The 571,887-nt window shown below is 44.8% G+C and overlaps 3 protein-coding genes, 1 long non-coding RNA gene, 1 other non-coding gene and 1 pseudogene across 12 annotated transcripts; 4 read left to right on the top strand and 2 right to left on the bottom strand.

The window, feature by feature from the left end:
• Positions 1-180,130: 180,130 nt before the first annotated feature.
• On the bottom strand, positions 180,131-200,163 carry LOC123636480. The gene is made up of 3 exons (XR_006734550.1): positions 200,083-200,163; positions 182,273-182,350; positions 180,131-180,240 (listed from the first exon to the last, which is right to left on the bottom strand). It is a non-coding gene; the product is annotated as an uncharacterized LOC123636480 (long non-coding RNA).
• A 1,197-nt stretch (positions 200,164-201,360) lies between these two features.
• LOC123637504 lies at positions 201,361-201,551 on the top strand. The gene has a single exon (XR_006734886.1). It is a non-coding gene; the product is annotated as a U2 spliceosomal RNA (small nuclear RNA).
• Positions 201,552-249,818: 48,267 nt separating this feature from the next.
• On the top strand, positions 249,819-392,823 carry NPAS2 (neuronal PAS domain protein 2). 3 transcript variants are annotated; one of them, XM_045550257.1, is made up of 20 exons: positions 249,819-249,870; positions 307,729-307,782; positions 327,314-327,462; positions 334,715-334,806; positions 348,810-348,930; positions 349,929-350,042; positions 363,661-363,779; positions 364,475-364,557; positions 365,297-365,403; positions 367,718-367,865; positions 369,953-370,037; positions 372,763-372,901; positions 373,359-373,468; positions 375,622-375,711; positions 379,615-379,761; positions 384,904-385,101; positions 387,137-387,327; positions 387,621-387,713; positions 389,881-390,031; positions 391,400-392,823. In XM_045550257.1, the coding sequence occupies exons 2-20, from the start codon at positions 307,751-307,753 to the stop codon at positions 391,580-391,582; spliced, it is 2,352 nt and encodes a 783-aa protein (XP_045406213.1). In that variant the 5' UTR covers positions 249,819-249,870; positions 307,729-307,750; the 3' UTR covers positions 391,583-392,823. The 3 variants fall into 3 exon arrangements, with proteins under 3 accessions (XP_045406213.1, XP_045406210.1, XP_045406212.1); XM_045550254.1 differs by lacking the exons at positions 249,819-249,870; positions 307,729-307,782 and adding an exon at positions 339,217-339,306 and having other exon boundaries at positions 327,195-327,462; XM_045550256.1 differs by lacking the exons at positions 249,819-249,870; positions 307,729-307,782 and having other exon boundaries at positions 327,195-327,462.
• A 5,603-nt stretch (positions 392,824-398,426) lies between these two features.
• RPL31 (ribosomal protein L31) lies at positions 398,427-404,798 on the top strand. 4 transcript variants are annotated; one of them, XM_045550252.1, is made up of 6 exons: positions 398,427-398,527; positions 398,891-398,997; positions 401,315-401,440; positions 402,650-402,762; positions 403,052-403,112; positions 404,474-404,798. In XM_045550252.1, exons 2-5 carry the CDS (start codon positions 398,891-398,893, stop codon positions 403,081-403,083), a joined length of 378 nt encoding a protein of 125 aa, XP_045406208.1. In that variant the 5' UTR covers positions 398,427-398,527; the 3' UTR covers positions 403,084-403,112; positions 404,474-404,798. The 4 variants fall into 4 exon arrangements, with proteins under 4 accessions (XP_045406208.1, XP_045406209.1, XP_045406207.1 ...); XM_045550253.1 differs by having other exon boundaries at positions 404,442-404,798; XM_045550251.1 differs by lacking the exon at positions 404,474-404,798 and having other exon boundaries at positions 403,052-403,124.
• Positions 403,652-521,507, bottom strand: TBC1D8 (TBC1 domain family member 8). Of its 2 annotated transcripts, none has more exons than XM_045550248.1 (20): positions 521,238-521,507; positions 466,290-466,445; positions 442,958-443,076; positions 439,140-439,368; positions 436,659-436,899; positions 427,122-427,329; positions 425,564-425,758; positions 424,608-424,784; positions 423,092-423,242; positions 420,289-420,503; positions 419,636-419,753; positions 416,871-417,156; positions 416,027-416,156; positions 415,784-415,882; positions 415,105-415,173; positions 413,263-413,503; positions 412,649-412,714; positions 406,728-406,817; positions 406,212-406,309; positions 403,652-404,726 (listed from the first exon to the last, which is right to left on the bottom strand). In XM_045550248.1, exons 1-20 carry the CDS (start codon positions 521,362-521,364, stop codon positions 404,277-404,279), a joined length of 3,465 nt encoding a protein of 1,154 aa, XP_045406204.1. In that variant the 5' UTR covers positions 521,365-521,507; the 3' UTR covers positions 403,652-404,276. The 2 variants fall into 2 exon arrangements, with proteins under 2 accessions (XP_045406204.1, XP_045406205.1); XM_045550249.1 differs by having other exon boundaries at positions 466,335-466,445.
• Positions 457,613-459,501, top strand: LOC123637258 (annotated as a pseudogene). The gene has a single exon (XR_006734790.1). The product of XR_006734790.1 is annotated as a zinc finger CCCH domain-containing protein 14-like (transcript).
• Positions 521,508-571,887: the final 50,380 nt, after the last annotated feature.

The raw sequence follows: 571,887 nt of genomic DNA, 5'->3' as shown, positions 1-571,887 counted from the left end.
TGGGTCTAAGCTCATTGCAACCACAAAGGAGTTGAATATGCATGAAACAGCCACAATATTGTATTTAGGGTGACGGTGAAAGACTGTCCGTGGATTACTTATCCTGCATTGTCATATTGGCTAGAATGTACTGGTCACTTATGGAGCTTTTTTCCCCACTGTAATATGAAAAACAGCATAAGAACACACAGAGCTTTGTGCACAGCCCTTCTGTATATTAGTGGCCCACGGTGGTGCATTAGAGGAGGCAGTAGCTTCAGCATTAAGCTCCCCAGATCCCCGCAGCTCACACTTCTGGCAAGGGTTCCCCTCTGGCATGCATGAACAGTGGCACCCAAAATAAGAAGCACCTCATTCTGCAGCACGTAAGAGGAGAGGAGAAAGGGTGGCACTGGGAAAGCAGAGGCAATGTATCAGAGAAGAAAGGAAAGTCAGGAACTGAGGACCCAGTCCTGGGCCAGGCCCGCCACAAGAGCCATCTCATTTAAGCCCTACAGCCAGTGAGATGCATGTCATCATTGGTGCTCACAGACAGGAAAACTGAGGCTCAGAGAGGTTAAGTCAGTGTCTCAAGGTCTGAATCCAGAGCTTCTTGCACACAATGGGTGGAGTGTTTCCTAGAACACTTACACTTTTAAGAACAAAAAATTTATTCAAATGCACAGGTATAAATTGAACCAGGAAAATAAGTGAAAGTGATTGGAAAAGAAAATGACTAATTTGCCTTGAGATGATTTGTCACTGCTTTCAGAAAAAAAAGTCTCTGGAATTTGATTCTTACTACAGATTTAAAATTTTCTACAAATTATATGTAAGGGCTCCTTGTGTTTGCAAGAAACTAGACTTACCTGTGTATACTTTTAAGGCCTACATGCACCTATGTGTACAGATCCAAGACCTCTTATAACTGAAACCAAGATAGGATCTAGCAGTACCCAAGTTTTCTGTCTTTTTATAATAGCTATAAACTCTCTTTGGTGGGTTCATTATGTTGTGTGATATAAAAATACATCACTATATATTGGAAATATACATTTTTCCCAGAAAAGTGTTATTAATGGTTATATACTTTTGTTTAACAAAATAAGACATGACAAGAATTTGATTTGTCAAAATATGTTAAATGCCTATTACCAAAAACATAGTAAGATGCGCAGAATTCTTTATTTATCATAAGCCAATTCTCAAAAGAGTTCCTAATGATGGTGATTTCTAATACATAACAAGAAGGCAGCTTTGAAGGTAATTTCATATTTACAGAGCTTAAAATTATTGCTGCCCCCAATTTAGAGGAAAGGAGGAAAAGTTAGAAGAATACACCACATGCTCAAAATAATCCATAGGTCAATCTCAAACTTTAATTCTCAGAGCATCACTGCCTCCTGGTCCTATCTTACAAATAATGTCTCTAAGCTAGGTTTGCTTCTATAGTCAAGTTCCATTTAGCTCATTAAAAGTCACTGCTATTTCAAAGGGCTTTGCAGAGTGGGTGCCCTTTATAACCACTGATTATAGCTATTAATCCAAAATATAGAAAATGAAACTTGAACAGGTTGGATGATAAGAACAGTGTTGAAAATTCAGAGTTTTAAGCCTGAAGGACCCCATTCAGGCAAGTATGTTTCAGCAAATCTCTAGAAATCTACACTGATTAAAATTTTAAAGGCTGTACTGGAAGTTCTTGACATGGCAATATGGCAAGAAAAAGAAATAAAATGCAGACAGATTAGAAAGAAAGAAATAAAAGTATCCCTATTTACAGATGACATGATTGCCTACATAGAAAATTTCAAATAATTTATTTAAAAAAACCAAACTCCTAGCATTAATAACTGAGTGCAGCAAAGTCTTAGGACACAAGATCAGCACACAAAAGTCAATTGCATTTCTATATTCTAACAATGGACATGTGAAAAACAAAACTATAAAAGACAATTCCATTTGCAATCACTCCAAAGAAAATGAAATACTTAGGTATAAACGTAACAAAACATGTACAGAACCTATATGCTGAAAATTTTTAAATGCTAAAGAAAGAGATCAAAGATCTAAACAAATGAAAGGAGATACTATGTTCATGGATTAGAATACAAAATAGTCAAGATACCAATATTCCCCACATTGATCTCTAGGTTTAATGCAACTCCTATTACAATCCCAGTAAGGTCTTTGTAGACAAGCTTATTTTCAAAGTTACATGGAAAGGCATGGGCTTTGGAATAGCTAAAACAATCTTGTAAAAGAAGAAAAAGTAGGAGAAATTACTCTACCCAATATAAAGACTTACTATGTAGCTACAGTACTCAAGACAATGGAGCATAGGTACATACATCAATGGAACAGAATAGAGAATCTAGAAATAGACCCACACAAATATGCTCAACTTACTTTTTTTTTTTACAAAGGTACAAAAGTAATTCAACAGAGGGAAGACAGTCTTTTCAATAAACCTGCTGGAGCAAGTGGACATCCATAGGCAAATAAAATGAACTTCAAACTAAATTTCATACCTTATACAAAATTAACTCAAGAGATCACATCCATAAACATAAAATTTAAAACTATAAAAATATAGAAAATCTTTGGGACCTAGGGCTAAGCAAAGAGTTTTTAGACTTGACAACAAAAGCAAATTCCATAAAAGGGAAATTTGGTAAATTATACTTCATCAAGATTTAAAACTTTACTCTACAAAAGGCCACATTAAGAGAATGAAAAGATAGGCTACATACTGAGAGAAAATATATGCAAACCAAATATCTAACAAAAGACTAGCATCTATTCTAGGGTATATAAAGAACTCTCTCAAAACTCGACAGTTAAAAAAATCAATTAGAAAAGAGAGAACATGAGCAGATATTTCACTGCACCGGATATTCAAATGGCAAAGAAGCATATGAAAAGCTGTTCAACATCATTAGTCATTAGGGAACTGCAGATTAATACCACAATGAGATATCACTATACACCTACCACAATTGCTAAAAGAAAAAAAAAGAAAGAGAAAAGGAAAAGGGAATTTGTGACAATGCCAATGTTGTCAAGGATGCAGAGAAACTGGATATACTGCCAGTGGGAATGTAAAATGGAACAGCCACTCTGAAAAACCACTTGGCAGTTTCTTATGGAACTAAACATATAACACTCATACCAATCAGCAATTATACTCCTGGGCATTTGTCCCAGAGAAAGGAAAACTTATGTTCACACCAAAACTTGTACATGAATGTTCGTATCAGCTGTATTCATACTATTCACAGAGTAGGAACAACCAGATGTCCTCTAACAAGTGGTTGGTGAAACAAACAGTGGTACATCCATGCCATGGAATACTACTCAGCAATAAAAGGAACTAACTACTAATACAGGCAGCAACTCGTGTGACTCTCCAGAGAATTGTGCTGAGTAAAAAGTCAATCCTAAAAGTTTATATGCCATATGATTCCATTTATAGAACATTTTGAAATGCAAAACTGTAAGAATGGAGAATAGATTAGGGGCTGCCAGGGAGCAGAGGGGAGAATGAGAGAGGTGGATGTAACTATAAAATGATAACACAAGAGATCCTTGTGATGATGGAAACGTTTGGTATCTTGACCAAATCAATGTCAAAATCCTGGTTGTGATATTGCACTATAGTTTAGCAAGATGGGGGAAACCAGGTAAAAGGAACGTAGCATCTCTTTTGTATTATTTCTTATAACTGCAGGTGAATCTGCAATTTCTACAACTGTCTCAGAATCTACGGTTATCTGAGTAAAACGTTTAACAAAAACAAGATTTAAGGCTTAGTTTGAACAAGGCATTTAAGCTTTCTCTCCTGTTAATCTCTAATAAAATAAGGAACTGAGCCATGGGCCAAAAACTAGCAGAAAAGAGGCAGCATTTTTTTTGTTAACCATTAATATATACATTTGTGAAAGAAATGTACAACTTCTTTAAAAGTTTTCTAAATGTATTCAATTTAATGTTGAATACAAATAAGAATCTGAGAAATCTGCTGTGTAGATTTTATATGTGGGATACTTAGAAGGGGAGGATATCTTCAAGTTTCTGATATAAATATGTTGAGTAAGCTATAGGTGTATGTAAGTACCCAAGTCTGTACATAATGATTCTCCACTGATTTTATAGCAAGAACTGTATTCCCAATAATCTTCCTCTAAATATTCTGGGAAAGAATTATTCTTTTGTTTCTGTGAGTAAGCTAACTAAAGTCCCTCTGGATCACCATCTTTTCATTTACAGTGACAGTACATACCCACGATTTTGACACATACAATATAAATCCGATGTTAATCTGATGTTACTTGTTTTAATGTGGGTTGTATATATTGGCTATTTGTAAGGGAATTGTTTTTTGGTTGAAAGGTATTTCTAAAATTTTTCCAAAAAGTCTGTATTTCTTTTAAATAACTGAACTATCTAATACTGTTCTGAAAATAAAACCTCACTAGCATAATTTATTGATGGTGATTTGATTGCTGTAACAGCAAAGTCAATTATTGTAAAATGACTTGTAATGAAGTTACGATTTGTCTGTGCCATGTAATGCATGTGGAGTGTAAAATCTGTTTTCAAAACTAGATCTATTTAACCAAAGACTATTTCATTCCTGATATGATATTCATGCTTGATTAATTGAAATTATGATATTTATACATGGTCCTTTCATGTAATATTACAAATTTCTGTTACTAGATTTTTAAGAAAATGGATGCTATTATGATGACTCGGCAGTTAAAATTTCCAATAGAAGGAGAGGAATTAGCTGGGTGACTTTTGTTGACGTGAAGCCTACCTAATTTTCAGACGTGAAAATGTCGATGTGGCCACACTTTAGTGTTCCCACTCTTGAAATATTTGCCATTTGTAACACAGTTGTTACTCCTGGAGTTCAGGGCTAGGAAAAAGCACATGTTCCATGTGTGAAAATATGCACAGGGGTTACATGCAGGGTGTGGCAAAAAATGTCATGTGCCCATGAGATCTATCCTGGGTAACTGCAGCTTCCACAGACCACCCAGCAACACCCTGGTTCTCTGACATATTTTTGTCCTCCACTTAGGGTGACCAATTGGCCTGGTTCACCCAGGAACGGGGGGATTCCAGGACCTGAGACTTTTCAGTGATAAGATCAGGAGAGTCCTGGCAAACTGAGAGGGGTTGGTCCCCCTCCTTTGACTCCACCCCCACCCCCCACCCCCCCACCCCGCCTCCCTGTGTCCTGGGCCACACCCTGGAACAGGCCATCCCCAGGGCGACCATCTCTGACCACACACCCAAACATCTCCAACCACACCTCTATCCTTCCAGCCCTCTCTCCCCAGCTGACTGAGCACCAAGTCTCATTCCCTGACCCACATGCTCAGGAAAGTGAACAGCAAGAGGATGGGATTACAATGGAGAATAAGGTCAAGGCCCTGCCCTTAAGACACTTACGGTTTGTAAGCAGTAAGTAAACAGCACGTTTTTACATGAGATAATCATTCTGTAGATTCAGCGTTCCATCACTTCAGCCAGTATCCTCAACATCCCCACTGGTTTCCATCAAAACCACATGGCAGCCTCCAGCCTGGATAAATCCAGTGTTCATCTCTGCCGCTGAACATTACTCACAAGGATTGCTTCCACCTTAAATCCAAATTTCCTACAGCAGTAGCCGCCCCTTCCTCCTCCTGCCTGATCGACTGGGCAGTTTCCTAGGGCAGAGCTCCCCTGCCCAGACGTAGGCAGGAGCATTCCAGGCTTACCCAGGGTAGAGCAGGCGTGATGGAAGAAGGGGGACAAAGGGGTGTTTTCTCAGAGTGGCTGAGGCAACATGGTAGGCATGACGGCGGGAGGGAGGGGAGGAAGGAAAGCAGCGGAGGCAGCAGACGGCCCTGCCAGCTGCAGCAGGAGACTTGAGCCCCAGGAGTGGCAGGGCTGGCAGGCCTGGTGCTGTCAGCAGTGAGAGGTGTTAACACCAAGCAGCTCAGTGATGACAAGGCCTGGCCGAGGCCGGGACAACCAGACAGTGAAGGCGACCGGGAAGATGGTAGCTGATGTCACATCTGAAGGTGTCACAGTGAAGGTGATAGAGGGGCCGGGCCAGCAGGGGGGAGGCTGACACAGGAGCCATGGAGGTGGAGGGGTGTCATCACACTTGTCAATACCATGAGGGTTACCTAATGTCCTGAGCTTCAGAGGAGCAGGGTGGTTGTGTTTTGCTTTATTGGAGGAGTAATGATTTGTAAAGCACTGACATGGCTTTAACACAGGCTGACTGAACTTGAATCCACTGCTTCTTAGCTTTATGGATTAGGGAAAGGAATGAATCCTTTGACTGTCAATTTTCTACTGTATCAAATGGGACAATTAGCACGCAGTGCCTGGCACACCACAAGGGTGGGGGATTGTGGCCTTCGGTGACTTCTCATTTTCACCTTGTACAGAGGGTGTCCATCTCCTCCGCAGGCCTGGGGGCTGTCGGAGGGGCTGTTTCGCAGGGGCCCAGGTTCCCGCTGTGGCGAGTGCCAGCACTGGCTACGGAAAGGAGGGACAGGTCACCCCGTGGGCACTGGGTTTCAGTTTGGGACCTTTCACGGACATGCTTCCTCGTTTCTTCCTCCCTCGCCTTCTTGCCCGCTCACTCAGGCCTCCCATCCTCCAGGCCACCTCACATTACCGCTCACCCTCTGGAGTTTCTGACAGATTTCTGGTCTTTCCCAAACCTGGAGAGTTTCACTGCTGCCCAAAGCAAACAGTCACTGCACCACCTGGTGGCTCCGTCTGCAAATTTCACATTCCCCAGAACGCCGAGTTGGCTGAGAGCTGAAGTTTTTTGCATACATTACCTCATTGAGCTTTACACCCGCCCTGTGAGGAGGAAGGTGCTTTAGGTTTTCTCACGGGGAATCTGAGGCTGCAGGCTCAGACCAGCGCCATGGGCACCTGGGGCCAGGCAGGCGGCTGAGCAGGTATAAAACCCAGGACAGACTCCAGCCTCCCTCCCTCCTCTCAGGGCACTGGGGGCTTCAAGAAGAACCCAGGCAGACCTATTTTGCCCTCCTGGGGTTTCCTTCTCCCTCCCTCCCCCCACTCCTGAGAGTGGCTGTCCCTGGCACTGGTCGCAGGCTCAGGGAGGAGCTGCTTCCAGCAGGTCACAAGGACTGTGAATCAGTGGAGAATTTACTACGTGCCAGGCCCATGGTAAGCCTTTATGAGCTGTATCTTACTTAGTCCTCAGGGCCACCCTGTGACGTAGGTCCTCTTATTCTCTTTAATTGGTGAGTGAGAAGCCTGCCCTCAATCACACGGCTAATAATTAGCTGGTGGCACCCCCCCCACACACACCCCATGTGAGCTCAGATTTCAAAGTTCATGCTCTGAACTACCAGGCAGTAGTCTTGGGCTTGTTTATGTGTTTTTCACTACTTAGTTGCAATTCAAATTTTGGTTTTCATTCAATAACACTTAACAAAAACCATAACTCCAGTGTGGACTCGTGATGTCCCCCAGCTGGAGCTTTGGCCCCACCGCTGGGCCCGAGTTGCCCTTTGAGTCTTTTGCTGGGCCAGCCCTACCAGCCTCTTTGTAGCTAACACCCTGCATTAAATCCCTCTTTCCTCTAAGTCTCAAGAGTGTTTCTGTTTTCCTGATTGGCCACCGACTAACGTAAACTTCTAACATCACAGAAATTTTCATGCATTGGTCTCTTAGTTTCTCAGGAATGAAGGCATTTGTTCTATCATGACCATATCTCACATTTCCTATGTCATTATATAATATTTTAATTACTTCTAAAACCAGGCTCTGCATCTGCTTATATGAAAGTCACTTTTTAAATAAATACTTTTGAAAGAATCATGTAGTTCACCTAGAAGTGTTTGGGAATGATAAAACAGTGTGAATGTTCTGGAATTGTTTTGTTTGGTTCATAATAGCAAGTATTTTTTATTCTATTCATCTATGGTGTACTATATTCTGCAGAGCAGCCAGTGATTTTTTTTTTTTTTTTTTTTTTTTATATACAGACCCTAACTGAGGCTGGGCACAGTAGCTCATGCATGTAATCCTAATGTTCTGGGAGGCCAAAGTGGGAGGATCTTTGAGGTGAGGAGTTTGAGAGCAGCCTGAGCAAAAGTGAGACCCTATGTCTACTGAAAATTGAAAAATTAGCCAGGTGTGGTGGCGCATGCCTATACTCCCAGCCACTCAGGAGGCTGAGCCAGGAGGATGGCTTGAGCCCAGGAGTCGGAGGTTGTAGTGAGCTATGATGACAGCACTGCACTCTAGCCCCAGCAATACAGCAAAATCCTGTCTCAAAAAACAAAAAAAAACAAAACGAAACGAAACAAAAAAATCTAACAATTCTACCTCCAGACATTTTATTGAGAAAGTAAAAATTAAGTCAGACTGAGAAAAGAAAAATCTTCCCTGCCATGAATCAGACTAGCATAATAGACACAGACAAATACAGCTGCAAAATTAACTGGAAAATTTCTCTCAAGGTCCTGCTACAGCTATAAAATGTCCTAAAAAAAAAAAAAAAAAAAAAAACCCTTTTGAGTGACTACTGCTTACTCAGTCAGTGAGAAACTTTATTCTAAAGTCAGGCTGTCAGACACTTTGCTGCTTCAAACAAAATCAATAAAAATGAACTATTACATTTTTGTCTGAAAGATCTGAGCCTTTCAATACCCAGAAACAACCTCAATTCCCCACACAGACACAGGCTTCAGACTAGGCCTTCTAGACACAACCAGACCTATCGTAACTTCCTCATTTCCAAGAAACAGGAATCTTTGCAGTTTAGACTCCACACTGACCCCTAACCTATATCGCCTGTTTGCCTTGAAGCCATCAAAACATTGCTTCATTTAAATTTTACCCATCCCCCAAATCACATAATAACCTTAAATCTTTCTTTCTTTGGTGAAATGCCCAGTAGTTCCACGGATATGCAGTCTCCCTCATTTGTAAGAGCCAATAAGCCTGACTTTGTTGGACTCCAGGTTTGTCCTAAGGGCCTTTGGCTAGGACAGTATCTGAAAACCTAAATGCTCCCATTTCATAAGGAGCACCCCACCCTCCATCCTAGCCACCAGGGAAGCCGAGTGATTATTCAGAATTGTTTTGATGAGCATACAAACAAATCAAAAAAGTTGAATGGATGGGAGGGGGTTATATACCCCAGTTCAGAAACAGGCAACAAGTTCATCTTTATTCTCCAACCGAAAATGCAGCCAAGTTGCTCTCATAACCCAGATGTAGTGGCTCACTCTCCCTATCCTATGGGTAAGTGATATTAAGGACTTACCAATCAGGAAAAGGTGATGGGCAAGTGCTTACTATCACTGGCCAAGCTGTAGCTCAAGCACCATTCTACAAGCCATGAGACATTCTATCTCCAAGAATATATCAATTTAATTAGAACTACTCAATAAGTTTTGGGTTGTCCTGCCATGGCAACCAACAATTTCCAAATAGTGTGCTGATTTAGATTGTACCTCAATTTGTTATCTATAGCTCTGTAATAGATTGCCCCAAAATATGTACCTTAAAAACAAGCATTTATTATCTTACACAGTTTCTAAGGCCAGGAATTTGCATTATGCATATTGCTAGAAATTTTAGGAAATTCACATCCATATAAAAATAAATTGGATGCTATTCCTAACTTAATGAAGGTAGTATCTACTTAAATTAACTTTATATAAATGCAAATTTGTGAAAGATTTTGTTGTTGTCATGTGTTTTAGTGCAACAGCATATTCATATCCCTCAGGTCAGGAAAATAAATACAATTTGTGTTAGGATCCAAAACCAACAGAAATTGTATAATTCAAATGTAGAGCAAGTTTAGAATAACATCAAATTATTTTAGGGAAACTTTGAACAGTTCACTGCTCGTTTTGCTCATGACAAAGGAGTAAACTTTTGCTTTATACAATAACCTCTATTGCAAGGGTCAGTTAACATAAATCAGCCCCTTTCTCCTAAGTTTTTTTTTTTCAATTTCAGAATATTATGGGGGTACAAACACTTTGGTTATATATATTGCCTTTGCACTGCCCAAATCAGAGCTACAAGCATGCCAATCCCCCAGACAGTGCACACCTCACCCCTTAGGTGTGAATTTATATCTCTCAGTGGCTACATTACATAACTTCCCTTTTTTTGAGTAGGACAAATAGGGATAGATTTTCTGACAAACAGAAAGAGGTTTCACCATCCCAAATTGAAATAAGATGCTTTTTAATGATGAGGAATTTCACCTGTCCATCAGTTCTATGAGATGACAATGTAATGTAGCCACTAAGAGATTAAATGTGTCCTTAGGATGTAATGATAGAAATAGGGAGTATAAGATCATGGAGATGTGATCCTTGATTTTTGTCTTGGCTGGTCAGACCTCATCTAAAATATTCACCAGTTTTGGTTCCCAGCTCTTCAATCTCTTATAACTACACAGCATATTCAAGCATTAGGGAATTTATTTAACAAACATTTTTAGACTGTCTAATGATCATAGAACATTGTGCAGGTGAATTCAGGGTGTTGGGTATACAATTCAGCAAGATACAATTTATTCCTTTAAAGAACTTAGGAATTAGTGTGATGCTGCACATGTAAGAGAAGACAAAGGTAGATCAGAGAACTCATCTAAGCAACATTAATATCTTAATTCCTCTTCCTGCTCTGGGAAGACATTACTAATGATCATGACAGCTGTTCCCTTTGAGCCCAGATCCAGCCTCAGAATCCTTCTCAAGACACCTCTCCAGGCATCTATTATTAATACACCAGATTTTGTTCTGAGATGAAATCTACTTGCCACACCTAAGTTGGAATTCATACGAAGGAAAGATTGATTCTTAGAGTAGCGATTAGAAAAAGTATTTGAGCTGGAACTTGAAGAGCAGCTAGAATGTCTTCACATTGGGATTTGAGCAACTTTCTCTCCATATGGAAGAAACAAAGTGAGCTGTGTCTGAGGTGCCACAGAAATAGTGTGGTTTGGCTGAGTCTGTGAGAGTGGAGGTGAGGCTAGAAACAGATGGCTGAAGCCTTGGATGCTACACTAGCATTTGAAAGTTACGAGGAGGATAAATGGAATCTCCCACAATATTATATCAAAGAAGTGACATGTTTTAGAAATATCATTAGCTGGACTCTCTATGAAGAGCTAAAAATAAATTAAAATACAGGGAGATAAGTAGTCAAAACATACAATGGAGAAGGTATGAAGTTCTGACAGTGAAGGTGAACAACAGCTATCACATTAAAGACACGTATTAAATACTGTGGAAAAATACATACTATGCTCTGTGTGCTATATTGCATTCCCTTCCCAATTCAATCTGCTAGGCCATACCTACTATAAGAACCACCCAGAAGCATAACAGTAAAACAAAACTGTAGAACATTCCTCTTGAGTATAGACAAAGAAATCCTTTACATAACACTAGTAAACAGAATCCAACAACATACAGAAAGGATGATATACCTTGATCCAAGTGAGACTGTGCCGCAAATATATAGTTTGTGTAGCATCAAGAAAACAACTAGTGTATCCATCATTCACACCTATACTTTCAAAAGTGTCCTCATTGTCATGAATATGCCTATGTGTATTGTGGTGTCTTCCCTTAACATGAATAAATGTATTATTTTGATTGTGGTGATGTATCACAGGTGCTATATCCAATCGCATTAAATTTAACACAGTAAACATGCAGGGGTTTTTGTGTATCAATTAGATCTCAAAGCTGTTTAAAACAACTTAACATTCTCTAAAATTAAGGAAGCTAAAGATGTAACAATCACACTGACACAGAAAAGAGCATTTTGCTAAATGTATCTTATGAATAAAATCTTCAACAAACTGTGACTTGAAGAGAATTTGCACACCCTGATAAAGAGCATCTACAGAACACCTACAGTAAACAACAGACTTAGTGGAAAGGATGTTTTCCCCCTCAGACTGGGAACAGGACACAGACATTTCCTTTTAGCACTCATGGTCAACACTGCACTGGAGGATTCTGCTAAAAATATCATGCAAGGAAACATGAAGAGGAAGACTCCACATTGCTATGGCAATAGGAAAATGGCCATTTGATGATCAAGACACAATTTCATATGTAAAAAATCCTGAGGATATCACTAAAAACCTGCCCCAAGTAGTAAATAAGTTTCTCGGTTTTTCAAACTATGAAATTGAGATAAAAATGTCAATTGTATTGCCGTATACTAGCTATACACATCCTGAAAATATAAATTAGAAGACAATATTTTGGTTCAAAAAAGAATCAAAAAGCATGCAAACATAGCAATGAAGTGTTTAAAAACATACCAATTTTAAATTGAAGGAGGAAAAAAACTTTTCAAGCTACAGCAAAAAGAAAATCACATTTTAAAAAATTAGGTAATAATTTTAGCAGCTGCCTCCTGCTCCTCCACCCACAGGCCTGCAGCCTCCTACCAGGGCTCAGGTAGGGGCCTCGTTGGGATCTTCCTCCTCCCTAGCTGCACAGAACATGGGTTCTTGGTTGACAGGCTTTTTTATTTCTTCTTCCAAGACTTTGAATATTTCAACCCATTGACTACTGGCCTCCAAGCTTTTTGATGACAAATCTAATGAGGATCGTGAGGGAAATTATGATGACAAGTATCTTTCTGGCACCTCTATACATGTCAGTTTTGGACCTTATTGTGTATGACACACCACAGAACCCATTTTTATAGTATCATGATGTCAGCTACGTTGTAGCATCACCCTGACACCAATCAGAATTTTAAAAAAAAGCAACCGAAGAATTCAAGTATAGACATCATGAGGGCTTTAAAAGCCTAAAGTTATTACCAATTTTCACACCATAAATGGAAAGGTCGCTGAAGCATTGTACAGGTTTAAATTTCTAATAAACTACATGTCAATCTCTATAACCATGTAAACAAAAAACACTTGTTTTCTTTAAAGAGGAAAATGTTCTTGCAACCAAAAGAGGGAAAAAAACCACTGTAGGTTATAGCCAGCCATGATTGGCCCATTTCTTGCTCCGACCTCATAAAGAGCCATTGTTATGAAATCACTACCACCTACATAAGCTGCTGTCTAGTCCTAGGATTTCAGTCCGTCTTGCCCAGGAAGCTGGTTTTTGGTGACCTGTGGAGTTTGGCCATAGAGAGACTGCTTTTTCCTTGTTAGTTAGCATAGTTAGAGGTGACCAAGGAGCAGGTCTTGGCCTCCAGTTCATCCACTGAAGACTTTAACAATTATAAGCCCCTCAAGAAAATTGGCTCTGGCACCTTTGGCAAGGTGATGCTGGCTCAGCACCTTCCTACTGGGACCCCGGTGGCCATAAAAATTATGTCCAAGAAGACCCTACTAAGCCTGGAACGTGTCGATATAGAGGTCAAAGCCATAAGTGTCCTGAATCATCTGAACATCCTTAAGCTTCTGGACGTCATCGAGAATGAAGACATCCTCTGCTTGGCAACAGAATACGCCAGTGGTGGAGACCTTTTCTACCATACAGCGCGACACCGTCCCCTGAACAAGGAGGAGGCCCGGGCCAAGTTGAGACAGTTCCTGGCTGCGGTGCAGGACTGCCACAAGGACCACATCGTACACTGGGACCTGAAGCCCCCCAACATTCTACTTGATGAGCACGAGAACATTAAACTAGCTGACTTCGGCTTTGCCATGATTTTAGTGAGGGGGAGAAGCTGGACACCTTCTTCGGAACTCCTTGTTTTTGTCCCCCAGAAATGTTCCTGAGTGAGGAATATACAGGACCAGAGGTGGAGGTGCGGACCATGGGTGTTGTCCTCTATACCATGACAGCCAGGCAGATTCCATTTCATGGTGAAAACTGCAAGGAACTTAAAAGTAACATCACCCATGGAAGCTATGGGACACCAACTTCCTTTTCTGATGAATTGACAACACTTTTGAGGACGTACCTAACCAGTGACCCACTGGAGAGGCCCACCATCCCTGAAATTCTGAGGGATGTTTGGATCAAGGGGCAGCACACACCAGAGGAGACCAGGAAAGCCACAATGCCTGCCAGTCTTCTACGCAGCCTGCAGATGAGTCTCAATCCCAGCGTTAACCCCCAGTATGGACCCATGGCCTCCCTGTCCACCCATAGCACCAGCAACCATGGGGAAGACAAAGAGCAGACACCTATCCCCAGGCAGGGAAGCCAGATGGGAAGACCTCGATCTCTCCCTCTGAAGAGGGACACAGCCAGAAGGGGCTCACTAGGAGATGTGCCAACTTTATGTTAAGAACGTGCTGTACCATGATGGCCAAAAAGATCTGCTGCAGACGGCTAAACAAGGTGGTGCCAGTGAATGTGGACAGCTGAAGCAGCAAGAGCAAGTACATGGGGCAGTGTAGCCATGCTTCCTGCTTCTTATTTTATTTATTAGGGTTTTGCTGATGTTGTTTTTAACAGACAAGTCATAGGTGTATATGTGCGTGGGGTACGATGTGAGGTTTCTGTATATGTGCACTATGTGGAATGGTGACATAAAGCTAATTGACATATCCATCACCTCAGTAAGGCAAATGCACCATGATGTCACTTACGTGTGGAATCTGCAAAGCTGACCTCATAGAAGTAGAGTAGCCTGATGGTGATGAGAGGCTGGGGGATGGCAGAGGGAGGGCACTGGTAGTTGGTCACAGGGCACAGAGTTTCAGACAGACAGGAGGAAGAAGCCCTGACATCTGTTGCACAGCAGGGTGCAAGGGTCAATGAGCATATCCCACAGATTTCAAAATGCCAGAGTCCCCTTCAAACGTCTCCCTGCCTTTAGAATGGAGAGAGGGAAGACCCCAAGTTCCCTGTATCCTGACAACACAGAGTGTGAGGTCTGCCAGGGGTGGACTCACAGGACTGGATGGGAGCCCACTAGAAGAAGCCGGTGGCCTTTAGAGAGGCATCCGAGCCACAGCAGAGTGAGCTGCAACATGGCCTGGAGCCCTGGAGACAAGAGGGCCCCTCCGCCCCCACTGGCTCCCCTTTGTTTCCCTGTGGGGATTTTGTTTCTGCTTAAGAATCCAGTGAGCAGTCACCCAGTGCTACTGTCCTTAAAATCTATCCCTGGCTCTCACATCTTCAGCAATGCCTGCTTTTGTTTTTTTGTTTTGCTTTGTTTTATAATGTCATGACACGTTACGATCCAAATACGGGAGATTGAAATACATTTGAATTAGTTTGGGAGGGAACTTTATTTCTAGGGACCCACAGTTCCAATTCTCTGGAAGCTTTCATCCTTCTGAACTCTTCTGAACTTGCAAGCTGCTCATTAGTTTGGCTGATCTATGTTCCTGGCTCATTTGTATCCCAAGGTCTCAATAGATCATTTTGTTAAGGAGATAGAATATTCCAGATTGGCATTCTCTTACCTTTCAGTTCTTTCTTGAGAACAGATGGATGTTGAAGGATCATTCGAACCTATCTTGTTAGTTGACTTCCTTAGTTTCCAAAGCAGAAGACACAAGGTGGAAACTGAACTGCACTGTGTCCTAGATTCTGAAGTTTCTAGTTATGAATCCTTGTTGTGCCAACCAGGAGAAAAAGGTGAGTGGAAAACTGACTATATTTGAGTCTATTGCTTTATTTTGTATTGCTTTAACTCACTGAACACTTTTGAAGGGCATATTCTATTCGATTTAGTGAGAAGTAGTGTGAGCATTCTCTTTTGTCTAGGGTAATAACAAAATTGTTCAGGAAGTGATCACTGTGAAATCATGTATCATTGCTATGGATGCTCTGATTACAAAGGAAGCAAAGGGAAGATTTGGAGGAGGAGCATCTTAAATTTTGAGAATGGTAACTTTTTCCATTGTTTTGGTTTTGGTTTTAATTTAGTGATTGTATATGTGAAGAAAAGTGTGTGCAAAATAATGACATAGAATTTGACAATAAGGGCTGCCTGGGGTAAAATAAGAAAGAACTACAATGGATGAGGGGATTTACTTGTATTTCCTGTTGAAAAATTTATAGTGATAGTAAACTGTAACATTTTTTCAAGACCAAAAGTGTTGTACGTAAAATTGGGAAACCTACAGAACAGGACTGTCAAAAAGGCAAAATGAGAATTTCCTCAAGGCTTAGTCTGATTGATTAGTCCAGTTGATTTTGATGCCACTGCACATTGATTTATGCTGTTTATATATATTTTAAAGACCAGATGAAAAAATAAAACATGACTTTCTAGACTTTGGATATTGGGTTCTATAAATTCTTAGGTTCAGCAGGTCTAAGTCTTTAAAAAAATCCAAATACATGAAAACCAAACAGTGACCATGACATCCAAATATTTTTCTAGTTCCTTTTTTTCTACATCTGCAGGAATGATTTGGAGTAGGTGAGTTCTGGCTTTATCCATCATTCATCACAGTACAGATAAAATATAGTAAGAACAGTTATAATAGCAAAATAATTAATAGCCATCTAAATTTTTCCCAGAAGTCAGAATTGAACTATTATCTTGGTTCCCAACCTCTGCTCTTACCCATGTCTTTATGGGATAATTGGAAATATTTCACTTCTAACTGACTTGATTTTCACCGTAGGAGGTTATCTTTTATAGTTTAAATTTTCCCATGGCAATTTTATTCTATATGGGAAAAGCTCCGTGAGGAACAGACCCTTTGCTGCCTTGAAATCAGATTGGGTCTCAGTTCTACTACCTATGAAGGTGAGCAGGTTGCTTAGTCTCCCGTGTCTGAGATGGGAGGTAATAGCTGCCCTACTTAAGTAAGAAAATGCTCTGAAAATCACTCTGGAAACTTACAGAAGGGGGTAGGTATTCTTTTTAAGGGTAGCATTTTAAAATAAGGGGGGAGAGAAGAAATTACATTGGACTACCTACTAAATGCCATAGCTTTGTGAGACCCTTAACATATATCTTAACATGATTTTCAGATTTTAAATTATATGAAAATTTCATTTGTGTTTTTCCATTCATACTTCTCTAATTTATTTATTTACTTTAGTAGTTCACTTAGATTCCATTCATTATTTTAACATATTTTTTGTTAACTATTTTTATACCCTGCAAATTAGATCTATAATGGAGAACCAGGGATCAATATAGTTTTAATTGTTTCTTGAAACTCTTAAATGTTAACCAAGAGAAACATGAGTATTCTAATAAGACCTATTATTTTAAACAATGTAATATCATTTTTAAATTTTAAAAACACAGTAGACATTTGAGACTATATTCTGTTTAAAGGGTATTAGTTAATTAGATCCTTCCAAAACACTGCCTCCCAAAACAAAATTTATTGATATCATAGGGATCAAAGTGTCCCTGGCCCCTAAACTTCAGTCAAACTGTAGGGAGCAAAGGCCACTGTTCCTATAAAGGTTTGCTCCAAATTTTACTGACATTAAGATTAATAGGACAAAACCTAAAAAACTTATACACGGACGCCTTAAAATTACACACTCAAAGGTGCAGGGGATATTGTTCATTTTTATGTTTAAAGTGTGGACACCCATGCAGGAATATGATTGGACAACAAGGGTGTGAGCTCATGCTAACAGCTTGAGTGGCGAACTCAACAAGGCCTTTCTGTCTGAAGTCTGTTTGTCCCCTTCTGAGTGTGCATTCCTTCCTTCTGGGCATATGGCGGGGCCCTTCCCAGAATGGGGGTGTGATAGTTACACAAATTAGGTCAGATAATTACTTTATGTCCAGTTTTTACATAGAATAATTGTAGGTTTTATGGCGAGTTTCCAGAAAAAGGGGTTCTGGCCTTTATGTCTTGCCCTGAGGAAGAGGAATTTTGATTTCTATGGTTAGCTTCAGGGAAGAATTGGAAGAAGAGGTAGGCAGACAAGGCAATGTTAGAGAATTTTTGCTTCTGAAGCCTTCATTTTCAGATCCTTTTCTCAGCCCCATCAACATGATATTACTAGACTTTAGACTGAAAAATACCTTGAGCACCAATTTGTAATGCCTCAAACACCACCACAAGCCTGTAACACTTTTTTTTTTTTTACATAAGGTCAATATTAAGCTGTTTTAAAAACAATCTGAATAGTCTCAAAAGCTTTTTTCTCAACTTGCGTGTAAACTTGAGTACATGCACTATTTCTAAGGAGTAAGGGTGTTTTGAGATTTTCTTTTGGACTAGGTGCCAGTCTTCTCAACAGAAAAGCAGCCAAACTCTGTAAAATAATTTAAAGAGGTTTATGCTGAGTCGAATTTGAGGACCATGACCCAGAGCAACTCTCAAGAAGCCTTGAGCAAGTGGACTCACTGTGCCTGGGTTACAGTTTGGTTTTACATATTTCAGGGAGACAGGGGTCACAGTTGAAGTCATAAGTCAATACAGGGAAGGCATACACTGGTATGGACCGCAGAGCCTATTGAGAAACAAGATTCACATCATTATCTAAAGAGGAAAATATGATTATCACTTGGACTTGTTAAAAGCAAACTTGCTCCTTAGTAATTCAGGCCAGTGTTACATGTAAACTGAAATCCTCTTCTGAGACTGCACCTGGAAGAAACACATGAGCTGAGCTGTGTGGTGTCGATCTTGGAGGTTTTCAGTGTTCTTTATACCCACAATATTTAATCATTCTAATCAAACTCCAGAAAGGCTAAAAAATACATTAAGAGTTTAATTTGTAAAGCAGCACAGATGCAGGATTTGTACATATATTGGAAAACACTGGCTTTAACATTGTTTTCCTTTGTTTCATGGCCTTCAGAATATTATTTTTCCAAAAAGACAAACAAAACATTCAGGGGGCTTGTTTTGTTTTACTATATCAACGAATGCAATACCATAGAAGTATATATTTGGTTTTCCATTTCCAGAATAGAATTTGGGTCTATACCACAAACCCACGCATAATGGAGACATAATGAGTTCTATAGGTTTATGGCTTATGTAGCTGGAAAAAAGGCAGTGACAGTAGGAATTCTGCATAGGTAAGATCTGCAATTTGAGAATATTACCACTACTATCATGCCAATATTTACAACAATCATATGTTGTTAAAACTACTATTTCTTCCTTGATTTTCTTGTTTCCTATTTTTATTTCCTTTTTAGAGTTTAGATTCATAACTCTAAACTTAATTTTACAATATGTTCAGAAGCAAGTTCATGAGGGTTGGCAGGAAGGTTAAATGGGAAATGCAATTATCTCTTCCTCTAAGAAGTTGTGGTACTCCAGGCTCTTTAATGAACTGCACATTAGAAAAATTCATAAAGCAAATTCATCTAGCAAATGTATTTCTTGAGCTTGATGACAGTGTTTAGTGCCTGGTGTCCAGGAGGCGTTCACTTCATACTTCTGGAAAGGAAGGAGAAAAGGAAAGGAATCAGAAGGGAAGGGAAAGGGGGAAGGGAAGGGAAGGAGGAAGGGAGTTTTGTCCTTAATAAAATTTGGAGCAAACCTTTACAGGAACAGTGGCCTTTCCTCCCTACAGTTTGACTGAAGTTTAGAGGCCAGGGACACTTTGATCCCTATGATATCAATAAATTTTGTTTTGGGAGGAAGTGTTTTGGAAGGATCTAATTAACCAATACCCTTTAAACAGAATATAGTCTCAAATGTCTACTGTGTTTATAAAATTTAAAAATGATATTACATTGTTTAAAATAATAGGTCTTATTAAAATACTCACATTTCTCTTGGTTAATATTTAAGAGTTTAAAGAAACAATTAAAACTATATTGATCCCTGGTTCTCCATTATAGATCTAATTTACAGGGTATAAAAATAGTTAACAAAAAATATGTTAAAATAATAAGTGGAATCTAAGTCAACTACTAAAGTATATAAATAAATTAGATAAATTAGAGAAATATGAATGGAAAAACACAAATGAAACTTTCATATAATTTAAAATCTGAAAATCATGCTAAGATATATGTTAAGGGCCTCACAAAGCTATGGCATTTAGTAGGTAGTCCAATGTAATTTCTTCTCTCCCCCCTTATTTTAAAATGCTACCCTTAAAAAGAATACCTACCCCCTTCTGTAAATTTCCACAGTGATTTTCCAAGCATTTTCTTACTTAAGTAGGGCAACTATTACCTCCCATCTCAGACACAGGAGACTAAGCAACCTGCTCACCTTCATAGATAGTAGAACTGAGACCCAATCTGATTTCAAGGCAGCAAAGGGTCTGTTCCTCACGGAGCTTTTCCCATATAGAATAAAATTGCCATGGGAAAATTTAAACTATAAAAGATAACCTCCTACGGTGAAAATCAAGTCAGTTAGAAGTGAAATATTTCCAATTATCCCATAAAGACATGGGTAAGAGCAGAGGTTGGGAACCAAGATAATAGTTCAATTCTGACTTCTGGGAAAAATTTAGATGGCTATTAATTATTTTGCTATTATAACTGTTCTTACTATATTTTATCTGTACTGTGATGAATGATGGATAAAGCCAGAACTCACCTACTCCAAATCATTCCTGCAGATGTAGAAAAAAAGGAACTAGAGAAATATTTGGATGTCATGGTCACTGTTTGGTTTTCATGTATTTGGATTTTTTTAAAGACTTAGACCTGCTGAAATGAAGAATTTATAGAGCCCAATATCCAAAGTCTAGAAAGTCATGTTTTATTTTTTCATCTGGTCTTTAAAATATATATAAACAGCATAAATCAATGTGCAGTGGCATCAAAATCAACTGGACTAATCAATCAGACTAAGCCTTGAGGAAATTCTCATTTTGCCTTTTTGACAGTCCTGTTCTGTAGGTTTCCCGATTTTACGTACAACACTTTTGGTCTTGAAAAAATGTTACAATTTGCTATCACTATAAATTTTTCAACAGGATGTATAAATCCCCTCATCCATTGTAGTTCTTTCTTATTTTACCCCAGGCAGCCCTTATTGTCAAATTCTATGTCATTATTTTGCACACACTTTTCTTCACGTATACAATCACTAAATTAAAACCAAAACCAAAACAATGGAAAAAGTTACCATTCTCAAAATTTAAGATGCTCCTCCTCCAAATCTTCCCTTTGCTTCCTTTGTAATCAGAGCATCCATAGCAATGATACATGATTTCACAGTGATCACTTCCTGAACAATTTTGTTATTACCCTAGACAAAAGAGAATGCTCACACTACTTCTCACTAAATCGAATAGAATATGCCCTTCAAAAGTGTTCAGTGAGTTAAAGCAATATAAAATAAAGCAATAGACTCAAACATAGTCTATTCTCCACTCACCTTTTTCTCCTGGTTGGCACAACAAGGATTCATAACTAGAAACTTCAGAATCTAGGACACAGTGCAGTTCAGTTTCCACCTTGTGTCTTCTGCTTTGGAAACTAAGGAAGTCAACTAACAAGATAGGTTCGAATGATCCTTCAACATCCATCTGTTCTCAAGAAAGAACTGAAAGGTAAGAGAATGCCAATCTGGAATATTCTATCTCCTTAACAAAATGATCTATTGAGACCTTGGGATACAAATGAGCCAGGAACATAGATCAGCCAAACTAATGAGCAGCTTGCAAGTTCAGAAGAGGTCAGAAGGATGAAAGCTTCCAGAGAATTGGAACTGTGGGTCCCTAGAAATAAAGTTCCCTCCCAAACTAATTCAAATGTATTTCAATCTCCCATATTTGGATCGTAACGTGTCATGACAATATTAAAACAAAACAAAAAAAACCCAAAAACAGGCATTGCTGAAGATGTGAGAGCCAGGGATAGATTTTAAGGACAGTAGCACTGGGTGACTGCTCACTGGATTCTTAAGCAGAAACAAAATCCACACAGGGAAACAAAGGGGAGCCAGTGGGGGGGGAGGGGCCCTCTTGTCTCCAGGGCTCCAGGCCATGCTGCATCTCACTCTACTGTGGCTCGGATGCCTCTCTGAAGGCCATGGGCTGCTTCCAGGGGTCTCCCGCCCGGACCTGTGAGTCCACCCCTGGCGGACTTCACACTCTGTGTTGTCAGGATACAGGGAACTTGGGGTCTTCCCTCCCACCATTCTAAAGGCAAGGAGACGTTTGAAGGGGACTCTGGCATTTTGAAATCTGTGGGATATGCTCATTGACTCTTGCACCCTGCTGTGCAACAGATGTCAGGGCTTCTTCCTCCTGTCTGTCTGAAACTCTGTGCCCTGTGACCAACTACCAATGCCCTCCCTCTGCCATCCCCCAGCCTCTCATCACCATCAGGCTACTCTACTTCTATGAGGTCAGCTTTGCAGATTCCACACGTAAGTGACATCATGTTGCATTTGCGTTTCTGAGGTGACAATATGTCAATTAGCTTTATGTCACCATTCCACATAGTGCACATATACAGAAACTTCACATTGTATCCCATACACGTATACATCTATGACTTGTCTATTAAAAACAATATCAGCAAAACCGTAATAAATAAAATAAGATGCAGGAAGCGTGGCTGCACCGCTCCACATACTTGCTCTTGCTGCTTCAGCTGTCCACATTCACTGGCACCACCTTGTTTAGCTGTCTGCAGCAGATCTTTTGGGCCATCAGGGACAGCACACTCTTAACATACAGTTGGCAAATCTCCTAGCGAGCCCCTTCCGGCCCTGGCCCTCTTCAGAGGGAGAGGTCAAGGTCTTCCCATCTGGTTGCCCAGCCTGGAGAGAGGTGTCTCCTCCTTCTTCTTCCCCAGGGCTGCCGGTGCTGCGGGTGGACGGGGAGGCTATAGGACCATGCTGGGGCTATTCTGGGATCAGGACTCATCTGCAGATTAAACCCCGAGTGGCTTGGAGATCAGTGACAAGTGTAGGTGGAACAGTTCAATTTCCCCTCTGTTGCATCTCGAGTTGCTGGAGAGACTTGCCGAGACCAGCCCAGAGACGGCTGTCTCCAGTGAGCAGTGAACCTCTTGCGGACAGGGCACCGGGCTCCCAGCTCCATCGGGCCACATCCAGCCCCACAGACCGGAGCAGATATGAAAGCACCATATTGCTTCATTCTCCCCTCCTCCTCCCCTACCTGCAGCTGCTGAGAGAGACAATTTAGCCACCACCCAGAGGCATCCACAGGGAATGGAACCTTTCCTCTTGGGGCCCTGCAGCAGACAGAATGTTACTCAGACTGTGATCTCCCTACCCGCTGGCCCTCGCTGGTGCTGCTGGCCTGCTGATTCCAGTAGGGCAGGGCAAACCCCAGGACAGAGAGACATTGATCCAGCTTGGGCACCCCATGGGCGACTTGAGACCAGCATTCTTTCCCCTGGCAGGGTCAGGGATTAATCTACAGGGCCCGGAGGATAGGACAAGAGCCCAGATCCTGTACACCCATGTCTTGATCACACTGCCTGGTGGCACAGATGGGATATTTGTGAACTAGTCTACTGAGGTGTATGTGCCTTCAGGGGCAGATCAGAGTGTGTCCCAGCTGCAGCGCACCCCAGGGGCGACCGTGCTCCCATGGGAGGGCCATGCTCCCAGCTCATGCCGTGATCCTGAACGTCACAGTCAGGGCAGCTCTGCTCGCTTGAGGTCCTGCATGCTGGCAGAGGCCCAGGAAAAGCCACGGAATACGGGAGGCTGGAGAGGAGCAACCTGCTCCAGACTGCCAGACTGCAGGTCTCAGAAAGCCCCACCTCCAAAAGCAGACTTTTCAGTTGAGGGGGGCCATTTCAGCCCCTCCCTGGCAGCTTTGCCCAGAAGCAGAGAACAGACCTTTGAGCCCTGCTAAAAGCACTTGTGGAGCTTGAGGGCAGGCTCACCCAACCCAGCCCTGCCAGCCTCACTCCCCCACCTCACCCTGCTGAGCTGGACAATAAGAACACACCTGGAAGTCCCAGAGTCCCACCCACCACATGAGGCACCACAGTGCCTCTCCAGAGGAAAGAGAGCTGGTTATGGGACACAAAAACAACACTGCAGCTTGCTCCTTCCAGCAAGCCCCATCTACTGCAGGGAGGTCAATTTGCATGCCCTTCTGCTACATTTACTGACTCGTCATACAGGGTGTGGTAGAATCTCACCCACAAGAACCACCTACTAGCTAAGAGACTAACCTGGGCATGTCATTATCCAAATGAAATTCCACAGGTAACAAGCAACAGCTGCTCCAGATGGGAAGGAATCAGCAAAAGAACACTGGAAGTATGAAGAATCACACTGCAAGGACACTCCCAAAGGGGAACACCTCCTATCTAGCAATGGGTACCAACCAGATACAGAACACTGAAATGACAGAAGAAGAATTTTGAACATGGATTGTAAGAAAACTCAAGGCTTTGCAAGAGAAAATGGATACCCAATCAAAGAAACCACACACACACAGAAAAAAAATCTTGGACTTGGAAGAAAATTCACTAAAGAAATTGAAATATTAAAGAAAAATGAAACACAACATCAGGAAATGAAGAATTTATTGAAGGAATTACAAAACACAGTGGAAAGCCTCAAGAATAGGGTAGATCAAACAGAAGAAAGAATCTCAGGGATTGAATGTAACACCTTTCAATTAAACAAGTCAGTCGCAGAGACAGAGCAGAGAAATGAGAGAAAAGAGCAAAGCCTGCAAGAAATGTATGATTATGTGAAGAGGCCTAACATGATAATCACAGTCATACCTGAGGGTGAAGAAGAAAACACACAAGGTTTGGATAAATTATTCGAGGATATAATGGAAGAAAATTTCCCTGGCCTTGCTAGAAATCTAGATATCCAGGTACAAGAAGGTCAAAGGAATCCTGGGAAATTGACTGCAAACAAGAAGACACCAGGATACATTGTCAGCAGACTGGCCAGTATAAACACAAAAGAGGCCCCCCTATGAGCTGTAAGGCAAAAGAAGCAGGTAACCTACAAAGGAAAACCATCAGATTATCTGCAGACTTCTCAACTGAGACCTTACAAGCCAGAAGAGACTGGAGCCCTATTCTCACTCTTCTCAAACAGAATAATGCCCAGCCTAGAATCTTGTATCCTGTAAAACTAAGTTTCTCATATGAAGGAGAAACAAAGACCTCCTCAGACAAGCAAAGACTGAGGGAATTCATCAAGGCAAGACCTGCCCTCTAGGAAGTACTCAAAACAGCCTTATACTTGGATCAGCACACTAAAGACTCACCAGTGTAAAATCATCCAAAAGGTAAAGGTCAAAGGACAGATACCACAGTGGCTCAAGAGAGAAAACAAAGTAACAAAGTCTAACTCAACAGGATGAACAGAAATCGGCCCCACTTCACAATTCTTTCAATAAATGTGAATGGCTTGAACTGCCCACTAAAGAGACATAGCCTGGCCGAATGGATAAATATACATAAGACAAGTATCTGTTGTCTTCAGGAAACACATCTAACCCACAAGGATGCATTTAGACTCGAGGTGAAGGGATGCAAGAAGATATGCCACATAAATGGAAGCCAAAAGAAAGCTAGCGTAGCAGTTCTGATTTCAGATAACTTAGTCTTCAACAAAAGTAATGAAAGACAAGGATGGTCACTATGTAATGGTGAAGGGTACTATTCAACAAGAAGACATACAATTCTAAATATTTATGCACCTAACTCAGGTGCACCCAGATTCATAAACCAAATCCTACTTGATCTAAACAAAATGATAAACAGCACCACTGTAATAGACAGAAACTTCAACACACCTCTGACAGAAGAGGACGATCCTCCAAAAGAAAATAAAGAAACAAGGCACTTAAACAGAACTCTAGAACAAATGGGCCTGACTCACAGTTACAGAACATTCTACCCAAAAACCACTGAATATATGTTTTCCTCATCAGCTCATGGGACATTCTCCAAGAGTGACCATATCCTAGGCTGCAAAGCATGTCTTGACAAATTTAAAAAAAATAGACATTATTTTTCTATTTTTATGGATCTTCTCAGACCACAGTGGAATAAAATTAGAAATTAACTCCAACAGAAATTCTCATCTCTACACAACGTCATGGAAACGAAACATTCTGCTAAAAAGATATTGGGTTAAGTTTGGAAATTAAAAGATTGTTTCAACTACATGATAAAGAAGACACAAGCTATCAAATCTGTGGGACACAGCTAAAGCAGTCCTGAGAGGAAAATTTATATCCACAAATGCCTACATCCAAAAAATAGATCAAAGCAACAATCTAATCAATCGTCTCAAAGAACTGGAAAAGAATGAGCAAACCAACCCAAACCCAGCAGAAGAAAATAAATACCCAAGATCAGAGCAGAGGCTGGGCGCGGTGGCTCACGCCTGTAATCCTAACACTGTGGGAGGCCGAGGTGGGTGGATTGCTCGAGGTCAGGAGTTCAAGACCAGCCTGAGCAACAGCGAGACCCTGTCTCTACTAAAAATAGAAAGAAATTATCTGACCAACTAAAATATATATATAGAAAAAATTAGCCGGGCATGGTAGTGCATGCCTGTAGTCCCAGCTACTCTGGAGGCTGAGGCAGTAGGATCACTTAAGCCCAGGAGTTTGAGGTTGCTGTGAGCTAGGCTGACGCCACGGCACTCACTCTAGCCAGGGCAACAGAGTGACACTCTGTCTCAAAAAAAAAAAAAAAAAAAAAAGAATGCTAGTATATATTGGTTAGAATACATCTACTATTTCACATTTAAAAAATAATCAGTACACTTTCTTCAGAATTTTCTTTTATTTCAGCTTGGAGCCTAGATTACTTTGCTAAATAAATGTATTATTTTCATAATGTAATAAAATATAAATTAGAAGAAAAAAATACACGTCTTTCATGTAATATTTTTAAATGTATAGCACAAAGATTCATTGAAAAGAAGGATCAGCTGGCATATTTACAATTATCCCAGGTAACATGAAAACTATCACAAAATCGATTGGGTATGGAAGAAACATATTACTACAACAAATGCTAACTGAACTTATTACTAGCAAGATGGATTAGTTAGACACATGGACACATGAACAGCAATTTTTTCAGTAACCAGCATATACACATTATTTTCAATGACTAGAAAAAAGTTCTTGAGAATCACATGCTTTGGGGCTCCAAATGTGTTAATAACGGCTTGAAAGTAGAAATCCTACAGGTTGTATTTTCTTTTAATTGTGAAATAAGGTCATTAAATATCAAATGTCCTATTTTGAATTGGAAGTGCACTTTATTATATCTGAAACCAGAAGCAGCACAGTTAATCAAAGTATTCGCCTAAACTATTGACAGCTTTGCCATCTTACCAGCAACTTGTTTGTGTCAGCAGTGAGGAAGCCTGGAGAGCAAGTGGCAATTAAATCATGAAAGGCGTTTTCCACAGCTTGTTGACAATGCAATGTTTTTCCTTGCAAGTAGTGGTCCAAACCTTGGAAGAAGTGGTAGCCAGTTGGTGCAAAGTCTGGTGAATATGGTGGATGACAGAGAGTTTCCAAGTCCAGCCTCTGTAGTTTGGGCAGCATTGTTTGTGCAACATGTGGGTCGAGCATTATCTTTCAAGAGGATTGACCTGTCCCTATTGACCACTCTCAGTTGTTTAATCACAAGCATCCTCATCATTTCATCCAACTGGTTGCAGCAGATATCTGCTGTAGTTGATTGACCAGGTTTCATGAAGCTGTAGTGGCTAATATAAATGCTGGACCACCAAATACACACCATTAGCTTTTTTTGATGAATATTCAGTTCTGGACTTTGTTTCAGCACTTTATCCAATCATTGTGCCAAAAGCTTGTGATTGTCAAAAAGAATCCATTTTTCATCATACCTAACAATACAGTGTAGAAATGCTTCTATCTTTATATTGTGATAGCAAAGAAAGGTAAGCTTCCAGACAATTTCTCTTCTGCGCTTGTTTAATTCATGTGGAATCCCTCTACCCAGCTTCTTTACCTTGCCAATTTGTTTCAAATGGTCCAATATTGTTGAAATAGTAACAGCAAATCTTGCTGCTAGTTCACATGTAGGTTGGGATGGATTCCCTTCCACTACAGCTTTCAGCTCATCATGATCCACCTTGGGCTCAGGTCACCCATGTGGCTCATTTTCAAGATCAAAATCACCAGATCGGAACTTCTCAAATCATTGACGTACTGTGCGTTCATTAGCCACATCCTTCCTAAACACTTCGTTGGTATTTTGAGCTGTCTGTGCTGCATTGGTTCCACGACAGAACTCATATTCAAAAATAACACGAATTTTTTACTTATTCATGGTTTCACAAAAATTGCTCTAAAAAATTTTGACATTTGACAAGCCAAAATGTGCATTTGCAAGACTGAAAATGTACCTTCATGATAAAAATAATACAAGAAGTGTCAAAGTGAAATGTCAGAGATATTGACAACTTGGTAGTTAAGGATATCGGATATTTCATACTTAATAACCTAAAATACAATTACTTCCTTGGTTTGTTTTTACGATTTTAAAACAACAGAAGGAGGCAAGAAATGAGAGCAAGTCAGGAGGTCTCAATAATTATGCAGAGGGGAAAGGCCCAGCCTGGTCAAGGTGGGAGCAGATGGCGAGGAGAGAAGAGGATGGACTTGAGAGCTAGTTTGAAGGCAGAATAGGCAGGACAGGGATGGCCTTCAGGATAGCATACTGTCCTGTGAGAGAATGCGCCTGGTGAGGACAACACAGAGAAGGGACCCAGGGAGGGGGTCTCAGGGAGATGAACTTGGTTTTGGACATACTGAGTTTAAGGTGTCTGTAGGTCACTGAAGAGGCAGCTGGATGTGTGCTCCTTGTCACCATGTTTCTTGTACAGCCTGCAGAACCATGAGCCTAATAAATTTCTTTATAAATTGCCCAGCCCCAGGGATTCTTTAATAGCAACACTAAACAGACTAAGATAGATGACACTCTGGAAAAGACAAAACTACGGAGATATTAAAAAGATCAGTGGTTGCCAGTGGTTCGGGGGAGGGTGAAGGGTTGAAAAGGTAAAGCACATGGGATTTTTTAGGGAGTAAAACTATTCTGAATGACACAACAGTGGTGGAGATAGGACAATAGGTGTTCTTCAAAACCCACAGAACTTTGCAACACAAAGAGTGAATCTTAATACATGCAAATTTAAAAACATCACTTAGGGGTTGGGAGAATCCCTGGATGGAACATGAAATGTGACAAGACAATCTAACCGTATTACAAATGTATGAACAGCCTCACAGAAGGTAGTGGGAGGAATATGCTGACCTAAGTAGCATTGGAAATGAGTGGAGTCTGTGATACGAAGGGAAAAAGAAACTGCACATAAGCACTGTCTCTAGTTGATAAAGTTATTTCCCACATGGGTAGTATGGGTTAACAGTTATCATACTGCTGTACATCTATCCTAGAAATGAACAATTAAGTGAATGGCAGATGGCGGGAGCCAGGTTTCTCACTGTTACAGTGGGAGGTTACAGATGAGCAAGGAGGGAGGACGAGAATAATCCATGTGGTGATAGATTAGAGTTGGAGGCAGTGGTGTGAACTCATGTTTAGCCTAATACCTATGCAATGTTCACATACAGAAATACTTATGTAGTGTATACATGTGGGTTAGTACACACACACATATTTTCTTGCTCTGTCAGTTGAGGGGACCCAAAAGCAATGATGCCCCAGTAGCAAAGACCGCACTTGCCACTCAGATCTTGATTTCTAATCTCATAGAAAAGGGACTAAGGCTCATGGGAAAAATGACTGATTATAAAACTGGAGCAGGAAATACACAAGATGAGCCTGGCACATTTTATAATGCCAGAAAGTAAAGAAGTGCTAAACAAAAAACAAATATGAACCCATAATAATGGGAGCATGTCAAAGAGATATAGGAGCCAACTGACAGGTCTCCCAGTGGCTAAAGGTGGAGCAATTTTAGCAACAAAATAAATATGACCTGACCTCAAAGATATTAAAAAATGAGGGGAGAATGTGTGTAGAACTGACGAAGTGGCACAGTTTTATCCCAAAGTGAAGGTATGTTAGGTTATTTTTAACTTTACCATTGTAGCTTTTAATTTTGAAAGCAGATCATTAACACTCTGAATCTGCTTATTGACAATTAAGATATTGAAAATACCAACTTCCTAATAAGAAAAATGCTGTTACTATTCCTTGAATATATATTAAAGTGAATACAGCTTTTTAAAGAAAAGTTAAAAACCAGTACTTTTTTTGGCAAGTAACTTTCTCTGAGATGATGATTTAAAAAATTTAAAGAAACATTTCAAAATACATATATATGTATTACATAAAAGTTGTACATCGTAAAAGGTAGAAAAATTAACAAGTCAATCCTTTACCTTTTACCAAAATCATTAAAAACCTGCAGCTTTTCCACTGCACTCTAGTTCTTGGTGACAGAGTGAGACCCTGTCTCTAAAAAAAAAAAAAAAAAAAAACCTTGCAACTTTTTTGTTCTATCTGGGATTTGACATGTCCAAATGAAATATTGTAATACACACACACAACCAAGCTATGTAACTGCAGTAAACAGATCAGTATCAGGGTACATATCTCAGGCCCAAGTTACTTACCTCCCTTGCTGATTCTGGCCCCCTAAGGCTTTCTGACTCTGATTTGGTTTCTCAACCCTACTGGGAACAAAATTTGAAAAGTTAAGTATGTTCTGCATGTATATTTCTTAAGCAGCAGTTCTATTTCTTAGTATTATATAATGCTACAGGTCCCAAACTGTGAGCCGAGATGCCCCAGACACCTGCATCAAGGTATTTTAAGTTTTTAAGGGAAACACTGCGATACTACACATACATTGAACATCACAGGAACTATTGGCCCTAAGTAGTTCACAGTTTCAACATTAGCTTATGCTATATCCCTTTTGATTATCTCATATCTTTCCAAACCTGGGTTTTTGATGGTTGCTGTGATAAAAACAGGTATTACTCAAAAATTAGCAGGGAGAAGGAAATGAGTTGGTGGCATCTGATCAAATTCTAAGGTTGGAGAAATTGTGCAGCACCCAACAGGCACTCACACTGCATTAATAAGTAATAGAGCAAGTATGTTATTTTTCTTTAAATTTCCATATATATTTTTTTCAAACAGCTTATAGTTTTTAGGACTTAAAGGTTATTAATTTGTTTGAGTCTGACTATTTAATACAAATATGTACAGTCTCCCTCAGTTTGAGGGCAGGGTGGTTCTAGGACTTACTGTGTTTAACCAAATCCTCAGTTTTCAAGTCTGGCAGCGGGCCGTGTGGAATCTGCCCATACAAAAAGGCCGTATGGGCAGGTTTTGCATGCTCAGAAAACTGTATTTTCAGTGGTGCATTTGGTTGAAAAAAACCCAGATATGAGTTCAAATCTGTGTTGTTCAAGGCTCAGCTGTGTTTCTTTTGGCTTAGGGGCACAATGGAAAAAAGTCATGAACCAGTGGAAGTTTAGGAACCTCTGCATTAATAAATTGATATTCTGATTTATATTAATAATTAAATATGAAACTATGTTGCTTAGGACAAATTTATTCCTGAGGCTTGATTATCTTTGAATTTGAAAAGGAGATTGTTGAAAATGTCAGGCTGAGGACTAGACCTTGAAACATGGGGTGGCTCCAAATTACCCCAAAAGGACCAATCTTCCTGGAACAAATGGCTTCATCCTTATCATCACCTATGGCAGGGTTTGTTGGCCTTTCCTGGTGCCAGTAGAGTGTATTTAGCCTCTCTGTGCCTAAAGTTTCTCATCTATGGAAAGGATCCAACCCATACGGTTGTGTGGGGATTAGATGAGTAAGATTTGTAAGTACTTAGAAGGGTTTTATTGTCGTCACTGTTGTAGTAACAGTTATCATCCTCATCATCGTCATCATCATCAGCATCCTATATTTTGCAAGAATTGAGGCTTTGGCATCATGAATAATTTGCTCATTTGAGATGAATTGCTTGATCTGGTACTTGGCAATTAAAAACTTGGCCTTACAGGACTCAGAAACTCTTAAGGTAGGTTTGTCAGTACAATTAGCGGAGGATCTTAACTTGCATCTTTTAAGATCTTATTTGGGGAACTTCATATAGTTTTCTTCCCTTTTTATGTTTTCACCATTACACAATCCTGCTATAATCTATCTTTTCCTATAGCACTCTCTCACATTTTTCTTAGGATGTTAAGAAACACTCATCTCTCTCTATCATCTTTTACTCTCTTGGTGACTTAGCAAGCGTCTTTCAGTATAAAGCACACAGGCCTGTAAGTTCTCACAGTGTGACATTTATCACTTTCCATGACAATTGTCCTCCACATGGCTTAAATGCTGGGGTTTTGTTTTGGTTTTTACATTGAACGTCTCTAGTGCATCACAGGATTGGGTCACCAGCCCTCTTAGCAACTCATCCTCTAAATCACAGGCCTGGCATGACATGGGAAGAGAGAGGGGTTTGAGCAATTAGTACAGGGCTGTGTAGCCTCTGGGCCACTCCTTTTGTCTTTAGGGATTCCAGGATGTGAATTCTTTTAGAATAATGCACAGACCTTAGAGGCAAGTGACCGCATTCAGAGAGAGTAGGGTGCAGGTCAGAGGGGTTCAAGGCACACCTTCCACTTTTCATTGCGTTAGAATGAGTATGAGAGGGAAAAATAGATGACCACAGGTGCAGGACACGGAGCGGAATGAAAGTTCTGAGCTTGAGAACTCCTCCCAGGCTTCCTGTTTCATCTTCCCTAACTCGCCTCAGTGGATTCTGCTGCTTCTATTCTGCCCAACATATTCTGGGCAGTGAGAAGTCTTGAGAGAACATTTTTATGCTTCAATCAGCAAACAATGGATGGAAGAGGGAAGCTCTTCAAAATGAATTCTGAGTCATGCAGGATCTGCTTCCAGTGATTTGGTAAGCCGGTGGCTTCTATTGAATAGATGTAATTCTTCCCAGAACTCTCCGTGTCTCCTTGGACTTGTGACCTTCCATAGTTCTTACCCTAAGCCCAATCAACACCTAATTTAAAGAAAGAAAGGGGCAAGGAAGGAAAAGAGGGAGAGCAGATTTGGAGGCCCTGTGTTGGCAATTATTTTAAAATTAATGAATTTGTCTCTTCTCTTCTGCAAATAGAACAGTAGATGGGTAAGAAGCGGTGCCACTTTTATTCAAGCTTTCATTTGTTTGAAAAAGATCAACTGAAGGAAAGATTTCTTTAATTTTCAACTGATACCTGGTTTAGAGTAGACTTCTGTAAGGGATTTTTGCATGATCTATTGGCATCACAATCAGGGTTTGACCTGTGGTTCTAGGAAAAACTTTTAAGTGGCAGAAGTAGAGTTAGGAAAAAGATTTTCTGCAAGAAGGCCACCAAGCATTATCCTTTGTTGATCAGGATGTGCTAGTGGGTGCGTGTAAATGTTTACAGAAGCAGAGAAATCCAGCCCCTAATAGGTCCTGAAGGGCCTTGAAGACCGCTATCATGCAGTGTCCTCTTTCGGAGACAGCAGGCCTGCTGAGTAAGCACACGAGAACTCAGGGAACTCAATGTGTACCCAAATAAAACCACTACTAATTGGGGGCTTGCAGCTGAAGAAGCAATCTCTGGCTGCAGAGATGTAAATTAGCCCCTGCCTGGGTCCTGCAAGAAATCAGGTCAAGACCAGGAATCATGAGGAGGCTGGTCTGAGAAATACATAATGAACTTGTCCTTTCCTATGGAGATTCTATTAGATTTTTCTCAAGGTATGCAAAATAGATGGGTTTCCCAGGAGCCTCTGATCACATCGTTAAAGACAAGGCAGAAAGAAACAAAGGATGCTGAGTGGATATCGGAGGCTGTAGGTGGAGTCAATGCATAAAGTTTAAACTAAAAAGATTTGAGCAGAAGCCAAGTACCTACCAGGGGGTTTAAAAGCATGCTTTCTTGAGTTACATGACCTCAATTTGAAAGCTCTCTTTCCTTCTTGGTAGCTGTGTGACTTTGGGCACGTTACTTAACTTTTCTGAGCTTCAGTTTCCTCAACTATAAAATATAGACAATAATAGTGTAGGCCTCACAGAACTGTTATAAAGATGAATATTATAACTATACTACAAATTAACATTTGCATCTTGCTTAGAACAGGGCCTTACGCACAGCAAACTTAAGTAAGTGCTTATTACATAAACTCACACATCAGACCTGGAGTTCCAGTTGCTGTTGCTGCCCTAATAAGCCATCACAGACCTAGTGGCATAAACAACCATCCTCTCCTGTGCTCACAAATTCCATGATCAAGATCCAGTAGCCATGGCTTGCCTTTGCTCCGCGGTGTCTGGGGCCTCAGCGAGAAAGACTCAAAATGCTAGGAGGGACTCAGATAGCTGGGGCTGTGTCATCTCTCACATTTCTGGATCCAGGCTGAGGTAGCTCTAAGAGGGGCTCAGCTGGGACTGTCGGTCGGAGCACCTGCACATGCCTTGCTTGCAAAAGCAAGCAAGTGAAGAGAGCGAGAAGACAGTTGTGTGGCCTTTTGGGACCTAGCCCCAGACATCACAGAGTGTCACTCCCACTACATTCTAGTGGTTGCAGTTGGCACGAGTTAGCTAAGATTCAAAGGGAAGGGACATAGACACCACCTCTCCATGGCATCTGGTCTGAGCGGGGGGTTGTGGGGTGGAGGTTCCTCAACAGCCACAACAGCTTCGGATGTCCCAGGGGCTTCGCTTGAGTGGGCAGAACTGCTACCCCAGTGTTCTTCCAGAGGAGCAAATGTCCCAGGTGGGCTTTGTTCACCCTGCTGAGTGTGCCTAACTGAACCGACTGTAAGAATCGAGGCCTCCACTCACAGGGGCTGAAGTGTAGGACTTTGACATAACTTGCGAGGCCACAAAGCCAGGATCAGAGCCTGGTTCTCCATTTCCTGCCTTCGGGCACAGTCGCTGATCAATCCTATTCCTGAATTCAGTGCTGGGTTGCTATTCTCATCCCACTGAGGTCACCTGTGCCCCATTGTTTTAATTACAGGCTGTTATTTCATTTAAAAAGTCAGCAATAGGATTAAAGGTACTGTCATTTTAAAAGCCAGACTCCTGGCCTAAAACCTCTCAGTGAATCAGAGGACAAATGTTCCCATTGTGCTGGTTAAAAATAGGAGCAATGGAACAAGTGACAGAATGAGATGAATACCATTAAAGTGTAATTACATTTACTGTAAGTGGGAGCCTGGGGAAGAGTCTATTCTGGGCAGGGAAGCTCTACTGGAGCCCGAGACATGGAAAACCCAAAGCCTTAGCTGACGGCTGCTTTCACATTTTGAACTTTTGTAGTGCATATTGTCACGGATGGTTCTTAGTAGCCATTAGCTTTATTGGGGATATTGGAAAGAACTGTGTCACTCCAGAGGAAAATAAGAACGACACAGCTCACCTTGAATCTCGGAATGTAGCTTTCCTGTGGTTCTCAGGAGGCAACGGCCCGCGGTTTCCACACACCTATTGCTGCAGCAGTCAAGTGCGGTAGCTGGATTGGATCTATTTGAAAGGCAGAGCTTATTTTTTTTTTTTCTTTTAATGAAAACAGATTCTGTTTTTCTAGTTTTAAAGCAAAACCTTCCTTCTTGCCACATAATGTTTTTTAAAATATATGAAGATGATCCTAAATCCAGCCACTCACAAATAAAGCACGGCTAATATTTTGGTGAACATCTTCTCAAACCACAATCTTTATGTGGATTTACAGATAGTTCTTTTTTAATGCTGTTAAAGCTCAGCAATATATTATTGACTTATTTTTTCATAATAATAAATGTGGAGTTATATTTTCATGTCTAATGGTTAACTGGCATTCCATAGGCTCAGTGTACCATAATTTATTCGTCATGACATGATTAATCAAGTACACTTTTGGCTCATAGCTAAAACATTGTTTTACTTTAATGAATGACAAATTATTTCAAGTTTATATATCTATACACGTACACACACACAAACACGCATCCCTCATACTTTGATGAACATGTGTATCTTTATATACTTGGCCAATTATTTTCTTAGAATATATTCCTAGAAGTGGAATTTCTGGGTAAAAGATATACATATTTACTATTTTGAAATCTATTACCAAATTTCCCTCTGAAAATGTACCAGTTTACACTCCCAAAAATATCTTTGTCAGTATTAGGTATTATAAATCTTTAAATCCTTATGAATCCACCAAACGATTTGATATTATTTTCATATAATTGGCCATTTGTATATCTCTTGAAGAATTATTTTTTCTTTACCCATTTTCATTGAGATATTCCTTTATTTTTTATTGATTTTAACTTCATTGTATATTAAGGATAATAGCATGTGTCATGTGTTTATTGTTATTTTTCCTCAGTTTATGTCTGTTTTGAACTTCCTGATTTTTGCTTGATTTTATTTTATTTTTGTAGAGAAGGGTTACGAAATTACATGTTTCAGTGTCTTCCTTTATGGCTTCTGGTAGTACCTAAAATTTACCTAAGCCCAGGTGAAAAAGAGGTCACATATTTTTTTTTCTGTTTTTTTTAACTGTTTTCATTTGTTCTGTTATAATTTTAGTAAAAGAAATCCAGTTCTGTTTTGCTTCCCAAATGGCTATCCAATTAGGATTTACTCTTTAAAGCCTGGTTGAGAGTCCCTGGATGAAAGTCCCTCCTCAGCCTCCTCTCCCTACGGAGTGGAGGGACCAGGAAAGCAAGCATGGCTTGGGGTATCAACTTTTATCAGTATTTGCTGACAGGAATAAAACTGAGACAATGCTCTGACACTTGGAACCTGAGCTGGCATTAAAAGGCATGATAATCAGGCTGCTGTCAGGAGATAGTTCCATGTAATAGAGTTTCCACCTCCTTCAGAGGCTGCCCTTCTCTAGCTGATTCCAGGATCATTGGCACCTGAGTTTCCTTTCCTTCTCCCCACAACGGTGCAATATTAATGCTAATGCTGACGCTATGTGGTGGCCGGTGGCAGTGGGTGCTTCTGACTATAAAACCCCAGAGGATAGGACCGACCAACTCACCCATGGGTCCCCTGCACTCACATGGTCTCTGGTGGTGGCACATAGCTTACACTCAAAAGGCCTTTGCAGCGACAAAAGGAAATTCAGGTACCTACAGCAGTTACGCCGATTTTGTTAGGTCTGCAATGGAGATTCTTCACCACTAGGTGTCAGGATGACTCAAGTAAAATTTTGGCTCCTAGCTAAAGATGATGTTTTCATTGTATTCATTTTCATGCATGCACACATTCAACGTTTTAAAAAGCACCTGTTGAGTGGCTACTGTATGCCAAACATGTGTGGGGGCTGGGATGCTGCCCTGGTTGAGCTTTTGCCCTGCTGAGGAGAAATCCACAATGGGTGCTGAGAGAGAGAGGCAAAGCCCTGGGAAGTCACGTGGGAGGAGCACCTAGCTTTGCTGGAGGAGCCGGGAGCAGCTTCTTGAGCAAGGTGCCTTCTAAGGTGAGTTTTAAAGGAAAGCTAAGAAATCTAGTTCTTACTTTCTCCCAGGAAATTCGGGACAAGATGGCAGCCTAAACGCTGGCCCAGATTTTATTCTTGTTAAGGATCAAGCTTTTACAACTTGTCAGGAAGCTTGGCGGAGGCTTGTATGTTTTTTGAAGACAGACACACAAGCCTTGTTCTTTATTTTTATTGAGGCATTCTTTTATTTTTTTATTGATTTGTAACTGTTCTTTGCATATTAAGGATGCTATCACTTTGTCATGTGTTTACTGTTATTATTCATTAATCTTTGTTTTGAGCTTGTTTATTTTGGTTTATTTTCCTAAGTTTCTTAAGTTTATTTTATTTGCCTAAGTTTCCTTTATTTCTGCCTCCAATGCCACATTATTAATGCTAATTCTGACTCCAGGTGGTTTCTTTTCACCATCTGGATATTTGTTGGAGTTCAAAGTTTAGATTTCTAAGTCTTCATACTATCAATAAGACTACTGTGAAGTTGACCTCCTTAGGCCCTGGCTACCATTAGGAAACAGTGGAAGTAGGCTGGGAGTAGGTTTAAGGAAGAATTAAACAGAATCATACTATGTTTTCTTCTGCAACTTCTTTCACCCTGTTCAACTTTATGTTTCCAAATTCATCTATGTGGTTGTGTGTGGCTAGAATCCATTCATTTTTCACTGCAGTGTACTATTCCTTTGCATGTCTCTACCACAGTTTGTTTATTTATTCATTTTTTAATAGATGAACATTTGAGTTAGGTCCAATTTGGGACTATTGCAAACAAAGTTGCAGTTAGGTGCAGTTTATTGCTCCTTAACTCCAAATGCACACTTCTCAGTCCTGCTTTGTGATACTGAAGCTGGACCCTGTAAACATTTCTCTTTTGCCAGATTTGTCACAAGAATGAAGTACATTGCAGAAGGAAGGGGCTTCTCCTCCTGGTTCTGGGTGCTCTCCCATACCCTTCTGGCTTCTATGGAATGGCTACTAGTGATGTGTTGGATACCCAGAGGCTCTCACTCTCCAGTAATTTTTGCTGACACTCTGGGGAAGGCTTCCTATTCACCAGCCTTGGCCCTGGCTGTGGACCAGATGTTACCCAGAAAACCCTGTAAACACCCTTTCCAGTGAGGTCTAAATTCCAGCCAAGTTTAATTCTTCCTTTGGCACTTTCCTTCAGCCTGAGGTTAGTCTTTAGAGTCCTGTTTCCCCCTCAATAGCGAACCCCTTGTTACTAGTTAATATAATCCATCTTTAATCCATCTTTATTGTACATTTTCTCTGTTCAAATTACTGGTATGGTTTCTGTCTCCTGTCTGTGCCCCGACTGATACACTCTTACACAGGTCCTTTGGTGCCCTGCTGATCAGGGTAGTGCTGAGGGAGGTGTCTGGAGGTGGCAGGGGCAGGGGCCCCAGCATGGCTGGTGTTGGACTGGCCCATCTCACTGCCTCTGTGACGTTGGGGATGCAGCTGGAGCACCCTCAGCTCTGACCCTAAGCTCCTGCCACCTGGCTTGGAGCTCCAAGCTTTCAGAAGGTACATATTTACTGTTGCCTCTTAACCTCAGTAGTTATTGCAAAAATTAAATTAACTCCAACAATCATTTTTAAATTTCCAATTTTTAAAAACACCCCTATTTGTAGCTAATATCCAAGACTCATGACTCACTGGGTTCTGATTCAATGGTAATGATGTGATTCATTACAAGAGGTTGAATTCCAGAGACACCAGCAGGGTGGCCCAGCCACAGGCTCAGGTTCCACCATCGTCTGAAATATGTTTTACTCAATCTCACTTTGAACAGTGGGGGAGTTTCCCAAACAAGCTCTTCTCTCAGGCAAATCAGGAAGATAGAACAGAATTTTCTGTCAGTTGGTTTGGGATAATGGGGCCCTCCCAGTCACCAGCTGGTCTTGAAATCTTCCTCCACCTAGATTTTCTGTTCCTTGTCAGCGTGAGCACACAGGCATCTCACATGGAGCTCCACATCCCTTTAGAAATGGTCTTCAGTGCCCGTGAATTTGCACGCCCGGCTCTGCTGTCCAACACGCTGCTTTCCTCTCTGAGCTTCCGCTTCCCCCCAGCAGACTACTGGGTGGTGTCGTGTCCAGGGTCTAGCACCAAGGAACAGAACTCTGCCAGTTGGGAAATTCTGCCACACGTATACCTCCATTAAATTAATTCCTTTCACATAAAGATTTGTATTCACAAAAGAAGAAAAGCTTCTGAACCCAAGGGCATGTTCAGATTTGTTGCAAGTAGATAGTAGATAAGTGTAAGGTCATTTTATTCTTCAGTTTACTTTGCTGTATGTTTGAAATGTTTTGTAATAATACAATGAATACAAAGCTATCAGCCTAAAAACAACAGAAAAATGCCTCTGAAATTTGTCAGTCCTTTTCATTTCTTTTTCATATGTTAAGTTCAATGAAGACAGAATTGAATGCTTTTGTTTTTTCAAAAGCTGTTCACTAAAATGCCATTTTGTATAATTATCTTCCTAAGTCTATTCTTCTGCATATAGGTTTGGGGAGCCTCTGGAAAGAAATTCACAAAATATTTTTTTAAAAGTTATTTCTGGATGGCAGCTTACTGGGTAATTTTTTCTTAAAATTTCTATTTTATGTTCTTGCCATTATTTAAATAGTTTCATAGGAACAAAATTATAGTCTGTGAACACAGAGGGAGAAAGAGAAATACAAAAGTCCGCTTTCGGAGGCCAAATTGGCTGGGTAAAGCGAGGGTCTGGGTGGCGGTGGCGTCCGGAGTTCGGGGGAGGAGGGGGACAGGGAGTCTCGGGGCAGGTGCTGATAGGGACGCGGCGGTGGTGGGGGTGGGATGTCACCCACCACCTTCAGCTCTGGAACCACAGCAGCCACCGTCGCGGGCCCCGCGGGCCGAGCTGTCGCGCAGGGAGCAGCCGCGCGAGGGCGCTATCCACCAGGGAACCGCGCCTGTCTCTGCGCGTTGTTTTTCCTGCAGCCAGAAGAAACCCCTTTGAAGAAGGGGGCGGATAACGAGCTTGCAACACACCAAGGGACGAGGCTTTTCCGTGCCTCCTCTTTCTTAGCAGCTTTGATGCCCTGGGTCTTCTCCCACACAAATTGCTCATAACTCCTTAGTCACCGTAAATTCAATCCATTGAACAATGACATCCTGTACTCATGCAGCGCCTTAAGCCCCTGAGAGGGCCTTCATGGATGGCTGTGCTTACATTGAACACGATGTCCCTATGGCGTAAGCATGCTCCATTTTGCAACGGAGGGAATTAAAGAGAAGTTAAGTTAGAGCCACAGAATTCTGGTGGCAGAAATAAGTTTAGAGTGTAGATTACCTGACTTGCCTCAAACAAATGGTGAAATGCTTCTGGTGTTGAAGTTAATTCTTTAAACCTTTTCTTTGCTCTTTCAGCTTTGCTGGGAATATTTGTCTCCATCTGCCCACTAAATCCTGCCTGTTCTCTATGCTTTATGCCAGTCTTACCTCCCATGCCTCCTTGGTGCAGGAATCTGGGTTCTGCCCCTTGACTGTGTGGGTGACCTGACTTCCATGAGTTTCCGTCTCCCCTTGTGGAAAATGGCAATGACATTTCTACCCAGGTGAAGGTGATGCTCCACGTAGTTACCAGCTGGCGCACTGTACATGCCCACCCCCACCCGTTGCCCCCATCAGAACCTGCAGGGAAGCGCCAGCGCCACATCAGCTCAACCCCAGCCCCGCAGGAGCAAGCAGGGAGAACTACCAGGCCACCCGCTAACTCCAGGAGGACCCGGGACTGCACCACTCAAGTCTTCACCTGCCACTTGGCATTAAAATCTCTTTACCATTGTTTCTTCGTCTGCACAATATATTCCTAGATAGGGGTCCCTCTGCCTTTTTGCTCTGCTTTCTTGGAGCTTGGCAATGTGATTTCATGTAGCAAATGACAGCTAAGTTTGTTTGTTCCTTCTCCTTTCTCTTACGTTCACACCCAAGCAGCAACCCTGATAGTCCTCATGGCTGCCCTTGGAACCCTGGTCATGATAACATACTGTATACTCAGAAGTCCAAAGGCCTTTGCTGCCTTGTGCTGTTGGAGCAGAATGAACCTGGTGCGTCCTGTGCATGCTGCGAGCACTAGGGTCAGCATCCATCTAAATGCTGGTGATTCTTCGAGCACGGGCTGCTCTGAAGATCCCCCTTTACCATGGCAACATCTCTGGGTGAATCGTCCATGTGGAAGGACTGTGTTCCTCCTGCCCACCATGGCAAATTCCGAGCCTGGCTACCTCTGCATGTGGAGGAAGGCATGTGGGCCCACCTGTGCACGGGGCAGCCAGAGGGGCACCCCTCCACCCCAAGGGGGAGGACCCAGGCTGAAGGCTGACCCCACCAAGGCTTGGGAATTTGTTTAGAAAGTAAGAAAAGCCCATGAGCTTTGGACAGAAGGTCTGGGGGATGCTTGTTTCAGCTCCACAGCAGCCCCTAGCAGATGGGCACACTCGAGGAGGTAGGAAGGGTGGCAGAGAGGTGGGTTCTGCCCATTCTGCAGGCATTTGGAAGGCACTGAGCCATCCTTCTGGGCCTGCAGCCGACCTCAGGGGCTGTACTGGGGAGGAGGGAGGGGCTGGGAGCCGGCGCTGCCCCACCTGGCAAGGGGAGGGCCTGGCTGAAGCCAAGACCAGCTGAGACTGCTGCCTCCTTTGCACCAGATAGTCAGGAAGAGGGTGAGGTGGCTTAGGGGAGGAGGACTTCGTCGCGCAACCAGGAAGCTGTGTGCAGGGGACACAGACATAGATGTGAGAGCCAGTGAATGCTTGAGGTCCAGGCTTTCCTGACCTGTTCATTCCTGGACTGGGATTATGCTAATGTGGCAGGCCACAAGGGAATTAGAACAATCTTCCCTCCTGAAGGGGTTGAGGACAGGGGCTCAGAAAGATGCAGTGGCTTGCCTAAGGTTGCACAGAGTTACCAGGCTAGAAGTCATCCCTCAGCCCTTCCCATCCACACCCCTTCCTATGGCAGCTCGCTGCCCACCTCACCCCACCTGGCCCCTCTCCGGCCCTCTCCATGCCCCGTTGCCTCCATGGGCACCTCTGTGGGTACCAGAAAGGTATCTCCGTGGCTACCTCTGTGGGTACTGAGCAGGGAGCTCAGCAGTTTTCAGCCTGGGGCCAGAGGACAGCAGGGCCGGGGTTGGAGTGGGGCTGAGGTCTGAAGTGCCAGCCAGCAGCCCTCCTGCAGGAAAGAGCCCGCTGCTGTCCTCAGGATCCCAGACTTCTGTTGAGGGGCCCGGGAAGCCATTTTGTGCAAACTCCCTCTCAACATGTAGTAAAAAGCCGTCAATGGGCAGAGCCCAGAGCATCTGTTCTGGTTACCTTCAGCAAGGAGGGGAACAGGTGAGCGCATCTCCTTCACTGTGGGAAAGTCCCCAGTCTCTTGCGTGCTGCAGTTTCCAGGTTTGCAGGTGCCCAGGGACGTCCTACCCAGATGTCCCCAAAACCAACAGCGGCCAGCCAGAACCCACCCATCCCCCCCCCAGCCCTCTGCTTCTCTGTGCCTTCCTAGGAGGGACTCCGCCTTCTCAGTGGCCCGAGGAGTCTAAGCCCCCGCCTGTGCTGGGTACAGAGCTCATACTTCTCAGCATCTCCCATGCTTCCTCCACGCCTCTCCATCCCCACACCTGCAAATTCACTCGGATCCCCAAGTTCCTCCCGGTTTACTGCTGGTTTCCTCATTGCCTTCCTGCTTCCAGTTTTGTCCCCTTGCAACGATTCTCAGCAGGCCACACAGTGATGGTTCTCACCTAGAAGCCTGATTATATCACTCTTACACTCCACGCTCTCATGCCTTGCAGCCCTGGGCTCCAGAGTTCTTCCCCACAAGTTCCTGCCTCTATGGTCCAGCCCCAGCCTGCGCTCATGCACACTGCCCAGGCATGGCCCCAGTGTTGCTCTGTGCCTCCCCGGCAGGGGAGACCTGCAGGGCAGAGGCAGGTCCTTCTCATCTTTCAGCCTGGTGCAGAAGAGGTGCTCAACATCACTCAGAGGAGGACGAGGAGAGGGTAAGCATGAGACTGGGTCCACCTGTCCAATCCCAGCCTGGTCCTGGGTGCCTTGGCAGTGCACGAGGCCAGGAGGCTCCGATGGTCATTTGATGTTGAGTCAGTCATCTGCCCATCAATGTCCCCCTAATAGAGCAGGCTGTCCTGCCATTGTTACAGGTATACACTTTGTCCTTAGGCACATGGGGGGAGGGGGAGATAAAGAGGAAGGAAGGAGGGGGAAAAGCACTCTGCCCTTCAAATATTTCAGAAGAGTCAGAAGAGTCCGGGTCTTCAGGGCCTCGGATGGCTTTCTTGAGCCCTGGGCACTTTTGCCTTTATGGGCCTCCTCCACCATAAAAAAGTATTAAAAATTCTATTTTATGACTGTGTTGGTATAAAGATAAATAATCCAGGCAGGATCCACTATTTTGCATTCATTATTGTGATGCTCATTTTTTCTTCTGATTTTAAGTAAATTGAAATGAAAACATTTCTGTGAGGCCCTGGCAGCATCACGGCCCCCAGGCTTCGTGCCTCCTGCAGGTCTTCTGAAGCCTTCAGAGCCAGTGGAAGGGGAAGGGTGGGGCAGGGCCTTGCACAGTTCTGGGAACGGAGTCAGGGAAAGCAAAGGCAGGCTTTCATAGGCTGTGCGTGACTAAGTGACAGGAATCTAAGGGCATGGAAACAAGCAGGCATCTCGAGACTCTCCAGCAGCTAGTCCACCGAGTGTTCACGTTTCTGTCCTCTGATGGGAGAGCGGGCACCCAGTCTCTAACTGTCCCTCAGGTGGCTGCCCGTGCCTGGACTGCAAACCCTGCACCCGGTGTCTTCCGCTAATGCTCTCAGAAGCAGTTGGTGACAACCCATGACTCACTGATGAGCACAATCCATGTAGATCCGATCACAAATATGGAAAGGAGCTAATGGAGGCAGCTGCCTTAAATATCCCCTGGAATACAGCAGGGCGTGGGGCGGGGGACCAGATCATAATGACAGGTGGCAGACAGGAACCGATTAGTTCTTAGAATGTCCTTGAATGAGTCATTATAAAAACACTTCATAGAGAAGGAATTCCTTTTGGAAAGGGACATTTAGGATGAAAGGAGATCTCATATAAACTTTGTGTACTGCAGAGTTATAGCCACAATCATGCACCACACCAGGTTTACTCTCTGGGAAGGGGAGGATCCTGTCATCATCCACCCATTCAAATCTCTACTGAGCATGAACTTTGTGTGCAGGACGTGGGGCTGTGTCCCCAGTGGAGCTGGGCAGCCTGGAAGCCGGAATTCCAGGAGCTCCTTGCTTTGCCAATGGCTATGCTGTGCCACTCTGGCACCCTCAGCGCCCATGTCAAATGCAGATGAACATTAGTATAAAGAGAACTTCCTGAGCAATAAAAGAAAAAAAAATTGCTGGGTCAAACCCCCAATTGCATCATCTTTTGGTTTCAGTGAATACAAGTGATTCTCAAGCTGGCAAGCCTTTGACCTATGTGTTTGGCAAATCCAAAGTATTGGCTCTCCACCAAGAAGGTTGGATAACCCAGTTCTGCTTCCATGTTCACTTTTGAAACATTTCCAAGGAATGAGAATGGTTTCCATTGTGTCTTCTGCTATCTGAAGCCCCTGAGGATGGGATCGTCTCCATAGAGGCCCCGCATTGAAGTGACTGTCTCAAGGCAGACATCTGAGGACTCTGTCCTTCTCGCCATGTCCAAAGCCCAACCCTACCAAGCCCAGGGGGTGCAGGGTCTCCCAGCCCAGAGTCAGGTTGCTCTTCTATAACAGTCACATGGGAAGCTCATGCGAGCCTTAAGTGGGTCTAATGAATCACAAAGCTCTTGCAGAGACTAGGGGTTGTTGCAGGAGGATAATCCCACTGGCTCTTCACTTCGCCCAGTGAAAAGCTGCTCAGGACCCCACATTGCCCTGGCACAAGAGTGGCTTCTAGGAGACGGGCCTGAGTCTGATGTGCCTGCCTTGGTGCCTGGTTCTGCCTCCCAGGGTGGTCAACCTTGGCAAGTCCTCACAGACAAATGCAGATGATGAGCCCTCCACGTGGCCATTTATCAGGGTCTTCCAGACAATGGGAGCCAACAGGGACCACATCCACTTGGGAGGGAATTGAACTCAACTGTTGACACTGCCCCAACCAAAAGCTTAGGACCTGGCCAGACATGAAAACACTCAAGGGCAAAGAAATCACAGACTTTCTAAGACCCTCACTGCAAAGTCAGCAAGTTGACAAGCTGCAGATGAGGCTTCTTTTCTTTGGTTTGTGTTAATACGGGTGTCTGAAAGAGGAGATCTCAAGAGGCATTATGAATTCCACCCTGGTTCTTTGCAAACACATTTCATCATAGCTGAACTGGGTCCGGCCATCAGATCAAAAGGGAGCTTGTTCCTGTTGAATTTTTATTGACATAAGATAGAATGCAACGTGTTCCCAATTAGTCATCTGTACAAATGTTCCCTGATGCCCGAGGACAAAGTAACCTGTACCATAGTCATCTGCCAGCATTTTCAAGGAGAGAGACCAGGGCCACTGAAGGCAGTTTATTATGAATATTGCCATCTGGGCTTACTTGGATAGAATCATTTCCCAACATAGGAGTCCTTTGCCTCCAGAATCCAAAGCATGATCAGTCATTCACTTCTGTGATTTTCCAGGTGGGGCCACATGCCCATCGGAGCCTGGGGTGGTCAGGTCCGCCCAAATCAGTTGGGTTGAGAATGGGAAAGGGAGGCTGCATCAGTGGAAAATCCAGGTGCTGCTGCCTAAAGAAGGTGGGTGGATGCTGGCCAGGCAAGACCAGCAGGTGCCCACTGAAGGTGGCAAGAAGCAGGGTGGGATTTACTCCCTGTACCTCACTCCTCGGCCGCGAAGCCTCCAGGGTGTACACTCTTATGCCAGAGTCTGAAGACACAAGCTTTGTTAACGGGCTCATTTGTTCAGCAGCCATTCACTGAGAACTGACTCCAGACAAGGCCTTGGGCTAAATACTGCCCAGGATGCAAACTAAGTAAGACGTGGTCCTAGTTCTTAATGCTCTCAGGTCTCTGTGTTGCTCATACTCACATTGTGTGTGTTCACTGGGGAAATGACACCGTCCCCTTCACTGTTGGAGCTCCCTCATTCCCTCCTCCTAGCAAAGAGGGGTAAAGAAACTTCTGCAATGTTCTAGGAGGCTTCTGCATCCACTGAGATAATAAATTGTTCTTGTGACTCCCATGGAAAGGCAGTCTCAGTGACAGAGTTCACTGTGGCCATTGTACGTGGGTCTGGGTGCAGGGTGGTGGCACGAAGAGCCATCTTGGTCACTAGGTTTCATGGCCTCTGGGTCCAGGTCCACCCCTGTCCCCCTGCAGCCGAGGAACCATGACCACCGGGTAGCGAGCGCTTGCTGGGCCACAACAGGGATTTTCCGTGCCTTCTCCAGTTTTCAGTTCCCTTCCTGCCAAGCAAGCGTGCTTCAGGTTTCAAAAAAGAAAGGGGAAAAAAATCAATTTTTTTTCTTGCAATGAACTTATTCGTGTTCTTTGAACTTCAAGATGAGGAAATCAAAGTCAGGGTCCATACGTTTCTCAGGAGCTCCTGACCTACTTTTGGGGAAATCAATTCTTGCTGAAGAATCAGGGCGCTGCTTCCAATGGCTTCCCCGGATGTGCTGTCGGAAGCATGCGGGAAGCTGGGTGCCGTGGGGTCCCCCTCTCGAAATTCGTGTGTGAGCGAGGATGTCTAACCCAACGCTTCGTGGATTTTAAACACAGTGTCCAGACCCACATTGCAGGTCTCATGTGGAACCTGCCAGGGCGCTCTCCCCCCGCCCTGCACCCACACCTCCTGCAGACCTGCACCTGGGGACACGTGAGGAGCTCCTCATTTGCAGACAGAGGACTCAGTGTCCCACTCATCCTGCTCTGACCTTGTAGCTCAGTCCTAGTAAGGCTCTTGCCTTTCCCCTGCCAAGGTCCCATCTTGCCGCCAGCTGGGTAACTAGGTCCTTGCACTCGAGCACCGGCCTCCCCTTGCCTGTGCCCCTTCCCCCAGGCCCCAGGCCCTGGACCCACTCCTGCACCTCTGGACCTGGGCCTCGCCCATCACCCTGACCATGTGCTAGCGCTCTGATACGGCCTGCTGGGGCACATCTTTATTCTCACAGCTCCTTCCTGAGCACAGGGCCAACGCCAGCACTGACTTTCTTCCTGCATATTGTACCATTCATACACTTCATAAACCCCAAAGCTTCTCTCCTGCAGGGAAAAATTAATTTTCACATGTTGTGATTTCCATTAATAGAATTGAGTGTTCACATCACACACACACACACAATCACAATCTGAGATGGACCAGGAAACAAACTGGCCAGAAATGTTTGTACTTACTCAGGAGTTACAGTCCTACAAGCCACCCTGCCACCCCCACTGCCACCTGCCCACTGGGGAGTTTGTCCCGCTTCATGCTCAGAGGAGGTTAAATCACTGCTCAGAGTTGGAGGACATTCTGCCTTGCAGAAACTTCTGGGCACTGGGCCCTGTGTATGGGCTGGAGCAGGCCAGGGCTGTGCATGGGGAACTGTACACACTTTCAGGTACACCCACCTCCTGGCGTTCCTTGAGGATTAAAAGAAATAACTCAAGTGAGGCACCAAATTCAGAGCTTGGCACATAACAGGTGCTCAGGAGTGTTGAGTATTGCTATTATTATTCATAAGGTAGAAGTGTCCTGGCCCCACATCAGGGGGTGAGTTAAGTGTGGGCTGGACGTGGGCAAGGCTGAGATTGACACCCTACAAAGCTGACACTCTGTGTCCTGTGTCTTCCTGTGCACCGTATGATGAAGGCAAGTCTTCCCTCAGCGGGGCACTCCTGGGCTTCCTACACCTGCCTCTCTGGCTTGTTCTACAGGAGTGGGGGCTACTGAGAGGTGGCAACCACAGTCCGGGCTGCCAAGGGCTTCCTTGCTCTGACTTGGCCGCAGCACACACCCGTCTCCTCTGTGTTCAGGGAAAGCTGGTTGAGCCCAACTTCCCTGGATTGGAGAGATGCAGTTCAAATCCCGCCCACCCCTGTCCAGCTGGGCAACCTGGGGGATATGGCCTCATCTTTCCATGTCCCCATTCCCCATCTTTGAAAGGATGATATCAATATTAGCCTCACTGGTTCACTAGGATGAAGAAATGACCAGTGATATGTGTAATACCTAATTCCAGCTCAACGAGTGACAGCTGATGTGTCTGGGTTATAAAGTGGCTTTGCCCTACATGTGCCTGCCATTGTGGTTGTCTGTGATGTCACCATAAAGCTCCTTGCTGAAGGAAAAACAAAGGGAAATCCTTGAGGGAAACCAGTGTCGGCAGGACAGCTGTGGATGTCTTCAGAGGGTTTTCTGGCAGCCCGGCCCAGCCCTCAGAAGAGTCTCTGCATCTGCATGAACCAGTGCACGGGCTCCCCCGTCCTGGGGCTCGCTGCTTGGCTCTGCTTCCGTCTGCTCAGGGTTGCCTTGTCTATTTCCTACTGTCCTTACCCTGTTGGTGTGTCATGTCTCCAGAGGGACAGGAGGCTCTTCAAGGACAGAATCCATTTCGAGCAAAATATCCCATATCTAGTCTCCACATCACTTGATGTGCTCTCTGTGTGGTGACTGCATTGGTTTCCCACTGTGCACAGCGTAGCTGACTGATCCTGAGAGTGGAGCTGCCTGTGATGCTGGCTCAAAGCCATATAGCTCAACCTGCATGCAGGGACCCCCCAGACTAGCCCCCAGCTAGACCCCTGCTCCTGTCACTCATCATCATCATCACTACCATGAACTACTGATAGGGAAGCCATACCATTTGTCACTCAAAACTGGGACACTTTTGGATGTGAAGGTAAGTGTGTTAATATTAAATAATTACTCCAGGACCACAGATGGGTCCACTGGGACTGTTACCTTACTTAACATACACTGTGTGGAGCACTCTGTGCTAAGCACTTTGCCTACCTTATCTCTAATCCATCAAAAGCTCTCTTAGGTAGATCTATATGTCCTTATTGTACATATCAGAAAACTGCAGCCTGAGAGAGGGAAGGATCTAGATCAAGGTTGTATCACCTGTAAGGGGCAGAACCAGAGTGTCTGTCCCCATAGCCTAGGCCAGTGCCTGCTCTGTGAACCTGCTTCCTGCTCACTTAGTCCTTCATTCAGGTGGTTGCCGCACCTGTGGAACATCAAGATTATGCCAGGCACTTGGCTAGGTATGGTGGCTTCAAGGGTGATTTGGAATTCTGACATCCCTTGCCAGACTGGGAGTCAGACAGCTTTCATTGACCTTGGTTTATCTGGTTCTCCGTGGACCTGTAGACCTGATTTGCAGATGCCAGCGCGATGTGAGGGGTGCTCGGGACTCAGGCGTGAAGGTGATCTGGGCACGGCAGTCCTCCTGCCTCCTCGGTTCAGGTCCAGGAGCCGTCTGTCTGCAGCTCGGTTCCACGGCCGGAGAGTAGGAGCTCCTTGTCAACGTTCACAGCCAGGGGAGATAGAAATAGTTCAGGCATTTGTTATTCTTGTCCAAAGCAGGGATCAAATGCAGCTGACCACAGTGACCGCAGCTCCTCCGCTCTGTAACCCACCTCCGCCCGGCTGCCCTCCACTGTGGCTCTCCTCCTCTCTGCGGTAACCAGGCAGCGTGACACCTAGACGCGCTGTGTGCTCCACAGTGGTCACAGACTCCCAGATTTTCTGGAAATGCACTTAACCAATCTCCATGGAACAGTGGAAAAACAGAAGAGAAGACACAAACAAAGAAGTACCACCATCAAACTTAGGAACGGGCTGATGCCTCCATCTTCTCCACATTCGTATTTCTAGGTAATGGAAAAGGCATCCGGCATGGCAATGACCACCCCATTTCTGTCCTCCTGGCACAAGATTGTAGTCACTCTTCTTGGGAACTTTCTGAGCAAGAAACACTGTTTTAGTCATTATAACGAACCAAAGATACAATCTGAGATATCATGTGCTTTTATATTTTGTATCGCGAGTCAATTCCAGATTACCTGGGCAGTAGTGGCCCTGCACCGCGGCTGGATTATAGAAAACTCCACAGTGTGCAAACCTCATTGCTGCATGGCTTTGAATGGTAATCCTCACATAAGCTTTTTCTTCCTAACTGCATGGTTATTTTCTTCATCAGCACAATTAGCTACCACACATACAGTGCAGACTGTGTCAGGAACTGTCTTAATTCCTTTATATTTATTCACTCATTTAATGCTCTCAACACCCCCCGCAGGGTAGGGTTTTAGTGAGGATAACAATAGCCGCTTTAAGAATGAGACTCAAAAGCGCAGTGGCTATAACCACATTGAAGATTACTTTTCTCTCGTGTGAGGATCTGAGTGTTTCAGATGGGAAGGCAACTTGGCTAGCCTGATGGCCAATGGCCACTGTCTACATGTGGCTTGCACAGTAGCTCTGGTCACTGCTGCTCGAGCCATCAGAAGCAGAGAACGAGGGTTGGGGGGTGGCATGCCTGCTCTCTCAAGGCCCAGCTGGGACATAGCACAGGTCGTTTGCACTTACATTCCATGGAGAGGACGCAGCCATGTGGCCACGCCGTCGGGGCGGCTGTTACAGTGAAGGGATAACAGTGAGCGCCCTCCACCACTGAGAGTTGCTGCTGTCTTGGTCTGTTCAGGCTGCTGTAACAAAATACCATAAATTTATTTTCACAGTTCCAGAGGCTGGAAAGCCCAAGATCAAGGTACCGGGAGATTCAGTGTCTGGTGAGGGATCACTTCCTGGTTCATAGATGGCGCCTTGTAGCTGCAACTTCACAAGGTAGAAAGAGCAAGGGGCTCTCTGGATTCTTTTTTATATGGGCACAATCCCGTCCGTGAGGGCTTTGTTCTCACGACCTAATCACCTCTCGAAACCCTCCTCCTAATACCATCACACTGGGGATTCGGTTTCAACATACAAACTTTGGGAAGACACAAACATTCAGACCATAGCCCCATCTTACTGCCATTTTACAGATGAGGAAACCGAGGCACAGAATAATTAAGATACTCCTCCAAGGGCACAGGTAATCAGAGAGGAGCTGGCATTCTTACTCAGGTTGTCTGACTTTATAAGTCCATGCCTTTGATCATTACGCCATGTTGGGTTTATAATATAATACTAACTTTAACATACAATCGACACAGATCTTCAAATATGACCACCTACCATATCCTTCTACCCTAAAGCATCAAAGCCACTCATTTGTCAAGAAAGTGCCCTGAGATATTTGGCAATGTGCTAGAGAACTGGATGTCACTCATACTCTTTAGTTCAAAGTGAGAGCCCGGACTCAGCTGTGGTCAGATCCCTGGGTAGCTGGCAGGGAGGGACAGGCCTCCTGCTAGACTGGCCACGGGCATGACCTGTAACTCAAGGCTTTGTATGGAATGTCACCTCATTGTCCCCCAGCTCTGGGCAGGTGCTCCTTCCTGCTGCTTTGAGAGACCTGACTGCTATGGCAGGAATGTCTGGTGCCTGCAGAAGAGCCAGCCAGCAGCCCAAAGCAGAATAGTTAACACTTCCTTCAGCGACAGCAAGGGTCTGGGAGGCATCTGCTCTCCTTGGGAGAATTTTCAGAGACTTTTTTCGTTTAAAGAGCTTATTGCTACTCTCATCAACTTCATTTTGTTGTGGTCTCATTTTATATTTCTCTTTCTTCCTTTGGCACCCTGTCATTAATACGGGATTAAGAGATGGACAAATTGGGAAGTCGGAAAAAACAAAACAGCAAGTTCCATTTTATGGCAATTTGCAGTTTTAAAGGCATTTCCCACGTGCTACTTGGGGGTGGCCAGATCTCCTCAGGCCTGTGGTCAGAAGGGGGCATGGTGGCCAGCAGAGGTTTGCAGGCTGCGGTAGCTCATCAGGAAGTTGGGGCAGGCCTCCTCGTCCAGACAGTGGCTCCTTCACCCAGGACACACTGCCTCAAAGCCTCTGGACAGGCAGCAGTTTTCTCCTAAATGAGTCCGTTTTCTCTGCTGGGGCTTGGCAAGGCGGGAATAGTGGATAGGCTGGCTTAGTTTAAGTCAACATCCCAATCCAGTGATTTATAACTTTTAGGAGGGTAGAAAACCCGTATTCCCCAGAACCAAGAACTCACTTGCTCAAGTACCTCGACAGTCTCGCTTACACTTTTGGGCATTCAGGACTCCTTGAAATCCTTCCATGAGCTCTCTAGGTAAGGATTAGAGCTCCTCTCCTAAATTCCTCCATTTTATTTTTTAATTGCATCAATGAAAATTGATCGACTCAGTTTTTTATCAGTAAGAGACTAGTTAAATAGATTATGGCAAATCCATGCCATGGAATGCTATGCAAAGAAAGGAATGTTTGAAAAGTAAAATAAAAATTAATTTGTTTAGTTAACAAATATACAGATGTGTGTGTATGTGTGTGTGTGTGTGTGTGTGTGTATGTGTGTGTGTGTGTGTGGAGAGAGAGAGAGGGAAGGAACCTGCTAGCACTGGGGCCACAGCAATGAACAGAGCAGAATCTCTCCCCTGGGAGTCGGCACCTCTGCAGCCGAGGCAGGGAATCAGGCCAAGAGATGGGATGTGTGGGCCTCGCAGGGTTGTGTTCTTGGGAAGACAGGGAGCTCCTGGAGGGCTTTGCGCAGGGGTGTGACAGGGCTGCTTTTGATTCTTAAAATCCCAGCCTGTCCACTCTGAAAGGTGATGCTTTTGGGGCAGTCTGAAGCAGGGAGAGCCGTCCAGCAGGCCCTGCTGTAGTCCAGGTGAGGTATCACTGCGCTTTGAACCATTGTGGAAGGGCTGGGCAGGTGAGAAGCCAGCAGACGCATGCTGAAGGTGGAGCCCCCAGGATTTGGCGATGGTTCAGATGGTGGCAAATAAAGAGAGGAACCACAGAGGGTTCCCAGTGCTGGGCCAGTAAATGGTGACGATTTTACTGAGGGGGAGACTGGACAAGGAGCAAGTTTGGCAGAGACAACGTCAAGGACTGTGCTGTGGCCAGTTGGCACAGTTGACTGGGTCCAGGCAGAGGTGTCTGGTGGGCACTTGGTGGGCCGGCTTCAGGCTGGAAGAATACATTTGAGAGTCATCGTCTTCTAAACACTATGCGGAGCCATAAGACTGGAAGAATTGATGAGAGGAGAGAGGTGACCCCTCCCTTGTTGAGAGGCCACTCCCATGCGGAGGACCCAGCACGGCAGATACAGAGGGACCCCTGAGGGAGGGAGGAGAACCGGGAGAGGCTGAGGCCTGCAAACCGAGGCAGAGGAAGGGGCCCTCGCTGCAACTGCTGCCGGCACCACTCAATAAGCAGGAGTACCATCATGGATCGTGGAAGCAGACAGACTTAGCATGGAGAGTTCTGGAAGAATACAAAACTAAAGGGTTAAGGGTTGAGATTGGAGGAGGAGGGACTGTTCTGTACATTACTCATGTAATTAACAAAGAACAGGAAACTGAAGAGGGGGTTATCTCCTGTGAAGAGAAGGTCTCTCCCGCCTGGGCTCCGGCCGTCTTCATCCTCCTGCAGGGAGGGCTCAAGGTGCCCCCGACTTGCCTTCTCCCCTGTGGGAAGGGCTCCCTTCCATCCACAGGCACCCACCTGGCCCTCCCTGACCTGGGCCCTGCTCCCTGGTCCAATCCCTTTAGCACGTTCTTATTTCCCTGGCAGATGTCATCTTTCTCCAAATCCACTAACACAGGCAGGAGAAAGTAATTCCATAGTTGGCTGCAGTTCTCTGTGAAGGTAGAAATAATATGTGATGCTGTGACATTTGCAACAGTCTGCCACATTGATTTGGTTTTGTCGTGACTGTTGTTTTATCAAGGAGCTTTTTCCTCAGCTATTTCATGTTCTGTTTTGTGAAGATGCACATTCTGAACATTTCTTCCTTTTAGAAAGATCCATTCAATCCAGGCATTCCCAACCCTTTGAGGCAAAACAAATATAACACAACACACACATATACACTTTTCCCATCTCTATCCAGCTGAGAATCTCAGGGTAAATGAGCCAATTTGTTTTCATTTAAATATGAAAATAGGATAAGGAGAAGTAAACCTCATGAACATGTATGAGAGAACACAGAGCTATAAGCTGGGGGGAAAAATAAAGATAAATTTGTCACATTTCTCATGGTGAATGATGTTTGTGCAATTAAACAGAGCCAGCCTGGTGGCCGTGAACACCTTGGTGCATTATATTTTTATCTGCAGGGCTGTTACCCTCATGTTTCCTGTCATAGAATCTAAACATCACAGATCCGTGGAGGAGGGGCATGTAGACTTGCAAGGATGCTGAGTTATGCCAAGCGGTGCTGAAAAGTAGGTCAGTGGGTCACTCGTGCAAACCTGAGCAGAAAGGAAGTCTGTCTGACCTCTGCAAGGCCCGGTGCTACCAGAGCCAAGCAGCAGCTGGTGGAAACCCTGGCTGGGGAGGCTGGATGCCAGGTAGCTGCTTCCAGGGAGCATGAGAGCCTGAGTAAAGCTAGACTTTTAGGTGGGGTTTTTTTGGCTTTTTGTTTGTTTGTTTTTTAGAGACAGAGTCTCACTCTGTTACCCAGGCTGGAGTGCAGTAGTGTGATCATAGCTTACTGTGACCTTGAGCTGCTAGGCTCAAACAAGCCTCCTGCCTCAGCCTTCTGAGTAGTTGGGACTAGAGGCAAAACCGTGCCCAGCCAATTTTTTAATTTTTATTTTTGTAGAGACGGGGTCTCACTGTGTTGCCCAGGCTGGTCTTGAACTCTTGGCCTCAAGTGATCCTCCCACCTTGGCCTCCCAAAGTGCTAGGATTACAGGTGTGCGCCACTGCACTAAGCCAGCCCTTAAGTGGAGATACAGGAAGAGTGAAAGATAGGGCTGGAAGGAAGGGTCCCTCTGGAGTTATGCAGCTGCAGACAGCTGTGGCACAGAACAAGAGAACAGTACATGCGTGTCGGGCATCCAGAAAGCAGGGTACCCAAATTTGGAGGACTTTCCCCCTAATGTGTGTAGGGTCTATGCACATTGCTTGGCTCTTATTGAAGAACAAGTAGATGAATCATGGTTTAATGCAAACTTTCAGAGTAGCAAGGCAGCCTGGGGGCTTATTTCGCTCAACCTCCTGCTCAGAGCAGGAGTCTCTCCCCAGAATGCCTGACAGACAGCCTGAACGTCCAGCTCTGCCAAGCTCAAGGCACGATGGCTGCTCAGGGGTGTGGGGGGTCCATTGCCGTCTCTCATGCTGAAGCTTAAAGGCGGTGTAATGAAAAACTCCCTAAAATAATTCAGAGGTTTATTCTGAGTCAATATGAGTGATCGCAGCACAACCACCACCCCACCCCACCCCACCCCACCCCTGGTGACATAATCTCAAGAGTTATTGAGAAAGTGCACCCAGGTTACAGTTTAGTTTTATACATTTCAGGGAAATAGGGTTTGCAGGTAAGATCATAAAGCAGTACATGGAAAGTGTGCATTGGTTTGGCCTGAAAAGGTGGGATATGTTGAAACACGGGCTTACAAGTCATAGGTGTGTTTAGAGATTCTTCAATTGCCAATTGGTTGAGAGTTAAGCTTTGCCTAAATATTTGGAGTCAGTGGGAAGGAATGCTGAAGTTAAGATAAGAGGGTCTCTTAATTACAGAGCAAGCCACAATATATCATCTCAGAGGGATCTGTTAAGTAAATTGATGGCCAGTAGGCATCACTCAAACTTTGCCTTGCATGGCCTTAGGTCCTGTTTATAATTTAATACCTTATTGCCACAGGGAGTCTGTTTTGTCAGTTTTGACATCGTTGCTGGTCGTTGTCTCTGAACTCCAAAAGGAAGGGAGTGTAATGAGGTGTGTCCAACCTCCTGCCCTGTCATGGTCAGGAACTCAGTTTTAGGGTTTCTCTGGGATCCCCTTGGCCAACAGGGGGTTCTGGGGGGTGCTTAGGATTCTACTTTTAGTTTACAATGGGGTGGGGCATGCAGGTTCTGTCCACTCGAGTAGATTTGACTCATCTGCTGCACTGAGCTGTCCCTCTTTCCTTTCTCACATCTGTGCTGAGTCTTCTGAGCCTACAAGCTTGTGTGTGCACAGCCCTCTCACACCCAGGCCTGTGGGAACCTGCTGACAGGCTCAAGGCCCACTTAGGTGGCGCCAACATCTAGTCCTTGACCCCCAGTGGCCATCTGTTGGTTCCTTCTTGCCCTTGGAGGTGCACATAGGCACCCAACACCTCTGAGTCTGCCAGCTGGCATGCCTGGCCCCTCAGCCTTCCCACTGCCCAGCTCCACAGCAATCTCTCCTGGGACGCGGTTGCTAGCACCTTCACTGCTCTGGCCTCCTCTGGTCTGGCTGTGCCTCCTTTTAATTCCTCAAGTGTGACCTGTGCAGTGGGAGGATTTTTTTTAAACACCCTGAGAACATTCTAAGGATCCAGGATGGAGTTCGGACTGAAACAACGTAAGCAGTTTGGGGCTGTTTCCAGGACAGGTTGAGAAAGACTGGAGTGTCCCAGGAGCTAGATAGCGTGGCTCCTGGAGGAGAGTGGTCTCCTGGGTGCCATCCCCAACACAGGAGGGTGGCAGGGCTGGGAACGCCTGGCCCCAGGGGCTGGGGAGGCCGTGTGTTACCTACGTCCAGGCTGTAGCCGTAACCTCTACTCTGATACTCCTGGGGATACTTTTTGGTCAGCAGCAGAGTCTCTAGACCTGGGGACTTTGTTTAAGGGGGAAAACGGAGCTGCTCTCTCCACACCAGGACTCTCCCTTTAACCCTGAAGAAAATGCTCCAGGTCTCGAACCTGGCGCCTCAGGAGGGGAGTACGCTCCCTGGAATGGCGGGTTAGCTGTGTGCCCCTGACTCAGAGAGGAGACCCCAGGGCCACAGCTGGCCTGGCTCCCAGCCCACAGACCCCAGGCCCCACCCCCACATGCCCCCACTCTGCCTGCAGGCCCTGAGCTCTGGGCAGTCCTGGCCCGGCACAGCGACTCCTCACAGCCTGACCCACGTGGTTCTTTAGCAGACGTCGTGCAGGTTTGCTGGGGTCATTACCCTTTTTTCTCATGCTCACTTACACGCCTTCTCAGCCCCCTTCCAGATCTCAGGTTGCAAAACTTAAGCTGCAATTTTCTCACAACTATTTCACCTGCAGTGACTGCCCACGGCCCCAGGGACGGGCAGACATTGTGGAGGCCTGAGACTCCACCTCTCCACCCCCAACCAGGCATCCTGCACAATGACATTAGTCAGGAAAGCAAATAAATGACACACCTTTCCCTCCATTATTGCTCCTTCTGAAAAAAATAACCCATTATGACTATGTTTAGACAAAATTTCCTAGGACTTCAAACTGATAATTCTAAAAGTTTTTACCTCATACTTCAAACTATTATTTATTCTGTATCCCCACACAGTTCTCTGTGCAAAGGACAGCTGAATAGCTGGTGACACTAGAACTGAACCACCAGGTTCTGCCGAGTGACAGGGTCAGAGCTGGTGCTCCTGGGCACAGAAAGTTTGCATCGGAGAAGCCGTTTGGACCGTAGGACAAAGGGGTCCATGGAAGGCACATTTCTGTGTCACAGCACCCCACAAGGCTGACTCAAAGCAAGCAGGAAAAAGATGCTTTGAGCTGCAAGATGCAATCTCTCTGCCTCCCAGCACCCGCTCCCCTCGCAGGAAATGGGGACCCTTCCTCGAGATAAGAAACAGCAACTGCTGAAATGACATTACTCTCACAGTGAGCAATAAGCAAGCTGTTTGCACGGGTGCATGAAAGGGGCTGTGATAATGGTGGATCCCCAGCAGGTCCCTCTCCTGGGACCACACCTGTCGTGGGGGCCTAGGGGAGAAAAATATCCTATGGAAGGGCTCCTCCTGCAGCTATGCAAACAGCCAGTGCAACGATGAATCAGTGGCAAGGAGACAAAGATGGTGAGGTGAGCTGAGACCACCAGTGTGCTTGGCCCACATCGCGTCTGTCCTTGGCTAGCACACGGGCTGGTCGCAGTGCAGATAACACCTGCTCCAGGCTTCAGTGAAAGGCCCTGCGATCCACCTGCACACATGCCAGTCGCCCCCATTGGACTGACAGCAGCTCAAGAAGCGGCCCCAGGTTGTTTTCGTCACCTTTTTTATCCTACAAGCTCAAATAGTCACAGCCAACATTTATGAAATGCTTAGTCTGTGCCGGGCTCTGTGCTGAGCAGGTCACATGCACTACCTTCTGTTCCTCACACCAGCCCTGGGTGGTCGAGAGTATTTTCCTACTTCTAAAGCTGGGGAACTGGCCCCAGACCACCCGCTGGTGAGTGGGGAAGCCAGGGTATGGATTAGACAGGCCCACCTGGCCCGTGTGCTCCTCACCACTGTGGCCCACAGCTCTTCCCGTAAATTTCTGTGCGTCTCCTGGGGTGTGTACCAACCAGGAGGTCCTCTCTGCCCAGCTCCTGGGGTATCCTGTCATTACTCATCAACAGCTCCTACCAAGGCCAGTCTTTTGCTATCGTGGTGGCACAAAGACCCTCCATGTGACATTGTCAGCTGCCTGAGAGCACGAAGCATTATTCATCCATCTTTTTTTCCCCTAGAAACACCAGTTTAGTGCCTTGTATATAGAAAATGCTCAACATTTGTTTAATTGTATTGAAGGCATTCATTTCTCATCTAGAGTTATAGATGGGCCTATAAGGAGCTGTTTCAGACTAAACAGCATTGATCCGTTATCAAATTGTAACCACAGTGTGCTTGATAATAAACTGAAAGATAAACACGTGAAAAAAACATGCTCCTGGCAGAAGTTGGATTACAGGTATGAGTCATGTCTAGAGATTTTATGAGTACACGTGTGAAGTGGCTCTCTGATGGTTGCCATGAGAACCATCACTCCGGACTCCGGTGGCACCATAGCCATCACACAGTCTTTGCAGTCGTGCCTGTGATGTGTATGTGTGACAAAGGCAGAACATGTATAGAGAGCATGGGCCGATGGTTTCTCATGCAAGATTATCCTTGGAAAAGGCCAGTTTCAAATAACTGAAACTCTTCCAGGTATCTGTTGATAAAGATCCAGATTATCTTTCATGCCTCATCATCAAGTGATAGCATCAGTTCAACACGGCAGTTCTCAGGCTTCCTTGAGAATCTACCATGTGAAGAGCTGTGCACTGGGTATTGTGGGAAAAATCAACAGCCCTTTGGCAGATATCTTTGACCTTGAGAAAATGTTAGTTCTGTTGAGAATCCTGATTCCATGTACACTTTGCCCACTTTCCCCAGTGTTACATGTTACAAAACTATGGTATAATATGAAAACCAGGATATTGACATTGATACAGTTCACTTACTCAAATTTCCGAAGTATTCCTTGCATTCATGTGTGTGTTTGTGTGTGGATGTGTGTATATTAGGTTCTATATCAATTTATCACCTGTGTAGGTTCACGTATCCACCACAGTTAAGATACTGAATAGTTTCAACATCACAAGGATCATTCGTAATGCCCTGACCCCGTCCTGTCCCCTTAGCCTCTGGCAGCCACTCATTTGTCCACTATTTCTAACATTTTGTCACTTCAACAATGGTATATAGATGAAATCATACAGTACACAACCTTTTGAGATTGGCTTTTTTTCACTCAGCATAAAATCACTGGAAATTCATCTAAGTTGTGTGTACTAATAGTTTGTCCCTATTTATTGTTGAGTAGTAGTCCACAGCATGGCTGGACCACAGGCTGTTTAACCATGCACCTACTGAAGGACATCTGGGCAAATTTCTGCTTCCAGTATAACAAATAAAGCTTCTACGAACATTTATGTACAGGTTTTTGTATGAACATAGTTTTCATCTCCTCTGGATAAATGCCCAGGACTGCAATTGCTGGGTCATATGGTAGTTACATGTTTAATTCCATAAGAAACTTCCAAACTGGTTTTCAGAATGGATGTTTCATTTTATATTCTCATCAACTATGTATGAAAGATCCAGTTTCTCCTCATCCTTGCCAGCTTTTGGTGTTGTCACTGTTTTTTATTTTAGTCATTATGATGTGTGTGCAGCAATATCTCACTGTGGTTTTAATTTGAATTCTCTAGTGGCTAATGATGTCAAACATCTTTTCACATGCTTATTTGCCATCTGTGTGTCCTCTTTGGTGAAATGTCTGTACACGTCTTTTGCCCACTTTCTAATTGGATTGTTTGGTATTTACTGCTCAGTTTTGTGCATTCTTTATATATTCTAGATACCAGTCCTTTGTTGAATATGTGGTTTGCGAATTTTTTCTCCCAGTCTGCAGCTTATCTTTTCATCCTCTTAACATGAATTTTCACAGAGGAAAAGCTTTTAGTTTTGGTAAGGTCCAATTTGTTGATGTTTCCTTTTGTAGGCTGTGCTTTTGGAGTTCAGTCTAAGAATGCTTTACATAGTCCTACTTTTTGAAGATTTTCTCCTATATGTTTTTCTGAAAGTTTTATAGCTTTGTACTTTATATTTAAGTGCATGATCTATATGGAGTTAATTCTATATAAGGTGTGAGGGTTAGGTCGTGGTTCGTTTTTTGGTCTATAGAAGTCCCATTGCTCCAGCACCATATGTTGAAAAGCAATCCTCCTCTATTAAATTATCTTTGCATTTTGTCAAAAATCAGATGGGTATATTTGTGTGGGTCTGTTTCTGAGTTCCTTATTTTTCCATTGATCTATATGGACTATCGCTCTGTCAATGCAATGCTATCTTGATCACAATAATTATATACATGTCTTAATAATGGGTAGAATGATTCTTCCCAATTTATTCTTATTTGTTGGAATTCTTTCAGTTATTCTAGGGCCTGTGCTCTACTATATAAATTTTAGACTAGGATTATCTATGTCTACAGAAAACCTTGCTGGGATTTTGATAGCAATTACTTTAAACCTATAGATTAAATTAGGGAGAATTGACATATTTACTATGTGAGTCTTCCAGTCTATGAGCACAGCATGGCTCTTCATTTATTTAGACCTTTAAAGTTTCTTTCATCAAGACTTTAAAATTTTCAGCATAGAGCTCTGTACATATTTTGTTAAGTGTGCACTTATTTCATTTTCTTTGGAGTAATTATAAATGGCATCATATTTTTTATTGCAGTTTCCACATTTTTATGGTTAGCATATAGAAATTCAATTCATTTTTGCTAATCTTGTATCCTGTGACATTGCTGAACTGGATTATTAGTTCTGAAAGTTTTTTCATAGATTCCTGGGGATTTTCTACAGAGGCAATTGTATCACCTATAGAGATAATTTTATTTCTTTGTTTCCAATATGTATGCCTTTTGTTTCTCATTTTTGTCTACTTCTTTGGTTACAACTTCCAGTACTATGTTGAATAAGAGTGATAAGAATGAACATTACCGTGCTTCTGATATTAGGAGGAAAGCATTCAGTCTTTCCCTGTTAAGTAGGATATTAGTTATGATTTATGTTTTTTTGGTAGATACTCCTTATCAAGTTGAGGCAATCTCCCTCTATATTTCCCTCTATTCTTAACTTGCTAAAGTTTTTATTATGAATGCTATTGGATTTTTCTCAAATGCTTTTTTGTGTCAGTTGGTATGATTATATGATATTTCTGCTTTAGCTTATTGATGTAGTGACTAACATTGAAAGACTTTTTTTCCAAATATTGAACCAGCCTTGCATATCTGGAAGAAATTTCATTTGTTTATGGTGTATAATTCTTTTTATGTATTATTGGATGAGGTTTGTGAATACCTTTTTGAGAATTTTAACATCTAACTTCATGAAACTTGTTGGTCTGTAGTTTTCTTTTTACGGTCTTTTTCTGATCTTTGTATTAGGGTAATACTGGCCTCATAAAATGAGTTAGAAAATATTCCCTCCTATTCTACTTATTGGAAGAGATTGTGTAAAATTGGTATTAATTCTTCTTTAAATGTTTCATCAGATTCTCCAATGAAACCATGTAGGCCTAGAAATTTCTTTTTTAGGAGTTTTTCAAGTACTAATTCAATTTGTTTAATGGCTATAGTGTTATTCTGTCTATGTCATCTTGGTTGGCTTGGTAGTTTGTGACTTTCAAGGAATTAGTCCATTTATTTTAAGTTGTCAAATTTATGAGTTTAATGTTATTCATAATATAGCCTTATTATTTTTTAATGGTTGCAGGATCTTTAGTGATACACCCCACTTCATTCCTGACATTGGTGATTTGTGTCTTTTCTCTTTTTATTTTTGTCTGCCTTGTTAGAGGTTTATCAATTTTATTGATTGAAGAAAAAGCTTTTATTTTATTATCAATTTTCTCTGTGCTTTTCCAATTTTCAATTTCATTGATTTCTACTCTTATATTTATTATTTTCTCTCTTTTGCTTGCTTTAGATTTGCTTTACTCTTCTCTCTCTAGTTTCTTGAGGTAGGAACTTAGATTATTGATTTGAGATATTCCTTTTTTCTAATGTACCATTTAGTGCCAAAAATATCCCAACAGTACTCTTTTAACTGCATCCCACAAATTTTGATAGGTTGTATTTTCATTTTCATTTAGTTCCATGTATTTTTTAAAATTTCTCTTTAGGCTTCCTCTTTGACCCACAGATTATTCGTAAGTATGTTGTTTAATTTCTACTGTGCAGTTATTTTCCTGTTGTTTTTCTATTACTGTTTTCTTGTTTGACTACATTATGGCTGGATCACACTCTGTGATTTCAGTTCTTTCAAATTTTTTGAGGTTTATTTTATGGTTCATGATATGGTCTATCTTGGTGAATGTTCCATGGGCACCAAAAAAAAAAATGTGTATTCTGCTGTTGTTTGGTGACATGCTCTGTACATGCCAATTAGATCATATTGATTGATTGTGTTGTTCAGATCTTCTATATCCTTGCTAATATACTGTCTAGTAGTTCTATCAGTTGCTGAGAGGGGCATGTTGAAGTCATCAGCTATAATTGTGGATTTTTCTATTTCTGCTATCAGCTCTTTCAGTTTTTACTTCATATATTTCAAGATATAGTTGTGTGGTGCATTCACATTTAGGATTGCTATAGCATCTTGATGGATCAATCCCTTTAACATTAGATAATTTCCATCTTAATCTCTGGTAGTTTTCTTCACCCTGAAGTCTAATTTATCAGACATTTATCTAACCAGTCCTGCTTTTTAAAACATTAATGTATACATGGCTTATCTTTTTCTAATCTTTTACTTCCAGCCTACCTATGTCATTGAATTTGAGGTAGTTTTTCATGAGCAGCATATATTTGGGTCATTTTTAAAAATCCAGTCTGCCATTTTTGGTATTTAAACCATTTACATTTCAGGTAATTATTGATATGTTAGTGCTTAAGTCTGGCATTTTATTATTTCATTTCTATTTGTTTCTTCTGCTTCTCATTGCTCTGTTTTTCATTTCTTGACTTTCTGAGGGTTACTTGAGCAAATTTAGGATTCCATCCCAGTTTATTTAGAGTGTTTTTGAATGTATCACTTTGTATAGCTTTTGTAGTGGTTACTCTGAGTAATATAATATACATATGTAACTTCTAACAGTCTACTCATATCAATATTTTACCTTCAGCTATGGTATAGAAACCTCAGCTCCATTTAGGTTCCTTTACCATCCTCACTTTTGAATATCATTGTCTTTAATATCAGATTATGCAACATTTGTTTCAGTCATCAAATATGATTTATAAAGCTCATTAAGAAAAGGATAATCTATCATATGTATTCATATTTCTACTTTTTTCCTTGTTTCTTGTTCCTTCTCAATACTCTATGATTCCTTTTTATTATAATTTCGTTTCTATCTGAAGAACTTCCTTTAGCCAGTCCTTTGATCTTTAGCAGTGGAGGTCTGCTGAGGTCTGCTAGCAACAAATTCCTTTAGTTTTCTTTTGTCTGAGAATGTTTTTATATTTCCCCTTCATTCCTGAAGGATAATTTTGCCAGATATAGAATTTGTGGTTGGCAGTTCCTCTTTCTCAGCACTTGAAAAATGCTGTGCCACTTCCTTCTGGAATCTATGATTTCATGTGAGAAATCCATTGTCATTTGAAATGCCGTTCCCCTATAAGCAATATGTTGCTTCTCTCTGAGTGACTTTAGTTTTCAGAAGTTAAAGTACAGTTCTGTGTCACTTGATGACAGGAATGCATTCTGAGAAACGTGTTGTTAGGTGATTTCGTCCTTATGTAAAAATCACAGGGTGCACTTACACAAACCTAGATGGTACAGCCTACTACACACCTAGGCTGTGTGGTATAGCCTATTGCTCCTAGGCTACAAACCTGTGCAGCATGTTATTGCACTGACTACAGTAGGCAACTGTAACACAATGGTAAATATTTGTGTATCTAAACATATCTAAACATAGAAAAGGTAGTATGTCATGTGATGACATTACGATGACTACTACATTACTAAGCAATAGAAATTTTTCAAGCCCTGAGGAACCCCAACATGTAAACATTGTGTAGTGCAGGAGTTGCTGGCAACAGAGGAGGGACAGAATGACAGATGTCCTGGAAGTGAGTATGCCACGAGGAGAGAGTGGCTGGCCAGGCAAAAGGCAGTTGCAAAGTCGAAAGCTTGAACACTAACAAGTTTCCATTGGATTAGCCAATATAGTGATCATTGGCTAGGGCAATTTTGCTGGAGTGAAGCAGAATGAAACAATTTGAAAATTTAGATGCTCCATCTAGTTAAGGCTACCTCATTTAGTAGCAATGCAAGGATTCCAGCATGGAAAGGGAGGTGGGAATGAGGCCTGGAAATCAAAGACATCTCTTTGCATGAACTGAAGAGGAGCTGATGCAACTGTAGGAGACAGGGGGCAGGAAAAGGCTGCCGCCATTTGCATTAAGATTGACACATGCGTACTTCTCCAGCTGCAGAGTCATTTACGTCGTCTTCCCAGGCTCTGCCGGACTCTGCTCTCCAGTTCTGAGTCCACAACTGCTCACTGCTGCCCTCATGTGACCAGCGTCCCTGCAGCCCTTGCCCTCTGCCACTGGCTCACCACCCATCCTGGATTGCTCCCTGTTCGGCTTGTGCACCCCAAACAACTGTCAACGTTCTCATTTCACCAACCAGTTAATGCAAATGTTTAACGAATGCAACAGCTACTTTTAGAAAGGCATCATCGCTAGAACGATTTTAAAGGTCACTGCCTGTTATAGGAACATTCGTTGAGAGAAAAAGAAATCACCAATTCAATCTTCTTTGGACAGCAATTTTAAGAGAATGTTGGCTATCCAAACCATCTCCGCAAAGCCCACTAAGTAAACACTAAGAAGGAGAAACAACGATTGCTTTTGTAAGTTTAGTTGGTGGGTTTGATCGAGAGCACACTAATTTTAGCTAGGTCAACACGGATAGAATAGAATTCTATTTCATGCAACAGGAAGACGATTGCCATTTGCAACAAACCTGCAGGCCCTGTGTGAACACTCTTCTCAAGGACATTTTTTAAGTGAGGTAAAAATGGAGGGTGTTTAGATTATTTGGAAATGTAGGTTCTACTCTCAAATTGGCACCAAGAGATGGATTATTATAAATATGTCACATATTTATGTGGATCTTGCTCTTCACTAGAAAGAGTACATTAAATCATCCCTAAGGTATATTTTAGCTCTAATATTATAAGAATTTTATACATTTTTCACTATTTAAAATGATTAAAAATGAAGGGGCCTCTTGGCTTTTAATCACATGCTGTTGTCTTATCTGATGCTTACTTTTCGATCAGAGTCCCAGCATAATTGTTAAATGCTTTTCATAGGGAACAGGAACTTCCATAGGAAGCTCTTCCAGAAGAGCAGGAGCACTGCTTTCTTAGCCAGCTGGCGCAGTGATGGCCCAGTACAGTCAGGCTCCCGGTAGGGGCACTTGGTTGTCAGACGAAGGATGTGCGTGACAATGCGGGCGCTTTCCAGGGAGGCATAACCCAGGCGAGGAACCCCTGGCAGAGCTGAACACTAGTCTGGCTTTCTGTCTCTCTCTCTCTTTGCCTCTCACTCCTCTTTCCCTTCCTCCCTTAATGAAAAAGAGGAAAAGCAAGGCTGCATGAAACGATGCCTGTAAACCTGTAAACCCTGGGCACAGTCATGGCAGCCCAGCATGGGGAAGCCCAGCATGGTACCCCTGGGAGGAAAGAGCAGTGGCCCTAGCAGCCCTGGGAGCCAGGGCTTCCCCTCATGCCCAGACTCCCGTGGGCAGGCCGCACTTTTCTGCTAACTCCTAGCTCGAGGCCCCTTCGCCCCAGGAGGCTTGAATTCAGCCAGCCCACCTCAAGCCAGTTGTCATGATCCTACTGCACGGTCTAGCCCCCCTAAATATACTCATGGCAGCAACAGAGCTTCCAGTGCGGAGCAGATGTGGGTCAGCAGAGTTAGCTGCAATGTTTTTTCTGGAGCCTGGACTTTCTGAGTCCCTCTTGGACATCGTCTGCCCAGCAGCCTCACCCTGACCCTGGACACACAGGCCCCAGGGGCCTGGCAGTTAGACTCACATCTTTCTCTCATTCTTTCTGTTCCTTTACAGAGAGTTCTCAGGACTCCTTGTCCCCATTCAACTGAGGATCCTCAAGGGGCCCTCTGTGGTATAGAACTTGGATTTAGAGGCTGCTTATCCCACTGGACAGAACCATCATTTCAAAATGGAATTCTGAGCTCACGGGTTTAATGCATGAAAGGCTCAGGCATAGGCATGCGTTCCTAAGTCACAAAACATTTTCCCCCTGTAAAAATCTCATGCAAGTTCAAAATAGCTTTACACAATACTTGTGCTTCTCCCAGAGATGGTTTTTTTTCTTTTTCTTTTCTTTTTTTTAATCTTTGACCTACTTTTCCTCCATGTGCAAAATACCTAATGAGTAATAACAACTTCAGAGCAGGTAGCGCCAGAGGAAACTGAGTTGAAGGAACACTTCAAGAGAATGCCTGACTCTGAAGTCCTCAAACTCAATGGGCTTTCTCGCCATGGCAGGAACAGGGGCGTCCATCTGAGCCACAGGTTTGCTGAAGATTCCTGTGGCTGAACTTGTCCCTGGTAAATAGCCAGGATATTGCAGAGGTGGCTAATGGTGGAGACAGACAGAGAGGCTGACACACACGTGCACACATGTCCACAAACCCACCCTATGCCCACCCAAGCTATCTGGCGCTGTAAAGAGAATGCTTCCGGGTCTGGAACGGTGGCTACTGTCTGAAGATGTTCTTCTGGAACAGATTCTGTCAATGACAGATCGCACAGAAGGGGCACAGACACCCTTCCCAGCCTCTAGAGCCGTAAGCCCAAACCCCAGAAGGGGCAGGGGAGGAGAGAGGTGGCCACGGAAGTGTGTCTGTTCCTTTGAACGGGAAATCGGAAGAGGTGCCCTTCTGCATAGGAGATGGGTTCTTGGAAATTATGTGAATAAGGGTTTCTTCTCTCCAAACCACTTGCCATCTTTGTTTAGCAGGATTGCTCCTCTACGTGGCCTCCTGACGGAGGAAATGAACAGAGGCACTGGCTGGACCCTGACAGAGGTGGTTCAGAACCACACAGACCCGGGTTCAAATCCCACTTTCAGCAGCTATCAGCTGTGAAGTCTTGGGCAAGTCGCCTTCCTGTGTCTCAGTTTCTCCAATGTCCCCATCTGCTAAAAGATGATAATAACACCTACCTTCGGTGCTCTGAGGGCTAAAGACAATTGATACGTAACCATTTAACACAGGGGATGCCCTCAGTAAATAGTAGCTGTGATGACAAGCAAGACATGGTCCTTGCATTCAGGGAGATGCAATTCAGTGGCCTTGAAGTCAGCCACGAGACTGCTGGGCCTGAGTTGGACCTGGAGGCTTTCTTGGCCCAAGACTAAGGTCAGGAAGCAAAACTGTGTGTGACAGGTGTGGTGGAGTGATTGCTAAGGTGTGTGTTTGCAGTTTGTCCCCCATTTGTCACCCCCATTTTTTAGGAGGCAGCCTGACTTTACCTTGCTCTCCTGGCTTTTGTTTTTCGAGAATCCTGAGCTTCTCAACGGGTAGGGGGAGAGAGAGCAAGCGTGCTCATTAGTTAACTCCCAACTCTGGCAAAAGATAGGATTAAGATTTCACTTGCTTTACATGCAATGAAGTAGAGCTTCCCCACACCTGCCCTCACCTCTGGGAGGCACCAGCTTCTCTTCCTGGCTGAGGAAGCTGCTTCCTCTGAGGGCTTCTGCCTCCTCCAGAGCAGTGAGAGTTCTGTGGCTTACCCAGCTTGGCTTACCCAGCTGGTTCAAGGAAAGGAACCCTTTTCCAGGCTTCAGCTGCCTGAAAACTCAATGAAGTTGGGGCCTCTCTCCTTCCTGGCCCACCAAGCACAGCAGGTCCCATCCAAATGCAGCAAGACATGTCCTGCCGGGGTCCCGTGTCCCACAGGTGCTCCTGTGATAGGTATGAGGCTACACCAACTACCGGTGCACCCTTCCCCAAAGCTGTGCCTATCTCTGACTCCCTTGGGCTGACTTTAGGTCCCCGGGGCCAGAGAGTACCCAGAGCACACCCGGCTCATCCCTTGTTCTTAATTAGTGTCACTGCAGAGCCAGCATGCAGGAGGAGTTGACTGGCAGGAGAACAACTGAGCACACATTGAAAGAGGAGCCTGGGACACGTGCCTTGGAGCCAGCAGCCTCCACACGGAGAAACAGAACTGCAGTGGTTTGTTAGGGCTGCCATAACAAGGTACTGCAAACCGGGTGTCTTAAACAACAAACATGGATTTTTCCAACAATTCTGGAGGCTGGAAGTCCAAGATCAAGGTGTCCTAAGGTCTGGTTTCTTCTGAGGTCTCTACCCTTGGCTTACGGAAGGCCATCTTGAGGTTTACGTGGCATTCTCTCTCCATGCGTGTTTCTGGGTCCAAATTTCCCCTTTTCACAAGGACACCAGTCATACCGGATTAGGGATCCCCCACCGTGACCTCATTTTACCTTAATTATCTCTTTAAATATTTATTATCTAAATGCAGTCCCATCTGAGGTACTGTGGGTTAGGACTTCAACGTGTGAAGTTTGGGGAGACACAATTCAGCCCCTAACGGGAAGACTGACTGAAACCAGAGGGTCTCCATGAACGAACCCAGGCCTTCTAGAAAGCTCTACCTTTATCTGAGTTTGCTCTGTTGTGTCATTAGGCAAATGCCAGAAAGAGAGGGAATGAGTCATATATATACATGTTTTTAATAGACCTAGAAAAGACCAAGGCTATTTTCAGCCACAAATGAAGGTACATTCCTGCTGATCGACTCTCCTAGAGGGACAGCTTTGGCCTACAGGTCAGGGTCCCACCCCACCCCCCTGAGGTCACCGTTCTTCACCCTTTGAGCCTTAGACCGCCCCTCCCCACTCCCCACCTCCACCCCTTCGGGAAGGGAGAGCCCATCCCGCCCTGGGACTTGTCCTTACAAGGACAACTGACCCCCACATCCAACTGGGTTAGACTATTTCTTTGCCACCTCTTATCTCAGCATCAGATCAGCACTTTCATCAGAAGCTGGTCCCAGTGTGCCCTGCGCTTCCAAACCCTTTCAGACACATTTGATCTTTGCATCTGGGGGAGGGGGAAGGAAACTAACATTTACTGAGTTTGCTCCACATTTTAGGCTTATTGCTAGTGGTTTTTACACCTGTGGTTTCTTGAATCATCACATCAACCTATGGCATGGTTGTATATGGGGGGGTTATTACTGTATGTAACCCTCACCCTCACTCCACCCCACTGGTGTGCTACAGAGAGAGGGTGGGGTGGAGACCCAGACAGGCCTGAATATCACGTTACACTGACCTACAGAACAAAGGGCACAGAGAGCCCAGGAAGAAAAGCATAATTTTGAGGGTGGGAGAGTGCTGGAGGGTGCCAGGGAAGAGGGGAGGGAGGAGTGGGGACAGGAGAGAGAGAGCAGATGCCCTGGGGGATGCAACTCTGAGGAGTTTTAAGATAGCCTTGCTGGACATCCTGGTATATGTCCCTCCTCGCTTTGTCATTAAAGGGGAGTTCTGACTTGTGTGTGTGTGTTTCCTTGGAGGGTGTCAGAGCCCAGGCACTGGGCTTGTTACAGTCAGGTACAGTTGCTACCAGCACTCTTTGTACATGAGGAAGCTGCAACGCAGAGGGATGAAGTCATTGTTGGTCAGCAACAGACCCACAGATTAAATTTGGGATTGTTTGACTATAAAGTCCTTTTTTCAACCTAGTATACAGTTTACACTATTAATACTTATCCGAGTCTGTCTACTTTGTTGCATTTTGGACAATTAGGAAACAGAGGCATCACCGGGCATTTGGCATTCCCAGGCCAACCAACCTTCTGAAGTCCCATCCTCCAAGCTCTCGCCACTTGCCGCACCTTGTTTTGTGCACAGTTTCATCCATTCCTGGCATCCCACCCCCTCGTCCTCTCCACACCATCTGGACCTTCTGACGTCTCATAAGGATGTACCCACTGGCTTTATACTGTAGAATTCGGTCTATTACTCTAATTGTTCACATTTCCAAGTATTTTGCACTTGCTTTTTTATCAACAATGATGTAATAAGGCTCGCTTCTCTGGATTCTGTTTCCAGGGAGAAGAATGGAAGCTTTGATATCCTCTTTCAGCTTGACCAGAAAAAATAAGTCCTAAAAGCCAGTTTTCTTTAACTTCAAAGGTAATAATTCCTACTCCTTATTGGGTTTTCAAACCAAAGGGCCAGGTTAAAAAGCAAAGCAAAAATTGCTTTGTAAATCCAAAGAGGGTGGATTTCACCTTCAGAGGCCTGCGAGAACGGAGCCCTGCAGGGACAGATGACTAGCCTCCCACACTGAAGGATGCTCGCTGGAGTCCATGCTGCTAAGTGCGGCACTTGCCTCCCAGGGAACCGTGCCCTCCTGACCGAGCCCCTCCTTCCTCCCACAGGGGGTGCCTGAGGGAACAGAGAGAAAGGAAACTGCCCAAGCAGGGCTCAGGTTCTGTTGCTTTCTAGCAGAATCAGACTTAGGAAACAGTGAATTGTGAGCTAGAATTTCAGGGATGCTTGGAAGATGCCCTCTCCAAGTTAAAGGATTTCCAGAATTCCCACCATTAAAGTTATTTCTTGGGTTGATGGATTACCTCCCATTATTTGCAAATGTACCTTGAAAGGTGTCCCTTGTGTACAGGAAGAACTAGTGAGTAGATGGGCAGGTTTTGGAACTAGACCCACGTTCTTGTCCTATCTCTTCTATCTCCTAGCTGTGTGACCCTGTGCAGAGTACCTAACCTCTCTGAGCATGGGTATACTCATGCAAAGCTGCCTCATAGAGATAAGGCACTTAAAGCCATTTAGACAAAATGCATGCTGGATAAATACTAGCTGCATCCTACCAATTTTATTTTCCTTCAATTCCATGTATTTTTAAATTTCCATTTAGATCATTGCAATTCAGAGTCTAGACTCTGGGAGTCAAACTCTCAGGATTTGAATCCCACCTCTGCCACTTGCTAACTGTATGACTTTGGGCAAGTGAGTTAACCATTCTCTGCCTCAGTTTCCTTACCTGTAAAGTAGAATTGAAATTGTACCTTTCTCATAAGGTTATGGGGACAAATGACTTGATATGGGTAAAGTACTTGGAACAGTGCCCAACACTTACTACATTAGTATTTATTACCTTTAACCCATTGGTCATCGCCTCCTCCTTGTGAATTACCTCAAGAGCACCTTTTCCCTTGTGATAGTTAAGCTAAGTGTTTTAAAGAAAACAATATTTATTTAGTGTAAATGTTAAGTGGGTGAATATTTCCTTTTCTCTTTTGGGTTCTTCCATTTTAGAAGTCTTTGGTATATACCCCCTTCCACTCCCCACCTCCATCCCCAGGCCAGAAATCTCCAGTGTTGTTTGTTTACCTGTTAAAATGACTCAGTCTATTAAGTTATAGAACCCAGCAGATATGCCCAAAACAAGATCAAGGCATCTCTGAGATCTGGTAGTCTTCCAGCCACACAACTGAGACACATGACGTGTCCTGTAAATCTTTAATGTAACAATACCTAGAGGGGTGGGGCAGCAAATATTGCCCTTCCTCACCAGATGCTGCCGCAGTGTCTGGGTGACTTGGGATCACTTCCACTTGCTCTTTCCACTGTCCCCAAAGACATGTGTCTGACTTGTGGAAAATGACAAAAGTTGCTGGGCTACGAGTTTAGGGGGTCAGATTTAGCCTAGTGCTATTTTTTTCAAACTGTGTCCCTTGGCTCTCTGGGGTTCCTGAGATGAACTATAGGGATTCTTGAACTTAAAGCCTAATTCTTGAAAATAAAGTCCTGTGACAGGACTCAGTGTCTCATTTCACTATCACTGGACCCTCCCCCAGAGCCCAACTTATAAAATTGGGAAACTTTGCCTTCAGCACACTCATACTCTCTTTTTGTTCACCCTCTGACTTGGGCAGGACAAGCCTTGGGGTGCTGCCACTCCCATGGTCCTCTTCCTATGGGCTCCTCCCACCATGGGCCACCATGTTGAAACCATGGTCATGTGACCTCATGCTCACAGCTGATTGGACAGTGGATAGACAGTGCTGCCAGTGCCTATTCCACAGACTCACTCCTTGGGGAATGTGAATGTGAAACAGGGAGAGGCAATTGGGTGCTTGATGGTGGGAAGAGAAGCTCAACCTCCATCAGAGGGAAGCTAATGCTAAGCAGCCATGAGTTGGAGAATCTGTGAATGAGCAGAGGCTGCAAGGAGCAGAGGCCAGGAGGCAGAGGAAAGAGAGAGAAAGCCCAGGGATGGTGGCACATGCCTGTAGTCCCAACTACTCAGGAGGCTGAGGCAGGAGGATCACAGGAGCCCAGGAGTTAACGGTTGCAATGAGCTATGATGAGGCCACTGCGCTTAAGCCAGGGCAACAGAGCAAGACCCTGTCTCATAAAAAAAGAAAAAGAAAATGGAGAGAGAGAGAGGAGAGAGTAAGTGCAGGCAGCCATAGGGACAACACAGGTGAGACCCTCAGGAGCTAACATAAAGACAAAGGGCGTCAGAGGATTCCCGCTGCTGAGGCCGTGAACTCCCTTAAGGGGCCTCAATTCATGGACCACTTTCCTATCCCCATGAGCCCAACTGTAAAAATATTTCTTGGGTCCACTGAAGTTTTCACACGTCATGTACATTCTGTCCTCCTTTATCCCAGAGGTGTCCTCAAATACAGCTTACTTGAGAGGCCAGAGAATAGCTGAGCTTCTTAAAATCTAAGACCAAGACACCTATTGTAGGAGCCTCTGGGTACTTCTGCCCCCTACCCTTACTATCACCTTTACCTAAGTGCCATGCACAATCTAGCTGCCAATTAACTCGAGTTGGAAGACACTAGGTTAAACAAAGGATCTCACCTGTCAAGACCCTGTGGAATAAGTCTGAAGTTGTCACATTTCAGACGCTAGAACTGGCAGGTGGTAGGGAGTGGGTGATGTTTGATGTTTGGGCTGGAGAACTCATCTGGTGACCTGCCACCACACTGTGTGGAAAAGCTCTCTATTCTGCTCTTTAAAGCCCAGCCACGGCTTAGCCCCACCCAGCACTGCATTAGGGCTAGAAAAGTAACCCAGTAAGAGTTTGTCCCATAATGGTAGAAAGAGACAAGAAAAATCTCACCAAATGGGCAGAGGGGGGACCAAAAAGTCTCGCATTTGATTTGCCTTTCTTTCACTAAAGTTGTACATTGTGTTGTTCCATAAAGTATGGGTATTTTTCTCTATTGTGCTTCACAAATACTGTATTTTTCAAAATTGAAGGTTTGTGGCAATCCTGCATCATTGGCACCATTTCTCCAACAGTATGTGCTCACTTCCTCTCTCTGTGTCATGTTTTTGTAATTCTCACAATATTTCAAGCTTTTTCATTATTACATATCTGTTATGGTGATCTGTGACCATTGATCTTTGATGCTGCTATTGTAATTGTTTTGGAGTGCCATGAACCATACCCAAATAAGACGGTGAACTTAATTGATAAATGTTGTGTGTGTTCTGACTGCTCCCCTGCCAGCCATTCCCCTGTTTCTCTCCCTCTCCTTGGGCCTCCGTATTCCCTGAGACACAACACTGTAGAAATTAGGCCAACTAATAACCCTCTAATGTTCTCTGTGTGTTCAAGTGAAACGAAGAGTCACACACCTCTCACTTTAAATCAAAAACTAGAAGTAATTTAGCTTAGTGAGGAAGGCATGTTGAAAGATGAGACATGCTGAAAGCTAGGCATCTTGTGCCTAACAGCCAAGTTGTGAATGCAAAGGAAAAGTTCTTGAAAGAAATTAAAAGTGTTACTCCACTGAACATATGAAAATAAGAAAGTGAAATAGCCTTATTGCTGATATGGAGAAAGTTTTAGTGGTCTGGATAGAAGATCAAACCAGCCACAACATTTCATTAAGCCAAAGCCTGATCCAGAACAAGCCCTAACTCTCTTCAGCTCTATGAAGGCTGACAGAGGTGAGGAAGTTGCAGAAGGAAAGTTGGAAGGTAGTAGAGATATTTGTTCTTGAGGTTTAAAGAAGGAAACCATCTCCGTAGCATAAAAATGCAGAGTGAAGCAGCAAGTGCTGATGTAGAAGCTGGAGCTAATCATATAGGAGATCTAGCTGAGATCACTGATGAATGTGGCTACACTAAACAACAGATTTTTAATGTAGATGAAACAGCCCTATATTGGAAGATGATGACATCTAGGACTTAGATAGCTAAAAAGGAAAAGTCAATGACTGACTTCAAAGCTTCAAAGGATAGGCTGACTCTCTTCTTAGGGTCTAATGCAGCTGGTGACTTTTAAGTTGAAGCCAAAAATGCTAGGCCCCTTAAGAATTATGCTAAATCTACTCTTCTTGTGTTCTATAGATGGGACAACAAATCCTGGATGACAGCACATCTGTTTACAGCCTGGTTTACTGATTATTTGAAGCCCACTGTTGAGACCCACCATTCAGAAAAGAAGACTCCTTTCAAAATGAAGATTTCCTTCATTGACAATACACCTGGTTACCCCAGAGCTCTGATAGAGAGGCACAAGGAGATTAATGTTATTTTCATTCTTGCTAACATAGCATCCATCTGCAGCCCATGGATCAAGGAGTAATTTTGACTTTCAAGTCTTAAGGAATATTTTTCATAAGATTATACCTATGAGGAATCATAGAGGATTCCTCTGATGGATCTGGGTAAAATCAATTGAAAAGGCCGGGTGCGGTGGTTCACGCCTGTAATCCCAGCACTATGGGAGGCCGAGGCGGGCGGATCGTTTGCGCTCAGGAGTTCGAGACCAGCCTGAGCACTAGCGTGACGCTGTCTCTACTAAAAATAGAAAGAAATGATTTGGACAGCTAAAAATATGTATACAAAAAAAAAATTAGCCAGGCATGGTGGCACATACCTGTAGTCCCAGCTACTCAGGAGGCTGAGGCAGGAGGATCACTTGAGCCCAGGAGTTTGAGGTTTCTGTGAGCTAGGCTGACGCCACGGCACTCACTCTAGCCCGGGCAACAGAGTGAGACTCTGTCTCAAAAAAAAAAAAAAAAAAAAATCAATTGAAAACTTTGTGGAAAGGATTCACCTTTCTAGATGCTATTATAGGACTCATGGGAGAAGATCAAAATATCAACATTAATAGCATTGAAAGAAGTTGCTTTCAACCTTCTTGGGTAATTTTGAGGGGTCCAAGACTTCAGTGGAGGAAGTTACGGCAGATGTAGTGGAAATAGAAAGAGAACTAGAATGAGAAGTGGAGCCTGAGAATGTGACTGAATTGCTGCAATCTCATGATCAAACTTGATTGAATGAGGAGTTATTTCTTATAGATGAGCAAAGAAAGTGGTTTCTCGAGATGGAATCTACTCCTGGTGAAGAAGCTGTGAACATTGTTGAAATGACAACAAAGGATTTAGAATATTCCATATTTAGTTGATAAACAGCAGCAATGTTTGAGAGGCTTGCCTCCAATTTTGAAAAAAGTTCTGTGGGTAAAATACTATCAAACAGCATCGCGTGCTACAGAGAGATCTTTCGTGACAGGAAGAGCCAATCAATGCAGCAAATTTCATTGTTGTCTTATTTTAAGAAATTGCCACAGCCATCCCAACCTTCAGCAAACACCACCCTGACCTGCCAGCAGCCACCAGCATCAAGGCAAGACCTTCCACCAGCAAAGAGATTTTGACCCACTGAAGGCTCAGATGGACATTAGCATTGTTAGCAATACAGCATTTTTAATTACATTGTTTTTTAGACATAATGTTATTGCACATTTAATAGACTACTGTATAGTATTAAAAAAACATAACTTTCATATGAACTGAGAAACCAAAAAATTTGTATGACGTGCTTTATTGCTGTGGTCTTGATTCAAAATAGCCGTATCTCCAAGACGTGCCTATATGTACCAATTCCACTGTTTTGTGCCCTACCCTCCTCGTGGGGAATGGGAGCAATAAGGGCTGATGCCATGCCCCAGGCTTTGTCCTGGGTGTTTATCACATCCTGACTGTCACAAGAACCCTTCCAGTTGGGCCTGTATTGGCCGCATTTAGACATGAGACAAATGAGGCACAGAAAGGCAACTTTCCTGAGACTGAACCACTAGGAAGCCACAGAGCTGAGATTTGAACCTTCAGGGCCTGACTTTAAAAGCCTGGACCATCTTCAGGAGTCAGTGCAGGGGCCCGAGCCCCCATCACGCCGCTGTGTGGTTCTGAGGGGTATTGGGAGGCCAGGGCCAGGGAGCTCAGGGCTCTTCAAAGACAGAGGGGGAGACATTTTTTTCAAAATTGTTCAAATGTCCTCCCAAACATACTATCTAGTGGCTGCCTGATATTCCAACACACAAATATGCCAACATTTTAAAACATTTCCCTAATGTGAAACATTTCTTCATTTTTTCCCCTAATTTTTAGTATTTCAGACAGTAACACCTTTCTGCCTGCTTCATGGTCTGCCAACCCCTCTCCCTCCTCTGCGGCGGGTGACTACTGGCAGCAATCGATCTGCCAGTAGTCACTGGGGTGACCTTCCCTCCCGACTCTCTGTGGCCTCCCCGGGTCACCTTGGGGGTGGTCCTGCCACCTGCAAACAGAACGCACCGTGGCAATTCCGCAGCAGCCTTTACCTGTCAGAATGGTATTGCCACACCAAGTACGGGGTGCACACTTAAATTTGAATTTCAGATGAAGAAGCAATGATTTTTGGTATAAGTATGTCCCAAATATTGCATGGGACACACTTATACTAAAATTTTTTTCTTGTTTATCTGCAATTCAAATTGGGAGTCCTGTGTTTTTCTTTGCTAAATCTGCAGCCCATCTGAGAGGGCTTGCTTTCTGCAGCATTTTTAACCAGCCGAGTGCTTTGTTTCATTTTGGGATAAGCAGGATGTGATCGGCTTTCCTTCTGCTTGAGGTGGGCAATGGGGGGCTGGCGCATTTCAAGAACTAAAAGTAGTTCATGGCTCGCATCTTTCCCAAGCCGCCTGCCCTGGCCTCACAGTTGCTGCTGTTACTTCTCTGTCTCGTCCCCGTGAGCTCGGTCTGGCTCTGGGCTCAGATTTGTCCGTTTCTATCCCTTAGGGGTTGGGAGCTTGCGTTACTTCCACCAGGGGTTGGGACCTCTCCGGGGTTAGTGGGCCTTCCAGGTCAGAGTGAGGTGGGTGAGGCAAAGCATTAGCCCTCTGCCCCTGTACACTCCTCTGATGGCTTCACACTCGGGAGGCACAGATCCTGCTGGTGAATATCGGCCAGGGAGGACAATCCTTTTGAAAACAGGCTCTTTATCCAGCTGGGAGACAGGGGTCTGCAGCAGAACACCAGGACTTGAACAATGGTGGACTTAGCACAAGTGATGGGGGGAGGGAAGACAGAGAAAAGGGAGGACCCCTTGGTAGCCTATCGTGGTTTGCTAGAGGTACAGAAGTATCCAGAGCCCCCCAAACTGGGACAAGATGCATCTGCTCCCAGAAGCCTTTCTTGGTAGGCAAAGAGGGTGCCACCTCCTCCCACCTGTCCCCCCACATCCCCCAGGGGGCATACCTGCACCAAGGAGCACCTGGCCTCGGGTGTGAGCTGCAACTGTGTACTACATGAGATCCAAATATCCACCTCACAGCAGTTCAGTTCAATGCATCTTTTTGAGCACCTACTATGTGCCAAGAATAGCACTAGGCTTATGTTACAAAGATTGAGAAAAATGCAGCATCTTTCTTCAAGGAACCCACCTGCTCCTGTGGGAGAGAGATGCACAAGGAAGACATTTCAGCCCCATGAGGTGGATGCTACGAGCTCAATGCTGGCAGGGCATGGTGGGCTCAGGGACCTGCATCGGGGCTGTCCCACCTGCCTCAGAGGTGAGATCTCCCCACACACAGAAGCCAAGAAGCAGTCATACCTGTAATTTCAAACCATGTATCTTAGTTTGGGCTGCTACAACAGAGTTCAATGGACCAGGTGCTCATAAACAACAGAAATTTATTTCTCACAGTTCTGGAGGCTGGAAGTCCAAGACCAGGGTGCCAGCATGATCAGGTTCTGGTGAGGACCTCCTCTGGATTGCAAATTACAGACTTCTCTTTGTGCTTTGACATGTTGCAAAGAGGGCAAGAGAGCTCTCTGGGGTCCCTTTTATAAGGGCACTAATCCCATTCAGGAGGGCTCCATTCTCATGACCTAATCACCTCCCAAAGGCCCTACCTCCTAAGGCCATCACCTTGGGGCTAAAGATTCAACATATGAATTTTGGGGGCACACAAACATCCAGACCATAACATCATGAGATTGAGGAAGGATATTTTTTCTAACAGCTCACATTATCAGGAAATAACTTCACACAGCCTACTCAGGGACACCTTCTGCTCGTGGAAATTCAACCCAGGAAGCTGTTTGTTCAAAAGCTCATTACACACAAGCACCTACCACATCCCTGGGCACCCTTCCCTGGCCCATCCCTTCTTCTCTTCACCGGCAAACTCCGTCTGCCTGGGCTAGTTTGGGCTAATTACTGAGCAATAAACTGTCTGGTTTTTACATATTGGCTCTGCTCAGAGCTGCCAAAAAGATTAAAAGTGGGGCCAGGGTGGGAGAGAGAAACATGTTTTTTTGTTATTTTACCTAAAAGATTCATTTGAGGGGGAGAAATAGGCCCATTGCCCTAACTAGCTAGTTGGATGAGAACAAACTCCTCATTAATTTTAAATACGTCAACCGGAGGAGACGATTGAAATGAGAACAACTAATGAGTGGTGTTCCTGGGAGCAGACAAAAGCACACACAGGAAATGAGCTGGGGTCTGGGCAGCTCCTCAGCATAAACAGAGCTGCCCTCAGGAGCTCTGCGGGGACAGCAGCTGGAGGGCACCCCTGCAGGGCCACCACCGTCTGGATGCCCCCTCCCCTATACAGTGATTAGGACTTTGCTCTGATGAGATCGGAGCTGGAGATGAAATACTGCAGGCTCTTGGCATCTTCCTAAGTGGCTTGGGGAGGTGTAGATAGCAATCAAGGAGCATTGCCACTTAGTGTTTACATAGGGCCGTCTATAGGGTGTTGCAAAACTGTTTACCTTTATTAACTCATTTGTCTTCTCTTTACCCTGTAAAGCAGGCAGGTCTATGGCGTGTTCCAGAAAGGAATGCCAGCTGCTTTCTTAAAGAAGCTTAGAATTCCAGCTCTTGGTACCATCCTCAGATTGCTGTGTGGCTTCGAGGGGGATCCTCAACCCCTCGGCACCTGCGGAAGTGGCCAGAAGTGTATGAGGGAGCAGTGGGCAGGAGGGGTGGCCAGAGTCACGGGAAAGCTGTGCTGCTGCTTCTCTATCCAGCCCCTTTGGAGGAAGACCTCCAGTCTATCCGGGAGTCCTGGGGGTGGGTGGGGGATGGGAGGTGGGCCATGTCTTCTGGTTGCTCAACCTCTCTTTTTGGAACCAGTTCTCTTCACTCTCAGTCCAGATGATTCAGGTTGGGGGTGGGCATGTGACCAAGACCCAGGCAGTAATTAGAATTGTCCATGTTCCTGGGTGTGTGACTCAAGCTGAAACAGTCAGAATCAATCTAGGATGTTTCTTGGGGTATTGGAAGAGGGACTCTTTGGAGAGTTGCTAAGCTAGTGAATGTATTAATAAGTTACCTTCGCCATCATTTGGGAAAAGACTGCCTAGGAATAAAACCAATGCAAAAGACGGCAGGGCTAAAAGTAAGAGAGATGGAATCCTAATATTATGGTTTTAATACCTGCATCAAGCTGTGCCTAAAACCCATAGACCATCAGTTCCCTGAGCCAATGCCACTTTTTCCCTTAATCCACCTTGGTTTAATTTCCATGTCTTACAACCAAAAGAGTTCCATTTCACAATCTAAACATATAAACTTGGACAAGTTATATTTCTGAGGCTCAATTTCCTCATAGGCCAAATGGAGATAATAATGCCCCATGTATAGCTATTGAAGACAGCCAGTTGTAGGACCAAGGGTGTGATATTTCCTTGGCCACATTTTAACCATTTTTGTCCTAGTTTCCTCTTGTAAAACAGGCTAACAAGACTGCTTAACCTCCTAGGAATGGGAAGAACTGAGATAATGGATGTAAAAAGGAATGTGTACACTTACATGGGAATATTTTTTCCCAGGGATAACTGCATTTTTAAAAAACTTTTTATCTTGAGGTGACTGTAGATTCACATGCACTAATAAGAAGCCACACAGAGAGATCCCGTATCTCCTCCGTTTCCCCCAGTGGTAACATCTTGCATAACCTGGTATAGTAGCACGATCAGGAAATTGACATGGATGCAATACACTGACCTTACTCAAATTTCACTACTTTTACATGCATACAGTTGTGTGTTGTGTGAGTGTGTGTGTGTACTTAGTTCTATGCAGTGTGGGTTTGTGTGGCCACCACCACAGTCCGCATCCCCGATGCTATCCTTTTTCAGGTCCTCTTCCCTTGCCAAACCCCCAACAGCCACTAATCTGTTCTCCATCTCTACAATTTTATTATTTAAAAATTATTGTATAAATGGAGTCATAAAGTATATAACCTTTTGAGATTGGCTCTTTTCACTCAATATAACTCTGCTGAGATCCATCCGAATTGCTGTGTATCAGTAGTTTCTCCTTTTTTATTGCTGAGTTGTATGCCATTCCATGGATGTATCACAGTTCCTGTACCCACTGTTGAAGGACATCTGGGTTGTCTCAAGTTTTCTTGGCTATAACAAGTACAGTTGCTATGAACATTGTTTATACGTTTTTGTAAAAACACAAGTTTTCATTTCCCTGGGCTAAATGCCCAAGAGTGTAATTGCTAGATAAGTCCATTCTGAGATTTAAAAGAAACAAACTATTTTCCAAAATGGCTATACCATTTTTCACTCCCCCAGCAATGTACAAGTGATTCAGTTTCTCTGCATCCTCAGCAGCATTTGGTGTTATTATCATATTTTATTTCAGCCATTCCGGTAGGTGAGTAATACTATCTCATTGTGGTTTTAACTGGCATTCTTCTAATGGGTAACGATGTTGAATGTCTTTTCACCTGCTTGGTCACCATTTGTATATCCTTTTCAGTGAAATGTGTGTATCTTTTGCCCATTTTCTAATTGTATTGTTGAGTTTTGAGAGTTGTTACACATTCTATTCTAGGTATAAGTCCTTTGTCTAATATGCAATTTGCAAACATTTTCCCCAACCTGTAGCTTATTTTTTTGTCTTCTTAATATAAGCTTTTACAGAGCAAAAGTTTTTAATTTTGATAAGTTCAGTTTATCATTTTTTTCTTTTATGGATCATACTTTGGTGTCAAGTCTAATAATTCTTTGCCTCATCCTACATTCTGAAGATTTTCTCCTATGTTTTATCCTAAAAGTTTTATTGTTTTGCATTTTACATTTAAGTCTATGATACATTTTGAGTTTATTTTTGTAAAACATGTTAGGTTTAGGTTGAGTTTTTTTTTTTTTTTTCGTTGGTTGGTTTTTTTTTCCCCCAACCTGCAGATGTCCAATTGTTCCAGCACCATTTATTGAAAAGGCAATCCCTCCTCCACTATATTGCTTTTGCTCTTTCATCAACAATTAATTGAGCATTTTTTGGATCTATTTCTGGGTTCTGTATTCTGTTCCACAATTTATCTGTCTGTCTCTCCACCAATATCACACCATCTTGGCCACTGTCGCTATGTAGAAGGCCTTGGTAACAGATAAAGTGATTCCTCCTGTTTGTTCTTCTTTGTCAATGTTGTTTTGGCTATTCTAAAGCTGATATAAGTTTTAGAATAAACTTGTGTATATAAAAAAAAACCTTGCTAAGATTTTGATGGAACAGATTTTATTTTGATACAATAAAGATGACATCTTTATTATGTAGTCTTCCAACTCATGAACAGTGTGTCTCCCCAAGTATTTAGCTCTTCTTTGATTTTCTTTCATCAGCATTTGGTAATTTTCAGCATAAGCATCCTGTACATGGCTTATTCAGTTTATAACTAAGTATTTCCTTTTCTTTGTAGCAATTATTGCATTTTTTTATTTTTATTTCCACTTGTTCATTGTCAGTATATAGAAATGCAGTTGACTTTTGTGTGTTGATCTTATACCCTGTGACCTAACTGAATTCACTTATTCATTCTAGGAGGTTTTTTTGTGGTATATCAATCATATGGTCTGCAAATAAAGACACTTTTATTTCTTCCTTTCCACTCTAAATGCCTTATATTTCTTTTTCTTGTCTTGTTGCAATGACTGGAACTTCCAGTACTTCGTTAAATAAGAGTGGTAAGAGTAGGCATCCTTGTCTTGTTTGCATCTTAGAAGGAAAGCATTCAATCTTTCATCATTAAATATATTAGCTGTAGAGTTTTTCAGATGCTCCTTATGAGGTTGAGGAAGTTTCCCTGTATTCCTAGTGTACTGAGAGTTTTTATCATAGATGGGTGTTGAAGTTTGTAAAATGTTTTTCTGTGTCAATTATTAATGATCATATTTTCTTTCTTTAGCCTATTGGTATGGTGGATTACACTGGTTATCAAATATTGAACTAGTTGTTCATATATGAATAAATCCCATGTGGTCATAGGATTTATACACTGTTAGATTCAACTGGCTAAAATTTTGTTGAGAATTTTTTCCCATTTTCTAATTGGATTTTTTTTTACTATTGAGTTTTGTGAGATTTATTATTCTACATACAAACTCTCTGTTGAATATGTCGTTTGCAAATATTTTCTCCCAGTCTATAGCTTGTCTTTTCATGTGCTACAGACTGGATTGTGTACTCTATTTTGGCCTGTGAGAAGGTGATAAAGGTTAAATGTGGTATGTGAGAAGGTGCCATCTACAAGCCAGGAGGAGAGCCTTTACCAGAAACTGAACCCTACCTGATCTTGGTCTTGTACTTTCTAAACTGAAGAACTGTGAGAAAATAAATTTCTGTTGTTTAAGCCACCCAGGCTATGGTATTTTGTTATGGAAGCCTGAGCAGACTAACACATAATCTTTTCCTTTATAGGTCATGATTCTGGTGTCAAATCTAAGAACTCTTTGTCTAGTCTGCATTTTAACAAGAGATTCAAGTACATTTTCAAGTCATGGGGAAATAAACCTCTAATTATGGAATTTCAGGATCATAGGAAGAACATTTGCATCATAAAAGGGTCTCTTTGCACCCTAAGTTATCCTACACACCACTCAGCCTCGCTGGCCCCTGTGAGTTACTTCAAGAAGTGAGGTGCAGAGCCTACAGTGATAAGGACGAGAGGCACATGGTGCTCACCTTAGTACAAAAGCTCAGAAGGGGAGAAAGTACAGCTGTCCCCAGGGGAAATGATTTCCTTCTAAGTTTAAGATTCCTTTCCTCATCCATTATCGCAACTGATCGCCATTACTTTGAGGTGAAGCAACTTTGATAGCCCATCTTACAGAGGTGTAGACTGGAGCTCCCATAGGCTTATGGAAGCGGGGAGTGATTTTCAGCTAAGAACCATCTTCAGGGATTAGCTGCTGCTTTTAGGAGTAGTTAAAAGAGACCTCTCCAGCTAGCTATAGCCCAAAAGGGATCTTTAGTGGCCATATGCTGAGATACCTCCTGGACCTCAAGGTGGGAGGTCTCCTGGGCCTCACAGGTCTGGGACCTGCAGTAACCCTCTCTCTGGGGTTATGCACGTCTCTCTCTGGGGCTCTCTATCCCTCTGAGCCATTTGCTGGGCCTCTCACAGAGGATGCACCTTGGTGCCCCAGGTTGGGCTCTAAGAGCTCCTGGGACATAGTCCCCAATTCCTTGGAGAGGGAGTCTAATTGGCCAAGCCTGAGCCCTGGCCAGGGGATGGAGATCGTCTAAGTGCAGCTCATGTCACTTGATTGGCCCTCACTCATGGGGATGGAACTGGATGAATGGAGTTGACCTGAGCTATTTGGAAAGGGATTGAACTGAATTGAAGTGAATGAAATTTGACAAGCCCATAAAGCATGTACTGCTGTCCCCATTTTACAGATGTAGAAACAGAGCTCCTGGAGTTAAGTAAATTGCCCACCTAAGTCCAAAGCAGTTAGGTTGCAGGCTCCTCACCAGAACAGGTTAATAAAGTCAGGCGGTTGTCTTTGCAGCCATGGAGATCCCAAGCTGGTCCTAAAATAGACATTTGATGTCATGGAAGAACTTCTTACATAGGATTTTAAGGACAATGGCATAAGCTCAGCCTGTTGCATTGGGCCAGTGGATATTTCCAATGACACTTGTGCAGAGGGCTTTTGGGTGGAAGCAAGAGTTTTGGTAGAAAGAGCATCAAATGTTAGGGAGTGTTTCTCAGGACTTTTTTTGGACACAAATGATCAAAACCAAATTCAGACTGCTTTAAGGGAACATACTGAGAAGTCCCAGGGTGCAGCTGGCTTCAGCGTGATGGAAAGCGAGATTCAAACAATGTCATCAAAGCTCTCTCACTCCATCGCTCAGCTCTTCTCTCTGTATCACCTTTATTATCCACAAGCCTGTGCCACAGGTAGCAAAAGGGTCCACTGGCAGCTCTGGGCTTGTATTGTCCTCAGGCTATTGCACCCCAGGAAACAAACTGCACATCTACTCCCAGAGCTCAAATCAAAGCCCCAAAGCCTGGTCTGATTGGCCCAAAGCTCGGGCCTCTGCCCATCCTGAACCAATGATTGCACCGTAGGGGAAGCAGAGAAGACCTAATGGATCAGGCTGGGAATGCCAAACTATGTGAATGGTTTCCTCATAAGAACAAGGAACGTGCATATTTCAATTCATAAATTGTATTGGAAAAAAGTCTAGGCAGAAATGACAGAAAAAACAGAGTGGGGCAGCCAACGCTGTGTGCTTCTTTCTCCTTACTTACGAGTTACGGAGACATAGTGTTTGTGCCTTGTTAACAGCCTGTGCCCAGCAGCTGCCAGACTGTGGGTTCTCAGTCACCTCCTACTGGTTTGCATGATAGTGGCATGACAGTCAGAGGGGCCCACGATTTACCCCTGGCCTTTCAGTTGCTGGCCAGCTCAAGTAAGTCCTGGTTGAGAAAGGATGCAAAGGAGTTAAACTCAAAGATCCTACTTTAAAAACAGCAATCAATCAAAGCCAAATCAGGTGAAGGTTCTAGAATCTAAATCAATGGTTCGCTAGACTTTTGGATTGATTGCAAGGACCCTAACATTCACTGCCCTGTCTCCAAACTGGACAACTAACAAAGGGCTGACAAATTCTCTTATGCCATGTAGACACGTTAAAGAAAAAAAAACAAACCCCATCGGCTACTGTCACTATCGCGACCATCTGCCCTCCTTTCTGAAGTATTATAAAAAGGAGAGCATCTCATCAAAACGCAGTCCTTTAAACAAAATAAATGTACTTTTTGAAAAATAAAGTTAGCACATTTCTCCTCCTTGGTTCTCGTTCCAGCGTGGCCCTGGGAGAGCAGTACCCAGGCCCATGTGGAAGCCCCGTCACTGCCCATCTTCTCACCTGGCAGCCTCAGCTGTCCTATTTCCGCACCGTGCTTCACCCGGAGCGCTTTGCCCAGACTTCCCACCTCCTTCGTGCTGCCTCCATGAATCCTACAACAGCAGCACAATTCCCCCTGCCTGCCCTAACCCCAAAGCTGGGAAAGAGGCTAAACTGACATATGTAATTACATGCTGAGGAGCAAGGAGGGGGCACAGAGTGGCAGGGCTGGGTGAAGAAGATTCTGCAGGGAGACCAAGGAGACTGGCTGGTCTTGTGTTGTAGAGCTCTGTTTACGGCACCATGCCAGGGCACGCCACCTGCAGTACCCGCCGGGGCACTCTGTCTGTACCACCTGTAGAGCACTCCATTCTCCCTGTCCTTGTCGATGTGCAGGAGGGCCCTGTTTGTTTTTCTCAGTCCTTCCACACAGGACCTGAGAGAGGGACCCATAGTGCCCTTGAAGTTGAACTGGAAATGGAGGCCCCCACAGGCTGAGTGCTCCCAGGGGGAAACCTCAGGGTGACAGCCTCCAAACAAGGGGGTGCCCAGGGCAAGGCCAGTCTCCCTCTGCCACAGCACCTCTGTCTGCAGTGACAATGGGAGGAAACTGACACCCAGAGTCTGTGTGAAATGTGGCCAGGGGAGAGGGTCACACTGTTTGTTTTGTGGCCTTGCTTTGAATGTAAGTTCTTTCTGACCAAGGCAACATCCCTCTGCCAGGAGGCAGGCCTCCATAGCCTTGCTTCCCTGCTGCCCGGCCAGGACGGTTCGTTTTATGTGTCAACTTGTCCAGACCAGAGTACTCAGATGTTTTCCCCAACACCATCTGGATGTCACTGTGAAGGTATTTTTCAGATGAGATTAACATTTAAATCAGTAGATGTTGAGTAAAACAGATTATACTCCATAATGTGGGTGGGCCTCTTCTAATCAGTTGAAGTCATTGAAGAAAAGACTAAAGTCCCCTGAGGAAATTCTGTCTCCAGACGGCCATCAGACTCCAGCTGCAACACCAGCTTGTCCCCGAGTCTCCAGCCTGCTGGCCTGCCCTGCAAATGTTGGGCTTGCTAGACCCACAAGCACATGAGCCAATTCTTTAGATAAATTCTCTCTCTCCATATATATACATACTATATAAATAAACACACACATACCCCTTATTGATTCTTTTTCACTGAGAGTCCCTTTCCAGACCATCTAACTCAGAATCCCCGCAGATGGAGCCAGGTATTAGCATGTTCTTAAAGCACATCAGGTGATCCTAATGTGAAGTTAGAGTTTAAAAGATTGGGGCTAAAGCTGTGGTTCTCAACTTGCTTGGGCATCAGAATCGCCTGGAAGTGACTTGATGAAGATGGCCGGGCCCCACCCCTAGGCTTTCTGACTTAGTAGATCCACAGTGGAGCTTGAGAATTTACGTTTCCAGCAGTTTCCAGGAAATGCCGTTGGTGCTGGCCCAGGGACCACACTTTGAGAACCACTCAGCCAAACCCTCGGGTGACAGTGTACTTGTTAAGTCAAGAGAAGACAGCCACATCCTTTGCTGGGTGGGCAGTGGTCATAGCAGTCAAGGCCGTGTCAACTAGCAAGCAACCAGCAACAATCATCAAGTCCTGAGCCTGCCCCAGGACTGTGGATTTTACAAGCATCATCTCATTTAATCTTGATGACTTCTCTCTGAGATGGTTTTAAGATTTCCATGTCAGAAATGAAGAAACCAGGATAGAGGGAAGCTAAGTAACCTGCATAACTCAGTAAGTGGCCTAATCAAAATTCAGACCTAAGTCTGTCTGACTCCCAAATCCACGTACTCCGCATTTCACATAGGAGACCAAGGCTCAGATGCTCCATGGTTACTCAGGGTCACCCAGCTCCGAAAGGTGGATTTGGAACCTGGACTTGGGTCATCTGGCTTGTAAGCCAACTGTCCTTTCATTCCGTATCATTTCCCATCTCACACGAACTATAGGTTAAGGTTAGGATTAGGGCTACCGGGCATACACACAGTTAAAGATGACGATATGGTAATGTGCTGCATAACCATGTTTTGGTCAACAATGGACCACATTTATGACAGCGGTCCCATAAGACTATGATACTGTATTTTTACTGTACTTTTCCTATGTTTTGATATATTTAGATCCACAAATCCTAGCCACTGCATTTTAGTTGCTTACAGTATTCTGTACAGTAACATGCTGTACGAGTTTGTGGCCCAAGAGCAATGGCCCACACCATACAGCCTAGGTGTGTACTAGACAATCTAGGGTTGTGTATGTAGTACGCTCTGTGATATTTGTACAACAATGAAATCACCTAACGAAGTATTTCTCAGAACATACCCTTGTCGTTAAGCAACACGTGGCTGTTTCTGGTCCCTCAGACTTAAAAAATAAAATCTCTAGGAGCATTGCTGGCCTCTCCTGGCCAGGCTTCCACCGTCTTCCTGAAGCAACAGCCCACAGCAGCAGCCCCAGGAGATGCCCTAAGCATGGACTGGAGCGGTGAGTGCTGCCCAGAAGCTGGAGGTGCCACCTGGAGCCCCCCCAAGGCGCACAGGCGGAGGCCCGGAGCTTCATGCCTGGCCGATTCAGAGGGGCTCAGCGAGTACTCCAGGGCTCACTCTGCCCCTCGCTGTTCTCACTCGGAGCACCAGTGATTAGGACAGGCAGCCCTCAGCTTCCGGAAGTTCACCTTCCAGCAGAGGAGAAGGAAATAAATAAGGACGTAGTTGTAGGTGATGATTTTAAAGGCTTTGTGAAGAAAATTACAAGTGTCAGTGTCCCTGTGATTGTCTTCAGAGTGTGATCTACATGGGGGAGAACTCTCCACAGAGGCAAAGGAAGAGCTGAAATCTGAATCACAAAACAGAATCAGCTCTTGGAAGAACTAGGGGATGAGCCTCTGGCAGAGGGAACAGCCAGCAAAGGCTTGAGGTGGGAGCAGGCTTGGGTTTTCCAGAAAAGCTCAGAAGCTAATGTGGCTGCCGAAAGTGGTCGGGGAAGCAGAGGGAGAAGCGGGCAGTGCCAGACGGTAGGGCCCCGAGGGCACTGAGTCTGACTGTGTCCTGGGGTGACTGGAGGCCGTGGGTGGGCACAGCAGGGAGTGGTGTGGCCGTGCTGGCGAGCAGGGGTGACGCAGGCGCTGGCAGGCCTGGGCCCCCCGCAGGTCCCTCTGCAGAGCACACCTGTGTCTTCAAGGGCGCAGGGCCAAGTCCCTCTCACTCTTCTCACAGACAGCATCTGTGCAGCCCCTGGGGAAGCGTCACTTTCTTTTTTGCAGTTCTGAAAGGAGCTTGTTTGCCACACAGTGATTCTCTGATTTATCAGCTTTCTAGCTTTGTATCTTGGCAAGGTGTAGATTTCGGAGGAAGCTTCTAATGAGGTGAGGAGGGGAACTGAACTGGCGACCTACATCCAGGAGTCCCCTCACCCCGCATGACTCCAGTCTCTGACAGAGGATCAGGCTCTACTCTGCTCCAGACACCCATCTGCTCCCGAAACAGAGCCCAGCAGTCGACAGAAGCCATTCACGTCCTGCCTCCACTTTGTCAGGCTGAGGCATTTGGGAACAGTCCTTAATCCCTTGGAGTCTCAGCTTCTGTATCCACAGGCAGGTTACTGAGGGAGAGATTCAGTCTGCGTGGGGCAGGCACAGAAGCAGCCCTTGGTAGAATTGTCACTATTGCATTTTTTTTTTTTTTGGTCAGTCATTCCACTCAGTGTGGTCGTATACAAGGTACAAGTCAATGGCAGGATTGATTCCAGTGGTACCTTCTGTGCTTCCTCTTTCCCCCAGCAGTCTGTGACAGAAGCATTTAATAAAGCCATTATTGTTAGTATACTAATAACAAACAGTTATCAAGCCGCGACTTCGCCCTTCACTTTGTAAACTCTCTACACACCTCCCGCCATTGACTCTCCACATTCTATCCTTGACTCTCTGCACGACCCTATGAATCACACCTTATAGATAGAAACCTAACAAGCCTGGACACAGGAACTCATCGCAGGGCATCCGGCTCATGAGCGGCTGTTGTCTTACTCACCAGTTTTGTGACTTTGAACAGGACACTTATGTTCTTAGAGCTCCAGGCTCTTCCTCCAAACTCGGAAACACCGTCGTGGGCACTAAGTTCACGCATGCTCCGGCTGCAGAAGTATAACGTATTATTTATTCCTGGCCTTACCTCGCCAAGCACCTCAGATTTCATTCATCAACTGCCCCTTTGCCTTTATCAATCCATTGGAGGTCAGGACACTTACATAAGTCATAAATCCATCTGCTTCTGTCACTGGGAGAGGCTGGAGCCCACACTCTGTGAAGATAAGAGAACTTGCTAGAAAGGCTCCTATAGGCCCAGCAGGTTCAGGACAGGGTGGCCCTAAGCCTGGCTGTTCTGCCCTGAGGCTCGTTGAGGCAATGGTTCTTCACCTTTTGGGGGATTCTGTGCCCTACGGGTCTTCTCCCAGTAACAGCACGTGAACATGTCCATTTCCAGGGCTTCCAGGCATCCTACAGCCTCGTCATAGCCCAGGTTGAGACGGGGCTTGTATTAGCCAGGAGTCTCCAGAGAAACAGAAAGCCAGAGGTATAATTCAGCCCAAGCCTAGAGGCCTGAGGACCAGGGCAGCCCATGGTATAAATCCCAGGCGGAGGGCAGAAGACGAGGAGATGAAATGTCCCAGCTCAAGCAGAGAGGCAGGAGAAAAGGGCAAATCCTCCTTCCTCCACCTTTTGTTCCACTCATGCCCTGCACAGACGGGTGATGCCCGCCCACACTGGGGAGGGTCCACCGATTCCAGTGCCACGCTCACCCAGAAACACCCTTACAGACACACCCAGAAATGATGTTTAATCTGTGCACCCCGTGGCCAGTCGGGTTGACAAGTAAAATGAACCATCACAGGCTTTTCCAGGAAGCCGGGCAACAGTGGCCCCTGCCCAGGGCTGGGGAGGGCTGGCCCCGCCTCTGGGATCTGCCCTTGCAGAATGGGATGTGCGCGCATGAGTCTCAAATGCCTCCGTCCCCTGGTTTCACTTCCCTGGGCAGGAGGTGTCATTCAGTCCCTGCCAGGAGAACACTTGCTTCCCCTTCACCTCTGTCACGGTGCAGGCTCCACAGAGGGCTTGAGCCCGGCAGCTTCTCCTCTCGCCGGCACTTACCTCCTGCGCGCCCAGGGTGAGTCCGCGCCTCTCAGCCCTGCTCCCGGGTCGCACTGTGAGACACTCTGTCCCACAGACCCTCTGCCTCGTGTCAGCATAAAACCGGCAATGCTGGGCAAGGCTCACACAAGTGCCCTTCCTCTCCTGCCCCTGCGGCATCTCTGTCGTACTCCACAGGACTGCGGCTCAGGTTTTCCACCAAAGCCCGCAACAACAGCGAGCTCTGCGGGGTTTGGGGATGTAGGCCAAAGCAGCCCAGAGCCGCAGAGTTTTCTGAAAGCCTTCTGTTTCATATTTAGAAATCATACGATGTTCTGCACCCCATTCCATGGTATCTACAAGTTCACTTAGACATTTAAAAAAGTTTTCAATTGTTTACCATTCAGTAAAATCGATGCTCCAGGACTACGTGCCGTGTGTTGCCTGTGGCTTTGTCTGTGCTTTCCCCCGGCACGCTGACCCCCTGGAGAACCAGAACCCAGTCACCAGGAGCTGCCACTTGTGGGTTATTGTTCATTCATTCATTTATTCCGCACATATTAGGGGAACCTGCCATGTGGAAGATGGCACAGAAGCTAAGCTCGAGTCCAGAGTCAGGCCAACTTGATTTCAAACGTCTGTGCACTTACTAGCTGTGTGACTTTGGGCAAGTGGCTTACCCTCTCTGAGTTTCCATTGCATTACCTATAGCTCAAGGGCTATAGGAGCATCTGACACATTGGACTTGTGAGAATTAAATGAAATAATGCTTGGAAAGCTTTAGTACCTTTCAATATGATGTTCTCTATAGGACTGAATTGTGTCCGATATGACAGCACAAGATGGCATCTTATATGGAATTGTTCATATGGAATTGTTAACTTAAGTGTTAATCAAAGATATTAAGTGGGGAATCATAAACAGTGATGAAGATATTTAACATATTTTACATGAAACACATAAATGCACACTGATTTGCCTGTTTTTGATGTCCTGATGCCTTGTCCTTTTGACTGGAACTTCATGGCCTCTTCCTTCTACAAATCACAAGTGTGACAAATAAGCTACACTCTGCAGTCTTGATTCTAAACATGGAGCGAAGGTTTTATAGGCATGGGTGAAGCAAGAATCCTTTGAAGATTCCAATTTCCTCCCAGTCATATAAACTTGTCTGCCCTCTCCTAAGTCAACACCATTGTATTTTAGAGTCGTCTTTCTTGGATCTTTTCAACATAAAAGCTCTTTATTTTCACATCCGTGTTTCATTTATTTGTGAGTACTGAAATAAGCTATGTAAGTATGACAGCAAGGACATCTGGCCAGCGTGGGTTTGGGAGGAATCCCTGTTGCTCTAGGTGAGGAACATCTCGACCGGTGGGGGCAGAAGACATTGTTCTAGGGCACCCCTGACACGGCACGAATAACGTTGACCACCAGGGCATGAAGATACGTGGAGGCCCACATGCTATTCTGCTAAACATTTAACAGTTACAAACCACGCTAACTCTAACATAAAAAATAGTCCACCTTCCTCTCTTGACAAACCCAGAAAGCCAAGTTTTAATATCAAATTTTTGACTCCTTAGGGTTCCATGCTAAAACATGGTGGCCAGAGAGGGCCGGCTCTGAGGCCCGCAGCCCAGGCGTGCCCAGCTTCTCACGCACTGAGGGGCCTGGCAAGTACTGCAGAAGCTCCGTCCTAAGTTCCCTGCGAACAGTCGCCCCCTGGCCACCTCTAGAAGAAAGCCCAGAGAGCCCCCATCCTGCAGACGAAGGGGGCTTGGGGCCCTGTGGGCAGAGAGCACTGGGCTCCCAGGCACACTGAACGTGGTCTAGACCTGGGGTTGCTAAACATCTCTGCAAATGGCCACATACTGTGTATTTCAGGCTCTGTGGGCCTTATCGTCCTTGTCATAACTTGTCAAATCTGCCATTGTAAGGTGAGAACTGTGTAGACACTATGCAAACAAAGGAATATGATAATATTCCAATAAAATTTTACTTATGGACACTGAAATTTAAATCCCATGTAATTTTCACACGTCATTCTTCCTTTGATTTTTTACAACCATCGAAAACAAGTGGCCCCAAGAGTAGTTTGCAAAGCCTGGTCTAGAAGGTGAGGCAGAAACTCTGGGCACACATGTCCCATTGAGTCCTGGGCCACTTACCTTGTGGGGTGGGGGGTCGAGCGAGCCCTCAGGGGCAGAGGGCTGAGGGCAGGGGCCCCTTCTGCCCAGGTATCAGGACAGTACTGAAGCAGTCTGCCAGGCCTGAGCCTCCGTGGTGCTGTGAACAGGTTAATAAGGGGAGAGGAGGAGGAAGAGGAGGAGGAGCTTCTTCTGCCTGCAGGAGCTATTTGGTCATGATTCTAGGGCAGGCCTCTGGCTCACTCACCTTTGCCCTCTCTGGCCTGCTATTTCCAATATTCCAGGCCTCCTCAGAGATGCAAAACATGTGGACAGCCCCATTTTCTGTGATAAATAGAGCCAGGACTCATAAACTACCTAATTTCTAGAAAACCTGCTGTGGGACCCGCAGGGGTGCAGCTCCACAGCCCCTCCCAGGGGGCCACGGCCACAGCCAGACCCGTCCTGAGGGCCCCGGGAGCCGCCCGTCTCCCCTTCTCCTGCACGGGCCAAGGGAAAGAGCGTTAGTTTTCATTTCAGGCCAGTGGCTGGATTTAGGCCGTCGTCTCAAAGGCTGGTTGATGTGGTTGCTGGATAATCTATTTTCCATTTGCTCGCTTACAGGCGATTTCTAAGGCTCTTGTGGAAATCATTGTTAGTCATCCCTATATTTAGCCTTGAGCTGAATCAATTTGATGGCTTCAAGGCAGAGAGAGAGAGAAGAGGGGGCTATTTTGATATTTCGGTAAGGATGCACTTTTCCACAATTTTCGCTTTTAAAAATAGCAATGTATACTCTGGAGATGGGTGGGATTTTTGATAACAGATCTAGTCAAAAGAAATTATTTAAAAACCACACTTTATGTCTAACTGACCATGCAGTGACGAGCTACTTCCCCCATGGTTTGACTCGAATTACCATGGGAACAGTCGAATCTTCAGAGAGGTGCTTCGCTTCAGAGGAAAACGCATCTGGCAGACCCAGCCTCCGCCCGCCCTGCGTCCCTGAGCAGTGAGCTCGCTCATCTGCTCCTCCAGGGGCTCCGTGGCTCTCAAGGGCAGACTCCCGTTTCTAAGAGTCAGGGCACTTTCGGGGTCCTCGGGTAGTTGATGGGGGAGCAAGGCCATTTGGTGCCGCATCCTTGGATTAGCTAGTCCAGCGCTGGCCGGGTTCGGGGTGGGAGGACATCGTCTGGTTCTGATCCTGCTCCTCCTTTTGCATCCAAGAGTTCAAGGGAAGCCTGCCTGGCAAATTTGCTCAAGACGGGGAAGCAACAAAAATAGGAGCCCTGCCACCTGCTGCTCCCCCGCCAGCCCCCAGCTGTCCCTTCTCCTCCCTTAGCACGTAGCCCAGTGCACCTGAGGAAGCCATCCCAGAAGGTTAGAGGGGCCCAGGGGCCACCTGACCCTCAGTGCTCCCCCTAACAACTGCTAGTCCCCTCCACTGGCTTGCCAGCTCAGGGAACAGCGTCTACACCCTTAAACAAGGCACCTCTGTGAGCCTTCCAGTTTGTACATCAGCGTCCCTCTGTAGACCAGAAAGCCCACAAAGGCAGGGGCCATGCTGGTTTTGTTCCCTGGCACAGGCCCTGCCTTGGTGTTTCCTGTAGGCGCACATCAGTGCAGGAAAAGACAGCCCTCACCCGTGAGAAATCATATCTCATCATCATCTTGAAGCATTTTGTCATGGCCAGAGTCAGGCATAGGATTTCTAGATCCCCAGATCTAGCAGGTCAGTGGGTTGGAACAGTGTCTTCTCCCCACAACCCCACCTGGAAGGTTGATGTTCACATGAGCTCACCCCGCAGGGCTGCACTCTCTCTGGAGGGGCTGAGCCCGTGTTGGAGTCTGTGGTCACCACCGGCTGCTCCGAGGCTCGATATGCATCAGGACACCCTCGAGGGGTCCGTGCCCAGGACTCTCAGAGTTGCCGGCACCTGTCCACTAGCCTCAGAGCCCCTAGACATTTCCTGCCACCTACTGTGTCCTTATTATGTTACCTGTTATGTCTGTCGACAAAAGATAAAAAACAGGCTTTTAAAGAATTAGAGTTAGTTTTATTCTCACTGAGGACTGTGGACTGAGGCCAGGCTGGAGGGAGTCTTCCAGAGAGGTTCTGTCAGACTCTCCCGCACAGTGTTTCCGTTCACAGTTTACATACAAGTGGTGAAGATTCAGTACGTGCAAAATCACACGAAAGTTTGGGTGCAAGAGTACATCTGGTTATAGATTACCAACGTACATTCGGTTTGGACTACAGAAGTATGATCCCTGACCCCATCGGATATTACTTTATGAGTAGAAAAAGGCAAGGACTGGGGTCATTTATCTTTTAGGGAATATAGTGACTCAGGCAAGAGACATGAGGGGCTGTGAGCTCTGTCCTAGTTTGTCTTCAAAGCATCCTTCCGGAAAGCTGCGTGTTGTTACAAGGTCAGGGCTTTGTGAGATGATTCTGGCGAGCAGAAATGAGCAGACGCGGCTTCTCACACCTGCTACTTTGTCTCATGTGTCCTCTCTTTCAATTAGGCCCTTCTAGGGTGGGGCTCTCAGCTCTGGTCACCTGCTGGAATCACCAGGGAAGCGCTGACAATCCCAGTCCTTGGGAAGCTACAGAACATTTCCGTCAGAGTCTCTGGGATGGGGTTCGGGTACCCACAGCTATGAAAGCTCCCCAGTGGGCAGCCAAGACTGAGACCCACTAGCCCGGGTGAGGCCCAGACATGGGCACATTTTAAAAAACTCCTCAAGCTGATTCCACAGGCATCAAGGTTGTGAGACTGGCCATGAAGTAAGGGACCATACGTCCTGCTGGTTACTAAGGACAAACATTTATTAAGCATTGACTTGTGTGCCAGTCACTACTGTAAGTGCTTCATGTATATTCTGTCCTTTAATTTTCACAAATTATTGTGAAGTGTCACAAATAATTACACAAATTATTATTACTAGATGAGGTAATATTAATAACAATAATAGCTAAGGCTTACTCCCACTGTGTATGCTCCTAGCACTGTGCTAAGGGTTTATCTACTTATTTTATTTAAATAAGGCAAACTTATCTAAATAAGGGACAGGGAGGTTAAGTAACTCGCCTGAGGTCAAGGGTCAGAGGTGACATTCAGAGGAAACACTCACCCCGCTAACCTGGCTCTGGGCTGAGGGCTCTGCCTATGCCTGGGTGAATTACGGGTGACGGAGAATCTGTGCAGATGAGGGACCACGACAGGGGGCGTCAGGGCTGCTGTGAGGTCTGGTGGATCTGGCTGTAACCCTCTCCCGCAGAGGAGGGGCGTGTCCCCAGGTCAGCGCCTCCGGGCCAGCAGAGGAGGGTGCGCCCAGGAGGAGACTGGCGCCGGGGCAGCGGTGGAGCCTGGAAGGGGGAGATGTTCCGGAGCTGCAGTTCTGCGACAGGCTAGGCGTGGAAGAAGCACTCCGTGGTGTGCATTTCCTCTCCCCCTAATCCCTGAGTCCCCCTAATTTCTGTTCCATGTTGTGTAGCACAAATAGACAACCATATCCCATGAGCTAGAGGGGCTCCTCGGACTGGGACAAACAGTTGCTTTCCATTTTCCCCAGTAATAACGTGGAAAACGTGCACGGTTAGGACAGAGAAGGGGTGTTTGGTTAGAACCTGCTCTTTCTTGCCTCCTGGGTGGAGGGCCCTGTTGGGCTGGTCTCGTGCATCCCCGTTCAGCTGAGGTCCACGGAGGGACAGCTGTGGATATTGGGCTGAGCACCATTTGTTTCTGCCTTCCCACCGTCCATCTCCCCTTCTACCGAAAACAGCCCCGCAGCTTTACTTTGGAGATACACCCTCCCCTGTTCCGGCCAGGTGGCTCAGGGTGTTATCCCACCCTGCCCCCGACACAGGGGCCGAGCACGCCACCTAGCCCCGGCCACAGGATTTGTTCAGGGGTAAGCACGGTGTCCAGTCAGCTCGGGCTGCTGTATCAGAGCACCATATGCTGGCTGGCTTAGAAGCAGCACGCATTTATTTCGCACAGTTCTGGAGGCTGGAAGTCCAAGACCAAGGCACTGGCTGACTCGGTGTCTGGTGGGGGCCTGCTTTCTGGTTCATAGATAGCTGTCTTTCCCTGTATCCTCACATAGGGTGGCGGGAGGGAATTCCTGGGTCTCTTTTGTAAGGGCACCAATCCCCTTCATGAGGTCTTCACACTCATGACCTAATCACCTATCCGAGGCCCCGCCTCTAAATACTCTCACATTGGGGGCTAGGTTTTACAATAGGAATTTGGGGGCGGAGATGCACAAAATTCAGATCATAGTACATGGCATCTAAGCCAGGCCAGTGAGATTCAGTTCTGGACTTTTGATGGAACAATTAAAAACAGAAGTGCTCTTTCTGCTGGGATAGCTGAGAATATAAGATGTCAGCTTGGCGTGCTGGAGCCATCTTGACCTACAGGATCAGGAAGGGCCCGAATGAGAACAGAGCCAGGCCCAAGTCCTGAGGATGGCATCTCAGCCTCCAGACCCAGCCGTGTCAGAATTACCTCCATCTCTCAGCTGAGGGAATCAATAAGCCACTTTCTTACTAAGTCAGTTTGAGCGCGCTTTCTGTCACATAGAACTGAAAAGGTTCTCACACAGGTATTAGTCCCAGCTTTGCTGTGTCCTCGGTATTTAACCTCTCAGAGCCTCAGTTTTCTCATCCATAAAATGAGAACAATACTATCTACCTCACTTGGCTTCTGAAAGGATTAAATGTGATTCTTATATAAAGTGCTGGCAAATGGTAGGCCCACAATAAATGTTAGCTCCCTTCCCCCGGTTCCAAATTTAAACCTGAAATCTGGATCTAAGAGACACAACATGTGGCAAGAATTAAGAGAAGATATAAAAGTATAACAAGATGACCCTTGCCTCAGGTAACGGAATATAAGCGGGCACAAAAAGTTCAGTGAGAGAGAATTAGAAAGCTCAGACCCCACTTAGAAAATTAGCAAATATTCTGAGCTATCTTGACGCTCCCACGACTTAAATGCTTAGGTAGAATGTATTTACCCTATAAAGTTACCAAGTCTTTTAAACAGACTCCAGTGAACTTTACCTACAGCCTGGGAAGTTGCAGAGGGGGTAGTTGGAGAGGGGGGCGGGACAGGAGACCCCCCTGATCTTTCTTCAACTGATTTCATTTCACTCCTTTTCATGCAGGGTCTTTACTTGCTGGCGTTCATGTTGTTTTATTATTGTTGTCCTTGTTCTTGTTTTTGTAATTTTTCTTTCATTCAAGAGTATTTTCTTTTCTATCTCTCTGGAGATCTATATAGCTATCAAGAACAGAATTGATTAACTGTGGTTAATACAATACCAATCTTGAATGCAATATTTTGAGTCCGTGAAAACTTTCAACTGGTCCTAACCGAAAATTTATGTTCCAGTCATCCATGAAGGAGTTTGCATAGAAAATCAAGGAAGACCTAAAAAGTTGCTTCAGTTGTAGTTGTCCTAGATAAAAAAAAATCAATCAATCTACCATCAATTATCAGTGATTTTTTTTTTTTTTTTGAGCACCTATTTATACCCAGCACTATTCTGGGAAATTTGATAAAACAAAAGCAGCATAAAGTGCTTAAAATCCAGATGGCAAGGAAGATGAATTCTCACAAAATAAATGACAAGTATTTATCTGTGGGTACAGACTTCAAATGCAGTATAAGGTCAAAGAAGGTAGAGGTTAATGCAGCCTATGGCCGTTGGCAAAGATTCATGGAAAAGGAGAGGAAGACTCAAATTCATTCTCAAAGAGTGCACACGATGTGAAGAAGCCCAGGGAAACAGAATGGGTGTCAGGAGCTGGGTAATGAGAAGCCAAAGCCTGAGGTCTGTAGGAACCTGGAATACACGAAGACTAGTGAGGGGCCAATGCTGACCATGAGGGATGAATTAGTCACAAGGAAGAGAAATCCAGGCCAGCTATGGCCTGCCCAGTGACGACAGCCCATAATGAGAGGCACAGGGCAGCTGGGCTCTGGGTGGTGTAACAGCTCGGCAGTCCTGTTGAGGTCTCCAGGTCAATCCATCCCCCACTCCACCACCCTCCAGCATGGTGGCTTCTCATCCACCGACTTGTCACCTCAGGCCACAGGATGGACAACCTGCTCAATTATGTTGGACAGAAGGAAGCAAGGGAGTGGCAGATGGAAAGACAGGTATAGGTGTCTCTCTCTCTCTTGATTGAGGAGAGGACTTTTACCAGAATCCCTCCTTACCAGAAGGCTTTCCCTCGCTGGCCACCTCCAGCTGCAAAGAAGACTGAGAAGTATGTATATGGCATGTTTTAGCCCTAATTGTGGGAATCCACACTTGGCCAGCAGGACAAAAGGATTGGGGGTGGGGATGACTGTGGGGTAGGTCAACCAGAAGATCTGCTCAGCAGACTAAGGAGAAATAAGTGAAGAGGAGGACAGGTCTTGCCTTGCAAGCCAGGCTGAGTGTTCAGCAACTAGACAGCAATGCTCAGGCTCGGGATATGATATAAGAATACAGTAATCATCTGAGAAGGCTGATTAAAATGCACATCCCCCCTCCCACCAATGATCCTGTTCAGAAGGAAAGAAGAGGGCTTGGGTACCTGCCTGTTTAACAAGCACCCAGGTGACTAGACCAGGTGGCCTGGCAGTCTCACCGTGAAAGGTGCTGCACTAAGGAGGCACTGCAAGGTCTAGATCATGAAGCATCAGGAAGCCAGAGGAAGGCAACAGGAAGCCCTGAGTGGGGCAAGGAAGCCAACCAGAGGCTACTGCAACTGTCCAGGTGATACATGGGGAGGGCCTAAAGCAGGTGACTGCAGGGGAATGCAAAGGGAGGTTATAAGTTTATAAAGAAGTTATAGGACTAATGGCTGCTTAGGTGTAGAAAAGGAAGACGACAAAGACATACAGAGGATTCCTAGGTTTCTAATCTAAAAAAAAAAAAAAAAAAAATAGCATAAAGCTTCCCCTAGCAGCAAGCAGGTGGCTGAGGGTCAGGGCTCCTTTTTTGCTCCTGGGAACAGATTCACAGGGAAGGAAGGACAGTGTTAGCCCCATCCAGCAGTCCCAAGGAGTGGTGCTATTCGCTGCCTCCAACGTCAAGACAGGGAGGGACCAAACATTTTGTGGGCCAAAAGAGTTCCAGGGCAACCTCCCCAAACCTAATGTAAAACACAGACTTCACTCAGACTCTCTGCAGGCCAAGCCTCCCAATGGTAACAATAATTATTATAATAATCCTTTATCGAGCATTTACGTCAACCATGCCTTGTCAATTAATGCTCCTAGGAACCCCATCAGACAGCCATTCTTATTCCCATTTTCCAGCGAGAGGTTAATTCACTTGCTTATGTTCAGAGCTGGCAAGGGCAGAGTTGGATTTGAACTCATGTCTGTCTAATTCTAAAACCTCCCATGTTGAGAAACATCTCCTGAAGAAGGCTACTTCACAACTTCTCTCCACAATTTCCTTTGATGGTTACCAGTTCTCTCTTTCTAAGAGCCTAAGGCAAATCAACAGGAAGTCATGATGTTGACTGAAGAAAACAAGTGCCCTGTTTTTTGTTAGAAACTATGGCTTTTCCCCTCCTGACAGCATTTTCCCCCTTCATCCTGTATAGTGTTTTGTAAACCAATGGGATTGGAGAAAGATTTGTCCAGTAAAGATCCTCCTCTTGGTCCTAAGTGGTTAAATAAGTTGAAAAGACAAAATTCTGCTGAAGGCCCACACGCTCACTTAAAAAAAATAAATAAATACAGTGTATGATAGAAATGGGTAGCTGATTAATTGTAGTAGGATTTCATAGATAAGCCAAAAAAAAAAAAGAGATGCAGGCAAAATGCTCAAGATTGAAACAGAATGCTTGCCAGGTTGGAAAACTCGTTGTGACAAGGCAAGATTTTTCCCAACAGGAAAAATGCTTAATGGGCTGAGACTGGTTCCAACCTTCAGCCCACGAGTACCTGGCTCTACTCTCCAGAGCTGTTCCGCACCTGACGGTCCCTTCAGCCCCTTCCAGGCAGGCAGAAGGCAGCCTCCAGCACAAGCACTGCCGGCCGCGGTAACCCACCCCCTTCCTCAGCACGTGCTTTCTTACCTAGCGCTTCCTTAATTACACAACAGGGAATAAAAGAGCCGGTAATTCATAACTTCATTGCTGACTTACATTTTCGTGAGGTAAGGGGAAAAAGTAACAGATAGAGAAAAGAAAGGTATTTATAGAACTGCATAGTGATTCAGAGATATTAATAACACCTGGGACTCACCAAGTGCTGTTGCCTCAAAATGCTTTAATAAACAAAACAACCCAAGCTTGCCACGTGTATGGAGAGAGAGAGAGAGCAGTGTTTGTTAGTCACCCGTCCCCAGTTCCCAGGGTTGGATGTGGTTAGCACACACTTACAGAGCACATCTCTACAGCAGGCACAGCGCTGAGCACTGAACATCATTGCAAACCCCTCAAAGGTGAGTGTTTTTATCCTCTTGTTATGAATAAGGAAATGAGGATGTGGATATAAAGAAACTTACCTAAGGTCAGTTAGCTAGTAAGTGGAGGACCGAGTCCAATCTGGGCCAGTCCCAAAGCCCCACCTGGTACACTTTAGTATTTAAAGTTTCCAAAAGATTGAAGCACTAGCACAGGACACAGCAGAGATGAGAACAGGAGACTCCCACTGCCTGAACTCCCAGGCTGTGATATAACATGAAACGTGGTAGGGAGAGATCTAAAAGTAGAGATAGAAATCAGGGATCTGATCAGGATTCAGATACCCACAGCCTGAGTGATTTTGATTGGGCAAATGTATGGGCTTTCTTAGCCTCCACACCCCATGTGTAAAATGGGGACTTAACTGGAGGCTTCTAACCTCCAGCATAGGCACTGCCTGCTATGCTAGTTCAGTCCATGATGCAATATTCAGTATCAGACTTGCGTTCTCACCATAGGCAACTACAAAACTGGGAAAAAAGTTGAAACAACTGTTTTTGGCTATTGTATAACAAATAGCATGGGGCTGTGGCCCTTAAGAGAAGGAAAACACATGAAATGACTTTATATTTATGCCAGATTCCTGCCTGAGAGTGTTCTCTAAATTGTGGCTTGAAAGTGGAACTGGACTAGAGAATAGTGTTTTCACTGGAAGGAAGGAAAATATTAGTTTGATGCTGATAAGGCAGCTGGAATTTGAGAGGGAGGATACCAAAGAAGCTATGCAGTGAAAAAAGTCCTAGAAATCTGCATAACGGACCTCTTGAGTCTGTGGACAAATACCAAGCTACGTATGCACAGGTGAAATTCCACAAGTCCTGGTAGAAAACTACTACTGGGAGCTGAGAGGTGAGTGAAGATTCCAGAAACGGCACGGTGCTGGGAAATGTTGTAGATCCGATTAGCCAGAGGAAAGAATCCTAGGTATTCAATAATGACCCCAGAAAAGCCATGTCCTAAAGTAAGGACTACTCTAGCGTGTCCTACCAAAGCCTAAAACCAATCTGTGTTCCCAGTAAATTAACTGCCTGCCAAAATAAAACTCAACCCACTTTAAAAGAAGAAAATATATTTCAGGTCCTCAACAATATTGCATTCATAATGTACAGCACACAATGAAAGATCACTAGACAAAGAAGGAGGAAATATGACCTAATAGTAGGAGAAAAATAGTCAATAGAAATAGACACAGAGATGACACAGATAGTGTAATTAACAGACAAAAATCTTAAAAAGTTGCTAAATATTTATTCAGGGATTTATAAGGAAAATGTGGTGATAATAATCAAATATAGGTGGGACTGTCAACATAGAAATTGTTGTAAATTTTTAGCTTGTGTGTAACTTCAGTCTCAGGAGGAGAGGCAAGAGATATTACAGCAAAAAACTATTAAAAGTATAATGACAAAAATTTTTCCAAATTTGATAAAATATATCAACTTATCAAATTCAACTCCAAGAAGCTCAACAAATCCTGAGTATTATAAACAAAAAGAAGACCACATCTCAGAATATCTTAATAAAACTTCTGAACAACAAAGGGAAAATTTTTAAAGCAGGCAGAGAAATAAGACACATTGTATATAGAACAGTAAAAGTAACTGAAAATGGAAAGGCATCTTCAAAGTGCTGAGGCAAAAAAAAAAAATCAATCTAGAATTCTATTTACAGCAAATACATCCTTAAAAATAAAAGTGAAACTAAAACATTTTCAAACTAAACAGAAGCTGAAGGAATTCATCAATACACTGCACTACCAGAAATGTTAAAGGAAGTTCATTTAGCTGAAGGGAAATGAAACCAGATGGGAACTCAAATGTACCTGAAGGAATAAAGAGAGTAGGAATGGTAAATACAGTATAACATTTTTTGTTTCTTAATTTCTTTACAGACAACTAACTGTTTAAAACAAAAATATTAAGACTATATGATGAGGTTCGTAGCATATTTAGAATTAAAATTTAGGAAAAATAGCACAAATATTGGAATGAAATAAATGGAAAATATTACTATAGGATTTTTACATTTTATAAAGAGTATAACATTAAGTAAAGATAGAGTGTGATAAATTAAGAATATATATATTTTAATCTCTAGAGCAACCATTAAAAGACCCAAAGTCAATAGAGAAGTTATAATGGAATATAAAAAATTGTTCAATTGATTCAAAAGAAGGGAGAAAGGGAGAGGAGGGAAAGAACCAAAGAACAGATGGAATAACTGGAAGTCGAATGGCAAAATTGGTTAAACATTTCAATTAAAAAGTAGAGTTTGTCAGACTGGATAAAAAGGCCTGATTCAATGATAGGCAATGTATTAGACACACACTTTAAAAACAAAGGTACAGAAGAGTCCAAAAGCAAAAGAAAGGGAAAAGATATATCATGCAATCACCAATTGTAAGGAAGCTTGAGACCTGTAATCCCAGCACTTTGGGAGGCCAAGGTGGGAAGATTGCTTGAGGCCAAGAGTTCAAGACCAGCCTGAGCAACACAGCAAGACCCTGTCTTTACAAAAAAATTTTAAAAAAAAATTAGCCAGCCAGGGTGGCGCCTGCCTATAGTCCCAGCTAGTCAGGAGGCTGAGTGAGGCAGGAGGATTGCTTGAGCCCAGGAGTTTGAGGTTGTGGTGAGCTATGATGATGCCACTGCACTCTAGCCCAGGTTACAGAGTGAGACTCTGTCTTAAAAACAAACAAACAAACAAACAAACAAAAACTAATAATAATTCACCATATAAAAAGAATAAAATTATACACTCATTAAATACATGCAGAAAAAGCATTTTACGATATTTAACATCCATTCATGAGAAAAAAAGAAAACTTTCAGAAAACTGAGAATAGAAGGGAACTCCTTTGGCCTGATAAAAAGGCATCTGTGGAAAAACTCCACTTTACAACATACTTTATGGTGACAGATTGAGCACTTTTCCCCTAAAATTGGGACAAACAAAAAGATACCTGCTCTCCTGGTTTTTTCACCTCTATTCAACCTTGTACTGAATGGGATGTCTTAGCTAAGGAAATAAAGCAAGAAAAAAGAAGACATCCAGATTGAAAAGGAAGAACATAAATTTGAACTCTTTATTTGCAGACAACATGATTGTGTACATAGAAAATACAAAGGAATCTAAATTTAAAGCTACAAGAATAAGTGAATTTAGGGAGATTACAGGATACTAGGCTAATATGTAAAAATTTATTGTATTTCTATTTCTTAACATTGGATAATTGGAATATGAAATATAAGAAATCCAATTCCATTAACAATAGCATAAGAAATAAAAATACTTTGGCATAAATGTAACATACGATGTACAAGGCCTGCATACTGAAATAATCAAAACATTACTGAGATAAATTTTAAAAGATCTAAATAAATGAAGATAACATGTTCATGGATTGGATGGCTCAAAATTATTGAGATGTCAAATGTCTATAATCTAGCAGACTTTTTGGGCAGAAATTGATAAACTAATTCTATGATTTATATGGAAATAAAAAGAACCTATAATAGGCAGAATGATTTTTAAAAAATAGAAAATGTATATTACCTGATTTCAAGACTTACTGTCAAGCCACAGATTCAAAATGGCATGATATTAACAAATGAATTGACAAGTAGATAAATGAAACAGGATATAATACAAATACAGACAAACACATATATGGTCAATTGATTTCTAACAACAAGAACAAAAAGTGATTCAATAGGAAAAGGAATTTTTTTCAAGAAATGGTGCTAAAACTTGACATTATATGGGGGGGGAGAATATGAACCTTGATCCCTACCGCACACCATATACAAAAGCTAATTAAAAGTGGACTATAGATCTAAAGGTAAATGATAAAACTATAAAACTGCTAAAATAAAGCATGGAAGAATATCATGATCTTGGGAGTAGGCAAATATATTTTTTAATTAAATGTCATCAAAGTCAAAAACTTCTACTTCTAAAAAGGCACCATATACTGGAGAAAAATATTCCCAATCCCTATACTGACAAAATACTGTTTCCAGTATATATGAACTCCTATTATTCAATATTTAGAAACAAAAAAACAAACAAAACTCTGTTTTAAAAAAGTTGATCAGGTATTTTACAAAGATGTACAGACGGCCAATGAACACATGAAAACTGTTCAATGTCTAATGTCTTTAGTCATCAAAGAAGTACAAATTAAACCATAGTGACATACTTACCCACTATAATGACTATAATTAAAAAGTCCCATAACACCAAATATTGGTGAGAATGTGGAGCAACTGGAACTTTCATTCATGACTGATAGGAGTGTAAAATGAAACTACTTAGGAAAACTTTTTGGCAATTTCTTATAAAAATTAAACATCTCTCTTATACATCAGCAAATTCCATTCCTAAGTATTATGCCAAGAGGAATCAAAAACATAAGTCCACACAAAAAAAGACCTGCACAGAATGTTCATAGCAGTTTTATTCACTATAATCAAAAACTGGAAACAATTGAAATGTCCATGAAATGAATGAACAAATTCTAAACTATCCATACAAAGGAACTCAGTGATAAAAAGAACAACCTACAAATACACCTGACAACATGCATCGATCTCAAAGCATTGTGCTGAGCAAAAGAAGCCAGACACAAAAGGGCACATCCTATATGATCTCATCTGTATGAAGTTCCAGAAAAGGCAAAACTAATCCATGGTGATTGTCAACAGCGATTGTCTTAGCTCATTTGGACTGCTATAAAAGAATACCATGGACCAGGTGGCTTATAACAGAAATTTATTTCTCACAGTTCAGGAGCCTGGGAAGTCCAAGATCAAAGTGCTGGCAAATTCTGTGTCTGATGAGGGCTCACTTCCTACTTCACAGATGTCATCTTCTCCCTGTGTCTTCACTTGGTAAAAGGGGTGAGGGCACTTTCTGGAGTCTTCTTTATAAGGGCACTATTCCCATTCATGAGGGTTCCACTATTATGACCTAATCAACTCCCAAAGGTCTCGCCTCTTCTATAGCCTTGGGGACTAGGTGTCAACATTTGAATTTGGGGGGACATAGACGTTCAGTCTATAGATTTGATGCTTCTTGTGGCTTGACTGCAAAGGGAGACATGAAATTACTTTTTTGGGGTGATAGCAGTGATTCCTAATGTGGTAGGAGTGTGAGTTACTTGATTGTATACATTTGTCAAAAGTCATCTCACTGTGCACTTAGGATCTGTACATTTCAAAGGAGATGAAATTAATTAAAGTGACACAAATTAATTGAATACATAAAAGAAAAAATCAATAATTACTTTCTTATCTACCTCACATGAGAATGCATGTGAACATACTTTGTAGCTATTAAGTGTACCACAAATGCATCTCCCTGTATAGCAATTTTGGTGTCTAGGAAGAGGTAAATGCTTTCAGAGGATTCTGGAACCACTTCCAACAAGGCAGCCCTTAGAGTTATTGCACCCTCTCGAGATTGAAACAACTGCTTCTGGCAGGAGATAGGACAGCTAAGGCATGCTGAGGTCTCAAAGTGATTATACACAGAGATGGCTATTTTGGTGGCACTTCAGCATCTCACCCTACCAGGCTAGTGACACTGGCTCCCCCCCATGGCCACACAACCCCCACCCCATCTTGTTTGGCAAGCCCAGGGAGATAAATCACAAGAGCCTTCCCCTGAGGGGAAATTGCTTGACATTATTGGAATTTTGCAGAGGGAGTGAACCAGAAGATGCCTGGTCTGTGTGGCTCTTTGCCCTCAAATCAGGAAGTCGAAACACCCTGCTTTAGCTCCTTTTGCAGCACAAGGGCTGCCTCCATTGGTGGGTGGAGCACTGGCCTAATTGCCTAAAGTGAACATTTATGGCTTGCTCGTTCTATACTTCCCCCTATAAAAAGAGTTATATTGACTCATGTTCCCCTCTGTCTTTCTATGCTATCCTGGGGCCATGGTGAAATAAATGTGGGTTTGGGTGAGGGCGAGCCTAACAGATGTTAAGTTTCAAGGATTTGGGGCATGCATTCCTAAATGTTCACATTGTTCCTCTATCCCAAACCTCCCACCCCCAAACTCCACCTAGACACGCTTGTACAGGAAAAGCATATGGGGCACTTCTTCTGTGCTGAATTTTATAGACTTCTATTTGATTCTCTTTAAAGAGCACCCACTTTTTGTCTAGGTTGATTGGTGGTTGTTGGTAGTTAGAACTTAATCTTTAAGGGGACATCATGCTTGAAAACCCACCATTTGTTTCTTGGTATTTGGGGTGGGCACGCTCTCTTGCAGGGATTCTCTTGTAAAATGAAACTGTTCCTTGCTAACTCCTTGTGACATAGTGCAAAAATCAACCAAGGTTGGGGGCTCATAGGAGTGTGCCCATAAGCCCACTCCCTGGACCCCGGGCAAGCTGCTAAACTCCCTGTGAGCCCCGTTCATAGCTGGGCTTGTGAGGCAAAGTGACATCCTTTGACCTGTGTCCCAAAGGATAGATTTCCTGGGTCCAGGGCCAATGGCAGTAGGGTGCTCAACCACCTTGGCCACTGGCATCTCCATCAGCTTTAGGGGAGATGAGACAAGAACACAGCAGGTGCCTTTGCTGCCACTCCTGTCCAAGGTCAGAGGCCTGTTTGGTTATACTTCAGTTCCTAGAGCTGGACAACAGCATTGTGGGGTGTGGGGAAAGTGCAAGCCTGAGCAATTGTGTGTTCAGTTCCCAGCACTAGCACTCACTGCACAAACTACATAGGCTCTGAGCTGTAGTTTTCTGATTGGTAAGAATGGGGATAACACTACATATTTTAAAATATTTGTTATGAGGATAAAATGACATAGCCTCTGCCTAATACCAGGTTTTTCAAACTTTTCTGACCACACCCATGTTTTTCAGTATGTATAGAAAGCCTCACAAATATGTATATTTGAAGCAATTGTGTTGCACTACGATTGCTTTCTTTTCTTTGCAACACATTTCTATTTCATTCTTCTCTATTCTGTGGGTTTTCTTCTGACGAAGTCTATATTTATTTTGCAACCCACTAGTGGATTAAGACCCACCATTAGAGAAACTCCAGCCTAGTCAGTGCCCAGCTTGTTCAACAGCCCCGGGGGCACCCAGGCAAGGAGGACCCGGTGAACAAGATTTCTGCAGTCAGTTCTGCTACGAAAGCCCCAGCCACCCGGGCATATGCTTGTCTTCCCACTACAAAAGGATCAGTGTGTTCGTTTCCCAGGGCTGCCATAACAAAGTACTGGTCCCCTAAGACAGAGAAATTTATTTTCTCACAGTTCAGGAAGCCAGAGGCCCAAAATCAAGGTGTCCATAGGGTTGTGTCCTTCTTGGGGGCTCAAAGGGAGACTCTGCTCCCTGCCCCTCCCCTGGCGCCTGGTGGCTGACAGCAGTCCTTGGTGCCCCTGGCTTGCAGAGTCCCCACTGTGTTGTCTGCCTCCACCGCATTCTCCCTGGTGTTGTCCCATCGTCGTCCCATTGTCCACCCTGTGTGCATCTGGGTCTCCTCTACTCTTCTTAGGATACCAGTCCTAGTGGATTAAGTGCCCGCCCTACTCAAGTATGACACCATCTTAACTAATTACATCTGCAATGACCCTGTTTACAAGAAGTTCACACTCTGAGGTTCTGGGAAGGACAGGGATTCTTTGGGGACACCATTCAATCTAGTATAGCCGGTAGTTTTGTTTTTCCACTCTGGAGCCCAGGGGCTACATTTACCTGATGACACACCCTGTGAGGCTGGGCTCTGGGCCGAGGCCCTCTCCACCCTTCCCCCAGGGTGGTTTGAAGTTTAAAGTCACTAAATGCTGGAAAGCTTGGGTCTTGGGAGTCATTTAGGGGAAGGTTTCTGTTGATACCCAGGTGCCCACCCACTGAGACCGCTGATCTCAGAGGCTGGGAGCCAAAGCCCCTGTAAGCCCAAATTCACCCCCCAGGAACCCTGCCAATTAGGAGCAGAGGGAGGGGAATCTGCTGCAAGGGAAAGAAAGACAGGCTGAGAATGGCCCCGGCAGGGACGCAGTGCAGAGTGAGAGGGGCTCAGCATTCTGGGGAAGGAGAGGGTTTCGGCAAGAAAGCCTGACCTGCCGAATAGACCACACACTCCGTGGCTACGTTTAACAAAATACACAAGTCCATATGTCCAGGAGAGACAAATGAGCAGACCGTAGCTGCAGGAGTGGAGCTCTCTCAAATGTGATTTATTCACCTGTAATTCACAGAGCAGGCTACATCCAGGGGAAGCGGCTAAGAGCTGAGAGCCACTGATAAAGAATTTATTGGAGTGGTTTGCAAGACACTCCCAGGATGTGCAAGCCCATTTATCTTCCAAGATGTACATCAAAATGCTCAAAATGCTCTGGGTCAGGTACAGAGCTAAGTCTGATGCTAAGAGCTGCGGTGTGTAAATCAAAGCAAAATTTGCTGTCAGGAATTTAGAGACCCGAGTGTGAATTCAGTGTATCTCTGTTTCCTCTAACAGCAAGGCGCCCCCTCTCGTGGCTCCGGCCAGAGCGTCACTCTGTTGCTCTGTGGACAGCCACTCTGGTGCTTCAGACATCCCTACCCAGACCCAGCAGGGTCTCTGGGTTCTGAGCTCCAGGATGTGTTTTGAGGGTGCAAATGTCCAGGTTTCTGTTCTGGGCTTAGACGTTGTTAGAGGCTACAAAGTGTTGTCATTATAGACTCAGAGAAGGCTGAGTCTGTGGGGTCCTTCCTACCCGTGTTCATCGTTTAGGGCTGGACCTGCTCAGATGAAGGCCACTGCCCACCTCTCTATTCCTCTCAGCTTGGTCGTGTTATGGCAAGGAGGGGAGGCGGTGAAGGCTGGCAATGACAACTACAGCAAAACAGTAATGACAATTATAACAACAACAACAATAGTGTTAGGGTGGAACACTTAGTAGGTGCTCACGGCGCACTTTCTCTTGCTGAGATTAGGATATAGTTATATGTTTTTAAAAAGTTTATTTCATCTTCTTAGAAGGAGAGACAGAAAGAGAGGGAGAGCAGGGAGACAGCATAGCATCCCAAAGAAAGAGAAGAGGGAGTGCCAGCTCTGAGTCCAAGTGGCTCGCTGATTTTAAGGGGGACCAAGAGAAAAAAAAATGGTGATGGCTGTCAGTTGATAACAAAAGTGCCGGCAGGATGTCACAACCCAAAAGTTTGTTTCCCTGTCTTTCCTTGAAGATGGGATTGTGGCAGGAGATGTGACTCTGCCCTCAAGATAACGGTTGAGGCTGTAGCTGGTTCTCCTGCTGTTTACTCAGGAACTCCGCAGAAGCAGATTCTCAAAAAACTACTTTAAAGAGTAGTTTACTCTTTAAAGTAGTTAAAACTAGTTAAAAGTAGTTTAAAGTAGTTAAAACTACTTTAAAGAGTTACACCTCTTTTCCATCCATTGAGCTCTTTTCAGAAGTTGTACGAAACAGAACTCCTGCAGGGTGCCTATTAGTGGGAGAACATAAGACTGATCCTTAACTGTTACTAGGAAATTGCGGGATTAGGTATTTTCCTGTAATTCCGGCCAGGCCGCCCCTTCCCAGTAGCATTATCTGGTGCTTGATATGTGCCTGGTTCTCTTCTAAGCATTTTATGTGTATTAACTCATTTCTTCTCCACAGCACCTCCTTACGATGGGTACTATTGTTCTCTTTTTACAGACAAGGAAACTGAGGCACAGAGAGGAGTCCAGAGCATCCTCTCATTAATTCTTGAATCCCCCTCATAGCCAGGTGTTTGGAAGCTCCTTCTTCTTCATCAGTGCCTGGTCAAAGCCAGGCCTAGGGAGAAGATGGGCTGAATTCAACTGGATGCCTTGTAAATAACTGCAAAGGCATGTCCCTGCCAGATCTGAGGGTTGCTTGCATTTTTAGCTGCAACTACCATTTAAAGAGCTATTTGCCTGTGGGATCCCCTTGGCTTCCACACCCCCCAGTAAATAAAGTAGGTCATGCCCATGACCAAGGAAGGGCGGGGGTTGGCTGCTACATCTGCTGCGGTTTCTCTCTCTCTCTGTCTCCCTCTTTCCCTCTCTCTCTCTCTCATAAACACACATGCACACACACACACACACACACACACGCACACACACACAGGCACACACACACACCTGGAATGCCCCCTCAGAACTTCCTGGACGGTTGCCTACAAGCCCCACTCTTAGACATTAAGCTTTCTGAAGAGTCTTTTTAAAGACAAGAGTCAACCTGCCTCTAAGAAACACACCAACAAGAGAAGTTCTGACCTACATATCCCACTCAGGACAGTGCCAACTGGGCCCGTTACATCACTTGGAACAGCCATCTATCCCTAATAAATAAAAAATCCTTTCCTTTGGAGGCGATGATAGAAAACCCACAACTGAGAGCTTTTGCAGGAGTGGAATGTGTGCCTCACTGACGCAGGCTGGCAGGAGACCGCGGGCAGAAACTCCCGCGGGGCCCAGACTGCTGCTGGGGACCGTCCCCCGTGCCCTGTGCTGACAGGAATCCCCAGGGCCTGGCTCTGCCTGCCAGGGGCTGCTGTTGTACCTAGTGCAACTCATCCTTCACGTTTCCCCTAACATCTCTGCCTCACCATACTCGCAGCTACCTACTCAATGCAGCGTTCCCCTCCCAGCTTCCTGGCCAGAGTCTTCAGTACCTAACAAGGCTCTAACACATAGCAGGTCCCCAATACATGATTATGAATTGACTTCAACTAATCAGAACAGCTAACTTTTACTGAGCACATACTATATGCCAAGCTCTGGATCAAGTACCTTGTATATCCCCATTTCACAGGTGGGTAGTGTGAGGCACAGAAAAGTCTAGTAATTTGTTCACAATCACACAGCTGCAAGGTAGAAGAGGTACAGGAAGGAACTGAACTCAATTAGTCTGACATTAGAGCTCAAGCACTGGACCATGACACCCCACAGCCTCCCAGCCCTCCTGGGGCCTGGGCTCGTTAGAATCCTCACCCCGCCCCCATGCCAATGGACCTGTCCTCTAAGAGGGGCCCCACACTCCAGCCACCTCTCCAGACTCAGAGTCCCCTGGGGAGACAATGTCGTTTAAATGAAGGATACCACACTGGTTGTCACAAGACCTGAGCTGAGCCTGGCTTCAAAACCACTGCCGTTGTGACCTCAGGCCAGCTACTTAACTTCTCAGGGTCCTTATCTTCCGCACACAACCAAAGCTTTCTCAGGGGTCCTTCAGAACGCCGCCAGACTGATGTGGGCTCAGCAAGACAGGCTTTAATTTCTGCTACTCCGCCTACCAGCTCTGTGACTCTGAGGCCAGGTAAATGACATTTGAGCCTCTGCCCCACTAATAAAATGGGGAGAGTGGCCGTCCTATCTTTCCTCCTTGCCTGTCTGCAGTGAGGACACGGAGGCCCAGAGAGGTGGAAGTGGCTTGCTCAAGGCCCTACAGCAAACCAGGCTAGAGTCAGGGCCCCTGTCAAACACGCTGGACTTGCTGCTCTTAGCTACCTCACTGTGCCGAGCACTGGAAAGCAAATGAAAGGCCTGGCTGTAAAATCCGTGCCACACGTATCCTTCTCTTGCCTCATCAGCAAAGCAAGTCTAAAGAGACTGAGCAGTGCAGGTGCCAGCCCCAGAATGTGACTCAATGTGGCTCTCGTAGAGCAGTTACTTGACTTGTCCCAGCCTTGACACTAGTGAGGACCCTTTACATGGGAACATGGTTATGTTCCAATGGGGTCGTGGGGTGGGGAAATAGTCTGAATCAGAAAATAATGCCAACCACATGCCCTGGGGACTTCCAGAATGGCAGAACAGCCCTACGGACCCTCTTCCCAGCAAAACAGCCAGTTAACTGGAGAAAATTTTAAATCAACAAGAACATCAGTTATTTAAGAATCTCTGCAAACTGCCGTAAGGACATACATAAAATAAAAAATATTTATTCAAGAGATCTACTAAATCCTGGTAAGAAGAGGGAAATTCTGTGGCATTTGAGGTCTGACCTGCTCCTGCCCCCCCCTCCAACTCCCTCCCCAGAGAATTCTACTCCAGGGGCTCCACCCAGGCCACACAGCCACGAAGACAAGGGCCCCTTCTTTCCCCAGACCCCAATCCATGAAAGGGGCAGCCTTACAAAACTTAACAGGAAATTAATCCCACTATTTCCTAGTAACCGTTAAGGATCAATCCTGTGAGTTCTCTCACTAACAGGCACCCTGCAGGAGCTCTGTTTTGCTCAATTTCAGAAAAGAGCTGAACAGAAGGAAAAGAGATGCAAATCTTTATCTCTTAAAATTGCTTTTGAGGATCTGTTTTTACAGAGTCCTGAGTGAATAGCAGGTGTGAGCTTCTGGCCTCAGAGGGCGGACTCACATCTCCTGGGATAATCCCTCCTCCAAGGAAAGGCGGGAGAGCCAACTCTTGGACTTTGACATCCTGCCGCTGCTTCTGTTATCATCTTGCTGTCGAGAAGAAAGGAGCGGGTGCTGCAGTTTCTCACAGCAATCACTCTTTTTTTCTTTCTCTTTGTCCCCATTAAAACCGACCAGCCTCTTGGCTTCTGCACAGGAACCTCCCTTATCTTTTGAGGGCCTCACCGTGCAACTCCTCTCTCTCTCTTTTTCTCTTTTTCCAGCCCTATTCCACCTAGAAAAAAGTAAATAAACTTCTTCTTCCTATCCCAAACTTTGTCAGGAGAAACCTTTCTCAAAACCCACATGTAGTAGCTTTCACACCCTAACAATCCAGGGCTACAATCTCACCCTGGAATGGACAGGCCACTGGCATTTCTTATCTCCTGTCCCATGCTGCAACAGCTCTACTCCTGGTGGGTGTGGCCGAGAGTCTGAGGCTCCTTGCCCCACCCAGCCCCTGCTCATACAACAGAAGCTCTACGCCAGGTACAGCGAGACAAGAAGACTGAGGCCCAATCCCCCTTCCTCTCCGCCCTGCCCCAGCTTTCTCTAAGGGTAGAAGTTGCACACCTGAGGGGGGGGAGCAATCCAAGAAGGTCAGCGGCAACCACCCTTCCCCTAGTGACCACTGGCAGAGCAAGGGCATCACTCCAGCAAAAACAAGCAGCTGGACATTCCCCACCCCCAGCTCCTGTGCAGTGGTGCTGAAGTGCTACTCAGGGTGGCCTTCAGAACAAAGAGCTCTGCAGCTCTGCCTAAAGAGACTGGCTTTATCTGGAGCCAATCATGGAGAATACCATGCCTAAGGCCATTGCCAGAAACAAGGGGGTTCTTGGTAGAGAACAATTAAGAAGACTCCCCTAGATCTGTCATACTAGTTGCAACAAGCAAAGCAACCAGAAATTTAACAATGAGAACCCGGGAAAGAGGCAATGGAGAAGAGCCCTCCTGAGATCACAACCAACCCTGGAGGTGGGGCAGGCTGTGGGCGTGGACTGGGACACATCCAATCAGGAGTAATCAGAGCATCAGTCTTAAAAACATTCAATCCATCATCCAATGTGCAGAAGCCTCACAATGGGCTAAACCACAACCTCTGACCAAGCACTGGCTGAACAATAAGCATCTCTATCCAGGGGAAATTTCTAGAAGGCCAGGATTAAAAATAAAGTCACATGCATCTCTGGCAGTCTGGAAGACCTTATGCATGTCCATGGCTGGGCCCTGTCAGCAGCATCAGAAAGGGAACATCCAAGCTACTACTCCTTGGCTAAACATGGGCCAAAGCATTAACTCCTCAAACCATGATCGTAGCCTCCAAGTCACACACAGTAAAGGGCAAAAAAATCTAACAGACCAAGAGGACTTAAGCACAACCTTTGACCAATAAGTGTTTATGATGACCCAGAGCAACCTTTAAATAGCTAAGCTAAAAGATGAAACAAGGCAAAAAAAATGGAGCAGGGACATTAGAGGCTGCACAATGCATAGGAAATAGACTTCACAGAGTTAGTTCAGCCAAGTCACTAAACAAACAAATAAATGACCAAACAAACAACAATGACAATATCAACTTGGGTGGGGTGGGGAAGGGGAAAAAGAGTCAGTATCCAGAGTCACTGGACACATTATCCAAAATACCAAGTTTTCACTGCAATAATTATGAGACATGTAAAAGCTATGATACTTTCCAAACAGGATAATATGGTCCATACTCAGGAATAAAAGCAGTCAATAAAACTGTCTAGGAGGGGGCCCAGATGTTGAACTTCCTAGACAAAGATTTCAAATCGGCTATCATAAATACATTCAATAAAGTAAGGAAATTGTGTCTAAAATATTAAAGGAGAGTATGACAACGTGTTTCACTAAAAAGAGATTGTCAGTAAAGAGATAGACATTATTTTTTAATAGAAATTCTATCATATCACATTCCATACCATGTAAAAATTGCCAACCTGATAGAATGATAAAATGACATATTGAAGACACAGCTTAGGCACTGATATGAGGATGGCATGTCATCTTCTGGGATGCAGTGTATACACTAAATCAATGATCTTTATATGTCACTGTGTCCTCAATAGGTAAAATACATGGATTAGTAACCAGCAGGTAGCACTTGGTGTATTTGTGTATCCCATCCTGGCAAATCTGAATTGTGAGTGTTTAGTGGTCTTGATTTCCAAATATGAATACTTTCAAAGGAACACAGGGAGGGATCCATTGACTTATAACTCTTTCCAGGGCATGTTGGGCTGCTTGTACCAAAGGACCATTATGCAAGAAGAGCAGTCACCATCCTGATAGGGGTAATTTTTTATTTGAAAGAGGAAATCCTGGAGTTTGAAAGTACGGTAACTAAAATTGAAAATTCACTAGAGGGGCTGAATAGTATTTTTAGCTGACAGAAAAATCAATGAATATGAAATAGACCGATCAAGATTATGCAATGCGAAGAACAGATAGAAAAAAGAATGAAGAAAGATGAACAGAACCTCAAAGACAAGTAGGACACACTTAAGTGTAACAACATAGTGTAATGGGAATCTCTGAAGGAGATGAGAGAGAAAAGAAGAGAAAATATATTCAAAGAAATGATGACTACAATTGTCTCACATTTGATTAAAATTATTAATCTACACATACACGAATCTCCATAAAGCCCAAGTAGAATAACCACAAAGAAATGCACACCCAGACACACAGTCAAAATACTGAAAGGCAAAGATAAAGAGAGTTGAAAGCAGCAAGAGAAAAATGATTCATCACATACAAGTGATTCTCAATAAGATTAACATCTGATTTCTCATCAGAGACCATTGAGACCAGAAGGTAAGGTACAAAAGAAAAAAAAAAAACTGTTGACTAAGAATCTTATATTTAGCCAAGCTATCTTTCCAAAATGAAGGCAAAATAAAGGCATTCTCAGATAAACAAAAACAGAAAATTCATTGCTAGCAGACCTGCCTGACAAGAAATACGAAAGAAAGTCACTCAGGCTGAAAGAAAGTGAGATCTGAGAATAATTCTAATCCACATACACAAGAAAACAAAGAACACCAGTAACGGTTTATGTAGTATGTAGTAATTATGTAGTAATTATTAGGTAATTATACAAGATAAAATAATTGCATGTTTCTTAACTAATTCAAAAGTAATTGCATAAAACAATATATATTATTGCCTTATTGGACTTACAGCTTATAGACATGTAATATATTTGACAATAACAACACAAAGGAGGTTGGAGGGGGACAAAATTGTACTGGAATAAGGAAATGACACGAGATAATAATTCAAATACACAGGAAGAAATGAAGAGACTCAGAAATGATAAATAAGGTTAATGTGACCAAGCAAGGAATGAGAAGAGAGAAGGTTCAAATTACTAAAACTAGAAATGAAACAGGACATCACTAATGCTTTACAGAAACAAAAAAGATTAGAAGGGAATATTATGAAGACTTGTATAACAATAATTTAAATAACTTAGATGAAATGGACAAATTTCTAGAAAGACACAAACTACTGAAACTGACTCAAGAATAAATAGAAAACCTGAATAGAGCTATAACAAATGAGTTCAAATAAGGTTAGAGAATACAAGATCAATATACAAAAATCAATATTGTTTCTATACACTAGCAATGAACAATCTAAAAATGAAATTTTAAAAATTCCATTTACAATAGCATCAAAAAGAATCAAATACCTAGGAATAAATGTAACAAAAGAAATGCAACATGTGTACATTAAAAAGTAAGAAAACATTGTTGAAAGAAATAAAAAGAGAATGGAAAGGCATTTTATGTTCATGAATCAGAAGACTTAATACTGTTACGATGGCACCCCAAACTGATCTATGGCTTCAAAACAATCCGTATAAAAATCCTAGCTGTCTTTTCTTTTCCAGCAATTGATATGCTGATCCTAAAATTCTTATGTAAATTCAAGGGACTCAGAATAGCCAAAACAATCTTTAAAAAGAACAACAAAGTTGCAAGACACATTTCCTGATTGCAAAACTTACTACAGAGATACAGTAATAAGGAGAGTGTGGTACCAGCATAAGAACAGACATACAAATCAATGCAATACTACTGAGAGTCCTGAAATAAACTCTTATATTTATATTTATGGCCAATTGATTTTTTTATGAGGGTGCCAAGACCATTCAACAGCAAAAGAATAGTCTTTTAACAAATGGTGCTGGAACAAGTGGATTCTCACACACAAAAAATGAAGTTGGACTCTTAGCTTACACCATACACAGAAATTCATTCAAAATGAATCATAGGCCAAATATAAGAGCTAAAATTATAAAACTCTTTAAAGAGCATATATGCATAAATAGTTATGACCTTGAATTAGGCAAGTTTATTAGACATGACACCTAAAGAGCCTTTGGCACAAGCAACAAACGAAAAAAATAGATAAATTGTTCTACACAAAAAATTAAAAACTTTTGTGCTGCAAATAATACCTTTGAGAAAGTGAGTGAAAAAGCAATCCACAAAATGGGAGAAACTTATATTTGCAAATCACATATGTATCTAGACTATATATTAATAGAAAACTTTTACAACTCAAGAATTTAAAAAAAAAAACATAAAAACTCAACTAAAAACTGCATGAAGAATATAAATGACATTTCTCCTAAAGATACACAATAAGTGCATGAAAGGATGCTCAACTTCATTAACCATTAGGAAAATGCAACTCAAAATGACAATGAGACACAACGTCTTACTCACTAGCATGGCAATAATCACCAAGAAGGGTAACAAGTGTTGGCAGAGAAGTGAAGAAAGTGGAACATTCATTTGTTGCTGGTGGGAATGTGAAATGGTGCAGCCACTTTGGAAAACTCTTTGGCAGTTAGCACTTCCCCACTCGTCTTTTAACTCTGTGCAAGTTATAACTCTTGCCCCAGGAGCCCTCATTGTGCCAAATCCTTTCCTGTTATCAAATATCCAAATAAAAAGAATTTTTTAAAATACACACATTTTTAAACTCTAAAACATTAATAAGGCAAAATGTTCTCTGTGGGAAAATATTCAAAAGCACATTAAACTATTATATTAAATGATCTTCTAATGGTAGGCAACAAGATTATCGTTTTTGCTATGCGTGCTACAGGGCTATAAAATAACAAAAGCTAATTTCATAAATCACATGAGAATGTGAGACTCGTGACTTATAGTCCCCTTTATTAAAGCATTAACCATTGTATTGGATATTTGCCCTGAGATAAAAATCAGAAAAGCATCATCCTTCACCATGGGGTTGGAAGGCAAAGGAAGAGTTTATCCCCCTGTGGATGCTGGAGTGGTCAAGGATGTCCAGTGTGCCGTCTGCCCTTGGCTGGCTTTGGCTGTCAGCCCAGCATGCCCACTTACTGGGAGAGCAGACAGCCCGTGACTCAGGTTCCAAGCAGCTGCCCACCAAGTGAAGGTGGGGGAAGGTGAACCCTACCTACCATCCCTGCCCCGGGCAGTTGGCTGGCGCTAAAACAAACTTGGCACCAACAGGCCTCTGGTCCCAGACCCCAGACCCAGGGGATCTGCCTGGATCAGTTTTTGGGTACACCCGCCAGACTTTCCCAGGTGTTACTGAAATGCTCTGGATGAGATGGTCCCAGTGAAGCCTAGGCGTCCTGCCTGGAACTCAGTGGCCTTGTGTGAGCCCCTGGCAGGATGGCCTGAGCTGACGCCAAAATGCCAGGCCCTTCAGACATTCGAGTCTCAGATGAGCCAGGGTTGGAGGGAGGCAGACAGGAGAGTCCCCCAAGAACCCCCCTGGTGTCTGGGGGCTGCCCAGGGCCTGGCAACAGAGCCTGTATCCTCTTGCTGGTCAATAAACATTGTGCAGTGTGACCGTATTCCGTGATCTTACCTTCCAAGCAAGTAGATTTATAACCCAGACAACTGTGAAAACTTATTTGTATAAAAGAAACAACCCTCCGAGGAGGACGCCAAATGTTTAAACGGATGAAATCTTGCCTTGGAGGGGAGTGTTATGGGTTGAATTGTGCCACAAACACCTTCATTTGTATGGCGAAGTCCTAACGCCCAGTTTCTCAGAATGGGACCTAATTTGGAGATGGGGTCTTTATAGAAGTGATCAAGCTAAAATGAGGTCATAATCCAGTATGACTGTTGTCCTTATAAAAAGAGGAAATTTGGGCACAGAGACACGTATACAGGGACAACAGCCATCTGCAAGCTGAGAACAGAGGACTGGCACAGACCTTTCCCCCAAAGACCTCAGAAGAAACCAACCCTGCCAACACCTTGAATGGACTTCCAGCCCTCAGAACTGTGAGAGGATAAATTTCTGTTGTTCAAGCATCCAGTCTGGGCTACTTTGTTACAGGCAGCAAACAAATACAGTGGATTTCAACACCATCTAGAGTCCTCTGAAAGGCCAATGAATGCCCCACATGGCAACGTTCCCCCAGAAGCCACTTCCCCTCCGGCGGTGGCCTGGCAACCCAGGCAGGGCCTTCACAGAGTTCTTCCTCAGGGAGAGCCCTGGAGGCTGGTTTCTGCACTGTGCCCCTGACCACGCTGGCAGACCTCCAAAGCCCAGACCTGGGGCACCCAGACCGACGGCCAGGGGCCTTGTGGGTGGGGTGAATAGGACACAGCCCAGCTGAAGCACCTACTGCCTTTACTCTTCAACTACCTCTTCTCCTTCAAGCCAGCCCTTTCGGGGCATCCAATCCCTTCCCCATTTTACTTCTATCATTTGACAATCTCCAACTCTCTGCTTCCCATTCCTTGAAGGTTTGGGCTTCTGATCCCAAGGCTCCCTCTTCACACCACCAGTGTCCACACCTGGGGTCCCATCATCACCAGCCTTGCCATGCCTGGGGCCCTTCCACTTGGAGGTCGTCCCTCCCCGCAGCTCCCAGCAGCAGGGCACAGCCTGGGCTGGCCACAAGCAGGGGCCACTCCTCTCTCATCATGACCTGAGCCTCCTGCCTCCCAGTCCCACCGAACCTGTCCACCTCACCACCTCAATTCCCCTCCACCCTTTTCACCAGCATCTTAGAAGAGGGAGCTCTGAGAGGCTGGAATCCACCTAAAAGTCTGGGCCCTGCTCCCCTAGTCAGATCTGGCTTCTCATCCACCACCTGTTCTAATTCCACGTGGCCGCTGAGCTCAGTCCTGGGGACTCCTCACCTTTGAATAAGACCAGAGAGTCAGTTCTCTTGGCTCAACCTTGACCTTTCTCCCCATGGAGTCTCTGAACATGCCCTTGGTCTCTACCTTTCTGCACTCCCCACTCATCAGTCCACTCCCTACTTGGCCCAGCTCAGCCCGGTCGGTCTGCATGGCTGGCCCCAATCCCTTGAGGACAGCAACTCCTCCTTCTCCTCCTTCTCCTCCTTCTCCTCCTTCTCCTCCTCATCCCATCTACGGGCCCCTTAGCAGGCTCTCCTCTCCTCCTCTCACCATCCTTAACTAACGTGCATTCCCATTCACCCTGCAACCGTTCTGACCCTGGACACCTGGCTCCCTGCAGGAGATGCCTCAGCTCCCTCCTCCGAGAGGTAAGTGTGCAGACACCTACACGCCTGCATTTCTGAGAGTGGGAACACTTAATGTCTGTGTGTGACAGGGACCTAAGAGCAGGCAAAAAGCATTGATGTGGAAGAGAAGAAGAGACCCTGAGAGGCCCATTTCCAGCAGGAGTTTCCATTGCCTGGCCATGGCCTTGAGAGCTGTTTCACTTTCGCAGAATCTGCTGCAGGTGCGGGAAGCACAAGGCGGCCTTGACCTAGGAACTGGAAACCTTCTGGAGAAACAGAAACAGGAAAACAGAAATGGGCATCCACCTGTCCGTTAGCACCCTCCTCTTGCAGCTCTGGAAGCACTCCCTTGGCTGTGCTAACTGCCCTGCACCTGGGGTCCAGGCCCTCGTATCCGGCATGATCATGAGTTGGTAGTTTCTCTCCAGTGGACTCTCTGCCATCCCACTCCTTCCCTTTACCAACACATTCCTGGTAAGGATCCTTGACACTGCTCCATCTCTTCCTCACCCTAAGCCAGCGCAGTCTGGATTCTGACCCCAGACGGCACCCCCACCACACACCCTTGGCAAAATCACAGCCAACTCCAAACTCCCAGATCCAGGGTTCCCTCCCTGATTTTTATTATACTCAAATCCTTGGCAGCATTTGACTGAGCACTTCTTGCATCTCTGGCCTCCCTGTTCTCCAGGGAATCTCTTCCTGGTTCTCTTTCTCCAACAACTTTCCCTCTTCCACCAGCTGCTCTGCAAATGGCACCGCCCTCCCCCAGTTCCACACATCTCTCTTTCTACAGCCCCTACCAGAAAGTGCCTGCTCTCTCCTGCAGCTCAGAGTGCAGTCAGAGTCTCCATCCTCCAATGTAGCTGAGCTCTGGACAACAGATTTCAAGCTGCCCACCAGACATAACTTCCTGGGGTCTGGGAAACTTCCAGATACCTTAAACTCAACCTGTACAAAATGGGACGTTTTTGATATGATGCTCTAATTAAATACTGTGATAAAGAAAAGGAAAGCTCACACCTTCCTCTCTCCCATCCCAAAATGAGTACATAGTTTGAGGTTACAGGTGCATTTAGTGACATCACCAATGTAGTGTTTTTACCCAGGGGTGAATTGCACCACAATGCAGATCAGCCGCAAGGGTAACTAGGATTCTGACTGTAACTTTTCTGGAAAAAAAATGTACCATTGTGCTATAGTTTGGATGTTTGTCCCCTTGAAATCTCATGTTGAATTTTGATCCCTAATGTTGGAGGTGGGGGGTGATGGTAGGTGTTTGGGTCATGGGGGTGAATCGCTCATGATTATTGTCCTCCCTGGAGGAACAGTGAGTAAGTCCTCTGTATTTGTTTCTGTGAGAGCTGGATGTTAAAAAGAGCCTGGCACCACCGCCCCCTACTCTCTCTCTCTTGCTTCCTCACTCGCCATGTGATCTCTGCACACTCCAGCTCCTCTTCCCCTTCTGCTATGGGCAGAAGGAGCCTGAGGCCCTCACCAAGAGCAGACATTGGCACCATGCTTCTTATACAGCCTGCAGAACCGTGAGCCAAATAAACCTCGTTTTCCTTATACATTACCCAGCCTCAGGTATTCCTTTACAGCAGCATAAACAAAAAGACATGGCCAAAGGCTTTCAAATTATTCTATTCTTTTACTCAAGGTAATTACATATTATATTACTATTAAATATCATCCCAATCATAAAGCTGATTCACTGATAGGGTGAAATGTTGTCTTTGTGGCATGCCCACTGTGTGTCGTACAACCACACTCTTTCTCCACACTCATCAACGGTTTGCCCATCTCAACCTTCTCTGCACGCTGCCTCTCTCTGTCTGACGCCGTTTATGGACAGCACCCAGGAGCACCCATTTTAGAGTTTATGGACCCGCATGTGGGGCACAGACAGATCACGGGTGATTTTTTCATTCCACATCCTTGTGGAGAAAGGTAGTGGTTTGGGTTTTGCTCTTATTTTCTTGTTCGTGTCAGAGAGGGAAGGAGGGTTGAAATATATCTGCATTACAAGTCACGGTGCCTCCAGCAAGAACCACCATAGCAACAAAGGAAATTTATTTTCTCGCCCTACTTGGTGCATAATTTGTTTATTCACAGAGAGACAAGCACAGGGTAGAATATAAAAAGTGAAAGCCTGTGAAAGGATTTAAAAGGGTGTTTACAGTCTTATTAAAGTTCACTCCTGATGTCACAGTGGGGAGGCGATATCATAAAAGTACATAATGCACTTTAGAAACAATAGAGCTGCCGCAGAGGAGTGAAGGATGGGAACCACTGGGGGCTGTGGGGGCAGGGAGGGGGACAGAGACACAGGGGGGGAGGGGAGGGGGCGGCAGAGGGACAAAGAGGAGATGTGCCCCAGGCTCCCACCCCCACCCCCTCTCTGGGTGGGCTTTCCCGAAGAGTGGGACACAGGCACCTGAAACTTGAAACCTTCCCATTTCCCTCAGAGAATTTTAAACCTACGACTACAAAGAACAAGAATTGAGACAGAGGGGAACTCTCTGTGAATAGAGCTTGTGCTGAAAAATAAAATAAAAGTTTAAAACCCTCTGTAGAGCTTCTTCCCTAGGTGCTTCATATGTGCGCGGACGTGGGGGTGCCTGTTGCCCGGCTGTTGGCACGACCCTCCAGTCTGTGAGCAAGTTCAGCGCCAGACCCACGGCCAGCTAACCTGGCCAGAATTCACAGAGGGCTAGAAGGTGTCCCCGGCACACTAATTGTTCTCCTGGATGCTTCAAAATGAGGAAGCGTGTCCTTTAAGCCAAAAGACTAAGAAAGGGGTAGTGGCCAGCCACATTCTAGCCAAAGTGAAGCCTCGTGCTCAGACCGTCCTGGAGGCTGAGAGCTGTTCTTGTTACCATTTGATTCTGGTATCAGAGCCTGGGCTCAATTCCCAGCTCCACCTCTAGGAAAGGAGGGTGACAAGAGAGATATTTTGTAAAATTATTGGCAGGATTTTAAAACACAATGTGTATGAGATGTTTACTGCAAAGTGCCTGATACATACACGTGTGCAAAGTGCTCAGGAAAAACTTGGCTATTGGCACGATCTTCCTGGTCTCCGGGAGAGGCTCCTACTCTTTGGTTTCTGTTCCTTTTCCTCTCCAGATCCCTCCCCCCATGTGAGCGGCCCTGCCTTGCCCACCCCGGAGATGGGCACCTGACCAGCTTGGCCAATCAGCCCACCCCTGCCCCTGCAGCACAGTGGGTCAGGGGCACAAGCCCGTCTCTGGAATTATTGTCAGTATGCTGGTGATGAGGGGTCATCTCTGCCTCCTCCCCAGAGAGATTATGCCCAAGAGGGAAGCCATCAGGGACAAATAAGAGCTGAGAAATGAGGGAGGAGAATCTAGAAGGCCCCTCTGAGCTTGGCTAGGATCCAGCAGGCGAGGAGTCAGCAGCACCCCCTTAAACATCCCCATAGTGGGAGCCAATCAGTTCTCCTTTCAGCTAAAGCTCCTCTAGGTTGGATTTCTGTCTCTTGCCACTAAAGAGTCCTGCCTAACATCCTTCCCACTCAGGGAGGAGCCATGAGTAAGGTGCCCACCAACAACCATGGGAGGTGGTCAGCCCTGATTATGCACCAGAATCACCTGCAGGGCTTATAAATTTCAATGCAGCTGGAGGAAGTCTGAGCATCTTTCCGTGTTAGTCAGTGAAGGATGGGGAAACAGGCTCCTCCAGGGAATCTCAGTCGCTGCAGGGAGAAGGAGGATTAGCACTGTCAGGCTGGAATCAGGCAAGGCACAATCGCTCAGAGTCCTCTAAAGTCAGAGAACGGCCATGATAGCATTGCCTTTGCTTCACTTGGTAAGAAATCAACTCTTTCTGATAATAATCGTGACCTTCTATTTGATGTAGCCAGGGATCGAATTACTGCATGTTAATACTAAGAAGCCATTTCCATCAACCATTCGTTCAGGTTCATTCTGAATCTGACAGTGTTGACTTCCTCCCGCTGGTATGGCAACGCAGCACAGATACCACTTACGTTCAGGCAGTTCTGTGTGCACTGTGCCCTCACCCAGCCCTGGAAGAGACTGGCCAACATGTATGTAGCCCCAGTGTGCATGTGCCTTTCTCCATCCTGTGGGAACTTTCTTGAAGCCCTGACTGGGCTTCTCTTCTCCCCAAAGGGCACTGCACACAGCATCTTTGTTTCTTGAAGGAGGAAGAAGAGAATCCTTTTTGCTGTAATCCAGTGTAAGATGAGGAAGGGGCAGGTGGGCTATTTGAGTTAGGGACTGTTTTAACTAGGTGGGGCTGTGACAGCGGCCACAGCCATCCAGCTAATAGCCCGTGGGACTCAGCTTCTATCGGGTCAGCTGGAATCTGGAGTCCACGGTCCTGCCCCATGTCACCTCTTAGCCTTATCCAATCTGATGGTTGGGGCCTTCTCATTCCAAACATCTCAGACTCCCTCAAGTTCATTAATTCATGAGTGTAGTTAATAGGGTCACTGGCTGCAAGGTATGGTTTCTCAAAACAGGGTCCAGGAACCCTCCACAACCCAATCCCTTGGAGATAGTTGGTTTTGGGGGAAAAAAAGCCATATTCAGATTCCTAGGCCCCTCCCAGACCAATGGAACCAGATCCTCTGGAGCAGGGACCAGGGAATCCGCACTTTACCCAGCCCCTGTCCCCTCTGAGGCACATCAACGTTTGAGAATCTCCGTGGTGGGCGGCTGCTTCCCCTCTCTTCCCTCTCGTGTTACACAGTGAAAACTAGAACTCTAAGCAAGGCACGGGGATGGAAGCAGGGAGGCCAGCGTGAGTCATCTGCTCAGCGGCCCTTGGATGAAAGGCAAGAAGGAAAAACGGTTCTTCCACAAGGCTGGCATTTTAGAAAACCCTGTTTCGAAAACCCTGAATTTTGAGGCCTGAAAATGGTTATTATTTCTGCCCTCATTACCTTCTTTCCCTATTTAAAATGTAATCATTGTCAAAAGAAAACTGCAGCTCCCACCTCCCTGCCCCAGCCTCACACAATAGACACTAAAAATAGGCCCTGCTTCCAAGCTCCAAGAAATTCTCAAAAATGAGAAAAAATATATATACATATTACTGGAGGTCTGTCCCGGCTTGTCTACTGACATCCGTTTTGCCTTTACTTTCCCCCAAAATAGCCTTCCATTCTTCTCAGAATGACCTCGTTTTCCTGATGCACACTGACTCCCAGCACTGCCGGCCTGGCCCCCCTCGGCCACTCCGCTTGGTTTTCTGTTGGGGGCAGAGCAGATCTAGAACCTTCTTGGCGATGTCAGACTTGCCGGCAGAAGTACCGACGTCACCCCGGTCCTGCCCACCTTTGACACAGGCCCAGGAGGAGAAACCACGCAGAGACGTGAGTGCAGCCCGGCCAGGCGGGAGATGCCGCCGGGCTCCGAGCGCCTTACCCAGAGCTGAGGCGTGCGCCCCAGGGCCGCGATGGGAATGGCAGAGTGACTTCACAAAGGAACGTGCCGGAAAGGAGGATTCACACCGTGCGAGCGCCGCCCGGGACGGAGCGCAGTGGCTGGATGGTGGGAACTTCGCATGGGCAGACATATTGCTGCCTTGGCATTATGGCAAATCCTGACACTCGAAATAGCTCGGCTGCTTTTTAAATCCCTCCTGGCATCTGCCCACAGCACCCACACCCAGGAAATGGTGGGCGGGGTCTGTTTGCACCCACCTCGGTGAGCTGGGACTATTTCACTCACTGTGGAAAAGAATATAGACAGGAAATGATTGCAAAGCGGGGAAAGGCAGAGCTTTCAGGGAATTTTTCTGTTCTCCTGTGGTGTGGCCCTGCGGTGACCATTGCACATGCGGCGGCACAGCCCCCGGGTGGGGGATTCTGGCCCCCACTGATGTGAAGCGCTTCCCATCCCCCACTGGTGCCTGAGCTCATTCCCTACGCTGGTGTCTAGAGGTCCCGTGTCCCCGACCTGCAGGGGGCTCACTCCAGAGCCAGGGGTTCCAACAGCCACCCCTGTCTGGACCTGCTTTCCTCCTCTCTGCAGCGCTGCCCTGAGCCGCTCACCTGGGCCTGGTGACCTGGGCTCAGCAGGACAGGGTTGACCCCACCATGGCGTTTTATTATCCTGAGAAGCCACAGTCGGTGACACTACCCTGGATTGATGCCCACTGTCCACGGGCCTTTCCAGCAGCCTCTTCTTGGGCATCCCCGGGCCTGCCATCTCTTGGGCAGCTGCCACTACACAATAGATGTGTTCCAGGAAAGCTAAGTGTGGGAGGGATTTTTAAAATCTAGCCTCGTGCTGAGAGCAGATAATTATCTTGGTAGTTGTAGAAGTTTTGTTTTCATGACTAACTCGCCTAACCTGTGGCTCACCACTGCTCACCACTGCAAGTTTTCACTGACTTTCTGGAGACAGTGGAGCAATTGTGTATATCCTGATTCTTTGAGTTATCTACTATTGTGTAAGAAACCACTCCAAATTTAGTGGCTTAAAACAACCATTTTATTATTCCTTATGATTCAATGGGTGGATTAGGCCTCAGCTGGAAGTTTCTTCTACAGTCAGGTGTCTGGGATGTCCTGGAGAGCCCAGCTCACGTGACAGGTGCCTTGCTGGGGTTGGCTGGGAGGCTGGGCCCTCTTGCTCAATTTGCATGGTCTTTGTACCTATCGTGGGCTTCCTTACAGCATGGCGCTGGCTCCAGGAGCGAGCATTCCAAGAGGACGAGCCCCACCGTGCAAGAGTTTGCCAAGCCTCTGCTCGCATTCCTCCCACTGATGTCCCTTTGCCCATAGCCAGTCACATGGCTGAGCCCAGAGACACTGTGGAAAATACCAGAAGGCTTCCTCGGGAGCTACAGATATAACAGTCTACCACACCAGTCATTCCACAAGTGCAATCTACTTAGAGATAACCAAGTCTAGCACATGTTAAACACTCTAAGTAAATCTTCCTTTCCCCTTTTCTCAGGGAGGAAACTAGGACATAGAACCCTTAGCTATCACAGGAAGAGTTGGCTGGCTTTCCTTGACAGGCAAAAATTCTCATTAGCACCAAAGGAAGTTTGAGCACATTTCTGGTCTGTTTCTTTTTGTTGTTTTGATTTTACTACTTTTACTAGCACTTTTTTTTTTTTTTTTTTGAGACAGAGTCTCGCTCTCTTGCCCGGGGTAGAGTGCTGAGGCATCAGTGTAGCTCACAGCAACCTCAAACTTCTGGGCTTAAGCAAGCCTTCTGCCTCAGTCTCCCAAGTTGCTAGGACTACAGGCATGCACCACCATGCCTGGCTAATTTTTTTTTTCTATGTATATTTTTAGTTGTCCAAATCATTTCTTTCTATTTTTAGTAGACACAGGGTCTCACTCTTGCTCAGGCTGGTCTCAAACTTCTGACCTCCAGCGATCCTCCCGCCTCGGCCTCCCAGAGTGCTAAGATTACAGGCATGAGCCATCACGCCCAGCCTTTACTAGCATTTTAATTGGAAAAGTAATACATGTGCATCATAGTTCACTGTTTTTATGCTTCACATCACTATATTTGATTGATAGTAACTGTTTACCCTACCACTGGCCCACAATCCTTCCTCATGCTTCCCTCACCTGAGAAACAAGGCTGCCAAGTTTGCAAGTAGATTCCTCAGTCCCTGCAAATACATTCTGCTCAGAGGAAGCTTTGCCATCAGATGCTGATCTTGCTTGCTGTTGTCTCTAAGACAAAAAACATCCACTGGGCTCGAACATCCCTCCCTTGGGCACGGATATCCAGGATGTCTAGCAACAGGTGCTTTAAAAACTTAAGCCAAGTGGAGGATTTGTTTTGTTTTATTTTGTTTTTAAGTAGAATTGATCCACTGTTCTAGAGTCCTGCAGTAAAAAATGTATGGGTTTTAAAGCCTTAAAGAGTAAATTCAAGGACAATTATTTTGAATGACAGTAAGAGATGAGAATTCAAGACAAACCATACAGTTGTACTGCATAAAACAACACAAGAGGAGCCAGGTGGAACAGAAGTTTTTTTTTAACTTTTCCTTACAGAAAATTTGAAACATGTATATAAGTAGCTGGGACATGAATCTTTTGTATCCATGACCCAGCTTCGGTAATTATCAATTTGCAGCCAAACTTAGTTCACTTTACTTCTACCCATGCAGCTCCCCAGACTCCCTGGATAATTTTGAGGTACATCCCAGACACCATATCATTACATTTGTAAACATTTCTGTGAATCTCAAAGTAATTATGCTGAGTGAAAGGAGCTAGACAAAATAAATATGTATTTTGTGATTTTATTTATTTAGAATTCTAAACCACGCAAACTAATCTATATTGACAGAAAGTTGGTCAGTGATTGTCTGGGGACAGGACAATAAGAGGCAGGAGGGAGGAACTACAAAAGCACGTGAGAAATTTTTTGGGGGGAGTAATGGATATGTTCATTGTCTTAACTGTGGTGATGGTTTCGCAGGTGCTACCCATGTCACAACTCACAGAGTTATGTGTTTTGTATCACATTGATTATACCCCCATGAATCTATTTTAAGTTAACACATTAAGGTTGAAGATTGGGTTTAAAAATAATCAGAGCTTTAAAAATTGAGTTAGATGTTTAAAATAATTTGTCTTAGTCTTTCTGTTTTTATTGACATAAATATTTAAGGCTAAACATGTCCCTTCGAGCACTGCTACAGCTATAACCCACAGGTTCTGTGACAGTGTTTTCAATTGTCATTGTTTTCTAAAATCTCTTTTTTGAACTAACAGTTGCTTAAGAGAGTTATTTCTTTTTTAAAAAATTTCTGATGGGATATTTTTCTGTTTCTTTAACAATGTCTAGTTTAATCATATTATGATCAGAGGATTTTGCTTGTACTATTTCTACTTCTGTTGAAACTTTCATTATGGACAATTATGTGATCAGTTTTCATGGATGTTTCATTGACCCCATTGAAAAAAGGTAAATTCTCCATTTCCAAGATATAGATTTGGCATGTATCAATCAGATCCACTTTCTTACTTTCTACTTATTTTTGTTATTTGATCTAACATGAATTAATAGCTTTGAAAAGTTTCCTACTATGAGTGTGTTTCTATTTCTCCTTATATCTTCTGTAATTTCTGCCTTATGAATATTGTTGCTATGCGATTTTATGCATAGACATTCATTAACTATTCTATCTTTGTTGTGCAATGTATCTTTTAGCATTATAATGCTCCCTTCTTTGTCTCATTTAATGTTTTTTTTTTTTTTTTTGGCCTGAATTTCTTCTTCTTCAAAGGTAAACTGGTAATGCTTGCTTTTGGTCTGCACTTGCCTGGGGCACACCTCTGTCCGTCCTTCTCATTTTCAACCTTTATGGTTCCCTTGTTTTAGGTATGTCTCTTTTAAACAGCATAGAATTAGATTTTGCTTTACGATACCATGTGAAAATCATTGATCTTAATGGATGAGTTAGTCCCATTTATATTTATTGATGTGATAGATGAGTTGATTGTAGATCTGTCATATTATTTTGTTCTCTGAATACAGTTATTTAGAATCTTTCAATATAAGGTCTGTTTGCTTTTTAGGAGATGGGCAGAGTGAGGAAACAGAGGAGAGAAGAGAGGATAAGAAAGAAGAAAAGGCCTGGAGAGATGAGAAGAGAATTAAGTTCTGATATTTAGGAAGATTTGAACATTGTTCTAATGATTATCTTTATAATTACAGTATCATGTAGAACACCTGGCCATCTGCTTTTTAAATGCTATTGAGTAATAATAAAATTCGTATGTTTTCTTCCCTTTCTCTTACCTCTCCTGCACTTCCTGACTTAATAATATTGTCTTTGCTAATTTTTAATTTGGACTCTCAAATGTATTTATATGTCTACTATTTGATTTTTTAGCTTTAAATTATTTCCTTTGTCTCCTCAACTTTATCAATGCAGCAATTACTCTTCTTCTTGCCCTCTTCACCCCTTTCCCATCCCAATTTCTTAGTTGTATTATTTCTACATTGTCAGGGCATGGAAGATTTACATTCTATTATGTCATGCTAACCGACACATTACATTTAGTCTTAGAGCTGAGCCGAAATATAATCAATACTTCGGTCAGACTTTTGGCTAAAGTGTCTCTACTTGACTCTCAGTTTGTCTAAAGATCATAATCTGGTCATTTCCTCAAGAAGGATTCACGAGAACGCTATACTTCCTAAGTTCTTATATGTTCAAAACATTTTTCTATGTCCTTTATAATTGTCGAACAGCTTGGATGACATAAAATTCTTGGTTTGTACTTTTCTTAAATATCTTTTCAATGTTTCTCTATCCTCTTCGAACGTTGAGTGTTGTTTTGGTGAAGTCCTGACTGTTTTTCCTTCTTGTAAGTGACCTAATATTTTGTGCCTTCCTGCCCAAAGGCTGCTTCAAGTCCAATAACTACTAGGCTGTGTCTCAGGTGGAGACAGTTCTAAGTCAGGTTTCCCTGGTAAGTGGTGTGAACATTCAATAAGCAGATTCGAGTCTTGTTTTTTTTCAGGAGATGTTTTGAATTATATTTATAAACACGTGTTGCACTCTATTGTTTTGGTTTCTTTGGGGACTCCGATTTTGCATGTGTTGCTTTCCTTTTCCTCCCTGCTGAGCTATCACTTTCCCCCTCATCTCAACTCCCTGTCTCTGTTACATGGAGCTTGCATGGCACAGCCCATCCTCTGCTTCTCTGGTGGTGCTTTCTGCAGTGACTTTTCTCCCTTCACTTTCTTCTGCTTCTTTCTTGAATCTTCTAATCCTGCCTCATCAACTCTCATCACCTTGTCATCTTTTATTTGAGTTCCTTGCTTTTGTGCTTTGTGGTTTCCCTTTAGAGATCAGATTGTCTTGTGAAGGTGTTTTGTTCTGTTTCTAATTCATGGTGGAATGTTTGATCATACTTTTCATCTCTTTCAAACCACATTTTTCTGGTGCATGTTCTGTTGACATGATTTGCTGCTCTTTGTGTCTTACAGTATGTTTGTATCAAGGTCTTTCCATCTTCTTTTAAATTATTCATAGAGCTTACAGGTTGCACTACCCTAGATCAGCTTTTTGCAAGATGTTCTAACCTGGAGTGGGGCAAGGACAGTCTTCCAGAAGTCTTAGTCCCACACGACCTCTCCTTCTCTGTTTCCACGGAGACAGAGAGCTTCCTGAAAATATGGTGTGATCCTTTATAAAGCTCTGCCTCTTCAGCTTCCCTGAATCAAATTGGGTTCCTGAGGGCTTCTGCTGCCAGTCCTGGGAGCTCCAGTTCCTTCCCTTGCAAGGGACCGGTGTGTGCCTCGCCCTCAGGAAGTGGAACTTTGGCTTGTGCTTTCTAAGCTCTGCTGCCGCTGCCTCCCCAGACACACCTACTCTTCCTGTGAGCTTTCTGCTCTTGGCAGCCCTTACACATGTTTTGGAATCTACAGATTATATCTGTCTCTAAATTTCAATGCAAATGAAACTCCCTGAAGCGGTGTGTGATTTCCATGAGGAAAAGGAAGCATCACCACCATGCTCATTTCCAAGTCTGATGATTTGGGGAAATTGATGCTGAGCTTCCAAGCTGTCCTTCCCAAGGTTCTTGGCAAGGTATTAACACAACGAAGGCATGATGGAGGTCTGTTCATCCCCCATCACTTTCTTCCCTCTCTCTGGGCCCTGCACCAGTGTTCCAGCCGGTAACGTGTAATATGCTGTAGGGAGGAGGAGGGCAGTGAAGAAACCTAGGAGTGGTGGGAGCTGTAGCAAAGTACAGAACTCCGTACCACCTAAAAGCATTCAGCATCAACTGACAGGAAAATGTGTGCATGCACACACACATTTATACACACACACACTCTGTGGGCCACATAGAACACACCTGGAGGCCACTGGTGTACCACCTCTGGTCTAGATCATCTCTAGGGTCCTTCTCTGCCAGCCACTCCTCCCCATGTTAAAAAGTCATTTTCATTGAGAGGCCATTAGGTCACGGTGGCTCAGTGCTTTAAGTTCCTATATAAGCAAACATAAACCTAATGTCAACAGTAAGACAGATGTAGAGATTTTACAAATCAGAAACTCGTAAGTAATCTCCACATCAGCCTATACAAGCACACCGCCTACTCTGCGGCAGTGGAGCTCTCTGAACCTCTTTTGGTTCTGAATGCTGCCCAATTTGTGAATTGTTGTTTGCTCCAACAAACTCTGTTATGTTTATTTTGTCTAAAGTTTTTCTTTACACAACCACCATGACTACAGGTTGCCTTGGTGGCTTCTCCACTCCCCACTGCAATCCCTGAGGCTATTCTTGATGCTGATTCCGTCTGTATCACAATGTATTTACAGAGAAGCATTGTTTTTCATGTGCACCCTAGGACTCTAGCTTTGGCCCCGTTCCAGCCTGAGTTCTTTGCCTTTAACAGGTAGCTTGTTATGATGCAAGTCCTTAACTTAAAGCAGCTCTGTGCAGGCTGGAGCTGGCCTGGGCTCATGCACCACACTAAGGAGGCTCTAGTTGCTTCCAGAGTAAGACTTTGGCCACCCCAACCTCCCAGCTCCAGAGTGTGGACACATCAGGGTAGGACAGCCCTGCACAGAGTAAGATGAGCTGGGTGGCCTGAAAGGGAAGATGGAGGGATGCTGATGTGGCAGGGCTGCCAGGCTGGACCTAAACGAGAAGCGGAAGACAGGCCCCGGAGAGGAGACATAAGCCCTGAATGCCACCTGGGGCTGTGTGGATATTCCTGGGCTGTGGTGGGCTCCCAACTGCTCTGGAACAGAGCTGGGATGTTGTTGGAAAGCAGCCTCAGCAGGGGTAGGGGCCAAGTGTTCTGGACACCTACCAGAAATAAACAGACTGCAGTGAAATAGATCAAGAATCCCTTCCAATTAGGACAGTTGTGTGGATTTAAAAAAAAAAATTCCTGAAATAGGAAAGGGAACAAAATGCAAAAATCTGTTCTTTTCTTCCAAAAGACTTTAAGTAGCAAATAAGCAAGGTGTCAAGACTGGGAAAGCCTTCTGTCTAGGCTCTGAGTAAATGAACTTGCCTTTTGGTATAGAGCTTGAGTTAAAATTAAACGGATACATATGCATAGCTTGCAACAAGAATGATCCTACATGCAACGCCTTAAAAAGAAATCTGAACATTTTTCTGAGTAGGGCAAGCGAAGAGAACAGACAACAGTCCCTCCTCCAGAAATCTATCAACAGCCCCTCTGCTTCCACAGCAGAGGAAACTTCTCAGAGCAGCTTACCAAATGTCCCCGTGGTTTGAAAACACAGCAGAAGTCTTCACTGGGCTCCTCTGGACAATGGCACTTACCAGTGCCGCCAGCAACAAAGACAACATCCATGTAAAGAACTGCCCCACCCAGTTGCACATCTGCTCCACCCCCAGTGGAGCCTTCAAAGTCTGCCCAAGTGTCTGCAGTCCCTATACCAATTATCTGCATTGCCCCGTTCTTATGTAAATTTGAATCCAGTTTTAAATTCCAATTTAGATTCTGTATTCTCAAGACCTAGAATAGTGCCAGGCTCATGGTTGACACTCAATATGTCTAACTTCCTTCTCTCTCCTAATTTCAACTGTAATTGACTCTTTGAAAACCTGAGCCCAAAGAGTTCATTTTATTTCCAATACAGCCACAGATGCAGCCCAGCAGAAAGCTGTCAACAACCTTAGGAAGGGCTGATTGGAGTGCTTGAGTGACACCCCCAAATCTTTACTAGAAAAACGACTGTGTTAAGTTGACTCTAGGGATGTTGGCAGACATTAGAAATGCAGATTTAGGAACTTCTAGAGTGAACTTGTCACAGAAGGTAAGCTGTCTAGAAAGTTGCCATGGAGGAAGGATGTCTGCACCTAACCCCAGGGCAAGTCATGGAGAATGGACCACACCATGTGTTTCTCACTTCCACACACTTACTTGTCTCATGGCCCCCAGATTCTCACTCATTGCCTCTCCCAATAGACAGGCCACTTGAAGATCACTGTAGGCAGCTAGGGTCTGGACTGACTTAGCCCAGGGAGGGGAGGTGTATGCACCGTCACACACAAAGGTAAGGAAGAAGGGAGGTCTCCCGGGGCCATAAGTATGGGGCATGGCTTCTTCATTGCTACGCATGGCCGTGTGATTGGATTTTCCTTGAATTTAGCAATGCAGTCAGGCCCCAAGGAAACTTACCACCTTAAGACCATCTGCTCAACCCGAGGACACTCAGGGCCATATTGTATATCTCTGTCCTCAGCAGCCTGTCCCTGCCCCATACCCTCCCCCCAGCATGGCAGTTTCCCCCTCTGGGTGTCTGGCATTTTTGCCAGTAGGAATGCCCACCAGGAATCCCAGACACTGGACATCTGCCCTCCCTGCTCCCGCCCTCTTGGAAGCACAGTTTGGCTCATTTGTGCTGTTCCCTCTGTGCCAGGAGGTGCTCTTCCCTCCCCTGACACCATCCTCATAGCTTCCTCCTGCTTGGCTACTTGTGTGGAAGCAGCCGTGGGATGGATTCTAACTGAGACTTTTGGTAGATAATATGAAACTCTGCACGTGGCTTCCCATCTAATTGAGGAAAAAGCAAAGGCAAGCTTTTCCACTACCTAAGCCACCAAATAGCCAATGCAACTCCTTGGGAGTGGGGTTAACTCTTGCTTCTGGAGGTTTTTTTGGGAACTTGTGGGAAGCACTTAGAGTTCGCATGGTGTTCTCATTGCAGAGAGGTCTGGGTGAATTTTGACTAAGTTTGGTATTTGCTTGAAGTTCAAGTGTTCTTATTTAGAATCTGCAGAAGGGATGTTTAATGGATTTCAGTACATTTCAGGGCTGTCATTAGACTAAAGGCAAGAGCTATGGTTCACAGAGACCACCCGGTATATATGATGCAGTTATTATTTCCATTATTAAAAGCTCACTTCGTGTCATGATAGGGAGACCACTCAAACCTTGCTGAGAGAGGGATACACAGTACAATTTAGTCCTTTAAGACAGAGCTTCCAGACTTTTGTAACTCAGGCCCCTGCTCGTTAATGTACAAATCTCATACTTTCCCATCCCACCCTCAAATTCTGAGTGGCCCTCAGCTGAAAATCACTACATCTTTTGTATATTTCCTTCACCCCCAAAAAAATTCTGTTGAACATTACCTTTGGTGGTTTATTACTGCAAAAACCAATAGCTTTTTTAAAACTTTATGATACTAAACATTTACATAATGTCGAATACGCTCTTCACATCACACTTGGCTCCTTAAATGACTCTGACTAGGGGTGAAGTCTGAGGCTCTCACCTCGGGTTGAGACTCACCTCCGGGATGATCGCTGCTCTTCCTGAGAGATTCCTTCCTCCGAGCAGAATGCTTGGTGTTTTCTTGTCGGTGTGGCAGATGCTTAAGCCTAGACTCCCTCCACTTTCTGCAGGGAGAAGAGAAGGCAAGGAGACAGTGGGTCTCAACATTGGGAAGTAGCCAGCACAGCCCCATCCAGAGCTTTCTGGACCAATCGAATTGGGAAAATCATTGGCAAATGGATGTATTAGAACAGGGGCGGGGTGGGGTAGGGGAGGCAAGTCACCATGGCCAATGGGCCACCACAGACTGCCCCATATTTTTTTTGCTGCCTGACTTTTGATTTCAGGATGACAGATGAGAAAATATGCCCAGATATTAACATTTAAGCTGCAACTTTGTCATCATTTGCACTGACATTTGTAGGAATCAGCTGTTGCTGCATTACTAACTATCTCAAAGCTCAGTGGCTTAAAACAATTGCATTTGCTATTGCTCAGTCTGCAGATTGGCCCAGCAGTTCTCCCAGACTCAGTGGGTCCAGTGGGCAGCTCTGCCTGTGCCTCCTCATTTGCTTGGGGGTTGGCTCCTCTATAGCTATAAACTTCCAGAGTGCCAGGGCTGCACCAGCTGGGGGTTCTTCCTTGTGAGGTTTCTCGCTCCCCTGCAGGCCAGCCTGGGCCTGTTTACAGCACAGCGTCAGGGGCCCGAGAGGCAGGAGCACGGCGGGACCTCCTCAGGCCTCAGCTCTCCCTGCAGCTGATTAGCCAAAACAAGTCACAGTGCAGCCCAAATTCACGGTGAAAAGAAGTGAACTTTACTTTCTGATGCCACACACAGCAAGGTCACACTGCAAAGGCTGTGGATACAAGGAACAGTGAAGCACTGGAGACATTTCTCACTCACTCCACAACATTCCTCTGTTCAAAAGAGTATTACCAAAGACACAATTTTCCCCTGCAATTCAATAAAGGTATTTATATTTTACTATTTTTTAAAAAAAAGATGGTTGGTGTGTGGACAATTCTTCACTGCTCTGATAGAACTAGAATTAGTTGGGGTTTCCTCATCTCAGTGAGTGGAATAACATCAACATGAATGATTGGGTCAAAATACAGCATTCAAACTAGGAGTCACCTGCTGGCACTTGTTAAAATGTAGATTCCTGGTTCCAGAAAATCTAATTCAATAAAGGCTGGCTAAGGCCCTGGAATCTGTACATTAACAAGCAGCTCAGGGATGTGATGCAGGTGATCCTGGAAACCTGACTTTGGGAAACACTGTTATAAAGTAATGTGTGTGTGTGTGTGTGTGTGTGTGTGTGTGTGTGTGTGTGTGTACAGGGCGATAATATCATCTTCATTTTACAAAATAGAAAATTAAGGCTTCTATCTGTTTAGTGACCTTGCACTGTTTAGTGACCTTGCAGAGCTGGGATTAGCACCCAAGTCTCTTGGCTCTAAACCTATGATTTGAGAGGTGCAGAGAAACCCTGTTCCTCTTAAAAGCATTTCCCTAATCAGGCTTACTACACTGTCCAAAAGTTCCCCATTGTCATCCTTGGTCCCCTCTTTACTATCAGCAAGATTATCCCCAGCTCCTTCGAAACCTTTCAAGGGGTCTAGAATTACTCAGACACTGGTAAAGTAGAAATATATGCAGTGGGGGTTGAGGAGAACACCTTAAACCCTGCTGGCCCAGAAGTCTCACACCTTAGCTTAAAGATTGTATTAGTAGCTGGCTCCCAGCTTAGTCCTGAGCAAGTGTTTTCTGTCCCCTGAAGAACATACAATGACAAGAGAGGAGGAAGGGATGGAGAATGAGAAGGAAGGAGAACATTTCTATGATTGCTGCTCTCTCTCTCTCCAGGTGGATTCCTAGTACTTCCATAATAACGATGATGATGATGATGATGATGATGATAACAATGACAGCCAACTCTGTGCCCATTTTAAACATGAGAAACAAGGGCCCACAGAGCTGCCCCCGACCTTTGTGGATCCTGCCTCTTCTGGCCTTCTTCCTAGAAAATGATCACTTGACAAAGAGCAGTCCCCAAATTGCTTTGCTTTGGTGTGGTTCCTCAGAAGCCTAGAGCAGATATTGATGGTTTCCTATGGAAGAAGAGAGAACTGAGAAACCAGCTCACTTTTAAAATAAATTAAGTCTTTAAGCGTGGTGTAAAAAATAACATCCAAGACATATACTCAGCTGGGAATTTGAGACCGCACAGCCCCACTCCTATGGCCCTTCAACGCAAGCAAAATGTCATCAGGCAGACAAAGCCCAGGCGCTTCAAAATTTTAAGCATCAGCGTCCAACCGACCCTCGGGCTGATGAAGAGAATAGTCCTCATCAGTTTGTCATTGGCCCTCGTCTCTGGGTTGTTCTGTGGCCATCTCAGATGGGGTGTTAGTCAGGGCCCGCAAGAGAAACAGAACCAACAGGATGTGAGTATATTAAATTATTATATCTATATAAAATGTCTATATACAGACGTTATCTATCTCTATATATCCACAATGTATATCTATCCATCTCCATCTATCTATATATCTATATCTATATATGGAGAGAGAAAGAGAATTAAGAAACTGGCTCAGCAATTGTGGGACCGGCAAGTCCACAATCTGTGGGACAGGCCAGCTTGCTGGAGACCCAGGGAAGGGCTAATGCTGCCATTTGAGTCCCAAGGCAGTCTGCTGGCAGAATTCCCTTTTCCCTGGGAAACAGTCTTTTTTTCTATTAAGGCCTTCAACTGATTGGATGAGGCCCACCCACATTATATGGGGTTATCTGCTTTATTCAAAGTCTACTGATTGTAAATGTTAATATAATAACATCTAAAAAATACCTTCGCAGCAACATCTAAGCTGGTATTTGACCAGAAACTGGGTATCATGATCTGGCCAGGTTGACACACAAAATTAACCATCACAGCTGGGCAGGAAGCATGCAAAGATGGGGATGGGGACCTGCATTTGGAAATAGGCTTATTGCGAACCAGATTTGATGCGGGGAGAATAGAACAGGTCACATGTGACCACCAGAAACTTCTGTTTCTGAAACACAGCAGGGTGGGAGCAAGAGCAGCTGTGGGCTCCAGGGAGCGGACTCATTCCTTCCGACTGGAAGCACACGGGGCCCTGCCGCAGGTGTGAGCTGGGTGTTAGTCCACGAAGCACACTCTTGCCCCGTCTCTCCCTACGCCTGCCGCGCATCCCGTCCTCCCATTAACACCGACTTCTTTACCTGGGTATTCCCGGTGAAAGTCATATACTTTTAGCCTTGATTACCTGAATAACTTGCTTAAATAGCTCTCACATGAAGTAAAATTTGATTGACAAAAGAGAGAAATGTCAAAGCCTAGAGAGGGAATTCTGGAGAGTTGGGCTGGCCTGCTCCGGCCCACCCTCGAGGACCTACTGTGTGCAGGGGTCACATACCTGTTATTTCACTGAGCCCTCGCCACAGTCCTGCAAGGTGGTAATGACATCTGACCTTCACTGTGTTCTTACCATGTGCCTGATGCTCTTCTAAGGCCTTAATATAAGGAATGACAAGTCCCATTTCTCAGGCCCGGAGACGTGACATGCCAGCCAGAGATTCAAACCTCCTCTACCTTAAAGGCCAGGGTAGTCCCCTCTGCAGTTGTACACAGCCTCTCGCTGTTTCTGACGAAATACTGAGTTCTTAAAGGACCTTAGCACTTACCTGGTCAACCCCCCTCATCGCACACTAGCGTTGGCTGAGGCCCAGGAAAGCTGAGCCACCTGTGTAAGGTTGCACAGCAGACTGCTGGTTGGCTCAGGACTAGCGTTCAGATGACCTGACTCCTGGTCCCAGAAGGTTCCTATTTATGGAGAACTGAGAGACTCATTCACACTGTGATGATAATGACTGACAGTGCTTAACATGCCATTCCTGGAGCACATGCACTTTCACAGACAAGGAAACCGTCAGCCACTGACCAAGTGGGGCACCAGGGGGTGAGTTAAAGGAAGTTACAGGAGTTAAAGGAAAACATTCCTGGTTCTCCCTAGATCATGCCACATAGGCAGTCAGCTCCTCTGCTTTCTTCGTGGGCCAGAATTGCGTAACAATTCACCCCCCATACTACCGTAGGGTCCAGGATTGATGCACACTTATAGTCTTTGACACAGAAGAAAGTAAGAGACCATCTCACCCTGGAGTGGCAAATACGCAATGTGCTGCCATGCGTCCCTCTCCCACCCATGGGAGGCGCGCTGATCGGTTCCAGATGGCTTGCTCCTCTTTCCTCCACACCCAGCGCTGTTGAGAAGGGACCGATCCTGAATCCTTCTTAATCGCCAGCTCTATCGATTGATTACAGGCCTTGGCACTCAAAGTGTGGTCCATGGACTGGCAGCCTTGGTGCTGGTTAGAAAGCCAAAGAATTCCAACCCCATCCTAGATCTGCCAAAGCAAAATCTGCACTTTCACAAGCTTCTAGGTGACCCACGTGCACACTGAACTTTGGGAAGCTCTGGGTTGATGGTGGCACAGTCACTTTGCAGCAGTGACAGCGGTGGGGGGTAGAGAGGTCTGGAGACTGAAGCCAACCCTCTGGGTTAACCCATGGCATTAATTAGGGCTGTGACTGGGGGCAGGTCACATACGCTAGGCTGAACAATCCCACCGAGTTTGATGTCTAATTCACCTCTGTATCTCTGGCACCTCGGTGTGTAGGAGCTCAGGAAGTGCCAGGGAAGGAAAGTCCCTGTGGGCCTCAGTTTCCTCACCCATAAATGGAGGTGTGCTAAAGAATGCACACACTGAGACTCTGTGTGCACCCAGGAGGCCCTGAAAGAAAGGAAACAGGAGTGGGCTGGCTGAGAGCTGGAAGGAAGTGAGTGAGCATGTCCTCCACCCACGCCACCCTGCACACTGCTCCGGCAGGCCCCACCCGGCTTCCCATTCTCCTCCTTGCCCCAGGTGCGCACAGCTTCCTCAGTTCCTGAACCAGGCCTGGGCACCCCGGGGCTCTTCCCTCCTCTCCCCAGCCCCACATCTGAGATGCCCCCATCATCTCCCACTCCTGAGCACCCCGCTCCCTCCCACCCCTCTCCAGACTGAAGAGGTGTCTTCCCTGAGCTTGCACCTAGGGCGGTTTGCAACACTCAGCTTCCTCCTTCCCACCTGGAGCCCCAGAGAGCCTCCCCTCCCTTCTCCTGGAAAGCTGCTTCTAAAAGTAGAGGATTTAAGAAAAAGGCGGGGGGAAGGGCCAGGAAAGAGACAAAGACACCCTTAGCTATTTGAGGACCTTCACTTTAATCTGATCCAACACAGAGCATCTCCACCTCCCTGGGCTGGAACGCAAAGGCGGCATTATCCTCCCACGGGGATCAATTCTCCTTCATGTTTTGATAAAATAAAGCTGCTGGCTTCTTGGGGTTCCCAAGCGAACTGCACTGATTGATTTGAAAGAAGGACACTTTACCTTAAGCACGAGTTAGGCACTTAAACCAATATTTGAAAAGGGCTGTGGTCCTTGTGCTCTTGTTGAATTAATAGCATAGGTCATTGGTAAGTCACAGGAAAAAAAAAAAACCACATACGGTCATCCTTCCCTCAGTATCTGTGGAGAGTTGGTTCCAGGGCCCACGTGGGTACCAAAATCCACAGATGCTCAAGTCCCTGATAAAAACCGGTGTAGGATGTGCTTATAACCTATGCACATCCTCCCGTATCCTTCATTTAAATCATCTCTAGATTACTTACAATGCCTAATACAATGTAAATGCTATTTAAACTGTTGTTATACTGTGATTTTTAAATTTTCTATTTAAAAATTTTTTTTCAGATATTTTTGATCAAAAGTGGGTTGAATCCACAAAGGCCAAACCCTTCTCACCGGGGAGGGGAGGGGAGGAGAGGGCAAGGCCGACTGTGTATGAGAATAGGCACTGCAAATGCACGCTTACAAAGTTATCCACCAACTAACCTGGCAAGCTATCCACCAACTCAAAACATTTAACAAATAAACCAACCAATCAGAGCAGAATAATGGCTATGAACTTGGGCTGGACAGGCCACCTTCGTAGCCGGGTTCCTGTCAGCACTGGTTGCAGGCCTCAGGTGTGATTTACATGCTAATTAATTGGGGCCTCGACTGAAGATCCTACCTTCCCTGTAAGTCTGTGGATTGAAAGTGAAAAAAGTCAGGAGCCCCGGTGGCCCTGAAGCTGAACTGACCAAGAGTCCTGAGCTGTCAGGAGGTGTGACGACATTCCCACACGGCATCCACGTGTGGGTGGCTTATTGAGACATCACTGTCAGTCTTGTTGTCATTACTGGCAGCAGCAATACAGTTAATTTTCCCCTTTGCCCTCTTTTCTGGAAACATAGTTAGGCCTTTTAGTTCTGGACATTGGTGCTACCCTTGCTAAAAGAAGAAGGATCCAGAATTTGTTTTCTAATTCCTAGGCTCAGAGAACTGTGGGGCCCTTTGTCTGGAAAGGAAAAGTTTCCAATCCACAAACGACAGAGGGCAGAAGGTATGGCTTGACCTGGGAGGGTTGATTAGGTTAGCAGTTTGCGGAAGGGGGTCCACGTATGCCGGAGACCTGGGCCCCAGTTTTTCAGAGTGCCCGTGAGGAAGGATGGCTTGTTGGTGTGCCAGGGGAAGCTGGACTCTAGGGTCTTGTTATTCAAAGTGTGGTCCACGGCCAGCAACGTCAGCATCACCTGAGAGCTCATCTGAAATGCAGAATCTTGGGCCCTTATCAGACCCACTAGATCAAAATCTGTGTTTTAAGATCACCAAGCGATGCGTGTGCACGTGAAGGTTTGAGAAGCACGTCTTTAGGTTACGCTGTTTGGGAGGCCCGGCAGGAGATGCCCTGACAAACTCAGCACAAAGGAAGAAAGGGAGGTTGCAGCATGAGAATGTTCCGGGCTCTTCTCGGACCAGATACTTTAGGAGCAATGATCACAAGCCATTCCCCGCTTTTCTGGACTAGTGTTTCCATATAGCCCTTGTGGCGGGGGGGGGACCCCAAAACATGATCACAATGGAACATCCTATCAACCCTAAATGTGATGGTGTGAACCAGGTTTAGTGAATTTATAAAATACAAAGAAATCTGCTGTGTCTTTCCCCTGAGTGCTGTGGAAGAAATCCACACACTTTATCTGGCTCAGTGGATTTCCCGACAAGCTGCGTATGAATACCTATTTCCTGCTATCACCACACACAATAGATTTTTATTCTTATTGCTGAAAATATGACCAAAACGCGTGTCACCCAGGGAGGCTGTCTGGATGCTGGAGGCTCTCCCTGCCCCCAGGCTGCCCAGGACCAAGAATGTAGACAGGCAGAAAGAAGCCTTCTTCTCCGCGCAGTGCCGAGGCTGTCATGTTAAATATCCCCTGCTCATTTCTTAGTAACCTGATCTGATGGCAGCAAAAATGCCCATTAACTTAGGGGCTTATTTTGTGCAGCTCTGCTTAGTCAAGATTTTCCTGATTTAATAACAAAAGGCTTTCATGTTTTAAAGCAAATATTCTATAATTATAAATTTTAAAGAATAGTACAAATTCAGAACAGATTGCCTATAGAAAAGTTTCAAAGAAATAGTATATGGTATTAATATAATAATAACGGCAAGAAGGATGACAACATTTATGGATGGCTTACCATGTTCCAGACACATTTAGTCCTCAACCAACCTTATGGGTTGTTATAGTATTATCCACATTTTACAGATGAAAAAACTGAGACTTAATTTCTAATTAAGTAGTGTGTCAGGGTCAGATAGCCAGCCAGAAGCATGAAAAACATCTTGAACTGAACACTGCTTACCCTCACTGCTCTTGTCTGTCAAATGAGAACAATAATCCCTACACTGGTATTATCAGAGTGTCTTTGACAGCCAGTTATAGTGCAGGCATTCAATATGATACCGACTTTAAAGGGACACGGCTTCTTCTTTTAATTTGCATAGGTTTAGGGGGTACATGCGCAGATTTGTCACCTGGATATACTGCGCAGCGGTGAAGTCTAGGCTTTTGCGTAACCCTCAGCCAATTAGTGTATGTAGCACACAGAAGGTGATCTGATCGCTCATCACACACCCCCTCCCACCCTTCCGAGTCTCCAGTATTGATTATTCCACTTTCTATGCCCATGTGTACTCATTATTTAACTCCCACTTACAAGTGAGAACATGTGAAATTTACTTTCTGAGTTATTATTATTTCACGTAAAATAATGGCCTCCAGTTTCATCCACAATGCTGCACAAGACATGATTTCATTCTATTTTATGGCTGAGCAGTATGGGCACAGCTTCTTGATCTAAAACAAGAAGGCAATCCCTGAGGCTCTTCCTCACTGCAGGAAACTACTAAGGGCTTAATTCTTCTTACAATAAACTCTCTGAAAGAACTAATAGCAGAGAAAAAAGTTATTAATTTCTTCCAAGCTTCCCTCCAAAATACTCAATGAGGACTTGAAAACAATATTAAGGCATGGTCGGAGGTTTTCTACAAGAGAAATAATATACTTTCATCTCTTTTCTCTGGTAGGAGGGGGAGGTTCAAGGAAAGAGTGTGGAGGAAGAACAGAAAAGCAGACGTTGAGCTGGTATCAATCTTTTCCAGGGGCTTGCTGGTGGGAGCTCTTGCAGGCTGGAGAACAGAGGCCTGACAGCAGCAAACAGCCCACAGACCAGAGAAATCAACATCACCTTATACTTGGTATGGAGGCCTGCTATGGTTTGAACGTTGGTGTCCCTCCAAAAGTCATACTGAAACTTAATCCCCAATGTAATAGTCTTAAGAGGTGGGGCCTGTTGGAGGTGATTAGGCCATGAGGGCTGCACTCTCATGGATGGGATTAGTGCCCTTACAAAAGCTCTTGAGGGAATGAGTTCACTCCTTTTGCCCTTTTGCTCCTTTGACATGTGAAGACTCAGCATGAAAGTGCCATCTATGAAGCAGAAAGCGAGCCTTCCCCAGATGCCAAATCTGCTGGCACCTTGATGTGGATTTCCCAGCCTCTAGAACTATGAGAAATAAACTTCTATTATTTATAAACTGCTCGGTCTAAGGTATTTTATTTTTTTTTTGACTAACAGACTAAGACAAGGTTAAAGATGCTACACCTGTTACAAATCCATTTTTAATCCCTGAAGATATACAAAATCAAAAGACCATAAAAAGGATATTATTACCTAGTTGAGAAGTCATAAAAACCAGTGTAACATGTTTTCTTGTGAAATGTGTTTTAAAAACAGTCAACCATAGACACCACAGCCATTGAAAGGATAATAAAGAAATACTATGAACAGCTCCACATGCAGAAGTTTAACAACTTAAATGAAACAGACCAATTCCTTGAAAACAAACTCCCAAAACTCACTCAAAATGAAACAGATAACCTCAATAGTCCCGTACCTATCAAAGAAATTGAATTATAGTTAAAAATCTTCCACAAAAGAAATCTCCATGCCAAGATGGTTTTAATGAAAAATTCTACCACACATATTAAAAAAAGACTAAATATGCACAATCTCTTCCAGAAAATAGAAGAGAAGGAAATATATCCCACCTAATTTTATGAGTCCAGTTTTACCCTGACATCAAAACCAGACAAAGACAGTATGAAATATTGAATCTACAGACCAATCTGTCATGAATTTGGATGCAGAAATATTTGACAAAATATTAGCAAATTGAATCCAGCAATATACAAAAGAAATGATATACCAAACAAAGTGGGATTTATTCTAGGTATGCAAGACTGGTTCATCATTCAAAAAATTATTCAAAAATAGTCCCTGTATCAATAAGCTAAGAAGAAATATCATATGATCATATAAACTGACACAGAAAAAGTATTTGACAAACTCCAACACCAACTCATAATAAAAATTCTCAGCAAGTTAGGAATAGAAGAGAATCACTTCAACCTGATAAAGAGCATCAGCAAAAAACCTACAGTTAATATCATACTTAATGGGGGCAAACTGAATGCTTTGCCCCTAAGATCAGGAACAAAGCAAGTCAAGGACATCCACTCACATCACAGGAGTCACCATATTACTAGAAGTTCTAGACTCTGCAATAAGCCAATAAAAATAAATAAAAGTCATATAAATTGGAAGAAAGACATAATACTCTATTTGCAGTTGACGCCATTGTCTACATAGAAAATCCTAACAAATCTACCAAAAACTCCTATAAATAATAAGTCAGTATATTAGTCCACAAGGGCTACCATAACATAATGCCACAGACTGTGTGGCTTAAATAACAGAAATTTGTTTTCTCACAGTTCTACAGGCTAGAAGTCCAAGATCAAGGTGCAAGTAAGATTGATCTCTAGTGAGGCCTCTCTCCTTTTTTTGCAGATTGCTGCCTTCTCACTATGTCCTCACATGACCCTTTCTCTGTACACATACATTCCTGGAGTCTTCTCCCCTTCTTATAAGGACCTAAATTCTATTGGATTAGGACCCCACCATTATGACCTTATTTAACCTTAATTATCTCCTTAAAGCCCCTATCTCCAAATACAGTTACACTGGGAGTTAGGGCTTCAATATATGAATTTTGAGGGAAAACATAACGCTAAGTTTAGTCATATTCTAGGATACAGGGTTAACACACAAAAAGCAATTGTATTTCTAAAGACTAGTAATAAACAAACCAACATTACTGTGTATAAGAGCTCCTCCCAAAAGAAAATGTGTAGGTATAATTCTAACAAAATATACATAGAATCTATGTGTTGGAAGCTTTAAAATGCTGATGAAAGAAATCAAAGCAGTCCCCAATGTATGGACAGACATACTATGTTCATGGATTGAAAGCCTCAACAAGAAAAAGACAAATTCTTTCCAGATTGATCTATGGTTTTTATGCAATTTTAATCAAAATCCTAGCAGAATTTTTTGTAGATATGTGACAAACTGATTTTGAAATTCATATGAAAGGCAAAGAAACTAGAATAGCTGAAAGAATATTGGCTTTGGAAGAATCTCACTATCCAATTTTAAGTCTTACTATAAAACTACAATAATCAAGACAGTGTGATATTGGCAGAGGGAGAGATACAGAGATAACTAGAATGGAATAGAGAATACAGAAATAGACACAAATATAAGAATTTTTGTCAATTGTACAGAAGCAATTTAATGTAGAAATTATAGCATTTTCAATAAAATGGTCTTGACATTCACATACACAAATGGACCTCAACCCTGCAGCTACATGTAACTGTGTAACTAGGTTTTGGGCAGTGGGATGTAAGTAATTCCTTGAAAATGAAGCTGCTGAGATCTTTCCTATCCTCCATCCCCTCTCCTGGAGGTGGTGCTGGTGAGCTATTTTCAACCACAAGGTTGAGGACAACTGGACAAGAGTCTTAGACCAAAGAAAGACAGCCACCTGTTGAGAAAGGTAGACATGCAGGGCCAACTGGGAACCTGGAGGACCTTGTGAAGCCGACCCCACCTTTCTGCCCTGGACTATACCTGAGGAGAAAATAAAACTTATGTAAGCTAATGCACTTGGGGATCTCTTTGTTACAACTAATATACATATTCATTGTAGAACATATAAAAATTATCCAGAGTCTCACCACACATACTTTGATCTCACCTTAGCCCTTTTAATATACTGGTAGAGTGACATAAAAAAAAAAAAGTCAATGAGTATGAGCTTATCTGGTATTGTGGCAGATTTCTTAAAGAATCCTGGAATTGGGGCCTGGGTAAAGGTATGTAATTCCTTTTCAGTGCCTAGAGTGCAATAACTCCCCCTGGAGATTGGGCCAGTAACACATTACTACTCAGTGCAAGAGTCATTCCAATTCTGATTGGTTGACAGCCAAGCAGCCAACCCCTGCTGAGGATGTGTCCCTACACCATACTTAGTGAGAGGAATGAGTACAATACAGTAGTTAAGACATGGGTACAAGTCCTAGCTTTGCTTCTTACTACCTGTGTAATCTTGGGCAGGTGGCTTAACTTGTTTGAATTTCAATTACCTCTTTTCTAAAATGGGAACAAATAGTAGCACCTCCCTCCTAAGGTGGTTGTGAGAATTTAACGTGATGGTACACATAAGGACATGGCACGGTGCCTGGCACATAGCAAGCACCCATAAATGCACGCTATTCCATCATTCATGCAGGTGCCACATGTGGCTTAAATGCCTGCTATTGCAAGGCACCTTTCTTGGCACTGGGACATAGCAGTGAATGACACAAAAATGATCCTTGCTCTCATGAATCTTACTTTCCAGCGGAGGACAAGGACAATAAACAAAATTTTAAAATAATAACTGATCTGATGAACTTAAGATGGATAGAGAGTGACTTATTGTTAGTCATGATAATAGCTTCAGCATGTGTGAGGATGTTTGGATCTGGTTTCCTCCTTTGGTTCTGGCAGGGATCGTGCTAAAGGCTGGGCAGAGAGGACAGCAGTGGATGTGGACAGGAGAACTCACACAGTGTGCAGCTTTGTGAGCCGTGGCAGGCGTCCCCCTGAGGGGCGTTAAAACATCTCCTCTGGGAGCACGGCTGAAACCTTCACCTGCCAGAGCCCTGTGATCACAGGGCGGGGGGAAGAGCCTGGATTCCAAAGGTGCGGGCAGGAGGCAGAGGCCAGCGGTAACCAACAAGGTTTCAGATCTCCTGGGCCTTCTTGCAGGAGCCCAGGTGGCCCCCTTTGGGGACCACTAGCAAACAGAATTCATTTTTCCTAACTAGTGGACAGCAGGATGTTTCTATTGAGAAAGAATTTCTCTATTCATGGATCAAGAACTAAACAGCAGCTCTGAACCTGTTTTTCATCAGAATCACTTAGATCTTTAACAACAACAAGAACAACAACAACACCCAAGCCATCCCATTCCCAGAAAGTCTGATTAGTGCAGCTCAGGGATGGAGACCGGGCATTCTTGCAATGTTCCAACAAGATTTTTTTGTGCACTCAATGTTGGGAACCACTAACTTCACCCTTAAACTAAATCACGAACCACCTCACGCTCCCAGATGGGAATGGCATGGAAGCCACACAAGTGTCAGGCCATCTTGTCACTTCCCTCCACAGAGTTTGGAGAAGGGTGGCCACGGTGGAGGACTAGAAACATTCCCATGGGAGAAACAGGCAGGCTCCCAGCGGTGCCTGGTCATGCCATCCCTCCACCCTCTGTCCAGCATTCTTCCTCCTCTCTCAGCCCCTCCAAGGTCCAACCAATCCTCAGGCTCTCCATGTCCAAATTTCTTCTCCCGCAAGAGCTTCTGCTTTCTTTGTAATCTGGTCCCTCTCAGTAGTAACAGGACCTTACAGTTTATAAAGTATCCTTGCATATATTTTGGCATTTAATATCCACAGCACCCTATGAAACAGATATTATTATTTTACAAAGGGAGAAGCCACAACTTTAGAATATTAAGTGGTTCACAAAGGCTCCTGAGCCCATAACCAGCAGATCTAGAGCCCAGGTCTCCTTCCTGCAAAGCTCTCTCAATTTCTACCCTAACTGGCTGATTTCCTTAGTGTCCTACCACCTGACCATTTAATTTCTATGTGTGTCAAGGCTGTTGGTTTAATCTTTCCAAAACTTGATCATAAAATTCACATTTTGTTTGCCCCTTATGTCACCCATTGTGTTAAAAATAATTCATTCTTGATAGTCCCCATTCAAATGAATCTATTAACTATCTATTGTTCACCTAGTGCCGATTGAAAATGATGTTATTTACCAAAAAAAAAAAAAAATTCAAAATTTATTTTCTGGAAAAGAATGATTACACAAAGTAAGGCACACATTTCTAGCTTTAGTTCTAAATTCTAAATTTAGACAGTTGACAACAACATGAGCCAGGCTGATTTGGTCTTTCCTGCTTGGTTTGCTGTAAGCACAGAGGTTCAAGATCACAGGGGTTTGGGATTACGAGGGTTTGGGTACTGCCGTGTTTTTAACAATGCTCTTCACGGAGCCAAAGGGTTTCCCACATAAGCTGCTGCACTGGCATCATTTCGTGCGAGTGCCGAAAAGTCTGGGAACAGCAGCAAAGCACTTTCTCTGGAAGGTCATCAGCCCCATCACTTTAACATTTCCTTGCACGAAAATTACAAATGATTAAGCAAAGATGCTAAACCACCTGGGAGAGATAGTGAAATGATTTGTACACTGAATAAAAAACACTGCCTTTGCCTCATCCCCAGGATGAATTTTCAGGACCCATCACTCTAAAGTGCATTGATAGAAATGATCAGAACCAAATCAGGCCATTGTTCATTTCATTGAAATCCCAAGGACACTGGCACAATAGGCTTGGCATGGGATATCTCCTAGTTTCCTCTCACGTAGCTCAGATTTCTTCATCATTCACAGCAGTCAAGCTAAGCAGCTCTGCCGCATGGAGAGAACTGGTGGGCTGCCAGCTGCGGCATTGTGAGGACCAGGAGATATTTCCAATTAGAGGAGAGTGGGAGGCTGCCTGAGAGAGATGGGAAGATGACTACTCCCTTTGCACTACAAAAGGGAAAACAATATGACCCTCTGGGGAGAGTTCACAGTTGAGAAATAGCTGCACTTCCACTCAGTTGCCTGCAAGGGCCCCCTGAGCAGATCAGAGCAGCTCTCTTCCCTCCATAGCTGAGCCCAGCAGAAGGTGGTGAGCCCACACTGGACCCCGCAGCTCCCAGAGCCCGGCTGCTGCCGGTTTAGTGCCTTTGCAGGCTTTCTCCCACCCTGGATGGGACCAACAGCGGATTGGACACTGCAGAAGAAAAGATGTGTGAACCTAAAGATGAAGAGGCAGCAAAATAAATTATCCAAAATGTAGAACAGGAGAGAGAGAAAAAAATCTTCAAATGAACAAAACATCAGTGACTTGTGAGACTCATCAGGCAATCTCACATACACACAATTAGAATCCCCAAAAAAGGGGAAGGGGGGGGAGGAAGAAATATATGAAGAAATTATTTTTTCCAAATTTTATAAAAACTATAAACCCTGAGATCCATAAAGGTCAACAGACCCTTGAAGAGGATAAACACAAAGAAAACAACACCAAATGACACCACAATCAAATTCCTGAAACCCAGTCATAGAGATGATCTTAGGAGCAACGAGACCAAGAAAAAAACGATTTAAAGACAAAGAAACACAGATAAGAAGAGCTTTAAATTTCTAGAAAGACATTATAAGAAAACACAAGAGAAAGGAACAAAATATTTAAAGTAATACAACAAAAAGGGTCACCCTAGAATTATATACCCAGTAAATATCTTCAAAATGAAGAGAAACTAAAGGCTCTTCAGACAAAAAAAAAAAAAAAAACAACTAGGATAATTATCTTTTCTTCCTCAGCAAACCTGCGCCATGAGAAGTGGTAAACAAAGTTCTCCAAGGTGAAGGAAAACGATACCAGATGGGAACTTGCTTCTACACAAAGAAGTGAGAGGCAAGAGAAATTTTAAATATGTGGGTAAATATAAAACACTTTTTTCCTTTGTTAAAAGAAAAACCTCCTTAAAAGATAATTGACTGTTTAAAGCAAAAATAATAACAATATATTATGCAGTTAATAACACAAGAGGAAGTAAATGCATAACAATTGCACAAAAGATGGAGGAGGGAAGTACATTGCAAGGTCCTTACCTGTGGGGAGGTATGATATCAATTAAAGGTAGGCTTTGATAATTAAAGATGAGTAGGATAAATCCTAGAACAAACACACACAGAATAAAACAAAACATATAGCTAATAAGCCAATGGTGGAATGATAAAATGTATTTAATATAAAATGAGGAGGAAAAGAGAAAAACTGAATAAAGAAGAGATGGAAAGTATTTTTTAAAAATTAAAAGACAAATAACAAGATGGTAGACTTAAACCCAACCACATTAGTAATTACATTAAATGGAAATAGTCAACCTGTGCTGTCCAGTACATAAGCCACTAGCCATATGGAACTATTTAAATTAATTTTAAATATAATAAAATCAACAATTTAGTTACTTGGTCAGACTAGCCATATTTCAAGTGCTCAGTAGCCATCTGGTTAGTGGGTAGCATATTAGACAGAGCAGTTCTAACATTTCCATCAGCACAGAAAGGTCTATTGAAAAGGGTTAGTGTAAGTACTCCAATTAAAAGCAAGGTTTATAAGACTGAATAAAAAAGCAAGAACTATCATCCAAAAGAACACACACACACACACACACACACACGTACTTTATAAATATATATATACATACACACACTTACATATGTATAGACAGAGAGACAGAGAGATCAAAAGTTAAAGAATAGAAAAGATATATTAATACCGTGCAAACACTATTCATAAGAAAGCTGCAGTGATTCTATTAATGTCAGACGAAGACATTATTCAGACTTCTGCACAAGGCACATCACCAAGGATAAAGAGGAATATTTCAAAAATGATAAATAGATCAATTCATCAAGAAGACTTAACAATACTGCAAATCTCTGTACCCAGTAACAGAAATTGAAAACCCATGAAACACTGCACTGCACTTACCCTCCTGCATGAAACAACATAAGTGGACAAAACATGTGAAACAGTGGTTTTCAAGGCTCTGGGCATCAGGCATCAAAGGACAGTGATCCCTGAGAGACAGGAAGCCAATGAGGTGAGTCCTACAGTTGCCCGTCTCCCTGCCTAAAGGTGTGTTGAGGGAGGGGTGAGAGCCTGGAGAAGCCCCTGAGTGGCAGAGTTGGAACCGATGGCCCAGGGGGATGGGAGTGGCTGGAGATGACAGGACAGAATGACAGGGAGGAGGGAGCTGTGCAGAGAGAACTCGGGAGGTCTGCAAGGCTCCGCACTGACTATTCCTAGAACAAGGATCCATGCAAATGAGTGAGGCTGGGGAAGAAACCGCCAGAAAGGAATAGGGGAAACATTACCTGGAGCTCACAAAAGGCCAGAAACAGTGCCTGTTCCAACCAGCCGGACAGGAAACCTCCTATTTAAGAGGGCACTGGAAAGAATACTTAGAAGGGTCTTGCCAACATAGTAGGCAAAAACTAGAGCTAAACTGGTTTCACATGGCTATACATATGTCAAAACTTATCAAATTGTACACTTAAGCATGCACAATTTATTGTATGTTAATTATAGCTCAGCAAAGCTGCTTTTTAAAAGAAGTAAGAAAATATATGAACAATGTTATGCCAATAAATTCAACTTAAATAAAATGGACAAATTCCTTGAAAAACAAATACCAAACTATCTCAAGAAGAAATAGACAACTGAAGAATTCTATATCTATGCAAGAAATTGAATTCATAATTATAGCATTCTCACAAAGAAAACCCAGGCCCAGATGACTTCACTGGCATCTGAAACATTTGAGGAAGAAATAACACCAATCCTACTCCAACTCTTTCAGAAATTAGAGGAAGAAACACTTCCCAATTGACTTCATTAGACCAGTATTAGTACTCTGATACCAAAACCAGACAAAGACATTACAGAAAAAGAAAATTACAGACCAACATCCCTCATGAATATGGATTTAAAAAATCATAGAAGAATTTTAGAAAATCAGTTCCAACAATATATGAAAATAATAACATTCGGGTTTCATCCTAGGAATGCAATGTTTGTTTATCACTGGAAAACCCATCAATGTAACTCACCGTATTTACAAAATTAAAAACAAAGCAAAACTAATAGATGCAGAAAAATCATTTGACAAAATTTAAAACCCATTCATTAAAAAAACTCAGCAAATTAGGAATAGAAGAGGATTTTCTCAACCTGATCAAAGGCATCCCTGAACAACCTACAATGATGAATACAGAGTGTCCTTCTAAGTTCAGCAACAAAGCAGTGTCTACCCTCACTGCTTTATACAAATCATACTGCAATCATATAATAAAGCAAAGAAAACAAAGATATAAAAGGCATACAGATTGGAAAGGAGGAAGTATAACTGTCATTATTGAGACAATATATTCATATACAAAGAAGATCTGTAGAATCCACAAAAAAGCTACTAGGACTGACAAACTGAAGTTTAGCAGGACCACAGGATAAAAGTCACAGGTAAATAAACACAATGAATTGTACTTCTATTTACTAGCAACAAACAATTGAAAATTGAAATTTAAAAACACTATTTGAGAAAGGCAGAGGGGAGTAAAAAAAGAAAAAAAATACTATTGCAATATCACCAAATAACATACATAGTTAGGAATAAAGTTAAACAAAATATTTTAAAGAATTATACACTGTACACAGTAAAACATTACTGATAGAAATTAAAGAACACTTAAATAAATGGATAGCTCTACCACATCCATGGAAAAGAAGACTTAATATTATTAAGATGGCAATTCTCCTCCAAATTGATCTAAAGATGCAGTACAATCTCCATCAAGTTCTCAAAAGGCTTCTTTTGTAAATATTAGATAATTTTGAAATTTATATGGAAATGCAAAGAACCTGGAATATCCCACGAATTTTGAAAAGAAAGAGCAAAGTTAGAGTCTTTATATGCCTGATTTAAAGACTCACCATAAAACCTACAGTGATCAAGACAATGTGGTATTGGTATAAGAATAGACATATATACCAATAGAACAGAAAAAAATGTCTAGATATGAATCCATACACTGTTGGATTTTTAACAAAGGGGCTAAAATAATTCAATAGGAAAAAGATAGTCTTTTCAACATATGGTGCAAGAACAACTGTATATTCATATTGGAAAAAAATGAAGCTCAGCCTCTCCTCAGAATAAACAAATAAGCTAAGTAAAACCCAAAATGGATCACAGACCTCAATGTAAAAACTAAAATCATACAGGTTTTAGAAGAAAACATAGGAGAATATCGAACTGATTTGGGATTAGACAACAATTTCAATGACATGACACAGAAAGCAATAACCATGAAAGGAAAAATTGATACATCACACTTAATCAAAATTTAACACTTCTGCCCATGAAAAGACACCACTAAGAAAGTGAAAAGGAAAGCTACAGATTGTGATGAAATGTTAGCAGAAACTTTATCTGACAAAAAGGGTTCATATCCAAAAGAAATAAAAAAACTCCGCAACTCAGAAATTAAAAGTACTCAATTATAAAAGACATGGGAGCAAAAGATATGAACATACACTTTGCAAAAAAGATGTACAAAAGGCCAATAAGCTCATAAAAAGATACTCAACGTACTAACAATCAGGGAAGTACAACTTAAAATTACAGCATATCAGTACACAATCACCAGAAAGGCTAAAATAAAAAAGATTGGTGATATGAAGTGTGGTGGCCAAATTCTAACATGGCCCCCAGTGACTGCTGCTTCCGGTATTCCTGGCATTGTGGAATCCTCCCCTGCAGTGGGGGTGGGACATACGATTTGCTTCTAACCACTAGAATATGGCAAAGCTGAATGGATGTCACTTCTTTGTTGACATCACGTAGACTGTGACTTCCATCTTGCTAGCCAACTCTCTCTAATGACTATCTCCCTTGCTGGATGTGATGATGTAAGCCGCCACATGAAGAGGCCTGGGGGACAAAGAACTGAGTATGACCACAGGCCAAGAAGGATCTGAGGCCTGACTGTACACAAAGAAGTGAATCCTGCCAACAACCCCAAGAGCTTGGAAGTGGATCCTTCTCCAGTCAAGCCTCAGATGAGTCTCGCCTTTGAGTGCAGCCTCATGAAATGACCCAGATAAACTGTGCCACGATTCCTGACCTGCAGAAACCGTGGGATGATAAACATCTGTTCTTTAAAGCCTCTACATTGGAGTCATTTGTTATGCAGTGATAGATAACTAGTAGATGGAATGATTGGAATTGTCATACATTTGTGGTAGACTGTAAAATGGCACAACCAGTTTGGAAAACAGTTTGGCAGTTTCTTATGAAGTTAAACATACACTTACCCTAAGACTCAGCAATTGTACTCTAGGTATTGAATTAATAAAAATAAAATATATGTTCATACAAAGACTTATACATAAATATTCATAGAAGCTTTATACATAATAGCCCAAATGTCCATCCATAAGAGAAATGAATGAAGTGTGTAATGTCCATATGATGGGATACTACTCAGAAATAAAGAAGAATGAACATTAATACATGCAACAATAATGAACATCAAAAGCATCATGTTGAAGGAAAGAGGCCAGATATAAAAGAGTATATTACACATGATTCCATTTATATTAAACTCTAGAAAACACAAATCTGATCTGTGGTCACAGAAAACAGATCTGTGTTCATCTAAAACTGGGGGTGTGGGATTAGGATTGACAGCAAAGGCTCACAAGGCTGGCTTTTAGGGGTGATGGACATGTTCTACATCTTGACTGTGATGGTATTTACAATCAACTGTCAAAATTTATTGAACTATTCACTTAGAATTGGCAGATTATATTGCATGTAAATTATTCCTCAACAAAGTCGATTTTTTAAAAATGATGTCAAAGTGGATTAAAGACGTAAACTGTAAAATTCCCAGAACACACAGGAGGAAAGCTTCGTGACATTGGTACCGGCAATGATTTCTTGGTTATAACACCAAAAGCACAGGCCACAAAAGCAAAAATAGACAAGTGGGAGTACATCAAACTAAAAAGATTCTGCACAGCAAAGAAACAATTAACAGAGTGAAAAGGCAGCCTATGACATGGGAGAAAATATTTTCAAACCATATTCTGATAAGGGGTTAATATTCAAAATATATAAAAAATTCCTACAACTCAATAGTAAAAAACCAGAATAACCTGATTTAAAAATGGGCTAAACACTTGAATAGACATTTCTCTAAAAAAGACATAAAAATGGCTAACGGGCATATGAAAAGATGCTCAGCATCACTCGTCATCAAGGAAATGCAAGTCAAAACCACAATGAAATATCACCTCACACCTGTTAAGACGGCTATTATACAGAAGAAACCCAAAAGATAAGTGTTGGGGAGCATGGAGCAAACTGGAACCCTTATGCACTGCTGGTATGAATGTAAAATGGTGCGGCCACTATGGAAAACAGTATGTCAGGTCTTCAAAAAATTAAAAGTAGAACCAGTATATGGTCCAGCAATCACACTTCTGGGTATTTACCCAAAAGATTAAAATCAGAATCACAAAGAGATATCTGCACTGCCATGCTCATTGCAACATTATTCCCAGTAGCCAAGGTGTGGAAACAACTTAAATGACCATCGATGGATGAAGGCATAAAGAAAATACGGCACATGTGTACAATGGAATATTATTCAGCCTTAAAAAAGAAGGAAATACTGCCATATGTGACAACACGGGTGAAACTTGAGGACATTATGCTAAGTGAAATAAGCCAGTCACAGGACAAATATTGCATGATTCCATTTATCTGAGGAATCTAAAATAGTCAAACTCATACGAGCAGAAAGTAGGGCAGAGGGGAGGGGAAAATGGGAAGTTGCCAGTCAATAAGTATAAAGTTTCAGTTCTGCTAGATGAATGAATTCTAGAGATCTGCTGTACAACATATTGCCTGTAGTTAACAATGCTGTATTGTACACTCAAAAATTTGTTAAAATGATAGATCTCATGTTACGTGCTCTTACCACAATTATTTAAAAAAATAGATCTTCCAAAGGGCCTTTTGCCCAAGCTCTATCTGCTACTGAACCTAGACCAGGGAGCTGTACAACCCTGGGACCCTAGACTTCCCTCTGCACAGCACCTTCACATGTGTGTGTCGTCACTTGCTTAGTTGTGGGTCTTTGCTTCCAGAATATGAGCCTGTTCGCCCAGGGCCTGCAGCCGCCTTGCTCACTCTTGCCTCCTCAGTGCTGACAGTGGCTGGCCCAGGACAGACACTCAGTAAATATTTGCGGAATAAATGAAACTATGCAGTTTTCTGACATTCTGACATTACGTGGGGTGAGTCAGTCCTAACTGGGCTAGTTTGTGGTTTTCGTAAAATTCCCCATTGAAAACTGCACATTCCATCTAGACGGAATTTTCTACAGGCTTACTTTATTTCTGTGCCAGGTCCCCTCCAACGGACAATTGTGATCAAAACTATGCCAGCAAGTGGCCCAAACTAAGAAAACCATCTCCCCGTCTCCCTTCTGTCCGGGCAGGCTACTCATCACATTTGACAATGCCCGGCCTTGATTAGGAACAGCTGCACTGAGCTGCGTTTCATGTTTCGGTTTTAGAGGATCAGGGAAGGTTCTCAACAGTCATCCCAGGCAGGATTGGGGATTCCTTCCTCTGTGACCCCCAAAGCCCACTGTTCTTACCTGTAGCCTAAAACCACACGATTGTGTTGTCATTATTATTTGTGTATCTGACACGCTGGCCAAGTACGATCTCTGTAAAGAGGGAGTCAAAATTATCTTTTTAGCTCTCATTTTGTTCATGTATTTCAACATTTCCGAGCACCTACGGGCCAGCTGGTATTGAGCTAACATATCCTTAGCACGGCTCATCGAGTACAGGGCAGGCCTTCGATAAATGTGTGCTGCCCTTAGTCTCTGTGGCAGGGATCCTGATGGGGGTACCCCAGTTCCCTGGGAACCCAGGTTGCTACTTGCAGAACAAAAGTTTCCCCGGGCCTGCCCAAGGGGCCTTACAACTAAATAAAATGCAGCGACTTTTAAAAGACGCAAAGGAGGACCCAGTGGCAGAGACTCCTGGCTGCTTTCTGAGAATCCTCCTCTCCTTCTTCTTTAGTAATGGAATCTGGATTTTAACTAGGGCACGTTACCACCTACCCAAAAGACTATTTTTTCCCCAGGTCCTTTGCAGCTAAATGTAGCCATGTGATTAAATTTTGGCAAATAAGATAAAAATGAAATTTTTATGTCAGTTCCAAGATCTCTTAAAGAGAGCGAGCATGCCCTTCTTCACCCTTACCCATCTGCTGCCTGGAACAAAGATGTGACCAATGGAGCTGAGCAGCCATTTTGGACCATGAGGCTAGAGGCCAAACACTGGAGATGACAGACTGGAGAACTAGAAGGAGCCTGGGTTCTAAGGACTTGGTGAAACTCTCATGTCAGCCCTGGACAGGTCATGTCCAGACTTCTTTCATGTTAGAGGACAATGAACTGTGATTGGTTTAGCTACTATTACTTTCAGCTTCTAAAAATATAGCACTCACCTAGGAATAATGCTTTAATTCCACCTATAGACTTTTTTCTTTGACTTAAGGATTATAAGCTTTTAAGTTAAATGCAATTACAGAGACTTCTATTTAAGTCTTGAAGGTGTCTGGCAGTTGAAGGATGTGTAAATGAGGGGGAAAAATCTATAGATGGCAGAAGAGAGAGGAGATGCACTGGGAGATTGACATCTAATTGCTGCTATGTCATCCTGTTATGCTTAGGACACAATCCTACTTCTTCCCCACAACTACAAGCTTCCCTATGATCAGCCCTCTGCCTTTCTCTGCAGCATCTTGCCCTTGTTCACACAGCTCCAGCCACACTGGCATTCTCTCTGCTTCTTGCAATGCTTCACACCCCGCTGCCTCAGGGCCTTTGCACTGGCTGTCCACAGGTTCTTCCTCCATATTTTCACATGGCTGCCTCCTGTTCAGGCTTCAGCTTACAAGTGACCTTCTCAGAAAGAGCTTCCTTGATGTACAACTTACCCCACTTGACATTTTCCAATTTATATATTTATTTATGTCTGTCTGCCCCTTACACACCAAGTGAATGTAAATTCAACAAGTCACTTGATTTACCCTATTCACCACTGTGTCCGAGAACTCCAAATGGTGCCTGGCACATGCATATTTGTTGAACACGTGTGGATTGATTGAACACAGGACTGCACAGGAAGGGCCTTCTTCCTGGCACAGCTGCTGCTCTGCTTTTGCTCATTCCTACTTGGCTTTCTGTTTTTAACACATCTTTTTCTACATCTCAAAAAAAGTATTATGTGCCGAATGGAGCAATTTCTTTTAGGCATAATTTGCATAAACCAATTTTTCTGTAATCCCTGATGGTATCTTGACACTGTCCTACAATACTCGGGACTGTCATAAATTATTTAAACATCAATAATAATCAGTATACAGCATTCATTCCTGAGCATGGTTTTTAAGGAGCTGGAGATGGACAGAATGTGAGAGCCTAACCGTCGAAGGGGAAGGAGCATCCCCTAAGGGAGAAAACACACGGAAAGAGGAGATGAAGGCACATAAAGTTTAATTTCTAACTCACAGCTTTGCGTACTCTACTACCGGAGATAGTTCAGCAATTTGTGACAGAGACTCCAAATATCAGTGGCTTAAGTAAGTCTGAGTTGATATGATAGCTCTGCTCTACAAAGGCATTAGAGACTCAGCCTTCTTCTACCTTGTTGCTCTGCCACCCCTAGGATGGTGCCCTCACTGGTGAGATCCAAACCAGCTTATCACCAATTCAGCCCTTGAGAAGACGGAAGGGACAGGGAGAGGCACTTTTTGCAAAATACACACACCACCTCTGCTCACATCCCCTTGGCCGGAGCCTAATGGCATAGCCACATTCCGCTGCAAAGTGGCTGGGAAGTAAGTCTGTTGTCCGAACAGCTACATCAGCCACAAATCAGGGGCTCTGCTAAAACAGAAGGGGACCGTGGAGACAGGGGCGCTGTCAGCAGCATCTTCCCCATGCAGTACGTCTTGGTTAGGAGGATTTTTAATGAACAGCCCACATAGGCATGCTTATAAAAAAGATACATAAGATATACCCACACACATTTTTCTACCAGCCTGTGCTTTCCTGGGAAACCCAAGTGTGGCAAAATTAAGGAAATCTAACTGCTTTTCCACTCCTGCAGCACCTTACTGTTCACGTTGGCCAAGACTGGGGCTCAGTTTTCTGGGCCAAAGTATCTACATCATAAAACCTGTTTTCCTATGGATGTGCTACTTAAGATCCCTGATCTATTAATACTACAAGATACATTACACCTTAATAGAACTCATGGCTAAAGAGGGGGTCACTTGAGGTGTCACAAAAACTATGGAAAACTGAAAAGCCCTTTCTGGGAAGCATGTAGTCCCAAATGAGCTGACAGCGATGAAAATCAAAGTTGACCTGAATGCAATGATCTCATTTCGTCTCTTTCAGCCCTGCTAAAAGCAGACTGTCCCAGGAAACCCAGGCTGAGTTGGTCACTCTACTTTCAAATGAGAGATTTCCTTACTGGGAAGGAAAGTGCAAGTAGAGAAACCATAGTAGTTTCTCACCTGGACTAGCACGATAGAGCCATACAACTCTAACAGCCATGGTTCCCCCTGCAATACCTGTGTTCACGCACAAATGGGATTGAGTGGAAATTCACAGGCTGTGGTCTAGTAAAATAGGCCTTTGGTGATGTCCAGGGAGACATCACCACTGGTGACCTGACCCACATGTCCCCCCGACCCAGATCCCGCCTTTATGGTTATGCCCCACATTTCATGCTGGGTCCCCCAAATATTGCGTATATGGGTCCATGCCCATCCTGCCAGCAACTCACGGATACACACTTCTGCATTTGTGCTTCTGCCTCTGTCCCTGCTTCCACCATTGTGTTCGTTGTCCCTGGGCAGCGCTCGGTAGCGGCGGTTAAGTGCACAGCGTGGGAGTCAGGTACGTGGGGTTTCAATGTTACTTCTTTTCAGTAGACATTTAGGCAAATCAGACTCTTCCAGACTCCGGAAAATGTGAATAATAATATCTACATAAAAAGGTAGAGAAAGTGACACAGGAAAACCTCAATTGACGTAAACACACTAGCACGTCTATTTGTTTACAAGACTTTACCCTTTGGCCCTTGTGTCCCCGGTGCCTGGCCTGAGCTGTTAGTTGAAAGAGTGAGGTGTGCCGAAAAGATGAGGGTCTGACTTCCAGAATTTATTGCTGAGAGCACCTTCCAGTAATCGCAGGGACAACTGCAGAAGTGACAGCCCTGAGGGTTGAGTGATGAGGACATTCTCAAACTCTCCACGTCTAAGAGTGGAGAGCAGTTTGGCACATGCATAACAAAAGCTTTCAGAATGGCCAATTCAACAATTGCACTTCTAGGAATTTATGCTACAGAAGTAATTGGAGGTTATACAAACGTGTCTACATAAAGTTGTTGAGAACAGTGCTGTTAATCAGAGTGAGAATTACAAGTAGCCTACCTGTCCCCAGAGACTGGATGGCAGGCGCATGGCGGAGGGGCCACGCAGACAGGTGGAGGAGCCAGGTCCTGACGCGGCCTGCCTGGGCTGCCCTTGCCGGCTGTGCATCCTGTGCCTCTATGTCCCCATCTGTAAAGTGGGGCTATAGTGAGGACACAGACCTTAGACAAGTCTCTGGTGTGTGCTGGGCCTTCAATGTGGGTTAGCTACTAGGATTATTTTCCTACCATTAAAAGTCCTATTGTAAAAGGTGAATGATGTGAGACATTTTTGCAAACATATTATTCCTTTTTCTAAAACTGGATGCAAAAGTGAATGTTTAGTATAACCCCAGTTTAAATTCTAAAATGTAGCTTTTAGAACTAGAGGAATAGATATGATAACCAAAAATGATCCTCTCTGGGTGGTGGAGTTAGGAGTGGCTTTTTCTTTTCTTTTGGTGCTTTTCTGTGTTCTCTCTGTTTCCTACAATGAATGGTTTCTGGCCACATTCATACTATTAAATAAAATGATAAGCTGGTGGCAGGACAAGCCTCAGGAAACCTGAGCCAGCGAGAGGACCCGGGTCCCAGCCCTTGTCCCCTGTCCCCTTCCCCACACATATGGAATGAAGGGTGGGCTAGAGGCAGGCCACTCAGGTCCCCTCCAGCTCTGAGCTTCTCCGAAGCATGTGATTCAGATGTAGGGACACATTAGATGCTTGCCAGAGAGGCAGAATTGAGGGCAAGCTGGAAAAATCTCCTTTACTAAGTTAAATGAAAGCTGCTTTCCTCATAAAGGCCAATTCTGACCCCTATTAGTCATATGTTAAAAACAAGCCAGGCCACCCTAACCTAAGTGTCCTGAAGCTGGTACTTACCTTCCTGGTGAGCTCTGAGGGGATGCAAGGGGCCCAGCTTCTGAAATATATCCTTTCTACCAACTTCTCAGGCGTCTTCAATCTCCGGGCCCTCAGTCTTTGGGAAGCCACTATCTGCAAGCAGCTCTGTTAACACGCAGATGTTTCTCCATGATTGACTTTACTGTGTACCCAGCCAGTCCTACTTATCTTGCCCCACTCTGTGGTGGACACTTTGCTAGACACTGGGGACACACAGTGTCTCAGGTTGAGCCCCCAACTCAGGCCCCTAACTGCAGGGTGTTGGGAGGCAGAGGGAGGGAATGAGTGATGGCAGCCCACGCCAGGCAGCGGGGGAAGAGGACCCGGGAGCAGCAGGAGGGTCACCATGTGGGAGAGGGATCAGGAAGACTGGCCCAGGAAGCCTCTCAGTACCCATAGCCCTAAGATTCCTTTCCCTCACCCAGAGGTGCCAGGGCAGCTAGAGAGGATCAGTAGGTGGGATCCCACAATAAGCACCTGCCCCGGGAAGGCTCTTGGTTCCTGTAGGCCTGAGACTCCCCTCTCCAACCAACAGATACTCCAGGACCCCAGATGGCCCCAGCAGGGACCGTGGGAGCCTCAGCAGCACCAGCTAAATGCTCAGAAGACTTAACAGCTATTGGAAGCACAGCCCTTGCAGGTAGGCCAGCATCCGCAGGCTAAATCTAGACGGGGTGACTGCCTACTAAAACATGAGTTAAATAGGAACAAGAGTCTCCTAATATACTAGGACACAATCAAATGTCCAGGACACAGTCAAATATCACCCGCCATACCAAGAACCAGAAAAACCTCAACTTGAATGAGAAAAGACAATAAACTGATGCCAACCCCAAGATAAATCAGAATTTGGAATTATCTGACAAGAATTTTAAAGCTGCCTTCGTAAAAATGCTTCAGCAGTCAAATAGAAACTCTCTCCAAACAAATGAAAAAATAAAAAATCTCAGCAAAGAAATAGAAGCTATAAAAAATGAACCATAGGGGATTAGAGAGCTATTGGTCAAAGGATACAAAGTTTCAGTTAGATAGGAGGAAAAAGTCCAAGAGATCTATTGTACAAAATGGTGACTATAGGTAATAACAATGTATTTTATTCCTAAAAATTACTATGAGAGTAGATTGTAAGTGTTCTCATCAACAAAAATTGAGAAGCAATGTGAATTAATTCACATGTTAATTAGCTCATTAGGCATTCTACAATGTATACATATTTCAAAATATCATGTTGTATACAATAAATATATTTGATTTTTATTTGCCAATTTAAGAAGGAAGGAGGGAAGGAGGGAAAAAAGAACCAAATGAAAATTATACTACAGAAAAATATAACAGATATGAAAAACTTGCTGGGCCATCACAATAGTAGAGTGGAGATGATAAAGGGTAGAATTTGTCAACTTGAAGGCAGATCAATAGAATTTACCCAATAAAGAACAAAGAGAAAATACTGAAGGAAAAAAATGGAAAACCTCATGAAAAATAGAAAGAACCAATATTTATATGATTTGTATGATCAGAAGAAAAGAAAGAGATTTGGGCTAAAAGAATGTTTGAAGAAATAATGCTGAAAACTTCCCAAATTTGGTGAAAGACATTAACCTACAGTTTCAAAAAGCTGAAAAAAATCCCAAATAGGACAAACGCAAAGAAATTCATGCCAAGACACATCACAATGTGATTTCTAAAAACTAAAGACAAAGAAAAAACTTGAAAGCAACTAGAGAAAAATGATGCACTACCTATAGGGAAACATCAATTTGAATTTTTCATCAGAAACCATGGAGGCCAGATGGGAGTGGCACAACATTTTTCAAGGACTGAAAGGAAAGAGCTGTCAACCATGAGTTTTATATCTGGCAAAACTATCCTTCAGTAATGAAATGGGAGATGAAGACATTCTCAGACAAAAGAAAACTAAGAGAATTTGTTACTAGCAGACCTATCCTTAAAGATTGACTGAAGAAAGTTCTTCAAACAAAATGATCAATGAAGGCAACCTGGAGCAGCGGGAGAGAAAAAAAGAATGACAGAAAGAGCAGAAATATGGTTACATACAATAGACAATCCTCCCCCTCATGAGTTTTATAAATCATATTTGATAATTGAAACAAAAATTATAACCACATCTGATACTCAAGGCAATGATATTTAAAAGTGGGGAAGGTAGAGGAACCTAAAGAGGAATACGGTTTCTGCACTTGAAGTAGAGCCGTTGATACCAGCAGGCTGCAGTAACAACCAGAGTAACCACTACGAAATCCATGCAAAGAGCTACACTCAGAAACACTGTAAATAAATCAGGATGGAATCCTAAAAATGTTCAAATAATCACAGGAGAGCAAGAAAAGAGAAACAGAGGAACAAGAACCAGAGGAAACAAATAGAAAACAAATAATAAAATGGCAGACATAAACACCACCTCATCAATAATTACCTTAAATGTAAATAATCTAAATATGCCAATATGAAGACAGATGACAAAACGGATAGAAAACCATGACCCAACTATACGCTGTTGACAAGAAAATCACTTTAAATTCACTGTAGGAAACAAAGCCCTGAAAGTGGAAGGGGCTCGTTTCAAGTTCCAAGGCTGGTGAATGGCAGGACAGACTTTAGGATTTAGGTCTCTGCTGTCCCCATCGCCAGCCCCGTGCAGAGCCCCCACCTGTTTCACCTTGCTGTCTCCCTTGACTATACTCTGGAGTACATTTCCCCTTGCAGGTAGCAGGAGTGGGAGCATGGGCGGGGGACCTTTACCTTTAATGAGATTTGAAATAGAGAGATGTCTCACATGAACAACCTGGCTGTGGCTCCCTTTCGTCACCCTGGAGTATTCCTGTCTAGCAGAATTTTTCTTGCTAGTATAATCTTGCTGTGTTGGATCTGCACCCTCCCTCATCCCCTAACTCTGCCCTTCTTATCCCTTAGATCATCTCACTGGTGACAGTTCCCAAGTGACAGTTCCCAGGTGACAGGCTCAAAATTGAAGCAGCCAATCATCCTTCTGACAACTAAAACTGTGCTGCATTGTCTGATGTTGACACGGTGTCGCCTCCATTGCAGGGAAGATGTGGAACTGCATTGCCCAGAGTTGCTGTCCATGTGTGGCTGCAGGGTACAGTCTGCCACTGAGAGGAACTGGAGGTGGAGGAGTTATTCTTAGGAGGAGGTTGTACAGATGTGTAAGCAGCCAGCAGGTAGAAGGTTCATGTCAGCTTCCAGGTGAGCATTACCTGCCTGAAAATGTAGGCATGGACCTAGTAGGTGTCAGCTTCTTAAGATGCCACAAGCTGAAATGGTTGTGGCAGGAGCTTTCTAGAGTTTCTTGGGACTCTTACCAGCTCTCAGGTGAGCTCCTGGCTACAGTGCTGCAGGCTGAGATTTTTGGTAGCGGCTTCTCTGATCTCTGCTCGCCCGGTCTCCCAGTGATTGTGGAAGCCCTAATGATATAAGCTAAAACTTTATTTTGCAGCTGTGGCTTCAGCAATCTTGCACTGTGGAGTTATTAGTACCATTCACCAAGTATTTCTGTCTTTCTTCCTTCTGGGCTTAAGGAAAGATTGCCTTGCCATGCAACTTGTGTCAGCCACTGCAATGCAATGGCAAGTGAAGTACGGCCCTTCTGGGAAGAAGCTTTAAGAGCCAGTGCACTATTCACCACCTTCCCTTTACATGCTCTGATGGAACTTCTGTCATCCTGACCTGCCCTGCTGCCCCACATTGGACACATGGCATGCGTAAGAAGTAAACTTGATGCGTTGCTGAGATGTAGGGATCGTTAGCATAGCATAACCTTGCCTATCCTGACTGTCACAGAAACAAGAAACAAATATGATGTTAGGCCAAGACCGTGGTGCAGACATTTCTCTTCACCGTATGGCTATTATATCATATGAAGGTGGCGAATCATTTCAAACTATTGCCTGAATGAGAAAACTGAAATCGAATCTGCACATCTGCTAAAAACAACAACAATAAAAAGAAAAACAAAGAAGCACCATCTCTCAACTATCTACGTTCAGAAGAGTGAAAATTCTAGATTCATAAATATCCATTCATTTAAAAAGTATTTATTGTACAACACATATGAGTCAGATACTAGGGTAGGTGTGCAAAATAGAAAATCAATTGTTCCTTTTCTCAAAAAGCTTGTCGTCTTACTCTGCAGATGATGTGAAACCAAGTCAAAGACAATGTGATAAATGGGAAGCAATAATATTCATGCATTTCTCCAGCATCTACCAGGCACCAGCTCTATGCAAGCCATTTTATACACTTTATTGTATTTAATCCCCACCACAGACTCATTAATTGGAGTTTATAACCTCAGTATTAAATTGGAGTGAACTGAGGCTCAGAAAGGGTAAATAACTCACCTAAGGTTACCCAGCTGATGAGTGGCAGAGCCAGAATCCAAACATAGATTGTCACACCTCCAAAGCCTAAATTCAACAGTCATGACATGGTAAGTGTTAGGACAGAAACCTGGGCATGGTACCAAGGAACCAAGACTGGGCCCACTGCTGTTTTCTTGTAGTTTTGGGAATATCAGATCAAAGCACTCTGTCCTTAGGCCGGCTACAAATAGCCTTGGTACAAGAGAAAAGCTTTGCTCTTTAGGAGTCTCAACAGCCACCAACCGTGTAATGGGTACCAGAGACACCACACTCCTCTCCCAGGTCAAAGCATGTCCAGCAGGGAGAGAGGATATGGAGAGTGGACATCACCTAAGGAGATAATCTTCCACCAAGCTTTCTCCAGCAGAATAGATCTGCCCTCAGCTCACTGATCTTCCAAATGAAAGGATGGTAGGTTCACCTCAGTTCCAGGAGGGGGAAACATGAAGGCCTTCAGGGGCCTCAGAACAAGATACTTGGGAAGCTTCCAGAAGCAAACTTGGAGAGCTGGAGGCCTCCGAGGCATCCTTAGCTAATGGGGCTTGTTGGATGTTTGCAAGCTGACTGGCTTGCCTGCAGGAGCAGCCCTGAGTCAGAGCATAGGAGGAGGGAATCCTGCCTCCTGGGAGCCTGGGACAACAATGCCTTTCCCCGGGGGGGGGGGGGGGGGGGGGGGGCACCCTGCTGAGCAAATCCAAGGAGCAGATTGGATGCCTCATGCCTTCTAGTGCTCCAGTGCAGTCAAGGCAGGGATACTATCCTCATTTTGCAGCCAAGGAAGACTCACCTGAGACCAGTTAAATGGCCTCCTCCTGGTCCATGCCTGTGTGGTTTCCTGTCTCCCAGACATGGCCCCTCAGGTACGAACCAAGGACCTGCTCAAAGTGAAGTTGCCTTCATTATTAGGACTATGCACAGAGGGTCTTAGCTGGGCTTCTGGGGCCTCTTTCTCAGTACTTCAGGCATTATCCACTAATGTTTAGGTAAAGAATCAGAAATGAGCATCTATTTCCCCAAACACAGAGCCACATGGCTCATGAATTTCCATTTTTTGAGTCCCTTGGATAAATTAGTGAGTTGTAATGTCCAAGTCTTACGTACGTGGCCCAGACAAAGGATGGCAGCCTCCAAGACTCATTTCAGGCCAGAACAGGGAGAAGTTTGCACTGTAGAACAACCTGCTCACGGCTAACTTGTAAGCAACTTTCAGGGTGCTTTGCAAAGTCAGCCTTTCAGATACTTCGTGCATGATTCTCCCAGCGTGGTTCCAACACAGGTGGAGTTGCTTAGCAATGCTATCTTATACGCTTTTATTTTCTGCTTCTTAAGAAGCTGAAAGAGAAAGAGTGTCTCTTTTACCAACCTTAGGGATCTCTCTAGAGATATTTTGGCAGCCTCTTTTATTCAAATCCATTGATTTTAAAACAAACAAAACAAAACAAACAAAACAAAACTTGGTTTATTAACATTTAGTAATTCCCAGTCTTCAATCCCAAGAGTAGCCTCCATTTATTTTTCTTGTTTTGATCTATGGTTTTCCTATTTTCACTGAGCCTTATGAAAATAAAACGTTTGAGTTTTAACAAGATGTCAATTTCCAGTAGATAATATTGGTGTGAAGTCTCACTTCATGTTTATTTGTATTTTTCCTGGTATTTCTAATATTTCTTATTGCACCATATGGGCTGTGTTTGTCACCTATTCTAGCCCTTGTCTCTGACTGATTTTCCATATCACAATCAGCAAGCTCTGCAAAAACAAACAAAAAAAGCACTGTTGAGTTATAAAAGTTGTTTTATTCAAGACTATTTTAATTTAGTTAAGTATCATTCTTCCAGTTTTCTCAGATATTCTCATTTGGAATTATAGGAAAGGACTAAGTGAGTACAACCTTATATTTGTGAGCACATACCCTGTGCAAGGCATTGCAGCAATGATTCTTTCCATGCAGGAATAGAAAACTCACCTCTGAATGGCATAAGCAGCAGAGAAGGTTTACTATCTTACATCGTAGAAGTCCCAGGGTAGGATAACTCCTAGTTGGCTAATTCAGCAACTTAAGGACATCAAAACCACCCTCCCTCTCTGCTGTCCTCAGACTCCCCTTGCAGACACATTATGACTGTCCTTACTTCCGAGATAGCAACACCCAATAGAAGAGGTCGACTCTTCCTCTGTGTCATTTTCTGTGAATGAGGAAACCTCTCCAAGAATGTCCTAAGCAGATGTTCGTTCAAATCACAGCAGCCACATCTCACCCCCAAGCCTAAACTCACCATCAACAAGGGAATGGGACTAGCCCATTCGTTAGCTTGGGAATTTACCTGGCCACATAAAAGGTGATAGATTATCTGAGCTAAACAAGAAGGAAGAGAAGTGGGCGTGAGTGAACACTCAGAAGGGACTACTACACATAACCCATTTCACTTAGTCCCACAACAATGTATGAGTAGCTGCTGTTATCCCCATTTCATAGATGGGAAACTGAAGCCTAGGAATTTTAAATGCTTTGCCTGATTATACATACATAGAATATAACAGAACCAGGATACAAGAATTGTCTTCCCAATGAATTCAAACTCAATTGGAACCATTTCACATTCCTACTTAGAGGTTACAATGCTTCTCTGTTCTCATTAATTGAGCCAAGATTTGAAAGCTCAAGGCACAGAAACCACAGAGTTTTAGCACTGGGAATGGCCTTTGATGTCTCACTGCTACAGCATTCAAACAAGTGGTTATTGAGCGTCCACCCCGTGTGAAGCACCCAATTGAGAGCTGCTGGACTTGCCAAGAAGAGCACGATGTGGTCCCCATGCCTAGGGCTCACCAAGTGGCAGGCAGAATGAGAAGGTGTACAAATAATAATACCATATGGCAGAATATACTAAGTGCCAAGAAAGAGAGACCTGAAAGCATTAGGAGCTGTTAAAAAAAAAAAGAAAAGAAGAGAAATGTTAACCATAAAAGATTGTCATGGAAAAGGTAACATTTCAACAAACAAAGACGAGTGGAAGGGAGTGGATCCCACAATGGGAGCCCCAAGCAGGAGCAACCATATGGACAAACGCCAGGAGTTGAATTTGGCTGGAGTGCAGGAGATAAGTTACCTTGGAAAACAAGGCTTGATAGTGAATGCCAAACCAAAGGATTTGTTTTTAATTTATTGGGAAGTAAGGAGGAAAAGTTAAGGTTTTTGATCAGGTGTGGCACAATCAAAATTGCCTTTTATAAAGATTAATCTGGTCACAGTATATATAGTAGGATGTTTTGTGTATCTGCTGGGAGGTTTGGCCTGCCAGCAACAGAAAACCCAACTCAGTATGGTTTGACCGACAAAGACATTTATTATCTCATTTGAAAGATGGCTGGAAAGTTGGGTTGTTCCAGGGTTGCTTATTTCAACAGCAGCTTTCCATCTTTCTGCTCTACCATTCTCAGAACGTCAGCGTTGTACTCAGTGTAGCTCCCCTTCAGAAAGGGCTGCCTCTGTTCCCAAGCCTCGTAATCGTATACAATAACATCCTAAGGAAGAAGAGGCAATCTTTGCCTGCCGTCTCTCTCAGGAGTGAGGGAATCATTCCCAGAAGCCTCCAAGAGACTTCTCCTTACATCTCATTGGCCAGAGTTGAGTCAGATGTCCTGGCCTAAACCAATCACTGATAAGGAGAATGGGACCGCCATGACTGGCTTCATCCATTATTATTTATCCTTGAAAATATGAAGGAAGTTGCACTCCCAAGAAAATTAAGATTCTTCAAATAAGAAGGGAGAAATGTGTGCTGGGCAGACAATAAATGTGGCCTCCACATGTCCTGAAGCAAAAACTGGGATCAGCTAGAAGTTTATGGTACTAGCTAAGAAATGATGGCCTAAGCTGAGGTCACTTATACAGAAATGGAAAAGGGCCCTTTCTTGCATGACATATGATCCCTAGATCCATCAGATTCTCTGCTTGATTATCTTCAGTAATGAAGAACTCTCACCCTCCTGAGGCGACCATATTCTATTATTTAATGGTCCTTGGTGTTGAGACAAAAGCCCTTGCTCTTTTTCATAGGAAATGTTTCCAAGCCAACAATTCCCTGTATTGTATTAATGCAACTGAGTTTTTTATCTTACATGGTCTTTACTCTTCTCCCCATAAAATTTAGTTTTGTCAGTTTCAGTACAACATTCTAGCTGGATCTTTCAACAACCATTGCTTAACACTCCGTTGTGCACAGGCATTACACCAAGCACTGCGGTAGCAAAAGGAGGAGTGCAAACTCTAGTGGGGAGGCGAGCACACAGACAAGCATTGTTGTTACGAACCTTGTGTGACAATGCTGTGACATTAAGCAGCGTTACTCAACATGTGGGCTCCCAATCACCTACTTCAGAATCGCACTGGCACTTGTTAAAAGCACACACTCCTGCCCTCCCCAAGACCTAGTAGGAGTGGAATCTGGACACCAGCATTTAAAATAGCATTTGGTTGACTCTTATGCCTGTTATGTTGGATACCTACAAAGAAACAGAGGGAGCAGGGAGGCAGAAAGATGGATGTGAACTTCTGGGACTCTTTGAACAGTGAGTCTGTCCTGGGACCCATGACTCATCTTCCCTGGCCTACAGCATTTGCAAAGAGGAAAAACTTCCACTGCTCCTCTCAAGTCCTTGCTCAGAGTGTTGATGAGGACAAACAGGCAGTGAAACGCTCCAGGACTCCACAGGGCCGTAAATCAACACTTTCAGGTAGAGTTGTCCAAGCAGCAATGAATTCACCTAGCTCTGCTGTTTTTCAGACTATATTTCACCTTTTTTTTTTTTTTTTGGCAAAAGGAGCCATGGGAAATAGTGTTAGATATCTTGCCAAAGGCAAGATTGATAACATCTATAACTTGCCACTGATCTGTGTGCCTCAGACACTTTTCTTCCAGTTGCATGAGAAAGAATTGTCTGTTGAATTTTTTCTGACCCATCTTGGTTGAGCAGAGACTCTGACTAACACTGGAAAACTAATTTCCATGGCCTTCAGATTGGAGGTCGGGCTAGGAAGATAAAAAACATGTATTTGGGCTAGTGAGATATCTACCGCTTTAAGTGAAGAGAAACAACATTGCTGCTTTCCTAGTCCATCACCACCCGTCACCTGGACAGCCACAACAGCCTCCAAACAGGTTTCCCTGCTTCCACTCTCATCCCTATGGTTGATTCTCCATCCAGCAGTCAGATAGAGCCCTGTGTGAGGGACTCCAATAACTTTTCATTGCAAGCACAAGAAAGATCAAACCTCTTGAGATGGTCTTCAAGGCTCATCTGGCCCCTGATCACACTCTGACCTCATTTCTGGCCACTCTTCCCATCAGACACTATGCTGACAATGACCTTCTCTCTGCACTTTAGTCTCAGCGCCTTTGTACTTACCGATCCCTGTGCTCAGGATGTCCTTGCCCCAAATCTTTGCATGCTACCTTGTCCTCAGCACTCGAGGGTCAGCTCAGCTCTCACCTCCTCAGAATGGCCTTCCCCAAAACCCTAGCTAAAACAGTGGCTGGCACAGAGTGGACATTCAATATGCATGCTGAATGAATGAATGAATGAATGAAGTGGAGTATGGGCACTAATATGTGTATATTAGAGACATGTGGTAACTCTTTTAGAATTTGTTAATAAGATGACTTGCTGATGATGCGTGGGTAAGATGACTATTGTCTTAGTGCATCCCTGCTACTGTAACAAAATATCTTAGACTGAGTAATTTAGAAACAACAGAACTTTATTTCTCATAGTTCTGGAGACTGGGAAGTCCCACTTTAAGGTATCAGCAGATTTGGTGTCTAGTGAGGAACAATTCCTCACAGATGGTGGTTCTCTGTGTCCTCACATGGGGGAAGGGGCAAACGGCTCCCTTGCACCTCTTTATGAAGGCACTAATCCCATTCCTGAGGGCTCCACCCTCATGACCTAGTCACCTCCTCAAGGCCTCACCTCTTAATACTGTCACATTGGGGATTAAGTTTCAATATACGAACTTGGAGGGGACACATTCAGACCATAACAACCATATACTTTCGTGTTCAAATCTAGATATTTAATAGTAAAGGAAGAGCTCTTCATAAATATACCAGGCTACAAAAGTAAACCAGAGCTGTCCCAAACACGCAGAGACATATGGTCCCCTACAGATAATTATAAGTATAATGTCTATTTCCCTACTAGATGATAAACCACATGTAGCACATGACAGGTACACAATAAATATTATGAATGAATGAATAGTATGTTGTATTTGCCACACTTATTGAGAAAACTAGCTTCAGCCACCTATGCCACAGAGCCAGCATAGGAACACTACATTGAATTGTTGATCCAGTGAAAGCCACAGTGTTTGTGCTTCCATTCCAGATTTAAGGAGACCATCTGCAGTTTCCCCATAGTTACCAGCAGTTTCATAAATTTATCATCTCCCACAGAGGGCCTCCCCGGAAGTAGGATATTTCCCACATAGGTAACACTTTCCAGTTTATGAAGCCCCTACAGATATCTTACCTCATCAAACCCTTATACCCATCCTAGGAAATGAATGTGGTGTTTTCACTCTTTGCTATATATGAGAGAACCTAAAGTCACTGGAGGCTAAGTGACCTGAACTGAGGCTTCAGGAGATGTGATCAGACCCCCCTCACATCCATCCTCATTTGTCTCTCTCCCACAGGTTTCTACTGCAGGAACCCCAGCTCTCTGCCTGAGGGCAGCCCTCAAACAAAAGGGTAGAAATTGCTGGATAAATACACCAGCTTCCTTGTCCCTCTGGGGGAACAGCTCTGAGGTGTGTCCTATGTGGCCTCTCCAAGGCCCCAGGAGGACTGAGCCTCAGTTGCCCACAGTGGTAACTACTCATTAAGATGCTTTGTGCTAATCTAACAAACCAACAAGCCAGAAAAAAAAGCACTGGCATGATGTGGAGTAATTGGAACACTTGTGCGTTGCTGGTGGGAATGTAAAATGGTGTTGCCTCTGTGGAAAACAGTATGGCAATTTCTCAAAAAGTTAAACACAGAGCCACCACATGATCCAGCAATTCTACTTCTGGGTATAGACACAAAGAAATTGAAAATAGGGTCTTGAACAATATTTGTACACTAATATTCATGGCATCATTATTCACAAAAGCCAACAGGTGGAAACAACCCAATTCATTTGACAGATGAATGGATAAACAAAGTGTGGTATAGACATACAATGGAATTAATATGGTCTGAATGTTTGTGTCCCCCGAGTTCATGTATTGAAATCTTAATGCCCAAGGTGATGGTATCAGGAGGTGGGACCTTAGGGCGGTAATCAGGTCATGAGGGTGGAGCCTCATGAATGGGAAGCCTGATCACTTCTTGGCCTTTTGGCTAAGATTAGTGTAGAAGCCCAAGAGAGACCCCTTTCCCTGTCTGCCAAGTGAGGTTATAGTGAAAAGATAGCCTTGTCTGAACCAGAAAGTGGGCTTTCACCAAACACTGAATCTGCTGATGCTTTGATCTTGGACTTCCCAGCCTCCAGAACTGTGATAAATAAATTCCTATTGTTTAAAAGCTACCCAGTTTATGGTATTTCGTAACAGCAGCCCAAGTAGACTAATACAGGAATATTATTCAGCCTTAAAAAGGAAGGAAATTCTGACACATACTAAAGGAACTTTGGATGGATGAACCTCGAAAACATTATGTTAGGTGAAATCAGTCAAACACAGACAGATACTGTATGATTCCACTCATAGGAGGTACCTCAAGTAGTCAGATTTATAGAGACAGGATGTAGAATGGTGGTAAGTAGGGGCTGGAGGATGGAGATGGGGAGTTGATTAATGGCTACAGAGTTTTGGTTTGGGACAATGGAAAGTTGTGGAGATGGATAGTGGTAATAATTCTACAACAATGTGTACATACTGCCATGGAATTGTACACTCAAAAAAGTTAAAATGTTAAACTTTATGTTATGTATATTTTAGCACAATAAAAAAATTAGGGGGGGGGGGAAACACCTGTATTGGCTTCTTTCCCTAGCCTATCTCACCACCCAAATTTTTACACTCAAAACCTGGTTTTGGTGTCTGCTTTACAAGGAAGCCAGCCTAAGACAAGGCTCACAAATGGCACAGCTAGTAGGTGAACCCCACCCTTCAAACCCAAGTCTTTGGCCATCAAATTTTGTGCTTTTCAAGCTACATGATGCTATCTTCTATACAGCATCAATAAAACAAACTATCAGCTAGAAGTCAACATTCCAAGACTTTGCCTTGTCAGCACTGTGTCTTTGCAGTTTCACTGGCCAATTGCAAAATAAAATTTCTTGATTGTGTAGAAGAAAGTAGCGAAGGACATAGGCCTTTTTTTGTTTACTGGAACTTAGTTGGTGTTACCATGTAACTCCACCTGACCTTTCACCCACAGCTGGCTACTTTTTGTGAAATATACAAGAACAAAAAAGGAGGGGGGGGGAACTTTAAAAATGCTTTCAGACAGAAGAATTTTATCCAAATTCTAAATGGACTTTGAACTTTGCTAAATTTATCTTCAAAAATATTTAAATCCCGAGCATTATAAATGTAACTGTAGGCCTCCTTCAGAGCAAGGCTCATGTCTGTTAGCCTCTCCCTCTGAGCAAGGCAGCCCCTCGATGGCCACATCTAGCCTGGCAATAAACACAGATAAACACAGACACAAGCCAAAGCCTGGAGAAAGATCTCACTCGCTGCAGTCTCACTGACGCTGATAGCAGCCACATGTGAGCAATCCTTCTCTCTGACCCTTGCAACCCTCCGTGGTATCACAGAACACTGCTTTGGAGCCTTTAAATCGATATTCTTCAAATCACGAGTACTAGTCCTTCAATCATTTCTTTTGGCGAAATAGAAATAAATAGAACGGAAATCATTAGGGTGTACGGTGATGATTAAGTATCGTTTTGTGAAGCTTGTCTTATTTATCTGTGTGTGCCTAAGTGTACACAATTGGATTGCTATACAAAATGTATTTTTCATAGGTTTAGGGGGAAAAAGCATGGGCAGCCACTGTCTAGATGTAAATGTTTGTGCTCTATCGAGAGGTGTCTTGCATGTTTTCCGCTCTTTCCTGATCCCTTAACTTTCTTTTTAGCTTGTTGGCTCCACTTTGCCATCTTGCCCTTTCTGACAACGAGAGAGCCACTGGGCCTGGGGCCCTTTCTACCTTACCCAGTTTCTATTTATTGTCTAAACAATGGGTCATTTGCTGAAAAAAATAAAAAAATCTAGTTGTTTCAGTCATGCATATAAAAAAGCAAATGAACAATGACAACAAAACCCAGCTCACTGCTTTCCTGCTTTCCTTTTTCCATCATTTGTCTGGCAAGCTGTTGAAATGACCACACATCTTTCCTACTGAAGAAATGACATGAAAGGTCAGACAAATGAAAATATGCCATCAACCATAATTCACTGAATGAGGCATTGTGTGGGGACGTGTCTTATCACTCAGGAAGCGTACAAGTTCATTCAGACAATTCAAACTAGTATAAAACATTGAAAATAAAACACAAGCACTTAAGAGAGCCATAACCCACAGTAACCCAGACAGTAGGGACAAATTTTGAGGTTGAGCACTTGACATATTGTTTCTTTAAAAAGCAAGCTTTTAAAAACTACTCTTCCCTCAAGAAGTCAGTTGGCATTTCTGTAACCCCTTGTCCAACTCCCTTTCCCTCGCCCCCTCCTAGGCCCTCCCTGGCCCACCTCTTTTCTTCTCTGCATTGAAATAACCATGTGGACTCAGTAGTGCCTGCTCCACACAAAGCAAAATGAAAATTAAGTAGCTCCATGCAGTTTCATCAATTTGGGCCTGGCTTTAGCACAGCCTGTGTGTCTCAGTGCTGATCAAATCAACCAGCTAACAATTGTCCTTTAACTTGGGGCACTGCAGTCACAGCCACCGAGGCAGCACCATTTCGTTCAATTTAAGGGCTGGGGGGTGGGACTAGGGGACAGGTTGCTGTTCCATCATTCTCAAGACTCTATATCATTTACCATAATATCATAGTCATTGGTCATTGTCACAACACTGCCACTGCTTTTGAACTCCTTGAAGACAGAGATGGTCTTTCACTTTCACTTTCATGGTGCATACAGTCAGAGGGCAGCTCTGCTTGGTGAATGAATATTAGTGTATAAATATTGTTCAAGACCCTGTTTTCAATTTCTTTGTGTCTATACCCAGAAGTAGAATTGCTGGATCATGTGGTGGCTCTGTGTTTAACTTTTTGAGAAATTGCCATATTGTTTTCCACAGAGGCAACACCATTTTACATTCCCACCAGCAATGCACAAGTGTTCCAATTACTCCACATCATGCCAATGCTTCTTTTCTGGCTTGCTGGTTTGTTTAGGTTAATACAAAGCATCTTAATGAGTAGTTACCACTGTAGGCAACTGAGGCTCAGTCCTCCTGGGGCCTTGGGGAGGCCACATAGGACACACCTCAGAGCTGTTCCCCAAGAGGGACAAGGAAGCTGGTGTATTTATCCAGCAATTCCTACCCTTTTGTTTGAGGGCTGCCCTCAGGCAGAGAGCTGGGGTTCCTGCAGTAGAAACCTGTGGGAGAGAGACAAATGAGGATGGATGTGAGGGGGGTCAGACCACGTCTCCTGAAGCCTCAGTTCAGGTCACTTAGCCTCCAGTGACTCTAGGTTTTCTCATCTGTAGCAAGGAGTGAAAACACCACATTCATCTCCTAGGATGGGTATAAGGGTTTGATGAGGTAAGATACCTGTAGGGGCTTCATAAACTGGAAAGTGCTACCTATGTGGGAAATAGCCTACTTTCGGGGAGGCCCTCTGTGGGAGATGATAAATTTATGAAACTGCTGGTAACTACAGAGAAACTGCAGATGGTCCCCTTGAATCTGGAATGGAAGCACAAACACTGTGGCCTGAGAAGATTGAGGCTCTCTGCCACAGCCTTTCTCAGTTTCCCTTCCTTCTACCCAAAAGATATCCATATCTGTACAAAAAAAAAAAAAAAAATCTACATTAATATTTTCTCATTTCCTCTTATTTCAGAGGAAGAGTGTGGACTTTGGAGCCATACAGACCCAGGATCAAATCCTAGCTCTGTTATTTATTACCCAGGCGAGCACTTCTCAAACTTCCTTGTACACATGTGTCAGCTGGGGATCTTGTTAAAATAGATTGAGATGCAGCAAATCTGTGCTGGGGCCCGTGGACCACACTTTGAGAAGCAAGTCTCAGGGTCTAGGCAATCTTTGTCAGGTGAGCTAAACTGTCTGAGCCCGTTCCCTCCATTGGGGAAATACAGGGGGTTACAGAATAGGACGTCAAGTTTGCTTTGGCTCCATGTAAGAGGAACCAGGCAACTTTTGCCTGAAATGAGTAAGGGTTTATTTTTCTCACTTAAGAATGAGTCCAGGGATGGGGGGCCAGGGCTGGTACTGCTGCTCAAGGACCCAGGCTCCCTGGCTCCTCCTGCTCCGTCGCCGTAGCGGATGGAGTGTCATCCTCAAGGCCACGTGATGGCTGCTCTGTCTCTGGGCATCTGCATTCTAGGAAGAAAGGAAGAGAGAAGGGCAAAGGTCAAAAGACGAGCATCAGCTGACTCTGTCTTTTAAAAACCAGGATAAACAATAACTTACCCAAAAGCCACACCCTGCAGATGTCTATGTACAACACACTGGTCAGATCTGGGTCATGGGACACCCCTGGCAGCTGGGGAGTGTGACAAGGTGAGTATTCTAGCTGGGCTCATTGCTGCCCTGAGCAACATTGAGGGGTTGTTGGTAGGGAAGCAGGCGGGAGTGGACGTCAGGTCTCCTGCAGCAGCATCTCGTGCAAGTATCTATTTCGTGCTGTTGTAATGGAGCTTAATGAGGGATAATGAGGCACCATGCCCAGCACAGCACCTGCCAGAGTCCCGCCCGCATCCCCCCCAGGAATTGCTATACTTAGGGTTTCTTCTCTCTGGCGTCTTGAAAATCTCCTAATGTGCTGCTTCTTCCCTTTAGACTTCCCAGCTTACCTGTCTCTCCTAGTCGGAAAAACTTTCTCTTCCTGGCCTCCCTATGAGGCTCCCACCACGTCGTGCACACCTCACCACCCATCGCCTTGACAACCACCTGCATTTAATGAGTTTAAGTGCCCATATCTCCCCTAAAACAGCATTCTCAAAAATCAGAAATGCCATACTAACCACTAATTCCAGCAGTCCCTTCTCAGTGCCTGTCCCACTGAACTTCCAGGTGGCATTTTAACATTGCTACACACTCCTCTTTCTTAAAACACCAGCACCTTGTCTCTGAGGCACTGGGTTTTTTAATTCTCTTCCTCCCAAAATGCTTCTCTTTGCTTCCCCAGCGCCTTCTCTACCGCTGCCGTAGATATAAGCATTTCCCAGGTTTTCTTCTGGACACTGTTCAGCTCACATGCTCTTTTCATGATTTTGTTCATTCCCGCGGTCTAGAGTAGACTTCTGGCCAAATTCCACCCTCCTTTATTCTCCCCTCTACTCCTATTCCAATCCTAGTTTTTAAATAAAGTTTTATTGAAATGCAGCCACACATGATTCATTTATTGACATATTATGGCTATCACTGCTTTTGCATTAAAACGGAAGAGCTGCTACAGTGACACTATGACCCACAAAGCCTAAAATATTTACTATCTGGCCCCTTACAGAAAACTCTAGCCAGCTGTATTAGTACGTTTGTGCTGCTATAAAAGAATACCTGAGGCTAGGTACTTTATAAAGAAAAGAGGTCTATTTGGCTCATGGTTCTGTAGGCTGTACAAGAAGCATGGTGATACCATCTGCTTCTGGTGAGACCCTCCAGTTGCTTCCACTTACAGCAGAAAGGGAAAGGGAACCAGGAGATCACACAATGAGAGAAGAAGGGTGAGGGGGAAAGTGCTACAATCTTTTTAACAATCAGTTCTCACGGGAACTAATAGAGCAAGAACTCACTCACTACCACAAGAAGGGCACCAAGCCATTTAAAAGAGATCCACCACCACGACCCAAACACCTCCCAATAGGCCACACCTCCAACATTGGGGATCAGATTTCAACATGAGGTTTGGGGGTGTCAAACATCCAATCTGTAGCACCAATGCATGCCCTAGACTCTTAACTAACAATGTCCACCTTTGCTTGCTAACTCATCTTCACTCACGATGCCAGACTCAGATTTCAGGTGCCTGCTAGAAATTCAGTGGGATCTCCACTAGCATCTCTGATCGAAGTCTCAAACTATTTTCCTCCCCAAATCTATTTCTACTCTTATTTGCCCTATTTCAGTCAATAGCCTCATCCATGACCTACTTTTGGTAAAACCAAACATTGGCAGCCAATGTATTACATCAGGACCATGGAGTTATAAAGTGCCACCAAGTCCAAAGTTTCTGTGGTATCAATCATGGACACTGAACTGATTTTGTATTTTTAAAAAATCAGTATGATGTTAGGAAAAAAAAAAACCCACAAAGAAACAAAAAACAAAAAAAACCCCTGCACTTGAATTCTTGGATTCAACTCCTTTTTCCTTAAAATCTGGCTCTAAATCACAGCCCTGGCATACTTACCGTAGCATGGTGCCTTATCTCCATGACAATAGAGGAGGTGAAATTCCATAAACATTAGACTCAGTTCTCTCCATTGACCTAAACAGAAATCAATCATTTTGTCAATTTAACATTTAAGTGCAACCTTCCTAACTTCTAATTGTGTAAGTAGCTGCAACTGAATTATATATTACTGAAGCAAATGCAAGGTCTGATATGTGAACAACATCGTGGTCAAGTTTGTTGTATAATTCAAACTTTTTCTACTTCCCCCAAAGAATAGCCCTCTCAATTTATTACTTCTCTGGTTATTGGAACAGATTGTAAATTATTTGGCCTATTAAACTCTGCAAAAGTATCAAGTGGTCATTCCAAGATCTCCCTGGCAATGTTGGGATTCCCTTATAAAAGTTCTTTGAACTTTGCCAACTTTTTAGCAAAAAGGATTCAGAAGACTTTATAAGCATTGGCAGAGACAAAGAGCAACAGTTGCTTCCCCTTTGATATCTGGCTACTTTTAGCCATAAGGAGGATGAAATAGTTGTCCAAAATATGTAGTGGGCAATGTTATTGTCTTATAGTCATAAGGAAATTTTAATATTGCTGCTTCATCAACTTCAGCTTGTCAAAAAACAAGAATCAGTATGACTGATCTTTGATTTTTAACATTTTTTAAGCATGTCATAGTAAATTTTATGTGTCATCTTGCCTGGGCCAAAGGCTGCCCAGATATTTGGTCAAACATTATTCTGGGTATGTCTGTGAGAATGTTTTTGGATGAGATTAACATTTGAATTGGTACACTGAATAAAGCAGATTGCTCTCTCTAATGTGGGTGGCTCTCATACAATCAGTTGAAGGCCTGAATGAAGAGGCTGACCCTCATGCTAATAAGATGAAACTCCTCTCTATCTGACTGTCTTCAAGCTAGGATGTCAGTCTTCCTCTACCTTCAGACTCAAACTCAGACTGGAATTTGTACCATTGGCTCTCCTAGTTCTCAGCCTTTGGACTCAGACTAAAACTATACCATTGGTTCTCCTGGGTTTCCAGCTTGCTGATTGCAGATCTTAGGACTTCTCAGCCTCCATACCCAGGTAAGCCAATGCCTTATAATAAACATATTAAATATATACATATACAAACATATACATATGGAGACTTCAAAAAATCATTGAAAATGCATATTATGGAAAAAACTATACATGGATTTCAAACTCTTGTGCACCAAAATAAACTCATACTAACTTGTTATAATAGGCTGAACAGGATCTAGTTTGAGGCACTAAGAAGGATAAGACATCAGTTTGAAAAGAGTCCCTATCAGAGCTACATGAATTCTGCTAAAATTGAAGCAAGAGGACATATGGTAAAGGTTGGATGAAAGAATAGTGAAATCATTGATGCTTTACAAAAAGTTTATGGGGACAGTGTTCCAATGAAATCAACAGTATAAATGGATAACTCATTTTAAGAAAGGATGAGATGCTGTTGAAAATGAAGCCCACAGCAGCAGACCAACCACCTCAAATTGTGAGGAGAAACTTCATCTTGTTCATGCCCTAAATGAAAAGAACCGACAACTAACATCAGAAGCCATAGCCAATATCATAGACATCTCAGTTGATTCAGCTGACACAATTCTGATTGAGAAATTAAAATTGAGCGAACTTTCCACTTGATGGGTGCCAAAACCATTATGCTCAGATCAGCTGCAGACAGGAGCAGAGCTTTCAATGGAAATTTTAAACAAGTGGGATCAAGATCCTGAAGCATTTCTTCAAAGAATCATAACAGGAGATGAAACATGGTTTACCAGTACAATCCTGAAGACAAAGGACAATTAAAGCAATGGCTACCAAGAGGTGGACATGTCCAGTCAAAGCAAAAGCAGGTGGTCAAGAGCAAAGGTCACAGCAAGAGATTTTTTCGGGATGCCCAAAGGCATTTTGCCTGTTGGCTTTCTGGAGGGTCAAAGAACAATAACATCTGCTTACTATGAAAGTGTTTTGAAAAATTAGCCAAAGCTTTAGCAGAAAAATGCCCAAGAAAGCTTCACCAGAGAGTCCCTCTCCACCATGACAATGCTGCTCATTCTTCTCATCAAACAAGGGCATTTTGTGACAGTTTCAACAGGAACTCATTAGGTGCCCACCTTACAGTCTTGATTGGGCTCCTTCTGACTTCTTTTTGTTTCTTAATCTTAAAAAAAATCTATAAAGGGGCATCCATTTTTTTTTTCAGTTAATAATGTAGAAAAAACTGCATTGACATGGTTAGATTCTGAGGATCCTCAGATCTTTGAGAATGGACTAGATGGCTGGATCCTCACTTACAAAAGTGTCTTGACCTTGATGGAGTTTATGATGAGAGATAAAGTTTATATTTTTTATTTTTATATTTTAATCCCATTTCCCACAAACTTTTTGAAGTCTCTGTGTGTGTGTGTGTGTGTGTGTGTGTGTGTGTGTGTGTGTGTGTGTGTGTGTATTTGTATTCTGTTGATTCTACTTCTCTGGAGAACCTGAATGAATATAAGGAATAATGAGTATAAGGATTATACATCAATTGATACAGTCAACACAGAGCTAGACCCAGGATTTCAAGGCTTAAGTCAAGTAGCTGACTTGGTTTTATTTCTTATTCTACCCCAATCAGTTCAAGTTGAAGAAAAGTCCATTATGATAAACAAAAACAACATAGAATATGCAATATAAACTTTCACAAAACCAAGTGGAATCATTACTGGTACAATTACTACTTTGTATGATATCATTAAAAAGTAAAATTGAAAATATTTAAAATATCTATGAATTCACTGAGAGTTATCATAAAACTCTAAAACATGAGTAAGTTTTAAGTAAGCTTTTTATTTCCTTTATTTTTAACAATTCCAATTATTTTTCTTGAACAGAACATTTTTTTAAAATTAAGCTAATCTAATATTTAAGAGAAACCATGAAGAAGCAACTTTTAACAGAATCATTACTGAGGACATAAACTCAACCAGATGAATTAAAAAGGAAGTTAAAAACTTACTGATGATTTTGTTAATGCCAAATCATAGCAAAGGCCATTTTTCCCTAAACATTATAATATTTAAATTTGTATCATTGACTTTGGTACATTATATTTTGCTTTAGATATTAGATCTCAAACTCTCTGTGCACAAAAACTGTTTCATCAAATAGAATGCTATTTGGTATTAATAAAGGTATGTCCCTGGGTATGGCAAAATAAGTTCTGGCTGGTTGGACCAGAACCTGTTCTTGGCCCGTTTTACTGGCTGGACCCCCGCCAAGCACCTCCTCAAGCTAAAAGTCCCTGCCCCCCAGGCCCGCCCCCACCGTGCGTCTCCTGCCTCCCCAAGCTCTCTCACGGTGCACTCTCGCCAGGCCTCTGCTGCCGCTCGCTCCAGCCAGTGGACTCCATGGAGGCAAGGAGGCCATTTCTTGTCACATGACCTTGGCACAGTCACATCTCTCAGTCCCTCATAGGTAGAGTGACAACAATAATAGCTTCTTTGCAGGGCTTTCGTGGGAATTAAATGAGGTAGCAGGTCAAGGTACATATTATGCCCTGCCTGGCACATAATAGAACCTTAATAAGTGTTGTTTCTCTTCCCTTCATTATTTCTCACCTGGATAATTGCAAACCTCATCCTAACAGTTTTCCATGCCTCCAGCTCCCTGTCCCTTACCCCATTGCCAATCTTCCCTCCTTGGGGCAGCCTCTGTGATCTTGCTAAATACAGACCTGGTTATAATATTCTGCTTTCAAACACCTTTGGTGAGTCCACATAGCCTGCAGAATAAAATCCAAGCTCCTGAGCACAGCAGACGAGGAATAGCTGCTATTCTGGACACAGGCAGCCTAGCTCTCCCCATGTTGTCTTCATATTTACCCCTTGGCTCCAGTCTGGGCTTCCTCAACCTGGAACACCCAGTCTCTCTCTCCACGGCAGGCCTCCAAGGCCCAGCTCCAGGGCTGCCTCCTCTGGGAAGCTGCCCTCTTCCCCTCTGGTCTACTGTGAATAAACCACTCCCTGCTCAACATGTTGTGCACGTCAGTTGTAGCACACCTATGCTGTCACTCGTGGAATAATTACGAATAGTTCCTCCCCCACTGGACTGCAGGCCCCTGGAGGACAGGACTCTGCTTCCTGTGTCTCTGTTTGCAGATCACTAATGAATGACATTGAAAGCCTGAGGAAAAGGGAGTCCTGGTTAAAGATGGGAAGGAAGATACAAGGGCTAGAACAGCCTTGGATATCCTGCAAGAACAGAGACAGATTTCCAATTCCTTAACAAGCCAGGGGCAAAAAGGTGTTGAGACAGAGCTCCACTTTGGCTCGATCAGTGAATCATTCATTACCACATAATTACCACTGCAGTGGGTCCCATCCTCACAGTGAGACTGGTGCTGGCTTCTGTAGTCCCTGGAGCAGAAATGTCTGGACTTTCTCACCCCTCATCACCACCCCCTCCCTGGCGACTCAAAGCCACAGGCCCTCGAGGACATCCCTGCTTTCCCTGGGCTGCCCCAGATGCTCCTGCACATTGTGAAAGCACCTTTGCTCAGACGCATGAATCACCACCCAGGCGAGAGCCTTGGTTTAGGACATGGTCATTCATCACTGACTTGATCCTGGGAATGAAAGCAAACCAAGACTTTCCAGGTGGTGGTGGTGGTTTTAAGCCTTTCCTATAACTAGCCATGTTCTCCTCTGAAAGTCTCCGTGCCCCCTAGTTTCTCTTGAATTGATTTCCACTGGTAACAAAGTGCAATCTATCTCTCTATTTTAAAGAATGAAAGACAGCTGTAGACTCTTGGAAAACATCCTACAGAGACAATGTAGAAAGTCAGTTCATTCCAATACTTTGATCTGTCCTTTCATCCATCCGATTCCTGGGTGTCTGCCATGTGTGCTGGAGGCACCTCCCTCCTGGAAGTCTCATGAAGGGGTTCAGGAGCCCTGCTCACTTTGTGAAATCAAACCCATGCCACTACCCAAAAAGTGATTCATAACATTCGTGGAATGAGTGAATGTAGGCTGACAGTCCCTGAGTATGTCTTCCCACCAATTATAGAGGGAAGAAGGTGACCATTTAAATGCCTGTTGTATGACAAATTCTGTGTAATTTCCTCAGACTACAGTATAGGCTGAATAAAATCCTGAGCTTTGGCAGAGGAGGATCACTATTCAACACACGGACCTTAACATTCAGATTTCTGCACACAGGGGCTGTAGGATCTTTCTTACAAGGAGGCAGCAGACTTCATCTCCAAGGAGCTCTTGTTTGCATTTGAATGATTATTTGTAGTTTTAGCACACTTTAAAATATGTCATACCTTTATTCCACCCAGTACAGCCAAGGGGTATGTGTTTTGATTCCCATTTTATAGCTACAGAAACTAAAGCTCAGGAAGCTTGAGTCGATAGCAAGTAGTAGGTCAGGCCCTGCAGCCTAGACTCCCTGCCTCTATGTCAGTAAACTGCACCTCCCAAATTCATTGGGGAGCCACAGGCCTCCTGAGTGGGCAGAGCCTCTTCCTCCCTCCTTTGGGGCCCAAACTGCTTGCCAGATTGCTACAGAGTGGGTGTTTTCTCTCTTCTTTTTTAAAGTTTGAAAGCAATACATTAAAAGCTAAACAAAATGAGCCCTTGGGATCTCATAGCAAATCCCTTCTCCATTACTAGTCAGTGGATGCCAGAAGCCAGAGAAGAGCAGAAAGGAAATATTATTAATAAAACAGTTAAATACCAACCAAAGCTCCAACACTGAGTTCCTTTAAGGAAAGAGAAGGTCAGAAGGACTGAAGTTTGGGGCCCAGCACCTCCTGGGTAGGAGGCCTTCCAGCTCATGCTTCAGGCCACAGACTCTGGGGACAATTCAGGCAGCTCCCCCAACCAGCCACAAGCACAGCAGAAGGCCAAGACCCTTGCACCGGGCTTCCTCTGCCCCCTCATCGGCAGCGGTCTGTTCTCGGGCTTCTTCCCCCACCCACATTTGATATCCTGCTCCGGAATCTAATCTCTGTCTGACTTCCTTGCAAGAATGGAGGACCCTCTGTCACATGCTCAGTGAGGACCCTGCAGCCGTCCTATCCCTAACCCAGCCATGGCCAGTCAAGATTGAAGACACTAGGGTTAGCTGCCTGGCCAGCCTTCCAGGCTAAAATTGGCCAACCCTCACACATAAACTCGGACACTTCCCTGGAAGTGGAAAACAACTTCATTAAAGATAAATAACAAGGAAAGCCCGGCCTTGTCTGTGTGTCTCATGCCCCCACCAGAGGAGAAGGAGCGAGCGGTGATGAACGTCTTCCCCCAGCAGCCTCTTGGCCAGCCCCCTAGATGGGTCGCCCGGATTTTCCATGCATACAAATAAGACACCTGCTCAATGGACTGGACACTTCAATAGGTTTTTCCATTCACAGAGTTTCAATTTAAAGCCCCGACAAAGCGCATCTTCGGAAAATGTTCTTTTGTATTCATCTATTCCAATTCACTTAAATTAATGAATCTGCAATTGTCCTCAAAGCTGTGTGAAGGGGGAGAGTTTCTAAGAATTGAATTTCTTCTAAGAACACAAGCTCGTTTGCTGATTCCATTTGCCAAACGTGGCAAGGGAGTGTTTTCCCTACACTTTCCCTAGATTTATTACGGGGCTACTAATTTATTCTCTGTTAAATTGGGTGTCTCTAACCTGAGAAAGTTGTTAGAAAATGAAGAGGAGAGAGAAGCGTGTGATCACAGTTCACTGGAACTGATGAAAACTTTTAACAAAGTCCTCCAGAATTTTAGAAATAGCCATAAACGCACAGTGGAGATGGAGCATGAGATGGTACTCCTGCCAGCAGAGTGGGTCTTTTGTCTTCAGGGACGTGCAGTCGGCAGGCTCACTCCACCTTCCTACACCCCCACCAGGGAGGCAAGGAGTAAACTTCACAAATTCACGTGTAAGGAGAAAAAGGGAAGGGAAGGTCTTGGCTAAATCAACACCAGGCCGCATCACTGGTGCTCTTGTAAGAGCAGAGCTGTTAGCTCAAGTCCCCTCCACAGTGGAAAAGGTTTAAGAATGGGGGCTTGGGAGCCAGACTGGCAGGGTTCAAATTCCAGCCTCACCACTTACTAAGTTATTCCATCTCTCTGTGCCTCAGTTTCTCCCACAGAAAAATGAGGAGAATCATGGTGTTCCCCCATAGGATTGCTGTGGGAACTCCTTGAGTTAATACATGTGGAGCTATTTATTAGATCAGTGCTGGTAAATCACATATGTGCTTGCTAGCATGCTAGGCACGTGGTAACAGAACCAAAGATAATCAGGCATTGCTAAGAAGGGGTACTCTGAGCACCCCTTTAATGAATACATCAGAGAAAGGTTATTTTTTATATGCAGACAAGACACTGCTATAGTAGAGGGTTTTGGTTGTTGCTTTGTAAATATTTAGAAGCAACTTGATTTTTAAAGTAGGCTAGTCTCTGAACTGGTTTGGGAACAAATTTACTTTGTAGACTCTTTCTCTTCATAGAAAGTATAAAGAATCATCACAAGGTTCAAATCATCTGGGTCTGAATAATAAATTTTTTTAGGCTCCTATTTTACCTGATTTGCAGTGAGAAAAAATTCTGCAGCAGGGATGGAATAGCTGTGCACCCCAGAAATTGCTGTCAAATCCAGGATCTTTAAAAAAGACACAGCTTATTGGTTTTATTTTTATTAGAACAGTAATATTCCTACTATAGAAAATGTGGGAAATTCAGAAAAGTAGGTAATAGAAAAAAAGAAAAAATAAACTGTAATACCAGCTCCTAAAACAATTACCAAAAATAGTATAAGTACTGTATTTCCTTCCATCTTTTTTCTATACATAGAATTTATAACTTTTCTTATTTTTATACAACAAGAATTATTTTAAATACAGAATTGTCATCTTCCTTTTTCTCCGTTAACCTTAGAGCATAAGCATTTTTCTGTCCCATGCGTCAAATCCTGTCTCATAACTCAGGGTTTGGTGGTGAGTGCTATTCTCTTCTTGCACCAAGACTTCATCTTTCCATTGGTGATGAGCAGGAAGCCCTGCTCTCTCCTTCAGGTGTGCGGGGGCTGGGGGGAACATGCAAGCTTGGGTACAGTAAAACTAGAATAATAAATGTCTTTAAAGAGTTTCTAGCACTATAATACTGGGATAGTGAATTTTATGTGTCAGCTTGACTGAGCTAAGAGATGCCCAGATAGCTGGTGAACATTATTTCTGGGTGTGTCTGTGAGGTGTGTCTGGAAGAGATGAGCATTTGAATCAATAGACTGATAAAGAAGATCTCCCTCCCCAATTGGGCAGGCACCATCCAATCCTTTCAGGGCCTCGATAGAATAAGGTGGAGGAAGGGGGATTCTCTCTTTCTCCTTGAGTTGGGACATCTCTCTTCTCCTACCCTCAGACATTTGAGCTCCTAGTTCTTGGGCCTCCAGACTCAGCCTGAACTGCACCACTGGCTTTCCTGGTCTCCAGCTTGCAGGTGGCAGGTCATGGGACTTCTCAGCCTCCACAACTGTGTGAGCCAGTTACCATAATCAATCCCCTCTCATATGTATCTATGTATCTTTTTGGTTCTGTTTCTCTGGAGAACCCTGACTAACACAAATACATTCATTAACATCTCAATATATGAGATATGTGAGTTAAATTCTACATGCTAAATGCTGTTTTCAATCCACCATGGCAGCACTAATGTCCCAAGGGGTCAGTCCTGGTGGAGGATTGTATTGATCAGCTCGGGCTGCCATTTCCTCTTCATTCTTGAGGCTAGAAGTCTGAAATCAAGATGTTGGCTTCATTCCCATTTTAACTTAATTACCTCTGAGAAGACCCTATCTCCAAAAACAGTCACATTCTGAGGCACTGGGGGTTAGGACTTTACCACGGGAATTTAGGGGAGACAATTCAGCCTATGACAAGGATCTATTAGGCCATGCAGCTACATCCACGAGTGTGTTGTTTTTAGCGGAGACAGAAACTTCTTTTAATGATGTCAACAAGCAAATCTAGAACAGCTAAGAGCTGAGACTGAATCTTCAGTCACTCTTGACTACTCAGATTTTATTATAGTTCTTGGCGCTCAACAGGTAACAAAAGAGAGAAGCACAGGAATGAGGGAATTAAGCACACAGACCAAACGCACTTCCTCCATCTGCTCAGGCATTCAAAGGCTAAAAGAGGAGGGAGGCTAAAATGCCATTGGTTTATTTTCTAATTCAGCTTTTAACTCTATCCTCAGTCATAAAGATGAGTAGTGACTCCCTTGTCCAGAGTTAGGGTGAACTAAAACATACTACCTCTTTTTTTAGTCTGAGGGAATTTTTTTTCCTCTCTTCTTGTGTTGCCTTAAGAGACATTATCTTGTATGAGTTTGGCTTTTACACAAAGAAAGAAGAAAGCAAAGAAAAAGAAACCCAGAAGAATCATTGTCTTCTATAGGTGTTTTTCCTACTCTTACAGCTGTTAAGAGCATAAATATGTGGCCCCCATCATTTCACTTAATCCTCTCAGTAACTCAGTCAGTAGGTGCTATCCTCAACATTTAGACTAGAGGAAACAAAAGCCTCAAAAAGATGAAGAAATGAATTTGAATAAATCACATTGTTATTAGTGTCAGAATCAGCCCAATGCCCTATTCACCTCTATCCTTGTCTCTTCCAATAAAGATCCACATGTTGGGCTCCCATGCCTATTCTACCATGAAAAAGAACAGTGGGAAATTGGGAGAGAACCCTAAAATAAAGGGTATGAAAGTTAGGTGCTACGTCACCCTAACAAACTAATGTATTTCTCTGAGCACGTTACTTTCCTGTTAACCTGGGTCCTCATTTGAAAGTGGGTACATCTTTAAGGCCCCATTAGTTATATAAAGTTCTATGATGGACATAAGGAAGTCCATAGGCCACTTGGATGGCAGTACCCTGAACTAAGCTTTGGCAGCACTCTACAATACTCACAATTATTCTAATAGGTATAGGACTTTGCCACAACCACATCTACCTCACCCATACTGCAGCTCCAGTGAGAGTCACATCAAAGATAAGCTTTGGCTATTTTACATTTTTCCCCCATTCTTTTGGATCCTTATGAAGGAACTTTGTGTAGGCTATAGATAGACCTTCACTTTCTTAGCATTTGCTCCACTATTAATTTAAAAAATATTTGTTGAGCACTTGCTACATGTTCATACTGGACCAGGAAGAGAAGATAAAACCATACATTAGAAATGATTCTAACCTTGAAAAAGCTCACTATTTAGTGGGAGAAAAACTATGTAAAGAAATAATAGGGAGACTGGTCTTCTGGAATGGTAGACTGAGCATCTCTGTAAATCTGCCCATCCATAAAAGCAACTAAAACAGTGGCAAAAGTTGGCAAAATCAACTATTTTAGAACTATAACATTAACTAAAGGCTTGAAACAATTCAAGAAGCATTTTGTTTAGGAAAAAACTGCTGAACATCCATAAGAATAGCACAATTTGTTTCTGACTTACTCCATTCTTCCCTCCCCAGCTCTATAGTAGCCTTGAAAACCAACCTCACTACCACAAAACAAATAGCAAATGACAGATGCAAAAGCTACTTATCAGTAATTATGTTAAACATAAATTCTTCTTTTTAAAAGGCAGATTAGTAGAATGAATAAAACAACAGTTTCTAACTATGTGCTCCCTATAAGAGACACACTTTAGATTAAAAGACACAACTAGGTTGAAGTAAAAGAACAGAAAACAAACAGTGAAAAGAGAGCTGAGAAAGCTCGAGTGGCGATACTAATATCAGAAAAAATAGACCTTAAGACAATAATTATTAGATTATAAAAAAGATTATAAAAAATTATAAACATATATGCACCTAACAACAGACCACCAAAATACATAAAGCAAAGTCTGACAGAATTGAAGAGAGAAATAGACAATTTAACAATAATAGTTGAGAAATATCTTACTTTCAATAATAAATACATCCACCAGACAGAAATCATCAAGGAAATAGAAGACATGAAGAACGTAGTAGATTAGCTAGACTTAACAGACATCTATAGAAAACATTCAAAGCCTAAATGGAACATTCTTCAAGACAGACAATATGCTGGGCCATAAAACAATCCTCAACAAATTTATAAGGATTAAAATTATACAAAATATGTTCTCCCACCATAATGAATTAAATTACAAATAAATAGTTAACTGAAAGAAATTTGGGAAGTCCATAAATAATGTGGAAATTAAACAACACACTTCTACATATATGCCCAAGAGAAATGAAAACATATGTCCACACAAAAATTATATGTGAGTGTTCATAGCAGTATTATTTATGATAGCCAAAAGGTAGAAAAAACCCAATGTTTTTCTAAAGAATGGATAAATAAAATGTGTTATATCCATACCATGGAGTTATTCAACAATAAAAGGGAACAAGGTACTAATACATACTACAAAACATACAGCCCTTCAAAACATTATACTAAGTTAAAGAAGCCGGACACAAAAGACCACATATTGAATGACTCTATTTACATGAAATGTCTAGAATACAGACAGTGAAGAGATTAGTGACTACCTAGGATTGGGGAGAAGGAAGATGAGGAGTGATTACTAATGGGTGTGAAGTTGTTTTGTTTTGTTTTGTTTTTGGTGTGATAAAAATGCTCTAAAATTAGACTATGGTGATGACTGCACAATTCTGAATACAGATGCTCATCAGCTTATGATGGGATTATGTCCTGATAAACCCATCATGAGTTGAAAATATCATAAGTCCAAAATGCATTTAGTACACCTAATCTACTAAACATCATAGCTTAACCTAGCCAACGTTAAGTGTGCTCAGAACACTTACATTAGCCTACAGTTGGGCAAAATCATCTAACACAAAGCCTATTTTATAATAAAGTGTTGCATATCTCATGTAATTTATTGAACACTATTGAAAGTGAAAACAGAATGGAGGTATAGGTACTCAAGGTATGGTTTCTACTGAATGTGTATCACTTTTGCACCATCGTAAAGCGGAAAAATCCTAAGTCAAACCATCATACATCAGGGCCCATCTGTGTACTAAAATCCATTGAATTGTACGCTTTAAATGGGTGAATTTTTGATACGTAAATTATATTTCAATAAAGTGGTTTAAAAAAGCATAAAAGAAAGGACAACAAGCTCTGTGATAAGAAAAAAAGATGAGGCGAAGCTTGAGACAATATTTGGCTTTCTTCACAATTTGGGGGGGGCCAGTCCTGCCCAGAATTCCATGTCAACTATGTCTCTGTCCCCAGATCCACAGTCCCAGCATGGTAAGTACTATCGAGAGAGGAGTGAACACCACACCCCAGAGGAAAGGGGAAGAAGTAGTCAACATTGGAGTTGGGACAATTTAAGGGATGCCTTGACCTGAGAGGCAGAGAACAGCAGGAAAAGAGCCACACTGCGGAAGGAAGGCAGCCGGGAGTGGAGCATGTTGAGGGTGGCTGGAAGGGAGGATGTGTGACCAAGAGGTAGGTGGAGAGGGAAGGAGCCAAAGGCCTCCCAATATGGGCTAAAGAGGCTGAATTTTATCCTGAAGCCAGCAACAGCTCTTAACAAGAGCATCAGATCCAGTTTTTGAAAGCTCATCCTGGCATCAGGGCAGATGATACATTGGAAGGGTGGAAGGTAGAGAGACAGGAACAAGCTAGACACGCAGGAAGCCAGAGGCAACAGCCCAGGAGAGAGAAAGCGGCTGGTCCATTCTAACTGGAAGGCAGCAGTAGAAAGAATCATTCTTTTAGCATAGGCATTCCTCTATAACCTAAAAGACTGTGTTTTGGGTTGTCAAAAGTGGTATTCAATTCTCTGAATCAAAGAGTGCATCGCTCCTCTGATAAAAAGATTTGAGACAGGAAACTATAGTAAGAACATAATATGCTGAGAGAAAATGCACTTCTCCAAGTCCCCCGAGTCTTATTTCATTGGATACGTTTAAAAGCTCTATCATTAAAATAAGTTTAAATTCTGTGATGGGAAGAAATGTCATTTTCATCACTACTTTAACAGAAAGGCTCATCACAGAGGCAGGGAGATACTTTGACAAATGGAGAAAGGAGGCTTGGTGTTCTAACTGTGCAGGGGGCTGGCAATGAGAGGAGGGCGTGTGTGAATGTTTGCAGGCCCAGGGGCTCTAGAAGACTCTAGTCTGTGCTGTTCCTGCTTCACTCTGGGATTGAACCACTTCATTTCTTAAGGCCTCCATTATTGTAAATGCTAAATAGATCATTGGACACTTGTCACACATATTTAGTAGCATTGTGGGAATTCATACACGTTTATTGATAAAAAAAACATAGTATTAGGAAAACTTTAGCAGACTGTTACCATCCTCTATGTATAGTCAGACTCTGAGAGAAAGTGTAAAATTCACTGAAGGGACTGTGTGGAAATTGATGGGAGCATTCTCACTGCAGATAAACATGGAAATAGAATTCTGCATGCTTTGAGAGAGAAGAAATCAGCTGCCAGAAAAATACTGCTAAATAAATCTACGCAGTCTGCCCAGGTAAGCTGGCGGAATCCTGGAAGTCGAAGCATTAAGAACCGTAATTCCCCTATAAGAATCCCTCTGAAGAGGAAAGATCATCCCTCATGCCAGTGTTTTGATTTGTTCTGGTCAGAAACAGCCACCTGAATGACCTCACAAAATTGAGTTATGAAAATACAGCCACGCGCCACGTAACAGTGTTTCGGCCAGCAACGACCTGCATATACAACAGTGGGCCCACACAGGTGTGCTACCATTTTCTATCTTTTATGCAGTATTTTTACTATACCTTTTCTACGTTTAGATATGTTCAAATACATAAATACAGTCATGCTTTGCTCAACAGCAGGAATACGTCCTGAGAAACATGCCGTTAAGCGATTTTGTCACTTGCAGGAACATCACAGAGTGGACTCACACAAACCCAGATGGCACAGCCTACTGCACGGTGAGGCTACAAACCTTACAGCATGTTAGTGTACTGAATACTGCAGGAAACTGTAACACAAATCACTAGGCAATAGGCATTTTTCAATTCCGTTATAAGCTTATGGGACCACCTTCATATATGTGGTCTGTCATCGACTGAAACATCGTTACACGGTGCATGACTCTACTTACCTTTGTGTGACAACTGCTTGCAGCAATTCAGTGCAGTAACATGCTGTAGCCTAGGAGCAATAGGCTGTACCATACAGCCTAGGTGTGTAGCAGGCTGTGGCATCTAGCTTTGTGTAAATACACTCCATGGTGTTCGCACAAGAATAAAATCACCTAATAACCCATTTCTCAGAACGTATCCTCATCTTTCAATGATACATGACTGTATTATAATACTGTCTAACATTTTTAAGCACTTACGGTATGTCAGAAACTGTGCTAAGCCATTTACTGGCCAGATCTCATTTAGACCTCACGATAACCCTATGAAGTTGGCGATGTAATTCCTCCTATCATACAACTGAGGAAACTGAAGTTCAGAGAGTTTTAAGGAGGGCTTCCCTGAGGTCACACAACTTACATGGGGCAGAGTCTGTATTTAAGTCTTAGTCTCACAGGCCAAACTCTAAATGATTTGATTAAATTGCCTCAAATTATTAATACAAAATGCATGTTCACCCAGCTGGCGCAAGAAAACCGCCCAGGCCTGAGGCAGAGCTAAGGAACGAGCCCTCTCTTGGCCTTTCAGCTGCTGTCCACACTTTCTTACCTGTACCCTGGCATTTCTGCTCACCCATAATGTTGACTTACAAAGGCTTGCCCTGGCCCCCAAGTCTGCCTCACTGTACCCTGTAATCTGAGCCTAATCAGCTCTTTTTCGTAGGGCCCAATCCCCAGGTGTCTGTGAAAAGAAATCTCTGAGGTCCAGCTCATCCTTCCAAGCCAGGCTCACAGGTCAGAGCCCTCTGGCCACCAGCACTGAGCTGCCCTTGTGCCGACAGCTCCCATCCCGGGAGCAAGGCCAAGGTGGGGCCCCCTGGAGCAGAAAACATGACCACGTCGGCAGCAGGGGCTGGGACGGGTGGGCGGAGCAGGTGGAGATCCGGGGCGCTAGCACACACCTGAATGGGGAGCGTAGCTCAGCATCACCTAGTCACCAAATCCAGGCTCCTCCTGAAGAGGAAGTAGGGACTGAGCACCTGTGTGGCCTATGGATGACCAGACAGCTGATGGTGGGGAACAGGACTGTGGAAGACCGGTCAAAATATACCAGCACCAGTGCTCATCCCAAACTTGACAACCGCATTTCTGTTGGTGTCTTTTCTTCCTATCACTCAGACCTAAAACCGCAGTTCTCATTCTCTTCCTTCCTGGGCCTCCGAGACTAATGAGTTTTTGTTTGCTTGCCTGACTGTTTTTCAATTCTCCCTAATAAACAGCTTTAGAATTCACACTTGATTTCCATTTCTGTAGCTGCCAACTGAATCCAGGCCCCTATCTCAGGTTGCATCCATCGAACAAATAACTATTAAGTAATACAGCAACCAGAACAATTCTATGAGGAAGGGCTATTATTAGCCCCTGTTACAGATAAGAAAACTCAGTCTAAGAGAAGTTAAGGAGCTTAAGTCCAAAGTCACACAGCTCAGAAGTAGTGGACCAGGACTCAGACCCCTACAGATACTCCTGTGCTCTTTTTTCTTTTTTTCCCAAGAGACAGGGTCTTGCTCTGTCACCCAGGCTGAAGTGCTGTGGCACAATCATAGCTCACTGCAGCCTCAAACTCCTGGCCTCAAGCAATCCTCCCTCCTTGGCCTCCCAAAGTGCTGGGATTACAGGCACGTGCCACCACACCTGGCCTGACCTCTGTGCTCTTAAGCATGTTGCCTGGGAGAACTGCTCTTTGCCAACTGCTGGGAATGGTCCTGCCCTCCCACCATGACAGCCTAGTGCATGAAACAAACAATATGCACAGAGACAGAGAGAGAAAGTTCTCGTCACAAACGGTGCAGAAAGGAGTTAGCAGGCTGCTTGCGAGGTGGCCCTTGGCTGGCGTCTGGGAACTTGGCTCCCACAGTGCTCCCAGTCAACGGACAAAGTCGCTCCTGTGCCTCCACAGTGCAGCAAGGTGGTCTAGGCTGAACACCACCTTCTTCCTGGGGGTCTGGGATTCCGGCACAAGCTAAGCAGAGGGTGCCTAGGTGACCAGCCCCCAATAAAAATCTTGGGTGCTGAGTCTCCAGTGGGCTGCCCAGGGCAGAAACGTCACACACATGTGGCTGCATTTTGGCTGCTGGGGGAAGAGTGTGCTCGGTGGGACGGGTCACGGGAGGGACAGCATAAGGAAGCCTCGCAAGGACTCTCAAGGCTCTGCTCTTCACCCATGTGACCCAGCTGCGTGTCTTTGCTGTGTCACTGCCATGAGTCTTAGCTGTGAATACAACTACATGCTGAGTCCTGTGGTCCTTCCAGCAAATCTCCAAGTGTAGAGGTGATCATGGGGACCCTGAACACTTGAACTACAATCACCACCATGAGGGGAGAGCACGAGTGAGGAGACCACAGGGGCACGGGGCTCCCGAAGGGCGCTGTGCAAGTTCTATTTCAGCTGAGACCTCAGGGGAAGGAGGAGTTCCTGGGGCCGAGAGCAGGAGGAACGTGTTCCGGCAGAGGAAGAGCACGTGCATGACCAAGGAGGTGACAGCCAGGTGTGGGACTCCCTGGAGGGACAAAACACTGTCCAGCCGGCAGTGGCCCTGCGAGCCAGGTGGGCAGGTGAGGTCAGAGGCGCAGACAGACACTTCTCGAGGGGACCTGGGCCCTGGAGCCGGACTTCATGCTACGCCCATGTCCATCGCCACGTCCCCAGCTCTGGATAGTTGTTAGCAGGAGAGGAACATGCCCCGGGTGCTTTGGTCCAGGCCTGTCCTGGCTGCTGTGTGGATGGGTTAGGAGGGCAAGAGGTGGAAGCCTGGGAACAGCCGGGACATGATGGTGAGGCAGCCACGCTGGAGGCTGGAAATTCAGAAGAAGAAGGAGTTCAGATAGCAGCCCCCGAGCTGCCTCCAGGAACCCCCAGGCTGTGCTCCGCCCCAGGGCAGTCACAGCTCCCGTTGTCCAGGACGGAGCTAGTCCGTGTGACACCCCAGTCTGGGGTGATGCTCTCGTCCTGGCAAACATAGGATATAAGGTTACCAGCTGCCCTTTCTTAGAATTATTCTCTGTTATTTTTACATTTCATTCTTCCTATTTTTTTTCCTGAAAGGTGTTAAAATTTCCTGTCATTTATGAAAGCAAAGTGATAGTAGATGGAAGTTCATTGTGTGTCTTTATGTGGCAAAATTCAGTGGGCAACCCGTTTAATTCCTTTCCACCTTAGCTCCATTAAAAAAAGAAAATCAATGATCTGTGAAATCCAGAGGTCTGGTGACCACTTAATTGGGATCAAAGTCCAAACTCTTTTACTGGCATGGGGCTCTCTACAGTCTTGGCTGCACCCACCTTTACCTTTCCAGCCTCTCTCTCTCCCCTCCCCACCCCTCTGCCCCTGCCAGTGGGACCCAACCTCCTGCTCTTCACCCCACGTCCTTCCCCCGGGTCAGCCCCCTCCTTGGCAGGTGGCCTCGGCCCATCCCAATCCCCGCCCTTGCTCAGCTGCCTACTCTCAATCCACTTTCTCCTCACGTGAACCTCTCACTGGGCCAATGTAACCTTCCCTGCATTCTGCCTATGTCCCAAACCCTACCTTCCCGAAGCTGTAATTGCCCCATCTCCACCCTCCACCCTGCCCCACACACGCACACGCATACACACATGCACACTCACAAGCACTCGAGGGGTGCTCAGCGAGCGTCTCTGCGGGCTCCACTTAATTTGAGCTGATGCTGTCCAGGTTGCGGTTGTCTGACCCGCAGTTAGAGCCAGGAGAAGAAATGACTTTCAAGGCTGGACAGGCTCTATCCACAATCATTAACAGGCAAAGTTGGCAATAATCACTCTTGTTATCTGGTTGCACAATCCTAGAACAAAGAGGCCGCTGACAAAATTACAGGGAAGTTGGTGCACAGAGAATGCAGTTTGCAAACTCCACCTGGCAGGATGGGGGCCTCAGAACACGGTTTGGATGATTCTGGGGCAGTAGAAAGAGTTCTCTGGCATCACTGTGGTTATGCAAGCTATAATGATGATACATCTCCCTAAAAACTTGGATTTCAGGGTATAAATAGATTGCTTTCAGGGGATTAGAAAAGAGCTTTTCCCACAAAGTCTTACCTGCTCCCTGAGCAAAAACACATCTTGGAAGCTGCATGTTTCTCAAGTGCCAATGTCATTGTCCCAAGTAAAAAGTTAAGATATAATAAATAGGTAAAAATAAACAATCAGTCCATCAACAGGCTGATTGTGTATTCAACACGGGCTTATGTGTCATCAGAATGCAGGTTTAACTTTAGTTGGGGAGACAAGAGAATGTCAGTAAACAATGTAAAACTGAATATTTTTTAAATCTTCTGCAAAACTGGTGATGAACACATTGTCCTGTGTATTAATATAACTCAATGTCCTTTACATGAGGACTTAGTGATAAATTCTGCTTCAAACATAAAGCCGAGAAAATGGTTTTCCAGAAAACATAAGCAAAGCTTCCCCAAAGGAGGGCTTTCTGGCGTGGCTGGCTGCCTGGCCCATCGCCAGCACCCAGCCCGATGGTGCATGTCCACCCCCAGTGCCAGCTGCTCCTGGCCACTGGCATCACCCAGCTGAGCCCGTGGCCATGGCTCCAGCGGTTGGTCTTCCCCAGCACCTGTGGGATCTAATGCTTCTGGCTTCTCCTTTGCCTCAGTCTGTCTTTGCCCCCTTTTGCCCTTTTGCCCCTAGGGAAGCACCTGGCTCAGTGCCCCTCCCCGGCCCCGGGTCCCAGCCACAGCTTGAGTCAAAGCCTCAGGCCTCTCCTGGCCCAGGGGGGGAGAACTACCTGCTCTGCCACAGGGCACAGAGACAACTGTAATGTTCAACCCCCAACTGTCCAAACGGTGGTTTTTCTCTTTCCTTTTTTTAAATTTACCATTTTGTTATTAAATAAAACTCACACAGAAAACTGCACAAATCATTTCTCAGCCTTTTGGCTAAGATCAAGTGTAGCATCTATTCTTATCAGTTTAATATCTGATACGTCCTCTATGCGAGAACAATATATTAAATGGATTTTTGGAGCAAGGAGATGGAATAGGAGCTTGCTCCATCCACTCCATGCATTGACCTGGTATTGCAGTAATTCCAGGAACGGTGCACCCCTCGGGGGATTGTAAGTAAAAAAGAAAAGATAAAACTACACAGAATGAATGTGCGGCTAAAGGGATTGTGATAGGTGAACAGACCCTCCATCCTCTCCCCGTCCAACCTCCCTAGCACGGGAACAGCAGTGCCGTCCACCCGGTGCTCTCTCTAGAACCACCGTCATCCCTCCTGCTTCTGCTCTCTCCCTCACACCCACAGTCAAGCCCCCATCTGTTCTGTCTCCCAAGGCTCTCCGTGTCTGAGCGCCGAGCCTGGGCTCGGCCAGCCCTGGTCCCTGCCTGCTGTCCTCGCTGCAGCAGGAGGTGAGAGACAGAGCTAGGAGCATTGGGGGGAGCCTTGGGCACAGTCGGGAGGCAGTGGCTGCAGCTGAGACCCCTCCATGGCTCCAGCTCCCGTAGGACAGGCCTGTGGGGGCCTTGCACACAGTGACACCACCCTTTCCTTCCTCCCCGCATTTGGGGGTGCCAGGGGCCTCCTGCCTCCCCTGCCTGTGTCTGCCTTCCCGGCTCCTCTCTCACCAGTGCAATCAGTCCTGGCCTTCAACCCCCCGTGTGGTAGAGACCACAACCCCCCCCTTCCCCACCTCCACATCCACCACCCTCACCCTCTCTGAGGCAGCCACCTGTCGGGCCTCCTGATGGCTCCACTCTCACCTCCCAAATGTAGGTGACCGCATGTCTGGCTTGACTAGAGCAATGTCACTTTGCACATTGTCCCTGTGTACTTATGCACGAAGACCTCTGCATGCTCCAAATGGTCTTGGCCGGGATGGTGGCTTAGGTGGACTTCCTCCCTGTACTTCATTCTCCACACAGCAACCAGAGAGAATGTTTAAAAACACAAAGCAGATCACACCGGTCTCCTGCTCAGACCCCTCCAAAACACGCCCACTAGGATAGCTATAAGAAAACAACAACAAAATAGAAAATAACAAGTCCTGGCAAAGATGTGGTGCGATTAGAAACCTTGTGCATTGTTGATGGGAATGTAAATGGTGTAGCTGCTATGGAAAACAGTATGGTGGTTCCTCAAAAAAAATTAAAATAAAATTACCATATGACCCAGCAATCTCACTTCTGGGTTATATACAAAAGAACCGAAAGCAGAGTCTCAGATATGTACACCCAGGCTCCTAGCAGCATGATTCACAACAGCCAAAAAGCAGAGACAAGCAAGCATCCATCAACAGACGAATGGATGAGGCCGGGCATGGTGGCTCATGCCTATAATCCTAGCCCTCTGGGAGGCCGAGGCGGGTGGATCGCCCAAGGTCAGGAGTATGAGACCAGCCTGAGCAAGAGCGAGACCCCATCTCTACTAAAAATAGAAAGAAATTATCTGGCCAACTAAAATATATATATAGAAAAAATTAGCCAGGCGTGGTGGCGCATGCCTGTAGTCCCAGCTACTTGGGAGGCTGAGGCAGAAGGATTGCTTAAGCCCAGGAGTTTGAGGTTGCTGTGAGCTAGGCTGACGCCACGGCACTCACTCTAGCCCGGGCAATAGAGTGAGACTGTGTCTCAAAAAAGCAGATGAATGGATGAATACATGTGACCTATTCATACAATGGAATATTATTCAGACTTAAAAGGGAAGGAAATTCCAACACATGCTACAGCATGGTAAACCTTGAGGATATTAAGTTAAGAGAAATAAGCCAGTGGCAATAAGACAAATGCCGTATGATTGTACTTATATGAGGTACACAGTATAGTCAGACTCACAGAGACAGCAAGTAGAATCGCGGTTGCCAGGGGCTGGGAGGGGAAGGGAATGGGGCGGTGTTGTTTAATGGGGACAGAGTTCCAGTTTTGTTAGATAGAAAGAGTTCTGGAGATGGACGGTGGGGTTGGTTGCACAACAATGTGAATGTACTTAGTAACACTGAATTATACGTTTAAGAATGGTTAAAATGGGTCAGGTGTGGTGGTTCATGCCAGTAATCAATCCTAGCACTCTGGGAGGCCGAGGCAGGGAGATATCTGAGGTTAGGAGTTCAAGACAACCCTCAGCAAGAGCAAGACCCTGTCTCTACTAAAAAAATAGAAAAAGTTAGCCGGGCATGGTGGCATGCACCTATAATCCCAGCTACTCGGGAGGCTGAGGCAGGAGGATCGCTTGAGCCCAGGAGTTTGAGGTTGCTGTGAGCTGGGCTGACGCCACTGCACTCTACCCAGGGCGTCAGAGTGACACTCTGTTTAAAAAAAAAAAAAAATGGTTAAAATGGTAAATTTTATGTTACGTGTATTTCATCACAATATTAAAAAAAAAACTCCAAGTTTTTTTTTTTTTATCAAATTTGGAATAAAATTCATGAATAAAACCAAGGCCTAAAGGGTGCACATTAGTGCCCTGTCCACCTCTCCAAGCACACTCCCACCTGCCCCTCTCACTCTGACCTCACCCTGCTGTGCCCATTCCCTCTGCAGGCCACTGTGGGGGCTATTTCCTCCTCGGGGGGCCCTTATCCCCCCATCTTCTGTGACTGCCCCTTCACACCCCTTGGTCTCTGTCGAGATGCAGCCTCCTCAGAGATGCCTTCCCCAGCCACCCTACCCCAAGGGGGGGTCGCCGCTCTTTCTAGCCTGTGTTTCTTACCGAATTATGTCAGTGCATGGCAAGTGTTAAAAGGACTCTAAGGGTAGGGTGGGTCGGGGACAGCTAAGGTCTCTTGGGGCAGGAGGGGAAGGTGGGCTGATGCACAGGAAGAATCGAGAGGCAGGAGGGCAGCTGGGAGTTCTGTGGGGTGTGTGGCTACCAGCCACCTTGGCTGAGACTGTACAAATTACTCAGAACACAGCAGACGTCACTGCTTGGTTGACTTACTCATCTGATTCAAGATCTAGTTTCTCCACATAGCTTATCTCAAATTCCTAGGAGGAAAAAAGCTTTAAGTCTTATAGCAGAAAGGGTCCTTCCAAGTGAGTGTATGCCCCTCCCAAGCAAGATTCTTGGGAGGAGAGAGAAGGGAAGGGAGGATGATACCTGAGGAAGAAGGGGTCTGGGAAAGAATGGAAGTTTCCGGATCCCGAGGAACCCACAGTGGCTCTCTGGGAAGATGGGATTCCTGGCCGAGTTGAACGTTTCCCCCACTATCACTCTCTCTCACTGTGAGAGCTGCTATGAGGACAGTAGGATTTGATCAACTCCCAACTGACATCCCCTACTAATGTGTCTTTGGGGTCAATATCTCAGTGGATCTAACAAGTAATTCGGAACATAAAGAAAACGAGAGCAAAAGCCTTGTCCAATATTTTATTGAATTGTGCAATGTTTGCTTAACATTCAGCAATGGAAACAATTTGACTACCAGAAACCAAAAAGCAGGGTGAAAAGGACTAACACTAAACAACATTGTTAAGTTTGTATTACATGCCAGTTGCTTTATAGCCACCTTTTCTCAACCACAAAAAGATCTTGCCAGGTGAGTATTATCGACACTGCTTTACAGCTGGGGAAACTGAGGCTCAGAGGGGCTCATGAACTTGCCCAAGTCTGACCTCAGGGCTTGTTCTCCTGGCCATCTGCAGGCCCTGGGTCAAAGGCCACTCTGTGAAGTCCTATGCACGGCCCACTTCGGCACTTGAGATGAATAACCACTTTGGTTGATTTATAACTGTTAAAGTGTGAGTGGTCAGTCACAAAGGCTGACCGGAGCAATCTGGGCATGGCCTCAGGATATATGTTTATGAGCAGAGAAGGTATTTGCTGAGTGTCTCCTGGATGCAGAGCCCATGCTAGGAAGCGTGAAGCTTGCGAAGGAATTGGAGCTGCAGTTCCTGACCTCAGAGGCTTAAAACCTTGTCCTAATGCCTGGCTGTTCTCCATGCTCCCCGCACCCTGCACGCCCAATGGCACCCTCTCCTGTGGCCTCTCCTGCTGCCATGCCCCGTGCACAGTCAATCCCGCACCCACAGGGCGCTGGCCCAGGCTGGGCAGCCCCTTGGCGCTGGCATGTAACAGTGAGGGTGTCTGAGCCACTGTGGACTTCTGCCCTGCCTCTCTCATGGGGGCTGTGGAAAGATAAAGCGAGGTGATACAGGGATTAGCACTACAAAGTAAAAAGCATTCTATAATTCTAAAATATTATTTATTATAATCTACAACTGGCAACCTTTGCTTTTTGCTTTATTGCCAGACGTGCTTGATTCTGGTTGTGGTCATTACAGAACAGACTCCCATACATTGAACTCCTGGTTTGCGGCAGGCTCCTAGATGATCTCATTTAATCCTTACCACGGCTCTATGATGTGGGCGCTATTATCATTACCCGCATGTGACCAGTGAGCAGGCTAAGATTCAGAGAGCTCAGGTGAACGGCAGAGCTGAGATGGGACTGCAGGTTTGTCTGACTCCAGATCCCACATCGTGCCACTAGGATCCGAGGTCCTAGCAAAAGCAACTGGCTTAGGACTGAGAGCAGACCGGCATTCTCACCCCCTGAACATACCAGCGCTCTGGCAAGCCAGAGGCGCCTTGTCATGGGCGCCTACTTGACAGGCGGCCTCGCTGGAGTGGGTGGTTCTCCAAACACAGTGTCACAAGCAAGCAAGGATGCTCAGATTTAGGAAAACAAAACTCATGTCGAGTATATCACCCCTAAAACCCCAGCGTTGGTTATGAACCTCACCTAGAGACAAACACATCAGGCATGTGTGGCTGGCATAACCTCATCAGGTTACTAGGAACCTATTCTGTTTGTGTCACCTTAGATGTTTGTTTTTGCTTACAAGCTGGGTATGGTGTCAAGACAAATTGTCTTCCTGCCCTCACAAATAAATGACATTTTCCCAGTTAGTAAAGGTAATCTGCTGCCATTGCTATATTGCAAGGTTTCTCCCTGTGGAGCTCGGTCCCTTCTTCTTGTCTGAAAATGTTCAGCTATAGAAAGATTCCTCCTCGGCTTCCAAAAAAGAAAACCAAGTTGATATTTTGCCGAATTTGAATAGCAACCAGAAAAGAAGGTCAAGTTTTAAAAGAAGTAACATGGGAGGGGATTGTAATTAAATCTGCTCGGGGCTGGGTAGGCATGATTCATTTCAAGTACATAACATTCTGGAAAGCATGTGACCAAAGGTATTTTTCTAAATAACCTCAAGTACTAGTCAAGTTAGTCTTTAAATTGCATGCCAGCAACATCTCCTAACTGGTATTTCGCTTGGCAGGCGCTGAACTGCCGCCACAGCCCGGATTTTCCTGCAGGCAGAGCCCGGCCTGGTTTCGACAGTCGTGCCTGCTGTTCTCCCCTTCTGCCTAGAAGGACTGAGCAGCTGCAGAAGAGGGGTGTATTTGGTGGGCTCCAACTGTCCAAGGCTGGGGCAGGGGGTCTTCCCTGAGGCCCAAGGAGGTGGCACAACCAGAGCCTTCAGGATGGGCATTACAAAGCCTGAGGTTTTCTCCAAGCGATGGCACTGCTGAAACTCCACCTCTTCCGGGAAGTTTTCATCAAAAACAATTAGGAGGCCCCAGACAACTCTCTGCTAACCCCCCCACCCCCCAGTTTATAGTGACAGTCCCCAGCTCCCACCCCCATGTCACTCCACTCTCATCATGCAAAGGGTTCCTGAGGTTGCCATCAGCTTAGTACCAGCCACTGTCTCTCGGGATGTACTGGGCTAGGTCCCGGCACACCCGCCTGTCCGAAGCTGAGCCCATCAGAGTCTTTTCAAAGCCAGGCCACAAAAGGTGGGGAAGTCGATCCCTGGAAGAGAGGGAAAATTAATCAAATGTCCAGAGAGGGGCAGGAGGACTAAAGTCACAGGGAGAGGGTTCCGATGGTGTCTGTGTTCCCTAAAGCCCAGCTATCCTTAGATCCCAAAAGACATCTAGCCTTGAACTTAGTTTCCTTTTTCCCTTAGGCTAGTTCAAGTGGAGTTTCTGTCACTTGCAACTAAAAGATTCCTAATAATGTCGCCTGACTCTCCCTTACTCATGACCTCACTATGAGGTGTGAAATCTCTGTAACTGCACCTTGTCTACCTGTGTGGCCGTTTTGTTTACAGGTGGGCTCACGTTAAGAAAGTGTGATGTGTTGCAATACAAATAATCCAGTCTGAACAGTGAATGGATAAATATTCACACCCCCTAAAAAATTGTTTGTTCTACAAAAAAGAACTAACTGGAAGGGGTTCTTTCAATTACAGTTTGCCTTATGCATTAAAAATATTCTTTTGAATCCAAAGTGCTCATCAAAGAAGGGACTAGTTAGACAAATTAGGATGCACCGTGTGTATCAGTCTGTTCGGGCTGCCATGACAAAGTACCACAGTCTGAGGGGCTTAAACAACGAATATCTATTGTCTCACAGTTCTGGGGGCTGGAGGTCCAACATTAGGGTGTGGGCCAGTCGGTTTCTCCTGAGGCCTCTCTCCTTGGCTGGCAGATGGCTGTCTTCTCCCTGCATACTCACATCATCTTCCCTCCATACATGTCCATCTCTGTGTCTAAATTCCCCGTTTCTATAAGAACATCTGTGATTTTTGCTGAGGATCCACCTTAATGACCTCATTTTAACTTGATTACCTCTGTAAATACCCTTTCTCCAAACAAGGTCCCATTCTGAGGTATTGGGGTTATGGATATTCAGTGGCAGGTACACAATTCCACCCATAGCGCCATCCAGTGGAATACTATATAGCCAGGCAAAGAAGGAGCAGGGTCTGCATGTGCTGAGAGTGGAAATCTCCACGCATAGTGTGTGAAACGCCAGTCTTTATGCCTGTATATTTTGATCCCCTGGAAATTACGTGTGTGTATGTGCATGGACATGAACACTTAAACATGCAAGCATATTTCTTTAATTTCTGGAAAGAATCAATAAAACACAAGAGTTATCTTTTGAAGGGGGAATTGAGGAAGAAGGGAAAGAGACTTGAACTTTTCATTTGTGCTTTTTTGAGTTTCTAATTCTATATTTTCTGAATCATATATATATACACACACACACACACACACACACACACCTCTTTTCTTCATTATTCTTTTCTGTATTCTATTAAAAAGTAAGTTATGTATTATCTTAAAGATATGGGTTGATTTATACATAAGTTCTCAGGATAGGTTTTATGCGCTAAGCATGACCTACATTCTGTGTCTCTGCCTGTACTTGTAAGCTCTTAAAAGGTTATGTTTGTTCTAACCCACACATTTGGGGCCTGGCAGGGTCGCCAGGAAACCAGGTCCCTTCTAGTGTTCCGGAGACAGTGATGGGGAGGGGGTGATAGTGAGGAAAACCGGGTTGGTCCTGGCTTGGAGGTTGGCTGGAACTGCTTTCCCGGATGATGAAATACAGGGTTTTTATTATGTACCACGAGTCATCAGGCAAATCCTATATCAGGAGGCTTGGCATACCACAGGCTGTCACTCCGTTCTGACACCTGCTGTGTTTTTGTAGGTCCAAGAAAAATGTCCTCGGAAGGAATGAGAAGGTTGGATCCAGTGCATCGTTTTTACTTTTCAGAGCCTTCTCTTTAGACCAGTCCTTCCCGACCCCAGTTCCGGGAGCAAAGTAGGCCCTAAGGTCCTGAGACATCCATGGAGCAGCATCAGTTCACCTTTCCCCCTGCATTTGGAATGGTCCTTGCTAAGTGTGACCCTTGGGAACACTAAGAGAAGAGTCAGCCCTGTTACGCTCTGCGGGGCGTAATTCCTGATGTTGAAAGGCTGCCCTCGTCTCTGCCGCCCCTGCCCAGGGACCCCACCCTACCCCATCACACCTCTATGATTCCTAAGAAGGAGCCAGGACTCACTGCGGCCCAATGGTACCAACCTTCATTTAGTCCCAAAGCAAATCCACGTGACACTGCCACGCCCTCCCCGATTTCTCTGTCTTCAAGAAGAGAGCAGAACCTAGTAAGATCAGATAACCCTGAAGGGGAAAAATAAAATAAAAATTAAAATGTGAAAAGCAATTTCAATCCTCCATTCCAAAACATTTATGGCACATCTATTCTATCCTGCCTCCTGAGGACAAGACGGTGAACAAAATACACAGTGTTCTCATGCAACTTGTGGTCTTACCAGGGAGACAGACATGGGTCAACTACGCACCAACATGACTCGCAGCTGTAACAAGTGCAACAAGCCCGTTGGAGAGGCCGAGAAGGCTTCTCTCTGGAGGTGACACCTGAGCTCTGAAGGTCTGGTGGGGTTAACCTGGCAAAGTGAGGCAGGAAGAGGATTCTGGGCAGGAGGAACAGCATGTGCAAACGCTCTGAGCCCAGGGGCACAGTGAGTGGAAGGGACTCTGAGAAGGCCAGAGTGGTGGCAGCTGAGCAGTCTGACTAGGCAGAAAAGGGGCAGAGAAGTGGGTGAGGGGTGGCAGGGGGGCTGTCACCCTGCAAAGGGGTTAGACCCATATCCTGAGGGATTTTAGAGTCTGAGGGTTGAAGGCAGGCAAAGATTTCCAGCAGGGGAATGAATGATTGGGTTTATGTATTTAAAAGATCACTCTGGCTGCTGGGTAGGGGGAGGGTGAGAAATCAGAGGGAACCAAGGCTAGACCTGAGTTCACAGTGACAGTGGAGGCTACTGTCATCGCCCAGGTCAAAGATTGCTGTGGCAACCGTGGAGACAGTGAGAAATGGGCAGGTGAGCAAGGTGTTTAAGTGGTGAAATTAACAGAAACTGGAGATGGACTCGACCTAGGGAGAGGGAAGCTTTTTCTTCTCGATGGCCACATGTTCCAAATTCCGACCTCTAGGCCTGTGTCACCGTTGTAAAGGGAGAGTACCCTGATATCTGTGTGGAACCGTTTCGTAGTGGTGACCACATAATTCTGTTCTAGTGAACAACCAGCATATTCCACCCTCACAGTCTCTCCCTGCTAAGGGAGATGATAATATGGTAGTATTAAAAGGCATGGAGGGACCTATAGGTCATGCCATTTTTTGCTTCAGAGAAGTTTGCAGGGGACCCAAGTGAAGATCATCTCTCATGTGTTGTGTTGGTCAGGATGCTTAAGCACAGAGGGTAGCTTGGTTTGCAGCTCAATCCAGTCTTCGAAATCATAGGCACCCCCTCTCTCCTGACCCTGCCACCCTTTGCACACTGACTTGGATTTTAGGCTTGTTGCCTCATGGGCCCAAGATGGCTGCTATGGTTCCAGGCTACACGTGTCATCTCAACAACATGCAGCCAAGTTACCCAGTCACTCCCCAAATACTTGCAGCACACTTGCCACCAGCACCTGGTTACTGGCCCTGCCTATCTGGCTCTCAGGAATTCTAAGTCCTCCAGTTCTTCTTTCCCCAAATCTCCAGAGGAACACACAGAGCCTATTGTTACCTTCAGGAGAGTTTTAGGAGCTGGGGGTGAGGGACCTGGGGTAGAGAGGGAAGCAGAGCTGGCCATGCTTGGCCTTCAGAGTATGAGCTGCCTTCTTCAAAGCAAGCTGCATTTTGCAGGGAGTTGTGGACTTAGAACAAACTAACCGTCTCTCCCTCTCTCTGTCTCTCACAGGCACAGAAAGACTTCTCATGATGGACTTTTCAACTGCTTCCTTTACCAAGCTCCATAGAACAGAGAATTTAGGACCCCTAGATTACTCTGGCCCTGAACTGCTCTAAATAGACTGTAGTTTGTTCCCAACACATTGTGTGTTTCAAGTTGCCACTTTGGATGGAGCAAAATGCAGCAAATAACCTGACAGCAGAAAGTCTCCCCTTCCAGTCTTTATCATTGGTGAGCTCCTGGGAACCTCTCGATTCCTGAGCTCCAGTCACGTGGTACTGACAGAAAGATGTCCCCTTGGACTACCTTTGTGCTGACATTAGTCTCTCCGTGAAGCCCTCCGGGCTCCTCTTGAGTTTTCATTAGACTGGAAGCCCCAGGAGGGTGGGACCTGCTCTGCTCACTGCTGCAGGCCTGGTGCCACATGTGGTCCTCAACCGATATTGTTGAAGGAATGCGTTCCAAGGTGCTTTCTGTCCCCCACTGCCTGGCTTAGTTTTGGTTTCCTCAGAAGCAGACCCTGAGATAAAGATTCAAGTTCAAGTTGTTTATTCACGAGGTGACCCGAGGAAACATGAATAACAGAATGTGGAAGTGAAACAGGGAAAGGCAGACAATGAAGGGAAATCAAGTTGCCTTCAAAGGGCACCTTAATCCTGCTGGAGAAGTCCGGGTGCCAGTGACACAGAATGGTCCCTCCTGAGGGTGAAGGGAGCCGGGGTATTTATAAACTAGCTCCCGTCGGTCATTGCTCGAGGACTGCTCCAGGGCCTTAAATCTCTAGCACTTCCCACCTGCCCTGCATGTGGTCAGCAGGGGTCCCAGGACACCCCCAGCCTCTGCTTCACACCTGAGCAGCGGAGAAAGAGAGGCTCCATTCACCTTCCTAGAGTCTCCAGCGTGGGCAAATCTATACCAAAACCTTCCCAGAACAGACACCCAGGAAAGGCCAAGGCTAACACTTGCCAAGCATCTGAGGTCTCCTCTGCTGCTCAACTGAATCACTATTTATCAACATTAGGTGTCCCTCCCTGAGAAAAGATTACACTTCCCTGTTTTATTGAATTCAGGCACTGCCATGTGACACTGGCCCGTGAAATATGAGCAAAAGTTACATGTGGTACTTCAGGGAAGAAGCTGTAAGTCACCATGCTCTTTGCCTGTGGTCTTATCCCTCTGCCACAATGACACCCAGACAGAGGCATCGGGTTCCAGAATGAAGATGGCACAGGTCAGAGCCCCAGCCAACATGTGGTGGACATGCCCCTTAAGTGCAAAATACCTCCTTGTTATTGTAAGTCACTGAGGTTTGGGTTGTTTGTTACTGGGCATTCTCTCTCCTAGCCTGACTGATACACCCTCCAAACCTGCATTCTTGCCTTCACCACCATCCCATTACTATTGCTGTTGCTAATAACTGACATTCACTGGACACCTACCGTGCCCAGGACATTGGACAAGGCACTTTACTTGGATTCTCATGGTCCATGCCAGTTCATAGTTTATTGCCATTTTGCAGATGAGGAAATCAATAGGAGCTAAGTTAAGCAAATTGCCCAAGGTCACCAATATAGCAAAGCTGGGATTAGAACGCAGATATGCCTTCAGAGCTCAGGCTCTTAAAACCATGAGGCTATGCTACTCAAATTTCTTCCCAGACTAACAAGATGGCTTTCTCTCACCAGTTTCTGGTACGGCACCTGCACCATACTCAAGAATGCACTTCATGCCCACCAGTGGCAGCTGTGCCCGAGGCACTGATTGTGGCTCCAGCTCTACTCTTGCACAACTTCAGGATACTGAGAACCTTCAGCTCTGTCAGCCCTGTCCTGCCTGCCCTTCCTGCAGCCAAGTCCATCCCCAAGCCTTTGTCCTCGCTGGGGCTGTGTCTAGTCTCCAGGACTTGGACAATCTCAGCTGGGTCATCCTGGCACTGACCGAGGTCAGCTCAGACACCCACCTTTATAGTACATCACCTCATTTTTCTCCTCCAGCCCTCCTTCCCTACATCCCTTTGAGCTGCTAAAATGAATTACCATGGACTGGGTAGCTCATAAACCACAGAAATTTATTTCTCAGTTCTGGAACCTGGAAGTCTGAGATCAGGGTGTCAGCATGGTCACCCTAGTGGGGGCCCTGTCTGAGTTGCAGACACCCAACTTCTTGCTATACGCCCACATGGTGGAAAGAGCCACGTCTTCAGCATCTTCTTATAAAGATCCCATTTGTGGGGGCTCCACCCTCATGACCTAATCACCTCCCAAAGGCTCCACCTCCTAACACAATCACATTGGGCTTCAACGTCTGAATTTGGGGAGGACACAAACATTCCGACCATTGCACCCACCATCCCTTAAAAGTGGACAGTTTCCAGTGTCCTGTGCTCAGCCAACTTTTCCCTCTGTGTTCAGTCTCTATCAAATATTTCACCAGCTCCCACTATTTCAACTGTTATTTCAATGCAGATGCCTCCTACACTAGTACCCCCACCCTGACCTCATTCCTAAATCTCAGTTTCGAGCTTCTGCCTCCTGGCGCCATCTTTCTGGAGAGCGGAGATCAATATTTCCAAAACGAAGCTCACGTCTTCTCTCCCACTCCTGCGGCAGTCCAGGCCTGCTGTCTTCTTCATTTCTAGCAAGGGCACCCACCTTCCCTCTGCTCTTGTTCACTCATGCATCATGTACCAACAGAGCACCCACATTCCATGAGCCCAAAGAATGCCCCGCTCTGCCCCCCTCCCATTCCTCAGAGCCCATCTGTTCCAAGTCCTGCTGCACTAGCCATTGTTTTCAGGACACAGCCACTAAGCTTTGATGATTCTGGTCTTTTCAAAGGAATGCTGTCCATTTGTGCAAACAGAATAATTTAGGCTCCTTCTTTCAAAAAAGGAAAATCTAAAATCAGGAATATAAGTCTCCACTAAAGAAGGGAATTAGCTTCAAATTAAAGAGAAATTATGAAATAAATCACTTAAGCTGAAAACACTTTATTTGGATGCTGTGTTCTAACACTTCATTATTTTACTTTTAAGGAAGTTGAACATATAACCTAATATATGAAAGAGCTTTGTTTAGCCAAGAAAGCAGTGTGAAACACAGGACTTTAAATCAGATTAAATGCTCTGTTCACCATCATCAGTGACAGATTTCTCTCTGTTGTGTTTTCTTTTCCATTCAATGTCAAATGATAAGGGCTGCCTTGCTAGCAAACTGTTTTTTACAAGACTATGTTACCCACCCCAAGTTAACAGTCATATTGCTATAGGTGTCAAGATTCATGAGACATGCTTTAAGTAACTGTGACAAGTCATAAAACATAATTTATTAATATTTTAGTTAATCATCTTTTCACCTATACCTGAACTTCAACTTATTGCATATTTTTTCTCTTTCCTATCTAAGGCTAACACTTTTTATTCACTAAAAATCCCAGTGTGATTTCCAACCTTTGAAACTGCCCCTTTTTGCTCTCTTCACTGTACTTGAACACTAAGAAAAGATTTTTGTTGTTGTCATGGATCGAATTGTGTCTTCCAAAAAGATACATTCAAGTCCTAACCCCTGATCCCTGTGAATGTTACTGGGAAATAGGGTCTTTGCAGATACACCCAAATTAAGATGAGGTCCTACTGGATCATAGGTCCAATAGGACTGGCGTCCTTATGCGAAGAAGTAGAGGGAGCCTTGGACACAGAGGCACACATAGAGAGAAGGCCGTGGGACAACAGAGGCAGACACTGGAGTGATGCTTCTACAAACCAAAAAACTCCCAGGACAGCCAGCAGTCACTGGAAGTTGGAAGAGGCCAGGAAGGATCCTCCCCCAGAGCTATCAGAGGGAGTTTGGCCCCACCGACACCTTGATTTTGGGCTTCTAGGCTCCAGCGCTGTGAGAGGACAGATTCCTGTTGTTTGAAGCCTCAGTTTATAGTAATCATTGCAGCAGCCCTACAAAACAAATACGATGGATGCTGTTTCCTGAGGGTCTCTAAACCTATAACATAACATCAGTTTTTTAAAAAATACTTGAACATATCCCCCCTGCCTCTCCAAATCCCACCTGACTTCTCAGGCTCAGCTCACTGTCAACCTTTGCTCTGACATTTGTTGCACGTTGTCTTGTGCCCTGGAGCATCGGGGACTTGGCGATCCTCAGTAGTTCCCTGGATACCTAAAGGCTGGATGAGAACAAGGATCTCACGTTTGTGTCACCGTTTCTCAGCATGGGAGAAGGCGGGGACCAGGACCCTGCCCAGGGGCCGGGAAACAGTCCCTGGGCAGAGTGTGGGGCTGTCCTGTGGGCTTCCTTCCTACCTGCCCTCCCAGGGGCACTGCCTCTCACCCACCACAGCACAGTCCCGTGGCTTCCTCACCGGGCCCTGCACAGAGGACAAGAGTCTAGCAGGAGCCACCCAAGAGTCCTCGCAGGCAGGTGGGGAGGACGCAACACGGGGAAGCCACCTGCCGGTGGGCACGGAGACTTAGCAGGGCCAGAAGGCCTCCCATGAGGTGGGCCAGGGATAGATGCCGCGGGCCACGTCTGCTTGCAGAGTGACAGAGAGAGTGACCTCTTGGTTATTGTTGGCTGGCCTGGGGGTGGTGAACCCTGTATGTCACCTACCCTGTTTCCACTGCTCTCCTTTAACCTCCCATGGATATTAATGATCGGCGTCTGGTTTGAAACCACTGGTATTATAAAAATAAAGAGTGCTGGGCTGCAGAGCTGAGTGTAACTTCTCTGAGCTTTAGAGATTCTCACTGAAAAGTCATCATCAGCCTGCTCTTTCCGCCTCCGCACAGACCAAAGGAGGAACCGCAGTTGAGAAAGGCTCTGTGGGTGGTAGAATGCCATCCTCATGTTAGTTGTTATTCACTGTCATTGTTACTGTCCCTATCACAATAGCTAAGAGCTCCTCAAAAGCAGGACGCATTTGCTCAGGGCACACTGCAGGGGCCAGCGTGGTGGCAGTGGCACTGCATACGAGATGCAGCACGCATGGGTGAGCTCAGCACAGTCTCTGCTTCCCCGTGTCCCTGCTCCACAGCCTGTCACCGTGCCTGCCCAGCCTGCCCTGCCCACTCTCGGCCCCTGTCCTTGGGACCAGCCCTTCTCAGGAAATTGCTCCCGGCTGAAGGGTCCGTCCCTCTGGAGGGTAACACGGGAAGATGCTCCTGGAGCCCACAGGGCTCATCCAGACATGGCCACTTGATCTAATGGCATCCTCAGGCCACCCACTCCTTGGGCAAGACACACAGTCCCCGTTTTCGTTTAAGTCACCCATGATGTGAGACGACCAACAGAAGTGCCAGTCCAGGGTGAGGGGATAGGCAAAGTTGGGCAATATTCATTCTTCCACACATGCTTCAGAGCATCTGACCTCATCACATGCTGACCAACATGTCTGGGTCCCTGGCACGTCGATTCTATGGGCATCTTGCCAATCGGCCCCATGCGGCAAACAAAAAGCATGTATACAATCCTGCCCGATTCCTCCCACTACCCTTGCTTTGCTAAGGTAGAACAACGGGATGATGATGGTATAACTTGCCAAGTTGTAAGATCTCTTTTGAAAATGCAACATCCTAGCTGCCATGCACTGTGGTTGAGTTATGTAAAATTCATAGAATCTGCACGAGCCCTTCATACAGACACACACACATCCCTCACCCCAATACCAAAACTCCCACCTGCTTCTATTGTTCATATCTTTACACAAATAGAATAAAGTATGTGTGAGGAAAGAACCTACCACTTGAGGGTCAAAAGACAATGGTTGGATTCTGGAGCTGCTGTGTTACTTTACACAAGTCACTTGACCTCTCTGAACTTCAGTTTTCTCATCTATAACTTGAGGATAGCTAAACCTAGCCCACAAGATAGTTATATACACAGATGCAAAAGCATAGTAAAAATATAATGAAGCCATGGCTATTACTGCCTCTTTCAAACATATCCATATTTCTCTTAAAACCTGGCAATTTTTATGAAAGCCAACTAAAAAGAGACAAGCAAAGAAAACATAAAAGGAATAGTTGTACCATCATGAGAAGGTTTTCTCAAGCTACATATGGAATAAGTAAGTCTGATCTTGCACTTTCCACTTAAGACCCTGAAGGAGTACAGATTTTCGTGGAAGCACCTGTCACCTACCGAGAGCCAGGGCCACTTGGGAAAAGATCTGGGCACAGAGGAGGAGGCCCCATGAACAAATCACCTGCCAAAGGCCCCACTTCCTCACACTATCACCTTGGGGGAGTAGGGACTTCACCATATAAATTTGGGGGTCCTTAGCAGTGGAGGAGGGAGGTGAGGCAGGGAGGGGAGACTCTGGATGCCTTTCTGGGGGAGAAGAGGCCATGAACCCTCTCCAGACAGGAGACCCAACTGGTGATGACATTCTCTGACCTTCCTGCAGGAGGGCCAAGTGGCCAGTTACTTAGACCCCTTCAGGGCACTACGATCACTCACCAATCCCAGCTTCCGCACCAACTGGTTGGAACTGTACTCTCCAGGAACTGAACATCATATTCAGCAGAAAGATGGGTTTCACTGGCCCAGCGAATGCCGCCCGTCCCTTCCCCTCCCAGCCGCCCTCCCCACCATGTGCTGCACTGTTTCTGTCTCACACGTGGTGGCTACCATGAAACGACTTTTCCCATCTCCATTCCTATCCCATTCTATTGTGTTCTCCTGCACAGAAAGCTCAAGTTCACATTTTCCAGACTTCTTGGCAAGTGAGGATCGGGGTGAGACTGGGGACCTACAGATCTGATGCAAGCACAGGCGACTTGGACTCTGAAACTGAGTTGCACGGAGCGAGGGCACGCCTGCTTGCAGGTACCAACCGAGGCAAAGGCGGCCGGGTCCTGGGCCTGCCGCTGTGGCAGCAGCTCCCTTGGCAGCCAGACTCTGGAGTGTGATTTTGGACGGTGTTCCTGGGAGTTCATTGTAGAGCATTTTTTCATCCTTCCAAACAATCCTGAAGGCTGGCTCCATCCCCTCATAAATCTCTTTCTGCTTAAACAGAGTGGATTCTCTTACCTAATATTAAGAACCCAGACTAACAGTCAGTTACATTTTGCAGATCCCTTTCGGCATACCAGGGGAAGCCCTTGCCCAGGGAACTGTCCTAGAATGTTTTTAGGGAGTGATTTGCCTAAAAAATATAAGCTGGCTTCAGCAGGTTGGTATATTATTAATATGACGTGTCTAGTGTCCAATGTAAATAAATATACCAAGACCTCAAAAACGCTTAGCCCTTGAGTTTGAAATGGTTTAATTTATGGAAGCAAGTAAGAAAGAAAAAAGTCGCAATGCTGAAGGGTTGCACGAAAGTTGCGTCTGAAGAGGCTGGTTCTCCTTTATCTTTTGCGTCAGGTAGGCACTCAAGCTTGACATGTATGAACTCCCTGCCTTTTACAAATGAACATCCACAATTCTAATGGGAGGGTTGCAAATCATTTCAAAAGTTCTGGAAATCCCAGGCTGAAGATCTGCTTTCCTGTCAGACATCACTCATATTTGGGTTATTTCCAGAGCTAATACCATTTTAAGATCATCTTCATTATTTCTATTATGTGCATAAAATAATTTCTTCTGCTGTGAATACCACCCATACGGGGGGAAAAAAAACAAGTGATACTAAACAATTTTTGTAAAGGCTTTCTTGGATATTTTTCAGAAAAGGCATTTTGAATGTGCTGGTTGTGTGAGGCAGCCTGTTGTTGGGCAGGGACGCGGGCCTGCTTGCTTGACAGCCATCTCCGCGTGCAAGAAAAGGTTTCTATCCTGGGCCTGGCTGCATCTGCCCTGGCAGTGCTGATGCACAGAACGTTATTGGAATCGGAAAAGGTAACTCGGGGAAATGCAATGCCTGAGTCTCTGAACCACTAGAACGACATGCCTATGGGTGTGCCTTTGCGTCCAAACCCCAGGTCTTTTGTGAGTCTGAAGCCACATCTGAGAAGATGAGACCACTGTGGGGTTGGGGACTGCGTTAGTCCCTTCAGGCTGGCATAACAAAATACCACACACCAGTGGCTTGTGAACAACAGAAACGTACTCCTCACAGTTCTGGAGGCTGCAGGTCCACGATCGGGGTGTCGGCAGGGTGTTTCTGATGAGGGCTCACTTTCTGGTTCGTAGACAGCACCTTCTCGCTGTGTCCTCACATGGTGGAAGAGGCGAGGGGTCTCTCTCGGGCTCTTTTGGAAGGGCACTAATCCCATTGACACAGGCTGCACCTTCATGGCCACGACCTAATCGCCTCCCCCAGCACCTTGGGGGTAAGGATTTCAACCTATGAATGAAGGAGGGGGTGCAGGGAGACAAACATTTAGACCATGGCAAGGACGGAGAGCTATCTTTTCAACATAAATTTTTGAAAAAAGAAATAATGACTTTTCTGAAAACTTAACTGGTCTTATGGATTTAAAACTGGATGAAATTCTGCTTACCATTAGGAATTTAATATCTAAAATTGCCAAGCCACTAGCAATCATAGCAGAAAACTACCATATGGAAAAGTTATCAACATGTCCTTTTTGGAAGCAGAAAATCACTGCAGTGTTTTTAAGTATCAAAAAAAAAATCCATTAAACATGTTTCTGGGCATTTTTCCTCCCATTGGGGTGAGAACAGCATTCCCATTAATGACAGAGTGAACTATTCATGTTCTCAGAAGGCGCAATGGGCTAATTGCAGATGAAGAACATAAACTCGGCCCGAGACCCAGGCGCGGCCCTCACGCCCATGCAGGAGCCGGTTCCTGTTGGTTCAGGCGCTCATATGGAAACTACTTCTTTAGTCCAGAAGCCCTCCCGGGTAGCCCAGGTCCTGCACATGAAGAGGCTGGATAACTACTGTTTCCCACCCCTTATGGAACCTTCTCCTGGATCCACCTGGTAGGGAGTGAGAGGTGCTGGTGGTGGTGGGGGGGGGTGGTCAGGATTTAAGTCAAACTTCATTTTTAAAAACTGGCCAGCTCTCATCTTCTCTCTAGGGCTACAGCACCTCCGATTGCTTCGATCTGTCTTTCCAGCTATCAGAAGTTAAGAGTTGAGGTGTGATATTTAATAATTGCTTAATGGCACATCCGCTAGAAGAGAGATGCTAGCTGCAGCGAAGGGCAGGCGATGAGGGTGCACACCTTAACTCCCCTATCTACTGAGAGTTGCAGAAATGGCAGGGATCCTGGGTTCCCAGGGGGATTCTGGCCAGGAAAGCCAGGGGTTACTGAGTGAGCCCTATGGCTCTCCTTTGGCTCCTGCGTTATTGTACATTTCACTTCTATTCCAATGAAAGTGTTCAAAATTCTCCTGTGCTTTCCCCACAGGGCTACACATGCAGCTGGGAGAGAGGATTGTTCGGAATGTTTGGGGAATGAAGGTAGGAGAGGGCCATGGCGGGAGTTCCAGGTGGAAAAGTTCTTTAGCCAGTAGCTCAAAACAGATCGCAGATGATAGACATGGGATGGCCAAGTCCTGGTGCAAGACGAGTATCCCAACCCCTGGTGCCCTCTAGGGAGCTGCTCTGCTTGGAGCCCAGGACAGAGCTTGGGCCACAAGTCACCCGAGCATGCAGCTTCCCAGGGCCACGAGCCCCAGGCTTGCATATGGCCTACACGAATCTCTGTTTTAGGACAGCACTTACTTAGTCGCAGCGCGTGAGGATTCCTCCAGCTGAGTGAAGGCTGTTCTCAGCCCCTTTATTTCCTTCTGGTGAGAATTCAGCACCCATTTTATGAAGAAAATAAAAAGAGGGAAGGGAAGGGGAGGAAGAAAGGACTGTCACAAGATTGCCAGTGATTGCCTTGGATGAAAGAGCATGGCAGGTTCTTAAAAACTTTAGAATAGAATTACTGTATGATCCAGCAATTCTACTCCTGGGTATATACTCAACAGAATTGAAAGCAAGGACCTGAACAGATATCTGTACACCGGTGTTTATAGCAACATTATTCCCAGTAGCCAAGAGTGGGAAGCAACACAAATGTCTATCAACAGATGAGTGGATTAATAAAATGTGACATGTACATATTCAGTGCAATAGTATTCAACCTTAGGAAGGAAATCCTGACACTTGCTACAACATAGATGAACCTTGAAATAAGGTTTCATCAATAAGTGAAATAAAGCCAGTCACAAAAGGACAAACACTGCATAATTCCACTTATATGAGGTACCTAGAGTGGTCATATTCATAGAGACAGAAAGTAGAATGGTGGTTGGCAGAGGTTGGGGGTGAGAGGAATGGGAAATTATTGTTTAATGGGAACAGAATTCAAGTTTTGCAAGATGAAAAGAGTTCTGGAGATGGATGGTAGTGATGTTTGCACAGTGTGACTGTATTTAATCCACTGAATTGTACACTTAAAAATTATTAAAATGTTCCCCATACAAAGAAATGATAAACGTTTGAGATGATGTATATGCTAACTACCCTGATCTGATCACTATACATTATATGCATCAAAACATCACTATGTACCCCATAAATATGTATAATTTTTATTTATCAATTTAAAAATTAAAATGGTAAATTTTATATTATATCTATGATAAAAAAAAAGAGAGAGAGAGAGTGTGTGTGTGTGTGTGTGTGTGTGTGTGTGTGTGTGCACGTAGGTACCTGAGGCCTTTCCCACCTGGATTCAGGTGGAGAGGACTCTTGCAGCTGGGTCACTGATCCCTAATGTGTTCCCTTTCCCAGCTGAGGGAGGAATGTAGGAGGCCGGAAGGCCTGACCACTGGAGCCAAAGAGGCTGCCCAGCACAGAAGCTGAAGGAAGAGCTTGCCCACATGTTGGGATTTAAAGAGCTACCGAAAGCTCCTCTTTAAAAAAGGGAACTACATTTATCCACATTCCCTGCGCAGGGTGCCTCACTCATATTATCTCATTTAATCCTCACCAGCCCCATCCCAACCTTGAAAAATCTTCCCCACTCTCCCTTTTACAGACTCAGAGAAATTAAATAAACTGCTTGGGTGATCCAGGCCCTAAGTGGTGACATGGCAACAATAGGCCCTGAGGCCAGATTGGTCTATTTTTAAAGCTTTTGATGTAACCACAGGTTACACTGGTCTCTTCCTGCAAAATAGATCACTCCCTCTGGAATCCCCTTGCAAAGGTATCTACTTCCTATCCTTTGCATCATCCCCCTAATGACATTCTGAATTCAAGTGTGTTTTTACTGGATCAGTAGTCTATATGACTAATCCCCAAATTTGTGCAGTGCACAACCTTCACAGCTGAATGCTGGAGCCTTAGTTAATGCACTATGTTACTTAAGAAAGGTAATACAAAATTTCACCAGCATGTTAACAGGATTCCTTACCATAGACAACTTTTTACCACACATCCTCCTCTGGTAGAAAATGGGGCCCACCTTAAAGGCCAAGGATGTAGAACAGGCAAACTGGGATCAGGAGGAGGTTTGAGATGACACTAAAACAAGCAATGCCTCTGTGGACACCTGCACACTCTTGCTGCACAGCGAGGGGACACTCCAAGGCATCGGCGCCTGCTTTCAGATCTGACACAGAGGCCCTGACTGGCCTCTCATGCCCCTTCACCCCACCCCCTCCCCAGCTTGCTTTCTTTTCACTCAATAATAAAAGCAGGATTTAAGTGCTGCTTCAGGAATTTCTCAATTCATTCACCGGATTTCAACACACTTTCTAAAAGTTCATAATCTGCCTCTGCCAGAGTGTTAGCATGAGCAAACCTGCACCTGGACATCAGGCGGGAGGACACAAGATGAGTGGACAGATGCTGTGGGCATGGTCACAGGCTAGGAGGCTCAGGTGGGCTGATGTCACCAAGCTCCCCAGTGCCAGGGGCTCAGGAGGGAGAGAGGAAGGTGATCAACAGGGAACCTGGTGTGGGACATGTCTCCGAAGGAATCAGGGGCCTGGAACTCAGGCGGAGGCTGCATATGTAACCACAGACAACTCGTGATCCATCCCAGGTCTACTGCATCCATGGGGATGACAGTGAGAAGAGAGAGTATCACTTAATCTCTCTGAGCCGCAGTTTCCTCATCAACAACATGGGGAAATACCGACCTCAGGAGGTAGTTGTGAGCATTAAGGGAAAATGCATGTAACACCTGGCACATGGCAAGAACTCAATAGTTCTTGAAACAGTCTCAAGGTCTGTATCACACAATGAAATCTCCATGTGTGGAGTACTTGAGCCATGAGACTGTGCCACAGAAGGAAGGATGTACAGCCAGGGACATCTCTGACCCTAAGCATGACAGCAAAAGTCATTCCAACTGAACCAACTCTCAAGCCTCAGCCTGGTGTCTGGGATATAAAATGTGAGCTCTATTCCACTTGAAAGCCCCCGAGAGTGCCCCGTGATTTTTTTTTCCTTCTTCTTCCAACTGGACATCAACTTTGTGCGTGAAACGTCCTTTCTGCTCACCAGTTTGGGAAAGCTAGAACAGTCACTACTTTTTTTAAAAAATGGAAGCTGTTAAAATATTTTGCTCACAGACACAGTATAGCTTACAACTCAAAGCACATGAGGTTTAATTTAAGAGAAGACATTTAAGTATGAAGTGTAGCAGGGAAAAAGCTGTGAATTTTGCATATGTTGGACGCCATTCTCCCACTGCCTAAGTTAGGACTTAGGAAATTTTCTTTGCCAAGTAGGCAATGGGGTATGTAAGGCTGGAGCTACCCATGTGCGAGCCACTGGCCAACAGATTGAACGGGACATACAGCCGTGAGGCTGGATGAACTGACCAGATTAGGAAGAGTGACAGACAGAAAAGAGATCTGAGGCCCAAGCCCTGGAAGCGGAGTTGGGTTCTGTTTCTACATCAAAAACAACCTTAATTGATACAACAATTTTGGGGGCACTTGGCCATAAAAATAGAAGTAATAATGCATGCAATAATACATACACATATGCACACATAAAAATAACAATGAGGAAGGAAAGGCCACTCCTGGCAGAAGGACTCAGAGCTGACTTGGAAGTGGTAGCACGAGATCAAGACCTCCCAAGACAGGAAAAGTTTAGCAGACAGAGAAGGGAGGGAAAGAGAAATGCAAAGATTTGATGCTGGGTGAGCACACTGCATGCTGCACAGAGAATGCATGTCGGGAGTGATGGACATAGACTGGAGAGCTAGGTTGTGTTGGGTTAAGTTGGACCGTGAGAATGCCAAGGAGCGTAGACGGTTTGGCAGCCACTAGAAAAGCACTGAAACCAGGGGTTCTACAGTCAGAGCCACACAATAGCACAGCCACTCACAGGGCCCCGGGCCTCAGATTGATGTGTGGTGAGGAGCTCCAGGAGCCCTGCAGGAGCAGCAGAAAGGTGGGGACAGGCAGGGGACTCAGGATGGCGGTTGCTTACCAACCTGTGTGAAATACTTCAGTACATCAACTGCTAGTCCGGCAGCACCAGCATACACTGGCTTAACATTAGGCCTGTCAACAGGGCTCTCTAAACCCACTCCTTTGGACATGTGTTTTAATTTTCCCAAGATGATCTGCTTCATTAATTTATCAGCTTTTCTGCAGGTCTTTGGGTTTCATTTTGTTTTGCACAACTCTCCTGCAAAACCTCCAGCCCGGAGGTCACAGCAGGAATTTTGAACCCCTCCCTTCGGTTGCAGGTTGACATCCTTTTTCTTCCATGATTCCTATTCTATAGTTACTACGGCCAGCAAGATGGCTGGTGGATCTCCTAATCAGGGCTAAACTGCAGAAGGGAGGTCAGTGGGAGTGGGAGGGAAGAGACGAGTGGAAGCCAGGTGCAAGGCTCTACCAGGCTCAGTTACTGAGTGGTGGGAGGAGAGGAGGAAGGGGGTATTTAAAGGCAGAATTCAGCTTTCAAGCTCGGGTAACTGGGAGAAAAGTGACCTCGTTAATAAGACTAGAGAAGTTGGGAGAATGAGCTGGGGTAGGGAGAAAAGGGAAAAGGAAGAATCGATATGGTGTTAGACAAGCTAAGTTGGAGATGTCAAAATGGAAAGGGAAGGCGGGGGTAGAGCTGAGAGAAGTGGTCAGGAGCAGAGGTACAGACTGGAGAGAGTTCAGAACGAGAACCACGGGCCTGGATTCTCCTGAGAGAGGGAGAAGAGCAAGAGGCTGAACATAGAACCCTGGAGCCCTGCTCCCTTACCCGGCAGCAGGAGGAAGTGAGGGGAGAAGGGAGGGGAGGGGCATGAGGAGGAGAAGTACAGGCCAGGCCTTGGCGTGAAGGAAGCGTGACGCTGGAAGGATGAAGGAAGCTTCGAGAAGGAAGAGATGTGCAGACGTAATACTCTGAATGGGTTTTTGTTTTTCATTTTTTTGTTAATAACTCTATTCAGACATAACTTCCATGCCACACCATTAACCCATTTAAAGTGTACAATTGAGTACTTTTTAGTGTATTCATAGTTAATCTTCACCACAATCAATTTCAAAACATTTTCATCATCCCCCAAATCCCCATACCCTCTATCTATCACATTCCAAGCCCCGTGTTCCCTAAAGTCGGCAACCATAATCTACTTTCTGTCTCTACAGCTTTGTTCTAGACTTTCACATAAATGGAATCCTCAGTTATTGGTCTTTTGTGACTGCCTTCTTTCACTTAGCATAGTGTTTGCAAGATCCAATCATATTGCACCACATATCAGTACTTCATTTCTTTTAATGGCCAAATAATATTCTAATGTATAGATACACCATATTTTGTGTATCCATTCATCAGTTGACAGACATCTGGGTTGTTTTCAATTTGTGGCTATTAGGAATAACGCTGCTTTGAACATTCACGTACAAGTTTTTGTGTGGACATTTATCATTTCCCTTGGGTGTATATCTAGGAGTAGAATTATAGGATCATAGGATAATTCTATGTTTAACTTTTTGAGAAACTGCCTGATTGTTTTCCAAAGTGATTGCACCATTTTACATTCCCACCAGCATTGTCTGAGGGTTTCAGTTCCTCCATATCTTCACCAACACTTTTTATTTTCCATTTTGTTTTAGTTTGTTTAATTATAGCTGAGTGTGCAGTGGTATCTGATTGTGGTTTCAATTTGCATTTCCTTAATGACTTATGATGTTGAGCAGCTATTGAGCATATGTTTGTTGGCCAACTTCATACCTTCTTTGGAGAAAAGTCTATTAAGATCCTTTGCCCATTTTTAAATTGGATTGTTCATCTCTTATTACTGAGTTCTAAGAGTCCTTTATATATTCCAGGTACACATCCCTTACCAGACATATGATTTGCAAATATTTTCTCCCATTCTGTTGTCTTTTCACTTTCTTGATAGTATCCCCACAAGTTGTCATTTTTGATGAAGTCTAATTCATCTATCTTTTTCTTTGGTTGCTTGTGCTTTTGATGTCATAGCTAAGAATCCTTTGCCAAATTCAAGGTCATAAAGATTTACCAGCTATGTTTTCTTCTTAGAATTTTATATTTATGCATTTGATCCATTTTGAGTTCTTTTTCTAATATGATGTGAGGTAGGGGTCAAACTTCATTCTTTTGTGTGTTGATATCCAGTTGTCCCAGCACTGTTTGTTAGAACAACTATTCTTTCCCCATTGAATTGTCTTGGTGATTTTGTCAAAATCAATTGACCATAAATTCAAGAGTTTATTTCTGAGCTCTCATTCTATTTTCTTAAGGTTTACACTTGCCCCCCATGCACAATGCTAATGTTTTATTTTTACATTAATTTATAGTACAAATTAATGTACTTGGTGACCCAGCTCAGTGTCATTTCCCTTAGACTACTAGCTCCCGTGAACTCAGACAATGCCTACAGAAACTGCTTTGCACTGTGGCAGGCACAGCTCTCTGTGGCCCATAAATCCTCCTTGGTACTATGCCTTTTAACTCCACATCCCTCCCTGCCAGGGCCACGATCAAGCCAACTGGCTTGACACACAGCCTGAAGTCACCAGGTCTTGGCTCAGCACTATGACCTAGACTTGGCAGAAGTGGACTCTGCTGAGGAGCTAACTGAGAAAGAGATAAAAGATAGGATGATCATATGTTAAACGCATCCATGTCCGTAGGGCAGGGGGGGAGGGAGAGGGGTGAGGAGAGCAAAGGGGAGAGGGGGAGAGAGAGAGAGAAGAGAAATGACAAGGAGACACTGAGAGAAAGGGAAGGAATAAGGGAATAGGAAAATGGGGGGAAGAATTGGAGAAGGCTTATTAAAATTCTTATCAGTTGACTCAGTGTCCCCAGAAGCCAGCATGACTGCAGGCCGCTCAAAGCAGGCGTGGGTGCCAGAGAGGCCCATGTGTCCATCCTGGCTCTGCTCCCTGCCAGCAGCATTGCTTTAGGCAAGTAACTTAACCCCTCTGGGCCTCCATTCCATCATCTGTCAAATGGGCCAATAAGAAAACTGCCCTCAGGGGGTAGTTGTGAAGATTAAATAAATTAATGCTTGCAATGCTCTTAGCCCGGGGCCTGGCACAGGAAGACTGATAACATTAGCTCAAACAACATGAGAGTTGAATAACTCCCTGTCTGCCTCATCATCAACTGTCTAAACCACTGGATCTCAAACTTTATATGTATTAGACTCTCCAGAAAGATTGGTTAACACAGTTTGCTGGGCCAGCTTCACAACGTTTCTGGTTTAGCGTGTCTGGGATAGGGCTGACAAACTTGCATTCTAACAAGTTCCCAGGTGATGCTGATGCTGTTGGTCCAAGGAACACACTTTGAGAACCACTACTCTGAATTATGAAGGGTCAAGGAAACAAAATGCCACTCATTGGCATCTTAAATTCTCAAGTGAAAATTCTTTAAATAAAAGCCCTAATAATTACTCTCAGATATAGACACTCTGGACTATCTGAACCTCACTAAGATAATACAAAGGAAAGATGGTTTTAATTACCAATTTCTGGAATATAAAAATATAATCAAGCCCAGTTGCCACGATAAAAGCATCTTTTAAAGCCCTCATTTGCCTGGAAAGGAAAAATCTGAAGTTACATGCAATAGCACATGTGCTTTAAAAAGATGGAATGAAGCCAGCTGCAGTGGTACGTACCTGTAGTCCAGCTACTTGGGAGGCTGAGGCAGGAGGATCGCTTGAGCCCAGGAATTTGAGACCAGCCTGGGCAACATAGTGAGACTGCATCTCAAATAAATAAATGAATAAATAGATAAATAAAATGAGGTCATCTCTATTACAAAATCGTGTTCCCTGTCAACACGAGTGTTCAACTGGGGCCATTGAGAAAAGCCTCTTTTTCAACAAATCTTGTAACAAAACATACTAATAAAATAATGCTTGCCCTTACAGGAAGTGCGTAGTCTGCTGCCTACTTGGGAGGGGCTATAAATAGCTCCTTGGAGAACATTTTTCTATAATTAGCTTTTCACTTCAAGTGAACTATGTGTAATGAATTTCATATCACTAGATGTTCTTCCTGGGCAAAGTACATGGCAGATTATGCATTCGTTAGTGTTAGAAAGTGAAATTATTCAAACAGCATTGCATGGAAGTCATAGAATTTAAAAATGATATAGAGATGGAAACCACACTGGGAAATTAACTGGGAATGCCTATTTGGTGTGTATGTGCTCTTACAAACAGACGCGTGTAAACACATTAAATTACCTCTTCAGAGCAGCATTAAATGGGACGGGAGCTGAGAGCAGCTAAAGACAATGGCCACTGAATGTCAACACAGCTGTTTCTCTGCCCTGTTCTTTAAGGGTGCCCTTGCACTTGTTGGAAAAGTGCACGTCTCAGTATCTTGCCTGTGGCTCCAAGAATGCAGGCCAGGAGCTGAAGTAATTTCTTCTACGGTGGATGCACTTTAACTTCGACTCTACAGTGGCTTCTGAAATCCTCTCAGCTCATTGCAGGAGCTGAATAACACCTCCCATCCTTCTGGTACATTTACAGTTCTCCCACATTTACTGCCCTCGCTCCTTCCTCCCCCCTCAATTCCCAGCACCCTGGTACACAAAGACTTTTCTTCCATTCCATTTTCCACATGCTCTGAAACAAGTGTCCCTTCTGCATTCTGTAGGTTCACTCACGGTGGCTGTCAGTTTAAGGTGGGGTAGAGTGAATACTTCCGTACTCACAATTTGAGCCGAGCATTTTCCCAAAGAGATGCTCCCATTCCAGTGAGAAAGGCTATATCCTTGACCGCTACCTTAACCAGCAGGATGACCAGAGGCAACAGCCAACCAGAGCACCCTCCTTGGGCTGGCCTGAGCTGGTCCCACAATCCTGGGCCAAGAAAAGGGGGCTCAACCTGCACCTAAACTTTCCCTTTAGTGAGAGGAACTTGCAACCTTCCCCAACCTGAGACCCAGGGTAGGTTTGAAGATCACGTATGTTTACAAAAGGACACTCCCATCCAGTCTATTGCCAAAGTCCAAACAGTGTCCTTGGTGAGAGGCCAATAGGCCAATAACCCACGTATTGACTTCATTTCCTTCTAAGAATTATCAGGGCCAAGTATTGTTCTTTGGCCCACCTAATCCTTGATCCTGGAATTCTATTTTAAGCACTTGGAAGACAGCCACTTTATGAATGGAGTAAAGATATTAATAACTGATGCATTGAGTGGAGAACAAGAGAAAACAGACACAAAAAATGTATAGAATTGCTTTGGTATCAGTTTGTTACCCAGCAAGATCTTATGGGGAGTGAATGATGCTATGAATATCTTTGTCTTGGCATCTGAGGTGGCCAAGTGGTGGGTTGGGTGGGAGGGAGCATGGGCTTAGCAGTCATCAGAGTCAGGTTTGAGCCCTGCTCTGCCATGTATTTGCCAAGTAACTGAGGGCACCTTGAGCTTCTCTAAGTCAGATTCCTTGTCTGCCAGCTAGAAATAATAAATCACTTTTTTTACAGGGCTTTATGAAGATGAAATGAGGTAATGTAAATACCTGGTGCATAAGTATTAGATAAATGACACCTTTTATTACTGAAAACATTATTTACTAAAATATCATTTTAAAAAACCTCTTATCCAGACAATGGAATATTATTTGGTGCTTTTAAAAAATAAGCTATCAAGTCATAAAAAGACATGGAGAAAACTTAAATGCATAACACTAAATGAAAGAAGCCATTCTGAAAAGGCTACACACCATATGATTCCAACTACATGACATCCTGGAAAAGGCAAACTATGGAGACAATAAAAAGATCAGTGGTTGCCAGTGGTTATGGGTTAGGGAGGGATGAATAGGCAGAGAACAGAGGATTTTTAAGGCAGTGGAATTATTCTGTATGATACCATAATGGTGGATACATATCATTACCCATTTGACCAAACCCACAGAATGTACAACATCAAGAGTGAGCCCCAGTGTAAACCATGGACTCTAGGTGATTACGATGTGTCAGCGCAGGCTCATCCAGTGTCACAAATGTACCACTCAGGTGGGGGATGCTGACAGCGGGGGAGGCTGTGGGAGGAGGGGAAGGGGAAAGGAACCATGGGTATCTCTGTACTTTCCTCTCAATTTTGTTGTGAGCCAAAAATTGCTCTAAAAAATAATGTCGATTTTTTAAAATCCTCTTAGAAGAGAGTAGACGGGATCTAAAACCAAACTTTTTTATTAGATAAAATGTACATGAAGGGACTTCCTTAGGGAGGCTTAAGTATAAGGCAATATTACATTGGCAGTAGTCTCACCACCTCTTTTTCAGATTTGTGTGTGTGCACATGCAGGCCTGCACACAGGTGTACCACTTCCTCCTGTGGTCCTCAGAAGCAATTAGCTGGTGGGAATTAACTGAGGCTTTAGGATTTTGTCACCTCCAGACTCTTCCAGTCCAGTTTCCTCCCTGGGTCCTCCACACTGGCTTTGTAAGAAAATCTTACTTCACTCTTCAGTTTGCCAACCACATGATCTAACAGGCACGAATGCCAAGTCAAGTCTTAACCCTCCCAGGCAGGCTGCACAAGGCCTTGATTGTCTCCTGGTAGCATCCTCAGGCCCAGGAGAGAGCTTGCTGCATCCTATTCTATTCTGAGCTTCTGCAGAATCAGGGTATTCTAATACCAACCTTGATATTGGATACACAGGGTGGGTGTTCTTGATTCCTTCATTTGTAGGTGCTCACCCTAAGCCCTGGCCTCAAAGCTAGTCTCCAGTCATTGGGCTCTGTGCGTTCTAAGGCTTCTTCTTCATGCTTATACTGACCCAATGTTCCCTTCTGCCTTGGTTGCTGCATTTTTCTTCTCTAGCATAATGTTATTCTACCTAATAATGTATGGTATTGTGTTTTAGTTTTCTTTTGAATTTTGAAATGAAAACTGATATGTGCAGATAAGAATTCACAAATGGTCTTCTGGACATTCATATTAAAAAAAGAAGGCCTTCTCACCACGCAATTAATTAGAAAAACTGATACTATCCTGGCATAGAACCCTGTTCTTATTTTCTATTCCAATGTTTGTGTTTAAGTCGCTGAATGTATGTACCCAACATGGGTCCTAAGCCCTGGGCTGGTGCTGTAATTAGTGTAGTAGCCCACACATTCTTGCCCTCACATTGCACTACATGTGGACACTGATAGTCACCCAATACATATTTTGAGAATTTAATTAAATATTTTAAATTAGGATATGCCACACATTCAAATTCTGTGATGGAAAAAAATGTTCAATTAGTTCAATTAGGCTGTGAACACTTTGAATTATTTCACAGATATCTCCAAAGATGATATAACTGACTACAAAATATTTTGATCCTCCCTTCCATGTATTTTGATTCTTTGAAAAATAGCTGGGGTTACTGGATACATCAATGCAGCACTTAATAAAGCCATGTTCTTCTAAAGGACTAATGACTGGGACCATGTGAGAATTTCCCATAACTGGCAATGTAGTTTTGAAATGGCTCTTTTGCTCTATGCTGCACATTTTAAATGATACATATTATGATCAGCTTAGCTTTGTTATTTGGTTAATGAAAAATCTTAGCATCAATGTCACCATGTCCAAGAAGCCCATCCTGATTCCTTCCCCTGAACCCACATGGCACTTTGTCTAATGGCACTAGCCCCATCTGGTTCATATTTATCCCTGCCTTGACATTGTAAACACTGTGTACAGAAACTGCCTTAATGTTCCCTTAATCCTTCATAAGCCAAGCCCAATCTGACTCATGGCAAGCCTTCAACCAACATCAGTAAAAGGAACTGAACTATCAAATGCAAAGAATGAATAGGGGAGAAATTTTCCTCAGGGACACTCCTCTATTTGGGGGGAAGGGCACATTTTGGGTGGGGATCCTGTTCTCTACCCGTTGATTGGCTCCTGTGCTTCAGACTCCATTCTGCCTTATGATCAGAGAGAGGGGATGAAGTTTGGAACAAGTACAACAAGCACACGTACATCATTTCCATGACTAAAAGGCAGAAAACACACATGTAGTAGGGTATCCTTCTGGGCAACAGATAACGACAAACGATAGCAAAAATACTTGCTGCCCTGCAGAATTACTTGATGAGTTATTACTGCAAGCCATTTCAAGTTTCCTAAAAGATAATTTAGCAATTGTTCAACAAGCTCCCAAAAGGGAGTAGGGGAAGGGAGTTGGAATCTCTTTCAAAGCAAAAAAAGGAAGGGAGGTGGCTTTAAATTCTGCATTAAATCCGGTTAAAAGTACACAACTTTATCCTTCAGTAGATATTAGTCATGGCCACCCTTTAAGAGCAGGGTGAAACCTACTTGCCTGAAGGAAAAGAACGGGGTAGAAAAACAAAGCAAAATAAAATAAATCAAACATGTTTTCTTCTTTTGGAAAGGGAGGGACTTCAAAATTATGATGGGCCAAACACCTCCTCCTCTTTCATGAAGAGCCCTCCAAGTCAGAAGCAAGCCTGAGAATACCAGCTGCTCTTAGGATGCTCAAAGCTCCTTGCAGCTGATTATTTTTCAGGAGGAGAATTAGACAAAAATAATACAAGTGGGAAATAAAGAGAATGACCTACTTTACAGGGGGGAAAAAGGAGCTCTGTGTGAGTGTTTTGATCTAATTGACGGTGTGGGGTTGCATGCCCAAATAAGGCGCTGCTGGTCGGGTCTGCGCGGGAGAGGGCATGTCTTAAACTCGACGGCGAAAGGAACCGCGTGGGGCGGGGGCGCCCACCAGTCCAGGGTCTGGGCTTCAGCTCCCGGCAAAGGCCCTAGGAGACCCCTTCTGGCCACAAAATCGAGTATGAGAGTAAAGGGTCTGCGGGGCACTTTCCTTTCCAGGGCCACTTGACGGAATGTGCGAGGGACCGAGGGACGTCCAAAAACGGCTGCACCGCGCAGAGCGCTGCGCCAGGCAATGTGCCTAAGTGATGTCAAGGAAGAGGTGGCCTAGGCCTGAGGGGCTCTTCTTTCTTTGGGGCTTCTACCCAAGCGCCTGCCCGTTGTGTACGGGGTGAGGAGGGACTGCGAGTCTGGGGACACCGGCCACCGTTCCGGTCCTCAGCGGGGCACACGGTCTCCCCACTAGGTCTTGGAGCCCCGCAGAGCATCAAACAGCAGCTCCGGCTCCTGGGGACTATTTATGCGCATCTGTCTCCGTTCGGTGTTTGCGGGAGCCTTGGTAAAAGCCTCCCTGTTTTCTCGCGCGCGCCTCTCTCTCTCCTCGGCTTCTCTTTTTCTTGGATTCTTGCCTGTCTCCTCCCACAGAGGAAAAAAAAAAAAAGGTCACGTATGTTTGGAAAAATATGTAGGTCAGTGGAACATTTCCTGCACTGGTGCAAAAGGAGAGGAGGGCAGCGGGGGAGGGGGGGAGAGGCAGAGTGGAGCTCCGAGGGCGCGCTCTGGTCTGCAGCCCCCTACCCCCACGTGCCTCTGCCGGGGAGGGGGGCAATTAGCCGGTTCCTTTCCATCCTTGACCCATTTTCCGGACCAGCTACGTTCGCCTTAGAAGAGGCACCGATTATGCCTCCCCAGCAGTAGCTGCTGTCCTCCCCCAAGCACTGCTCAGCCATCTCTCCCCCACCTCCCACCTCCCCCCTGCCCCCCCGCCCCTCATTGAGAAATCACCGTGGTCCCCGCAGAGACGCGTCCCCTGTCCTGGGTCGGGGCCCGCGCGCAGCCCTGCCCCTCCAGGACACAGTGTGGGGGATGATAGTCGGGGCCCCCCACGCGCGGGACAGCAGGGTGGCGGCGAGCGCTAGGAGGGTCTGCACTAGGCAAAGGCTAAAGATTCCTTGCTATCCTCAAGTGACAACTTTAACGGGACCTCGACTGGCAACCCCGCATCCGCTGGCCTCCCCTCTCGGCCTGTTCATCTCGAAGTACACCCCCGCCCCCGGCACCCGGTGTCTACCCTGCTCCCCAGGCCGGACCCTGCCGCGCGTCCCTTGCAACCCAGCAGAGGCGGCGGTGCACCGCGGGTGTCTGCGCCGCCCGGGGAAGCCGAGGGTCCGGGGTCGGTCTGCCTGCGGCGCGCGCGGGTGCGGGTCCCAGGCTGGGTCGCGGCCAGGAGAGACCCCGCAGGCGGCGGCAGCGGAGGAGCGGAGGAGGAGGGGGAGGAGAGGGAGGAGGGGAGGAGAGGGAGGAGGGCGGAGGGAGGAGGGAAGAGGAGGAGGCAGAGGGGGAGGCGGCTCGCCCCGCCGGCTCTGCGTGCGGAAGAGTTTGCCGCGCGAGCAGCCGGCCTCCCGCAGGAGCCGAGGGACCCGCGCGGCGGCGGCCCAGGAGCGGCGGCCGCGGAGCTCTGAGACCCGCAGCCGCGGCGGCGGCGGCGGCGGCGGCAGCGAGAGCAGCGCCTCCCGCCGCCGCCCGGGAGGAGCTCGCCGCGCCTGCTCGCCGCCTCGGCTCCCAGCGGCGGCGGGAGGCGCGTCTCCCCGGCCCAGTCCGCGCCCGGCCCCACGGGGCCGCTCCGGCCCGCTCCGAGGTAAGGGGCCCCGCCTAGGGGCGTTGGGGGCCCGGGGTGCGAGTACGTGCGCGCGGGGCTGCAGGACTCTGTCACCTGCTCGCCTGCGCGGGGGGCCGGGAGGGGCGCTCGGGCGCGATGCTGCGCGGCGCCGGGGACCTGGGGCGCGGGGGTGCAGGGAGGTAGGTGTCCCCCCCCAACAGTCAGCTCACCGCCCGGCGCATCCCATCCTACAGGACGGTAGCAACGACTGGGCTGGTGGGCTCCGGGCGCGTCTCGACGCGGGAGGCAGAGGACTAGGCATCCCGAGCCTCGGAATTTGGGGTTCCTCGAGGTGTATCGAGGTGGATAGGGGTCGTGCCCCTGGGCAGCAGCTTTGGGGATTGCCCGCTGCCCTCCGTGAGTCCCATCGCGCGCCCCCTCGAAACGCGAGGAGCCCGAGACCCCCCGGAGAGTGCGGCGTGCGCGCCCTGGGCCCGCGGGCTCTCCGGGTCCCTGCATCGGAATTGGTTCCGGGCGGGACTGGGTGCCGCGTCTGCCCCCTGAGAGCTTGGACAGCGTCGCTTGGCCCCCCGGAGCTCCCCAGCTTGGATGCCAGCGTGTTTGTTGTTTTGTTGAGAGGTGTGCCCCCTCCCTGAGCCGAGGAGGGGCGCACCTTTGACCTTTCTAAAGAGCCGCGCTGGGTGGGTAACCAGGGGGAAGAGACAGGTACCAAGGTGCTAAATTCAAAACCAGCCCCTCTCCTCTGCTTGCCACTCCTTAACTGTTAAAGGTAAGAAAGTTTGTTTTCAGCCCTGTGATTCATAAATAATTAGTAGCCAGTTTTGTTGATTAAGCAAGATGGAAACCTTAAATATACACACGCACTTCCACAAAGTCTAAAAATTCCCAAGGTTGAATCCGGGAGGCTTTAGTTCTGAAAAGTTAATAGCCATGGAATTCAACAGGTGTTCAGGAGGGGTCGGAGAGGGGAGAGTTCTAGCGTTTTGACTTTACCCATTGCTTTGGTATCCACCCCAAATCCATTAAAATGGTTAGCCTATTTCTTTGCAGATAAAATATTGAGTAGTTATTAATCAGCAGAGATGAGCTAGCCGGTCTTGATCATTTAGAACCCAAACCTTCTTTTCCTTAACAGGAGGGTTTTTACTATTTGGACTTCCCAGGTAATTAGTTCTAAAGCAGTTCCCGGCAAGCCTGAGCCCTGTTAATATCTGTCTCTCACAGTAACTTAGTCCCCATCCAGTGAATTTACCAACTAATTATGGCTTGCATTAAAAACAGCTGCCTTCCTTGGGAGGCACCGTTCAAATTCAAGTGCACATAATAGCTCCATCTTTCTGCCACTAAGATTTCCTTAAAGGAAAAAGTTTGCCAAAAATAACCCCCAAATAAATGTAAGTGTAACCTTAAGAAGAATTATTCTGACCTGGGCTACTGTTTTACAAAAGCAAAAAATTCACTGTTTCATGCAGGGCTAAAACAGGACCAGTAGAAGTATTGGTATTTCTCAGCAGTCTACTTAAAGATTTAGTTAAAAATAAAGTGTGCAACATAAAAACATTCGGTAATTATCTTCCATCTCACAGAGAGATGTGGAGTGTGGCTTAGAAGACTTGTAAATGGGCTGCTTTTAGCCATTTTCTTCTTGGAAATCGATGCGTCGATTTATTTGCTGATCTGTCCCACTGTGCGTAAATGTAGAATCAGTTTTATTCTCACCACTTCCCAGAGTGGCTCCCGTGGAGACGAAAGGAGGGAATAGATTCTAGAGGAAATATGTTATTAATAAAATGTTACCCCCCAAAGAGTTAAACGTGCCAAGAAGGGAACCAAGTGAGGCTTTACTAATTAGTGTGATGAAAAAATTCCCTGGTCTGATGGGAGAGTGTTCAGATGGTGACTAAAGAATTGATCTTTACGTAGAAAATAACAATTGTTTTTAAGCCCATTTGGTTCTTTTAAAACAATTTGGACCCTTGAAAAAATATTACTGGCTGTTTAGTATTGAAATGATAAAAAATAATGAAAATGGTAAAAATAATGAAAATGGTGAAAGATAACACACATCACCTGATGTGTGTCAGGATTAAATTCATCTTATTTTTGAAAAGTCTTTTTTAAGTCTGTATCTTTAAGTCTGTAATCTTTATAGCTCACTCTTAATACTGCTACTTGTTCTTAGGTTAAAGATTCGAAGTTAATTTCTTCAGATTAAAATAATAATGTATGCATATACTTTTAATATTATCATCTTTATATGTTAAATTTTTTTAAAAGGCTTGCTTTTGAACCTTAAGAACCCAAAGTTCTCTTCATTCTTGCTTTTTCCTAATTTTTAAAATAAGTATGTGTTTTGTTCTTTACATGAATCGTCAGTTCTTCCAATGTGATCGGGACCCTGTCTGTCCCATGCATGCTGAGACTTCTCTTTCCCAAGAGGTCAGATTGCGAGGTGTTGAAAATAGCCCAGTACAACTCAGTGTTCTTGGCTGCTTTACACCAACAGTTTAATTGGCTGCATCACAGCAAGCATCTAATTGAGTTTCATATTTAAATAGTGGAAATGGTACTTGATGCATTATTTGCTTACAGAAACGTTTGATTAGCATGTCTCTCATCCTCATTCTATTTGTAGCAAAGATGGGAGGTCAGAGACTGTCACATTCCCCACAGCATCTCATCCCTATGGGGCCTTGTTAAGAGTAGATGCTCAATAAACAGGTGTGGGAAATGAGCTGAATTGTCAGTGAATGCTATCCAAAGGTTAGAAATTTCTGAATGCAAATGAGGTACTTAACTATGAGTAATTCTACTTTAAATCCGATGATGATTAATAGTACCTTAGAGCACTAAATAAACATTTATCAAATATGAGCATATGTTTAAAAGGGGAGCTTTTAATGCAGTCTTTAGCTAAAGCACTACTGTTTCTCACTTGAATTCCTTGAGATTAGAGACTGCTTGGCATTTTACGCAAGGTCATTTCTTAGGTAAAGTTTCCCCAGAGACCGTTTGAACTTTTGTTGGTCTTAAAACGTGTGGCTCCATTCGATGATTCAGAATAAAAAGGAGAGAGTTGATCTTCTACACTGGTGTGAAAAGAAAAAAAAAGCGTATAAGGAGATAGAAGGTGCTGGACATTATAGTGCACATGAATCACCTGGGGCCCTTGTTAATTGTAGATTCTAACTCAGGACATCTGACATGCCACCAGAGCTTCCGTATTTCTCCCAAGCTCCCAGATGCTACACACTGCCAAGTTTCTGGGCCAGTTCAGCCTACCTTTACTGAGCATATACTATAGTAGGTGCAGGTGATACAAAAATATAGACAATGGGTCACACTTGTCCTTGAGGAGCTGACAAGATGAGAAAGCGAGATTGATTGTTTCTAGACTGAAAATGAGGTCCTACAATGCCACTCTGCAGGGTGGTGGCCAGAGAGGGGCCTGTGAAAGGGGATTTTCCAGTAGGGCTTCCACATGGCTGACCTTGACCTATAGTCGTGTTTGAGTGGAGAGCCTTGTGACCTGGCAGGAAATAAAATGCAGATTTTGAAGTCAGACAAATCTAAGGTAGCCTCCCTGCCTAGCTACTCTGTGACTTGGAGCAACTTTTTAACCTCTCTGAGCCTCAGAGCACTTGTCAGAAAAATAGCTCAAACAATGCTTACCTTGCCAAATTTATAGGATTACCAGTAAAAGAGGCATGTTAGGCCTAACAAAAATGATTGCCTTTATTACCGCTGATGGGAGAGGGGGCTAAAAAGTAAGGGGGATGAGGAGGTTCCTAAAATATTTTCCATGTAGTTCACCAATTAGAGATTCAATTTGGTTAACCAACAAACCCAAGGCCAGCAGTAGAGAACCGGGCCAGGGCCGGAGGGCACGCAGCTGTGGCAGTTAATCAGATGCAAAATAGAATTGTTGGGTCCCTGTTTATCTCTACCCTCTTCTTGCAATCCCCTGGCTTCTGGTTAGTTTTGTTGATAGCCCTTCTGGCAATATGTTCTCCTGAAGCTGTTCTTGGTACTTAACTTGTTAGGTTCTATTGATCAAGACTATTCATGGCAATCAGGTACTCCTTCAAAATATAGTGCACAAGGGAGGGCAGGCACCTCTCCTCTCTGAGGGGCACAATCCTTTCCCTGGTGGGGCACTTTAAGGATCAAAGCCATCAAGCAGTCCCTTTCACTGTAGTACAGTTACCTGAAAGTAGTACAGGGTGTGTCAGAATTCACCTGGGGTGCTTTTTACACTCTATACTCTTAGATGTTTGCTTTCTCCTGACATCTAGGGTGATGAATATTCCAAGGCAGTGGTCCCCTTCACTCTGACCTTAGGAGGGGTCATCTGGGTGGCCCTGAAAATGCTTCAACCAACATCACTCTGCTTTTCTTTTTTGTATTTTGGGGTCCTATTATTTGCAAAGAAGATTTCTCTGCTACCACTCACCTTCCATGCCCCCTGCAAGTAAACCTTGAAAACCAAGTTCTAGGAGAATGGCATTGGCAGTTTGATGTTTAAGGGAAGGAAAATTGGAAGACTGGAGCTAAGGCAGGCCTGGGTGAGGGAGAGATACAAGGGACAGAAAGGAGGGCAGCAGCATCCGCATACCCAAGATGCAGGTGCAAGCAGTGGTGGTGCCAGAGGTGTGACCCAAGGACCCGACTTTGTGTACTTTGCTGCTTTGCTGAAGGCCGTGGCAGAGAATGTTCCAGGGCCACTGAAAATTATCCAGGCTTCCAGAAAACACAAGCCCATGTAAAGGCAGACAGGTGACAGAGCCTAGCAGCATGATTCTTCCAGCCTCTTCCGAACCAAAAATGGTACTGCACAATGTTACAAAGGATATTTACTCCCCTTGGTGGTAAAATATTAAGAGCTGGAAATCATTTTAAAAATTATTATTTTTCTGTTTATAAAAGTACATAGTTTTTGGAAAAGATAGGAGTGAAGACAATAGGTTACCCCCAATTTCAAGGAGTATTTTCCTTTCAGTCTCTTTTCTATGCATTAAAATATTTTTATATTAGATTTTTTAAAAAATGGATATAACCTTGTAAAATTTTTCAAATAACACAGAACTGTTAAAAAGAAAAAGATTCCCTCCACCCCTGCACCCTGCCCAATAGTCATTCCCTTTTTTTTTGCCTGGCAGAAACCTGATTTTGTACAGGAGTCTACCCTCCCCTACCTGGCTCAGGAGGCTTACCTGATTGGCCAAGCAACCTTGGTGGGCCTGCTGCTCTTCCCAGTGATTGGCTTGCTGTGAGCATGTGGAACCTGTCTAGCCAATAAAATGTGAGGGTAGGCTATTGGGAGGCCTCTGGGAAAGTTTCCCTGGCTCTTAAAAAGAGGCAAGAGAAGATGCAGCCCTTTTCTTCCACTGGATTCAGTGATGTGTGGTTACAATGCCTGTGAGTTGGGCAACCACCAGAGGGGCTGGGCCAGGTCCCAGCTGACCTATGGAAGAATGTAGAGGTGGAAAATTGGGCCTCTGTGGTGCCCTTGACCTTCTGAATTGCCCAAGAAGGAGTCTGTGCTTTGGGGAGTTTGAGATCCTGAAAGCTTCATTACCGGGTGAAGCAGATTGAGTTAGGTTTTCTGTTAGTTGTAACCAGAAACATCCTAATGTTGCATCCCATAACTCTCCACCCTTCTCAAGCGGTAACTACTATTAACCATGTACCCACTAGTCATTTTTACATGTATACACATATATGTACCTTTTTAAAAAACAGAACTCATTTTTATTATTTAGGGAATTTTAAAAAAACAATCTGGCATGGAGTTTTTTAATCATTACTTATATCTACTTTATATTAATATTTAAAGGCTATAGAGTATTATTCAGAAGTATGGCTAGGACATAATTTATTCAACCCATCTTTATTGGTAAACATCTATTGTGTTTTGTTTCTACTTCTTCGTCATTACAGTGTTTATGTTAACTTTCTTATCTGTATATCTTTGTGTACATTTCAAGTTTTTTTGGTCAGGGATTGCTCGGAAGAGCTCCCCAGGTAAAAAGACACATCTGTTTGAAATATTGTTAGTTGCTGCCACAAGGATAACTAAAAGAGCTATGCCCATGCATCCTCCCACCCACGGTGTCTCCGTGTCTTAACTAACACCACATATTGTACGTCTTTTAAATCTTTTCTGTGAATTTTCACATGCTTGAGGCAAGTAAACATAATTATAATGGCTACATCGTAGTCTATGATAATTGTTTCTGGAGTGTTTCAATAGTGTGAGGACACAAAAGGGAATATTTGAAATTGAGGCTTTCCTTGAAAATTAAATAGATGTGATCGACCTTGCTGAAATCTTGGAAGATTTCCTGAAAATGGTGTTGGGAGACACACCCCTCCAGGGATCTGTTTCTAAGAAGACCCTGAGGACAAGGGCTGCCCCATGCATTTCTAAGGAGCTTGGTTGCTTTTAGAATCCAGAGTTTACAGCCAGTCAGACTCTGAATTCAGTTCTCTGAATGTGTAGTAGTCACTTAAATATTTTGTGCATTGCTTGAGACATAGATGAAAAGTGATTTTGCTGTAATCTTTGAAATTTTTTGATTCTGCTAGAGAAGACAGGAAAACAAATGGGATGGATGAAACTCCCAAGAAATGTTAATCACCCTTCAGAAAGGGCACATTTGAAAAGTACCATTCTTGTACCTGGCCCTCTGATCGTCCTTCTACTTCCTTACTCCTAAATATTAGTGTGTGGCCTGGGAATACTAGCCTTGTGACGTCCTCTGATGTGAAAGGAAAAGGCAAAATGACAAAAGGAAAAGCCTTCTTAGAGGAAACAGAGAACATCCAAAAAAGATACCTTAAAAACAAAAAACTATACGTAGACTTCATGGGGACATCACAAGGCACCTGGCATAAATTTTTGTCCTTGTTGTGTACATGAAAGCATCTCAAATATCCTGACATAGGTAGAATTATTAGTCATTAGACTATGTGCAATAATAGGACAGGTGACAGAGGAAACTGAGACCACCAAGAAATAAGAATGTCTCTGTTTTTTTTATTAATTTTTATTAATGTCTCTATTTTTGGCATATACACATAAACTTCTTCATTCAGGTATTTTAATTGTTTCAAACCTGGTGCCTAGTCATTGGTCCTCAGTGTGGGCCTACAGTCCTTTTGGGGTAATTTCACAAATAATCCACTTCAGTAAAATTGAGATTTGTCTTTAGGATTACATAGAAGCATCCATCCAGTATTTTTTCAATCTCAGAACTTTATGGCTTCCATTTTCCACTGTTCCATGTTGCAGGGTTAAGGCCTATTTAGAAATTGGCAGCATCACAGGTCTACATGTCACAGGGTGAACAGTTCTGATCAGCCACCTGTGGACCAAGTGAGGAATGGGAGGAGATATTACCTTGTAACTAGAGAGATTTCTTTGAGAAGGTGGGTTGGAGTGAGAACAAGGAGGAGCCAGTCTGGCTGCCACGTTGGTCCAGCAAATCATATATTTGCCACTTCGACACTTTCATTTGTGCTGTCCATGAAAGACATGGCCTATAGTATCATCATCAGTTCGTTGCTGCAAAAGATGCCTGTTGCCCTGGAGATCAAGATCTAATGAAAATATGAGGAAAACTTTAAAACCCAAGTTTTGGTGTGTATTGATGGTAGGGTCGGGGTAGACGCGTTAGCTGGAATATTACTGGGAATCGTAGCTGTGTAGCTCTGGAATATCAGCACATCTAACGATCGAAAGCACATGTCAGCCTTTATATGACCTCTCCAAGGTCTTCTTAATGGTCAGGGAGGATTTTGCTTTTATGGCCTCTCCCTTTTCCCCTTCATAGTATTGTCAGAGAGAGAAATTCATTCACAGCCAATTTGCATGGCAATTTGGTAGAGTTTTTATGATCTCTTAAGCAAAAGAACTCACTGCTGTTTCCAATCAGATATAGCCCTTGACTGTTAACAATCTCTTGGATTTATGGCTCAAAGCAAACTGATTTCATCTGAGGTAAGAGAGCTGCTTATTTGTGAGCTGCTTCTGGGACTTTCCACCATTGGCTTTGTCTCTCAGTTCTCCATTCTGAGAATGGTGAGGTGGCCTCTGTCCCCTTGGTCCTGGGATCATGAAAGCCATTGTCACCTGACCTACTCCCTCTTCTGGAATGTACAACTCCCACACACCAGGTTTACCAACAGGGGTGACAGTTCATAAAAAAATCAACTTCTTGAGTAATACCCCCAAAACACAGGCAACCAAAGCAAAATTGGACAAATAGGATCATATCAAACTAAAAAGCTTATGCACAGCAAAGGAAAAAATCAACAAAGTGAAGAGACAACCCACAGAATGGGAGAAAATATTTGCAAACTACACATCTGACAAGGGATTAATAACTAGAATACATAAGGAGCTCCAGCAACTCAATAGGAAAAAAATAATAATCTAATTAAAAATGGGCAAAGGATCTGAAATAGACATTTCTTAAAAGAAGACATGCAGATGGCCAACAGGTATATGAAAAAATGCTCAACATCATTAGTCATCAGAGAAATGCAAATCAAAACTACAATAAGATATCATCTCAGCCCCGTTAAAATGGCTTTTATCCAAAAGACAGGCAATAACAAATGCTGGCGAGGATGTGAAGAAAGGGGAACCCTCATACACTGTTGGTGGGAATGTAAATTAGTGCAACCGCTACGGAGAACAGTATGGAGGTTCCTCAAAAAACTAAAAATAGAACTACCATATGATGCAGCAATCCCACTGCTGGGTATATATCCAAAGGAGGGGAATTCAGTATATTGAAAGATATCCACACTCCTATGTTTATTACAGCGCCATTCACAGTAGCCAAGATATGCAATCAACCTAAATGCCTATGAACGGATGAACGGATAAAGAAATTGTGGTGCATATACACAATGGAATATTATATAGCCACAGAAAGAATGAAATCCTGCCATTTGCAACATCGTGGATGGAACTGGAGAACATTATGTTAAGCAAAATATGCCAAGCACAGAAAGACAAATCTCACATGTTCTCACTCATATGTGGGAGCTAAATATTAAAAACAATTGATCTCGTGGAGACAGAGAATAGAATGGTGGTTACCAGGGGCTGGGAAGGGTAGCGCGGAGGAAGAGATAAAGGTGGGATGGTTAATGGGTACAAAAATATATTAATAGAACGAACAATATTTGATAGCACAACCAAGTGACTATAACCAACACTAAGTTAGGGTATTCTTTAAAATAACTAAAAGAGTGAAATTGGAATGTTCTTAACACAAAGAAATGTGAAATAACTGAGGTGATGAATACCCCAATTACCCTGATTTGATTAATTCACATTGTATGCCTGTGTCAGAACATCACATGTACCCTATAAAGATAAACGACTATTATGTACCCATAATTAAAAATTAAAAAAAATAAAACCTCCACCCTTTGACTATCTTCTTTACTGTCATATAATCTGAAAAGGTACCACTTTTGGAGATTGTGTCTAGGGGGAGCACAGGACCCCTGGATTTGGAGTTCAAGGTGACCTTGATGAAAACAGACCCCTCTATTATACATCTCCCTCCTGACTTTTCCATTCTCTCAGGCCTGCAAACCCTCCATCACCTTCTTTTGCTGTCATTTATCCCTCAGCATGCCGACGCTCAGCTCCCAGAGCCCTCAGTCCTTCGCTTGCTTTCCAAGTATTCCTGCGATGCTTCCCAGTGGGGCTTTAGCCACTCTACCCAGCACTCTTGTCTATGTCTGTGCTAGTGATTCTCAAGAACAAGATTGGCTCCAGCTGTGTCTGAGAGCACCCGTGCCCCGGGCCCCTTGTGCAGGGCAGGCACATAGGTGTTCCATTGATTCTGTTGAGGGAATAAGAGAGGAACTGTACTGATACCTGATCACCAAACAACAGATGTGACCTACTCAACGAAGTGTCTAAGGACATGCAACAGCACCCTAATTTCTCTATGGGCAAACTGAGCAACTTGTGTCTTACTTCCCACCTTGGGTAGTTCCTCAGTCATCCTTGTCCCCTGATTTCTTTAGAAACCTGATCTGAGAACTTACCTTGTGGTTTCCATGCTGCATCTACCCTGGCAATTATTGGCTTTTCCTCGTCCAGGGCCTGCTGCTGTCGCTGTACAAGTCCAGGGCATCATTTCCCTCATGCTCTGTGAAAATGGTGGTGTCTGGGGCAGTGAGATGCCATACTCCAGTGTGTGTCGTGTCTGTTTGGACTTGTGCTGTTTGTTATATACAGAGTCACTACATGGGAGTCATCTATTACTCTTCTAACTGTGCAATGGGTTTCCTCTCTCATCTGCCCACACCTGGCCCAGTGGCATTCTCACTATAAGAAAGTTGCTGCTAGCCCACTTCGAGCCCTGAATTGGCCCCTTCCTGGCAAAGACTCTGGGAATAGTTGGGGGTACCTAGTGAAGGAGACATCATACTTGAATTTTTAAAAGAATAGTTCTTTGGGGGTTCCCAGTTTCTGTGAAGCTGCACTATTGGCATGAATTAGCTGTCCAAAGTGGTCAGCTGTCTAACCTCTGTCTAAAACCTCCTTATGATTCCATCTTGCTGTGTGTCTAACCACATGTCTCTATTAAGCACCAGAGTCTCATTCCCCATTTTGTGCTTTTTGGGTGGTATTATTAGGATGTACTTCCCTGAGGCTATGTTTGTGTTTTCTAACAGCTCAGGCTCTGGCAGCTCTTGTATATATTGCAGCCTGTTTATGTGAGATAGCTATGAAAACATTCACTCTTTTTCTTGGGTGTGCCAGCATTGACCTATGACCTGATTTTAAGTCACAGCGTATGAGTGGTCAATGCCATATGGGTCAGGGACACTTTTAAATGGTGTAATGAAGACAGCTGTGGCCCACAGCAGAAGGCTTTGGCACCCTGACATGGTAACCATGACCAAGTGACCTTGGCAAATCACATAAACACCAAGACTGTTTCTTCATCTGTGAGAGGGAGATATTAATACTCAGGAAGAAAATCAAGAAGAGAGAATGCTTGTTAAAGAGTTCCATAAAATTGGAAAGGCATATTATTGTTTTATTACTCACTGCTGTGACCAGTTCATCACTTAAACTCCTGCACACCCAGCTGGATAAATGCCAGCCCCAAGATGTTTTCTTCTTGAATGAAGTACTTGGTTTTTTCAGACAAGGTACATTGCTAGCAATTAAAAACACAGCATATCCAGTGTTCTCTTAAAAGCTAACATAATAGGAAAAAGTGAAATACTTAAACTTATAGAAGCCAAACACTTAGAATGTCTTGGCAGTTGCTTGGGGTTGCACAGTTTGCTTTTGAAAGCTTTTGCCACTTGCAAGAACAAAGTACCCTGATAACCTTTTGTGTCTTAGATTTCAGTCCAGATCAAATAGCCCCTGCGCATTCCCATGGATTCTGAGATGTTATGGGCTGTGTGGGGCTGTTTTGCCTGATAAATGTGACGTATGCTATTCGTGTGACCTTTTGTTTTTTCTAAAGAGGGTTGGCCTGCAGAATTGAGGCTCAGTGCCCACCATCCTGGAAGGATCCTGTCATTTTGCTCCTGTGTCAGAATCCCCTAAAGAACAAGGATCACCTGATTTTCAGTGGAACCAGAAGTTTATTCTTTGGATTGGAGACCCACACACTGTGCACACAGGATTCTGGTTAATAAGTTGATTTTGAGGTAGAAGGAAAGAACTTCAGTGATCGTCCAGTACAAAGTGGCTCACATTTTCCAGATGAAAATTAGAAGTTCAGAAAGCAAAGGGGCCTTTGCCTAGTGGGCAGGCCTGCCAGCCCCCTCCAGGGGGTGGTTCAGTGCTTCACTTTCTCTGTTGAGACCTGAGGAGGTTTCTCGGCCCCAGTTCCAGAGATTCTGCAAGAGTGAGGCTCTCCGGGCCTCAGCCAGCACACGCACCACCCAGAAGTCCTGGGAGGGACATGCTGCACACCAGCAGCCAACTTTGCCCCGAATCACCTTATCTCTCTGCGTGCTCTCCACAATCTGCTCTCTGCCACAAGTATAACAAGATAAGGAGGGCAGAATCCTGGAGGCAGCCGGGTACAGGGAGAAACAAGGACAAAGCTGGACACAGCCTGTCCACTTTGACTTCTGGGAACCGGCTCATCCTCTCGGGCCCTGACATCCAACTCTCTTCCAGATAAGCAAAATAAACACATGGAGCTTGCTCACATCTACGAAGAAGAATAAAATGCTTATTGTAACAACTTGTATTAGCACTTCTCATGCATGGCCCAGAGGGTGAGGGTCACCCATAGGATTTTCTCACCTGCACTTTTTTACTCAGTAACTTTGTCACTGCCAGTCCTTGGGAATCTCTTTATCATTTTGCCATAAGAAATCAGACAAGGGAAAAACATCATTAGGAGTCAAGGTCATTTGGGAGGGGCACCCTGAAGTCAGCTGTCATTGTCACACTCATTTCCTCATTTGCTTTGCAAGTCTCTTCAGGGAGGCACTAAGTTATTCTCATTTTACACACAGGACACAGAGGCCCAGAGAAGCTAAGTGACTCGCATGAGGACAGAGCAGGAACTTGAACGTAGCCCTTTAAAGAAGGATCAGAAATAAAACAGCCAGTTTTTGTTTACTTCTTCTGAAATGCTGCTTCCAAGAAGATGGGATGTGTGTAAAACAAATCGAGCTTCCGAAAGGTGACTCGTGTAGCCTCAGTGGTCTGAGTGTGAGGCTGCCCTGCGGGCTGGGTGCGCGCTGGGTAGGAGGCAACTCCAGGTTGCTGTCCATGCCCAGCCCCGCCCTTCAGAGGAGGAGGCTGCAGGGAAAGGGTGCAAAAGAGGAACGCTTGCAGGAAAATCTTTTTTAGGGCACCATCATTGTTCTGTTCCTTGCCATCTTTTAGTAGCCAACCAGCTTTCCAAAATTGCTTCTCTGGCTGTAATATGGACTGTTAAATCAGGACACTCATTGCGTCTCTCCTCATTTTCTTGGAGTCAGGTACATCTCTCTTCAGCTGAGCACAACCTAGAAGTCAGCACGGAAAGGTAGGGGGCACCTGCTACCACCCTTGTGAAATACCGTTCCACCTGGGCCTCATCTGCCCCGGGCCTAGAGACTCACTGATGTGTGAGGAAGCCTCCTAGAGGTCACTCAGGGTCACCCCGAAAGATATCCTCTGGTCCCCCTTCACCTCCACACCTGAGCACAAACCTCAGCACTCAGTGAGATGTTAAGGAAAATCTATGCAAGCAAGGTATTACAGACTTTCGAGTAACAGGGTTTTCTAACTTGTTCTGTAGTTTGACTCCTGGGGAGTATCTCTAAAGTGGTCCGCTTCACTCACTAAGGGCAGTTTGGAGCACCTCAGCCCTCTCCCCCTCTGCACCAGCTTTGGTGGCTGTGGGCAGAGAGGCTGGGATCTTGTGGGGGGAGCATTGAGGAGCCCGGTTAGGTCATGTCTGTCTTCGTCTACCTTCTTGCTGATGCTGTTGATGAAAACGGAAACAAAATCTGAAAGTAAACATCAATAAAATAATTTGATCTGTCTGATGATCGACATACGTATACACACACAAAACCAAATTTGTTCTAGGGACCTTACTCAGATTTGTGCCATACCCGAGTTAGAGGGCTGGGATCTTCCACCCCGTGCCTTCTCAGAATGAGCCTCTCCCCCTGCCCCGAGGAGAAATTGCACTTGTGTCTGGAGGCAGTGGTGATAGGGGTGGTGGGGTTGTGGTTACTTGTTGTAGGCCCAACTGTGAAAGAATACAGTCAGAAGTTAATGATTCAAGGGGTTCCTCAGCTATAATTATGCAAGTCAGGGATAGTCTGTACCCGGTGAATGCCCTTTTTCGCTGGTTCCGTACTCACAGAATTTTTTGCATCTTGGCTTCAAGACCTCCCTGGTTCTGTGAGGTTGCAGCTTTGCGCCATCGTGAAGGCCAGTCCCCCCACCCTCCTCAGCAAAGGGTCCACAGGGTGTGGGAGGAATGGTTCTCCAACTTTTTCAGATGGGGAAAAGTTTGGTCAGAAATACAAAAGAACTTTGGAAAGAACATGAGAGGAGGTCTGTAAATTGTAAAACATGGTGCTACTCTTAGTTCTGGGGCAGATTTTTCAGGATCAAGAATTAAAACCAAGAATACCTTTGAGCACTTTAGCTCAACTGGTGGCTACGCTTGCATTGCTATTTCGAGTAAATTATGTCACTTCCAGACACCAGAGTATACAGCAGCAGGTCCCCATCCTTCCAGAATTTATTAATGTTCTATGGCAAATCAAGTATCCCAAGGAGATTTTATTCCAGCCAAAGTAGAAGTGTGAATTCACTTGAATTCAGGCAGAATAGATAATTTATTCAGATAACTTGAGGCCCAGGAGGAATCTATTTTATAGTCTGTCTAAAAGTTATGTTGTAAAAGGCCGTATTTATCCTAATATTCTGTTCTCTTTGTTTTACCTAACTATGATTTGCCATTTTTAGACAAATAGTTTACATTTTACCTTTGCAATGTCCTCTTTTGATAACTATCTAGAAACTTCTGGGCAGTGTTCGAGATTAGCTTCAATCTGATGGACGATAAACTGAATTTTTTTCAGATTGGTCTTTTTGTTCCTTTCAAGCTGAAGTGAAGAAAAATTGGGCATATGCTGAGAAGAGATGACGTGGAACAGAGACACTGTTATCCTCAACTTTGATTCTTATCCAGGAGTGTGTCAGAGAGGCAGGGAGAGAGTCAGGCTGTGACAGACCGATAGATACCTTGGTGGTCAGGAAGCCAGAATCACCATTTTACAGATGGGGAAACTGAGGCAGGGGCTCAGCAATGGCAGAGCCCAGGGTGGAAACCAGTCTTCAGCCTCCCATCATGAAGTCATCGTGTGCCTCCTCCTCACCTTGTTCTTTGCTCCGCCCTTTCTTTCTCGCCCTGTCTTTCAGGAGTGGTTGCTGCTCATTTCAGAAACAGGAACGGGATCGTAGCGCTGCATCTTTTAAGCCTCAGATCGCCATCACTGGGTTAGCTTATTTTTATGGTTCCTATAAGTCATACGGGTAATGATAAATATTCAAAATTTGCTTTTCATGAATGTGTGTGCTGGTTTATTTTCTTTTTTTCCATAAAATGTTAAAACTATTACTTTTCTGTTACAAATTATTATGGGGGTACAAATGTTTTTGGTTACATGTATTCATTTTGTTACGCTTGAGTCAGGGTTATACGTGTGCCCATCACCCAGATAGTGTTGATTGTACCCATTAGGTAGGTTTTTACCTATCCCCTCCTCCCGCCTCTTGAAGATTGATTTGCACAGTCAGTAAGTTGAGTTGGAGAAAGCAGGACACCAGGGCCAGAGGTCCCCTAGTCTAGCCCCTTCTAGCCGTGGGGGAGTGATTTATTTCTCTATACCCCCTGAGAAATTGGGATAACAAGGCCCACCTTCCCAAAGGGGTGTTTGTAATAATTAGATGAGATAATGAGGGTGAACTTGCTTTGAAAATTGTTAGTACTACGTAAGAAGTTTAAGGAGTACTTTGTTCCATTGCTTTGGAGAAGTTATTTTTTCATATGAAGAAAAAATTAAGATTAAAGTTTAGAAATATACACAAACACACACACACACATACACACACATAATAGTTGACCCTGAACAATACAGGTTTGCACCACGTGGTTCCACTTACACATAGATTTTTCTTCTGCCTCTGCCACACCTGAGACTACAAAACCAACCCCTCCTCTTCCTCCTCCTCCTCAGCGTACTCAATGTGAGGGCAACGAGGATGAAGACCTTTATGATGATCCACTTCCACTTAATAGTAAATATATTTTCTCTTTCTTATGATTTTTGAAATAATGTTTTCTTCTCTCTAGCTTTTTTGTAAGAATATAGTATATGATACACATAACGTGAAATACATGTTAATCAACTGTTTACATATCAGTGAGGCTTCCAGTCAACAGTAGGCTATTAGTAGTTAAGTTTTTGAGGAGTCAAAACTTAGATTTTCAACTGCACTGGGGTCAGTGCCCCTAACTCCCTCATTGTTCAAGGGTCAACTGTAATTCTACAAAGATTCTTTTTGTGGTCCTTCAAATTTTTTGTTCATTTCACTTTTGCCGAAAATTGACACCAGGCATGTCTAGAACTGTTGTTTCATATCAGTTAGTAATATTTGTGCTTGACTTTTGAAGTCCATCTTCTTCTATCCATTCCCTTTGAACAGTAGTTAAAACACCTAGTATATGTTTTTTTGTTTTTTTGTTTTTTTGAGACAGAGTCTCGCTTTGTTGCCCAGGTTAGAGTGAGTGCCGTGGCGTCAGCCTAGCTCACAGCAACCTCAAACTCCTGGGCTTCGGCAATCCTACTGCCTCAGCCTCCCGGGTAGCTGGGACTATAGGCATGTGCCACCATGCCCAGCTAATTTTTGCTATATATATTTTAGTTGGCCAGATAATTTCTTTCTATTTTTTTAGTAGAGATGGGGTCTCGCTCTTGCTCAGGCTGGTCACAAACTCCTGACCTTGAGCAATCCACCTGCCTTGGCCTCCCAGAGTGCTAGGATTACAGGCGTGAGCCACCACGCCCGGCCTTAAAACACCTACTGTATGTTTAAATAACACTTTTTTCTTTTTGCTGGAATTTAGGGTTAACTAAAAATTGCTTATGGTGAATAGATGCAAAGTGTATTAAGGTAAACTTTTCTCATCTATATGCAGGGTGTTTGTATTTACATGAACAACAAATGTTAATGCTATTATTTAGTTGACCTCTCCAGGCCTCTGGGCCTTTGCCCATACTGTCACCACTTCCTGGAACACCCTTCTTTCTATTGTCACCTGCTGATTCTTGGTCACCCATTTAGACAGCTTTGGCGTCTAAGAGCCTTCCCTGAGGGGTCTAATGTCTGTGCTCTGGGTTCCTACAGAACTTGCATGTCTGTTTCATGACAGTATCTGAATCATGCAGTTTTGAAGTTACCAGCTTCTGTAGCTATCTTCCCACTAGACTATAGGTGCCCTGGAGTAGAGATCAAATCTTTTTCTCTTTGTCTTTCATGAGCTGCTGTATGGTAGACATGCTCTATCAGTGTTCGCTGAATTGAACTGAAAGACAGGAGGCCTCTATTCATTTGAGACCCACTTTTTAAAAGTTACATCATTCATTTTTAGATCGTTGAGATGTTCCATTTTATTAAATCCACTTGTATTCATAGGACCTGATTCCTTAAAACCCTCTAATGCTACCTTCTTGTGGCCACTTCATATGCTAGACATCCTTCTCTTGTCTATAGCCATTCTTGTCTTAATTCACAACAGCCTGATGCTCCTGAGGCTTTGGAGAGGGGTTAGCATCTGAAATTCCAACTTGATATCTCAGAGAACATCAGATGCCTGTGAAATCACAAGTCCCATAGTGGGAGGGCAAGGAACATTGAGAACCATATCCATCAAAGGAGGTCACATACGCTAAGGGAAAGAGCGCAAGGGACAAACAATAGTCTGATTCCATTTTAGTTTTAAAAAATGGAACAATGAAAGGAGTGATCCATCTGTCATAATGTAAGCATGAGGACGTATAGAACATGGTCCTTATGAATCAGGAGTTTAGAATTAGGCTGTCCGGGTTTAAATCTCAGGTCTACTTCTTACTAGCTGTGCAACTTAGGAAAATTGCTTAAATCCAGTACCTTTACTTCCTCCTCTGTAAAATGGGAATAGTTGTAGGACCTGCTTAAGGATGTCATTCTGAGGATTCACTGTGATAATATGTGCAAAGCCCCCGGGACTGTGCATAGTGTATAGTAAGCCAGTATGCCTCTTAGTTGTCACTGTTAAATTTTCTACAGTGAACATGTATGTCTGTGCCAAATATGCCTATGAAAATTTTGCAGAAAGTGTTACAAGTTAAATAAAAGAAAACAAACATAACCCCTATCTGTGTGGCCAAGATGTTGCTGTGGGCCTGTGTAGGAAGTGGCCAGAGGGGCTGGTGACCAGTTGGTGTGACTAGTAACTAAGGGTTAGAACGTTTGATAGCCAGATTCACCCTGGAGAATTCCATTTTCTCTTCTCTCTCTCTCTCTCTCTCTCTCTCTCTCTCTCTCTCTCTCTCACACACACACACACACACACACACACACACACACACGTATACACATACAAGCACACATTTGCACATACATATGCCACATATGCATGCACATACAAATATACATATATACACATACACACACATGTGTACACAGTCAAGCCCCCAGGTGCCAGGAAGACTGGAGCACTGTCTCTCTTGGTATTTACGTGTCCAAAGAGATGAAGCCCAGACCCTAGAGACATCTCTAGGACATAAAAGCCGAGACTCATGGGGCTCCCTGGCCCCTAGAGATATTTTATTTACATTTTAAAAGGTTAGAGTAAGAACCCAGGATCCTTTCCATCCCATCTCCAAGAGTCAAAGGTTTCTCTTCCTCCGTTCTGGACAGGGAGGGAGGCAGCTGCTTCTGTCCTGCAGATAAAGGAAATCCATTGTGTTCCATCCCTCGTATGGGGGGTTGTCTGCACCCATGGAGGAAGTTTCACTCGGCCCTCAGCCCCTTGCTGGTGGTCTGGGCACGAGTGTCAGTGAAGAACTCTCCCCTGGGCCAGCCACCTCCTATTTCTGCAGTGTTCACATACGTAAAGTACTTAACCATGCAAGTAGGGCAGCATCTCAGCCCCTGCAGTTTGACAAGCAGGTCCTGATGACTGGGTGCTTCACTGGCCCAGAGAAGCCTGTGTGCTTGTCTCTGGGACGTGTTTGAGGAACTGGGACAATAGATCAGCACAGCCCACCAGTTTGTTTTCGGGGATAGGAGGCTCCCTGTGGCCCCACCATAGTTCCTTCTTTTAGCAAAGATGCTCCGTACGTAGACAAGCAGCCAGTTTTTACAAATTGTAGCTGGATTCTTTTACAGAAAAGTACAGTTCTAATGAAATGACTATGTCCCAAGCTATTCCTGAGAGGAGGGGAAAATGCTGGCATCTGTCCCCATTGTCCCCACTTTTGATCAGCCTCATCTGGGAATTTCCTACATTTTCTGATCAAAGTCCAAAGTCTCTGCTTTGCTCAAGCTTTAATCATTGACTATAAAGCCCCCTATTATTGTGCACACATATTAAAATTAGGTTACAGCCGAACAGTGGTTTAGTTTTGGGGGCTGGGAGGGTGGCAGGCAGGAAGTCCATATTTAGGTAAATAAGGAATCAGAGCTTTCGTTATGGGAAGGTGTTTTGACAGTCTTAGGTAAAAGTTTCCTTAATTTTTTCCGTGTAAGTTTTTGGTATGTTTTGAGATAATTTGTCCTATGTACTTATTTTTGCTAATTGTTGAAATAGTCATGTTTTCTGTTATTTCTTAACACTTGTGTCAAGCAAAAGAAGAAATGATTTAAATTCAAATGCTTTCCAAACTCCATTATTAACTTTTAACTTTTTTTGATCAAAAAAAATTTTCATTTCCTTTGAGGAAGTTGACATTGATAAAGGTGTTTAAAGGATCCGTTTATAAAGGAGAGTGGGTGAGGTTTACGAAGGACTCCTGCGTAACAAAGAACTCCTTCTCAGAACTTCCCTTGTCTCACCCAGCCGTCAGGTGTTCAGGTGGGCTGGAGAGTGGAAGACAGTGTCCTGATACCCCATACCAGAACTAAGGAGTTCCAGCCCTCACATGCCCCATCTGCCCAGAGGGAGGCAGAAGTGGGAGATTCAGGCGAGCTGGGTACCCCAGGAGGAGGTGAGAAGAGAGAAACTGCAGGGGAGTTGCCTGCCTGATAGGGCCACTCCTAACACACAGACTCACAGAGCTGTGTCAGCTTTCGCTTTCTGCAGGTGCACAGCCTTGTCGTTTGATTTTCCCTTTAATACTGACCCAATTAATGTACGGTTTGTGTCATTAGCCCCATATTTAGTGAAGTAATTTAACTGCCCAGCATGTTCCAGGCCCCCACTGTGCCCAGCGCTGTGCTGGGTGGGGGGTGCCCCGAGGTGGGCACCATAAGCAGGGTGGGGAGGGCAAGGCTGGGTGCTCAGAGGCACCCCAGGGACCTTTACCCGGGATGCTTGGAGTGTTGGGGCTCTGATTAGCAAGCATGTCGATAATTCTCCTTAACCATATATTTCATACTCAGAACTCCAATTTTCAGAGAATTGGAAGAAATAAGTATATGTGAACGTTACTGAAAAGTTCACCTTTCTTTGCTCAGTCAGTCTCCAACAGTGCCAAGGAGCTCGAGATTCGGAACAGTTTTCTGCATGATGCACCGTTGGCTCTGCGGGTATAAAAAGTGTAGGGTACAAGCTGATATTGCATCTACCGAAGGACGCGCTTTGACACAAACCCTTAATATATCTTTCCTTTTCATGTAGCTCTTATATCACCAGATGCGCACAGGGGAACCTTTGGTTGTTTGAATTCTAGATCAGTGAGTATTTAATGTTGATGCTGTCTACATGAGACATACATAGTACTTCAAAGTGAGAAGAGAGTGCTTTGTGATTGCACGTGCTGGTTGGGTGTAGTTGCACCTTTTTCCAGAGCAGTGTTGAAATTAATTAATTTTCCATATGTCACTTTGGTTAGAGAAGGAGATCGAGAGGCAAGGGTGAGGAAGGCACGAGAGATATTGTACTGTGGGAATAAATGAAGACCACCCAAGTGAGAATAAGCAGAGACTATTTGTTCAGAGCTGGTTTTAGCAAGGGGGTCGGCCACCGTCACTCGTGTTTCTGCAGAGACTCAGAGGCAGGCAGGGGAGTGGTAAAGCTTTATAGCGGGGGAAAAAGGGAAGATTTTGGGTGTGTGTGCCCCGATTGGAGGCTGTTGGCATGGGGAAGCCAAAGGTGGGCTAACCAGAAATGGGGCTTCCCATGTGACTGGTTAGGGGCATGCCTGGCTTTCTCTGTTTGGTCCCAGGTTGGAAGTGGGGACAAAAGTGAGGCTGGCTGTCAGTTATTAATCCAATCCTGGCCATTTGGGGCTGATTGTTACCGAAGGTAGTGTTTAGCTTCCTGGATTGTGGCTAGAGATAGCAGTCTGACTTCCCACTGGTCTGCCGTAGAGCAGGCTGGCTCCTTGCCTTATTATTGTAGATAAGGGGTTGGCTTCCTGGGCAGGGTGCTGCAGGTAGTGGGTCAGAGTTCTACTTTTACCTATGGTCTGGCCATCGTCCCTTGGTACGTTCAGTCTCTCGGTACCAGCATAGCACTGGCTAAGAGAAAATAATGGACCCAGCACATCTGTTGGCAGGGGAGCCACCCAGTGAGGTAGCTGACTGTATGCACCGCCCTCGGGCATCCAGACTGCTCCAGGTGGTCACCAGCCAGCGCCATGCTGTGACCATCTGATGTCAGCCCCAGTGGGCAGCTGTGTACTTGGCCATGGAGCTTGTTGACACTGTCACATTCTTATGCCGCGAGCTCCTGACTGCCTTCCTTAGACTTGGAATTTATATTAGAGAACTACTTCTCTGAGAGGCATGCTGTTTTACTGAGCGGGGATAGCTCCATCCAGCTTTTAGCCCATTTTCGGTAGTGACTGGCTGTCTTCATCATCTGAGGACTCCCCTGACAGTAAAAGATCCTCCTGCATCTCCTTTCACACCTATTCTCAGCCCAGACATGGTTCCTCACCATGGCAGAGGGTTTTCTGGCCAGGAATAGATGATCCCAAACCACTTTGGAATTTTCCTAGTAATCTGCTCCTTCTTCACTCAATTTCTTGCCACTCCTGAGAGCTCGATGCTGTGGCTTCCCTGCCCTGGGTGCTGTATCAGTGCCTGAGGCAGGTGGAGGCTCTTCCCAAGTGGCTTGTCTGTGTCCAAGCCAGGCCTTGGTGCCCATGGCTTCAGGACCCACAAGCCCACCTGTGGTTTTCCAAAGGGGGTTCCCCTCCCCCATGGTTTTCTGTTTATATGTTTATTGTATGTTTGCTCTGACATTTAGGGAAAATTCTTGGGCAGCAGCATCATTTGTATTCAAGGGAGACACTGGAATCTTTTACTTTGCTAGAACATATGAAAAAAGTTTGCAGAGTTTAAAGCATTAAGTTTTACATAAAATGTGCTTAAAGTATTCAAGTTTTATAAATAAACTCTAAAAATACGATGTGGGGTTTTGAAAGACATCTGCAATTTTTGAAGAGGGGATGGTTTCGAAAAGGCATTTCTTCTCTTGCCTTTGTGTGTGTTTGTGCTTTTAAATTAAATGACATCCGCTGTGTGTAGGAGTTAAGTCAAAGCTGTCAAGATTTTTTTCCTCCTAATAACAACTCTTGTGCCATTGACTACCAAGAATAACAATAAGCTCTTTTTTTTAAGTTGAAAAAGAATATTTATTTTTATCACTGAAAGAACAACAATTATTCATGTCCTTAAGTTATTTAAAGTATTTTTATGAATTCTAAGAATAAGGCATTTTGAGGTTTAGCTGCACCAAATAAATACGCTTTATTAACAGGTCTTTCACCTGAAATGCTTTGGCTGATGGGTCTTGGCCTTTCAATAATAGTAGGCATCTTTTAGCAAGGACTTATTTGTGCCATAAACTATTGAAAATACTTTAAGTATATTAACTCACCTACTTCTCACATCATCCTTACTGAGGCTCAGACAGGTGCAGCCATTTGCCTGAGGTCACACAGCCTTGATTTGGGGACCAGGTCATCAGTTACCCTCCATGAGCCTACCTTGACTATAGAAGGTTCCACTGCATGCTATCAAGGCATTTAGTTTTTCTCTTCTTTTCCCCCCAAAACATAAACTTGGAAAAGAAAAGAACCATTTACTACATATATATATATATATATATATATATATATATATATATACACACACACATATATATATATTTAGCTCAGAACACTTCAAGCTTTTGAAGTATAAGAAATAATAATGGCCGGGCACGGTGGCTCACGCCTGTAATCCTAGCACTCTGGGAGGCCGAAGCGGGTGGATCACTCGAGGTCAGGAATTCGAGACCAGCCTGAGCAATAGTGAGACCCCGTCTCTACTAAAAAATAGAAATTATCTGGCCAACTAAAAATATATATAGAAAAAAATTAGCCGGGCATGGTGGCGCATGTCTGTAGTCCCAGCTACTCGGGAGGCTGAGGCAGTAGGATCGCTTAAGCCCAGGAGTTTGAGGTTGCTGTGAGCTAGGCTGAACACCACGGCACTCACTCTAGCCCGGGCGACAGAGCGAGACTCTGTCTCAAAAAAAAAAAAAAAGAAAGAAATAATAATCATCATTATTTCCTGGAATTCGACCTGAACTGTTGCTGATAAGGTTGCCACTGATTTGCTACCTACAGGGCTAAACTTGAGAAAAGACAAGTGAAAAAAAAAAAAAAAAACCAAGGAGGATGATGGTGGTAAAAATAATTTATGACTAACATTTCATCTTGGAATCCTTTTTTTATATAGGGTTTTTTTAGCAAATTTGCTTGTTTTTATCGTGGTAAAATACTTAATGCCACTGAACTGTCACTTAAAATGGTTAAATTTTACCACAATAAAAATAAATATATAAGTACAAAAATAAATATACTTTTTTTTTTAAAGTGAGCCCAGTTGCTCAGCAAGACAGGATGTCTGTAGGACTTGAAGGTTGGAGTGAGATTTGCCCTAACACGTTCATGTCCTGCATTGGTCTCACAAGTAATCAGAACGCCTTAGCGGTATATGAAGACCTTTAGAAAAAGCCAAGAATGTGTAGAAGTGCCTTCTTCTGATAAAAGAAGTGGCTGATTTAGTGGCCTCAAGAAGCACTTTGGTTTCTACAGTGTTTGGGGAAGCCACAAGTGCAGAGAAAGATGCTGTGGAGATATGTCCTCCTGTGTTAAAAGAAGAAGGAAAAAAGATTGATGAAGAGGGGGACCCCTGGGCCATATTTTTAATTTTGATGAATCTGGTGTCATTTAGAAGGGACTTTCCCCTTAAAGGAGGAGCACAAGCCCAGGGAAGGAGGCTGCACAGGACTGACCACTGCAGTGCCGCAGCTGGGCCTGGAAGAGTACACTGGACTCAGATTTTCAGTGGGATTGTTACTGATTTTTCAAAGATCCTGGTTACAAAGGTCTTCAGTGGTCTGCTCTAACCCTCTTTTCCCCATAAGCCCTGTTTTTCTTAGGGTGAGATCTTTCAGGATCATACAGTGTTCTAGAAGAAACACCTATATCATACCTGGAAGGGTAAAGCCATTGAAAGTTCTTTTAGAAACAGGGAAAGGGCAAGATCTGGATCAAAGCATGAGGTTTTGCCTTCCTGGGCTCCAAGGAAACTCATAAAACAGAAAAGGAGGATTTAAAGAAGGAGAAGTGGACAGTGAAAAGAGAATTTTCAGAGCCTCAAATTTACCCACATGATTTGGTACGTGCTAAACCAGGTTACCATGCAATAGTCACGTCCACACTGGAGCATGCACTGTTTCTCTGAAGCACTCTGTTGAATGCTAGGAACAGACACGTGACATCATGGATTGAGAAGGTGATCGTTCCACCTTAAACAGGTGGGTGTTTAGAGAGTTGCTTGCACAATCAGACAATACAGAGCTGTAGATATCGAAAGAGGACATTTCCTTCTAGTTGATGAATACGTACATCTGTAGCTGGAATTATTTTAGTTTTAATATTCATGTAGTCAGGAAACCTTTCCATATGTCCAACAAGTCTCTCTACTTAACTTTTGACCATATACTGGTGAAAATAGTTCTGTTTGGGGAAAAGCTTGTTGTTTGTCCTGAATTGCCCTGGCCCATTCTCTGTCTTGAGTCCCCAAATCCCCCTCGGTGGGGTGCAGCCTGCCACGGTCCAGGGTGATAGCACACACAGGTGGGATGTGATGGGTCTAACCACCTTTTCTGTGTGTTCCTCTCAGGAATACAGGTTTCCCCATACATTTTCATCTAGATGTAACTTGAGTTTATAGACTTGCTGGGAAGAGGAGTGTGGTCGGTTGCCTTTCCCAAACACTATCCCACAAGCAAGATGCACTTCACCTAGATGGATTCTTCTAGAAGCATTTATTCTAGATCAGTGTGGTGCATCTGTCTAAAGTTAGCTCTCCCTTGTCTGGTTTAGGATGATAGTTGGGTGTTTTGGTTTTGTGTAGCTGAGTGTGTGAATAAAAGTAATTTAGAGACCCTAAATATTAATAGCATCTCTAAATAAATGGTCACCTCCCTGCCTAATTGTGACACCAGTAAATCCTAGAAAGGGAGGCTGGTGGCAGCAGGTCACAGGGGGAGGAGCACGGCATGGAGCAAAGACCTGCTGTGAGTTTCAGCCCTGCCACCTGTTACTGCAGGAATATGGGCAGTTGGCTTCACCTCCCTGGTCTTTGGTTTCTTCATAGGGGCTGAACCTCCCTGGTGTCCCTTAAGCTTTAAAATTTCTTCCTCAACTACATTCTGAATATATCTGTTATAAAATGGTAAGCATGACTTTACCATATTTACAAAAAGCCATAATGCATTTCCTAACCATCTGGAAGAAGAAATTTAAATTGTTAAATTCTTTATTTTGCTTTAAGGCAAGGTTGTGGAAGGTTTCAGGTACCAGCAGGTTTCTTAGGGCTGGAGCCTGTAACAAAGAGGTTTTGAAAACCTGGGGAGAGGTAGGGGAGAAGGAGAGGAGCAAACACAGCATGGTTCTGGCCCCATCAGAGGCCCTATTGTCTGTAAGAATTTGATGTTGGCTAAAAGAGGCATCACTGGGGAGGGAGAGATTATGCTGTAATGGTCGGGGAAAGTGGCTAGGCTTTTTGAAAAACAAAATATAAATTTTTACATCTTCACTTTACCCTATATAGCCAACTTAAATTCCAGATAGATCTAACTGTGATTTTTCTTTTTTTGAAAAGCAGGAGAAAATAGAAAAAGAAACATTTGTGAAACTCTGAGAGTAAGGAGTTTTCTAAGAAATTTCTAATTTTGATTCAAAGAACAAAAATCACAAAATATCAACAGATTTTAGTTAAACTCCTGTACTTCATAAAAAGATAATCCAAAGGAAAAGATAGTTAACTGTTTGGGGATATTCGCAGAAAAGGATTAATACCTTCAGTATAAGGAAAACTTTAGAAGCCAATTTTAAAACTAAGACTGTAATCCAGAGTTTCTCAAAATCTGGCCCAAGAATAGGTTACATCAGAATTAGTTTCCAGTGTAGATTTCCATCCTCCTCCAAACTCTTTGGCCAATTCTTCGGCGCACTAAAGGTTGGGATCCCTTGCCTTTCTCCGGCAGAGGGCATGTGTTCATTTGAGGGCAGAAAAGAGGAGTGATGTATGGTTACCAGGAAAATAGAAGTCAAGGAAGTGCAAATAAAAATGATGAGATCATTTTTCATCAATCAGTTTATCAAAAAAAATATTAAAAGGATGCACACCCCTGTCCATAGCAGCATTATTCACAATAGCCAAAAGGTGGAATTAACCCAAGTATTCATCGACAGATGACTGGATAAACAAAATGTGTTCTATTCATACAATGGAATATTATTCAACCTTAAAAAGCAAGGAAATTCTGACACATGCTACAAACACTGATGAACTTTGAGGACATTATGCTTTGAGGACTGGCATAAGCCAGTCACAGAAGGATAAATAGTGTATGATTTCACTTACACGAGATACCTAGAGTCGTCAAATTCACAGAGACAGAAAGTGGAATGGTGGCTGCCAGGAGCTGGGGGAAGGAGAGAATGGGGAGTTATTGTTTCATGGGTGCAGAGCTTCAGTTTTGCAAGATGAAAAAGTTCTGGAGGTAGGTTGCCCAATGTGAATGTACTTAACACTACTGAACTGTGTACTTAAAAAGGGTTAGGATGGCAAATTGTATGTTATATGTATTTTACTATAATTTCAAAAAAATAAAAAATGCTTAAAGATACTTCCTAGGGATGTGAAGTGGGGCTCTCCTATCATGGCTTATGGCATGTGTACTGGGAAAGCAAGCCATCTGCAGTATATGTCAAGAGCCTTGGCATGGTCACACCCTGAACCCCATAATTCTACTTTGGGAACTTCTCCTAAGGGAATAAGTTCAATTGCTGTCTGTGTTGGCAAAAAGTTGGAAGCTGAGATGTCTGAAAAGCTTGGTGTGGTTAAATGAACCCTGAGCTTCCACTGGTTGAAACCATATGCAGCTATTGAAAGTATTGTTTTGGGGACTACAGAGTTGTGTGGGAAATGCATATAAATGCTAGGTGAAAAAGGCAGTGTGCAAACCTATGTTTATAGCCTGATTTCAACTACATAAAATGCAGCCATGCCTAGGAAAGAAAACACAAAATGTTAATAACGATTATCTTGGGCCATGAGTCCATGGAAGATTTAAAAAATTTCATTTTTTACTTTTCTAGATTCTCCAGGTGTTTGAATGAGTGAGTAGTCTTATTTATAACGGGAAGGTGGGTGGTGGTGGGAACTCAAAAGATGATCTTCAGTGAAGGAAAAGAAAAGAAAGCAATGACCTGCTGCAGGCAGACCCTGGTTGAGGAGGCCGTTCAGAGTCTTATTATCTATCACAGGTGGCCCTCACAGTACCCAAACCAGGTGGGTACAGTTGTGCTCCCATTTTGAAGTCAAGAAAGTAAGGTTTAGGCAGGTTAAACAACTCACCTTGGATTCCCCAACAAGTAAGTTTTAGGAAGCCCCCAGGAACCAGGTGTCCTGGCCATTTGGAGTCGAAGATTTTCCCCATAGAGCTCTGCCCACCAGTGTAAGAACAGGATCTCATTTTCCAGATCTTTGCATCTGTCAGTGCAGGGGCCACAGGGAAACCACTCACTCCCGCAAACCTATCCTTCTCTAGGTATAGTGGGGAGGAAATGAGAACGTGAGACAGTTTGCGATGGAGCAATGCGAGGAGGAATTCACTCACACAGCTGGAACTGCTCTTACTGCGGGGAGAGCGGTGGGAGGCGCTGCTCTGTGCCTCGGGTTCTGCTGCTCAGAGCCACAGGAAGAAAAGGGCAACATAGCAAGCCTGGACCCTTGCTGTCTGCCCCCTCCAGAGGCAGCAGTAGGTTAGCACTAGTTTCTGGGCAGGGGAGTTCAGTGAGTAAAAAAAAAAAAAACCACTAATGGCTCGATATAAATTTCACTCATTATCTTTCTTTTTTATTATTTCAGAATATTACAGGGGTACAAATGTTTTGGTTACATAAATTGCTTTTGTACCGTTTGAGTCAAAGTTATCCCCCATCATCATCTTTCCTTATCCCTTAAAACATTAAGCATTAATTAGCACGCTGAACTTCCTAAGAGGAGCAAGAACCATTTGAACTGTGGATTTTAATTACTTATCTTATGAACTTCTAACATGTGAGGTAGAGTGGAGAGGCCCTGTCTACAACCCCATAGACTTTCAAGGGGCTATTTAAAATTTCATAAGACCATCCATTATAACTACAGTGAATAAATTGTTGTCGTGGGAATGTATTGATCAAACATGGTCAGGCAACTCTCTTAGCTTCTGTCTGAAACTTGCACAGGAGGGAAGGAGACCTAATCTGGAGGGATAATTAAGTACTTAGCATTAATGAATCTTCTAAAAAAAATAGCATAGTATGTAAATCTAAATTTACATTTATTAGCATACTCTCAGTAAATTATCCTCTGCCATGGGGTCAAGGCCACATTTGGGCTTTATTTCCACAGTTCTCCAAGGAGTGGCTCACCATTGCCCTAAGTGGCTATTTCCTGGGTGAACATAGTACATATTTGCTGTCATGCTGGGAATACCAGTGAAAATCTCATGCCTGTGTGGAGGACGTGATTGTCATCTTTGTGTTTATAACCTCAGGCCTGGAACAGTCTCCTTTTGTGTTCACTTGATTCTAAAAGGTCAGTGTTCCAGAATAGGGCTTTTATATGGTTCACAAGGAGGCCAGTTAGATCCTATAGTGAAAAGGCAGACTCATGGCACCCTTCTGCTTCTCAAGGCAGGGTGCTGGAAGGGGGCAATGAAAGAAGACAGTGGACGTGTGGAGGAGGACAAAGCGGAGCCGCCAGGCATCAGCAGCAAGGTGGAACCGCTCAGCTTTCTGGCACAGGTCTGTCCGCTGGCTGGAGGTGTGAGGGCAAGGATCTGAAAACCAAGTGATGACCTAGGGAGGGAACAAGAGTTTCGCAGCATTGATGAAACTTAAAAGATGAGCATCCTGCCTTTTGAGTCCAGCCAGTGGTTCCTCTGTGGCCTGGCATGCTGCCTCGGAGACAGGCTCCTAGGCATGGAGTGGAAGGATGTGGCCATGGGCTGGAGTTGTGGCTCCATCTAATGGAAGTGGCTGAAACCCAGCTCAGATCAGCCTAAGCAAGTAAGAAAAAGTCCTGGCGAGGAAATGGAATAGGTGGCTGGATGCAAGGAAGAGACACCCGAACCAGGACCTCAGGGTTTGGAACTAGGATTTTCCTTTATCTCTTCATGGCCCCCTCCATGGCTCTACTCTTCATGAGGAGAGACCTAGAATCACATCCTTGTGACCCTAGGGGAAACAGAAAGCATTTTCCTCCAGCCTCTGTATATCAGTCCCAGGGAAGGATTCTGATTGGCCTTTTGTGGTCACATGCCCTTCTCTTGGATGACTGTAGTCATGTAAACTATGATCAGGAGGCCAGGGTCAGGTGCTCACCCTGGGAGTGGGGTGACAGGTACTGTAAGAACCTTACTAATAGTACAGCCTTGCTAAGATTACATGGTGGGAATCCACAGAAAATAAGTGTAGACCAAAATAACTGAAGCTCCACAAAGCGGGTGTACTCCAAACCTGCTGCTTCCTTTGATGGTGCTCATTGTGGGTATATTCATTCACCTATCTTTCTCCACCTGTGTACGCTGGGTGGCTGTGGAGCCCCTGAAAGGTGAGTCCAAACTGAGATGTGCTGTGAGTGTAAAATGTGTACTGAATTTCGAAGATTTAGTAGGGAAACAAAAAAGTAAACTCTACTACTATTTTTAATGTTTATTACATGTTGAAATGATAATATTTTATAGGTGTTTGGGTAAAATAAAATATATTTTCAAAATGATTTTCACCTGTATCATTTTAGTTTTCAAAATATGGCTTCTAGACATTTTTGTTTGTTTGTTTTTGAGACAGGGTCTTGCTCTGTCATCCAGGCTGGAGTATAGTGGCTCTGTCACAGCTCCTTATAACCTCAAACTCCTGGGCTTGAGCAATCCCCCTGGCTCAGACTTCCAAGTAGCTTGGGTCACAGGCATGTGCCGCCTAGCCTGGCTAACTTTTTAAATTTTATGGAAATGGGGCTTTCTCTGTTTCCCAGGCTGGTCTTGAACTCCTGGCCTCAAGCGATCCTCCCGCCTTGGCCTCCCAAAGTGCTAGGATTCCAGGTGTGAGCCACCATGCCTGGCTAGACCTTTTAAAAGACATATGTGGGTTACATTATATTTCTTTTGACAACGTTTTTCTAGACTGTGTTTATAATTCCATCTTGGGGGTATTATTAATCCTTAAGTTTACTATCCACTAGGTCATGTAATTTTATTTCCCTTGAAATTGTCTTCTCAAACTTAAGTGTGTGTTCATTGAGTGTTGGGAGAATTTTAGGACTGCGTCATTATTTGCCTTTGAAGAGTCCCAGACAGAAGCCTCTCAACCCGTTTAGTCTGTCTCACAAAGGCCTAGGCTACGAGTGAAGCTAGAACCACCTCAGATCCAGGGGGAAAACAGAGACTGGGCAGATGTCACAACTCATGGAATCTCGTTCTTGGATCCTGTCGGTGAAGGTTTACGTGTCTGCATTAAAGCACTCTTGAGTTGCTTTTTTTTCCACTCTTATGGATTTTGTTTCTACCTCCTTGTTGACCCAATAGGCATTTGGTCTGCAATCCAGATATGAGAAAGCATTTCAGAGCTTAATCAAAATGGGAAGTCTTTGCCCACTTGTTGGTCTCATTCTTACCTCCCTCTGTCTGTCCATCCATCCATTCTTTCATTCCTCAAGTTGCCACGGTCCCTGGAATTTTCCAGGCACTGGGCTGATGACAACAGTGCAGACCAGTTAGAGGACACCCATTCTACCTTCCAGTAAATGTGGAAAGTGGAAGAAGCATTCTTTGAGCATTTAAATATGTTCATTTAGACCTAATGTGAACTAAATGAGTAAAGACTCAGGGTAAAGAAAAAAAACAAAAGAAACATTTTCCCCTTCAGACTATCTGAAATTGATTTTTGAAAATTTATTGTTTTTAAAGAAAAAAATTAAAAATAATACAGAATTCAAGCATGTAGCATGGTTTGAGTTCAACTCAGTGCATTGTGTCTTCTTAACAACTAGGACATAGGAAGCAACGCAGAAAGAATATGTGTATGGGGGTGGGTACGTTCAGCAGAATCCTAATTCTTGCAGACCAAAAGGAAGCATCCTCGGTGGTCAGGGGAGACCACAACGTGAGAAGAGGAAAATGTGTCCACTCTGCTTGGCAGCTGGATTTGTGCACCCTGACCTTTTCAGATTAGTTATGAGTCATTAAAAATTTCAGAATTGGTAGTAAGACGGCACCTGGGTGAATAAGTGGAGCAGGTGATGGAGGGTGGGGGGTTATATTTTTGCTGGAATTAGGGGTAGATGGTGTAGCAGACAGAGGACAGGATGTCCAAGCACAAGCTTTAGATTTTGTCATTCCTTGCAATCCCGAGCTTTCATCTGTTGAAAACATTTGCTGAGCCCTTCTAGAAACAAGAATCTCAGAGCCTGCTTGCAAGAAGCTGGCTAATGGGAGAGGCAGCCCAGTGTACTGTCACTTAGTGTGATAGCTTCCCTCGGATGTGGCCACTGGGCTTCCTGAGTCCAGGCTCACTGAGGTGGGACAGGCCAGAGCAGGCCACTGCAGTAACTCGATAACTGGGGGACAGGTCACCAGGCTTTTGTTTCAAGGAGGGTTCTAATAGTGACAGGTCACTGCCTCCACCAGTGGGAGCTGGGCTAAGCCCCGGCAGGTGGGGGGCGGGGGACCATGAGCACATGCTCCCGCTCACCTGGGCTGGGCATTGCAGGGAGCATCTCTGTGCACCCAGCATCTGCCACAGGCAGGCCACACTTCACTCTGGAACTTGGCTTTCCTTTGTTGTCTCAGCAGTAGACTCTTCTTTGTCCCACTGAAGCAACCACTTGTGCATATTTTGTGATCTGTAACACGTGGTCTCCCTTACATCTGTTTCGGAGAACTCGGGCTGCCTCCTGGCATTGAAGAACAAGCGTGTTACCCTACCATTGTGTACTTGGCCATTATTGGTTACAAAACTGGCTTTGAAACATGCTTTTCTTTAGGAATCTGGAAGGAAAAGTCAGGTACTTAATAGGAGCAAATGATGCAGCTTTTTTAAAAAACGTGATTTATTCAGTGTTAACCAGTTCATTTGCATAAGAGGTAGAGGGTTAGGTCATGGGAGGGGGTTGGCTTGTTTGCTCTCTTGCCTCCTGTCAGGGCTTTTGCTGTAGCTTAACAATCCTTCTCACCACGAAAGCCACAGGCCATCTGACTCAGCCTCTGCTTTCAGGAATCAAGGTGCTATCCACATTTAAAAATGTTGACAAGTGAGACCTAGAGGAAGAAAGTGACTTGCCAGGCTGAGAGGTGGTGGTAGTGGTTACACTTGAACTCTGATCTATTACCCATCTCCTTTTTGAATACTTTCTCTCTCCCTTTGTCTTCTGCTTTAAAAACTGCAGAGAAAAACACACTCCTTCCAACGTGCACTCTTGCTTGTGTTAATTTCCTCTCTGAGCAAGAAAAGTATTGTCACACTAGAGTTTTGCTGCAAGGGTCCTTTTCTGATCGTCTGTGTGTTCCCTTTACAGGGAAGGCTGACCCAATGTAGGTGGGGCTGGGAGAGTTAGAGGTGCTGCTCAGGGAGCAATTCAGGAGAAGGTGGTGGGGAGCCCCCAGGACTGCGAATAAAAATTAATTACAGAAAAGAAATACATCATTAGCGTCAGCTCTCACAATAGGTCCCAGTGTGACTATTATGTGAAATTAATTACTCCCTACTTCATTTTTTTAATCACCTTCTCTGTACTATGAAAATAGTCCTAATTACCGACATCAGTTGTTTTAAGTCATTAAAGGTGATCATTTTACATGTCAGTGTACTCATTCCATCCTGTTTATTTGGATTTAAATATAGCAGCCCCTGCCCTCCGTTGGGTAATTTTCTTACGCAGTAACATCTTTATTAAAACGAAGTAAGGCTGCAAGATCAAGGTCTCAGGAAAATAAGGTGTTGGAGTAAAGTCATAAAAATTCATTCATTTGTGATTGAAAGGCCACTGCCTCCAAGAGTGGAAGCCGGGTTAAGCCTCTGCAGTTGAGATCCTTGTTTTCAGTCCTTTTTTTCAGAAACGGTGCTTTGGCCCCGAGAATTGAAAGTGAGGAAAACAAGTAGAACTCAGAGCTTCTGGAGGAGAAGTGGGGGAGATGGGCCTTACGGATAATCGCCCAAGTCAGTGCAGATATCACCTTGTGACAGGGAGTTTGGGCTAGTCTGGGACACCAGATGAATTTAACCTGAGACCTGAGTGGCCAGGAGTGGGTAGGAATCAGTGATCCGGGGAGCGGCGAGAGCTTTCCAGGCAGAGGGAACTGCACACAGGACACCTTGAGCCCAGAAGGCAGGGGATGTGCCTGGAGAGCTGGACAGAGTGACGGATGGGAGCAGATCACCAAGGGCCTGATGCGGCCTTTATAGCATTTTGCCCAAAGTACAGTGGGAAGGTGTTGGAGGTTGGTTGGTTGATTCGTTTTAACTTTTTATCTTGAATCATTTCAAACTTAGAGAAAAGGTGCAAGAATAGTACGACTAGCTTCCTTATACCCTTTGCTAAGAATTCCTGTTATCATTTGAGCACAGTTGCCTTATCATACACTAATAGACATCTTACTGTTTTTAACTTAACCATTTGATGGTAAGTTGCAGATATGAGGCTTAAGGACACTTTCCTGTGTGTGCATCCCTGGTACAGTCATCAAAAGAAGGCAATTAACAGTGCTACAGCATTTCCTTCTAGTCCTCAGATGCCCCTGGAATTTCACAGATTGTCCCAATCATGCCCCCACCAGATGCAGGACCCAAGGCAGGTCCCATGTTGCATTCAGTTGTCTTGTGCAGCTTAGTCTCCTCCATCTGGGACAGTTCCTGAGTCGTCACTTGTTTTCCGTGACAGTTTAGAAGATTACAGGTCATTTACTTTGTAGAATGACCCTCAGTTGGGGTTTGTCTGATGTGTCCTAATGATTGGATTCAGATTATGTATTTTTGGCAGGAATACCACAGGGTGATGCAACATATCAGAAGACCATGCTGTTGATTAGTCCCATTACTGGTGAGGTTAACTTTGATCACTGATTAAAGCCGTGTCTGCCAGGTTTCTCCACTGAACTGTTTTTCCTTTTAATTAATAAGTATGTTGTGGGAGATATTTTGAGACTTTGTAAATATACTGTTTCTTATCAAGCATTCACCCATTAGTTTTAGTATCTATTGATGCTTCATGCTTGAGACATCGTTACTGTGTGGTCATTGCCAAATGGTGAATTTCTCCTCTCACCCTCCCTTGTCTATGTAGTAATTGGCAGTCTTCTTGAAGGAGGAGCTTCCCCACTCCCCTATATTCATTCATTCATTCATTCATTCATCCCTTTATTCCTTGTGTCAGTATGGATTTGTGGATTTCTATTTTATTCTGTGGATTATAATTACAGTTTCAATGCTCAGATTGTCCCAGATTTGGCCAGGGAGAGCCCTTTGGAGCTGGCCTTTGATGTATCCCCATCATTCTGTGAGCTCTTCTGACTTGGCGGGCTCGTCCCATGCCTGCCCTGCTCCTGCCCTGGAATCAGCCTGGGCCTTTTAGTGGAGAGCAGTGTACTGAAGTGCCCCGAGCTGGACAGTGGCCTGAGCGGATTGGCATCTCTAAAATATTTCTGTGTCTGCCCTCGAGGAGTGCATTGATGTGGGGAGAGGCAGGAGCCAAATCAGGGAGGACACTTGGACAACTTTTGGGTGTAGCTCAGTCTGGTGGCCTAGGCTAGACAGTGACAGTATCGACAGAAAATGGGGATGGATTTAAGGTAGATTTTGAAGCTAGAACTGACAGAGTTGTGATGGGCAAAGGGGGAGACGGAGGTACCCTTTCCTCATAAGAAACACAGAAGGGAGGAGCAGGTTTGGGGAGGGAAGATCAAAAGTTCCAATTTGGGCCTGTGCACGTGCGAGTTCTGCGTCCACCACACAATGACGTAAGGGGCAGGTGGGCACAGGGTCTGGAACTCGGGAGAGAGGCCTGGGCTGGAGACATGCATCTGAGAATGGAGATTCGGCCGTAGGCATGAGGGCCCCTTCAGTAAGTGTCGAATCAGGCCTTCCTCGGTAGAATAGTTTGTCCTTCAACTTGTATTCTGCCTTGTGTTCCTTTTGCAGTGCTTGGCAAATGCTTGTATTCTCTTCAGAACAGATTTAGAAGCCTTGGGGCACATTTTCTGTACCTGGTCCTTGATGTGTTTATCAAGATGTGTGTTAAAGGGTGGTGGTTATCAAGTAAACAGATTACCTCTCTATACCATCTCATGACGACCTCACCCCTGTAGAATGGGGAAGACTTCAGTAGTATTTGTCACATTTTTTTGTTTAAGGATCTGCACTGAACTATGCATGTGTCAAGGAAAAAAATGTGTGTGTGTACAGACACACACGTACATATGTATGTATACATATATACGTAGTACTTAAAATTTACTGTCAAAAAATACATTATTTCAAAATTGATTGATAAGAGGTCATTAAAAACAGAATATAGATAAAGAATCCGTGATAAGGAGACTATAGTCATGACATTCCCATAACCCAGTGGATGAGTAAAAGGGAAAATTAGAAGAAAACTTCTCAACCAAGGAAGGCCCGAGTCAGAACTGCCGCTGAGCAGAGGCAGAGTTCACACACACGGTGGTTTGTCACCCAAAACTTGCTCCTCAGACAGACAGTAAGAAAGAGATCTATCTGGCTTTCACGCAGTAAGTTCAGTCATGTCAGTTGATGTGGGTCTTGTTTGTTTTGGCATTTTGGGTAATATTTACTGAGGGTTTTTTTTTTTTTTTTGCCTCTAAATCAGAAACAGCTGGTTTTACTGATGTTCATGGAGCTGTTTATAACTTCTGCTCTTGTCTGAAAAGCTAAGCTGGGAGCTGTCAATGCCTCTTAGTTTAATTTTTATTTTAAATCAAGTAGCCTGGCAACTCGAGAGGCATGGCCAAGGCTGGTGCTGTTAGCAGGACAGCAGTCCGTCTGGAATGGGTCATGGTGATGCAGCATGTGACTCATCAGTCACTGCAAGAAGGTTTCCTTGTCTTAACCTTGAATCCTTGGTAGACTAGAAGAGGAGGTTTTCAGATTTGCCTAGATTGTTCACACTTACCATAGGCATACTTTTCCCAGCAAGTCAGCACACTGTTGTAACTTTTTCACAACACCTGAAACACGTGTATGGTCTGGCTTTTGCATATAGTCAGTTGAGCTCAAAGTTCTATGGGGGAAGAGACAGTGCTCAACTTCCTCGTAATGAGATCTTCCTTTTACAGGGTACACATGTGTACCCTTCCCACTCTGTATCATCCCCAGACTAGAAATGGCAGCTGTTTGGGACTCATGTGATCCTCTCCTTACCCCACCTTTTGGCAGCAGTAATAACAGCTGCTTGTAGAGTTGTTAATGGAACGGTAGTGTTGAGTCACAAAGTAGTAAGCCTGGCCTTGTTAAAGGGTAGTGTCCTCTCTGATGACGAGAGATGTGTGTCCATTTCTCTTTGTCAAGGGCCATAGCCCATGCAGCGATGGCAGCCACCCATCTGCTTTGTTAATCTGATGCCTCTGAAAGCCTACTTTGAAATAGCACCCCCAAAATAAGAGAAAGCAGAAGGGACTAGTCTACAGCTAATAGCACTTAACACAGTGACAATTCATTCTGAGTGCTGGAGTGCTACACACAGTTGCAGGACTTTGATGGTCAGCCACATTCCATTCGAGCAGAAGGGGCCACAGTCTCCAGACTCCACATACTTTCCCTCACTTTGATGGCTGGTTGATTGGTTGGCTGGTTGGCTGGATATGATGAGAGCCCCATGCAGTGACCTGTGAGCCCATTCCTCAGTTACTGCTTGTGTTTCACAGGGGGAGATTCTGGCAGGTAGAAAGACATGAGTGATATCAGCAGCTGCACAGCCCATGGGCCCACACGTCTGCACCCCATGATCAGTCGGGTATTTGCTTTTTTCAACATACTAGTGGGACGTGAAACCCAGCATGAGCTTATGATGGGGATGTATATCTAATGGGTCAGAATGGCGTGTGAACGACTTTAAATAGCTTTTTCATCTTTCCTCCTACTAGTCTAAACACAAGGATGAAAAATTACGAATGCTAAAGAGTTGCATCTTTAAATACAGCTGGGCCATTTTCACACAACGGTGAAGACATGTTTTTTGTGCAAATATTTTATCTTTGCCATTTTGACCATTCTTATTTTAGTCGCTTCCATCTGTGAGCTCTAATGTATATGTGTGTATAATTCCCTGCATTCCATCTTGTAGTGTTGTTATTGAGTACATCTCTCTCGGATAGATGGTGTCCTCCATGAAAGCAAGCTTTGGACCTAAAACACACCTTCATTTGTCACACTGCCAAATCTGCACCGAACACAACTCAGCCCTTAGGGATTGCCTGAAATGAATGAACGAAAACATTTCTACCACATCGAGCCTGTCTAGTTGTGAAAATGCTGTGCTGAGATGTTGTGAAGATGGAATGTGTGATGCACTCAAGCTATCAATAGCTAGATGCTTAGTGAGAATTTGGTGGACTTAGATTATTATAAATTAGCATCCTGTTTCTTTGGAGGTTATAAATAATTCAGAGTCCATGTGGGATGCCTTTTATCTTTTCTGGCTTGTTGATCTGTGTGTTGATTGTGTATAGGAAGAAGGCTCCTCTGAGTGTCAGAATATTTTGTGGTTATTGATTTAGTCGTTTATCAAGTTACCTTAAATTCAGGACCTGGTAGTCCATCAAGATAAAATATTAGGAGTATGTTTAAATTGCTCACAAATTTCCTTGATATTGTCCAAAAGAGTATGATACAAGATTCAGGTATAAATAAAGCCTCTACTGCACTTAATGGAGATGAGTTCAGAGTTAAGTTCCCATTTGATCAGCCAACAACTCCCTGGAGTAAATAACTCCACAAGAACCCAGCATTGGGACACGTGTGAAGTGTCTGATTTGGGACTATGGAGCCATTTCTGAGGCATAAGGAAAAACGGTTGCCAAATCTTCCATATTGCTTATATATATTAATACCTATGTAAACAAAAAATGTGGCACAGTACTCCCTGAGTCTTTCAAGTGACTACTGAGTGTTTCCAGTAAGTGTTGGGGTTTGTAACCCAGAATTTATGATAAAAATATAGAGCAGCATTTCTCAAACTTATTGATCTCAGGACCCCTTTGCATTCTTCAAAGTTATTGAGAATCCCAAAGAGTTTTTGTTTATGTGGGTTTTATCTATGAGTGTTTATCATCTTAGAAGTTAAAACAGAAAAATTTTTAATTTAAAACTAATAAGTGCATTGTGTTTTAACACAGAAATAATAACTGTGTTTCCCAAAACAATATATAATTTAGTGAGAAGACTGGTATTGTTTTAATATTTGCAATTCTCCTTAATGTCTGGCTTCATAGAGGGCAGATAGCATATGTCGGTATCCTCTGGGAAATGCCACTATACATTTGTGAGAAAATGAGGTTGAAAAAGATAATGTCTTAGTATTATCATGAAAATAATTTTGACTTTGTGGATCTCCTAAGCACCCAAGGGACCACAGTTTGAAAACTGATAATATAGAGTAAATTGTTCAATCAAGGTATTCTTGAACATAAGAACCCTGAACCCAACTACAAATCTATTCTCTGGGTTAAGATGTCAGGAGTCCATGGGAGGAAGCATGTTGTACTGTCCACCTAAGCCAATGGGATCCTTTGGACATTCAACCTCCCCTCTGCTCTGGGCACACAGCCTGGGCTCCTGTCTGTTCAGGGCAGTGCCAAGGCCCTACTTACCTGCTGTGTGTTCTCAGGCTATTACTTCCCTCCACTGCTGTCCTTGGGGCAGCTCATACAATCTACCTGGTTCCCTGACCAGTGACTACTGACCTATGCGTTCTACTGTGTAGGACACCTTTACTCAAGTTGGGTAACTTGTTCACACCGATCACCACCATGACTTCTAAATAAAATAACAAGGTGAGTTCTTGAACACTCAGAACCCTAGTCAAAAATCCAACCCTCTCACCCGGTCTCAGGAAAGAATTTGGAAAAGGGGAAGTTCCAAGTGCTTGGTGTTATTGACTGGATCTCCACTCCACATGCAAGAAGTCATGCTTCCATTTGACCTGCAAACTGAAGGCCCTCTGTCTAGGAAGGACAATTGCTAACTTTGGGAACAAGGAGACTCCTGTTTGGACCAAACTCTAGAAGGCCATACCTGGAGCAATGCTGCAGACAGAGACCTTAGGCTAGCTCTGGCTAAAATTGTTAACCATCCTAAGCGCTTGCCTAGACTCTGGCCCTGCTGTCTTCTTATTTCTGCCTCTTTGCTGATTTTGACACCAGCCTGGGACCCAACCCTCAGCGTGACTGCCCAGGGTGACCCTCCACTCCCTCATCAGCGTTCACACTCAGCGTTCACCCTTTATGAATGGGTACTTGCTCTCCTCACTGCCTGGCGCTGGTCCCTGCTGTCTGACCACACACTCTGCTGGACCCTAGCTGTGCCATCAGTGATGGCCGAAAGATCAGAACCGGGGTGAGCAGCGTGACTAAAGAGTTGAGTCCAGAGAAGGGGAAAGAGAACAGTCGATCAGTGCAAAGGATTCCTATCCGTCTTTGACTTTTCTCCTCAGACATTCCTGACACAGTTTGTCAAGAGCAGGCTATTCATGAGTCACTTGTTTACCGTGTGATTTCATTCCCCTCCCTGTAAGAAAAATACTGGGGAAGTAAAGCTGAGTTCATTTTTCTTTTATCCACCCTCTTTTTGCTTTTCCCAGCAGGCTTTGCCCTGTCAGCAGGCCCAGATATGTCCGTCAAGTCATCTCTTTGTCCGGCAGCCTCAGCTAGAGCTAACCTGGCATGTGGGGCACAGGGAAGCAACTCCGACGCTGAGTGTTTCTTTCCAAAATTTCATGCCCAAACCTGAATGTGGGGTGATTAGATTACTCACTTGCCAGACAGAATATACATTCCAAAACAGTCAAGTTACAGTGCCACAAGGAAAGGCAGGGGACCTTCTAGTAGCAGTGTAGCATCTTCATCCATTTATACATCCAATCATTCAGAAATATTTAGTACTGTTATGTGCTAGACTGAACAAAAAACATCTGTGAGCAACACAAAGATTCTTGCTCTCATGGTATTAATATTCCATCCAGTAACAAATCATCATTCATCCAAAGTTTTGGGTGAAATGAATCTTTTCCCTAGATTCTCAATGGTCATTTTAGATATTGTAGTTTCAATACTGTTTCTTATTTGCTCTTTTATTTGCTCAATCTAGGGAGCTTAGTGTGAGTGGGGAAGATAATGCTTGTTTTTTTGTTTTTGTTTATGGTGACATAAGGCACACCATTCTAAAGGCAATTGTTTACAAGTTAATTTCTTTTGTAGCCAGTGTAATACCCAACAACTAGTTGAATTTGAAATGGATGCTCCAAATCCCTTCTTAGGAGGATTGAAAAATAGTCTACTCTGGTTTAAAAAAGCAGCTTTCTAGATAGTCAATATTTATTTGCTGTGTACTTAAAAAGAACATTTGTACTCCTGTTATTGGGTGCAATATTTCATATTGTCCATTAGATCTGTGCTGCTCAATTTTATTTATCCTGATTTTTGTATTACCTGATATATCAGTTATGAGATTGTCAGAAACTTCTGGCCATGGGATGGAGTTGTCTGTTTCTGCTTCAGGTTTGATACATTTTTGCTTTATTTGTTTTGAGGCTATATTATTAGTTGCATACAAGCTTAGGATTATTTTCTCTTCCAAGCAAATTGAAACTTTTATCCTTCTTTTGTGACTCTATGTTATCTCTAAGTTACGCTGATAGGCTAATAAGTTATGCCTATTGCCTTAAAGTCTATTTGTCTGATATTAATAGAGGTACAACAGATTTTTTTTTTTAGTATTTACTTGGTATTTGTTTTTTCTCCTTTTATTCTCAAGTTTTCTATCCTTATATTACAGACATGTTTCTTACAAGTAATGTTTGTTAGATTTTTAAAAAATCCTGTCTGATGGCTATTTTTTTAAAACTGGAGCGATTACTCCACACATTTATTGTGATTCCTGAAGTACTATAATTTATTTTTAGCCATTTTATATTATACTTGGTATTTGTCTCAATTATTCTGCTTTTTTCTGTTTTTCTGCCTTCTCTTGCATTTTTCTTTCTCTTCATTACATTTTTTCCTCTACTTGTTTGAACGTATGCATTAGATTTTGCTCTATCCTGTGTCTCTTTTATATTTTCCACCTTATTGTCTCTGTTCTGCAATCTGGACAATTTCTTCAGATATGTCTTAAACTTCAGTAATTTTCACTCCACCTGTGTCTCAACTTCCTTTTAACCAGCCTATTGAGTTTTTAAAAATATTATATTATTATTCCACAAATTCTCTTCTTTGTCAAAATTTCAAATTTGCTTGGTCTTATTGTTTTAAAATAATCCCTTGTTCCTTGATTTGATTTTAAATCCTCATGTTTATGTCTTTAAACCTACTTATTTTATAATTTATGTATGATCCTTCCAGTATCTGACGTCACTGTGAACCTGATTTTGCTCTGTGTTGTCTCTGCTGGGTCTCTCTCAGGGACCTTTTCCCTTGCACATTTTGGGAATTTTGACTGGGCTCATAATCCTTGGAACTTGATCTGTGAGGCTTTTTTGAAGCCCAGTTTAAAGTTGCTTTCCTCTAGGGAGGATTTGTATTTGTTCTACCATGTACCTGAGTGTTGTCAACCTGAAACCACTTGAAATTATCCCTTAAGGATTTTCAAACCACACAGTGGGAATTTGGGCCTGAAACCCAGGTCAGGGTTATGACTATTTGGGAGAGACTATTTTTCTCGTTGGGGTTGAAAAAGGCAAGTTCCCTTTCTGTCCCTTCTGTGTAGACAAGTTACTGCTCATTCCCATTTATACTGAGCACAGCCTGCCTTTGATATCCAAGCTTTACGCAAGGGTCTCCTGTTAGACTCCCCACCGTGGACGGGCTTCATCCCCTGCCTTCTGTCTCGTCCCACACGCCATCATGGGAAAGGGTCGGGTCACCAGGGTTCCCCTTCCAAGAAAGTGCTAGGTTCAGCCTCGTGGTGCCCAGGACCCCAACTTCCACTGTGTTTGGCCTGTGCAGACTCCTTACTTTCTTATTAGCTCAGCAGCTATTCAGGTGTTTTCTATTCTTTTATCCTTCATTTTTAGTTGACTTCAGCAGGAGGCTGTCCAGGTATCTGCTGGAAGCAGAACCACATGCAGTTAATAAATGTTCTATATTGTCAAGGCCAAGACCCTGTCATGTTTCTAGCAGATGCCAACTTTGCTGTTTAGTTCCTCCACCCAAAGATGGCATAGATAGGTCCCTCCTTCTTCCATGTGCTTTGTAGCTCAACACATCCCCCCAGCCAGCACTGCGGTGTGAGTGACTGTACAGGTACCAACAGATGTGGTCGTGGCAATGCTGAGAGACCCTTCCCCTCCTCACCTCTGTGGCACCTTGGACTTTGGAAGAGTCAGGTCCTACATATTAATATCATTTAGGCCCAGGGTCGATGACTCTTGGCTTTCCTGCTAATGCTGTTCTGGCAGAACTTCTCCTTGGTCAGTCTCAGTGTCCTGTGGTATTGCCCTGGGCAGCCTGTTGCCTTCTTTCCAACACCATGCTCTAACCCAGGGGGCAGCAAACAACTGCCTGCAAGCTGCATGTCACTCACAGCCAGTTTTTATAAATAAAGTTTTATTGGAACACAGCCACACCCATTCCTGTTATCTTTGGCTGCCTTCCCACTACAATGACCCACAAAGCTGGAAATATTTACTATCTATGTCTTTACGGGAAGAGTTTTTCAGCCTTGCCCTGAGGCCCTGTGCTGGGCTGCTCACCCCCTGCTCCTTCACTCTTCCCTAGAGCATCCTGTAGCCAGGCTCCCCCCTCCTTCTTAACCACATCGTAACCTCCCCAGCGCCAGCCTTGCTCCACTGAAGCCTCCCCGATCCTCAGCCTGGTCAGGATTTGCCCTTTGAAACACTAGAAATACATCTCTGCATGTCTAAAAGTCAATTAATTACTCGGTTGGCCTCAGAAACCCTCATTTAATTTAGTTTAGACACTTAAAGTCTCTCCGCTGCCTCAGGACACTCCCTGCACCCTAGACTACATGTTCGGTTACAGATCCCTTGGGGGAAGGCAGGTAGCTTGCATACATCCATTCATACGTTCACTCCAAATACACATTTCAAGCAGCAGATACAGTCTTGGAAATACAGCAACAACAAACATATAACATAATATTTCAGTAAAGTTAAGTAGCATCTAATGGCATGGGAGGAGCTCTCCTTTTAAGGCAGTAGCTTGAGCCGTGAAGAATTTGTTCCTGGAAACAGTCGCCAGCAAGGATCTGTTTTGTAAGGGCTCATCCGTGGGCTCTCTGTGGCCGAAAGAGCATGGCTGGCTCTGTCGATGGCCTGTGGTCGGGGGTGTGCACGGGGGAGTCAGGCTGCTCAGGTGCGAATCCCTGCGCTGCCACTGACTGGTGACTGTGGGCAAGTCACTTAATCCCACTGTGCCTCGGTTTCCTCGTCTAGACAACAGGGTCCTAGGGTTACTAATGTGATGAAATGAAATAAAATATTTTCAAGTCCCTAGAACAGTGCCTAGAACCTAGGAAGCCTTCAAATGCTAGCCATTATCATCATATACTTCTTGATCTTTCTGACTTTGTCAGAAATCATAATGGAAATCATAACAACAAACTTTTATTTTGTTTGAGGAGTAACCATGATGGGATTTAAAGCACCAAAACAGAGGGCACTGTAGGAGCCAAATAAATGGCAGATAGAAACCATTTTTTCAGGTTTTATTAATAGTTCTCTATCTCCCTTTTTCTGCTGAGACTATTCATAAATTCCTTTTTCAAAAGAAACGGTTTCTAGAAACATCTAGAACCTGGTGGCCATCCTTAGTATGGAGCCTCCAGTGACTTCTTACTGCCTCATTCTATAGCTGAACACTGGATGAAAGCCCAGAAAGGTCTGTTCTCTTGTCTGCTAACGCTACTTACCCAAGACTCAGCCTCCACGTCCAGGAAGCCATCCCTGAACCCCTGAGCCCCACCACCTTGGCACCTCTGTGGCATCCCATGATCCTATCTGTCTACTGGAGCAGGGACTGGTATCATTCATCAGCATGTCTGTTGCGACTAAGTCCCAAAGACACACTGGTTCAGTGTGTGAAAACATGAATGAATAAATGGATGCCGATTAAAATCTCTTTGAGAACACACCGTGAAGATCTCTGTCTTAAGAAATTTGCAGAAGTGTTCATTTCCTCAATACAATATTAAACTTCACAAGAGTACTATATAAATGTATCCCTTTTTTAAAAACAATTGCCAGATTTCACAGTTAATGGAAATATGCACAGAAAATAAGACCCAAAAATATATGGCAATGCAGCTATATTACCCTTGAAACCTCTATATTTTCTCCTATTCTTTACATTTTGCTCAAATACCATCCACTTTCTTATGCTATCGGTAAAAATATTTTATGATATTATAAAGTGTTTAATTTTATAATAATTCAGCAGGGATTTGTTTGTGAGTGGGCTGGGTTTGCATGATAAGCGAGGCTGCTGGACCTGTGGAATGGATGGTGCACATACGCTCAGCAGCCCCAGCCACTGTCCCTTATCTAGCTGTTGTGCCTGCCCTGTTCCTTGCAATGTAACTGTCGGTGGCTGTATATGGCTTAAGGAGAGAAGTGTCTTCATGTTTCACTAAACTTGAAAAATGGGAGGGGCTTCTGGAGGCTTTTTACAGCTGGCAGTTTTGAATATGGAATCAATTAATTGATGAGTAAATAGAGAAGAGTAATGGAATAAGACCCACGCGATGGGCATGACCAAGACACGTTATGTCTGATTTTGCCATATATTCAGTGCTCCACATTGCAAGGGTGCAGGTGGAGGCATGGTGTCTGCTTCACCCGAGAAACTAGGAATTCTCATACAGCAATTACCATTTACAAAGATACAAATAAAGTAAAACGTCAGTTTTCTCACAGCCCTGCAAAACCTAGTCAAGACAGGGAACGTCCAGAACTCTGGGGCTCTTTCCCATAGGCTGTCTCCTGTCCTGGAATTTGGGGTGCTCTGACACCAGGCTCCGTGCCACGGGCCCAAGGAGAGTGGAGAGCCCTTATGTCCGTGTGGTGGGCCTCCTGCTAGGTCGTTTGTCTATCAAGTTTGAATTTATTGAAAAGGAGTGTGGAATCCAGGACACGTTGGCAGGTTGATATTTTATCATTTTTAGAATGAAAAGTTTAAGCACATGTGGTATATACATACAATGGAATTGTATTTAAAAAGGAAGGAAATTCTAATATATGTTACGACATGGGTGAACCTTGAGGATCTTATGCTAAGTGACACAAGCCAGTCGCAAAAAGATAAATACCGTGTGGTTCTAGTCATATGAGGGACCTAGAGTAGTCAGGCTCAGAGAGACAGAAAGTGGAATGGGGGCTGCCAGGGCTGGGGGCAGGGAGGTGGGGGGTGAGTGTTTAATTAGTACAGAGTGTCACTTTGGGACAGGGAAACAGTTCTGGAGACAGATGGTGGTGGTGGTTGCACAACAGTGTGAATGTGCGTGACACCACTGACCTGTACACTTAAAAATGGACAAAATGGTAAATTTTATGTTATGCATATTTCACCTCGATTTAAAAAATAAATACATAAAAAGCTTGGGCACGCGCGTGCGCGCGCGCACACACACACACACACACACACACACACACACGTGCGCGCGCGCGCGCGACAGCTAGGGGATCCTACAGATGTGAGCGTGAAGCCTCATTTCGTGGCCTCTCAAAGGGATCGGAGCGGGCAGCTCTGCTCCGCTGGCTCCTACCCGGCATGGCTGCTGGGACGGTAGCTTGTCCGGGCTTGAGAGGCGCGGGCAGGGTTGCCTTCTGTTAGTTTTATAGACCAAAGGTCGTTTACTTTGGCATTTTTAACAAAGATTTAAAGTTTCTGGAATTTGCCGGTCAGGCTGGTCTCCCAGATCAAGCAGCATGTACTTTCTCCTCTGCGCAGAACAACGGTGGGCATGAAAGCGCTCCCGGGGCTGTTTTCCCCTTGAAGTAACAAAAGGGAAGACGGATGAGGAAAAACACCCACATGGAATCAAACACTGCAGAAAGCAAACTTCAAGCCGCAGGATGTTAGCTCAGAAGGGAAACGGGAGGATAGGTTAAAACCGTGTGAAGTGCAGAGAGTTCTGAAGTGAAGGCTCTTAAGCTATTTTTAGCCTCAAAAATGCTATAAATCCTGTTATCCCATTACACTCCAGCAGATCAAATTATTTGCCTTTCTCTCCTTTTACCACCACTAATTTTTTCTGTTTGATTAAATGAGAGCAGGCGTCAGAGGCAGCTGACATCCGATAGCGAGACCTACTTTGGGGGTACACAGGGCCTCCGTGGGTCTGTTCCTTTCTTCCCCATATCTGTCACTAGTAGTGACGTGTCGGAGCCATGCATTGGCTTACCAACCTTTCTCCAGGGTCAACGGGGCATTCGTAAGTCCTGAGCCAAAGCTCCTGGCTAGTACCATTTTGTGGTACCAGCATGCGTTGCATGGAGAAATGCAGCGATGGCCTGGTCCCCTTGTCTGCTAAGAGGCCTTCAGGAGAGCACACAATCGGGAATCTGCCTCTGCCTTGCGGACCTGGCCTTCTGTCAAGGCCATGTGTCAGAATCTCCAGCTGCCCCGGGAGCCCAGGAATCTGTATTTTCGTTGTTCTCCAAGTACTTCTGGCCCGAGGGATTTGGGAACCACACCTGAATCCGTGATTTCCCATCAGTGGTGACCCCTGCAGAGCTCAGGTGCAGGCCTGGTGCGTGGCTGGCGGGGAGGGGAGTCTTTCAAACCTGGATGCTTGCTGCTGTCGGCAGCGAGGGGAGCGCACTGGGGTGGCTCAGGGCCAAAGTCCATCTCTTTGGCCATCTCACCTGCCTGGGAAGCTCAGCAAGACAGGCCCCAGAGCCCTCCACGCTGCGCTCCTGGGGAGGGTGGAGAGCCCGCCCCAACCCTTACCTCACACACGTGGAGGTGCCCACCTGCCCTCAGGTGCTCAGCCTTTGAGAAACGCTGTGAAGAACAGGAACTGTGGCTGCCAAGAGACGCAGGTAAGCCCCAGGGACCAGAGAAAGGACAGGAAAATGAGAGAAAGCTGGCAGAAGAACCGAAGAGGTTTGATGTTCCGTGGGTCACTTGACTCGGAGGTCGTCAGTCTGCCCTGCTGGGATCGAGTTCCTCGACTCCTCAGGAAGACTCACAGTTGTGTTCACTTTACTCAGCTGGGGAACGCAGGGCATGGGAGACCCCTGTGGTCACTGCTCCTTCCAGAATGGTTGGAATAAGAGCTTTCTGGAGCAGCTGCTTTGAGAAGCGTGTTGTTCTGCACAGCCGGGCCGCACCAGGACTGGCCAGAGAGCCATCAGCCTGCCTCCGCCAGGTGAGCTCACCAGCCCCAAGGCTTTCTCTTGGGGGGCTTTGTCATTTGGCTGTGTCCTGTGGGTGTCACAGCACCCATTGTACACAGCTCCACATGCATTTTCTGATATTTTTGCACCCTGTGGTGGTGGTTCCAGTCATCAGTGGTACATTAAATGTGACGTGACTCTTGGCTCTAGCAGCAATTCCTGGCGTGCCCTCTTAGGGAGCCCCATGACCGTGCTGAAGTGCAGCTGTATGTTCAGCCAGCGAATCCTTTCAGTTTTATTCCATGTACTGCCTTGTAAGAATACCAGGGCCCTTGTCTTGTACAATACCAGGACTCCCCAATAAAACAAAATGTTCAAATAGCAAACATGGCTGAAACGCTAATTTGGAAGTCTAGGGATTCAGAATGGATTAGTTACATGAGATATAGCTAAGCCCAGAACGCTGTTCTTTGTAGGCCGTCTGGACACCTACCTTGATTGCAAAAGGTGGCGATGGGTCAGAGTTACCCAATGTCCATGGAAGGTTCTTTGGCAGCAGCTGAGAAGGGCTGCTGTGACAGAGGACAGCCCCCAGGGACCAGGTCAGTGCATGTGTCCCTGCCAGGATCACTGGCCACCTGGCTCCAGATGCTAGGGAAGGCTGGGCAGGAGGCAGAAAAATCCAGAGGACTGTTTCAGGAGCTCTGTGAGCAGCCCGGAGCAAGGGAGGCAGCGTTGGACAGACTAACAGGATACCAGGTCACCCCAACCAAATGGGTGCACTTTGGAAACAGCTGAGGACCTGGAAAACCAGCAGTTCATGTTTCCAGCATTGGACAAGGACATGAGCAAGATGCACAGTGACAAGATGGAGGAGAATAGATTCCACTGTAAAACCCAAGAGAAGAGGAGGCACAGAGAGATTTGGGTACTTCATTTCTTCTCAGAAGGAGCACCCGGTTTTAGCCATCCATGAAAATGGCCCCGTGTGGTACATTAGGGTCTGTAAGAACAGACACCTCCTATTATCTGGCAACAGAATCAAGGTAATTTTGTTGTTTTGTTTGCAAAAAAAGGCGTCTGATTTTGTTGGTGTTGGTTTTGTAGATTCTCACTGATACCCAGCTGTAAGGGAGTGATACTTACTTGTTTGAAATTCATCTGAGTCCAAGTAATATTTTTACCTGTGTTTTAAATGTTCACCACTGATTTTTTTTTTCAATAAAGATACCATAAATTATTTAAAAGAAAGTGCCCTCTAAATATTTTCATCAAGGTCCAGTAGAAAATATTTCTGGGGCACATGTTGGTAGATATGAATAATTTGCTTCATTGATAATATTTATTTTTTAAAGTAAATTTTATTGTGTTTGAGGTTTACAACATAATGTTATAAGGTACATATAGGTAGTAAAATGGTTACTGTAATGAAGCAAATTAACATATCCATCATCTCACACAGTTCCTTTTTTTGTGACAAGAGTAGCTAAAAATATATTTATTTAACAAAAATCCCTAATGCAATACAATTTTATTAACTATAACCCTGTTGTACATTAGATCTCTAGACTTGTTCATTCTGCATATCTGCTACTTTGTATCCTTTGAACGACATCTGTTTTCTCTCCCTCTCCCAGACCCTGGTAACCACCATTTTCTTCTCTAGCTCTTTTTTTTTTTTTTTTTTTTTTTTACATTCCATATATAAGTGAGATCATACAAGATTTCTCTTTCTGTGTCTGGATTATTTTGTTTAGCATAATGTCCTCCAGGTTCATCCGTATTGTGGGAAATGATAGGATCTTCTTTGTTTTTAACAGCTGAATAATCGTCCATTATATGTGCACCCCATTTTCTTTATCATTCATCCATCTATGGGCACTTAGCTTGTTAACAGATGTCGTCTATTGTGAGCAATGCTGCAGTGAACAGTGGAGTGCAGACATCTTTACCAGGTGGTGATTTCATCTCCTTTGGGTATATACCCAGAAGAGGGATTGCTGGGTCATACAGTGGTTCATTCATAACACTTAAATGCTCAGTATTTTCTTTTTTCCTTTTTTATGTTCTATGAGCATAATCTCTGTTTTTAAAAAACCATGACATCGTCAATATTTTAACTTGTAAGACTGAAATGCAGTAAATTAAGTTTAAGCATCAATGGCCGCATTTGATTGACTATGCAGGTGGTGCTGTGTGCAGGGCAGGATGGTCTGTTCATCGTTTACTCAGATTCTTTAAAACAATAGAGACGGCCATTCACAGGCACCTGACTGCAAGTCCAAGGCTGCGATTTATGCCCTTGGAATCAGCTTCCCCGTCCTCTTGTGTCCTCTCACGGTGCATGTGACATCTGGGGCTTCCTGTCCACCCCGCCCCTCTCCCTGGGAACCTGTGAGCCTTCCAAACTCAGGCAGGCCTGGCTGCAGAGAGCACCAGGTAGTCAGGGCAGTAACCATCAGGCTGTCTGCTGGGTATGGCACTATGTTCTTTGCAAAAAGCTTTCCGTTTTTTAGATTAAAAAACAACTGTAAACAGAGGCAAGTGTGTCCAAGCAGCCACTCAGGAGCGAGGCCCTGGGTCTGTGGCCAAGCGAGTCAGCCCTGGGGTGTGGGGTGGCCACCACCACCTGTGCTGCTGAGGTCTAGTTCCACACCAGGACACTGTGGCCACCTCCAGAGAGCACATTTCAGGGCATCCTCGACACCCAAGAGAAGGGCAGCAGCTGAAGATATTTGCCCTGAAAACAAGAGGCCTCTGGGAGAGATAAGATCCCTCTGCTCCCATATCGGAGGGCTGACTGCATCCCTAGGATGACTTTAATTAAAAAAAAATTTTTTTAAATGGAAAATAACAAGTGTTGGTGAGCATATGGAGAAACTGGAACACTCGTACATTGCTGGTGGGAATGTAAACTGGTGCAGCCGCTGTGGAAAACAGTTTGGCGGTTCCTCAAACAGTTAAAACGTAGAATTACCATATGACCTGACAGTTCCACTCTTTGGTATATACCCAAGAGAAATGAAAACATATGTCCACACAGAAACTTATACCTCAGTGTGCATAGCAGTGTTGTTCATAGTAGCCAAAAGGTGAAAGCAAGCCAAGTGTCCACCAGGGGATGCAAGAATAAAATGTACACTATGTACATATAATGGAATATTATTTAGGCTTAAAAAGGAAGGAAATTCTGAAACATATTCCAGTGTGGATGGACCTTGAAAACGTGCTAAATGAAAGAAACCAATGACCAAAGGTCACACGTTGTATGATTCCTATTATATGATATACCCAGAAAAGGCAAATCTATAGAGAAGAGGGGATTAGGGGTGGCGGAGATGGGAACGATTGTGTTTCTCTGGGGTGATGAAAAGGTGTTGAACCTAGAGAGGTGGTAGTTGCACAACACTGTGAATGCAGTAAGTGCCACTGAGTTGTACATTTTAAAATGGTAAATTCTATATTATGTGAATTTCATCTCAATTAAAAGTAATCTGAGAGCTGTCACTCTGTGTGGTACCTGCATACACAGTGAGAAGACAGTAGAAGCCCCAGAAGTGGGGGCAGTGGTATTTTGGCCTAATAGAAAGGTCTTTCTAGTAAGTACAGCTTGCAGGAAATAGAAGAGGAAGAGGCTGCCCAAGAAGGCTGCAAGTGGAGGAGACTTAAGGAACACTTGCTGGGTGTTTTGGATGGTTGTCAAGCTCTGGAGCACCGATTGTCACCCGGAGTACACATGGGATTCCCCTCGGTGGCATAAAAAAGTAACACTTGGGCCCTACCCTGGGGGTGCCAATGCCATTGGCCCTGAGTGTAGCCTGGGCATCTAGGTGAAGGCTATGGTGGCTCAGCTTTCGGTCAAAGCAGATGACCTTGAGTATCCGCCCCAACAGGTGCTTGTTTTAGCGGCCGTGGTGCTCGCATGCCTGGGCACCTCACTTCATGGTGTGAGTGATGTACCTGTAGCTTCAGCCTCACCTGGAAACTGGTTAGAGCTCTCAGCCTTCCCCTTGCCCACCAGATCAGAATCGGCACTTTTACAAGATCCAGGGTGACCTGTGTGCCTGTCTGAGTTTAGGAAGTGCTGCTGTAGATCTTCATTTGTAAGACACTTTGAACTGCTTTTTCTCATTTTGTCTTCTGCACGATTTCAAATTTGTTCAGCTCTTTGACAGGTGAGGGAGTCCAGGTGCTGAGGCTCTTGTTCAATCCACATGCCAGTGGCAAGTGCTTGTCTCCCAGGACACCAGATCTGGGGCCTTCTCCCCCCAGGCCCGGGAGCCTGCTTCATCCCTCTTTGATTTCCCACCCACCTCCCTTGTGCCGTAGCCTGGGCTGAGTGAGCATGTGATGTGCTGTGGAGGAAATGCAGGAACCACTTCAGCATCAAACTCTCGGTGCCCAGCACACCTCAGCTCACCTAGAGCTGTGCTTCCTGCTTCCTGATCCTCAGTTCATGACTTTGTTCGATACTCTTGTGGTGTGGGGCCAAGCTGAGGGTACTGGTGTGGGCAAGGATGCGGGTGGACACACACGGTGGCCCCCCAAAAGAGGGGAGGGTGGGGCTGGTGGAGACATCCCCAAGGGAAGGAGCCCTGGGCGGGAGCCTCAGGGGCCTGTTTTGTCTATGGTGGCTGCAGTGGAGAGGCAAGGTCTGGTCCGGCAGGCCCCCTTCCGAGAACTGACCCTCCCGGTCTGGACAGCATTGTTGCTAGCACGATCAGCTAACACTGATGAGACATTTTCATGCTGCGTGACCTCTCTCTGCTCTGCATTTCTCATTGATCGAGTAGGGAGCATTATCCCACAGCCCTCTGCAGCATGGGTGGAAGGGCAGACATCTCCCGCATGGGTGACGGGAGAGCAGAGTGCCCCACGTCAAACCCGTGCCTTTTCCCGTAGTAACTCACAGAGGTTGGCAGCCACAGTGCAGCACTCGCATTTGATCAGTGAGGGGTTGAAGAGGGGTCAGAAGTGGCAAGTCTTGATAGCTCACTCAAGAGCCTGTGTTCCTCACCATAGTGTGAGTTCTGGAAAAAGGAAGAATGTCAAGGCGGCCCCGGGGTTACCATGCTTCGTGTATGAACACCTAACAACTAACGCACTTTGTCCCAAACATGAGTTTGCAGCAGAGCTTGTTTGCCAAGTTGAGAGTCTGTAGCCTATTGGACTGTTGCAGGGCTTGGTAAAACCAGGAATTTGAAAAACAATCTACAGAGCAGGCAGTAAAGAAGAGGAGGTGTCCAAATCGCTGCTTGCTCTCTCAGCCCAGTGTTCACCGCACGCAGTGTCAGCAAGCAGAGGAATAGACTGAGGGTGTCATTGCTCCACACCCAGAGGTATTGATGCAGCCTAGGAGCTGGGGGATCCTTCCAGGCTGAGCCTGCTGGGGCTGGGGAGATCTTACCCCCCAGCCCTGCAGTGTGATGCCCTGTGATTCCTCACTGCACAGCACTCACATGTAATTAGCTGTTCCTTTCCTTTTTTCGTTAAACTTTTGTTTTGAAATAATTCTAGATTCAAAGGAAATTGCAGAGAGGTTCATGTTTGGCGTACCCATCATCCAGTTCCCCCAGTGGCAACGTCCTATGTCACTGGAGCACAATATCACAACCAGGAACTGGGCACTGGCACAGGCGTGTGTATAGTTCTGTGTCCTTTTACCATGTGTAGATTTATGTTACCACCACCACCACCTCTTCCCTTGATTTTTAAAAAAATAATTGTGGGGTCCTCTCAAACAAACTCCATGAAGACTGATTTCCTGGGGGCAGGAAGGAGCTGCTGTGCATCACAAAGTGAGGGGCAGAGATTGCACTGCATTCTAGAGTGGTGTGAGGTGCAGAGCCCTCTGCCTTGCCTGTGTGAAATCTCACACATGCACACACACACACATGCTATGTACTTTCTCTCTGGAAGACTTGAAAGTGCTTGGTGGCTGTTCCTGGGGCCTGTTCCCCTCTTGGCTGGGATAGGGGAGGAGCCCTGCTTTTTAGAGGAGAAATTGGCGTGAAGTCAGACAGTCTTGGGAGTGGAAGTTGTTTTCATCTGTAAGAAAAGGAAACTGACCCAACCAGTGGGCAGTTACTTGAAATCACTTGTCTCATACTTGGAAACATAGTTACACGCCAGAGTCTACACCGGACACCAGAGTCTACAATGCATTAGAATCTAAACAGCTAGAGGAAGAATTTGCATCCAGAAACCACAGTAGCAGATGACCCACAAGTATAGTTATTTTACTTCTTTCATGTTCAATTCCAGATAAATGGATTAATTTTTTTTAACTGACCCCACTCCAAAAAACAGACCTGGCTGGAACCCACCAGGGCCAGATATTGTCATCGGTGACTGGCTTTACACCAGGCTGTCAGCAAAGTGGGTCACAGGTGATGCAGACAAGGTCCCTGGGTCAGAAGCAGTTCACAGCACAGTCATTCCCAGCTGAGAACATCAGCGCCCTACAGAAGGGTGGGAGTCGGGTTCCTGGCCTACAACTGACTCATTTGCAAAGAGGCGTGTTAGAGCCACACATGTAGCAGCATAAACCTGAACTTCGGGTAGCCGCGTGCTCCAGGATATTAAGGATTTATGTACCCACTGTTAAGAACAGAGAGGACTGGCATTAATGGCTCTGATTTGTCACCATGGCACAGTCACAGGTGGAGAATGCTCTGTTGTAACCAGGGCTTCTGCTCCCCATGAGTTCTTAACACTCTTCCTTATCCTGCCTCCTTGTTCACCTCTGTGGTCACCTGTGCAGGTCATTCTTGCCCACAATAGTACATGGGCTAAATGACTATGTTCAAGTAGTTAGGAAACCTCATAGTTTACAAAAGTCACTTCTTATTCCACCAAATGAAGAAACCACAGTCCAAAAAAGGTCAATGATTCCTTTCCAGCCAGGCAGTGAGGGAGCCGACACCGTAGTCTCTATCTTCTGATGACATCTGCCCGTTGACTGGGCCCTGTCCCACCCAGAGCAGTCTTTCTGTTTCACCCCTGGAGGGGACGCATGGTCCCGAAGTATTTTGTGAGTTTGTGGGAAAAAATTACAGAGGAGCAGCCCCTGCTTCTGTGGGAGGCCCAGCTGGCCTCCTCTCCTCATCCTCCAAGGGCAGGGGCAGGTGCTTGCGAGAGCTTGACCCAGAGTCTGGATTATGGGGTTTTCCAAACCCAGAACTATGTCTACCATCCATGCGGCATTTTGCAAGCTGCTTGTTATTGTGTTAAAAAAAAAACAACAAAAAACATCTTTTTCAGTCTTTAAAGTTTCTCTGAAGCTGTTCTTGAATTCAATTCCTTCTTTGTCTAAATGCAAGTCACACTTTCATCTTCTCTCTTTGGCCATACAAGAGGTTGCAAGGGCACTTAGGAACTCATCAGAAAACAAACAGTACCTTCTGAAGATAACAAAGTCATTGCATTTGTTTTTCTGCACGCAAGACGAGAGATAATAGATAGAGAAATGTATGTGCTTTGTACAACTCGCTGTCCTCACCACTTCTGATATTGACGAGTTCTTCCTGCCCTTGGATTCTTGGTCTTACCACAGTATGAATAATACTCTGTTGCCATGTGACATGTATGCACATACACACACACATTAAGGCCTCACTTGTGATCAAGGCTAAAACAGATTGTGGTGCTGTTGTTATTGTTAACGTAAGTGTTCATGACCTCAAAGTGTTTGTAAGTTTGAGGCCCGAGACAGGGTGTCAGCCTGAGGTCATTCCTACACAGACTTGAACTTGGCTTCTACTCTGGTGCAAGGCAGCATAAACAAGTTTAAATCCTGTGAAAGAGGAAAGCCTCTCAAAGGAGTAATTTAGTGAGTAAATTAGAGAAAGAAGAGAGTATTTCTAGAAGAGTTAGGAAGGACTTAGGACTGCTTAACTGCTGTGTATTTAAACATTTTTTTAGTATACATGTAGAGAATTTGGCTCTGCCATGAAAAGTGGTATATTCTTAATGAAATAAGGAATGAATTGTAGTAGATATACATTGTTTCTCCCTCAGAAAAAAATGAGAAAATTTTTAAATGTTTTCATTTAAACCAGACATGTCCTTGTGTTTTATTTATTTATTTACTGGTTTCCTTTTCTATCAGACAGATTTGCAAAAGTGAAATTTATTTCTGTTTAGGTTCATAACACCCAAGAGTGTGTTTGTGTGGCCTTGGAATGAATACTTAGTCTGTTCTTAAGAATCTGATCATTTTTTCATGGACTCAATTATTTAGCATACTCTAGGAACTGAAAATTGCATGACTTTTTATTTAAGGATAGATAATAATATAACACTATGAAATGTACTGAATTGCTTGCTTAATTAAATCAAGTAAAGGGAATATTCTTTGAGATAATGCTATTGAATTAAGCAATGCTTTGAATAGTAGATAGGGCTAATGTGTGGCCTATTTATTTTAATGGCATTTCACTTTTGACTTTGTTAAATTGGCCAGATATGAAAAATTATTTATTTAAAATCAAAAAAGAATCCAAACTTCTCTCCATTTTACCCAGAATCGCAAAATTGCAGTTGATTCTGGTCTCCTGGAAACCAGGTATATGATACTTTGCTAAGCCGGTAATTGGCAGCGTGGAGTTTTGCATTGCAGAAGCTCATTAGTGAAGGGGGGATTCCACACGCCTCCAACTAGTGGGCCCTGAGCCATTCACCTTGAAAGTATGATTCAGTTCACCGAAATCTTGTCACCAGCTCTTTAGGAAGATACTCACATGTGAGCTGAAGTCCCTTATCTAGCAACCTTTCGGATTTCGAGGTACATGTAAAAGGACTTGTTTTGCAGGTTACCTGGCACTTGGGAGTATCTTGGGAATTTAAGTATGAAGCTAATTGACATCTGTGGTTAGGATCTGTTATTTAAATGTGGAACCATTGAAATGCACCTTTGGATTGTTTTTGGATAACAACCACCTGAGCTAACATTCAATGAGCTTTTACTCTGTGTCACACATTCTAGGTGCTCTACAGGTATTGTGTCCTTAGGTTGCACAAGGTGAGAAACCTAGGCAGAGAGTAGGTTAGTAAATTGCCTAAGGTCACTCGGCTAAACGACAGAGTCACGATTCGAACACAGGACCTCTCTCCCTGGACTGTTGCCTCGTGACCAGCAGAGCCTCATCTCTCTTCTTGCGTGGTGGATTTCCCCTCTCATTTAGCATCTGCTAAATAAACTTGTGAGCAAAAGCCAAGTGACAGGAGGAAGAAGGAAGGAAGAAAGGACTGATTGTTGTACAGGCTTTGCAATGATCTGGCCTCTGCCCTTTAGTTCTGAAAAATGCCAAAGACAAGGCTTTACAGATAAGGTCATTTTCTAAAAGAGGTAGGGTGGACGTTCCCAAAGTCACGGGTTTTCAGATTTTAATGTTTCTAAAATGTTTATTGACAAAACCCTCTAATACGTTTGTTATAGAAATGAAATAAAGGAGAAACAATGTCCAGCATTTTAGAAGAAAGGCCTTTATAAATTATATGTATCTGTCCTTGTACAGATTCCTTCCCTTTGGCCTGCTCTGTTGGGAAACTTCTCTGGGACCCAGACTAACTCTCACTTGCTCCTGCTCCAGGAGTACCAGTGAGCTGTTTGGGAGGTGAGCTAGGGGTCCTGTCTTCCTGGCCCCCTGGGAATCCAGCTTCAGCCTCCAGGTTTGTGCTGGGCCCTCCTGAGACGGCCTGATTCTAGAAACTGGCTCCTGGAAGTAAGTAGGTTAGCTCACCTAGGCCTCGGGGGAATTTCCCTCACAGTATCTGGTGCTTTGTCCAACTTCTGAGCCAGAGAGGCCCGAAGGGGATGCCTTTCTGTTTGGATAGCTGCAGCCCAGACCAGACACACGAACAGCAGCATCAGGACAGTGGCCTTCTCCCGGGCCTGGGACCCTGTGCCCACCAGTCCTGGGACTGCTGACTCAAGTCCGTCCTTGCCCCCAGTGAGCGTCCAGTTATTTCCAAGGAGGAGTTGAGGGGAGAGCATGTCATGCGGGTGCACTGAGGGGCAGCACCACTGTCACCCGGCCGTGTTGATGCAAATTGTCACAGCGGTGCACCTGTATAGGTGAAGCAGCCTGTGCAGGTATTGCACTGTGATAAAGTCATGAGCTGATTTGTCTTTGATGACAGGGAAATGACAGTGAGTGTCAATCTGCACTGTTGTTTTTCTGTATTTTTTGCTTTTTTTTTTTTTTTTAAAGAGCCATCTCCCTGAGCATTCTTTGTGTTTTCCTCATACCCGGCTCTCCTATCTGCCACCGGGAGGCTGGCCCGAGCCACCCAGGCTGGGCCTGGAAGCAGCTGAAGGCCTGGGCTGGCGTTGGCACCACCCCTCTCTGCGGACGGGCCCCGCATTCGCATCATTAGTTCATCACCATGGAAGAACCGGGCTGTTGAGCTGACCTACTTTTCCTGTTTGCCCACAGCAGGCTAAGCCTGTTTAGCCTTGTCCAGAGGGGCTGGGCAGAGCAAGTTGCTTCCTGAGTCGTACAGCTGGCAGTCTTCTGAGGGAGCATGGTTGAATCTGTGTGTCCCATTCGCCACTAGTCTAAAGGGTCAGAGCCCACCACCCAGGCTGGCTCGAGCCAAGGGTCCAAGCACAGGGGCATCCCGAGACCCACGTTCAGCCTCTTCCCCGGAGATCCTGCATTAGGATTATTGCTGGCAAGCAAAGCCAGGCCTCTCTCCAAACTTTAAACACAGATTCCTAAATGGAAGCTCTTGATGTCCCATACTGAGCATGTGTCCTGAGCCCTAAGAACATCAGCCACTTGTTGAGATGCCGAGAGGGTGGGAACCATGCCTGTCCTTGAAGGATTCACCACTGAGCGGGGGACAGTCCTGAACAGCTCAGGCCAAGGTAAGGCAGAAAAGAGAGGACGGTGATGGGCCATGGAGGCAGAGGAGGATATCCAGGCAGGGTAGAAGGTGTTGGGGGGAGGCACGATGTGATTGGAGGTGGGGCTGAAGTCACAGATTGGCAGCTCCTCATCCGGGGCTTTGAATGCTACACTTTGGCCCCATGGGAAGTGCTAGTGGATGTGTATGTTATTCCCCACCCACCCCACCCCCACAGACATTTGTGCTTTTATTTTTGCTGAAATATTGCTATAGTGCTGCTTTGAGGCATAGGATGGTGTCTGTTAGAGTCGTTTGGGGGAAAAAGTTGGGATCAGACATCATGATTAAATACGCTGATGCACCAGAAAACCATAAGACAGAGCAGCTTCTGCAGTTTCTCTCTCCAGCGCCTGTGTGTTTTGGACAGCAGCGTGCCTTAGGAGCGGTGTCCTGAGCCTGTGCTTTCTAATTCTGAAGGCGTGACTGAACCTTCTCGGGAGGGGGACATATCTTGGACTCTCCCTGACACCCTGAAACTACCACCCAGAGCTTTCGAGGAGGCATTGGGCTGGTGGGTGAATTGTGCATTTATTGGGGCCACTTCATTAGCCGTTTGCAAAAAGGGAGAATTCAATCTCTGTTTTAAAAAAGCAAAAACATACTTCTCATTTCTCTTGCAGTTTCTTCAGCACTATCCAGGGGCAGGATGACAGATGTGAATAAGGTGACAGATCTAAGATGTCTTTAATTTACAACATGAATATCCAAATGTATGTCAAAAATCTGGAGATTTCTAGTCCTGCCAAGGCAAACCCAGTTGGCCTTGACATGGTATAAAACTCAGACATTTCTAGAACTGCTAACACTCTCCCTTTGCTTGGCAAGCAAGACTGGCCATGGTTTCCCGCCAGGGCAGGGTCCTCCCGGAGGAAGCAGGTGGGCTCCGGTGCTTCCTGCCCAAGGTGCCGTCTGTGTCTGTTTTCGTGTCTCATCTTTCCGTCTGGATTGTCACGTCTGAAGGCCAGGCCTTTCTTCAGACGTTGGGTGTGGCAGGGCCTACTAGTGTTTCTTGAGGAGAAACATCAGCTTCCGGGCCCCTGACCCTGCTGCTCCGAGATCCCTACCTCAGTGCACCGTCCGAGGCCGCAGGGGTGGGTGGGGGGCTCCTGTGAAGTCGGGCAAGAGGGAAGGCGGCCGCCACTCTGTGCTGGAAATCGTTCTCTATTCCAACGCTGACGGCGCGTCCAGAGACATGACCGTTCCCGCAAGGCCTCCCTGTGGCAGGTGTCTCATGGCTCAGGACACAGCCCCACCTTGGAGGGGTCCTGGCAGTGCCTGGCTCTGCTGCTAATCCGCGTGGGACTTTGAACCAGGTGGCTTAGAATATTCTCTCGTTTTCATCTCCCCTCCCTCCCCGTCGTCTTTGGACATTCAGCAAATGTTTATTGAGTGCTGGCGTGTGACTCCGAGTCTCCATGCTCTAGAATCAAAGAGGGAAACTGGAAATATTCGGCCCTGTATCACTTTACCACCTCACTAGGGAGAGTTATGAGCTGCTGGTGAAGGGCTTGCTGTGGGGGGGGGGGGCACTCTGTGTATTTGGGTTCAGTCTGTATGCAGTGGCTGTCTGGCTCAGGCAGAGGCATGCCCTTCGCGACATTCAAGGGGATCAGTTGTCCTGGTCAGCTTTTTCCCCTACTGACCGCTGTTCCCTGCATCCCAGCTTCTCTGTCTACTGGTTCGTCTTCCTGACATCAGTTTTGTTCCTGTGCATCGGATCCATTCGTACACGGATATCCTGAAGTTGGGCTGATCGGGGTTTGAGGGAGGCACGTCCAGGATCGGTTCACTCTGTGGATTAGGGTCTAGGGAAAGGCTTCCCTGGGCAGCAAACACTGATGGATCCCAAGTTCCCACCGCTGTGACCACCAGGCCAGCTGGGCTTGCTTGCATCAGCCCCAACCAACCAGAATTTTCAGACAACTCAGATTTTAAAAAGAAAAGAAAGAGCCTGTCAGTGACCTAGCAGATATATCTCAACGCTTTTTAGTTTTTAATTGACTTTTTAAAAATGGTGACTTAGTGCCCTTTTGCCTATTAGTGCATCGTTGTAGATGCTATTGAGGTGTCCCTGAGGTTGAGGGCCTGGGCTGGGTGTGTTCTGGCGGGGAGGGCTGTCATAGAACAGCTGGACAGATCCGGGGTTTCCTCGTCCACCCACCTTCCTCCTGTCAGTGTGTGCTGGTGAGTTCTTGGCTCGTTGGGAGTGAGACAGGATCCTCCAGGTCTGCTTCTGTCTGTGTACTACGTGAGGTGTGTAGCTTTGCCAGGTCTCAGCATGACACACTTGGATGATGGCAAATGAGGTCACGCTCTCCAAGGGTTATTAGAAAGGCCCCAGCCTGGGTGTGATGCTGCCGCAAGGTGTGCTGGGCCTCTGCAGCGGGCTGGCCACGTCCAGAGAGCAGGCCAGGCTCAGAGGTCGTGGGCACTCTCAGCTGGCCTCAGGGGCCCACCTAGGGCCCCTCACCAAACCACGTTTGGCTGTAGGGGTAGATGGTGGGGGGAGGCATGGCAAAATTGGCTTCAATCTAGCGGTCAACAAAGGAGCCATTCAGGGACCTCCCTGACAGTCTCTACCCTTGAATGCCCTCTGCACGAAGTTGTGCAAGCCTGTCCCTGGACCCAGGTCAAAGTGGGAGGAGAGGTGAAGGTGCTCTGGGCAGTACTACAGGGGTAACTGCACCCTCAGGACATCAGACCAAAATGCAGTCAGGAGACCAGCCGTCCAGAACTGCTTCAGGCTCCTTAGGTCCCCCATTTTCCCTCACCCCTTTGGCACTTTGTACAAACTGTTCCTTCCACGGGGATGCCTCTCCCATCTCGGCTGCATGGTATTAATACAACAGAGAGCCAACGGAAGGAACAGATGAGGTGCTAACTTCATGGATACCTCCTAAAAGTGAGTGAGTGAAGTATAGTCAATCACAAGAGCGTCGTGCAGTGTGGAGGAAGAGAGCGCTCCGCTGTTGGTGGTGTCCCCAGCGCTCCCTGTGGGCACCTGCAGCATCAGCAGGGGCAGTAGGCAGGAGCGGCTGGCCACGTTCTCTATTTAAACTGCAAATGAAAGAGTGATGATTCCAGGGGAAGAGGGAAGACTATGGAAAGTAAGGGTACTTCGTACCAACAAGGTGTGTGGCGCTGGACACGGGTGGGCCAAGTGACCTGCGGCTCTGAAGGTCCCGGCCTGTTCTCATTTGAAAGTCACGGTTTCTGACCACTGCGCCGTGGCAGAGGAGGCGATTAACCAGGTGAGGAGTCCTAGTGGATCCCCATGGCGACTGTGGGAGATGAGTCTCATCCACGTTAGTGTACAGGTGTGGTCATCGATGCACGTGCTTTCTAAGGCCACGAACACTAAGTGAAGGAAAGAGGGTGGAGGGCCTTGCAACCTAGACCTGGTCAGCTCCCAAACTAACTGCTGCCTCCCACACCTAGCAAACCTTGTTAGCGAAGACACTGATGGGGAAGACTGAGGAAAGTTTGGTTAGTTATTGGAGCTCTGATGTTAAACCCAAGATTCTGCAGCCTACGTGTCCAAAACTAATTTGACTTCTGTTTCAAGGACGTCTTCTTTTTCTTTTGCTCTCCTTGCAACCTTGAGTGTAGCGAGGATCACTGCTCCTGGACCTGAAGGAGCACTGGGGGAACAGTTACGTGGAGGGGAGCCGCTGGGCTGGAGCTGAGTTTTGTGGATTCATTTTGGTTTTTCTGCGGCAAACAAAGGCTTTCACTGACTCAGCTCCAACCATGACTCATAGATCTCCTTTTCCCCTCATGCTGATTTTTCTAGGCCTCTTTTGTCCACACCCTGACCACACACGGTCACCCATCAGCATCACCGGTTGACTCAGGTGGACACCATGGGGTCCGAACTCTTGATAAAGAGGTCCCCTGAGAGGAATATTAAGTAATTGGAACCTAAGTGTCAGAGGTCGCAAGGATAATAAGTCGTGTTGGGATGGCTCTTCAATCCAGATGTCGTGACCATTTCTATTTTGGAAATTCTTTGCTGACCAAACGATGTCATTGTAAATTTACTTAATAACAAATTCTCTAACTTTCTCCATCCATTCCTTCACTGGCTATGTCACTGTCTCCCTGAATAATGAATCATCAGATCCTTGGGGAAAGGAAAACAGGAAGGAAGAATCGTGTCTGTAACAGGCAGGCGACAGCTCGGCCACAGCCTGGCAGACGCGGGTGGTAGCGTGCGCTTTGGTCACAAAGCTCGCGGAAGGTCTTGATTTCTTCTGTGTGAGGCCCCCGCAAGCGCCATGAGACACGGCTCCTGGGGACAGGCTGGAGTGGGCTAGTGCCAGTTAAGGTTGGGTCTGTCGGCCTTGCCGTTTCCAGGTCGCAGAATGTGCTGGAACATGATAAGAATCCCTTAGTCCGAGGGGAATTGGGATTGCAGGAGCAGCCAGCCCCCAGGTTTCCGCAGTCCATTTGCTTTAGAAAAACTATTTTTTCCCCAGTGAATGAATCATTGTAACCCGAAAAGCCGTTCCCTAGAGAGAAAGACTCAAAATATGGAAGTTATTTCCTAGTTCCCCAAATGACAAAGGGGAACAAGTGAGCGTCGCAGTTCATCGGCAGCTGTCTCTCAAAGCCTTTTCATTTCCTACATGTAATGAGGAGAAATCATTACCAAGCTCCCATGTGTGAGGTACAGACGTTAATCCAAACGCCATGAGGTCCCCTCCCCGGGGACTGTGAGAGGACAGAAGGTGCACGCTCTGTTGCCAATAAACAAACCCCCGTCGGCTGGGGAGTTCTGTGTGCTTGGTTTTCCCTCTATTTCTATATTTTCTCTTTTAATGAACTGAATTTACCAGACTTAGTTGATATGATGGGGAGGAGTATTAGGATTTTCCAGTTGGTTGGGACCTATAATTCAAACCACTTCTCAGCCAATTTGAAAACATCATGATTTTGTGTTGTGAAAACATTGGCCTTGCAACACAACAGACTCAGGGTAGCCATTCCAGGGGAAATTTATGGTGATACAGAGTGACAAACTGGGCCTATAAAGACTTTACAAAGCAGTCTAAATTAAAAGACACTGATGAGGAAGGCTGAGTAGTGATTCTGGTGATTCTTTAACATGGGTTGGCAAACTACTGTCTGGGGACCACATCTGGCCCACAGCTTGTTTTTGTAAATAAAGTTTTATTGGAACATAGCCATCCCCATTCACTTACATATTGTCTCTGGCTGCTTTATGGCAGAGTTGAGCAGTTGCAACAAAGACTGTATGGTCTGCATCGAAAATATTTACTGGGTGGCCCTTTATAGAAAAGTGTTGCTCATCTCTGCTTTAGTAGAATAACATATATTTCCATATATGTTGCATGCAGCCTTCTCTGCAGACCCAGGAGTGAGCTGCCTGCCAGTCCTCAGGGGGTCACCGTCACTTGCACGATTCGTTATTCTCTTGTCTTGCTTGCTGACGCACTGTGGGACTCAGGGCAGACGTGCTTGGGAAAATAGTCATGCTGCCATTTGCCCGGTCCCCATTCACCACGGGCCAGAATTCCAATCAATTGTGTAGCAGGTGGCTGTGAGAAAATGTTCTAGAGCCCTTGGGGCAAAAATTTCACCTGGGTACTGTAGATGTCATTTGCAGGCCTCACTTTTGTCCTTCAGTTCTATTAAAGTTGATAGATATTTATTAAGGGTCTGCTGTGTAAATGATGACCTCAGTCACTTCTGTGTTTACGCCACATCCTGTTGCATTCCTGCTAAGTTATTACGACCTGGTCCACCACTCCAGACAGCACTGAGTGTGCACCATGTGTACACCATGCCCACACGCATGCACACATACACACTCGTTTTCAGCACTGACTGGTAGGAAGGAGCAATGATCCTGCTCCTCCCACAGACGTTTGACAGATTTAAGTACCAGTTTCTACTACTGTTAGCCCTTTACCTCATTGTCTTTATTGATGTTGTGATTAATATTAAATAGTAGCTGAAGTGTTTTGACTGTGCTGGGGGTTTCTCATGGATTTCTTCTCATAGCCACACGGTGAGGGGGGCCCTTCTGCTGTCCCCACTTGCAGATGGAGGACCAGGGTGGAAGCCGGTGCACTTGCCCAAGGTCACACATAGCTCCTGAGGAGCAGAGCCAGGGTTTCAGCTTGGTTGTGCTGACTCCAGGCCACCACTGCCTCCTCCCCTTTACAGATGTGGACGCTGGACCCAGGGCTGTGACACCCAGCGTGTCCCAAGGGTTCTGCCTCCCAGCGGCAGGTGTGGCTCCCTGCCAGTGCCATGGGGCCTTCTGGGCCCACCCAGTGCTTTATTGGCCTTGCGTGGTCTGATTCTCCAGCTGGTCTGCTTCCTGGGCCTGGCGCGAGTTCCTTCGCCCACCCCCTCTGCTCAGTGGTCTCTGCAGCCCTGCCGGAGGCAGCCACAGGTGGCCCCTAGGGGCGAGGCAGGCCCAGGCCTCAGCTGGAGAGCCTGTCTTGGGTGCCGTTGGCTGTAAGGTGCTCTTCCCTTACTACGGCCCTTCCTGTTCCTTTCAGGAGCCCCTCTCTGAAACCTACGTCTTTGTGATCCCTGAGTTGGTGTCTGTTTCACCCCATGGTGAGGATGTGTTTTGTAAAATTCAAGGCAGACAAGAAGAAGGGATGAGGTGTAGTGTCACCTGCCTTAGCCAGGGGCTCAGCAACCACAGCGAGAACATCAAGGGTAAGACAGTTAGGCAAGGCAGGTGTGCAGTGAATGGGATTCACCTTGAGCTTTCTGTGCAGCAGTGTCACGCTGGGTCCTTTACTGTGTGCGTCCATGCAGCCATGCCCTCATTCACACCTCACACAGTCTTGCTGCCCGGTGGGCATTAGCCTTGTGTAAGGAATGAGAGGAACAGAGGCTTGTGATGTTCAAGGGGCTTGCTCAAGGTCAGAAAGCAAGTGGGTTGGAATGGAAATTCAAATCAGGCTGACTCTGAAGTCAGAAACCCCCACCCTGAGCAGCAGTGGGTGGAGAAGAGCCAATTGAGTCAGCGCAGGAGAAAGGCCCAGGCTCTGCTCTGTCCCCAGAGCCCTGTGTCCGTGGGCACCACTCAGTCTTGCTGGGTGGTGGTGCTTCCTGATTCGTAAATGGAGGACAACTGCAGCCAGCCCATTCCACCCAGAGAAGTGATGGAGATGAAGTGAGATTATGCTTTTTCAGAGCTTGGCAGTGGCCAAGGGTTGGCGAGGGAGCCACTGGGCCTTCCTGAAGTCCCCTGATTGTCATTTCCGTCCAAGTGGATTTTCCCTTCAGTCCGTAGCTCCTGCACACACAGCAGTTTTTGTTTTAATTTTAGCCATCAGGATGTGGTCGTACCTTCAAATGCATTTTGCAAGTATACCCTGGATCAACCACAACCATGGAGGGGTTTATGGGAGTGAATGTCAGGCAGTCACATGGGAATTCAGATAGCGGTTTGTCCCCACTGCATCCATCCTCTCCCCTCCTCTTCATCATTCCTCATGCATTTATTGAGCACCTGATATGGGTAAGGAGCTGGGCTAGACTTGGTGAAGTGGGTGAAGATGCATTCTGCCTAATCCTTGCCATCAAAGTAGAGAACCTGGTTTTGAGTGTCTGCTGCAGGCCAGGCTCTGCAACCTGATTGAGTCCATTTGGAGCCACAGCTGTCCTCCCAGGCAGGTATCTGCCACTCCTCGATCAAAGCCCCCAACACCTTCCCGTCTCACACAGAGCAAAAGCCAAAGTGCCCTGCCCTCTCTGCCTTCCTCTTCCCCTCACTAACTCCGTCTGCCACACCAGCCTCATGACTGTTTCTTGCTGTCTTTGCTGTCTGGGGCCTTCCCCAGGGGTGTCCTCATGGCTCACTCCCTCAGGTCCCAGCTCACACAGCATCTTATCAAGGAGGCCTTCTGGGACTCCCTAGAACGTTCCATGACTCCCTAAAACTTCTGAGAAAGACTCTTCTACCCACCCACCTCCACAGCACTCCCCGTCCCCCCGGTGCTCCTTTATTTTTCCCCATGGCAGTCACAGCCAGGTGACAGGCCCTGGGTGCACTTACGCACTTGCCTGTGGCCCGCCCCCACCCCTGGGACACACATCCCTACCCCACATGAGCACCACGAGAGCGGGGCCTTTGCCTGTGGTGAGACCCTCACTGCCCAGCCACTCAGGAGATACCTGCTGAATCACTGAACATCGCACACGGATGGCACATTTAGTGGGTTAGTGAATACACTTTCCTGCCTTGTCACAGAGCTTAGGAGGAAAGGCAAATAGGAGATGCCGTGTACATGGATCAGAGCCCTCAACGTCGTTAAGATGTCAGTTTTCCCAAAATTGATCTATGGATTCAACACATTCCCAATCAAAATCGCATCAGGCATTAATAGAAATTGACAAGCTGATTCTAAAATTTACATGAAAATGCAAAGACCCAGAATAGCCAAGGCAAACTTGGATAAGAACAAAGTTGGAAGGCTCACTCCACAGTGGTGTCAAGAATTACTGCACAACTGCCAGTTACGATAGTGTGGCACTGGCATAAAGATAGATAAACAAGGTGTCGTGGAGTTGGAAAATATAGAATAAGTTTGTTTAAACAGCAGATCAGTTATATTTTCAGATGAAATGCTCAGTGTGTTTCCAGGTGAACGGCCTTTATGTGTAAAAGCAAAGCAGTGGGTCTAATTTCTAATCTGATAAAAGTTCAATAGTTATATTGAACTCGAGTCTAAAAACAGGGAAAAACGTGTACTTGGTACTTTTTTCCAGATTAATTGATCTACTGTTTTAAATTTAGAGATTCTTCACCTGGAAAAAAGATATCTCACAGTTGAAGAAAAACACATTGCACATATTATGAATAAATGTAACTAACATAAGTTTATCACCACCTCAGCCAGGTGACGAAAGTCAGCATCAACAGTGATAAGTCACATTGACAACATGATGTGATGAGAAAGGATACTTTATCTCCAGGGCCTTCCTCTCAAAAACCGACATTCCCAGTCTGACTTTGAGAAAAACATCCAACAAACCCAAACTGAAGAATATTCTGCAAATACTACTCAAAATTGTCAAGGTCTTGAAAAACAAGGGAAGTCTGAGAATCTAGCACAGCCTGGAGGAGTCTTAGGAGACATGATGATAAAATGTAATGCGGTGTCTTGGATGGGATCCTGGAACTAAAAAAGCACATTAGGTAAAAAAAAACTAAGGAAAGATGAATAAAGTATGGCCTTTTCTTAATAATAGTGTATCAATATTGGTTCATTAATTGTGACTAATGTACCATACTAATGTGAGATGTTAATAATAGGGGAAACTAGGTGCAGGGTGTATGGGATCTCTGCTATCTTTGCATTTTCTGTAAATTTAAAATTGTTCTAAAAAGTAAAGTTTATTTTTTTAAAAAAGTTTATCCTGTATATCTCAACTCTGTAGACATCCTGTAGATAAATGGAGTGGAATAGTGTGTAAATACATATATGCAATATTTGATGAAAGTACAAAGGCAATTCAATAGGGAAAGAAATGTCTTTGCAATAAATGATCCTGGAGCAACTGGATATCCATATAGGGAAAAAATTATCCTTGACCCCTATCTTAGACCACACATAACATTTATTTTTGCAATGGACTATGGTTTTAAATGTGAAAGTTAAATGATAAAGCTTCTAGAAGAAAATACAGGGTAATTCTTCACAATATTGAGGTGGCAAAGATTTCTTAGGACACAAAAATTGCTAACCATAAAATAAAAAGTTGATAAATTGGACTTTATCAAAATTAAAAACTGCCCATCAAAAGACACCATCCAAAAAGCAAAAAAGCCAGCCACAGACCTGGAAAAAGTGTTTGCAGTACATATATCTGACAAAGTACTGGTATCTAGAAGAGAGGGATGATGACAATAAACAGCCCATTTTTTTAGATGAGCAGAAGAATTAGATTCCTCAGAAAAGAAGGTATCTGAATAGCCAATAAGCATATGAAAAAATGCTCTACATTGTCACCATCAGGGAAATGCAAATTCAAATCCCAATGAGATCCCACAACACACCCACTATAATGACTAAAATTAAGAAGACTTACAGTACCAAGTGTTAGTGAGAATGTGGAGCCACTGGAACTCTTGTGCGCTACAGGTGCAAATATAAAATTGTACAAGCACTTTGGAGAACAGCTTGGCAGTTTTTAATTAAGCATACGGCTACCCTATGATCCAGCAATTATACTCTTAGGTATATACACCCAAGAGAAATGAATACATATTTCCGCAGAGAGACTTGCATATGACTTGTCACTGGTGATGTTAGTTTTGACCACTAGGTGAAGGTAGTGTCTACCAACCTCCACTATGAAATTACTGGTTTTCCTTTGAATTAATACATATCTTGAGGCAGATACTTTGAGACTATGCAGTTATCCTATTTCTTCCCCAGTTTTTTCCCATTAATTTAGCATCCATCAGTGGACCTTGCTGTAACAATTATTACTATGGTATACCGATGGTGATTTGTCTATTTCCCTTACTCCTGTCTACCTTTATTATTTGGAATTCTTCTGTAAGGGAGAGCTGTCTCCCTCCCTCCCCACCCCCCATTTATTTATTTATTTATTTATTTGTATCAGTCTAGACGCATAAATATTTAGTTTACCCCTTGGGTTATAATCAATACTGTTGTCACTCAGATTATCCCAGGATCCCCTTTCAGGCTCTCATTGTTACTGTTGGTCCTTATTTCTTGCGTGATTAGTTGCTAGGTGCAGATGCCTGGACTTCGAATTTGGGGAGATGTAACAAGTCTTAAAAAGACCCAAAAGAGTTTGCATTCTAGGAAAACCAGAGAAACCCAGAACTGGAAGACCCCTAAGAAATGAAGGTTACGGGGCATTCTGAGCATCTTCAGTGTGTGCCTTTCTCTCTGCCCCCAGGCTCGCCTGGGCTGAGGACACACACAGGCTCCCAGCCTCCGCGTCCTGGAGAAGGGGCTAACAGGAGACACAAGCGGGAGATGGGGGTGGGTGGAGAAGGAGGTGAGGGCTTTTATTTCCTCTGCTACCTTCTTGGCTGTGTCCCTCAACCAAAGGCCACCCTGGAGGACAAACCCCTTCCAGGTTTAGGAAATCATTTCCCTCTCATCCCTTCACCCTTAGGATGTTAGCAGCTCTGCTGTTATCAATCTCGGGTAACCACACTAACCCTCTTGGTTCCCTGCCCCCCACCCACACCTTTGCCAAGAGCTGCATTGCAAATACGCCCTCCTCAAAGGATCCTGACCTTGCCATCTGCTTCCTCTCTAGACCCTGACTCATGAATGTGAATGTTTCACCCATGGGGGATATATGGCTATCTGGAGTAAAGACACTGCCACGTGCCTCTGACGCTGGTTCTGAGGGTTAATCACATCACCATTGTTTACTGAGCTCCAAGCAGGATCTCCTGTGCCTTCATTTAAACTCCTCTTCTGTGGCACTCTGTAGTCCCAGAAAAATAGCTGCTCAAAATCCTTCTCACCGGAAACTCTTTATACAGCTGAGAAGCGTCATGGTCACCCCCTAAACTTGTCTGTGATTCCTTTCACCTGACCTCGGAGGGCTTCCTTTCCGCCCCTACGCCTCTGCCTCGCTTGCCTGTGGGCCCTGCAGGGCGTCTGGGTTGTGAAGTGCCAGAGCGACTCTGAAACGCAAGGGGAGCCGCGCGCCCACGTGCACGGCAGCGCAATCCACAGCCGAGGACAGCGGACGCAGCACACGTGTCCGCCGCGGGTGCACGCGTGACCTAGACAGGTCTGTCCACACTGTCGAATGTCATTCCGCCTTAGGAAGGAAGGAAATTCTGACACGTGCTGCGACATGCATGAACCTTGAAGACACTGTGCTAAGCGAAATAAGCCAGTCACAAGAAGAGAAATACTATATTATTCCACCTACAATCACGAGTCATCAAATTCATAGAGGCAGAAAGCAGAATGGTGGTTGCCAGGGGCTGGAGAGAGTGGGCCATGGGGAGGTGTTTAGTGGGTACAGAATTTCCGTTTTGCAAGATGAAAGAGGTTCTGGAGATGGGTGGTAGTGACAGTGGCTCAACAATGTGACTATCTTTAATACTACTGAGCTGTACACTAAAAAATGGTTAGGATGGTACATTTTATTATGTGTATTTCGCCACAATTTTTTTAAAGTTAAAAACAATACATGGGGTAAAGATGGGAGACAAGAGAGGTGACAAAATAGTAAGGACGTTGGTATGGAGCTTCTGTGGCAGGTGCTACAGTGGCAGGTGCAGTTCAGCCAGTGGCTTAGACAGGGCTCAGGTGAGACGTCGGGCAGGGAAGAGGGAGGGGCGGGGAAGAGGAGGAAGTTGGGTGTGGGTCAATCCAAGCTTCATGGATTCAGGAAATGTTTAAGGATAAACAGATATAAATCAAAGAAGATGTGGTCGATAAAGAATAGCTATTAGTCACTTTTAGATGCTTAGTTTATGACTAAGCAACTCCGGTCATCCAAACAGGATCCCAGGACCTCAGGATAGTGGACCGAAAGCTGCAGCACAGCCCTCCTGTGGACACGTTCTGTCCAGTGTGTGTCCTGGTAAGGGACGTGGCTTGACTGGGTCCTTGCTCATGCCGTGGGCATGTGGGCAGCTGCCACTATCCTTGGAAGCACAGGCCTGAGGTAGGGTGTCAGTAAATGAATTGACAATGCATTGTTCATGTCGTAAAACTTTGAACAGATTCCATCTGGAAAACATTAAGCACAGGCCTGTTTACAGATGTGGTAACTCTGATTTAATTATGATACAAGCCTCAACTTCTAAACAGTGTTTCTCGCTAGTCTATCACTGACTGTGTCTGCCGCTGACTGCACGGGGCATGTATGTAAACAGAGGCCATGGCTGCAGGATGCCTCTTCCTTGCTTTGGCTTGTGCACATAGGTGACCAAAATCACAAAACTAAATTATTGCAGAGAAAGACTCGTTTGCTCCATTAAAAAATTTTATCTAAATCTTTAAATGTTGGGAGTAATTTCTAGCATTGGTTTTGAAGTTCTGACTTGAGACGCTGTGTGTTGAGCACAGATGCCTGTGGGCAGTGGTGATTCGGCTTCTCTGAGGTCACCACCCTTACCTCGGTCACACTGTGCTCTCTCAACCACCACGGCCTTCTGCCTACAGTTCCCCCAGCGGGCTCTGGCTCTCAGACACCCTGAGAATGGTTTGCTGGCTGGCGGGACAGCATCCCAGATGGGCGGGGCTCTGGAAAGTGTGTGAATGAAAGAAGGAACCGAGGATGTGGCTCTAAGGAGTGAAGGGATCCAGGGCCTGTGTGTGGTGGGGGAAGAAACCGGATCCGTGGGCCCGAGAGGCACAGAGCCAGTGGCCTGGGAGAGCAGAGGCTCCAGGCAGTGAGGAAGAACATTCCTGGATTGTTACTTAATCTTTCACATCTGTGCGTCTTTGCTGCCCAGGGGCGAGTAAGTGCCTTCAGGGAAGGACTGTAGATTACACCCCTTTGGGGCAGATTCCTACAGACCACCTGTCAGAGGAGTTGGTAAATCTGAATGGACAGATAAACTAACGCTCTCTTTTAGGATGTCCTCACCAGCCACTGGGGTCCTGTGAGGAGGAGGGAACATGCCCTGTGGACGTTACTAACAGATCACAGGCATGTGTAGGAGGTGCTTGCTGGCTTAAGGATTGAGATAAACGGAACCCCTAGGATCTGTGAGGTCAAGACACTTTTTCAAAATATCATTAACACATTATTTGCTTTTTTTTTTCTTTTTTAAATTTCCATTCTCTCACGAGTGTACAGGGGGCTTTTCCAGACGCTACTTGACATCTGATGACTTCATTGCTCTGACTCCTGGTGGAAGGAGTGCTCGTGTGTTTAAACATTGCTCACTTTTAACCCACATAGGCAGTAACGCTTTGGAGTCCCCAGTGAATTTTGAACACGTAAAGGGGTGCTGAAACCAACCAGTTTGAGAACTGCTGGGCTAAGATATGTGGGTTAGATAAGACCAAAATGATGACAACCAGAAAGACATGTAAGAAAGATCTAGAAGCAGACAGTAATCGTCTGTTCTTTTCTCCCCCCCAGGAAAAACTGCATAGAAAATCTAATGGATGAAGATGAGAAAGACAGAGCAAAGAGGTAAGCAGGAGCTGCCCTCCCTGCACAGCGGCGTCCTCGGCGGGCTGCCGGCCCGAGTCTCACCTGCCTGCGCTCCGTGTGAACGAGGACACACCAGCAGCAGACAGGCGGTGTGGGACACGTCAGCGCATTCTCCCCTTGAGATAGTGCCATGCTCTGTGTAAATGCTCTAGACCAGCTCTCTCGGGTTTGCTCCTCACTGCGAAATTGCTCGTCGTCGGGGACTCGCCCAGTGGTCTGTGTTGTGAACACGCTCGTGTGCTACCCCTGTTGACTCTGGTCTTCTTGCAGGGGCCTCTGGCTTTGCTTTTCCAGGACAGCTGCTGATGAGCAAGGCAGGCTGATTAGAGCCCCGCAGGCCTGGCTCTGTTGTTGGGGCGCTGCCTGGCTTTGGGTAACATTAATAATAGTCGTAATCACTGCCACACGGTGAGTGTGCAGTAACCACCCGGTGCTGTGCTAAGCACTTTCAGGTACATCAGCTCAGTTTCCTCATCTGTAGATTGGAGATATCATAGCCGCCTTGCACTGTGGTTGGCTCAGCAAGAAAGACTAGCTTGGTAGCTGGTATGTGGGAGCTCTCATAACCCTGTCGCTGTTTGTCCCCTCATTGGACATTTACCGAATACCTACTAGATGGGAGGTAGAGCGATATAGTTGACATTTAGAAAGTCAGGGATGGTCAAATGTCATCTAGTTCACATGGTTCGCCCAAGTTGGCATTTACTGTGCCTAACTCTGGGGAAACATCGGGGAGTAGGGGGCTGCCTGGCCATGTGGAACGCATGGCTTGGAGGCCGCTACAGAACGTTAGGGTGCAGGGTTGCAGGCCCAGCCGTAGAGCCACGGCAGCAGGGAACGTCCTCTCTTGGATGGCCTTCATCACAGCCTCCTTCCTCCGTTCTCATCCTTCTCTGCCTCTGCCACAGTTTATATGTGGAGGGCTCCATTCTCTGTGACAGCCTTGTGAGCCTGTGCAGCTGAAGGGTTTGCCCACTTCCCTTGACGGAACCCACTGCCTGGTTGTCACTTGCAAACCGCGGAGCCCTCAGAGGCCACCCAACCTGGCAGCAGTAGGGTGGCTGTCCTTCCGTGTCCCCTGGCTTGGCAGCTGTGAGGACCACAAGTGTCCAGCCACCCTAGACCTGCTAGATCTGAGTCTGCAAGGTATACGGGGAGCCTGGATTGTTTTAAACTCCCCCAGTATTTCCTTTAACAAAATCGGGGATCAGCGAAGTGGCCAGCAATGTATAATAGATGGAACAGGGTTGGCCTGGGACAAGGCCCGGGAACCTGGGCCGGTCAGCACTGGAGGCTCATGGTACTCTTATTTCTACTTTTCCATATGTTTCAAAATTCCTGCAATAAAAATTCAAACAAACAACAACACAGATAACCCCCCAGCTCATTCTAAAGTAACAGGCCCTTCACTTGGCTTTGGGAACCACGGCTCCCCGCAGAGGTGCTTTGCAAACTGAAGTTACAATCTACAAGGGTTGCAAAATCCATCTGGGTCCCAAGCAACAAGCTAACAAATAGACCAACCCAGCCCACACCAGTCCTCTTGCCCCCTCTCGTGGGCAGACTAGCTTCCAGTTCTTTCCCCGGGGATACCTTGCCTTTTGGTTTCCTCCAGCAGGCTGTGGCTGGAGTGCTGGGGACAGACCCGGGCCCCGGGCCTGGCCTGCCCTGTGCTAGCTAATGAATTCTGACAAACTCTCCATCTCTCTAAGCTTCCGTTTTCTCACCTGCAACACAAGGGTACTAATGTCTGTCCTGCCTGCCTTCTGGGTCATCCTGGGAATCAGCCACAAAATACACTGAGGGGCTCTTTTTAAGTATTCAGCACTGCATCTATGTGAAAATTCACCACACTTGACAATGATCCATTTATTCATAATAAGGGTATTCTTTTTAGCAATAATGGAAAGAACAGCAGTGGTGGCCAGCATTCATTAGGTGCTTCCTGTATACCCCAATCTATACCCCAGTACCAAGCTGAGTACTTTTGTATGCATCATTTCATATCATCTCCTCGACCTTCTTTTGGGGTGTGTATCATTGTGATTCCCATTTTACAGATGAGAAAACTAAGGTTCAACAAGGTTGAGTAACTTGTCAGAGATCAGAAAGCTCTAGTAAGTGGCAGAATGAGAAGTCAGATACAGGATTCCTTAACCTTGGACTCTGATAATCCTCTGGACCACAAGAGACTCTCTTCATGTAAGAACAAATTCAGTCTTCCTGGTAGACCAGACTAAGAGCTGCATTCTGATGTGACTTTGGAGTCCACAGGAGTTTTACTTTTGCCATCGTCATCTTCGCTATCACTGTCCCAACCCCCTAGAGACTGAGCCCTGCCTTGCTGGTGCACTGCTCACCTCTATATCAAGAAGAGATAAAAATGAATGTTTAGGCTCTACTATACACAGAAATCAGCAAATATAGACATGCCAAAAAAAATCTGGGCTAAAAGATCCTAGAAATAAATCACTTTGTGTGCAGTTTCTTTTCCTTTATTCCCCTCCCCTTTTGCTTTGGGCCATGGGCATGCCCCACCCCCACCCCAAAACTTCTCTGCTTGGAAACCTCCTTTGCACAACCGCCCAGGCGGTAAGACTGCTGGCCACACTCCTCCTCTCACCCTCAGATAGGGACACGGGTTTAGGGTGTTTGGTAACATCCAGAAAAAACAGCAATAATGCAGTATCTGTCCTCACACTTGGGAAAAACAAAAATAAAACGAACACAAACTAAGATTGTATTCTTTTCAAGGCAATTTTTATTGGAGCACCTTGGGAGACCCTTGCCCAAATCCCACCTGGAGGCCGGACCTGAAATGTTTTCACTCTCACAATATTTTTGATGAGATTAGAAATGTTTTAACTTGAGGTCAAAACTCTCATTGGCCTCAGAAAACATGCTTTGTGTTAGGCAAGGCTTTCAACACTTTGGGGAATTCATGGTGTATTGGATTGTTTGATCAAGTATTCTGAGCCAGGGCATGGTTCCACTTTCTTCTGTGCATTTGCTTGTAAATCCACTGAGTATTAATTGAGTGCCTGTGGTGTGTTCAGAACTGTGTGCTATTTTCTTTAGGGAAGATGCAAAAACATAGTCCTTGTGCTCAAGAAGGCAACTATTTGAGAGTGATTTGGAATCCCTAGATAATGAAGTTCACAGTTGCCATTCTGTGTTCTGGCCATGAGCGAGTCTTTCTCATTCTGATGCAACGTAGCGGTTGGGGGTCGGGGGGAGCGTGTGGCCATCCAGGCAGCCATGTGCTGGAGCGGGAAGTGCGCAGGCTTAGGATCAGACAGGCCTGACTGTGATTCCTGCCACCATTACTGTCTGTCCTTGGAGTTACCAAACCTCTCTTAGCCTCAGTTTCTTCTTCTGTAAAGTGGGGTGATAATAGTAGCAACTTCTTCCAGGGATGAATGCAGGAATTGAATGCAGTGGTTTCTAAGCCCCCAGCACAGTGTGGTGTCCACAATGCTGAAAACAAAAGCTAAAACACCTGGAGCATTTGACACACAGTAACTCTCTGAGCCTCACAATACCCTCAAGTTAGGTTATTATTAGCCCCATTTTACAGTTGGGAAACCCGAGGCTCAGGGATCACACAGCCAGTCAGTGACAGGCAGGGATTCAAATGCAGGCATCAGTTTCTAAAGTCATGTTCCTAAGGGCTTCTGTGACATTCTGTGGAAGCTGCTCCTTTTGATTCACCACCTTCTGAGGGGTTGGGACAGTAAGTGCTGATAGGAATTCTAGCTTTCCAAAGAAAGCATGTCTATAAATTTACTGTATTGTAAAATACAGTTTACTCCATTTCTTGATACAAATGAGCACCTGGTGGTTAGGAAGAAACTGGTTCATGTTCACGTCTTCCTCTGATCCAATATTAAACAAGTACGTGACCTCTGCTGTCCTATCAGCTGTGAGGTTTCGTTTCCCTAACCCCATGCCTCGTAGTGGAGGGAAGGTGGGGGAGGGGGTTATGGCTGTGCTGCCTTTTGTTCATGAGAATCAAGAGGATCAGGCCAGATTAGCTGATTCTTAGGGTTCTCGATAGAGTGAATGCTGGTTCTGAAACACAAACTAAACAGTTTATTACTCTTTGACCCTAATCCTTAGTCTCAACACTGATAAAATGGTTCAGGCGAAAGGAAGGAGTTCAAACACAACAAACAAGAAGCCTGTAGGTGCCATTTTGCAGAAGCAGATGTTTCAGAAGGAAAAGCTTTAGCCATTTGGAAACTGGTTATTTCTTCTGTCCCCCCAGGTAGAGGACTAGGAAATGGGGTAGTTCATTGATGTGGACCAGTGACTAAGACCATTCTGGCTGTATTGTTGAACCAAGTAGCGTGGCAAGCAAGTGGAAGCTACAGAAGAGGATGCAGGGTGTTATCCTGCCCTCAAAGAGCTTTCAGGCAAGTTAGGGATGCATTCGTGAAAACAAGCATAAAGGAGAAAAAAACATATCTTGCAGAGTCTGTGTTAGGCAAAGCCAGGATGGTGATCAAATTTGTAAGCTCAACCTTCCCAGCCAACTGCTCTCTTGGGGAGAGTAACATGGTAAAGAGGAGAGATCGATCTCATTTCATTTATATTGTTTCTTTGAATGTAAGTTCTTTACATCTGAAGGGAAAGGTCTGTCCAGTAAGATTGTAGCCAACTAGGAGGGCTTCAGCTCCGTGCACGCGTGCGGAGAGCCCCGTGTGTGGACACAGTGCAGGAGGAAAGTGCCTGGTGCTCTGCATTCTGCAGTATATTGACCTTCCCAGCTGGAGCCCGTCGTGCTGTGATTTTCTGTCATAGGCTTTGGGTTGGATTTTACTGACATCATCATAAGCTCTGACACAGGGAAAAAATGACAGTAAAAAATGTTTGAGGCTTCCTTTTTGTTTACTTTGCTTGGTGATTAAGGTAGCAGCAGGCATTGCAAGAACACAGGAGGTAACAGGACACGCGATTCATTTATATTACCCTGTAATTTCCAGATGAGTGATTCCGTTCTCAAAGGGAAAACAAGAACTGTACTTGCAGGCAGAATGCTAATTCTTGCTGTGGCCCAGTAAACAGCAGAATGGAAAGGGGGCCTCCCTCGATTGGGGGCTTTTGGCTTTGACTCTGCTGGGGTCCTTGGGTAGGCTAAGAAGAATTGTCAGAGAAGCATGTGCCTGGCAGGCTTAGAAAGTTGGGAATATCTTAGCTCAGGGAGATTCAGAGCCTCTCTGGGGGCATCTGAGGCAAAAGGCAGCTCACTAAAAGGCTTTTCAATAATTTCAATAAATTTTAAATTGAAAAAGGATGATCAGAAATCCACTCTCTTGAAAATGCTGCCTTTCTTTAGAAAAGGATAAACATTCCTCTTTTAGAATTTTGGTGGCAAGTTCCTAAGGATTGTGCTCTAGTTAAATGGTGCCCGTGTAACCGTTAACTAAGAGTCACTGTGAAATTAGGCCAGATTCCCATTTGGGCCCAGACTCTTTCTACTAACTGTGGTTAAGAGGAAAGATGTTCCCGTTGCATCTCTAGAGAACAGACAGCCTCAACTGCCGTCAGCCACCCCCAGATGCTTTGCCAAATCTCTGCAGTAAAAAACATCCTGAGTTCCACACGTTTTCCATGAGATGAGGGTGGCATCGGCCTGACCCATCTTGTCCCACGCGAGGTGACTTCTCCCCACACACCCAGATGACATTGTCTTCTTGCACCAAACTGCTTAAGGCTCTGAGCTCAGCGATGCCCCCACACCCACCTCCTCACTGTGCACAGGGCGCCACCTGAGTTACAGAAGCAAGGAGGGATGCACCTGTCCGCAGGGCCCAGGCCTGACCGTCAGAGGGGGCTGCCCTGACTGTACATGGACCTTGCTTTATGCCAGGGTTACCCACAAGGTGGTGTGGGGAACACCAGTCCCAGGAAGCGCCCCCCAAAACAAGTTTGGACTGTGCATTTACTCTTTCTTACTTTTGGAGAATTTCGGGGCTTCTTAGCACATTAAAGGTGCTAAGACTGCAATTAGCAAATAAATAAAAATCCATTCAATCTTATACAACCTGGCCATTTTTTAAAAATCTGGAAAAACACAAAAATAATAACAACAAAATAACTGTCTCTGGCCATGGTCCTTTCCCTTTCTCCAAGTAATTCTTCTTGATTTTCCACTGAGGACCCTTTGACCAACACTTCTTAGGCAATAGATACGCTGACTTCATTCCCATCATTTCTGTACATTTTCTTTTACATAAAATATCAAAATGGCATTTGGAAAATGCTGAAACGTTTAAAGAAGCAAACAAAGATCATTTATAATCACATCGCCTAGAGATGGCCACTGTTAATATTTTGGCATATTTTCCATCAGTATGTTTTGTACATTTCCATCCAATCCTGACAGAAATGCTGTTACAAGCTCTTCGTTAATGTGAGTGATCAGACTCTAATTTATTCTTTAGCAAAGTTCACCTTTTATGGACAGGACTGTTTTCATGTAGACGATGCTTAAAATGTATTTCATGCCTCTGAGCCTTGTATGCCACAGTTGTAGCTTCAGGGGTTGACTGTGAGCACCTACTTGGTACATTTCAGTTGTACAAGAAATGTGAGTTCCCTATGTTACCTCAGTCTCAGGCACTGGGGAGACAACAAAAGAAAGATACTTGAGACTAGTCCCGATACGCCTTCTCTAAAGGTTCAGTTTGCTCAGTTTATAAAACTCAGATTTGGGATGCCTAATCCTGCAATCTTGTCACTTCCTGTAGCATCCTATCATGTGGAACTGGTTACCCTAGGCGAGACACACCAGAATGCCCCATCTGGAAGGAAACTTAGAAATCAGTGAGTCTCTATTTTATGCACTAAGTATTCTGGGTACCTGTTGCTATGTAACAAACCACCCCAAAACTTGAGAGATTAAAGCAATGATGTTCATTTTGCTCATGGATCTTCCATGAGGGTAGGGCTTGCCAGGGAGCACTTGTCTCATTCCATGTGGTATCAGCTGGGGTGGCTCCAAGATGGTGGTGTGGAACTGTCTAAGACATGCTTCCTCCCATGGCTAGTGGTTGATGTTAGCTGTTGGCTGGGACCTCCGCTGGGTCTGTGGTTTTCCCTGTGGAGGTATGGCTTCTGCACACACGTGGTTGGGTTCAAGTGCAAGCATCATGACAGAGAGGGCTGGGGGAAGCTGCCTCTCCTCTTAATAGCTGGTCTTGGAAGTCAAGCATTGTCACTGCTGCTGCGTTCTGCTCACTAGAAGCCAGTCACCAAGCCCATAGTCAAGGGGAGGGGAATTAGAACCCATCTTTTGATGGGGGGAATTTCAGAGAATTTAAAATGCTCTGTGTTAAAAATGACCATATGGATGTCCTCACAATAGGAAACTGAGGCCCATGGGCTGGGAGTGCTTTGCCCACTCTCTCCTGGCATAGGTGGCAGAACCAGGGTGAGAAGTGGCATGTTCTGAAGCCTTGCGTAATGCTCATCTCAGCCAAGCCACACTGTCCTGACACCCTTGTTCCCGTAACCACCCTTTAACTTCCGGTGGTGATTGGGAACATGAAAATAAGACGCCTCATGGAATGCCTGTAGCTCCTCACCATGGAGACCCTCCAAGGACAAAAGCCACTCTTCATGGAGCTGTGTACTCATTCTCGTACGTACCATTATACCTATTATTCAAAACCCAGCTGTTCTCGGCAGCAAGGGGAGCCAGCGCCTCCCTCTCCAGTTCTAAACAGAGCTTTCCTGCTTTATTGGGAAGCATTTGATTTATTAGCTTTCACTTCATCTGATCAACAGTGTTTGATTCAGAGGGCATCTTCTGTTTCCCCCCATCAGGATGTCCTATTCGCTCAGTTAACAGAACTAGATTTAGTGGGGCCGATTTAAAAGATGGCACTGTTGGGATTAAACGCCAGGAAAAGCATCCGAGTAGCATGGAAGTCTGTTAGATGTCGTGGATGGTTTCCCAATGGATGCCGGAGATGCTTAAACTGAAGACGTTGCCAGCCAGACCAGTCTGCACATGAAATGGATGAAAAGGAAAAGCCTGCTTGGGATGATAGATTTTTTTTTCTCTTTTCACTGATTTTATGCTCATTCCTGATCCAGCTCACAGATCAGGGGTTTTGATACAGTTTTTCCCCTGAAGGAAACACAGGATTTTTGGTGATGTATAAGACACACCTGCACCACTGTCCAAGTGTCCTTGTGAATTTAAGGAAGAGAGAAGGCCGAGGACACAAGCTTGGGGTGTGCGTTCACATTCCCCTGTACACTCAAACTCTCTTTTCCTGCCTCAGGGCCTCTCAGCAAGGGTGGGAGACAAGCATGTCCCTTCCTCCTCTGTGCCACAGGCTCCCCCAGAAGGACCTAATCCCTGTCCCAGCCACTGTCATACCTCTTGGGCCATTAGGTGTGAAGCCCAGTCCTGCACACTAAGTGTGCACACCATGACCATCTCCCCACTGAGAAGGACAGGAGAGCAACATTGAGCATGGTGTGTATAATGTGCATCTGTCTCATGAAATTGCCTGAGAGAAGGGCCTTTGGGATTCCACCTGGTGGAGAAGCCCAAGGGCGGTATACATGTGTATATCTAGGCACACATATGTGTGCACACGTCTCTCCTCCATGATGCTTTGTCTTAGAACCATGGTCTCCTCCTGCCTTGCCTCACGTGGTGCCTCTCCTTCCTTCAGTCCTCTTGATATACCTTAAACACGGTCTCGTTGTAAGTGTGGCACTACTGTGCTCAGTCTCACTTAGATCCTAAGCTGCAGATACAACCCCCCTCTGGAATTCCAGAGGTCTGGAGACCTGTGTCTCAGCCTCCCACCCTGTGTGCCCTAGCTAGGCCAGTATGGGAGCCCAAATCTACTCTCTGTGGGTAGGGAAGCATAGGACAGCAGTTTTATTGGGTTAATAAAACCCAATATTAATATGCAGTGGTGGTTTCTTTTTGATCCTTTTTTAATATTAGCTCATAACAGAGTGATACACTAATACCAAGGAAGAAGGGCCTGCACAGTTCATCTGTCATTCTCTTTGTTCTGCAAGAACTACCCAGAAATAGGTTTCTTCGAGTCACTTACAACTGATATCCAGCTCACCCATATGCTTTCCTGCAAAAGGGCCTTATTTGCAGTCCCTGTGCCAGCCTTTCAGAATCTCTACTCCCACCTTTTGATTCCTATGGGTCTTTTACAAAGTCACTAAAGAAGTGTGAAAAGATATATAAAGGTTCTGGATCTTGGTAAGATGGAGTCAGTCTGCTTCATCCTGTCCGTCGTACTGATACAGTTATAAAACATAGGCAGAATGCGTAGAACAGCTATTTGAGGACGCTGAAAAGTAAATAGCAGGGGGCAGATCGGGGAGGTAGCTGAATTCGAAGCAGCATTGAACCAGCAGTGCATTCACCATTTTTCCCCTGTAGTATCCCTTAGCCTAGACTCAGTCAGCCCCTTACCCAGACGTGGGCATCTTCTGATGGAGTGAGGACAGGCGAAGCCCTCTAGCACTGGCCTGAGGAGTGGGGACAGGGTCTTCTAATGCTCAGATTGAGTACAGTGAAATCTCTCTCTTTTTGTTCTTTTCTCCATTTCCTTGTGCTCTGTAAGTGATCCCCAGACAGCGTAGCGGTAGCAACAGTGCCAGTGGGGATCCACATGGAACCTTTTATGCTGAGGGAGAGGAAGCTATCTCTCCAATCACAGGAGCTAAAGTTCCAGGAGGATGGGATGAAACCCTGTTGCTTTTTTCACCCTCTCTATCTTCCTACTGCTTGGCCTCAGATGAAAGTGCAGATGTGGGAAGTGTGAAGCAGAGCAGGATAAATAAAGAGCAAGCTTTCTGGCCAAGGGAACGTTTTTGTTCCCTAGGAACCTGAAGGTACTGTGCAGATTTTAGAGAGGGAGGAGCTCAGGAAAGTGACCCTGTAAAGTTGGGCATGGATCTGATCTTGAGCAGCACACCATAGACTTTCGGGTCTGAACTTCAGGATAGACCACCACCCAAGGTGGCCACGTGGGACGTGTTTAAATAGCACTCTGGTTTTCTCATCAGACACTATAGAAGCCTTCTGATAGTGCCACGATATTCTTAAAATGTCAAAAGAAAAGGGCTGTTAACCTAGAATTCTATATCCAGGGACGATATCCTTCAGGAATGAAGGTAAAATGAAGATATTCTCAAATAAAGGAAAACTTCTTGTCAAGAGACCTGCTCTGAAAGAATTACTAAAGGAAGTTTTCCAACAGAAAGGAAATGATACCAGACAGAAACTTGGAATATGAAGAATAAAGGAAAATAACAAATGGTAAATATTTGGCAAAATGTAATAAAAAATCGGGCATTTTAAAAAATAGCATAATCTGATAGTGTGTCCAGTATTTGTATATATAGACATAAGACAACTATAACATTAAAAAAAAACAGGATGGTAAAAGGAACTATATAGAGAAAAGTTTCTAGATTCCATTTGAAATGGTAAAATATTCTAAGTGGGCTTTGAAAAGAGAAGTTTAAGTATTACAATTCTTAGAGTTATTACTAAGTGCTATACAATGAAATATAGGAGGAAAAACAATAGAAAAATTAAAATGAAATACTAATAAATATTTAAATAGCCCAAAAGAAGGCAGGAAGGGGGAAACAGGCACAATAACCAAAAATAAAGAGTAGAAAAAACAGAAAACAGGTGTTAAAAATAGAAGACCTAAGTCCAAACAGACAAATAACTACATTAAGTATAAATGGTCTAAATATGTCAACTAAAAGAGATTATCATAGTGGATTTTTTAATAACCTAAATATATGCTGTGCACAAGACATTCACCTTAAATATGATGATATAGGTGAATTAAAAGTAAAACTATGAAAATGATATACCATATAAACACTAATTAAAAGAAAGCCACAGTGGCTATATTAATATCAAATGAAGTAGACTTCAGAGTAAAGAAATTTACCAGGAATAAAGAGTGATATTATATAATGATAAAGGATCAAGAACAGATAATAATCCTAAGCATATATATACACCTAAAAACAAAGCTTTCAAATACATGAAGAACTGAGATGAGTCTTTAATATGCCTCTCATAGTAATAGAACTAATGGACTGAAATTCAGCAAGGATATAAAAGAACTGAAAAACACCATCAACCAACAGAATCTGCTTGACATTCATTAAATATTCCACTCAACAATAACAGAATATACATATTTTCAAGTACATATTGAACATTTACCAAGCTAGACCAAATCCTGCTTCATAAAACAAATATAAATAAATCTAGATGAACTTAAGTTATATTAGAAAGATCTCCAAAACTTAAAATTAAACAACAGACTTCAAAGTAATCCATGGATCAATAAGAACGTCTCAAGGATATTAGAAAACATTTTTAACTGAATAAAAATGGAAGTACAACATTTCAAATTTTGTGGGTTGTAGCTAAAGCAGTGCTTGGAGGGAAAATTCCAATATTAAATCATCATATTAGAAAAGAAGAAAGATCTCAAATCAACAATTAAGCTTCTACCTTAAGAAACTAGAAACAGAAGAGCAAAATAAATTCATAGCAAGGATTGATATAATAGATATAAGAGCAGAAATCAATAAGATTGAAAATAAAAAAATAGAGAAGAATCAGTGAAACTAAAAGGTGATTTTTTAAAAAAAGATCAATAAAATTAATAAGCCTATTGAAAGACTGACCAAAAAAGAAGATGTGAATTACCAATAGCAACAATATGAGGGACTATCATCACTACACTCCCCTCAGATATTAAAAGGACCTTAAGAGAACACCATAAATAATTGTATCCACATAAATCCAACAACTTAAATGAGGTGGACCAATTACTTAAAAACCATAGCTACCAAACTCACACAAGATGAAAGAGAAAACCTAAAGAATCCTATAACTAATAAATTAAATTTGTGGTTAAAACTCTGAACAAGAAATCTCCAGTCCAAGATGATTTCAGTAGTGAATCCTGTCAGACATGAAAAGAAAAAATATCACCAATTCTATGCAGTCTCTTCCAGAAAGTTGAAAAGGAGGAAATACTTTCCAATTTATTTTATGAGACCAGCATTACCAAGACAAAGACAATATGAGAAAAGAAAACTGCAGATCAATATTCCTCATGAACACAGATGCAACAATCCTCAACAAGACATTAACAAATCATATTTAACAATATACATGTAAATATATATATATTTTAAAATCACAACCAAGGAAAGTTTATCCAGAGAATGCAAGGCTATTCAGTATTCAAAACTCAATCAGTGTAATTCATCATGTTAGCAGTCCATAGAAGCAAAACCATATGATTGTATCAATTGATGCAGAAAAAATTGGGCAAAATTTAACATCTACTCATGAAATAAAAATCAACACTTAACTCAAAATGGATTATAAATGTAAAATGTGTAAAACTCTGAAATCCTTAGAAGAAAACATAGGAGAAAGTATTTGTGGCCTGTAAGATTAGGCAAAGAGTTCCGAGACCTAACACCAAAAGCACAATGCATCGGAGAAAAATTGTTAACTTTGACTTCCTCAAAATCTAAAGGTAGACCTGCCATTTGATCCAGCAATCCCACTACTGGGTATTTACCCAAAGGAAAAGAAGTTATTTTATCAAAAAGACACTTTCCGTAGAATGTTTATTACAGCACAATTCACAGTCACGAAGATGTGGAATCAACCCAAGGGCCCATCAGTTCATAAGTGGATTAATAAAATGTGGTATATGTATACCATGGAGTTCTACTCAGCCATAAAAAATGAATACCTTTTGCAACAATCTGGAGGGAACTGGAGGCCATCCTCCTAAGTGAAGTCTCACAAGAATGGAAAAACAAACACCACATGTACTCACTATTCAATTGAAACTAACCAATCAGCACTCATGTGCACAGATGGAAGGAAAACTCAACGGAAATCATGCAGGTGGGGGGGAGGGGAGGAGATGGGTGAAATCATACCTAACGGGTACAGTGTACACTATCAGGGTGGTGGGCACACTTATAACTTTGACTCAAGCAGAACAAAAGCAATCCATGTAACCAAAACATTTGTACCCCCATAATGTTCTGAAATTTAAAAAAAAAAAAACTTACTCTGTAAGCTAATGTTAAGAGAATGAAAAGACAAACTACAGTCTGGGAGAAAATATTGACAAATCAGACAAAAGACTTGTATTCGGAATATATAACTAATTCTCAAAAGTCAATAATAAGGAAACAACCCAGTTTAAAAATGGGCACAAGATGTGAGCAGATGCTTCACCAAAGAGAATATACAGATGGCAAAAAAAAGTACATGAAAAGATGTTCAGTGTCATTAGCCACTAGAGAAATGCAAATTAAAACCTGATAAAGTATCACTGCTCCTTTCTTAGATTAGCTAAGACTTAAAGTACTGACAGTGCTAAGTCTCCTTGAGGATGTGGAGCAGCTGGATCACTCACACGTTGCCGGCGGGCAATTGAAATGGTGTGGTCACTCTGGAAATTAGTTTGGCAGTTTCTTATAAAGTTAAACATACTCTTTCCATATGACCCAGCCATTGTCCTCTTAGGTTATTTACTTCAGAGAAATGAAAACACATTGACCCCAAAACCTGTACACAAACGTTTATAGCAGCTCTATTCATAATCACTAAAACCAGAAACAACCCCAATTTCTTTCACTGGGTGAATGAGCAGCCCGGCTGTGGAGCATCCATGCGATAGGAAGCTACCCGACAGTGAGAAAGCACAGCTATCGATAGGCACGGCAACTTGGATAAGTCTCAAAGGCATTCTGCTGGGCAGAAGCCAGGCTCAGAAGGTGACAGGCTGCCCGACTGTATTGTTATGACGTTCTTGAAAAGACAACATACTGATGGAGCACAGAGCAGAGCTGGCCGGAGTCAAGGGAGTGGAGGGAATGAGGGAGCTGGGGAGAGAACTGTTCTGTGTCTTGATTGCGATGATGACTACATAAATTTGTATGTGTGCTAACAAGTATAGAACTGTGCCCCAGAGCAAAATGGGGGTCAGAGCAGTGTTGTGCTTTTGGGTGAAAGTCTGCGTTGATCCTTCCTTCTCTGCTCACTTCCCCCTAAGTTGGGTCCCCCTTCCCCTTCTCCTGATGTCCTGACCAGTCTCCCTCCTTCAGACAGTCCATCAGCACCCTGTTCCAGACTCCCTGGAGAGCTCAGACTAGGTTGCCTGCTCTGCTATTTAAGGTTACGTGTTCAACCTCTTTTTTCTCATCCACCTCCTTGCACTTTCCTTCCCACTTTTCCGCAACTCTCCCCTCACTCTTGGCCACCCAGCTTTTCCCTGGGCTATCCTCCCCACCACCCGGCCAGCCACGTGTCCAGCCGCCTCACGTCCAGCCCCCCACAAGACTTCCCTGACCACCTCACGTGGCTGGTCTCGCTCCCTGGTGAACCCCCTCGCAGTTTGTTGGAACTTCTCACCTGGCCGTGTCACACTGTGCCTTGTATAACAGCTGTGAAGACCTCTTCACTTTTCCTTGCGGGAGTTCCTTGTGCATAAAAAGTGCTAATCAGAGAAGAGGACAAAGGATATCCTCCTGTTTCTAATTACTGTGATCTGGAGGACCCTCAAGTCAGAAGTGTCAGAAGGGCCTGGAAAAGGGGGAGGGAATCGGGAGATGTTAGGCTAAGGAGAGGAGTTTCGGTTAGACAGGAAGGATATGTTTTTTAGATCTGTTGTACAGTAGGGTAACTATAGTTAATGATATTGTACAGTATTGTGTATTTCAACATTGCTAAGAGAGTACATTTCAAATGTCTAACCACAAAAAGTAACTGACGTGATGGGTACATTAATTAGCTTGATTTAATCATTCTACATTGTATGCACATATCGAAACATCACATTGTACCCCATAAATATCTATATTATTATTAGTCAATTAAAAGCAATTTAAAAATGTAAAGTCCCGTTAATGCCAAGGATGGGGCCTGGAAGGTAACCTGTTCCCCCACTGTCTATATTGCAGTTAAACGGATCATTGAGTTCAGGCCCCATGGGTGACTTTCTGCCTCAGTCCATCCAGATAGGCTGCATTGTGCTGTGGAAACAAACAATCCCAAATCTCAGTAAACCCAGTATGTGTAACACAGAGCTGCCGGGGCCCTCGCTGTGAGATGTCCCCACTCAGAGACCAGGATGGGAGAGGCTTCATCTCTCTTGTTGCCGAGGTAGGAAGAAGGAATGGGGTAGGTTATACACGGACACTCCATGCTTCTCCTGAGGACCAACCATGCTATTTGTGCCGACAGGTTCTTGGCCTAGGTGAGTCATGGGGCCACGCCTAACTTCCAGGGGCAGGGAAGTGCAATCCTACTCTGTCTAGAAGGCAAACCAGAAATATTTGGTGAGCAGGCATGCTGACAACCACAGGTAACCATGACAGTGGGAAAGGCCGCTCTTCCTAGGAGCTGGGGCTGGAGTCACAATCTTCCCTTGGTTCTCTGCAGTATCCTCCACCGACGGGGAACACAAACACTGGGGTCCTGTTAGCGTGCAAGGCCGTTTTTCTGAATGGTGTGTTTAGTTTCTGTGCTATAAATTTAAGCAGCCAGAATTAGTCACTCTCAGTTCTGTGCTCCTGGAGCACTGTGTCCATAGCTCCATGATGGATCATGCCACAGTGATTTGGGGGTAGCTATAGGACGAGGCAGGAGAGTGCGTTGCTTCGTGGCGTGGGTGCTGGAGCCAGCCTGCGCCGCCACTTCCTAGTCTGTGATGCCGGTGAGTTACACAGCCGCTCGGTGCCTCAGCTCCTTCCCTGTGAAATGGGGATGATAATAGTACCTACCTTATGGGGTTGTTGTGAGGATTAAATTCATTATATGTAGAGCAGGTCATATGGTACCTGTTATATAGTCAGTGCCCAGCAAATGTTAACTATGTAACCAAACTTCCCAAGATGGCCAATAAAGGCACTTCAGAACAGATAACCTAGGGCTCTCTGAGCCCCACATTCGAAAATCAAAGGGTGAGGCTTATATCAATGTATATTCAAAGCATACACACACATACCCTTCCCTTCCTTCCTCTCTCTCTCTCTCTCTCTGTCTCCCCCTTCTCCCTCTCTCTCTCTTAAACTCAAGAAGACAACAACAATCCAATTGAAAAAGAGGCAGAAGATTTGAACAAACACTTCACCAAAGGAGATATATGAATGGCCATTAAGCACGCAAAAAGATGTTCAACATCACTAGTCATCAGGAAACACGAATTGAAACCACAAACATAACACTTCAGTAGCTAAAGTAAAAAAAAAAATGATTGACAGTATCAAGTGTTGGCAAGAATTGTAGCAACTGGGACACTTTATACGCTGCTGGTGGAAATGCAAAAATGGTCTAGCCAGCTTTGTACAATAGTCTGGCCATGTCTTATAAGGTTAAAAATATGTTTAGCATATGACCCAGCAATTTCATGCCTCTGGATTTACCCAAGAGAAATGAATGCCTGTGTCTACACAGAGATCTGTACACAAGTATTCAGAATGGCATTATTCTTAATACTCCCCACCTGGGAACAACCCAAATGTTGTAGCATATTCATGCAACAAAGTACTAGTCATCTGTAAAAAGGAATGAAATATTAATATGTGCAGCAACATGGATGCATCTCACAAACTTTGTGCTAAATAAAAGTCAAAGACTACATACTATGTAATTCCATTTACATGAAATTCTAGAAAAGGTGGCGCTAAGTTGACAGATCAGTGGTTACCTGTGGCTGTGGTTGGGGGATCCACAACAAAGACACGGGAAAAAACCTGTTAGGGTGAGGGGACATGTGTACATTATGTTGTATATCTTGGTTGTGGTGTTGGTTACACAGTTACCAAAATTCACCCAACTCTACACTTAAAATGGGTGAATTTTATTCAATGTCAATAACACCTTAAAAAAGAACCCAAAGCCCAATTTTTGAAGTGTCTTTCATCCTGTCCACCCAGTGCTTGTGTGTGGTGGTCTCGGGGCCTGCCCAGCGTACCTCCTTGTTGGAAAGAAGGTCATTCCAGGTTCATTTTCTTTCTCTGGCCTCATAGCTGCGGAGCCAGATGACGGTGACCGATTTCCAGTGGGCACCATGGCATGTCCCAGGCAGAGGCTGACGGAAACAAGCTTGTGTTTTTATCACTAATGATATGAACCTTCATTGGAGCCTCTGCCAGGCCGTGTTGGTCGTCATTACACCCATTGAAGAAGAGAACAGAGCAATAATGAGCTGGGTGTTATTGGCTCACAAATAATTTATAATGGGCAAACTAGGGCAGGAACAGAGCTTTTTTTGGCTAAGGAGGTTGCATGTCACTCTAAAATCTAGGCCAAAAAATTATTTATAATGCATAGACAGTCACTCAGAAAGTTAAAGGGTTCCTTTCTTCTCTCCATGTGTTTGAACACTGTGCTTTTTAGCCTGGACCTGCAACAAGACACCTCAGCATCTTGCGGCCACACCTGCAGTTAGCCTGTGATGTGAGAGAGCACATGGAAAGAGAGTGGCTCTGCTTTGTAGAAATGCCTTAACCCCAAATCCAAGAGCAGATAAGAAGGAGGGGAAAGTAGTTTCACTGCCCCAAGGATAAGGAAAAGACCCTTTAGATGAACGGTAGTGACCACAAACTTTAAGTGGGCTTTGGAGGATTGCTCAAATATTATCAGGAAATAGCCCAAATTGAGATATAGTCAATATCAAATGAGCTGTGAACATGTATGTTGAAATAAAGACAGGTTGTGTGTAATTGGGCAGAGGCACGCAGGGTGGTTACGGCCATCCTGGTGTCTAGGATGTTGGAGTGTGCCCTTATGTTTCCAAGGGCTGCTGGGGGAAGCAGAGTCGATATTGATACCTGCCCCAAGGGAGGTGTATCTCCATCCTCCAGCACCCTCTGTCCTGACCACATGTTGGCCGGGAGCCTCCTGATGAGTGGTTAGCTCCCCCAGGAACCTTGACCCCCAAGCCCTGGGGTCCCTGGACCAGCAAGCAGACCATGTTTGATGGGCTCTGCCAGTGGGGCCCTGTTCTTTCTCAGGGAGCCAACATTCTAGAACAAGTACACCTTGGGTGAATTTGGGAGGAAGAGTGAGTGGGTCAGCTCTCCCAGCCCTGGATCTCCTTCGAATTAGCTGATTGTTGGCGAAGGGCTGCAGCGTGTTGTCTGATCAAGGCCCCTCAAACGGCTTGCTCAGGGGAGGGCTTTCTGCTGTGTGTGTTGGATTGTCTGTTACAGCAGCCCCTAGAGCTGTGATTCCCTATTCCAGTTCCCAGGGATCCTAGGGTCCCTCAGAGGGGCCTCGGTGGCTCAGGAGAGGTCCCCTCCCCTCAAACTGAGCAGATTCACTTTGGTCTCTTCTATAGGTGTGCAGTGTAGGATGTCATTTTTTAAAAAATAGACTTTATGTTTTAAAGCAGTTCTAGGCTCACAGCCAAATTGAGTGGAAGGTACAGCAATTTTTTCATACTCCCCCATCCTCCCCACCGCCTCCTCCACTATTGACATTCCCCCACCAGAGTGGGATGTTAATTACAACTGATGAACCTGCATTGACACATCATCCTCACCCAGAGTCCATAGCTAACATTAGGGGTCACTTTTGGTGATGCACATTCTACGAGTTTGGACAAATGTATAATGACATGTATCCACCATGGTGGTGTCATACCAAGTAGTTTTCACTGCCCTAAAAATCCTCTGTGCACCGCCTTTTCATCCCTCCCTAACCCCTGGCAACCACTGATCTTTGTGCTGTCTCCATAGTTTTGCCTCTTCCAGAATGTCATATAGTTGGACTCATACAGTATGTAGCTTTTTCAGACTGGCATCTGCGACTTAGTGATATGCATTTGAGTTTCCTTCATGTCATTTTTTAAAAGGGTTCAGCTGCTTTTAGCAGCTTGACAGCCACATGCAGTACCTGTCATACGTCAGCCCCGGGTCTGCACAGCTTACAGACTGTTTTGTGCAGGGTATGCCTTGTCTCCCCAACAGGATGGGAAGCTCCTGGGGGCAGGGACCAGGTGTGCCCTGGTGGCACACGCAGGACACCTGGCCACTCCTTGTGCCCTGGCACCAGGCTGGGTGCTCTGGGGGTGAGGGAAATGTGGTTTGAGCCTGAGGAAGGGCTTTCAGAGTGCAGCAGTGGCAAGAAGAAGTGTGTCACTTGGTCTCTGAAGTCAGAGTGAGCAGCATCTGGCCACGGAGCTAATCTGGGTAAAACGTTGCATCTGAGTCAGAACTTAGTGATTATTAATGCTGTCTCTCTCTGTGGCCAAGAGTCTAGCAAAACATTTTCTATCTCCATTACTCAGCTCTGAAATGTGTCTAACATTACCTTCCTGAAACAGTTTTTGGTAAGATGATCACAATAGAACATGGTCTATTACAAAGTACCTCCATTTCAAAACAAAGCCTTTATGAAGTGGAATGTTCCGGTAACCTATGCATTTTGTGTTTACAGAGCTTCTCGAAACAAGTCTGAGAAGAAGCGTCGGGACCAGTTCAATGTTCTCATCAAAGAGCTCAGCTCCATGCTCCCTGGCAACACGCGGAAAATGGACAAAACCACCGTGTTGGAGAAGGTCATCGGATTTCTGCAGAAACACAATGGTAAAAGTCACGCTCCTCCATTCTAACTCCACCCTGCCCTTTCCACATGGCCCCAGCTCCATCAGTCAGTCTTCCTGGTTGGTTCTCTCTCCCCGCCAGGCCCAACCCCACAGTCGTAGGCTTCCCCTTTCAAAGACACCCTCTGTGAGAGCCCATCTCCAGCTGGTGGGGAGAAGGCACTCACCTCCCAGATTGCTTTATTAACCAGACAAGAGACTCCAGAGCACCTCGCAGGTAACACCCGGCCCGAGAGGGGTGGCATTCTCTGTGGGAAAGTCTTCATCAAAAATCCCTGGAGCAAGTGTCTGGCATTCACCCCTGAGCAGAGGCGGTGCTCAAGTACTCATTTCCTGCTGGGTCAGACCGTAGGAGCTTTTTCGTCCTCTGCCACTGCCTCCAAACTCTTTGGTCTTCTGAGCTACACTGTGAAAAAAATAAATTGAAAATAATTCATTTACTTAATGTCAAATCTATTGTATTTTTATTAAGATATAATTTCTATACCATAAAATTCACCATTTTAGTGTGCAGTGGTTTTTAGTGTATTTTTACAAGAGTATGCAATCATCACCACTATCTAATTTCGTCACTCCAAAAAGAAACCCTTTACCCCGTGGGGCACGGTGGCTCACACCTGTAGTCCTAGCTTCTTGGAAGGCTGACATGAGAGGATCACTTGAGCTCAGGAATTTGAGGTTACAGTGAGCTGAACACACCACTACACTCCAGCCTGGGGGACAGAGAAAGACCCTGTCTCAAAAAACAAATAAAATCAACAAACAAACCTGGAAATCCTGTACTCATGATCAGTCACTTCCCTTGTTCCCCCTGACCCCAGGTCCTAACAACCACTAGTCTGTTTTCTATCTATGGATTTGCCTATTCTGGGCATTTTATACAAATAGAATTGTAGAATATATGGTCTTTTGCATACGGCTTCTTCACTTGGGCATCTGTGTTTAGCATGTGTTAGTAGTACTTCATTCTATTTTATGGACAAATGACATTCCACTGTATGGCTATATACCATATTTTGATTATCCATTTATAAGTTGATGAATATTTGGGTTGTTTCTAATTTGGGGCTATTATGAATTATGCTACTTTAAACAGCCATGTACACATTTTTAAGTTAATACGTGTTTTCACTTCTCTTGGTTATATTCCCAAGAGTGGAATTTCTGGGTCAAATGGTAACTAATATTTAACTTTTTGATCAAATTCCAAATTGTTTTCCCAAGTGGCTACACCATTTTGCATTCCCAGCAGCAGTGTATGAGGGTTCCAGTTTCTCCACACCCTCTCCAACACACTTGTTATTGTCATTATTAGTATGATGATGGTGATGATGATTGTTGTTGTCTCCCTAGTGGGTGTAAGCACATCTCATGTGGTTTTGATGTGCATTTCCCTGGTGACTAATGGTGTTGCATGTTTCATGATCTTTTTGTGTGTTTACTGGCCATTTGTATATCTTGTTTGGAGAAATGTCCATTCAAATCCATTGCCCATTTTTAAATTGAGTTGTTTATTTATCTTTTTACTCTTGAGTTGTAAGTGTTCCTTATATGTTCTGCACACTAAACCCTTATCAGATATATAATTTGCATATATTTTCCCCCATTCTGTGGATTATCTTTTCACCTTTTCAATGATGTCCTTTGACACATAAAGGTTTTAATTTTAATAATGTCCAGCTTATTTTTTTCCCTTTGATTATTTGTGCTTTAGGTATCATTTCTAAGAAACCATTGCCTAATCTAAAGTAATGAAGACTCATGTATGTTTTTTCCTAAGAGTTCTATGGTTTTAAACTATAGGTTAAGTATTCAGAGATTTGATCCATTTTGAGTTAGTTTTGTGGATGTCTGAGATAGGAAGTTGAAATTCATTCTTTAGAATGTGAATATCCAGCTATCTCAGCACTCCTTTTTTTTTTTTTTTTTTGAGACAGGGTCTCACTCTGTCACCCTGGGTAGAGCATGCAGTGGTGTCATCACAGCTCACTGCAACCTCGAACTCCTGAGCTCAAGCGATCCTCCTGCCTCAGCCTCCCAAGTAGCGGGGACTACAGGCTTGTACCACCATGCCTGGCTAATTTTTCTATCATTAGCAGAGACAGCGTCTCCCTCTTGCTCAGGCTAGTCTTGAACTTCTGAGCTCAAGTGATCATCCTGCCTTGGCCTCCCAAAGTGCTAGGATTACAGGTGTGAGCCACCTCACCCAGCCCATTCTTTTTCTTTTTTAACCTTTTCATACTTTATAAAAGTACAACACATATGGAAAATACACACATCATAGCTGTATGATTGAATGAATTATTACAGAGTGAACACAGCTGGGGAGCCAACACCCGGCTCAAGAAATAGAAGCTTTCCCAGTAGATGTCCCTTCCTATCTACCTGTGCTGTACCCAGAGGTAACCTCTATTCTGACTTCCAGCACCATAGGCTGGTCTCACCTGTGGGAACCTCATCAGATGGAATCACTATTATGCACATGGTGTCTGTGAGATCCATCCACATTCTCCTGGTGCTATGGCTAGTTCCTCTTCACTGGTATATAGTATTCCACCACATGAACTTACCACTCAAATCCATTCTTGAACATGTGTCTTTCTCAAGCCACTTTCTCCCTTTTACTCTCCTAAAAGCCCTTTTACCTCTTGGTGCTAATCACACCTATCCTGCTAATCACCCAGGATGGTACAAAAATGCAGAGAACAGTTAAGAGGGCTAAGGATCTATTAACAAGCAGGAAAAGCAGGATCTTTTCTTTAACCATGACACCAAACATAATAAAGTCAGAAATGTCAGAACTAGTGAGGAAATAATTACAGTTCTGTGCTTATGGGGGTGCTTCTCTTCCACTGAACATCTTCCTAGACAAGATGATTTCATGGAAAAGGGTGCGGCTGGAACATCTGAAAGTTTCGTTATACTTCTTATTCTTTTATTATTTCTTTTATAATTGTATATGCCTATTAAAAATGTGACAGTAATGATATATCCTCCTATTTTTTTCCCAAAGCTGCCCAAGGGAAGAGTAAAGAACATGCTAATTGCTTTCATTAAAAGTCAGGGAAGACCAATCAAGCAGGATTGGAATAAAGTGTTACAGCAGTATTTGATTGCCCCAATAATTTAATCAGAATGGTTTTATTTCCTAAATAATAATTTATCCAAGTGAAATAGCAGGTTGGTTTGATTGCCAAGATATTTTGTGCAAATTACTCAAACTAGGTCAGTGCCACTGAGAAGCAGGACAGCTGTTAAGTAGGCCAGCCGGGATCAAGTTCATCAGTGTGACATTTATGCTGGGCTCTGTCTGCTGTGGAATTACAGAATTGTCAAATCTGGGCCCTGGAAAGGATCAGTCAGCAGAAATGCAGCCTCCAAACACCGGGAGTGCCTGTCTCATCTTGCCTTTTTCATAAGATGAAGGCCTACTCCCCACAACCCGCTCAAACACAACCGGGATCACACCGGGATCTCACTCATCTCTGTGATTCCATATTCCAAAGAAAGCAGCAGTTCCATGGCAGACTTTATGGAGAAATAGAGTGGTTGCTTGGACCAAAATTTGAATTAAAGCAAAAACCAAACAACCACCTTCCTTTACTTACAGTCATAATGGTCATGGCCTCTGCAGGTGTCTGCAACAAAATAGGGAATAATGATGGTCACCATTTATTCAGGGCTCACCACGAGCCATGCATTGTTCTACGGGCTCTGCTCTAAGCTTCACAGCAGCACTTTGAGCTAGTGCCGGTGCACAGATGAGGCAACTGAGGCACACAAGGTTACGTCACTCATGCAAGTCAGACAGCCGGGAAGATGTGGCGTCTAAACCCAGCTGCCTGTCTCCAGAACCCAAGTTTTTGACACTACACTGTGCTACTTCTCCTCAAGACATGCTTCATGGGGCTCGTAGATATTTATGTCATGGCTGCACCATAGCTGTCCATGAGTGTGTCCATTTAGACTACTGATTCCCAACCTTGGCTGCCCACTAGAATCACCTGAGGAGCTTTTTAAAAATACGTATAACTGGTTAACACCTCGTAGACCAATACCTCAGAATCTCTGGGGTTGGGACCCCAGTGGTGTGCTGGAACCAGCTCGTAGCAGCTTGCAAGAGAGGCCTGTTAAATTTTCAGAACTTTTGTAAGCCAGTTGACATCAAGTTGGTAGCTTGAAATCAGCCATGATAAGAGTACATACACCACAGAAATGGGCAGGTGCTGCAGAGCAGGGCTTTTTGTGGTGGGGGCTGGAGAGCCTTTACCAGGTAACTGCTAGGTAAGGCCCAGGCATCAGTATTTTTAAAGCTCCGCAGGGGACTCCAGTGTGCAGCCAGGATTAGGAACTATGGAGTTAGACATGCTTCTGCCTTCATGCTAAAAGGAGACCACATGATAAATAAGGAAAGATGATCAGGTCCAAGTCGTCGTTGTAGTTATTTAGCTCTTTCCTCAGTAATCTTCCAAGCATTGTTATTTTCTCAGCTTGGGAAATAAATCTTAATCCTGGGTTGCACACTTGTTCTCTTTGAAGTAGTCCAAATCAAAATGAAAATCTGACCGCATGTCTTTGTAGCGAAATTGTGTGTTAACAGTATCTATTATAAAAGAGGAATCTCTGAATTATATAGATAGCAGGGCATATTGAACATCCTTATCCAAATCCACATAAATGTTAGTTCTGCACGGCCTGGCTGCCCTACATGTTATCCTCTTCCTGGGTGAGGCTCAAGCTGATTTAATGAAATTTTCTCCCAGCATCAAATCCCATTTCTCATTTATGTCTCTCTAATGTGTCTGCCTGCATGAATGGGGAGTGGGGTGGGAGGGCTGCAGCACAAGGAGAGATGTCCCTATTGGACAGGGTGATATTTACCCAGCTCTGCAGTAGTTTCTACCCCAATTTCCAGACTTTTCTTTGACCACATACAGCCCAAAGATGCGCTGCTCCTTGTTCAGACATACCAGAGCTGAGCACTCTAGGGCACAACTGCAAGTTATAGCAGAGTAGCATTTTGGGGTTTGGCTGGTAATTGCAATAGTTTCCTGCAAAAATGGCTCCCAGGTGGTTTTGTTTTCCTCGAAATTTAGAAACCACTTTGACCATCCCTCTTTGCTAATCCTGCCCTGTCACTTGTGCCTTACGACATTGATCGCATCAAATGCCAGTGGAGACATGGTTACAGCAATAAATATTACTTCCCAGTGTAATGTTTTTTCCTCGCTTTGAGACATCTTATCTAACTTATATATTTTTTTAATATGCTCTGAATTGAACCTTAACTTCCAAGGACTCTACTCGAATTGTTGAAATACAGAGTGAGTGAAATGGCTGCTTTCAGCATTAGTGTGCTGGTATTGAGAAAATATCCAGCCGTATGGAAAAATAATCCAAAAATGACTTATGTAAAAGGAACGGGTCTTTCGTTTTCCTTCACGTTAAGTTGAATGGGCCTCTATCTAAATGAAATTTGGGCTGCCATAAAGACTCCTCTCCTGGAGAATTAATCCGCAGTTTGATCCTAATGGTCAAAAGAGTCTTACAGATGAATGTACTTTGTGGGGAAAAGAAGAGGACATTAGTGGGGTTAATATATTAGCACATCCTTGGTCCATCTGTTTTCTTAGGGTGTAGAACTGTGGCACCATTTGTTTGAAGAACTAGGAGCTTCACCCTCTCTCCCTCACCTGGGCCAGCCCGGCAGCACGCTCTCCTGCTGAGATCTGTGCGTGGCGCCCTGCCTCTGCTTCCCATGATGCATTTCACCATGTGCATCATGGCGCCCAGCACTGTGCGGTGACCCCACACGCTGAACCTCCCTTGAGCACCCTCTCCAGCGGTGTTGCCTGCCTGACTGCTGGCATGGTTTCCTCTCCTGGCTTTCTTCCTGTGTTACCAAGAGCTCCTAGCAGCTCTTTTGTGCTCCTTTAAAATCACAAAGACAAGAATCCAACTGTATAACAGCAGCAGCAGCAACTTGTTCTGACATCTTGAAGGAAGAAACCTTCCCAGTAGAGCTGAGCATTGCCGGGAACATTGGGTCATAGAATTAGTAAAGGTTTGCAGATTCACATGTGTGTGACTTAGCTCTTCACATGCTTTGTGCCTGAGTAACCACTGCATTCATTCAAATGGCAGAAGTCATTCCCCGTACTCCATGTAAGAGAGATTACCAAAAACACAGGAGCAAAGGAGAGAGCCTTGAATCTTTCTCCTGGTTTAAAGTTAAGATTATCTGCCTGGAAATTTTGCATTGTCCAGGAAGTTGTTAAACAGGTTAGTTTTATTTTCTGAGGTATAAGTCTTATGTGCTTACATTTTTCCTAGCACCGAGAAAATAATCCCTAAAGAAATCTCTTACTACATAAAGTAGAGCAAAATGTTGGTTTAAGATGGAGGATAAACTAAAGGAAAAACAAATATATTTGATATCACATTTGAGCTAAACTGTGATAACCTTATCAGATAATTTAATAATAGAACAAAACATTCTTTCAAAAGTGCAGAAGAACTAGAATATTTAAGAAGTCCTGTGTAGGCCAATGACTATTTAAATTTACAAACGTGAATAATGTTTTCAGTACAAAGTGGTTACGTGAGATGGGTAAACTATAGATTAACCCAAAAAAGTTTTGCGAAGAGTTAAGTTCTTGCCTTAAAAGCAACTAAGTAATGTGTGTTAGTATAGCACGTTATACTTCAGTAATGGAAATGCTGGAAAATATGGAACATTCTGCATAACACAGTGGGTTATTTACCACAAGCCTAAGGTGTTTGTGGAATTTTAAACTCTGAAGTGTTTTGCTTCACCTCGACTGTGACGAAGCAGCTTGTGAAGTGTCCCACAATCCCAGTCTTTATTCCTGTTGCATTGCTAGGTGGTAGCTACCTAATTCCAACCGCTGACGGCGGGGTTTGTGATGTAGAAATCCAAGAGCATTGTGCCACCTGCACGTGGCAGGCACTACACCCATGCAGAGGGTGGGGTACTGTCTTCCCCAAAGCCTCATTAAAGGGGTGTGAGAACATCAGAAGGATTTTAAGTCCATGAAACCCAAAGTTCCCAGTCCCTGGAAAATCAGGGTGACATACTTCCTTATGTTGGTTTCTTAAATTCAACTGCACATAGAGTAATACAAAATTACATAGAAGTTATATGTGTTTCATTTGTTAATCCCAATTGCTAGGTGCCGTGGACTATAAAAGTTTATTTGTGTCTTTTTTTTTAGAAGTCTCAGCGCAAACAGAAATCTGTGACATTCAGCAAGACTGGAAGCCTTCATTCCTCAGTAATGAAGAATTCACCCAGCTGATGTTGGAGGTGAAATATACTTTCAAATTAGCTTAATGAGTTGCCGATTAAAATGTAGCTGCTTGTTCCAAATAAGTCCCTGTGCCCAAAGGAAACAACTGTTCTTGACCCTGGAAAGACTTGGTCCTGAAACAGATGTCCTCCTGGGGTGCTGCCTGCTGTCACTTACGTTGTGGCCACTGAGTTGGGCCATGTACGCAAGAATCACAGAATCGAATGTAGCCGTGAGGTATCACCACAGTGACTGCAGGCGGCCCCCTCAGGGTCTCACAACCAGAGGACACCTAGCCAGGGAGCTGGCAGGGGGCAGGTTGTAGGTAGCCAGAGAGAGGGGAAAGAGGGAAAGGAAATTATGTTAGCCTACACTGGTATTTGACACAGAGAAGCTCCTCTTTAGAATGCAATGATTATATTTTTCTCCCTTTCACATTTTGAAAATAAGAGTCTTCCTTTAAAGTTATGCTTTTACCTTGAGCTCATATTACATCAATATGGCATGTGGCTGTCAACCCTACTAGTGACCCTGTGCCTCCCTGGCCAGCCTTTCTGTGCCGAGTGAGATGCTCACGTTTCTCCCTCTGGGTTAGGTGCCCACATTTGTCTGCAGGGATATATTTGTGAAAACCTGGCTGATCTGAACGAGTGGCCTTCCTCAATATCGTGTATCTATCTATGGGTGAAATTCCTCAGTAGAGATGAGGACAAGTCTCAACAGAACATCTGCCCTGACTTCTGACCTGGGGATAAGGCTGGAGGTGTATGGATATGGCAGGGGGGTGGGCAGAGGAACTGGGCCCTTGACCAGAAAGAGGAGAACTGGGACAGCCAAGTTCAGCAAAAGGAGGTTAGATGCTGGCCATGGACCAGTGGTTCCCGGCAGGGAGTTCAGAGGGTGGCTTCTTGGGCTAAATCTTTCTCTCTCTCATCTTATGTGCCTATATAAGAGTGATGTAAACTTCAATTTACATAGATTAACTATTCGGAAAACAGAAAGTACTGGAGTAAGAAAATGCCAGAATGAAGACGTCCAAATATTATGAAATATAAACGCATTAATGAACATTTGCATAAGATGAAAGATACTTAAATCTACATGTGAACTATATTTAAAGAAAATACAGAACTTTCTGCAGAAGCAATGCATTTTTAAGTATGTTAAATTTAAAGCAGCTAGTGAAATATAATGTTGAATTAATGCATCATTATGCTACTTTACATAAATCAATTTATCTTTTAATTCTTATGGAAAAGTAGTTAAAACACATAACCCTATAGCATCAGCCTTTTTTTAAGAGCCTGTAGCACAATGCTTTTTTTTTTCCCTAGTGAGTTTCAAAGTATCAAAAGTACTAGAGGAAATAAGGCTTGTATAAAGTTAAAAATGGGTACATTTCGGGGCTGGAAGGCAGAACTAAGGTTCAGGAGACTGGAATGTCTAGCCTTTTAGATTTCCACAGATGGTCTTTATGCCCTTTCCGCTGCTCTAGCATAGACTCCATGAAGCAGATGAAAAGGAAGTCCTGCTAGATGAATGGATTGGATCTGAAATCAGGCCTCACAAGCAGCAGCCTTCTGAGTGCACTGCAGCTCTGAGTAGTCTGGGAAACCCACCAGCTAGTACTTCTGGTTTATCTCTGGCTATGTGAGGCTCCTCTCCCAGCCTGTTGCTCGTCAGCAGACACACACTGGTGTGGAGCAGCTGGAGCTCCCCGCGGTCCCTTCTCGGATGGCCTGAGCCCTAGCATCGGGGGTGGGGTGGGTCCTCCCAGGATGATGTCATCATTGCCCATGGTGCAGCTTCTCCATGGTGTGGGTCCCTCTCCAGCTGCACATCCCTGTCCTATTTTCAGAGCCATCTCAGAGAACATGAGGAATCCAGAGACCATGTCTTGGTGGCCGGGTTGTTCCCTCTTTTAAATAATGACAGAGCCCAGGAGAGAACCCATCACGCCCCCCAGGGAACTGCCAGCGCCCTCTGCGTGTGATCCCTCCATCTTCCCTCTTCTCTCACAAGGTCCAAGACCAGACTCCAGGACTCACACAGCTGGGAAGTTTCAAAAAGCAAAACTGACCCGATTGCAGGCCTGACTGTGGCTATAAGCATTTCAACAAGGGGACTCAAAAGGAGGGAAAGCTCGTGTTGACTGGGGATTAGGAAGGTTGTGGAATTTCTTAATTTTATTCAGAAAAGCTACAGCAATCTTTTAGCCCAGAGGTTGTCCCAGAGAACACAAGAAATGTTCCATCAGATTCAGGAACTGGCAGATAAAAAGAGGAGGTTTCATTTCCCTCTGCTGTGTGTCGGGTATAAAATTCTGGACCATTACGACACCTTTGGAAACATCCCTGTCAGAATTACCTTTCTGTGGGCAGGGGCACATCACTTTGCAGTCGCTTGCTGTGGAATCACTCTCCAGCGCTGCTGGTGGGACTTCCAAAACCGCAGTGAGCTTCCTTAAAGCAGTGACTCACTTCAGTTCTTGTACGTTTGATGGAAATGCCAATGAGCTGATGAAAGTTATCTTCCGTCTATAAATACCTTCAGCTCTTTAACACCCACTCGCTTTACTTTACAAATTCAAGAGGGGCATGGCTTGCTGTGCGGGAAGGCTATTTGTACCACTCCTGTTTTTCCCAGCCTTCCAGGCTGCTTTTTCCAGAAAGGTCCAGGTGACGTCATCAACAGTGCCCTCACCCCTTAAAAAAATTCACCTCCAGGAGGGCTGCACAGATGATTTAAAAAACGATTTAGAAAAATATTTGGATAGGAAAGAAATACAAGTTACTGGGATGTACTCCTTTGTTTGCTATAACTCATTAATCTAATGCAGAATTTCTCAACCTTGCACTATTGACATTTGGGACGTGGTAACTCTTTGTTGTGGGACTGTCCTGTTCATTATAGGATGTTTCACAGCATCCCTGGCCTCCACCCACTAGATGCCAGCACCACCCACTCCAGTAGTGACAACAAAAATGTTTCCAGACATTGCCAAAATTGTCCCCAATCGAGAACCACTTATGTAATCCAAAAGGATGGGGTTCTATTTAAGAAGAGTGCTGTAATAGATTTTTCAGCCTGAAATCCTGCCATACATAAATGTAAGATAATAAATGAGCCTAGTGTTAATTTTCCTGGCGAAAAGAACTCTTTTCCACTTTGGCATGTTGTAAAGGTGCCCTTCATGCACAGTTAGTGGCCTCTTCCTGGCTCCTGCTGCCATGCACGTAGCCACACCCTCCCAACTTGAACCATAAACGCCCTTCTGGTGGGGCAGATTCCCAGTAACACCCTGGCAGGAGCTGGTTGAGTGCATACAAAAGGTTTCCAGAGCCTTCTAAGCACATATTTCACCTTTTTTTTTCCCCTCAAAGCAGAAAAAATTCTCAGCTTTGGGGAAGATAGTATTTTAAAGATATAGTCAGTAAAATGACAGTGACAAGTTTGCAGTGAAAGTCCACCAGAGCTTATTATTCAATGACTTGTTTTCTGCTGAGGCAGGCTTCATTCTTACTCTTTTCCATCTGATCGGTGCACCCCAGATAGCCAGTTGCCAGTATGACCCGATTCTGTGCTGAATTACATAGTCTGAATTTTAGAAATCAATTTCAGATGCATCTTATGAAAGCATCACAAGCATCCGCACAAAAATAAATCTCAGTGAGGAATCTAAAAACAGCCAAAGTATTTGCTTCATAAGAAAACATTGCCCACCTGAAACTTGTTACACCTCCAGCACCCAGGACAGTGTGCCTAGCATATAGTAGGCACTCAGTAGATACCTTCAAATGAATGAATTTTTCAGACATTCTATAATGCTTATGGATCCAGTTGAGTTACACAACCCCCCACACCCACTCGTCCCTGTGGAATAATGTGAATGTTCTTTACAAACAGTTCTTTCAACTAGTATTTCTCCTGTGGCAATGAATGTAGGCAGAGGTCTACCTTGGCCGACAAGCACACTTTCTGTTTTTAATGCCTCTGTGAGGTCTATTATCTTTTGTTAACTGTTTACCGTGGACTCAAAGTGGTAACAAGAGTAGGGGCGATGGGGACCACAGAATATTGCTAATGGTTTTCAATGGTTATAGTGATCTTTCTAATTCAGCACAATAGTGTGCTTATCACTAAACCTCCTTAGGGAATTTCCATGGCTAAATTTTATTTTGTGTTACCAATAGGTCCATTTTCACTGCACCTGTGGTGCTTTTGCAAACACTTTTCCTGGGCTAAACAAATTCTCTGTAAGAAACCATCTTCTGTGTAGGGCAGAAAAGCGCTGGGAGGTTATCCATGGAAATATTCCGAGGATTACAAAACAAAGCCAGTGTCATAAAATATCATCCTTTATTTCGGTAACATGCTCCTCCATGAAAGCATTGCTAAGGAGCTTTCAAATGTTGCATTTTCCACAGGCATTAGATGGCTTCATTATCGCAGTGACAACAGACGGCAGCATCATCTATGTTTCTGACAGTATCACGCCTCTCCTTGGGCATTTACCGGTGAGTGTCTGCTCCGATGGCCATGCCGGTACATGTTATCACCTTTTGGTTGAGAAGCATTTAGATCTCAGATCAGAGGTGCAGGCATTCAGGGCTGTGTGTGAGAAGGGGATTCGTGGAGAGGTGAGGACAGGACCAGGCCAAGGTTGGGGCCCCAGGGGCAAGTGAAGGGCAGGTGCAGGCATGTGTCATCCTGGAACAGGCGAGGCTCTGTGATCTCAGCAAGGCCAGGCCTGCACTAGGGGATGTGGGAACAGGTTCTTATCCCCTGTCAGAAATGGGGACAGACAAGAGTCACAGCACAGTTGGCAGAGCTCAGAGCTTTCACAGAGGCTGATAAATGTCCTGGGTCAACTGAGAGCTGATCAAGGAATGGGTAGCAGATGACTCTATCCTGTTTGGAACCCACTGGGGACATGCCTGAGATTGCAAGTAGGTTGTGGCAGTGATGGTAACGGGGGTTGAAATGCTCTGGGAAGACATTGTCGGGCCGATGTCTTGGAAGGCCTGGGGGAGTGAGGTGGGCCTGGGCAGGCTGGGAGGACAGGGTCAGCTCTGCTGTCCAGGGGTGTGCAGCAGAGGCTTGGAGGCAGGGTGGCTGCAGCATGCTCATAGGCCCTGACACATGTCCCTCCCCACTCACTCCCTCCTTCTCCCTCTTCCTTCCTTCCTCCTTCCTTCGTTCTCCCGCCTTCTCTCTGCATAAGCCTTGCTGGCTCTCTGATAACCCCCTGCTCAGGGTGAAGTGACCCACAGACCTGCACCTGGCCAGTGGAGGACCCACCTTTGAGGCTCCCTCTTGGGCCAGGCTTCCCTTTCCTGTCCCACCATTGTGCATTACTTCAGAACGTGACCTTGGATGACAGCTACACGGAAGCAGTACATGTGACAGATAATGACAAAGTGTCCTCTCTTCTCCAACCTCTCAACAAGTCCAGCTAAACCCTCTGCCTCTACTCGCCACCCCTGCCCATCGGTGGGTGGGCAGCCAGTTTATGTGACAAGGAGGGTAACGGCTTGCCCTGGGTTCATACATGGGACATCTTGGACCAGGATGTCACTGGAGGACCATGGTTCCCTCTCCTTAGCTGCACCTGCCCAGGGAGCAGCGTGGCCTCACTCCGAGGGCAGCTTCCAACTGCCTTGGTGTAATGAGTGGAGCTCTGCTGATGGCCCAGGGCTATATATCGTCCTGAGTCACACTTTTCCTCGGAAGCCACCCCTCATCCCGTCATTTCTGCAAATAATACTCGCAGTAGCCGCCCACATTTTCCTTTATGTTCACTGTGTCATAGTCCAGAAAAGCATTTGTGACTTTGCTAGGCAGGTGCCGTCCCATTATGCCATAATCTAACCCTGTCTGTCTCACCTTTGTGTTCCAGCCCCTTTCTTGAAACCGAGGTTTGCCAGATTTGGGGGGGGGTCCCTCTCCTCTTGATTGCCGTGGGCAGAGGCTCATTCTCACCTCACCTGGAAGAGGCTGAGGGTGCAGCTGTGCCTTGATGTTAGTCTCAGGCCAGGAGGATGGTGAGGAGGCTGACGCGATGAATACGGAAGTGACCCCCTCATCAGCCCTGAGGGTGGCTGAGGACAGAGAGGAGAGGGGGTACTTCTCTGGAGGGAGCTTGTGTTTTGTACTGAATGCAAAGGGCTCGGCAGCGATCAGCACTGACCAGAAGAGACCACACGTGGCCTGCTTGATGACCTGGGAGCCAGAGCTGTTTGGGTAAACAGGATTTGCACTGTTCTGCTTTGTGCTCTGGTAATTATCTGATGACCCAGTTGCTGTACGTGGCAGACGAGACTTAGAAAGTAAGAGGGGAATTCTTCTGACTTGAAATTATGGAGCAATTTCAGACCACTTTTGTAAATTATTTTCTAACTCTGAAAGGGCCAGAAATGATCCCGATTCTAATTTATCAACACTAGACCCATTTCGAATGCTTATTAAGTACCTATATATAGACCCACGCCCGGGATGGGCGGTCCCCAGATTTAACTGAAATTTACTTTTAAGCTTTCATTACCCAGTTTTTACCAGGATGGCCCTTTGCAAGTGGGTGGGCAAGGGTGGCTGAGGATGGAAACTTCCTGGTGCAGCCAGCAGACAGCGGGCTGAGCAGAGCAGACAGTCTGGGAGGCGCACACGTCTTTTGCTTCCACTTTACCGCAGGAAAGCCCAGGGGTCCAGCCAGTGGGAGACAGAGCAGGGCTTAACCCAGGCTCAGCTGGCTGCAGAACCCAGCCTGGTCACCACGCCGCTCTGCTGCCTTTCTGGTGCCAGGGATTTGGGTCATCATTTAGGAATTCTGCTTTTGCTCTAGTTTACTTGGATTCGTACTTATTCCTCGCAGGAGCCCAGGTTTTGTCCACAGATGACGCAGCATTTCAAAAAGCCCCCGTGAGGCTGTCTTTCCATCAGGGTTTGTAATTTTGTTAAGAGATTTCCTCTGTTAAACTATGAGCCACTGACACTTAGTGGACACTTGCTATGTCCTAGGCACCATTCAGAGTTGCTTACGTGTGAGGGCTATATCACGTTTGCTCTCCTTTCCTTATCAAGGCCACGAAGTACCTTGAACTAGGTACCCCGGTTCACAGGTGGCAAAACCAAGGCACAGAGGAGGGTCCACAGCCAGCCAGTGCAGAGCTGGGATTGGCACTCAGGCACTGTGGTTCCAGAGCTTGGTGCTTTATCTCTACTGAGGATTCTGTACAGGACAAAGTGCAGGTGAATGTTCTCAGGGTGTGGCGGTCAGGAAGGGAGAGAATGAGGAACTGAAAGGCAGTGCTCAGGCTTCATGGAAGACGTGGCCGCTGAGGGGAGGCACAGCCAGCCAGGACACAGGGGACAGGAGGCCCCTGCTGGTGTCAAACCTAGCACAGGCTGGCATGCCAGGGGTCCGGTCCCTTGGTCCCTTGTGTGGCTGGGGATTGGAGGCCCATGGGTGAGGGGAGGATGAGAGCAGCCAGAATTCCTTCCCACTCCTCAGACTGTTGGGCTTAGAGTCTCTCTCTGTTTCCTTCACACTACCAGCATCTCAGACGTGACAGAAGCTCGCGTGATAGATTTTTGTACAGCAATTTCCTGATGAAACATCCTAGAACTTTCTTTACCAGTTTGGCAGAGAAAAGAGAGAAGAAAATAGCTCAAAACAGAAAGTGATTTTAAGATAAAGTCAAGACTTTTCAGTTAGTGGTGACACCAGCACATTTTGACCTTCCTCGGCGTCTAGAAAGAACACAGGCAGTCAAAGAAGACACGTGAGCAAGGTGGGAAAGCCAAGGGCCAGCGGGAGCTTCTGGAATAAAATCCCTTCAGGAGAGACCCAAGGGGAGTGAGTCTCGCTATGGAAAGAATTGGGAAGGAGTGTATGGCTAAGCAGAGCCGAATGAGAGACCAAAGTAGGCATAATCTGTGTTTCCTGTTTGGACTTTGGTTTGGTTTTGTTAAGGTTACCTTCCTGGATTAATTTTCTGATTTATTGATAAATGCAATATTTGCCCAGTGAGCTGGACCCTGATAAGCTCTGAAGGCAGACATCGTATCCCAGCCCTGAGCATGGCACCATGTGCCTAAATGTTCACTGAACGAGGGACTGACTTCATAAACGGGGCTGCTATATTGAGAGCAACTGCAAACAGCTTGGCAGGGGTGGGGAGTGCCTCAGAAGGAGAAATATGGGCATGGATAGCCCAACTTCCCCAAAAGAAAATGATCTAAGGCACAAGCATTCATAAAATTGGAAAAGTCTGTAGGCAAAAAAAAAAATCCATTTTATGCTGGTTCTCCAGGTAAAAGCTCCAGTAAGAAGAAAGTATAAAATCAGGGTGGAATGTAGGGTCCAGTTCCCAAGGCAGGGGGCACAGCAGAGAGAACAGGTCACAGAAAAGACAAGACTGAGCCCCCGTCTTATGTCACCATAAAACGTGGCAGCAAGGCCAAGGCCCTGAGACATACTTTTCAGGACACATCCACCCTTCCCTCACCTGCTGAAACAGCCCACTTGATCCAGGTCATTTTGTCAGAGGAGGCCCTGGGTCAGGGCAGGGCCCCGGCAGGTGTGGCTGTAGCTTGGAGTTTTTATATACAGATGTGTATGTAAAACATACGTTCAGTATTTAAGGATGGAGCATGAACACACGTGTAGCCGTCACTGAGGATAAGAAGTAGCCCGTGACCGGGACCACAGGAGCTCCCGTCCACGCCTGTCTCTGCACGCCCCCACCGTCCACCTAGAGACAACCATTTTCCTGACTTTTAAGATCACAGTTTGTTTGTTTTCCCTTGGAGTTTTACCAACTTTGAATTCACCAGTAAACTACAATTTCGTGTCACCTTCTGTTTAACTTTATGGAAATGGAATCATAGAAAATGGACTCTTGTGACTTCTCCTTTTGTTCAGCATTGTGTGTGAAAGCATCCACCTCACACTGTCAGGTGTCAGGTGTTGCTGCCATGGGCTCATTGTCACTGCCAGGTGGTATCTGTTGTAGGAATGTGCTGTAATTCCTGCATCCATCCCGGTTTGGAGCTCTTGGGAAGTGCCTCTGTGAACATCCCACAGTGTTCCTGATGAACGGAGAACTGAGTCAATTGCTGGGTTAGGGAGAGGGTACACCTCGCCTTGACTAGATGCCACTAGACTGCTCCCACGGTGCTGGTACCCATTTGCCCTCCACCAGCAGAGTGGAGAGTTCCAGGGGGCTGTGTCATCAGAACTTGCTATTGTCAGACTCCTGGTTTCTGTCAGTGTGGCGTGTGAAGGTGCCTCATGGAGTTCAAATTTGCTTTTCTCTCGGTGACTCATGATACCAAGTGTCTGTTCATATGTTTGTCAGCCATTTGGATCTCCTCTTTTGGGAAGTGCCTGTTGAGGTATGTTGACACCCTCCTATGGGATTGTCTGGGATTTTTTCTTGTGACGATTAGTAGGCATTCTTTCCGTGAGCCGGACACTAGTTGTCTGTCAGGTATGGTTTTAATTGCTTCTTATTCACCCCACCCTAGGGTAGTGGGGATGTCCAAACACCCAGCACCCTGCACTGGACAGATGAGATCAACAGCAGTTTATTAGTCACATACACTCGCAGCCCAGGCGGGAGGATGCTGCACACCACACGGGGCCGCACAGGGCTGCCCTTGGGAACGGAGTAAACCACGGGCTATGGGGGGCAGGCTCAGTAGTGTCAGAGGGTGGGGAGCATGGGATGGGCTTGCTGGAATAATTCCACAGGCAGAAACTCGCTCCTCGGAAGTGAGTGGGAACTGTGGCTGGTACCCCGATAAGGAGGGTTGCTTGGCTGGGGGACTTATCCACAGGGCTGTCTGGGGAGGGAACTTGCAGCCAGGCCTTTCGAGGCCCTCCTGATTTTACCAGATGCCACCCAAGCAGCACATAACTTAGAACCTTAACGTTAGGCCTTTTACCACAGGTAAACGTGTTGCAAATATCTTCCCTCACTTTGTGCCTTGCTTTTCCCCTCCCCTTAGGGCATGTTGATGAACAGAGAGATTCTTTCTTTATAGTTGGCACTTTTTATATCTTAATTAATTCTTCACTATTCCAAAGTCAAAGCCGTTCTCTATACTGCCTTCTGAATGCTTTGCTGTGTGGCCGTCAGTTTGATTTGAATCTAAGCAGAATCTGCCTGGTGCTTTAGGGAGACCAAGGCCCTGATGACCTTCCTCAGCCCATTCTTTTCTCTCCTTAAGGTAAGGCTTCTCCAGGGCTCTGTCCACTGCCCCTTCTAGCTGGGGCCACACAGATCTCCAGGCAGGTGTGCCGGGACATCCTGGGCCTGAGGGTCCACCCAGCCCACTTCCAGCCCAGCCAGCTGGGCATGTGCCTTTAGTCCAGGCTCACTTAGCTTCGCTGGGTACAGTTGAACGAGTGCCACTGGTTCTGGGGAGGGAGGAAAATGCCTTTCCATGTCCCATGGCAGTTTCAGATGATCCCCAGTGTCTAGGCTCCTCAGGGGAAACGTGGGGAGGTGCAATTTGGAATCGAGGAGAGGCATTTGCAGTGATGCTCAGAACGGGGCCAGTGCCCTGAGAAAGCAGCCGAGACCCCAAGTTGGGGAGAGAGAACCTCCCACCTCCGACAGGTGAGTGATGTTCCTGGTGATGTGACTCAGCTGTGAAGATGGCCACAGATGGCAGGGTCCCTCCCTTGTCTCTGTAATTGCTGTTATTTTAATAAACAGAGCTCAGCTCATTCAAGGGACAGCTCAACTGCAGATGTACTCTTCTCTCCCATAAGCATAAGAGTTTAAATTTTCAAATTATTAGAGCTTGTATGGGTTTCCAACACATGGAAACAGCGTAACAGTAATGTAACAGTGCACACCTACAAGAGCCCAGGGCAGTCTTGATCCCCCTCATGCACTAACTCATCATCCTCACAACTTCCCATGTATCGTACCTACCTCTCCCCACCTCCGGCCAGCGCCCTTCTTTATTCTCTGCAGAGCCTGCAGCTGGAGGTGCCCCCGCAGTCCCAAGGCTCTCCCACGCCAGCGACCAGGCCAGGCGGCCGCCCAGCCATGCCCTCCGCCACACCCACCACGGGGGAGGTGGCTTCACACAGAGCTCTCCAAGAAAACACACAGAGTGACTTAAGTTATCATTTTCAAGGATCTGAAATATCTTTAAGAAGAAAGAGTACTGTCATCTGTGAGCATTAGTCATCTTCTTAAAAAACTAGAGGGAATGGGCTTAAAATAAAATCAAGAACATCAGAAGAAACTTGGAGAAATCCGGCATGAGAAATGCTCACATAGGCTGGTGAGGGTGTTGGTTGAGTTTTCGTCCAGAAAGATAAAGACTGGTGCATCCAAGCCAGGGCCCGGGAGCCCTGCTGAGCCCTTCCTTCCTCTCCTCCTGGCCTGCATTCGGCCACCAAGCTGCGTCCAGCATCCTCAGCCCCGAGCGTGCTGACTGCAGGAGGGGAGGGCGCCGCCGGCTCTGCTGTGCTGCTTCCCGGCATGTCACAGCAGCCAGCACGTAGTGGCCCTCGCTGAGTGTTGGGCCACGTTGTTGAGGAATTGCTCTGGGCTCTGTCTGCCCCTCTCTCTCCCTGTCCCCTGTCTCAGGAAGGTTGTCAGGGCTTGGTCTCCCTAAAGGACCAGAGACTCTCCAGCTCTAGCATGGCTTCTGTGCTCCCCCTTCAGACCACAGCAGGGGCTCTTTAGGATACAGGCACAGCCCTGCCCCTCCCTTTCTCAAGGACCCTGGGGGCTCCTCCACGTGCACAGGATGCAGTGCTACCTCCTTTGGGGTCTTTGTGATCTGGACCCTACGTCCCTTTGCAGCCTCCTCTCCCAGGACCTCTCGCCCTCCCGGTCCCTGCCTGCAGGGCTGCCACGGCCCCACCTGCTTGCCTTCGTGTGTGCTGTGTCCTGCCTGGAGCGCCCACCCATGCTGACTGCCCAGCACACACCACCTTGTCCCCAGACTCCTCCTCTAGGTTTCCTCCCTCTGGGAACCATTCCCTGGGAGACCCCCCTACTCCATTGTTTTGGAGTCAGCACACCGCCTCAGTGTTCTCTGGGCAGCTGTGTTAGCTTCTCTCATAGTGCTGGCCGCACCATTCTGGATGTCAGGGGTACCATGATCAAGGCAGTCCCCCTGGAGCCATCCCCCTGTGGCCGACCCCTGCTCTCCTGCAGCCCCTGTTGCAGCAGGGGAGGCAGAGTGCACAAGTCAGCACATAAGTGAGCGGGAAAGCTACATTGCTGTGGTGTTGTTGCCTTTGTAGTCATTCTGTAAATGGTCGTCCAATTCCTCATCACACCTAGCATTGATTGACTGCCTGCCATGTGCTGTGTCGTCAGCTGTGTGGGTAATGGGCTCCTTTAACCTCACAACTTCCTCACTGGGCAGTTGAGGAAACCGCAGCTTGGAGGGGGTGGAGCCTGCTGTCCACCTAGGCCCTGGGTTCACCCGCCTGTCCTCGAGGCCACATGCTGATGGCCCAGCAGGGGGACCATTAAATCAGCAGTCGGGGAGGAGTGTTGCTTTCCCAGAGGAATCGACTGCAGAGCAGAGACCTGAAGGAAGCACAGGGGTTAGTTAGTTGAACACGAGGGCAGGGTGCAGAATATTCCAGCCTGACAGAGCAGCCCAGGTGAAGGCCCACAGGGAGGAGCAAACCTGGCAAACTGAGAAAAGAAAGTTCGCAACGGTTACAGAAGTGCTGGGAGCAGAGGGGAGGTGGGGGCCAGGTGTGTAGAGGCTTTCAAGTGTGTTGAGAAGTTTAGGCGTTGTCCTCCGAGCAGCCAGAGCCAAGGGACAGGTGTGAGCAAGGTGTGACTTGATCTGATATGAGGCTCCAACTGGCTGCTCATAGAGAACAAATGGCACAGGGACCCAGTTTGGCCAAACCATTCCCCAGGCGAGAGAGGCTGGTGCCCTAGACCAGGGTAGAAGCCGGAGAAGTGGCAGGGAATGGAGTGCAGAGAGTCTGAGAGGGGAGAGACGGGCAGCACTTGGACATTGGGTGTGGAGGGAGGTGAGGGGCCAAGATGCCGCCTGTGTCTGTTGTAGACAGGTGACCCGTTGGCGATACCGTCTATGGAGGTGAGAACACAAGGGCTGGAGCTGGGATAGAACGGTGACCTTCGGGGCATGTGTGTGCATCTGTGCTCCCCAGGGGGCATCTGAGTGGCAATTGGAAGGTTGAGTCTGGAGAGAGAGTTGGCTGGATGTGCAAACTGAAGAGTGTGTACAGATAGTGTTCCAAGCTGTGGGGGTGGGTGAGTTTATTGAGGGAAACTGGGGAAGAGAGAGGACTGTCTCCTCTCTCCACTGTGAATATGGTAGCCACTAGCCACAGGTAGCTATTTAAATTTCAATTAAAATTAAATTAAAAATTCAGTTCCTCATTCCCATTAGCCACATTTGAAGTGCTCAGTTGCCACGTGGCCAGTGGCTCCTGTGATGGACAGTGCGGATTCCAGGCCATTTCTGTCATCACGGCCAGTTTGATTGGGCAGTGCTCTGTCTCCACTCTACCTTAAGTTTATTTTGTATCCACAGTGCCCAGGTACTCAGAAAAAAAGTGCAACTCCATCAATTAGAGGCCTTTAAGAAGTGGACAGGCGGCCCTCTGCTGGCCTAACGGTCAGGAAGGGACCCAGGCACTCTTTAGGGCCATGTGAGTGAGTGGGTGGCCTCGCGCTGGGGCTGCCCGGGGCACACGCGCCCCGGCCAGAGTGCAGGACATTGGCATATTAGGTTCCTCAAGTGTTTGTCTGACTTAACTCTTAGCCCTTTCCTGGGCCCATGCACAAGAGCACATATGCCTCTGGGCAAGTAAAACCTTATAGATGACAGTTCAAGATTACAGAGTGACAAATTGAGAATCTCACAGAAAATCAGCTCAGAACTTCCTATGTCAGAAACCGGCTCTGAGTTGTCATGAACGTTCAGTTTTGGCTTTTGCATTTGTTTTTCCTCTTCGTTGAGGGTGTGTACCTTTGTTCTTTATTATCTTTTTCAGTCAGATGTCATGGATCAGAATTTGTTAAATTTCCTTCCAGAACAAGAACATTCAGAAGTTTATAAAATGCTTTCTTCCCACATGCTTGTGACGGATTCCCCCTCCCCTGAATACTTAAAATGTAAGTGCGACTTTACTGCAAGATGAGAGTTTTGCTTTTGAAAGGAGGTTAGAATGAATTAAGAAGGGAGAACTAATTTTAAGAATAATTTTCCTCATGACTCAGAACATTTCCAAGATCCTTAGAGGTATATTTTAAGTTTAAAGCTAAAACCAGAATTTGGAATATGTAAGACATTTAGCTTTTATGTGCAAAATTTAAAAGCACGGAGCTTGAGAATAATAATTTGTTTTACGTGTATGACAAGAGATTCCTTTTACATAAGAGCCTTTTAATAATAAATAGTGCAAAAATCAGTGAATGATCTGCTTATTTTGGAGGACACTATAATGCTAAATTTATATAGTATCAAAAAATTAACTGAATAATTAGGTCAAAAATCCAAGGTCTGTCCTCCTGACGCTATCATCTAGTTATTTATATACATTTGTATTTTTTATGGAATTTTAAATTTTTTAGCAAAATATTTGGCAACCTGGATAGAAGGCTGGCCTTGGTGCCCACTGAACCATGTGTCCCTTAATGAAGTGGCACATGCAACTGTATGAGGTCGCAAAGATGCTTGCGTTTGTTCAAGCCTTAGTCCATTTTCCGTGAATAATTTGTCCCATCATACATCTGATTTTACTTCAAAGCAAAGCAAAAAGATTAAATTAAAGGGAGCAGCGCTATACGGGCAGCTTTATTTTAATATACCATATGAAAACAACTGGAACTAATCAATGCCGACATCACCAACCACAGACATCTGTGAGCAAATTAAGACTAATTGGGTCCAAGTATGGAATGCAAAATATCTATGAACTACGGACAGAAAGCCCCGTGCTGCAAAGGTTATAAACCGGGTCTGAAAGTCAGTCATAATGAGAGAACCAGCCTGACCATGTGTAGACGAAATCCTGTAAGTAAGAGTGTTCACCAAGACGCTACTTGTTTAGTCTAGAGTCTGTGTCATGCTCATGTTCCCTCTCTCTTCTCTTCTTCCTTTAACGGCCCAGCTGACAACGATTTAGAATTTTATTGCCATCTTCTCAGAGGCAGCTTGAACCCAAAGGAATTTCCAACTTATGAATACATAAAATTCGTAGGAAATTTTCGCTGTTACAACAATGGTAAGTTTTAATTGTCGTATAATTGCGACAGTGTCTTTTATCATGCAAACGTGCACATGGGGGCATAAGAATCACCGGGGGAGGGGGGGGAGAATGAGAGCATGTTTGCATTTGGGTTTTCCTGTTCCCAAGATACATTTTTATGCTTGTCCGTGCTCTCTCCCATTTGAGAAGAACACACTCCCACACCTGTTTTTGCCAGTGCACACACACAGCCCCACTGAAATACATGTTATTCATTTATTTATCTTCAGGCTGATGAAATAATTCTGTACTGTGAGAAACAACTTACAATTAATAAGCAACAGGCTCAGCCTACACACTCCACCGAACAGGCCTTCATTGTTACTGGAAGATCCCTAACCTTACTTTCTGCATTTCTGTCCTCCTCTTTACGGCACTGCTGTGAGCCCAGTTTTAATAGATCTGGTTCATGGCTCTTCTGCTCACTGTGCCCTAATGCACAGTAAAGGGGCCATTCTACTGCAGAGCCAGCAGTCTGCATTGGATGAATTATCAAGCAGGATAAGCCAAGCGGTAAAGTCGTATTTTCTGAAATTACCCAGATACCAGATTGCCCAAACTCTGGCTGCAGAGACATCGACTCTGAACTAGACTTAAACACTCATTTTCACTTTTGACCCATGCAAAATGGGGATGCAGACCTGAGGCCAGAAATTCATTATGGGCCAAGCACGGGAGGCCTGCATTCGGTTTGGTGTGCTTCTCAAAACTCAACACCAAACAAATCACTTTGAAACAGCTAACATCTCATAAAGCAGCAGATGGGAAAAAATAGAAGAAAGTGTTGGCAGGGAATGGGGGAAAGGAGAGGAAAAGAGAAAAATACCAAAAGAAACAAAAACAGAAAGATGAGCTGCAGAAATGAGGGGGAGAGTCAGGGAGAAGATGATGACAGCACTGACTTCTGCCGCATTAGTTACTGTTGTTTAACTCTGGACCCTGGTGCATCTGTTACCCAGTCAGATTAGTCCCAGAGTTTCCTTAGAACCAGCCAGAGTAATGGCCCCAAGTTCTAATGCGTAGGCAAACCAGAATTTTCTGTTCAACCTCAGATCATCCTTTAGTTGTATGTAATTTACATAAATATATATGCTTGGTTTAAAAGGCTCCAGCTAGATGCTAAACAGCGTGATCCTACTGGAGTGATTTTTCAGATCCAGTGTCCAGGGCTCGTGCCTGGATGGTGGGCTCCGTGGCCGACTTGCAGGCCCTTCTGGGAACCAAGCCATCCAGAGCTTAAAGTGTCTGGGTGGTTAGAAGTGGTGGAAGGTCTACATTCCCAAGCGAGCCGCTAAATCTGAGCAAAGCAAGATGAAGCCAAGGCCTAACCATGCCTCCTCCTACTCATCTGAAAGGCTTGCCCAGACTTCATGAGATGAACCATGCAGAGAGGTGAATGGTGGCTCATTGGGCTACTCAATTAAGGAAACTGACCTAAGAGGCACCTCGTAGAAAACCCAACATCATGCCAACCCTGGTGCAGTGGCTCTTTGGGTGGGGCAAATTGTTAAAATGCACATTGTCGGGCCTTGCCCTAAAGATTCATGTTCAGGAGATCTCAGTGAGGGTGGGGCCCAGGAATGTGCAGCTGGAAAGGACTGTGGGGTTCTGGTTCCAGGGGCTCATGGACTTTAAGCAGCTTTGTCCTAATGTGATACCAAATACCATTCCATAGCGTTTTTAGTGACACCCCTTCCAGACAACCTCATCTAGTTATATAAGTAGTGATTTAAAATCTTAAAATGCATGTGCTGGTTTCTCAAAAAATAAAATAGGAAATTAAATAGGAAATGTCCAATTTTGAATCAAAAGTGTAGTTTATTTTATCTCAAACAAGAAGCAGTTAAATTAATCAAAGTATGTGCCTAAATTATTGACAGTTTTGCCATCTTAATGGTAGCTTGTTTATGCCAGCAGCAAAGAAGCTTGGAGGGTGAGTGGCAATGAAATTGTGAAAGGCATTTTCCACAGGTTGTTGAGAATTGAGTATTTTTCCTTGCATGAAGTGGTCCAAAGCCTGGAAGAAGTGGTAGTTGGCTGGTGCAAGGTCTGGTGAATACAGCGAATGACAGAGAGTTTCCAAGTCCAGCTGCTATAGTTTGAATAGTGTCAGCGTTGATTGTGCAACATGTGATTGAGCACTGTCTTGCAAGAGGATTGGCCTGTCCTATTGACCAATCTTGGTTGCTTAATCGTAAGCATCCTCACCATTTCATCCAGTTGGCTGCAGTAGACATCCGCTGTCATCCATTGCCCAGGTTTCATGGAGCTGTAGTGGATAACACCAGCGCTGGACCACCAAACAGACAACATTGGCTTTTTTTGATGAATATTCAGTTTTGGACTGTGTTTTGGCACTTCATCTTTATCCGGACCATTGTGCCGAACACTTGCAATTATCAAAAAGAATCTATTTTTCATCACATGTAACAATACCGTGTAGAAATGGTTTGCCTTTATGTCATGACAGCAAAGAAAGGCAAGCTTCCAGATGATTTCTCTTCTGCCTTTTGTTGAATTCATGCAGAACCCATCTATCCAGCTTCTTTACCTTGCCCATTGGTTTTAAACAGTCCAATATTATTGGAATAGTAACGTCAAACCTTGCTGCTAATTCATGCGTAGGTTGAGATGGATTCGCTTCCACTATAGCTTTCAGCTCATCATTATCCACCTTGGTCTCAGGTCACCCATGTGGCTTATTTTCAAGATTAAAATCATCAGAACAGAACTTCTCAAACCATTGACATACTGTACATTCACGAGCCACATCTTTCCCAAACACTTCATTGATATTTTGAGCTGTCTGTGCTGCATTGGTTCCACAAACTCATATTTGAAAATAGCATGAATTTTTTACTTATCCATGATTTTACAAAAATTGCTCTAAAAATTTTTTTGAAGAAAAATCACAAGCCAAAATATGCATTTGAAAGAATGAGGATGTACCTTCACAATAAAAATAAAACTTAGAAGTGTCAAAGTGAGGTGTCAGAGATATCAACTGTAAAACAGTAAGTACTTAAGGAAATCAGACATTTCATACTTAATAACTTAATGGCATGACCATATGATCCAGCAATTCCACCTCTGGGTATATACTCAAAAGAAGGAAAGCAGGGACTTCAACAGATATTTGTGCACCAATGTTCATAGCAACATTATTCACAATAGCCAAAAGGTGGAAGCAGCCCAGGTGCCCATGAGTGAGTGAGTGGATAAAGAAACTGTGGTATATACATGCATTGGAATATTACTCAGCCTTAAAAAGAAAGGAAGTTCTGACACATGCCACAACATGGAAGAACTTTGAGGACATTACACTAAGTGAAATAAGCCAGTCACAAAAGGACAAATATTGCATGATTCCACTTATATGTAGTACCCAGAGTAGTCAAATTCATAGAGACAGAAAGTAGAATGCTAGTTGCCAGGGGCTGGGGAGGGGGAAATAGGGAGTCGTTTAATGAGTATGGAGTTTCAGTTTTGCAAGATGGAAGGAGTCCTGGAGATGGATGGTGGTGATGGCTGCACAACGGTATGAATGTTCTCAACACCACTGAACTGTACACTTAAAAGGGATTAAGATGATAAACTTTGTTATATGTTTTACCACAATTTTCTTTAAATGCATGTGTTTTGGCCATAATGGCAGCTTCTGGGATAGCAACACATCGTAAGTGGCCATGTGCACAGAGGGCAAAGGGGAAAGACACTCTAATCCCCAGAGTGCCAAGACTGTAGGGATTATGGGATGCTGCTTCCGCATGTCCCCATGACAACAGTGCACACACTTAAAGGAACCGAGCTGTGATTGGCTGGTGCAGCAAGTGTGTCCTTTGTGAATTTACGTTTCCACAATTCTTGTTACGATGTTGCCAAATATCACTTTGAAGCATCCTGTCATTTATCACACCTTGAAGAGTTTCAAGGAAATAGGCAGGCGTCATTCTGAATACCTGGGATTTCTTTAACTAGCAAGGCTTTATTTTCACTTCAGGTTGAGATAGTGTTTGTTTGCCTGAAAGATTGTGTGGAAGCTATGTGTGAATTTTTTTTTTTTGAAGCTGTTACTGCTATAAACATACAGCATTGAAAGTAGAAAATTTAAAACCAAGAGTACAGAGTATCTCTCCAGAGCCTGTTGTATAGACCAAAGTTAGAGGGGCTTTCTTGAAGCAGGGGTCCCCAAATGTTACTGTAGAACACATGAAATATAATTCTACCTTGGATTAAAATAGACAGCAAAAAATGTCAGAGGCAAATTAATTTCTAAGATTAAACCCCATGAAATTGCCAACATTCAACCGCTTTTGACCTATAAGATACGTTTACTATAAGAAGTAATTCCTACTTGGGAGGCTGAGGCAAGAGAATTGCTTGAGCCAGGAGTTCGAGGCTGCAGTGAGCTATGATGACACCACTGCACTCTAGCCTGGGTGACAGAGCAAGACCCTGTCTCAAAAAAAAAAAAAAAGAAAGAAAGAATTCAAATGTGACGTCATGGAATTACTTGTCAATCAACACTGAGCAAGAAGATAATAAAAATAGTTTGCCTTAGGAGTGTTTTCTAAGTACCAGGCCCTGGACTCAGTCTCTGCATTGATCATCTCATTTAATCTTCACAACAGCCTGATGAAGTAGTGCCATTGGCATCATCCCATCTTTCCAGAGAGGAAACTGATACGTAAGAGGGTTGCATCTAACACGTACAGGTGGGAAGTGCAGGTCCACGTTCATACTCAGGCCCTCCGGCCGGGAACCCACACCCTCCACCCCGATGCCTTGCTGCCTCACACACATCTGTGTCGAACTGAAACCTGCAGACACAGAGCACAGGCCCACTCTTGCCTCCTGGCGTTCTGTTGGTACACGATGTCTGTATCCGGGCCGGTCAGATGCCCTGCACCACGTCCCAAGCTGTCTTAAGGGCACCTGAGATTTGTTTTAATCAAACATGGTGAAACACAGGCATGGAAATGACGATCGTGAAAGGACAGGTTTGTCCTCACAGATCCCTAGAAACAGGAGACACAGGAAACACCAGCGTCAGTCAGGAGACAGAGGAGGCAGGAGGAAAACATGGGCAAGGGAGGGTAGGCAGGCTTAGGACTGGCGAGTTTGAGTAAGTTCAGTGGACTCTGGGATGTAGGGGGTGCCCCCAGTTACCTGGTGCCTGCCCTGGGTTGATTAGGGCAGGGGACATCGACCCAAAGTGTGAGGGCCTGAAGGAGGAGGTGGCTGGGGTGGGGACTCCAGGTTGCTTGGTTTGCGAATGAAAGGTACGCCAGAGGTGAGCTGTCTGCCATCTCTAGGAATTGGCTAGCCCTGAGAGGGGCAGTCCAGGATCAGCAAGGCCTCAGATGTCAAAGCCTCAAATCCAAAAACTAGCAAATGTGGCTATTATACAAGCCACCCCATGCAACTTCCTTGAGTTCCCAGGCATGACACATGACACACATGAAAAAAGATGTAAAATATATAAGAGAAATGACCACTAATATCAGTTATATTTTAATGGAATACTTGGTCACACCTCAGAGAACTAAATAGGAAAGCCCACTTCGGTCCATTACCGTGAAAAGTCTTAACATTATTATTTGATGCCTGTCATATTTTATAAATAATGGAATAGAAAAGGCAGCAGCCCACCCATCTGTGGACTCACCGTACCTCTTCCTGGGCCTGGCACATAAATTAAGTGCTCAATAAAAGTAGGTTGACCTAAACTGACACTCAGAGACCTTGGCCCTGGCACACGCAGGTAGCAGACAGAGCGGGGCTCAGACCACAGACTGCGACTCACGGGGAAGCAATGCTCTTCCCTGGGAGCCGACAGGGCTCTCCTTGACTGACGCCAAAGTACACTCCAGGGATATAGTCGTGGCTTTCAGGAGGGCTCCAGCCACTTCTTTGGCCTTAAATCCAAAGAGATCAAATACAGGTTGGCACACGCTGGGTAACCTGGAAAATGTAACTCCTGGTGCCTTGGGAGTTGTCCACACTGGCGGCCTCTGAAGCACCAGCGTGTGGCCGGGGAAGTTCACCTGTGGCCTCTGTTCACTCCCCGATCTGTGCCCTGACCCTCTCTTGCCCTCTCCCCACCTCAGCTCCCTGGGTGCTTGGAGGCCAGTGGCCCCCTTCCCTGCCGTCCCTACACAAGCCCGTCACTCAGGCGGTGCCGCCACTGGCCCAGCCTATTCCTGACACTCTCTCTTCCCACCCTGGAGCTTATCTGATCCACAGATTTGGCCCAAGGCTGACAGGCGCTTTGCCACTACCCAGCACTCACACTGGCAGGAACCCCGGGGCCCCAACCAAAGGGAAACGTGTGGGCTCCAGGGCAGGGAAGAGAGGGTGAGACTGAGCCAGAGGGGGCTTCAGGTGACCCTGAAATCGTGTGAGTGGGGGTCCCCTCTGCTTTCCCACTCCCTCAAATAGCTGCTGGGATTGGTCAGGCTCTGTGACTAGATTTGCTGGGTCACCTGAACAAATCTGGTCCGAGTTCATAGGAATTTGGGGGGCGGGGAGGGGCGGAAGCACCTTTGCCCTCATGAAGGAGATGAGGTCACCATCTCTGATCACACATTTCCAGATCCGCCAGTGCATTATGCCCCTTCACCTCTGCCCCCCATTCACTTGGGCAGTGTGAACACAGCAACCGTTGCCCAAATCCTTGGGCCAAGTGGAATTTTCCCCTGCTTCAGTGTTTGTACATTTTGGTCACTCCTTAGGACTTGCCACAGATGTTCTGGGGGGACTTCACATCTTTAACCCAGATTTTTAATAACCGTGAAGAAATACATGTCAGGAAATGGGAGAAGAAAGTAGTCTTTTCTAGAAGTGTCTTGCTTGAGGACAGTTTCCCACCCAGTCTGTGCAAAGCTTCCCGGAGGAATCTGAGCTGGGATACGTAACCACACATCCCCTCCTCTGCCCGGGAAAAGCCGACTCTGGCCCTGGCCGGCAGGAGGGACAGTGTTTCGAGCAGCCCTTGTCTTCCTCTGTTCTGTACATCAACTATTTCCAGAATACAGTTGAAGTGAAGACTTAATTCAGGGCTATGTTTGTCCTGTAACAGATATTAAAAAAAAAAAAAAGAGAGAGAGATGCTTTCGGATGAACACGCCATCCCATCTTTTACTTCTCCAATTAAATAGAGGAGCCCCTGGGGCCTTTCTCAAACCCACGCAGCCCCTTAGCGGGAAGAAACCTGCTGGATGATTTCCAAAGGCGTGAACAGTCTTTGCCCTAAGGGGTCCTGATATGCGGGTGTCCGGTTCGGCAAGAGAACCTCGTGCCAGGAAGAAGGCGATCCTTCATCCGAGCCCTGGCTCCTCCTCCAGACTTGGATTTCCATGTGCATCTGAGTGAAATCCAGAAAGCAGGATTTCAAAAGTCGCTGGTGTGGTTCCAAATAGGTCACCCTCAGCAAACATTCCACTCTGGGCTTTCCAGAAACCACACACCAGAGTATAAAAGTTTCCCTGCCCTCATTTTACCTACTCCCCTCTAACCACACAACCAGATTTGAAACACTGGCTGGAGTGGAGGCTTTTCAGCTTACAACATTTGATTCTGTCTGTTCCGTGGGATTTCTGTAGGTTGCCTCATTTTATGGCTTTGTGTTGTTGGGGTTTTTCCCCCCTGAGCTTAATTAACTGAGATGTCTCAGTGAAGGGAGCCAAGCGCACGCACACCAGACCTCACACAGGACCCAGAGAGTAGGAAGCAGAACATCCCTTCTACCCAACAAAGAAGCACGACGTCCTTCCCCAGCGGGCATTGCTGCCAGATTAGATTGCAGAGGAGTTAAGATCACGGTAGAAAAACAAGTTGTTAGACTTAACTGTTCGATCCAACAATCCCACTACTGGGTATCTGCCCAGAGGAAAAGAATTCATTTCCTAAAAAAGACACCTGCATTGAAATGTTTATCACAGCACAGTTCACAATTGCAAAGATGTGGAATCAACCTAAGTGCCCATCAACTGATGAGTGGACAAAGAAAATATGGTGTATATATACGAGATGTGTCTGGAAAGAATGCATCCGTGTAATATGAAAAATAGAGACATTTATTGAAGAAGATACAAGAAACATTGTACATAGGACAATGACGCTTCAGTCCGCTTCAAAGTAGACACTTTGGGACCTCACACAGTTCTCCCAGCATCTCTTAACCTAACCTGTACACGTTCAGCACTCTTAGGCGTTCTGCTTGTTGCAGGCCTTCCAGCATGTGGATCACTTTCAACACATTCTCGACCATCTTTGAAGTGTTTGTGCCACATTTTTATTTGCACTGCACTCATTGCATCGTCCCCGAAAGCCTTCTGAATCATCCAAATAGTTTCCACGTAGCAATGTTCAAGCTTAACACAAAATTTGACGTAGATTCATTGCTCTACTCGCTCAGTCATTTTCAATGCCATGGCCACGCAGTACACATGCTCACTCAATGATCTAGCGCCCCACTGACTAGTACAGTAGAGTCAGCATTGTTCATGCCTGCGCGGTTACAGTCCACTCTCCTTGGCTGCCAAGTTACGCAAACCATTCTCGTTATGTTAACAATGGCTGGATACTTTCCAGACAGACCTCGTATGTACCATGGAGCACTACTCAGCCATAAAAAGGAATGAAATAATGTCTTTTGTAGCAAGCTGGATGGAACTGGACAGCATTGTCCTTGGTGAAGTATCTCAGTAATGGAAAACCAAATACCATATGTTCTCACTAATAAGTGGGAGCTAAACAATGGGTACACACGAGCACAAAGAGATATAAAGGACATCGGAAACCAAGAAGCAGGGAAGAGGGGTGGTGAGGGATTAAAAATGTACCTGTCAAATACATTGAACACTATTCTGGTGATGGGCACACCAAAAGCCCCGACTTAAGCATCATACAAGGTATCCATGGAATAAAAACATTTGTACCCCCTTAATATTTTGAAATTTTTTAAAAAATTGTTACCCAAGGGGATCATCCCACACAAACATCAAGGGCTTATACTAAAATGGAGCAATGGGGAATGGTCATACGTTTATCAACCACATCTTTCTGCTTGTTTTAGTCTGGGAGTGGGGAGAACATTTGTACAAGTTGTCCCATAATTGTGATAAAAATGTGCATGAGATATCCACTTGGAAGACAGGGATGAGGGCCTTCAGGAAGGTCACTCTCCTGAGCATACAAATAATTTGGCCCTGTCCACACCAGCCATATACTAGATATCTTCTCAGTGCCATTACACTCTTCTGGCCCCCAAACATATTCATTTTAATTAATGCATGTCAGGGGAAAGAAGAAATATTTGAGTAAGACATAATTTTCCTTGAGAGTAATTTTTCAATCCAGTGCATTACAAACCCCCCACTTTCTCTTGTGACTCTCACTTTCTCTCCAACATTGCTCTTTCCTGTGCAAAACGGCACTGGCAGAAAGGAAAGAAGCAGCAAGCAAGATAGGCAGTGTCCCAGGCCAAGAGATGGGCAAGATTATGGTGCTACTGCTCTGCTAAGAGCCTAGTCACCAGGATATTCAGAACACTTTGGCTCAAGCACACTGCAAGACTCTGAAAATACTGCTTAATTAGGGGAAGATGATTTCTCATGAATGTGTAGAAAATTATGTTCCCCTCAACATTCCAAAGCCATAGCCAAAACGTTCAGGACGTTTATCACAATGAGATTTAGGAACTTTATTTTTCCTGGAGAAAAATCCCGTCATCGATTGCTCCACGCCTTCCCAGACATCTATCAGCTTTGTTATTCATTTGTTGCAAGAAGTACCGAGAAAGCTATTTGTCACTTTCCTTGTGGACTATTAGTGTGTTTTCCTGCAGCCATTGCAACTAATTTACCATAAGCAGGTCATCTCCGATGGGAATATGTAATTGTTCTGACGGCTGGGCCGATAACTGAGTGGAACAGAGTCAATACGTCTCTCCCCACTTCTTTCTGTTCTTCTGCTCTTAAAGTAATGTTCACTATTAGCATCTCTACGTCTTCCTCACGCCGTCCTGGGCCCTTGTGAAGCAAGTTCTCCCTGACCTGAGATCTCACCGCCCCTGTGGTCATCTTCATCTCCTCATCAGACAGCCTTGGAAGCCAGCCGGGGATGCTTCCAAGCGAGACAGACATTAGTCATTCTGAGTGTCCACACAACCTCGGGAATCGCCTGGTTTTTGGAATCCCAAGAACGCCAGCACAAGGCAAAACTCGTCCGGGAACTCTGAAATGAGAGACTGTAATAAAAGATTCAGGACTTGATAACCTGTGACCGTTTTAATAGGAAGACCATAAAGAGACAGCCCTGCCCCGTATCTCTGCAAGCAGGAGCTGGCGATGGGCACTAGCGCTGTTTTCCGTCCCAGAGTGGTGATTGCTGTGTGCTCACTGGCAGCACTTTTCTTGCCCAGCCCCATGCTGGCCAGTGCGAATGCACCAGTAGGGCAGTGAGCTTGCCTGCATGCCAGTGGAGCCCAGAACCATGCGCTGCAGGCACCTCCCACAGCTGGCAGAGTAGACCGGCCACCAGCAGCACTACAGCGGGTCGCACTGCAGAGCAGAGAGAAAGCCATCTCTGGGTCCCGAGGCCTGTGCACTAGTTAGTGGCAAGGATGAGATGGTCTCTTCCAGACCTGGGCCTTAGGCTACGGTGTGGATGTGAGATGGAAAGTCGTGGTCTCAGGAGATTCATCCAATAAACACATGCTGATCACCTGCTGTGTGCAGGACACCTGCTCAGAGCATGAGACAGAGAACAGGACCCAGTTCCTGCCAGGGGAAAGCCTGTCTCTTTAGCTCTTGGCAAGAGTCAGGTCAATTTTGAGTAAAATGACTCTAGGGGAAAAACCGCAGCAAGAAAGAATCGCTTTTCTCCATATCATGAGTGGTCAGAGATCTGAGAAAACAGGGCTGCGCCTGCATGTAGTAGTTAATCCTTCTGAGAGGCTCAGGAAGCCAGTTGTAATTAGATATATTCTTTCTATTACTTAAATTGAAACAACTAATTGAATCCTTAATTAATGTCTTTAAACTACCTTGGGATGCAAAGTGCCGGAGAAGTTATTCTAAGTGCTAAATATGACTATGAAGTCCAAGGGAGCAGTTTGCTCCCACGTTGGCTCTAGAATATGCAAGAAGCCATGCTGCACATAAAAGTCACTGCAAGTGCAATTGGCAAAATGTTTAAAGTGTCTTCTTCCACTTGGTTTTCCCCCAAGGTTTCCTCCTTGGCCTCTATTAAAACGTTCATCCTTGATTCACTATCCATCACCCTGGTCAAGCCCTCAGTTAAGGTTTTTCATAGGAAAAGCTTATTGAGCACTGAAGTCACTCAGTTCTGGGCCCGTCTATAAAATATCTAGCTTATCACATGCAGGCTACAAGCAATTATGAAACTTCCCTTTTAGGGGTGCATTTTCTTCTTTAAAGCTTTAGAAGTTCTAAGAACGGATAAAGCTACACTGGAAGGAGCCAGGCCAACAGCAAGCTCTGCAGAGCACCCACTTACTGTCCACAGTCTGAGTCTCTGCAACCCTTGAAGTAGCAAGGGGCAGGTGATTCCCACCGCATGATCTTTTTCTGTCCCGTCCCCTCCTCACAGTGAATCGGGAGGAAGGCACTCACTAAGGGAGCACGTGAATTTAATAGCTGAAAGGATGGTTCAAATGAGGCGCATCATTCAGAGCTAGATTAAAGGGGCTTTCTCTTAAATTCCTGGGGAGTTCTCGGAAGTCTGCTTGGACGGTCTTGGTATTCTAAAAGAGTCAGGAGAATTTTATTAGGTCATTATCTGGCTGGGTAATGTCTCCCAGATTCAAGCAGAGAAAGTATTTCACATCTGGGAATTTTTTAAATGGTTTTTTTTTATTAGTATTACACAGATGTTCACATCTGCAGACCCTTCCCTCATGTGGAATTGTTTTTCTTCCCTTTGATAAGTTTCTTGGCTTACCCTACAGATTGATCTGCAAATAGTCTGAGCCAACTCGTGACAGATGTAAACTCTCCAGAGACCACTATTTTCCATTTTGCCCACTTTATATTCATGTTTGGAAACATTAGTATTTATGTGAATGAATTCAGAGAATATGTTTGGCAAAATGAATCTATTCATGTTAGTGGAGAGAGGACCACATGATAGAATCCCTTAGAAACCTATAAATATATAAAACAAAAAAAAATGACTGGAAAGCTAAAATCCAAAGAAAACCTTACAGATTTCATTTTATAATGCATTTGGTTTTCTGATGCTCTATATATTCTTAGTTAAATTGGAAAACATAAGGATGTTTAAGCTCAGAATGTGCAGGAAATAACCAACTCAATTTTAAAAGAAAAAGTAGTGTAGATTGTCTGCCATGGGGCTCCTCAACCCTGGCTGCACATTGGTAAACCTGCCAAGTTTTGGAAAGTGCTGATGCCCAGGCTTCACCCCCTGAGTTTCTGAATTAGCTGATCTGGGTGGGGCCGGCAGCGGGAATCCTTGTGTATCGCCCACTTTGAGAATTCTGTGCTTGGTAAGTTGGCCTTTCTCATACTTAGCAGGGTTCTTCCTCCCACTTAGCAAGCTCCACCTAAAAATAGCTGAATATTTCTCTGGCCTAAAAGGTCAGTCAGTTCTCACAGTCATCTGAAACCATGTCTGCAGCCTCGCAGGGAAGACTCTGCAGGTGCCACCAGAGGGGTGGCCCCGGCACCGTGGTGGGTGTGAACCTAGAACAGTCCCCCTCTTCCCTGTTAGGATTTGGAGCCCAAAGACCCTGGTGGCATTCCTGCTCGCATCCCTGCTCTGTTATTTCTACTCTGAGTGACCTTGGTGAATTACAGATTCTGGGCCTCAGTTTCCTCATCTGTAAAATGAGGGCAGTAGTGCCTTCCCAGACTGGTGAGAATACATAAGACAACACATGGGAACAGATTTGGCACCTGTGCAGGACTACGGAACTAGTGAGTTCTGTCGTGCACACTGTAAACCTCGGAGGATGGCCCTAGGTCCTGAGGCCGTCTCCTCAATGGTCCACACCCAGCCCCCACATCAGCCTGGGCTCCCAAGGGGGCCTTCCAGGGCAGAAGCCCTTGAATCCCAGGTGTGCCAAACCAGGGGCAGGGACGTGGGCATCAGTGTATGCCCTGGCCTTCCCTGGGACCATCCGTATCAGAAACACTGTCTGATTGTGAAATTCACCCTTAAAACACTGGCTGGAGTATCCGGACCCTTAATGCAGAACAAGGCTATCTTCTCATTTTGCAGCACAATGAGCTAAGGGCTAGAGGGTTGGTGGAAGTTACAGGCAGTGCAGTGTATCAGTTCCCTGCATAAACTCGAGTCCCAGCTCTGCCTCCAGCAAGCTATTTGGCTGTGTGCAAGTTACTTCACTCTGTGCCTCAGTTTCCTCATCTGTGCAATGGGGATAATAGTAGTACCTACCTCATCCGACTGTTGTAAGAAGGAAGTGAGTTAATATAGTATGCATAAAGCCCTGGGCGTGGTGCTTGGCTCACAGTAAGGTCCAGGTATGGGTTGGCTGCTGTCACCAGATGGGGCTAACCTGTGTGCCCTCTTCTCCCCCGCCCCTCAGTGCCTAGCCCCTCCTGTAACGGCTTTGACAACACCCTTTCAAGACCTTGCCGGGTGCCCCTAGCAAAGGAGGTCTGCTTCATCGCCACCGTGCGTCTGGCAACACCGCAGTTCTTAAAGGCAAGTACCTTTGATGAGAGACAGTTCCGTGCATGGAGCTATTATGATTGAGTCAGATTTTGTGATATGTAATTAATTGCCTTTATGGGAGAGGATAAAATTACAATGAAGTTGTCACTAGCTTTGAAAATCTATAATGTCTAGTGTCTGTGTTGGCACCCGTGCCCTCCCCCCTACCCGGTTTCCTGCAAAGCTATTTTGTTTGACGGCGGCATCAGTTGCTATTCAGCCCGTGGAGATGCTGTTTGATGACTCTGTAAATCTTCCTACCTCTCACGCCAACGTTAATACCACCCAGGGCAGGAAGGGGTGAGAACCGGTGTCAGAAAGTCAAGGGTTTGTCTGTATTTTCTCATCCGTGATTGCTTTAACATCTATGGCGTGAATGTTGAGTTAAATGAGTAATTCGAATTCAGATGAAAAGCCATTCTCCACATGTTTACCACACTTCGCCATAATGGGAAGGGCTGGTGTGACATTTTGGCTCCTAGGTATTTTTCCCCAGCTTGTGAAATAAATTTAGTATCAGCTAATCCCGAAATTAGCTACAGATGATGAGTTTCAGTCCAACATGACTTGGAGACTTGCTCGAAACAATTTTAACTTCTGTTACCCACCATGCGTTCCTTCTGAACAAACCTAGGGCGAGCATCTGGCACCCCGAGCAACATTTTTTTTTTCCCCTTCCAATACAGGAAATGTGCATAGTTGACGAACCTTTAGAGGAATTCACTTCAAGGCATAGCTTGGAATGGAAATTTTTATTTCTGGATCACAGGTTTGTGAAAAGAAAAACATATTTGGGTTGGGTCCTTCTCAAGCATTGTTTGAAGGAGCCAGGCTCTCCTTGGGAGAGAAAAGTCAGGCCCGGTCTGTAGAAGGAGAAGGATTCTCTGGCAGCGGGAAGGTCGTCCCCAGCCAAGGGGGAGGTGGTGTCCCTTTGACTGCACTTGCCCTGTGTGTGAGTATGTTCTGTGCGTGGGTCAGATGCCTTAGTCCGGAGGCGTCTTTGGACTAGTCCCTGCTCGGGGCCTTCCCAGCCCCCCGTAAGGCAGGAGCGGATGTTACAGAAACCTCTCATCTTTTTCCTTTCAACACCCTTTGATCCTTTGGCCCAATTTTTGTTCTTTCTTTTGTAACATTAGTCACAGTTTAAGAACTAAAGGTCTCCCCTCCCCGCTCTTTAATTTTTTATTACACTTTGGTGTGGGGCTGACCCAATCTATAGCTGTTTTTAATTATCCAGTGGTGATAAAGTTTATTATTATTTGGGCTGGGTTATGCCAAGGGAAGGCAGTATCTTGCTGCCAAAAAAAGTTGAGCCTTTTGGAAAACACAGCCTCCCTGGTTTTGACCACCGCAAAGTTATTTTCCTCCCCTTGTTCTTGAAACCTGAGGCCTCCATGTTGATCATTAAACGTGCAAACTGTACCCTGCCCCTTGAAAGGCGCAGCCACCATGGTGAGCCCCGCCTCGTGTGTCCTCTCTGCTGACAAATTCCCCTGGTCCTCGTGCAGAGCCCCTCCAATCATAGGATACCTGCCTTTTGAAGTGCTGGGAACCTCGGGCTATGACTACTACCACATCGATGACCTGGAGCTCCTGGCCAGGTGCCACCAGCACCGTGAGTACCACTGCTGTGGGGGCCGGACAGCAGGGCTCTGGGCCTCCAGAACTCTGCTCATTGCTTCGTTTGTCTTTGAGGCGGGAAACTTGGTTTTCTCTGAAATGATCTGGGGACAGACATCTTTTAGGCCCTTGTCTGCATTTACCCCCATGTTGTGGCTTAACCTAGAATTGACTTTGTCCCAAACCCCAACACCTTCCAGGTATCACCCAGATAGGCACACTATTTAATCCTAATTAAGAAACTAAGACAATGCCAGGAATTTTTTTTTTACGTTATGCAGTACATTTCAAAGACGAAATACTGAATTAACATAACTGTTCTTTCATCAGCAGACATGTATTGGTCACCAGGGATAGGCCAGATTCTAAGCTGGGCCCAGCACGTGAAGATGACGGGCATCTTCTTGCTGCCCTGCAGGGCAAGGTCTGCTGGGAAAGCCAGAAATAGGTGGCTCGGTAGGATGTCGTCGGTGCAATGAGGGTGTTGTCCACAGGATAGTGGGGCAGTCAGGAGGCCTCTCACACAGCTGGTGGGACATGTCAGGGAAGGCTCTCTGCCATAGAAGAGGGGAACACGTTGGCCAACATGGGGTTAGGACTTATGATACGGGGCAGTGAGAATTACACATCTGTCCAGGTTCCCACTTAGCAAGAGGAGCCACGAATTAACCATAAAAAGCCCTATTTCCAGTGCCAACTTTTAGCTTTGAACAGGAACAGTTGTAGTGACATTGCCGTCTGGATCCTGATACATGAATTGACCACTAACATTGTGCTTTAACAGATGCCTTCTCTGTACTACCCATTAGAACTTTTTCTTCCATGCTGTTCTTGTTGAAAGAAGAACAGGCTTAAGTTCCATCTGGATCGGCTGCCATAATTTTAGGCTCATCTTTAAAACTTGTTCCTCAGGCCGGGCGTGGTGGCTCACACCTGTAATCCTAGCACTCTGGGAGGCCGAGGCAGGCGGATCATTTGAGCTCAGGAGTTCAAGACCAGCCTGAGCAAGAGTGAGACCCCGTCTCTACTAAAAATAGAAAGAAATTATATGGACAACTAAAAATATAGAGAGAAAAAATTAGCCGGGCTTGGTGGCGCGTGCCTGTAGTCCCAGCTACTTGGGAGGCTGAGGCAGGAGGATTGCTTGAGCCCAGGAGTTTGAGGTTGCTGTGAGCGAGGCTGACGCCACGGCACTCACTCTAGCCCGGGCAACAGAGTGACACTCTGTCTCAAAAAAAAAAAAAACTTGCTCCTCAGAGTGCGGTCCCAGGACCAGCTGCATCGGCACCTTGGGGAGTCTGCTGGACTTCCAGAATCTCAGCTTCCTCCCGACCGCCCATTGTAGAATCAGGTCTGCTGAATCACAATGTGCATTTTAACAAGATCCCCAAGTGACTCGTGAGCACATTAAAATTTGAGAAGCATGACTGCTTTACACCTTTGGTTGCTTCTGACTCTTCTGACAGAGAAAAGCCACTAGGATTGAAGAATTACATCCAGCATTTGAAAGGCTTGCCTCATGGGTAACCAAGATGTTCTTGCTCTCTTGAGCCCACACCCTTGCTCTGTGGGGCTTCTCTGCTCCAAGTCAGTGGCTCCTTTTGCAGGCTTAGTTTCCTAGTTAGATTGATCTTAACCATTTGCCTAAGAGGTGTCAAATTCCCAAACTGTTCTTCCTCAGAGGCATAGCCCAGCTTTCTGCCCTGCCCAGGGCAATACACCATCAGCATCCATTTTGTTCCAGATGCCCCCGAGGAAGCACCACCAGACAACTTTAGGGGGCTCCAGGCAGCTCTGGGGCCGGGGAGGCCTGGAGTGGAGCCACCCATACCAGAGTCTGTATTTGAGACCTGGGTAGACTGAACATGAACTGCCCACTGACGGCCACAGAGTCTGTCCAGGGGTCGCTGGCGGTCAGGTCTGTTTGGGGTCCAGTTCTCCCTGTGTCTGGGGGCTCCCTCCTGGGCTCGGCGCCTGCAGCCCCAAAGACAGCTCAACCTGTAGTGGGAAGAGGAACACTGGAAAAACCTGGGCCTCTTTTTAATTAAACCTCCAGTTTGAAAGTCTTTCTATATCTGCCTTTATTTGAAGATTTCTTTATGCTTTTGATCATTTGGGAAAATATGTGAATCGCTCTTCTATCATTTAAGAATTCATTATAGTTGACCGTGATCCTGGCAGCCACTTAAAATACAGTGCAACCAGGGAAATAAGCCATGTTGGTATTGTCTTTTTAAACACCTGTGTTAGAAAAAAGACCATTTTCGTATTAACATTTGTTAGATGTACAATCCGTTTTGTACCAACAGTGATGCAGTTTGGCAAAGGGAAGTCGTGTTGCTACCGGTTCCTGACCAAAGGCCAGCAGTGGATCTGGCTGCAGACTCACTACTACATCACCTACCACCAGTGGAACTCCAAGCCCGAGTTCATCGTGTGCACACACTCGGTGGTCAGGTATATGCGGGTGGCAAGTGTGGGCTGCATCCTTGGGGCGCGTGGGAGGGGTGCTGGGTCCCCTGCCAGCCGAGCCAGATTAGCAGCTGCCTCAGGTGTTCCCAGTTTCTGAGGATCAAGCCCAGACCATCCTCTGCAGTGAACAGAACAATTCCCAGAGCTCAGCTGCCCCCCAGGTACACACGGCCCTGTCCTCCCAGGGCTGAGGCTGCTTTCAAGCATTCAGCCGGGCCCCTGTGAAAGCCTCCTGGACTCTCGCGGGCTGCCAGGGTACTGCTTAGTAAGTTACTGCTTCACTGACCTACTTGCATATTTTCCCTCTTCTCCATCCATCCCCCAGCCGTCCCTTGTTGCTGCTTTGAGAAGAAAATTTAAATTTTGCCTCTAAATAACTCAAACACACACTCCCCTTTATTTTTAATGCTTTAAAAACCCCTGCTGGCAACTGAGGCAGTGTTGGGAAAAACAGCCGGGCTGCCGGTGGGAGCGGGTTCCCCCTGCTCCCTGGTGGCCTCAGGGAGCCTCAGCCCAGGGCAGGTGAGCAGCTCGGCCGGTGTCTCACGGACCCAGCCCTGTGGGGCCACGGCCCGGAGGGGGAGGGGAAAAGTCTTTCTCTTCCCCCCACTACAGAAATTTTAAGAACATACATCAGTTTTAAACTGGTCTAGAGAAGAGGCTTTGAGAAGAGCAAAGAAAGGAAGGTTCAAGGGACAGCATTTCACATTTATAATCAGTGTCACTTGATTTCGTCATCGTGCACACATCATAGAGTGCACGTACACACACCTAGCTGGTGCCGTCCACCACACACCTGGTACAGCCTGCTGTTGCCGGGCTGTGAACCTGTGCAGCCTGGTACCCCACTCAGTACCGTAGGCAACCGTGACACAGTGGTAAGGATTTGTAGATCTAAACATATCTGAAAACACAGAAAAGCTACAGTAAAACACAGAGTTATGATCTTATGGGACCACTGTCGTGTAGGAAGTCTATTGTTGACTGCGACGTCATTATGCAGCGCATGACTGTGTATACGTAACAGACCGATACTGCACACACACACCCCCATACAGACACGTAGTCACCAAGCCAGTCACTCCTCTTTGGTGTTCAGGAGAGGAGAAATGCTAGTTTCCTCGGCCAGCGGCCCTGGTCCCATTTCAACCACTGACACCCTCGCTGAAGGACGTGACACAGCCAGGGGTCTGTGACTCTGTGGCCATGCTCTTTGGTCCATATTTCCACCTCCACTCTCCTAATTCATGATTATTCACCCTTCAGAGCAGAGATCAAGTGTCACTTTCTCACTGCCACCAGCCCGCCTCTGTCAGGGGGCCCTGCACCCCGGTGAAGCCTGAGCATCCACCACACCTGGTTCCTCAGGCTCCGCCCTCCCCCGGCTCTTCCCCTCCATCTTCCCCCTCCCAAATCTTAGAAGGAAGCTCTCAGAGAAAGGCGGGAGGGGACGGAGTGAATAAATAAGGTGACAAGCATTCTGGAGGCCCAAGAGCCATGTCATTCTCAAGCCCTCCCTGCACAAACAGGGTGCAGGCATAGCGGGGTCACCACACCCAGTTGATTTACCCGCGCTGTTGAAAACGTGGGTTCATGTAGGCTCATCAGTGGTCTGAGCCTGGCTGGTTCTGGGCCTGCCTGAGAGGAAACTTTCTGAGAAATGTAATTACTACAAAGTTTTGTGTCCCTCTTCCATATGCACAGTCCAGACTGAACAGGTTTTAAGAAAGCCTTCTAATTATTTAAAGGCGGAAGCTCATCGTAGAGATGAAAATGTGTTTTTAAAGACATCACAATTGGAAATTTCAGAGGAGTAAAAAGAATAGGAAAGGAGAGAGGAATATAAACATCCTAGAAATGAAAAATATGTTGAATGTAATATTAGAAATCCCTCCAGTGGAATTTAGGCAGGGAATGAAACTCACTCAGACAAGTAAGAGACCAGGTTCCTCTCTGCTGACTGTTCTGGGAGTGGGTGTTATGCAGAGAACCTCAATGTTTCCTGAAGCTTGTTCTGGCATTGTCACCTAGAATGTCCCTCCTCCACTATGGTCTCTTAATTCCCTGAGCAGTTACGCGGACGTCCGGGTAGAGAGGAGGCAGGAGCTGGCGTTGGAAGACCCACCATCTGAGGCCATCCACCCCTCAGCACTAAAGGTATGCCCGCCCCAGCCCCGCCAGGAGGATAAAGGCACAGACTGGCTGGCTGGAACCTCCCGGAGCTATTACAGTGAAAACAGTAATGAGACACACAGAGCAGATTCTGTGGGCTGAGCTCTTGTTCCACTCCCATGGGGTTCAGAGTGTTTCTTGGGCATCTGCTTATTTGCCCCATGATGTTCCTGTGAGGTGAGCAGCGTCATTGTCCTCATTCTTCAGATGAGGCGTAGCTAACATAGAGCACCCAAGGGCACCCGAGGGCTAGAACTCACAGTCGGGTTAGAAACAGCCTCAGGACTCAGAGCATTGTTCAGCAGCTTTGCAACCTAACAAGGATGCTACAATAAGTCCACTTTGTATCTCCCCCGCAGACAAAGAGCTGGGAGTTATTCCACCTACTGAGGCATGGAATGATTCCCTGCCTTAGCCTCAGTGCCACGGCACTGCCTCTGAGACTCAGGCACCCTGTGGGCAGAGACTGTCCCCGACACGCCCTCCATGTCCTCAGTAAGGTGCACTTTCTATTCTGTGTCCAGGGTCTTGGTTCCCAGCCACGCTGGAGCCAGCTGTGTGTCAGGGAGCACTACTGTGAAAAGACACAAAGCCGGTTACCTCCTTCCTTCCCTGCCCTGAACCCTCGAGTACCCTCTGCCCACCCAGGCTTCTCCCGGTTTGTCAGACAACACGAGAAAACCTTGGAGACCATCTGCAAGTAGACCAGAGCCCTATTCCTCAAAGCTCATTCTTAAAGCAGACACAGATGTTGGGAGAAAAAGAGAGAAAACAAGAAAGGGAGGAAGTGTTGTTGTAGTTCATCAAAGCTAAGAAGCTGTCAACTGGAAGCTCCACCATGATTTTTATCTCCCACTAAGAAAGAGAAAATGCTGCCAATTGATCCATGAAATAAGGATTTCCTTTCATCAGTGGAGGGACACATCTCAGTTTCAGATATGTTCAAATGAGAGGGGGCTGCCTCTTAGAATGGAGGAAGTTCAAGTTCCAGGGTGTCCAGGGAGCTAGAATCCAGAGTCTTGGGCCACAGGCTGGTACAGCAGCAGTGGTTCAGCCTTAGCCTGTCCATGGTCAAACAAAAGCATCTCTCAGCCCCCAAGGACCACACCGGGAGAGAGGAGAGATCAGAGAGCAGCGGTGTCTTTGCAGAGCCTCCCTGGCTGGTGTGCAACACGGTGGGACATTATACGGTGATTCATCACCAAGCACACTGATAGGACACAGCTGTCGTTGTTTATGGAAGTGTTTATTACCCAGCTCTGTCACCTAATACATCATGTGTCATGTCAGAGAACGGAATTAAGCTGTTAATAGGCAGGTGTTAGACACACCATACATCACGGCTGAAGAACGGGCATAATGCGTATCATCCATCAGAAATTCGTCACTGAGGCTTCTGATCCTTGGGGAGTCCTGAGCCCTGCGGAACATCTTCCCATAGAAACATGCGTGTGTAGAAACACACAAATGCAGTCTTGGGCACCAGGTTAAGAAACCCCTTTACGGTCAAAGCTCCGGGACAGTGTGCCCACACTCCTGTGGCGGGACACCAGTTTGTCTTTTTAGTTCCAGATCTGTCACTGACTGTGTTTGTAAAATGCAGATTCCTGTGCACGGGTGTGATGTGCAGAGATGTCAAGTGGCTACAGAAGTTTCTTATCGCTTACGCGCACTTCCTAGGCTTGTTTCTCTGCTGACCAGGAATATACATTAATAATTTGCCAACAGCCGTGGCCAAGGGACCCCACTCTGAGGGGCCTGGCCTGAGGGAGACTCCAGTGAGCAGCAATGTCCCACAGTTACCTTTAGCTCAGCACGTGTAGACACAGCTGGTCATTCCGTGCTGCACAAGGCCATGTGTCAGTCACTCCAGCCCTATCTGCACACACACCGTGTCCACCCTCACTGGAGACACGTAGATGCACAAACACAGAATTTCAAACCCCAGACTGTGGGTTGTAGACCAGCCTGTCAGTGCAGCCCAGGGGACGCTGGCAATTTCCATCCTTCTAAGACTAGGTAGGAGCAAGCTCAGGAGGGGGGTCACACCACATTTTCTTCTTTAGCTTAAAAATATCCTATGGCCTCTAAGCCATGGAGGATGGAAAGATGGTCCCTCAGGGTCCAACAGTGACAGGTGCTTTCTCATCATGCTGCCTTTGAGGCCGAGACACCCTGGGAGCCAGAGTCAGTCAGGAGCCAGAGGTTGGAAGATGGGCCACCACAGGCCCTTTGCCCATCCATCCTCCACTGTGGGTCACCAAGGCTGCACGGCAGGCAATGTGGGAGTGCCCAGAAAGGTACAGAGGCGTCTACTCCATGGCATGTGGTCACAGTCCAAGCCGACAGCAGTCTCATTTCTAGAACCTGACTCTTCCCTCTTCTTGGAAAGCCAAGATGCTGGGTGGTGAGTGACAATTTTATGGAAATAGTAAAAGGCAAAGTCAGTTATTAAAAGTCTACGAAATGAAAATAAAAGGTGAGAAAGTGTAATAAATATGGCTGATAGGCTACACACCTCTCAGTGACTTCTAGATTACATATATGTGTAGATGCTCCACCCAAGTATGCTTGGAATTGTCCCCAAATAGCTGTACTGTTTGTCTAAACAGCTTCCAAGTTTTTCTATTAATATGTATTTAGAACCAAAGTCACACCGTTTATTCACATCATCTTGACGCTGAAACGCAGATTTGTGTGTGTGTTTCAGGACAAGGGCTCAGGCCTGGAACCTCAGCCGCACTTTAACGCACTGGACGTGGGCGCCTCCGTCAACGCCAGTCACTCACCGTCAGCGTCCTCAAGAAGCTCCCACAAATCCTCACACACAGCCCCGTCTGAACCCACCTGTGAGCGTGATTCCATGGACGGGGAGTGGGAGGGGGGACCCCACCAGACCAGGGGGGCACAGAGTCCCACGAGGGTCCCAGGCCTGAGTCGATTCAGAGCCGGTCACCTCTCTGCACCGTGGTACCTCCACTACAGCCCCAAACGGAGACATGAACCAGGTGGCACACAGATCAGATAACTTGGCTACTTTTAGTAACTCTGGGAAGGTGTTTGAGCAGGCAGGAGGTTGGACCAAGCGGTGGCGATGAAGGCTGGGGATTGTTTGTGGTATCTTCTCCCTGCTCCCAGGCTGGGGTTTTGTGGCTCAGATAAACCACCTCCACCCATGGTGGACTTCCTTCGTCAGAGAGTCCAGCGAAGCTCTGTGCTGTGCACATCATAGTCGTCGTTCCCCTCTTTGGATGGGAAAGCTGGTAAGTTTGTGTGTCAGGAAGGTAACTCGTTGCTTTCTTATAGCCACTCCGACCAAGCTGATGGCTGAGGCCAGCACCCCGGCTTTGCCAAGATCGGCCACCCTGCCCCAAGAGTTACCCATGCCCGGGCTCAGCCAGGCAGCCACGATGCCGGTATGTGTGTGACCCCAAACTTCTCAACAGGGGTACGCCACAATGTGGCGGGGGCTGCAAAGCACGGGCAACATGCTGCCTCTTCCCAGAGAATCGGTTTTACTTAAAGATTGAGAGTGTGGGGTGGCAGATGGGGGTGGGAAGTTAAGTAATTTAATTGGCAGCTAATTTTAAACATTTTTATGACAAAATTAACATGGATGTATATCCATAGGATACAAAATCCAAGTGAATTTTAAAGATAAAACACAAACCTGCAATCTTGGGGCCTCTGAGGGTACATGGTTAGGACCCCCCACATTTTGAATCCCATTTCTTGCCAGTGAAAATGTTTGAGAAGCTTAAGGTCAACAAAAATGTACCTCTGTATGTATCAGCCAGTGTCCCTGCTGTGTGCCAGACCCTTCCAGAACGTCAGGGAATGACTGGCCTCTTAGAAAGCACACGGGCTATCTGTGAAGTCATTGACACTCAACCCTGTGGTCATCTCTTGCCATGTCCGAACCACACCTACCTGAGTGGCATAAAGAAACCACCATTTATCTTGTCCATGGAGTCGGGGTCAGGAGTTCAGAAAGGGCACAGTCAGGACAGCTCTGCTGTGCTCCTTGGTGTTGGGGGTCTCGTGGGCCCAGGCCAGACAGCCCACATCCCAGATGGTGTCTGCACTTGAGTGTCCGGCACCCGGGCTGGGGTTGCTGAAGGCTGGGCTCAGCGGACCCCACCCATCGTGGACATGTGGGGGCCTCTCCGAGCCTTAGGCTGCCCCTGGCGTGGCGGCTGGATTCCAAGAGGGCCAGGCAGGGGCTGTACGGCCTTCTACGACCTAGCCTTGGAAGTCACGTCGTGCCACCCCTGCCATGCCTCTTGGTCAAAGCCATCACAAATCACCCATTGAGAGGGACATAGACTTCCACTCCTAGATGGGAGAAATGTCCAGGAATTTTAAGGGCTATATCCAGATCGTCGCCAAAAACCTGCCACCATCCTCACTGACGCTGTGAGATGGAGTGAACGAGCTGCCTTCCGCTGGCCGTCACCCTGAAGGTCATGCACACCCTGCTTGAGGAGTTCGGGTGACACTTTTTTTTCAAATAGAACATGACCGGGACTACTTTCCCTCTCTCCAGGCACCTCGAAGTGCACTTGTAAGTTGGGCCCGTCCTTCATCCAGAATCCTTCCTGTCAGTACGACCTGGTGATGGTGGCCACAGTGGTGGCCCGAGTTCTTCCATTTCCTCCCGGCTGTGCAGGGAAACACAGATAGGACAGCCCGGGTCGGCTCTGGTTCAGCCCCACGCCTGGGAATTCTCACTCAGAACAAGGTCTCCTGTTTCATCCCCTCCCAGTGCTGTCCTGGGTGACACTTGCCATCCGAGCTGCTCTTTATAGCCCTTAAGGACTAGCAGCAGTTTGGGAATGACTTCAGAAGGGTCCTTTCACTTTTCCTGTAAAAACTCCAATAGCCCATGACGCTGAGGGTTTCACTTCTTGACGCTGAGGGTTTCACTTCTTGTTTCTGCACATCGTCTTGTCCCCACCCCCGTCACCCCAAGTGATCACACAACAGGGATGTGACTCAGCTCCCTTCCCCGGAGCCTCTCCAGAGCTTCCAGGCGGACGCTGGTGGAACTGCCCCAGTCTTCACCGCCCGGATGAGTTCATGGTCACAGACACGCATCTGCGTTAGCAACGGGCACAAAGGATAAGGGCACGCAGGAGCCACCCTGGCTGTTGGTGTACCCCATTCTCACTGCAGGGTGGCCCTGCTATGAATTCAACAGTTTGGGAGAAGGGAGAAGAGCAACCAAACCCACCATGGCTGGAGTCTGGAACAGGAGGCAGGGAAAGGGCAGTGGAGCACAGCCTCCAGCCGGGGCAGGTAGCAGCGGCCGTGCAGAGCACCCCGTGGTGCGGAGGAATCGTGGACCCCACGTGGTTCAAAGGCCACCTGCACCAGCCGTGTGTCAGCTCTGACCGCATGCACATCCTGGCAGTGCAGCCTGGAACGGATGCCTGTGCCTTCTAGAAGTCTTCACCCTTCTGCAGAAGGGCCTCCGTTAAGCCAGACAACCCAGCCAACCAAGCGAGAGCATCCCTGCACCCCTGGAACGGCCAGAAGCCGGTTAACGAGGCCCCTTTTTCCTCCCCAGGCTCCTCTGCCTTCCCCGTCGACCTGTGACCTCACCCAGCAGCTCCTGCCCCAGACCATCTTGCAGAGCCCGCCTGCTCCCATGGCACAGGTGAGCCCGGGACTCGGGGAGGGGCAGCACTTCCTCAAGTCAGAAGCATGTGGGTGTGTTGTGCTGATGTGTGTCACACACTTAGGTGCCACCCAAGGCTCTGTCTCGGAGACTGCTCCTCCCAAGGTGCACAGCGAGCCATGAAGTTCATCTTACACCCATCCTCTTCTGCTGTCCTCGTCCCCTCCAGATACATTCTCCAAGTTCTTTTCTCCAGGGTCTGTGCCAATCCTTTTAACAATCTCTGTTCATCTCTCTGCCACTTTTCCACGTTGCTCTCATTTTTTATGACTCCTAATTGGCCATATTTTAGAAGAGGCCTCAATGAGGCCAAATGTCATAGGAAAACTCTGAAAAGATTTAAAAGCTGTGAGTTCAATGCTATAAATATCACATTTGTTTTCAAAAAAAAAAAAGAGGGGGAGCGGATTACGGCCTTGCTGAGTAATTCCTTCCTTGTTTCAACAACATTCAACGAGTTACTATTTGGGTCAGTGAGCAAGCGATGTGTGAGGGATGCAAAGATGTCACTGAGCCCTTGCGTTTAGTTCTCGGAGTTAGAGAGAGAGATGGCGTGTGCACAGAGAAAGATGCCACCCGTGGCAGGGCGTGTGTTTTTATAGAACCAGTTCTAAAATATTCTGCCTAGGGAAGTCCAGCGTGGCTTCCTAGCAGAGGTGACATTTGAGGTGGCCCTGGAAGGATGGGTTGCCAGGTGAAGAAGTAGGGGATGGCAGGGGAGAGGGACCAGGCATGTGCTTTTAGCAGGAAGTTACGAGCACGCCTGACAAGCCTGGGGCCTGGGCGCGAGGCCACAGAACACAAGAGCCACTTAGTCTGAGGTCACGGAGAGCAGCTGAGCTGACTGGCCTGTGCTTTGCCAAGGCCGGAGCTCTGACTTCAATGCCCTCGTGGGGTTATTGAGCTCGGCCCCAGTCCCTTGCCACACGCTAGACCTGGGTCCCAGACAGCAGCTCAGCAGACTCTTTGACAAGAGTGTGGCCTTCTCTGTCGTGGTGCACATCTGTCAGCACTAATGAAAACTATTTCAGAACACATGCTCTCTCAGCAGGGGTGGCTGATATTTTCCTGGAATAAGAAAGACACGTGCTAGCACATGCTTCCTGCTAGAGTTGGGCTTGAGTAGTAAAAGCTACTCATGCAGAGTCTACTGATTAAAATAATCTATATTCATTCTCCTTAGGCCCAAAAAAAAAAAATCAAAATAATTTTTTTCTCTTCAAATTTCTAAGGAATATGTGGCTTGAAATTAGTAACTTTCTCATTCCAAAAGCACATGAAATGAGAATTCCTTTAACTTCTGGATCTTGCATAGTGAAGAATGTCTGTTTATAACCATAATGGTGTGATTAAGTCCCTTCAGGAATTCTAATTTTTCATTTATTGAACTTTACTTAATAGTAACTGCTCTTAGTCTGTTAGACCCACTATACTTAATAATGGCCATATTCTGTAAGATACTCCTGCATGATACTGACTTTTCAAGTTGGGCAGTTCTTCTCGTACCCGCCCCAAGTGAAACAATGAGATTCTGCGATTCTCCCTCCCTCCCCTCAGTGATGCCATCGCTGTAGCAACCTGTCAGGGACACGGGGGAAATAAAATCCCACATCTGGGGAGTGGTTATCTGGGTAACTGGTGGCTTTTCAAAAAGCCTCTTTTGCTTCATACTGTGTTTCTAGAATGTCTCTAAGTTAGAGAAGGTCTCTCTATAAGAAAGGCCATGTTCAAGAAAATAACGAGGGACTAACGACTGGGTACCTGGGAGGCCTTGAGAAAACAAGACTGATTCTAGAAGGAACTCACACCTAGGAACCCCACCCCTCCGGGCCCCCGAAGGCAGCTCAGCAGCCAGGAGCCGGCTCCCCTGCAGGTGGAACCACAGTCCTGAGCTTCCTGACTTTGCAAAACCCACCATAGAAGCTTTGGCGTTTTGTTTGTTAAATTAAATACAGGATATAGCTTGTTTGCTTTCTCAGTCGCATTCTCACAAAATCCCAGCTGAGCGCTTTGATCAGCTACATTCTGAGATTTCTGTGAGACGGTCCAGTATAGCACAGGTATTTTTACACTCATGTGTAGCAGCAGAACCTTCTTTTAAAGGAAGTCTGATGTCCAAGCCGCTCCCACGGAGGTGGGAGTGGGAGGGTGGAAGTGGGGCCTTGCTGGCCAAGCCTCTTGGCCTCACCAGCCACTAAGACTTGGGATTCACATGTGGGCCCTACTCCCATCTGGCTGTGTGACCTCAAGCCTCTTGGCATGACACGGGCTTCTTGTCCCTACGCTTGCCTGCATGGGACAATAACTGGCACGTGAAGGTCTCCACAAATGGCAGCACCTGCCATTATTCTTATTTCTTCTTTTTATTTTATTATTTTTTTAACACAGGGTCTCATTCTGTGGCCCAAGCTAACGTGCAGTGACTCAATCATAGCTCACTGCCTCAGCCTCAGATTCCTGGGCTCAAGTGATCCTCCTGCCTCAGCCTCCCCAGTAGCTGGGCCTACAGACGTGCAAAAAGCACTCATAGCTAATTTTTTTTATTTTATCTTTTGTAGAGACAGGGGTCTCACTGTGTTGCCCAGCCTGGTCTTGAACTCCTGGCCTCAGATGATCCTCCCTCCCCCCTCAGCCTCCCAAGGTGCTAGCATTGCAGGCATGAGCCACCACACCTGGCCTCTTTGTTATTATTTTGCTGCTCCGCAAAATTGTGATCAGTTATTCCATCCCCCAGTATATCCCATCTGTATTCTCAACTCTCCAGTCCCCTTGCTTTTCCATGTATGGGAGGTCAAAGGGCAGAAGGGGAGAGAGAGGCTCTGGAGGCATTTGCAAAAGACAGTGGGCAGGAAACAGACTAGGGAGAATGGTGGGGTAGAGATCGAGGGAGTGGAGATCAAGTCATTGTAAAAAAAAAAAGGGGGGGGAAACAGAAAGAAGGAGCAAAAGTCCAAGTCTAGCAAACTCTTTTGCCTCAAGAAATGGGAGTCGCAGAGAGCCCCACAGAGCCCAGAGTGGGGGCTACGAGCCCTGGGTGTGCTGGCCTCTCCCATCTTGTGATCAGGAACTCTCTGCATGTTTCCTGCCCGCAGAGCACTCTGTTGAGGTAGACGGGGGACGGGGACAGGGATCACCTGCGGGAGTTCTCTAAAGCCAGCCTCCTCCCCAGGAAGGGACTGAGGGGCCTGAAGGACAGGGAGACCCGGCACTTGTGCAGAGCAGGAGTGAACATCCCTCCTGCAGGGTCCCTTCTGCCAGTGTGAACCTCAGGGTCAACTTTAGGTGATTGTTTTGTGCTTCTTCTTAGTTTTTGTTTGCACAGGTTTCTGAGATGGGCATAGCAGCAAGTGAGCTGGGGGGCGGGGAGCAAAGGGGTGACAAGGCCTCCCCATCACAGGCCGGTTTGGAGAGCACCAGGATCAGGTTTAGGATAACGATAGGCCCCAGCAATGCCTGCAAAGCCGTCGCAAACACTGCTATGCCCTAGATGAGGAAAAAAGCACTCTCGGGTGCCCTGCTTTTACATTCATCTCTAAAGCCATTTGTTCTTCCATCCAAATTTGGAATATTGCTTACCAAACCATGTCCCCACTCTGTGGCCCTCCCAGACTGCAGCACAGTAAATCAGACCTATAGATTCAGGCGGGCCTGCTGTCACAGCCAGCCTGAGAAAAGCTGGCACGTGGCCCCGGGACACCCAGGCCTCACCTGCAGTCCCTGCTCACTGCCCAGCACCGGCAGTGGGCCCCCAGGACACTGGGCAGAGTGGCCGGGCGATGGAAAACGGAAGTGCGCTGGGATGGTCAGAACCACAGCACGATCTGTCTGCCAAGGCTAAACTAACTCTTTCCTCTGGTTCTGTTTTTCGGCTCCACCTTGAAGTTCTCAGCACAGTTCAGCATGTTCCAGACCATCCGAGACCAGCTGGAGCAGCGGACGCGGGTCCTTCAGGCCAGCATCCGGTGGCAGCAGGAAGAGCTCCACAAGATCCAGGAGCAGCTCTGCCTGGTCCAGGACTCCAACGTCCAGGTGATGCCCTTTCCCAGGCCAGTCTGTCCTCCCTGCCACTCTGGGATGGGTCCCCATCCCCCATTTCAGGGCAGGTGGGGCTCTCAAAGCCCCGTGCACTGCCCTCCAGAGCCCTCTATGCTTAGGAAGCATATTGCAGCCTCCACGGGCAACGTACAGGGACTGACTCCTCATCCCCATCTCCAGGGAAACGTGAAAGTCCCATGGCATCCCCTTCCCTCACCCCCCCCACTCTGGTGGGCACGTACTGTCACTGCTTCACTTGCATTTTCACTCGTGTCTTTGGCATTGGATCGCCTGCCGGGATGCCAGCCTCAGTCCGGGTGTAGCGCCCAGCACCGGCACAACTTTGCTTTCCCAGCACGCAGCCAGGCTGGCAGCAGAGGGTGAGGGAAGCCACTGCTCTCTATTTCTCATCCAGCGCTGAGTCGAAGGAGACGTGGGAAATGATGGTATCTGTGCAGAGGGGACCACAGAGGGAGCTGGGGGCCAGCACCTCCGTGCCCCACTCCATTTGTGGCATGCCAGCGGGGCCGCTCTGCATGCTCCGACAGCTCCCACTGTAACAGCCCCATATTCCAAACTCCCTTGGAATTGTTTGGAGAGATTTTTTTTTTTTGGAGGAAAAACTTTATATATTGGATCTCTTTCAAGGACAGATTATTTTTACCAGGTTTTACTTACATCAGTCCAGGACTTCTTGTCTTCAGATGTGTATTATTTTGACTGAGCCTTTAATTGCAATTCTAGCTAACCTTGGAGTTTTCCCCAGGAGCCCTAAGCATTGCAGCCCTCTTAGCAGAGACAGAAGGAAGCAGAAAAACACCTGGGGATATGGCCAGAGCATTGTCCCCTCTGCTCCCTCCTGCCCCCTCACTGTCCACAGAGACCCTCCCCTGGCCACACAGCTTCTAAAGTGCAGCAGCACCCAGGACAGGCGGGCTCCATCGGGGACAGCGCTGTGAGCTGTGCATGCTGAGACTAGCACAGGGCAGTGCGGGTTCTGCTGGACATGGGGGGATGCCTCCTCCACGCATCCTGTCTCCTTGGGTCCCCAGCAGTTCTGCCCAGCCCCGCAGGGGCGCTCCTGTGGCTTTGCAGATGCTCACCGCTCCTTCCCTCCCTGCCACTGCACAGCCCTCTGGCCAGAGCTGGCTCCTTCCTGTAGAGAGGCCATGGCTGGGACAGGTCCCCCTGCCCACCCACCGCCACCAGGCACACCCTGTGCGAGTTGTGCAGGCTCCACTCTGACCTCCGGCCACGCCCAGAGCCCTGCTGCTCCCTCCCCACCTCTTCAGGGGCACTAAACGTTGATAAGGGAGAAGGCTCAGCATTTACATGAAAAGAAATGGAGTCACCAAGGAATGATTCCACCTTCTGCCAGAATAAGTAAAAAGCCACTTTTTACTTATTTGTTCCCAGCTGTGATATTTTTCTCACAGATCCAGGGCCTGACTGGGAGCCCAGAACTTGCCTGACTCCAATTACTTTAATGGAATTTTTACACTGACAGGAAGGGGGAAGTTGAGCCAGAAACTGCTAAAAGCAAGGTGGGCGTATGAACATCCTCCTCAGTGCCTGGGCTTTTCTACTTCCTGCCTTCTCAACATGAAAGCTGAATTTTTTAAATAACAGGCGACAAGGTTGTTGCTTTCTCTCCCTGTCATAAAGAAGTCTTCTTTCTCCTCCTCATGACCCGTGCGTTTTGTTCACCCCCAAGTACCTGTGCGAAAGGCACCCGAGTCTGAGGGTGACGTGGGCATCTAGCCTGCTGCGTGTTCCCTCCCGCTTTCAGTCCTGCAACCTTTCCTTTGCAGTGGAATTTTCCAAAGAACGTGGAAATCCACAGACAGTCAAAGCAGAGGACATTTCCCCAAGGAGTCTGCCTTCTTGGTTTTTTGCAAGACTTAAAGAAATATTAATATGTTCCAAAATGCTTAACCAAAATGTGATATTTGGGGGTTTTTTGTTGAGAAAAAAGACCAGACTGTGTGATTCAAGTGTAGAGAATAAGCAAGCGATTACCCCAGCCCGCCCCCCAGCAGTGGGAGTCTAGGCGAAATGAGAACAACAGCAAATCAGTGATTGCTGAAGCCTTGTGACACATACATGTGGTGTTGTCGTCTCCATTGAGTGTCCTTCTGAAATGTCCTGTGATGACAAGTACTTGTAAAAGTAAGCAGATAAGAATAATGAAAAATCACATTTGAATACAGGGCAGGTTTGTTCTTGAATATTAGAAGGTTTTTTTCTCTGATAACTTTTCCTACTTGAATTGGGGAACTATTTTTTTTTTTTGCATGTTTTCTATAAGACTGGCCCCAGAGCCCTTTTAAGAAGCCATCTTCTTAGGCCATAAAATTCCACTTTATTGTTGATAAAACAGAGGCACAGATGTGCGCAGCAGCAAACCAGGAATCACTCTCCCACCCAAGACTTTACTTCATTGGTTCAGAACTTTCACTGAGGCTCTGTGTGCCCATGATGCTTGCGAAGTACGTTGTTTTTTTTTTTTTTTTTTTTCCCAAAAAAGGTTGGGTTATGAGGGAGAGGTCCTCTAAAGCTGTTGGTGTTTGCACCTAGACAGCATCATGGAGGGCACGACTCGGGTAAGAGCTGTTCTGCTGAAAGGCTCTACCACCCCTCCGGGAGTGGGGAAGGCAGCTTCTTGCCTTTTTGAGAGCATGCCCGCCCTCTGCTGGCTGCTCTAAGGAGTGCCTAGAAGGACACCTGTGGCAATGCCAAATGGCATTTTCCTCCATCCGTCCATCCTTCTGCCCACCCATCCATCCATTCATTCATTCTTCCATTCATCCATCCATCCATCCACCTGGCAGACACCCACTATGTACCAGGCACATGGTTAAGCACTGTGGGGACACAGGGATACATGGGACAGGGCTTCCACCCTGAGAGCGTCCACATCAATGGAACAGAGTAGCGCACCAAGCAGTCTGTTATTAACACATAACACTAGCAGACATAGTTTGCCTTTCTTTGTGCAAAACTATCAATAAACTTCGTTTATTCATTCATACATATATTTATTCCATTCATTCATTTGTTGAATAGTTTTTATATGCCCAAAGAGGCAAAGGAGCAAAAAGCTCCCTTTTTCATATTAAGTATTATTGTTATTATATTATCTAACATTTATTCAATATTTACTATGTCTCATTTAACCACCTGTGAAGTATGTGCTGTTAATGTTGCTGTTTTATTACTGAGGAAACTACAGCTTTGAAAAAGGTATGAAAGTTGCCCAAGGTTAGTGGATGTTAGTAGATGGTAGGGTGGGAATTTAAGGTATGTCTGACTTAAGGTAGACTATACTGCCTGTCATCAATAACGGTTGCATTTATTTAAACTCTAATCAAAAGATAAATTGTATCCTACCAGAAATATGTATGGTAATTGTGTTTGAGTATTAGGTTTTTGCTGATGTAATGAAGTAGAGGTTACCCTATATGCTGTAACAAGCCACGTTATAACAGGTAGCTAGGATTGCATGAAACACTAATCCTGAAAGGTTTAAGATGACAAATACCCAGAAAATTCTTCTTAACCTCTAAAGTGGTAAGGAGCCCTCATTTCAAAACTGCAGGCTTCTCTGTCAGGGATGGGAGCACGAAGGGATATTGAGGAGGTCAAGCGTTCTGCTGAAAAGGGCATGAGACCAGACCCAGTCCCAGCTGTGAAGCAGCTGCTTGCACTAACTGATCCGTAAGTGCCCTCCATGCGCCTGCAGGTCACGGTTCTGCACCTGCCTCTCCAAACCTGCTCTGTTACTCAGTAAATGTCAGCGTGTCGGTTCTATGCTGTGTGTGAGGTGGCCCTGCACTGAGTACAGGAATTGGGGTTAAAAACACCAGATTCCAGGAGGCAGAGAGCCTTTCTCCTGAAGAACTGCAAGCTAAAGGTCAGGAATGGAGTGGAACATTGCCTGTCGAGAATCGTGATAGAGACAGTGTCATTTGATATTTGTAATGCCCAAGACGGGTTTTTGTTAAAAAAGCTAGTTTCAGGTCATTAGTTAAATTATTATTAAAATCATTACAATTGTTTTTCTTAAAACTTTAGAGTCATCTTACAGATCCTATTTTATTTGCATATCTATTAATTTGGTCTAAAAAGAGTGATGCTCCACTGGTTTTTTATTTCTGTTCAATTAGTTTGTAAGTTTAACAGATTGTGAATAATCAACATTATCTACCAAAGCCATTAATTTACAAATTTAATTTATCTGAATCTTTCAAATATTTCACGTACCTAACAAGGCAGACTTATAAACCTAAGAAGTAGAAGCTTTCTAAGCACTTAAGCAACTGTTTTAAATCAAATACACCAAACTTATTTGAACTAAATTAGCATTCTAATAAGCACTTACGCACTCTTTACAAACTCCTCAAATTCTCTTAAACCTTTCAAATTAAAACCACCAGGCTAATATATCACAGCCTCTTGAATGTCTGCACTATCTCAGATAATAAAATGTGTAGAGATTGTCAGGATGATTATAAAACTTAAACATAACTTTAAAGTACGTGCACTTGACGTCATGCCATCATCTCCTTGCTTATTTGCCCACCTGGGAACGCAGTCACCTACTTAACGGACGCAGATTTGCCATCTCAGCTGAGCACACCGGGTTGAAGATTCCCAACAGTGGGTATAGACACGGGTCACTGGTCAGAGATTCAAGGCCAGGCACAGAGCCTGTGCCACAGGGTAGCCAGCCCTCTGCCACCGTTATTGCATTATTCATTCCATTCACAAGATGTTTATCCCCTCTGATAAGAAACTGATAAGACAACCTAGACTCTGAACAAGTACATCAAGTGCTTTAGAGAACATCTGGGTCTAAGTGGCTTTCACACTGTTAGACCTTGGCCACTTAACTGTAACCGTCATGAGGGCAGGGACAGCATCTCCCCAGCCCACCGCCTTATGTCCAGCGCCTTGCACTGTGCGTGGAGCATCGCAGGTCCTCTGTCTCCCGGTTGAGTAAATGAGCTGTTTCCAGGCAGGTCAGACAGAGCAAGAAAGCTGACCTGTTGCTGTGGATGGGGGGTGCAAGGAAGGTGCACACCTGTGAGGGCCCAGGTGACCCCAACCTTATAGGCATTTCTGTTCTGCTCCCAGATGTTTTTGCAGCAGCCAACTGTATCCCTGAGTTTCAGCAGCACCCAGCGGCCCGAGGCTCAGCAGCAGCTACAGCAAAGGTCGGCTGCAGGGACCCATCCCCAGCTCGGGGCAGGCCCCCAACTTCCAGGGCAGATCACCTCTGCCCAGGTCACAAGCCAGCACCTGCTCAGAGAATCGAGTGTGATATCAACCCAGGTAAATGCACCCTTCTCCAGATCCAGTCCTTGCCACTAGAACAGACAGGCTCTTGCAGTCCAGGATGTACTTGATTCCTGTAGCCTGCATGAACTAGAAACCTACTGTGCTGCTGCTTTATGGACTGGGGGTAGATTATGGTGGTGAGCTTTTTTTTTTTTTTTTTTTTTTTGGCTTTTCTTTTTTAAAGTCACTTTGAAGCCCAAGTTGAATTGGCTTCCCTCTGTGGCTTATTAATGTTCACCTTAGTCCCTTGCTGTGGCCCTTAAAGCTACCATGCAGCTGAAACTTTCAGCTTTTGTGCTGACGCAGGGTTGGAGGTAGATGAGGACATCCCAGGCACACACACGTCTGCAGTCCCCGTCACCTACTCCTGGTTTTAGCTACAATCCACGTCAGCAGTCACCACCGTTCATTGTGCCTTGCCCCTGGCCCACCAGTGACCTCCCAATCCAACAGGGTCACCAGTAGATAAATGGCACTTGGAACAGAATGGAATTAAGAAGGCCTAAGCCCCTGCTTCTGGCAGATCACAGATGGGAAACCAGCCTTTCCTCAGGCCTCTCACGTTCGCGTACGCCTTTGTGACTTCAGGAAATGTCTGCTGAGCCCGTTACTCACCGAGACCCCAGGGAACAAAGATGAACAAGAGTTGTCCTGAACCTCAGGGAGCTTCTAGTCCTGTAGGAAATCTGGGAACTGAGACAGATAGTGTACAGCACGATGTGGACAAGTACAGTGTAAGACAGTTTAGTCCATCTTTATCCAGTTGTAAAGGTTTTGCTTGAAAATGTAGCCTTTTGATTCAAAAGGTCATCAGAAAAAAAAATGAATGGGTGAGAATGGCCAAAAAACTTCTGGAAAAACTGAGGAAAGATTTACACCATCTGATATTAAAAAATTTTATAAAAGCTCTAAGAATTAAAGCACTGTGGTAGCACTGTGTGAATGGACAGTCAGTGAAACAGACAGAAAGCCCAAATGCAAGTTCAAGCCCACTCCTTCATTCGTTTATTATTGTACTCAACAAACATTTATGGAGTGTTCACTGCATGTCAAGCATGATTTCTGAGCCCCAGAGGGACAGCAGTGAACAAAAAGGAAAAGAAGAAAAGAATCCCTGTTCCAAGCGGGGAAGAGAAACAAACAAGTGAAAATGACAGTGAAATGGCGAGCGAGAATGCTGGCGAGGGCGGGATGAGTTGGAGTTTTAAATAGGCAGCCAGGGAAGCTTCTCAGAGAAGAGAATTGCCTTGTCTGTTTGGGTTGCTATAAGGGAACACCTGAGGCTGGGCCATTTATAAAGAAAAGAGTTTGTTTGGCTCACGATTCTGCAGGCTGGACAAGAAGCACAGTGCCAGCATGTGCTTCTGGTGGGGGCCTCAGGAAGCTTCCACTCCTGGCAGAAGGTGAAGGGGGAGCAGGTGCATCACCTGGCAAGAGAGGAGAGAAGGGGGAAGTGCCAGGTTCTCTCTAACAGTCACAGCTCCAGGGAAGCAGTGGAGCAAGAACAGCGCCCAGGGGTCATGAGGGATCCGCCCCCGTGACCCGGACACCTCCTGCCAGGCCCCACCCACCTCCAGCTCTGGGGACCAAATTTCAACATGAGATTTGGAGGGGACAGATATGCAAACTGTATCAATAATATGTGAGCAAAGACCTGAGGGGGTGAGAATATCAATATCAGGGGACATAGAGAGGTCAGCAGATGCACAGGCCCTGAGGCAGGAGTAGGCCCAGTGACTTAGAGAAACAGCCAGGAGGTCCACGTGTCCAGAGTGGAATTTGTGAAGCAGAACGGAGTTCAGTTCAGCGCACATTTATGGCTTTCCTACTGAGAGCCGGGCACGGTCCTAGGCCCAAGGGATTCAGACACACTCCAGTGGGAAAGACAGTCACAAGGTCAAAATGATTCAATAAATATTATAGTTGGTAGATCCTCAGGGGAAAGGCCAGGGTGGGTAGAAGAAGGAGCCGCTGGGGATGTTTCCTGGAGAGATGACACTGAGTTGAGTCAAAGTGTTACCTTTCTCAGGGTCCAAAGCCAATGAGAAGCTCACAGGTGCTGCAGGGCAGTGGCCGCTCCGTGAGCAGCTTGGCGTCCCCGTTCAGCAGTGCCGCTGCTGTGCTCCCGCCAAGTCTGAATCTCACCACACCTGCCTCCACCTCCCAGGACGCCAGCCAGTGCCAGCCCAGCCCGGATTTCAGCCACGATCGGCAGCTCAGGTATGGAGACTGTCCTCGTTTCACGGAGAACCAAGACGTGGTTTCACACCATTCGGTTCAGCTCTCCTTTCTGCTGCCGACAGTCAGACTCTAAAGCATCCACAGTGGAGCTCAACTAAGGAAGTGGCAGTAGGTGACCTGCTGCATCCATCTTCCTCTGAGAGTGGAGGGGGAAGTGGGGATTAGGGTCAACCGTACAGGGTCCAGCCAGGCTGCACAAGCAGGGCCATCAGCCAGTGGGTCTGCAGCTTGGTGCTGACCAGTGTTTCCCATCTCGCTCCCTCTGCTCCAAGGCTGTTGCTGAGTCAGCCCATCCAGCCCATGATGCCTGGGTCATGCGACGGGAGGCAGCCCTCGGAGGTCAGCAGGACGGGACGGCAAGTCAAGTACGTGGCCTGGAGTTTGGGGGGAGGCCGAGCGCTGCCTGAATGGTCCCAGGCTGGCGAAGTCTCATCCAGCTGGGCCCGCAGTGCTCACCCTGAGTCTTACACAAAAGGCGGCAGCAGAGTATGCCCAGGGCCTTGAAGGGGACTTTGCCCCTTAGCTTTTCTTCCACCGTTTCCTGTGTTAGCAGGTAAAACTTGGAGTCAGCACCCCATGCTTAGAACAGGACCTGAACGAAGCAATTAATCACACCCCCAGTCTACCATCATCTTGGGACATCTTTTTTTTTTTTTTTTTTTTTTGAGACAGAGTCTCGCTTTGTTGCCCGGACTAGGGTGAGTGCCATGGCGTCAGCCTAGCTCACAGCAACCTCACACTCCTGGGCTCAAGCGATCCCACTGCCTCAGCCTCCCGAGTAGCTGGGACTACAGGCATGTGCCACCATGCCGGGCTAATTTTTTCTGTATATATTTTTAGTTGGCCAGATAATTTCTTTCTATTTTTAGTAGAGATGGGGTCTCGCTCTTGCTCAGGCTGGTCTCGAACTCCTGACCTCGAGCGATCCACCCGCCTCGGCCTCCCAGAGTGCTAGGATTACAGGCATGAGCCACCGCACCCAGCCAAGGGGACTTCTTGACATGTCTAAAAACCTTCGCCCCTGGTGGCAGCTCTGGAAAGTGTAGCCCCAGCCCTGGCTCCAGCTCACATTCTGTAGGCACTTGAACCCGTGCAGTGGACCTGAACCCTGCGGATGCAGCCCGTCCCTCCCCGGCACACAGCCTCCTCTCTCACTTTCGGGTCTCTCCTCCGGTGTACCCCCTAGACCACAAGCAGCTTGGCTCAGCTGCTTAACTGCTACGGACAAAGGTTACTGGTGACATCAGGGTGAATAGTTTAGAAGCTACTGGAAAATAGTTTCTAGCCCTTTGAAATGAGGCAGAAATAGAACTAACACAGAGACGTCTCTTTTGTATAAACGCTGCTTTAATTTGTGTCCAGAGTTCACCAGGACGGTGCCGGCTGCCCAGGGAGAGGCCTCACAGGCGCCCCTGGGCCCGTCCCCTTAGAAGTCCTTCCGTGCCCTCCTTCAGCCTGTAGGGATAGGAACAGCAGGTAGTCACTGAGCCCTTCTGGGGTCAGGCGCCTCTGTGTACATCATTTCATTTTATCCTGATAAAACCTCTATGATAGAGGGGCGTGCTCCTGTCTTTATCAATGAAGAGACTGAGCTTTAAAGGGGTTATGTGATGTTCTCCAAGGCCACACACTACACGTGGCAGTAGCCTTCACCCCCAGAGACTTCCTGGCCCTGGAGACTTTCTGGTCACAGGAGGGTGAGAAGGGGACCACACGTGGCTGGAAGCCGTCTTTAAAGTTCTGTCCATGCTGTCAGTTAGGGAGAGGGTTTTGCTTTTGCTTTTGGATTTTGCCTGTTCTTCCTAAATGATCCAAATAAGTGGAAACAAAAATTCTTGTTACATCACTTTCCAGAGATGTTTAAAATGCCATGAACTAGGCAAATATGGAAATTCTTTCCTCTGGGAACCCTAACTGCCATTTTCGGTCAAACCAATAATTTATACCCTCCCCATCTCCCTTAATGTCTCTTCCAGACATGACCCAACAGCTCTGGCCCAAGTGTGTCAGGATCTGTCTGTGCACACACACACACACACACACACACACACACACACACGCACACACACATGCACACACACACACAGACACGCACGCACGCACACATGTGCCTCTGCAGGGGAGGCTTGGAGCCCCCAGCGCCTGTTACAGACGACCCCACACGGGGAGATAACATCTCTAGAAATACAATGCAGAGCGGACTTCTCTGTAGTGTCTGCAATCATCTGTTCCTAATCCGTAACCTTCCAGACCTTTCCTAAATGGCCTTTTTCTGCCCCTTGTTAGTGGACCATTATCAACATCTCTAAAAACGTTTTTATTGTGGTAAAATATAAATAACATAACCATTTTAACCATTTTAAGTGTGGTTAAAATGGGTTACCTTTTTTTCTCTATTGATAGCGTCCTTTGATGCACAGAAGTTTTTGGTGAAGTTCAACTTATTCTTTCTTTTGTTGCCTGTGGTTTTGGTGTCATATCAATACTGCTTTAAAAGGGTCTGTTTTCTCCTTCCCACATGAAACCAAACAGGTACTCCCAGAGCCAAACCGTGTTTCAGACTCCAGACGTGCACCCCGCCAGCAGCAGCAGCAGCGCCCCGACGCCCGTCTTGCTCACGGGGCAGGCGGTGCTTCACCCCAGCTTCCCCGCCTCCCAGCCGCCGCCGCAGCACTACCTGCAGGTGGGCACCCCGGCCCCGCGGGGGTCTAGGGAGCCGGGGCCCAGTGCCACACCCCAAGTCTGAAAGGCTTCTCCTCCTTTGCTTTCAAGGTGGTTCTGGCACTGGTACAGAAGTAAGCCCCAGAAAGATTCCTATTTGAATGTTTTTCATGCTTAAAGTATATAAAGTCTGTGTCTATGTAGTATGAGAAATTAAGAATCAGCCATTATGCCTCATATGGTTGTGTTGCTCAAAAGGTCCATTTTTAAAAAGTAGTTTTTAATCAAACTTTTATATCTTGATTTTTTTTTAGAGCAAAAGTCAGGCATTCAGGCATTGGTGACTATGTCGGACTTTTCAGTTCTCAGGACACAGACGTGACTGTGGATGGGACATGATGAGGCGAGAAGGCAGGGGTGGCGGGGGGCATATGAGAAGTCACCCACGTGTTTCTTCAGTGGCAGCAACAAACACGTTTGGGGGCAGTTGCGTGTGAGCCACAGGCTATGGATACAAAGAGCTCTTCAGCCTGCTCGCTGCCCTCAGGGAACTCGGGGTGCGGTGTGGGGTGGTGGGTGAGCACAGCGTGCATTTGGGCTCTGGTTAGCGCAGAGTGGGGGCGCCATGGCTGGGAAGCCATCGTGGAGGGGGAGGGGTGGGCTCAGGAGGCACCTGCTGCAGAGCTGGACATCCAGGAGATGCACGAGGTGTGGGTGAAGGGGGGAAGAGAAAGAGACAGCGTTCCAGCAAGACCACCTGAGCAAAGTGCAGGGCAGGTGTGCCCAGGCGGCCTCGAGAGTGGGGAGACTGGCTTACTTGGAAGGGGAGAGTTCACAGAAGGGAATAGTGAGAAATAAGACTGAAGCTTCCAATGTCAGGCTTTGGACAGCTGAAGCTTCTGAACTTTACATCAGGATGTTCCTAGGAGGTACTGGGGAATAGCAGCATTTGGAGGTAGTTACGGGACCGGGGACCAGCAGTGAAAAGTGTGCACACCGGATGTGTATTTGCGTTCTGCCCCGTCGCTTATCTGCATGTGGCCTCAGGTTGCATCACCGAAAAACATTCTGGCCACATGTAGATCACATGCACAGGTTTACAAACCATTCCCCAAAGCCTCAGCCCCAGGTCCACTGGGCCAAAAGGAACCCCCAGTATTGGTGGAGAACTTGGCTTCAGCATTCACCCCCATCTGGTAGAGCCTAAGGTTCCTTTCTTCCCCATCCACGCCCTGCCCAAGGTCCTGTCAGAGCCACCTCTCCCCACGGGACCCCTCAAGGAGCATTCGATAGTCTGACCGAATCTGCAGCACACCCCCCACCCCTGTAAGGCAGCTGAGGGACTGATGACTCAGAACCACCCCTGGAGCCCTTTTTCTTTTCTTTCCAGGTACAGGCACCAACCTCTTTGCACAGTGAGCAGCAGGACTCGCTGCTTCTTTCCACCTACTCACAACAGCCAGGGACCCTGGGCTATCCCCCGCCGCCCCCAGCGCCACCCCAGCCCCCGCGGCCTCCCCGAAGGGTCAGCGGTCTGTCTGCGTCGTCAGGCCTCCAGCAGCCTCCCCGGTAGTGCCCTGGCGCTGAAGTTGGGACACAATCAGCTTTAACCAATGGACAAGGGGGGGTGGCCACGGGAGATGGGGACAGGAGTCTGAACTAAACCCTTGGCTTTTGTGCACACTGCGTACATTTCAAAACTCCTGGATGGCAACCATCTCTGGAGTGCAGTGGCTGGTGCAGGGGGAAATGATCAGGAATATTGGCCATGTTTCCCTTGCCTCCGAGATTCTCGGGCACACTCTACAGCCATACTGGACGGGAACCAAGTCCCCAGTGCAGGTGTCGATACTCTGTGTACCTTCAGAGGTGGCACATCGCGCTGCGTCCCCCAAGAGTGCACTGGTCACTCTAGCCAACGGTGGCCCGTCCGTCCGCGCTAGCTGGCCTTCACTCTCTTGATCGTCTTTCCTTTGTACTGGAGAAGGATTGGGTCAGACATCTGTTGGAGAGGGAATAAAGAGATTATTTTTCATTATTTTTAAATGGTTGTTTTTGTTTTAATTTGCACAGCTGCACAGAGGAAATAACTTAGGCACTTTCTGTTTTTAAAAATCATAAGGTCTCATGACTTCATTTGGGGACCACAGTAACAAAAACAGCCCACCAATCAGATAAAAAAGCTGGTCACTAACCAAGCTACAGATTCACACCCTCTGGCCTAAGCCCTACAGGATGAGGCTTTTCACCCCATGCCGTACGGGCAGTGATTTTTTTCCCCTAAATGTAACACTGGACTATTTCCTGTTTACTTCATTGATCGCAACTACAGAGGTGGACTCAAAGCAAAGCACAGTCATGCCAGCTGACATTCCAGAATTCTGTTGAGAACTCTGAGACTATGAGGGGACAGGTTTCACAAGCCAGACAGACCTGGGGGATGCCCGTCCCCAAGGAAACCCTGCCATGTGCTGGCCCTTTGAGTGAGAATGCTGCATCTTTCTACATATCTTTCATGAGAATACTGAGAATTGGATTTTCCTTTTCAAAATGCACTTTGCTTTTTTTGTATGTTTTGTTATGTTGAGATGTTTCTAAAGAAAAGATTTTATGTAATTATAAGATGAAGCGTAGTGAATTGTACAGCTGTTGTAATAATGACCTATTTCTATATAAAATAAAATTGTATGGATTATGTGTAAATTATTTTGTATCTGAGACACCAGTTCCTTTCCCAAATATAAAAGTATAAAAGTTTTCTTGTGTTTTTCTGTGAGTGGAAATTTTGTAATAAATTAACAAATTTGTACAATTTCCTCTGTCCCTTGTTATACATCCATGCATACACCTTTTCACCAGTAAACATGTTTTTTAAATTTCAAAATGTTTCAAGGATAATCAAAGATACAAAAAAGGTAGAAACACGCAATAAATAAGTTGGGTGACAGTGTTAAGTTTTTTGAGCTACGTGCATCAGCTCAACCTCCCAGGTCCTGTTCTTTAAGTTTGTGCCAGAAAAACAATGGTTTACTTACTGTAGAAGTGACAGCAAAACAAAAACAGAAAAAAGTTCCTGGGAACATTTCAGTCCTGACATAGGTAATGAGTGGAGATGACCAAGACGTTCTCCACCAAAGCTTTCATTCGTAGACCGTAAGTAAACTCACCCAGATTGGTTTCCATGGGGTCTCACTGCCAACACTTAGATTTCAGTGATGTGGGGAAGCGTATGTGTCTGTAACATGTGTGCACTTCCATGCCATGTTGGGGTAGGGGGACATAGCAGCATCTAGAAGGTTTCTGCCAACTACAGTCATCCCACTCTCATGACGTTTCATTACATTGATGCAAGGGTACCTTGGTGTACTGTGGTTGAGAACCAGAGATGGCAATGTCCTTTTGAGAAGCATTGGTCCAAGAAAGCTAAGTTCCTTCCCCTTCTCCATCAATATAGCTCTGTGCTTCCCCCCGCCCTATAAAATGGGGATAGGTCATGTCAATGTCATAACTAGGATCAGTTTTGGATGGTATGAGAGGGTGCTATATAAATATATTCAAAAGGAGTTGTACTACACAATTGTTCTATTTCTGAAAAAAGGTAAGTCAAAATATTTTGCATGCACTAGAACGTTTACTCTTTAAAGGAACCAGAAATGGACCCCCTTTTTAAAAAAACTATGTGTGAAACTGGATTAACTTGTTTTTAATTTAATGTTTTGTAAAATCAAAGGTTCATAGATCTTATTTTTCTGTAAAAGAATTTGCTGTCAGAATCCTTCTAAGTAGAACAAGATTATTAATGGACACAGCCTATTTACTGTCCTAGGATTTTCTAGCTGGAAACCATTAAAAGAGGGTGGAGTGTGCCTTGCTACTAATTTAATTTAGCTTTGCTTAAATCTTACACATGTTCAGAATTTGGATAAACTCAGAAAACTTATTGTGTAATATTTCTTTAAACCCGCATACACCATAGGAAGTTTAATCGCTAAGGTTTTGATTCATTAAATTTTGCTCATTAAAAAGCTATGTTGCAACCCTGTCCTGTTTCAAAAAAAACCATGACCTTTCTATTTGGAAAACTATAAAGTCTTGGCTCATGAGAAGTGACTGAACTGTGAACTCTGGAGTACACCAAGTTTATGGTATTTTAAACTAACTCAGTTAAAATGCAGTGTCTTCTGTCTCTAATGGTAACTAAAGTTCATTAAATTAATTTTAAAATTTTGTTTATACATGCAACATCGTGTATTGGCCAACTATTAGTTCTAAGCCATGACATTTTGCACTTATCTAAATAATCTCGTAAAATTTGCATGGTACAAGATTGCTTCAGTTTCTCTCTTTGTGTAGGCACAGGCTGCAGATCTCAAAGTCAGCCATAAATATATCCTAGAGAAATAACTAATTTGGGGCCTCTAGAGAAATGCTGTTAGTGGCTTTTTGAACAGACACACATGAACTTCATACTATACATATGAACAGTTTTATTTTTCTGGGAAAGAGGGCTCATTGGAAACAAAAAAAAAAAAAATCTCACTTAGGATTTTTGCATAACCACGCTTAGGCATATCAACTATATTAACTCCTTTTTAAATTATAAGTACTCTTTTTTTATAGTTCATGTTTAACTGTGAAGTCATGAACTCATGGCCTTTTATAAACTCCACTTTTCTAATTAACCATTGTTACTATTTTATTTATGCTCAAATTGGCACAACTTGGCAAGTGGGAGCTTGCTCCTGCATTGGACTCCTTTGTCTTTTTAGCATTGCAATCAAAAATCAGATTCCAGATTTCTTTCTAGACAATAGGATCAAGGCCCATCTTGATCTTTTTTTTTCCCCCTTCCCCAAAGCATGGACTCAACTATCCTCTAAGGGGTTCTGACTCCTTTTAGTAAAAAAAAAAAAAAAAAAGATTAAAATCTGGGTGCCTAGAAGGAGAATGAGAGCTGATATTGGATAAAAATGCTGCATCTGTGGCTGTTATTGGGTCACTCTATTTTGACAGAGCTGAAAACATTTCTTTCAAAGTCATGAAATCACACTGATTTCTGTGATGTATTGTATTGTATTCTGTCTTTCTAACATGATTTTGGTAACCACTAAGGCTTTCTGCGAAATAGTCATTTCATATAAAGTCAGTTATGAATTGTTGATTTTAATTTCATATACTTCTCTGTGCCATTCCTCTCCTCTGTGCCCCACTAGCAGCCGCCTCGCCCAGGCCCCATTTCCACTGGGTCATAGCAACAGCGTCTTCACTGACCTCCCAGGCCCGGGTCTGTCCATACGCTACCTCCAGACACGGCTCCCTTTAGCTCCTCTTCACTACCTGGCACCTTTCCTTTTAAAACTCTTTCAGTGGCTCTTCTTGGGAAATTCCACTGGAACTTCCTGGGGCACAGCCCTGCATGAAACTGCCAAGGAGGACCCCTCCAGCCCCTTAGGGTTTGTTGTCCCCAAGGCTGGTGAGGACTGGAATGCAGCCTGTCCACTTGCTTCTTGCTGCCCCACAGGGAAGCATTCAGATCTTGTTCATTTTGAGGATTCTTTAAGGATTTAAGGATTCTTAATCACTAAAAATAAAAAGACATTGGCAATTGGCACAGCTCACAAACACCAGAGAATTACAAAGCACACAAGGTTTCTATGAAGTGGTTCTGGTCTCTGGGGGACCCAGCAGTCACTGGTCTTGTCCCTGGGGCTTGGGAGGGAGAAAGAAGCTGGAAGAGCCTGCAGAGCTGTACTGAAGCACAGAGAGCCCCAGGTAAGCTCGTGATATTCAATCCTCAAATCAAATATTGTATGTCTGTTCAACCTTTGATTAAGGCAGCAGAACTGACATCTGAGAGAGCCATTTTGTAGATTTCCACCGGAAGGGTCTATTTTGCTTCAACAAGAGGTAAGATCTATTCACATTTTGTCAGTTATATGGCAGCTTGAATCAGCTGGTACCAGACTTCTGATTTATTATAGCAATGTAATAAATGGATAGTGCCCCAGAAAACTGTCCTTTAATTCCCCTCTAGTGCTGGGAGCCAGTTAGAAAGGGCAAGATCACATTTTCAGAGAGTGATTGTAGGGACTCAGGATCAGAACAATGATCCCAGATGGGCCATAAGGTATGAAAGGCCTGAGGCAGGTTTCAGGTGCCTGAGCTTGAGAAAGAGGAGGAGGAAAGCAGAGCACCTGTCATTGGGTTGAAACAAATTATGTCTTGTTAACAGAACCCCAGTTTTGCACAGGGCAGCAGCAATGTCTCTAGCCCAGGCCAAAAAACCCAACCTGCCATTAGGCTAAGGTAATCATGATAATCCCATTTGTTTTGGGCAGGTATGTGCTCTCCCAGCCTGATTATAAGGGAGTCCCAGTCTTAGCCAATGACAGGTAGAAAGCTCCCTGAGGTTTCTAGAAAAGATTTTATAATCTCATAAGAGACATGGGGGGTAAAGCTTGCCTGTTCACCCCCACCTCCTGCCTTTGAGGACAGTTGGGAAACCTAGGGGTGCAGTATCCACCCTGATATGGGATGCAAAGGCCTGAGTTCCTGATGAGATCACAGTCTCTGCTCCAGTCCTGAAACTCCCTCCAGTCTTATCTGTAAGATCCTGAAACACGTCCATTGCTGAAAGCCCTGTTAGTATGTTAGGGGTGACATGCCTTGATATGGGCGTTTTCCCATTAAGTGCCAGGCATTAAGTGGGCCCTTTCAACTTTGAACATCAAGCTCATCAGTTCTAGGAAATGCCCTTGAATTCAAGGTATCATCATGATGAAATTTCAGAACTTAGAGATAAACAGAAGATACTAAAATCTTTCAGAGAGAAAACAGGTCACAAAAAATGGCCCATGACTTCTCAATAACCACACTGAAAGACAGAAGACAATGGAGAATGTCTCCAAAATGCTGGGGAGAAATTCTTTTCAACCTAAAATTCCACACAAGCCAGAATTTAAACGTGAAAGTTAAATAAATAGTTTCAGATACTTGAAGGCTCAAACACTTTAGCTATCATGCTCCATCTTAAGAAGCCATTGAATGGTATGCTCTTGGGAAATAAGGGAATTTGTCAAGAAAAAGGAAGGCATAGATCGACAGATCCAATGGACTCTCATACTCTAGACTGGTGACATGCGATTCCTAGGTCTCCTCAAATCTCCCCATAAGCTCTTACATCACATTTAACCCACTCATCCAACTGGACAGCCTGCTGCTTCCCCAGGTCCCACTCAGCATTCTTCCTCCAGTCTTTATGCCCCCAGGGATAGAATAGATAGAAGCAGCCACTCCCACTCCCCTGTGCTCCAGTAGTGAAATTACTTTTGTGAAACCACTGACAATCGCCTGTTTGGAGAATCTAATGGGTACATCTGCTTTTGCCTTACTTGAACTCTATAGCAGTTAGTACCTGTTGACCGTGCTGTCCTCCTCTTGGCTTATATGGGAATATTTTCAAATAACTCTTTTCCTACTGCTCTAACGACACTTTACTAATTTCTTACAGCTTCTGCCTCCCACACCTCTTAAATGTAGAGTCTACACTGGCCTTCTCTGTCCCAGTCCTCTTGATTTAACCTCCTTATATCTACAAAATCAGTGGCTCCTTTCCAATCCCACTGCAACTGCCTTAGTTCAGATCCTCATCATTTGTCTATATTTTGCAAACAGTTTCCTGCTACTGGTCTCCTTGCCACCACCTTGCCCTCTACTTCCAAGCTATTCTTCAGTGTAGCCGAATTAATTCTAAAACATCTAATCGTGGTGCTGTCCTCTTGAAAAACTTTCGATGACTCCTTACCACGGGAAATACTTAAACTCTTGAGCAAGTAAGTTCCCACAGACTATCTCTCAACCGAGAGTCTGGGAAGCCAGACTGCTCCAGACCTTTCACGTGCAGCACCCTCTGCCCCATTATCCCCTGCCAGTCCTTCCAGAACCAGCGCAAGCCTCCCCTCTTTTCTGCACCCCTGCCCCACCGGGCACCGGACCGACACCACAGGCCGTGGCTCCACCGCCCAGGACAGTAACGCTCCCCTCACGCTCCCCTCACGGGTGAGAACCTCCAGGGCGAGGCTGCGTCTCAGCCACCCCTGGGTCCGCCAGCCAGGCACAGCGCCTGACACGGGGCCAGTAAACGTTGGTCGAATGAATGAATAAGAACAAAGAGTCCTCTCTCCCTAGCCCTGCTCTCATGCTGTAGGCCTGGGCTTTAGTTTTCTCCGAAAACTTGGAGATGCTAGTCCCTTCGAGCCTCCCTCCCTCGAAGCCGGACACTAGCCAGCGGCAGGAAGGTGCGGCAGTGGCCCGCCCCGGCCCCGCCCCCGAGGCCCGCTCAGGCTCCGCCCCCGAGGTCCGCTCTCTCCCCGCGGCGCGCGCCGCTTACGTCACAGCCCCGCCTTTCCTTTCCCTAGCCGCAGCCGCCTCCCGCCGACCCGGAAGTTGTGCTTGCGACCTCCGCTTTCTTCCTCCCACAATCCTTCGCGCTTCTCCTTTTCGACTTGGGCCCGGCAGGGTGAGTATGGTTGGCAGGGTCTCGGCTTAAGAAATCGAGCCCCATCCTCCTCCGGGATTGTGCCGACTGGGACGGCGGGATCTCTCCCGATCCGTCCTGGAGCTTCGCATTCTGGGGAATGGGAATCCACGCTCTGTTTAAAGGCTCCCGGAGCCTAGGAGGTAGAACAGCCAAGCTTAGGGGATCAGGGGCCGCAGGGGCTTCCGGGTCGGGAACAACTGGGGGGCGCGGATGCATGGGCCACGGGGTGGCGGGACTCTTGGCAGCAGGAAACGCCCGGGAGCGGCAGCATGGGGTCGAGCCCGAGAGGGGGGACTTGGCCCGGCCCTTTCTGCTCTGAACCTTCTCTTCGCCTGCGTTTAGATGGCTCCCGCAAAGAAGGGTGGCGAGAAGAAGAAGGGCCGTTCTGCCATCAACGAAGTGGTGACCCGAGAATACACCATCAACATTCACAAGCGCATCCATGGAGTGTGAGTATCCCTGCAATCGGCCGGGACTCGCGAACTCGCGTGTGGTTGTCGCTCTCAGAGGTCTATCTAATCGTTTAAGGTTAAGTGGTATAGAAGTTACGCGTTTTTTTTTTTTTTTTTTTTTTTCAAAATCGCAGATGTACTGCACGTACCCTGCCTAAGGTTTACAGGGTTTAAAGTGTGCTGCTCTGAGCGCAAGAAAAAATACTTAAAGATTGCAGGAACGTTAACTAAAAACAGCTGTGGCCTGCCTAGAATGTAAACACTTACATGGGATTGATTTCGTTGCCTGACCCACACAGACATGTACAAATAATACTGATCGAGTTATAATACCAGAAATGAAAATACAACAGAGAGGCAGGAGTGTATCCGCAGAGTTACAGGGCACTGTGTGGTGGGGACCCAAGGATGTTGTGGATTATGGTGTACAGAAATGTGAGGAATGATTTTTTAATAGCAAAATGTTACACACTGAAATACTCCGTTCAGGCCTAAGTCTGTGGAGCAGAGTTTCTTGCGCTTGACTAGGCAGTCTCAGGACCACTAATTTTGCCAGCATTTAAACGTGTGGCAGCATTCATTTCGGGCGTAGCATCTCAGCCAAGTATTTACCGAGTCAGCCAAGGAGCATTGTGTGTGTTGTCTTATTTGGGGTCTCTGAGATGACTTCTGGGTCTAAAATCCAGTGCCTTTGTGTGTGTTAATGCTGGTTATGAGTAGCTTCATTTCTTTCTCTCCCTTTATTTGGAATATGCATGCTTTCATTTAGAGAGCATGTCAAACATTTAACTATATCAGGCACTGCCCTGAGCTCTGGAGATATGGCAGAGAACCAAAGACCCTACCTTCCTTGTTTACTTAATAGCAGGGGATGGTGGGCAAGTGTTCAGATATCAGATGGTTAAAAAAAAGTAAAGCAAGTCACAGGGTGAAAGGAGGAGGGGTACTGCTTTAAAGGGCACACAAATAATTGGACATTTGTAAAGTGTGGGTGTGAGCTATGCAGGTGGACTAGATTTTTAGGCATTTTGTACTTGTCACAAGGACCTCTATGGTACTATATCCTTGGGTCATTTCTCAGTGCTTGCTTGATTGACAGTTCATTCTTACATGACAGCGCTTTATTATTAAGCTCCATGGAGGAGTTTTTCTTTGTACTTCACTAGCTGCTCATGAGTCTCCTCACATCCCTGTTAATGTTGAGGAATCCCTCTTTTCTATCTATGCTTGGTAATAGCAACCAGTCTTATGGCTTCACATGTATCTAACTTATTTGACATCTCTACTTGTGTATGTGAATAAGCATCTCAAACTTGACCTAACTGCCAGTGTTTGTATCCACCCCCAGCCTGTTCTCTTGCGGCCTGTATCATTCATTGGCAATTTAGCAAATCCTGTGGGCTCTGCCTTCTGATTTTTACTTTTTTTCCCTATGCCTCAGTGCTTTTCTCACAGATTAACTAAATGGCTGTTTGTTGCCATCACACTTCAAGTCCAATAGCACCTTGGCTGTCTTACTGAAACTTGTGCTCCTTTTCTGTAATGCACTTTCCCCTGGTTTATTGTTCTCTGTAGAACTTGATAACCATTTGATGAACTCTGTAGGTCGCTTACATAAGCTATGTGAAGAATGGGATTTTGTCTCTTTTGCTGTTATTTCTAGCACCCTTTATTTCTAGGTGGTTATTTGTTGGTGAATGAAGCAGGCTTGTTTGATGGTTCTAGAAATACCAAGGAGGCTGGAAGGGGTAGAGCGAAGGAGAGAAGTTTGCAGTCCTAGAGGTGGGATGAGATACCTCTCATAGGATGTTTGGTCTCTGCCTCACTTGGAATGGCCTTCACTTAAACAAATGCTTGGCCTTTTCAGCCTGTGTAAAGTTCTGTGTTGTGTTTCTCATTTAACTGAAAGCATAAAATTAAAATAAGTCTGTGCTTTTCTGTTGAACAAAAGGTTACTGGTACCTAACTCAGAATTTTGAACAGACATCAGTTAATGAGTGCATGTAATGCTCCTGCGATAGTGCCTGGTACATGCCAAGAGCTCCAGAGAATTGACTGTGGTCCTCATCATACTTCTTTGAGAGATCTTCCTTCACATTTCAGGCCCCTGCTTTTTAAGTGTAGACCAAGTTACTGCATTGAATGATCTGTTCAAAAACATGTTCGAAGACATGACACATAATCAGATTATATTTTGATCTGAGGACTTCAGTGAAAATGGATTATAGTTAATGGCATTTAAGTGAGGGCTTATTTATATTTCATTTAAATTTGTGCTCATATCATAATTTGTTCACTTATGTTTGAATCTCAGGGGCTTCAAGAAACGTGCCCCTCGGGCACTCAAGGAGATCCGGAAATTTGCCATGAAGGAGATGGGAACTCCAGATGTGCGCATTGATACTAGGCTCAACAAAGCTGTCTGGGCCAAAGGAATAAGGTACTAAAGTTATGTGTTAGAAGGTGAACTCTTAGAGTGACATTAGCTTCTCCAGCTCACTCTGCATAGGCCATGTAAGTTCAGTAATTTAATGCATGTGACCTTAAAATACCATGATAGTGACTTGGGGTGAGCTGGCATCTGCATGGAAGCCTTTTAACGTGACTTGTGCACTGAGACCCAAGTGAAGGAGGCTGCAGTATGGGGTGGGAGAGAGCATTGCATAGAGAGCAACTTTGCCATCTGGGAGCAGGATGGTTGGGGTAGTGGTGGAACAAGTGACTAGAAGACCAGTCAAGGGGGATGCTGTTACTGTTGGGGGTTGCTACAGCCCAGATATTATTAAACATTCTACAGTGAATAGGGCAGCTCCTCCAGCAAAGAATTCCCCAGTCCCAATGTCGGTAGTGCTGAGGTTGGGAAGCCCTGCTTTATAGCGGGAGGGGGAGCAGGAGGGAAGCTTATGCTGTGAAGGACACTGTAGGTGCCAGAGCAGAGGAGGGACCAGCTAGTGGAATGACAGTAGGGTGGGCTAGTTGATTTTGTGAAATGGGGGTTCCAGGGACTGTTGGCATCTGGGTAATATTTAAACCTTAGGGTTGGGTGAGATGACCGAGAGAGGGACCTGAGACTCAACTTTGTAGTGGGCTGACATTTAGGGGTATGGCAGAAGAGAAGTGTCCGGTGAACCTTCAGCGCCTGCCTTAGGATGATAAGGGAGGATGTGGTGTCACGAGAGCCAAGAGAAGTCCTGGGTTTATAGGAACTAGGGCCTAGACTAACACTTGGCACAGCCTAGGATCAATAAAGGAAGGAGATAAAATCAGCTATGATGTTGTGTTCAGTATAGCTTGTAGAGTTTTTAATAATAATGTTTCTCCAAATTTAAATATAACAGAAAATCCCATACAAGAATTCTCCCATGGTAGAGGCAAAAGACTAGCACATTTGGACTCACATTTCTGCTTAGGAATATCCATGGTGCTTGCCTTAACATGTCTTAACAAGCATGCATCCTGAGATAACAGCATTTAATGTCTACCTGGGGGTATGTTTTATTTTCCAAGGAAGTGATAAGTTCCTCATTGGTCAGGTTAGAGCAAAAGATAGAGCATTAGAAGTAGAGTGCGGATGTGTGAATATAGCTGCTGGCTATTTTCTTGAAAGGGAAGCACTGACTTCAGCAACACGTTTATGTATTTTTATTAGGAATGTCCCTTACCGGATTCGTGTGCGGTTGTCCAGAAAACGTAATGAGGATGAAGATTCACCAAACAAGCTCTATACTTTGGTTACCTACGTACCTGTTACCACTTTCAAAAGTAAGTTCTCCATCTCACACAGCTGTTTAAAGTATATTAGAAAATATCCTTAGCTCTGTTACAATCTGAATTCATCTGTTCAGCAAATAGGAGTGACAGGCATTGTCATACCTTTTTATAAATTGTGTGTTGGTATAGGAAGATGTAAAATATATAAACTGGTCCATATCTGAGATGGAAAATGGAATGTTACTACACAGGACTGTTTTAAGAAAAGGTTTTTGGAGTGTTCATGTATGAAATGTGTTATGAATATGGAAATAAACTAACTTCTTCACTTCTTTTGCAGATCTACAGACAGTCAACGTGGATGAGAACTAACCACTGACTGTCAAATATAACAAATAAAGGTAAAAAACCACCATCGTGTTTTGATTTTCCTTTTCTAGTTGCAACATAATGTGCTTGCATATCCTAAAGCAGTTCCCAATTGTGGGATCATTTGGACAGCTTTTCCTAAATACTTACGTCTGTGCTCCCTTCTCCCTGTCCCTTGGAGTTGGATTATTTGACAGGGTCTAAGCAGGTTTTTAAAGTTAATTTTTGGAACCGCTGTTCTAAGTAGTTGAGAAATTGGAGGCATGATATTAATGATTTTATACTTGCATGTTTTGTTAATTCCAAGATGAACACTTGTCCAGAAACGGGACATAGAATTCAATTGCCATTGACCACTTTTCCACATTATAAGAAACAACTGTAAAATGATATGATCTTAGATTTCATGAAATAACATGGTAGTATACCTTTAAGCTTCTTCCTACATCTGTATTGAGTGTAATTGTCCTAAATTGCAGTACACACTGAGGCCATAGATGGGCTGGGGAGATTCCAATTTGTCCATTACCTGGCATAGTCTACACCTGAAGACACAGGTAAAAGGACTAACTCAATACAAAAATTTTTTATTAAAAAACTTTTGAGGCCAACATTAGAAGCATGGTTTGTACACATTTTTGAAGGACATACAAAGTGGATACAACCAAATATATTAAAGTGGTTTCAATTACCAGCATTGAAACAAAAAATTAGTGCAAAAAAAAGCCAAATACAATTGCACAGACAGTGGACTCTAGATCTTGAAAGTGAGCTTGATTCTTGACCTCGTTGTCCTTCCCAGTGAAAAATGAGGCCTTGGGGCTTATCTTGTCTCTTGGTTAGGTTAGTAAGACACATGACTTGTGTTCCATCTGAGAGTAAAATCATACTGGCTGGCATCACAGTGCAAGTGCCCATTTCAGCAAATCTGATTTAAAAAAAAAATTGCAAGTCACAGCATCAAAGGAACTGATGGATACCCTACAGCTCTGGCAATTCTCTTAATAGAAATGCATGAGGGTTGCGTCGATTCCCCTGGCTACAGTTTGTCAGGTTGCTTATCCAGATACCCGGTTTGTGAACTGTACTCAAAGTAGACTGAAATCTGGGTATGGGCTGACAACCCAAGAAACAGCCTGGTCGTGCTTTGGTATGGCAGACTCCAGTGTTTGCAACAACTACTGTCTTGCTACAAGTTACTCAAGCTTGAGTTCGGGCTGTGATTGGCGGCTCATTTCAGAGGTTTTGAGATTGTACTGATTAATCTTGGCATTTTCAAGTTTGGGTTTCATGTCTAGTGGCTTTTCAAAAAAGTTTACTAACGATTGTTCAGTCAGAAGTGATGCTAGAATGTGTTCTAGGGAAACAGTCCAGTCCCCTCCTGCCTCCTCAGGAAATGCCTGGGAGTCCTGGGGAGTCTTCCCGGTGTCCGCAAAGACCGAGTCCTGCTCCGGAGAAGGCGCTGAAGCCTGCAGCTCCTCCCCGCACTCCTGGGAGCAGCTCCCAGAGCTGCTGCTCCGCTGCCCCACCTCCCCGATCTGCAGCAGCAGGGTGGTGACTGTGGCGATGGCTTGATACAAATCGTTTTCTTCTGGATCTTCGTGGAACATACTGTACAAAGTTTTACAGAACTGGATAAATTCTCTCTGAAATTAAAAAAAAACTCTGTATTTAGCAGCAGAACCAGGATATGGAAATACATGTTTTTTAAAACTTTATATCTTTGTTCTTAGAGAAAACCATACATTACTTTTGAAGGAGAATATAAGGTAATCTCTGCCCTTTCACTTTGAAAACACTATTACCAATGACTCCAGGGGATTTTGACACACACTTGAAAGTGTGCTGCTGCTTGTCTGTATTGTAACTATTAATAAGAAATGTGGAGACCTTTCCAGAGGCTGTGCACACCCCTTTTAGCCCAGCAAGTCAGCTCGTGGAAATGTGTCCAAAGGAACCAGAGCAATGTACAGATTTATCTATGAGGATCTTTAAAGGTAGAGTTTATAATAGGCATTGGAAACACCTGAAGTATTATGATTAAATGAAACTATGGCACATTCACCTGCTGGGAATACCATGCAGGACCTAAAGGCTGTAAAATGAAATAGGATAGTGATGCTTGATATTTTCTCAAATTACACACTAGAAATTTAGAATCTAAATGTTAGGAGAGATACTTTGGGTGAGATTTAACTACTCAATTACTCTAGGAACAGAAAAATGGTTGTGAACTACTAATTTAACAAATTTTTAATTGGAGGAAATATCCATGATTATTTTGAAGGAAAGCTAAATATTAACATGGCCCATTTTTGATTAAAGCATATCTATAACCAAAACAAGTTAATGTTATGCATATCAGAATGTTAATACCAACAGCTTTTGGGTGAAGAGATTTAACTGACTTTATCATACATCCACGGAGCAGGATGAAAATCTGAAAACTATTCCCCAATGGAATAGACAGAGCAGCATTTCTCAAATATGCTATGAAATACTAATCCCACAAGATGTTTTGTGGTTAAAGATTACAACATTTGAATGCTAAATTCCACCCTTGAAGGCTCACAGTAGGCAGCACCAAAATGATTTAAATCCCATGATAAAAGAGTGTTTTTAACTTTAAGCTATATGTCCTACATATTGGGAGGGAACACTTTTCAAATTAAAAAGAAGACCTACCGCCATCATGTGGCACTTTATCGTAGCACAGAACCCTTTTCTGGAAAATGCCCAGAGGTTTTAGAGCCATATATCAAGTAGTCAATGATTTCCAAGAAAATGGAGAGAGTACGCTAATATTTTTTAAGGAGAGAATGCTATATCCACAGTGGCCCCCAAATGCTTCTATCACCCAAAGGCATAAATCCTTATCACAACCTGGATAAATGGATTTGATATAAAACATCTTCAAAAATGTCACGTGTGTAGCAGCCTCCTGTTTTAAAGAGCTGTGAATATCTGGAATGTCTGAAGTGATCGAAATCTGAATATATCCCATTTACTCACAACACTCAGCTACCCAAAGTTACAAGATCCTGGACTCCGGAGGGTAAAGGGGCCTAAGCTCAATTCTCAAATTAATCATTTGGCAAAATGGCTCATTCTCTACAGAGGAAAGTCCATACCTGGCTCATTTTGGGCAACTCTTTCTCAGTTTTGTCTTTTTCTTTGGCTAAATCTTTAATCATCTGCTTCAGCTGTTTCTGATAATCAACTGCATCACCTTCAGAAAAAGGGAAACAATATATAGTTTAAATTCAATGAAAGCAAAAAGGAAAGTGTGTAGGAGGGGATAGCAAGGGGATGAGGAATCCCACTAAGCAACTTCCATACAAAACTGAAAAGGGAGAGATTCCCTCAGAGAGACTGTTTTACAGCTGACCACAGATGAGGGGTGTTAGCCTGGGGCACTTCTGCTACAAGACAACCTGGGAAAGAGCAAACAAGAGGAAGGGACTTGGTGGTGGGGGAGAGGGGAGCCACGGCAACACTTCCACTTGGAAGGTTTCTGGCCTCCGAAGGCAGCGGGCTCAGTGTTAGTTCACCAAGGCTGCTACAGAGGCGTGGGGAGGGCAACCTGCGTCCTGCCTGCTGCAGCAGTGCACCTGGGGAAGGAGAGAGCAAAGGAAAGAGGTACATGCCATTGGGCTTCCCGAAAACCAGGGGTCTTGACGTCGACAACAGAGGATTCTTTAATGGTGACTGGCTGTCGCAGTCATTTTCAGTGAGTGCTTAAAAAGAGAGAGAGAGAGAGATGTTTAAATTGAACAAATTTTCTTTCTAACCAAAACTGACAGAGTAATTTAGCTTTTTAGGCTAAATTTTTAACTAAAGGCTCCCAACCTGTGGAGCAGCAGCTCCCAACCTGTGGGCTGCAGTCTTTGCACGGTCCATGAACCCAAATGTACACCAAGCACTGGATACACACAGGAAATAAAATGTCACACACTAGGTGTGTCTTTTCCCAGATGTACGTAGCTACTGTAATAAGTAATAAGATACAAAATTCATAGAAGGACACTGCTGATGTTCACCTGGAAAAATGTATGTAATAAAACCCCCATTTTGTAAATATATACATATTTACTAAATATATATACATACATATATACTAAAATATATACATATACTATACTTTAGAAATAAATACACTAGGTCTCTGGATGGTGGAATAATTGTCACTTTAAATTTTTCATTATGTTATTTCTCTATAATAGCACTACTATAATACAATTTAAAAAGTTAAAAAAAGCTTTACTGAATTCATAACATTATCTTATCATTAGGAGTTTTCTTAAAGGATACTAAAAATAAAATTATATCTGAACTCTTATACATTGCTGGTGGGGATGTAAAATGGTTCAGCCACTTTGGAAAAGTCTGGCAGTTTCTTAAAACATTAAACAGAGTTGCCATTTGTCTCAGAAATCTCATTCCTAAGTATATACCCAAGAGAATTGAAAACATATGTTCACACAAAAACATGCACAAAAATTCATAGGAGTACTGTTGATAATAGCCAAAAACAAGCCAAATGCTGAATAAATTGATAATAATGGAATATTCATACAATGGATTATTTGGCCATAAAAAGGAATGAAGCATTGACACTTGCTACAACATGGATGAATCCTGAAAACATTACACTAAGTAAAAGACGTCAAACACAAAATACTTCAACTCCATTTATATGAAATGTCCAGAATAGGCATATCTAGCAGCAAATTGTCTAGCACTGGAAAAAATGGATGGATTGAGAGTGATAGCTAAGGGTACAAGGTTTATTTTTAGGATGATGCAATGCTCTAAAATTGATTGCGGTGATCATTGCACAACTCTGTGAATATATCAAAAAAATTGAACTGTACACTTTGGGTGACTTTCATGGAATGAGTTATAGCTCAACGAAGATGCTGCAAGATAACAATTATCAGGGGGATGACAGGGAAGGATCCTCATACTTTAAAAAAGGTTGCAACTTACTAGCAAGCCATTCACTAAGAATAAATCAAAGACAAAATTCATCTGTGATTCAGCAAATCCACAAGATGGCACCACAGCTTCAAAAAGCTACCCTGTTTCTTACTTGGGAGGTAGGTTTCCAAGAGTCTTAGAGGGTTGGTTTGTTTATTCATTTTTTTCTTTTTCTAACGTTTAGTGTTTTTTTCCTACAACAAAGATATTGAGTCATTTTCCAACTTTGCCCAAAACAAATTCTGTGCAGAGGCGCACATGAGGATCCACTGAGAAAGTAAATAGGAGGAAAATTACAAACCCTGAATGGTACTTGGGGCAGTCAGGATGGCAATGGGTTTCCCAGGGAATGAATAGCTGCTGGGATGCAAAAGAGCTTGGTACACCAAAAAGGACAAACACGTGTGTACACACATGACCAAGAAAATGCTGTAACCAATATGCACAACTGTGATGGGTGCACACAAAGATAGTGATTCATTCAGCGGATGGGCAAGTGTCCAGAGGGGAAGCGGGTCACAAGGAGCCAGAGAGGCCAACCAGACCCTGGAGAAGAGCCCCCCAACCTCTCTGCCATGGAACACACAACACTACATCACTGGACTGGACAAGAGGACGCTGCAGGAGATGTGGAACTTACTAAAAAAAAAAAAACACATTCCATAATCTGTTTATGATCAGAATTATAGGATACAACGCATATGGTGAAACAGTAAATACTAAGTATATATGCCATCTTTAAACATTTCAACCACTGTAAATTGTAAATGAGATACTCAAACTTTTATAAACATGACCTTATTTTTATAATACATTCCTAGATAAATACATGTAGCTTGTAATCTAAGACTATAAATGGATTGAGGGACATTTTCTTTTTTTTTTTTTTTTTTTGTGACACAGCGTCTCGCTTTGTTGCCCAGGCTAGATTGAGTGCCGTGGCTTCAGCCTAGCTCACAGCAACCTCAAACTCCTGGGCTTAAGCGATCCTTCTGCCTCAGCCTCCCGAGTAGCTGGGACTACAGACATGCGCCACCATGCCCAGCTAATTTTTGCTATATATATTTTAGTTGGCCAGATAATTTCTTTCTATTTTTTTAGTAGAGACGGGGTCTCGCTCTTGCTCAGGCTGGTCTCGAACTCCTGACCTTGAGCGATCCACCCGCCTCAGCCTCCCAGAATGCTAGGATTATAGGCGTGAGCCACCGTGCCCAGCCAGAGGGACATTTTCTATTAAAGTGTTCACTGAGTCTCACTTCAATTATTGCACAAGTTAAAATCAGGTAAATGATTTACATTTGGGTATCTGAAACCTCCATCTCAGACTTTTAACATAGTGGATGATTTTAGCACTTCAACAGATGCCACCAGCAGGAAAGTTTCTCCTTTGTGACTTCAAGTCAAATGGTTTTCATTTTCTGTATCATTGTCATTGCCACTGCTATCTTCATCACTTTCTAAATGGGATACCTGTAGAGGGGAAAAGCCAGTTCCACCGAAAGTTGATCATCTCTGGGAGAAGAGCACGTGTACTGCTTTGAACACCATTTGGCCTTCACATGTCGTTGAGGTATTAAAAGTCACCAAAACGGCCGGGCGCGGTGGCTCACGCCTGTAATCCTAGCTCTGGGAGGCCGAGGCGGGTGGATCGCTCGAGGTCAGGAGTTTGAGACCAGCCTGAGCAAGAGTGAGACCCCGTCTCTACTAAAACTAGAAAGAAATTATCTGGCCAACTAAAAATATATATACAAAAAAAATTAGCCGGGCATGGTGGCTCATGCCTGTAGTCCCAGCTACTCGGGAGGCTGAGGCAGTAGGATCGCTTAAGCCCAGGAGTCTGAGGTTGCTGTGAGCTAGGCTGATGCCACGGCACTCACTCTAGCCTGGGCAACAGAGTGAGACTCTGTCTCAAAAAAAAAAATAAAATAAAATAAAAGTCACCAAAACACCACCGCGCTCCACCGTGTTTATTGTTTGCAAAAGCAGTACAGCACCCTCTCCCTATTCCCCCACAGCGGTTGGAAACAACAATCAAATTACAGCAGCAATGACTTGCATTTGATTAATTAGGAATTCTGATATAGCTTGATAGGAAAATCAACTAAGGTATCCAACTTGTTTCTCAGAGATCTTCTGTAAGAAAAATCACTTGAGATACAGCTACTGGAGGGAGGGATCATAAATCCAATTTCTTAGTGGCTTTTGGCAATTCCCATAATTCTAGGGATCTGCAGCAGCTGGCTTTTCTTTTGTTGAAAAGGTTCAATGCAATTTTTCTGTTCTTTTTTTTTTTTCCTTAAGAGCTGGGGGTCTCACTATGTTGCCCAGGCTGGTCTCCAGCTCCTGGCCTCAAGTGATCCTCCTGCCTCAGCCTCCCAAACTGCTGGGATTATAAGTGTGAGCTACCACCCCCAGCCTAATTTCATAAAAGGTTTTTTTAGGAAGTTTACATTCTACACTTTCTATTTTTCAAAATCCTCAGTGGCATTTTCAACCCAGGATACCAATCCAAAACTAGAACAGAAGCTGCCTATCATCAAATCCAATATGCCTGGTGTCCTTTCTGATGTAGCTGATACCAGCATTGCCCAAATTGTTAAACTGGAATGTAAACTATCATTTTTTATGTTCTGTGAGAAGTTGACCTTTGCAAATTTCCTTAACACATCATCCATTTTCAGAATTGTTATCTCCTCCGACTGAATCTTCAGAATGACTGCTTTCATCCTCTGAGGGACATTCCTAACCCTGGCTGGATCCATCATTTAGCCAATCTGCTTCCATCCCACTTGGTGAGCCGCCTTCATGGATGCCACTGGGGCCACTGCCATTATTATTTTGGTCCTTGCAACATTGTAGGGATCCTTCAGTTTCTTGGGTTCCAGTAGGTATTTGATACATTAGCACATTCTCAAAAGCAGGAGCTTATAGAGTTGATCTTCAGTATTGTGTCTTTGTATAGCCTAAGACAAGGCTGACTAAAAAGTGAAGCACCCACATGGTGGGCGTAACCTGAGTGCCGAACTTTTCCCTTAGGCAAACAGGAGTCACATGCTCTGTATCTCCAGTCCTGTTGATATTTATTTCAAACACATAATATGCCATTCCATAATGCTATTAAGGTTTTCATCCACAGTAAACATTCTGCGAAGTCTACAATTGTATACAGCCATGTGTTGCTTAACGGCAAGGATACATTCTGAGAAATGCGTTGTTGGGCGATTTCACTGTTGCGTGAACATCATAGAGTGCACTTACATGAACCAAATGGCTATATGGTACAGCCTGTTGCTCCTAGGCTACCCACCTATACAGCATGTTACTCTACTGAACACTGTAGGCAATTGCAACAAAAGGTAAATACGTATGTATCTAAACGTATCTAAACATAGAAAAGGTACAGTAAAAATACAGTATAACAGATTGAAGAATGGTACACCTGTATAGGGCATTTGCCATGAGTGGAGACTGCAGGACTGGAAGTTGCTCTGGTGTGAGTCAGTGAGTGGTGAGGATAAAAGAGGACCGCTGTGTGTGCTTGCATGGTTATAAAAGCCACCAGGATCTCAAGGGCCCGGAAGCCTCTGCAGAGCCCACCAGCCTCTCCAGGCTCCTGGCTGGGAAGTTCTGTCCCAGGCACCATCCAACACCAGAACCACAGCACCAGGGGCCAGAGACTATCTGGGATTTTTAATTCATGTCTGTTAGTTTTGAAGCTCTAAGGAACACCTTTTTTTTTTTTTTTTTTTTGAGACAGAGTCTCGCTTTCTTGCCCAGGCTAGAGTGAGTGCCGTGGCGTCAGCCTAGCTCACAGCAACCTCAAACTCCTGGGCTTAAGTGATCGTACTGCCTCAGCCTCCCGAGTAGCTGGGACTACAGGCACGCGCCACCATGCCTGGCTAATTTTTTCTATATATATTTTAGTTGGCCAGATAATTTCTTTCTATTTTTAGTAGAGACGGGGTCTCGCTCTTGCTCAGGCTGGTCTCGAACTCCTGACCTTGAACGATCCACCCGCCTTGGCCTCCCAGAGTGCTAGGATTACAGGCGTGAGCCACCGCGCCCAGCCTCTAAGGAACATCTTAACAGGTTTCCTTGTTCTTGTTTCCATCCCTATCAAGTCTGACCTCACAAGGTTTCAAAACAGCTTCCTTTGTTCTTAGTTACTAATTCTTAAATTGGAAAGAGGCATGGTCTTACGTGCTGAAAACATGAAATGATCCTTCAAAATCAGTAGCCTACAATAACCAGCCAACAAGGTAAGCAGTGTCTGGCTCCCCAACACAGTCCACAGGCCAGTGGTTCTCAGGGTGGTCCTCAGACCGAGTGAGTCAGAAGTCCCAGCTGGAGCCAGTAACGTGGTTTTAACAAGCCCTGCAGGTGACTCTGATGCACACCCAAGCGTGGGAACTCCTGCCATAGGCCATACAGCACAGTACTTAAAATCTGTGATCTGAAACCCCAGACTAGAAACAGCTGTCACCTCAAGTATGGACGGAATTTAAAAAGAGAACTGCAGCGTTGTGCACAAAGCTGATCTTGTGTTAAAGCAGAGCACAGCCTGATTTTTCTGCTTGGACTTTCTTACCTGGAGGGATATGCAGCCTATATAACAGCTTGATTTTCTCATTCATTTCTCCATTATACATAACATCTGCAAAATTTTTAAAAGAGAAATATTGAGTTGATGCAAATGGTTCCAGTACATCTGTCATGACACAAACTCACTGTGGAGAGAACTCAGTAAGGCCGACGCCTGCCACCCTGACACCCCCGCCCCAGACACACACCCTGTTAGCAAAGAAATGTTAAAGGCCAGACCGGTGACTGTGTGAGCCACAAGGAGACCTTGTGAATGCTGTCTGGCCTCGTACTTTCTGAAAGATTTTAATTTTATGGACAAAAGGTTAAAATCATGGCTCCCAATAAGCCCCCCCACCACACCCTGGGCATCGAGGACAACAAGGTGAGTGGCCTCGTATGTTAAGAGCCTGGGCCCCTCTTCCCCACCCCCACTTAAGGAAGCAGAGAAGTGGTCCTGGGAGGAGCCCGCAGGATGATATTACAAAATCGCAAAATCATGTCAGGCCAGTCACGAAAGTGTTTCCCTGTGCACATCTGCCTGCCCCCACGCTACACTCTGTCGCCTGCTCAGTGACTCCCACCCATGTCAGCTCCCTGCAGTAAGACCCACAGCCATACCCAGGCAGCCCACAAACGCTTTGAATTCGATGAGCTGGTCCATGTTGTCATCCAGGAGCCGGAAAGTCCTTTCAGCGAGGATCCCCGTGTGCGCCCCGCAGGTCCAGGGCGAGACCAGCTGAAACAGATGTGCAAACTGCCGGGCATCTATACGGTACTGCTCGGCGTAGGGCCTGCTGGGGTCGTGGCGTGGGGCCACAGGCCAGGGCTGCTCCCAGTAACAGCTCATCATGTGCTCTCTCTGAAAACAAGAGGGAGAGTGGGCTGTGCCACACAGCCGTGCCACGGGAGGCTGCGTAGAGAAGAGCCAAGGCCGGGCATCCTCTCCCACGGCCCGTTTTGCCTCTTACAGCACTGCTTACCGAATAGCAACGCTGCAACACTAACACACGGACAAAATACTCAACTACTCGCCACCTCACCACTCTAACCAGACCTGGAAAAGCATTTCCTTGTTACCCTACAGTCCTTGCCCACATGAATATGTACTTTTGACACTTTTTTCTTTCCTCTGTTATTAAGGTTTCCTTTTTTTCTCATTGTAGTAAAATATGCAGCACATAAAATTTACCATTCTAACCATTTAAAAATGTACAGTTCAGTTGACAGTTTTAATTATAGAAGACACAATTTTCATTCTGGTATTTTCACTTAAAATCATACTATTTGAAAATCAAAAAGGACTAGACAGATCTATAGAATACAGAAGGAACAGAGGACATTGGTTTTACTGTGTATTTTTATAATTTCTGAATTTTGAACCACATGAATATATTGGCAATTTTTAAAATTAAAAAAAAAAAAAAAGGGTGAGTTGAAGTCTTAAAAGCCAAAGAGAGGTTGGGGGTTGGGACACCAAGTAACCTTTGACTTTGTATTTTGTCTTCATGCAACAAAGGAAACAATAAAACTTACAAACAGGCCATGTTTACGGGAGGCGAGGACCTGCTAGCGCTGCCCACACATCCTGCTCATTAGGAGTGAGGCTGCCGGGGCCCACTAACCACCAAGCCACTGCAGTGACTTCTGGGACAGGCCCGCTCCAGGCTCATGAAGGCAACCAGGCCAGGCCTGCTTTGTGCAACTGTGCGTCCTGCCCGCCCTCTGCCAGGGTGGCAAGAGGGGACCATTGTGTCTGCCTCTCCTCTTCATTTTCATTTACTGTTTCAAGCCACAAAACTTCTAGTGAGGTGTCTATAGGATGATTTCAGTAGCAAAACCTAGAACTCCATGTAAATATCCAAATATTCAAAATCTGCTTTACTATGTTAAGTGTTACCAATATGACAGATCACAGATTTATCCAAAAATCATTCAGACTATGTGGTAACATGGGAGAGTGTTAATAATAGCACTGAGGAAAACTATAACATCAACTAGCAAGCATACCCACCACACAAATATAAAAATATGCATACGTGTATCGCAGGGTGCATGTATTGTGGGCTGGGATCACGTGTAATTAAAAAGTATACCAGGCGATGATTCCAATACGGGTGGCTGTTTCATCTCCCACGGACTAGTAGGGAGCAGTGACCTCTCAGCAGAGGGCAGCAGCTTCAGCACCTGGGCCGCGCCAGGCTACAAGGCTGCCCAGGAGCACCCCAGCTCCTCCTCCCAGATGCCAGGCGGGGGGCTGGTTCCACAGCAGAGGGTGAGGGCAAGAGGTTCTGGGTAGCAGTGAGTGGGGGAGGTTAAGACAGGGCTGGCCGGCAGGGCAGCTCCAGCCTCTGCCACCCAGAACAGGCACACGGCAGAGCCCGTGGCAGCCACACTCACCCCAGGCAGGCTGGGCACAGCGGCTTGGGCCGGCACCTCCCTCATCTTCCCAGATTTTCATACCTTGAATAAGTCATAGAGTTCCTCTAGGTCTTCAGGAAGAATTGCGACTTCCGGGATAACAACTCGGAGCTTAAGGAAAGAATAAACAGTGATGGAGAGAATTCTAGGCCTGCACCCCCGGAGACATTGGAGGGAGGCGAGGACGCCCCTCCTGGTGAGGAACGAGGACCCGTGTTCCCCGCTTCCCTCGTGCAATGGCCCCTGTATGTGACATAAAGATTACTTTCTAGTATCTTTCTCAGGTATTTCACCCTGAACCTCTTCCCAAGTCACACAGCAGTGCCTCAGGACAAATGTATTAACCTCTGATATAAGCTAAAAAGCTGGCAGAAATGCAGCGTGGGCAGGAAGAGCCCTCTGAACACCAACTGGCCCGCGCTGCAGGCCATCCGTGCCGGGCACTTTACACACCACACCTCGTTAGTCCTGCACGGTGGGGACTGTTATCCCCATGGTACAACTGGGGAAACTGAGGCTCACGGTGGTTAATATGCTCACAATCTGATTTCAAAAACCCTTGCTATTGCCACCCTATGTCACCCCTACTAAGTTTTTAATGCAATGCAAAAAAAAAAAAAAAAAAAGCTGGCATTCTTATGTCATGTGACCAAAAGGGACATGCACTCCTGCGTTAGCTCCTGAATTCTGTGAGCACTGCTGTGAGGTGTCCCCTACTCACCACGTTCTGCTTTGTGGTGTCCTCGTGGCCTTGGAGGACCCTGATCCTGTGCTTACAGCGCAGGTGCTCGATCTGCTCCACAGACTGGTCTCCAAATTTCTGCAGGGAACAAGGGACCACTCGCTCACAGGGTCCCCTGCTGTGTCCAAACAGAGGACACAGAAGGTGGCCCAGGAAACCTCCCTCTGCATCCATCTCGTGAGAGGGTGAGGGGCGGGGGCATGGGGTGGGGGCTCCCCTTACCTCATAGGAGTCCCGGATCAGGTCAGCAATGTCAGTCACAGGGTAGGGCTCCTGGTCGTCGGAGAAAAAGGCATGGTGGCTGCCAATTGGTGGCCCTGGGCTATCCTCATTCTTGATGTGATCTAGAAACCTGAGCACACCGCCCAGTCAAAGCCCAGGATCCTCATCCAGGCACCACATAACGCCCACATTAAACATGCCTGAGCACCTGCAAACACCAACACTGGGAGGAGGGCGAGGATGCTTAGAAAAAGGGACAGACAACCATAAAGTCAGGCTGGTCTTTTGGACTCCACGTGTGGGTTTTCCAGGGGCCTGAAACCCTCCGGTGAAGTAAGCACAAAATTCTGTGCATACTTGCAACTTTAAGCTTCATGCTATTCTGAAAGAGAACGCCCTCTTTAAACGTCATTCAACTCGCCCTCAGCTCCTAAAGAGCGGGGTTTTAGTGCTCATCCTAGCGTGACTTTTCCTTCACTGCAGCTCACCATCCCTACACGTAAAATGTATGAACCCCCCAGCTGGCTACCTGATGCTCACATTGCCTGGTGTCACCTCAGCCCCATTCAAGGCCACTGTGAGTCCAACTAGCTGCAAGATATTCAATCTTCTAAGAGAAAAGCATGCATAGCCCTCCTCTTCCTGGACCCTCTCACCCAACCCCATAGCAGCCTGGCTCTGGGGGAGCCACAGGGTGACAGCTGACGTGAGGCAGAGTGGACCAGAAAACTGCCACAGCAATGGCACAGCAGGGCATCTGAAGCTGCCCCCTCCTGCGGTCTTCCAGAGTCCCAGCTGCCTCCTTCATCCCCAGGTAGCCACGGAAGCACATGGTGGAGCCCACCTGCTGAGAACCATCAAGGCCTGGCCGTCATCCCTGCTGCCACACAGCTCCTCGGCGTTGGCTTCCAGCACAGCCAGCCCCAGCTGGAAGATGGCTTTGATCCCATCGTAGAAGAAACAATCTACGACATTCACCGCACTCTCCAGAGGCATGATGCTGAGGAACAGAGTCAGAAACCACGAGAGAGAGATGGACGCCAGGGCTGAGAGGTCGTTCAGGTGCTCCGCCAGCTCTGGGAGGTGGTCCTTGATGAGCTCCTCAAAGACAGACTGGTCCACTTGCGCCCCTGGAAAAGGAAGGCCACGGAGCACTGCTTGGGGCAGGATTCAAGTTGGAATTAAAATTACTCTGATGTAACTAGAACAATGAAACAAAATTTGAGTCCAAAAAAGTATTCACACTTAGTTCATTGACTTTTGACATTGTGACCAAGGAAATTCAATGGGTAAACGATATTCTTTTCAAAACATAGTGCCCAATCTACTGGATATTGGCATGGGACAAGGGGCAGAGGGGGGAAACCCAAACCCTTATCTCGCACTATGTAGAGAAACATATTTGAGAAGGATTATTGACCTAAATATAAAAGCTAATACTATAAACAACTTCTAGAAGAAAATATAGCCAAAAGGCAAAATTTCTTGGGACATAAAAAGTACTAAGCATAGGAAAAATTGCAAACTGAACTTCATCAAAATTAAAACTGCTGCTCTTCAAAAGAAAGAACGAATAAAATGAAAATGCAAGCTTCAAGCTTGGGAGAAATTTACAATGCATGTATTGATAAAAGTCTTATCCAAGATAAAGAACTCCTATGACTTAATAAGAAAGCAACAACCAATGTGTCTTAAATAGGCTAAAGATCTGGACACTCAAATGAAATGAGAAACAAATGGTCAGCATGCACAGAGAAGTATGTTCAACATCATTAATCACCAGAGAAATGTAATTTAAAACCACCATGATGTATAGCATTTCTTATCCACTAGAATGGCTAAAATTAAGAAGACAATACCAAATGTCGACAAGGACGTGGAGCAACTGGAACTCTCATACACTGCTGGTGTGAGATATATAAAACACATTACATCCACTTTGGAAAACTTACAATTTCCTATTAAGTCATCTATCTGACCTATGACCCAGAAAATCTAGGTAAATACCCAAGAAAAATGACTGTATATATTCCCCAAAACACATATGTGAATGTTCATTGGTACCTTATCATATTCCAAAACTGAAAACAACTCGAATGCCCATCAACAGGTACTGGAGAAGCAGATCCTGGTATGAATGCACAGTGAACTACTGCTCAGCAACAAAGAGGGGCAGACTACTGCTGCACCCACAACGTGGATGCCTCTCACAGTTACGACGTTGTGTGAAGGAAGCCAGACACGAACGACTACATTATCGCCACATTTACACAATGTTTAAGAGTAGGCCAAATTAATCTACGATGATTGATAGATATGTAACTCCCAAGTTAATCTATGATGACAGAAATCAGTGCCAAGTGTTGCCTATGGCAGGGAAGACACAGAAGGGAACTTTCTGATGGAAATGTTCCAAATGTTCCATCCTGTCTGGAGGTGGTGATCACCCACTATCACAGAGGGTCTAGCTGGTCGCTGCTGAGTATGAGCTGTCACACAGCAACACTCATCAAACAGTGGCTTTGACAATGGCCTAGACCACATGCTTCTTGGTGACACGCAGATTCTGATTATTTGTTGCTACTTTGGACCTTGCACCATCTCCCACAACCAAGTGAGATGGGAAGGGAGCCCATGAACCCCTTTGTCCAGGAGGCGCAAAGCTGTCACTGCCATCCCAGCCAACCACACCCACCCGCCAGCCCCTCCTTCCTCCCAGGGGTCACCACATCCTCCAAGTCTCAGGACACAGTCCTCCAAAAGCACCTTCTTCCTGCCTTGCCTGCTACATCCCGTCAGTTGCCAAATGCTGTCTCAAACTGGTGTCTGTTCCCATGCTGCCCCCCCTAATTTTAGGCCACCTCTATCTCTCCTCTAGATTACTAAAAAGTGTCCGTAAGAGGATCACCAACCCAAGATAACTTTTATATTGTTTTCCCCACAAGGAGGCTACAGGACCACAGAGGCAGTGCATGTTCAAATCTCAGCCACATGAAAGACAGAGGCACCAGTGCAGGAGCCTAATAGCCTATAGGTTTACCCAGAGCCCAGAAAGCAACAAACGCACTTTCCTATGATCTCCTGATGGAAGTGGAGGGCTCTTCCACGTCTGTCCTTTAATTGACAGAGCGGGCCTCAATGGTTTCCAACACCGACCCACCCACCTCCCCTCCTCTAGTGACAAAAGCTCCCTGGGCTACCGAGAGGAATCCCACCCACTCCCACCTCCTTCCAGGCCATGGCATCAGTACAAACCACTCTGGCTTTCACTTTTTGACTTGTGTCTTGGACTTGAGGATCTTCCTGTCCTTCTTATAAGTTTGGCTATCCATCTAAAACCATTTGTTTGTTTGTTTGTTTTCAATCCAAAATCCGTAGTGTGTGTAGCAGGACTGTACTTGGGTTACCTTGGCCCACCATATGGCCAGAACTGAGCAGAAAATTACAGTGCGCAAGTTAGTTTTGCAAAGTCAAGAGTCAAACCATGCTTGTGGAGAGACTAGCTGAGTGATAACCGGGCATGTTACAAACAGGACTGATGGTAAACATCTTGCCCAGCCCTTGTCACTATTTCCCAGACACAGAACAGGGGGAAGGGAGGTGGCTTACCGATCACCCGGTGGTTGAAGTAATCGGGCAGCATCCGCTCACACACGGCAACCAGCAACCAAAAGGCTTCCTCCTCCTTGGCGTACAGCAGCAACACGGAGGTCAGGATGTTCATGGACTGCTCAGGGGGTCAGAGGAGGGACAGTTACCAGCCAGTCCACCTGATGCCACAGAGGCATTAAAAACACACAAGCCTGAACAATCCGCAAAAGTAAAGATTTTGTAGGTGAGAGGTCCAGCATACCCCAACCATACTGACCAGCCCTGATCTTCTTTTTCCTCCCCAAGCAGCACTGCCATTTTAAACAACCCCTATAATTCCTATCGAGGTTTGGAAGCCCCACAAATCACATCCTATGGCTGAGCTCGAGAGGGGCAGGGAAGCCCAAATCTGCCCTGCTGCCCCTGCACCGTCACTCCCCACACGCACTGCTCTTTTCAGGCACTGGGTAAATTTTTCAATCTCAAATTATCAGCCTGTTTGATGATCCGAAGATGATTTCCTCCGGCCCCTATTCGATACATTCTTTCGGGGAAGGAGCGAGCACGGTGCCTTCACAAGACAGCTCTCGGGGCCGGGCCCAGACCCAGGCGCAGGGAGGGTGAACGCAAGGCACAGACGGGGGGGTCTCTGCGCCTGGTGCACACTTCACCTGGCAGTATCCGATCTTGGGGTTCCGGTGGGCATAGGCTGTCAGGACTCTCCTCAAGGCAGCGATCCCCGTTTCGTTCTGGAAGGCGGGGTGCTCAGGCAGGGAGCGGTGCAGGTCCCGTTCTATCTCCTCGGTCACCAGGCAGCATTTCCCCAGAGACTCCTCCACCAGGTTCCCATAGTAACCGGGGTGCGCGGCAAGATCCGTCACAGCATCTGAGTTTTCAAAGCAATGTTTCGAGGGGGAGTGATTACCAGGATAGTGTCACTAAGGGGAGGGGGCCCATCCTGTCAGGGGACCCCACGGAGTCATGCTAGTTTATTGAGGGACAAAAATATTTCGGGACCACACACCACCAAAAGGAATGCATTTCTTCCACGTGGTCTAGTCCGAGAAACAGAAAAGAGAAAGGAAAAAAAGAAATAAGGTGGTTTTTCTAAGAATGACCTTGGGGCGGGGGGGAAGGCTCATAATAAAAATAATTTTATAGGCCGGGTGCGGTGGCTCACGCCTGTAATCCTAGCCCTCTGGGAGGCCGAGGCGGGAGGATTGCTCGAGGTCAGGAGTTCGAGAACAGCCTGAGCAAGACCCCGTCTCTACTAAAAATAGAAAGAAATTATCTGGCCAACTAAAAATATATATAGAAAAAATTAGCCGGGCATGGTGGTGCATGCCTGTAGTCCCAGCTACCCGGGAGGCTGAGGCAGGAGGATCGCTTGAGCCCAGGAGTTTGAGGTTGCTGTGAGCTAGGCTGACGCCACGGAACTCACTCTAGCCCGGGCAACAAAGTGAAACTCTGTCTCAAAAAAATAGTAATAATAATAATAATTTTATTAATATGTTTTTAGTAAGCTGTATTCCCTAGTAACAGGAGGAGCATACACACATACACACACAACTTGCGTGCATTAATTCAACAAGAAATTATATGGAGCGCCTGTGTGCAAAGCACGAGAGAAGGACCAGCGGTGATGAAGCAAAGCTAACGGCTACAGAGGGGCCAACCCGGAACTCTGAAGGTCAGGTTCAAGACGCGCCAACCACAGCAGGAGGACCAAGCACAGAAAATTCCTCCCCACGCCAGCCGCCCACCGCCAGAGCTCCTGCCCGGGCCTCTATCAGGCAGGCGAGATGGAGGGATGGAGGCAGGAGCACGGGGCACAGACCCTACCGCTCATCAGCCAGCACCGGGCACCCCTGGGCTCGGGCTCGGCCCTCCCTGGGGCTGGCGCGAGGCGGGGCTGAGGGCAGCAGGGAGCAGAAGGGGGCCCGATTCTGCCTTTAACCACTTGTCAACGTTTTACAGTTCTGCTGGGTGTAGTAAAACACCCTTCTCAGCCCTCCAGCCTGCAGTCACTGACTGTGACTCCCATCTGCTCTGCTGCGCAGTCGCTGTGGTATCCACGTGTGACAACCAGCGTTTACGCTAAACGTTGTCACTCGTTCAGCAACAGCTTAAACACTACAGTGATCTCCTGTCAACAAAGGATATATTCACTCACTAGGAAAGACAGTCCCATATAAACTCAGGATCACACAGTCCCAAGTGAAAATACAAAAACACAGACTCATGTGAAAAGTGTGTGTGCGTACATACAGCAGGGATCTAGAAGACCAGAGGCCAAGGGTGACAGGTCTCACCTCCAGGAGGACGATGAGAAATGGTACTTTCTTTGCTTGCCCCTCCATGCTCTTATTTTCCAACTAGGAATATACGTATTTTATTATGTACAAAAATACAGAAGACATTTTTAATTTTAAAAAGGAGGCGCTTTGATGGCATGTCCCTGGTAGGCAGGGGGTGCCTTGCACGGTGCACAGTGGTGCGAGATGCCAGTGCCGCTGGGTGTGCGGGAAGCAGGGACTCTGTCTGGGGGTCTCGGGCGGGAGAGGGGAGGGATAACAGAGGGGGAAGAACCAGCCAAGAGGCTGGCAGGAGGCAGGACGAGGGAAGGTTCTGATCCCAGAAGGAGTGAGCAGGGAGGGGACAGGTACCCAGGCCCAGCCTCCAGGAGCCTCACTGCTGACACGAGCACCACAAGGTCATCTGGGAAGGGACCCGTCACCATGGCTCCCACAGCACCCCGAAACGATCAGCAGTCACACCATCGGATGGCAGGGGCCTTCCCTTCCCACGCTGGGGGTTGCCAGCTCCTTCGCCGAGCAGGACACAACGCTCACAGGCCACACCACTCACAGGCCACATGGAGAGACAGACGATGCCCACTCGGGAAGTCCGGCCCCATCAAGAAACGTCCTGGTGAGGGACTCTCGGACGTCACCCAACAGCAGCAGAGGAGGTCCCGCCACCGAATGGGTTGGTGGTGGAGGAGGAGGAAATGGAACAGGAGAGAAGTCTGCAATTTTGCCTCGGTGGCCGCCACATGTCTTCAAGGGGGAAGGACCCGCGGAACTATGCTCTGAGGGATGTGTTTTGACACACAGCCAACTACGTCTGAGGACCCTTTTGTCTAGTCTGTCTCAGAGAACACATCCTATAAAGACACTTCTCTTCCAGAGAATTCTGAGCACTATGTAGAAACTCATAGTCGTTTTTAAAGGAAGGGAGGTCACTTGGCCCAGACCTCACATGTACTGAGCAGCCCAGGGGCCTCAGGCAACCTGACCAAGGTCCCACGGCCAGCACAGCAAGGGTTCCCAAGTCTCCGGCTGGGACTCATAGGAATGATCCAAAGGTGGATGCCTTCGTTGGCACGTACACACACACCGCTCAGATTAGGGCTTGTTCCTGCGTCCACTCCAAAAATAACAACATTTGGCCTAAAACACCAGAAACACTTGCCTGAGAAAAGGAGCCAAAGTCTTCCACGCAAAGATTCAGGAATCCCCATGGCTACGAGCTTCCGAATCTTCTCTGTGCGAAACATACACACGGTTCTGCCATACTCCACAAAGTGGTCATTCCACAGACTTACTTTTATCTGTTCTCTGGACTGGAAATGGAAATATTCTTAATGTACAAAGCAGCCCAGCCTCACCCACCACCAGAGCTGACGCATGATCCACAGTGGAGGACGTGCTGCCTCTGTGAACAGAGAGGCCACGGGTGACAGGCAACGACACCTGCATTCAAGAGCAAATAGTTTTGAACCCCTGACTAGGCACAGAGGATGCAAAGATGAATAACACAGAATACCAGACCCCTAGGAGCTCAGAACCCAGCAGGAGCATTCACAGAAATAAAATACAATTTCCTTGGCAAGGTTGATAATAAGAATATGTCAGTCCAAATACTAAAGTAGCCCAAATTGGGTGGGAAGGCAGAGGGGGACGGGGACGTCAGGGGAAACTTCCTCAGGATGTCACTCCCAAGGCAGCTATGAAAACCCAGGTCAGCTCAGAGGGCAAAGGGGAACAAGAGGGCATCACAATTTGCCCTGAGCTTCCTGACAGCCAAAGGGAAAACCAAAACCTGAAAAAAATTATTGTTCTCATTAACAGAAATGAGAAAAATACCATTTCTCTAGGCAACCGACAATGCTTTAAAATTATCCCAAGATGGCAGGAACGTCTGGTGCCTTTAAACAAGACATTTATATTTGCTTTTAATTATCTGTGTTCTCCAGGAATGGGAGAAATAAATACACACATTCAATATTCTCATGCATTTAGTCAATAAGAGCTAATTAAGCATCTATTGTAAAGCCATGTGAGAAAGCTCAGTTTTGGATAAATAAAGCTAACAATTGATCTACAGGAGCCATTAAGCAACCAAAAAGAAGCCTGGGGTAATAATATTGAAAGCCACTGCCTGGTACTCACGGTACCACACAGCATGCCACCTGCCGTGGCTCTATTTCAAAGTATAATTTTCAGTCGCTTTACCCGACTGTATGTGACATTTGCCTCAAATTCTCCCTACAAGAAGAAAACTGTATGTAAATATAGCAAAAGTATTTTCAGTAAAACTAGAAGACAGGTGACCTTTTGTCCCAGAGACAAAAACAGGAGACAGACTCGTCCTGTTCCTGGAAACCACACAGGGCCACACCGCAGGCTCCTAGGGCCACGCAGCCAAGAGCCGTGCAAGAGCCGCTGCAGGGCAGGTGGGAGGACGGCCCCCTTCGTCCTCTGACCAGGTCAGCGGACCCCTTTCACTTTTCACCAGTGAGAACAAGAGGCAGGAGGAGCTCTAGCTCCCCGAGGTCACCTGGCAACCTGTGTGACCCGCTCTCCCAGGGCCCTGCGGAGCTGGTGTGAACAGCTGCCACGTTCCAAGTGGGCCAGACATCCTGGCAACCACCCACGCCCACAGCTCCACTCTGTGGGGCCAGCAAGGGCAGAGCCGCCTCACCCACCATTCGGGAGTCGGGACTCTGGCCACCCGACTGCTGGAAGACGGTGACCAGGGCATCGGGGTGCAGCAGCGGGCTCTTCTCTTTCCCACTCTCCTCACTATTTTGAGAGGACACTATTTCAAGATCCCCAAACCTGTGGTCACTGCATATGCTTGTCGAATAAAACACAGGTGAAGTCTGCATAGCAAAAAAAAAAAAAAAAAGAGAGAGAGAGAGGGAGAGAGAAAAAAGAAAGTTGTTGCTTTAATCACGGGACAGTCTGTTTTGCCTTTGGCTGCACAAGCGTAACAGACTTAAACTACTCAAGGGGGAACAGACTGACTATCAAACCCGACAGGATTCGTCGGCCCCACAGTGTTCTCCCGGGGAGGCTGTTACGGCTCCCAGGCTGGGTCCTCGGGCAGTTCCTCACGGGGGGCCTCGGCCTCCCCTCAGCTTCTGGAACTGCGGGCGACCACCTTGAGAACACAGCTCTAGGGACAGAGAGAGGCTGCGTCTGCTTTTCTCCCCGTCACTACTTAGGGTGAAAAGAGCTGAGACAGAGGACGGGTGGGCAGAACAGCAGGCCAGGCCCCAGCAGCCCGGCCGCCCGCCCTAAAGGCTGATGAAGCTTCTCTTTCGGCAGGTTACGGCTGCCCTGAAATGACATCATCCCCTTGAGCCTCAGGGGTGGAGTGTCAACCCCTCTGACCTGTGAGGAGGGTGTCACAGCTCACCTCTTCCCAGCTGTGGGGTGATTCCCCATCACCCCCCCAATCTGTGCAACACCCACTCAGGACACCCAACCCAGCGTATCAGCCGTGATGCCAGACTAGACGCAGCCCAGTGGCCTCTGCCATTGTCGTCTCTCGGTGCATCTCTCCTTACATGCACCCCCCTTTGGAGACCACTGTCCCAGACGCGGCCAGAAAAGGGATTTTCAGCATACAAAATCTCACTGTTTTGAAGGACCATACCATTTCGTCATTTGTGCAGGTGTCATAGTGCACGGGGTGGTTGGCGTGGACCTGCTTCAGCCTCAGGAGCAGACCCTCCACCAGGCGGTCTCTGTCCTTGAGCTCGATGAACTGGAAGGCCATCTTGCTCCTGATGCTGACGATGATGGGGTGGGGCAGCAGGCTCGTGTCCTCCATCTTCTCAATGCTCACCACCTGTTGCCAGGACGGCAAGAAGGAAGGAAGGTCAGAAACTATCCCAAGAGAGAAGGCAGAACCAACAACTGCAATAAGAAACTGACGCCAAAGTTAGAAAGTGTACAAGGTGGCATTATTCACCATCGCCAAAGCGGGAAGAAGCCCAAGTGTCTCCTGACGGATGAATACATAATAAAATGCTGTCTATCCACACGGTGGAATATTATTCAGCCTTAAAAAAGAAAGAAATCCTGACACATCTACAACATGGATGAGCCTTGAGGACATTATGCTAAGTGAAATACACCAGTCACAAGGACAAATATTGTTATGAATCCCTTATGTGAGGTACCTAGAGTAGTCAAATTCATGGACAGAAAGCAGGATAGGGTTGACAGGGCTGGGGAGCGCGGAGGGGAGCTGTTGTTTAATGGCTGCATCTTCAGTTTGGGAAGACAAAAAAGTTCCGCAGACGGATGGTGGCGATCATGACACAGCAATGTGAATGCACTTAATGCCACTGAATCGTACACTTTACATGGTTAAAATGGTTATCTTTTGCTATGTATATGTCACCAGGTAGCTCTTAGACTTCCTGCTTCCCTGATAAGTTACGAATATTTGTAAAATGAAGACATCTACTACAGAATAATGACATAGAGGTAGGCAATCACATGAATAAAAGGGCTCTGAATTTCTCCAAAGAGCAGTACTCAGTACATATGTTACAAGAAGGAGCAGTCCGGAGGTCTGGATGTGTGGCAGAGCTGTGGGTAACGTCTCAGCAGAGGTGCCTTGACACCAAAGGACTGAGATGCACAGATGTAGAAGTAAACGCAGGTTGCCCCCGTTTCCAAGAAGAGAATTACAGAATTTTATAGGGGAAGGGACCTGAGCCATATTAGAGTAAGTCTTTTAAAATTTTTAACTAAAGTTCCAGGAGAGTATAAAACACAAGCAATTTACCATTTATTTTCAAAAGGTGGTGCTTTTTGTAGATCGCCTTTTTTTCCTTTTTTTGGTAGGTGAAAGGGGAGGATTCATTTCCAAGAGCTGCTGGGAAAGCTTTAATTTCTAGGCATGTACTTTTTAATAACAGCTTTATCAATAATGTGGGGGGTAGATTACCCTGTTTTCACCAATCACGTCTAGGCAGATTTCAGGTTGCCATAGCAACAACAGGACAAGCAATGGCCAAACGGGTAGTGGTCCAGTTCAGGCCATGCTTCCCTCGAGAAGCCCAGCCATGTAGTCACCCACCTCTAGGTGGCAAAGCCATTTGGTCTGAACATCCCCTCCCACACTGCATCTCCCAGCCAGCAACTGAGGGCTCAAGGGATGACAGGCTGCTTCTGGAAGCACCCAGGAGGGCAGTGTCTACCTCTCTGAGCGGCAGGACGACCTTACAGCAGCCGTCTTCCCTGCTGGCAAAGCAGATGTAGCTGTCGGAGGAGAACATCCGCCCCGCAGTGTGGCAGCGACTGAACGGCGTCCAGAGGGAGCAGTCCACGACCGCGTGCAGCGTCTCCTGCCTCGGCAACCTGAAGAAAGCCCGGAAGAACTCGTTCTGCGCTCTGGCTTCAAGATCCCTGGGGAAGAGGAAGGGAGGACAAGAAGACGGCACTTGACATTACAAAGGAAAACACTTTTCCACCTACCGGCACACGCTGATATTTGAGAGAATGCAGAAAGGAAGTGCGCACCTCCAGTGCCGTGCGGAGCTTCACTCGCCCCGGCTGCGCAGCCACCCTCAGGACAAGCGCTGAGGGCAGAGCGAGCTGCCTCTGCACAGAGCGAACTTAATGAACTCACGGACCACAATGGGCCTTCCTTCCCGGTTTGAGCAGCATTGGGAATTACCACAAAAACAACTGCATGACAGAGTCCAAGTATCAAGAAGTCCAATGAGAACAAGTGGTGGCGAGGATGTGGGGAAACTGGAAGCCTCTTACACCGCGGGGGGGGAACGGTGGAGGATGCAGTCCCGTCAGAAAATAGTCTTTCCATACCTCCAAACGTGAAAAACGGTCTTGCTGCTTGACCAAGAAACCCCACTTCTAGGTATGTACACTCAAGAGACTTGAAAACGTGTCCACTCAAAAACTCGCACACTAATGTTCACAGCACCATTATTCATAACTAAAAGGTGGAAACAACCCAAATGTCCATAAACTGATAAATGGATAAACAAAATGTGGCAAAGCCACGTGACAGAAAATTATTCAGCCACAAAAAAGGAATGAAGTACTGCTGATGGATGATACACACCATAGGTGAACCTTGAAAACATTATGTTGAGTGAAATAAGCCAAACACAAAAAGACTACATATTGCCTGATTCCGTTTATATGAAATGTCCAGAACAGGCAAATTTACAGACAGAAATTAGTGATTTGTAGACAGTAATCAGTGATTGCTCAGGGCTTGGAGGAAGAGGGAGAAATGGGGAGGGAGTGACTGCTCGTAAGTATGGGGTTTCTTTTGGGAATGATGAAATGTTCTAAAATGGATTGTACTGATGGTTGACAATTCTGCATATATAATAGTAAAAACCACTGAATGCTACACTTTGAAAGGGTGAATTAGATGGTATGTGAATTAAGTATCAAAAAAGCTTTTAAAAATTTTAGATCTGTATCTGGTATGTAATAAGTACTCAAATAAACACTAGCTATTATTATCTTCAACAAAAAAATTTTTTTTTTCTTTTTTTTTTTTTTTTTTTAGAGAGACAGGGTCTTCCTCTGTCCCCCAGGCTGGAGTGCAGTGGTGCCATCACAGCTCACTGCAGCCTCGAGCTCCTGGGCTCAAGCGATCCTCCCACATCAGGCTCGAAGTAGCTGGGACTACAGGATCGCACCACCACACCCAGCTAATAATCTCTCTTCATTTGCATAGAGACGGTCTACATTGCTCAGGTTGAAAAACATTTTTTAAAGAATCCGAGTGAAGAATCACTGGAGAGAAGCCCCAGCAGCTTCACATCAGTATCAACAGCAGAGAATGGTGCTGAGAAGGAAGGAGGGATCCCACTCCCGGGGGACCCCTCAAGCCCTGATTTTTGGCTCTAACACCCAGTAAAGCAAGAAGGCAGCCAAGTCACAGTGTTTGAAAACACTGATGAATTTAAGTCATACCCCAAAAATCTAGTAGAGGGGAAATTCTAACATACAGAAGAAAACAAAATTTCTTTGGTACATTCAATAAGAGTTCTTTATAAATAGAAAGATAGAATTAGCACTTCACTCAAAGTCAGGAATAGGAATCCTTGGCTTTCTTATTAACTCTGTAACCCTGGATGAGACTCTCTGTATCTCATTTTGACAGCTATAAAGTAGAAATGATGCCTGACTTTTCTGCTTCAAGTGATCCTTGTGAATCTAAAATAATGTCCACAATATTGTAAAAGAAAAAAAGGTAGAAATAGCACCTACTGTATGATCCCATTTACATAAATTCTTTACAATTTGCAGAAAGTGACATGTACAAAGACTTTATCCTAAAATGTTAATAGTGGTTGTCTTTGCTTAGTGGGATTTCCATTTTCCAGTTTTATTTTGCCTAAATTTTCTATATAACCACATATTTGCTTTTAAAAAACTTAATCTATTTTATTTTGATAATAGAATAACTTTTAAAATGTTACGTAAACGCAGGATAGTAAACCCTGAATTCTGAACCTGCTACACACAGCCCAATCTCTTCAGATGAGATTGTGGGACCCCTGAGATAGAACCTCACCGGAACCCCACCTGGCTGGGCTTCCAGACACGCGCCCCTTCTATGTTAGGTCTCATTTCCAACTATCACACAACTGTCTTCCAAGCAGCAGCTATCATACAAAGATGGGCACAGTCCATGGAATTTACTATCAAGCCCTCACAAAGATACACACATGCCCAGAACGTCCTCTGGGCATACGGAGAAATTATACAAATTCCACGCGATGGGTTGAGTTACTGCAGGCCAAAGCTGCAGTTCCTTAAATGCCAGATACAGCACAGACTACTGTTTCCAAAGGGGCTGGGAGAACACGGGAAGCACCATGAACTCTCTAGAAGCCCACACACTGCATGAACGGAAGACAAGGTCCATCGAGATGACCCCCAAGTTCCCTGAGAGCTGTGTCCAAGGCATTTAAATTGGAAAACGGATATCCTTGTCCCCACAGCACACTGGCCATGTTGGCTCTGGTGGAAGCAAAGTCAACACTTACTCCCTGCACGGATCTCGCAAACGTGGTTCTAGTCACCAATGAATTCACCTGCCGGCCTGCCTTCCTGGAAGGACGTTTCCCTTGTCCCTTAGGAGAGGGTTGAGGTCAAGGTGAACACCTGGTGAGTGACACAAATCACAGAACCTCGTGCTGAGCCGCAGGAAGGGTAGGAGGATTTATATTTACATTTATTTTGCATCCCACCCCTCAAAGTAAGAACAAGGAGTTCAGGTATCTGAGGCTGACTAAGAACAAGTTATTGTTTTTTTCTATCCAGTGCACCCGCTGCCTCAGTGACAAGCTTGGTTCAATTGTCTCGTCTGTGGCTTCTGAGCAGCCCAGGTATATTACATACAAAGTCTTCATTCTCCTTTCTGGGCTATCTCTCTTTCACTGCAGAGGTCTGTCTCCTGCACAGAGACCAGAAACCTCAAGTTACAAAAACATTAAGCAGCAGAGGGGACCTTTGTAAGAGCTGAGTTATTGTCCTTCCTCCCTACTAGACAGCTGTCTTTGAATGTCACCTTTAAATATGTGTAATATGCAAGATATTTAAATTTCTGGCATAACTGAGATGAAGATACAGTGACTTGACAGATGAGAAAGCAGCTCTTTATGAAGTTCAGAACAAGACCATCCTATCCCTTAGGTCTGTTTCCAAGCAGGTGTTAGTTTTGATACTAAATATATCACCTCCTTTTTCTGAACAGCATCAGAAAAAAGGTCCACAGGTCACAGCCCGCTTTTCAGATCTTCCAATCCTTTCTAAGCGTCTCTACTTTTGCTCCATAGAGAAGACAACAGACTCCAGTCATGACCTGACATTCACAAAGTGGTAGCTGACACAGCCTGTAAGCCAGTGGAGAAGCACCATGAGGATGGAAACCAGGCAGACCCAGACCCCACCTGTGCTCACCCCCAGCCCCCGCAGTGCTCCGAGACAGCTACGGCTGAGACTCACAGGGGACAGGGCCACCAGCCATCCTATTGCCACACACGCCCTTTGATGAGCCCGTTACTGTGTAGGCTGATCAGAATCTGGAGCAACAGACATGTTTGTTGCTGACACTGAAATTGTTATGTACAATCATGCATGACAACAATGCAGACTATTCTAGACTATGTGCATACCTTTTAAAAACTCAAAATTTTAGCCCTAAGACCTCAGAACCAACAAATTTAAGGGTAGGTAGTTCATTTCTCTGAAAATTCAGAATTAGATTTGTTTCTCCTCAATTAGGTAAAGATGTGTCAAAATAGATTTATATCCCTCTCTCTTTCTCTTCCTCTCTCTCATCAACCTTCTAGAATGCTTTTGGGAAGAACCCTTGGGGTACACGCCAACTCTCACTGCATGCGGTCACTCGGCCCACAGACAAGAGCCTACTACGTGTCAGTAGGCTTAATGCTGCTTCAAAGCCAAATGCTTCCCCAAACTCAGGCTGTGTGACAGGTGGGGGTGGCTCAGTATGCGAGAATTTCCCGTTTGTGCTCTAGACAGAAGGCCCTGAGCCATGGCCCCCGCTTCTGCAACGAGGGGGGCAAACTCGGCCCTCTGCGGTCAGCGTGCCTCAGACAGGCACACACGTGGACGCCCAGCGGCTCTCAGAGGTGTGCCCACCCACACACCCTGTGCACTGAAGCTCAGGGAAACGCCAAGATTTCTAGATTCAAGAATTTCTTGACTCTGGAAACAAGGCCTTTTGGACTCTGGAAACAAGGCAAAAAGGCCAGATATGTGTGCTTTTCCTCAAAGCCCAAGTCTGTACATAAAACATTTCATTTCTCAAATGTGTGTTCACTCAGCACATCTTTTTCTGTGACACCCCTTTCCCAAGGATCTAGGATATACCAGGATGAAACTGCGATGTGGCTGCCTGCACAGGACACACAGCAGCTCGGGACCACTCAGGGCAGAGGCTCACCTGGCCCTCAGACCACAGGTGGCCAGTGTGAAGGTCCCCTTGTTCCTCTGGAAACCCATTCACATGGAGCCCCCCGAGAGGCCAGGGCCTGACAACACAGCTCCTACGAGGCTCTCGCCCTCAACAGCACAGGGCATCTCTAAGGCTTCTCGCTCCCAAGGAAGGGCTCCTTCTCTGTCCTCTGCAGTCCATCCTGCCCCGAGAGAACCGCCTGAGCCACCTGCTGACAACTGCTGAACTGCTGAGGGTCTGCGGCGCTGTGGAGGGTGAGTTGTGGGCCTTCCCTTGCAAAGGTAGGGGGGCTGGCAGGGCTGCAGGAGCCCGAGAGATGTCTCAGTTGGTCCAAGAGGACTCTGAGGCAGAGGAGGGCTCAAGCTAGAATCAGAAGGACGGAAAGTCGAGTAAATCACATGGAGAGAGCCTGGGTGTTCCCAGTGGGAACCAAAGGAAAAGAGCTGGACGGGGTGGATCTGGGGACAGGGAGGCTGAAGAGGGTCTGCAAAGCCAGATAGATGAGGGAGTTCAGAGTGAGCCAGGCCACAAGGGACCAGGGCTCTGCTGAGGGCACCTGCCCCCGGGGCGGCCACTGCTCACCTTTACACACGGCAGGAAGAGCTCATGTCCTGGCAAACAGTGTCCGTCACTGCACTGCTGTACCCGAGGTCCCCGCCAGCGCCCTCAGCCAGTGGGGACAGGTTCTGATTTGATTTAGTGAAGCCCATCACCTCTCCAACCACCCTCCTCCAGGCAAAAAAAAAATAGCTGAATACACTTTTTTCACCTTACCATTCCCAACATCAGAATAGATATATTCTGTTTGAAAATTTCAGGACCAATCAACTCATTTCCTCTCTCTTCCCCTCCCTCCGTTCTCTCTCTGGGCAGCCCCCTCCCAGCCCTCAGTCACTGCCCTCCCAGACTCTGTGACCACACACTTGACAGTCCCTGGTCCGAGTCCTCCTCTGCACAGTGAGGCTGAGCCAGAGGACTTCACGCCCTGGCGGCTCTAACTTGTCCAATTGGAGCCTGGGACAACAACGCGCCATCCCATCCTCCCTGCTCCCACGGGAGCTGCTCTGCCCTGTGTCCGTAAGTCCTGCTGGAGCGACCACACATGACAATTAGACCGCTCACCCCACGCATGACCACAAGGGCACCTTTCTAAAGCTGTTATCTGGGAAGGGAAGTGAAAACGTATCAGCCCAGCAGAGCCAGAGGAGCATCCCAGCACTTCCGCCCGTGCCCTTAGCAAGAAGAGACCGTTTTCCTAAACTTCACAACCTGGGCTCTCTTGGCAGGGGGTCAAGCTGACTGAGTCATTACCTGTTTACACCCACAGGCCTGTGTCTCCATGACAAAAGCTGCAAATGAGAACTAGCAGGGAGCTGGGAGGCTGCAGAGCCCGTGGACAGCCCACCCCTGACCCCTGCTCGGGGCGGCCATGGCACCCCTGGGCTGGCACCTCCACCGCTGGCTACCACTGGGGCCCTTTCTGTCCTTTTCTCTCTCGCCTTCTTTCTGATGGTTCCCAGGGTAGGACACAGAGAAGGAGCAGACTTATAGAATATTCCCCTGAATTCTGGAATGGAAATGAAGGCGGTCAACACTAATGACTTTCCTTCCAAAACAGATGATTTTACCACAGAGGTCGTTGGTGCTACAAACTCTCGATCTTCCTCTTCTTTCCTCACCTCCACCCAAAACCAAACCAACACATCTGGAAGTGGAGCCAGGCCAGCCTGTCAGGGGACCTGTGAGGAATCACCTAAAATGCCAGCGGCCCGTGAGGCCGATGAGAACACACAGGGCTCCTGGCCGGCCTCCTGCTCCTGAAACAACGTGGCTGCAATTCACACGCTCACCAGTCCCTGTACATGCACATGCACGCACACACACACACACACACATATACACACACACCGACAGGGAGAGGCTGTAACTGGCGGTTTCTATGACATGAGCCCTTCAGCAACTCATACAACCCACACTTGTTTCTTCAGGGCTTCCTGAGACTGCGGCTTTTCCACTTCTAACAGATCTTTGTAAGCCAGACTGAAAGGACGCAGATACCAGCTTCTGCAGAGAGTGTGGCAACCGCTGTACTGGGCTGTCTGCCTTCTAAAACAGGTGCCCCAAAGATGGAGCCAGAGACCACAACCGGGAAGCCCAGGGCTGAGAGGGACAGAGTCAGGGACCAAAGGACAGTGCCTCAAGTGCGGCCCTTCATAAGGGGTAACAAGCACCTCTCACCCTCTGTCTCGAAAAGGAGCTGTCAGATTATCAGAGGTGACACAAAACCATGTTAAATTCGTTGGAATTTTACCCAAAAAATCAAGAGTATTTGTTTCTGATTTTACCTTACTTGTGACTATAACGCAATCAGTTTAAAATCAATGCACACAGCAGGAAGGGTCTTTGAATTCTTTCTGAATACATAAAAACTCTAACAGCCTGAGCAAGAGTGAGACCCAGTCTCTACTAAAAATAGAAAATAAATTATCTGGCCAACTAAAAATATATAGAAAAAATTAGCCAGGCATGGTGGCGCATGCCTGTAGTGCCAGCTACTCAGGAGGCTGAGGCAGGAGGATCGCTTGAGCCCAGGAGTTTGAGGTTGCTGTGAGCTAGGCTGACGCCATGGCACTCTAGCCTGGGCAACAGAGTGAGACTCAGTCTCAAAAAAAAAAAAAAAAAAAAAGAGAGACCATTAATTAGAAAGACACTCACTCCCCCAGACATTCAGAGAAGACAGACAGAAAAGACAGCAAGCGTGTTTAAGGAATAATGTATCTTTTTATTTTTTGTAATTTTTTTATTTTTTTATTTTTTATTTTTATTTTTTTTTTGAGGCAGAGTCTCACTCTGTTGCCCAGGCTAGAGTGAGTGCCGTGGCGTTAGCCTAGCTCACAGCAACCTCAAACTCCTGGACTCAAACAATTCTCTTGCCTCAGCCTCCCGAATGGCTGGGACTATAGGCATGTGCCACCATGCCCAGCTAATTTTTTTACATATATTTTTAGTTGTCCAGCTAATTTCTTTCTATTTTTTCAGTAGAGACGGGGTCTCACTCTTACTCAGGCTGGTCTCGAACTCCTGAGCTCAAACAATCCACCTGCCTCGGCCTCCCAGAGTGCTAGGATTACAGGCGTGAGCCACCGCGCCAAACATATCTTTTTATTTTTTAAGGAGACTTTTCTGTGTATTATTCCTGAACACTAAACCTTGGAGCTTTGAGGGAACTTAGCAGCATGCCCTCCAGCCCATGGCATGCTGAAGGCCACGTGAGGAATGTCGCCACTGCAGCACAAAACTGCCTCACAAGCAAAAGCACAGTATCTATGTTTTAGTCATCTCTGGGTATTTTCAAGAAAATTCAACTGAGAATAAGGCATATAGAAATGTTAAAATAGGTAAATAATACAAACTTTAAAAAATAAATGACGAGTGATTCTTGAAAAATTAAAAATAGAATTATCACATGATCTAGGAATTCCACTTCTGGGCATACATGCAAAAGAACCGGAAGCAAGGTCTCAGAGATACTGGTACACCTGTTTTCACCATGGCATTATCCATAACTGCCAAAAGGTGGAAGCAACTCGACTATCCATCAACAGATGAATGGATAAGCAAAACGTGGGCATACATACAATGAAATATTATTCAGCCTTAAAAAGAAAAGGAATGCTGACATGTGCTATGACACAGATGAGGACATTATACTAAGTGAATAAGCCAGTTTCAAAACGACAGATACTGTATGATTTCACTTATACGATGGACCTAGAACAGTCAAAATCAAAGAGACAGAACGTAGAACAGTGGTTGCCAGGGTCTGGGGAGGAGGAGTAGGGAGATAGCGTTTAATGGGTACAGTTTCAGTTCTATAAGGCAAAAAGAATTCTGGAGATGGACGGTGATGACGGTTGCACAACTATACGAATGGACTTAATGCCACTGAACTGTGCACTTAAAAATGGTTAAAATGGTAAAGTTTATGTTATGTGTATTTTAACACAATAAAAAAAAAAATGTGTTTAATGACTGGTAGTATTCAAAGTAGTCGGTGATTCCGTAGCTACATGAAAAACATCTAGCCAGGTGCGCACTTTTATCTGCAACTTGTTTTTGAAAGATACGTTTGTAATAGTTCCCCTTTTCATTAGCGCTGCAGTTACCCAGTCATGAAACACAAACCCAGAAATCAAAGGCAAGCTCAAACACCATGGTCTGAATTTCCTTAAAGTGAGAAAAATTCCAACAACTACCTCACAACCCATGATTAGCATCAATTTGCAGCAAATGAATAATACAGAATATTGACTTACCCTCTTAGTAAGGCATAGTGCTGATGACAAGTGGTACCAAAAATAAGTCCAGCTGTCCTGAAAACTTTTTCTATAATGTCATTTAATATGAAAAGACAAAATGTCTTAATGTCCACTAGCCAAGCACAGTATTTAACAGATTTCTGTCATGAAGCTACACGAGTTACATTTTGCAGAAGTATTTTTTATGAAAATCAATTTTGAAGTATCTGAAAAAGAGGTGAACTGGATCCAAAAATCAAAGATGACTGCATGAATGAAATCAGTAACAATCATTTCTAATGATTCTGTCTTCATCAGCATTAACAACATAGGAAAATGTGGATTGTGCCACAATGGAAATTGAAACCTACTACCACTGAGGCCGACAAAATCTCACACACATGAAGGTGGAGCGCAGGCCTGGGGACCCTGTGCCGGTGAGGGACGCCTGGTGCTGAAGCTCTCACCTCTTGGTGATCTGGCTTGGCTCCTGCAGGGCTGGGTCCAGGTCAAAGACCTCATTATCCAGCAGCCTTCGGAGCGTCACGTCGGCCAACTGCTCCATGATCTTAAACACCTCGTCCAGGTTCAGGAACATGGAGAAGTCCCGCTCCTTATTCTGCGTGGTGATGCGGATGGTATCCGTCAAAAAGACATTGGACGTCCTTTCTAATTTCTGGATATCAACCCAAGGGACTACAAGTTTAACTGCAAGAGAAAAAGGGCAAATACATCTTATGCCATAAAACTGGAGCCACACTTGAGTGTGCCAGCAAGCAACCGTGCACAGCTTTCCTTAGGCAGAAATGCAAACGCCTTTTAAACCAGAGCAGGAAAGAAGAGCATAGAACTGCTGACAGCCGTTGGTTCAGACCCAACCCATGTTCTAACAGTTTTCTGAAAAGATGTAAGTAAAATTTCCCAAGTTGCTGGCTACTGCACGCTTCCAGGGATTACTACTCTGAAATACCAAGTTAATATCATATAACTTTCTCAAAAATATTTAAACTCCAACAGTTATGCAAAAGTTTCTGAATCTACATAAATTCTGGTTTCAAAAACAGCATTCATGGCATAAACTGTGGGGAAAAAAAGCGTAAAAGAGGATTATTCATGATCCCATTTACAGAAACGGACTTAATGTTTAAACTGTGTCAAATAGCGCTGTCAGAGTCTTGGGACACAGAGCACAAGCAGTTTTTATGAAACTCTTTTTAAAGTAATACAATCTAAACAGTACATTTTAGAAACAAGTGTTCTGTTCTCAGAAATGTTTCTAACACAGCAGTAGCCAGTGGTGGCAATGCAGACAGAGCTAACAAGAACAGAGAGTCTCACATCTGACTGGCCAGTTTCATCGAGGCGACATACACAACAACTTAAACTGAGAAATGTTATCCAATATTGGGAATCATTTGTTTTTTCCAAATCTTATCATCTGAACACAATTACGTTTAGTGATAATCACTAATAAGTATCAGAAAATAATTCACTTTCCTTTTCAAATAAAGTAGGGAACAATTAAGTGTTATTTTCACTCTTTCTTTCCGTTTATCTTACAATACTATTTTCAGTGCTTTAATAATTTTAAAAGGCCACACTTTTACATTAAACTTGAGAATAAGCTTCTCCAGCTACTTCTAGTTGTTTTCACATGAAGCTTTTACATATACACACACACGCACACACACACACACTCTCTCTCTTCACCTACAGCATCAACTTTCATTCGTTAAGCATCTACTTTGTGAAGAGCCCTGCATTGAAGGAGCTTGTTCAAACAGGGAAAGCAGACATGCAGACAAATAAGTGACCACTGACTTGATGGGACCCAGCATAGAAATACAAATATGGGACAAATTATACAGGAACCAGGAAGGCTTCCTGGAGGTGATGAAACCTGAACTGAGTTTTGAAGGATGAACAAGAGTTTCCGAAAAGGCTAAGTATGGAGAAAGGAAGGAAAGACAGGTGGTTCACACTAACAAGCCTTTCAGAAAGAAGGAAAACAGGGATGGCCAAGGTGTTATCAGAGCACATTCCAAGGGTGGGGAAGGGCTGTGCAGATAGAGTGTATGTCCTAGAGCATCAGAACTGGGGCTGATGAGCTGGAAAAGGAAGGAAACACCATGTGCCAGAAGCTAGCCACAGTAGGCATTCAAGAGAAGCTCCCCTCCCACCAGTTCAACTAGAAACATAAATGCAGAAGGAAAAAAAGTACATGTATATACACATATATACATGTATATACACACACACACACACACACACACACACACACACACACATACATCCATACCACCCAGCATGGCACTTGAAACAATATTTGGCTCTGGAAGAAGTTTCAATGGGAATGACTTTTGAAACATTCAATACACAATTGACCTTGTGTCCTTCCTCTTTCACCTTGGAATCCCACTGCCTAACTCAGCTCCTGCCGCTGGATAAATGTATGAGAGTGAATCAGTGCATGAATCTCAAGTGGTCCCAGACGAACTCCCCTTCTAGAAGCAACTGTGTATCCAGCCACTCTTCCAAGGGGCAGTCATGACCTTCAGAACTGGGAATTTTTTTAATGGCCTCCAGTGTTAAGAAGCAGGAATACATTCTACTCTTAGAGCAATACTCAGCCATCAGTTAGGACACTGTTTTCAAAGCAACCTATGGTACTAAAACCCCTTTAGTGGCCACATGAAGTGAGTTACACAAAATTGCCTCTTAAGGCAGCAGAAAAAAATGAATTTTCCCCAAAGCAAACCCCCTAGTAGCAGTAGCATACACAACTGATCAAGTGTCACCTGTTGCCATCTCTGCTGTTTACTTAAATCTTTTGCAGTTTACTCTTCACGTTCATGACCTTTCCTGGGAGCAGCGCTAAGCATCCCAAGGGCTGGGTCTACTGTGATGGGCCAAGCTCCCAAGCCGACCTGGGCATGGGCCACACTTACGTTCCTTGCCCAGGAAGAAGGAGTAGAAGCAGAGGTGGTTGATGCTGAGGTACAGCCAGCCTTGGCGGGGCACCCTGCCCTTCCAGCAGCAGCAGGAGTAGTAGGTGACCAGCTTCTCTGCCTCGGGGAAGTTGAATCTGGCCTCGAACTTCACCAGGGCTTCTCGGAATTTCTCGGGCTCCTCTTCCTGCTCGGCGAGCCTGCTGCTCGCCTCCTCGGCAATCAGAGCCTGACACACACGAAGAGGACAGTCCCTCGTTCAGTGAGCCGGGCAACGGGAAGGTGGACGGGGACAGGATGGGAACAGGAAGGACAGGCGAGCACTGGCCCCGAGCAGAGTCTGCGCTGCTTCAACAACAGACAGCCTGACGCTGACAGGGGCTCACCCATGTCACCCGTCTGTGCCCCGGGAATATGGCCCCAGCAGGAAAGAAAGGAATGGAGTTGGGGTTGGAAAACCCAAGCACCAGTCTCTCACTGTGCCACTTACCAGCCACGAGGCTGCGTGTGAATCACTCGACTCCTAAGCCCCAGCTCTCAAACAAATCGTTACTTTATAAATCCTCCCTACAGGGATATGAGGATCAAAGGACTGACTCAGGTATGTGAACTCACTGCATCAACCCTGAAGAATGACCCAAGTTTGAGTTAAACGTTAATCTTTTGGAAAAAACTCATAAGAGTCTTCCTCATTAGGTTCCAAATGTTGGTATTTGAAACTAACGGCTGCCTGCCTGTGGGACGCCTGGTCACTTCACTGTGCTTTCTGCAGTCTTCGATGGACAGTGGCCAAGGATCCCAAGGTCATGAACACCTCCAAAGCACGCAGGTCTACGGGGAAACAGCATTTGAATGTACAATTGTTTTGCCAATAACAAATAACAATTAGTGCCCTTCATAATCTGGGGTGATGATAGAAGGGCCTAGAATTGAAGCTTGTGGCTTGTTTGCTCCTAAGGGGTGACAGCTCATTGCCAAGATCAGAATTCTGATTACCCACTTCTAGGAGCTCACTGGAAAATTCTTCACTGAAAATATCTTCCTGGTACAGCCACGTGAGCAGCTGTTTAAGGACTCCAGTGCCCCCGGCCTCATATGTGCTGTTCAATTTAAAAAATGTATTTATAATTCAATTTCCATCTACTCAGGAGTCTGAGGCAGGAGGATCAAAGCCCAGGAGTTTGAGGCTATAGTGCACTATGATTTCGATTGTGAATAAGCCACTGCACTCCAGCCTGGGCAACACAGCAAGACCCTCTCTCTCTTTAAAAAAAAAAACAAAACAGAAAGATATGTATCTTTATAATTCTATACTTTATTTTATTAACATTTCTCTTATTTTTGTTTTGTACAAATGTCTCATGAAAGGCTATGTCCCTTAAGACAAGGCTCCTTTTGGGGGATTGCTACCAAACCCTGCATTATACAAGCTGTTTTTGAAATTAAACCTTGACATTAAGATAACAATGTAATTTAAAATTATTTTTAAAGGAAATCTGAAGGCTGGTGAAATTTCAAGTGATTTTCATTTTCTTTACTGTTTTTCTCTATTTTCCAAATTGTATTTAACAAGACCTCATGAATTATTAAAGTTATAATTAAGAAAGATGAGTATTGTTTAAAAGCATAACTGGTATACTGTAGAAGTTTAGTCCCCCCCTTGCTCTGGAAGCGAGGTGAGAAGGGGTTTTATGGAGGCTCTAGAGCAAACAGGCTCGGCTGCAGAACAGAATCTGGTGGCTCCAGACGCAGCCACGATGTGGCCTTACAGACTCCTGCCTTGCAGGGACCACAGTATCTGGTTATAGGCACAGCTGGAAGCAAAGGGATTTTTTTTTTTTTTTAAGTTTTATAGAGTGGTCAAAGGTTCAGGGTATAAATAGGAGAGTCCCAACTTCCAGATCCTTCGGATTTGGCCAGAAGGAGAACAAATAAATGCCATGTGTGCTCCCCAGGCTCAGGCCCCTGGCTCCCTGGCCCTGCCTCCTTGGGACTTTTTTCCAGGCATTTTAGCTTTGAAGTATCAGGGACCAGAATACATCACCCTGAAATGTGCCACTTTAGCACAAAGATTATTCAGAGCTGAAGACAGTTGAGAAAAGGTAGATACCAAAAAGGTTCTCTGTCCTCCCCCACCCCACACACCTGCCTGCCCATTTGCCTAAAAACAGGACATAATTTCCATTTGTTGCAGTGTCTCCCCATCCTGTACCAGAAAGAGAACTTTGACTCTTAATCACAGAGACAACACCAGGCTCTTCCCAGTCCACAGACGCAAACAGGGGGATGTACGTAACAAACCTAACATAACCCCAAGCTTCCACGAGTTCCCCCCATATATTTACCCTCCACGGTTTGCCACCCCAAAAGCCTAAGCCCCTTGTCCTTTGCCTTGTCACTTCTCTAAAAATTTATTGTTCTTGCAGAGATGCTATAAAAGCCCAAGTTCTAACCACTCCTTGGAGTTACTCATTGCTGAGCTTCTGCCACACGTATGTGCACTGCACGTGTTAAAATAAGCTCTGTTTTTCTCTTGTTAATTTTTTGTCAGTTTAATTTGCAGGGTCCCAGCCACAGAACCCTGGACAGTAGAGGAAAGGTTTTCCTCTTCAACAGAAATTTTCCTAAAATCCTTGTGGCAGAAGTTAATTTCCTCCCTCCAAATTAAGAAGAGAAACACCTAAATCAAAGAACCACTACATGCAACATCAGAGCAAGGAAAGTGGGGCGAGTGTGGAAAATAAACTCAAAGGGGCATTTCTAAACCCCTATGTGATCTGAGCCAGGGCATCGAGCCACCATCAGTCAGACCAGGGTGAGGGGGTGACCCGAGAGCTGGACGTGGCCCCCGCCACGGCGTGGGTGCCCCTCTGACCCCTCGGGCCGGGGATAACACCAAGAGGACACCAGCCACACTGCTGAGCTGACAGGACTTAGGAGGACTTTTTCTTTCCACCTGATCCCACGAGTATGGCCTAACCCCCAGAGGAAAAGAGTATTTCTGTTTTGTTCCTCTAAAATCAAAACGTCGCTTTGACAGCCTTTACTAAAAGCCATAGCACTTGAGGTGTTAGAAAGCCAAGCTTTTTGAAGAAAACAAACAAAATCAATGATCTGGGATGTTTTACCATAAGGGGAAAAAGCTATACCACAGGCTAATGCATTAAAATATTTAATGAGAGAGTTAAATTTGGAGTAAAAAAACCATCTCTCCCAGCCCAGCAGGGTTTTTAAAGCACAGATTGTCAGTCCTGTTCTTGCAGTGAGATCAGTTATGTAAGACGGTAACTCACAGGAAGTATCAACAGATACCTCTCAAAATATTCCTCTCTTGCCACCTCAACTTAATTGGCTCTAATGCCATTTAATTTACACATTTTTAAAACAAACATCTACTTTTAGCAAGAGGAAAGTGCCAGGTCCAACAAAATAGTGTGACGAGATGTCACAGCTATAAAAAGTTGAGAATTACTGATTTAAGAAGTCAACTAATGTGTTGCTCTACAAAACCATAAATCTTAACATGATTTTTCCCACCCTGGGACAAGAAAGGGCCTTCACTTATGTAAAGGGTAACAAAAACTAAGCCTGAGAATAAAGTCATTTTTTTTTTTTAAAAAATTCAGTCCTATTTTGCTGGATGGACTCTGCAAAGTTTGACAGGTGACAAGTCAAACTCGTTTGGCTTTTTGTGTAATAAGCCAAAAAGTTCAGTTAGAGTAGGAAAAAATGTTAGTATGCTATAGTGTTCAAAATGTCATAAGGAAATTTTAAGAAAGATGGAAGACGGGGATAAATGTTAAAATCAAGGGACCTACCTTTACTTTCCCTTTGACAAAACTGGCAATGTCGTCTTTATTATCAAAGACAGACAAGGTGTGGAGGAGATTTTGTTCCAGCCAATCCCAGTGCTGGTTTATTTCCTCTAAAGTTGCACCTGGATTAGAACAGAAAAAAATAACAGATTAAAAAAATGAAACAAAAGTAATTTCTAGGCGGGCGCGGTGGCTCCCACCTGTAATCCTAGCACTCTGGGAGGCCGAGGCGGGAGGATCTCTTGAGCTCAGGAGTTCAAGACCACCCTGAGCAAAAGGGAGACCCCGTCTCTACTAAAAATATAAAAAATTTGCCAGGCATGGTGGCGCATGCCAATAGTCCCAGCTACTTGGGAGGCTGAGGCAGGAGGATCGCTTGAGCCCAAGTTTGAGGTTGCCATGAGCTAGGCTGACGCCACAGCACTCTAGCCCAAGCAACAGAGTAAGACTGTCTTAAAAAAAAAAAAAATTAATTCCCAGAATATGAACTCATTTGCAAAATATCACATGCCCCAATGTTTATATTATTAAAACATCTAGGTTCTCACACCCTGGACCATAGTTTCACACCCTCCGTCGGAGCTCTGGTGTCCCTTGCCGCAGCTGAGACTTGCAAACATCAGTCCCACTGCCATGCAGATGGGCCGGCTAACCAGGCAAGTTACCCTTGACACTCTTCTGTGACCAACCTGCCCACCTTGCTAATGCGTGGAACACCATCCACCTCCACTCAATCGATAGAAAGGTTTTTAATTATATAAGCCCTGGGTAGCAGACCAATTCAGAGCAGTCTCATAGTTCCTCCTGTGAGAACAAGGGTCCCTCCAGGGCTGCGGAAGCCCAAGTTCACAGAGGAAAGAACCTCCTGCAAAGGCTCTGCCGGCTGCTGCTCCAGGGTGTTGCCACTTGCAACCGGCATCATTGCAATACAACAAACAATGGCCTAGGAAATTTACAGGTCTACAGATTTGTACTTCCTATAATTTACAACAATAACTCTTAAAAGCATATATAAAAAGAGGTCTTCTAGTACATGTTAAAACAGAAACACAAAAGCATTAAATCATACATAGTAAATTAATTTTTCAACAACTATTTTTAAAAATCACCACATTGTTAAAGCATCAAGCAAGAAAGCTTAGTCATTTTAGTTGTCTATATGTCCTGTCCATTCTAGTCCTCTCCATTAGACGATGGCACTGTGACACAGGGACTGTGCCCAGCTCCTGGTGAAGGGCCTGGCACATAGCAGACGTGCAGTACGGTCCACTGGCTTGAAGCCAGCACAGTCCTGGACAAGAAAAGGTACGTGAGTATCAGGCATGTCCAGTGCAGCCAAATTTCCAAAATGGGAAGCCGGAGATATTCGAAGCTCAAAGTAATCAAGGGCTACCACCAGACACACAACAGCACAGAGTAACCCAGCCAACGTGAGAGGCTTAACGGTTACCAGGGCCACATTCCACTTCCCCAGAAGCCAGATATGCATTTGGTTCAAAGTGAACGTCCTTTCTGTATGTCACCTGCAGCCTTCCTCTCCCCACAGTATAAATTCGTGTAAGAATCTTATCAATACCCTATGCGAGTGCCAGAGGACACACTCTGGACTCGTGGATTTGGGGTCCGAGAATATGAAGAACGTCTATGTTAGGACTGTTGTGCTGAGCGGATGTTTGGGAAGGAATAAAAAGAACTATCCAAGAGAATACTTCATAGAGAAAAACATACTTCACAGAGTTAAAAACAACGGCGCTTATTTCCCTTGTAGTCTCCCAATTTTCAGGCACAGCATTGCCCAAAGCAGTATCCTTCAGTAGCGACTAAAGCCACTCTTCTTGTCAGAGCTGGGCTGGACACAGGGCTCGCCCCACGCACCACCTCCATTCACAGGCCAGGACTCCACGGTCCTGCACCAAGAGCACTGGGCCAGTGGCCTTGCCTGGCTGCCCCCCGGTCCCACCTCCCCTGCCCTGCTTTCTGTGGATCGGTAAGCCCAAGCAGCACCCCCTTGGGGCGTAGGAGAAGCCACCTCTGGGACGAGGGGTCATGATCCTCCTGCTCTCTACTCCTCTCGTCTGGGAGGGCTCCTGTGGTGTCAGGAAACCCCTGGCCCTTCAGGCTCCCGTCCCTCTTACAACAGGGAAAGTTCATTTTAGAACAGAATCAAACCAAGCAACGCCAGTCTCCCTGACATGACTCTTGAAGCTTCTGACCTTTCTCTACCTTTCTGAACTTGGGGCCCAGAGCACCTGCTAGGCTCCTCAGCTGGTGACAACCCCTTCCATGCTGACGTGCTGACATGACTGAGGTCCACATCTGGTTGCCCTGCCTCTGGCTCAGGTCTCCCTGTCCTGTTCGGGGCCCCCAGGCAGCAGCTGTGTGGGCATCAGCCACAAGAACACGCCCTAAATCTGGTGGGTCAGCAGAGTGTCTTTGTATCAGATGGGCGGCACATCACACCCCTAAGCAAGGTTCCACCAAAGCCGACAATCTTACACAGGCACCTTGCAGTACTTCAAGGCCTTTGTCTTTCCAGGTCTTTATCCTTTATCATCCGTTACAATAAACCAACTAGTCAGAACACTAAAAAAATAAGTGAAGAATAAATTAAAAGATAAAGGGAGTATCTTTATTGGCCTTCAGTCTTTTGCTCTATGTTATCATGTACTTCCACATTCATTAAAAAAAAAAAAAAGAGTTGGAAGAATGAGGACGAACAAGAGAGAGAGAGCTCTCATCTTTGTGGTTCTAGTCTGTTCCAGGTGTGACCAAAGGAGGAAAGGGAAGCTCGAGTATTTGTCCAAGGTCATAGATTGAATGAAGGGCACACCAAGGTATGAAATCACTCTCTACAGCCTTGCAGTACGCTGGGGTCCTCCCATAGGAAGCTACATTTTCAGTATCATTGACGTAATCCTCAGGTCCAGTTCTTGCTATGGCTGGACAGTAAAAGCATTACTTTGTGCTTGCACATAGAGTGAGCCCTTCCTCCCTGCAATCTCATCTTTCTGAATGAATGATGTGATAGGTTTTCATTTATCCTGTTACTAAAGCTCACAGGGGGGCAGGCGCAGTGGCTCATGCCTATAATCCCAGCACTTTGGGAGGCTGAAGTAGGAGGATGGCTTGAGCCCAGGAGTTCAAGACCAGCCTGGAAAATATCATGAAATCCTGTTTCTACAAAAAATAAGAAAAATCAGCCAGGCCTGATGGTGAGTGCCTGTAGTCCCAGGTACTGGGGAGGTTAAGGTGGGAGAATCGCTTGAGCCTGGGAGTTCAAGGCTGCAGTGAACTATGGTTACACCACTGCATTCCAGCCTGGGTGACAGAGCGAGACCCTGTCTCTAAAAATATATATAAGTAATAATAATTATAAAAAGCTCCCAGAGACTAACATAGTTAACTGTTAACAGCTAACCATATGTCCTCCTCAACTTGTAACTTTAGATAACATGAAAAACATTATAATTAGGCCTCAACACATCACTAAATTAAGACTTGACATGAAGTCATGAAACAACTAGACTTTTATTCTTTAAAAAGTTCTATCTATTGGGAAGAGCTTATAATAGGGAAAGATAATTTTTAAAAATACCTTAAAAAGAAAATGAACCACAACATATAAAATCTATCACCGAGCCGCAGTCAGGTTTCACTACAACCTACCCTGCTCCTGAACATAAGGCATAATTGTGTGCCTCTCCCAGCAGACACAATCGATATGATGAAACTTTTCCACCCCACCGTCTTCTATTTCCTAGAAAAGTTGCCAAACGGCAGGGAAATTTTCCAAACTATAATTTCCTCTGCAGGGAAGTCTTATGATGGGCTTCACAAATACCATAAATCAATGCAAGCTGACTGCACATCCGTGACCGCAAAGGACTAACAGAGAAAAGTCCCTCAATCTATGTCACCCACCACAGTTCTAAAACCACACTACAGCAATGTTTTTCAAATTACGTGAAGCGGTCCATCTGAAAATAGCTGTTTTCAAATAAATAATGAAGTAGAATAGAAAACAGAATATGTGCCATCTTGTAAGGATAGCTACTGATTTGTGAAATATTTGTTAGAGTCCTGCACGGACAAATGTATTTCTGTCTGTAGGTCATGGTCAAAAGAAGTTTGAAAGCCACTGCATTACAGACATACAAGTGGTAAGAGAGGTAAAGAAGATAAAATAGGAAAGTGAGACTGTGTCATCACTGAAAAGGGAGGATAATAAATAAAAATCCTACAAACTAACCCAATAATACAGCAGTGTTCCCACTGCTGCTGCTGCTGGCATTCCAAAACCAAGGCAGAAGAGAGCGACTGCTATGGCCTGAATTTATTCTCCCCAAAATTCATCTGTTGAAGCCCTATCTACCAATGTGACTGTATTTGGAGATAGGACTTTTAAGGAGGTAATTAAGGTTAAATGAGGTCATTAGGGTGGGGCCCAAACTCAGGGTCCTTATAAGAGGAAGAAACACCAGGGATCTGTGTGCACAGAGAAAAAGCCACATGAGGTCAGTGAGAAAGTGGCCATCTATGAGCCAAGGGGAGAGGCCCCACCAGAGAAACCAACCCCACCAGCACCTTGATCTTGGGCTTCTCCCAGCCTCCAGAATTAGGACAAATAAATGATTGTTGTTTAAGCCACTCAATCTGTCATTTTTTTTTTAATGGCAGCACTAGCAAACTAATACAGCTGTCTAAAACCAAAATTTACAAGAATATTGTGGATTGTCATCAAAGTCCAATTAGCAAAATTATACCACCCTGTGTGATTAAGGTCCCTAATTTTGCAAAACAAAACTTTCCCATTTTCTAAGAAAATTGAAGTCTAGTGGATCTTAACCTTTACCACATAAGAAGTCAAAAATGAGATTTATAAATGCCTAAGCAAAACTAAATTTCAGTATTGGAACCCTCAAGTAAGACCACAAAACAAACAGTACTGATGAGTTAGGAATAACCGACTCTGACTCCGCGTTCTAAGAAAGAACAACTGAAGATGGGTAACGGGGGACACCCTCTAGATGCCTAGCACGTGGCAGGCATTTTGTTAAGTATACTATACACTTAACATCAGTTGTCTTCATAAAAATATTACAAGGTACATGTTCGTATTTTACATTTTCTAGGTGAGAAAAGTAAAGTGAAGAAAAGAGCCAACCCCGGAGCCAGTGCCTCCGACTCAGGGCCCCCTCTGCCTGTGACCTCAGCTGCTAGGGGCTCCCCACCCAGGGTGAGTCACATTTAAACTCACACACACTATTTATTCTCTTAGGTTTTCCCCAGAGGTATTTTCAGGAAATAAAACAAGCATCTCATTGTCTATGTCTACAGCTTCTGCACGAACAAACACTGCCACAAATAACTTTATCCAAGCAACTATTTCTCTCTGCATAATAAATATTCAATTGAATTAAGTGCCTTCTCTGGCTACCAAAGTCCTAATTTACAATGAAATGGACTTTCTGTGTGCATAGATCTGTTCCTTTGAAATGGTAAAACATTTCTCCACTGGCCAAACACTAATAACCTACTGTCTCAATGCCTGGATTAAAAAACCGTACAGTTTGGAAAAAGGACCAGTTAAACGTGTAACTGTCATGGCTGTGTCATTCCTAAATTTCACTCAAAACTCATTCTGGGCAGGGTAGCTCAGGAGCAAAGAATTCAAGTAAAAATTAGAAATGAAGGAGGAAAAGGGCTGGAACAAAAAGGCTTTGATTTTCAGAAACCTCACATTCTTAAAATGGATACTGTAACATCTAATCTATAAGTCTAAATCCCATCATCATGACTTAAAAGGACTTTTTCATACAGAGTTTATGAAAATAAATTTAAATGCTTCTCTTTACATAATTTCCTTGCCCCTTCAAATGAAATTAATGAGTCCCTAAAAGTACTTACAATAAGTGCAAAACAGACAAACTCAATCTCTGGAACACTGAATGTAAACAGATTTTGAATTTATAATTGAAATAATCATATTCTTATATTAGTACCATTAGGTATATTTCTCAGAAACAAAAGCAGGAACAAAAGTAAAGATGCAGAAAAAATTGATCTATAATCAAATGAAAAATCAATTAGTAGAAACAGAACCAGAAATGCCAGTGGAGTCAGTGGACAAAGACGTAATACACCTACTACAAACATACTCCGTCTGCTGAAAAGGTAGCGGAAGGCACGAGCCTGGTAACAAGACAAATGGGAAACACAGAGAAAGACCCAAATCAAACTTTTAGGGATGAAAAATACGATACCTAAAATGAAAAGTACACTGGATGAGATTAAAAGTAGATTACAAATAGCAGGAAAAAAGATTAGGGAACTTGACAACAAAATGATAGAAACTAAAATAAAAATCACAGGAAAAAAAGATTAATAACAACCAGAAAAAAGAACGGTGCATCAGTGAGCTCTGAGACAACAAGCAACTGCCTAAAACACATAACTGGAGTCTCAGGGGACAAAGGGACGGTAGAGAGAACAGAAAGAAAATTTGGGAAAAATAATGGCTGAAATTTTTCAAGTATAATGAAAACTATAAATATTGCAGACCCAAGAATCTCAATAAAACACAAGCAAAAAAAGCATAAAGAAAATCACACTAATGAACATCATAATCAAATTGGTAAAATCCAGTGATGAAGAGAAAAAACACGGAATATTTACACAGGAACAAAGATAAGAATTACAGAAAACTTCTTATCAGAAACAATGCAAGCCAGAATGTATGGAACAACAGCTTTAAAATACTAAAAGAGAAAAACCCAATTTACAAGTACTTGAAGAAAACAGATGAAATTCCTCTATAATTTGGGAATGAGAAAACCTTCCTGATCATCACTCAAAAGCAGAAAGTATCAAAGAAATTAGTTCTAAATCCTACTACACTTAAAAAGAAAAAAACCAAAAGCCAAAAAAACTTTGCATGATAAAACACACCAAAGGCAAAGCCACCAAAATACAAATGACAAGCTGGAAAAAATATTTTAAATTTCACGTATCAGATAAAAGTCTAATATTCCTTAAGTAAAGAGAAGGCCTAAAAATTGGAGAAGAAAAACCACTCAATAGGAAACTAGGCAAATAATAGGAACAAAGAACTTCTGAAAACAGCCCGTAAGGCGAAAAATCCTTGTAAAAAAAAAAGGAATGCAAATTAAAACTATACTGAACCATGTCTTTCCTATCAAGTTGGCAAAAATCCAATAGTTTGGCCATATATCTGATGACAATCTGTGGAAAAGCAGGTACTTTCACACATTGCTGATGGGAATTTTTAAAAAGGGTACAACCACAATAGAGGAAGGTAAATTTAGCAGTATCTAACAAAACTTCATATTTAATTTAACCTGATCCAGCCATCCCACTTCTAGGAATCTATGCCAAAGATACGGCAATAAAAGTACAGAATGACTTATGTACAAGGATATTTATTGGGGCATTATTTGTCATGGCAAAAGTTGAAAACATTCCAAATGGGCATCAGTATAAACTATGAATAGACTGTGGTACTTTTACACAATGAGAGACTACGATAAAGATGATCATATCTCTGTCCCAATAATGGAATGATTTCCAGGACATGTTGATATGTGAAAAAGACAAGGCATAGAACAGAATATTCACAACCTTTATGAAAAAAGGAGGGGGAATACTGATATGTACTGTGTATTTGTTTAGTATCTGTAAAGCAAAACAGTGGAAGGCTAAAGCCAGAAAAAGAAAGAGTTCTCTACGGCAGAGAGAAGGAACCAGAGAAGGAGCAGTGATGGTTTCTCCACAAATACTTTACAGATTTGATAGGTTTGATGTAGGAATCAGGAAAGTATTTTATGTTTTTTTAAATTAGGTTAAATCAATACAAGGAAAAAATAAATTCTTAACAAAAAATGGATAAACTTAACTACTTATTGGGTTATTAAAATAATTACAGTGGCTCATGCCTAGAATCCCAGCACTTTAGAAGGCTCAGGCAGGAGGATCACTTGAACCTAGAAGTTTAAGGCCAGCCTGAGCAACAATAGTGAGATTCTGTCTCTATAAAAATTTTTCAAAAATTAGCCAGACATGGTGACACCTGCCTGTAGTCCCAGCTACTCAGCAGGCTGAGGTAGAGGGATCACTTGAGCCCAAGAGTTCAAGGTTACTGTGAGCTATAATCAGTTACTACACTCCAGCCTCGGTGACCCTATCTCTATAAAATAATTACTGAAATAATTACACAGAGAAAATAACTAAAGTGTTTTGATTATACATACACATAGCTATAGCCTGGGGATTCGGTTCCAGACCACCACAATAAAGTGAATAATGCAATAAAGCAAGTCACACATTTTGGTTTCCCAGTGGGTATAAAAGTTACATTTATACTATACTGCAGTCCAGTGTAAACGTTATAATGAAAGCTCCACCTCCTCTCTCCTGCTGTTTCTGTGGTCTCTGACCTCTGACCCTGTATTTGTAAGGTGCTGGAGACACAGCTGGTGGCCGTGGCAGGAAAGTGCTTGCTGGCTGGCAGAGGGTTTATGGCTTCAGTTCTTACCCCAAGAGCACCTTGCTGAATCTAAACAACCATCTGACTGTTAAAGTACTGAATCCTCCTCTCTTCTGCAAGGTAGACCTACAGCTGTGACAATGTACTGGCCTTGAAGGCATCTTGTTCCAAATAGACTATGGGAAGGGAAAAAGGTTCTCCCTTGAGTAGTGGGTAGACTCAATCACAGGATGAAAAAGCTCAAGAATAGCTTTCATAGATTGTTATGGAGAAAGCTGGGAATCAGGTACAGACGTGCCTCAGAGACACTGCATGTTTGGTTCCACAATAAAGCAAGTATCAGAATAAAGCAAGTCACAATTTTTTTTTGGTTTCCCACTACATATGTAAAAGTTATGTTTATACTACAGTCTATTAAGTGTACAATAGCAGTATGTCTAAAAAATGTGTATACCTTAATTAGAGAAGACTATACTTAATTGCTAAAAAATGCTAGTGATCATACGAACTTTCAGTTGAATCATAATCTTCTTGCTGGTGGAGGGTCTCTGCCTCGATGTTGATGGCTGCTGACTAATCAGGGTGGTGGTTGCTGAAGGTTGAAGTGGCTGTGCCAATTTCTTAAAATAAGACAACAGTGAAGTTTGCTGCATCGATTGACTCTTCCTTTCATGAAAAACTTCTCTGTAGCATACGATGCTGCTTGATAGCATTTTACTCCAGTAGAACTTTTAAAATTAGAGTCAACTCTCTCAAACCCTGCTGCTGCTTTACCAACTAAATTTATGGAACATTCTAAATCCTTTGTTGTCCTTTCAACAATGTTTACAGCATCTTCACCAGGAGATTCCATCTCAAGAAACTACTTTTTTTGCTCATCCATAAGAAGCAACTCCTCATCATTCAACTCTGATCATGAGATTGCAGCAACTCAGGCTTCAATACAGCAGCTGGCTTCAAGTCACCAGTTGCATTGATCAGCCTGTCCTTTGAAGCCAAGCAATGACTTCTACTAACAATGAATGTCCTAGGTGGCATCTTCTTCCAATAGAAGGTTCTTTCATCTACACAGAAAATCTGTTTTATGGTAGAGCCACCATAAAACACTAACTAGATCTGGATAACTTGTTGCAGCTTTTCCATTAGCACTTGCTGCTTCACTTTGCACTTTTATATGATGCAGACAGCTTCTTTCCTTAAACCTCATGAACCAAGTTCTGCTGGTTTCAGGCTTTTCTTCTGCAGCTTCCTCACCTCTCTCAGCCTTCACAGGACTGAAGAGCATTATGGTCTTGCTCTGGATTAGGTTTTGGCTTAAGGCAGCGGTCCCCAACTGCTAGAGAGCTGTGGCGTCAGCCTAGCTCACAGCAACCTCAAACTCCTGGGCTCAAGCAATCCTCCTGCCTCAGCCTCCTGAGTAGCTGGGACTCCAGGCACGCACCACCACCCTCAGCTAATTTTTTTATTTTTAATAGAGACAGGGTCTCACTCTTGCTCAGGCTGGCCTCAAACTCCTGACCTCAAGCAATCCTCCTGCCTCAGCCTCCCGGAGTGCTGGGATTATAGGCGTGAGCCACCATGCCCACTGGGTGTTTCATTTTCTTATCATTTGTGTGTTCACTAGAGTAACATTTTAATTTCCTTCAAGAACTTTTTCTTTATTTACAACTTGACTAACTGGTGCAAGAGGCCTAGCTTTCTGCCTATCTCAGCTTTCAATACACCTTTCTCACTAAGCTTCATCATTTCTAGCTTTTGATTTAAAGTGACAGATATGTGATTTGTCCTTTCACTCGAACACTTACAAGCCATAGTAGTGTTATTAACTGAACTAATTTTAATTTTTTTGTGTATTAGGGAATAGGGGAGCCCAAGGAGAGGGAGAGAGATGGGCGAACTGCCAGTCAGGGGAGCAGGCAGAACACCAGAACACACACGACATTTATCAATTTACAGTCTTATATGGGCATGGTTTGTGTCACCCCAAAATAATTACAATATTAACATCAAAGATCACTGATCACAGATCACCCTAACAGATATAATAATAATGAGAAAGTTTGAAATATTGCAAAAATTACCAAAATCTGACACAGAGGCACCAAGTGAGCATAAACTGTTGGAAAAAAGGCTCTGATAGACTTGCTTGATGAAGGGTTGCCACAAAACTTCAGTTTGCTAAAAAAAAAAAAAAAAAAAAAAAAAAAAAGAAGGCAACATCCAGGAGGCATAATAAAGCAAAACACAATAAAACTAGGTATACCTGTAGTTACATATATCCTAAGGCCAAATAGAGCTGCCAAAATTCAAATTTCATTCAAGTATTCTTGCTAACAGCTATATATAGAAATGATATGTATATATGTGAGTGTACAACTAGATTTATACACAATTATGTGAATATTGTTAGAAATCAAGATTTTCAGTATAAGAGGAAAACAAATATAAAATCAAATTTTCCTAGCACTCTGGAGGCCAAGGTGGAAGGATCACTTGAGGTCAGGAGTTCAAGACCAGCCTGGGCAAGAGCAAGACCCTGTCTCTACTAAAAATATAAAAAATTAGCTGGGCCTGGTGGCATGCACCTATAGTCCCAGCTACTTGGGAGGCTGAGGCAGGAGGATCACTTGAGCCAAGGAGTTTGAGGTTGTTGTGAGCTAGGCTGATGCCACGGCATTCTAGCCCAGGCAACAGAGTCAGACTCTGCCTCAAAAAAAAAACAAAAAATCAACTTTAAGTTATAAGTATGTAGTTTTACAGCTGAATTGGAAAAGTTAAGTATGAACTCATGATTTATTTTTCTTTTTCATCACATATACTTCTTAGGTTCCTACTCACTTGAAAACCCTTAGCAGCAGTGACAACCCAGCAATGATGAGCACCGCTGTAACCCAGACTGAAGTCTCTAAGTACCGTTCCCCATTAAAAGGAGCCAGGCTACCCGGAAGAATGGCTGATTCCAGGTAAGTGGTGGGAAATGTACAAGATGAACATTTAACAGCTTTTTGCCCAGAAAGCAAACAAACACTCAAAGATGAATGGCTAAAAGCCACAAAAGTCACAGGAAGCAGCTGTAATGGGCAGAAGATGGTACTGTCTATGTATCAAAAAAAGCCCAGCAATTAACCGAAACACACCGAATATATTTTTTAAAACTCCTGGCTTACAGTGTTCATTGTACAATTCTTTCAACATTCATGAAAATTTTCATAATGAAATGCTAGGAGTAGGAAATCTTGACTTTAAAATCATATTAAAAAGGGAGGGAAGGAGAGATAAAGAGAAAAAAAAGTTAAAACAAAAAATAATTCACTTGTCTTCACTGCCAATAACCAGGGCACCAACTCCTTGACAAACGATAGGCAATTAAAAGGCAAAAGGAGTATTTTCCCCACCGTTTCTGAATGTGTTATGTCTCAGAGTCACCCCATAGCTCCCTCATCGATGAGGCAAGGTTCTTCTTTACAAACTCAAGCTGACAGTTCTGAAAGGACTGATCAAATTAGAAAATCACCATTTCACAATCCACAGAGAAAAAGTGAATTCAGGCAGAGATCATAACGGGCTTTTGAGGAGGAAGATGCAAGGGCAGCTGCCATCCCGTGAACTCACCGACCATCCTGAGCATCACTAAGAGCAGCACGCCCAGACCACACGACTAAAATGCACGGAACCTCCCAGTAAGCATTCTTCCTAAAGACAGCGCAACCTACATTTAATGAAACCTTTGTAAAAGTAACTTCTAGCTTCCAGGAAACATGAAGGAAGAGTGCTGAGTTACATGATGCTCTGAGGGAACAGACAGACCAGTGGGGCAGGGGGGACATTCCACATAAACACACTGGCCCAACTTCAATGGCGTGAAATAAAGCAGGGGTCGGGGAGGTGTGGAGGGGGGAGGCTTTCTTCCCAAAAGAGACTTAAGAGACACAACCAAATGTGGTGTGTGGTTTGAGCTGAACGTGGATCACAACCACCCGGATTACACAGGATTCAGGATTCCTGCGTGGGCAGGAGGCCAGCGAATGGGCTGAACACAGGGACACCAGGGAATCATGGTTAACTTCATCAGCCTAATAAGGGCTCTGCAGTGACATAAGACTGGCCATATTTCTCAGAGATGTTTAGTAAAATGTTTAGTAAAATTTCTAAGATTTGCTTTAGAATACCTCAGTGGAGGAAAAGGGCCTAGAGAGGAAGAGAGAAGGCAGGATATGCGTGTGCATGCTGAGTCTGCCGGTCTCACTGTGCTCTCCCCTCACTACTTTAGGGTATGTTTAAAAATCTTAACCAAAAAAAAGGAAAAACCCTTCAGCAAAAAACGCATAAATTATAGATAACTAACCCCCACCAAGAGGAACCTAAAATCATAAATAGGATGACTCCCAGCCCCAGACAATTCAGATGCATAAGGTTCTAATATACACGAGAGAAATGCAACAGAGAAGTGAGCCCTTTGGGCCCCAGAGAATTCCAAGGGCCAAGAGTGGGAGGACCCACCCACCGGGGTCAGAGAGTTCGGGTACATCTATTCTCATTCTCTGTGTTGTTTTGTGATCCCTAAGGAATCATTTAATAAAAAGTCATTTATAAAAATTATCTTCTTTTGAAATCCACATGCCTCGGCCAATGTCTCTTCATCTACCAAAAATGAAACCCCCAGATGGGCTCCTTGCTTAAACAATTCCCACTCCGTGCAGAAGTTAGACCACCCACTCATTCTGCAACCTGTAAGATACTAGAAGAAGGTTAGGTTCCATAATTTTTTATTTTTTATAGAGACAGGGGTCTTGCTATGCTGCCCAGGCTTGTCTCAAACTCCTGGCCTTAAGTGATCCTCCTGCTTCCACCTCCCAAGTGGTGGGATTACAGGCATGAGCCATCTCACCCGGCCTGATTCCAGGTTTCAAAAAAAATTTTTAACATCACTTTTGACCTCAAAATTTACCAGATCTAAAAGTTAGAGTCAGCATGTACCTGCTTTTTAAACTATCCACAACATCCCTAATGGAAGAATGTTCACCTTTAATGAGCAATCATTTGAGCATAAGGAAAATTACTTTATTTAAAACAAAAAGAGCCAGGTGATAGTAACTCCGTAACAGAAATGAAACCCCTCAACTGCACCCCTCATCTGTTTCCGACGGTGAGCCCCACATGGAAAATTCCAGCCTGTGTTATTCTAAGGAAATGTGGTACAACCAAAAACAAGTGTGACAACTCACACTGCTAGACCTCAGAGTGTGCACCCAGAGAAAGTTCTAGCTCTCCTCCTGCTGGGTTGCCTCCCAGGCTTTCCTTGAAGCACCTAGTGAGTTCTGTTCTTAAAAAAATGATCTGGCTGGCACTTCCTCCACTTTCCTGCTACCAAGTTCACCAAGATGCTAATCGGATCCACCCTGGAACATTTCCTCCCTCAATACAATTCTTACTCCAAAAACAAAGCAAACAGTGATGCAGAGTACAAGATACTCAGATGCCAGCCACGTCAAGGGCAGGGCAGAGACTGTGCGTCACAAAGAACACTCTGAAAGAACACTCCGTCAGAGCCTACGCCCGACCCCCGCGTGGCAGCCCTCACACCTGACATGGCCCTGGCAAACCCTAAGCTCCCTAGGCCTTGCTTCCCTCCCCAAAGTCAGATAATTACACCTCCTGATATGCTGTTGGAAGCAAAGTATCTTTTAAACAGGAATCCTGTGATTCTCAGTTTTTTAGAATACACACCACGTTTCGATTAGCAAAAATATCACAGCTTCCTTTAATGACCTTTGTTGTTTCAAAAGGACTTTTTTTCATTTTCTAAGCCTAAACTATTAACTGAGCTTTTTCAAACTACACACATACCGCCTCCCAAGATGTGGCCCTGCCCCTGTCCCCTTGTGTGGACCCCTACTCTGCTTGCACCTGCCTGTCTGATACCCACGTAGGTGGGGACCCTTCCCTGCTACAACATGGCACCTTCCTTTTTCCTGGTTTCCTGCTCTCCCTTCATTGCATCCAAGATCGTGGGACACACCTTACCAGCAACATGAAAACTCTGCACTTAATGCTACCACAAACAGAGCCACCAAACTACTTGGTCAGTCTGCAGTCGAAACTCGAATGTGCAAAGACCTAAGTGCTATTAAAAGGCCATCTGGGGCGGAGGAGGCCGGGCTGTGGGTTAGCAGGCCCCGGCAGGCTCTGAGGAAACGGAGCGCCACGCTGTGCTGAGCCTGCCGCAGAACCATGGAGATCGGCACCGAGATCAGCCGCAAGATCCGGAGTGCCATTAAGGGGAAGTTGCAAGAATTAGGAGTTTACGTTGGCTTCATGGTGTATCAGATAAACTTCGCTCTGTGACAACTGAACCCCCTAGTCTAAAGTCTTCTGATACTAACATCTTTGACAGCAACGTGCCTTCAAACAAGAGCAATTTCAGTCGGGGAGATGAGAGAAGGCATGAAGCTGCAGTGCCACCCCTTGCCATTTCTAACACTAGACCTGAAAAAAGAAATTCCAGAGTTTCTACAAGTTCACAGAAGCAGAAAACCACTAACGTCAGACAGGCTTATGATGATGGAGCTGCAACTCGACTAATGTCAACAGTGAAACCTTTGAGGGAACCAGCACCCTCTGAAGATGTGATTGCTATTAAGCCAGAACCAGATGATCTCATTGATGAAGACCTCAATTTTGTGCAGGAGAATCTCTTATCTCAGAAAAAACCTACAGTGACACTTACATATGGTTCTGCTCGCCCTTCTATTGAAATTTATTGACCACCTGCAAGTCGAAATGCAGCCAGTGGTGTTCATTTAAACAGAATGCAATTTCAACAGCAGCAAAACAGTATTCATGCTGCCAAGCAACTTGATACACAAAACAGCCACGTGTATGAAATAGGACATTTGTGTGAACCAGAAGTGCTTAGTAGCTTAGAAGAGACTTATAGCCCCTTTAGAAACAACTCAGAAAAAATGAGTATTGAGGACGAAAACTTTCGAAAGAGAAAGTTGCCTGTGGTAAGTTCAGTTGTTAAAGTAAAAAAATTTAATCATGATGGAGAAGAGGAGGAAGATGATGATTATGGGTCCCGAACAGGAGGCGTCTCCAGCAGCGTGTCTGTGCCAGCAAAGCCTGAAAGGAGACCTTCTCTTCCACCTTCTAAACAAGCCAACAAGAATCTAACTTTGAAGGCTGTATCTGAAGCTCAAGAATCTGTAACAAAAACAACTATTCTACAGTCCCACAGAAACAGACACTTCCAGTTTCTCCCAGAACCTGAACTTCTCAGGAAGAACTGCTAGCAGAAGTGGTCCAGGGACAAAGCAGGACCCCCAGAATAAGTTCCCCCATTAAAGAAGAGGAGGCAAAAGGAGATAATATAGAAAAAAGTCGAGGAACTCAACAGAGGCAGTTATTATCCCAACTGCAAATTGACCCAGTAATGGCAGAAACTCTGCAAATCAGTCAAGCTGAGATGAGTGAACTGAGTGTGGCACAGAAACCAGAAAAGCTTTTGGAGTGCTACAAGTACTGGCCTGCTTGTAAAAATGGGGATGAGTGTGTTCACCATCATCCCATCTCCCCTTGCAAAGCCTACCCCAATTGTAAATTGGCTGAAAAATGTTTGTTTGTTCACCCAAATTGTAAATATGATGCAAAGGGTACTAAACCAGATTGTCCTTTTACTCATGTGAGTAGAAGAATTCCAGTACTGCCTCCCAAACCAGCAGTTGCAACAGCAACACCACTTTCTGGTAGTCAGCTCTGCCGTTACTTCCCAGCATGTAAGAAAATGGAATATCCCTTCTATCATCCAAAACACTGTAGGTTTAACACTCAGTGTACAAGACCGGATTGCACGTGTTACCATCCCACCATTACTGTATCACCACGACATGCCTTGAAATGGATTCGACCTCAAACCAGCGAATGACACCCAGTCCTGCCAGGCAGAAGATCATGCAGTTTGAAAGTTTCCATCTACTGATGAAAGATATTCTACAGAACTTGTCAAATCTTTGAAACTTGGAATATATTGCTTTCATAATATGAAAAAATAAATAAATAAATAAAAGGCCATCTGTGCGAAGGCTTGACAAGTTCCTCCTAAAGCTACCCCAGCCGTGCTCTCGGGAGGATGCCACTCGGGTTTCCTCGAAGCGTGGCAATTAGGAAGTCCTCTTTCAGTAACCAGCAAAGACTGCCCACCTCATGCCTCAATTAATCTACAGGAAAAGGAGTTAAATTAACTTCATAATCAATTCAATTCCTGGGATGGTTTAGGTAGATAATTCAAAGTACTGCAGTTGTTGCCTGTGTGTTTTCTGCTTCCTGAAAACTGGGCAAGGACCACAATTCACTCAATCCTCAGGGCCCGGTGTCTCAATCAGCAGGGGCAGCATGAAGAACCGCCCACCCAGAGGAGCATGAAATAGCCACCTCTCACAGGGGAACATGGATGGCTACCTCACAGCGTGGCATGGCCTGGACGTCTCCAGTGCAGGACAGGGCCACGACCACGAAGGCCGTCAGACACAGAAATGGCAGCAAAGAATCCTCAATCTTCCACGGACCCACAGGGCTCTTCCCAGCAAAGACAGCCAGAGCCAGCCCGCCACGGGCTCTCCCGTTCTCCGCCCCCTCCTCTTTCTGCCCTCTTCTCCTCACCTGCCTAGGAATTAGCTCCTGGGATGCTGCTGTCTTGGTTCCACACACCATGTCCTCGTTTCTACTCATGCCCCAATCATTGCAAAAAGAAAGCAGACATACAATGGAATATCATTCAGCCTTAAAAAGGAAGGAAATTCTGACACATGCTGCGACATGGATGAGCCCTGAAATATGCGTGAAATATGCCAGTCACGAATGGACAGATCCCACGTGACTCCACTAACGTGAGGTCCCCGCAGCAGTCAAGTTCAGAGAGACAGAAAGTGGAACGCTGGCTGCCTGGGCTGGGGGAGAGAGTGGGGGGTTAGTGCTTAATGTGTGCAGGGTTTCAGTTTGGGAAGATGGAAAAAGTTCTAGAGGTGGATGATGATGATGGTTGTATGATATTATGAATCTACTTAAAGCCACTAAACTGTACACTTACAAATGGTTAAGATGGTAAATTTTACGTATATTTTACAATAATAAAAAACGTTTTCAAAAAATTAAGAAATAGATCCCTGTTTTGCAAGTTCCTCAACGGCTCAATAGTCATAAGCAGGCCCATGCTCTGCCCTCGGATGTCAGAAAGGGCCCAAGGAGGCGAATCTGCTTCCTTCAGTTCCCACTTGGCTAGATTTTTGCCTTGGGCCTGACCGGGCTGAGTCTGCACATGCATCACACTTTCTGCCCTCATCTTGCACACAGAAGATTGCCCACGTAAGAAATTTTCAGTACTCTTTCCTTGGGTTAAGAAATTTGTAAGTGCATGCCTCACCGTCCCTCTCTCTACATACAAGGTCTTAACTGCTAAGACCCAACACCTTCTTTAACATACCTTGCCGCTTATTCACCCACCTGTGATTTTCTGAGTGTTCACCATGTGCCAACCTTTGTCCTGGACAGTGAGCATGAAGCCTGAAGAACTCTGATTTCCATTAGAGAGGCAGACAGAAAACAAATCAAAGGACAGCGGTGGTGAGTGAGTGCAGGATGGAGGAGGTAGCTAACGGGGTATCAGGGGAGGTGACATCTCAGCTCTAACCTGAATGACAGGGCACACTCCTCTGCCCACAACCTCCCAAACAGCTCACAACTACTCTCTCACAAAATGCCTGTATCCACCAAAGCCAGTAATCTGTAGACAGCCTTGGGATTCTCTGGCCCATGTTAAGTTATAAATATTAATGATAATAACAGCAACTTATCTCCCCTTCCAACCACAGCTACACACAGATCTCTTCTGCCAAATAATAATGTAGTTCACCCATGAAATACCTATCTCTGCTTTTTAAAAAAAAAAAAAAAAAAACAGTGTATCCTCGAAGGCTCCCCTATGTCTCCCCACCCTGCCATGGGAGGAGCAAGATCAAGTGAAGACATAAATCACTCTCAGAGGCCACTCTTCCTGTTCCTACCCGTGTCCCGGAGCCACCCAGGCCCTTCCTGCAGTTCTTGTTTGTGTTTTATCTGAGACTCGAGATCCTGGGCAGGGACCCTGTCTCAGTGCTCAGGACACAATAAAATATTAACTATGGCAAGTCAATAACATTGCAAGATGCCCAAGTAACTCCCAGAAGAGGCCTAAGTATCTAAATCAATATCACGCATCCAAGACAGAAATACACTCACAATTCTCTCTTCCTTAGCACAAGAAAAATGCACTGAACAGAGCAATTTCTGCCTCAGGGGACCTTCTGTGGGCAAGATGAGAAAGTGATGCATCTGCAGACCTGGCCTGCGTCAGCCTCAAGGCAAAACTCCAGCCAAGGGGGAACTGAAGGAAGCAGATTTGGCTCCGCAGAAAGAGGGTCCAGGAGTTACACCTGCTCAGGACGACTACACCACCGGGGGTGCAGAGCCAGGGAAGCCAGCACAAACTTTATGGCAGGCAATTTAGAAATATATACAAAAGGCATCATAAACACACGTCCCTTCGATGCAGCCGTTCCTCATCATGTGCTCTTCAAGGGTCCTTTACTCGCCTACTTTTCTAGCCTCTTCCCACCTGCAACTGTCATTCCATGCTGCTATCCGCATTCCCGCAGGCCCCGTAAAGCCAGGTGGGGGGAGACTGCCCCTCACATAGGCCCCACAGAATCCCCGACACCAAGCATGTTACGCCTTACCAGGTTCACGGCCCACCGCTCCAGAGTTAGCCAATACACCGAGACAGCAGGGCTTACAGCAGAGAAAGACTTTAATATCGCAGGTGCCATGCAAGGAGATGGGAGGAAGTTCCCAAACCCGTCTCCCTGAGAATTTGGAAGAAAGAGTTTTAAAGATAGTTTGGTGGGCAAAGCGCTAGGGAGTTGGGTCTGCTGATGGGCTGGAGATGAACTCTAGGATCAGGAAGCAAAAATTATCTGCTTGTGCTGAGTTAGTTCCTAGGTCGCAGTGCCATGGGCCACTGGTCTGGCTAGGTCAGCTGGTCCACCAGAATGAAGACATCCCAAAGACCAGCCTTAGGTTTCACAAGGGTGATGTTATCCATGGGAGCAATGAAGAAAGCTAAGAATCTTTAAGGCCATCACCTATGTGACTCCTGCATAGTAAGCAAGCTAGGGAACAATGGGTGGCTATATATATATATTTTAACTATGCCTCTACTTTGCACAGTTCAGGTCCCTACCACAGTTGCTGCCTTGTGGCCTATTTATAAACTTTCTAGGGGCAGTTTTCAAGCATGTGTCTGGTACTTGGCGGGCACCAAACATCTCAAATAAATGGACTTTGGGGACTGAGCAGTGTCCTGAAAGAGTCAGATGAATGGATGTTTGCTTTAGTTTTTAAAATCCTGAAAAATCATTGTACCCCCATAATATGCTGAAATAAAAAAAAAATTTAAATCCTGAAAAATCAGAACTAATCAAGTATTTAATAAAATATTAGATGAGTAAATTGAGCTACACCCGTAAGATGAATGCTGTGTAGCTATTAAGAACCATATCGGTCAGGGCACAGTGGCTTATGCCTGTAATCCCAGCACTATGGGAGGCTGAGGTGGAAGGATCACTTAGACAATCAGTTTGAGACCAGCCTAAACAACTTAGCGAGCCTCCATCTCTACAAAAAAATAAAAATTAGCCGAGCATGGTGGCATACACCTGTGGTCCCACCTACTCAGGAGGCTGAGGCAGGAGGATCACTTGAGCCCAGGTGTTTGAGGCTGCAATGAGCTGTGATCATGCCACCACACTCCAGCCTGAGTGACAGAGGGAGACCCTGTCTCTTAAAAAAAAAAAAAAAAAAAAAACTACATCGAATGGCTGTGGTTTCAAAGGGTGTAGATTCAGAACAGAACAGAGGAAACATGGGCAACTCCCCACCCTGCTGTCTCCCAGAAGACAAGTGAGGAAGGAGACAAAAATCCAAATAGTCATATCGAAAGCTCCAAATCCCCAAGAAACGTCAAAAAGGAAGAGGATCCTATTCCCTCACCCACTATGTCTAGTCCAGTGGCTCACCAGTCCTCCTTACTCTGCTCCCAAAACACAGGCTAAAAAGTCACACTATGTTAGTGCCAACATCTCATCTGGGGTACGATGCCCAGGCACGAGCAGGAGGAGGAAAACAGCACAGCAACAAAGCCAACACTAACAGCACCAGAAAATGGACAGACGAGAACAGGAGGTGCTGTCCTGAAAGAAAACAGAGTACTCAAGGAAGAAAAAGAAATTCTCACAAATGCTTCATGCTCCAGGACAATATAAAAAGAACTTGAATTCAATAAAACAAGAGCTCACAGATGAGATGATAAAGAAAGATAAAAAGGGATCTTGGAAACTTAAGAAAATGAACCGAGAATCAAAACAACATGACAACAAAATTAGTAGATAAATTAAAAGCATCAAGGCAAAGAATATATTGCTGAAAACTGAATTATTAACTCAAAAATAGGAGTTATGAACAGAATGGAGAGTACAGATGAAAAAGATAAAGAAAAACAAACAAAAAGCAAGACAACAGCTATCCAAGGTGAAGGGTCCTTGAAGTGGACAAGCCAAAAAATGAAATGTAAAATGTATCAAAAAATATAATACATATACCGAATGATATTAGAAAATTTCCTAAAGTGATTAAAGAAATCAATCTGCAGCCTGCAAGACTGCAAAAGCACACCGTATTTCAGAAAAACGTAACACACTTGTGCTCATGGCAATAACAGATTCTAGTCAAGTTAACTAAACTTAAATGATGAAGACAGAGTTACATGCACAAAAAGCACATCACCCACAACGGGGAACAGTATCAGACCAGCCTGAGATTTCTCCTGTTGCCCTGGAAGACCCTGGAGCAACAGCCACCGACCACAAGAGTGTGGCCTCAGACTATCATACCCAGCCAAGGTGTCACTCAAGTCCAAAACCAAGGGGCAAACATTTGCAAACATGAAAACATTCAGAGACTAGGACACTCATGAGACATCGGGGGAAGAAAAGAGGAATCCAGCCAATTAACAGATGAACCAAAATAAAAGACTCTGGATTGGCAAAGCCATACCTCAGTAGAAGCATTAAATCAATTTAAATGAGAACTGAGCCAATCAATCACAGATAGGATGGTTACAGGACAGAATGGGGATTACAATGTAAAACTAATAATAAAACCTTTCAAAATGGGGGATGGGGGAAGCAGGAGAGAACAGGAACACTGACACCTTTGACCTATAGGGTGGGGAGTCAATGGACATTCTCAGAATGAAAACATTGTTTTTCAAAAGCCACAATTCTAACCTTGTAATGCTTTCAAAAATCCCTTCCCTTAACCTTACATGAACCTTTTAGAAAATAATCTCGCTTGTGTTAAAAGAAACATTTATTTGAAGTTTAACATTTCTTTGGCTTCACTTCAGTTTCTTTCCTTTTATAGAAATCAAGTAAACGTAATACTTTTGTTATAAAATAGCACTGACAGAGAAGTTGTATTTTTGTAAAAATACTTGCATCCATCTTCGCAGTTACCCTTATACGTGTCCAAATGCATTAGGAAATTGTCTGGGATGATGTTCACCTCGTGGAACTAGAGGTTATTTTGCGTGGCTAGGATTCGGGATGAGACATATTCTTTGTACTTCTCAGTGTTAACTGATTTCCTCATATTGAGCATACATCTTTTTTATCATTTTGTGCAAATACAGAATAATCTGCCTTAATTAAAAAACAAAAAAAAAACTGAAGAAAAACATGCTGAGATGTTAACAGTGATTAGTACTGGATGGTGGGATACGGATGAGAATTCTCTTCTTCATACTTTTTGTATTTTTCCAGGGAGAAAAAAAATCCCCACTGTTGCTAAAGAGCACGTTGAGGCGATGCTGCAAGTTTATGGTAGCTAATAAAGTGTTAAGAGAAAACACAAAACCAAAAACCTTCTATGTATACATGTAGACAGATTATTAACATTGGACAAAGGGTTGCAGATAATTTTTTTCCTTCTTTTTTACCTACTTTTTAATTTCTGGAAGGGGAACATTTGTTATTTGTGTAAAAAGAAAAAAAAAAGACATTTTAAGTTTTGTGTTTTAATAGAAGGGGCTTCTCAGGATGTAACAACTCCCGGCCCAGAGGAATCTGAGTGGTCGGAGGCCAAGGTAATGCCTGGAGGAGGAAGGGAACCTCAGAGGGAGACGAGCAGGAGATGCCTGCGTTCCCTTAGCACCCGGCAGTCCAGTGATTCCTTCTCTCACTGCAAACGTGGAACAAGGGGGCGAAGACTGCCCTAAGTCAGACACAGCCCTCAGAATTTGCCCCCATTCTATCACGGTATGTGTGCGCACTCAGGAACACAAGTGTTAAGTCAGAAACGAGATTAAGAAGAAAATGGCTCGATTCATACTCTCAATACACGAGCACCCTGGAACACACACTCAGAAGCCTGGCATGCCCAAGCTATGCTGCCAAGCTTACAGCCTTTATGTGCTTTTGATGGTTAAAAAAAGAAAGAAAGAAAAATGGGAGGGAAGAGGGGGAGAGGAAAGAAGAGAAAGGAGGGAAGGAAAAGGAGGAGAGGGAGGGAGAAAAGGGGAGGAGAAAACAGAAGAAAGAGAACAGGACAGAAGAGAACAGTAGAGTTGAGGTCCTAAAAGCAGATGAGGTTCTAAAGTGGTTACCTTCAAGCTTCACCGACATGCAGATACTCAGCATGCTTAGGCCTTAAGGTTTGGAATATTCCAACTGGAACGAAACTCACCAGTGGCTATGGCCCAGTAAACGTCTGATCCATTCAGTAACTCACCACATGCTATGGGAGAATAAACCTGGGACCCAGGAACTTGAAGCAGAATTCGAAATGGAGCGACCCTGGCATTGGAGTCCAACACTGCATCCAGAGCACCGACCAGGCGACCTTCAAAAGAAAAGAAAAAAAAAAAAGAAGTGTACTTGTGAGCACACGGACTGACCACTCCAGCCACAGTGCCGGTGCCTGCACCTTGTGTACTCGAGGCAGCCTGGTCACCGTCTGGACCCTATGCGGGGGTCCAAGTTTCACGTCCAGTTCCTCCATCACCTCACCAGAGCCCGAGCTCCATGAGGCCGAGGGCTCTGTCTGCCTTGTACCATTTCCCCAGCGTCTGGAACAGGTCCTGGCGCTTACAGGCACTCAGCACCAGTTTGCCAAATCAACGAGTCAGTGCACAGAGGGCCTGGACCTGTCCCCTAGCCTAGCTGAGGCCACACGACCCAGGAAGTAGATAAGCAGGGGCTCTGCAGTCACACTGCCTACTCTGAACCCTGGCTCCACCGCCTCTGAGCTGTGCGGCCCCAGGCAAGTTATGTACTTCTCTGTGCCCTGCTTTCCTCGCTTATGAAATAAAATAGTCACAGTATCCCTACCTCATAGGGTGACCGTGAGAATGAAATGAGTTAACATAACCAACATTCAAAGTGCTTTAGACTATTGCCAGGCCCGTAAGAAGTGCTATGTAAGTGCTACCTGTTATCATCATTTTATCATCATGATCCTCATCTCCAATACGGGAGAATAGGCCCTGCCTACTCCAGGAGGGTACTGTGAGAAATAAATAAGAAAATGTATCGAAGTCCTTCACAGCCCACAAAGCACATAATGTGAGTGAAGGGCCAGCATTCTGCTGTGACCGCTGGCATCAGGAATCGAAGGCATTTAAAAAAAAGGCATCTGCTCCTTCTACTCTTGTACTGCCTGCAAATCAGGACAACCAAGAGAGTTAAGCTCCTCACCTTACTTTACATATTACTAATAGGACCTGACTAAGGGCCACAAGTTGCAGAAGCAAGTAATATGTATATTTTTGTATATTTCAGCAACCTCAAATGTAAAGAAAAGTTGAGTCATTAGGGAGTAAGTTACTGACCTAACACCCCATCACCCCCAGATGTTGCAGTATACGCTTCATACAAACAAGGACATCTTCCTATATAAGCACAGTACAACCACCAAATTCAGAACATTGATACGGATACAGTCCCACCATCTAATTCTCAGGAACCATTCAAATGTCGCCAAATGTCCCAATAATGTCCTTTTGCTACAACAGACCCAGTTCAGAATCACATTTAGTTGTTCTGTCTCTTTGGTCTATGTGAGTCTAGAGAAGTCTTTCTTTGATTTTCAAGACCTTGACGCTTTTGAAGATTACAGACTAGTTTTCTGTTTGTTTGTTTGCTTTTGAGACAGGGGCTTGCTCTGCTGCCCTGGCTGGAGTGCGGTGGCATCATCGCAGCTCACTGCAACTTTAAATTCCTGGTCTCAAGCGATCCTCCTGCCTCAGCCTCCCCAGCAGCAGGCACTACAAGTGTGCCACCACACTCAGCTAATTTTTGTATTTTCTGGTAGAGATGAGGTCTCACTATGTTGTTCAGGCTGGTCTCAAACTCCTGACCTCAAGGAATACTCTCCCCTCAGCCTCCCAAAGTGCTAAGATTACAGGTGTGAGCCACTGCACTCAGCCCAGGCCAATTTTTTATAGTATGTCCCAAAGTCTGGGTTTGTCTGAGGTTTTGTCATGGTTAGATTCTGCTTATCTTTGGCAACAATCAGAGAAGTGATACTGTGTTCTTTTCATCACACCCTTTCAGGTGGCAGATGATTTCTGTCCCAGTCCTGGTAATATTTGCTTTGATCACTTGATTAAAATAGGGGTTGCCAGGCTTTTGCACTAAAGAGTTATTCCTTTTTACTTCGTACAGTAACAAGTATTCTATGGAGATGTACTTTGAAACTGTAAATTTCCCATTCCTCATCAAATATTCCATTTATTTACTTATTTATATCAGTATGGCCTCATGTTTTCCTACTTTATTCAGTGGATTATAATCTATTACTGTCATTATTTTGATGCCCAAATTGTCCCATCTTTGGCCAATGGGAACCCCTTCAAGCTGTGTCTTTTGGACATGTCCCTATCATTTTTCATATTTTCTGACAAAATATTCTAACTTCATCTTGTACATTTGCAACTCTAGCCCTAGAACCAGTCATTTCTCCAAGGAGCTCTGGTGCCTTCAGTGAGGAATGGTATTTAAAAGCCAGTATGTGGGAGCCAGGTATGCTCATTACTAATGGGGTGGCCCCAGGACCCCAGCGGATGGAGCCAGGGAATTTATATCTGTGTGTATACATGTGCACAGATATATATGTATTGTCAATTGAAGAAATGATGAGGTTAATAATTTGGAAAGGAGAGCTTTATTTTTCATAAAGGGTTGGAGCCTGTGGGTGAACATTCCAACAGGAGGGGAAGCAGAGCCCCAGCCAGAAACATGTGCTTCAAGGGAGCGACAATGGGAATGGGAATTTATAATAAGCAGGATGGCCAAATATACACATTTAACAAGCTGTAGGAGTCATGAATATTCACAAAAGGAGAAACACATGCCTGCACATTCGAGTTTTCTGCCTCTTCATGGGGTCCATGTTCAGAAAATGGTGGCCACCTGGTATCAAAAAGTGAAGCAGAGGACGTGAAACCCCTATCTGCACATGTGGCATAGAGTGGTTAAAATCACTCCATGGGTGGTGGTCTCCTATTAGGAAAGAATCCTGGTCACTTGTAGTGCAGAAACTGCAAATAGGGAGGAGCAGGTCACAAGATTGGTTTCTGGTTAGCCCTTAGGGCAAAAAGTTTGATGGCCAGTTAGCAAGGGAGGGGGTATAAGGAGGCATGTCTGACCTTCCATCCTGTCATGGCTGGGAACTCAGCTTTAAGGTTCCTTTGGGGTCCCCTTGGCCAAGAGGGGATCCATTGAGTCAGTAGCGGCCTTAGGATTTTATTTTAGTTCACAGCATATCCAGGTGATCCTTGAACAACATGTGTTTGAACTGCATGCAGCCACTCATACACCGATTTTCTTCCGCCTCTACCACTCCTGAAACAGCAGGAGCAACCCCTTTTTCCTTCTCCTCAGCCTACTCAACATGAAGACAATAAGGATGAAGACCTTTATGATGATCTACTTCCATTTAATGAATAGTAAATATATTTTCTCTACTTGATACTTTTTTTTTAATAACATTTTCTTTTCTCTAGCTCGTTTTTTTTTTTTTTTTTTTGAGGCAGAGTCTCACTCTGTTGCCTGGGCTAGAGTGCCGTGGTGTCAGCCTAGCTCACAGGAACCTCAAACTCCTGGGCTTAAGCAATCCTCTTCTCTTGCCTCAGCCTCCCGAGTAGCTGGGACTACAGGCATGCGCCACCACGCCTGGCTAATTTTATCTGTATATATTTTTAGTTGTCCAGCTAATTTCTTTCTGTTTTTAGTAGAGACGGGGTCTCGCCCTTGGCTCAGATTGGATCTCTAGCTCACTTTATTGTACGGATACAGTATGTAATACATATAACATACAAAATAGGCATTAGTTGACTATGTTATCTGTAAGATTTCCGGCCAATAGTAAGCTATTAGTAGTTAAGTTTTGGGGGAGTCAAAAGTTATACATGGATTTCTGACCACACAGGGGGTTGGCACCCATAACCCTGGTGTTGTTCCAAAGTCAACTAGATTTATGCGCACACGTGCACATACCTACTTGTTGACATATTTACATCTATTTGTATTTTTATATATATCTACACAGAGAAAAACTGAGTTCACACCCATATCTCCAAATGCAATCCAATATCACAATGTTCATTCTCCTTTCTTTCCACATTTGCAACTCCCTTCTACAACGCAAGAAATCTGTTTTTGATTATTCTGAATATATTCACTTACCTGATCAGTGTTCCTATTGCTACCAATATCTCCTCCCCAGCAGGTGTCTTTCTTACCCTATCCAGGCTCCAACTGCCCATATACCCTACCCCTACAATATTCTTGATCTGCCCCACGACACAACTCTTGGTAGAGAAGAACAAACAGGTACATGGGTTTTTATAGCAATTATTCCTTAGGCTGCTCAGAATTCTTGCCTCCTTCCTGGTTTGCTCCTGAGTTCCAGATAACAGAGGGGGCTGGGAAGCTGTCTACTGGATAAAGGGGCTGCCACTTTAATACAGAATCTCAGCAGCAGCTTAGGGGAGCTCAGTGGTTAGGAACAAAGGGTTGGGGGCAGAGTTAACATTGCATTTACATAGGAATGATAAAACAACATGTTTACCTATCAAAGGTTGGGGGGCAGGTAGTGCTGGAGAAGCTTAAGATTAAGATGAGGCTAAAGACCCCCACCCATCCTACACCCACATACATTTGACACTTCCAACTAAATAAAGAGATCTGCTGTAGAACCCATAGCTAGTTTGGTAAAAAGAAAAACCTGAGGGGCTTTAGACAACATCAAAAGAAGGAAGCAGAGAGTATGCAGTGACTTAGGCAGCCACAACACAGAAGTGGTGAGTTTCCTCTTCAAGACCCAGGTGCTTTTGCAAAGGTCAGGACACTTTATGAAAATGAGACAAACCCAGCCCCTTCACTGGAAGGAAGGTGGGTAGGGTAGCCATCGGGAAGCCACAAAGGGACTTCCAGTTTCAGCTCCAACACGCAAAGAGTTTGGAAGCCATTGCTCCCATCTAAACAACAAGAAAAAGCTGAATGAACTGAAAATCAATGATTTTTCTCTGGCTCATCAGAGAACTAAGGTTACAGGTTAAACCACAACCCCGAACTACAGAGAAAGAGATGAGAGAAATCAAAGACTCACAATCAAGATCTGCTTCCCCAGTGTAGAAGCAGCTAGAGCCATAAACTGTAGGAATACTTAAATGGTGACTTTGACAGAAATCGCTGGGGGATGAGCGTGGACTACCATGAGAGTACAAAACTCCTAAAAGCCACAGTCTTTATGGGACCCCAAGCTTGTATAGGTTTTAACAGCAGGAACCCCAAATTCTCACTATGAAGAGCCAAGGAAGACCTCATGGCCTTCTCAGGGCAGAGAGAAGAGTATTCATTGTACAACATCCTCAGAGCATTCTCCAAAACAAAGGCCAGCTCTCCAGGGAAGAAGACTTCACCAGAGCCTTATCCTAGCTGGAAGAAAGGCATTTCTTTGACTCCAACCCCCTTTAGCTTCCCTGTCTCCTCTAAGGGTGTGGTAGTCACTTGTGCTGGTCACAGCCCAGGGACACAGGCCCACTGAAGACATCTACTGATAAGATTATAGAACCCTTCCCCTCCTACACACCTGACCACCACACCAACAGTCTCCAGTATAATGACAGTGATGACAGCTGAAAGAGCTGCAAGACACAGACTCTATCTGAGAAGGAGTTCTTACAGATGCCCAAAGACAAAAACAGACCAAAAGGAGGACACCTAAGGAATTTGAAAGCTCTGACACCCACTGCTACAGCAAACATTAAATAATTCCTAGCCAGAATAACACAAAACTCACACTTAAAGAGAGTTTCTCAGTTCCCATTACCCAAAATATTATGTCTGGCTTTTGACAAAAAAAAATTACAATGTATGCTAATAGACAAGAAAAAATAGAGTCTGAAGAGAGAAAGCAAGCATCAGAATGAGACCCATATATGACACAGATCTTGGGATTATCAGACAGGGAATTTAAAATAACTATGATTAATTGCTTAAGAGCTTTAATAAAAAAGGTAAACAATATGCAAGAACAGATAGGTGAAAGGATGGCTTATAAAATATCTAACAGAGAAAAAATGAACTATCTAATTTGCTGTCTTTAAGATTAATCATGTCAGCTCCCTCAATAATTAACTGCCTGCAGAGATGTTTTTACAGCATTTGAAAAAGCTGAGCAGACAGAAAAGAAGTGTAAATCCTTCTCCAGGCAAGTCTCCAGGAGCAGGAAAAAAAACAAAATAAACAAACAAAAAAAAAAAAAACAGGAGAAACAGACACCCTGACATCTTACAGCTGCCTCCTGCTAAATCAGTCTACAACAATAAATTTTTATTTACCCCTTTACAACCCCCAATAAAATGCCCAAAGCCACCTGGCCTCAGGGCCAACAGTCCTTTCTTCCTTTCTTGTGTTGAGCCCTTTCTCCTTCTCTTTAGGAGAAAGCAAAATCAACTTCATACTTCTTTCTATCCTCATCTTTGTGTTGAAAATGCTTTCTCTACCCACGCCATGAGCTCCTTACCCTAACTTCACCCTAACATCTGGGGGCCTGTACAGGGAGAAAAATCATTTCTCTGCCTCCCTACAAGGAGCTCACTTTTCTGCCTCTGTCTCAAGACTGCTCCCTCCTCTGCTACACAGCTGTCAGGACATCATTCTCAGCATCAATTCCACTTGGAACTTGGTAAGTCTCTAGGGCTTTGGAAGTGGTCATACACTGGAGGAAGAGTCAACAGTGTCATGGTTATGGGAATCTCTGGTGCCGGGCTGCCACTCTGGGAGAGGTGCCTGGTGGGGGGAAGACCTCCTAGCCACCTCCTCCAGGACTTTGCCCAGACCCAGAGACGCCTGGCTTTGGGGAAGTTCCTCCCTAAATTTTAGTCTGGACCAGGACTCAGGGATGCCTACTTTCTGGCCAGCACCCTAAGTTTCGTGTAGGTCTGACTCAGAATCAGGGACATCTGATGTCTAATGAACACCCAAAGGTCTAGTGGGGATGCCTCTCTCAAACTCTCAGTAGGTCAATGTATGACTGTACCTAAAGTCCCACCCCACCCCCTCTTTTCTTTCACCTAATTATTGCCATGGGCAACATTCAGTCAGCCCTACCCAAGTCTCCCTATTGGGATATCTCCTTAAGAATTTGAAAACTTTAGAACTTATATACCTCCACCCAAATATCCCAGTCTCAAACCCATTAATAAGAAGAATATTAATTTTAACCAAAGAAAGTGGGAATGACAGGATGGCCTCACTAACAAACTACCCAACAGAGAAAAATAAACTCACTGTCTTTAAGATTAATCACATGAGCTCCCTCGCTAATTAACCACCTGCAGAGATGTTTTCACAGCATTTGAAAAGAGTTCAGCAGACAGAAAGGGAGTATAAGTCCCCCTTCTTGACATTTGCCAGGCCAGTCCAACCACATTCCAGAAATAAGCTAGTCTCCAGGAGAAGGAAAAAGGAAAAAAATACAAAAAAAAAAAAAAAAAATACAGACACATTCACTTCACAGCTGCTTCTGTTACCAGCTGGAAGCCATAACTGTTTTTTTCTCTTCTCTTTACCCCCATAAATACTCTAAGCCTCTTCTGCTCGGAGCTGGCACTTCCCTTTCTTTCTTTCTTTCAGGTGCTGTGCCATTTCTCCGCTCTCTCTCTCTTTCAGAAAGTGAAATAAACTTTTTACTTCTTTATATGCTAATCTTTGTGTTGAGAATTCCTTCTCTCTCCACGCCATTGAGCTCCTCACCCTAACTTCACCCTAACAATGGGTAATGTAAGCAGCAAGATTGAAACTCTAAGGAAGAATTAAAAGAAATGTTAGAGATTTTTAAAAACTAAGAAAAATGAAGATTGTCTTTGATAGGCCCATCAACAGATTGGACATAGTCAAGGAAAATAATCCATGAGCTTGAAGACAGATCAATGGAAACTTCCCAAACTGAAAAGCAGAGAGAGCGAGCAAAGGACAGAACATGCAGCAACTGTGGAACAATTCCAACAGCCCTAATATGTGAATAATCGGAATAACATAAAAAGAAGAGAGACTGATCATTTTAAGTAATAATGGCCAAGAATTTTCCAAAATTAATGACAGACACCAAGCCACAAATCCAGGAGCACAGAGAACACCGAGCAGGGTAGATAGCAAAAAATCCCCACCTAGGCAATCACATTCAAATTGCAAAAGACAAAGAGAAAAGAAAGAAGCCAGGAGTGCGGGGGGGGGGGGGGGGGGGGGGGGGGGGGGGGGGGTGAGATACCTTTAAGAGGAACAAACATATAAATTACAGCCAACTCTCCTCACAAAGTACACAAACAAGAAAGTGAAGTGAAATATTTAAAGTGTTCAAAGAAAAGAAAACCCCACCAACCTATAATTCTATATCCAGTCAAATTATCCCTCAACACTGAAGAAGAAATAAAACACTTTTCACACAAAAACTGAGAAAATAATTTCCAGCAGACCTAACCGGCAAAAAAAGTTTAAAGAAATTCTTCAGAGAGAAAGAAAATGACACAGGTCGGCAACTCAGATCTCCATAAACAAAGGAAGTATAACCAAGAATAAATAAATAAAGGTAAAATAAATCTTTTATTTTTCTTAATTGATCTAAAAGATAAATTTCTAAAGTAATAATAGTAAAAATGTATGGAGTGATCACAGCACTGCAGTGAGGTATGATGATGCACATGGATAAGTGAAATGAATGACAGCAAAGTCATAAAAGATGGGAGAAAGGGTTTGGGGATACTCTGTTATAAGAAACTTGCATTTCATGTGAAATAGTATAGGATTATTTGAAGGTGGACATAGATTAATTTAAAATTTATACTGTGAACCTTAGGGCAACCACTACAAATTTTTTTAAAGAAGTATAGATGACATGCTAAGGAGAGCAAATGGAATCATATAAAATATTCAATTAAAACCAGAGAAGGTAGAAAAAGAGACATTTTGAAAAAAGAAACATAAGGACACTAATCCCATTCTCAGGGGAAAAAGTGAAATAAAATAAAAGGAAACAAAGAAGCAATGAGTAGAAAATACTTACAAACGTGGTAGATATTCTTCCAAATATATCAATAATCCCTTTAAGTGTGAATGGTGTAAATACACCAAATAAAAGATTTTCAGAGTGGATTAAAAAAAAAATCCTAAACAAACAAGATCCAACTATATATACATTGTCCACAAGAAACCCATTTAAGACTCACATAGGTTAAAAATAAAAGTATGAAAGGGAAAAAAGGGATATGGAGAAAGACATACTATACTAACACCAATCAAAAGAAACCTGGATGGTGGACATGGTGGCTCATGTCTGTAATCCCAGCACTTTGAGAGGCTAAGGTGGGAGGATTACCTAAGGCCAGGAGTTCAAGACCAGCCTAAGAAACATAGCAAGATCCTGTCTCTACAAAAAATACAAAAATTAGCCAGGTGTGGTGGTACACGCCTCCAGTCCCAGCTACTCTGGACGCTTAGGCAGGAGGATCACTTGAGCCCAGGTGTCTGAGGTTGCAGTGAGGTATGAAGATGCCACTGCACTCTGGCCCAGGAAACAGAGCAAGACCCTATCTCAAACAAAAAAGAGAGAGAGAGAGAGATAAAGCTGGAGTAGCTATATTAATTTCATACAAACAAGACTTCAGAACAGGCAAAATTATCAGGGATAAAGAAGGGCATTACAGGCTGGGTGCGGTGGCTCACGCCTGTAATCCTAGCACTCTGGGAGGCCGAGGCGGGTGGATTGGTTGAGGTCAGGAGTTCGAGACCAGCCTGAGCAAGAGCGAGACCCCCGTCTCTACTAAAAATAGAAAGAAATTAGCTGGTCAACTAAAATATATATAGAAAAAATTAGCCGGGCATGGTGGCGCATGCCTGTAGTCCCAGCTACTCGGGAGGCTGAGGCAGAAGGATTGCTTAAGCCCAGGAGTTTGAGGTTGCTGTGAGCTAGGCTGACGCCATGGCACTCACTCTAGCCCGGGCAACACAGCGAGACTCTGTCTCAAAAAAAAAAAAAAAAAAGAAGAAGAAGGGCATTACGCAATAATAAAGGAGTCAATTCTCCAAGAAGACCTATCACTCCTTAACATGTGTGCAATACACAGAACATCAAAATAGAGGCAGTAAAAACTGATAGAACTGCAGGGAGAAATAGATAAATCCACTATTATAGTTGGGGACTTCAACACCCATCTTTCAGTAATTGATAGATCAGGAAGGTAGAAGATCAGTAAGGATACAGTTAACCTAAACAACATTATCAACCAACTGAAATCTGACATTTATATTATGGAATGCTTCGTCCAACAACAGAATAACACACTCTTCTCAAGTTCATATGAAACATCCACAAGATAGGCCATGGATAAATTTGTTAAGATAGGCCTTAACAAATTTAAAAGAATAGAGATCACATAAAATATGCTCTCAGATCACAATGAAAATAAACTAGAAATGTGTAACAGAAAGATACCTGGAAAATTCCCAAATACTTGGAAATTAAACACACTTCTAAATAACACATGAGTCAAACAAGAAGTCTCTAGAGAATTTAAAAAATATTTTGAAGCAAATGAAAATGAAAATAGAACTTACAAAAATTTGTGGGATGCAACAAAAGTAGTGCTTAGAGGGAAATTTATAGCATTAAATATTTAAATTAGAATAGTAACTTTAAAATAAATAATCTAAGCTTCCACATTAGAAAACTAGAGAAAGGAAAGCAATTTAATCCTACAGCAAGCAAAAGAAAATTGTAAAAATTAGAACTGAATCAACAAAATTGAAAACATAAAAATAAGGAAAAAAAAAATCAATAAAACCAAAAGTTGGTTCTTTGAAAAGATCGATAAAATTGATAAACCTCTAGCTAGGGTAACCAAGGAAAAAGGAGAGAAAAGACAAATTTATCAATGTTATAAATGAAAGAAGGGTTATCACTACTATCCCACAGATATCAAAAGAATCATAAAGGAACACTAAACAGATCTATGCCCACAAATTTAATAACTTACATGAAATGAACCAATTCCTTTAAACACACAAACTACCAAAACTTGTACAAGGAAAATGGATCATTTGAACAGTCCTATATCTATTGAAGGAATTAAATCAGTAATTAATAACCTGCCAAAAAAGCAAACGCCAGGCCCAGAGAGTGTCACTGGTGAATATTACTAAACCTTAAGGAAAAAAATGGTAGCAAGTCTCCACAATCTCTTCCAGAAAACAGCAGAGGGAACACTTTCTAATTTATTCTATTACGGTAATGAAGCCAGCATTACTATTATAATAAAATCAGATGAAGATGTTAAAATAAAGGAAACCACAGACTAATGTCTCCCACGCGAAACTCAATAAAATAAAATATTAGTAAATAGAATCCAACAATGTGTAAAATGAATTATACACCAGGACCCAGTGAGACTTACTCTAGGGGGACAAGAATGGTCCCACATTTGAAAAATCAATATTATACATCACATCAATAGGATACAGAAGAATCATATGATCATATCAACTAATGCAGAAAAAGCATTTGACAAAATCCAACATCCACTCATGATTTAAAAAAAAAAAAAAAACTTTACAAACTAAGAATCCAGAACTTCTTTAACTTGATAAAAAACATCTATATACACCCAAAAAACCTACAGTTAACATCACACTTAATGATGAGAAACTGGACACTTTCCCACTAAAATCAGGAACAAGGCAAAGCTGTCTTCTCACACCACTCCTATTCAACATCATAATGAAAAGTCCCAGATAACGCAATAAGGCAAAAAGTGAAAATAAAAGTTATACAGATAGGGAAGAAAAAAAATAAAACTTTGTTCACAGATGACATGGTTGTCTTTGTAAAAAATAAATAAAGAAAGAAAGAATTAACAAGAAGAACTCTAGGCACTAATAAGCAAGTCCAACAAGGCACTGTAGGATATGAGGTTAATACAAAAACTGCTCTCCTATAAGAAATGAACAGAATTTGAAAAAGATTTAAAATATCACTGACAATAGTTTTTTTTTTTTTTTTTTTTTGAGACAGAGTCTCACTCTGTTGTCCAGGCTAGAGTGCCATCAGCCTAGCTCACAGCAACCTCAAACTCCTGGGCTTAAGCAATCCTTCTGCCTCAGCCTCCCGTGTAGCTGGGACTACAGGCATGCACCACCATGCCCGGCTAATTTTTTCTATATATATTTTTAGTTGTCCAGCTAATTTCTTTCTATTTTTAGTAGAGACGGGGTCTCGCTCTTGCTCAGGCTGGTCTCGAACTCCTGATTTTAAGCGATCCTCCTGCCTCAGCCTCCCAGAGTTGACAATAGTATTAATAAAAGGTATTTTTGTCAGGAACAAGCCTAACTAAATATGCATACAATCTATATGCATCAAATTACAAAACTGAGGAAAGAAAGCAAAAAAAAAAATATCTAAATAGATATTCCATGTTCATGGGCTGGAACATTCAGTACCGTTAAGATGTCAATTCCTGGCCAGGCGCGGTGGCTCACGCCTGTAATCCTAGCACTCTAGGAGGCCGAGGCGGGCGGATTGTTTGAGCTCAGGAGTTTGATACCAGCCTGAGCAAGAGTGAGACCCCTGTCTCTACTAAAAATAGAAAGAAATTAGCTGGACAACTAAAAATATATAGAAAAAATTAGCCGGGCATGGTGGCACATGCCTGCAGTCCCAGCTACTCGGGAGGCTGAGGCAGAAAGATTGCTTAAGCCCAGGAGTTTGAGGTTGCTGTGAGCTAGGCTGACGCCATGGCACTCTAGCCCAGGCAACAGAGGGAGACTCTGTCTCAAAAAAAAGATGTCCATTCCTCCTAACTTGATCAGTAGATTCAATGCCATTCAAATAAAAATCCCACATGTATTTTGTAAATATTGACAACTGATTCTCAAGTTTATATGAAAAGGTAAAGACACAGAAAAGCTAACACATAGTAGAAAAAGAACGAAGTTGAAGGTCTCACACTACATGATTTCGACACTTACAATAAAGCTACAGTAATCAAGACAGTGTTGTCCTGGCAACAAAATAGATACATAGGTCAATGGAACAGAATAGAGCCTAGAAACAGACCCATATGAATACAATCAACTGATCACTGACAAAGGAGCCAAAGCAATTCAATGGTGAACTGCAAAATCCATGTTGTCTTTTCAACAAATGGTGCTAAACTGAACCTCCAGGTGCAAAAAAAAGTAAACCTAGACACAAACCTTACATCCTTAAAAAAAAAAATTAACTCAAAATGGATTATAAACCTAAAAGTAAAGCACAAAACTATAAAACTTCTAAAACATAACACAGGTGAAAACCTAGATGACCTCGAGTATGGCAATGACTATGTAGAGATAACACCAAAAGCATGATCCATGAAAAAGAAAACTGATGTTAGATTTTATCAGAAACTTTTGCTCTGTGAAAGACACTTAAGAGTATTAAAAGACAAGCCACTGACTGAGAGAAACTATTTGTGAAACACGTATCTGATAAAAGACATATCAAAAATATATCAAGAATTCTTAAAACTTAACAGTAAGAAAACTCAGTTAAAAGTGGGCACAATATCTGAACAGAAACCTCACCCAGAAGACAATACAGATGGCAAATGAGCACATGAAAAGTTACTCAACATCATTTGTCACTAGGAACTGCAAATTGAAACAAGATACCATTATATACCTAATAGGATGGCTAAAATTAAAAAACCGACAATACCAATTGCTGGTGAGGATGTGGAGCAACAGCAACTCATTTGTAACTGATGGTAACACAAAATGGCACTGCAGTATTGCACAATATTAAACGTAGCCTTATCACAGCATCCTGCAATCACACTCCTAGGTGTTTACCCCAACTGATTTGAAAACTCATGTCTACAGAAAAACCTGCAGTTGAATGCTTATAGCACCTTTACTCATAATTGTCATAAAACCTAAAGTAACCAAAATGACCTTCATTCAATAGCCAAACTGTAGTACATCCATTCAGGGGAGTATTATTCAGTGATACAAAGAAATAATCTATCTTGCCACGAAAAGACACAAATGAACCTTAAATGAACAGTGCTAAGTAAAGGAAGCTCTCCTGGGAAAGCTATTTAAGATATGATTCCAATTATTCTTGAAAAAGGAAAAGGAAAAACTATGGCAAGAGTAGAAAGACTGACAGTTGCTGTGAGTAGAGGGTTAAATTAGTCAAACATAAGTGAATTTTAGGGCAATAAACTATTCTATATGATACTGTGTGGATACATGACACTGCATTTGTCAAAACCCACAGAATTTCACAGCACAAAGAATGAACCTTAATGTTTGCAAATTTTAAAAACAAATCATTGAGGAGGTAAGGAAATCCCTGGATTTAATGCAGGATGTGCCTCAGCAATCTAATTGTACTAGAAATGTATGAAACCAGCTCACTGAAGGGGATGGAGGAAATTGTAATTTCAGAAATAAGTGGAGTCTGTAGGAAGAAAGAAACATACACAAATACAATCAATACCCCATGGGATACAGGTTAACAATTCTGATACCACACATGTGCAGACAGTCCTGGACTAACAATGGTTTGACTTTATGATGGTGCAAAAGCAATAAACATTCCATAGAAACTGTACTTCAAATTTTGGATTTTGATCTTTTCCTGGGCTAGCGATATATGGTAGGATGCTCTCTTACGACACTGGGCCGCGGTGAGCCACAGCTCCCAGTCGACCTCCCAAACACAAGGGTGAACTACTGATACTGCCCTCTAACATGTAATGCATTCAATAAATTACATGAGATATTCAACACTGTATTATAAAATAGGTTTTGTGCCAGATGATTTTGCCCAACTGTAGGCTAATGGAAGTGTTCCAAGCATGTTTAAGGTAGGTATGGCTAAGCTATGTAGATTAAGTGTATTAAATGCATTTTTCGACTTAAAATTTGCAATTTCTTATGGGTTTATAGGGATGTAACCCCATCGTAAGTCAAGGAGGACCTGCATACTGGAAATGAACAATTAAGAAAAAGAATGGCAGAGGGTGAGGGCCAGGTTTCTCACTGTTGAAGTGGGAGTTGATAGACAGGCAAGGAAAAGAGGCAAGAATGATCCAGATGGTAATGAACTAGCATCAGAGACACAGGTATGTGCTCATGTTTAGTTTCTAGAGACACAAATGGTTACTGTGATGGTAAATTTTACATGTCAACTTGACTGGATTAAGAGATACCCAGACAGTGGTAAGGCATTATTGCTGGGTATATCTGTGAGGGTGTTTCCAGAAGAGATTAGCATTTGAATCACTGAACTACTTAAGAAATATCTTCCCTCAGTGTGGCACGCACCATCCAATCGGCTGAGGTCCTGGATAGAACAAAAAGGCAGGGGAAGATGTACCTCCTATTGGTCCTGCGTCTCTGGACTAATACAGTTACATAAAGAACTGTATATATGTACATATACAATGGTTAGTAATCAAACATATATTTCCTCACTCTGTCAGCTGAGAGGGCCCAGTAGCAATGAGCACACCTAGAATCCAGATTTGGTTTCTATTATCCTTCTCTAATAAAAGGAACCAGAGCTCCTCAGAGACAGGGCTGATTTCAGGACTAGAGCAGGAAATACAAGAGATGAGCCAGGAGCATTTTGTAGTTTCAGGAAGCAAGGAAATGCTAAAAAAAAAAAAAAAAAAAAAAAAAAACAAAAAACACACCTCACACACCCCCGTAGTATGGAAAGCAAAGAGTAGCTACAATGTTGAAATCTGACAAACACGACCTTGGCCAGAGGATCAAGGTCAACAACAGTGATAAGTCATGTTGATAGTGTGGACTGTGGTCATGAAGAGATGAGAATGGCACTTTACTAAACTCTGTGGTCTTCCTCCCCAAAACCAATCACCCCAGTCTCATGAGAAAAACATCAGACAATCCCAACTGAGAGACATTCTGCAAAATATATGACCAGTATTCCTCAAAACTGTTGGGGTCATCAAAAACAGGTAAAGTCTGAGAAAGTGTCACAGCCAAGATGACAACTAAATATAACGTGGTCTTCTCAATGGGATCCTGGAACAGAGAAAGACTAAGGAAATCTGAATAAAATAGAGACTCCAGTTAATAATAATTGTATTGGTTTTCTACTGCTGCCATGACAAGTTACCACAAATGTATCGATAGTAGCTTAAAACAAAACAAACATATTATCTTATGGTTCTGTAGGTCAGAGACGTCTGATACAGAATGCACTGAGCTAAGATCAAGGTGTCAACAGGTGTGCTACTTCTGCAGGTTCTAGGTGAAAACCCATTTGCTCACCTTTTCCAGCTTCTGAGGCCACCATTCTACTTGGTTCGGGGGCCCCCTGCTCCATCTCTAAGGCCAGCAACATGGGGCCAAGTTCGTCCCACACGACCATCTCTCTGGTCCTCTCCTCCCATCCCCTCCTTCCAGGTGTAGGAACCCTTGCCACACTGGGCCCATCTGGATAACTGAGGCTCATCTCCCTATTTTAAGGTCACCTGACTGGCAACCTCAATTCCATCTGCTACCTTGATTCTCCTTTGCCATGGTAACCTAACATATTCATGGGTTTGAGCCATTATTCTGCCTACAGCAAGAATGTATCAATATCCACTCATTAATTATAACAACTATACCATACTAGGCAGGGTGTGGTGGCTCACACCTGTAATCCTAGCACTCTGGGAGGCCAAGGCGGGAGGATCGTTTTGAGCTCAGGAGTTTGAGACCAGCCTAAGCAAGAGTGAGACCCCATCTCTACTAAAAAAAAAAGAAAAGAAAAAAAAAAGAAAAGAATTAGCTGGACAACTAAAAATAAATAGAAAAAATTAGCTGGGTATGGTGGCGCATACCTGTAGTCCCAGCTACTTGGGAGGCTGAAGCAGAAGGATTGCTTGACCCCCAGGAGTTTGAGGTTGCTGTGAGCTAGGCTGATGCCACGGCACTCTAGCCCAGGCAACAGAGTGAGACTCTGTCTCAAAAAAAAAAAAAAAAAACACAACTATACCACACTAATACAAGATGTCAGTAACAAGAGAAATTGAGTGTGGGGGATACCAGAACTCTCTATATTATCCTCATGATTTTTCTATACATCTAGAACTATTCTAAAAATTAAAGTTTATTTTTTAAAAAAAATTGATAAAGAGAGGCAGAAAAGTCAGACCCACCTGCAGATTAAGAGGAGAGAGACCCCCACATCTGTGCAAACACAAACTGCTCCAGGAGGAACACAAGGGGGGAGGGGACAGAGGTAATTAACCAGGGGGTAAACCAGATTACTCAGGGTGCAGCCAACCAAGGGACATGGGCCCTGAACTGCAGAGAGGACGCAAAACTGGGAGGCAGGGCAGTGAGAGTTCTCAGCAGAACTCTGGACACAGGGAAGACAACAGTGAGAAATGAAATCTCAGAAAAAAAAAAACATTATCCTTCAAAATTGTTTTTTTTTAAAATACGGTAAAATCTCTGCAAATTTCAAGTCAAAGATAAAAATATATCCCTATAAATAAAGCAAATAAATATGTGGCAAAATGTTAACCCCTGGCTCCTAACAACAGGGCATGCATCCCTACGTCGTCCTTTTATAAAGAAGCCAAAGATAACTCACATGGATGTCTTCGGGACAAGATTTATTAGCAGGGTCATTTCAAAAAATACTGATGTTCTACACCTTATGCATGTTTTCCCATCTGACCCTCCCAACCACCTTTTTACAGCAGAGATGAAGGGGCTAAATCTGAGCACACCTCCCCAGCTCTGGAACCCAAGTTCTTGTCCACTGGGTGAGACACATTTCAATAATGGCAGCAATTACTTCTATAAATGCTCCATCATCCACAGACCTACGCTTCAATCTACACTCAAACTGGCCCCCCCCCCCCCCGCCGAGAAGCCCAGGCTGGCAAACTCTTCCAGGAACGAGGCCCCGCACAGGCCTAGGGCATCCTGCACCGTGCATTCTGGTTCCCTTCACAGCACCTCCATATGGCTTGTCTGGCGCTACAGGAAAATCCTCCTGGCGTCTGAGTGCGCGCAACACTCCTATTTTTAGTCTCGTAGAATAACAACTTTGGCTGCGATAGATGTCGAGTGACAAGTTTTATAATTAGGGCCCAAATAGAGGCCTACTAATAATTTGCTTCTAAGAGACAGTACCACAATTCTTTCATTCTGGCTGGATCTGATGCACAGTGATCATACAAAGTTTAAGATGAGATGACAGCTACTGACTCTGGACAAACGGGGACACTCGCAGAAGCCTTCCCACGGCTTCGTGGTTTTTATAACCACTGTGTCCGGCCTTGTAACAGCCACAGGCAGCAAGGGCAAAGTGCTCTGCTCTTAACAAGCAACAGCACCATAACGCAATAAAACCCATTTTAAAAAAACAGCAACATCCATCCCCTCCAAAAAGCACTTTAAGGAAAGTCAGAAAATCTAAAATCTTTCTCTGCCCTGCATCAAAGAAAGCAGGTCTTCCTTAACAGCTTTGCACTCAGAAACAATGTGCCCAAGCAGCTCAATGATGGAAAATTGCATTATTTGAGAAATAGAAGGGCTTTTCATCATTATACACAAACTATCAAAAAATGTGACAGCATACTCACAGCACCGGAACCCACTGTTGGGAAACCAGCCTGGTCTAGATCTGTCTTCACACTAGGGCTGTTTGGTTTGGCTGTTATCACTGTTTTTGAGAGTTAGGAGAAAAAAGCAAATCAAGAACCAGAATAAAGACAAAAACTTTTACTCATGAAAAGCCACAAATAACTGAAAAAGACCACATGAAATCCTTTCTACTGACTATTAAAAAGAAGGAATATTGCATATAACATATGCCATAAAATAAGAAAGAAAGAATAAATGTTGGGGATAGTTGCATTCTCAACATGAGGGATCTACCTACTCAAAGCAAAACTCATAATCCAAATTACTGAACTTAGAATTTTTTTTTTAAACAAAGCATTTCATACAATTCAATGTCACTTTAGTGTGAACATCTTATGATTCCCACTAAACCGAGAGACGACAGTTCTGTTTTCAGGGAGTGCAGCAGATCAGTGGGCAAAACCTCAGGGTAACCAAATCACTCAGGATGCTCTGGCGACAGCCACCTGATGAGCTCATCTTTTATCACTAAGTGGACAACACGGGCAGTCAGTCACGTGCCCATCACGGCTGGCAGAAGGAGCCTGCCGAATCCACAACACGAATGCCCGAGTGTGTGAGCAAGTGTACGTCCAGAGAGGAGCATTTCAAGGGCATTGCAAGGGAGGATTCTGGTCCTGGTTCTCAAGAACAGAACACACAGTCACCTGCATGCCATGCCCCAGATACAAGGGAACAATGATATCCACACAATGACCCTTTGCATGCCAGGGCCCCAGATACGCAGGAACAATGACATCCACACAATGACCCTTTGCTTTCTCAGGAAGCCGAGAGGACGGAGGGTGGGGCTACTAGCCTCCATCAGCCAGCAGAGTTACACTGCCCAGACTGACTGTCCTATTCACATTGAATTAAAAAGGAGGGAGAAATTTTTTTTGGTCTTCACTCAAAAACTGAAAATTCTTTATTGGGTACAGAGTTTCAGTTTTGCAGGATTTAAAGAATTCTGGAGACGGATAGGGGGGATGGTTACTCAATAATGTGAATGTACTTAATACCACTGAACTGTACATTTAAATATGGTTATAATGGTCAATTTTATGTTACGTGTACTTCAGTACAATTTCTCTAAAAAACACCTGTGAAATTCTAATGGTCAGAGATTTCTGCAGTTGGGCTCCTAAAGTAAATATAAATACAACTTCTCCTAACTCCATTCCCCAAGCGATGAATAATAAATACATCTGAACGTAAGTGTGCTCTGGGTCCACGCTGCTCAGCCCTGACGCAGTCCTCCAGTTGCTCCGGAAAATAACCCCTGGATGGAGGCCAAGTCGTCTGCTTTGCCTCAGACCAAATGTAGGGGTCTTGTTTGTACTGAGCCTCCAAGCAGGGTGATGTAATGCTCAAAACGCATGACAGCAAGAATCCTTAGCATCGTAACAGCCAGTTTCAAACTCAGCGCCTGCCACGTCCTACTGACACTTGTTGCTGTGGAGAGAAGGAATGCAATTCTGTGAAAACTCCCTATCCATCCACTAGGCCGTCCATTGATCTAAGGCAGTCTTCTGACATGATGATTAGGCAGAGCAATTAGATGTAATTTCTTTTAGTGAAGAGATGATTCAAGTCTATAAAATGAAAGGCCAGGGACACAGTGGGAGAAGGAAAACTAAGACTTAACAAAGAGCTTGGCTTTAATATCTGATACAGTCTTCCAATGAAACCCCAGCTGCCAGAGGCATCTGGGTTAGACAGAGACAGTTACCTGCTACACCTCCACGGCCAAGCACAGGACGATCCAGGATTACCCACAGCTCTTCCCTGGACACTCATGTGCCATTCCCTATCCCTCCCCCCAAAGGCTATGAAAAGGGACCTGACTACTCCAGGTACTGGCCACTTATGGCCTGGTGGTCCCACCCTCTGTGCTAATATACCCTTCCCTTTCTCACAGGCTCTTTCCAGACACCTCAATGTCTTTCATTTTAATCCCAAACCTTCCTCCCTAGAGACCAGTAACTCCTGGTCCATGAGGACTAAAACCATCCTCCCACCCATGAAGCCTCAACAGACAAGTCACAAAATTACGTTATTACGACCCTCTGTTGCAATCAAATGTAACAGCAGTATTCCCCTGCCAGGCTTTGCTACTTCAAGAAAATCTTTGTTGAAGCATTTCTGACTTCTCCATTTTGTTGAGACAGTATCTGCCTTTGGTCAAGCATTTTAACAGCGAGGTACAGTCTGGTACCTGTGCAGACTGTAACAGTAGACTTCCCATTTGAGTCTAAAAAGTATCACTTTTGGGGCGTGGTGGCTCACACCTATAATCCTAGCACTCTGGGAAGCCGAGGCGGGCGGATCGTTTGAGCTCAGGAGTTTGAGACCAGCCTGAGCAAGAGCAAGACCCCGTCTCTACTAAAAAAAGAAATTATGTGGACAGCTAAAAATATATATAGAAAAAATTAGCCGGGCATGCTGGTACATGCCCGTAATCCCAGCTACTTGGGAGGCTGAGGCAGGAGGATTGCTTGAGCCCAGGAGTTTGAGGTTGCTGTGAGCTGGGCTGATGCCACAGCACTCCAGCCTGGGCAACAGAGCAAAACTCTGTCTAAAAAAAAAAAAAGTATCACTTTTGACATCCCAGCAAGTTTTTAACAAGCCCAGCAGGTATTACCTGTACTCCCAAAATCACATCAAAAGAACCAGTTATAAAGAATACCATTTCCAAAACACTTCCCTAAAAAATGAAAATAAAACATAAGGTCTAATCTCAATTTTCCCCCTAAAAGCAATCTTTTTTCTCGATTCCAAAATTACCCATTTTTGTTATAAAACTATTGGAAAATATATAAAAACACAAAGAAAACAGTTAAACTTATCTCACATCTTGCCACTTAGCAATAACCACTTGGTTATGTGTCCTTCCAGCCTCTTTCCCAACTAGCCACAGATTTAACCTATTCAGTTCCCAGGCAGGAGATACTGAGAATTGGAAGTAAAAAAAAAGCAAAACAAAACGAATAACAAGATGGAACATGAAATACAAAGAATTATCCTTTCATGCTCAGAGACAGTCACAGAAAGGCTGTTAAACTTGTTCAACAAGACTCATAGCCTGTGGTGCACAAATCAGTTTACCAGCCAGATTGAATCACAAATGCAGCTGCTGCCTGACAGCACTCTGTGCTGTTACTGCCATGATTCTACCTCCACCTTGCAAACCACACTCCTGTTTAATAGCCCTGTACATAATTAAAGGCAGGAAATGGAGCTTGGAGGCATTCACGGATCACAGAAATATATATAAATAAGATAAGGCAATAGTGCCTCCTTTGCAAAATGGAAATCAATATGAAAGCCAAAAGGGTCAGTGAAGGAGGACATTTTCATAGGCTCAAGTTCAAAATGAAAGACAGTGCTCAGGCGGCAGATTCCGGATCCTCATGTGGAACAAGCTCCCCCTGGGAGCCTGTAAAACTGCAAACAAAGCCAAACAAACCTTGAAAAGGAAAGAGTCTGCCTGCTTCATCAGGCTTTACCAAGCCACATGCATTTCCAGACAGCAACTAGTGTCCAATTTTTAAAACAAATATCTATTGAACACCCACTACATGCCAGGCACACTCTACTTGATTAATCCTCCCCTGGGGGAAGACATTATTATCATTTGCAAACTGCAGTGCAGCCAGTGAGACCACAGTAGGTTCCATTTGTCTCGAAAGTGCACAAGTACACCAAAAGCTTAGCACATCAGGGTTTGGCACGATTGTTTACAATACCCTTTATGAGCTTTGCTATAAAGCCCATACTTACTTCTCACTTGCATGTCAACATTTCTGTCTTTGATAACAGAATATTTTCAGGCATCAAATCATATCCATTTACAACCTACAACCTACAGGAGCTTTCTTAAGTGCACGTATAAAGAAATACAAGAGTAAGGGCTGGGATCCTTTATCGGTTCCCAACACCTGGCATACCTGGCTCCTGGTAAATATTTGCCCTCAGTAAATATTTATTTAATGAACACTTTGAGTAAAATAAATTCAAATAATTCAGTTCTTTAAGCTTGCTTAAAGAAAATTGTTTTCCATATGCTACAAGTGTTGGCGTTTTGTTCATCGTGGATACTGATCTTGAAATCCGATTACTCAACGCCTGCCATCTGCCACTTTCTTTCCGCGACTTGCAACGCATCAACAGTTACAAGGTTCTGTTACAGTAGCCCACTAATCTCATCCTGGACCGGACAGAGGACAGAAGATACGTGTGTCAGTAACTAAATTTATCTCAGGGATTAGAGTTTCTTTTTGTTTTTTATTGTGTTTTGTTTTAGAAAGAAGAAAGCACACAGTGCCAAAGTCTCAGTGAGTACTAACTGTGTACTGTGAGATGCCAAGTCTTCTCTTCTGCAGGGTCAGACAAATGGGAATTTAACCATTAATTCAGGAAGGCAGGAAAAGTAGAGAGAGTAGGGCAAGAAGGCAGGAAAAGTAGGAGAGAGTAGGGCAAGCTGGAGGTGAGTAAGAAAAACCCACTACCTCCTCCAGGACATTATCGCAGACCTGATCTGTACAGCACTGCCAGTGCCGGTGTTTCGCAGAACCTGTCACTTCTCCAGGTAAGCCTCAGACCACGGCTCAGCCACGTGTGGGTCCCGATGGGGCCACGGCAGAGTCGAGGCAGAAAGGGAGAGAGGATAAAATGGCAGCGTGCCCTGCCTCTAACTGTGGTCACCTGTCTTTAGAAAATCTGTCCTTTTGACCCCAAGATGCATCCCCGCCAATGTCCAAGGGCAGAGAACCTATGGGAAAAAAACAAATTTGGAGCCAGTAATTAGGAAAAAATCAAATAAAATTAAAATTTAATAAGCCACAGCAGGAGCAATTTACTTCCTCAGACTCACAGACGTCTCTTTATTACAAGGAGTTTTCTGCTGGGAATTCTGATCTTGAAATCTGATTCCTTTTAGGGGAAACTGTTGCAGCCTTCAAGCCTCTGAATCCCTGAGACCAGCCAGTGCGCAGCACCTTGTCTGCAAAATGCTCTGCTGTTTATTCTGCAGGAATGGGCACGAGGCCCTCTCATGACCTGGCTCTTGCACACACACACGGAGAGGCCAGCCACCAGAAGAAATAGGGTGGCATCCTAATCAGGTAAGGCTGATGACACAAAAGGATCCCAAGAGACCAGCAACATTCAGTGGGATGTTGATTAGCCAAGCTCTAAACAGCTTCTATTTATTCCTACAAAGAGAAGCTTAAGTTGTCAGAGAGTAAGAATAGAAATGAAAATAAATATAAGAAAAATCTCCACTCGATCTCACCACCTCACCAAACCAAACCAACTTCACGTTTCCATGGTTCCTTCCGGATTGGGTGGGGAGGCAAGAAAGCTGAGTCTAATGCATGACTGGTTTCCTACAGTGAAGCAAAGACCCCAATGCCCTGAGAAGACCCCAATGCCCCGAGAAGGCCCCAAAGACTTACAGACTCCGTTCCACAGGAAGCCACAAAAGAACCCATAGTCAGTCTCAACCTAGGGAAGTTGCCCTGGAGTCACAGAGTCCTGGGTTCAAATCCTGACTCTGTCCCTTGTTAGCTGTGTGGCTTGGATAAGTAGCCTTACCTCTGCCAGTCTCAGCTTTCTCACTCGTCCAACAGGGACTGTGCCCACCACACAGATCTGCGTGGGGATTAAACAAGAGTATGTAAAGCTCCTGGCCCACTCGCCTGTTACAGGTCGAATTGTGTCCCCCCAAAATAGACAAGTTGAAGTCCTAAACCCCCATACCTCAGAACGTGATCTTATTTAAAAATAGGGCCATTGCAGATACACTGTTGTCAGTTAATGTTACCTAAGAGAAATGAAATTTAATGGTAGTTAAGGTGAGGTCATCTGGAATAGGGTAAAGCCTTAATCCAGTACGACCAGTGTCCCTGTGAGAAGATGGCCACTGAAGACACAGACGCCCAGGAGGGCACCACGTGGTGACTGAGGCAGAGATGGAGCTATGCAGCTGCGAGGAACCCCAATGCTTGCAGCCGACCCCCAGAAGCCAGGGAGAGGCAAGGGAGAACTCCCCCACCGGTCTCGGCAGGAGCATGACCTGCTGACAACCTGGTTTTGGACTTCTAGACCTCCCGACTGTTGTTTAAGCCACCAGGTTGGAAGCACTTTGTTACAGCAGTCCCTGAAACTAATAAATACCCTGCCCAGCTCAGCGACTGGCTCCGTTCCACACACAGAGAGAGTGAGAGAGCTTTAAATGCACAAAGAGATGGCTCTCCAAAACCTCCCAAAATAGACTAGCCATCTCACCCAGTCAATCTTTCTAGGCCCTAAAGCAGATTTCACAACCAATTTCTATTCACCAGTCATTAAGTTTGCTATTTATTTTACCTACTGCCCTGACTTGTCCACGAGCTAAGTCCAGCAAAGGATAAATTCAGGGAGCAGCATACATTCAAAGTCTATGTCAGCTGTTTAGGTGGCAAAACGTTTAGCCTTTAGAAACAGTGAGCTCCTTAGAGTTTCTCCGCATGGAAGAGGGTGGGGGGCCAGCCTCTCTCAGGGAAGCTGGAAAGTCTGCTCTCAATAACTTCCTCTTCCTCAATGTGAACACAATGCTGATATGCCCAAGTTCCTGAAATAGCTAATGCTGCTCTTGTCACATTCATCTTTGGTCACAGAGTGAGGACTGGGCTCACTCTGACTTGAGGAGGGGGCTCTCCCTGGCTGCCTGGCAACACAGCCAGGCCCCCAGACCCCACCTCCAGAACCTTGGGTTCCGTTGGGCGTGTTGGGGCCTTTTTAAGGCTTCTCAGCTGATTCCCACGCACAAAGTGGCAGAGAGCCACTGGTCATGCCTGTTTTCCAGCAGCTGTTCTGCAGAAACCTACAACTAAGTCCCCCTGGCTCTCCACACACCGGCCCCCTCCTGCCCACCTGAAGCCCCCAACAGCCTGCAGTGAAAAGGGAACAAGGACAGTGGGACACAAACTAGTTACAGAGGGTTCACATAAATCACCTGTCACTTAGCTCCCTGCTGACTCAGGAGCCCACACCCCGCCTTTTCCACCCTGAGTGTCCCAGCTCTACCCCTTGGCTTCCCTTCCCACTGAGCTGGGAAGAGGCAAGAGCCTTCCATTTGGTTCCTGACCCTTTCCTTCTAGATCTGGCTGCATTAATGACTCCTGGGTCTCCTTCTAGGACAGGGGTCCTCAACCTCCACTGCCATGCAGAATCAGCCTGGGCCCCACACCTGAGTCTGCTGCACAAGTTCTGGGGTACTGCCCAGGCATGGGCACTGCCACGGGGTCCACACGGCTCACTGTGCAGCCAAGCCCAGACTACTGTTCTAGGATCTTCTCTTGCTCCCTCTTCCCTAAGGCTCTCAACCCTGCACTGTGTTCGCCCTTGAGCTGCTATTTCATTTCTCTAATTCTGTTCACCTCGAGAGGCAGGGAGAAGCGGGCTGCCTGTCACCCCTTCCTCCTTCACCCACCATGTCTGGCCTCCCACCCAGACACTTCTCCCGCAGCGCGTCCTTGAAAGGACACTGACCGTTTCTTTGGACACACCGCTCATTCCATTCAAGCCTTAGTTTTCTTATCTGCAAAATGAGGGCAATAATCCCTCCCCCTGGTCATGGTAAGGACCAGATAAAACAAGGTGATGGGTATGAAGATGCCCCGCTGCACAGAACAGGCAAAATAACCCAAGCTAGTAGGAACAGGTGTGGAATCCCAGCCTCCCTGGTGCCTTCCCTCAGGGCTTTGTCCCCAGAGTGCGGAGAAAGGCCCTGACTCCTGCCACAGCCAACAGCAAGATATGCGGTGGGAGTAACAGGGACACTCTATCGCTTGAAAGCCAGCTCCTCAGACCAGGGCACAGGGTGGCATGAAGATCCCCCCTCCCTCCCTGCCTCGCCCATGACATGCTGGAGGAGCATCCTGATCATTCTGCCACCTCGGCCACTGCTCCCAACTCGAATGACCCTGCTGGCACGGGACCTGCATCTCTCCCACACATGTAAGGATGAGCGGTTGGTTACCCCACTGGTTCTCAGTCCTGGCTGAGCACTGCAATGCCCCAGGGAGCTTTCAAAACCCTGATGCCAGAGAACTGGTGGTGTGTGGTGTGGCCTGGGGTGGGGGTTACTGAGAGCTCTCCAGGCTCTCGCCTGCAGCCAAGCCTGTACCGCTGGCTCTACCCTAGTATTTGCACAACTAAGCAGGGGCCTTTGTTATCTGATGCATCTGCCTGCTAAAATATGCCTAGGAGAACATAAAGTATGGGTAAGAATAAGCCAACCTACATTTAGGAAGAAACTACCATCAGTCTCATTAGTCAAATAACTAAATGCACAGGGAAAGAAGGCCCCAGCAAGAACGCCAGTCTGAGGCTTGACCTTGCGGCAGAAACACTGGATAAGAAACAAGGTCCCAGGAAAGCTCTGAGCAGACTCAAGGCCCCTATGGGCAGCTGATTCATGTCTGACCCTAACAACAGCTGGCTCACCCGGCTCACAACCACCCACCAGGGCTCGGGCTAAGGGCACATGACCATCAGAAAGACGATGCTCAGAGGATGCGAGCACAGACTTACGGCAGGAACAGGGCAATGACACCTTAAAGCTTAGAAGCTGATCCTTAGCACTGCAGCTAAATGTTCTGCGATCACTGCAGGGTTTATTTATTTATTTATTTTTAACTCCTAAGCACTTTTAAAATTCAGTTACCCGGAAACATTGAACTCACAAGTTACATGACATTTCAGCCCCATCCATCATTAGCAAACAGGTAACAGACACGTGACACGTGCCAGGTACTATGAGAAGCTCTTCCCACTCCTCACCCCCATTTAATCCTCACCACTCTGGAGGTGTGCACAGTTCTGTCCCCAAGGTTCAGGGAGACTTGTTGACAGGGATGAGGTCACACAGCAAGTGAATGAAGGAGGGGTTGGCACTCATATCCAGGGAAGGTGTCCCCAAAGCAGGCTCTCTTACCACAGTGCTTGGGCTGGCAGCCGGTGCTAAGCAGACAAACCCGTATTCCAGCAGGGGGCCCAGAACAGCAACACGGGCCCTCGCACCAGCAGGCTACTTGCTGAACAAGCAATCTTTGACAGGGGTCCCTGCAGGAGCCGGGCAGGCCCAACAGAGTCTGCCCTGGTGCGACCCTGGGGCAGTCACTTCACCAGACGGGGAAAGAAGGTCTCCTGAGAAAACATCTACATCCCCCCTTCCCCATGTCATTGCAGAGACCCTTGAACTCAGGGACAGCCCCTGGGGAGCCATTGCCTACACGCCCAGGTCCTTAGGAAGGAAAAATCCTTCTGAGAGGACCCACACCTGGCACTTTCTGCTGACAGGTCCACTATGCTGCCAGCCGGGAGGATCCAGGCTACATTTCTGCAAGCTGAATGACTACTTGACTCTCTTAATCAATCAAGCAAACCGCAGTCCATTCGGGCTGCTGTAACAAGGTACCAGAGACTAGGCAGCTTGTAACAACAGAAGTTTATTTTTCACAGTCCAGAAGCTAGAAGTCCAAGACCAGAGTGCCAGCATGGTCAGGTTGTGATGAGGGGCCTCTTCTGGTTGCAGACTGCCAACTTCTCAGTGTGTCCTCACATGGCAGAAAGAGGGCGAGGGGGGTCTCTGAGGCCTCTTTTATAAGGACACTAATCCCATTCATTAGGGCTCTAGCCTCATTACCTAAACATTTCCCAGGCCCACCCCCCCACACCATCACATTGGAGATTCGATTTCAACATATGAATTAGGGGGATTACAAACATTCAGTCTATAACACCTGCCAATTTGGGGTTGCTCTTCAGAAGTGAATTCATATCCCATTAAGAAGGAACAGAGAGAAAATTCAGGGTAAGCAAGCATGAATACTGTCCTGAAAAGGCATAAAGTTTCTGAGAGGTCTACATATTAAATCGGGTTGCCTGTAGCAAGGTAAGTTCTCAACATCTCCCAGGGCTGTCCCTACCAAGGAGGTAATTAAAAGCGATATATCATACCCCCTTACAAAGCTACAATCAACATCTCTAACATCTTAACAGATGGGAAAAAACAATGCTGGCTGAGCATGCCAGCTCACACCTGTAATCCTGGTACTTTGGGAGGTTAAGGTGGGAGGATCACTTGAGGCCAGGAGTTTGAGATGAGCCTGGGCAAAATAGGGAGACCCCATCTCTACAAAAATTTAAAAAAAAAAATTAGCTGAATGTGGCAGTGTGTGCCTGAAGTCCCAGCTACTATGGAGGCTGAGGCGAGAGGATCACTTGAGCCCAGGAGTTTGAGGTTGCAGTGAGCTATGATCATGCCACTGCAAACCAGTCTGGGTGAAAGAGAGAGAAGTCCCTGTCTCTTAAAAAAAAAAAAACAACCCTAGCAGACAGGCACTGTCTTAGTCTGTTCGTGCTGCTATAACAAAATACTATAGATTGGGTAATTTATTTAATAAAGATCACAGAAATTTTTTCTCATAGTTCTGGAGGCTGGAAGTCCAAGATCAAGGTGCTGACAGGTTCGGTGTCTGGTGTGGGCTACTCTGCTTCTAAGATGACGTTTGAATGCTGCTCTCTCTGGAGAGAACAAACTCTATGTCTTCACGTTGCAGAAGGGACAGAAAGAATTGACCTGCTCTTTTGTAAGGCACTACTCTCATCCATAAGGGCCCCACCCTCAAGACTTAATCATCTCCTAAGGGCCCCACCTCTTAACACTATCACATTGGAGATTAAGTTTCAACACATGAATTTCGGAGGGGATACAGACATTCAAACCACAGCAGGTACTATGTATACTTCAGGAACAAGGGTCTCAAATTCATCAATACGTATTTTTAAGCACTGACCCTTAGTAAGACTCCAAACAGGTCTCCTAACCATCCTGTTAGAGTGCGGATGACATGATATAAAGAACAAAGACTACTATTGACTCAGTATCTATATGAACATGAGCAAGTCACATAGTTAGTAGGTTGGGCACAGTCTGACACCAAGCACGGAGAGAGTCAAGATGCAGGGAGGAAGGTAGACCACCTCTCCCAGTTTCAATGTCCTCCTCCAAAACACAAGGCTCTAACCCACTCCCAGCCCTGTGCTGAGGATCAAGAACGAGCACAGGCTTCAAAATGATAAAGCTAGGCCAGCTGCAGTGGCTCACACCTGTAATCCTAGCACTCTGGGAGACCCGAGGTGGGAGGATCACTTGAGGTCAGGAGTTCGAGACCAGCCTCAGCAAGAGTGAGACCCCATCTCTACTAAAAATAGCATGAAATTAGCCAGACAACAGAACATAGGAAAAAAAAATTAGCCAGGCGTGGCAGTGCATGCCTGTAGTCCCAGTTACTCGGGAGGCTGAGGCAGGAGGATCGCTTGAGCTCAGGAGTTTGAGGTTGTAGTGAGCTAAGCTAATGCCACAGCACTGTAGTCCAGGCAAAAGAACAAGACTTTGTCTCAAAAAAAAAGAAAAAAAATGACAAAGCCAAAGCAAGGCCACCATGTTGGCATCCCCCAGGCTGCCTGCGTGGTACAGCATGTGGGGTGGGAGCCCACAGGACACAGGTGTCAATGCAGAACTCTGGTGAGCCGTGGAATAAACCTTGCACAAGCACGCAAAATAACGTTTGTGATGCATTTTCCAATGTGTCTTAGTCTATTCAGGCTACTCTAACAAACCACCATAGATTGGGTGTCTTATAAACAATAGAAACTTTTTTCTCACTGTTCTGGAACCTGGGGAGTCTAAGATCAAAGCACTGACAAATTTGGTGTCCAGTGAAAACCCATTTCCTGGTTCCCAGATGGCACCTTCTAGCTGTGTCCTAACACGGTGAATGGGGTGAGGAGCTCTCTGGGCCCTCTTTTATAATGGCACTGACCTTATCCATGAGGGCTCCACCTTCATGACCTAATCACCTCCCAAAGGCCCCACCTCCTAATACCATCACCTTGGTGATTATGTTTCAACATATGAATTTTAGAGGGGACACTAACATTCAGACCACAGCACAATACTATTACTCTATGAAGTGAAAAAGAAGACATAAAGCTTTATAAACAGTACACAAGCTCAATTATAAAATTCATGGATAAAGCTGGGAAATTGATACAAAAATGTTAACTGTGGAATTACGGGTTTTTCTTTTTGCATTATTTTTCTAATTTTCTACAATTGACATTTATTTATAAAACCATGACAGAAAGAATCATTACATTTGTTTTCTAATTTAAATAACTAAATCAAGACCAAAAACATTCCTTTTATTTTTCAGAGACAGTCTCATTCTGTCACCCCGGGTAGAGTGCAGTGGCATCATCATAGCTCGCTGCAACCTTCAACTACTGGCCTCAACCAATCCTTCCACCTCGGCCTCCCAGAGTGCTAGGGTTACAGTCATGAGCCACCAAGCCCAGCCAAAAAGAGTCTTTTTAAATAATACTATGTTGACAGTTTTGTTACGTTTCCCTCCCAAGGACAGCCAGCCCTTGTGATAGATTGGTTCCATAGATATAATACTGCACATGGAACCAAAATGAACTCCTGGACTATCCGAGATTTTCATTGTTAAAGGCTTTAAAATAAATTTTTTTGAATAAAACAGTCACCCCTAATTTTTGAAGACTGGTCTTCTTGGTTTTCACCAATGTGCAGCTCACAGCAGCATGCCACAAGCCCTTCACAGAAGTGTCAAATGTGGGTCAAGGTGTAACATGTGCTTTGCCACAGACAGCAATGTATACTTACATGGTGGTGTTTGTCGGACAAAACACCAGGCCCAGCAGGAGAGGCATGGGTGTGTAAGCAGCTGCCAATCCATAAAAGGCAAAAGACACAGTAAAATGTCAAGGCAGCACCTGTGTTCATCAGAGCATACAAGGTCAAGGCCTCACGAATGCATGAAACAGAGCAGGAGAGTCAGAACCAGATGGTGCAAAGGACGGACCAGCCAGCGGTACAAGAGCCAAGAGACAGAGAGACCGTCGTGGTGATCAGACTGCCATTGCTGCTAACCTACCCAGCCAGGGTCCTAGCGGTGTTCAGAGTAGTCTATGACAACGAAATGCCAGGGAGCCCGTGCTGACCATGCAACCTCTCCAGCATGCTCCACACCAGTGCGCATGACCAGGTAAGTCGTGTACCTGAGCCTCAGCTTCCCCACAACAACCTGTGAAAGCTGTTCTTGAGCTTTTTCATCCTGCAATTAGGTCAACCCACTGCTCCCAAAGAGAGAACATCTTACCCTTCCCACGTGCCATGTAGAACGAAATGCCTGAAAGGCAAGTACACTATCACGGCTGTAAGTCTGCCTTACAAAGGAGAGGAGGATTTGTTTCTTGTTTTTTGTTATACTTACAAGCACAGTTTTATTCTAAAGGACACAACTCAGGAATAGCCGAACAGAAGAGACCCACAGGGGAAGGTCTGAGAGAAGCCCAGACAGGGAGCCTTCCATGGCCTCTCCCTGAGGGTCAGGGTGCCTCACCCTCCTGGCACGTCAGTGTGTTCACCACCCAGGAAGCTGCACCATACCGTGGTCTTTAGAGTTATCAGATTTCATTACTTATGCATGACTGATTAAATACTGCCCATGCGCTTGAACTCAATCTCCAGTCCTGTTGTTCTATTAGGTAGACAGTGAGGGATTCCGGGTCTCCTAGGGACAACAGTGGGTGCTGTTGTCCCATCTTGGTCCTGCCCAACCCTAACTCTCCATACCTGGGGAAGGAGGGACTATCCTATGAATCTGCCAACCAGAACTTGGTGCACCAGCTGCAAAAGAATGCAGAGGACTCTCTAGCCCATGGGCCAAGCCACATGGGTACCATAAAGTCTGGAAAGTGACCTAGAACCCACATGCATAATTAAGGCTCAGGTCATGTGATCCCCAACTGTCCAATCAAAGTGGTTCCATGGTGACCTCTGAACCACGAGGAGGTCCCTATCCAGGCACTATAAAATACCACACAGACCACAGCCAATCTCTCTCTTTGCCTTTCCTTTTGCTTGCCCTGCTGCGACAATGGGACCGGTCGTCATCTGTGGTACGTGCACCAGGCTCTGTAATCCTGTATCATGCTCTTGCCCTATAATCCTATCTTTCTCTCTTCAATAAACCTCATTTTCGTGCTTGCCTAACTTAAGCATGTCTGGTCATTCTGTGGCCATGAGCACGCCAACAACCCATGTTTCAGACTAAAATGTGGCAGTTCTGCCCCTGGCTTTGTTACTTTGACAGACAGCTGGTTGTTTAGATTCAGCAAGGAGCTCTTGGAGTAAGAACTGAAGCCATAAACCCTCTGCCAGCCAGCAAGCACCTTCCTCCCAAGGCCACAGGCTGTGTCTCCAACACTGTACAAACACATGGTCAGAGGCCACAGAAACAGCAGCCGAGAGGAGGCACAACATTCATTCTGATCTCCAACAACAGACAAATAATTCAGACCTTTTTCTTTACACACATTTATGAAAGTATTTTCAGCATTACATGAATAAACCATTTAAGTGCTCTGTGTCTAAGTCAAGTTCATTTGATATCTCAAGGCTTTATGACAAAGGCTTCAAGTTTCTTAAAACTAATTTCTAGAGAGTCCTGTAAGTGTTGTTTGCAGGCTAACCAAGATGAAAACTGCCACGTTTCTATTCCCCAAGTCCCCAAATACTAAGACTAGAAAGCAACTCTTTAAAATATAAGAAACACTTCACATTAATTCGGTATATATTCAGTTGGCTAGAGTGAGTGAGATTTGACAAGGGTTTTAAGTAAACACTTGGCTGATATAAGGTAAATGAGGGTTATCCCCCAAAAGCAGAGAGCATCATCACTGTATCCCACCATAAGCCAAGTCTGAATTTGGGGACCAGATCTAAGTTGACTTTTTCCCCCCAACTTTCTTGAGGACGTAGTCCCTATTTTGGTACACAGCCCAGGTCTACCAGCCGCCAGGAGTACTTGCAGATCAGTACTTAAGATGCTATGGAAAAAAATACTACAACCAGAGAGTCATGAAGGGGCCAGCAGGCAAGAATCCCCTTCCGAAGCATTTGGAGACAGGGCAGGGTTTCCCACAGCACTGGCACAGGAGGCCAAGCACTCCCCGCAGATAGTCAGAGCCCACACCTTCTCATGTGCCTTAGAATGAAACTCTTCAAAGACCAAACTGCCTCACAGATAAACAATCTAAGATCACCAAGGTTCGTGACATTTGTGTGCAAATCAATTTCCTCTGAGCAAATGATATTTTTATGTCTATTTAAAAAACAAGCAGTCTCCCATGACAAATGCATTTATCATCCAAACAATCAGGCAGCCTTCCGGCCACTCCTCTGGCCAACATCACTTCTCGCCAACAAGAGCAATCCAGCAAAACAGCACCTAGGGAGCCCACGGGCGCCCAGGGCCAGGGTTCAGATTCTGACAATACAATCCCACATTCCTGAACCTGCTATTCACAGCCACTCCCTTCTAAGAATATACAAGATGGGCCGTTAAAAACTGTAGAAATCATGTTTTCCATGTCTAGTGCACCCAATTTGCATAGCATTCTTACAGATTTATGAAATATTTGCAAAGTTAGGAATCTGAGAAAATATACACATAGACATTCACTCTCACACACACACACACACACACACACAGGCCTCTTCCAGAATTTTATTTCCACAAAACATGGTATATTCTAGTCTATTAGAATGTCACTTATTTTTAAAGTCTTTATTTCTTTTCCAAAGAAAAGTCCTGGGTTAGCCTGGGGACCTTACTTCTCCAGTGATCCTTCGCAAAAAGCAAGCCCCAAACCACAAGTCCTCAAGATCAGAAATAACACATGTTAAGCAATGTTTCCCGTCTTCTTACACCTAACAATAGTGTGAAATAGCTTGCAGATATGAGGTATAGAAGCTTTCATGGTGTAGCCACATGATGCAGGGCCCAGAGGTTCAGGGGTATCTAAATGCACTGTTCAAAGTCACCTTTCCCTAATGCCAGAGTCAGGCAGGGTAACCCATACCCATACGTTAAATTCAGAGACTTCCCCGAACCTCATGTGAGCTCATAGTTCTTCCTTCACCCACCAGATATTGTAATTACTAACGTTATCAAAGGATAACAAACTTGAGCTCCATTCTCCTTCTATCTCTATTAGGTTATTGTTAGGGGAGAGCGAGAGAGAGGCAAAGCCTCGTAACAAAATGCTGCTTATTTTGGGCATCTGAGTGCAGACAGGTAGAGGCCAAAGAGCATCCACCCTGAGGGAGGGGAAAGCTTTGGGTTTCATAGAGGGTTTCTTAGAGGGGAGTGAGTACCTGGGCCAGAACAGCCACTGCAATAAAATTTTTTTTTTAAACAACCAATTTCTAGGACCCCTGGGTCAGACTCATCCTGTAGGGATAAGGGAGGAGGGCAGTTCCATCCTTACGGGGGATAGGAATGTTGGCTGTAGCTGTCTGTTGGGTTTATAACCTCGGGGGCCTCTCCAGACTCCTACGGCTATTGTTCCATTAACCGCATTCCATGTCCCATACATACTTTTCAAGTTCCCACCTGGAACAGACCTAACAGTTACAATGCCTTGGAGCGTAAGCATTTTCTACCACAAGCATCTCTGTTGGGCAGATATGGACTTCCCATAAATACCTCTAGGGTGAGCACTGCTGACTGACCAACATCATAGAAAGACAAGACATCAGGGCTTTGCTACCAAAAGGTTGGCAAATTAGATGGCCACACAGGACTTCAGGCTGCAAAACGGGGGTACCCCGTGGCCTAGATAAATCTTGATATATATAGACAGAGAGAGATAGATTGAGGTAAAGTAGGTGAAAGCCCTATGAAAAGTGCAATGTGATATGCAAAAGTATAGTATTATCACTGCAAGGCTAATAAGCAATGACCATTTTTTTTAAATAGGAAGAACGGAAGAAAAAGCCATTACAAGCTGGCCTTTCTGTGTGGAGAAAATGAAGATTGATAACTAAGTAATAAAGACAAACAAGGTCAATCGCAGACAATGGCCATGTCTTGAGGTGGGTGGAGGAAGAGAGTTTCCCTGTCCAATTCTTTGAAGAAGCCAAGTTCTATTTCTGAGCAAAGTGAAAGTTATATCCTTTGCCCCTTTCACCTTCACTTCCCCTTGCTAGATGTGGGTGGCCCCAGGGTTGGAGGGGCTGGGGGGTTGATTCCTCACAGGTGTTGGGATTCTGGGCTAGAGCCAGAGACTGTGCACCAAGCTGGAAACAAGAAATTCTGGGCCCCAACTGGCCCCAAAGAAGCAGATGGTGGAAAGTCAGAAATTGCACTTCTGGGCTTTTCAATCTCTTAGCTCACTTTACACACCACTGAGGAGATGTGTCTACCACCCACAAACAGTAGACTTGAGCATGTAGAAAAGTACTCGGCAGTCAGAAGACAGCTAAGCACAAACACAGTGCTTTGGAATCACTGACATTTTTAGAGCTGTGAGGAACCACAGAGATGAGAGATCAAGCCCCTCACTGGACAAAGGAGGAATCTGAGCCTGGAGGAAGCTGGGTAGAGGCCTTTGGGGGCGGGGGGGTCACAGCTCCTGGGTTTGGCCCCAGGCCCTTCCCCTGCTGCTGTTCACCTTCAGAATTTGAGGACCACACACACAGCTTCTGTAATTATTCCTTAATAACACGCAGGGAAAGATAAACTAATATTAACTAACCACAGGGATTGTTGCGCACTGTCCCAGGTACTTTAGATCCCTTTTTTCCCAATTATTCATAGCATTCTTCTTAGTTATATATTATTAACTCCATTTCATGGAAGTTAATAATCAAGGCCTGAGATCATACAGGTAATAAGGACAAGATTTCTTTTCTTTTTCTACCTACTAATTGTTCTATTCTTTTCCCTAACAATACTTCAATTAAATACAGACATAACTGAGAATGTTAGAAAAATCTACTGAAGACAAATTAACTTTAAGCATCCCGCCCCATATCTTAGTTATGAAAAACAAAACCACATGAAAATCAAAACAAATGACTCAACATTAAACCTGAAAATGCCCCCAAATCAAATTCTAATTCTTATCCTTCTTTATTTTTAAATGAATTGCAATTCACTTCTAAACAAGCTTCAGTTCTCTTTCCATTCCACACCCAACCTCAGTGGGAAGAGATGTGGGGGTCTCAGGAGCCAGGCTGAGAGCACTCAGGAAGCCGGGGTACCAGGACTGGGGGCCTCAACCCCAGCACTCTGAGAACAATCCCAGCTGTACAGTCAAGGCCACAAGAGAGACTAAGAATCAGATGCAAAACTTAAAGGTTGTCTCAAAACAAGCACAGAATCACCACATGACCCAGCAATTCCACTTCTGGGTATATATCCAAAAGAAGTGAAAGAAGGGTCTCAAACAGATATTTCCACAACTGTCTTCATAACAGCATTATTTGTTCCTTTTTTTCTTAAATCGTTTTTTGGGGGACAGATTCTCTGTTGCCCTGGCTACAGCTACGTCATCACAGCTCACAGCAACTTCAAACTCTGGGGCTCAAGGGATCCTGCTGCCTCAGCCTCCTGAGTAGCTGGGACTACAGAGGGGCACCATCACACCCGGCTAATTTTTCTATTTTATGTAGAGTTAGGGGGTCTCACTCTTGCTCTGGCTGGTCTCAAACTCCTGAGCTCAAGTCATCCTCCCACCTGGGCCTCCCAGAGTGCTGGGACTACAGGCGTGAGCCACCTCACCAGGCTGTAACAGCATTATTTGTAACAGCCAAAACGTGGAAGTAACCCAAGGGGCCTTCAATGGATGAATGGATAAACAAACTGTGGCGCATATATATATATAATGAAATATTATTCAGCCTTAAACCATATTCCTTAAGAATCTTGAGAACCTTAAAAACATTATGCTAAGTGAAATAAACCACATACAAAAAGATAAATACTGTATGATTCCAATCATAGGGAACAGCAGTCAAAATTCATAGAGACAGAAAGGAGAATAGTGGCTGCCAGGGGTGGGGGAGGGAGAATGGGAGTTATTTATTTAATGGATACAGAGTTTCAGGTTGGGAAGATGAAAAAGCTCTGGAGATGGACGGTGGTGATGGTTGCACAACAATGTGAATGTACTTAATGCCACTGAACGGTATACTTAAAAATGGTTAAGATGGTAAATTTTATGTTATGTATGCTTTTCCAAATTTTTTCGTGTCTGTTACTTAAATCATTAAAAACAAACAAGCAAGCAAGGGTCTCCGCAGACACCAGCCTAGAAAGAGAACAGTCAGAGCAGGTCTGGGGGGCCCTGGGGGGGCCAGGGGAAGGCGGCCAGGGGAATGCATGTTACAGGTGTCCCTTTATCTGCTGAAAGAGCTAAACTAAGACAAATAAGTGAAAATAGAGTAAGAGCATCTCTCCTTCAGATCAGCTACCTTTTCCTGGGCCCCAGTTTCCTCATCTGTAAAGAGAAAGAATATGGGCTGGGAGTCTGCAAAATGCCAGCTCCAACCTTTATCCTGCTATGACCCTAGGAGGCGTAGCGACCAGACGTCCCAGCAAACGGGCAGATGCCATCCTCATGACCAGGAGCCTTGAACCCACACCTGCTGGGGTTATTTTTAAATAGGAAGATGAGTCCACTCCATTGTAGTTGCCTCTGGAAGGCTGCTGAGTGCCTTTGCAGAAGGGAGTGAGAGCAGGAGGGGCCTAGAAACACCAGCCCGGACCAGCTGTGCTGACTCTCCAGGGGGCGTAACGGCCGCAAAGTGGCTGTCTGCACCCAGTGCAGAGCCCCAAAGGGCCTCGAGCCAAACTGTGCTTACAGATACTCCACAGGCCTCGGACCCTGGTGAGGGGAAGGGGTCAGCAAGACTTCCTGGGACAGAGGCTACTTATTCCAATTCTTCTGACCGTGCCACAGAGCTTACAGATAATATATCTCGAGCAGGCCAGAACCTAAAATATTGGGCTCAAATGTCCTAACTCCCTTGACTAGATATTTCCATTTCCAAGGGCAAGGGCTATAAATAGCCAATCTCGTGTAGTATATGAAATCACACAAAATATTTAAATGAAATAAATTTAAAATGATGCTCAGCCTGACATATTTAGGGTGATTCACAGCACGTATCTGAGAATTCCAACCCTAGATTAATTACCAGAGTAATCTTCACGCTGCATGAGGGCAAGACCTGGCTTCGTTCACTGCTAAATCCAGGTACCTGGAAGAGAGCTGGGCGCCCAGTGGCGCACAGTAAACACCTGATGCACGGCCTTCTTGTCCAAGATCTGCGTTCTCTTAACATCCAACTGTTTATTGACCACAATCAAGGCCTAACCTAACACTGTAATAATGCATGCACATTATATTAGAAAGTCCTGTATCCTACTTGTAACTTTGGGAGGGAGAGAAAAGATACTTATATACACAAATAATACACTACCTGTCCTGCTGGGTGTGGCACCCAGACCCTGGGAAACTTCAACTATTTTTTTTTTTTTTTTAGACAGAGTCTCGCTCTGTTGCCCGGGCTGAAGTTCCGCGGCATCAGCCTAGCTCACAGCAACTTCAGACTCCCGGGCTCAAGCGATCCTTCTGCCTCAGCCTCCTGAGTAGCTGGGACTACAGGCATGTGCCACCATGCCCGGCTAATTTTTTCTATATATATTTTAATTGGCCAGATAATTTCTTTCTATTTTTAGTAGAGACAGGGTCTCACTCTTGCTCAAGCTGGTCTTGAACTCCTGACCTTGAGCGATCCTCCCGCCTCGGCCTCCCAGAGTGCTAGGATTACAGGCATGAGCCACCGCGCCCAGCCTGAGACTTCAACTCTTGAGAAACCAGGTCACAAAAATAGTTGTTCAATGAGAAAAGCAGCGGGTGATTAGTTTCAGACTCACAGTAATTTTTCCTGCAGAAATTTCCTAAATAAAAGGATTTTTTAAAATAAGTATATTTTATATTTTGTCATTACAGACTAAAAATACCTCAAAGTGGACAAGTACTTCTGGGTTCACACCTAAGCTGGGTTCACATGTTCATTTCACTTATTATTTGGAAATAAATTCAAACGTAAAGAAAAGCTACAAGAACTAAAACAGAGCAAAGAACACTCGTGTGCTCTTTCCCAAGATTCAGATTCATCTACTGTTAACGGCTTACCCCATTTGCTGTATTATTTTGCTCTCTTTTTCTCTGTTTCTCTCAATAAGATACATAAGTATACAGGGGTTTTTTTCAAAATAATTTGAGGGGAGGTCTATTCCTATGAATAGGGATATTCTCTACAGCAGCAGCACAGTTACCAACTTCACGTCAATAATTTTACACGTGCTATGTAACTTTTATCTACCATTCATATTCCAATTTTGTCAGCTGACCCAAATGATGTCCTTTAGAGTACTTTCTCCCTGCAGCACAGTATCCATCCTCGGGTTGGGTATTATACTATTATGTCTCTTTAACCTCGTTTAATAGAGAACTTTTTCACACACAGCCTTTGTCTTTAGGAAGTTGACATTTTTAAAGACAAAAGTCTCCATCCTCTCCCTTTTCAGTTTTTGACACTTCTGATCAAACAAGTTACTATCTTTAATTTGTAATAAAAATATTCTTATATCTCAAATACTATTATCTTATCCAAATTTATAGAGTTTTTTATAAATTTTTAATAGTTTGCTCTGTCCTAAAATGTACATCTCTCTAAAGATGTAAGTAATGAGAAAACTGTCTAACTTATACAATTCTGATTCTAAACAAAACTTTTCAGGACTGCATATTGCAATATGATACATACAACATACTAGAATGAGTGTTGCCAAATTCTTCCGGGATTATGATCTCCTTTTGTGTGAGTCCATCGGCCCTTAAGGCTTCATTTAACCTTAATTACCTCCCTGCAGGCACTATCCTCAAATAACAGTCACATCGAGGGTTATGGCTTCAACATAGGAATTTAGGGGAACACAACATTCAATCTGCAATATAACTTAGCTTTCAGTATTAATACAGAATGCTCAAATCTGGCTTTCCAGGTCATACAGGAAGCTAAAATCAAACCAAAAAAAGCAGGTTTCACAGTGAGATACACATCCTATCAAAGAGAACCTTCCATTTCTACAAGAGGCTCTCGGACCCCCTTTTCTCCTCAAATCTAAATGTTTTATTTGGCTAAATGAAGACAAGCAAAAGACTAAAAGACAAAACATCTGCTTAGTACAGACCTCTTTTTGTTACAAGCCATCTGAAGAGCAGAAATCACAAAGTTCAAGTAGCAAAAAATGCCACCAACAACCTCACCTAACAGCAGATCCCCAAGTAATGCACAAAGTGTAGGCGTGATCACTACCGGCCTCACCTGGCTGGGAAGCTGCCTCGGGTACTTTACTTGGAGGAGCAGTTGGTGGTTTAGAGGGGGTGCAACCTCATGTTAACTTATCAAATTCAACGACACGCACTGGTCAAAACACAGAGGGGAAAACAGCAATTCACAGGGCAATGTTCAGGGAGCACACACCCTAATGAGGGTTCACGAGGGGCAGGATCTCCCAGCTCTATAGAGGCTGTCACTTCCCAGAAACTCCATATAACTTGAGCAGATTACAAAAGGTGACCTGCTGGCTCCTAGAACTGTTTTCACCTCATGCAATGTTTGTCTGCATGTTGACTTTGGAACCTGCTATACATTTTGGATGTTTGGCCCCTCCAAAATCTCATGTTGAAATCCGATCCCCAATGCTGGAGGTGGGGCCTGGTGGGAGGTGTGTTTGGGTCTTAGGGGTGGATCCCTCATGAACAGCTTGATACCGTCCTCCTGGTAATGAGTGAGTTCTTGCACTATACCCGTGAAAACTGATTGTTCAAAAGGGCCTGGCACCTTCTGCCCCCTCTCGACATGTGCTCTGTGCACCCTGGCCCCCTTCACCTTCCACCAGCATGAGTGGAAGCTTCCTAAGGCCCTCCCCAGATGCAGGTGCCAGTGCGAGGCTTCTTCTACAGCCCACAGAACTGTGAACCAAATAAACCTCTTTATACATTCCCCAGCCTCAGGTATTCCTTTATAGCAACACAAATGGACTAAGACACAACCTAATCCCCACATTAACAGGCAGCTCCATTACCTTGGGATTAAACAGTGTCCACTTTGAAAACTGAATGAATGCCCAAGCCCTCCTGTGCCTAAAGAACCTAAGGAAAGCTACAGGCTAAAACAAATACAGGCACGTGTGCACACACACAGAGTTTTGGGATACTGGATTTTTACTAAGATCTAGTAAATCCAGTGACCCTTCTCTCCAGCCACATCCTTGTTGTGACTGAATCCTTGATAGATGGATGATCATGAGCTAGCTATTCTGAAAGCAGTCTTAATGCCTTGCTCATGTTTCCCATTTATTTTCAATTGTAATAGCAAAACAGCAACATAACAAAAACCTCAAAACCCACATTAGCTCTCAATGGTCTCAGGGTAGGTGAAATTCCTAAATCTCTATCTGAGGTCGTGCTATGCTGTTTATGCCTTTTGTTTGTTTGTTTTGTTTGTTTTAGACAGGGTCTCATTCTGTTGCCCAGGCTAGAATGCAGTGACATAATCATAGCTCACTGCAACCTCAAATTCCTGGGCTCAAGCAATCCTCCTGCCTCAGCTTTCCAAGTAACTGGGACTACAGGGGCATGCTACCATGCCCAGCTAATTTTTTAATTTTTTTGTAGAGATGGGGTCTTGCTATGTTACTCAGGCTAGTTTCAAACTCCTGGGCTCAAGCGACCCCCCTGCCTCAGCCTCCCAAAGTGTTGGGATTACAGGCATGAGCCCCCACACTCGGACTATTTATGCCTTTTGAAAGTGTTTCTGTCATGCACAGACTGCCTCTCAAGTAAGAAAGCCCAGAAGCTCCTTCCAAACAGTCCATCACTAGGCAAATCCCATTTTAAGAACACCATTACATTACATCTCTTTATTAAAACTTCCCTACATCCCAATCAACAGGCCACAAATTTATCTAAAACCCTGTTAGATGGATTCAATCATTTAGACTAGCCAAACTTTCTGGTCAGCCTATGTAATTCACTGAAATGACATTAAATCTGTATTTTACTTCTGGGAATAAATGTTGAATCCTGATAATATTACTTATAACAAGAGACTATGTACATCTACAAAACTGAGAAATGAAGTCTGAGCAAAACACTGACAAGACCGTTAAAGGCTGTCCCACTCGCAGGCACCACATGGCACCAAATGCAAAACAAATTAACATTACCCAATTTTTAAGTTGCCAGGGTCTTCTCAAAGAACTCCCCTTGCCAGGTGAAACAATCACTATCTAGTCTAGTACTAAGCCAATATCCTTCAATTCCATCTAAATTAGTTAATTCTTTTGGTGGTATAAGAAAAAACTATCTTTTACTCTACTACACACAACACTTCTAACACCCAATGTGTGGGGGGTTTTCCCACACCAACCAATTCCCCAACTCTCCAGAGACTGACTGGGTGTCCTACAGTTCAATCAGGACCCTACCTGGAATTAGTGTGAACCACACAGGGGAAGGGCTCGGTCCCACAAGACTGCCCCAACTTCAGATGTCAATTGCAAGTCCCAGGTTGTCAACCTGCACTTCTGACCAACTGGCTATGAGTCAGGGGTTCCCACGAACCCCTCCTCACATTTGATGTTGCAATAACAGAACTCAGAGAAACGGTTTTCTTTATTGGTTTCTTATAAAGGATATGATAAGGGTAGACATGAACAGCCCCATGAAAAGGTACACAGCAGGTGGTCCCAACCCCAGGAGCTTCTGTCCCCATGGAGTTGGGGTGCATCACCCTGCAGGTACATGGATGTCCTCACTAACCTGGAAGCTCTCTAACCCCACAGTGTGGGATTTTTATGGAGGCTTCATCACGTAAACATGACTGATTATAATAAACTCAATCTCCAATCCCTCTCTCCTTCCCGGAGGATGTGGGGTAGAGCTGAAAGCTCCTAGCTTCTAACCATGGCTTGGTCTTTCTGGTGACCGGGCCCCCATCCAGGAGCCCACTGAGAGTCACTTCATTAGAACAAAAGATGCTCCCATTTGCCCAAGAAATTCCAAGGCATTTAGGAGCTCAGCGCCTGGGACAGAGACCAAATAACGATTACATCTCTTATGTCACAGGTGGTCAGAGACAGATTTTTGAGGCACATTTTGTTCCAATATTGAGTGCTTAACCTCATTTCTAAAACAAAAGTCCCTGGGCAATGGCTCCTGCAGACCCCCTCGCTGGAGGCCTTATCTGCTCCTTCCTGGACTTTCTCAGCTCTGCCCCAAGCCCACAACACCTGCAGATCCAGCACTCAGCAGAGACTCTACTGGCTGACAAATAACAAATTTGTAACCAAAAAACAGCCACATCCCACCTCGATGGCCTTCACACGCCATCGCTGCTTCCTCACCACCACACCTCCCTGCACCCAAACTGCTCTCGCTGAGGGTGCCAGTGTCTTACTAGCCTTCTCCACTACACTCCCTCCCCCTTGCACACATTTCCTCTTGGCCTCAGGGAAAATACACTCTGCTGACATCCTCCTGCCCCCTGGCTCTCTCCTCTACAGCCCTGACTAGGCAACTCCCAGGCACCTCAAACTTAACTTGTCCAAAACAGGCTCTCAGATGCCTCATGACCTTTGCACAGCTCTTTCCCCAACTTTTCCCCAGCAAACACCATCCTACGTACCCCTGCAGGTCTCAGCTGAGATCACAAGTCCTCAGAGACAGGATCCCGGACATGCCAACCTAAAATAGTTTCCCTGTTATTCTCTCTCGCATCCCACTGCGCTCACCACCATTTATAATTAAGTATTTCGTGACATGGTGTCACCCGACCACTGCCACTACCACCTCCACCTCTCCAGACTGGAAGCTCCACCACAGCACAGGGCCTGGCACTGATGAATGAACTGCTCTTTGGGGTCTTTTGTTCTTCTTTGATTATAAGTAATTACATCGATTTAGCCAAAATATCTGGAAAACATTAACAGTTTGAAGCACAAAATCTTCTGCAATGCACAAACTGCTGTGGTTATTTTTATAGTAATTGTTGTTATTGTTTTGCAGGTTAAGAAATGTAACCCCCAGAAGGAGTGGGTTATGGTCACGGAACCACATCTCTGAGGCTGGGAAAGATACAGAGATCAAGAACTTACAACTCTAAACTGATTTCCTCTCTAAAAAGGAAAAAAAAAAAATTCCAGAATAGATACCTTTTAATTTCAAATAAAAGTACCTGACTAAATTAGATGCACTTCTGAAAATAGTTCTAAGCCTCTGTGAAATGACACACCCCACACATGCTAGACATTTTGAAGGCTAAATATAGCACCCTGAGAGGACAGGGAGCTGACACACAGGCATCCAGGGGAAATCATGGTCCATGAGCAGTGGGGGACACAGCGCCAGTGCCCTCCTGAGCTCCTTTCCCCACAGGAGCTGCTGGCCAGAAACATGCCAAGCTTCCCTCAAGCTCAGATCCCGTCTGTTCTGTATCAAAGTCCCTAGGGCACGCAAAGAAGTATGTAACTCTGCAAGGCTCATGAGAAACACAACAGTCCCCTCGCCCCTTGGTGCTCCTACTTCCCAGCTTCCCAAGGGCAACCTCTTCCAATTCTTACAGGACTCTTCTTGTATTCATCTCCACATCCCCAAACAGCACAGTCGCAGGCATCAGCTGTCGACTTGCAGAAGTGCAGGACCCAGCTCCCCTTCATGACCACCGCCACCCAGGACTCAGGCCCCAGTTACACTATCATTTTGGTTAGATCACGAGTCAATATTTACATTATTATAACTACATAAACATTAGGGAGAACTGAGCTTTTTAGAAAAACTGTGAAATTTTTCCTATCTAATATAACTTTTTATTTTCCCCCCACAATTAACAATTATCCCAGAATTTCTGGCTCATTTAGCTTTCTACGTATCAATAATCTATCCACAAATTCTCCCCAGGTGTGCCACGCTGCATGGTCTATCACATTCTCTTCTCCTAGAAGTTGTCCTGCAGCCTCTGCCCTGCTCCAGTCTGGACTGGGGTGGGGAAGGTTCTCACTGACATCTCAGGACCTCCCTTCACCATCATCTTGGAGATCTCTTTCTGAGGATCTCTTCTTACACAAGTAACAAAAAGCACAAACTCTGGAGGAAAAGGATAGATACATCTGACTACATGAAAATTAAGAATGCTGGTTATTTAAAAGACTATAATGAAAATAAAAAGCTAAAAAGCCTGGCTTTTAAAATATGTATATAATTGAAAAATACAGGACACATACACACAGGCATATACACACACACAGCTCCTTAAAAAATTAGAGACAGAGAACCAGGAGAAAAATGGGTAAAACACAAACATTTCTCAGAAGGAAAGATACTTAATAAACATATGAAAAGACTCTCATCCCTATTAGTAATAAAGAGAAATAGTATCTCAGTGATTCTGAGATACTATTTTAATACCTACCAGATTGGCACAAAGTAACATTTCTGACAGCATTAGCAAGGATGTACCACTGTGAGAATTCTTTTAAAAATTTTTTTAGAGATGAGGTCTCACTATGCTGCCCAGGCTGGACTCAAAACGATCCTCCCACCTCAACCTCCTGAGTAGCTGGGACCACAGGCATGCACCACCATGCCCAGCTTGGGAATTTTTATGCACTGCTGCCAGAAATATAAATTTGCACAATCACTCTGGAAAGCAATTTGGAATTATCTAAAAAGGTTGAAAATGCACATCCCTATGACCCAGGATTGGGGCTGTTCACAAATGTTCCAGTTCTCCTGTCCATTCAGGCACACAGTAGGATGGCATGTCCACGAGTCTCCGTGGCTACACACACCCATGTGACTCGCTGTAATATAAGCAGGAGGGATGTGTGTCATCCCCAGGGGGAAGCTCTAAGAGCCAGCATGAGATGCACTTATCTGCTTCCCCCACCACAGTCATCTTGGGCTGATCTCCATCAGCCTCTTTGAGTGCCCGTGCTGAGAGACCCCTGCTGGTTCACCCTCCATATACAGCCTGAAATGCACATGTTGGGTGTTTGTTACTGCAGCAACACCTAGCCCAATCTGAGGGATACACCCAAGGTCACTCAGATATATTCTCTAGAGCAGGGTCCCCAACCCCCAGGCTGAGGACCAGCTCCTGTTGTGGCCTGTTAGGAACTGGGTAGCACAGCAGGAGGTGAGCAGCAGGCAAGCAATTGAAGCTTCATCTGTATTTACAGCCGCACCCCATCGCTCGCATCACCACGTGGGCTCCGCCTCCTGTCAGATCAGCGGCAGCATTAAGATTCTGCATTATGGTGAGTTGTATAATTATTTCATTACATATTACAATGTAATAATAATAAAATGCACAACAAATGTAATGCACTTGAATCATCCGGAAGCCATCCCATCCCACCCCTAGTCTGTGGAAAACTGTCTTCCATGAAACTGGTCCCTGGTGCCAAAAAGGTTGGGACTGCTACTCTAGAGAAACATTTACATGTGTGAACACTACAGAATAATGTTCACAGCAGCATTATTTGTAATAGCAAAAACAACTAGAACCCAAATATCCACCAACAGGAGAATGAATAAATAAATAACAGCATATTCATTCAATGGATTATTACACATCAATGAAAATGAGTGAACTATGGCTACATGTACCACCATGGTTCAGTGTTAGAGAAACACAACACAGAGGATGGGGGTGATCGAGCTACAGAAAAATACATAAAGTATGAATAAAGTATGATTCCCCTTATATAAAGTTACAAAAACATACAAAAGTAAACAATGTATCGATTGGGGATACAAATAAATTGGAAATACTCTTTTTTTAATAACAAGAGGGAAGGAGGTAGTGTTTCTTCTATTACTTATACTTTACATTATATATTCTTATGCACATGGAAGAGTCCATATTAAAAACCAACCACACAATGCAGTACGCTTTCATAAGATCTTATTAAGGGACTATTTATTTTGTTGTTGATTTTTCTTTCCTTTTTTTTTTTTTAAGTAAAAACCAGGAAGCAGAAAAATAATAGTAAAATCTGGTGGAACGAAAGCCCTACCAAATGTTTATGAATGACTCAAAACCGTACAGCTGTGTTAGCGGGCTGGTGATGTACTGGGGAAATTAGTCTAGGTCTATATGGAATCATTTACACAAAGGTTACCAATGGGCAGTTCTAACAGCTGGGCCGGTGTATCTGACAAACTATGGCCAGTCCTTAAGGCACACAGTACTGGTGTGAAAAGGAGTTAAGAACAACACTTTATTATTTATTCCTGTGTTCTACAGAAGTTCCATTCCCAGGATGATGCAAAAGATTTCTACGTAGGCTCACATCTATTAATTCTACTTGATATGTACAACTTGATACGTACTACTTGATACCTACATCAAGTTTATACTCAATCTACATCAAGATTGTACTACTTGATATCTACATCCGTGTATTCAACAAATATTTATCAAGAGTGCTCTGGTGACAAGAAGCATTCTATCACTAAAGGCACAACGAAGAGGAACACAGACCTGGGACCTCCCTCCTGGAGCTCATGGTCTGGTTTGCTGTAAACAGATAAAGCCACCAAGAGTCGCATCATGACCTCAGTGCTGGGTGCTATAAAGGAAAAGTGGAGGGTGGTATGAGGATCAGGTGGCCCGACTTCAGAGCAGGGGAAGAGCCAGGTACAACATCTGCAGGAAGCAGGGCTCAGGCTGAGACCCAAAGGCTGACAAGAATTAGCCAGGTAGCAGGGGAGTGAGGGTGCCCAGGCAGAGGGGACACCCAGTGAAGGTCCGGGGAGAGGACAGTGCCGACACACTGGAGGGTCTGTGCTTAAGAGCAGAAAGTGAAGGAGAAGCAGTCTGAGAGGTGGTATACGGGTTGCTCATCCAAGCCCAAACAGGAACTAAAATATGCTCAGGGTTGCTTTTTAATGCAATTCATATAAGTTAAAAAAAAAAATAGAATGGCCGGGTGCGGTGGCTCACGCCTGTAATCCTAGCACTCTGGGAGGCCGAGGCGGGTGGATTGCTCGAGGTCAGGAGTTCGAGACCAGCCTGAGCAAGAGTGAGACCCCGTCTCTACTAAAAATAGAAAGAAATTATCTGGCCAACTAAAAATATATATAGAAAAAATTAGCCGGGCATGGTGGCGCATGCCTGTAGTCCCAGCTACTCGGGAGGCTGAGGCAGGAGGATCGCTGGAGCCCAGGAGTTTGAGGTTGCTGTGAGCTAGGCTGACGCCACGGCACTCATTCTAGCCTGGGCAACAAAGCAAGACTCTGTCTCAAAAAAAAAAAAAAAAAATAGGGAAAAAATCTGTGCTGGAAATATTATCAGATTTACTACTTTCATTTTAAGTAAATTCTTCCTTTATCCAATGTCTCCAGAACGTGGAGTCGAGATTATAAAATCCTTACCCATTCACTACTACCAAATGAATTCTTTGAAAGCTACCAGACTCTCAATCATTTTCAGTTCTTCCTAAGGAGTCCCAACTAGGCTGGAATTGCCAGCCTCCTTTGCCCCACCACCCACACAGTTTGTACCTCATGTTACTTCCTGGAGTAACACAGTAACACAGTCAGTACCTTGTGTGATTATCTAGTTACAAATACATTGCCCTTATTATGCTTTCATTAAATGCAACTCTTGGAAACCTCAAAGCTTTTATCAATGGCTTATCAGCGCTTAAAGATGTATCAGTTATCTGAGCCAACATCTAGGATGTCTATACAATGTAACAGGCTGCCCTGTTGAGTCAAAGATTTTCACTATTTAGAAGAGACTAAATCCACCAACAAATTCAGCTACTTGAGCAGGAATTCCAGGCAAAGTCAAACGGACTAGCCAAGAAATGAAACACCCATGCTGGGTTTTACCAGTTTCCAACCTTCTGGCAGTCATTCTGAGCAAGGCTTTGACCCCACCTGAATCCCCACACTGTCAGTTTCACCTCCCTCAGCCTGTGGGACACTGTGCCAAAGGCAGTAAACCCTCCACTCTAGGCACAGCATGAGCAACCACACATGAACACCCAAGTAAAGTTCCCTTTATTGACTAGGATTTAATGTGGTCAATGAAGCCCTGTCCCCAGATCCTACAAAATGCCTTCCACTGGGCAATACTTAGCCCGAGTTGCTATTTAAATATTTAATCTTTTAATTACACTTATTAAATACTGTAATTTCTAATAGACAAATGAAAGTTTCATGGAGCCTGTACTACCATGCAAACTTCTTTACACCTTTATGCTCAGAAGCCCCCTTGTTATTCAATTTTTAAAATGTTACTTTGCTTTTCTTTTTTCAAACCTACTAGGTGCCAAGCACAATTAAACCCTTGATACATACTCTTTACTTTAATTCTAACCCTTATTTTAATCAGAACCTTTGTGCATTGCTGGTGGGAATGAAAAATAGTACAGCAGCTATGAAAAGCAGTTTCTAACCCTCCAAAGCAAGCTTCACTATTGCCCTTAAGTCTAAGTTATAACAATGCTCAAAGAAACTGGATAAACCAGCCCAAGGCCTCTCAGCCCAGATTCCTAACCAACAGACTTATCCTGACTCCAAAGTCTGTATTTTACACTATTTCTCACTATACTTTTCCCCTTGCCCCTACTTAGGGAATTGGCCCATCACTACTATAAATACAATGATGGGAACGGGGACTTAAGGTAAGCATTCTGCAAAGTAGAAAACATCAACAGTTTTTTCAAATTACTACTTTTTAACTGTGAGCCTCTTTGGAAAAAGAATTACAAGATTATGCAGGAATGCATATAATACAATACAGAAGAATAAAATAAAATCCTTCAGAGGGTACATCTGGGTAGTGATATTTGGTCTTTTGAGTTACGTTTATTTCACTCACTTTTTTTTAATTGACACGTATATAATTATACATATCAGCCATTAACAAATATGTAATTAGACATATTTATGGGGTACAATTTGCTGTTTTGATACACATATATGCTGAATAATGATCTGATCAGGGTCATTAGCATATACATCACCTCATGCATTTATCATTCCTTTGTGGTGAGAACATTCAAAAGCCTCCCTTCTAGGTATTTTGTAGTACACAATAACTTACTGTTAACCATAGTCACCCTACTGTGCAATAAAACACCAGAACTTACTCCTCCCAATTGTAACTTTGTACCCATTGACCAATCTCTCCCCATCCTCTACTCTCCTTTTGCCCTCCCCAGTCTCTGGTAACCACTGTTGTACTCCCCGCTTCTATGATATTACCTTTTTTCTCTTTAGATTCCACATACGAGTGAGATCACGTGGTATTTGTCTTTCTGTGTCTGGCTTCTTTCACTTAACATGATGTCTCTAGATTCATCCATGTTGTAAATGACAGGATTTCATTCTTTTTATGGCTTAATAGTATTCCATTGTGTATATATACATTTCCTTACCCATTTTTCTGTTGTTGGACACTTTTATATAAGATATGATTCTATACCTTGGCTATTACAAATAATACTATAATAAACATGAGAGTGCAGATATCTCTTCAACATACTGATTTCATTTCCTTTGGATATATACACAGTAGTGGGATTGCTGGATCGTATGATAGTTTTGTCAGCTTTTTGAGGAAACTCCATACTGTTTTCTATAATAGCTGGTCTAATTTACAATCCCACCAACAGTGGGGTAAGTGTTCCCTTTTCCCCCACATCCTCACCAACATCTGTCTTCCTTTGTCTTTTTGGCAATAGCCATTCTAACTGGAGTGAGGTGGTATCTCATAGCAGTTTTGATTTGCATTTCCCTGATGATTGTGATGTTGAGCATTTTCCATATACCTGTTGGTCATTTGCATGTCTTCTTTTGAGAAATGTCTATTAAGGCCCACTTTTTAGTCAGGTTATTAGTTTTTCTGCTGCTAAGTTCCTTATTAACCCACTCACTTTAAGTGCTTCAGAGAACTGTGTTCTGTGCACTGCCTCCCACATGCTAACTTCTCCACTCTTTGTTCTCCCAGAGCAGCCTGAACTTTTGTAAGAAATATTCCCATGGGCTGGAGACTGTAACAAAGTGAACACTGTATACATTTACTTCCCTTCCAGCCTAGCAAAATCACTTCTGTCAGCAGAGCTTTGGAAACATCTCCTAATACTGAATTCTGCTACACCATGTTCTACCCTGAGGAAAAGGTGGCCATGCCCCAGTACTGCCCAGAGCCTGGGAGGTGGTAACAGTTGGTCCCATCTGTGCCTGCCCTTTCTGGCCACCTGCAAAGTCAGTGCCATGAGCTGTCCCTCTCAAAAAGGGGAGCTACAAAAAAGGACCAGAGAAAGAGGACTATTTCCCACTCACCCCGCCACTCCAACTTTCCACAGTGGTCTGGACTGCCAGGTAAACAGGAAGCTGAGAGAGGCAAGGATGTTCCTGTTCCAGGCGATCAGCTCAGCTCAGCCTCAGTCCGAAAAGCTGGGCCTCTTTCCCCACTGCCCACTGAATTTTAAGAAAAAAGTGTGATCCATCATTCATTCATGTAAGTCATCCATCTATTCATCCTAGAAATGTTTCCTGACCATGTATTATGTGCTAGGCACCCTCATAGAACATGCAATTTAATAGGGGGAAACAATGAAGAAAATATACAAGTATATTGTATATTAGAAAGAAAGAATTATATAGAAAAATAAAACTGGAGATGGGTTTAGGGAGAGGAAGGGGGGGAGTAAGTAGCAGGCCAAATTATAATCCTTAATGAGACAAAAGTTTATATTTCTGAGGTTAGGCAGTTCAGACTAATCACCAGACCTCATATGTTTAAACTCCTATCTAACAGAAAATTCAACATCATATTAAAAGAAAAGAGACACATTTTAATTTCTGCTCTCTTACATTTTATTTCCAATCTCTCTTAAGCCACCTCTGCTTGCCTCCTTCCAAACAAAAGTTTATAAGCAGCCAGAACATTTATCAACTTAGCCCCCATTATTTTCATAAGTAAACTCAATCTAAGTTTTAAACTCTTAAATTGCTAAAAATCTCCCAAATTAGAATTCTACATTTGTAGAAAACTGACACCACCACGGAGCCGCCGTCTGCGTGCCATGGGTCTTAACTTTACAACATTCCTAAGTGGCCCCGTGAAGACCCGCCTGGCAGTGGATGCAGTAAGTCACGGCTGCTCAATTGGCACAGCCTCGCCACCTGCTTCCCAGCTAAATGCCTGCAGGTGAAGCATCCAGCTGCAGAAGAGATGTTATCCTTTCACAGTCAACAGGGTCTCCAAGGAATAAAGCAAGTGTTACCTTTCTGTGGGCTTTTTCCCCTTTTTTTGGTTGATCTTGTTGCCGTTAAGAAGAAAATTCTGCACATTCACAGTAAGCCCAAATCAAAGTAAATACCAAGGGACACCAAAGCCACTGGTGCAATGACAACATGAGACCTGCTTGTTTTTGGACCGCAACAGAGAGGGGACCACATCACGTTGAGCTCATCGTAGACAGACTCTGGACAACAGAGTTAGAAATCTCCTGAAGGGAAGTAGGCCTGAAGCTCAACCAGGAATCATACAAGCAACTTTGTCCTTGGAGTCACCCGCGCGCGCGCGCACACACACATACACACACACACTCACTCACTATACCCATCTCCAGTTTCATTTTTCTTCATAATTCTTATTTTCTAATATACAATATACTTGTATATTTTCTTCATTGTTTCCCCCTACTAAATTGTGTGTTCTGTAAGGGTGCCTAGCACATAATATACGCCCATCTTCTCTGCTAGATGGTGAACACCGTGAAGGCAGCAGGCCTCACCCCTGCTCTCAGGAGTCTTTCCCACAGCAGCTGCATGGAAATCACACACAGCCTGCAGGGAACTAAGTGAATGAATGAAAACACCTGCCAGACAAACCGTCCTCATGATTCTCACTTCACAAATCTTCACACCTGGTCCTCACTCCCGACTAGAGACCACCATTATAGATGAGGAACTCTGCTTCACACATCATAAGATACACCGCCCTCAGAGAACAGAGGGACAAACCCCTCTTCAACCCCTTCGCCTTGGATTCTCCTCACAGGGCGACACCAACCTCCACCTCCCCAGAGCCCGGGTCACCACTGTGCTGGTCAGGAGCCCAAGGGCCCCTGCTTCTACACTAACTCCCTCCCCCAAGCTCAAAACAACTCCTATAGCAGGCGCACAAGCTGCCCAAGCTGTCCCCGCCATTCACCAGGACCACTGGTCACCCAACCACCCTCTATGCCCTCCACCCAGAACCCCCAATCCTTGGGTCTCAGTGAAGTCCTCCCTCCTCTAACAAACCCAAGAGCCAGCTTTCTCGGAGGCTAAAGTTCAGCAAAGGCAATTCCCTTTGCACTGGGTTCTGTTGTTTCAGGGCACATTGATACGGTTCCTGCCAGACTCCGCCTCAGGAAGGGCCTTCCCCACACTGGCCAGAGAGCAGAAAAAGCGGCCAACAATTAATCTGGGGATCTCCGTCCTTTGACCTAGCTGGCCTCTGTCTTCTCAGTAGAAGGAGGGACGACACAGGAAGACGTAAGGTCCCTTTAATCCAGATTCTAAAATTGGGAAATTTGATATAGGCCCCGTAGATACAGCTGAAAATGGTTAATAAATTTTCCCTTCACCGACCTGTTTAAACAGGTGTCTCAGATAATGCAAGCTGGCCTCGATTTCAAAGAGCTTTCAATCATAACTTTTAGAAAAAAAAATGCTTTCTTTTTCATCAACTTCACAAGCCTGAGTTGTTTTCCTAACATTCCTTGGAAGACACTGACGGGGGAAAAACTGACTTGCTCAATTTTGCTACTAAGATCAGGAGCTTGGGATTCGCACTGCCTCTGTTTCCCCTCCGGGCGCGGAGACAGTCCCAGGCCCACACGCCGGTAGGTCGCTGACCCCCGGGACCTCCCGAGCTGTGCCCCGCCGTGGACTGGCCGCGTGTCCCCAGCCGCTACACCACCTGGAGCCTCAGGCGCATCCAGACGGCCAAGTCCAGGCTGGCCCAGGCGCATCCCGCTGTCACCTGGCCCCGCTTAGCAGCCCGCGCTCCTCTCAGAGCGGCCCCGCTCCCTCCAGTGACGCCCCAGCCGGCGTTTCTCCTTCGCTTCCCGAGCCAAATCTGGCCTCCAGGTGCTCACCCGGCCAGGTGGCGAAGGCACTTGCCTCGCCCGGGAAAATACACAAGCCCCCGAGTCCCTCTGCCACAACCTCGACGGGAGCTGGCCAGAGAAATGCAGAAGAAAGGAAAGTAAGCCCTCGACAGGGCCGTCCTGGCCCCGAGTCTCCCAAGAAATCGCCACCTGCGACGCAGCCCCGGGCTGGGGGCCGCGGGCCGGGCGGGGAGCGAGGCCCGGGGCCCGGCCGCTGCGCCCGCCCGCCCCGGCGCGCCCCTTACCGGTGAGGCGGCCGCCCCCCTCGCCGTGCCCGCGGCGCCGCTGCAGGATGAAGTAGCAGCTGCTCTTCTGGGTCACCCAGAGCTTCAGGGCGTTCTTCAGCAGCACCTCCTCGGGCTTGAGCCACATCGCGGCGGTCCGGCCGCGCCCGCGGGCCCCGGCTCACATCGCCCCGGCCGCCGGCCGCGCCGGGCCGAGCCCGCTCGAGAAGAGGCGGCGGCGGCGGCGGCTGCTGCGCGCGGGGACCGCAGCCCGGCCGGTGCCCAGCGCTCGGGAGCCGGGGGAGCGCAGCGGGCGCAGCTCGCCCCGCGCACCCAGAGCAGCCCCGCGTGGCCCCGCCCCGAGCCCGCCCCCGGGCCGGCCAGGCCCCGCCCCCGCCTCCTCGCCTCGCCCCGCCCCCCCGGCTCCCGCGGCGCCTCCCGAGTTTCCGCGTCCCAGCAGCTCCGCGCACAGTTCCGGAGCGGAGGGAGGAAGTCGGCTCCTGCTGCCAGGTTCCCTCCTCCCTCCCCGCCGCTCTCCCGGGGCGCGCCGCGGCTCTTCCCTCCCCCGCGCCTCGGGGAGGGACCCCCGGAGGGCAGCTGTGCCCCGCACCTCGCTCGTCCCGAGAGGCGGGGGAGGACGCGGGGAAAAGGACCGCTCGTCCTCGCCGCTGCAGGCAGCCCCACCGCGGGCACTGATCTTAGAGGGAACAGAATGACGCCGGAAAACCCAAGTGAGTTTGGGTTTTAAATAACAACAACAAAAATTTTTTTACAAATCACCAAAAAATAGCATAAAAATTAAAAACAATTATGTTCGGATCCTTTAATGCTTAGCGACGCTTTTGAAGCGCGCACAAAAGGAGTCCAGCTGAGCTGCTGAAGAGGCAGGTCTCAGACCAAACTCACACTCCCAACGTCCCTGGAGGAGCAGAGAAGGTACCGATGTTAGGGCCACCCCTGGGGTTCCCTACCCAGAAACCAGGCACGTCTGTTCTGAGAAAAATTGGAAAAGCTGGAAATGCGGAGTAGGTGATAATGAAGAAAAGCTACCCAGAGAATGTGGAGGTGACAGAGCTGGCCTTGAACAGGCTGGGGCCTCCAAGCGGCCTCCACAGGGAGGCTTAAGTTAAATCCAACAACTGAGGAAAAGAAAAACTCCATCAAAACATTCCTGGGGGGTTGACAAAGGGATTCCTGATAGAATGTGACTGTTAACTAGGACAGAACTGAAGAGTAAAGTAAATCCTCCCACACACACACACCGGGGACGCCTGGGAACTGAGTGAAGCTCCTTCAGGGAAGCCGAGCAGCCTGTTTGCAGAGGATCTGCTCAAAAATCCTGGCAGACCTGGCAGACAAGATCCCCGTGGGACGCGAACAGATAGGAACACCCACCCTCGGGCAGGGGCGGTGGTCTAGGACTGGAACACCCACCCTCGGGCAGGGGCGGTGGTCTAGGACTGGCAGCGCACTGTCAAATGTCCTCTGCATAAAACTGAGGAAGGAAGTCACCCACTGGGGCGGGGAGTGTTGGGGTGCACCAGAGCATACAGAGCGGTCAGGGGTGGTAAGAACAGAACATATTCTTTCCAGAAACATTCACTGGCACCTCTTGCTCTCAGACAGACTGCCACAGGCCCTGGAATTGCAGAGACGGGTGGGAGATGGGCCTGCCCTAAAGAACTCACAGGTAGGAAAATAGACACAGACAAGTGCAGTGGGCATCTTAATGGAAGTGTACACAGGGGACCGTGAAGAGGCACCAACTGCATGGTCAATTCTTGGGGGAGGTGACTGAGAAAGCCCCACAGAATGGCTGTTGCTCAACCAGAATTTGAAAGTGAATCTGGGTTTAAGACAGGTCAAGTAGGGGAAGGCATGTCTGGTAAATGGGTCAGTACATATGGTTTAGGGCAGCCTCTGGAGGCTGACAGCCCTGGATCAAATCCCACTGCTGCTGCTAGTTAGCTATGCAACCTTAACCTTGGGCAGGATAGAATCTCAGCCTCAGTTAACTATAAAATTAAGATAATCATAGTACCACCCTCGTAGGAACTGTCCAGGGTACACTATATTCAAGCACTTAGGACATCATCTATTATTACGAAATGTACAAAAACTCCCAAAACAATCCACATACACACCCATATTTTAAACATTATTAAGCTCTTATCTTCCAAATATTAAATAGGACAGGCCGGGCGCGGTGGCTCACGCCTGTAATCCTAACACTCTGGGAGGCCGAGGCAGGTGGATCGCTCAAGGTCAGGAGTTTGAGACCAGCCTGAGCAAGAGCGAGACCCCGTCTCTACTAAAAAAAAAATAGAAAGAAATGATCTGGCCAACTAAAATATATATAGAAAAAATTAGCCAGGCATGGTAGCACATGCCTGTATTCCCAGCTACTCGGGAGGCTGAGGCAGTAGGATAGCTTAAGCCCAGGAGTTTGAGGTTGCTGTGAGCTAGGCTGACGCCACGGCACTCACTCTAGCCCGGGCAACAAAGCGAGACTCTGTCTCAAAAAAAAAAAAAAATAGGACAGAGTGATAGAAATTGATGTGAAAGTAGTTGGAAAGGGTACTTTGTGGTACTGTGGCCTGACCTCTCTCCCTTCCTAGCCCCATGCCCGTGCCTTTTATTAGGCAGGTCAAGTAAAAGCCAACAGAAGGCCAGGGGGCTCGGGGTGCAGTCTGTGTAGGTCAGTCTCCCAGGCACAGAGCAAGGTGCTAAAAGTTAGGGGATCTGGAGGGGCTGGAGGAGACTGTTTAGCACAGGTGCTGTCACTCAGCTCTGAGTGCTCATCACCTGGATGGTGACATGCATTGAATTGTGTCTCCCAAAATTCCTATGTTGAGGTCCTAGCCCCCAGTTCCCCAGAATGTGACCTTATTTGGAAATAGGATGATTGCAGATGTAATTAGTTAAGATGAGGCTACTAGGGTGGCTCCTAATGCAATATGACTGGTATCCTTTTAAAAAGAGGTGACTTGGACAGACACAGAGAACACCATGCGAAGATTGGAGTTACACTGTTACAAGCCAAGGAACTGCCAGAACCTAGGGAGGCCTGGAACAGATCCTTCCAACCAACACCTTGATCTCGGACTTCTAGCCTCCAGAACTGAGATAGTAAATTTCTGTTGTTTAAGACACCTAGCTTGTGGTACTTTGTTGTGGCTGCTCTAGCAAACTAACATAGTTGCTTCCCTAATCCTGCCCACAGCTGTTCGGCAGCAAGGGTCTTCAGAGATAGATTCTGAGATAGATTCTGTTTCTTGCCAGGACCCTGTCCTCTCTCTCTTCCTTCCAGGAGTGACCCCAGGAAACACAGTCCTCAAGATGGAACTCTGGCTGGGTTACTCACATGTTTGTGCACACGTGGGGAACAAAAGGGATGCTAGTAACCCGTGGCATGCAGCAACAGCAGGGTTACTCCAATTAGCACTGGTAGTGGGGTGAGGGGCAGAGGGAAGCCAAGGCTTTGGGGGCTCTTGCTGCTATTGCACTTGATTGCTATGGCAACAGGGATAATTATAAAGATTGTAGAGTGAGACAGTTGTTTCTGACTGCCCTGAAGAGTTTACCGAAAGGAAAAAAAAAAAAAGGTAAGCAGGATAAAGTACAAATATGCTGAAATTCAAAGAACCTCTTACCTGGGATAGCCTCGGGACAGACAATGCTCATCTTTCAGATCCTAAATGTATTTAATAATTGTGCAGGTTACAGAATTGTTGCAAAGCTCGACCTCAGCAAGTTCTCTTGCTAAGATCAGGACAGTGATTGGGTAGGAGCAGGACCATAGGTCTGTGATGGGAGCATCTGGACAGACACAGAAAAAGCCTAACTCCCAAACCCCAAGCCTCTCGTGCCTGCAGAAGCAGCCCCTCCTCCCTGTATGAGGAAATTAGCCTTCACTTACACGACGTCCTTTCAAGACTTCACTGGGCCTTTGCCTCCCATATGGAATCTTTTTCTCCTTAAAACGTACTGCCATTGCACCTCTCGACTCCAGGACCATAACGAGAATAAACTTCCAGCAGAGCCCGGAAGAATTGCAAGATGGGCTGGGGAAGGGAGGATAGAACAGATTATATAGCAAGAGACGTGGGAAATCTTGCCTATGTATGTTGAGAAGAAGTTGAGGATCATGTATGGGAATGGATTCTAGGGTATTAGACCAAGGAGGATGAAATATAAGATTTGATTCATAAAAATTTGTGAATATGCATACACTCCGCTAGGATTCATGATTTAATGTGCTATAGATTGAGGTGATGAAAATGTTTTGGAAAATGTGGTGCTGCTTATGAATATACAGAAAACCACTTGCAAAGATAACTTGTAGAAAACGGATAGTAATGCAAATGACTCTTGTCCAAAGCAATGCGAATAAACTTTGGTCCACAGAGATACTCCCTAGACTATTAATCAGTTTTGTATCTATTAACACATTCACTCCAACATTCCTAATATCCATATCTATACCTATATATCTATTCTTCAAATTCTCCTTTGAACTCGTCTTAACATCTTACTGGTTCCCTCATTAATGAAAGAGTTGAATAAAATCTTTGATCCATGTGCATTTTATATTTACGGTGAGAGTCACACTTTTAACTTTTTGAAAATTATACTTTACCAGTAAGAAAAAAGGGAGCATGATTGGCAGGATGCTAAAAGTATTTTGTTGTATTTGAAAGATAGAAAAAGGAGAGATAAAAGGACCTTTAAGGATACTTTTGCTTCCTTGCCTAGGATACAAATACCCCATCAAACATACTCCCTGGCCCCAAGAAAAGGTGCTAGTCCCTTAGCCTGAGGCCCTTGGCAAAAGCACATCTGGAGAAGCAGGCCTGGACTCTAGGACGTGTCTTGCCCCTGAAAGCATCCAACCCTGGTGACATCTCCCTGCTGTGGTCATCTGCTCAGATCTCTGCCTAGCAGCCTGAGAAAGATGTTAAGAACACAAGCACATGGCATGCCCTGCTGTAGGATAATGAACGGTCACTCAAAACTTCACTTCCACCACTTGCTCATGTTTATGTGAACTGAGTTGGCAGGTGACTGGCTGAACTGGCCGTGGGTTTGGTGAGAAACATCAAAAGTCTCTCCTGAAGGAGAGCAGGGAAACTGCACATACATGTCTATCCAGGTGACTATTGCCTTCACTCAGGGATGGTACTAGGCGGGACCCCCTCTCTGGACCCAGACCCTGACTCCTAGGTCCCTGCCACAGCAGCCCAGCCTGCCCATGTCAGCCCCTGCCCTTCATACGTACAGAAAAGGAAGAAGGAAAAAGAGAGAGAAATGGGAAAGAAAAATGGAATATTCTGAGAATGTTAAACCCAAGGCAAGAAAGATATGGTAAGACATTTCTGGTTTTCGTTCATAATTCATACTCTTTGGTTCTTAATAGAAGTGTCACTTGTGTTAGCTACAAGCTTCCATTACTGTCTAGTTACTAAAAGTATTAATAATTCGTTTGGTTTTTCATTCATTTTTTTGATCTTTAAAACAATATATGCTTTTGAAATTACTTTATTTTTTTGAGACAATCTCACTCTGTTGCCTGGGCTCGAGTGCCGTGGCGTCAGCCTAGGTCACAGCAACCTCCAACTCCTGGGCTCAAGGGGTCCTCCTGCCTCAGCCTCCTGAGCAGCTAGGACTACAGGCACATGCCACCATACTTGGCTAATTTGTCTATTTTTGATAGAGACAGGGTCTCAGTCTTGCTCAGGCTGGACTAGAATTCCTGACCTCAAGCAATCCTCCCACCTCGGCCTCCCAGAGTGCTAGCATTACAGGTGTGAACCACCACGCCCAGCCTGCTTTTGAAATTACTGGTTTCCTTTTGAAAACTACTTTCACATTCTTCTCAGTGACTTGGCTTTTGGCTCATGTTTCCAGCTTGATTACTTCTCCAAATCCTGACTATATGTTTCCTCTTACCACAAGAATGCTGTGAATGGGTGCACGTTCTCGTGCCATTCCTGACAGCTCATCTGTGAGCTCATACACAGTGAACAATCCCTCTGTGTGTGCTCACACCTCTACCACGGTGCCTTTCAGCCTGTGGGTGCAAAGAACTGCTTAAAATTTGTCACCAGGAGCCCAGGAATAAGCGAGCAAATTTTAAGGAATTAGTTAAATCAAGACACATTCATTGAGTATATTCAACAGGCTAACACTGTGAAAATTCCTGGGATTAAAAAAACAATCCTGGTTCCTGGCTTTATATCTTACTAGGGGGACATTCCTCTGAGGAAAAAGAATAGAGGACTACTGTGCATGCTAAGCTCTGTGTTTATTGTATTTTTAAAAGGTGTGCTTATTTCTCACAAGCAACTTTAAAGAAAATTAAAAATAGGCCCATTTTACAGACAAGAAATCTCCCTAGCACTCTAGGAGGCTGAGGCAGGCGGATAGTTTGAGCTCAGGAGTTCGAGACCATCCTGAGCAAGAGCAAGACCCCCATCTCTACTAAAAATAGAAAGAAATTAGCTGGACAACTAAAAATATATAGAAAAACTTAGCCAGGCATGGTGGCACATGCCTGTAGTCCCAGCTACTCGGGAGCCTGAGGCAGGAGGATTGCTTGAGCTCAGGAGTTTGAGGTTGCTGTGACCTAGGCTGATGCCATGGCACTCTAGCCTGGGCAACAGAGTGAGACTCTGTCTCAAAAAAAAAAAAAAGAAAGAAATCTCAGGTCCACAGAAAAGTTTAGTAACTTGCCAATGTCACATATCTGACAGGTGGAAGAACCAGGATTTGCTCCTAGACATTTCCGAATCTCAAACCAATGATTTTTTCTACTAATGCAGTTTAAGTTGGTTGCAGCCTTAGTCACCGAAGCAGAGTAGCATCAATTTTTTTTTCTTTACATTCAATGAAGATTAGAGCCATTGTCCAAATAACACAGGCTTCAAAGAAGGCAGACAGGGATTCAAAATTCTGCTTTCCCCAGAGCCTAGCTGTGCAACCATGGGCAAACCCCTTAACCTCTTACATTTCAGTTTCTTCCCTGGGATATATGTGTCTTACTGAGATAATTATAAGGTTTAAAAGAGGTAACCTAGGTCACACACCTACCGCAGGCTTTTCCTATGTACATCTTCTAGATAGTAGCTGTTATATCTCCTCTGGGTTATTCCAACGCTAGCCCTGGGCACACCTGTGACATATTTTGCCTCTGCCTGCAATTCTGAAATTGCTTTCAGATGATGAAGACTGAAGGCCCTCCCCCAGCATTACCCCAAGCACAGTAAGAGGTGAGTGCCGGGAAAGAAGGATAGGAAGTCATTATTAGGTTAACTATTAGGTTCTTTCTGGTAAATGTCAGTAGCCACACTGGTTGGAGATAGGTGGGGATGGTAGGTCTCTCCTCCCCACCACCATACACTCAAGAGAGGTAATTTGTTGAAATGGAAACAAGTCACAGACCAAATTTTGCTGCACATTTCATCATGTATTAAACATTTATTAGAAAGAGAACCCAGTATAGCCGTACATCCTGTTCTATAAGCTCCTGGAGACTGAGGTCTCTGACCATTCCTTGCATTAAATGTTAACTCAAGGTAAAAACACGACTATATCCTAGAATTAACTTCGTGGTTGGCATCAAACAACCAGAATGCTCTGAGTCAGAAGCTGGACATGGGTCCATTCAGGTCAGGCCTCAGATGCCATTCCACAGGGTGAGAGGCAAAGGCCTTGCTAAATTGTAGCCAACCCACCCTCCTTTCTAACACATTGAATTTCACCAATAAAAATCATTCTTCTAACATCCTTTGGGCTAATTAACAATCTGCTGTTGCCTGGAAAGAAAGACAGCTGGAATGTGGGTATTTAATTACACATGCCCTAACCACCCCTGGAGTGTGTATTCATCATTGGGATTAGGGTATCTGATGCTGTCTCTAGCATATGGATTAAAACCAATGGGCACATACTCATATGTCACTTTATAGCCTGTGCTAAAGTATTTTAAAGTAAATTATAGCCAACAAAACCATCATCCTTTTCCCTACACAGGCCCAGGGCCCTTGGGACCTGTGGCTTAGTTAGAATTCAATCATAGAAAGCACCTTTTTCCAGGGTTGGTGTGGCCGGAAGGTCCCCTGGCATCCCCTTTTGTAAGGACAGCGCACTGATCCCTCTGTAATCCAGGGCAGTTCAGCTAACCTCTGCATTTCCCTAGCTCTGTACTTATATAAAAATGTTAACATGTTTGAAAGAGTCCAACAAAAGTGCAGCTAGCGTCCAGCTCCTCAGAAATCCCCTGCGAGGACTTTCGGCCTCCACACAGATCAGACTCTTCTCCCTGGAGAAACAAGGTGCAAGGACAGGCCCAAAGAGACAGGAGAGCAGAACCAGGCAAAGGTACATCTCACGTTTTTCTCCTTAGCTCTTTTTACATCTCAAACACAGTTAGAATCTGAAAAATTATATCAAATGGTGGTGATTGTGAGTCTGTACATGTGCCAAGGCAAATTACACTGGGCCATGATCTATTCCAGATTCTTTCCCTATTTTATAACCAGTGTGTTTCATTTCTTTGTAAGACAGAGAACCTATACTAAAAAATCCCACAAAATAGATGATCCTTTCATTTGTACCGTAGTAGTATTTATTAAGTCAATGGACAGAACCTGGGAATGTTCTCTGATTTGCTCTGAAGAGTTACTGGTCTTCGGCTGTTACAGAATCTGCATTCCATTTCCATAATAAGCTTCTTATTATTGAAAGTAGAAAGAGAAGAATTTTGATCAACTGAAAGGACTTTCAGAAACTGGAATCTTCTCAAGGTACAATGCAAATTCTTGTACACTATTCTTTCTAAGAGCGCAGGATATGACCTAAAAATGTTTTCTTTACGTATTCAGCTACCACTAGATTAATAAGAGCAGGACCTACTCTATAAGATTTCTGGTAGTTATTCACCAGAATATACTGTGACCCTCCCTCTTTCACTTCTTCAAACCTATTGATTTTAACATATTTTTCCTTCTAGGTTTTATTTCAGGTATGTGTTATCATATTATTTAATCCACCCCCAATTACATAAATCTGTATAAAACCATCCATGCCTCAATTATTTTGTAACATATGTGGTCTATTCACATAAGTGCATAGCTTCATTGAAAGCAAGCCCAAATGTTTAATTCTCTTCGTATCATAGAAAATGCTATGAAATGGGCCGCACAGTGGCTCACGCCTATAATCCTAGCACTCTGGGAGGCCGAGGCGGGTGGATCATTTGAGCTCAGGAGTTCGAGACCAGCCTGAGCAAGAGTGAGACCCCCCATCTCTACTAAAAATAGAAAGAAATTAGCTGGACAACTAAAAATATATACAGAAAAAATTATCCAGGCATGGTGGCGCATGCCTGTAGTCCCAGCTACTTGGGAGGCTGAGGCAGGAGGATCGCGAGAGCCCAGGAGTTTGGAGGTTGCTGTGAGCTAGGCTGACGCCACAGCACTCTAGCTCAGGTGACAGAGTGAGACTCTGTCTCAAAAAAAAAAAAAAAATTGGGAAGACGTTAGGTGAAATAAAGCTGATTGAACACAGGCATTTATCTCTTCTCCCTTCCAAAACTCCATTAAAATGATTGTAAATGGGATTAAAAGTATGTAAACCTGGAAGGAGAAAGAGAACAGGAGAGTAGAAAACAGCAGACAAGAAAGCAATAACGTTTTGGAAGTTGGAATGGGATGCAAAATGGTAAAGAAGATGGAAAAAGAAGAAATCTAAAGAGACTCAGGAGACACCTAGTCACCCAGAACTGAGAAAAGTCCCAACAATTAGCTTTGACTTTCCCCCATTTTCATCTGAAGGCATGTTGACAACATGTGGATGGAAACAAGAGATTTGAATCTGAATGGTTGTGACCCCAAAAATAAAGTTTAGGAAAACTTTAGGGTCATTTTCCTACATGCATCAGGAAAGTGGGGAAAGCGCCTAGTTCAAAAAAAAAATAACCTACGTATGCTGAGATTTTGGGCTCCCTCCATGAAAAAGCCAACTCCGTACCATGTCCCTACGGTGTGCACCACCAGTCAACAAGCACCATGCGTGCACACACAGCTTCCGTCACTTTTGAGTGATTCATTCTGAAATGTGGTCCACATGGTATCTCAGGACACTTGGAGAATGCCTTTTCATAAAAGACAGAGACCAGGAGGCCGAGGCGGGCGGATCGTTTGAGCTCAGGAGTTTGAGACCAGCCCAAGCAAGAGTGAGACCCCGTCTCTACTAAAAATAGAAAGAAATTATATGGACAGCCAAAAATATATATAGAAAAATTAGCTGGGCATGGTGGTGCATGCCTGTAGTCCCAGCTACTCGGGAGGCTGAGGCAGGAGGATTGCTTGAGCCCAGGAGTTTGAGGTTGCTGTGAGCTAGGCTGATGCCACGGCACTCTAGCCCGGACAACAGAGCGAGACTCTGTCACACACACAAAAAAAAGACAGAGACCAAAACAAACAAAAGACAATGGAAAAATAAAATAAAAATAGACAATACAGAAAGCAGAAGAAAACTTTTCTAAAATCTGCAATAAAAATTCTCAGAGAACTAAAATTAAAATATTGCACCATAAAACTAGAACAGGATACTATAAAAAAAGGAACAGAGAACAAGGAAGACTCTAAAAAACTAAAAAATGTAATTGTGAAAATGCAAACTTCAATAGAAGGGCCAGAAGGTGGAATTGAAGATAATTTCCCAGGAAGTAGAACAAAAACAAAATCAAAACCAAAGATACCGAAAGTAGAGAGGGAAAAGACAGGGTCAGTCTAAATGGGTGGCTGTCTGACAAATTGGAATTTGTAAAGAAAGAACAGACAAAAGATAGGGAGAACATTATTTAAACATAAAACAAGCAAAAACCACAAGATAGTTCCCAAAGCAAGAGGATATGAGTCTCCATATTGCAAGGGCCCACTTTCAATGAAAGATAAAATTTGAGGACCCAGTTTGAAGGATGTAGCCCAGTGAACAAAAAAAGACCCACACCCAGGCACATCATCATACTACTTCATGTTGTATTTTTTTATGTCATTATTTTTTTCCCCTTAAAACGAGAGCAGAACATCATGCTATTTCAGAGTACCCAGGATAACAAGATCCTAAACCCTTCCAAAGGGAAGAAAAAGATCATAAACAAAGGATTAGGAATCAAATTGATACTACAATTCTCAATTAAACAGGGAAGCTAGAAGACAGTGGAACAAAACATTCAAAAGCCTGAGGGAGAATGATTTTAAGACTAAGATTAAATCCATATAAACATTTAAAAAACTCTTATTCTTGGAACTAGCTTTTCAAACCCACAATTACAGAAATTAAGACATTTCTTTTTTAACCGAAGCAACTAAGTAGAAGGAACTGATTGGGTTTTATCTTTCCTGTTCTGGTTGGAGGTGCTAATTAGACTCAATCAGTCAACCAAAAATAAAAAATAAAAAAAGAGTTTCCAGGGAGACCTGTCTAGACTCATGAGATGGGCCCATCTTCACAGATCTACAAAACAAATAGGAATAAGACCCTTTGTCAAAACGAGGCTTGGAAGCAGTGATTTCTCTAAGATTCTAGAAGACAAGATGACATTCCAGGTTGATGGGAAATGCTCCCAACCTGGAGCATCCAAGGTGGGACAAGGAGGCACAGAAAGAGCAAAAACCAAGGAGGCCTGGCCAGGAGAAGGGAGCACCTAAGAGCAGGAATAGGACTATTGCTCTCTCTACTGCATTCATTTGATCATTAGTAATGTATTACCTCATTTCATTCATTCATTATCTTTTCATGTTTTTAAATTAGACTATTAATAATAAATTCTACTGTAATTATTCTTATGGGGGGGGAAACAAAAACATGTTCACATGGTATATTATTCTGCTAGGGCTGCCATAACAAAATACCACAGACTGAGGGGCTTAAACACCAAACATTTATTTTCTCACAGTTCTGGAGGCTGGAAGTGCAAGATCAAGGTACTGGCAGGGTTGGTTTCTGGTGAGGCTCCTCTCCTTGGCTTGCAGACGGCTGCCTTCTTTCTGTGTCCTCACATGGCTTTTTCTCTGTGTGCACTTATCCCTGTGTCTCTCACTGACTCTCTTCTTGTAAGGACACCAGTCCTTAGCCAGGTGTGGTGGCGCACGCCTGTAGTGCCAGCTACTCGGGACGCTGGGGCAGGAGGATCCCTTAAGCTCAGGAGATTGAGGTTGCTGTTAGCTGTGATGACACCACTGCACTCTAGCCTGGCAACAGAGCGAGACTCTGTGTCAAAGAAAAAAAAAAAAGGACACCAGTCCTATTGGATTAGGGCCCACCCATAGGACCTCATTTAACCTTAATTACCTCTTTAAAGGCCCTATCTCCAAATATTTCGAATTGTGCTGGACATTAGGACTTCAACATATGAATTGCAGGGAGGCACAACGCTGTCTATAACACATGGACGAATTCAAACAGTGCACAATGATGCACCTTGAAAAACGCATCTCCCATCCACCCCTCCTCCAGTCCCATGTCCTCAAATACATGTTACCCACATTTTACATGCCTCTGAATGTAAGTTCTTTGAAGGTTGAGACCATGTGTCATAATCTTTTCAAAAAGAATAGGCTCAAGCTCTGTTTATACCCCCATAATATTCTGAAATAAAGAAAAAGTAAAAATAAAAATGAAAAAAAGAAGTGGTAGGTCTCACCCAGGCCTGCAGAGGGAAGTGAGCACTGGAACTTACAGGCCAAAGAGTCAAGGGGACTTGACCTCTGCCCTCTTTAGAATGGAATGGGGGAGGGGTAGGAGGGAGTCAGCTGTCTGCTGAGAACACACCCCCTGGGTATGGCTCTAGGCCAAGGAGAAAAATGGGAAGGAACTATCAACATACAGACCATCCTGTAGCAAAGGAGGAAAAAAAAAAGAAAAACTAATAAGTTAAGTGGCTTGCAGTTTTTGCAAAGTGTTTTAATCTAGTGGACAAAATAATATGTTGGCTACTGTATTTACATTTTGAGAATTCTTTTAATTTTTATGTCTGCATAAAGTTTTTTAAAGGATTTTTTTATTAATAATAACAGCTTTACTGAGAGACAATTCACACATCATAAAATTCACCCCTTTAAACTATGCAACTTAGTGGTTTTTATTTTTTTTTTGAAACAGAGTCTCACCCTTTGCCCAGGCTAAAGTGCTGTGGCGTCAGCCTAGCTCACAGCAACCTCAAACTCCTGGCATCCTCCTGCCTCGGCCTCTCAGAGTGCTAGGATTATAGGCGTGAGCCACCACACCTGTCTTGGGCATAGTCAAAGAAGACTGCCATCCATGATGCCTGTTTCCATGGACTTAAGGAACACCCTGCTCAGTAATCACAGCCCTTACCTGAGAGAGCTTGCTATTAATACTTACAGACCCCAAGTTCTGGAATTAGAGGTTGATTAATACATTCACAAGGTTGTACGCCGTCACCACTATCTAGTTCCAGAACATTTTCATTAATATCCTAAAAGAAAGTCTATACTCATTAACAATCACTCCCATTTCCCATTTTCCCTAGCCTCTGGCAACCACTATTCTGCTTTCTTTAGATTTGCCTATTCTGGACATTTCATACAAATGGAATCGTATAGTATAATATATTACCTTTTGTGTCTGGCTTCTTTCACTTAGTTTCAAGACTCATCTGTGTTGTAGCATGTAGTACTTCATTCCTTTTTGTGGCTGAATAATGTTCCATTGTATGGATATACCAATTCTGTCCATTCATCAGTAGATGGGCATTTGGATTGTTTCTACTTTTTGGCTGTCATGTATAATGCTGCTATGAACATTCATGTACAAAATTTTTTTGTGGACATACATTTTCATTTCTCTAAGGTATATAGCTAGCAGTGGAATTGCTAGGTCAAATGGAAACTCTATGTTTAAATTTTTGAGGAACTGCTATGCTGAATTCCATACCAGCTGCATTATTTGACATCTCTACCAGCAACTATGATGGCTCCAATTTCTCTACATTCTTACTAAAACTCATTATTGTCTTTTTGATTAAAGCCATCATAGTTGGTGTGAAGTAGTACCTCATTATGGTTTTGATTTACATTTTCCTAATGGCTAATGATGTTGAACATCTTTTCAAGTGTTTATTGGTCATTTGTGTATCTTCTTTAGAACACCATTCAGATCCTTTCTTCATTTTAAAATTGGGTTGTTGGCCGGGCTCGTTGGCTCACACCTGTAATCCTAGCACTCTGGGAGGCCGAGGTGGGAGGAAAATTTGAGCTCAGGAGTTCAAAACTAGCCTGAGCAAGATCGAGACCCCTAAATAAAATAAATAAAAAATAAATAAAAATTGGGTTGTCATTTTATTATTGAGTTGTAATAGTTCTAGATACAAGTCTATATTAGTCAGCTCAGGCTACCATAACAAAATACCACAAACTGGGTGGCTTAAACATTAGAAATTTATTTTCTTGCAGATCTGGAGTCTGGAAGTCAGAGATCAATGAGCTAGCAGGGTTGGTTTCTGGTGAGGCCTCTCTCTTTGGTTTGTAAACAGTTACCTTCTTGCTGTGTCCCCACATGGCCTTTTCTCTGTGCTCACAATCCCTGGTGTCTCCTCCTCTTCTTATAAGGACACCAGTTCTATAGGATTAGGGCCCAACTGTTTTAACCCCATTTAACCTTAATTACCTCTTTAAAGGCCTTAACTCCAAATACATTCACATGGGGGGTTAGGGCTTCAATTTATGAATTTGGGGGGAGAACAATCCTATTCATAACAAAATCCTTCATTTGATATATGACTTGCAAGAATTATTTCCTATTGTAGGGTCCCTTTTCACTGCCTTGATGGTGTCCTTTGGAGCCCAAATGTTTTTAATTTTTATTTGTCCAGTTTATCTATTTTTTCTTTTTTTGTTGTTCCTTGTACTTTTACTCTCATATGTAAGAAACATAAGGTTTTGAAGATGTACACCTATGTGTGCTTGTAAGACTCTATAGTTTTAACTCTTACATTTATGTCTTTTTCTCCATTTTGAGTTAATTTTTATATATGGTCCAATTTCATTCTTTTGTATATAGATATCTAGTTGTCCCAGAACCATTTGTTGAAAAGATTATATTTCCCCATTAAATTGTCTTGCACATTTGTCAAGAATCAATTGACTATAACGTAAAAGTTTATTTCTGGATTCTTAATTCTACTGTATTGATCTATATGCCTATGCTTATGCCAATACTACATAGGCTTTTTTTTTTTTTTTTTTTTTTTTTTTTTGAGACAGTCTGACTCTGACTCCCAGGCTAGAGTGCCATGGCGTCAGCTTAGCTCACTGCAACCTCAAACTCCTGGCCTCAAGCAATCCTCCTGCCTCAGCCTCCCAAGTAGCTGGATCTCTAAAGCGTGTACCCCCATGCCAGGCTAATTTTTCTATTTTTAGTAGAGACAGGGTTTCGCTCTTGCTCAGGCTGGTCTCGAACTCCTGACCTCAAGCAATCCTCCCACCTTGGCCTCCCAGAGTGCTAGGATTACAGGCATGAGCCACTGCACCTGGCCCATAGTCTTGATTATCATAGATTTGTAGTAAATTTTGAAATCAGGAAATGTGAATTCTCCTTTGTTCTTTTTTAAGACTTTTTTGCTACTCTGGGTTACTTGCATTTCCATAGGAATTTGAGATCAGCTTGTCAATTTCTGTAAAAAATCCAGCTAGGATTTTGACAGGAATTGCACTGAATCTGTAGATCACTTTGATTAATATTGCCATCTTAATAATATTAACTCTCCTAATCTGTGAACATAAGTATGTCTTTCACTTGTTTAGATCTACTTCAATTTCTTTCAACAGCATTTTACAGTTTTTAGCATACAAGCCTTGCACTTCTCTGTTAAACTTATTCCTAAGTATTTTATTGCTTTAGATGCTATCCTAAATGAAATTCTCATAAACATTGTTAAATGAAGTTATATTGCTGGGTATTTATGGGGAAAAGAGTTATAGTTTTAAAACAAAACAAATGATTCACTTACAGTGATGATAGTTAAAACTTTCCCACAAAATTTCCCTATTGGTTTTTCATCACTTTGTCCCAGTTTTCCTTATTTTTCTGCTGACTCCTTTGCCTGAACACAGTCACTTAAGACATGTATAAACAAATTCTAATCAGCCTTTCCAAGGTGAATAAAAGAAAAAGGAAGTAGAATAAAGGAGACCAACTGTTTCTGTTTGCTCTATACCTGGCAATGGAGGCCTTTTTTCTCCAGCATTGTGTACACAAACTGTACCATGTAAGATGTTATATCCTAAGCTGCTTCTTTGAAAACCAGATGGAAAAAATTGGCCTAAATAGAGAAACATGCCTACGGAAATCAAAGGCTTTCTGGGACTTGCATTAGTGCTGGATTATCCTGGTGCTTGTTAATTATGGCCGAGGCTGACCTTGGGCATAGTCAAAGAAGGCTGCCATCCATGATGCCTGTTTCCATGGACTTAAGGAACACCCTGCTCAGTAATCACAGCCCTTACCTGAGAGAGCTTGCTATTAATACTTACAGACCCCAAGTTCTGGAATTAGAGGTTGATTGCTTTTGCGTGGAGCATGCGGGTTAAGCAGTTGCCGCTGGGATGGGTTGATTAGTAAACCTTTCAGTACTTTACACCTGAATGTACTTTCCTCTCAGATCAGGTGTCTAAAGCATCATCTGATAGAGAAAAGGGCAGGAGGGTATCTGATCAGGCAGAGGGCACAAGGTATGCCAGACAGAGCAAACTCATTTTTTTCACCTGGAACACCTGCTCCAATCCCGGCTGTAACTCCCGTGTCACAGCATGCTCAAGGAACAGAGGACGGTGCAAGGACTTGACTTAAAGCGTTAGATCCGGCTTCCTCGTCATATTGTATTATTGATGAGCAATTCTTCTAGCAGGAACTGAATTTTCACAATCTTTCCTTTCCTGGCCTCCCTGTGTGTTAAGAACAGAGAAACCACAAAATAACCCAACAAAAAGAAAGAAGGGAAACAAAGTCAGACAATCCACAACCTGGGCAATCTGTCTCCTGAAATGTGAAGGCTGACTACTTGAACAGTCAAGACTGTGGTTTAATTGGAGTTTTATGTTAGAATCCAAGTGCATGATTCTATAAATTGAGCCACTAAAGGCATCATTCTTCTGCTATGTTCACCAAAATTCCAACACCCCAAATTGATCTCCAACGGCTAATACAACTTCAGGAAAAGGCCAAACTTGTAAGTAAGGGAAAAGCAGAAACCCCCTAAGAAATACTCTAGGCTTGAATATTCAGTATTTTTTCTAGCATTACCTAGATGAGATATACGTGAGGGGGTCATCCACCTGAGTTGTCCAAGGCTGGGTGCCATACAGTATATTCCTGAGAACTTTCTTTGAAAGAGCATATTTGTCATTTTCACTACCACTTAGCTGGGCTTTATCTTCCCTGACAATTGTAAAAATAACATTTTAGTATTGCTAATGGGAGAGCTATTTCCTGAGTACACTTTCTTTAACTGGATATCCAGCACAACTGACCTCAGCATCTCAGAGAAGCAGTACTTGGCTTTAAAGACAAAGCACAGATGCTCATACTTGATCCAAAGAAATAAACCTCTAATGCAGTCCCAGGGCTTTTGATTCCCTACTGCAGAATCCTGGGAGCTGGGAAGGGGCAGTCCTCAGAGCCAAAGGCTGGCTCTGCAGGGGTTTGGGGGATCCCGAGGGATCCTGGGCATGCCGGAGTTGAGCGGAACTCTGAGGTCTCCCCTTCAGATGTTTTCGTTTTGATTAACGCCATCCGTGCTGAGACTGCTGGCTGCCCAACAAAATCTGGTCCTCCCTTCTTCCTGGACTCAGGCTAGAGCACATTTCCCAGCCTCCGTTGTAGCCTGGAGTAGAAGTGAGAAGGAATGATGGTGCCGTTCCAGGCCTGGGCTGCGAAGCCCCTGTGTGCTCCTCTCCGTGCCCTCTGCCCCTTCCTTCTAGCTGGGATGGAACCAACTGGAGCCTGTTTGGATGCCACCCATGGGAGATGGCAGGGCTATCATGAGCCTGGGCCCCTGGGCGACTGAGTAGAGCAGAGCCCTGCTGCCCGGTGAGAGAGAGACGTCCCTGCCTGAGCTGTCACATGTTAAGGCCTCTTGGTTGCATGCAACAGTTTAGCTTTTGACCTCAGTCAATGACATCTCGTTAATTACCAAGGTTTGTTGTGTACCCTCCTTAGTATGTCTTAACCTCCTCCACTCTCTACCTCCACTGCCACTGTTGTTTGAGGCCCTCCTCACCTCTTCCCTGGACGGCCTCCTCACTGGATGGTAAAGGCTGACGCCCTCAGCACAGCAAGTACGGCCACTCGCAGCCCTGCCCCGCCCACCTCTATGGCCTCATCACCTGCACACCTGTGTTCTGGGTTCACCCCGCACCGACAGGCAGAGCCCCGCCCACACGTGCCTGGCCCTCTGCAGCCCGGTCACTGGCACACGGCTGCTCCTCAGCAAGACAACCCCCCCCCCACACTTTCTCCTCTCTACACCTGCCAAACTCCTACTCATTCTCAGCTTTGGGGGAAGCCTTACCTGATATCCTATAACTGTACCACGTGGCTGTCACTGTCCCCTCAGCTACTGGAGACAGGTCTGTGTCCTAGTCGCTCCTTTCCCCAGTGCCCAGCTCGGTGGCTGCCCATGTAGGGGGGTTTAATCAACAAATCAATGGATGAATGACCATTTCCAAGCACCCCAGCTCCTTCTCCCCAACTTGAGGCTACCATCTGAAAAGTCAGGGCTCTCTCCTCCAAAATCCGGCCTTTTGGCTTTGGCCCCTGCCCATCTGTATTTGCCCCAACAGAAGTGTCCTCTGTCACCTCACATACACAAACAGGGACGGCACAGACGATATACAAATTAGGGGAGCTTCATGTGTGGAGCTATGCACCACTGAAGTCCACCTGCCCAGAGTCACCCTCCCTTCCCACTCTGGTCTCAGTTCCCTTGACTCATCACACACTCGGAGGGAGAGGGTGGGAGGAAAGGCAGTCAGACTTCACAGAAGGTCTGAAACTCGGGTATTTTCCAGCTGGGGAGTTTCCTGTTGGGCTGGTGTCTCCCGCTGCAGGACACCATCAGCTTTCGAGTTTTCCCTCCCACGCCCAGCCCCTCTGCTGAGCAGGCCGGGGTGCGTGGAACAGGTATGTCCCCAGCTCTGGTTCCAGCTTCTGCAAAGAGTTAACAGCAGTGCAAGCTAAGGGGCTTGCCAAGGTGACCCACGGATCTGAGGTGAACAGAGAGTGGAACTGAAGCCTCCTGTCCCCAAGGTGTCCTCACTGCACACAAGGTCTTCTCACCCCATGAAAGGGAGGAGACTATGATGCCACACTGCTCGGGGTTTGGGGAAGGATAAGAACAACCTCATTCTGACAACGTCTCCCCCATCGAACCGAGACCTTCCTGAACCCATTGCTAAGTGTCCTTCTCTCATCTGGGAGAAGAGGTGCACACAATCAAAACTACTCAGGAAAATAAGTGAAGAGAAAGAGGAAGCAAACATTGCATATGGCCATGACCTGCACATTACAAACCTCCCCCTCCAGTCTCATGAAGAGCACTCTCCTTATTTGAGTTCACAGGCGTGTTCTCTGTTTAATGATAGCAAAGAGTTTTTACGATGTGAAACTGCCCATAAGCCATTTTTCCCAGATCCGCTGGTGACATTGATCAATTGTGAGTCTGTGACAAATAACCAGAAAGAAGTAGTTCAGCAAACAAAACTCACCGAGCATAAACTCTACGTTTATGGAAAAGAAATACAGCAAGATTTAAGTCCCAGGTTTATAAACTATTATTAGTGTTAGCAAATCATTTAGAAATATTATTCAGAATTTAGAAAGAACTTCTAGTTCTTTCAAGTGAGCCAATTTACATCTATGTAGTGGGTGGTAAGGGCAAAGCTCGGGGCTGGGGATCTGGAAACAGGGGCTCCAGCTCAGCTCTGCCACCTATTCTGCCCCCCAGGGGCTCGCAGCCTCTCGGGCGGGTGTCTGCTTATCTGTGTGTCCAGGGCCCTTTGTGGCTCTGCAGCCTGGAGTTCTCCCAAGGGGCGCTGGGGACCTCCTTACAGGAGATGGTGGACCCTAGCCCCTGTCCAGGGCTGGGTGCAGGGGGAGGTCCTGACATATGGTGACGTTGTCCAGTGTCGTAAAGTAACTATCAAAGCCCAAACCGTGAGATTAGATAAATTCTTTCTGGGGGAAAAAATAATGTTAAACCTTGATCATCTGCGGGCTCTCTGATTTATTTTGAACACTGTCCTTGATCTCTTTTCCCTACCTCCTGACCTTTGAGTACTTCAGTGGTTACCTGAGCTCTCCTTCCCTCCCGAATCTCTCTCCAAGTCTTCAATGTCAAATTTCATGGTCAGTCTAAGGTCAAGTGTCAGATTGTCTTACTGCCTTTCTTTGCCTAGTGCTTCATGATTTCAGAGGAAACCTACACTTCCCTGCTTCCGCTACCCCACACAGCACAGCAGACAAAAAGACATTTGCAGAATCATCGACTTTTAATGATTCTGCTGAAATTGGCCTCCTCGGAGGGCCTAATGGAGAATGTGTGTCTGCTTTGAGATTCACAATTGTCCCCAAGGCGGCTCGGGTTGCCACCTGGCCCTTTTATTAAATCTGCTATCAGATACCATCCTAGGATTGATTTCAGCCGGGGCCCTTTGGCTGAGGAAGCAATCAGAAAGGCCCGGCTGAGGGTTTCAGGTGCGCAGAGCTCTGGGCTCCAGGAGAGAGGCAGGTTCAGAGCCGACATCTGCACTGGTCCTGGAGCCCACATGCGTGTCAAGGGCTCTCGAAAACGTTTGAGTCCTGGAAAGAAATTTTAAAGGCTCCAAAATATAATAAGAAGAGAAAAATGGCAAAGTCCAATTAATATTTATTTCTAACACCAAAGGATAAAAGCTTTAACTTTTTTTAAATTAGTGAAATGCATTTAATGTGCAATATCTACTGTTTGAATGTTCCCGATGTGATGTGGCAGAAGGAGCTTGGCCTGGGAAAAGGGAAGACACTCGGGCCTCTGCAGGCATCCAGGACTGCTTTCAGCCCCTCGTGGAGGCCCCAGTACACGCACACTTAACTGAGGTCTTCCCCTTGGAAGGCCCTACCCTTCCCCAAACCTGGAGTGCTTTGTACAAGTGTGTCCCCCAAACACCCTCCTCTCTACCCTAAGTCTAGCTTTGGGTCCTATAACACACCCCTGGGTCCTTAGCATAAATTCTTCCTGTTTGCTTAATCTACCTTGAATTGGTTTTGTTACTTGTAAATAAAATTCTTAATTAAGGCAAAAATCTAGGCTTCTTGGCCACACCCCCTTGCCCTTCCCATAATGAGGCAATCTAGTTAGTTGGTTAAAGAAAGCAATAAAATATTCAAAGCAACCCAACCTCCACCGTTGGTTTGGAGTATCTATTTGGATAGGCATATTTGCTGAAAATATCCAAATAGGCAATTTGTTGTCTACTATATAAGTTTGTTTTCATGGTGTTATCATTTAGGGTCTTTCTGCTAGAATAAAAGTTCCATGCAGGGTAGGGATCTTTATTTTCCTAATCATTTTTTCAAATGCCTAGTAGGTGTTCAATAAATACATCTTGGCCAGAGTGGTATCGCTCACCTATAGTCCCAACTTCTCTGGAGGCTGAGGCGGGAGGATCACTTGAGCCCAGGAGTTTGAGACCTAGCCTAAGTGACAGAGTAAGACTCCTCTATTGAAAATAAATAATAAAACAAAAAATTTCACCCGTAAAAATTTTTTGTAAAAAATGTCTTGGGGGCCAGGCATGGCGGCTCACACCTGTAATCCTAGCACTCTGGGAGACCAAGGCAGGAGGATTGCTTGAGCTCAGAAGTTCGAGACCAGCCTTAGCAAGAGTGAGACCCTGTCTCTACACAAATAGAAAAATTAGCCTGGTGTTGTGGCACACACCTGTGGTCCCTGCCATTTGGGAGGCTGAGGCAGGAGGATTGCTTGAGCCCAGGAGTTTGAGGTTGCAGTGAGCTGTGATGATGCCACTGTACTTTAGCTGGGGAGACAGAGCAAGACCCTGTCTCAAAAAAGAAAAAAAAATGTCTTGGAAGAATGATAAGCACAGTCAGGCCAGAAACGCCCAAGCCTAATATTAATCCTACTATTAGAAATAACTCTGTTAGGTCACTGTCAGTTAAACCTTTTACATCAATTTCAAAGTGATTGATGAATAAAAGCTAGATTTAGAAGATGCTTCCTAGGTCATGTGGTCTGGTCTCCTTATTTTACAGATGAAGAGAAACAGGCCCAAGGAAGGGAAAAGCCTTGTCCCAAAAGTGACAGTGAAGGACTAGACCTCAGGTCCCTCAGCTCAGGTATCTTTCTGCTGCACCGCACAACCTCTCATTCCTAGTACTTACAGGTGAGGTATTGGGCAGAAACTGCCTGCTTCTCCCCTCTGCTATGTAACGACACAAACATACAGAGGCACACACAGTAACTAGATGCTAGAGGATTTAGCTTTCATGCCCCCAAAACACGAGCGAAACAGAAGCTTCAGACTGCAGGACTGTGATAACCAGTGCTCTGTCTACTTTGGTCATCAGAACAGGTGTTGTTAGACTAACCTGAAGTTGTATCCTATACCTGCTAAGAGGGGGGACCCCAGGCAGTTTCCAAAATGAATCACGCTTTTTTCTTAGCCCTGATTTTCCAGATTCAGCAGCATCTTTGATGATGCGATCAACCTCCAAATCCCTTTGCCCCAGCCCAGGGCAAAATCAGATCCCCTTTTGACAGGTAACAGAAGAAATTACCAGGCATGTGCAATATTGTAGCATTTAGGATTCCTGAACCCCTCATGGTTCAGCATGGGGAAGATCAAAATGACTTTGGGAAATCCTACTTGTTGAGTTCCTGAGGCTCCCAGCGCATTACTGGAAGAATCCAGGAATGGAGTAGCTACAGGAAAGGGTCAGGACAATACAGTGATGTGCTCCATCAACAAACTGAAGGGTGCATCTTTTCGTAATCTCCCTGCTGAGAAAGTTCAATGTGCTATTGAATTGTGATCATCTCAGGGTATTTCTATTTTATTTATCATCCATGAGCTTTAATGACTTGAAGCATAGCAACATACACATAGTGGTCACAGTATGAAAAGAAGTTAGAAATAAGATGTAGCAATAATATGAAAAATCAAATAATCTGGCATATAACTAGTCCTATACATGCATTTCCCCCCTTACTAGCCAAAAAACTGGGCAAAACTAGATGTTTGGTATTTGGAGAGCTCTGGGAATGGAGAAAAACTAGCCCTAGATATTGGAATATGGGTAGTTACTCTAAAAATGTAAAACTGTGCTGCACCCAAAGAGATTTTGGTTTAAAAAACAAAACTCCCTTGATTTGTCACCACAAGGGGTGAATTTTCTTTCGAAGACATCCCTCCACAGTCCTCAAATGAGATAGCTGGTCAAGGCAACTCCAGCTGTGGGTACCCTTGGCTGGCGAATAATTTGGCATCCATCCAAACTGACATTCTTTAAATATTTTCCCAACATTTTCTTAGTGGGAGCAGAAAGAACAGATTGTCTTCTAATAAAAACTCTACACCTCTTTCTTTATGTTCCAAATAAAGGATTTATTGTATTATATGCTTGTGAAAGACAAAAATGCACTGGACAATTCAGGAGATGGTTTATTTAGGTTGTTGCAAGAGGGAAAACAATCACTAAGGAGGAGCACCTCAGTGCACAGGGGTGTGGGTTTTGTAGAGGCAGGTAGCCCAGAGAGTCGTCTGTGAGGCCTGAAGCATCATGAGAAAGAGTGGACAGCGGGTCTTATCTAACCCATCTGGGGAAGGATGGTTCTTTGTGATTAGGGTTAACTCTTTCCTGGACCACAAAAGTTGGGGGTGGATTTCAGAAAACAAAAAGGTGGGGGACTGCTTCACTGTGGCCCTTTTCCATGTGCATGGGGCTTAGACAGTGTTCAAACTTGTCAGGCCCTAAACGACAACATTTGAAGTTTTTTAGAGTTATTTTTCATGTCACTGTTTTCTGCTGTTTATTGCTGGACAGCACAAGTTGCTCACATTCCTAAAGATCTGCTCAAAATATATTGACATGGTCCTCCTCTGGCTTGCATGGAGCAAACACTTCCCTACCTTTTCGTAGATCTTGTTGTCCACGTTTTTTTGTTTGTTTGTTTGTTTGTTTTTTTGCTAGTTTCTGATTTTGGCAATTTCATGGCAAAAATATTAAAGAGTTTAAAGTTTAGGTAAAATAAGTCCTTCATCTCCAATGATCAGTTCTAGGCATTGCTCTGTCTGACATTGTCTTGGGTGACTGTCAGCTGGTTAGTCTCAGCTCAAGGCTGGGTCTGTGGTTACACAGGACAACTATCCACACACATGTGCTACAGTGCTCAGTAGAAATACGTTGGTGTTACTGAGGAATGGTGCTTGATTTATTTTTGCTTTTATTTTCTCCCCCTTGAGGACATTTTATATTTTGCCCGTTGTGTGAAGAATCCTGTGTGAAAGCTGGTGTTAATGGACACCCCATTTCCCGTTTATTCTAGTAATTTTTTATTATCATTGAGATATAATTCATGGCCCATAGCATTCACCTTTTTATTTTATTTTTTTTGAGACAGAGTCTTGCTCTGTTGCCCGAGCTAGAGTGCCATGGCGTCAGCCTAGCTCACAGCAACCTCAAACTCCTGGGCTCAAACGATCTTTCTGCCTTAGCCTCCCGAGTAGCTGGGACTACAGGCATGCGCCACCATGCCTGGCTAATTTTTTCTATATATTTTTAGTTGTCCAGCTAATTTCTTTCTATTTTTAGTAGAGATGGGGTCTCGCTCTTGCTCAGGCCGGTCGCGAACTCCTGAGCTCAAACAATCCTCCCGCCTTGGCCTTCCAAAGTGCTAGGATTATAGGCATGAGCCACTGTGCCAGGCCACATTCACCCTTTTAAAGTGTGCAATTCAGTGGTTTTTAATATATTGACAAAGTTGCACAACCATCACTACCATCTATTTCAGAACATTTTTATTACCCAAAAAAGAAACCCAATACCCATTAGCCATCACTCCCCACTCACCCCTCTCCCCAGCTCCTGGCAACCATTAATCCAGTTCATATTTCTATAGATTTGTCCATTCTGGACATTTCATGTGAATGGAACCATACAATATGCGACTTCCTTTTGTGCATATCTGGCTTCTTTCACTTAGCATGTTTCCAAGGTTGATCCATGTTGTAACATGTGTCAGTGCTTCATTCCTTTTTATTGCCAGAGATTAATAACATTCCATCGTATGGCTAGTCCACATTTTGTTTCTCAATCATCAGTTAATGGACATTTGCTTTATTTCCACTTCAGACTATTATGAATATTGCTATTGTCAACATTTCTGTACACACTTTTCCACAGCACATGTTTTCATTTATTTTGGTTATATACTTAAGAGTAGAATTGCTGGTCAGAGGGTAATTCTATATTTAGCTTTTTGAGGAACTGGTAAACTATCTTCCAAAGCAGCTGTGCTATTTTATGGTCCCAATGGTGATGTCAGAGGGTTCTAATCTCTTCACATCTTTGCTGACACTTGTTATCATCCATCTTTTTTAGCATAGCCATCCCAATGGGTGTATAGTGGTGTCTCTGTGGGTTTGTGTTTGCCTAGTGACTAATGACTTGTGCATCTTTTCCAGTTCCTATTAGCCACTTATAGATCTTCTTTGCAGAAAGAAGGTTTTCATTTTTTAATTCTTTTTATTTCTGAACTGTAAGAGTACCCTATTCTGGATACTAGTTCCTTGTCAGAGAGATGATTTGCAAATATTTTCTCCCATGCTGTGGGTTGTCTTTTCACTTTCTTGATAGTTTCCTTGGAAGGATAAAAGTTTTAAATTTTGACAAAGTCCAGTTTATCTATTTTTTTCCTTTTCTTTCTCTTTTCTTTTTTCTGTCTTTTTCTTTCTTTCTTTCTGTCTTTCTTTTTTTTTTGTTTTTTTAGAGCGATGAATTCTCACTATGTTGCCTAGGCTGACCTTCAACTCCTGGGTTCAAGGGATCCTCCTGCCTCAGCCTTCTGAGGAGCTGGGACTCCAGGTGCACATCACAGTGCCCAGCTTCTGTTTTTCCTTTGATTGCTTGCGCTTCTCACGTTTTAGTGCCACTTAGAGCTTATTGCCAGGCAGTCAGCTGCCTAACACCTGTCTTGAGCTGGTCCAGGCTGGGGCGTTGAAAGCTTTAGAAAATACTGTTATGCAATGTGTTAAAAGAAAAACTTTAGATAAAATAAATTTAAGAGAGTTTTTTTGAGCAAAGAACAATTCATGAGTCAGGCAGCATTCAGAGTCAGAGAGCTCCACCCAGAATTGTGAGCAGTGAGCTTTTGCAGGTAGAAAACAGAAGCAAAGTAGAGAAATCAGCTGACTGGCTACTTTTAGGCATTTGCCTTATTTGGGCATGATGTGATCCATTGGCCACCTTGGCTTGGCCGTTTGTGATTGGCTAAAACTGGTTATTTGTTACCAAAAAAAATACCCCTAAGTTATGTTTCAGTGTGTTTATGTACTAAGTTAGATTGAGGTCCATTATGTAGGAATTCAAAGTATGGGGACAGCTACAGGTTAACAGCCTCTTGCTGATTTAATGGAACAAATATGTATTGTTGTATTTACTCTTTTTCCTCAAATATAGCATAACAGCAGTGTCCAGACCCCTGAGTACTGTCTCAGAAACCTCCACAGATATGCCACAGAGCAAAGCGGTGGCCCCGCTTCCTGTTTGAAGTTTCAGAAGACCTTCACCACTTTTCAAGCCTCTAATGCAGCATTTCCCCCAAATGAATTCCTTGGAGTTGTTCTTCCCATGAGACACCTGCAGAAAAGGGACCCTGTGGTCAAATAAGGGCCTGCCAAGTATCTCTACAAGATTCACAATACCTGTTAGAATAATAAAGTCTCTGAAACGTTCTGCAACAAAGAAACAAATTTAAACCAAAGTTTTCAAACTATTTAAGTAAGAAACTATTACAAAAAAAGGAACTTAAAACACTTTTTGAACTAGTACACATTTGATTGTGTACACAGGGCAGGATCTGCTACTTAGGGAAATCTTAGTGACCTGATGCAGTGAAAGCTTATTTAACATTCCTGTCAGCCACGTCAGCGGCCAGTGTGAGTCTCATGACCCTCCTCCTTCTGTGGCCTCCAAAGTAGCCAGGGGAGGGAGAGAGAGAATGGAGGATCTCAGGTGAGAGATTTTTGTGGGCTGGCCCTAGATACCACCCACATACTTCAGCCCATATTCCCTTGGCCAGAACTCATCCCTCTTCTCTCTGGATGCCATGTGGTCTCCCTGTGTGCTTAGGAGGAAAGGGTTTGGTGACACATGGTGTGGTACTGGTCACACACACTTTTGGAAACGCTGTTTGGCTGCCTTATATGGCTCCGGAATAGGCATGTGTGTTGATTGACTTTGTGTGAAGAAGCCTCCGAGAGCGATGTGGTCTTTTCACCTGGACATGTCCCAGCGGTGACAGTCTGTGAAGCCAGGGAAAACACTGCTTGTTCTGCCCTTGCACTTCTCTTGCCATCCATAGTGTGTATTTCTACAAAAAGACAGGAACATCTGGAACGTTACATGCCAAAAAATTTTACATTTTTGTGTCATCAGAGACAAAATTGGACAGGAACAACGGAGCGTATGCCTTTAGATTGCACCACTGAAAATCAGGCCAGTGGAATACTAATGCAAGAACGCCGCTCTGTATACACGTAGGCCAGACGGAATCCTGAGAAACTGAAACAGCCGACACATTAACAGGACTGGCCTAGACCTGTTATTATTTAGTGTTTGGACGTGGAATAAAAATGAGGAGGAAAGAAAGTAATGCTAGTGGTAAATACTTAATGTTTTCCCAGAAAGAAAAATAGGTCTTGGTGTGGTTGGTATGTCAGGGGACACCATGTGCTCTGTGTTCTAATGACATACATAAATAGCCCTGAAAGACACGTTAGTATTTTACACAAAAAAATCAATAGCTCCCTGCTGAGCGCATGGGGTTGCTATTATGCTTCATTAAAGTGTATTTGAAGCTTTTCAACATCAAGTGGGGTTGCAAAGGACAAAGAGAGCCACTGGGAACATGATGATGAAAAAGAAAGCAAGGAATAGGTGACAAAAATGGTTAGAAAGGGCCCTGTGTGTGCCTGGGATGTGAGGTGCTTGGGAGGGTCTCCCGGGTGGGGGGGGGCGGTCAGGAGCAGCCAGTCTCGGGCGGGGCCAGCTGCCCAACATCCTCAAGGCTCCCCGACATTGTCCTATGTTCTGCCTCTGCAGCTGCTGAGACCAGGTGCCCCAAGGCAGGGCTGGCTGTCAGCACCCAGGCCAGGCGAAGCTTGATTTGCATGCAGCGTGGTAAGGTAAAGAGCCCCCACTTTGGAGCAAAGACCTGCTCTGCCACCCTATGGCTCTATACAAGTCACTGAACCCTCCCAGCAGGGCCTCCCCAGCTGCAGCAAGGGGCTACTTCCCCACCCTCCCCAGGGTTACAGCGAGGCCTAGACGTGAGTGTGAGGGCCAGTGAGCCCTGGTGCACGGCGGCGGGGGCCGTGGCTTAGTGGCAGTCCCTGGTGCTGTCTGTCTGCCAGTATCTCCTCTTCCCTCTCAGCCTCCCCGTCCCTTTCTGCCATTCCACGAAGCCCAGGGCTCTGGGCCTGAAGTCAGAGACCACCGTTCCTCCCCTGGCTCCACCTGGAGCAATCAGGAGCAGTCTCTTACTCTCTCCAAGGCTCGGTCTACTCAAGTGAAATGAGAACATTTTATGATCTGCCCACTGGAGCTGCTGTGAAGATTAAACATGGTGATGCATACTTAACATGCTGCCTGGCACGAGCAGACGCTCACAAAACACTGTTGTTCTTTCATATTCTGTAACTGGTGGTCCCAGGCTAGTAGAGGCGGGCGTTTCAAAGGGGCGGTGATGGGTGACGGTGCATGTTCAGTGCTGTGAGAAGGGAGGGGAGGAGGGTTGGGAAACAAACCCACACCACGGGTCCTGCCGTGTGAGAGGCACATTTTCTCGACAGCACAGAGCAGCAGTGTAGAGAGAAGGTGGACCTTCTAGATGCTTCTCTTTCCTCTTACAAATATTCCCCAAATAGCCCCTCATTTCAGGGGAGCTAGAGCTGATGATGTTTTCTTACCAGAGGCTGAGAGGCCTTTTTGGAAGTGTCTGCTTAGGGAACCTGGTGTTTTCCTGTCCCTGCAGAGGTAAGGTGGTGGGATGCCTTTGCAGGTTAGAAAGTAATATTGTAACAGTTACAACGTAACCCAAGTCTGACTGGGCTCCCCAGGCTGGCTCTGTTGCCAAGCGTCGTCCAAGGCCAGGGGTGTACAGCCGCACTTTCATAAAGTCCAAACCCACTGATAAACATCCCTAAATAATGCGGATAAAGTTTCATGGAGAGGAAAAGAAAGATCATCTACCGACACCATAGCAGAAAACATCAGAAAAATTTGCAGTGACATCTCCTACTTAAAGTTCCACTTGCCCGTCCAGCCCTGCCTCCCTTTCCCTTTCTGCACACGCCCAGCTTCCCCTAAACCCTCCCCACACCCCTTCTCATGCACAGGCTCATACACAGCCCTTCTCAGAAAAACCAAGCTTCTGCCTCAGGCCACACCCAGAGAAGCACAAGGAGAAATTGACCTGCGGCGATATTTTCCTAGTCACAAGGTGAATATAAATTAATCTCCAATAGCTTATATATTAAGCACATTTGCTAAGATTTTTTGTTCTTTCTAGTAGCAAAGTGGCAAGTAATGAAAGTTTCCTAGTTAGGAAAATAAAATTTACTTACTACTCTAAGTTCTCAGCCTGGAGAAAACACTCTCAGAAGGTCTAAGCAAAATTTAGTTTTTACTTTGCCTTGAGGCTAAATGTCCTAGTAAGAAAGCACAAGGGAATTGTATTTTATGTGAGATGTGTTTTCTTCAGGACCCAATTTAATGTAAAACTTATATAATTCAGAACTAATAGTGGTGGGTATCCCTGTTTAACAGCAAAAGTATGTTGAGAGACAGTTCTCTCTGAGTCTTATAGAGCCAGGCACAGGCTGTCTTTGTTCTGGATCATCTTCCCAAGGATCTTAGTACAATGAAGAGCCTTGGGGGATATAGCAGCATGGTCCTCTGAGGCCTGCTCCCCTGGGATGGGTGTAAGTAAAGACCAGACATGCTTACTGCCCATTATAAAAGATGTGGGTTCCCCAAACTCTGGGTTCTTCTGTAATGTGACTCACCATGGTGCAAGTGTCATCTGCCCCTCTTTGTGTTGTCTGGGAGTTGGGACTCTCTGAAATGGCACAAATCCTGCTGGTCTGGCTATTGCTATTGTTACAAGTAACAAACAATTCTTCATCTTGGACCCAGCTGTCTCCTTCTCCGCCAACATTCATAAAACTAGCATGCTAAGTTAGAAGGTGACATCTCAGACCCTCACAGTTCTTGACCAGGTGATGCCCTCCCAGGGGAAACCAGAGTAAACACAGGTTACCATTCACCAGGCTTACAAGCTTGGAAGTGGTAGGTTCAAGGTCTCTCCCGTACCTGAACTCAGAGGCAAGGTCTTTTCTAGATGCTGAATATGTGATAAGCCAACACCAGACTGCAGTGCTCCACCTCTGAGTTGATACCAGGAACTTTGATGGAAGTAAACACTCACCCTACTTACTACATTTGGTACATTTTTCTGTTAAGAGAAATTCTGGGACTTAAAATTTTCTTTCTTTCTTTCTTTCTTTTCTTTTTTTTTTTTTTTTTTGAGACAAGGTCTCACTCTGTAGCCCAGGCTGGAGTGCAGTGGCACCAGTCATAGCTCACTGCAGCCTCCAATTCCTGGGCTCAAGGGATCCTCCTGTCTCAGCCTCCCAGATCATCTGGCTCAGGCCTGTAATCCTAGCACTCTGAGAGGTCAAGGTGGGAGTATGGCTTGAGGTGAGGAGTTCAAGACCAGCCTGAGCAAGAGCAAGACCCCATTTCTACAAAAAAAATAGAAAAAATTAGCTGGACGTGGTGGTGCACACCTATAGTCCCAGCTACTTGGGAGGCCACTACACCCTAGCCAGGATGACAGAGCAAGACTTTGTCTCCAACAATAAAAAATAAATAAAGTAAAATAGCAAATATGCTACTTATAAAAATTTCAAACAGTACGGAAGCTTATAAAATACAACTCCTGAGATCCCCATAGCACCCCACAGTTTGCTGGATCAGACCTTTCGCTTTACACATCTGGGGAGGGGGGGAAATCAATACCCAGGGAGGATATTGATGGTTCAAAAGGAGAGCCCCGGAGGGGGTCAGAGCACATTTGTGGAGGAGAAGAACCTGCAGCCCTTTTAGGGCTTATAGAAAATGAAGGATTTTATGCTAAAAAACACTGAATCATATACTTGAAGTGAATGAATTACATAGTATATGAATTATATCTCAATAAAGCTGTTTGAAAAAAGGATTTTAAACCAACTAAGTTTCCAGATAGTAAAAAGAGAAGAAACATTCTTTGAAAACTCAGATACAGGTTAACATTTTAAAAAGCTTATATTCACTATTTTGAGTTAGAGATTTTTTTTTTTAATGGAAAAAATGTAAATAGTGCAAGAGAGAATCCACTGAAAAGAAAGGCAGTCCGAGGGCAGTGGCTGTGAAGAAGTTCTGGTGTATCGCTGGTGACTGCAGAGGGATCCTATGGCTACACGAGCATACACATAGATTTAGACTTTTTAGGACAGGAAAGGTGGGCTAGTGAGGGAGAGAAATTGGAGAGGAGAGACATGCCCAGGGGATTACAACTGTATTTGTATTTTTGATTTCTTAGCCTGGGGGATGGGCATGTATTTTGTTTATAGTAATGTTTATACTTATTTGTAAACCTGATAATTATTTTACAGGAAAAGGATTAGAAATAGGCAAAATTCATTAAAAAATAATTGTACATACTATAGATTTGTTTCATCAGATTAGCTTCAAGGAGTATTATATTGGGGTTGGCGTTTATTTTAGAAGTGGTTACATAACTGTTAATTACAGTTGATATGCTGTTTTTGCTTAACTTTAAAATAAAAGAAAGGGAAATAATGGGTTTGTTATTAGTAGGGCCTGGGCTGGAAGGCCTTGGTTGGTGAAGTTTCTGATGCCATCTAGTGGTGATGACATACAACCTTTGGCAGCAGCTTCTAGGACTCGGCCTTAGAAACAGCTCTTGAGCTTTGAAGATGCCTGGACCGGAGCCCCACAGATTCTGACTTCATTTGTCTTGGGGCAGCCTGGGCATCAGGACCTTTAAAAAAGCTCCTTAGGTGATTCTAATGCAAAGTCAAGGCTGAGAATCCCCAGCCGCGGTGGCGGGCGCCTGTAGTCCCAGGTACTCTGTGTCCCAGGAGTTTGGGTCTGCAGTGCTATGTTTGTGCTACTGCACTCCAGCCTGGATGACAGAGCAAACAAAACCCCAAAACACCCTGAGAATCACCATCCTAAGACTAACAAGAGAAACATTTAACCCTAAAGTGATATAATGACAAATTCCTTCATTCACTCAGCAAATATTTATTGAGCCCATATTTTTGGCCAGCACTCTTCTAGGTACTAGGGAAATAGGAAACTAAGACACACAAGGAACTTATATTCTATTGAGAGGGGAAATAAAATGAATCAGTAGATAAAACCACGAAAGCTATCAGGTGGTGATGAACCCTATGCACAGAATTAAGAGGGTGATGTTACAGAGAATAGCGGGGTGGCTACTTCCCTCGGGATCAGAGAAATCTATGGGGAGAAGATGAGAATGAAAGGACAAGAAAGTGCCTGCTCTTCTGGCAGAGGAAACAGCATGTGCAAAGGCCGCAGTGCTGGAATAAGTTCGGCACGTCTACAGAACCGGAGAACAGCCAAGGTGGCCAGGGCACGGAGGGAAAGGAACAGGTGATGCAGCAGAAGCTCAAAGAGTCTGGCAAGGCCAGGGTCACTTGGACTTTGTCAACTAGGGAAAGAATTTGAGCTTCTAAGCAAGGCAGTAAATGATCTGTAAGCCCAACACAGTAGGAGCACTAACACTCGATAAAGCAAACTACTTTCTCGTATCTTTAAGATTGATTTAAATTGAAGTTTTCATCAGATTTTTCTAAATGATAGTCAAGATTGTTTCAATAAGTAGCCGTTAGATATATGTTAATTGATTCATAAGATTGGGTATTCTGTCCTTGTTAAATTTTAACTTAAAAAAAAGCATTGTAAGCTGGGCACGGTGGTGAGGAACCTGTAGTCCCAACTACTCAGAAAGCTGATGCAGGAGGATCATTTGAGCCCGGCAGTTTGAGACCCACCTGGATGACATAGCAAGACCCTCTGTCTAAGAAAAAGAAAGCACTGAAGTTTGGCGGTCCCCAAGACCACTCTTAGGTTCAATGATAACTTTCTTTTGGATAAAGTTAATCCCTTACTGTTCAATTGTCATACATTTTTAATTACAGAAGCTTTATCATTTGTCCCATTTATGTTTTTCAGAGGTCCCCCTGGCTACTGTGTGGAAAAGAGACTCTGGTGAAGTCAGAACACCAGGTAGGAGGTGCTGATGACCCCAGAAAGGACTGATAATAATGACATCCTTGCAGTAGTTGGACATTTCCTGAGTGTTTACTGTGTGCCAGACACTGACAAGTGCTGGGCATGAAATACTGCATTTAGTTTTGGGTGTGTGCCTCACACCTGTAATCCCAACGGCTTGGGAAGCAAAGGCGGGAGGATCACTTGAGCCCAGGAGTTTGAGATTACCGTGAGCTATGACAGTGCCAATGCACTCCAGCCTGGGTGACAGAGCAAGACTCTGTCTCTAGAAAAGAAAGGGGGGTGGGGAGAGAGAGAGAGAGAGAGAGAAAGAAAGAAAAAGAAAATCACATTTAAGCACTGCAAGTCCCTTGGAGGATGTGACATCTAATTTTCTCACCTTAGAGAGCAACTGAAGGCTAGAGAAGACATGCCCAAGGACAGATGGCTAGCCAAAGGCAGAGGCTGCTCCAGAACCCAAGCCCCTTCTCCTGCCACTGTCTCTCCAAAGTGACAGTGTCTCCCAATGGCTAAGATGTGGAGATTGGCAATTTGGACAGAGAAATCAATCTCTCCTCCCTCCCTTCCTTTCTTCCTTCCTCCTTCTCTCTCTATTTCTCTCTTTCTTTCTGAGACGGAGGGATGTTGACTTTTATTGAATGCGTTTTTAGCATCTATTGAAATGATCACATGACTTTGTTCTGTGATTCGGTTAATGTGAAGTATCACATTTATTGATTGATGTATCTTGAACCATTGTTGCATCCGAGGGATGAATCCCACTTGATCATAGTGAATTATGTTTCTTTCTTTTTTTTTTTTTTTTGAGATGGAGTCTCACTCTGTCACCTTGGCTAGAGTGCGGTGGCGTCAGCCTAGCTCACAGCACCCTCAACTCAGCCTCCCGAGTAGCTGGGATTACAGGCGCACACCACCACGCCCAGCTAATTTTTCTATTTTTAGTAGAGATGGGGATCTCGCTCTTGCTCAGGCTGGTCTTGAACTCCTGGCCTCAAGTGATCCTCCCTCCTCAGCCTCCCAGAGTGCTAGGATTACAAGCATGAGCCACCTTGCCCGGCCAAAGAATGATCTTTTTAATGTGTTGTTGAATTTGGTTTTCTGGTATTTTGTTGAGGATTTTTGCATCTGTGTTCATCAGGGATATTGGCCTGTAATTTTCTTTTTTTTGTTATGTCCTTGTCTGGTTTTGGTAGCAGGGTAATACTGGCCTCATAGAATGAGTTGGGAAGTATTCCCTCCTCTTCAATTTCTTGGGTTGTTTGAATAGAACTGGTATTAGTTTTTCCATAAAGATTTGGTAGAATTCAGCAGTGAAGCTGTCACATCCTGGATTTTCCTGAGAAATCTATTAATACCTTTAAGTAGTTGTGGCCTTTGATGATCATGCTACACTGCTAAGTTACTATAAAGTCTAGAAATTCACAGAAGTGATAATAAAAATTTTTCATTTTGCACATACTTTGAACAAAAACTGTTATTTATAGCAATGATCTCCCAAATAGGTGTGAGCACCCTAGAAGGGCCCAAGATGATTCAAGGCGTAAATGCTACCACATCTCTTTATACTTATTTTTATTATATCATTCTTAATTATATATGTTTTATGATATACTTAATAAATTAGCACAATAGTAATAGATAAATTTATATGTATGCATGCATATACACATACATACATATATACAAGGTGAATGAATATCCCTTATCCAAAGTACTTGGGACCACAAGTGTTTTGGATTTCAGATTTTTTCAGATTTTGAAATATTTGCATATATATAATTATATATCTTGGTGATGGGACCCAAGTCTAAACATAAAATTTATTTATGTTTCATATACATCATATACGTATAGCCTAAAGGTAGTTTTATACAATATTTTTTAGTAATCTTGTGCATGAAACAAAGTCTTGACTGTATTTTGACTGTGGCCTGTCACATGAGATCAGGTTTGAAATTTTCCACTTGTGGCATCATTTCAGCGCTCAAAAAGCATCAGATTTTGGATTTCAGATTTTCAGGTTAGGAATGCTGTACCTGTATGATATGGGTGCTCATTTTCAAAAATATTTTTACTGATGGGATGGATATATGACCAAAAAAGCTTGGAAAACACTGGTTTATAAGACACATATATGTATATATATATATATATATATATATTTTTTTTTTTTTTTAAAAGATGGGGTCTCATTCTTGCTCAGGCTGGTCTCCAGCTCCTGAGCTCAAGCAATCCTCCCTCCTTGGCCTCCCAGAGCGCTAGGATTACAGACGTGAGCCACCGTACCCCTCCCTATAAGATATTATTTCGAAATTATTCCAGAAATTAACTTTTGACATTTGGTTTTATACAAATTTATATATTGTTTATAAATATATGCAGTTTTATAGTTTTACTTGTATATAATCTTTACTGCATAAAAACTGGCATCCAAATGTAAAACAAGTTTGTGTCCTCTGGTTAGATAAATAACCACGCACAGTCAGGTGGGCCTGAAACCTGTCTCTCCCTCATTCCCTGAAGCCGCTGTGTCAGTGGGGCCTGTGAATTTTATATCTCCTGTTTCTTGAGTTTGTTTGCCTCTCTCCATTTCCGTTGTCTCTACCCTGGTCCAATAGAGGACAACTGACTGAGCAGAGAAAAGGAAATTTATAGCTCAGCTCAGGAGCCCAAAGAGGAGGATATATGTGCGAAGTAAACACATTTGCTCAGAGCACCTGGGAGTCTGGTTGCATGGAAGGAAGATACTGGAGGACCTGTTTTAGCAAAATGAAGGAGTAAGTCACGATTGAAGAACACGTGAGTGAGATTAAGAAATGGAATGCAGAACAGGAGAACTGCAAAGGGAAGTCCCAGGAAAATAGCTAACTATGGGGGCGGCAGGCAGGGGTGACGATGGATAGAACTGTCAGTCATTGATATGCCTGGGGCATTGGGAAAACTAGACAGATCTGAGTATTTGGGCAAATCTTATTGATACGTACTAAGAAAGTAGGAAATGAAAATATATGTAATTATGAACTCCAGGAAAAACACAAGGCCACTGGGAAAGAAAAAATCCCATAATTATGTCATGTTATTTGGGTTGGCAGTGAGCAATTTTTACACAGACATATTATGTAGATGCTTGTGATTAAATTAACAGCAACTTGTGACAGAACCTCATTGGGAAAATGGAGAGGGAAAGTTAAAAGGAAGCGTATTTGTTAAGGCACTAAAATCCCAACTACCAGAAAATAATAAATCAACAGATAATAACTAAAAGTAACAAATCAAGAAAGGGCAGTGTAAACATATTATTTATTTGTTTGTTTATTTTGTGGTTTTAGCCCAAGAATCTATATTTTAACAAGCTTCCAGATGATTTTGATAAACGTTCAAGAAATTTCCATTTTTCTGGAGTGATTCCTGCTAAATGAGGTGCCTGCATTTCTTGTAATTAACAGGAATTCTGTCAATCCCTTTTTTTGTAAGAAATGCTGTGTTTATAGTATAGTGTGTGCTGGGGAAAGTGGTGAGAAAACAGGCAGGAAAAGTAGGCAATGGCTACTTCTGGCAGGAATGGAGAACACCTCCAGGTCAGAACAACCAGAACTTTTCACAGGTGAGAGGATCCACCTGTGAGAGTTTAATCAGAGGGGATAAATACAGCAAAGTAGACTTCAAACATCTAAATAAAGGCTACATAGATGAAAACATTGGAGGGAATATTCAAATAAGAAGAGAATTAAAGCTAGAAAGATTTTATAATAAAAATGAACAGCCAGGGCCAGGCAAAGTGGCTCACACCTGTAATCCTAGCACTCTAGGTGGTCGAGGCGGGAGGATCCTTTGAGCTCAGGAGTTTGAGATCAGCCTGAGCAAGAGTGATATCTGTCTCTACAAAAAACAGAAAAATGAGTGAGCGTGCTTGCCTGTAATCCCAGCTACTTGGGAGGCTGACACAGGAGGATCAGTTGAATCCTGGAGTTTGAGGCTGCAGTGAGCTATGATGACACCACTGCATTCTAGCTGGGGCGACAGAGCAAGACCCTATCTCAAAAAAAAAAAAAAAATGAACAGCCAGATGGAAGAGAGGCATAGGGCAAGGTAATTGAGAAGTGGCTCAGAGCTGGCCAGGCGCGGTGGCTCACGCCTGTAATCCTAGCACTCTGGGAGGCCGAGGCGGGTGGATCGCTCGAGGTCAGGAGTTCAAGACCAGCCTCAGCAAGAGCGAGACCCCCGTCTCTACTAAAAAAATAGAAAGAAATTATCTGGCCAACTAAAATATATATATAGAAAAAATTAGCCGGGCATGGTGGCACATGCCTGTAGTCCCAGCTACTCGGGAGGCTGAGGCAGTAGGATTGCTTAAGCCCAGGAGTTTGAGGTTGTGGTGAGCTAGGCTGACACCACGGCACTCACTCTAGCCTGGGCAACAAAGCGAGACTTTGTCTCAAAAAAAAAAAAAAGAAGTGGCTCAGAGTTTCCATGCCCTCTCTGGGCGTGCCACCTTCAAGGCACCTCCATGTGTTCAGCAATCTAGAAGCTCCTAAACACATTATTTACATAACATGGATGTTACTCAATACCAGAAGAAATAGCTAAAAGAGTTTAAAATAGTTGTCTTTGGGAAGACAGACATCTGGGGAGGAGTAGGCCAGGAGACTGCTGTTTCTTCATTGTAAGCCTGTTAGAACTACTTGATGTCTTGTGCAAGTATCAGTTTGGTAACATAAAAACTAATGTGTTGGCCGGGCACAGTGGCTCACGCCTGTAATCCTAGCACTCTGGGAGGCCAAGGCTGGAGGATCGCTCGAGGTCAGGAGTTCGAGACCAGCCTGAGCAAGAGCGAGACCCTGTCTCTACTAAACATAGAAAGAAATGATCTGGACAGCTATATTTCTAAATACATAGAAAAAAATTAGCTGGGCATGGTGGCACATGCCTGTAGTCCCAGCTACTTGGGAGGCTGAGGCAGGAGGATTGCTTGAGCCCAGGAGTTTGAGGTTGCTGTGAGCTTGACACCATGGCACTCTAGCCCAGGCAACAGAGTGAGAATCTGTCTCAAAAAACAAAACAAAACAAAACAAAAAAAACACATTGCAAGAGGGTGGTAAATATTAATTAAAATTTTAAGAAAAGATGGCAGATAAGTATCCAGAAAATATTCTAGGACATACAAGATAACAAATGAAAATTAATAGTACTTATTTATGTGATATAGAATATTTTGAATTGTTTTGAGTGCTTTTTTTAAACTTTTTATTATTATTATTATTAGCAACAGGAGGTAAGCCATGAATTAAGTGCTTTTTTAAAGTTACTTTTTTGGGCCTGAAAAAACTGCTCATAAGGGTTTTCCTAGGTTCATTTGCAACATCAGTCCCTTCTTGCAAAAGGCAGTGAGTTTCCATTTTGTATTCCTCAGATCTATGGGATTATACAGGCATCTTCAGGCCACCTGGAAGATTTGCCCAGGGGAGGCAAAGCAAGTTGGGCTCTGGGTACCTCCTCTTCAACTAGAATAACTTTTTTTCAGTCTGGTTTACATACTTTTTTTTTTAAAGAAATGGGGTCTTGCAATGTTGCCCAGGCTAGTCTTGAACTCCCGAACTCAAGGGATCCTCTTGCCATAACCTCCCAAGTAGCTGGGACTACAGGTGCACACTACCATGCCTAGCTCATACTGGTGTTCTTCATAGGATTTCTCACGAAAGGGGACCTTCAAGGAGACTTCCGCTGCTAAAAATGATCTGCAAACCACTGCCAGAGGCGTAAGTCCTGCCATGGCCTTCTGTTTGAGGAAGGATTCTACAGTTAAATTGAGAAATATCTCAGGTCACAATATCACCAAGCGCTCAGCTCTTTATTTCGACAAGTTGCGCTAGGTTTGGAGGAGGGGGTGGAGAACTGGTCTACTCAGCAACAGGTCAAGTGCTCAAAGTTTTTGTGCTGCTGGTCTCCTGTGTAGGCAGGTTTGAATGACTGAATTATGGATAAGTGAGTGAGTGAGGGCTTCTTGGCTCTGGGCGGGGGTCGGGGGGTGGTCTGCTGGTCACAACATCAGGATTCTCAGGGATCCTTTTCCAGTAAACCTTTCTTGAGCCCCATAGTGGGCCAGGCACTGGGTGAGAGCTGTGGACCCAGCCGCACAGACAGGCATGATCCTGACTTTGTGTTGGGCAAGCTAGTCGAGGACACAGGCTGGCCCACAGGCAATTACAGGACACTGTTGAGCCACAGATCAGCCACCTTTCTATACCCCATCCTGTGCTGCGGGCAGCTGACCTTCACCGACCACATCACCAGGCTCTGGGCCTCTGGCTTCCTGTTGGGCTTCACCAGCAGGAGATCTCAAGAGGACAGGACAGTCAGTTTAGGGTATTTGTTTCCCTAGCTTGATAAAAAAGGTCACTGGTCCTATGTGACTCTTCTTTTCCAGTTTCTGACAACTCCTCTCTCTTTGTCTCTCTGGGCCCAGAGCTGGTGACTGCTCCACTGCTGCAAGCCGGGGTCATTACAGTGTTCCTTGTGACTCCCCTCCCCCCCACTGCCAATGCCCCTAGAGTTACCCCATTTGAACATGCCATCTGTTTCCTGTTGGGACCTTGACCAAAACAACTCTGACAAGTGCAATGTCAGGACAGGCACAGAGCCTAGGGTGTGTAGGGCATGGCACAGGGTATATCTTGTAATGAGGGTGTGGGGAAGAGTAGGGGGGGACAGGAATGGTGGGATGTATTTTGTCATGCCCTGATTTGTTTGGGTGAGGTTACAAAAGTAGTCATCTTGTGGTTTAAAAGTCCACAAGCAGTTTGGATTGTCTAAAATGAGGTCTGGTAAACTACTGTCTGGGACACATCTGTCTGTTTGTATAAATAAAGTTTTATTGGAACACAGCCACACTCCTTCATTTACATATTGTCTAGGTCCATTTGCATTACAACAGAGTTGAGTAGTCCTGACAGACTGTATGGCTTCCAAAGCCTAAAATATTTACTGTCTGGCTTTTTACAGAAACAGGTTGCTGATCCCTGGTCTAAGGCAGCAGTTCTCAAAGTGAGGCCCATGGAACCTTGAAGGATACCTGAGACTCTTTCCGAAGGTCTGTGAGGTCAAAATTATTTTCATAATGAAAGTAAGACATTTGCTTATTTTTTTCACTGTGTCCCATTTGCACTGATGGTACAATAGCTATGATGGGTAAAATTGCTGGTCCTTTAGCATGAATCAAGGCAGCATTATTAAATTGTTCTAGCAATCATATTCTTCACTACTATGCACTCACAGTAAGAAAAAGAAAAAAAAGCCAGTTTTGCGGAAGAGCATCCTTGTTGAAGCAGTAAAAATTATCAATTTTATTAAATTTCATCCCTTGAGTGTGCAACACTCTGTATGATGAAGTGGGAAGTACACAGAAAGCACTCCTTCTGCATCACCGTTGTCTCAAAGAAAAGCACTTTGGTGACTGTTTGAATTATTAGCTGAATTAGTCATTTTTCTCACAGAGCACCATTTCTACTTGCAAGAATGATTAGCAGATAAACTATGTCTATTGAGATTCAGGTACTTGACAAACATTTTCTTGAAATTGAACTTGAAGGAAGTGTGCCTGTCACTTCAAGGAAAAGTATTGACAGTATTTGTTGCCAATCATACAATTTGAGCATTTATGTGAAAATTAGAATTTTGGAAAACTTGTATCTGTCACCGTAAGCTTGACAGCTTCTCAATAGTTAAAATGCTTTTCTGATGATATCAGTGATGATATTAATAAATGGGATTTTTGATACTGTATGATGACATATGTCAACATTTGGAAGATCACAGTCAACAATACTTTCGAGATAACTAATATATGATAACCCCAAAATCATGCATGGTAAAAGAGCCCCACAGTATGGATTTTAATGTAATAGACTATGAAAATTCATTGATATGGTTTCAGATTCCACATTATAAAGAACCTTTAAGAAACTACTACTTGTTGAGTTTTGGTGTTATATTGAAGAATAGCCACAATTATGTAAAATGGTTATTAAAATACTTCTCCCTTTTCAACTTCATATCTAACTGAGGCTGGATTTTCTTCATATACATCAACCAAAACAACATATTCCAACAGATTCAACACACAAGCAGATTGACTGAGACATTAAAGACATTTGCAGAAACATAAAGCAATGCTACTACTCTTACAAAATATGTTTTGATTGGGAAAATATAGTTATTTTCATGGTTATTTTTAAATGAACAAATATTTTAACTTCTTATCGGATTTAATTTTAACATTGTAAATCTCGATAGATAGAATCCATATAAAATAAAAACTCTTTGGGGTCCTCAATAATTTTTAAGAGAATAAAAGTTTCCTGAGACCAATTAATTGGAGAACTGCTGGTCTAAGGTATGGGATTTGGAGATCTGCAGACATTTAGAAGATATTTGGAAGATGAACGCACTGGACAGTCCACAAATGCTTGGGCAGCACACAATTTTGAATATAACTAGGCTTTGTGTGCTACACTCTGTGCCAAGCCTTTATAGTCATTTTCTTGCTTCAAATGACCTTCTGAAGTTGGTACCATTAAACCTGCTACTTTCAAATGTGGAAACTGAGATGCAGATCTCAGTTCATGAAGCTGGTAACCGGAGCAGGCACTCAGACCCAGCCAGCCAGACTCCGACCCTGTGCCCTAGTGCCACCCAGGCTGTCCTGGAGACTTTGGCCATTTTCCTTATTTCCTTTCCCAGTACACTGAGATGGCTCATGAAGGTCCTGTCTCACCACTACCCTACAACTGCAAAGGACCTGCACAGTAGCTCTTGTTCAATTATCTTTGGTCATGCTGAATGAGTTCCAACACAAAGACCAAGATGGTCACAGAGGTCAAAATTATCTCCAACAGGGAAATGAAAACAATAACTGCTTAGTTCTTCATTTGTTTTTCCCGTATGAGTTCATCACTCACAATTTACAACTTATAGCTGGTTTCAGTTCTGTTATTGTCATTTAGTGACAGAAACGACACTTCCAGTTCTCTTCAGCAGGAGTCTTTCGCCACTGCACGAAGAGAAGATGTGTTCACAAGTATCTATATTCACAGGTTTGGTCTTTTTCATTGGAAGGATTTAAGAATGCTGGAAGCTAATTTCATGTCAGATGTGTCCTGTTGAAGTAACCGAAAGGCTAAAATAAGTTTCATTGAAGAAGGTGAAAGTAGAACCAGCTTTATGCTTTAAAATCCGCAAAAGAAAGATTGATCCTTTAAAACAAAACTTTTCTCCCCATTCTCAATACAGGTAAGAAGAGGCAGGGGGTGGGGGGCCAGTAGAATGGCTCCCTTCTTTGTGCCGTCAATCCCCCTGCCCACGAGGGAGGATTATTTCTGTTGTCTGGGTGAAGAAACTGAGTCTGAGAGGTCAACAACTTGCCCATATGGATCAAGTGAGCGAAAGAGAAACTCTTCCCCTTCCAGCCTGAAGCCTTCTCAAGGGCAGGGCTGGTGCGGGCCCAGCACACAGGAGGGCGTGGCAGGTGTTTGCAGGGCTGCACCAGGGATCCCAATAGGTGAGTCTGATTCTGCAGCCTGTGCTTACCTCCCTGGTACGACTATTCTGACAGGCTTGGTCACGTCTATTGAATGACTTGAATGGAGAAGTCCTACGTGCTTGATAACTGCATGTGGAATATGGAAGGGCCTCAGGGAGAGTGGGAGTGGGAAGAATTTTCCGAGGCTCACATATGCACAGGAAACCCAAATGTTTCCACTGAAGCTGCTTCATTCCTTTTTGCCTCTCCCAGTTTTCCTGAAAAAACAATTTGGGAGGGATGAAAAACAGAGCAAGCACAAGAGCCCTTAGCACCATGGGGAGAGTGAGAATGTTCTGCCTTGTGCTTCGTAGTGTTCCACATGGAGAGTGGATTGAAGCCGCTGTCGGCAACCTGTGTCAACAACCTAGAATGGAGAGGGCCTGAGTCTCAGGAGGCAGAACACAGGAGATCGTCTGGCATTCCTTTCAGCTTAGGAAATGGGAGAGATTTCAGAAAGAACACACAGGGAGATGTCTGAGTTAAAAATAACAAATTCTGGCCAGGTGTGGTAGCTCACGCCTATGATCCCAGCGCTCTGGGAAGCTGATGTGGGAGGCTCACTTGAGGCCATGAGTTCAAGACCAGCCTGGACAATAACGAGACCTCATCTCTACAGAAAATTAAAAAAAGATAGCCAGGCATGGTGGCCCACACCTATAGTCCCAGCTACTTGGGAGTCTGAGGCAGGAGGATCGCCTGAGCCCAGGAGTTTGAGGTCTCAGTGAGCTATGATGACGCCACTGCACTCTAGCCCGGGCACAAGACCCTGTCTCAAAAAAAATAATAATGAAAATAAAAAGAACAAATTCCAGTCACATACTTACAGTGGTTGTTTTCCCTCTTTTAATAATTTTGTTCCGGCCAGGCTCGGTAGCTCATGCCTGTAATCCTAGCACTCTGGGAGGCCAAAGTGGGCGGACTGTTTGAGCTCAGGAGTTCGAGACCAGCCTGAGCAAGAGTGAGACCCCGTCTCTACTAAAAATAGAAGGAAATTATATGGACAGCTAAAATATATATAGAGAAAAAACTAGTCGGGTATGGTGACGCATGCCTGTAGTCCCAGCTACTCAGGAGGCTGAGGCAGGAGGATTGCTTGAGCCCAGGAGTTTGAGGTTGCTGTGAGCTAGGCTTGATGCCACAGCACTCTAGCCCAGGTAACAGAGTGAGACTCTGTCTAAAATAAAATAAAATGCTTTCTTAAAATAGTATGGGGGCCGGGTGCAGTGGCTCATGCCTGTAATCCTAGCACTCTGGGAGGCCGAGGCAGGAGGCTCGCCCAAGGTCAGGAATTCAAGACCAGCCTGAGCAAGGGCGAGACCCCTGTCTCTACTAAAAATAGAAAGAAATGATCTGGACAGCTAAAAATATATATAGAAAAAAATTAGCTGGGTATGGTGGTGCATGCCTATAGTCCCAGCTACTCGGGAGGCTGAGGCAAGAGGATTGCTTGAACCCAGGAGTTTGAGGTTGCTGTGAGCGAGGCTGATGCCACAGCACTCTAGCCCAGGCAACAGAGCCAGACTCTGTCTCAAAAAAGAAAAAGAAAAAGAAAAAAATAGTATGGGGGGGTAGCAGGCGGGGCTCACTATAAAAGAAAAAAATAGTATGGACTAAGATATTATTAAAAACTTGGATGCTTATACTGCACTTATTTTATGTTGTATTTTGTAAAATGTCTGAAAAGGAGGCCACAAAGTAATTCCACTTTCTTGCTCTCAAATGCAAGGGTCTGTGAGAAGGCACCTGGCCTCTTGAACTTCTGGGTGTTATCAAACCCAGTTCTATCTCAAGTACTGCTAATGGGAAAAAACACCACAAACTCTGTAAGATAATTTAAAGAGGTTTATTCTGAGCCAACGTGTGTGACCATGGCCCAGGGAGCTGTACTAAAGGAGTCTTGAGTAGGTGATTCCAAGGTGGTCGGATTACAGTTTAGTTTTATACATTTTAGGGAGATAGGAATTTGGGGTAAAATCATAAATCAATACATAAAAGGTATACCTTTGTTTGGCCTGAAAAGGTAGTCCATCTTGAAGTGGCTTAAGGTGGGTTCAGGGATTCTTTTTTATTTTCTTTGACAGAGTCTTGCTCTGTAACCTGGGTAGAATGCAGGGGTGTCATCCATCATAGCTCACTGAATTCTCAAAGTCCTGGGCTCAAGCATCCTCCTGCCTCAGCCTCCCAAGTAGGTGGGACTACAGGTGTGCACCATTACACCTGGCTAATTTCTTCTGGTTTTGGTAGAGACGGGGTCTCACTCTTGCTCAGGCTGGTCTCGAACTTCTGAGCTCAAGCAATTCTTTCGCCTCAGCCTCCCAGAGTGCTAGGATTACAGGTATGAGCCACCGCACCCAGTCAGGTCCAGTAATTGGTTAAAGAAATAAAGGAGACTTGGAATATTTTAAGCTAAGGGAGTATGTTAATCAGAGACAAGATTCAAGTGATCTGTTGAGCAAATTGATGGCCTGCAGGTGTGACTTAACCTTTGCCCTGCATGGCTTTAGTTAATAATTTAGTATCTTATTGTCACAAAGAGTCTGTTTTGTCAATCTTAGGATCTCTGTTTTAGCAGTAATGCTGGTCAATTGTACCTAAACTCCAAAAGGGAGAGGGTATCACCAGGCATGTCCAACCTCTTTTCCTTTCATGGACATGGCTGGGAACTCAGTTTTAAGGTTTTTCTGGGGTCCCCATGGCCAAGAGGGAGTCTGCTTAATTGGCAGAGGGGCTTAAGATTTTATTTTTACTTTACAATACCAATGCTCAGATACATTTACTGGGATGCAGGAGTCTCACTTAAGCAATGTTTTTTGCTGATGTAAAGAGCAACATTTTGATTCAAGTCTGGGGAGACAGAATACCAATTTGGGAAATTTTGGCTCCAGTAATGTCCAATTTGCTGTGAGAGGTAAACACATTCTAAGCTAATGTTCTTAAAAGCAACTTATGAATTTCTCCTTAAAAATATTTATAAAAACGCTGTTTTAGGAAAAGCCATTTTATCACATGGCATAGATTAAATGTACAGACGTTATCTTAAACGTTTTTCTTTTTTAGAGACAGGGTCTCTGTCATCCAGGCTGGAGTGTAGTAGCAAGATCATAGCTCACTGTAACCTTGAACTCCTGGGTTCAAGTGATCCTTCTGCCTCAGCCTTCCCAGTAGCTACAGGTGCCAGCCATTACACTTGGCTAATTTTATTTTTTTGTAGAGATGGGATCGGTGTCTCATCATGTTGTCCAGGCTGGTGTCAAACTCCTGGCATCAAGCAGTCCTCCCACCTTGGCCTCTCAAAGTTCAGGGATTCCAGACCTGAGCCATTGGACCCGGCCTTTTTTAAAACTATTAATTTAGGAGTTTCCCTGGAGATTTGAATACTCAATGACAGCTGTTATTCACATCAATATTTTAATATTTAACACCAAGATAGTTAATACTGTCAACAGAAAAGAACCCAAACTCTATAAAATAAAGAGGTTTATTCTGAGCTGAACATGAGCAGCCATGGCCGGGAGAGCCACGCCCTAGAAACCTTGAGCAAGTGGTCTTGCTGAGGTCGGGTCACATAGTTTGGTTTTGCACCTTTCAGGGAGATAGGAAATACACATAAAATCATAAAGCAACACATGGAAGATGCATTGGTTTGGTCTGAAAAGGCAGGACATCTCGAAGCAGGGAATTACAGGTTATAGGTAGGTTTAAAGATTCTTTGATTTATAATTGGTTAAAAAAATTGTAACAGAGGGAATGGCCTGGAAAAAATGGAAAAATATTTTCTGTCTCTAAAGCCTGCATCCTTGCTTCAGGCCAGTGGGTGGGAGGGGCAGGGTAATGTCTTGTTTATTTGTGCAATAGGAGCTGGCCCAGCATGAACTGGTAAAGAGAAATCCTGGGTTGTGGATGTCACGAGATTGTGTTCAGCAGAGATCAGATGATGAGAATTATCAACTGTAGTTGAATAGTAATTGCCTGAAGCTGGGAACCCATCCTTTAAAAGCTCTGTATTTCTGTGAATATTCAGGAAATTTGGGATTTTGAGATGAGGTCTGCCATTTTTCCTCCTTTGTCGACAAAGTAAACTCTCCTTTCTCCTCAAACCGCTTGTCCTCGTTCTTCTTCGGCCTGGTGGACAAGTGCCGAGTTTTCAGTAACAAAATGAGGCTTTGTCTAAAGGCTTAGACTGTTTTAAGATGAAAAAGTCTGTTAATCAGAGACAAGCCACCTGACCTACACCCAGACTCAAGTGATTAGTTAAGTAAATTGATGACCTACTAGCCTTAGGCCTGTTAACAAGTTACAAGGGCTATCTCCAAGAAGGGAGGCGGCATGACCAGGCATGTCTGACCTCTCTTCTCATGGCCAGCAACTCAGATTTTAGGTATTTCTGGAGTCCCCTTGGCCAAGAGAGTGTCCATTCAGTCGGCTAGGGGGCTTAAGATTTTATTTAGTTCACAGTAGAAAGGATTGGTACATATTTACCTGTGAATGCTAGTTCAACTTGTTCTAATGAGTAAGAGAGAAAAGGAAATAACATTCCCTGAGTGCCTGCTACGCGCACAAGCTCCACTTATGTACCTCTGTTAGTCTTTACAATGATTCTGTCCACCTAAAAAAAGGAGGCTGAGGCACAAAATACAATGTAAAGAGTTTATTCAGGCCAAAGTGAGGACAGCTGTTTGGAAGACTCAGACTCAAGTAAGCCTGGATGTGACCTCCCTTTGGCCTTTGTTACAAACAGGTGTTTTTTGTTTTTTGTTTTGTCGCTTGGGCTAGAGCTGGAGTGCAGTGGTGTGGTCATAGCTCACAGCAACCTCAAACTCCTGGGCTCAAGCAATCCTCCTTCTTCAGCCTTCTGAGTAGCTGGGACTACAGGCACTTGTCACCACACCTGGCTAACGTTTCTATTTTTTGTAAAGACCGGGTCTTGCTCTTCCTCAGGATGATCTTAACTCCTGGCCTCAAGCCATCCTTGAGTGCTAGGATCACAGATGTGAGCCACTGCACCTGGCCACTATCAGATTTTTAAAGGCAAAAAAGGAAAAACAAACAACAACAAAATAAAGGCAAAAAAGGGAACAGGAGTGGGCTGATACAGTTGTTTGTCAGGAATTCTCATAGGTTTACAGAAATAACATTGAGTAATGCTTGGCTATACATTGTTAAGCTATAGGGTGTGGGTTAGAGTGTCCAGTGGGGCATTGTTAGGTTAATTTATAGCTACTTCTCACAATAGCAAGCAGTTTCAAGAAATGAATACATAGTTCAAGGGGGGGAAGCAGAATGTGATTGCTGTCTCATTTTTAACATCTCTTTGGGCCTGATAATTTAAAGTGACTAGCATTCCTCGAATAAAAGTTCTTTTCTTTCCCCCTAAGATAGATTTTTTTTTTTTTTTTTGAGATTGGGTCCTCACTCTGTCCCCCCCTTCCTGCCTCCTGGGGCTAAAGTCATCATTGTAAGGCTGGTGGCAGGCACCCCTCCCCTCCCTAATGGAAAAAGAAGCCCCTCCTACTCCTCCATACCTGCCCTAAAGCTGAAACAAAGAAATTCCTCACTCGTCCCGCCGAAACCTTCCCACCGGAGAAACTCCCATCCCCCACCCCTAAAAAGGTATATAAGCCCACCCAGACTTCTGGGCAGCGCGGCTTCTGTGGTTCCACTGGTGGGACCATGAGGCTCGCCCGGGCCCCTCTCTTGGGACCCGTTACCCCCACCCGGGAGCACCCCAATAAAGCCTCTTTACTTATCCCTTTCAACTCTGCTCGTCTTTCTTTCTCTGGCGCCAGCCACTCTAGTCTTAAAACCTTACAATCATAACTCATTGCAACCTAAAAATCCAGGATCAAATGATCCTTCTACCTCAGTATCTGGAGTGGCCGCGACATGCCACCACTGTTTTTGGATTGGCTGGTGCCAGAGAAAGAAAGATGAGCAGAGTTAAGAGGGTTAAGTAAAGACGCTTTATTGGAGCGCTCCTGGGTGAGGGTAACAGGTCCCAAGAGAGGGGCCCGGGCGAGGTTCTGGGGTGGGGGGAGAGAGAGACAACCGAGAAGTTGCCCCGCCCAGAAGTCTGAGTGGGTTTATATATGTTTTTTAGGGCCGGGGGTGGGGTGGGGGTTTCTTTGGTGGAAAGATTTATGGCGGGGAGAGCAACGAATTTTCCCTTGCAGTTTTAGGGCAGGTTGTTACAGTCTGAGTTTCACGCCGAAAAATCATTAATCTGCCATTTTGCTTCTGTAAAATCTGCTTGCTCCTGCTTGCTACCCCCAACACAGAAATTCCTAAGTGACCTCAACACCCATGTTCTGCGTAAAATGATTACAGCCCCCGCGTTTTGTGTGAAGCTATGACGACACTCATGTTTTGCGTGACCAAGATATGGCCCAGAGCCCAAACTGCCCAGATCCTATTACACCAAAGAGAAGAAAATGATATAATGCTTACTCAAGGCTTTTTGTACATGTGTTTGCTCAATCTTAATGATTTTCCACCCACAAACTTACAATATAAAAACCTTCTGTTTCAAAGGCTCACTGCTGCTTTTTGTGCCGCCTTTGGGCGGTGCAGAGAGTAGTCGCTGGCCAGCTAATAAAGATTCCTGATCTGGCTCAATTTGGTCTTTATTTCTCACGTCTCAGACCATAACACAGGTGTGGAGAAATAGGAGGGGCTGGTGGTATGGGTGGACTCCAGGAACTGTGATGTGAGGGACTCCAGGAGCCCAGACCCTTGTCAGGGTAACCATCCAGGTGTGGTTATTCTTTTAACTCAGCTGGGCCTAGCAGGCATTGTTCTCGGCAGGTCTCGTGGGCTTTTTCTTTTTTTTCATTAGGGAGGGGAGGGGTGCCTGCCACCAGCCTTACAACCACGTCCAATTATTTTTTTTTTCTTTTTTGGTAGATATGGGGGTCTCACTATGTTGCTCAGGCTGGCCTCAAACTCCTGGCCTCAAGTGATCCTCCCACCTCAGCCTCCTGAAATGCTGGGGTTACTGGCCTGAGCCACTGTGTCTGGCCTCCATGAGGTAGATTTTAATTCTCATTTTACAAATAAGGAAGCTAAGGCTCAGAGAGGTTATACAACCTTCCTGAAGACATATAGCTAATAGATGGCAGAATTGGAATTTTAACCTAGGTAGGATGTTTTGATTTTACAGTAAACTTAATGATCAGGATGAGCTGATTCTCCAGCAGAGGTTCTAGACTGCATGATAGTGATGGCAGCACTGACCAAGAGGCCACCAAGCTCCTCTAAGTATTGAGGGCAGGGCTTGATGTCTTGGGTTCACTGCCTTTCAGCAAAACAGAATTTGTTAAATGATCAAATGTTGGTGGGGAGCCTGAGGGCACAGATGAAGTAAGTGTGAAGAATTACCAAGACATACTATAAGGACAGCTTAGGGCC

The sequence above is a fragment of the Lemur catta genome, chromosome 4, assembly GCF_020740605.2.
Source record: "Lemur catta isolate mLemCat1 chromosome 4, mLemCat1.pri, whole genome shotgun sequence".
Lineage (NCBI taxonomy): Eukaryota > Metazoa > Chordata > Mammalia > Primates > Lemuridae > Lemur > Lemur catta.
Note: the sequence above shows the minus strand (reverse complement) of the source record. Positions and strands in the feature narration are given on the sequence as shown.

Bases quoted from the DNA above. Each gene is read 5' to 3' on its own strand.
- NPAS2 (XM_045550254.1), top strand. From the start codon at position 327,228: ATGGTCTATTACAAAGTACCTCCATTTCAAAACAAAGCCTTTATGAAG. The intron at 327,463-334,714 runs GTAAAAGTCACG...CTTTTTTTTTAG, and splicing joins ATTTCTGCAGAAACACAATG to AAGTCTCAGCGCAAACAGAA. The intron at 370,038-372,762 runs GTATGCCCGCCC...TGTGTGTTTCAG, and splicing joins TCCACCCCTCAGCACTAAAG to GACAAGGGCTCAGGCCTGGA.
- RPL31 (XM_045550250.1), top strand. From the start codon at position 398,891: ATGGCTCCCGCAAAGAAGGGTGGCGAGAAGAAGAAGGGCCGTTCTGCC. The intron at 398,998-401,314 runs GTGAGTATCCCT...TTTGAATCTCAG, and splicing joins CACAAGCGCATCCATGGAGT to GGGCTTCAAGAAACGTGCCC. The intron at 401,441-402,649 runs GTACTAAAGTTA...TATTTTTATTAG, and splicing joins GTCTGGGCCAAAGGAATAAG to GAATGTCCCTTACCGGATTC.
- TBC1D8 (XM_045550248.1), bottom strand. From the start codon at position 521,364: ATGTGGCTCAAGCCCGAGGAGGTGCTGCTGAAGAACGCCCTGAAGCTC. The intron at 436,900-439,139 runs GTAAGTGTGGCC...TTTCTCTTGCAG, and splicing joins CTTCTTCCTGGGCAAGGAAC to TTAAACTTGTAGTCCCTTGG. The intron at 420,504-423,091 runs GCAAGTGTTTCT...TTGAAAACTCAG, and splicing joins ACTTTGGCTCCTTTTCTCAG to ATGCTGTGACGGATCTTGCC.